The 548,957-nt window shown below is 49.3% G+C and overlaps 15 protein-coding genes, 1 non-coding gene and 2 pseudogenes across 33 annotated transcripts; 10 read left to right on the plus strand and 8 right to left on the minus strand.

The window, feature by feature from the left end:
• Positions 1–601: 601 nt before the first annotated feature.
• CCDC77 (coiled-coil domain containing 77) lies at positions 602–26,989 on the minus strand. Its single transcript, XM_068561512.1, has 12 exons — positions 26,934–26,989; positions 23,551–23,603; positions 21,690–21,933; positions 18,489–18,631; positions 11,515–11,611; positions 10,533–10,605; positions 8,610–8,701; positions 7,525–7,673; positions 3,962–4,178; positions 2,591–2,716; positions 2,340–2,492; positions 602–1,453 (listed from the first exon to the last, which is right to left on the minus strand). The coding sequence occupies exons 2-12, from the start codon at positions 23,586–23,588 to the stop codon at positions 1,307–1,309; spliced, it is 1,479 nt and encodes a 492-aa protein (XP_068417613.1). The 5' UTR covers positions 23,589–23,603; positions 26,934–26,989; the 3' UTR covers positions 602–1,306.
• Positions 26,990–33,392: 6,403 nt separating this feature from the next.
• KDM5A (lysine demethylase 5A) lies at positions 33,393–111,012 on the plus strand. 2 transcript variants are annotated; one of them, XM_068561778.1, is made up of 28 exons: positions 33,393–33,974; positions 36,477–36,554; positions 37,654–37,776; positions 45,709–45,879; positions 47,840–47,974; positions 53,957–54,062; positions 55,226–55,317; positions 55,926–56,084; positions 57,518–57,637; positions 58,341–58,499; positions 63,398–63,579; positions 65,039–65,201; positions 66,299–66,418; positions 69,348–69,542; positions 75,533–75,714; positions 76,099–76,223; positions 76,991–77,141; positions 78,450–78,564; positions 80,485–80,840; positions 84,452–84,590; positions 87,232–87,411; positions 88,983–89,144; positions 90,804–91,355; positions 91,741–91,884; positions 98,664–98,823; positions 99,710–99,930; positions 101,808–102,218; positions 109,717–111,012. In XM_068561778.1, the coding sequence occupies exons 1-28, from the start codon at positions 33,810–33,812 to the stop codon at positions 109,921–109,923; spliced, it is 5,073 nt and encodes a 1,690-aa protein (XP_068417879.1). In that variant the 5' UTR covers positions 33,393–33,809; the 3' UTR covers positions 109,924–111,012. The 2 variants fall into 2 exon arrangements, with proteins under 2 accessions (XP_068417879.1, XP_068417881.1); XM_068561780.1 differs by lacking the exon at positions 47,840–47,974.
• A 23,593-nt stretch (positions 111,013–134,605) lies between these two features.
• SLC6A13 (solute carrier family 6 member 13) lies at positions 134,606–166,081 on the plus strand. The gene is made up of 15 exons (XM_068560508.1): positions 134,606–134,737; positions 136,183–136,389; positions 145,575–145,709; positions 148,571–148,711; positions 152,157–152,241; positions 152,820–152,952; positions 153,788–153,922; positions 159,871–159,974; positions 160,796–160,920; positions 162,486–162,598; positions 162,891–163,028; positions 163,718–163,820; positions 164,299–164,399; positions 165,219–165,389; positions 165,691–166,081. The coding sequence occupies exons 1-15, from the start codon at positions 134,698–134,700 to the stop codon at positions 165,796–165,798; spliced, it is 1,839 nt and encodes a 612-aa protein (XP_068416609.1). The 5' UTR covers positions 134,606–134,697; the 3' UTR covers positions 165,799–166,081.
• Positions 166,082–175,777: 9,696 nt separating this feature from the next.
• On the plus strand, positions 175,778–193,936 carry SLC6A12 (solute carrier family 6 member 12). The gene is made up of 14 exons (XM_068559838.1): positions 175,778–176,000; positions 180,261–180,395; positions 181,935–182,075; positions 182,822–182,909; positions 183,895–184,027; positions 185,518–185,652; positions 186,935–187,038; positions 187,289–187,413; positions 187,766–187,878; positions 188,286–188,423; positions 189,192–189,294; positions 190,973–191,073; positions 191,550–191,720; positions 192,902–193,936. The coding sequence occupies exons 1-14, from the start codon at positions 175,778–175,780 to the stop codon at positions 193,043–193,045; spliced, it is 1,854 nt and encodes a 617-aa protein (XP_068415939.1). The 3' UTR covers positions 193,046–193,936.
• A 15,195-nt stretch (positions 193,937–209,131) lies between these two features.
• On the minus strand, positions 209,132–307,190 carry IQSEC3 (IQ motif and Sec7 domain ArfGEF 3). 2 transcript variants are annotated; one of them, XM_068560762.1, is made up of 14 exons: positions 306,655–307,190; positions 276,184–276,267; positions 257,942–258,212; positions 245,118–246,214; positions 243,028–243,189; positions 226,902–227,024; positions 226,294–226,460; positions 222,360–222,499; positions 221,092–221,217; positions 219,212–219,311; positions 218,907–219,068; positions 215,218–215,310; positions 212,809–212,858; positions 209,132–209,557 (listed from the first exon to the last, which is right to left on the minus strand). In XM_068560762.1, exons 1-14 carry the CDS (start codon positions 307,188–307,190, stop codon positions 209,132–209,134), a joined length of 3,537 nt encoding a protein of 1,178 aa, XP_068416863.1. The 2 variants fall into 2 exon arrangements, with proteins under 2 accessions (XP_068416863.1, XP_068416864.1); XM_068560763.1 differs by lacking the exons at positions 209,132–209,557; positions 257,942–258,212; positions 276,184–276,267; positions 306,655–307,190 and adding an exon at positions 212,652–212,726 and having other exon boundaries at positions 245,118–246,208.
• Positions 307,191–326,601: 19,411 nt separating this feature from the next.
• LOC137776040 (U6 spliceosomal RNA) lies at positions 326,602–326,708 on the plus strand. Its single transcript, XR_011076162.1, has one exon. It is a non-coding gene; the product is annotated as a U6 spliceosomal RNA (small nuclear RNA).
• An 8,185-nt stretch (positions 326,709–334,893) lies between these two features.
• WASHC1 (WASH complex subunit 1) lies at positions 334,894–350,166 on the plus strand. Of its 2 annotated transcripts, none has more exons than XM_068561389.1 (11): positions 334,894–335,114; positions 337,970–338,123; positions 346,297–346,408; positions 346,620–346,766; positions 346,918–347,054; positions 347,318–347,453; positions 347,643–347,844; positions 347,936–348,094; positions 348,745–348,897; positions 349,610–349,678; positions 349,823–350,166. In XM_068561389.1, exons 2-11 carry the CDS (start codon positions 337,975–337,977, stop codon positions 349,960–349,962), a joined length of 1,404 nt encoding a protein of 467 aa, XP_068417490.1. In that variant the 5' UTR covers positions 334,894–335,114; positions 337,970–337,974; the 3' UTR covers positions 349,963–350,166. The 2 variants fall into 2 exon arrangements, with proteins under 2 accessions (XP_068417490.1, XP_068417491.1); XM_068561390.1 differs by having other exon boundaries at positions 347,939–348,094.
• An 872-nt stretch (positions 350,167–351,038) lies between these two features.
• DDX11 (DEAD/H-box helicase 11) lies at positions 351,039–386,237 on the minus strand. 2 transcript variants are annotated; one of them, XM_068561387.1, is made up of 27 exons: positions 386,115–386,237; positions 381,788–381,935; positions 374,780–375,028; positions 374,225–374,311; positions 373,772–373,920; positions 366,949–366,994; positions 366,073–366,180; positions 365,820–365,907; positions 365,226–365,437; positions 363,566–363,718; positions 362,737–362,783; positions 362,342–362,421; positions 361,438–361,482; positions 361,270–361,337; positions 358,665–358,703; positions 358,384–358,495; positions 358,115–358,246; positions 357,512–357,624; positions 354,142–354,214; positions 353,718–353,821; positions 352,931–353,080; positions 352,601–352,669; positions 352,401–352,501; positions 351,970–352,054; positions 351,616–351,694; positions 351,281–351,435; positions 351,039–351,172 (listed from the first exon to the last, which is right to left on the minus strand). In XM_068561387.1, exons 2-27 carry the CDS (start codon positions 381,929–381,931, stop codon positions 351,143–351,145), a joined length of 2,718 nt encoding a protein of 905 aa, XP_068417488.1. In that variant the 5' UTR covers positions 381,932–381,935; positions 386,115–386,237; the 3' UTR covers positions 351,039–351,142. The 2 variants fall into 2 exon arrangements, with proteins under 2 accessions (XP_068417488.1, XP_068417489.1); XM_068561388.1 differs by lacking the exons at positions 351,039–351,172; positions 351,281–351,435; positions 351,616–351,694 and adding an exon at positions 351,710–351,789 and having other exon boundaries at positions 352,401–352,669.
• LOC137775475 (large ribosomal subunit protein eL37 pseudogene) lies at positions 355,887–356,223 on the plus strand (annotated as a pseudogene).
• Positions 386,238–419,157: 32,920 nt separating the features above from the next.
• Positions 419,158–428,055, plus strand: FKBP4 (FKBP prolyl isomerase 4). Its single transcript, XM_068560775.1, has 10 exons — positions 419,158–419,498; positions 421,334–421,478; positions 422,512–422,654; positions 423,486–423,606; positions 423,840–423,996; positions 424,597–424,687; positions 424,789–424,872; positions 425,088–425,273; positions 425,916–426,155; positions 427,307–428,055. Exons 1-10 carry the CDS (start codon positions 419,394–419,396, stop codon positions 427,415–427,417), a joined length of 1,383 nt encoding a protein of 460 aa, XP_068416876.1. The 5' UTR covers positions 419,158–419,393; the 3' UTR covers positions 427,418–428,055.
• Positions 428,056–434,300: 6,245 nt separating this feature from the next.
• On the plus strand, positions 434,301–444,723 carry ITFG2 (integrin alpha FG-GAP repeat containing 2). Its single transcript, XM_068560718.1, has 12 exons — positions 434,301–434,491; positions 438,356–438,451; positions 439,007–439,048; positions 439,143–439,314; positions 440,080–440,219; positions 440,661–440,809; positions 441,173–441,270; positions 441,450–441,503; positions 441,607–441,698; positions 442,737–442,854; positions 443,614–443,787; positions 443,941–444,723. The coding sequence occupies exons 1-12, from the start codon at positions 434,396–434,398 to the stop codon at positions 444,042–444,044; spliced, it is 1,335 nt and encodes a 444-aa protein (XP_068416819.1). The 5' UTR covers positions 434,301–434,395; the 3' UTR covers positions 444,045–444,723.
• A 470-nt stretch (positions 444,724–445,193) lies between these two features.
• NRIP2 (nuclear receptor interacting protein 2) lies at positions 445,194–453,224 on the minus strand. Of its 3 annotated transcripts, none has more exons than XR_011075973.1 (6): positions 452,942–453,224; positions 449,486–449,638; positions 448,198–448,280; positions 446,985–447,379; positions 446,491–446,660; positions 445,194–446,381 (listed from the first exon to the last, which is right to left on the minus strand). XR_011075973.1 is itself a non-coding variant. In XM_068560692.1 (6 exons), the coding sequence occupies exons 1-6, from the start codon at positions 453,128–453,130 to the stop codon at positions 446,568–446,570; spliced, it is 696 nt and encodes a 231-aa protein (XP_068416793.1). In that variant the 5' UTR covers positions 453,131–453,224; the 3' UTR covers positions 445,194–446,567. The 3 variants fall into 3 exon arrangements, 2 of the variants coding, with proteins under 2 accessions (XP_068416793.1, XP_068416792.1); XM_068560692.1 differs by having other exon boundaries at positions 445,194–446,660; positions 446,985–447,037; positions 447,258–447,379; positions 449,486–449,641; XM_068560691.1 differs by having other exon boundaries at positions 445,194–446,660.
• Positions 453,225–465,864: 12,640 nt separating this feature from the next.
• On the minus strand, positions 465,865–467,569 carry TEX52 (testis expressed 52). Its single transcript, XM_068559849.1, has 2 exons — positions 467,498–467,569; positions 465,865–466,419 (listed from the first exon to the last, which is right to left on the minus strand). The coding sequence occupies exons 1-2, from the start codon at positions 467,567–467,569 to the stop codon at positions 465,865–465,867; spliced, it is 627 nt and encodes a 208-aa protein (XP_068415950.1).
• A 630-nt stretch (positions 467,570–468,199) lies between these two features.
• FOXM1 (forkhead box M1) lies at positions 468,200–481,155 on the minus strand. Of its 2 annotated transcripts, XM_068560247.1 has the most exons (10): positions 480,953–481,155; positions 480,609–480,685; positions 478,626–479,174; positions 477,878–478,029; positions 476,972–477,172; positions 475,829–475,957; positions 475,169–475,213; positions 474,553–474,622; positions 474,230–474,405; positions 468,200–470,175 (listed from the first exon to the last, which is right to left on the minus strand). In XM_068560247.1, the coding sequence occupies exons 3-10, from the start codon at positions 479,125–479,127 to the stop codon at positions 469,165–469,167; spliced, it is 2,286 nt and encodes a 761-aa protein (XP_068416348.1). In that variant the 5' UTR covers positions 479,128–479,174; positions 480,609–480,685; positions 480,953–481,155; the 3' UTR covers positions 468,200–469,164. The 2 variants fall into 2 exon arrangements, with proteins under 2 accessions (XP_068416348.1, XP_068416350.1); XM_068560249.1 differs by lacking the exon at positions 480,609–480,685.
• Positions 479,143–484,301, minus strand: LOC137775195 (basic proline-rich protein-like). The gene is made up of 4 exons (XM_068560865.1): positions 484,283–484,301; positions 480,953–481,747; positions 480,609–480,662; positions 479,143–479,174 (listed from the first exon to the last, which is right to left on the minus strand). Exons 1-4 carry the CDS (start codon positions 484,299–484,301, stop codon positions 479,143–479,145), a joined length of 900 nt encoding a protein of 299 aa, XP_068416966.1.
• On the plus strand, positions 480,620–488,815 carry RHNO1 (RAD9-HUS1-RAD1 interacting nuclear orphan 1). Of its 7 annotated transcripts, none has more exons than XM_068560255.1 (3): positions 480,620–480,691; positions 486,270–486,521; positions 487,588–488,815. In XM_068560255.1, exons 2-3 carry the CDS (start codon positions 486,354–486,356, stop codon positions 488,140–488,142), a joined length of 723 nt encoding a protein of 240 aa, XP_068416356.1. In that variant the 5' UTR covers positions 480,620–480,691; positions 486,270–486,353; the 3' UTR covers positions 488,143–488,815. The 7 variants fall into 7 exon arrangements, with proteins under 7 accessions (XP_068416356.1, XP_068416351.1, XP_068416357.1 ...); XM_068560250.1 differs by lacking the exon at positions 480,620–480,691 and adding an exon at positions 481,239–481,295; XM_068560256.1 differs by lacking the exon at positions 480,620–480,691 and adding an exon at positions 481,239–481,295 and having other exon boundaries at positions 486,270–486,479.
• Positions 488,816–489,677: 862 nt separating this feature from the next.
• TULP3 (TUB like protein 3) lies at positions 489,678–541,611 on the plus strand. Of its 5 annotated transcripts, XM_068562165.1 has the most exons (12): positions 489,678–489,864; positions 490,410–490,434; positions 511,975–512,029; positions 520,797–520,956; positions 521,676–521,852; positions 532,876–533,009; positions 533,388–533,585; positions 535,926–536,038; positions 536,326–536,440; positions 538,359–538,457; positions 538,828–538,999; positions 539,702–541,611. In XM_068562165.1, exons 1-12 carry the CDS (start codon positions 489,678–489,680, stop codon positions 539,833–539,835), a joined length of 1,569 nt encoding a protein of 522 aa, XP_068418266.1. In that variant the 3' UTR covers positions 539,836–541,611. The 5 variants fall into 5 exon arrangements, with proteins under 5 accessions (XP_068418266.1, XP_068418262.1, XP_068418265.1 ...); XM_068562161.1 differs by lacking the exon at positions 490,410–490,434 and having other exon boundaries at positions 489,748–489,864; positions 511,978–512,029; XM_068562162.1 differs by lacking the exons at positions 489,678–489,864; positions 490,410–490,434; positions 511,975–512,029 and adding exons at positions 518,520–519,243; positions 519,707–519,746.
• LOC137775123 (rRNA N6-adenosine-methyltransferase METTL5 pseudogene) lies at positions 498,428–499,486 on the minus strand (annotated as a pseudogene).
• Positions 541,612–548,957: the final 7,346 nt, after the last annotated feature.

The raw sequence follows: 548,957 nt of genomic DNA on the forward strand, positions 1-548,957 counted from the left end.
GCTAAGGCCTTAAGTGTTATTAGGACAAAAGGAAGCACCGCCCACTGATGTACATCCCTCTGAAGCCCTGGTCCCTCTGGGAATTTGTCTCAGTTTATTAGCGAAAGGCACTTGATCTGCTATCATAGGCTTTGGGGAAAAAAAAAAAAAAGCAGTATCTCCTACTGACAGTTTAATCACCACTTTTCCTTAACACAAATATGAAACCCTGAGTTCTTTCCTTTGTCGTGGGTAACAGAATGATGCTATACTAAGCCAAGACCAACTGAATTCCCAGAGGCTGTCCAGGTACATTCACAACGACTTTGCCCCAAGTGCACAGCTATTTGCCGAGAAAAAGGACAGAGATGGAAAAAATGGATACGGTTTTAGCGTCGTCATCTTATACTATCTTTGCTACCTCCAAAACGAGACGATTTCAAGGGATGCATTTAGGAGAATTTTAATACTTGTACAGCACTGTAGAAACCATGGACTAGGTAAGTAAACTGAGTCATCAATAAAGTATAAACGTGGTTTTAACAAGAAATTATAGAAAACTCAAATAGAATATTTTCAATTATATACTTTATTGAAAAATAGTTAACTTAAAATATATACATTGTTTTTAAAAAACCATAGTACTGGTAAAATACTGAAATTTTCATACAAGGATCATTGAAGTTTCACTCATGCTTACTAAAGTGGCACCTTTCCTTTCCTAAACAAACATTTTGCTTGAGAGTAGGGCCTCTGGTGCCCTCTGGTGAAACTTCCTGAGATTGGGTGTCCAGAAAGGAAGTCAGGCCCTACAGCTCAGGGCTGACAGAACTGCGGCCTATTCGCATTTGACGGGCTGTGATTTGCAGCCTTTGTCCACCGCCCAGGAGAAAGGCAAACTGAGACCGGCGTCTTTATCTCCTGGGGTAGGCGCTCCTCCCACTAACACTCAGCCAAGCTCACAGCAAAAATGCTTTCTTTTCTGTCACTGTCTTCTTAAAAAAAACAAAAACAAAAAAACCCCTGTCATTATAAATGGGAGAAATAATGTGGGAAAGTCTGTAAGTAATTCAGATTATAATCCAGACCAAATCACACCCCCAGCCCCACCCCACCAAAAAAAAAACACACAGAAAAGGTTAACAGGACAGCAAAATTCATAAAGCTTAGGATGCAAAAAAAGCTGATCTTCACCTTGCCTTTATAACAATGGATACCACTACTCTAGACAACTCTGTGCCTACGGTTTCTGGGAGAAGGTGACCTTTTCCTCACATTTCAGGAAGCAGACCTACTCCAGACGTGTGCCAATCCTAAAAAGTAAACATCAGCAGAGTCTAAGTTCGTTCTCCAGGCTGAATACTTTGGACTTGAGGTTCTTCAGTTCTCCCTGTATCTTATGTGCCCGTCTGTTGCTGTCACGAACCTCACACAGGATGGCAAGATCCTGGTTTGCCCGGGTGTTAAGTGTTGCCTAGAGATTTGAAAAGAAGAAGAAGAAATGGTTACGGCAGATGCCAGAGGAGAGAAACCAGTCATAAAGACCACGCTCTGTTGGCTCCTTTTTATGAGTCTTTTAGTACACAGGATAGCTTCGATCCTTAGTTTAGTGACTAGCTCAAAGAAGGAAAATATGGAGTAGAACTAAGGCACAAAAGGCATGAGACGCTTTGCTTTCCCACACAATAGTAAAGGAGCCTTGAGATAGAGGTCAATCAGCAATTAACAATGAGTAAAAAGAAGAGACCAATATAAACATTATTAGTAAATTTGCCAAACAATGCAAGAAAGCACCTCTTCTTTTCTGTCATTAACCTGCTTGTCACACAATGATCATTCAGGGTGTGTGGATGACGGATTAAGCCTCTCTAAGGAGGCACTGAGGGCAACTCGGATTCTACACAAAGCCAGGTCTGACAGGAAAAATTGCTTTTTAACTCAGTTACTCACTTTCCCCATTTGTAAAACAGACACAGTTCTTTTTCTCCTTTCGGCCACGCCGTGCAGCTCGTGGATCTTAGTTCCCCGACCAGGTACTGAGCCCCCGCCCTGGCAGTGAAAGCGCCAAGCACAGATCACTGGACCGCCAGGGAGTTCCCCACAGACACAGTTCTTTCAATCTACTTCTTGAATTGGGCGGGATGAACATTTCCGTTGAGTTTAGCTTACGTGGAAGTGTGATGATGCCGTCATTCAATTACTTCAGCCTGTTCTGTCCTCCCTCCGGCATGCACTGTTTAAACTGATTTTTGTGAGAGTGAAAGGGTGGGGATGTGGCCCAGCTTTCCTCCGAGGGGCCCTCGTGCCCGTCTGCTCACCTGCACTTCTTTTCTCCCTCTTGGTAATTCAGGATCAATTACCTTATAGAGCATCTGCTCCAAGTCTTTCAGTTTTTGCTTGAGGGCCTTAATATCTGTCTTAAAGCCTTCTACTTCCAAGACACGTCGGTTCTCCAAGGCCTCGTAGCGTTTCGTCATGACCTGTAGACGCCTCCCCATCTTGTTGGTGCGGTCCTAAACACAGGGACACAGGAGGGCATTCGTGGAGCTGAGGGGGCATCCCCGCGCCAGCTGCACCGCCCACCCCGTCGCGAGTGCAGAGAACTTCACACCTTAAAGATCTCTCTCCTCACTCCCTCCTCCTCACGAATCTGGGCAAGTTCCTCTTCTAGGGAAATGCACTGCTCTTGGTACATGCTGGACAGCTTTTTCTCTTGTACTATCTTTTCCTTCAGGGACTGTAGGTCAAAAGGAAAAAGAAATTAATACTCTGTTCTGGAGTTCAGACAACTCATATAGCACTTAGGTAAAGAAAGGAAAGAAAGGATTTCTAGAAGTACAAAATGAGTTAAGCAACAAGGCTCCAGCAAGGAACTCTGGAGAATGTCTGAAAACCTATTTCTAGAGGATTCTCTTAGCTTTCTTCCTGAAGTGTACACAGTAGAAATTCTTTAAAATAAAACAAATATTTTTGGCTCTGGGAAGAGTCAGATAATGGAGTTCAGAACTGTACCAAGTAAGACATTACAACATACGTTTTGGGACACATTTCTGAAGTTCTTCTTTAAAAAGGAAGAAACATCAACAACACTTAAAATACACATGTTCCATTGAGCAGCCAGAATGATCTTGAAAAAACCCAAATCAGAAGTCACTTCCGTGCACACAATCCTTCAAAGACACAGAGAAGCTGAGAGCTGCGTCTCCTCAGCAGGACCGGGAAGACCCCACGTGAGGGCCGCCCACCCCCAACCTGCGTGCTCCTTCCTCCACGCCCACGACGACCTCCTCCCTCACACCGGCTCTTCCCTCTGCCTGATGCTCTTCCCCGAGGTCTGTTTGGCAAGCTCAGTCCCGTTTTTCAGGTCCCAGCAAAAACGCCAGACTTAAGACGGTGTCCCTGTGCTTCTCTACAAAAGTACACCTCCAACAACAATATATAATCTTCATACAACCCTTTTATTCCTCAGTACCACTCCTTAATTTTTTTTTTTAATTTAAATTTTTTTGGGTTTTTTTGGCCGCGCTACGTGGCTTGCGTGATCTCAGTTCCCCAACCAGGGACTGAACCGGGGCCACGGCAGGGAGAGCCCAGAATCCTAACCACTGACCGCCAGGGAACTCCCAGTACCACTTTTTTATAACCCGTCATTTTCTTGGTTATTTGTTAATGTCGCTGTTCTTTCTCACCCATCAGAATGTAACAGCTTGTTTACTGCCCCAGAGCCTAGCTGAGAGTAGGACTGCGACAAGTATTTGTTGAATGAATTTATCGATCAAGCCATACTTTAACTTTCTGAATCTGCAGACACTGTAATGATGAGCTACTCTCTGACACCTGTTTCTTGAGGTTTTGCTGCTACAACAGCTTCCCGGACTGAATGGATCTTATTTGACAATTATTAGGTTCTGTGAAATTCTCTGAGTTCTTTCAACAATTCCAGAAAAAAAAAAAAAATTCTGTAAAAGATAGAGGAAACTACCTTAATGTATTGATTTTGGTTGTAATGACTCTCATGAACTGGCCAAACTTTTCCAGTTTTATCTTCTTTCTTCTTACACTGCACCCTGTATTGCTTAATCTTTGACATCAATTGATCCTTTTCGAGCATCCAGGACTTCTCCTTATTTTGGTTTTCAAACTTGAGTTGCAAAAAGTCTTTGGTGCTCTCATAGAGCAGTTCCTTGGTGTGATGGAGACTGGGAAAGAATGTACAAATGTGGACATGAAGATGCTTCTACAGCACATGTGACACAGTTATTCCAAACAAAGCAAAGACACAGGTCCTTTAAAGATGGTACAATAGGTGAATTCTGTAAAATATTATTAGCAGTTTTAAAAACACGCTTCATCTGTTCACTGGCGATCTTACGTATTTTATTGGACAAAGTATAATGCATCGTACACTGGTTCACAGACTGGTCATGACAGATATTCTCCTGAGCGCTGATTTCAGGTTATATAATTAGAAGGACTGTAGAAATATTTACACACAGCCTAAGTATGGACTTTTCCCAGGCACCAGACTTCACAATAAAGAACTAAACCATGGTGTTCTGAATGAAGGTTAACACGAGTTCTAAAATGTCAAAACAGCTTTGCTTTTTTCTGTGCTGTGCTCCACATGTAAGCTGCCCAACATCAAATCCTGGCCTTTTTTTGAGATCAACTTCCTCTATGGAGGCACCTCAACAACTTCAGCCCACGTGGTCTGTCCATTCTCTGAAATTCCCCATCGCTTTAAATCTACGTCCCTGTGCTGTAATTTGACACTGGCTTGACCTTAGTTATCATTTATTTTTGCCCCGATACCACTAGATCATCAAGGACAGTACCAACTACGGGATACACACAGGTACTAAATAGATTCCTGCTGACTGAGATTTAGGAAAAGGCAAATGATGTTTCCATCTTCAAAAAAGAATATCCCTGAGAGTTAGAACTCATTAGTTTAATATCAACCGCTAGAAAAATACTGTATCAAATGATCAAACTGCTTGCAAAGGGTATTAAATACCGTGAGGCAACCACTGCAGTTTTCCACTGAACAAATATTGTCAGATCCACTTAGTTCTCTTCATGAGTAACACAGTAGAGAGATAAGGGGAAAATGATAACATAATGCCAGAAAGGTAACTGTCACCAGAGGAATATATATATTATATACAGGAAATACACACATATATACTTATTTAGGTACGTGCACACGTGTATAAAGAGGGAGAAATTGATTCAGTTACCACAAGGACTGCTCTTGCTTTCAACAAGTTACTTTATTCTATCTTATGTTATGGTCTCAGTTACAAACTGGGAAAGCATGATCTTGTGAGCGTACAAATGGTTTGAAAGTGACACCTAAAGGGCAGCCATTAACAGCCTTGGATTTCATGCCATTCAATACTCTCAGGATGATGATCTAATCTGATTGTGTGCTCAGATACGCAGATGACGCTAAACTAGGATGCTTCTTAATAATCTGGAAGACAGATATAAAATTACAATTTACTGTGACAATTTAAAAATATTGTTCCCTTAAAAACAATTAAAACCCAACAAAAAGTGGAGCTGCTATGCTTAAGCACAAAATACCAAAAATAAAAGTGGAGAAGTACCAGCCAAACGCAAACGTGACGCTACGTTAAAAGAAGCGGAGCCTGCCGAGGGCTGAGAGGCATCTTCCACCTGCACTGATCAGACAGCTCAACTTGAATATCACCTCCCATTTTAGTGACCACACTTTAAAATGGAGGAAGAGACATTAAAAAAGTCTGAGAAGACCAAAAAAAAAAACACAACAGGACGAAGAATGCAACGTGAAAAAATATTTTAAAATGTAGGAAGTTTAGTGCAGAAAAGAGAAGGTAAGCTAAAGATCAGCAAGTGTTCAAGAATTACTTGTTATGCATACAGGGCAGGGCAGAGGCTACAGCAAGACCCTGGGAACACAGACACAGTTACAACAGAAGGTGGAAAAGCCCCCGCGCAGTCACGCTGGTCATCACGGGAAATGGGGGAGGAGACGTGTACCTCTGCTTGGGAAAGGCGTCAGAGAAGGGGTGGCACTGCGTAGCGAGGGGCCTGCTACACCGCACGTGCTCTGTGAACAACAGTGCTACTAGTCTGACTGAAGAACGAGGTGAACTACAACTGCAGAGGAGCAGAGACTGAGGGCTGAGGCTCCCAAGGGCTGAGGCAGCAGGACTCCATCAGCAGATACACGCAGTGAGCAAGCCTGCAGAGCACAGGGGACCAGCGCCAGGAAGCGCAGTCAGTTACTGCAACTATTTAAACAAGAACACAGCCTGGGCCAAGGTGGTAAGAAAAACAGGGCAGAGAACGGACTGGACAGGCTTCCCAGGCTCACACCTGACAGGGTCTGGAATTAGGGAACAGGAGAGCCAGGAGTCGAAGATCATCCTGAGGTTCCAAGCTTGGGAAACTAGGTGGATGTGACAGCATTAAACTAAATGGGGGGCTTCCCTGGTGGCTCAGTGGTTAAGAATACACCTGCCAATGCAAGGGACATGGGTTCCACCCCTGGCCCAGGAAGATCCCACATGCCGCGGAGCAGCTAAGCCCGTGCACCACAACTACTGAGCCCATGTGCCACAACTACTGAAGCCCGCGCGCCTAGAGGCCCGCGCGCCTAGAGCCCGTGCTCCGCAATGAGAGAAGCCACCGCAATGAGAAGCCTGTGCACTGCAATGAAGAGTAGCCCCCGCTAGCCACAACTAGAGAAAACCCGTGTGCAGCAATGAAGACCCAACGCAGCCAAAAATAAAATAAATAAAATAAAATAAATTACACACACACAAAAAAGAAATGGGAAAAGAATGAAGTAGCAGGTTTGAGGTGGGGGAGGGGTGCTCGTTGGGAAAGAGAAAGTTGAGTTTCAATCACAGTAAATTTGAGGTGTTCAAACATACTCACCTGAAAATGCCTTTACAGCCCAGCTCTGGCCACTGGAAGCGGACAGAAGGCTGAGGAGGGTTAGACAGGAGGGAAAGACAGGTTCCGCAGGAACCAAGGGAGACTAATTTCAAAGAGGGGGCGATCAGAGGGGCCAAACACACAGAAAGACACTCATTACAGCTGGGACCGTGCAGAGGTAACTGGTCACAGAAATTAAGAAATCAGTGATGACGTCAGAGAGGGCACACTTAGTAAAATGGGGGGACGAAAGCAGACTGCAGAAACGGGGGGGACAGGCAGGCAGGTCTGGGGCAAAACAGCAGGTTCAGATAGTTTCCATTTTCTTGTGCAGGTATGTTATACTGAGTCAGGTAACACATCAGTGGAGAAAAGGACATTTCTTGACAATAAGATCAAGCTAAAACCCGCAAATGGGTTGAAGGGCGCGTGTGGAATCCCCCCAGCCCTTCCGGAAAAGCATCAGCGCACCCAGGAGCCTGGAGAGAGGCGGGCGTCTGACAAGACACGTCCTCAGCGCCAGGACCCTGTGCTGCGAACGGACAGGACTGCCACCTTCTAAGCCAGCTGGCAAACACCTTCAACCCATCGGGTGCGGCCTTCTTGAACACTCACTTTCTGGTGAGCTCTGCGACTCTCTCCCGATCCCTCTGCTGATGGGCTTGCACTTCCTCCATGCAGATCCGCCTCTCCTCCACGAGCCCCGCCACCTGCTCCTGCAAGAGCCTGCTCCGCTCCTCCAGCTGGGCCTGCAGCGCTTCCACCTGGACGGGCCAAAGGGGCGAGGTGTCCACTCCTGCCCTGCCCCCACTCACTTCTCACCTCTAAGTGAGGCTTTCTCCAGAAAAACTTAAAAACAAAAACCCCACAGACAAAAGCACAGCAGCACAACAAATAGGAGAACAATCTCAGCTGGACTCCTCTTCGCTGTCTTACAAGCTTAGGCTACACAAGAAGAGACTCCGTCCACACCAAGCAGAACACCTACATCACACCAGGAAAGCTGGAAAAGCCAGTCTCCCCTACCTGGGACTCTCACCTTCTCACCATCTCCCTTTCTGGACTTCTAGGACCGTCTCCCTTTTAAGACTTCCTAGTTGCACAGAGAGAGAATGACTCGTTTCCTCATTGTTAAATTTAAAAAGTAGAGCAGAATGAGTATAATGTAATTTCCTTCTCTAAGTCTGGCTGTCACAACCCCAAATGGAGCTACTGGCCAAAGGTAGAAACAGTCATTTAAATCAATATGCCCCCTGATAAGGACAGGAACTTGAGTGCAACTAGATGAAAAATCATGGTTGCAAGTGACATACAGAGACCAGGTGGTTAGAGGATGACTTGCTACTTTCCTAGACTTTAAAACACATGCACCAGACAAATGGACTCATCCCCGCAGGTCAATGTATCGGGACAGACAACAGCAGCTCTGTGTGTCCCAGGGCCAGCTGCAGAGGGAGTTCTGACCGTGATGGCTTTGTTGGGAGGGCTCGGCCTATGAGCCGAACGAACTGCAGGTTCAGAAAAGCACTGCTAGAGTGGTGGAATACAGAGTAACGGTTGTAACACAGAACCCTGGGAAATTAGGAACAACCTCAGCCTTCCAATCACATGGCGTCTGGATGGACCACGTGGGCAAGGAGGCACTCGGCATATGTGGCGCCCGAGCCAGGCTGGTGGACAGAAATGGTTGTGGTCTGTACCTGCAGGATGAGGGTCTGCATGTCCCTCTGGTGCAGCTGGGCACTCTCCTCCTTCTGTCTCACTGCTGGTTTTCTCCTGCTGCCTTCAGAATCTAAAATAGAACATAAAAGTGAGGGGAGACCTTTACTTAGCTTTTCTTTCTGCTGTTCAAGCATCAACATTACCTTTGCAGAGGAGTTTGGTTTCCTTTATCTGTAAGGGAAGGAAAGGAAGAAAAAGGACAAGGTACAATAACTATAGTGCTAAATTGTTCAAAGAGGAATCTCTTAAGGGAACTCTGCTAGGATGTCATCCCGATAGTAATATTCATCTTTCTGAAGAATACACTACTCAATTTTCCTTAGGAGTTGTCTATTTTCTTTGTAAAATCTTATTTAATTAGAAAGGGTAATGAATAAAAATACTAAATCCAAACATTTTAGTTATCACGTATAACCCAATTTTCAATGGACAAGATGATTTTAAAAATAAGCAACACTAAAATTGCACTAAACATAATTTAATTCTTTAGATAATTCAAGAAGCTTATTTAGGGACTTCCCTGGTGGTCCAGTGGGTAAGACTCCGCGCTCCCAATGCAGGGGGACTGGGTTCAATCCCTGGTCGGGGAACTAGATCACACGTGCATGCCGCAACTAAGAAGCCTGCATGCCACAACTAAAGATCCTGCATACCGCAACTAAACATGCCACAGCGAAGATCCTGCATGCCGCAAAGAAGATCCAGCACAGCCAAAATAAATAAACATTAAAAAAAAAAAAAGCTTATTTATTTTTTTCTTTTTTTAAATTGAGGTATAGTTAATTTACAACATTAGTTTCAGGTGTACAACACAGTGATTCAAAATTTTTATAGATTATACTCCATTTATAGTTATTATAAAGTATTGGCTATATTCCCTGTGCTGTACAATATAGCCTTGTAGCTTATTTATTTTATACATAGTGGTTTGTACCTGTTAATCCCCTACCCCTATTTCACCTCTCCTCCCTTCCCTCTCCCCACTGGTAGCCACTAGTTTGTCCTCTGTATCTGTGAGTTGGTTTCTGTTTTGTTATTCTCACTAGTTTGCTTTATTTTTTAGATTCCACATATAAGTGATAACATATGATATTTGTCTTTCTCTGTCTGACTTATTTCACTTAGCATGATGCCCTCTAAATCCATCCTTGTTGCTGAAAATGGCAAGACTTCATTCCTTTTTATGGCTGAGTAGTATTCCACTGTGTGTGTGTGTGTGTGTGTGTGTGTGTGTGTGTGTGTGTCACCACATCTTCTTTATCCATTCATCTATTGACGAACACTTGGGTTGCTTCCATATCTTGGCCATTATAAATAATACTGCTGTGAACATTGGGATGCACATATATTTTCAAATTAAAGTTTTCATTTTCTTTGTAAGAGAGTAGATCTTAAAACCTCCCATCACAAGAAAAAAAAAAAACTTGTAACCACATGCGTAGTGATGCATGTTAGCTAGACTTACTGTGGTGAACATTTTGTAATATATACAAATATCAAATTACTTTGTTGTGCACTTGAAACTAATGTTATATGTCAATTATACCTCAACTAAAAAAAAAGAAAAAGAAAGAAAATTGGGATTTCCATTAAAAAAAGAGAGAGAAGGATAAGGAGACTGAGGCTTAGAGAGGCTAATTAATAGTCTGTGATTCCAGAAGTTGTCCAAATCTGTTTTATGACTTATCACCATAAGCATGTTAATTATATATTTTTTATTCTACTTCATTAAAACATCATGGAAAGGTTTAAAAAAAAAGGGAGCTCAGTAAGACCTTAGACCACCAGAGGCATCATTACGAACATACATTATCACTGTATAGTATGAAAAAGTTTCTAATTATTTGTACTGTGCTTTTTAATTCTGCATCAATGAGAATTTCTAATAATGTGGTTGGTACCTGCTCTGAAAGCTGAAGATTCATTCTGTTCACATACTTCTACAGCCTGGATAGTCTTTTGGAGAATGCTGACCTGAAGAATCAAAAAAAAGAGAAAAAAAAGGTACAGAAATAGCCTTCTTATAAATGCAGTATTTCACTTTTTAGCTTTAGTTCTGCAGATTAAGCATTATTCGTAAATTAAATTGGTCAAAATTGATACAATCATATGAGGATGTCATGCATATGAGAGACCAAAGTGGACAAAGTAACAAATTGGATAAAACCCAGTGTTTTGAATATAAGTTGGATAAAACCAGTGTTGGTGATATAAATGAAAAAAATAAAACTTCAGGGTTATTTGGCAATATCGGCCAAAAAAAAAAAAAAAAAGCAGCCTTTGACAGGTCCTTTAGGAAAGTAACAGAAACACAGAAGTATGCATATATAGATATGTATAGAAATGCTCATTGAAGAACTGCTTACAGAAGTGAAAAAATGGAAATCTCAAATACACAAATATTTCTATATGAATGGAAAAAGAGCTTTATCTCTGGGGTACAGAATTATGGAAGACTGCCACTTTTATATTAGATTCCTGAAATATGTGTGTTGTTTTAACAAAGACCACGCATTAATTTTGTAATCAGTATAAACAACGATTTAAAAAGAAACTAGTATTGAAACTTGTTCCCACACTAAGTCTGCTCCTGCTGTTCTCTCTAATCTCATCCAAAACATCTTCTCCTCTGAGCTTTAGGTTTCCAAATGGTGAAACGGGGTAAACAATGTTACTTCCAAGGTTTTTGAAAAAAAAAAGAAAAAAAATCACAAAGCTCTTTGTAATTAGAGAAAATGCTTTGAAAACTTAGGTAAATGTGAGACTACCATAGCTAATTCTCCTTCTAGCTTCTTTAACAAGTACCAAAATTGTTCTGATTATGGACCCCAGCTTGTATTTTGTAAAAGCCACGCCCACCCTGCTATACAAAGGATTACTTACTTTGTTGGGAGGCTCCTTATAAAAATAGGTCACTTCTCCAATGTCTGTTCCCACAAGAGCCAAGAGATTCTGAATCTTTTTCTTGTCTTCTAGCTCCCTGCAATTCTCATAGAGAATAAGCAAACAGTGTCCAGAGTAAGTAAATTTTTGTTTAAAGGCTCTCCCTTCTGACTTTTTTTTTTTTTTTTTTTTTTTTGGTGGTGCCACTTGGCATGCGGGATCTTTAGTTCTCCGACCAGAGATCGAACCCATGCTCCCTGCAATGGAAGCGCGGAGTCTTAACCACTGGACTGCCAGGGAAGTCCCTCATTTACTTTTAAAGCAATGATAACCTCAGATTAAAATTAAATAGGATTAACCCTCCTACACTGTTGGTGGGAATGTAAATTGGTGCAGCCACTATGGAGATCAGTATGGAGGTTCCTTAAAAAACTAAAAATAGAATTACCATATGATCCAGCAATCCCACTCCTGGGCATATATCCAGAAAAGATGAAAACTATCTAATTTGAAAAGATACACGCACTCCAGTGTTCACAGCAGCACTATTTACGGAATATAATAGCCAAGACGAGGAAGCAACCTAAGTGTCCATCAACAGATGAATGGATAAAGAAGATGTGGTACATATACATACATACACACATACACACACACACACATATATACACAATGGAATATTACTCAGCCATAAAAAAGAATGAAATAATGCCATTTGCAGCAACATGGATGGACCTAGAGATTATCATACTAAGTGAAGTGAGTCAGACAGAGAAAGACAAATATCATACGATATCACTTATATGTGGAATCTAAAAAAATTATACAAATGAACTTATTTACAAAACAGAAATAGACTCATAGACATAGAAAACAAACTTACGGTTTACAAAACAGAAATAGACTCATAGACATAGAAAACAAACTTACAATTACCAAAGGGGAAGCAGTGGAGGGATAAATTAGGAGTTTGGGATTAACAGATACACACCACTATATATAAAATAGATAACCAACAAGGACCTACTGTATAGCACAGGGAACTCTACTCAGTATTCTGTAATAACTTCTATAAGAATCTGAAAAATAGATGTATATGTATACATACATACATACATATATACATATGTATAACTGAACCACTTTTCTGTACACCTGAAACACTGTCAATGAACTATACATCAATTAAAAAAAAAGTCAGGGCTTCCCTGGTGGCGCAGTGGTTAAGAATCCGCCTGCCAATGCAGGGGACACGGGTTCAAGCCCTGGTCCGGGAAGATCCCACATGCCGCGGAGCAACTAAGCCCGTGCGCCACAACTACTGAGCCTGCAAGCCACAACTACTGAGCTTGCGAGCCTAGAGACCATTCTCTGCAACAAGAGAAGCCACCGCAATGAGAAGCCCGCGCACCACAAGGAAGAGTAGCCCCCACTCGCCGCAACTAGAGAAAAGCCCACACGCAGCAACGAAGACCCAATGCAGCCAAAAATAAATTAAAAAAAAAAAAAAAGGGTCAACAGAGAGGAGTCAGCATCTGCACAGGCTCCAAAAAATTAATTAACTAAATTAAATTAAATAGGATTTATCTAGACCTTACCTCTAAATTTTTTTTTAATTTTATTTTTTTATACAGCAGGTTCTTATTAGTTATCTATTTTATACATATTAGTGTATATATGTCAATCCCATGGCAGTGACTGAGGCCTGCTGTAACTGAATCACAGTTCAACTTCTGCCCACTCAGACGTCCCTTACTCCCTCACAGGTGGTTTATTCCTGAGAGCACTCCCCAACACACCTCCTGCAAGCAAATCTCCATTGCAGAGTTTGTTTTCCAGGGAACCCAACCAAAGACAGTGGATACCAGAAATGGACCAAGGAAGCAAATTTTAAAATGACATTTCAGAGCCTGTGATATGATGTGTTACAGAACACAGTGTTCTTAGGAGCAAGACAGATGAGTGGTCAACAGGGTATAGCTTAAACAATTAAATAAAATTAAAGATTGGGGGGGGGGGGCTTCCCTGGCTGTCCAGTGGTTAGGACTCCACACTTCCACTGCAGGGGGCATGGGTTCCATCCTTGGTTGGGGAACTAAGATCCCACGTGCTGTGCGGCACAGCCAGAAAAGAAAAAAAAAAAAAAAATGGGGGGGAGCTGGGGGCTGCATATTCTATACACACTCACAATCTCTGACCCATTTTCCATACCTCTGCTAGTTTTAAGACCCAGAGACTGTTACCTAAAGGAGAAGCTGGATCTCCCAGGAAGTAAGACCTGGTGATACCACAGCGAGTGTACATTGTAATGATTCCCTCATTACCTCCAAGGGCCTATGCCATTTATTCAAGTAATTGTACACTGTGGGAAAGGAAATACCCAGACATTTCAAGGATTGCTGGATACAGAGTCTGAGCTGACTCTGACACCTGGTGACGTGAGCATTATCTAGGGCATTTGGGAACCATGCAATAAATGGAATTTTGGTCCAGGTCCAGCTCAAGCTCAAAGTGGGTCCACTGGATCCAGACCCAGTCAGTGGTCATTTCCCCCATCTCCAAATGTATAATTGGAATGGACATAATTGGTAGTTGGCAAAGCCTCCAAACTGCTTTCTTGGTTTCTGTGCTAAAGCAAGTGGCAGCCTCTGGAACTGCCCCACCCCACCCCAGCCACGATGGCGAATAAAGACCTAAAGGATGCAGGGGTGGAGGTCCCCATCAAATCCCCATCAATTCACAAGTATGACTCATGCAAAACCACACAGTAACAGTGGACTACCACCAAGTAGGTCCAATTCCGGTGACTGTGGCAGATGTAGCAGTATTTTTGCTAGAGCAAATTAACTTGGTTTTAGGTACACAGCCTGTGGCTACTGATTAAGCAAATGTATTCCTTCCCACCCGTACCAGGACCAGAGCAGTTCTCATTCACGTGAGGTGAACAACAGTCTACTTTTACAGGCTTTCCTAGGATCTTGCTAACTCTTCTGCTCTCTATCAAATTTGTCCGAAAGGACCTGGATCTGGCCATTCCACACATCATATCAGTTCACTACTGAGATATCATATTAAATCAGACTGGACAGACAAGAAGTGGTGAGTCTGTTAGAACCTTACATGAGCTCCAAATGGTCAAAGGTAAACCCTACGAAGCACATCAGTGAAGTTTTAGGAGTCTGATCTAGGCTTGCCAGGATACTGGCAAGGACAAATTCCTGCATCTCACACCTACCACCACCAAGAAGGAAGCATAATGCAGGAAGAACTCCTCAGTTTCTGGAGACAACTTATCCATACTCTGGAACATTACTCTGACCCATAAATCAGGTGATGTGGAAGGTGAGCTTTCAGTATGGCCCAGAGTTGAAAGGAAGTTCTGCATTAGGTCAAGGCTGAAACTATTAAGGAGATTAAATCAGTAACCAAAAACCTCCCAACAAAGAAAAACCCTCGACCTGATGGCTTCAGTGGTGAATTCAACTAAACATTTAAAGAAGGACTAACACCAATCATTCTCAAACTTTTCCAAAAACTGAAGAAAAGGCGACACTTCCTAGCACCTCCTATGAAGCCAGCAGTGCCCTGATGCCAAAGCCAGACAAACATTACAGGACTACTACAGACCAATATCCCTTATGAACACTGATATAAAAATCCTCAACAAAATATTAGCAAACTGGTATTCAGCAGCATATTAAAAGGATTATACACCATGAGTAAGTGGAATTCATTCCTGGAATGCAAGCAAGCATGGTTCAACATATGAAAATCGATCAAAGTAATACAGCACATTAACAGAATGAAGGAAGAAAACATACGATCATCATCTGATGCAGAAAATGCATCTGACAACATTCAACACCCTTTTGTGACAAAAACATTCAACAAATTAGGGATGGAAGGAAACAACCTCTGCACGATAAAAAGCCACATATGAAAAGCCCACAGCTAACATCATACTCAATGGTGAAAGACTGAAAATTCTCTTCTAAGACCAAGAACAAGACAAGGATGCCCATTTTGCAACTTCTATTTAACAAAGTATTGGAAGTCCTAGCCAGAGCAAGTAGAGAAGAAAAAGAAAGAAAAGACACCCAAATTGGAAAGCAAGAAATAAAATTACCTTTGTTCACAGACGACACGATTTTATACATAAAAAACCCTAAGGGTTCCATAAAAAACAAACAAGCAAAAAACTCTTGGAACTAGTAAGTGAATTCAGCAAAGGAGCATAACACAGATTCAACATGCATTTCTATACACTGTCAACAATCCGAAAAGGAAATTAAGAAAAGAATTTGATGTACAATAGCATCAAAAAGAATAAAACATGCAGGAATTAACCAAGGAAGGGAAAGACTTACACGCTGAAAACACTGCTGAAAGAAATGAAAGAATAAGCAAATGGGAAGACATTCTGTGTCCATGGATCGGAAGATGTAACATTAAGATGTCAATATTACTCAGAGCAATCTATAGATTCAGTGCAATTCCTATAAAAATCCCAACATTTTTTACAGAAATAGAAAAATCTACCCTAAAATTCATATGGAACCTCAGGGGACTCCAAATAATCAAAATAATCTTGAAAAAGAACAAAGTTGGAGGGCTCACACTGCTTGATTTCAAAACTTTAGTACAAAACTACAGTAATCAAAACAGTGTGGTACTCCAAACAACAACAAAGGGAATTCCCTGGCAGTCCAGTGGTTACTACTTCGCACTTCCACTGCAGGGGGCACGGGTTCGATCCCTGGTCAGGGAACTAAGATCGTGCATGCCATGCAACGTGGCCAAAGCAAAACAAAACACACACATATACACACACAAAACAGTGCGGTACTGGCATAATGATGGACAAATAGACCAACAAAATACAACAGAGAGCCCAGAAATAAGTCCTGCATAGATGGTCAAATGATTTTCAACTTTCAATGGGGAAAAAGTCTTTTCAACAAACGGTCTTGGGAAAACTAGGTATCCACGTGCAAAAGAATGAAGTTGGACCCTTACCTAATACATATACCAAAATTAACTCAAAATGGATCAAAAATCTAAATGTAAGATCGAAAACTATAAAACTCTTAGAAAAAAACATAGTGATATTGGATTTGGCAATGATTTCTTGGATTTGACACCAAAAGCAGAAGCAATAAAAGGAAAAATACACAAATTGGACCTTATGAAAATTAAAAACTTTAGTGCATCAAAGAACACTATCAAAAGCGTAAAATGGCAACTCTCAGAATGGGAGAGAACACTTGCAAATCACTTATCTGATAAGGGATTAATATCCGGAATACACAGAGAACTCTTAAAACTAAATAACAGCAAAAAACAACTCGATTCAAAAATGGGCAAAGGACTGAAATAAGACATTTCTCTAAAGAAAATATACAAATGACCAATAGGCAATGGAAAAAATGCTCATCATCAGTAATCATTAGGGCAATGCAAATCAAAATAACAATGAGATACTACTTGACATCCATAAGGATGGCTTATTAAAAAATGGAAAACAGGGACTTCCCTGGTGGCGCAGTGGTTAAGAATCCGCCTGCCAATGTAGGGGACACGGGTTCAAGCCTTAGTCCGGGAAGATCCCCACATGCCACGGAGCAACTAAGCCTGTGCGCCACAACTATTGAGCCTGCGCTCTAGAGCCCGCGAGCCACAACTACTGAGCCCGCATGCCACAACTACTGAAGCCCGTGCGCCTAGAGCCTGTGCTCCGCAACAAGAGAAGCCACTGCAGTGAGAAGCCTGCGCACCACAGCAAAGAGTAGCCCCCGCTCACCGCAACTGGAGAAAGGCTGCGTGCAGCAGCGAAGACCCAACACAGCCAAAAATAAATAAATAAATAAATTTATGTTTAAAAAAATGGAAAACAAGTGCTGGCGTGCTTTAGAAGAAATTGGAACACTTGTACACTGCTTGTGGGAATGTAAAGTGGTGCAGCCACTGTGGAAAACAGTATGCTGGTTCCTCAAAACAATTAAACACAGAATTAGCATTTGATCCAACAATTTCACCCCTGGATAGATACACAAAAGAACTGAAGGCAGGAACTTGAATGGGTATTTGTACACCCATGTCCAGAGCAGTGTTATTCACAACAGCTAGAAGGTTGAAACGACTCAAATGTCCATCAACACATGAATGGATAAACAAAATGTGGTGTATACATACAATGGAATATCATTTGGCCTTAAAAAGGAATGAAATTCTGACACATATGTTGTACAATGTGGATGAACCTTGAAAAGATTATGCTAAGTGAAATAAGCCAGACCCAAAAGGACAAATACCGTATGATTCCACTTATATGAGGCCTAGAATAGTCAAATACATAGAGACAGAAAATAGAATAGTGGTTACTAGGGGCTGGGGGAGGGGAGATGGGGAGTTAGGGTTCAGTGTATGGGATGATGAAAAAGTTCTGGAGGTGGATGGTGGTATGGCTGCACGATGACGTGAATGTACTTACTGATATTGAACTCTACACTTAAAAATGATTAAAATGGTAAATTTTAGGTTAAGTATATTTTACCACAATAAAAAAAATAAGTGCACTGTAGTGGATGCCATGGAACACTGCTCAGATGCCGCCTTCAGGACCAGGATGCCCATAACCCGGGAGCTGCCCTTGGCTGAAGGGGGCTGCCTCTCCCGAGCTTATCCCCCCTCCCTGGTGGCAGCCTGCATGCAATGACGGACCACTCCCTGTGGGGCTGGCTAAGGCCTCTGTTACCTCGGTGGACTCTCTATCACAGTTCAAATTCTCCCTCAACCCAAATCCGCTCATAGCTGTTCTTCCCAAGAGCCTCCCTGCTAACCATCGTGCAGGCAAATCTCCATCTCAGAGCCTGTCCCCTGGGAATGCAACCTAAGAGAAGGACCACAGAGAAATGTATCTTGTTGAGTTTGATTTAGAAATATACCCCCAACATTTCCCGTCTCCCACTTGGTACCTGATTCTCAGTCGGTCGTTTTCTGAGTAGAGGCGTAAGACATGCTCCCGCTCCTGGAAGAGGCAGAGCTGCACGTCGCTTAGAGCTTTCCGCAGCTCAGCAATCTCTGCCTCCCTCTGCTGCAAATCCCATTCAAGTTTATGCTGGGGAAAAAGGTAGTTGAAAAGATACTGGGTTTCATAGGAGTATCTCTCGTTGGATGTGGCGGAGTCAGTTCATGTAGAAATATTACAAAGTGGATGGTTTCAGCAATACAGGATCCAAATGACAACAACAGGCTGTGTACAGACAAGTTTAAAACTACAAAGTGAGCGTGACGTTTGCATTCAACGTCAGAGCTCTCGCAGTTCCTTTTACAGACGACAGAACCCAGGACGCCACATGGTCCACCTGTTTTAGTCACACTTTTTTTTAATGCTTTCTATGTAAGAAGCATTGCTATGAAATTCTGGAAAACAAAGATGAAAAGGTATAATTCCTGCCTACAGAGCTAAGGAACTGTGTGGGGAGACAGACATGCCAACAATTAAAATGCAAGAATTATTTAATGGAGAAGCACGCACGGTAAAATGGTCGAGGCGGAAGGTACGGCAGGAGAAGAATCTCTGGAGCCTGCTGGGGAAGTCGGAGTCCACCACCAGAAAGCTGAAGCCTGAAAGGAAGACCGCTGGAGACAAGCAGAAGGCAGCGCTCTCGGGAAGAGCGTGGTAAACCAGCACGAACCAGCAAAGAGCCGGAAATGCCTGGCCGACCACGAGGACCTCAGCATTACTGGAGTGGAAAGTGAGAGGCGGACGGGGCGGTGTGACACTGGAGGCTGGGACCGTGGAAGACGCTCAGGTGAGATGAAACTGGAGTTTGAAGAGTGCGGCAGCAATAGTGATGAGGTGGCTGGAAGGGACTGAGCGACATTCAGGACGCAGAATCAATGGGTCTTAGCGAATGACTGAACGGAGGGCTGGGCAGAACTGCAGGCAATGACACCAGTCACGAAGCCACAGAATAAAGAAAAGTTAAGAGACAGGGGTGGACGGAGGGAAATGGCAGTGGTCTATGCGCACGCACGGGCAGGGAGAGGAAAAGGAGGTTCATTCAGATACAGACACACCACCCTGGAGCTCAGGAGGAGAACGAGCCAGCACTCGTTACCTGGATGTCACAGTCCCATAGGTAGAACTCCAACGCGTGGATGAAACGAGATCATTTACGGTGGAATCGGGAAGAACTTCGGAAGACTAAGGAAGGAGAGCTGTTAACGGACACTGAGAACCGGTCAGAGATGGGGGACAGACACTGGGAAAGAAAAATGGCACCAGAATCAAGACGGGAGCCAAGTTTTGGGAAAGGAGACGTCGACAGTGACAAACACTGCAAAGGGCACAGAGAGATGAGGTCATTTTGGCAACAGGTCCTGGAGCCCACAGGTGGAGCAGCGAGGACAGGACCCAACCGCAGTCAAGGAGTCGCCGAGTGGGTGATGAAGTCAAACTATTCCGGAAGGGTGGCTGGGAAAGAAGGCGCCTCCCCGCTGAGAGAGTAACTGGGGGTGCAGCTGGAGGGGTGCCTTTCTCTTTTGTTGGGAAAGACTTGAATCTGTCCATATACTGAGGAGGAAAAGCCAATGTCAGGCAAGAGGTTAGAAACAGAACACAAAGGGGAGTTCCCTGATGGCCTAATAGTTAAGATTTGGGGCTTTCACTGCCATGGCCCGGGTTCAATCCCTGGTCGGGGAACTGAGATCCTGAAAGCCGTGCAGCATGGCCAAAAAATAAATTAAAAAAAAGCCAGAACACAAAGAGGCGAGGTAGCAAAGCAGGGTTTCTTAGGAAGGAAAGGGTGGGGGGGGTGGGGGTGGGGAACAGAGAAAGGGCTGGATCGGTTCAGCTCACTGTGGCCCCTGGATCAGTAAGGAGGAGGAGATGGATACAGACGCAGCTGACCGTGTGTGCATGGGCAGGAAGCTGGTGTTCCCTCTGTGAACTGGGAAGCAAGGTGGCCTGAGGAGAGAGGGGGCCTGCGGGCCAGAGGGGAGCAGTGAAGGCAGGGCACGGGCGTGCAGGGGTGGGGAGCCGACCACTGATGGGTAAGAAAACTGCTGCGTGGTGACTGAGGACACAGATGATTTGTTTACCATGAATTTATCCTGTAATGACCTGTGACCTTTCTAGGACAGTGGTTCTCAACTGGGGTGGTTTTGCCTATGCCCCCAGGAGCAATCTGGCGATGTCGGGGGGCACGTTTGCCTGTCACAACTCGGCGGGGGGGTGGGCTACCGGTGTCCAGCGAGTAGAGGCCCGGGATGCTGCTACACATCCTGCTGCACAGGACAGTCTTCACAACAAAGAACCATCAGCCCTCACGTCGGTAAGGCCAAGGCTGAGGAGCCCTGCTCCAGGACACAGGTGGTCGAGGATGGGGTTAAGCCACAGGGAGGGCTTCTGCCGGGCAAGGGGCGCAGATAAGCAGGGCCGCGTGCAGGCAGCACAACGACTAGACTACTGGAGAGAAGCCCATGGGCCTTGGGTTAGAAGCGGGACACGGTGGCCAGAAGCTGCCCCGCTGCCCTGCTGCCCTGAGCACACTGAGAAGCCAGGAGCTGTGGAGGCGACACCGAAGCGAAGTCAGGCGTGAGGGAGAGAGAACCAGAGGTGCACGATGAGGCTGAGACAAAGAGTGAAGACTTTAGAGATGGAGCACTTTAGGGCATCGTGATCCAACGGGGCACCCAGAGGGTGGGCAGCTCGGCCGGGGTGGAGGGGATCAAAAGAGGATGTTGAGGACTTCCCTGGTGGCGCAGCGGTTGGGAATCTGCCTGCCAATGCAGGGGACACGGGTTCGAGCCCTGGTCCGGGAAGATCCCACATGCCGCGGAGCAACTAAGCCCGTGGGCCACAACTACTGAGCCTGTGCTCTAGAGTCCGTGAGCCAGAACTACTGAGCCCGCGAGGCACAACTACTGGAGCCCGCGAGCCTAGAGCCCGTGCTCTGCAACAAGAGAAGCCACCGCGATGAGAAGCCCACGCACCGCAATGAAGACCCAACGCAGCCAAAAATAAATAAATAAAATAAATAAATTAAAAAAAAAAAAAAAAAAAAGAGGATGTTGACACGTGTACTGTGACACCAGCTGGCACTTGAAGGCCTTCTCGGCAACGGACGGGCTCGCTCAGAGCGCGCGAGGGTGCACCGGCTCCTCCTCACCTGCCCTTCGCAGGCCTCTCTGTACAGCTCCAGCTTCTTCAACAGGCCCTCGTTTTCTGCCTCACACTCAGACATCTTCTTCTGATAATATTCTAGAAGCTCCTGAGAAGGGAAGAGGATGGCCAGACGATCTTCCACTGAAGGCAAGGGAGTTGACTGCACGGAATCGGAGAAAGATACCCCCTTCCACCTGGTGGGGCCACTGAAGCCACCGGCAGCCTCATGCTTGGGGAGAGCCGTCAGCCTGTGTGAGATTAGGAAGGACACGTTCATAAACTGTCTGAACATTTATGAGATGTTACAATTTCTTAAATTAAAAATCAGGTTTAAGTCCTTCAAGTGCTTATAATTAAGGTGCTCACAAACCTAGAAAGTTTGATGTTACAGGTTCGTGAATAATCTTATGAACTGCTTTCCAGGTATTAAAGGTTTAAGGCTGGATTCAAAATACAAGTTAGAGAGTAAAAAAAATCATTAAAAAAAAAAAAAGGAATATCAACTAAGTAAGACCAGATAGTGACAGTCAGAAAATTTGATACTGTAAGACATACAGCAATAGGAACACTTATATGCTGTTGATGGAGTGTAATTTGGCGAAACTACAGACAGTGAATTGGCACAATCTAGTAAAATTGCAATTTCTCTTGTCCGCACAGACATACAAGGTAACACACACAAAAATGTTCATAATAACATTATTTGTGATAACAAAAACAGTAAAGCTTCCAATGTCTGTTTGATAGGATAGTGGATAAACTATGGTATATTCATACAATGGAATATTCTCAAAGTTATAGAAACTATGAATTACAGATACATGTATGAATATGAATGAATTATCCAAACAATTTTAAATGCAAAAATGTATGTAGATGCATATACAGACGATATTGCCATTTAAGATTAGAACATGCATAATGGAGTAGTTTATTTTTAGGGGTAGATACATAAGTGGGAAAATTATTAAGGAAGGGCGTGATAAAGATTCAGGATTAGAAAACAGAGCCTAGTCAGTAAGCACACGACCAATCAGACCCTAGTCTCTAGCATCAGAGACTTGAATTACATGACCAAGACCAGCCAAGATCAAAGGCTAATCAAAGGCTGGACCAGAGGGTTTTTTTGTTTGTTTGCTTTTAGCAAACAAGAGACTTAAGCTGAAAACAATGAAAGTTAGAAAACAAATGATACAGAAGTGGAGAAATCCTCATGTGAGAATTAATCCACTTGGGCTAACTGCCTGCAACTTATTATACAACAACAAAATAGACCACAGAGTAGAGAAATTTTATACCAGAAGCCCAGAGTTGTAGTTAATGAAGGTTATGGGCAGCACTTTTAATAAGTGAGCACGTATAGGAAAGACATTAAAATCCACTTTCAGCTAGCAAGAAGAACAAATATTTTCTCAATCATTAAAAGCTCACAACAGAAATATTACTGTACTTAGTTTCATGTTTTGAAAAGGTGTTGCCTTATAACTCTGGGATATAGGTTAATAGATAAACTAAGAGGTATTTCTGAGATTCTGCAAACGAGAGTGTGGCAACGAGGATGAGGATGAGGCGTCATGCAGGTTGACACAGAGGCAGAGTCCAAAGTCCCCTGTGTTTGTCTACTGGTTGTTTCCTCTGTAATCCAAGGGTCCACTGGCACCGTATGAGGCCCACATAAAATGCCTGTATTCTTGTGTTAACATTTACTATGTCCTAGTTTTTAATCTAAATTCCACATAATTAGAGAAATGAGGTCTAATGTAGTCCAAATCCAAAACTCTTCTAGTTCCTAAGCCAATGTGTACTAAGGTGACAGAAGTCTGGATTCTTTATTTCAACAACTCAAAAATAAGCAAATGTCTTACTTTCTGCAGACAGGGGATTGCATCGGGGTAAAGTTCATGCTGTCCTTTCCCACCTGTCAAATACACACAAACTCAGAATGAGGGGTCAGGAACAGAAAAAAAGTACAGGATGTACAGACAGGTCCCTCCCCACCAGCATCAGATGTGCTTCCGACAGCATCAGAATGTGATGTTTTATTTTTTTTTTTAATTTTTTATTTATTATTATTTATTTATTATTTATTTTTGGCTGTGTTGGGTCTTCGTTTCTGTGCGAGGGCTTTCTCTAGTTGTGGTGAGCGGGGGCCAGTCTTCATCGCGATGTGCGGGCCTCTCACTATCGCGGCCTCTCTTGTTGCGGAGCACAGGCTCCAGACGCGCAGGCTCAGTAGTTGGGGCTCACGGGCCTAGTTGCTCCGCGGCACATGGGATCTTCCCAGACCAGGGCTGGAACCCGTGTCCCCTGCATTGGCAGGCAGATTCTCAACTACTGCGCCACCAGGGAAGCCCTATTTTTTATTTTTGTTTATTTATTTATTTATTTTTTGCCTCACTGTTGGGCATGTGGGATCTTAGTTCCCCGACCAGGGATCGAACCCATGCCCCCTGCGTTGGAAGGTGGAGTCTTAGCCACTGGACCACCAGGGGACACCCCAGAATGTGATGTTTTAGAATGTAGTATTCTTTAAAGTAGTTCCAAATCCTGAAATTCTATGAAGGCATTCTTCCTTATTATTATTTTCAAATAAAATCAGAATGGCATTTAATATTTCGATGGACAAGCACACAAAAGAACAGCCTTAGTATGAAGGTTTACTGCAACAAATTTACATGCAAAACAAACTTACAATCCTTTTGCTGAAATTATAGGAGCGGGAGATGCAGAAAAGTTTCTAATAACCAAGAGAAATTAAGTGGATATTAAGGTAGAGGACCCATCATGCTAAGTTTAAGATAAATACAAAGCCATTGATATTATCTTTACTTGGTGTGCTGTGTCTATTGCTTCCCATCCTCCTCCATTCAACAAGTCACTCCTGGATTTGTGTGCCTGACAGTGTTAACCTCTCTTTTAAAATATTGCTTTGTCGTTGAGAGCTCTGAAATCAGACAGACTTGGTTTTGAGTCAAGGTTCTGTCCCCTATTAGCTGTGTGACCTCAGGCAAGTTTTTACTTAACCTCTCTAAACTTCAGTTACTTATCAGAAAATGTGGATAATAATAGCATTATGTCATAGGTTGGTGTAAGGATTAAATGAACAAAAGGGCTGAGCATGTGTCCAACACATTTAAGCAATCAATAAATGCAGATGACTGCTGTTTTCACTGAAAATTTTACTCCCTTGGTTCAAAAGGTTCTGCCTTCAGGGACTTCCCTGGTGGTCCAGTGGTTAAGACTCCACGCTCCCAATGCAGGGGGCCTGGTTCCATCCCTTGTCAGGGAACTAGATCCCGCATGCCGCAACTAAGACCCGGCGGAGCCAAATAAATTAAAAAAAAAAAAAAAAAAGGCTCTGTCTTCAACTTTCTTTACTACTTCCTCTATCCATTTCTTCAGGAACATCATTATTCCCACTGCTTTTATGATTACCTCTATCATCTAAAACACCACCTGGCAAAGAGTAACTAACAAGTACTTGTTTAATGAATAAATGACATCTCTTTCTGTCTCCTGACTTGAATTTCCAATTATGTAACAGACATTTTCACCTATATGTCCCACTGGAGCTTGAAATGTTTAACATAAAAAAATTTTTTTTAAAAATCCCAGACTGAAGCAGCTCACTCCTGGGTCATGAACCCAAAGATTTGGTCAAAATTGACCAATGAAACTCCTTAATATTAAAAAAAAAAAAAAATCATTCAAGTCACATGTTTTTTAGCACCTCAAAGCTAACACTTCCCAAAACAAATACAGCATCTTTGTCATCCAAACATTATTCCTTCCTTCATATTTTAGTTAATAATTCAGCATCTTCCAAACCACCTGGACTTGAAATTTTATTTTTTTTAATTTTTATTTTATTTTTATTATAGTTGCTTTACAATATTGTGTTAGTTTCTACTGTACAGCAAAATAAATCAGCTCTATGTATACATATATCCCCGCTTTTTTGGATTTCTCTTCCCATTTAGGTCACCACAGAGCACTGAGTAGAGTTCCCTGTGCTCTACAGTAGGTTCTCATTAGATATCTTTTTACATAATATCAATAGTGTATATATGTCAATCCCAATCTCCCAATTCATCCCACCCTCGCTTTCCCCCTTGGTATCCATACTCTACGTTGGACTTGAAAATTTAAATTCATCATTTCATTACTCCTTCTCTTGACCCTTTCATCCAACCGTATGAAAATCCTGTATATTCGGACAACGGCCATGTTAACTCAGGATCTCCACATCTTCTTACCCACCCTACTACAATGGCTTAACTGTTTTACCACCCCACCCCTCTCCTGGACCATCTTCTAAAAAGTCGTAACATTCATCCATGGCTCCTCATAGTCTAATGCACTAAATCAAACTCTGCCTAAACGTCATGGCTTTTTAAATGTAAGGACCAAACCTGCCTTTCCTACCTTACTTCCCTCCACTCCCCTAACGTGCCCTTGGTTTCCAGATAACCTTGCCTCCGTTCCTTTGTTCATGAGCCTCCCTCCAGCTGGACCATACTTCCCTCCACTCTCATAATTTCACTTAATGAAATCCCATCTCCGCACGAAAACTCAAATACTACCTCCTCCATCTCTTCTCTGCGTCTCTCCATCCAAAAATGAACTAACTGCAAAAGAATCGCATTTGTAATTGTCTAAAAGTGAACACAGTAGAGTTCTTTGTGGCTACCACCTCTCCCACGATGGTGTACGTTCCCTGTAGGTGGGAACATGGTTCTGTCTCCCGAAAGAACGATGCCCTTGTTTATAGAAAAACTACTGAGTTTCAGCCAGCTTCTATCCATCCCTGTGATACCCCTGTTTAGGTATATATATTTATAGCTTGTCTATTTACAATTAACATCTGCTTAGCACTTAGACATTATTTTCTTTACTCCACAACTCTGTTCAGTATTTTTATTACCCCTCAACTTTACAAGTGAGGAAAGTGAGGCTGAGACCGGCGGGGGGTGAGGGAATTCCAGGGGCCCACATTCCGTACTCTTTTCTCCATTTCTCCCCGTCTTGATCCCAGGTGACCACAGCCCCCCATCGCCCAGAGCCCCCCCCCCCCCCCGACCCCCGCCCTCCGGCAGATGCTAACGGTTCGCTCCGGCCTCCTGACGAGCCCTCTCAGACTCACACCCCTCCCCTTCGGACTCCTCCCGCAGTTACTTCCCCCCACCCCGCCTTTTCCTCCCCAGACCCCTTCCCTGACCCCTCTCCCGGAAACCGGAACTCTACTCACGCCGCCTAGAGCCGCAGACGCCGAGAGCCCAACTGAAAAACAAGTCAAACCAGGGGGCGTCGCGGCGCCACGGAACGTGCAAGAGCCCGTCCAATCGCCCACGGGTTTACAAAGCCCTCTGGATTGCGCACCAATAGAAAAGCTGTTCACACAGAGGCCCGCCCCATTCCCGCCCTCCCTCGCGCGCTTTGCCCCGCAGAGGTCGCCGGGAAATGTAGTTTTCCTTCTGCACACAGCTCTGGATGGAGGAGGTGGTACGGCCGCAACCGAGCGCCTCCCAGTACCGGTGGTGTTGATGTTTGGGGTCCGACGCCCTAGTTCTGGCGCACTTTAGGGCTCCCAGTTTAAGCTTTCTCAACTACTTTGTTTTCATGAAAGATGATGCAGAAATGCTGTGCATAATCACAGGATTATTATGAGTTGGAATGTACGAGTTTATCTCAAGGAGGTGAAGAGTCTAAGACCACTCCTTCAATGACCTGATGGCCTAGAGCCAAGAGAGGACCTGTGGATCAATTTCTACAGTCAGAGGAGTATGTATATAAATGTTATTTTTATCAGGTAGCAGACACGTCCTCCTTTTCCTGAGAGGCGTGAGAAACTGTCTTTAATCATATAAGTTAGTTCAAAAGCTAACTGTCTCATCTTTGCAGAAGAGTTGGGTGTAGGGGGAAAGGCACTTTAATCTCAAAGCTGCAGCTACTGAGACAGGCTGGGATGTGGGACCCTTTACTGCAATGCTTGCACCTGGACAAACGTCTCCGCCAGCAACAGAATACAAAGAAACTATGAGAGACTAAAAATAACTGAATGCCTGCACAGTTGGGGCAAAACAGGAACAGTAAGATACAACAAGGCCAAAACCCACCTGCCACGATCCCTGCACACAGCACCACCAGGGGGGTGGGCAGACCCCCTAAGCCACCCCCTCCGGCCCGGGATTGAGCAAGGGCACCTGTTACTTGTTTTCACTCCCTCCCTGCTGCAGAATGAGTCCCAATAAAGCCTTGCCTTAATTCCTCCTCTGGCCTCTTACCAATTTCTATTGATTGAAGAATCCAAGGACCCTGGTTGGTAACACTACTGGTACAGAAAAGCTGGGACTCTTCACTGGTCTGAGACCTAAGGAAGTCTAAAAGGAACTTGCCATCTTCTAAATCTGCTTTTATTCCCCTTTTGTGATTTTCTGTTAGTTACATCAAGATTTTCCCAGACACCTTGGCTCAGTATTTTTGTCTCTCTTTTGGCACCTGCATTTTTTTAAAAAGCAAATCATGGTGATCTTACCTTCCTACTAGCTCTCAAATTTATATCTTACTATTTGTTTCTACTCTGTGTCTCATTACCTTTAACTTGGATTACTTCAATAGGTTTCTAACTGGTGTTTTTGCCTCAGGGTTTTTTTTCCTTCTCCAATCCATTCTATAAAAGGTGCTTTTTCTTTTTTTTTTTTTTAAAGCACACTTCTGGATAGGTCATACTGTTACTGACCTGGGTTCTTGGACTCTTTAATCATTAGAAATTGATGAGGCCAGAAGAGAAATTCAGGCAAGGCTTTATTGGAGCTCATGCTGCAGCAGGAAGGAGTGAAAACAAGTAAACAGGTGTCTTTGCTGGCTCCCGGATTGGGGGGTGGTGAGATGGTCCCTCAAATGGGGTGAGGGTGGGGGCGGATTGGTGGGTCGGGCCAGAGGGGTGGCTTAGGTGGTCTGCCCACACCTCTGGTGGTGCTGTGTGCAGGGATCGTGGCAGGTGGGTTTTGGCCTTGTTGTATCTTATTGTTCATAATATGCCCCGACCACACATGCACGCAGTTATTTTTAGTTCCTTATAGTTTCTTTGTGCTCTGCTGCTGGAGGAGAAGATGTTTGTTCAGCTGCAAGCACTGCAGTAAAGGGTCCCAGGTCCCAGGTCTCAGCCTGTCTCAATACTCCTGCTCATAACTTCTGGTGACTCCCCACAGAGTAGAGAATGAAATCCAGATAGTAATAGGGCACTCAAACACTGCCACAATCTGACCACACTTTCTCTGTTATAATAAATAACTAGTTATTTCCTGAATGTAGCATGCACTTTCCAGCTTTGGCTCACACTCTTCTATCTGGATTGACCCTTTCCATGAATCTTCATAAATTTCTACCAAGGCCAATGCAAATACCATCTCCTTAATTGGATGTTATTCCTTCCCTTTGATATTCATGTAGCAAGCTGTCATTATATATTTTATAGCATAGCTTCTATTCAGATGTCATCAATCTTGAGTCCTTCTCTGACCGCCCTATCCCCCCATTAACACACTCCACACCCTCCCTTCTTTACTTTTTAAAAGACCTCATCACTGCCTAGAAAGTATATATTTGCTAGTGCTTATGATTTTGTCTCTCCTCACCGCTAGAATCTAAGTTCTGTGAGGAGACACTTTGTCTTCTTGTTGTTGTTACTCGTTGCCCATATATCCAGCACGTAGAAGATTGCCTGGCACCTAGCTAAATTCATCGATAATGATGTGCCTCGCCTTACAGCAGTCCTTTATCTGCTCAGTGGAAAAGGATAGGTGATTAGGAATCCATTCAAGGTCATACAAATTAAATCATAATGAAGTAACTAATACTAATATCTTGGATAAAGCATAAGCTGTGGACACTTTGAGGGAAGGTAGCCATAGATTAAATGAGTGTTTAAATATGAATGATTTGAAAGTAGTTGTTGATACCTTAATTAAGGGAGGACAATAAAAAGTGATAATTTGCAAGTAGTTTCTGTCGACTTCAATTTAGGTACAAATATTTTCATTGATTGTCTTGAAGAAGAGATAAAATAAAACTATCAATTACATATGAAGAATATGTCAAGGTTTAAATTTTTTTCAAAAATTGTGGAATTTTAAGGCAATGGTGAAGCCAATAATAAGTTCAGTTAGTACAGCATAGTATTCCAGGAGAAGAAAGAGAAGGCAAATATAGAGGAGCTTTGGTTAAGAAAATACATTTATACCAGAGTTGTTGTTGTTGTTGTTTTGGCCACGCCACATGGCATGTGGGATCTTAGTTTTCCAACCAGGGATCGAGCCCGTGCCCCCTGCAGTGGAAGTGCAGAGTCTTAAGCACTGGACAGCCAGGGAAGTCCCCAGAGTTTTTAACATAGTGATCTTTCATTTAAACAGTAAGATACAGAAAAGGAAGTTATAAAGGAAGGGATTGATTCAATATTGCACAGCAGCAGTTCATAAGAATTTGGAGATCGCTTGTGTCAGGCAGATTCTTAATCACTGCGCCACCAGGGAAGTCCCTCTTTCCTCTTTTTAAAGTAGGTCTTTTCCAGTCCTTTCTCCTTTATTATGTTAATTCAAATTATAGGATAAACCAGCAGTTCTCAAAGTGTGGTCTACAGACTCCTGTTTGTCCCCAGACCCCTTTGGTCCCTGAGATACTTTCTGAAGGTCTTGCAGTCAAAAGTATTTTCATACTAAGATGCTATTTTCCTTTTTCACCAGTGATATTTGCCCCAATGGTGCAAATGGAATGGTGGGTGAAATTGCTGGTCCTGTAGCACACACACATCACAGTGGCACCAACACACTGTAGAAGTGGTCTTCATAACATGCACTCATGGTATAAAAAAATCCAGTTTTACTTAAGAATGCCAGATGAAGCAGTAAAAATGATTCATTTTAATAAACCTTGACTCTTTAATACATGTCTTTTATTTATTTATTTATTTATTTATTTATTTATTTATTTAATTTTTGGCTGTGCTGGGTCTTCGTTTCTGTGCGAGGGCTTTCTCCAGTTGCGGTGAGCGGGGGCCACTCTTCATTGCGGTGCGCGGGCCTCTCACTGTCGCGGCCTCTCCCATTGCGGAGCACAGGCTCCAGATGCGCAGGCTCAGTAGTTGTGGCTCACGGGCTTAGTTGCTCCGCGGCATGTGGGATCTTCCCAGACCAGGGCTCGAACCCGTGTCCCCTGCATTAGCAGGCAGATTCTCAACCACTGCGCCACCAGGAAAGCCCCTACATGTCTTTTTTAATAGTCTGTGATGAAATGGGGTACACATGGTGTACTTCTGCACACAGAAGTGGGAGTGTTTCCTCAAGGGAAAACACAAGCTAAACTAGCCATTTTTTTCATGGAACACCAGAAGGCCTAATAGACAAACTATAGTTATTCAGATCTAGGTTTTTGACAGACATTTTCTTGAAGATGAACAATGTGAGCCCATCTCTTCAGTGGAAACAATGGACGGTATTTGTTGATAATAAATATTTGAGCTTTTCAAGTGAAAATTGTAATTTTGGAAAACTTGTTTCTGTCAGTATGAGTTTGACAGCTTCCCAATTTTCTGATAAGATCAATGGTAATATTTTTGTGATTTAAAAAATAATATATGATATGCATCAACATTTGGAAGATCTGTATAACTCAGTGAACCAACATTTCTGAAATGATCAATGCATGATGTTACAAAATCATGACTGGGTAAAAAATCCATTCAAGGACAAATGTTGACTACCATTTTAATATAACAGAGTACAAAAAGTTCATTGATAAAATTTTAGATTCCACATTGCTAGCCTCAAAGAAATTACAATGATTTGAAAAGGCTAAAATTTTAAAAAATACTTGTCCCTTTTCCATTCGCATCTGTGTGGTGTTGGATTTTTTTCATATATTTTAACCCAAACAACATATCACAACAGATTGAGGGCAGAAATAGATATGAGAATCTAGCTGGATGCCACTAAGCTAAATATTTTTTAAAATTTTCAAAAACTGTAAACCAGTGCCACTCTTTTCACTAAATTTCTTTTGGAAAATATTGTTATTACTCATCAAATATATTTATGTTAACGTGTGTGATGTGTTAACTTGGAGAATGTTTTTTGGATGAGATTAACATCTAATCAATGAACTTTTAAGTACAGCAGATTGCCCTCCATAATGTGGGTGGGCCTCATCCTATCAGTTGAAGGCTTGACTAGAACGAAAAGCCAGCCTCCTCAAGCAAGATGGAATTCTCCTGCAAACTGCCTTCAAACTTCATCTGATAAAGAATGAGTAGGAATTTAGCCATAAAAGGGATATAGGAAACTGTGGGGTTGGGGAAACATTATCTGTGAAGCTCAGAGGTGAGAAAGCATGGTGCATTGAAGTCACCACAAAAGTTTCTGTATACTATATGGAGAAGCATAAGAGAGGAAACTTGGGGGTAAGACAGCAAACAGTAAAGGAATTTGAAGCTGTCAAGTTTGGGTTTTTTGGTTTTGGTTTTTGGTTTGTTTTTGGCTGTGCCATGCGGCTTGCAGGGATCTTAGTTCCCCGACCAGGGATCAGACCCATGCCCCCTGCACCGGGAGCACGGAGTCTTAACCACTGGACCGCCAGGGAAGTCCCTGGAGTTGAGTTTGGAGATGAAAAGTGACGAGGTGAATTCTGGACTTTAGACCAAGCAACCTGATAAATAAGTGGAAAGAGATTTGATAGGAGGCAAGAACTGAGCTGTTATGACAGTCCAGGGGAGAGAGAACTTAAATTAGGATCGTGATAATTTGGATGGAGACATGGGTGGATTTAAGGTTTTTAGGTGATAGAATCTCCAGACTTGACACAGGGTTGTGTGTGGGTAGTGAGAGAACAAAAGTTAAGGATTATTTCTGGATTTCTGGATCAGGCAACTGAATAGATGGATGAAGTCATTCGTGGAAACTGGAAACACTGAAAAAACATTGGGGAACTATGAGTTCAAGGCACGTTGAGTTTACCAAAGTGGAGTTGCAGTAGGTAGCTAGATGTACTGGCTTGTAACTCAAGAGAGGAGTCCAGGCTGCAAGTACAGATTCGGCAGTCATTAGCCATAGCTGCCAATTTAGGTCCTGGGGGAAGCTGAGATCAAGCCCTGGGAAGTACGTCTTCCTTCCAATAGATAATACAAGAACTACCGTTTCACGGTTTCTTCTTTAGTACTTTCTGCGTCATTCTCAGCAACTTGGAGGAAGCGGCTATGTCCGCCGGCACAGAGATGATCGACAAGCAGGGCCAGAACAGCTGCCGTAGCTGTTACAGAAAACTGAGAAAGGCTTCAACGGTTGGAAAAGCAAGGTCAACAGACGTTGCTTCTCTGAGGACGAAATCAATTCCCGGATGGTGGCGAAGGCCGGCCCGCGGGGAGATTCGGGAGGGTGGGCTGGACCCGAACTTGTTGCTATGGAGATGGGGCGGATTAAAGTGGCCGAACGAGATTATTCGAAAGGGACACTAACAGTGAAAGGACTAAAAAAAGAGAGATGCCGGAAAAGGTAGTTATCTGGAAACAGACAGACACGGAGGTTGAAACAGGCAGCCCTGCGAGGTCCGGTTGCTTGTGTTCCGGTCCATTTGTACACAAAGGGGCACCGGGCTCCGCTCGCCGGAAGTAGAACCTCTGCCCCCGGCGCATTACGCATCCTCCGCGCCGGAAGAGCGCTCCGCTCGGTCCGGCCGCTTCCCCCACCGCCCAGTAGGAGGGGCGGCGGGGCCGCCGGGCTGTGCCGCCGGGAGTCGTCGGCAGCGCGGAACTTGGGCGCACGAGGAGCCAAGGAGCGACCTGCGTTGCCGGGAGAGGGAGGGGGAAGGAAGGTCGCGCAGTGGGGCGACACGTCGCTGCGGACGGATCCTGTTTCTGGTGGCGGAGGGATTTGGTCGCACGCTGACTTCCGGTGAGCCCCGACCCGAGAGGAAAAGCCCCGAAGGAAACAATAACAAACGCCGGAGGAAGCGGTTTTGGGGTGCGTGTGTCGAGCGGGTCTCGCCCGAGAAGATGAGCTTCGGCCCCTGTCAGGGGACGTGAGCGCGATCGCCGGGCCCCAGCCAGCCCTTCTCCCCGTGGGCCCCCGGTGCCACCATGGCGGCCGTGGGGCCGGGGGGCTACGCGGCGGAGTTCGTGCCGCCTCCGGAGTGCCCGGTCTTTGAGCCCAGCTGGGAGGAGTTCACAGACCCCCTCAGCTTCATCGGCCGCATTCGGCCCCTGGCGGAGAAAACCGGCATCTGTAAAATCCGACCGCCCAAGGTACTGGAGTCTGATCGGCTTAGCTCGACTTCCCGGTCCGCTGCCCTTTCGCGTTCGCTCGCCCTGGTCTCTCGACGCCTGGACTTTAAGTTTCTGCGTGTTTCCGCTTTGGTTTCTTTGGGGTCTTATGTAGGCATGTCTGGACGCGAGAGAGTCGTGTCTCGGGGGCCTATCCGCCAAGAGCTTGGGAACTGATACTTTTCTTCCCCTCTTGGGTTGTGGGCAAGGGTAACAAAGGCTTTCGGCCTTTCGTTGGCCGTAAGGTGACTGAAGTATCGTGACGCGACAGCCCTACCCTCGCGTATAATTCTCGTTACACTGTGATAGGAAAAACTGCCGTTCCGTCGGCTCTTGCTTTATCCTAGCCCTGCTGACGCTTGATTTATTAAGTATCTGCAGGCCTCATCTCAGGGCTAAGGTTTCTTAAATGGTAATCTGAGCTCTAGTTGTCCTTTGGGGTGGTATCACCAAACAAGCACCCCAGACTGATTACTGCTGCAGTGAAAAAAAGTCTTCCCGGGGGAGGAGAAGGAAAAAGCAGCAATTATTTTAAACATTTCGAGGTTTAGAAAAGACTTGTCAATAATGAAGGTGGAAGAAAACGTTGAAATCTTAAAAACGTAAGAATCGCAGTTGTTGCACATAACTGGGTTTCCCTCTAGGTTAATTAACGATCCTCAGTCTTTACGGTGAGGAAAGCTGATACTACTCTTTGTTTTGCGGGGATTAGTGCCCCAAGAGGTTGAGGATTTGCTCAAGGTCAAAAGGTTTTTCTCTCTACCCGTTAGGTCCAGTGCTTTCCAAATGATGTTCCTGGACCACCTGCACTAGGGTCGACCGGATGGTTGTTAAAATGCAGATCCCTAGGCCTCATTCCCAGACTGGAATCAGTTTCGGGATATGGAAGTTCTAGAAACTGCTTTTCTAGCAAGTACTCTCTTGATTCTTAATGAACATTAAAGTTTGTGAACCATGTCTTAGTGCTCCTTAGAGGGATATGCTTTATGTTTTGTCTACTAGTAATAAAATAAAATACAGTCCTTTTGCACTTTGTTGCATTTTAAAAAGCTTCTGCTCTCACCACAAACTGCCACAGAAGTGTGCAAACTACCACAGTGAATAAAAAGAGCTTAGATGGAGGGAGGAGGAGGAGCAGCTAAGGTAGCATCTACAGATTTTTTCATTTCATATTTGAAGCCTCAAGTAGGTAAATAAGGTCATTTTACAGATGAGACAAGTCTGGATAAATAACTTATCAGATGTGTGATCTTGGGCAATGGCAAAGTAGATTTTGAATCTAGATCAATCCATTTGTTTCTAAAACTCAGGCAGTCTACTTCCCTTATGCTCAATGAATTTGATTAAGATTATAGACTATCACTTGCAAGCAAAGGATTAACAAATAATTGCTCTGATGAGTGGTGGTACGTGTATTGGCATCCTCCCCGAAGTTCACTTAACTCTTTTATGAAAAATTTATTTTCACTTAAGTGTTTTTCTATCAAGATTACCTGATATTGACAAAACCTTAAGCACTGAGGCTTTTCCTAAACCATATTTTCATTTATTCTATTGCCTTAATGAATTAGAAATTCTATTCAAGATTCCTTTTAGTTAAAAAAAAAAATATGTATAGCTTTTTGTTACTTATAAAAGGTTGAAATAATATACCTTCTCTTTGTGTCACAATATTATTATTGAGAATAAATGTTGTTTACAAGCAGAATTTAATTTCAATATTCGTGGATTTCTTTAGTTTCCAAGGTAAGATAAAAATTTTTTTTACTACTTTTCACATTTTTAAATAGATTACTGTTTAGGCTAAATCAAACTATGGTCTCTGGAACTCTACTTGAAATGTGCTGTCTCATTTCAGTTATACCACATCTCCAACCTGGAAATTGTCCTTGTTCTGTGGGTTTGCTAATTTCTTAAAAATTTTAATATTAAAAAAAAATTTGGGTGCCCAGAAGCTGGGCTTTGAACAAAACATTTATATAACATAGACTTTAAAGTGCTGTGTCACATTCCACATGAATGAAAAAACACATTGTCCAATTACATAAGTACTTTTAAAACATCACCTCAAAAAACAAACAAACAAAAAAAACATCACCTTTTGGTCTTTAATTTTACCCTTTTTTGTTTCTTTCAAATTCTATTTTCTTTTTATTTTGATAAGCTTGGATGTTTACTAGATGCTATGTTGAGATGAGCTTATTGCATTCCACTTGAGTAATTGGGGAAAGCATAATTGTCAGATATAAATAATGGGACTGTGAGATCTGAGGAGAAAATTGATAAAATAAGCTTAGAATGTTAGAGATAAGTAATAGTAAATTATTTTATCTAAAAAATATTCTTTCAGTGTCTAACTAAAGAAGACTTGTAAGTTGATCTGTTGTCATCATGATTTGTGGCAACTCACCCCTTAAATTAAGGGAATGAATAGTGCATTCCTTGCTTATTAACCAATATGGTGAAGAAATTTTTTCTATTTAGGATTGGCAGCCTCCATTTGCATGTGAAGTAAAAAGCTTCCGTTTTACTCCCAGAGTCCAGCGTCTGAATGAACTTGAGGTGAGTGTTGTTACATCACCGTTTCTGTCTCCTGATCTCTTCTTTATATCAGGACTCCAGGTAGAGAACTTTAAGAAGCTCATGTACCAGGGCTCAAAATTAATGTTAATTGGGACTGAATGGAAGGAAGTTTGCGATTATTACAATTTTTTCTGCTTAACTGGGATTGTGGGACACTATCTCTAGCCATGTTTTTCATGGTGGAAATATCCAGTGTTTAGCTTTAGAGAACTGGAATTCTTAAATTCTACTTTCTTCAGTGCTAATTATTCTAATAAATTTTTCTTTTGTTAATGTTGGAAGATTCTGTATCTTGTAGTCTTTGGAAAATAGTTTTAAAAATTCTTCTATTAACATTCTTCTGTTAAAAAAACCTAGTTTTCAAAGGTGTTTTTTGTATGTTTGTTTGGTTTTTTGCTCTAACAGAACTTTTCTAGGACTCTTAATCTGATTTATTAAGATCTCCCTTTAAACGTTTTGAATGTCTCTTAAATTTCTAAGTTGAAATCTGAAATAGTTGTTCTTCCTGTTTCTGAGATTTTCAGAAGATTCTTCAGTGTGGTAAAAAACTTCCAGAGTACAAAAGAGAAATCTTAGACAGGGCTTAATGTGTCATGCTGAGTTAGTTTTTTTTCCTTGATGCTCCTAAAACATTTATTTTTTGAGATTTTAATACCTTTTTTTCCCCCTTTAGTCTCTTATAAGATACTTGATGGAGGATTTTAATATCAGTGAGGTGGAGAGTTGGTGTACTTGAAGTATGCATATTATCTCTAGATGAAATGACAGGTTTAGAATGCTTAGAAACAGAATAATTCGATTTACTAAATTTTCTGATTAGCTTAAAGTTAACTTTTACAAAAAATTGCTTTGGTTGATAATATGAGAACTTTTCACATATATTAGAGTAACTTTTTTGTCTTAGTAAAGTTTAATAGAAGTATTTTGCTTCTTTTTTATTGACTTATAAGGTTGGACTAAGCAGTAACGAGAAGTCTGAATTTCTTTAAAGAAATGAGTACCTTTGTTAAGTAAAACTCATTTACTTTCACCCATAACTTAATTCCTATCTCTCATTTTTATATTTTAATAATCTTAGGCAATGACCAGAGTGAGATTGGACTTCTTGGATCAACTAGCAAAATTTTGGGAACTTCAGGGGTCTACCCTCAAGATCCCTGTGGTGGAGAGAAAAATTCTGGATCTCTATGCTTTGAGCAAGGTGAGGCTTGTACTTTGTTAAGAAATTGAACAGGGGCTAGTGAATTTATGAAATTAGGAATTTCAGATATACTTGATGGAAAACATCGCTTCCTATGTAGGATTTGTTTGACAATGAAATGCAAGCATGAGTAAATGGAAATGATAGATTTCCAAGTTATTTTTAAAATCTATTTTATAGTTTGTTATGAGATTAATATTTAATAACTACTCAGATTAGTAGGTTCTGTTTACACAGTATGCAAAAGAAATGACACAAACCTCCTAATATTATTTTGTATGAAATGTACAATGTCCTATATTGAGCTTGTCAGCTTTTTTTCTGCTTCTTAATTGAAAATTTGGTATATTAAAGAGATTAATGTCACTCAGCATTCTCATGTGTGGTACATACCAGTTGTATTAATACCTGTAAGTAGTGTTAGTGGTTAACTGAGGGCAGCATTATCCAGTAGGATGAATATTAACTTTGTAATGTTACGTTCCCTAATGTGAAAAAAACTAACTGCCCTGTAACAGGGTTTGTAACGATTACCTTGACAACATATTTTGTTAATACGATAAGAAAAATCTATGACTGCTCTGACTTGTGAATGAAGATAGCTTGATTATCTGAGGAATTTTGCAAAACAGTTTTTTTTAATGTATTTATTTATGTACGTATTTATTTATTTATGGCTGCGTTGGGTCTTCGTTGCTGTGCGTGGGCTTTCTCTAGTTGCGGCGAGCGGGGGCTACTCTTCGTTGCGGTGCACGGGCTTCTCATTGTGGTGGCTTCTCTTGTTGCGGAGCACGGGCTCTAGGTGCGCGGGCTTCAGTAGTTGTAGCTTGCAGGCTCAGTAGTTGTGGCTTGTGGGCTCTAGAGCGCAGGCTTCAGTAGTTGTGGCACGCAGGCTCAGTAGTTGTGGCGCACGGGCTCTAGAGCGCAGGCTCAGTAGTTGTGGCACACGGGCTTAGTTGCTCCGCGGCAACCCGTGTCCCTTGCGTTGGCAGGCAGATTCTTAACCACTGTGCTACCAGGGATGTCCCAAAACAACTTATTTTTGTGGCCTTTCATATGCTATGATTGATAGGCTGTTTTGAAGTAAAAATTTATTCTCACTTTAGGAAGCTTCCACTTTCAAGGAGAAAAAAGCTAGAATAATTATGTTTAAATTATTTTTTATGATACATTTAAAAATTAATGTCAGGTCAGAATTCTCTAGAATTTTTCTCTTATGTAGTACTGAGCATTTTGGAAAGTATAGTCTTACGCTAAAATAGCAGTGCTAAGCTTATTTTATCAGTAAGGTAATGGTATCAGTAATTAAGGACTGTGTGAAAATCATCTCATGCGGTTGTATAAAAAAACTGTGATACCAACTGGCAAATTATTGTGAATTTGAGGGATAGGTTTTTGTCTTGTAGGAAACCATTAGGATAAAAAATTTGTTTTGAGAATTCTCTTTTTTGACATTTCTATTCAGTGAAAACTTACCTACCAACTTTTTTTTTTTTGGCTGCCTTGGGTCTTCGTTGCTGCATGCGGACTTTTTCTAGTTGCGGCGAGCAGGGGCTACTCTTCATTGTGGTGCGTGGGCTCCTCATTGCGGTGGCTTCTCTTGTGGAGCACGGGCTCTAGGCGCGCGGGCTTCAGTAGTTGTGGCACGTGGGATCTTCCTGGACCAGGGCACCAACCTGTGTTCCCTGCATTGGCAGGCAGATTCTTAACCACTGCGCCACCAGGGAAGCCCTACTAACTTTTATTATGTGATGCTGTTTAAGGTTCTGAATATGTTTGGTTTGATTTATGCAGCTTAAATAAAATACAAAAACATTTTCAAAAATTGTTTAATTATTAATATCAATAGTGTTGTGGTAATCTTCAACCAAAACTCATGCCATGTACCTTAGTTTTATAATACCCTAGGGAATTTGATAGCATAAATATATAAGCAGACAGTCTATTAGATTGAAGCTGTTCCTGTATCATTAATTTCCCAATTAAGAGGTAAACATTAGGCTATACTGATGGTAGATTGCATTCTTGGTTTTACAGAGTTACAGCATTTCAAAATTAGGAAGAGGCTTTAGAAGTAACCTAATCTGAATACTTAGTTGTTTATAACTTTGTGTAACATTTGCCATCTGGACTGTTTAACTCCATTTTGAGAAACCCAATTCCTTTTTGTGCAGAGGGGGACTACTGGTTATAAAGTATATATTGATGAGCAAATATATTGTGATTAGAGGTTAAGTTTGACTGTCCTGGGGTTTATTGGAGACTCGTCTTTAAGTGCCCATGGACATCTCTTTCCCCTAACCTTGAGAATGCTTATAAATCTGAGATTTAAAGCTGAAAGGCAGACATTTTGATTTGTAGTTATTTTGTTTATACTTTATAATACTTTTGTTCCCTAAATGTCATAGTGAGATTGCTGCTTCTCACCGCATGAACTCTTTTCTTTACCTTGAGGCTTGAAGTAGAGTGGGATGCACGAGTCTTAAATGTCCAGCTGGGTAGATCTTTCTGTATGTGTACACTTGTGTAAGCACCACCGAGCGTTTACAGCACTCTCGTGGGCTCCTTCCTCTCCCTCCCAGTCAGTACTTCTCCCCAAAGGTGACTGCTGTTTTGCCCTCCATCACTGGTGAATGGCTTAGGGACATTTTACTTTCTAGCAAGAGGCTCAGGCTGAGAACTGCACAAAATACTGAGAGTTCTGATATTTTTAGGTTGTTAGGTATGCCCTTTACTTTGAAAAAACATTATTTTTGGCTCACAGCTGATGAGCATCTCTTGAATTTGTTATTTTAGACGTGATTTTGACACACTTTGATTTCCACTACTTTTTAACGGGAAGCAGATTTTCAATCTCCTGAGTCATTAAATTATCAATGTGATTGTTTCCTGTTTTGATTAAGTCACTTTGTCTTTCTCCCTGGTTATTATTTTTGATAGTAAAAAGTGTTACTTGGAATGTCTGTAATTTAGTGGAATTCTGCATTAGCAATTACTGTTTATAATCAGTGCAGCAAGGAACATTTATCCTAGCCATTTTTAAAAGAAATTTTTGTCAAAGTAATACATTAAAAAATAATAATAGTAAAGCTTAAAATAAAAACCAGCATTCTCCCTTCTTCATCTCTCCACTCCCTTTACTACTCCTTAGAGCTAATCACTTTCAGTTCTTTTAGCTGTTTGATTTTGATCTCCATATTTCCAAAAAACATGCTCATTGTGCTATTTCTTCATTTTTAAGTGTTAAATATCATATACGTACTGATTGCCTACTACTAGAGATTGGCAATGGGTATAAAAATTAAATTCTTATGTACTTCAGGTCCCCTATTCCCTTATAGTGTAGTTAGGTCAATTTTTTATTAATCAGAAATTATTGCTGTGACCGTGTAAATACAAATTTATTTGTACCTGTGCCTAATGGTGTGCTATGATTATGTCTCATGTTAATAGTGTGCTATAATTATGTTACCAGTTTTTATTTTCCTTGGAGTTAATAGTCCCCTTGCCTTTTTTCATTTTGTAAGTTTTCTTTGTGACTATTAAAAATTTATTTTCAGATTTTCCAGAAGTATAAATCTCTCAGTATGCTTTCACCCATCAGAAAATCTGCCAGTTTCATTTCCTTCTTGGAGCCCTTCCTCTGGAGTTCTCTTTCCTGCTCCAGTCCAGACTAGTTTTTTTTTTTTTAAGGTTAGCTCTCAGCTTAGAACTTCTTTCACTATTATCATTCTGGGAATTCCCTTTGTCTTTCTCCTTGTTTTAAGTCTTCCTATTACTTGGTTTATTCCTATTTTAGTAAAACATTTCTTTTGCTAGTTTGAGGAGCAAGAAGGTAAATGGAATGTAAATTTTTTGCTTGTCCAAAAGTGTTCTACTCTTAAACTTTATTGGTAGTTTGGTGGGTTTAGAAGTCTAGATTGCAAATCATTTTACTTCAGAATTGTATTTTGAAAGCTTTACTTCATAGTCTTCTAGCTTCCAGTGTTGCTGTTGAGAAGAATGATGCTATATTAATTCTTGTGACTTTTTCTTGAAGACACAGGGTCTAATCTTTATTCCCAGTGTTTTGAGATTTCACAGTGGATATGCGCTGGTCTGTGTTAATTTTCATTGAATATGTTTATTGCACTTGATGACCTTTTTAATCTGAACTCACCTCTTTGAGTTCTTGTAACTTCTCTTGTATTACTTCTTTGACAGTTTCTTCCACTTACCTTTTCTCTCTTTTTGAACTCTTACTGGTTGGATGTGAGACTGTTCCACCGACCCTCTACTTTACTTAACTGTTTCTTTCTTAGGTTGGAGTCCCTTCTTTTCAGACTCTCCTGAGAGTAAATCTCCGATCTTCTGCTGTGGTTGGAGAGGGATGGTTGCCTGGCGTGCTGACTGGGGGAGGTCTGATTGCCTTTATACAGGTTTTCAGTCGACACTGTTCTTTTTAAATTTAATTTTAAAGGTACTGCTGCTTCCATTTCTTAAGCCTTTCCAGGTTCTATGTTCCGAAAGCTTCTCTTTCGCTTTCTTCTGTTGCAAGTGCTTGGGGCTTTTTTGTCTGTTTTTTGTTTTTGCTTGCTAGATTATCATTCCTACATCTGCTTTTCTCTTGGTCTTTTTGTTCTCTTGGGAGTATGCCTTTTTGTCCCTTCCTTTGCTTTGAGAGGGAGCTTTTAAGTAGAAGACTGCTGCTGTTTTTTGTCTGTTAAAATTGTCTCTTGCTAACTGGACTTAGTATTTCATTGGACTGAAATTTTGGCCTTGAGTGGCATTACTCTTTTGTTAAGTTTTAATTAAGGGGTTGCCTTCATTGTGTTCAGTTTAAGTGCGTGCCATGTATCTCTTTATAGGGCATGGGTCATGTGATGTTTTTCTAACGACAGTGGTGTGATATATTGCATGGCAAATGTTTGGAATAAATGGTTTATATTTTGAAATTATGCATGGTAATCCTTGAATCTCTCAGCTGAAGAAAAGCAAGTATTAAGGTTTTGTGTGTTTTTATAGTATTAGGCCCGGTTAGATTGTTATAGAGTATTTAAACATGAAGCCAAAGTCATGGCTTTGGTTTCTTTGTTAGTTTTGTCTTACTCTTGGCCATCCCCGATTGTGGTGCTGTCATTGTCACAGCTGTGTGCCAGAAATGGTCAGAGCTGGGTGGGAAGCATTAGTGGACGCGTGCAGCTATATCATTACTGACGGAAGCAGATTATTATGTAATGGTGGTAATTGTGTTGGGAAATACAGATTACTGAGAGGGCTTCTGTTTCCTCTCTTAGACTTTTACTGCTTCTCCCCACTTGCTTCAGCCACAGTGGTTTCCTTATTGTTCCTCAGCATGGTAGGCAGGCTTGTCACGTGGGCCTTTACTCTGGCTGTTCCCTGCCCTGTATATCTGCCTGGGTAACTCCTTCACCTCCTTCAAGTCTTTGCTCAAGTTTCAACTTTATAATGAGGCTTTTTGTGACTGTTTGATGCTTCAACTTACCCTCATTCTCCTACTTGGGAGGCTTTTAAATTACTCTTTTAAATTTTTTTCACAGCATTTGTCACTTCAAAATTGACACGTTATGTTTAGTCTTCCACTAGGATGTAAGCTCCAACAGGGCAAAGATCTTTATTTTATTCATAGCTGTATTTCCAGCACCTAGAACAGTAGCTGACAGAGTAGAAACCCTGGGAAGCTACAGAGTAGAAACCCTGGGAAGCTATGAATGAAAGGCATTCTCACTCATCCATTTGCTTCCAGACAGCCCTCTATCCAAACCACCCTTAATATGTCTTCCTCTACACTACAAAATTTGAAAAATAAATTTTTTTCTCTACATAATTTTTCCCTGGTTGGCTCTCGTTAACAGAGGGAGCTTCTTTGAGGATGTAATAAGAAAAGCTAAAGAACTGAAGATGGGTTCCACTCTTGTGCACATGAACTTCTGTGTTTCTACCAAGCTTTCAGATACTTCACTAGAGGAGAATTTTGCTTTGGCTATAGTTTCATCTTTGCTGTAATAAAATCCTAAGCACAAGAGTAGAAAATGTGTCCTTACTTATTTATAGCATGTATATTCTCCTGCCCACCCCCCAACTTGCCCCCCACACAGACATTTATAATACAGCCAACATTGATACAGGGCCTACTGTGTCCCAGTGCCATCCATTCATTCATTCATTTATTTTGGCTGTGCTGTGTCTTAGTTGCCGCACACGGGATCTTCGTTGCTGCATGCGGAATCTTTGTTGCGGCATGCGAACTCTTAGTTGCGGCATGCATGTGGGATCTAGTTCCCCGACCAGGAATCGAACCGGGGCCCGCTGCATTGGGAGCGTGGAGTCTTACCCACTGGACCACCAGGGAAGTCCCTGTCCTGGTGCTTTTCATGTTTTATTTCATTTGTCTTCAAAGCAGCCTCATAATAAGGAATAGATACTGTTATTATTACTCTTTTAATAATGGTGAGGAATCTGAGATGCTAATTATGTAACTTACCCAAGGTCATACAGCTGTTGAGTTAGCAGAGCTGGGGTTTGAACTCTGGTAATCTGGCTCTGGAGTCCATGCTCTTAGCCTTTAAAAAAAAAATTGTGGTAAAACATACATAACTGTTTACTGCTTTTAAGTGTACAATCTTATGGCCTTAGGTATTTTCAAAGTGTTGTACAACCATCACTACTACCCATTTCCAGAACTTTCCCCTCCCTGTAGCACCTGGTAAAACCTTTATCATACTTTCTACGAATTTGCTTATGCTAGGTTATCTCATTTAAATGGGATCATACAATATTCATCTTTTTGTGTTTGTGTTATTTCACTCAGCATAATGTTTTCAGGGTTCATCCATGTTGTCACATGTATCAGAGTTTCATTCCTTTTTAAGGCTGAATAATATTCCACGTATGCCTTTACCACATTTTTTTAATGCGTTCATCTCTTGATGGATATTTGGGTTGTTTCTACCTTTTGGCTATTGTGAATAATGCTCCTGTGAACACTGGTATGCAGGTACTGTTTGAATCCCTGCTTTCAGTTCTTTTGGCTGTCTCCCTAGAGGTGGAATTGCTGGGTCATATGGTAATTCTGTTTAATTTTTCTCTTAACTTTTTGATATAGTAGAGTACAGTAGTGTACACTCAAAGAGGAAGATTTTTTTGAATTCAAATAACTTCATCACAGTCTTTATTCTATCATCAGTGAAACTGAAAACTGCCTATATTTTAGAGTGTGAGAGATGTACATATCAGCTTCTGGAAGATGGGGACCTTGGTACATGTCTGTTCTATACTGTGGCTGGTTTGATGTGAGCATTCAGCAAAAATTGGCCAATTTATCCCATGACTTCCTACCTTAATACATTCCGTGCTATGTTCTAGTACATCTCCGGAATTTATTTTTCCCCATCATTTCTTTATAATCTTCCGTGTAAAAACTTTTCTCTTTTTGAAAAGTTATAGCCTCTTTTTCAAAATATCCTTTGAATCCACTGTTTGTTTGACATTTTTGTTCAATTCTTTAAGTTAGTTGCTATATTTTCTAGTATCAGGATTTACATTCATTTTGTATTATATAATAACATTCACATGTCTATACTTGGTCTGTTTTTAATTTTTATATTTTGAATTTCATGTGGATATAGAGTACATATATGTGTTTAATTTTCTCAAGGTGCATAATGTGCAAGGCATAAATTCATTAAATATTTTTGAATGCTTGGTTCATTGAAGGTAGGCACAGTGACCAGTAATAGAGTTTAAAACTTCCAAAAATTATTGTCTCTTTTCCATACTTTATATGTTGGTGAGTTTCAATTTTGTCACATATTTCTTGAAAGGAAATTTAAAATCTAGGCCCAGAATAATTTTTCCATTTAGCAAACAAGATGTAGAGTCAGAATACATGAATCTACCTCTTCCCCTAAATAATTTTTACTTTCTTTTCAGATTGTTGCCAGCAAAGGTGGTTTTGAAATGGTCACCAAAGAGAAGAAATGGTCTAAAGTGGGTAGCCGCTTGGGATATCTGCCAGGAAAAGGAACTGGGTCTCTTTTGAAGTCACATTATGAAAGAATTCTCTACCCATATGAGCTTTTCCAGTCTGGTGTCAGCCTGATGGTGAGATGCATCACTTTTCTTAGGAGTGGATAAATCCACTCTGCCATATATAAACTTCAGATTGTTTACTATAACAAGATAGCAGTTGGCTCTGATGTCACCAGGTACTGAAATTTGGGGGGAGCAAGGTGTAGTTTAAAAATCACAGCTATTTTTGGTTTACAAGATAAAGGCTAATGGGAATGAAGAAAGTTTTCTTATTAAAATGTGTAAGCTTATGCAAGACAACGCTTTTAAAAAAATGCCTCCACTTGGTTTCATGTATTTTTTTTTTAAACTGCTTTATTGAGGTATAATTTACATACTACAGAATTCACCCATTGTAGGTACACAGTCAATAAGCTTTAGTAAATTATACATTTATGCAGCTATCATCACCATCCAGTTTTAGAACACTTCCATCAGCCCCAAAAATTCCTTTGTGTTTGTATAGCTGGTTCTTGCTTCTACCCTCAAACCTGGACAACTCCTGATCTGCTTTCTGGCTCTATAGTTTGGCCTTTTCTAGAAATTTCACATACATGGGATCATACAGTATGATTTTGTGTATGGCTTTTTTCACTTAGCCTAATGTTTTTAAGGTTCATCTATGTTTTAGTATTCGTACTTCATCCCTCTTTATGGCTGAATAATATTCTATTGTATGGATATACCACATTTGTTTATTCATTTATCACTTATGGACATTTGGATTGTTTCCAGTTTATGGCTGTTATGAATAATGCTGTGAATATTCATGTACTAGTCTTTGTGTGGACGTACGTTTTCATTTCTCTTGGGTAGATACCTAGGAGTGGAATTGCTGGGTTATACGGTAAGTTTATGTTTAACTTTTTAAGAAACTGCCAAATTGTATTCCAAAGTGGCTGAACCATTTTACATTCCCTCCAGTAATGTAGAGGCTTCCACTTTCTCCACATCTTTGCCAACACTTGGTATTGTCAGTTTTTTTGCTTACAGCCATTCTAGTGGGTGTGTAGTGGTATCTCATTGTGGTTTTAATTTTATTTCCCTAATGACTAATGGTGTTGTGCATCTTTTCATGTGTATATTAGCCATTTGTATATCTTCCTTGATGAACTGTCTGCTCAAATCTTTTTTTAATTGGGTTGTCAGTCATTTTATACTTGTTTTTAAGATTTTGCTAAATAGTCTGGATATAAGTCCTTTATGAGATGTATGATTTTATAAATATTTTCCTTTAGTTTGTGGTTTGTCTTTTCATTTTTATAATGGTGTCTATTTGAAGAGTAATCTATTGATTTTCTCCCCCTTTTATGGATTGTGCTTCTGTTATCATATCTAAGAAAATCTTTTCTTCACCCAAGGCCAAGATGTTTGTTTTTTTATAGTTTTAGCTTTTATGTTTAGGTCTGTGACCCATTTTGAGTTGTTTTTTTGTGTGTAGTCTGAGGTAAAGGTATAAGTTCATTTTGGGGGCAGCGGGGAGAGGGTATAGGAATATCCAGTTGTTCCAGCACCATTTGTTTAAAAGACTACCCTTCTCCCATTTACCTTACCAAGGTGATTTACTTTGGCACCTTTGTTGAGAATCAGTTGACTATAAATATGTGGGTTTATTTCTAGTCTATTTTGTTCTTTGTTTGATCTGTGTGTTTTACCCTAACACCAGTACTATGCTGTCTTGAGTACCATAGCTTTAGAGTAAGTTTAGATATCTGGTAGTGTAAGTCCTCCCGCTTGGTTCTTTTTTCAAAATTTCCAAACAATTTGCATTTCCACATAAATTTTGGGATCCACTTCTCAATTTCTACAACAAAAGCCTGCTAGGATTTTGATAGGGATTGTCTTGAATCTATAGATCAGTTTGTTGGGAGAATTGTCATCTGGTTTCATGTAGTTTTAGGGATTTTTTAGAAATTTATTATTTTTCTCTTTATTCTCAAATCTGATTTCTTATAAGTGAATCTGCCCTCTTCCTGTGCTCTCAATTCTTTAGGGTGTACAAATGCCTAATTTAGATCTTAAGGAAAAAGTGGAGCCTGAGGTTCTTGGCACTGATGTCCAAACTCCCCCAGAGCCGGGCACAAGAGTGAACATTCTGCCGAAGAGAACAAGGCGTGTCAAGTCTCAGGTATCAGTTTCCATGGGCCGCTTTTGACAGGCGTTTCTAGAGCGTTGACTGTGCAGAACACTTACTTGGCTCTGGGAGGTCTTTTCACGCGCTGTTGTTCTTTAAAACTCAGAGACGTGTTTCCATTTACCTTTGAGATGAACGAGGAAGGGATTGTAAAGTTCAGTCTGATTTGATTTAGAGAGTTCTTTGTTAATTTTGAACAGCTTTGACAGGGGTGGCGGTTCAGAGACTGACTCTGGATACTGTAGGGCCAATTTCATAGACATGCTGATGAATTCTAGTATATTTTATTTTCATGGTTAGTATAAGTGAGAAGAGTAGGAAAGTGGTTTTATCTTTACTCATCATCCCTTTAAAAACCAGTGGATAAGTTTCTTAGTCTCTGAACCATTCCAGTGTAATTTCTATAGTGTTCTTGTGACCTGGAATAATTTAAAAGCCTAATGAATACATCAGAAGAACAATGCCCTAATTTCTTTTTGTCTGCCCCTCTTCCCCTCCACCTTTTTCCTATTCCCATTTCTTTGTGGTCCTCGAAGTTGTGTTTCTAAAGGTTTTTGGTAAAGACAATCTGTAGGCTGGGGAGAGTGAGGTGCCCTTAGGACTCTTGAGATATGGCCCATTTAAATTAACAAATGGGTGAACTGGAATAGCAGCTTAACTGGGTCCTAAACACATTTAAGGATGGAAGTGGTTCACGTGGAAAGTGGGTTCACTATTAACAAGAGATACTGGATCTGGGGTTGTGAGGAGTCCTGTCACTGTAGAGGCAGGCTAATGGTACTTCATCTTGCTTTTCTGTAGCTCAGGGGATATGTCTCTTTCATGCCATGTCTACTTTCCTTGTTCTGAGTTTATGCTTGCTAAATAACCTCCTGATTAATAATTTAGCTTCTTAGGTACTCTGATAGCAGAAAGGTAGGTGTCTTGAATGGAGCATGTGAATTTAATGGAAATTTTTACAAAGTGATAGCTCTATTTTATTTTTAAAAATTTTTAAATTTATTGATTTTTTTTGACTGCACTGGGTCTTCATTGCTGCGCGTGGGCTTTCTCTAGTTGCGGCAAGCGGGGGCTACTCTTTGTTGCGGTGCGCGGGCTTCTCATTGTGGTGGCTTCTGTTGTTGCGGAGCACGGGCTCTAGGCACGTGGGCTTCAGTAGTTGCAGCACTTGGGCTCAGTAGTTGCAGCACCCGGGCCCTAGAGCACACGGGCTTCAGTAGTTGCGGCACGCGGGCTTCAGTAGTTGCAGCGTGCGGGCTCTTGGGTGTGCAGGTTTCAGTAGTTGTGGCTTGCGGGCTCTAGAGTGCAGGCTCAGTAGTGGTGGCACACTGGTTTAGTTGCTCCGTGGCATATGGGATCTTCCCGGACCAGGGATCGAACCCGTGTCCCCTGCATTGGCGGGCGGATTCTTAACCACTGCGCCACCAGGGGAGTCCCAATAGTTCTATTTTAAATTAGTAAACTCTGGTTTAGTCGTTAAGTGATTTTTATTACCATGGTTGATTTCAGAAGTTCTGATCGTCTTTGGGTATATAGTGAAGATTCTGTCTTAAGACCTGAAATACTTGAAGACTAGTCTCTTTGACGTGGTGACTCAACTTTGAAGAGTTGCCCCAAGTGGGCCCATTTAATCAGTTGCCAGCTTGTGGTGAAATCTCTTGATGTTCCTTCTGAAACCATGAAAAAAAAGTCCTGCTTATTTCTGATTGCCTTTCATCAGATTATATAATGATTGCCATTCATTATGTAAGAATAGGGACTACACAGAATGCTTTTACCCATTGCAGTAATTGTTGCTATAGTCAGATTGGTTGATGTTAGATAGAAACTAGAACCATTTGAGGATTTGCAATTAAGAATTTCTTCAACTTGCAGTTTGTCCTTAATTAATATTGCCAGCCTGCCTCATTCCTAGTCTTCTATTTCAGAAAGACAGTAAAGGCTTTCTGGTAGAACTTCAACCTCTTGCCCCATACATGAAACTATCTGGTGTTCATTCTTTTTTTTTTTTTTAATTATTTTTTAAAATAATTTTTATTTATTTATTTATTTATTTATTATTTTTGACTGTGTTGTGTCTTCGTTTCTGTGCGAGGGCTTTCTCTAGTTGCGGCAAGTGGGGGCCACTCTTCATCGCGGTGCGCGGGCCTCTCACTGTCGCGGCCTCTCTTGTTGCGGAGCACAGGCTCCAGACGCGCAGGCTCAGTAGTTGTGGCTCACGGGTCTAGTTGCTCCGCAGCATGTGGGATCTTCCCAGACCAGGGCTCGAACCCGTGTCCCCTGCATTGGCAGGCAGATTCTCAACCACTGTGCCACCAGGGAAGCCTGGTGTTCATTCTTAATCTCTACCTATCTCTGTGGGCAGAGTGTGCCTTTTTCTCCAAGGGTAATCCTTCCACTCCCATCCTTTCCGGCTTTAAAAACAGAAGCCCTCTTCCTAGATAGTTCCTTACTCCTTGCCTCTTTTCATGAAGAAGTTTCCTGAAAAATCATCTATATTTTCTCAGTTTCCTCAGTATCTGTTTAGTTTTTAAACCCTGTAATCTGACTTTGAGCTAAATAATTTCATTGAAACTACACTATTCAAGTTACCACTGAGTTAATAATTGTCAGATGCTGAGGCCCCTTTTTCATTTCCTAACCTACTTCATCTCTGATCATGTTTGCATTTCTTGAAGTTTGATTTTTCTTTGGCTTCTGTGACACCCCTCTTCTCATTTCCCTCGTGGCTCTCTGACCACTCCTCAGTAATCTTTGTTATCTCTTCTCTCTGCCCTTCGTGTAGTGCTCTCAGTCTTTCTTATCTTCACTCTCCCCAGCTGTCTCCTCCACCCTGTGATTTCAGTTACTACCTGTCTCTCAGGACTCCTAAATAAGTCATGACATCCGTGCTTCTTCCCTGTTCACCAGGGGTCTTGAGTGTATGTGTGTATATGTATGCCTTGGTGGCCACACACAGCTAAACTCAGATGTCACAAACATTATCACCTTTTCTAAATCTGTTTTTTTTAAAAAATATTTTCTAGCTTGGTGATAGTGACAAGCACAGCCATCGATTAGTCTCCCAAACAAGAAATGGAAGTTAAGAAAGTTATCCTACTTCCCTCTCCTATCTCTATCACATCACTTGATATACTCTGCTTTAATTGTTTTTTCATCTGTGACCTCACTAGAATGAGTTCCTTGAAAGCTGAGATTGCAGTTTGTTTATATCAAGAATGACCAAACTCTTAACACTTACACATTAGAATGCCAGTATGTCCCATTTTTGGTGACACTGCCTTTGAGCCAGCATTTCTTCGTTATAATGTACTATTCGCCTTGTAATAAAAGTAATCAGAGTAAACTATAAGACTGTGGGAATAACTTGTTTTCCATTAACTTTCCATTATTTTTCAATAACACTATTTCCATTATTCCATTAACTTGTTTTACCCAGTAGTTTTAACATTCATTGATAATCCTTGCCTCAGTTAATGATGTTGGTGGTTGCAAACTAGGTGATTTTCTGGTTCTGTCATTTCTTCTACATTTATTAGTTAGCATTTTTGTTTAAAAAACTCTTCTCCCGTGCTTGATTATTTTTCATACAGTAAAATGTGTATATCTTAAGTGTACAGTTTGGTGAATTTTGATGAATGTATATACCTGTGGAACCAACCTTGAGTGACCCTCCTCCTTTTTAGTCTCACTGTAGAGCATGACTGTTTTTTGATAAATGTCTTATAACCTATTACTACTTTTTATTCCTTTTTGATACTCGAATTGTTCCAAATTTGGCTAACAGGAGCCCCTTCAAGAGGTTCATATGTTCTTTGACAAGTCTCCATCAGTTGTTTTTTTTTAAAAAATTAATTAATTAATTTATTTATTTTTGGCTGTGTTGGGTCTTCGTTGCTGTGTGCAGGCTTTCTCTGGTTGCGGCGAGCGGGGGCCACTCTTCATCGCAGTGCGCGGGCTTCTCACTGCCATGGCCTCTCCCATTGTGGAGCACAGGCTCTAGACGCGCAGGCTCAGTAGTTGTGGCTCACGGGCTTAGCTGCTCCGCGGCATGTGGGATCTTCCCAGACCAGGGCTCGAACCCATGTCCCCTGCATTGGCAGGCAGATTCTTAACCACTGTGCCACCAGGGAAGCCCTCTCCATCAGTTTTTGAGCACTTTCTAGCACGAAGAATCCCATTGTCTTCTTGCCGTGACTTAGACTTGGAATCAGCCATTTTTCCAAGGAATCCTGGTTCATTTTAGTGGGAAAAGGTATTTAGAAGCCAAGATTTGAGCACAAGGTGTGCTTGTTCCTACTGGGATACCATTGCTTGTAGCCCCTTCTGGTGGTCAGGGCTGGGAACTCAATTTTAAAAAATTGTGACTTTATATTTTCAGCTTATACTGATAATTCTAGTCCTAATCCAGCATCACAAAGTTCTTTTAGTTTATGCTGTAATTGTTTTCTTAGCATTTTGAGTTGCGAACTTAATTCATTTATTCCTGCTCTTTTGCTTTGATTGCTGTGTTTAAGACTACAGAATTTCCTGTGATTGCTTCTTTCCTTTGTTCCAGAGATTCTGATATATGGTATATGTGATATATGTATATATAGAGAAAAAATTCCAGGTGGAAGGGCCTTTTGATTTTTGATGTTATTTCTAGCTTTATTCCAGTAAGATCAGAGAATGTTGTTATATTATTTCCACTTTTGGGGACTTTATTGTCTGTCTGAAAAGGTGGTTGTAAGGATTAATTGACTAGAATACTTTGATATGGCACATACTATGTACTCACTATGTTAGCTTTTATTACTATGTACTTTGCTTTAACAGTGGTAAAGAATGTGTAGTGTTAATGTTTTTCATTGGACTGACTGTAGGTTAATATAACCAAGTCAGCCTACCAAAGTTTAAAGATAAATTTTGAAATGCCATTTTGGTTGGTTTGGTTCTTATGTGCTCTTTTAATAGTCCAGGCTGCCTGTGTCTGTCTGCTGTTAGGTCGCCATAGACTTATAAAGTAGTCTGTATTTTATCCTGGTTTATTTTTATTCTTATCAACTAAGTATATTTTAAGTAAATTTTGGTTATTACCCTGCATTCAGAGATTATCTAAATTCAGGATGTAACACTGGTCTGTCATGATGCTCTAATCCTCAAGTACTAGAATGCCAAATGACAGTAGCTTAAACATTGACAACACAGTTTTCACATGCGGACACATTTTCCACATTAGATTTTCAGAGATAAGTAGTTCTAGGATTCGTATAGCAACTTCACATTGTCATCAAGGGCCAGGCTCTTTCCATCTTCCTGCCTGGCCTCTTCAGTGTCTGGGTGATATATATATATCTCCTCTTAATTGCATTGTGGCTGCTGTAGAGTCCAGCGCTGTGCTTCCATCAGACTGAGTCTTGTAGCAGTGGGGGGAAGGAAGTTGGGTCAAAAGGACTTCTCTTTGAGATGCTTTCTCTTTTATTAGAAGATGAAAATCTTTACCAGAGGTTTCCAGTAGACCTTCCTTATGTCTGGCTGGCTAGAACACGATAGCATTCCCACCCTTAGCTAGGTGATCACCAACAAAGAGAAATGGCATTGGCATGATTGACTTAGAACGATCATTATTCATCTCCTAGGATGGGCATAATTGCCCTAATCAAAGATGGGTGTCCATTAGCAAGTTAGAAGTGGGCATTTCTATCGAGTTATTACCACTGTTACACCACTAATTACCAGTAGTGTCTGTCTCTGGACAGAACCTAATTGACAACTATGCTTTTATGAAAGGTAGATTTTCTTTTGTGGAAAGGAATCTGGGTGTTGCACAGTGCTTTGGTGACTGTTCAGCAATGAGGCAGCAAGTGGATTTAGAGAGAAAAATTAAAATAAAATTTTCCTTCATTTTGAATTGGATCTTCAGACTTTTCTTGGGTAAGAAAATAAATTTATGAATCACAATAATTAGACTAATGTGAGTTTTATTTTTTTTAGTCAGAATCTGGAGAAGTGAATAGAAACACGGAACTGAAGAAACTTCGGATTTTTGGGGCTGGGCCTAAGGTTGTGGGCTTGGCAATGGGAGTAAAAGATAAAGAAGGTAAATCTGTTATTTGGTCACGAAAAGAAATAAGATACAATATGGTTATAACAAGATTCACATGATATTCGATTGTAGTCTGCCTTGGGATTTTCTTAGGCAACATAGTTCCTAGATAGATCACCTTTTTAGTGGCAGATAATCTTAAGGTGTGAGGAGCCATATTATGTTGAATTTTTATATTTTGGAAGAGAGAAAGTTCCTCCTCCATGTCTAACACATGACACAGAAATTGTAGTTTCTAAAGGCTAGTTTATGAGAGAATCACGAAATTAATGGTTCTCACCTGGTGATCTGAAGCTTATTATTTTTAAATTTAAAGAGAAATGGAGGATTTCTCTGACCTTTAGTATCAAAATATACTGGGGAGAGCTAATGATTTAGATTCTAACCATAATTTTCATATTTTTCTTTAATCGCCTTTGTGTATTATGACACTTCATTTAAGTAACCTGTTTGAAGAATGCCTAGTACTCTCAGCTTAGCATGTTAGAAACTTTTGTCAGTAAAATTGCTAATGCAGAGATCAAGTTTCACAGTTCTATGTGCATGTCAGTTTTAAAGCTCAATTTAACGAAGATTGTGTTGGATATGTTTTTACTGTATAAGAATTTAATGAATTGCTATAATCACAAGTCATATTGATTACTGTGCATTTTATGATATGACTAAGTCTTTATTCAGATTGTGATTGAACTCTGGAAAATCAGGTAATATTCTTCCATCACTCTCAAAACATTCAGTGTGATAGGACTTACGAGATACATTATAATGTTTACTATTGCTCTTTTAAAAGATTAAGTACTTTATCTTTTTTATGTTTGTAATTGTTTTAGCTGGCAGTGATCTCAAAGCTAGTCCCAGATTAGTCCCTGATAAGTACTACATATGGGCAGTGTAGAATTAGTAGTTAAGCTCTCTGGAGCTTGATTGCCTGGACTAGAATCCCAAGTCTGCCACTGACTGGCTGTGTGATTTTGGGCAAGTTATCTAGCTTCTCTGTGCTTCAGATTCTTTATCTTCAGTGGGGGATAATAGTTTATCTACCTCATAGTGTTGTGAGATTTTAACTAATTTAAATAATCTAAAATAGTGTCTGGTCCATGGTAAGCTCTCAACATTAGTTTTTACTATTATTATTATATAACTATTTTTATTTCAAGATGAGGTCTCCCGAAGACGAAAAGTTACCAACAGGTCAGACGCATTTAACATGCAAATGAGACAACGGAAAGGAACTCTCTCTGTTAACTTTGTAAGTGTTCTGAGATGTGTCAGGAGGGAAAGGATTTATTTTTATTTTAGTTTTGCACTTTTTACCTTGCTATATCTTAGTATGTCATCTAGTTAGTTCATTTAGTTGTAAGACTTGATGGTGCATCTGAACTTGCAGCTTTGGTTTATATAATACTAACTTTGCTTTGTCCCATATACACAGACTGTTCCCTGAGTCTTATACCTTGTAAGTGAGTGAGTGAGAGGATGAAGTGAATCTGTAATTCCTTAGCTGTATTAATGCTCGGTATTCAGTCCCCTACCAATAAAGAGTATTTGTGTATAGGAAGGGTGACGTGGTATATTTTATTTATATAAATTAACTTTCAAGTACCCTAGATTTGTAGTCTTCCTTTATTCTAATACCTTGATATGCTTTTATTAATTTGCTTGTAGAAGCTCTGAGGAAATTTAGGAAGTTTTATACAAAGCTATTTAAATACAGTTATTTAAAATAAATATTAAGGATTTAAGTTATGTTTACTTTTTAGTGTACATTATTTTGTTTCAATTAAGGTGTTCCTGGTAAAAATTTAATATTACTTATTACAGAAAATAAACTTTTATTTTATTTTGTTTTTTGAACAGGTTGATCTCTACGTTTGTATGTTTTGTGGTCGGGGAAATAATGAAGATAAATTGCTGTTGTGTGATGGATGTGATGACAGCTATCATACATTTTGTTTAATTCCCCCACTACCTGATGTGCCCAAAGGAGACTGGAGGTGTCCTAAATGTGTCGCTGAGGTATAAGCCTAACCTTACCTTTTTAAATTAAGAACAGTAACACACACATACACGTGTACGGTGAACACATCCCGTGAAGCTTCTTCTCCTCTCTCTGTGTTCTTCAGTGTTTGAAATCGCCAGGATTTTTAAAGAGTGATAGTGACTGGAAATGTAATAATTCTACTGTGGCAGTTTGTTTTTTAAAGGGTCTTTTTCTGACTGTTGGTTAGATAATTCTGTTTATTGCTGCAGACTTTGCTCAGAATATTCATATTCCTGGAAAACAATAAAAATGAAGAAAGTCTGTAGGTTATTTGTTTTTTCTTTTTTTTTAAAAAAAAAGTAAAAATCAGACATGAAGCTCTAGAACTTAGGATTTATGCATCCAGTTTTCATGCTACCAGATAAATTGGTGGTATCTATTAACTTGTTTAAATTTTGACTTGATTGTACTAAATTATTATTGAAAGATTATAATGATGTCATTATCATGAAATGCCTGGTCTGTTTACTTATTTTAACAAAATGTGATAGGACGTTGAAGGGAAAGAGATGGCTGGGTATATCTAGATGTAGTCAAAGATGGATATTTATGGCCTTTGAATTATTTATTTACTTATGGCTGTGTTGGGTCTTCATTGCTGTGCGCGGGCTTTTCTTTAGTCGCGGCGAGCGGGGGCTGCTCTTCATTGTGGTGCGCAGGCTTCTCATTGCGGTGGCTTCTCTTGTGGAGCATGGGCTCTAGGCGCACGAGCTTCAGTAGTTGTGGCTCGCGGACTCAGCAGTTGTGGGTCGTGGGCTCAAGAGCGCAGGCTCAATAGTTGTGGCGCACAGGCTTAGTTGCTCTGTGGCATGTGGGATCTTCCTGGACCAGGGATCGAACCCATGTCCCCTGCATTGGCAGGCAGATTCTTAACCACTTGTGCCACCAGGGAAGTCCCTTGAATTGTTTTTTATTTATTATTCTCAAGGTTAGATGATTCAGTTCTACTCGAAGTCAGTATTTGTGTTAAGAAATTGGTCATGGTCGTTGATAGTATGAAAAAAAATCATTTTTCTAGCTAAATATCCTAGCAACCCCGTGAATATCCCTCTGTCCTTTACCTTTCCTCCCTCCATGAACATTTATTTTTTCCACTGAGGATGATAGACATCCCTGGGCTTGATTCCAGGTTGGTAGTCCTCCAGGTGTTTGTCTTGGTGCCAGAGCTTAATGCCAACTCCAAAGCCTAAAGCTGTCTCATTGCCACCTTCCTACTGGAAGGTGTGAAAATGCAGTTGAAGTTTAAGAACATTACTTCCTGATTCCACATTAATACTTGTTTTGCGGTCTAGAGTTGACTGGATTTGCTTCATCTAGGGAAATGATCAAAGAAGGTAGTACCTGAGGGCCTTAATACGTCCTTCAGTTCAGTTTCAGTAAGTTAATTTTAGATATTTTTTCTTCGCAGGAATGTAATAAACCTAGAGAAGCCTTTGGATTTGAACAAGCTGTACGAGAGTATACACTTCAGAGCTTTGGAGAGATGGCAGATAATTTTAAGTCTGACTATTTCAATATGCCAGTTCATGTGAGTATCTATCTTTTAGGTCACTTTGGGGAAGTATGAAAGATTTATCTGATTCCAAAGCTTTTGTGTTGCTTTTAAAAAACTTTCATTATTTTGTAGAAAACAGGGACAGCATAAAGAAGATGATAGAACACCAGATCTGAAGATTAGGGGCCTGGGATCTGTTTTTGTTTCTTTTACCCTCTGTCGTGGCAGTGTGCACTGTAGAGAAACTGACTTCTATCTTCCACTGGTTTTTAGTGCTCTGTGAGCACTGTCCTTTACAGACAAGCACGGAGGATGTGGCAGGTGCTGCTTTGGTTTAGTTATTTGTAGCATGAGGTCTGCTGCTTTTCCTGGGGGATCTTGGACTTCAAAAAAATCCCTGTCGAAATAATTTGCCAAAGCTGTTAAAATTCAGCCTTGATTTTTGTATTTCCTTTTCCTTCCTTATGTCCTGGGTCATCTTTATCCTTCTTAGTTGGAAAGCAGCTTTCAGAAGAAGGCAGTTCAAATTCATTATGTTTTTCTGAACATCTAAGTTGTCTTTAGCTTTTTCCCATCATCAGTCAGAAAAGCTAGGACTGCAGTCTTTTCAGCTCTGGGAATTGAGAAGGTTTTCTGTTTTTTCATGGGCTTTTGTTCACTTGACCTGTGTATTATGTCATAGTGGGTTATGGTTATAGAGAGTTGGTAATCTGTAATCTTTGTTTTCCCTGTGTAGATGGTTCCCACAGAACTAGTAGAGAAGGAATTCTGGCGGCTGGTGAGCAGCATTGAAGAAGATGTTATCGTAGAGTATGGAGCTGACATCTCCTCAAAAGACTTTGGAAGTGGCTTTCCTGTAAAGGATGGTCGGAGAAAGATGCTGCCAGAAGAAGAGGTGCAGAGCACATAGTAGTATCCAGATTTCTTACCCCGAAGCTGATTCAGCCTTTACGTAGTAGAAAACTGCCTTTCTTTAATCTTAAGGGACCACGTTCATTTAAAATACTAAATATGTAGAATTTGGACAGTAAAAATAGTCTTCAGTTTTGAAAACTAAATTCAACGTACCTTTAAATATTATTTAACTTTGCATTTTAAAACCAGTGAAATTGGTTTAAAACTTTAACTTTAGTTAAAAGATTTTGTCTGGATCTTTCTGTTTGGAAATCTAGCAAGTGACTTAAGATTTTTTTTAAAAATTACATTTTACTGGTAGGTCCACAATTAATTTTCCTTTAACACCTGGGCAGGTAGGTTTTCAAATATGCGTTTAAACTGTAACAGATAATGAAGTACTGTCACCTAGGAGATGACCTCTGTGTGTAAACCTGAATTAAGATGATCATTTATTTCTTTTTCTCTTTACTTTGGTCCTTGTCACCTTTTCTTTCCCTTTATAATTGGCAGTAATTGAGAGTTTTATCTCCTATTAAAAGAGTTAACATATGGTAAAAGAAAAAAAGTTACATAGTGGAGAAGGATATACAATTAAAAATATGGCCACTCTAGGTCTCTTAGGGTTACCGTTGGCATGGCATATCTTTTCCATTCTTCTACTTTGGAGCTGTTTGTATTTTGGAATCTGGTGTGTGTCTCTTATAGGCAGCATATGATTGAATCTTGCTTTTTTAAAAATCTAGTCTGAAGGTTGACTTTATTTATGTATGTATGTATGTATGTATGTATGTATGTATGTAGCTAGCTAGCTGCGTTGGGTCTTCGTTGCGGTGTGTGGGCTTCTCATTGCGGTGCCTTCTCTTGTGTTGCAGAGTATGGGCTCTAGGCGTGTGGGCTTGAGTAGTTGCAGCACTTGGGCTCAGTAGTTGCGGCTTGAGGGCTCTACGGCACAGGCTCAGTAGTTGTGGCACGTGGGCTTAGTTGCTCTGCGGCATGTGGAATCCTGGACCTGGGCTCGAACCTGTGTCCCCTGCACTGGCAGGAGGATTCTTAACCACTGTGCCACTAGGGATTTCCTATACAGATATGTTTTATAGGAACAGTTCAGTGTTGAAATGTGTACATGTTCAATGTCACTGAATTAACCCTGCTTTGTAGAAGTATAAAGAAATGGCATCAACCTTAGTTTCTTCATACCCTTCCATTGGCAAATGGTAGGCAATTACCTAATTATTGGGAAGAGGCTTTGTTTTACAGCTTTTAACTTTTTCTGAATTTCATTTTGGTTTTGAATTTTTAAGTTGCTCTTGAACAGATATTTATATCCTCTAATCTTAAGAGATACGGTCACAGAGTTTTTAAAGATTACTTTAAATGTGGTTAAATGTCAACCCTAAGTAACTAATATTAATAATATAGATATTAATCCTTCTAAATGTTTGAATTCTGTATGAATATTCATCTGTTTTTGCTTTTGCTCCATTCACCTTCATATAAGAATGTGGAGAAATTTGGGCTTTAAAGACATCAGCATAGGGTGAAGAGACAGGGATACAGCTCTTTTTTCTAGTCTGGGTCATCGATTTGCTATTTATTTCATAAGCAATAACGTTTTACTCAGGATTCTGTTTTTATGTTGTAAGATGGAGTGAGAGAACCCATTTATACAAAAGGATTTTAAGGACTAATTAGACAATGTATGTAAAATCTCTATTATTTTTTATACATATATTTTATGTCAGTTTGTTATTCTTCTCTGGAAGTTACTCTTAGAAAAGTAGATACCTACCATCTTTTCACCAGGAATTGTGCATTTATGTTGAACTTCTGTATGAGTTAGCTTCTTGGTATCTGATAGCATGCTTCTCTGGTATCATAGTTTAGTGGAAAAGTTCTGAAGTTAATACATTTGTCTTATAAATGCAAGTGCTCTACAAACATGGCTTCTGAGGAATAAAAATAGGCATAGAACTTGAAACCTTGGAAACATTTTTTTCGTCTTATCCTCTCTCTGTCTTAAATCACTGAATAAATCCTGTTAATTTATTTTTCATTATTTTCTATGGGATTGGCCTCTTCTCAATCCCACTACCACCATCCTTGTCTCCATCCTATCATGTCAGGTTGGGATAATTGCCGTGGTCTTACATAATGATGACTTGCGTTGAGGGTTCCCCAGACCTTCTCAGGTTCGCTGAGAACTCATGACTGTGACTTATTACAGTGAAAGGATACAAAGTAAAATCAGCAAAGGGAAAACAAGATGTGTGGTCGAAGTCTGGAGGTAGCCAGTTGGAAGCGTACAAGAGCCCTCTCTCCCTGGAGTCACACAGGATGCACTTAGGTACTCCGGCATCAGACTGACACCACGTGTGAAGCATCGCCCACCAGGGAGGCTCATTAGAGACCCAGAGCTCAGGGTTCTTATAAGCGGCTGGTGACATAGGCACCCTCTGCCTAACACGTAGCAAAATTCCAGACCCCCAGAAGGAGTTCGGGCGTGCATAAACCACACTGTACAGCACTGCGAGCCACCCTGTGTCAGTGTCACGAACTGTTTACCATGCAGCTTTCCAGATGCCAGCCAGGGGCCGAACTTGAAGCGGGCCTTTTTTAAATTTTTATAAATTTATTTATTTTATTTATTTTTTATTTTTGGCTGCGTTGGGTCTTCGTTGCTGCACGTGGGCTTTTCTCTGGTTGCAGCGAGCAGGGGCTACTCTTCATTGTGGTGTGCAGGCTTCTCATTGTGGTGGCTTTGCTTGTTGGGAGCACGGGCTCTAGGTGCGCGGGCTTCAGTGGTTGTGGTGCACGGGCTTCAGTAGTTGTGGTGCACGGGCTTAGTTGTTCCGCGGCATGTGGGATCTTCCTGAACCACGGCTCGAACCCGTGTCTCCTGCATTGGCAGGCGGATTCTTAACCACTGTGCCACTAGGGAAGCCCCGAAGCGGGCCTTTTGAAGGGTAGCTGTCCTAGGCTTGCTCTCTTAAAGTAGCTTTTCTGAACACTGCTACTCTGCAGTCTCTCTCATACATTGCTTTCAATTAAAATTTTAAGATCGGTGGGTCTTGGGGAGTTCATTATGCAGTTCTGTCTATTTTTGTTTGAAATTTTCCATAATCAAAAATTTTAAGATAAATATTTAAGATGTTTATCATATTGTTTCACTTTTCAAAATCTGTTTTATTTCCCTTTTGAATATAGGATAACATCCAAGCTTCTTAGTCTGAAATTTAAGATTAAAGATCCAGTCTTCTTTTCTGGTCTTATTTTCTGCTTTTCTGAGTATGACCATTCCACTCTGCCTCTTTACCAGCGAGACCAGTATATTCTGTCTCTTGTCATTTACCTTCAAATCTTACCTAGTCTTCCAAGATCAACCCAGGTTTTTCCTTTTCCACCAAGTTTTCTTATTGATCCAGACTCATGATGATGACTATTTTATTATCCTCTGAAGAACTATATAATTTACTAATTTATCTGTGTTTGGAGTTTAATATATATTGTCTCATTTTGGAACTTTTTGTATGTAGGCCTGGTCTCTTCACCTAGACTCAATATTTTTTCAGCCAACTAAAAAATATATTGAGTAGTATTTTTGAAAGCTGCTTTTTTTTTTTTTAAAGCCTATTGAGGGTAGGAATCATATCTCTTTATTATTCCGTATTGGGATTCCTAGTTAAACCTTTGATGGAATTTCTTCTATCCTCTGTAACTCTTAGTTACACTTTTTTAATTTCCTTATCTCTGTGCTGCATTATGGATGATATCCTCAGATCAGTCTTCTGGTTCACAGATTCTCCCTTCAGCTTTGTCACTGGCTATTTAACCTGTTACTTTGAGGGTTTTATTTTTAACTCTGTATTATCGAAACTTTCAAATGTATAAAACTAAACATAGTAATGAACTTCCCTCCCTCCCTACCTGGCATCCAGGTTCAACAGTTATCAGCCTTCTAATAGAAGGCGGTTGGATTCTCTTACCTGTTTTTGCATTCAGTCTGTTGCAATATCACATCACATATCCTCTGGAGAACTCACACTACACTTCTGCAAGAATGAGAGTGAAAAAGGCAGATAACATCTTAGAATTATTATGAACGTAGTTTGACTTTGCAGATCCCCTGAAATAGGCTTGGGTTCCTTAGACCCCACTTTGAGGACTGCTCTACACAAGGATAATAGCACTTTAAGTCTGTACCGCATACCGCTTCAGAGGTGGGTGTTTGAAACTCATGTCTGGAGCTTATGTCCAGTTAGAAACCTCTGTGAAAACTCAGACAAAAGCTTTCCGTTTTCATTCTGGCTGTGCTTTCTTTCTTTGTTTTTGGAAACAGCCAATTCTTTTTTCTCTTGAGTTCATCTATGAAGAAAAATTTTTTTTGGTGTTGTAAATAGATGTGTTTGTAGTGGGAGTTGGGGGTGCTTTCTGCACCATCTTGGTCTTCAGTGTTGCCACAGATTTAGGATTCTGTATCTTATTATGTTTTGTCTTCACAGTATCTGGCACCATTCTGTAAATATAGTGGTAAACATTTTGGGAAGTTATGTTACTGGGGATAAAACAGAAATATAATAGCGACCTATTAAAATGAGTCTTACAGTATCTTATTGGTAAGCTGTGGGGGCGGGTGGGGAGTAATAAAAAGCCTTATATGCTTCAGAGTAAACCAGAGATATCTGAAATAATTAAAGGGAAATATAAATAACACTTAGGAGATAGGATTAAATATTTAGGAATATGAGTTACATGTAGAGAGCAAAGAGCATAGATTCTGTGGACTAGATTATTGTAATTATTATAAAATTTTTACTTTTGTTTTTGAAGACTCCCTTGAGGTTTCTGTTGGGCACTTGTCATTTCTGATCTCTTACTTACGTTTTTTTCCTTTTGTAGGAATACGCGCTTTCTGGTTGGAACCTGAATAACATGCCTGTCCTAGAGCAGTCTGTCCTTGCACATATCAGTGTGGACATCTCTGGCATGAAGGTGCCATGGCTTTACGTGGGAATGTGCTTCTCTTCCTTTTGCTGGCACATCGAGGATCACTGGAGCTATTCCATCAACTACTTGCACTGGTATGCGCAGTCTTTGTTATTAACAGCACACGTACTCAAGTGACCTTTCTAAAGGTGTAACAGTGTTAGATGACGTGTTAGGGGGAGCTTACGTTAAAGTATTTTATACCCCAAAGTTGGATAATGTACTGTGTAGAGGTCTCAGGGTGCGACATGTCAGACACTTTCCCTCTTCAAGTATGTGCATGCAGCAGAGCCTCGAGTTTCAGACCCAACGATACTTACATTTAGCGTACGTGAAAATTTCTTTGGTATAACTTTTGAAATGCAAGGCAGGATATTTAAAGTTTATATAATTAAGATCTGACTAACCTTCAGTATTTAAGGTTGAAATTTGAAAAATTTCAAATTGAAATTTTTGATTTTTTTTTCCTTTGTAATAACATTTGCTCTAAAAATGCGTGTGTTACCTGTGTGTTCATTAAATTTTTTCGCTGGTTTTTTTGTGTCGCACCCACAGCTTTTATTTACTTATCCAGTCCCTTGTCCAGTATTCTGATCTTAACCAAATGATGTATTCCTCTCCATTTGAAAGATACTGCTCAGATCACACTATGCACTGGAAAACTCTAATAATTTTCTTTCTCTGCTTCATCGCTGTGCTGTGTAATATGATAGCTTCTAGCCACATGTGGCTATTTAAATTAGTTAAGATTAAGTAAAATTAAAGTTTACTTCCTCAGTTGCACTAACCGCATTTTAAGTGCTTTATCGTCACTTGTGACTAGTGGCTCCTGTATTGCCCAGCATAGATACAGAACATTTTCAGTCATCTCAGTAAGTTTCTATAGAGATAGCACGATGAATTGTATGAGGGTTAAGAAATTCAGCTATTCTGTAGATAGCGTGCGTGACTAATTAAATCCAGTTCCTGAAAGTTCAACTTAGTATTATAAATAAAACTCTAGCTCACTAAAGTCTAGTGTATTAATGATGCCAAGTGTTTGGTCTTAAGATTCATAGACAGAACTATATTCAGGGTTTCAACAATTTCTCGCCTTGGCTTATTTCCTTGGATAGTAAAATTGAACTCAGTGAAGTTATGTAAAAGTACTCTAAAGGGCATTGACTTTTACTTTGATCATTGTGGGGATAATTGGAATGTCCAGTGGACCTGTGAATCAGGCAGTGTGTCAGTATCCTTTGGAACAATGCTTGCTTTTCATATAGCATCTTTCCTATTTGAAGACGCTGTTTACTGATCTACCTTAAAGAGTTTATACACTTTGAATTACTTTTCTGTAGTGACAAGTATGTACCTACCTATCCATATACTCTTGCCTTACCCCCTATTATGAATAATAGCACAGATCTTTGAGATGGTTGCTAGGATTCAGGGCATATAATCTATGGCCATGGAGCAAGACAAAGTTAATTATGGTTTAGTGGATTTGAATCAGAGACCCTGGCCTCATTGGCACCATGCTCTACCTAGATAAACAGTTATTTCTTTTGCTAGGGGGGAGCCAAAGACATGGTATGGTGTGCCATCTCATGCCGCAGAACAACTGGAGGAGGTGATGAGGGAGCTGGCCCCTGAGTTATTTGAATCCCAGCCTGATCTCCTACATCAGTTAGTCACCATCATGAACCCCAATGTGCTAATGGAGCATGGTGTGCCTGTGAGTCTTTTTGCCTCTCCCTTCAGTATTTTAAATGTAAAGCTATGTACGCTTTTTGATTAGAGTCACAGTATATGCTTGTTTTGTAATGGGAAATAAAAGATCACATCATCTTCGAGCCAAATTAGAATTTATACTCTGAAGGGAATAACGTTTATTGGATTAAGAATGGGGTATTGTAAAGCATGAGTCACATTTACCTTATGTATCGCAACCTATCAGGATAGCCGTGTTTTCAGTATATCCTGGTTTTACTAGAAATCTCATATTCTTTATTATCCCCATTTAACCAAAGTATAAGTATTTTAAGTGGTAGTTCTAATAACTAATGCTTATCCTTGTGGAGATCATATTCCCGTATGTCGTATCAAGATTTCATAGCCTCTTTTTCACGTGAGATAATGAAGTAAAAATATACAATGAATACCTCTTCTGCTTTTAAACTTTTAGGTTTGAAAATGATTATTAAATTTAAGCTACGAACACCTGATAAAGTATAAATTTAATGTTTGCTACATGTAGTCAAGTGGTCATCATAACCCTATTGAGAAAGTAGATTGAGCGATAGTAATGTTACTTTGTCTTTAAAGAGTAAATTTATGCAGAATCTGGGACTTTTCAGAAGACATCGTATTATCATAAAACAAAGAGATTCAGGAAAACTGATTTGGGGGGGTCTCTCCATATGACATTATGAGCTCATCAGTTAGTTTCCAGAAACAATTATCCAGAAGTAGGATGAAATTCCATCCTTTCCCACTGTTTACAACACAAGAATGAAAGGAATAAAAGAAAAATTCTCTTAACTGTAAAAGCTTTATTAGGTTAGGAAACTAGTAGCTCATGAGAGCAGCGCTTTCTCCTTGAAAATTTCTATAGGCTGTGAACTCTTGTCGTGAATTACTATAATTTATCAGTGACTGTTTTAAGAAGGTGAAACTCTGACTGCTTCTTCAACCCTGATACTGGTCTGTGTAGGTTAATGCTTTATTGTTTTCAAGTTTGAAAAATGCTTCCGAAACTGACATAAAATGTCTCCCTTTTTTGTTGTTTTTCTTCTGTTTTGTTTTTGTACCCTGTTCCCAATTTGCATTTAGGTGTATAGGACCAATCAGTGTGCTGGCGAGTTTGTTGTGACGTTTCCTCGGGCCTATCACTCTGGATTTAATCAAGGCTACAACTTCGCTGAGGCTGTGAACTTCTGTACTGCTGACTGGGTCTGTTCGATAGCAAGTAGCTGTTGTGTCTACTAACAGCCCCGGAAAATGCATCTTAATTGCTGTGCTTGCTTAGCTGGGGAGGGAGGGCCCATGGATATTTCAGTGGAGACTCGAATGTCTGTTGCCGTTTACGGAGTTCCAGGTAGTTTTTATTTGGAAGATTTTATAGTTCGTTACTTCTCATTTGCTCTTTCCTCATTTTATTTGAATTTTAAATGGGCAGTTGATGTTTTCTGAGAATGTAATTCCTCTAGTCTTTGCTTTCTCTGAGCGCTTTTGGATTTTAGAAAGGTGACCACATCTTTTCAAGAATTAATTATACCACGTTTACAAATACCTAGCTCTGATTTTTATCTTAAAATATCCAGTTCGGATTTTTATCTTAAAATATTCCTTTATTTTTTTCCTTCTGGTAGATAATTAGGTGATTTTATTCTTCCTGCTATTTTATGTTTTCTACATTCTTTTTAAAAAATTTTATTTTAAAGGGTAGCTATAATACTGAGATCTCTGTGGGCTGCGCTTTTGCGTAAATGGTATTGCCACTGATTGCTATTTTGCTTTTAAATGAGGTAGATATCAAAAAGTAATTACTTATTTTTACGTCATGTCGGTGGGGAAAAGACTGCAAACCTATCATACGCTCTTTGACTCTATTTTTCTTTTAGTGAGGCTGTTTTTTTGTCACCTCTCCTAACATTTGGGGGGATGTTTTTTTAGTAATATTGGATCTTATATTTTCTGTGGGCACCTTAATTTGTTAAATTTCATGATTACCCATATTGTTTCCTTGGCTAATGAATGAAATTGTATAATGAACAATCTTATATGACCTAGTAATTCTGAACTTCTTACTTGTTAGAAAGCAACAGGAGCAAGACTGAGGTTAGGGCTTTGCCTTGGACTTGAACTCTATTTTAAAACCTCAGCTAACATGTATTATGTGTTTATGATTTACTTGTTCCTTGGCTAGGTAGGTGTAGGGTGGGAAATGGAGGTGATTCAGAGATGAGTTAGAGATGATTTCTGCCTTTAATGTGATCACTATTGACGTTTGATCTTGGACAGCACTTTTTTTTTTTTTTTTTTTTTTTGGCTGTGCCACGTGGCATGTGGGATCTTAGTGCCCCAACCAGGAATCGAACCCGCAGCCCCTGCCGTGGAAGCGTGGAGTCTTAACCACTGGACCGCCAGGGAAGTCCCTTGGGCAGCACTTTTTGTTTTTTTGTTTTTTGGGGTTTTTTTGGCTCTGTTGGGTCTTCGTTGCCACACGCAGGCTTTCTCTAGTTGTGGGGAGCGGGGCCTACCCTTGGTTGCGGTGCACAGGCTTCTTGTTGCGGAGCACGGGCTCTAGGTGCACACGCTCAGTAGTCGTGGCTTGCGGGCTCTAGAGCACAGGCTCAATAGTTGTGGTGCGTGGGCTTAGTTGCTCCGCGGCATGTGGGATCTTCCCGGACGAGGGCTCGAACCCGTGTCCCTTGCCTTGGCAGGTGGATTCTTAACCACTTCGTCACCAGGGAAGTCCTGGGACAGCACTTTTAATTTCACTGGTCCTAATTTTTTTACCTACTATGTAAAGATGCTAAGGTTCACTTAACCTCAAACAAGTGAGATGATATTTGTGAAAGCCCTTGATACTCTTTAGGAGAAGGGTGTGATATAAGTGAAAAGTAAAAGTAGCTTTATATCTAGAATGAAGTGATGGTACTGATTTTTATAAGCCACAGTGGACAATCAGTTCTATTTTAATGTGGCTTCCTTGTATATTGTATCAATAATAATTAAAAACTGCAAATCCTACAGTTTTGTTTTTCTTCTTGCTCTTGTTTTAAGTATTTGAGAAATGTTTAAAGAGTAAATTTCTGAGAATTAAGAAATGAAAGAATTGTATATTGTTATTAGACAAGATAGTCGCCAATCATAAGCTCAGTATATATATTTTCTTGGGAACGATTGTTTCTTTGGAAGAGTACGGAAATAGTGCTTGTTTCAGAGATGGTCTTGTACTCTGGAACTCTGATTCCTGTGATTCCCTTCTGCCTTTCTCAGAATGGAGGCGAGCTCTAAAAGGTGTTCTTAAAGGTCCACTTTCTTATTTTTTCTCTTTTATATTACGGTTTTCAAATACAAACCAAAACTTCAGACACCCAGGTTTTTCCACTTGAGGGAAGGAAAGAAGCTGGAGAGAGAGAGTTTGTGTAGCATAGCTAGTATCAGTTTGTTTTAAAGCTTGATAGATTTTCAGAAGTTATCTTAAAAAGTGTAGCTGTTGATTTATGAGAAGTGATCATTTAGTGATTTATCTCACTTAGGAAAATTAAAGTATATAATCTCATGGTTTCACTTTGAATTCTCTTTAGGCCAGACTGGTAGTTTTAAAAATAATCTCTAGATGCTAAAATCTAAATTGTCTTTTGCTTTGGTCCTTATAAAAAATAAAGTTAGTCCATGTGAACTGCTTAAGTAGTGCTTTTTTCCCCTCCCTCCCTCCCTCCCTTGTATTGATAGTAGCATCTGTTGTTTGTTCTGTGGAAACATCAATGCTGAATATGTCCAATTATCCCTTGATAGCCTGAAAAATTTTTTTCTTTTTCCTATAAGAGCAGTCTCATACTAGACTGGTCTAAAGGAGTTTGCTGCCTCATTTATATATCAAGGAACTCATACTTCTTGAGGTACATAATGAGTAGAAAATCAGCTTAGGCCGGAAGCTCAGCATCTCAAATCATGGGAATTTCCTGTGGGAAGGCCTTTGAAATTCTTGCTGGGCGGTAAAGGTTTAATACTTACAGTTAACTCTTATGTTCAAATGGACGTTGTTATTCTCTGTTCTTTATAATAAAAGAGAGGATCTGGGGGGTAAGTAGTGGTTCTGTTCTGGAATGTGTTACAAGCAAGTAATTTAATTTGAGAATCTTGTTTTCAGTTGCCCATTGGCCGTCAGTGTGTCAGTCATTACCGTCGGCTGAGGCGCCATTGTGTCTTCTCGCACGAGGAACTAATTTTCAAGATGGCAGCAGATCCGGAATGCTTGGACGTGGGGCTTGCCGCCATGGTGTGCAAGGAGTTGACTCTCCTGACTGAAGAGGAGACACGGTTAAGGGAGTCTGTTATGCAGATGGTGAGTTTGCTGAGCACGTTTCCTGTATTTGATACTGCTCACGGGATATACCAAAATTTAAACCTGTGGAAAGAATCCATTTTCATCTTTGATCCCTCTAGAAGTTGAATGCAAAAGTTACTGGTTTGGAGAAGATTTCACACTTCTGTACTTGCCGTTTTGGTTTCTTTAAGTTGAAAAAGTTTTAGGAATCTTGATGTCGTCATCTCCAGAGTTTTAAAAATGCAGTCCTATCAGGTAGAATTTCTTAGGTATGTATGTATTTTTTAAAATCTCCTACATATAGTATTACTTCTTTAAGCAAGAAAATTCAAATTCTTTTTTTCTCTCTCAGCTTTGTAATTGAATAAAAATTATGTTTCTGGTGATTGCAGACTGTCAGAGTTAATCACTCTGTGTTTCCCTACATTCTAAGTTTTTAATGAATGTAAGAAGGGCTGAATAACCCAGTGTTGGGATTTTGAATGCTTAGAATAAACTAAACATTGATCATACTGAAATGGATAGTAAATGAGAAAAATCTCTGTCTTCAGCCACATCTAGGCCCATTTTCCCTAACCCTCCCTGCATAGGTGGCCTCACTGGCTTTGTACCATGCTTCCTCCTGCTCTCGTACAGTCTACTTTCTTTCTTTTTTTTTTTTTTTTTTTTATAAATTTATTTACTTATTTTTGGCTGCGTTGGCTCTTCATTGCTGCGCGCGGGCTTTCTCTAGCTGCAGTGAGTGGTGGCTACTCTTCCTTGTGGTGCATGGGCTTCTCATTGCGGTGGCTTCTCTTGTTGCAGAGCACGGGCTCTAGGCGCTTGGGCTCAGTAGTTGTGGTTCACGGGCTCTAGAGCGCAGGCTTAGTAGTTGTGGTGCACGGGCTTAGTTGCTCCGTGGCACGTGGGATCTTCCTGGACCAGGGCTCGAACCCGTGTCCCCTGCATTGGCAGACGGATTCTTCACCACTGCACCACCAGGGAAGCCCTAGATCTGAAGAGTCTTAAGAGAATGAAAATAGGTTTAAGCTAAGGAAGAATACAGTGGACTAGCAATTTGGATCTGAAAAGTAAAGCTGATCCAATTTAACTACTCTTCTTATTGGCACAAATGGGGGGAAAAAATCTATAAACCAAAATATAAAACTATACATTTTAGAAATGATATAAATACTATTATTACAAAATATTTAATGCTGATTATTTTTAAGAATTTAAGTTAACTTAGAAATGAGACTATTTGCTAAATGGTTAGATTTCTTTTTCTATTTACTTGAATTACCTGTGAAAGAAACAAGAAAGTAAGCTACAAATGCATCTTCTTAAAACATTTTTTTTACATTTTGGGGATATGTTAATGTATGCCTGATAGTTACTATTCTGACTTTATACCTGTATTCTTAAAGCTTTGTTTTGATTATGTTTATTTATTTATTTATAATAACTTATTTATTTATTTTTGTCTGCATTGGGTCTTCGTTGCTGTGCGTGGGCTTTCTCTAGTTGCAGTGAGCGGGGGCCACTCTTCGTTGCAGTGCGAGGGCCTCTTACTGTCGTGGCCTCTCTTGTTGTGGAGCACGGGCTCCAGGCACACAAGCTTCAGTAGTTGTGGCACGCGGGCTCAGTAGTTGTGGCTCGCGGGCTCTAGAGCGCAGGCTCTGTAGTTGTGGCGCACAGGCCTAGTTGCTCCGTGGCATGTGGAATCCTCCTGGGCCAGGGCTCAAACCCGTGTCCCCTGTACTGGCAGGCAGATTCTTAACCACTGTGCCACCAGGAAAGCCCTGATCATGTTTTTTTTATTAACCTTTGTATTTTATTATTTTTTTTAACAAGACTTTATTTTTTTAGAGTGTTTTAAGTTCACAGCAAAGTGAGAGAAGGTCCAGAGAGTTCCCATTTATCCCCTGCCCCACCCATGCACAGCCTCCTGTGTTACCAGTATCCCCCACCAGAGTGGGACGTTTTTTATAATTGATGAACCTACATTGATGCATCATAATCACCCCAAATCCATAGTTTATATTATGGTTCACTCTTAGTGTTGTGTATTTTATGGCTTTGGATGAATATATAATGACATGTATCCATCATTAAAGTATCATACAGAGTATTTTCACTTCCCTGTTTATCTTCTCTGACCCCAAACCCCTGGCAAACACTGATCTTTTCACTATCTATAGTTTTGCCTTTTCCAGAATGTCATATAGTTGAAATCATCCAGTATGTTGCCTTTTCTGAATGCCTTCTTACACTTAGTAATATGTGTTAAGGTTCTTCTGTGTCTTTTCATGGCTCAGTACCTCATTTCTTTTTGGCACTGAATAATAATTCGTTGTCTGGGTGGTTTACTTAACCATTCACCTACTGAAGGACATCAATTGCCTCCACGTTTTGGTAATATGAATAAAGCTGCTGTAAACATCTGTGTGCAGGTTATTCTGTGGATGCAGTCTTTCAACTGTTTGTGGGCTCTCTGTTCTGTTCCATTGATATATTTGTCTATTTTTTCATTAATACCACCACATTGTCTCGGTTACTACTGTAGTTTTTATAGTAAGTCTTGAAGTTGAGTAGGGTCAGTCCTCCAACTTTGTTCTTCTTCTTCAATGTTGAGTTGGATATTATGGGTCTTTTGCCTTTCTATATAAATTTTAGAATTAGTTTGTCAATATCCATAAAATAACTTGTTGGAATTTTGATTGGGATTGCATTGAATCTACAGATTTAAGTTGGGAATAAGTGACATCTTGACAGTATTGAGTTTCTCTTTCTGTGAACGTGGAATATCTCTCCATTTACTTAGTTGTTTGATTTCATTCATTAGTTTTATAGTTTTCTTCCTTGTACATATTTTGTTTGATACCTTAGTACAGTTGACCCTTGAACAATGTGGGGGTTAGGGGTGGCAACCCTCCACTAAATTGAAAATCCACATAGAATTTATAGTCAGGGCCTTCCCTGGTGGCGCAGTGGTTAAGAATCTGCCTGCCAATGCGGGGACATGGGTTTGAGCCCTGGTCTGGGAAGATCCCACATGCCGTGGAGCAACTAAGCTTGTGCGCCACAACTACTGAAGCCCGCACACCCTAGAGCCTGCAAGCACAACTACTGAGACCATGAGCCACAACTACTGAAGCCTGCGCACTCTAGGGCCCACGTGCTGCAGCTACTGAAGCCTGCGTGCCTAGAGCCTGTGCTCCACAACAAGAGAAGCCCCCGCAATGAGAAGCCCACGCACTGCTACAGAGTGGCGCCCGCTTGCCACAACTAGAGAGAAATCCCACGTGTAGCAACGAAGACCCAATGCAGCCAAAAGATAAATAAATAAAATAAAATTACTTAAAAAAAATTTATAGTCAGCCCTCTGTATACGCTGTTCTTTTGCACACACGGTTCTGCATCTGTAGATTTAGCCAACCACAGACTGTAGAGTACTGTAGTATTTACTATTGAAAAAAAATCCAAATGTAAGTGGATCCACAGAGTTCAAACCTGTGTTGTTCAAGGTTCAGATGTATTTCATTTTTAGGGGTGCTAATGTAAATGGCATTATGTTTTTAATTTCACATTCCACTTGTTCATTGCTGGTATATAGGAAAGAAATTGACTTTTGTATATTAACCTTTATCCTGTAACCTAGCTATAATTGTTTATTTTAAGAGTGTTTTTGTTGACTCTTTCAGATTTTCTACATAGATGATTTTGTCATCTGTGAACAAAGATGGTTTTGTTTCTTCCCAATCTGTATGCCTTTTATTTCCTTTTCTTGTCATATTGCTTAGCTAAGACTTCCAGAATGATGTTAAAAAGGAGTGGTGGGGGAGGATGTCCTTGCCTTGTACCTGATGTTAGTGGGAAAGTTTCTCATTACGTATCATTTTAACTATAGGTTTTTTTTAATAGATACTCTTTATCAAGTTGAAGAAGTTCCACTCTATTTCTAGTTTATTGAGTGTTTTTACCAGCTATAGGAGTTGGGTTTTGTTAAATGTTTTTTCTGCATTTATTGATGTGATCAAGTGATTTTTCATCTTAAGCCTATCGATAGGATTACTTTAATTGATTTTTGAATGTTGAACCAGCATTGCATACCTGGGATGAATCCCACTTGATTGTGGTGTATATACAGTGTTGGATTCAACTTGCGTACATTTTATTGAGGATTTTTGCATCTGTGTTCACGAGAGATATTGGCCTGTATTTTTCTTTACTTGTGATGTTTTTGTCTGGTTTTGGTATTAAGGTAATGCTGGCCTCAGAGAATGAGTTAAGAAATATTCCCTCTTCTTCCATCCTCTGAAAGAGATTATAGAGAATTGGTATAATTTCTTCCATAAATCTTTGGTAGAATTCACCAGTGAACCTGTCTGGGTCCAGTGCTTTCTGTTTTTGGAGGTTATTAAGTATTGTTTGAATTTCTTTCTAGATGCAGACCTATTCGGGTTGTCTATTTCTTCTTGTGTAGGTTTTGACAGCTTGTATCTTTCAAGGAATTGGTGGGCATAGAGTTGTTCCTAGTATTCCTTTATTTATCCTTTTAATGTCCATGGATGGCATCTGTAGTGATGTTCTCTTTTATTAGTTAGCCTGGCTAGAGGCTTATCAATTTTATTGAATTTTTCAAAGAACCAAAATAAAATGAATGGAATTCTTTACTGTAAAACTTCTCTGATCCGTTAATATGCTGGTATTTGTTAATCTCTAAGTTGGAAGGGATATAATACACAGCATTTACCTTCCCCCAGATTTACTTCTTTATTTACTGGTGTGTAAGTACCTTGCTCAAGGAAGTAGAAACTGTAAACGGAACCCCCTTGTCTATTAAATGGAAGTCTTTGTAAAATGCACTTCAAGTGCCTTTACTTTCTTAAAGTGGCATGCTGAATTTGATAAGCTTTCTTTTTTTTTTTTCAACTTTGATTTTTTTTATTGACATATAGTTGATTTACAGTGTTGTTAATTTCTGCTATACGGCAGAGTGATTGAGTTTTACAGATATATATTCTTTTTTCCCTTATGGTTTATCATAGGATATTGAATATAGTTCTTTGTTCTATACAGTAGGACCTTGTTGTTTATCCATTCTGTATATAAAAGATTAACTTTCTTGGGAATTCCCTGGTGGTCCAGTGGTAGGACTTCGCACTCTCACTGCTGAGGGCCCAGGGTTCAATCCCTGATCGGGGAACTGAGAGCCTGCAAGCTGCAGCAGGGCGGCCAAAAAAAAATAAAAAATAGAATAAAATTTGTTAAAAAAGATTAGCTTTCTTTTTGATGCCTTTTTGAAGTAGATTATATTTAGATTTGCATAGTTTAATGTTACATTTCTTTATCCTTGCATATATTTGATCAGTGTTATTTTTAATGATCGATTGATTACTGATATTTCTGGTTCAAGGGTATATTGTCCCTGGGGACAGTAATTTTTATTTTCGATTTATCTTTTTCTTATTTTATATAGGAAACAAAACCACATAAGACAAACAGAACTTCGTGAATTATTATGTAGTAAACTCTGTTGTCATCACAGTATGGTCAGGAAATAGAACTTTTATCAGCTAGCCAATATTTTGTAATAACTGTAAATAGAGTGTAACCTTTAAAAATTGTATATACAAAAAGGCTTTTAGGGCAAAATATATTAGAAAATAATACTAGTAAATAAAAAAATATTGGCTTACTGTGCAAAAAAAAAAATCTGTCAGCCATCTTGAAAGTACCTCCCAATTACAGGTTCCTTTCCTTACCTCAAAAAATGACTTTTAACATTTGTAGTAATCATTTCCTGCATTTAAAAATGTTTCCTCAGTCACATGTGCATTCTTAGACACCAAGGTTTAGTTTTGCTCATAAAAAAAAACTGGTGGTGTTTTTAGAAAGTATTTTGATGATGTGCCATCGTACCTCCCATGTTTATATTGTCAGAGTAGAAAAAAATTTAATAACTAAGTTCTCTGATGCTTGAAAGACTGGAAAGACTTGATGTAGTGACATCAATTGTATTTCAGGGTGTCCTGATGTCAGAAGAAGAAGTGTTTGAACTTGTTCCCGACGATGAGCGACAGTGTTCAGCATGCAGAACCACCTGTTTTCTCTCTGCTCTCACGTGCGCCTGTAATCCTGAGCGGCTCGTGTGTCTCTACCATCCAACTGATCTGTGCCCCTGCCCCATGCAGAAAAAATGTCTCAGGTATCCAGAAGTTTCTTGTAAAACTTCTGTTACCGTCGTTTAAAAGTAATGTCAGTACTGTCCTTTGTAAAGCCCCTCCCTGTGTTTGGACTGGTAACCTCTTGTCTGTTTGCCTCCTTGCTTGAGGACCAGCCCATTAAAGTTGGCCCTAAACTTGGCACCTAAAGTTAGTTGTTTTATCAAGTTGATTTCACATGTTCCTTGTCTCTCCCTGAATTAAAACTCGGTGGGCTTCTTAGATTTTCTCTTTATGTATATACCAAAACCCCGTTCCCCTGGCCATTTTACTTTCCTTAAGCTGATTGTATGTAAATTTTAATTTATTTTCAAGTTGTTGGTTTTTGGAAGTTTTTATTTTCTTGTGTGGTGTGTTTTTTTTTTTAGATATCGCTACCCATTAGAGGACCTCCCTTCTCTGCTGTATGGTGTGAAAGTCAGGGCACAGTCCTATGACACTTGGGTCAGTCGTGTTACAGAAGCATTATCTGCCAACTTCAACCACAAGAAAGGTTAAGTTTCTTCCTTTTTTAAGCATACACTGAAATGGTTGTCACTTTGAAAGAGGCGTTATTTTGTTTTATGTGTTTTTCCTCCAGGAAGGAGAAACCCTAGGCTTCATACGAGATTAGAGACTAATGGGTTGGTTCACTACAGAATTAATTTCCTGTTTGAGAATCTTCTTTGAAGTGGAAAAAGTTGATGTAAAATGGGACAAACAGCTAACTTGCAGTAGATGTATCATATATTTTGGGGAACCCCATTGTTACCAGTGGACTAACATTAAAGGCTTATTGAGAAAGAGAAATTGTCTGTAAGGATGAGAAACGAGCACCTGGTCATAAGCTTTTATTGTATTGGTGAGATTTTCACAGCTGTGGTGTGTTTCTGCTAATTGGTTGGTGAATGGTTTTTAATTTTTTTTTTTTTTTTTAAATTTTAATTAATTAATTAATTTATTTATGGCTGTGTTGGGTCTTCGTTTCTGTGCGAGGGCTTTCTCTAGTTGTGGCAAGCGGGGGCCACTCTTCATCGCGGTGCGCGGGCCTCTCACTATCGCGGCCTCTCTTGTTGCGGAGCACAGGCTCCAGACGCGCAGGCTCAGTAATTGTGGCTCACGGGCCCAGTTGCTCTGCGGCATGTGGGATCTTCCCAGACCAGGGCTCGAACCCGTGTCCCCTGCATTGGCAGGCAGATTCTCAACCACTGCGCCACCAGGGAAGCCCCGGTTTTTAATTTTCTGTGGTCATAGTATATGGCTTTTTATTTATTTTTACAGATTTGATTGAATTACGAGTAATGCTGGAAGATGCTGAGGATAGGAAATATCCAGAAAATGATCTCTTTCGAAAACTCAGGGATGCTGTAAAAGAAGCTGAGACCTGTGCTTCTGTGGCTCAGCTGCTTCTGAGCAAAAAGCAGAAGCACAGGTAAGACTAAGAAGAGCTGAGTTCTCCGGTGGTTTTCTGTTTTGTTTTGTTTTGACCAGAATAAAGGCAAAGTCTTAACTGGCCTGTGAGGCCCTGCCCTGTCTTTTGAGGCCGTGTTCTCCCTCCCCCAGTAATGCCCTAACCTTGTTTCCTACTGGCCTCCCTTCTTTCTTGCTCCACCCTGAACCCTCTCCCTCTGTTCTTCGTATACACAGGTGTCTTCCTGCTTAGGGCTTTCACGCTTGCTCTTGGCTCTGCTTGGAGTTCTCTTCCCCTGATACCCAGGTGGCTTATTCCCTCACCTCTTTCAAGTCTTTTTCAGACGTTGCATTCTTGGAGAGGCTTCTCTGATAACCTCTGTAAAATTGCAGCCTTTTTATTCTTCTTTCCTGCTTTGTTTTTCTCCTGTCCCTGTCACCTCCTGATAGACGAATTTACTTATATATTATCTCCTTCTTCCTTTCCCAACCCCACTAGAAGGTATGCTAGGATAGAATGTTGGGGATTTTCATCCTTTTTCTTATTGCTGTGCTTTGAAGCATGCCTGGCACAGCGTAGGTGTGTACTAAGCATTTGTAAATAAACGATACTACAGGCTGAAGGCAGGTGGCAGCAACGAGTAACCTGGGTGCTGGGGAGGCTGCTGTTACGGAGCTGGAAGTATGTGCCCTTAATTTCATGTAATTCACGTGTGTTTTAATTCCCTGTGGTATTGTTTCTTAGTAATTCCAACACGTCTCTTGTATCTGAATGCCTTTTTCTATAGCAGTTCACATTGGGTCTCTAATTGCTTTATATGTTTTTTTATATTCTGTTTTATCAGAGAACTTTTCTTAGCAACATTGATCAGTGACTCTTCACCTGTCATTGGGTCACTGACCCCCTTGGAGGATCTGGCGAAAGCTTAGAGACGCTTTTCTTAGAAAAATGCACATACTGACATAGTTTTGAATCAGTTTCTGAGGGTTTATAGTCTCCTTAGCCAGGTTTTAAAGGTCTTTGTTCTACATCTTAAGTTTCTTGAGGTAGAAGATTTAGTTTTATCAGTGGACTTAACATTTTACTGTGAGGAATTTATTAAATGTTCGAAATGTTTAATACTTGTGAGATTGGAGGAACTGTAACTTTGAGTCGTTACCCGAAGAGCTAAACACTTAATTTGGAAGTGATCACCACTGCAGTGAAATCCCTCAAACACTAGTATTCTGGGATTTCTTGGGTTAGAATTCTGAAGAGACTAGAAGCCCCTTTGATATGGGAATGACTGTGAATTTTTCTTACTTACGTCTCAATGTTATTTCACATCAGGCAGAGCCCAGATAGTGGGAGGACTCGGACCAAACTGACAGTGGAAGAGTTGAAGGCCTTTGTCCAACAGCTTTTTAGTCTTCCATGTGTCATCAGCCAAGCTCGACAAGTAAAGGTGGAGTATCACGTTCTTTTTTGGGTAATATCCTTTGTAGTATGGGCTCCTGTTTTGGGTAAAGAGAACAGTGTGTCTAGATTCGTGTTTTTGTTCTTTTGTTTCTTTCCTCAAATAAGTGCTGCTATTTAAGGTTTTTTAGTAGGCAGTAAGAATCTCTTGGCTTCATTCTTAGTCCTTGATTCCCCCTTTAAAATTCTGGAACTAAGGCTAGTTTAGAACATTTTTTTCTATATTAATTTTAAGCCAGAACCTCCATTTAGCATAGATGTAATTGAAATGTAAAAAATTAGTTAAAGGAATCTGAATGTATCAGTGATCACTAGTTCATGAACTTTTAAAAATGCAGAACTCTGAAATTACCTAGGGCCCTCATGGTTTAATGAATATGTAAAATCTCAAAAGTATCAAATACCTGAATCTGCATAGTTAGTAATCTTTTGATAGTTTGTGGTGTGTTTTTGTGATTTGGCGATGGCTGTGTATCTAAAATGGTTTTTACAAAGGTTATCAACCGTGAAGTCCAGTATCAGTTGTGTTGTTTTAACCCCATGTCGTAAGAGTGTTTTGCTAGTTGACCATGCTTTCCTTCCTGAGAGACTTTCTTTTCTAAACATCTGACACCATACTCTCTGGTTCTCTTAGGTTCACAATTCACAGTTCCTTCTCTTTAGGGAAGCTGTTTGATTTCTCTTTGGCTTGGCTTCTAAGTTTGGAGTATATTGGGAGTCTTGCCCCTTTCTTTAATATCTTCTTTGATGACGTTAAATATCACCTATGTCCAGCTGATTCCCAGCTCTGACTGCCTTTCTTCTTTTCTGCAGACTCGTACATCCAGTTGCATACTCTGCATTTGCCTTTGGCAGACTAAAAGACATCTTAAAAGCCTTCTAATGAATCGAAATTCTTGATTCCTTTGTTTCCCTTATGCACCACATTCCGTCTCTAAACAGGTGTTCCTATTGTATTATTTCCAAAACGTCTCCCAGAGTGAACTGCGAGTCATCACCTCCACTGCTTCAGTTAGGCTCTGAACCACTGGAATCTGCCGCTTAGGTTACTGCAACAACTTCTTAACTGGTCTCTGTTCTTCTGCTCTTGTCCCAGACAGTTTATTTTTTATTCAGTAGCCAGAGTGATTATGTAATAAAATAGGAATAAAATCATACCACTTCCATGTGGTTAAAATCCTCCCAGTGGCTCCCCAGAGCCATTCAAATGAAATCCAAACTCATTGTAATTAATCTACAAGGCACTATGTAATCTGACCTCTGCTTATTCCTTAACTACTTTCTCCTGCTTCCACTTTGCTCCCCCATCAGCCACTTAGGAGCAAGACACAAGCTCGTTCCTCTTTAAAAGCTTTTGCAGTGATCATTTGCCCTGCCTGAACTGCTCTCTTCCGGGTCTCCATGCAGTTCCCTCCTCTACCTCCTCATTTTAGTTTTGGTTCATCTGTCTTTTGTGACCGTCATTGCAAAGTAATATGCCCCTCCGCCCCAATCCCCTCTAATCACTTTTGTATTACATTGTATTGTATTGCCCTATTTGATTTTCATAGCACTTAAAACTAACCGAAACATTTTATTCATGTCTTCACTGTCTGGCCACTTCTATTAAAATATGTGTTCCTTGAAGACAAGGACTTTGTATTTTTGTTTAATGGTGTATGCCTAGAATAGTGCCTGTAACTAAGTCAGCAGTCATTAAATATTTTTTGAGTGAATTAATCATATTTAAAAGTAGGGGTATGTAATTACAGAGAAACATATTTTTGCCTTTATCATATCTGTTTGGTGCTATGATGCTGAGATTATTAGATAGTCTGGAATTTGGTAGTTTGCCTGAACTGTATGTATTCCATACTCATTTTGTATCTTTTAAGTTTGTTTTTTATTTTTTTTCTTTTGATCTTTTCAGAATCTACTGGATGATGTGGAAGAGTTTCATGAACGTGCTCAGGAGGCCATGATGGATGAAACCCCAGATTCTTCCAAACTGCAGATGTTGATAGATATGGGCTCTGGTCTCTACGTGGAGCTACCTGAATTAGCCCGACTAAAGCAAGAGCTACAGCAGGCTCGATGGTTGGATGAAGTACGACTGACCCTGTCAGATCCACAACAGGTCACTTTGGATGTCATGAAGAAATTGATAGACTCTGGGGTGGGGTTGGCACCCCACCATGCCGTGGAGAAAGCAATGGCTGAGCTTCAGGAGCTCCTTACGGTCTCTGAGCGATGGGAAGAAAAGGCTAAGGTCTGCCTACAGGCAAGGTGAACACATATGTTGGTGACTGTCACGTCTTTAATAACTAGGTTAGAGAGTGGAAAGGGAGGAGGCACATGAGGGTCTTAATTAAATGTTTTGTGCCTTCCCTGGCTGGTCACTAAGTTACCAGATTGGGCTGCATACAGACAGTTTCAAGTATTGTGTGCACACTGTGTGCAGAGTACTTGTTTTAATAAGAGCCCTTCCATTACTGATACTCTAGTTAGGAGCTAAGAAATACAAAGCTGTGTTGCAGTATGTTGTTAACTGAGAGGTCCAGAAAAATGCTAGAAGGATTCAGAGGAGGAGAGGTCATTGTTAGCCTGGGTGGTCAGAAGAGACGCTTGAGAGAAAGGTAAGAACTTACATAGAGCCTTGAAGAATGAGTGGGATTGAAGTGGAAGGGGAGGTAAGAGAAATATCCTAAGCTAAGCTTAAGGAATGTGTAGGATGTGCTCAGGTGACAAAAGTGAAGTGGTCTTTACATGAGTGGGGGATTCATGCAGGAAAGTAGAGGGAGATGAGAATCAGGCAGGAGAGTGTGAGGTATTAGCATTGGCACCCATTGGACTTGTGAGATTGAAGTAAAGCGTCCATCAGTTTGACTGTAATGCTCTTCGTGAAAGTATTTTTTCAGCACCTAAGATTAGTATGTATGTAATTTCCTTTGTGAGGATGAGGAAACTGGGACGCTTACAGAGATCACATAGTTGTCAAATAACAGCACAAATTTAAAGCCTTTTCCACGTCATTCCAAAGTCTCCATGTACTTAATTACTTTGCCAGTCACTTATTTTGGATGCATTTGATAGGCTTTCCCTTAGATGATTTAATCAACACAGTTCTGTTCAGCCAAGAAAAGGCTCCATGTGTGCTGGATATTTTGCTCTCCAGATGCCACTGAGAATACATAATAAAGTTTGTAGCTTTTCCTATCTGGAACATTCAAATTACTCTATGTCTTCAGATTCATGATAGTTCTAGGAGGTGGGAGCATATTAAATGGGAAAAGTTAAATAACTTTGGAATGCAGACTATGATTTGCTATACCTGATACAACTGACAGTAGTCTACTGAGTGAAATTTTATTGGTAGTAATACTTGAAAATTTTCTTTTTCCCATTTTCCTACATTTAACCAGTTTTAGTGACTTTTGCCTCCAGAATGCCTTTTGAATCTCTCTTCTTCACCTCCACTGTCACTGACCTAGTTACAGAACTGTTAGGTTTTCCCTTGATCTTTGCAATTCAGTGAGTATTTATGGAGTACCTACTACACTCCAGGTGCTGTTTCTAAGTGCTGTGGAGGCCATAGGGAAAAGACACACAAGGTCCCTGCTCTGAAATAGAGCCGACGTAGTGGGGAGAGACAGGTGAATAAGTGAATGAGTGAGCAAATTTCAGATAGTGTCGTGAAGAGAATAAAGTTGGTAAAGAGAGGACTGATGGCGTTGGTGGGGATAGTGGGAAGGTGAATCCTCCCTTTTCTAGCTCCTGTTGAGTTGTCTTTCTGAAACGCATACTTCGTATTCTTCATCTCTTAGCATTGGTTCACTGCTCACCGTTCCTTTCTGGATATCTTCCTCCTTTGTCTTTGACCATCTCTCTCTGCCTCTTTCAGAATGGCTTTCCTCAAGATTCTGGCCTAGACCACTTCTCACTCTTTACACCTCCTTGGAAATTTCATCTAATTTCTTGTCTCCATTTACCATCTTTATACTGATTAACTCCAAATTCTCATCTGTAACATAGATTTTTTTTTATAGATATTATCTGCCTGTTAGATAATTCCACAGGATGTCCCATCGGTACCTCAAATTCCCCATATTCAGAATTACCCTTGTTAGCTCCTTCCCGTGTTCTTTCCCTTTGTTCCTGTTTTCTTTGACTTATACCCTCTTTCACTCATTGGAACAAGCCAGAACTTTGGAAATTAACTTTGACCCCACCCTTCTATTTCTTTGCCGTCAGACTCAGTTAACTACCAAGTCATGCTGATTATATTTCCTCAGTGTTTTTCACTTTCATTCTTTTTCTCTGGACTGTTGTTACAGATGGCTTGGATCACAGCACCAGGTTCTATCTATGACCTCACCCCTCTGTAAGCCATTGTCCGCACTGAAACTAGTATTTTCCTAAAATACAGGTGTGACTGTTTGACTCCCTTGCTTAAAGCCCTTCACTGTTTCCCATTCCCCTTGGGATGAAGTTCACATTTCCTTAACCTGACTTATAAGGCCATCTGTAATCTAGCCCTTTGCTTAAATATCTACCCTCACCCCTTGCCATCCTCCCTCTTGCATTCTGTGTTCTAAACATAGTGCTTCCTACCCCCGGTTCTTCAGACCTGCCGTGTTCTGTCTTGTCTCTGAACCTTTGCACATGTTTATTTGATTCCCCTGTGGAACACTCTTGCCCTCTGCCCACCCCCTGTGGCGCACCTCCACCACCCCTACCCAGTGACTGGTCCCAGCTTTCCTGACTAGTTCCTATTCAGAAAGGGTAAGCGAGCTTAGAGGTCACTTCTGGGAATTCTTCCTTCACTGCCAAGTCAATTAAGTCCCCCTACTGTATATTCTGATAGGATCTTTACTTTCCTTTAGCATTGCACTTACAGTGTATCGTAACTTTTTATTAATAATCACCTCCCCCCAGATGAAAAAGTTTCTGAGGCAAGGACTCTGTCACTCTTGTGCATTCATCATCTCTGGGACCTAGCACAATGCCCAGCACATAGCAGGATTCATGGATGGTCAAACTGTTTCCACGCTCAGTAGCTTCCTGTTGCTCACATAGCAAAATTCATGACTCTCAAAAGAGTTTTCAATCCGCGTCTTTCTTTCCTGCCAAGTTCCCCGCTTCTTGCTTTTACTCCTGCCCCACCTCCCATTCTCACCATCCCCCATCGTAAGCTTATTTTTAACTTATTTTTAAATTTTTTTCCATGTCTTTGTTCGTTATATTCCTGTTGTTTTTCCTTTAACCCTTCATTTGACCAAATTATACTTCTTCTTTAAGGCCTAATTCAAAACCCTTCTCAACTCTCCCAGACAGAATTAATTACTGCTTCCAGTGGTAGTGAACCTATAGTAATTTGTTCTTAGTTCCCAGTACAAATATCATTCTTACCTTGTATTTTGATGAGTTGAGGATAAGGTCTATGTTTTTTTCATCTTTGTGTAACAAGGTGTTAATGAAAGTAGTTGAATTAAATGTACTTGGTCAACGTTAATGGATTTCTAGACTACTGCTTTCTACGTAGCTGTTTAATACGCATCTGACAATTTCAGATATTGTGGAGAACTAAAGTAGAAGTAATTTAGTGAAAAAAAGAGCATGGGATCTGAGATTCATTCTGAGTCAGTGTTTCATGTGTGCCATTTACTACTTTAAATGACTTTGGGGAAAATAATTGATCTACTTTGACTTAAACTTTTCTTGTCTGTAAAATAGAAATAGAGGTAATACCTGTTTTGCCTCCCTTATAGGATTATGGTAAGAATTAAGTGAAGTCATGTGTATGAAAGTTCATTACACATTCTAAAATGTTATTTAAGTGTTGGTAGTAGTAGTTTGACTTTTCCTCATGCCTCCACCCTATTTCTGTGTTTTTTAAGACCACGGCACAGTGTGGCAAATTTAGAAAGCATCGTGAATGAAGCTAAGAACATTCCAGCCTTTCTACCCAATGTGTTGTCCCTGAAAGAAGCCTTACAAAAGGCTCGAGAATGGACAACTAAAGTGGAAGCTATTCAGGTAAAGAGCCTTTTGAATTGTCCTACCATTCAGGTAATGCTGTCTCATAGATGAATCCTTTAAGCCTTTAATTCTTTAGAATAGAATAACTGTACTAAAATAATTATGTACTTAAAATTCACTTGTTTTTCCATCTGGTTTTTATTTCAAAATATATATTACCTGTTTAAACTTTACTTGTTTCTGTTGACTCCCTGCTATGAAAGATGACAGAATTAGCCATTTAGTTAATGCTTAGCAGTAGGAGTTTATTTCCTGCTGTGTTCTTTGACTTTTTTGCCATGTACACCAATTACTTTTTTTTTAAATTGAAGTATAGTTAATTTACAGTGTTGTGCTAGTTTCAAGTGTACAGCAAAGTGATTCACTTATACATACATTTGTATTCTTTCTCAGATTCTTTTCCATTATAGGTTAGTACAAGATATTGAGTATAGTTCCCTGTGCTATACAGTAGGTCCTTGTTGTTTACTTATTTTATATATAGTAGTGTGTATATGTTAATCCCAAACTCCTAATTTATTCCCCCCACCCCACCCTGCTGTCCCCCAACTACTTTTAAAATAAGTGGCAGAAAAAGAAAATGAAATCAACATTTACTGAACCCCACAATACTCTTGGTACTATTCTGGTTGTTTGGGAGCAGAAATGTAAGGGAAGGGTGTAAAGACGGAACCCTGGACCTCAAAATTGCATATTCTAGTTGGCAAGACATATATCACACATCTGTAGTTCAAAACAATGAGTTAAGTGTTAGATAGAGATGAAAGTGTGCTTGAATACGTAATTTTTCTTCTGAATTACAAAACCGTTAAGCAGCATTTACCGTATTGAGTATGTAAATACTGTTTATTGTAGAACTACACTGAAAGAAAAAGGAAGCCAATTCTCCCCCTAAACTGCTGCCCTTAGAAAGAGTATTCTAAGTGTCAAGTTCTAATGACTTCTCTTTTACTTTCTTTTCAGTTGACTTTTTCTGAGACCTGCTTAACTGCTACTCTTTCTGTTCTGTTTTTTAAAATTACCTATTTTCATCAGGACAGCTCCTCTGTTTGTTTCATCTTCGGCCTATTTCAGGCAGTTGGTTGTTCTCAGATGACTGGTAATCCTTAGTTGGCTGCTTGTGATTGAAGGACCGAGCCTGCAAGTAGAGGTAGCTGTCATGGTTTTCCTGTGTGATTATAGAGGACTGTTCCTCACCAAGCTCTTCCCTTCAGTGGGAGGGCTGGCTTGTCAGCTCTAAGAGAGTGGACAGCTTCTGCTGCCCTTTAGGGTACATCACCTGGGAGAGGCTGTCTATGTCTGGGCTTAGCCAGAAGGTATTCTATAGTCAGATGGCTGTAGTTGGGCACAAAAGGGGGTAGTAGTAAATATGATATTTCTTGAGCCTATCTGTATCTGAGCTTTCTTTTCTCTTTCAATTATTCTCTTCTCTGTCTATTCTTATCCTAGTACCATAGTGATTTAATGATACCATTAAAATATCTCTTATGGCTAGAACCTTCTCGTTATTCTTTTTAAAAATTGGACTTAAGTTTCTGGTCTTTCTGTTTCATTGTAACTTCTAAAATGGATATATAGGCAAATATGTCAGTTAATACGTGGGAAGTAACTATTGGAATGTCAGTTTAGCGCGAAACACTATGCCTTTCCTTCATAGCTTCTGAATAGTGATGAATGTTACGGGGACATACGCAGTTTCTTATAGGAAAGGTTATGTGTTCTGTCTGCTGGGGGATTGATGCACTCTGAGGTGTCACGCTGAATTATTGTCTACAGGCTGCCAACCTACTACTTCTGATATTCTTGCCAAGTCCCTGGAATGGGTTACTCGTTGACCCTCACTTCCTGTAATGATTCAGTTATTTAGTAAATTTAAAGCAGTATAAATTCGAAAAACAATAATTACTTCATTACGTGGAAATATTGAAACATTGTGACTTAGAAGGAAAATATCCATTCTTGTTTGTGTTTGTAGGACATAAAATGGAGGTGGTTATCAGAACTAAAATACTGCTCTGTAGTAGTTGGAAAAATTGTGAAAGCCTTTGAAACAGGCAGAAGAGATTACTGATGTCCTTTCTGTAGAACGGTGGATGTTGTTTGGCGAACCATCCAGGATTATTCGATTCTAGGAGTGTATGCCTTAGACTTTCTTTGACCAAGCTATTTTACAACTCTCTCAGTTGTTTAAAAATGATAGTAATGTGAATGAATTAGTCTGTAGAAAAGCAATTAAATTTGTAAGGAACAAATGATTTTCCACACTGTAGACAAGATGATTCCATTGACCGGTATGATATTAAATACCTGTTTCCGTCTACTAGCAAATTCCTTTCCCCATTCCTAATTGCGTTTATATATGTTCGTTTTTAGATTGTCCTTTGAACTAGTTTTTACATCTTACTGGGTCCCTTGTTAATTAATAAAACAAAAATCTTTGACAATGTGAATTTACGCAAACTTTTTTTAAAGGACGTTGGAAGGCTCTATTAACTCAAGAGATATTGACACAGTTAGGTTCAAAGAATAATATTTAATGAAAAAATCAACGGTAAAGTCTTTGTGAGGTCTACCAACAATATATTGCCAGACTTCCTAAGAGATTGCAAATTGTGTAAGGATGCCCTTTGTTCTCCAGAGTGGCAGCAATTATGCTTACTTGGAGCAGCTGGAAAGCTTATCTGCTAAAGGCCGCCCTCTCCCTGTGCGTCTTGATGCGTTGCCCCAGGTGGAGTCACAAGTGGCGGCAGCACGGGCCTGGAGAGAACGGACTGGGAGGACCTTTCTTAAGAAGAATTCCAGCCACACGTTGCTCCAGGTGAGGGGCGGTTTACTTTATGTGCGTGCACTTCAGCACCCTCATCAGAAGTTGCTGATTTAATACCTGACGTGAGGGTTGTTTTCAGTTTATCTGGTCATGGTTACACAGGTGATTCCTTTTTGGCTAATATCAGATGTTGTTGACCAGTAATCTGGAGCCTTGGGCAGACTTGTTTCCACTTCATCTAATACTATGTCTAGAAAAAGAAGTCAGCCTGATCTTATCTCTGCTGTTGTAATGGACTCTGTCACTGAAAGATTTTATTTCTCAGAGGCACAAATTAAAAAAAAAAATCTTTTTTAATTGAAGTATAGTTGATTTACAATGTTGTGTTAGTTTCTGGTGTATAGCAAAGTGATTCAGTTATACATATATATTCTAAATTTATTGATTGATTGATGGCTGCACTGGGTCTTCGTTGCTGCGTGCGGGGTTTTCTCTAGTTGTGGCGAGCGGGGACTACTCTTCACTGTGGTGTGCTGGCTTCTCATTGCGGTGGCTTCTCTTGTTGCGGAGCACAGGCTCTAGGCACGCAGACTTCAGTAGTTGTGGCTCACGGGCTCAGTAGTTGTGGCTCGTGGGCTCTAGAGTGCAGGCTCAGTAGTTGTGGCGCACGGGCTTAGTTGCTCTGCGGCATGTGGGATCTTCCCGGACCAGGAATCAAACCTGTGTCCCCTGCGTTGGCAGGCAGATTCTTAACCACTGCGCCACCAGGGAAGTCCCACAAGTATATATTCTTTTTCAGATTCTTTTCCATTATAGGTTATTACAAGATGCTGAATATAGTTCCCTGTGCTGTACAGTAGGACCTTGTTGTTTATCTATTTTATATATAGGTAGTAGTATCTGTTAATCCCAAGCTCCTAATTTATCCCTCCCCCCAACTTTTCCCTTTGGTAACCATAGGTTTGTTTCCTATGTTTGTGAGTCTGTGTCTGTCTTGTAAATAAGTTCATTTGTATCATTTTTTTAGATTGCACGTAGGCGTGATATCATAATATTTGTCTTTCTCTGTCTTTCTTCACTTAGTATGGTAATCTCTAGGTCCATCCGTGTTGCAGCAAATGGCATTATTTCATTCTTTTTTATGGCTGAGTAATATTCCATTGTATATATGTACCACATCTTCTTCACCCATTCCTGTTGATGGACACTTAGGTTGCTTCCATGTCTTGGCTATTGTGAATAGCGAGAAAAACAAATTTCAATACTCATTACCCTTTTCATGTTGAACAGTTGAACATAGTAGTTAAGAGCATTACTTACTTACTTTGGAGTAAGATATTTTCATGTTTGAGGACTGGCTTCCTAGTGCTAACCCTGTGTCTGTGGGCAAGCTGTTGCCTTTCTGAACTGGTTTCCCTCGTTTGTACAGTGCCGATAATACCACCTACTTCAGAGGCTTGTTGGGAGTTTTGAATAAGATAATGCATATGAAGTTCATAAGAATGTGTCTAGGACATGTGAGTGGTCAGTAAATGGTTCATTTTATTATTTTCAGTTTTGAGATTTTTTTTTTTTAAACCATATTTAAAATATGAGCTCCATATTTGGTTTTATTTTTGTAGGTGCTTAGTCCCCGAACTGACATCGGTATTTATGGGAGTGGAAAAAATAGAAGGAAAAAAGTAAAAGAACTAATAGAAAAAGAAAAAGAAAAGGATCTGGACCTTGAACCTCTGAGTGATCTGGAGGAGGGATTGGAGGAAACCAGAGATACAGCCACAGTGGTAAGAAATTATGTAGTGCATCTTGAATTTGCTTGGTGAATACAGAATTCTGTGAAGATAGTAGCAGAATCACTGTTTTTTATGTTCTTAACTATTTTTAGTTTTGTGTACTTTATCTTTGGCTTTATGGTTATACATATTTCACATCTTTTTTAATATTTGGAATCAAAGTATATAAAAAGTTTACCGTTCTCTCTCCCTAACATTGTCTTTTCCATCTCTCTTCTTTATTGTTATTTTAATAGTCACCTAATATTCCATCGGATTATCCATAATTTGCTGAACACTTTTCTGATATTGACCATTTTTGTTGTTGCTAGGTGTTCGCTGTTACGGATAATAGCAAAGTGAACTTCTTTGTATAGCCTTTTCCTTTTTTCAAATCATTTTCCTACACTTGACTCTTAGGAATGGGATTACTGGGCTAAAATTTCAGAGCATTTGGTGCTTAGTGCTATTGTGCTTTTCAAAGGACTTATACCAGCTGACTGACAGCAGCTGCCATTTGCAGTGTCTACCTCTTTTAGTAGCATTCAGTAGTATAGTGAGTGTGCAACAAGATGTTTGTAGCTAATTAAAATTATGGGTTTTATTGGAGAGTAGGAGGAATATGTTACAATTACAAGGAGACTGAGGAAGTAGAAAATAAAATGAGTTTGGGCAATATGTAGTAGTAGTGAATCGCATATACTAAGTGACTTCATATGGCTCTTTCTGCCTACAAATGATCCTGTTTTGAGGCCGATGGAAATAATTTCTTGTTAGAGAGCCTGCCTAATAAGTTAGTCTTGCCAGAAAAATAGCACTGGAAATTATTTCAGAATTGCTTCAAAGCTACCAGAGTTTAAAAAGAAAATGCCTTGACAATATTCATAATAATTAAATTTTGTTTTTATATACTTTTTTGAAATGAGTTACATAAAACCTTGTTATAATTAGTCATCAGGCTTTGTTATTCTTCTTCTACATAAGTTGGAAAGTCCCAGAAAGAAATAAAAATTGATTTGTATCTAACTTTCCCCCAGAGAATGAATTACAAGGGGATGAGGAGTCAGTATTGATTGAATGTTTATCTTGTGCCAGGCACCAAGTTAGGCACTTCCATATGTTATTTAATCCTTAAAACAGCAAAAAGAGGTTAGTAGTATTCTCATTCTTCGGAAAACTGAGATTCAGAAAACTTGTAACCCGGATCAGGAGTCTATTAAGTGCAAGAGCCAGGCCTCATACCAAGGCTGCTTGATTTCAAGGCATACCATCTTTCTGCTGCACCCTATAGAAGAATTAAAAAGTACTCTACTGATGTGAATTGTGAATACTTGTGAATTTTGCAGATGAGGAATGTTTGCACAGAAACTGTCATGCTGCCCCAAATTTTAAGAAATTATTGATTTTTTTTTAAAAAAGGACAATGCTTTGGGCTTCCCTGGCGGTCCAGTGGTTAAGACTCTGTGTATCGAGTGCAGGGGGGCGGGTTCGATCCCTGGTCGGGGAACTAAGATCCGACATGCTGTGCGGTGTGGCCAAAAAAAAAAAAAAATAGACAGTACTCTGTCCCCGTGAGGATACAACATGGAGGTGATCCCTTAGCCTTGAAGATTTGGTACTTTTGGAGTATTTTGCAGTGACTCCCTTCAATTAAATGTTTGTTGTACACAGGTGGCAGTTTTCAAAGAACGGGAGCAAAAAGAGATTGAAGCCATGCATTCCCTCAGAGCAGCCAACCTAGCAAAGATGACGATGGTAGACCGCATAGAAGAAGTAAAATTTTGCATTTGCCGCAAGACAGCGAGTGGGTTTATGCTCCAGTGTGAGCTCTGCAAAGACTGGTTTCATAACAGCTGTGTTCCTCTTCCTAAGTCAAGTTCCCAGAAGAAAGGGTCTAGCTGGCAGGCTAAAGAAGTAAAATTCCTTTGCCCTCTCTGTATGCGGTCTCGAAGACCGAGGCTAGAGACTATTCTGTCCCTCCTGGTATCCCTTCAGAAGTTGCCTGTACGGCTGCCTGAAGGAGAGGCTCTTCAGTGTCTGACAGAACGTGCAATGAGTTGGCAGGACAGGGCCCGGCAAGCCCTGGCCACAGGTGAGCTGTCCTCTGCCCTGGCCAAGCTCTCTGTGTTGAGCCAGCGGATGGTGGAGCAGGCAGCTCGGGAGAAAACTGAAAAGATCATCAGCGCAGAGCTCCAAAAAGCCGCTGCCAATCCAGACTTACAGGCAAGTTTAGACTTTCCTTTTTTTTCCTGTTTCATGGGATAATATTTGTCAGTGTGTAAGTAGTAAATCAAATCTATCTTACCAGTAGATTAGGAAAATAACAGTAAGTTGCCAGCAACTGTATTACACATAATTTCCTCTTTGCATGTACACCCATAGGATTTTCTTTGGGTATATACGTAAGGATGTTTCAGTGAAGTATTACCTGGAAGTATCATTCGGGTGGACCTTAGCGTTATAATCAAACAATTTGATCTGTACTAAGTGTTGAATTCTGTTAGCCAGTTTGCAAGTTTGTTACGTTGTGGTGGTCTTAAGCATACATTAATTACTCATGTTTTTTTAGTGTGTCTCTCTGCTCACCTTGGGATTGCTTGTTGTTTAGGGACACTTACCTAGTTTCCAGCAGTCCGCCTTTAACCGGGTGGCGAGCAGCGTATCTTCTTCCCCTCGGCAAACGGTGGACTATGATGATGAAGAGACAGACTCCGACGCGGACATTCGGGAGGCGTACGGCTACGACACGAAGGTAATCACAGGGACAGGCTGCGTGCCTGCGTACTCGATCGCTGAGTTTGTTAAAAAAAGCTGTTCAACGCTGGTGTCTGAAGCCTGAAAGTGGAAGAGAAAGCTAGTCATCTATCTATCCTGAGTTTATGGTGATAGCAGTTTTTCAGTGCTCCGAAAAAAATATAGATTGGTGAAACTCAATTTTTTTTTTAAAGGATGGAATTTAAAAAAATCTGTATTTATTTTCCTCACCTTGTAACCCCCTGTGGCTTAGAGGGACTAGAAAAATTATACATTTAAGTTACTGAAAACTTTCGTGGCTGATTTCATTGTTTTTTCCTTTGGGTTGTTAAAGTCTCTGTAGTTTTAAGAATCCCATTCTAGCTTTGCTTCGAGTCTTTTTCTCTGATCTCCTATCTGAATGGTGCTAGACAGCATGTCATATTCAGGGATGGGTTATACTTGGGCCCATGGTTCGAATTTGTGGAGTTACAGTCACAGTTAGAACAAAGTATTTGCCCTCAATATGATTGTTTTGATAATGACACCACACTGGGATGAAGGGAAGGTTTTGGCAAGGTTTTGTGTTGGATCCTTTTGGCCTTTTATTGTTGTTTTGTGTCAGGCCCAAGACCTTTGTCTTTTGTCTAGTAATAACATCATGATCTAGGCAGACACTCTGCCAGCTTACAGTTAATCTCTTGATCTGTTTTGTATTATTCTTTGTTGAGCTAATGTTTAGCATCTATGCCTGTAACCGGGGAGTTCGTACTCTGATGTATGAAAAAACTAGGGTGCATTCTTTTCCCAGTCTGTTCACTGTCTTTTCCTTTGCCTTTTCAGCATACTAGGTAAGCTCATTCTTAGAGCATGAGTACCATCAGCATTAGAACTCCTGGGATATAAAGTTAAACCATCCATCATAGATGCTTGTAAATTACCCGCTGGAAAATGTTTTTCTCAAGATAAAAATGGATCAAGGGGATGCTTTAATGAGGGAATTTTTAAAAATTACATGAATTAAAGACTTGAGAAAAGTTGAAATTTGAATTAGCATTTAAAATAAGGTTCTAAGTGACTTCCCTGGTGGCGCAGTGGTTAAGAATCCACCTGCCAGTGCAGGGGACACGGGTTCGAGACCTGGGCCGGGAAGATCCTACATGTTGCGGAGCAACTAAGCCCGTGTGCCACAACTACTGAGCCTGTGCTCTAGAGCCCGTGAGCCACAACTACTGAGCCCACGTGCCACAACTACTGAAGCCTGCATGCTCCAGGGCCCGTGCTCTGCAACAAAGAGAAGCCACTGCAATGAGAAGCCTGCACACGGCAAGAAAGAGTAGCCCCCGCTCGCAGCAACTAGAGAAAGCCCGCGCACGGCAACGAAGACCCAACGCAGCCAAAAATAAAATTAATTAATTAATTAATTAAAAAAATAATAATAATAAGGTTCCTAAGCACCTTGTTATCCTTGTGGTTAATGACCATCTTTATTTATAAAGTTGGTAGACTGACCAGGAGCAGCTGAAAGGGAATGCTGCCCACTCCACATATAGGTTAGCCAGCACCAGAACTGCCTGTTTGCCGTGGCTTAGAGGCCCTCAGTACCTGGGTGGTTATCTTTCTAGCACATTAGGTATCAACCAGTACTCTAGAAATGCTAAACAGGATGGACTCTGCTTGGAGGCAGATTGGTAACCTAGGAAAACAAAACATCACAAGTATTACATGATTTCAGGGCTAGGGATCAAAGCAGTGGTTGATACTGTTGTCTGGAGTAGTCCTTTGTTTGCAAAATATATATGGGGGTCTTAGCTTACAGTCTGAGGAGAGGGTGTTGGCAAGGTAGAAAAATAAGATTATGGATTTTACAGTGTTAGCAGTGTATTTGACAGCTTAGGACAGTGGAAGAATGGTGGCAAGACATGGTAATTCAAGGTCAAATTTACCTTGACGGCGGTGTCTTTGCACTAAAAAAATTATACTCTTGAGGATTTTCCTATAGCGTAAGCACCGATTGTGTAATGAAAATCTTACTTGCCAGTTTATTTGCAGTTGGCTTGGTGATTTTTCCCTTTATATGATCGCCCCTGCTTGTGACCATGAAATCATCCTTAAAATAGTTCAAATTTAATATCTTTGCTAGGATGAAGAGCCCCTGCTGGTTTAGGAAGAAGAGTAAGTAATTATAAAGAAAAATAAAATCAGTCGTTTGATCTTAGTTATCATAGCATTGAAATGTTTAAAACAGTTTGTGCTTTGCATTGTTTGATTACTTCATTTTGCATGTGATACCCTGTGATCACTAAAATAATCTGAGCCAGCAATTCAAGAAACTCGTTAGTTAGGAAAATATATATTTAATGAAACAAAGTCTGTCACAGACGTTTTGTGATTGTGTCTGGGATAACCTTTCAGATATTCATATGATTATTTCCTTTTAAGGCATAGTGCTTACCTTTACTGGAACTGTCTGTCCATATTACAGTTTATATTTTTCAAATTCATACATGTGTAGAATTACACACCAGAAAGGAGGGTATAAAATAGTAGTAGGTATTATCTCCCAGGAAGTTCTTTTTTTATCCCGGTAATTGCTGAATTTACAGAAAGGCAAGTTAAGCAGTTGGATTCTTTCATTTTTTTTTTTCCTCTCTATGCTTGTTAATACTTGGGTGGCTTGAGCTTTGGTGGAAATACAGTAAGTCCCCTATATACGAACCTTCAAGTTGCAAACTTTGAAAGATGTGAACATGCATTTGCATATCCAGTCACCTAAGTTTGTTCACGTGTGTGGCATACATTGTCACGTGTGTGACAGCTAAGCCCGCGCATGGGCTTAGTTGCTCTGCGGCATGTGGGATCTACAAGTGGTTGTGCTTTTGTGTACTTTACTGTATAGTACTGTATAGAGTACAGTAGTACAGTATCTTTATTTCAAGCCCAGGATGTCCAGAAGCAAGCATAAAAGCTGGTACTACTGTACTTCTCAAGGTACTGTATTTTAAAAAGGTACTGTAGGGGACTTCCCTGGTGGCGCAGTGGTTAAGAATCCGCCTGCCAATGCAGGGGACACGGGTTCGAGCCCTGTTCCGGGAAGATCCCACATGCCGCGGAGCAACTAAGCCCGTGTGCCGCAACTACTGAGCCCGCGCCCCGCAACTACTGAAGCCCACGTGCCTAGAGCCCGTGCTCCGCAACAAGAGAAGCCACCGCAGTGAGAAGCACGGGCACCGCAACGAAGGGTGGCCCCCGCTCGCCGCAACTGGAGAGGGCCCGCGCGCAGCAACGAAGACCCAACGCAGCCAAAAATAAATAAATAAAATAAATAAAATTTAAAAAAATAAAAGAAAAATAAAAAAAAAATAAAAAGGTACTGTAAGATTAAAAATTTGTGTGTGTGTGTTTGTTTTTTATGTATTTGTGTGAAAAGTGTTATAAACCTATTACAGTACAGTACTATGTAGCCGATTGTGTTAGTTGGGTACCTAGGCTAACTTTGTTGGACTTACGAACAAATTGGACTTAGGAAGGTGCTCTCGGAACAGAACTCGTTTGTATGTAGGGGACTTACTATAGAGTAGATTTTGTCTGCGACTTTAGTCCTGCTAATATCAGATAAGGTGCAATGACAGATCTGTGTGTGAAACACATTTCTCACTGAGAAGCCATTCCTCCTTTCTTGCGTATTTGCCATTAGTGGGACTGAACCGTAATTTTCCTTCTTAGGAAGAGTAATTTGTTTAAGCTTGCTGTTATCAGTTGTTTTACCTTCAGCCTATCTGTGTCTTTATACTTAAAATGTATCTTTTGTAGACAGCACATGTGGTAGGGTTCTTTTTGGTGTGTCATTCTGCATATATATGCGTTTGTAAAATACCTAGTTAAATCTTGGTTTTTAGGCAGTATTACAATCTCTGTCTTTTAATTGGGGGTGTTCATTTACATTTAATGTAATTGTTGACGTGGTTGAATTTAAGTTGACCATCTTTATTTTTCATTTTTTTCTGTTCTTGTTCCTCTGTTGCTTTTTCCTGCCTTCTTTCGGGTTAATTGACAATTTTTTTTTTTTTTTTTGGCTGCGTTTGGTCTTCGTTGCTGCATGCGGGCTTTCTCTAGTTGGGGTGAGCGGGGGCTGCTCTTCGTTGTGGTGCACGGGCTTCTCATTGCGGTGGTTTCTCTTTGTTGCGGAGCACAGGCTCTAGGCGCAAAGGCTTCAGTAGTTGTGGCATGCGGGCTAGTAGTTGTGGCTCATGGGCTCGGTAGTTGTGGTGCACGGGCTTAGCTGCTCCGCAGTATGTGGGATCTTCCCGGAACAGGGCTCGAACCTGTGTCCCCTGCATTGGCAGGCGGATTCTTAACCACTGCGCCACCAGGGAAGTCCCGACAATTTTTTTTAAGGTTTCATTTTAATTTCCTTTATTGGCTTCTTACCTATACCCCTTTTTATTTTTTTCAGTGATTGCTCTGGGGCTAACAGTGCCTCTTTAACTTACCAAAGTCAATGAGTACTTCTTCATATTTCATACTTCACCCTGGGGAAGTAATTTTTTTTTTAAATTTATTTTTACCTATTTTTACTTTCCATCATTATTTTCTATGTATCTATCTATCTATTTATTTATTTATGGCTGCGTTGGGTCTTCGTTGCTGCATGCGGGCTTTCTCTAGTTGCGGCGAGCGGGGGCTACTCTTCGTTGCGGTGCATGGGCTTCTCATTGTGGTGGCTTCTCTTTGTTGCGGAGCACGGGCTCTAGGCGTGCGGGTTTCAGTAGTTGTGGCACGGGCTCTAGAGTGCAGGCTGAGTACTTGTGGCGCATGGGCTTAGTTGCTCCGTGGCATGTGGGATCTTCCTGGACCAGGGCTCAAACCCGTGTCCCCTGCATTGGCAAGCGGATTCTTAACCACTGTGCCACCAGGGAAGTCCTCAAACATTATTTTCTGATCACTTTCCTTCCTAGTTTGGAAACTTAACAGAAAGTTTCCTGCATGAGTTACGATGAAATGAGTAGAGTCAAGGTTAGAAAAAAAACGTTGCAGTCAGTGAGATGACGCATCTGGGGACTGCAGTAGGCGAGTACTAAAGTACTCTCCTATCTGTTGCCTTTTAAGACTTAAGTTCTTCAATAGGAAATAAGACTTACATGAACTGCGCTGTTCCTAAATTCTCAGTGAGTGACACTGTCTTCCAGAATCTTCTTATGAAACCTTGTAAGTATCCTGTTTAATTAAGGATAGGCTCGTGATAACAATAGACCTTCCTCTCATGCACCCTGCAAAGAAAATCAGGTGTTGCATTAGTCATTGAGCTGTTGTCTCTCGTCTCCTAAGCTACTCATTTATACTCTGCTTGGTGATGGTAGGTCTGGGACTCTACACCAGGGCTTGGTAAACTTTTTCTGTAAAGTAATATATGTATATATTAGCATACATTATATGTAGTGATATTCTATAGATATATAACGTAAAGTAAATATTTTGGGCTTTGCAAGCCATATTTGGTCTCTGTTACACCTTCTCCTTTTTTTTTTTTTTTTTTTTTTTTTTTAAAATAACAACTCTTTAACAATGTAAAAACTATTCTTAGCTCACACTCCAACCAAAAAAGTAGGCAGCCAACTGGGTTTGGCCCGCAGGCTGTAGTTTGCCAACCCCAGCTCTACACATTTATCCTTTGCCTGCTGCCCTCTCCCCTCCCCCCGCCAACAAAGGGCATTAGAGAAAATTAAAAGGCCTGCACAGTGAGAAGGGAGTTGATCCTTCCCCTGTTTTATTCTCCATTCCTGTCATCATTGAAGTACAATTGTTTTTCGTTTTTTGGGGGGTTTTGTTTGATTTTTGTTTTTGTTTTTTTACCCTGGCAGTGGCAACTGGTTCCAATTTCTAGTTGATGTTTTTTTCACACTCCAGAAGCCAGCCACATCGTGTTCTATTAGAGATAGCAGAACCAGCACTTCCTCCTCAGAGGTCTGGGTCCCAACTCTGCAGGCCCCTTCTCTGAGCTTCTTGGTTCTAATAACCCCACTTCTTTTCTCTGTTACCTCAACCCTTAGAGATGGCAACTCTTTTCTTGCAGTTATCTTAGTGTTAACTTTGGTGTTTCTGTTTTTGCCTTTTCAAGACTTTAACGTACATTTAATGAGTTCACTTTATTAAATTCTCCTTGTTGAACTTCTTGTGATTTCTGTCTCCCTGATTGCACTGTGACCGTTGAAGCTGTACTTGTGGGTTATTCTCCCCTAACTACAGGGGAGGATCGTCTGAGCCCTAATTAGACTTGTCAGAATTGTATAGCTCGAATACTGTCAGGCTCTTTATTATATTAAGAGCAGTTGGTAAGCATCTAGGTTTGAAAACCTTTAGAGAGGATTAAATAATTTGTGTCCTTAAGATGTCACATCAAAACCTTTATTCGCCTCCTAAGTCCATTTTATTTTTTCTTAAAGGGTCAAAGTTCCTTAACTTGTGGCTACAGGAGTTTTCATGAGTTGTAGACTGTAGAAAGTTGATTACATAATCGTAATTTTCTTGTATGTTTATTATCTCTGAGGATTACTTTTGAGCTTTACTCTTTCCCTTTTGGCTTGAAACTGTGGTGATTTCTGTTTTTTTCCCCAATGGACATTTTCTGTCTTACTAAATACCATATATTTAATTTTAAGATCTTTTATTTATTTATTTATTTTTTTAATAATGTATACTGTGTTATATTAGAAACTTTAACCTGAAAGCCTGTATTCAGATTCTTGTCACGGGATAAGTTGTTTCTAATTCTCCATACCTGCTTCGTTTCTTCTACAGGACACAGCCAGTGTGAAGTCCTCCAGCAGTCTGGAGCCCAGCCTTTTTTGTGATGAAGAGATTCCCATCAAGTCCGAGGAGGTGGTCACGCACATGTGGACGGCGCCCTCCTTCTGTGCTGAGCATGCTTATTCGTCTGCTTCTAAGAGCTGTTCTCAAGGTATTACGGCCCTTGGTAGCGGTATGGAGAAGAGAAGCCTAAAACCATACTGAATCTCTCTTTCAGTACAAATCCTGGCAGTGAAATGCGATAGAACCTGAAAAAAATGCAACTTTGGGAAAGCCAGTCTCTGTTAGCATTTTTCTGTCATTAGGTCATAACCTGAAAATTTCCATAGAATTATTGAATCCTAATTATAATTAGAAGGACTTCAGAGGCCATCTGGTCCCATTCTAGTCCCATTTTATTTTTATCAAATCCCTGATAGGTAGTTATTTATCCTCTATTTGTTTATTACCGGTTGTTGAGGAACTTGCTGCTTTTTAAGAATATTCATTCTGGTTTTGGAAAGCTTTGTTAGTTTTTCATCCCTTGGTAAATAATTTCTCTATTATGTTCACTTTCTTTGTCCCTAGTGAAAATAAGTCAGACTGCTTTAGGTCACACCTCTGGAAAAAGGAGAGTATTTCTTTCTTCACAGTAAAATTCAGGATTTTATGGAACAGCATATTATTGCTGTTTGTTAAGCAGGTATTATTCATATGGGGCAGTTATATGCTTAATCTTTTGGTATTCTCTGAAACGGAGAGAGCATGGGGTAGGAGATTCTCTCCCATTCCCCTTCCCCTCCAGTCACAAGGTAAAGAATCAATAAGGAACCTGTTTTTTCACTCTAAACCAGTTTTTTAGAGTGGTCATTAGAATTCTAGGTCTTTCTGTTCTGTATTTTAAAAAATTTTATTTTCACTTTCATACTGATGCAGTGAACTCAAACTTCGAAATTAAGTGCTGGAGGAGGAGGAACCATTCCTCTAAATATTTACTTTCAAAACGTTACAGTTTTTCAATAGTTTTCATTTTTTTTGTCTTATGTTTTTGGGGAAAGGTTCTAGCACCCCTAGGAAGCAACCTCGGAAGAGCCCTCTGGTGCCCCGCAGTTTGGAGCCTCCGGTGCTAGAGTTATCGCCTGGAGCTAAAGCCCAGCTGGAAGAACTTATGATGGTTGGAGATCTCCTGGAGGTGTCTCTGGATGAGACTCAACACATATGGCGGATTTTGCAGGCCACACACCCACCCTCTGAAGACAGATTCCTGCATATCATGGAGGTATGGATTTGAAGCTTGCTTACAGTGGTTTTAAAACCAGTTAGAATGTCCAGGTTCCTTGGAGGTACCACAAATTGCTGCAAGGGGTGGCTGGGTGGGTAGTACTCTGATTGTCCTACTTTCTCATTAACCCAAAGTAGTTCTGCTTTGTGGTTTTCTTTATTGAGATTCTATGTAATATTCAGTTTTTAAAAAGGCCATTTCTGCCGAAAAGAAAGGGAGGTACTGTAATTCACAAGTTGAGAACAACTTCCTTAGCCCAGACTCACACTGGTGAAAGGCCCAAAAGTTAGGCAGGGGACAATATAGTGCTTGAAAACAGGAAGCAAGGGAATGGTTAAATAGAAGTGGAGTGGGTGGGAGGGAAAGTCCACATACATTTATACAATTTACACACGTTTATACAATTATAAATCACACAGTTTCTAATTTATACAGTTTATACATGTTGTTCTATCCACGATCTCATTCATCCTCACCATAATCCTGAGGGGGAGGGGGAAAGGATAGACATGGCGAGTATTTAGCTCATTCTACCTGTGAAGAAAGTAAGGGTCAGAGACGTAGAAACTTGCCTGAGGTCACATGTGGAGTAAAAACAGAGACCTGGCTTCTCTCTCTGGCATTAGATGCCATTATCCTTTTCATTATTCTTTTCCATGACTGTTTCCATGAGGCGGAAGGTACACTGCTAGCAGCAGTTGACACGGGTACGCCTGGTGCACTGTGGTTTGTCTCTGGTTTGGAAGTCAGATTGAGGGCGCCCAACTTAGATAGTATTTTCCAGTCGCAGAGCATTTTCTTCACATCCGGTATCTCATCTGATCTTTATTTTACATATAAGGAAACACACAAAGTGTTGAGAAGTTAAATATCTTATTCAAGATGTGATAGACTTAAGACACTTGTGACCCAGTGTTCTTTACGAATCTGCAGATTCTGAGGTTCCTGTCAAAGATATTCCAGTATCAAATCTGTGGGAAAATAAATTCTCAAGTGTTATTTCTTAAGTAATTATCAAGCTTACGTTTTTCAATATTTTTCTACCTTACCCCTTGTTCTTTCTGTTACTAGACACACTTTTACTATTAAAATCTTTAACGTTTACTACCTTGGCCTGTAAATAGCAACAATATTAGACAGTTGAAAAAAAAAAGGCAAGTGTTTTTGCTTCGTGACAGCAACTGTTTTCTTGTGAAAGTCACTACATACCCTTTGTAATGAGATCATGGGTAAAACTTTGTGTTTTGCTGACAGTTTTGATAACTTCTTAACCACCAAGGATTTATTGAGTTAATAAAGAACTTTAGTACTGGTAAGTGGAGACCCAAAGAGTTATTACGTAATTATTTAGTATACATTTAGCTTTCTAGGTATGTTTTCATCTCAGTTACGTAGAGGTGCTACAGACTAAATTAATATATGCAGACACTTTTTTTTGCCTTTTTTTCCCTCTGATAAGCTAAAAATAAGTCAGATATTTTATTTAGGGCTTGCCATTATTTTCTACTGTTATCTTCTTTGAATATTATATTTGCCTTCTTAAAATATCTTCAGAATATTTATTGTGGTATAATGTACACAACATAAAATTTATCATTTCAACTGTTTTTAAGTGTACAATTCAGTTGTTTTAATTACATTTATAATATTATACAACTATTACCACTATCCATTTCCAGAACTTTAAAATTATTCCTAACAGAAACTCTATACCCATTAAATAATAAATCCCATTTCCCTCCCCCCAGCCCCGGTAACTCATATTCTACTTCCTGTCTCTATGAAATTGCCTATTCCTGATACCTCATGTAAGAGAATAAAACAATTTTTAAATGTCTTGCTTTAAAATTGTTTCTATTTTTATACTTTTGAAGGATGACAGCATGGAAGAGAAACCATTAAAAATAAAAGGAAAGGACTCTTCAGAGAAGAAACGGAAACGGAAGCTAGAAAAAGTAGAACAGCTTTTTGGTGAAGGAAAGCAGAAGTCCAAGGAGCTAAAGAAAATGGATAAACCTAAAAAGAAGAAATTAAAATTAAGTGCAGAAAAATCAAAGGAGCTGAACAAACTGGCCAAGAAACTAGCAAAAGAAGAAGAGAGGAAGAAAAAGAAGGAGAAGGCTGCTGCAGCCAAAGTTGAACTTGTGAAGGAGAGCTCGGAGAAGAAGAGAGAGAAGAAGGTGCTGGACATCCCCTCCAAGTATGACTGGTCAGGAGCGGAGGAGTCTGACGACGAGAACGCTGTGTGTGCCGCGCAGAACTGCCAGAGGCCCTGCAAGGACAAGGTGAGTCTAGCTGCGCCCGCCAAGTGTGCGCGGGGACGTGGAGCAGCGGCCGGGCACACCGGGGTTTGAGGTAATCATGGTCTGTTTGGCCTTGTGACGTCACATGTTTAATTCAGTTTCTAGAAACATCTTCAGTTATGCGGCTCTTAGTGGAAGAAATGTTGTGTTTTAGAAATCGTATACGTGGTGATCGTCCTGACCGAGCGGAGAGAAGCCGTGTGGTACCAGGAGCAGTGCGTCTCGGGCGTGGGCACAGCAGGGCTCAGAGCAGTCGTGTCCCTTCCCTGCAGGGTGCCTCGGGGGACTAGACATCTTGTCAGTTAGCCACAGTGGCCTGGAAAGTCCTGGGCCGGTATCCTAAGAGCTGTGGCAAATTGCATTGAGTTCGGTTCTGAAGACCTAAAACTAGGGGGTTAAATCTTCCCTTTTGGTCTGTGTCTTATCCACACTCAGCCCTATGTATACTCTCCTAAATAGAATATGATTGTTTTCACATCTCTTGCAAAAAATAAAGACCTTTAAAGGTATTATTTTTAAAATGTCAGCCCTCAATTTTAAATATTAGCAAGGATAGGATGGTCTTTCTTAAGGTAATAATTGATGTTATAAACTTCTGAGAAAGACGGATGGACTTTATGAAAAATCCTAGGTTCATTAAATGGCTGAAGGTATCTATTGTAGTGTTCCCATCAAGATTATTAGTAAATTCATGGTTTTAATTTTATTATCTCCTTAACACCACTTGATGTTTAGAATTTTAATAGCTCCTCAATTTGAATATATAAACAATAAACACAGCTGCATCACGATTCCCTTACTTTCCTCCTCAGTTAAATACTTGTTAGAGCTTGAAGAGGTCACCTTGTCCAGCCTCTTCATTTCACAAATGATGAAGCCAGGACTGAGTGAAGATAAATGATGTGACCAAAGTCACAGAGCTCATTAGTGGCAAAACCAAAAGTAGAACCCTGGCTCCCAGACCAGGTGCTCTCCGCTAATATCCCCACCCCTCCGGTAACTGAGATGCAAGTACAAAAACACAGTGCAAAACTAAATGACACATATTTAAATTATACTTACTAAAGGTTTTCTACTCACTTTTTGGAAAATGAATAGATAGTGAAATATATATCCCATAGTCCAGCTTTCCGAGGACCACAGCTGTAAATATTTTAGTGTGTTTCCTTCCAATTCTTTTTCTGTATAGTTTGTTTTATATCATGTCATACTGTCTATTCACTTTTGTATCTGCTTTATTAGTTTCGTAAGTATTTTTCTATATTATAAATATTTTGGTAGATACATTATATGTGCGTGTATTATTATTATTATTATTTTTTGCGTGTATTATTTTTATCTTTCATTTGAATTTATTCTCATCTGAATGTGTTTATTAAAGAGGCTGATGACAGGTTAGCTCTTTCTCTTTGGGTCTGAAGTATTAGCAGCTTAGTGTTGGCAGGACCTTCTCCCTTTTCTTCCTCCTTTAACTAATTGTATGGCAGCTGGAGGACTGGCAACAGGATATGTTTCTTTTTCAAGCTTTCCTATCGTCCTTCCTACAGTGTTTATATCCATCATGAACCTTTCTGTTTTTTTTCTCCTTTTCACTTAATAACCTCTCCCCTCTCCTCTGTTCAGCATTTAAAATACAGTTCAGTTCATCTACTATCCCTGTTCTTTTCCTGTTGCATATAAACACTACAGGCAGTTTTTTTCTCACCTGCCATAAAATTGTTAACACATGTCCTGCTTCCTCTCAGGGTGGTCAAGGAGTAAGGTGAGATCATCTATATGAAAGCACTAGTTAACCAAAAATGCAACTTAAGTGTTAAGATGTGATCATTATTTTTAGATGAACCCTGAGGTTTGCTCCTAACATTATAGGTACTTAAAAAAAAAAAAAATCTAGAAAGGGGAATCCCCTGGAAGTCCAGTGGTTAGGACTCCACAGCGCTTCCAGTGCAGGGGCCCTGGCTTCAATCCCTGGTTGGGGAACTAAGATCCTGCATGCCACATGGCGTGGCCAAGAAAAAAAAAATCTGGAAAGTTATCTACATTTTGATGGAGCAAAAGTAGATTTAGCTGAATATTTAGAGAAAATGTCTATTGTTTAAAACATACAAAGATTTGTACACATTAATTTGTTAAGATTAGTACAAAAATTGTCAGAACACATACACAGGTGAGCAAGTGTGCCTTAACCTGTCAATAGCTACATGAAAGAAACTTATGAATGCTGTATTTCTATAATGTGTTTAATTTTAAACAAATTATTTCAGATTATAAACATTTTGTCCGTCATTTCTGTTTTGCAATTTTTATGGCTCTCCAAGGCTGTTTCTGACACCAGTTTTACTAAATGGAAGGTGTGTTTCTTTAGAAACTTGGTAAAGAATTTTACAGCTTTCTCAATTTGAAGTATAGTGTTTCTCTAAGGAAAACAAATTAATGCATGGTACGCATCTTCAGAACAAAAGGATGACAAGAAAAGAATGTTTTTTAAGGAAGTCTGTGTTCTTTAAATATCATGTAGCAAAAAACCCACACAACTTCTTGGGTTCATTTATATTTAGGTAAATGTATTCTAACTAGTAATTACTATTATTTTTACCTAAAAATGTGCAGATTGAGAAAACTTTGAAGGATTACTTAAATGTACCTAGCTTCAATTTCAAGATGTTTTAGAAAGAAAAAAGAAAAATATTATCAGAAAATGTAAAAGGTCTAAATAAAACCAAAACTGTCTCTTCCATCATTATCAAATTCAAGTTGAAATTAATTTTAAAAGTAATAATGAAGAACTGTTTTCAAAAAACTAGTTTTAAGGTTTAGAATCTTTTTCTCTGTGAACTTTGCCACTTTCATTCGATCTTATTGGTACCAAGAGTAAAACGAGTTAACTTGAAGGAGCAAATTCTTTCAAGCTAATATTTAAGTAACATTTTTTCTGCATTAAAATAAATATTTAATCTTACTTATGAAAATAGATTTTTTTCCCTTTACTTTTTTTTTTAACCTTCTTACTATGGGCTTTTTCCTTACCCATTACTACCTCCCTAAGAAGTTCGGCATGATAAATAAAGAGAAACTATGTTTATAAACTTCTGTCTCTCACTTTTACTATTTGTTAGCCACTCTGATTTTTTTAAAAATAAATAAATAAATTTATTTATTTATTTTTGGCTGCATTGGGTCTTCGTTGCTGCGCGCGGGATTTCTCTAGTTGTGGCGAGTAGGGGCTGCTCTTCGTTGCGGTGCACGGGCTTCTCATTGCGGTGGCTTCTTGTTGCGGAGCGCGGGCTCTAGGCGCGCGGGCTTCAGTAGTTGTGGCGCGTGGGCTCTAGGCACGCAGGCTTCAGTAGTTGTGGCACGTGGGCTCAGTAGTTGTGGCTCGCGGGCTCTAGGTGCGCAGGCTTCAGTAGTTGTGGCGCACGGGCTCAGTAGTTGTAGCTCACGGGCTGTAGAGCGCAGGCTCAGTAGTTGTGGTGCATGGGCTTAGTTGCTCTGCGGCATGTGGGATCTTCCCGGACCAGGGCTCGAACCTGTGTCCCTTGCATTGGAAGGTGGATCCTTAACCACTGCACCACCAGGGAAGTTCCAGCCACTCTGATTTTAAAAGATTTTTGTGGAGAGTTGTCTCAGCAAAAGTATTGCATTATCAGTGGCTTTATCATTCATATCTCCTTGTAGCATAGGTAATCAAAGGTTGGATTACCTAAATGAGGGAGTCACACACACGGAGACACACAGACACAGACACACGCAGAGACACACACAAACTGGTGATGTTATGATAGGGTAACCAACTGTCCCAACTTGCCTGCGACTTTCCTGGTTTTAGCACCGCAATTCCTGTGTTTTGGGAAACCTGTTAATCTTGGGCAGGCTGGGAGGGTTGGTTACTTATTGTTTAAGATCACCAAAAAAAACCTACACGGGGATTGTGAACATATGTCATACTTGATTAAATTGTTTTAATTTTGAACTCTGGCTTTTGCAAGAAACTTCGGTGCAAAAGAGATTGAAAGCCAAAATAAAAAGAGCCCAGGTGGGTAACTAAGCTAAGACTGTCACTAAATCACGAGGCTTTCTTTTTTCCAAGTGCAGTAAATATGCGCTAAGAAATGAACAAAATATAATGTGCGAAATATTTTTTCTTAAGTGTAAATATGAAACCATATAGCAAAACATGAAATGCCAAACTAACATTATATTTCTCATTTAAGCACACATTTCCCCCAATCCAAACCCAGTACGCTATTTTTACTATAGTTAAATGTCTTATCAGTTAATATCTGAACAGCTCATTGCTGTGAAGTTTTTCAGTAATTACTTTTTTTTGACTTGATAAGTGTATCTCCCAGAAATACTGAAAGGGGAAATGACTATTAGAACTTACTATGCAGTTAGCCAAATTCTTTGTTCTTGAGTGTTCAGGCTACTGCATAGTCTGCAGATTCAGTTGACATTCCAGACAGAAGTAGAACTGGATTTTGATTGTAAGTAGATGAACATGATAGGAAGATATTCGTAAAGAGAGCTATTTTTTTAAAATTATTTATTTATTTATTCATTTTTGGCTGCGTTGGATCTTCGTCGCTGCGTGTGGGCTTTCTCTAGTTGTGGCGAGCGGGGGCTGCTCTTCGTTGTGGTTCACGGGCTTCTCACGTTATGGAGCACGGGCTCTAGGCGCGCAGGCTTCAGTAGTTGCAGCTCGCGGGCTCTAGAGCGCAGGCTCAGTAGTTGTGGCGCACGGGCTTATTAGTTGCTCCGTGGCACGTGGGATCTTCCCGGACCAGGGCTCAAACCCGTGTCCCCTGCATTGGCAGGCGGATTCTTAACCACCGCGCCACCAGGAGAGTCCAAGAGGGCTATTTTTTCCCTGCTAGATTATTAGGGTAAATTGTTGTGTAACATGTAGGCTGGGATAGCCTCTCAAGAAAAGTTATATACTTTTTTGGGATGGTGGGAGAGCTGGGCTTAGGAATGGACCTCTAGCCAAAATCACAAAAGGAAGTGTTGTCTTCCTCATTTGAAAGACCGCAATAGATGTGATTTTTGGGAGACCGGAAGCCAGGGTGTGTAGTGCACAATTACATTCTAAAAGACATGGGGCCGCTTTTCTCGGCAGCAAATAGTGGTGAATTGGTAACACTCTTACCCGGTGGGGGCTGGACTGGGTTAGATAACTGGAGGCAGGAGTAGTTACCTGTTGACTCAGGGGTGTCATAACCAGGGTGGCGCCTCCAGGCTGGGCGGCCCAGAGAAGCACAGCTCTCCCAGTTCCGCTGACCAGCTCCAAATAGCCGGACAGTTGGGCTGAGCTCACCCCCTGTCAGATTAGCACTTTATAAATCTTCACCGGCTGGTAGCTTCTGTATTTTTGAGTCATTGTCTCCCTTTTCTGTCTCCAGGACAGTTTGCCACAGCAGGGACATTTAGATCAGTTGTTTTCTTCACTGCACAGACTTCAGAAGCTAAATATCACACAAACAATTGCAGAACAAAACCAAAATTTATGTTAGGAAGTAATTAAGTCACTCCGAACTTACAGAAAGCAGGATCACATAGTGCCAGCGATGGTCAAATTTAGAATATTTAAGAATTACCTGGGGAGCTTCCCTGGTGGCGCAGTGGTTGAGAATCTGCCTGCCAATGCAGGGGACACGGGTTCGAGCCCTGGTCTGGGAAGATCCCACGTGCCGCGGAGCAACTGGGCCCGTGAGCCACAACTACTGAGCCTGTGCGTCTGGAGCCTGTGCTCCGCAACGAGAGGCCGCGGCAGTGAGAGGCCCGCGCCCCGCGATGAAGAGTGGCCCCCGCTCACCGCAACTAGAGAAAGCCCTCGCACAGAAACGAAGACCCAACACAGCCAAAAATAAATAAATAAATAGCGTTCCCTTAAAAAAAAAAAAAAAAAGAATTACCTGGGAGCTGGTCACAGTGCAGGATCCTGGTTTGTCCCCCAAGATATTCTGAGTCTGTAGGTTTGGGACGGGTCTCAGCTACACTTTTAACAGACGCAACAGGTGATTCTGACGCAAGTAGTGCCGCAGGCAGTTACTTGAAGGTGCAGGATGTTTTGTGGAAAGTAGGATAGTGAGTAGAGCCAGGAGACTGTGATCTTAAAAAGTGCCTTCAGTGTCCCAGGCTGTGGACCAGGTGTCTTGCCAAACATTATTTTACTTGATCCTCTAAATAATCCTGTGAGCAAGATTTGATCTCCATTTTACAGATGGAGAAATGGAGCCTTAGGGAGATTAAATGACTTGCCTCAAATTTTACACCAGAACTCTAGGAACAGTGAAAGCAAAAAGATTATTTTGACAAGTGATTTCTCCCACCCTTTACTAAAAACCGGGAAATTACTAACAGGAGTATCACACTTTTGATAAGTTTTATAGTATATGGACACTGATTTTGAAAACTACTCACTTTTCCTGAGACTCGTTTCCCTAGCCCGAACCTCCTGCCTCTGTTCTTTCTCATAAGCTGTACTGAAGTACTTAATTGATCACTTCATACGCCATACTTTGCCCTGTTTTCTGGCAAAGCTCATTGTTGTAAGTGACTTCAACGTTGCTAGTGAAGTTATCAACTTTTGTACTGGGGAGAGAAGGGCAAGTAGCTCTTTTATATTAAAGGTTCTAATCCGCCGTGGCATAGCTGTAAAAACTACCCGAATCAGCTGCCAAACAGGAAAGCCCCAAATCACCGCACTGTTAACTATATGCCCCAGGCTTAAAGTCACCAAACAATAGTCCTTTTCTAGCCTCCTATAATCACAATGTTCTCTGAAGGGTCAGAGCTTGCCTGGCATCTGCCACTGACCTATCAGTTACCCAGACTTTAATTTTAAACCTCAGAGTGATCTATTGACCTGTGTCTTTGACTGTTTTAATTGGTTAATTTGTAAGATTTGACCTCTGATATTTGCTAACTTTTTATAGGGAGTTGTATTTGTAACGGAAGAAGAGAAGAATAAAAAATATTAGTTTAAAAAGTGGCCTATGTGACTGCTTTTCTAAAAAGGTATTTAATGCTCTTAGTACTTTGGCTTATCTCTTTGAAATAAAGCTAATACACAGGATTGCCTTCACATTGTTGTACTCTTCTTTTCTTGATTGATAATTGCATTGTCTTAGAGCCTAGAAGTTGTTAATATTAGCTAAAACTACTTGGCTGCTCTATTAGAAGTTCCTTTTTTGTCAGATTTTCTCAAACATGTTTCTGCCTCACAAGGAGCCCCAGGTATTTATGAGGTAATGGAGTACCTAAGAGGCCTAATTTTGTGGACATATTATGGAAAAAATAATTTGGGGGTATTAACTTCCCAGCTTCTTTCTTTAAAAAATAACCCCATAAGAAGTCATTGTCTGTCTCTGGGCATCCCAATTATTTGCTTTCATTTAAGCCAAGAAAGCTCTTTGGTTTGCTTGTATTCCAGGCTTACTGTGTATGTAACCTAAACATTCCCTGATCTTGTCTCCAACAGGTAGACTGGGTGCAGTGTGATGGTGGCTGTGATGAGTGGTTTCACCAAGTTTGTGTGGGTGTATCTCCAGAAATGGCTGAAAATGAAGATTACATCTGTACAAACTGTGCAAAGAAGCAGGGGCCGGATAGCCCAGGTCCAGCACCACCTCCTTCTTTCATAATGAGCTACAAACTACCAGTGGAGGATCTTAAAGAGACCAGTTAGCAGATGCTGGGTTAGTTTGGGACATGGGGAAAAACGGACCACACAGAGACCTTAGTCAGTAGAGTGGTTTAGATCCACTCAGAATGTTGCTTCCAAAGACGAATGGCCTTCTGAGCAAGTCCTCCCAGCCGACTTCCTCTTTGCATGGACGTGGGATCTGCGTTCTCTGTCAGCACATCTGGGCCGAGGGTGTCTGCTTTGGTCCAGCAGCCAGTGTTTCAGTTCGTGTCTCCTCTGAGATTGCTTGTCACATTAAGGCCAGACATTTGAGCTCTAGGGTGGCTGGCTGGCATTAGTGCATTGGTGTGCTGGCAGGGCATGTAGGATGCAGCTTCTGGCCAGTTGGTGCTAGTTAGAGGTTTGCAGCCGGCACCATCCAGAGGTGCTGATCACTTGGATCTCCTTAGTTAGGCCAGTGGGAGAGGAGTAGAGTAGCAGTTTCCTTCCGCTCTGCCCTGGCATTTGACGCCCTACACATCCAGCTAGGAGAGGGCCAGGGCTGAAGTTAGTCCTGTTAGAGGCCATGGGTAGTGGCACAGCCTGTAGACCTCAGCTCCATGTGCTTGTTTGTACCAAGAAGAAAACCCCAGTTGAGAGGCAGATCACCTCATCTTCCTAAGGAGGAGGATGGCATCTAGTTCAGAAGTCTGACTAGATAGGATTCTGGGAAGAAGAGATTTTATTTCAAGGCAAGGAGCCTTTTTTTGGCTTTGAGAAGTCTTGCTGTCTTGGGTCTACATTTTAAAGAAGAGCAGGTACGTGGATCCAGGCTTCTGCGGTAGCAAAGAAGACAAGTCAGAATGTTTGACTGAGCCACAGCGGTGCCTGCTTTTCGGGGAGCCCTTCATTCACAAGCGCACCAGGTGCCACCAGGCTTCAGGCGTGGCCCCGAGCAAGACCAGCAAATAACAGCTCTTGCCTTGCAGCCCGGCCCCCACTGGCTGTGGTTTCCAGGACTGGCCGTTTCTGACTGTGGCCCACGGCAGATGCTGTCGCACAGCACGTGGCTTCATCAGAAGACGTGGGCTTAGAGTACCTCTGGGTGAGAAAGTTGTTTTAGTAAATCCATTTTTAAAAAAAAAGAAAAAAGGACTTGTTTTTACTTTTTTCTAAATGTCTCTGACTACTGACTGTTCTATAAATAGATTATTTTTCCTTTTTTAATATACATATATGAATATATAAATATATATATATATAAATATATATATATATATTTACCGTTACCAGCAGCTTATGACAGAGTTTCAGCATCAAAAATCCATTTGGGGGCTTGCTTTCTCGTCTTGCTTTTTAATAAAGGAATCCCATTCCTTCCTTGTAGTACAAGGAGTTAGCACTTCCTTCTCCATCCTAGCCCGACCAGATCTTCCATGTTGGTTTTGTTCAAATAGGTAATTATATTTCGTTTGTGTGTTGGGACTTGTCCCTTTCTGTGGGGAAACCTGGTCATACTGTATCTGTGATGGTAGTTGTGTTTTGTACGTGAAAGTTTGGAACTACGGTGCTGTGTTCTCCCTCCTGTTGTGTTCTGTGTCCTTGTGAAGGTGTTAAACGTAAGCTGTATGGAAACTCTTATTAGAAGGGGACTAAATTTTTTTTTTTTTTTAGGACAAAAAAACCCAAAAACCCACCAAACAAACTAAAAATGGTGTTTTGTCTTCACTATCCTGTGTCCCTTTATTTTAGTTTAAAGATCTGTGGTTTGACTTAAATTCATCAGTTTTCCTTTTAAAAGGGGGGAGCAGGGTGGGCCCAGAGAGCAGCTTTTAGTCTTGTCTTCCCTTTTTGCCCCGATCTCTTTTAAAGAAATGTCTTCTAGTAACTAGAAGTGAAATGTACTGTCCAGTCACAGTTTGCGTGGGTATGAGATTTAACTCAAAAGGCATCTTACTAAAAAAAGCAAAACCTTTCCTATAAAATCCAGTTTCTGCAAATGCTTTCTCTATGGTTCTACTACCTATTTTTTAGCCACTTCTCCCTTAATATCATATAACATTTTGAGTGTCTTGGCCTGTTAAGAGGTTCATAAGTGTTGGTGTGCATGGGTCTTAAAATCTCATCTCAAGTGTGTGTATGATTTAAGATTTCAATGGAAATTACAAGGTAACTAAGTAACCAGTTTCATAAGTTATCATTTTGCCAGTCTCTCAATACATAAAGATATTACTACTTAGTTAAGAATTTCATCTGGTTGATATTATAGAAGAAAGCACAATGTTTTTTGCCTTTCGGTCTTCTCTGTAAAAGTCTTCGCAAGTGCTCGTGGGTTAAAAATTGAATGCAGTCTTAAGTGATGGCTGCCCGGAATATATTTAAAAATACCTTGTTTTTCCTTCGTTCCTCAGCTATCAGTGGAGGGGCATGAGGTGCTGAGAAAGACAGCTAAGGTGCTCTGCCGCTTGGAGTGTGCTGGATGGATAGAGGGCTGTTTAGGGAACAATTTATGTTCATAATAGGTATTTGCCTGCATATTTGACTGAGAGAAAAACGCAAGGCAGTCTCCAGCCATGAATAGCTCCCTGTTTATCTTCGGACATTTTGAAACTCAAATATATCATTTAATTGATACTGTGGGATTTTCTGTATTTATTTGAAAGTCACAGAGGATTTGGTCTGACTTTTGACCATTTAGACCAAAGGTTGAGAACAGATGAGAGACAGTTAAAAAAAAAGAAAGAGAAAAGAAAAATATATAGATATGTGTAATTTTGTAATGAGTGAACTAAGATTCATCTGTTAAAGGAAATGATGATGTTTTTTTCACTTAGAGGAAATTACTTATTTTACAACTTAACTCCATTCTGCGGTATTGTAACCTTTCATATTAAAACTTGATTTAAAATGTTTCTTTACCCTTCCTATCTCCTCAGAGTCGCAATTCTTCACCACTCGTTCTTTAACTTACTCGTTAATTCTTTCAAAGGTATTTCTCACTACGTTCATTATAAACCATTTTGGCAAAGGTTATAGAAAGGAAGATGAAAACTGGTAGGTCAAGAGTAGGTCCTTGGAACGACGCAAGTGCAATGACAGCTGTCTCGTGGTCCTTCCAGCCGGGGTTGGCCTCGCTGCCTGTAGTGACCCCGCAGAGATGTGTGGGGAGATGCGGGGCCAGGCTCCTTCCCGAGCTGCTGCCTCCCAGCTCTTCCTGACTCACACGTGGGCATCATGGAACAACAGCTACTGCACGTCACGCTTCAGATAATTGAAACGGCAGATGTGAAACCTGGGTCGCCCGCGATGTACTTGAATAATCAAAACCCCAGCGAGGGCTGACCTGTGAGATGAGAACGATTTCACCTGTGCTTCACTTCTCTACTTTTGTCTTCGACACGTGCCCAAGAAATGTCAGCTTGCTTGTTTCTCTTAATTTTTAGATTTTGATGCAATTCAGTGGATGTAAGAGAAACTCCCTACTTGGCAATATTTTAATTCTACAGTACATTTGTGCAAATATCAGCCAGTGCTTAAAGTAGGAGGGTGAAAGGGAAAACTGAGAAAGCCCTTCTTTCAAAGGGAGGGATTATCCACCTTTTAAGGAGAAAGTGGCAATTCGAAGTGGGATTTGAAAATTGTGGGAAAATTAAGCAAAGTTCCACGCATAACCAGGTTCAGTAAAGGTTTACATACGAACTAGCTTCATGTGTGTGTAAAAAGTTGCTTTTGCAGTACGTCCTTAAGTATAAATTTTTAAAAGCAGGCGATTGGTTTGCCTTTTACCTTTTGAAATCCCACCTTTTTTTGTTGTTTTTAATTAAGGCATATCATTACTTTGGATGTGGATGTGCCATGGCATTTAGTATTTACAGCATGAGAAGGAAAGAATGGATATTAATATATTTTGGAATTCTAGTCTTCTCTTGGTCTGGATCATATCTAGTCACCACTATGCAACGGATGATGTGCACTGGGAAAGGATGTGACGGGTTTTTAAAGATGCGTCCTGCTTATTCTTAACTTTTGCAATACTCCAAGGTGTCTAAACAGGAATGTCTTTTGTAAGCCTCAAGACCTATTGATTATTCTCTTACATGTTTATTTACCTGTTAGCGAGACACTTAAATATAATATGGACTCTAATTTACCAGGGATTTTGGTGGTGCCTTATGAAAAGTATAACTTGACTTCTTGTTTTTTTGAGCATGTTTTGCATTTCTTTTGTTTTCTGAAAGAATGTTAGGTATGGTTATTTGCATTACATCTAAAAAATTTAAAAAATTGTGTGTGTGCTCAGGTCCCCCCTACCCTGTCATTCACATTGGTGTCAACTCTAAGTGGTAACCAAGTAAAGGTAGATTTTGGTAATTGATCTGAGAGCCACTTTTAACCTGTTGCAGAACAGTTTCTAATGTGCATTTGCTCTCTATAAAATAAAGAACCGGCCTCAAATAACTTCACCAGTGGTGTAATTAGCCTGTTAAATTGCTGAGAATAGTGTTTTCAGAAAGCGTGAAGTAGAAGAAGTGATTCCTGCAGATTTCACCTTTCTCTGTTTTCAGCAAGAGTCCAGCGTCTGAATGAAAATGTTCAGACATTTTCCCCACCGTTGATTTCTTAAGCGGTTTATCCCTTTGTAGCGAACTAGTAATAAAAGCAGGAAAGATGAAGAAATACTTCCTTTTTCCTTTGGCCTCCTAGTACTTAAAACTAGCTCAAACTGCACCTTACACTTCAGAGAAGTAAATGGCCCTTTTTTCTCATTGCCAAGGTTATCAGGTCATGGAGGCGTGAGGGACAGATCGTTGCTGAAAATGTTAAGGTTCTGCCTGCAGTGAAATTGGCCTCAAACGTGAAGTGTTTGATTGTGTATGTATGTGTTAGGGAGGAGAATTAGTGGGAAGAAGGAGGAAGAAAAAAACTGGTTATCTCAACTTGGAAAAGAATTTTCTTGCCAACAACAACAAAAAAACCATGAAATTGCGTAAGATTGACAAATTCTTTTCTTTTTAAAAGTTGTGTGGAATCCACCCAGTTTAGATCACGTATTTCTTGGGGCCTTGGCATTGTGGTTGATAACAGTACGTTGAAGATCCAGAATCTCTTCATGGGAAGCTCAGCCTTGCATTGGGAAGTCTCAGATAACACAACGAACGAACAGTACAGAAGAACACGCTCAAGGACTGTATGCTGTGACCAAACAGTGGAATTTGGAATTTCTTGACTCTTCTCACCTATTTGCTCTTTAAAGTGTGTTTCTGCCCTGCTTTTAGTAGGCAGAAAGATGATTTAATGTTTCCATGTGACAAAGTCCCATGAAATTTCTTTACTAGGCAAGGACTTTCTCTAAGCTCATCTGTGGAGCCAGGATGTATCTTTGTTAATGCAAAATAAAGATGGCACAAGCAGCCTTAAAGATGGTTTGGTGGCTCCAGCTGGTGAACCTCGTAGTAAGGAACTCTGGTGAGTTGCCAGGGACATAGGGGTGAGCTCAGGATCTAATGTAGTTTCAAAAACAACACCCCCTCAAAACAAAAACTTCAAAAGCCCAGGTGAGAACTTCAGGGTTACATAAGAAAGAATGCTGGATTTAGGAATGAACTGATCTGGGTGTTAGCTCTTTGTATGACCTTCTGTTGCTTACTTCCCTTTTTGGAATCTGTTTCCTACCATGTGTGGGTTCTTGTGGATACAAAGACATTTAAGTTACAGCCCCTCTCCTTGAAGGAGGGTAAGACAGACGTTTCTAAGGATGTTTCTTACAAAAACTTTGATGGAATTGAGAAGGGAGGATAGTAGAGAGGTTTTGGGCATGTAATCCAAATTCCCATTCCGTACTCCTGAGGAGGGAACACGCAGGCTCTGCTGAATATTCTGTTGTTAGAAAATTTAAGTCTCGGTCACTAACGTTCATATTAGAGCACACCCATAGTCTCCATTTGGGTCTGAATTTTGTGGAGTTCATCATGCACTTTGACGTGTGCCCCAAGACCAGCGTCTTGCTGTGCTATTCAGTAAGACGAGTGTATCAGACACGTTCCGACAGACCTAACCGTGCCCCTCCCTCCTCCTGAGTTGGTAGCTACTTGGCCTTAGTGAGAAATTCTCCCTCCGGCCAAAGCATCGGCCCCTGCCCTCCTCATTCTGGGCCGCTTTCTGCTGAGACCAGTAGGCCACCCGGGCCCTGGTGGCTTTAGTCTCCTGACTGGACCCTGCCATCCTTTCTACTTGGCACTAAGCTCCGTGGTTGGTTGTTTCTCCATCACTCTGACCCTGCAGGACCTCATCCCCGGTCGGTTCCGCCATCCGATGTCGTCGCTGCTAAATACTGCCGAGTACACGCCCTTGATGGGTAGCTCTACAAACTGACTCAAGGAGGCCGGCTCTCAGAGCAGGGCAGCAGCCCTGAAGGTCCAGCGACCCCTTCCATTCTTAAAGACACTTGAGACCTTGGTCTCTTGTCCAGTCCCCATCCCACCGTGACCTCTCTTCCCTCAGCAGAGGCCTCCCCTGTAACACGGAGGAAACTGAAGCCAGCAGGAGGGCTCAGCATCCACATCTGTCTCAGAACACGTGTCTGTCCTCTGGCCAACACAGACCGTAGGCAAACGGGCAAGCCGGTGAATCCCATCCCACCTCACCTCCTCAGAGACCTCGCACCCTCCCTCAGCGCATACGCTCAGGTCTCTCCCTCTGACGTGCTCCTGGACCCTGTCTCCCTCTCCTGCCCTCTTGGTCCTTCCTTTGTAGCCAAGCCCCGTTCGTCCCCCCACCTCACTTTCAGATCCCTCAATCTACGGTAATCTGGACCCTCCTCTCCACGTTCCACTGAGGCTGCTCTCACGGAGGCCGTAACTGACCACATGTTGCCAAGTCCAGTGGGCACTGCACTTCGTATATGACACCTGACACTTGTCCACTCCCTCTGGGAGACTCCTCCATTGGCTTCTCGGCCACTACTTTTTCCTAATTTTTCTTCCCTGCAGCTGCTCGTTAGTCTTCTTTTCTGTTTACCCTTCGAACGGTGTCATCAGAGGCTCTTCCTGTATCTCCTCCTCGGGTGCCCTCATCCCCCGCCCCCGCCAGCTAACACTTTAATTCAGCTGTTTCCCAAATCAAAATCACCTGCCCAGGCTGGCTTGCTTTGCTCTTTCATCAACTGGTAAACACTTCCACTTTGTATTCGTTTTAATCACTCCAAACTCTTTGTGTCAAAACCTAAACTTACCACCTTCTCACCCCCAAACCAGTTCCTCTCTATACCCTAACCGAAAGCACAGCTAGGTGCCCAAGCCAAAATTCTGCGAGCCATCCTGAATCCTTGCTGACCGCTCGCTTCCCGTGAGCAATGAGATGGTCACTAAATCCTTTAGATTCACTCCCATCTTCATCTCCGTCTCCTCCGTTCCTGTTGTGATGCATCACTTAAGTTCTCACCACTCTCACCTGTTTTTTCGGACTAGTCTTTAGTCTGGTCGATCTCTAGTTCATCTTCCAAATTTCTACAGAATAAACCGTCTAAAGAGCCGATACGTTCACTGCGTTGTTCTACGGAATCTGCTCGTGTTTATCTTTCTACAGGCGTCTGCTTCCACACACTCGCAGCCACTGTACTTCCGACACATGGATTTTCATTTCCTAAACACGCCAGGCTTCTGTCTCATTTTTGAGGGGTGGGCTTAAGTGCCACCTCTTCAGATGCCCCTCTTCTCTCACAAGAGCTTGTTCTGCTCCCTCATGGGACTTTGCAGCATGAGGCATGATTGTTTACAAATTCCGTGAGAGCAGGGGCTTTGCTCCCTTTGTCTCCATACCCAGCACCTAGAACGGTACCCTGTGTACAATAAACATCCAATAACTAACTTGAGTGGCTGCTGGTCTGTGCCTGTGTTCCTCGCTGTACATTCACTCTCACTCACCCTGTACATTACTCTGGGCCTTCGTACTTTCTTCAAAGTTCAGCACACCCCAGACCTCTGCTGAGAAGTCTTTTCACGTCACCCCTCTCCTCCTGATCTGATTTAGATGTCCTTTCATGGAGCTCTGATAACACTTAGATTTACAGCTTCTCAAAGTGTGGTCCCCGGATCTGTAGCATGAGCATCACCTGGGACTTTGTTAGAAATGCACATTCTTGGATCTTACCCCAGACCTTCAGAGTCAGAAACTCCAGGGGCGGGGCCGACAACCTGGGATTGAACAAGCCCTCCAGGTGATTGCAGTGCCTGCTGGCATTGGAGAACCACTCAGTCACTGCATTTGTATTTCCAGGATTAGCACAATGCCTAGAACAAGACTCTTGTAAAGATCTTCCCTGCAGAGAACTGAAATCCATCTTCCTGTGGCCTTCTGCAGCAATCCTGTTTCTTTTGAGAATCTGAAAACCAGTTCAACTGCCCTTGTTTGGTAGCCTTTCAGTGTTTAAGGATAGCCATTATTTCTACTTCCCGACCTTCATCCTCAATCTTCCCGGTTAATATTAATTCTTTCTCATGTGCTGTGACTTTGAGTGCCTTCAAATTCAAACTCATTGGATCGATCTGAACAGACTCCAACGTACTTCATACCCACCTTAAGCATATATATTCAGAGCATCCTTTTAGCTTTCAAGCTACAGTTCTAAAAGTGGAACCATATGCCTGTATAGTCACCGCAACAAGGTGGCATTCACGATGACCATGACAAGCTTCCGTTGTAGAGTTGGGGATGGACAGTGGAAACCAAAGGTGGTCCAAAGCTCTGTATATGCTCCATTTCAAAGAACCTGGCCGTGGTCACCTGCAAGTAATTTTGTAAAGTGGTTTCATATCACTGAATTGGTGGTTCTCAGCTGTGGCGGCACATTTGAATCGTCTGGAGAACTTTTAAAAACCATTCCTGCCACTCTCGCCCCAGACCAATTGAATCACAGTATCTCGGAGTGGAGCCCAAGCAAGAGTATTTTTTGGAACAGCTTTACTGAGGTATAGTACCACGAAACTGTTTTATGTACAAGTCAGGGATTTTCAGTAAATTTACAGAATTGTGCAACCATCACTCCAGTCTAACTTTACAATGTTTCCATCACCCCAAAAAGAAACTTCATGCCCATTCATGTCACTCCCTGTTTCCACTCCCCAACCCCAGGCAGCCACGAATCTACTTACGTTTCTATAGATTTACCTTTTCTAGACCCAAGCATTAGGATTTTAAAAAAAGCTTCCAGGTGATTTTTAAAATGCAGCCAGGTTTGAGAATCGCAGCGCTAAATGCATGATAAGGAATCTGTTTTTTTCAGAACTGTGTGTAAGGAGGGTATTTCACACATTTTCACATTTTTTGTCTCCCTCTTAGCCGGCACATGTAACCATTACTAGCATAAGATCATTAACTTGATAATGGGAGTTGATGGGCCATTCTATTATTTTCCCTTTATACCTTGTAGTATCAAATTCAAAATTGCCTCCCATGCTCTCCCCAGGCTGTTTAAAAACATCTCTAGTCTGCTTTTTCCACCTTGGTTCATGAATTAACAGTGACGGAAGTTCTCTTAGAGCATTCTCCCTGAGATGATGTCTCCAAAGATGATTGCAAAGTATCTGTGTCGATCCCATGCATAAAGTTACTTTCCTTTAAGAATCCTTCACATTGGTGTCTCTTTATCAGCTGTTTTGCTGTCTGACTAACTTCTCTGCCAAATATAGATTTTTTTTTCTTTGTAAATATGCTAATATTTCTAAAAATTTGGGGGGAGATATATTTCTTGTTTTTTAAATAAACAGTACATGCACATTTGTTTCAAAAATATTTTAAAAAAAGTAAATGAAAAGTCATCCTCTACCCAAAAATGACCACATTAAGATTTACGCAAAGTTACTTTCAGACAGCTCCCTGTGTATATTTAGGTATGCGTATCTACAGATATGTACACCTTTACATGAATGTACCGCCTTGTAACTTGCTTCCTTAATGTCGGCATTTGTATATGACAATAAATATAGATTTGTATTGTTTTTAATGGCTGTATAGTTTTGCATTCAATGGAATCTTCATGATTTTTAAGCGTTATGTATATTGAGGACATTATTTGACTTGTGTTGCAAAATTTTGACCACCTTATTAGTCTTTTAACCTTATTTATATTTTTTCTTTATAGACATTATTAAATCTCATGCTGTAAACTTAACCTCTTTAATTTTATAATTCCTGATTTTCCTGACATGCTTAGAATGACTTTCTCTCTTCTACAAGATAATAAAAATACCTCCACGATTTTGCTTAGTACTTTTATAGTTTTATTGTCTACACTAAATTTTTGTTCCATCTTGAATTAATTGATGTGAGGAATGACAAATTTCTTTAGATTATTCCTCTCTTGGCTACATTTCTCAGGTGTCTACAGCATCTGCATTCACTCTTCAAAGCATTTGAGCATCTACCTAGCATGTCTCTGTGTGTGTAAATGTGGTCATTCCCAAACTTCTACCTGCTGTGTGTGTGTGTGTGTGTGTGTGTGTGTGTGTGTTTACACTCAACGTACCCACTGCGTTGGCTCTCTGTTGCTGTGTAACAATATTACCACAAACGTCTCAGCATAAAACAGCACAGTTATTACCGCACAATTTCTGTGGGTCGGGAGTCAGGGCTGGGCTCTGACCTCTGCTTCGGGGTCTCCTGGGCTGTCGTCAGGGTGCTGTTGGATGTTGGCTGGGGAGGGATTGCTTCCAAGCCCACGTGGTTGTTGTCACATTTAGCTCCTTGTGGGCTGTCGGACTGAGGGCCTCCGTGTCCCATCGGCCGCATCCTCGGCTCCTGGGCTCATGCGCTTCCCCAACGGGGCCACTTGTTTCTTCAAAGCCAGCAAGGCAGGGGGTGACCAGCAAGATAGACGTCACAATCGTGTATATCACAGTCACATACACGCAATCACATACGGCCTGTCACCTGTGCCACATTCTCCTGGTTCGAAGTCACAGGCCCTGCCCACACTTCAGGGGAGGAGGTCACAGAAGCCATGAACCCCAGGAGGCAGGGGTCCCCAGGGTCTGTCTGCCTACCTCACACCGTCCCTGTGAGCCAGACGCTGCATCAGAGTCGCACTGCAGTGCCCGAGAAAGGAAGCTCAACAAAACTCACTCTATTCACGTTAGATTGAAAAGGGAAAGTATGATGGCTTTGTTTCTCTCATGTTCATGAGAAGAAAAGCAGTAACTTTTTTCACTTGGGCTAAATGCTTATAAGACCACCGCAATTTGGGATAATTATAACTGCTCTTTGGCATTCAGTAGAGCAAACATTTTCTCTTCATAGAGAAACAGAAAGCTCCAAATCTCATCAAGTCTATTTCTAGTGTTCTGAGTTCCCTGACCTTACTGGTAGTTCTCTTCTGAACACATTCCAAATTGTTCATATCCCTTTTAATGTCTATGCAAAGTGTTCTTTTAATCCTTAAGTCACAATTCTGGATGAAGGAATCAGATTTCCTTGAATATTTTAATTCATAAGACTCACAGTATGCGTAATTAAGAGGCTTTGCGAATTTGTTTCCTCTCTGTACGTTTTTCTTTTTTCTTCTGTAGCCTCATGCTTTTGGAGGCTGTCAGCAAAAATTGTTCTATTTTCCATTCCTGAGCTCCATTCACAGATACGGAAATGGGAGGATTCCCTCAACACGGAAATGACTCTTTTCTTATCTTTCCCGTTCATCCTGAGAGTTCTATTTTTTAGTTCCTAGGGATGGGTAAGGCAGCTTAGTAAATTGATTTCTTGGCATGTGGTAAGAAAGGATAAGGCGAGAGAGGAGACTGGAAGCAGAATTCAGTGTTTGAAAGTATCTCACCCCAGGTTTGTAAACTAATAAGTAATAATTCCTTTCCAAGGTAATAAGGTAATAAGACTGTCATCTCTGCTACTGACAGGCAATTCCTGTACATTCACTTGACTATGGCAACTTTACCCCTCAGCAGAGTGTGGGTCAGGGCTAGCTGCGTGTGTTTGCTTTGCATTTCTTCTTTTTTTAAAATTTAATATTTATTTATGTATTTGGCTGTGCTGGGTCTTAGTTGCGGCACGTGGGATCTTTGTTGACACGTGTGAGATCTTCATTGAGGCGTGCGGGATCTTTTAGTTGCGGCATGCGGGACCTTAGTTGCGGCATGCGGGACCCTAGTTGTGGCATGCGGGACCCTAGTTGTGGCATGCGGGATCTAGTTCCCTGACCAGGGATCGAACCCTGCATCCCCTGCATTGGAAGGCAGATCCTTAACCACTGGACCACCAGGGAAGTCCCCTACTGCTCTAGGTTCTATGGATATCTATCTATCTATCTATCTACCTGTCTATCTAGATCTAGATAGATCTACTAAATCATGTCTTAGTATTATATAGTCTTAAGATTTCCAGGAATCCTAATATCAGTTTTTCCATGCTTCTGCTGCCAATAGGATAGGATTGGGTTAGCCAAAAAGTTTGTTTGGGTTTTCCATAAGATGGTACGGAAAAACCCAAAGGAACTCTGTGGCCAACCCAGTATCTAAACTATTCATAAAAGATGGGTTATCTTTGCATGAAAAATGTGTCTGGGAAATATTATGTGTGAATAGCTAAGTTCTCTCTAAGATTTTTCTGATTTATGAGATGGCTGCCATTGTGCAGGGGTATCGAGGCTATGGAGACAGTGAGTGGACGGGTGGGGGGAGAAACAGGTGGTGTTCTGAGTTCACACAAAATCCCCAGTTTCCAAGGTACTTCTTTTCTAAGCTGTATTTTTCCAAAGTTGTATCTGCACTCTCTCTGGTTTGCAGAGAGGGGAGGAAAGAAGGAAAATTTGTTTTGATCTAAAGAAGAGGGATCTGATAACTAAGGTCTAGATGAAGGGAACCCTAGGTAAAAAGTAGTGTTAGAATATTTTGACGGGGTAGGGGGGGACTTCCCTGGTGGCGCAGTGGTTAAGAATCCGCCTGCCAATGCAGGGGACACGGGTTTGAGCCCTGGTCCAGGAAGATCCCACATGCCGCGGAGCAACTAAGCCCGTGCACCACAACTACTGAGCCTGTGCTCTAGAGCTCGCGAGCCACAACTGCTGAGCCCGCGTGCTGCAACTACTGAAGCCCGCTCGCCTAGAGCCCATGCTCTGCAACAAGTGAAGCCACCGCAATGAGAAGTCCACGCACCACGGCGAAGAGTGGCCCCCACTTGCCAACTAGAGAAAGCCTGCGCGCAGCAACGAAGACCCAACGCAGCCAAAAACAAGAACATTTTGATGGGGTTAGAGAAGAAGGTGGATTGAAATGTGAAAGATTCTGGGCCCATCTAACAGAAATTGAGGTATAGGATGCTTTCTCTTTTCTCCTCTTTTTTTCAAGTCATTCCTTTCCAAGTGACCAACAGGCACTGCCTTGATGGTTACTAAAAGCAGCTGAGGCTCAATCCCCATCAGCCGCAGGCTCTGGTCCAAGGAGCAGACTGTGAGAACAAGGCGGCAGGAGGGGTAGAGCTGAGTCCTTAGCCCGGCTCTGGGGCAGAATAAGGGGGCTGTGAAAACCAGAGTGGAGAGCCCACAGGGTGAAACTTCCTCCAGCAGGCCTGCCCCAGGGAGACAGGAGGGAAACCCACAGCTGTCATGGGGTAAGAATCCCATGGGTACCAAGAAAGGGTGGGAAAAGAATGAGTAGTGAATGACCCGCGTTCAAATGGTACAAGGGGAATTCACACTCTGTTGCTTCATTAAAGTACCAGCATCGTTCACAGAGCAGAAAGCCAGCACGATTCCTCTTGGATTCATGTTTTAAAAATGCCCTCGGACTGAAATTACTACACAAGATGGTGTTTTTGTGAACTCAGGAAGCTGCGTGCAGGGCTGGATCTAGGTTTTCTAGGACCTGAAGTTTAGTCAAATGTGGAGGCCCTCCTTATGCAAAATGGTGCGTAATTAAGAATTCAAAATTAGCCACGGGATTGGAAGGCACCCTATGCAAGGGAGGGGCCGTGAAGCTCCAGCTTTATTAACTTTACTAACTTTCATTAACGGTATATCTGCCTCTGCTGTGTGAAGCAGGAGGACCTGCGGGAGACCTGAGCTCAAATCCTAACTGTGTATCTTAGTAGGTTTGGAATCTTGGGCAATTTCGTTCTCCTTTCAGAAGCTCGGTTTCTTACCTATAAATCAGGGATGATGCCAGTCTTCTTGGGTTGTCAATAAAGACTAAGGAAAAAGTATGCTGAAGTGCCCAGCACAGGGCCATCACTGCAATATGGATGGCTTTCTATGGTGCTGCGTTTCGGTGGGTATAGCTGTTGACGAAGGGGTGAAGACTAATTACTGTAGTCATTATCTACAGCGCTAATTCTTGGAGACTGAGAAAAATATCTTCAGTTCATTTAAATGTTTCAAGTGTCTGCTGAATGGCCTGAGTGCTCTGAGACTTTTCTGTGTTCGGGAGGGCGCAGTGTACTGTCTTAAAGAAGCTCATTCTAGTGGCGCTAGGTCTGGACTTTACTCCCTGCTCCTCAGAACTGGGACAGTGTTAACTCTTGGAATGACTGGAGTTGCTGGGAGACAGACTTTGGGCAGGTCAGGGAGATGCGGAATGAGCAGACCGTCTCCTTTTTCTTTTCTTTTCAAAGTAATTGGCAACTTACAATGGACTTTTTTTCTTCTTTAATTAATTTATTTAATTTATTTATGGCTGTGTTGGGTCTTCGTTTCTGTGTGAGGGCTTTCTCCAGTTGCGGCGAGCGGGGGCCACTCTTCATCGCGGTGCGCGGGCCTCTCACTATCGCGGCCTCTCCTGTTGCGGAGCACAGGCTCCAGACGCGCAGGCTCAGTAGTTGTGGCTCATGGGCCCAGTTGCTCCGCGGCATGTGGGATCTTCCCAGACCAGGGCTCGAACCTGTGTCCCCTGCATTGGCAGGCAGATTCTCAACCACTGCGCCACCAGGGAAGCCGTCCTTTTTCTATCACAGCCTGAGATCAGCTGTGGAAGATTCAGAGCTGAAGGGAAACCAAGAGGTGACCCAATCTCGCTCTCTTATTCCACGTGTGAAAAACGGGGGGCCTGAGGGGTGGAATGGATGGCCCAAGGTCGTCAGATCCAGGACTGAATGGTGGCTTCTGCCTCTAGGATATCCACTGTTTTCATCACACCGAAGTGTGCTCTTGCCTCATTTTCCATTTATGCCCTTTCTTTCTGCCTTTCCCCCCCACACTGGTCGCCTTGCGGAGCTCACTGCCCTGTTGCAATAGTCACTTCTTCAGGCTTCCGCCTGGTAGTCCGCTGGTGTGTACAGAGGGTTCCTCAATCGCTGAAATCGTCATCGCTGGAAACCAAGAACTGAGTCAGCAACTCAGAGCCACCGCTGGAGCGAACACAGCCCAGCGCGTCAGCAGGACACGGCTTGGGGGAGTCAGGAGGACGTCTTGGCTGCTCCAGCCTGACGGGGATGTTTAGCGCCTGGAGAGCGTCCAGAGAAGGGAGAAGGGAACAGTGGGTGGGGTAAGAAATAAGGCCTCTTAGGAAAGATGAAAGGGTTTGTGATTATTTATCTTGGAGAGGAATAAAGCTGAGAGTGGGTTTCAAAAGGAGTTTGAAATATAAGACCAGCTGTAGTACATCTTCCCTGAGGACAGAATGAGAAATAAGGGAACAGCAGCCAGAGGATTTAGGCTACAGAGATTTCCGACTTTAGTTCCAACTCCACGCCCAGTGGAGTCATGCAGGGAGCCTTAGAAAACCTCAGTGTCCAAGCTACACCTCAGGCTCCGGCTCCCAAGCTTTAGGGCTGGGAGCCAGGCATCAGTCACTTTTTCGTGTTTCCCCGGTGATTACAGCGGGCGGCCACGGCTGCGAACATAGGCTAAGGGTGAAGGTAAAACTCCGAATTGCTAAGGATCATGTGATTTGGGAGGGGGACATGGAGTGGGGTGTGTGAGCTGACCTTCCTCCTTGCAAATGACGTCAGCGGATAATAGACTCTTAGCTCTGTGGGTGTTTAGGACAGAGTCTCAGAGCCAGGTTTCGACGTGGGAGCTTCTTCAGATGCAGTAGCTCCAACCCTGGTTGTGCATTAACAGCACCTCGTGGGGCTCGGAAAGTATGAGAGATCTGGAACCCCAGCCTGGAGATACTGGCTCAAAAGCTCTTAGGCTGGGCCCAGGCTATAAATTATGCATAAGTTATGGACAATATGTATATGTAGCCAGCTAGCTAGACAGCTGTGTATAGGTAGTTACACTCAGCTCTCTATAAATTATACAGCTCTACAGTGATTTTGCTGCAGTCCGTGCTGGGAATCACTTTCCAGGGAAGGATCACGTGCTCCTGGGTTAGCTGCCCCTCCCCTCGGCAGGCGCTCTGTGAAAGGCACTGCACGTGTGACAGCATGAGCTGCATGATGCCTGGGGAGAAGTGCATGCTCACCCCCGCCTCCCCCTTCCTCAGTTTTCACATGCATATCCCACCCCGGGGTGGGAGCCTGACACGGATCAATCAGCAGGTGTGTCCAGCACCATGGTGTTCCTTGGAATAGAGAAAACTAAGCTTTTTCCCTTAAGGAGCTCACAAACTCCCGCAATGGAACCAGTTAGAGAACAACACAGGAAGGACTAAGGGCTGAATTAAATGCACAAAAGGTTGGCTGAGAGGGAGGGCAGCTGAGAGCTGCGTGGAGGGTGTGGGGTGTGAGCTGGGTCTTGAAGCGCCAGGAGTGGGTTGGAGGAGGGAGGCCCGTGAGACAGGAGCAAACGGGGTACGTCGAGGAAAAGAGTTTTACTAGAGGGGGAACTGGGGTGGGTGGGACCAGATTACCACGTGCGTGGCCATCACGCATGCATGACGTAAGGACCCCTAACAAAGCAGGCGACCCCTGGAGCAGGTGGGATGCTGGTGAAAAGGAGCGTCAGCAACGCCAAGGAGGCTGTCCTGTTACCGTCCTTCCCACCTAGTTGATACAAGGCCACTAAAGCCAGCCTCCGCCAGACCACCCATCGGTGCTCTGCCATTTCTGATTCCGAAAAGTTTACATTTTAATCTCGTGGAAGAATCAAGAGGAAAATGACCCAGTGACGTCCATCTACTCTAAAAAAAATTTTTTTTAATGGAGGGTGTAGCAGTGTTACCGATCAGCGTTCTTGGCCTTCCCCAGTCAATAGAAATTGATAAGAGGCCAGACAAGAAATTCAGGCAAGGCTTTACTGGGGCCCCTGCTGCGGCAGGGAGAGTGAGAACAAACAACACGTTCCCTTGCTCACTCCCTGGGGGGTATAGGGGGGAGGCGAGCTGGTTCCTTATATGGGGTGAGGGTAGGGGTGTGTCCAGGGGTCGGGCTGGAGCGGTGGCTTAGGTGGTCTGCCCGCCCCTTTCTGGTGTTGAGTGCGGGGGGCATGCCCAGTACCCTGCTTTTGCTCCCAGCCCTTCAGAAGTGGCAGTTGGGTTTTTTTGGTCTTTTCGTATCATGTTGTCCATAATTTGCCCGGGCTCTGCAGGCACGCAGGTATTTTTAGTCCCTCATAATTTCTTTGTATTCTGTTGCTGGAGGAGATGTCTGTCCAGGTGCAAGCACTGCAGCAGAGGGTCCCAGGTGCCAGGTCCCAGCCTGTCTCAGCAGCAGGCAATAACAAGAGTGAAGAAGGATGGCACTGGGCTTAGTCTGAAGGGTGGAGGATACAGGAAGAGGGAAGAGAAGGCCTGTGGCCAAGGCCTTGAGCAGAAACGTGGGACCCCCCTCCCCCGAGTCACCACTCCCACCCGCTCAGCTCAGCCCTCTGAGTGCATATGGCCGCTGTGGCTGAGGGAAGAAAAGGGGCCCCTGACAGCTGGAGACGGGTCGGGCCCTGCCAGCCAGGCCTTGGTGCTGCCAGAAGCCGGGCCTGGTTCCACGTCAGCACCAGACAAGGCCACGTGGTCGTGGTGGATCAAGAGAAAAAGAGGCCCAGTCAGTGATCAAAGATGGAACAAAGACGGAACATGAACACGGTCCAAACCCCCACAACGAGCCGGCACCCCACGCTGGCTCACGTGGGTGACTACTGCTTCCTTACCGATTCCAGTTTTTAAATTCACTTCATTCCTCCTGCTTTTTAGACAAGATTCATTAAGAAATCCAATCATAAAACATCCCTGCTTCCAGGGACTTCCCTGGCGGTCCGGTGGTAAAGAATCCGTCTTCCAATGCAGGGGCCGTGGGTTTGATCCCTGGTTGGGGAGCTAAGATCCCACGTGCCGCGCGGTGCGGCCAGAAAAACAAACAAAAAAAATCCTTGCTTCCAAATAGCATCCAAATCCAGAGCAATGCTCTGCTCCCTGATCCCTCCTCACAATCACCTGACACCCTGATCTCACAATCGACCCTTCCTTGACAGCCCCTCATGGACACACGTGGTGGGCGTTCTCCCTTCCGCCGTGACTAGTAAACCACAGGTGTGTTCCTGGTGGGCCTCGGCTGGAGGTTGCTGACACCGCACGTTTGAAGGGGCCCTGTGGTTTTGTTTGTTCGGGGAAACCAGGACGGAGAGAGGTCTGTAGTCATGGTCCCCTTTGCGTCCCCTCTCTGAGAACAGAGTCAGCAGCAGGGAGGGAGAGATGAGAGACACCCATCAGCTAAGTGATCAAGCATCAACATACGTCTTGCCCATCACAAACTCCTGCAGTGGTGTTTCAAAATGTTTAGGATAAAAGACCCCCAACTACTGATGTTTTCAAGCATGAATCTTAACATGCTGTCACCTGGCCCTAATCCCTCACCAGAGCTCTGGGCTTGTAGACCCCATTTACCCTGATCAGCCACAAGCTTCCTGCCGGGATTAGCGACCTAACTGCTGCAAACTCTCCTCTCTCTGCGCTCTGAGAATCAGGCAAGAAATCAGGGGAACAGGATCAGAAGAAACTGGATACAACTGGAAAAGAACTACAATTAATTTTCTGGAGTTAAAGAGAAAAGGTATGATTTCCTTCCCTCGATAGGAGGGCGGAGTGGTGGGGGAAGATTGCAGAACACATTGGGATTGGAATGAGTCTTCTCATTAGATTTTAAGAATATTCTTCAGATCTGATGAAATTTTCAGTGAAAACAATATTTTTCTTGTCATTTCATTATTCACGTCTTTCCTAAGAGAGTATGTTTAATCCCAGGGGCCAGCAATAGGCCAAACAAACACACTGCCGGAGCTGTTCTCGTTAACCTTTATTCTTGTCTTTCTGCCCCTAGAGTTAAAGTGCAGCGTGGAGCATGGTAGGTAGAAATATTGGACTTCAGAATCCTACAAGCCTGAGCGCAAATTCTGGCTCTACCATCTTCTAGTTGCGTGACCCTCAGCAAGTCATTTAATTCTCTCTAAGCCTATGTTTTCTCATCTTTAAGATGGCCGTAGTGGCAATCCCTGTTTCACGGGCTTGTTCTGAGGATAAGATGAGATGGTCCGTGGATACGTAGCACTGAGCACAGTGCCTGGCACCTTGGTAGCGCTCAGTAGATATTAGTCATGGTGACGACTGATGTTATTAATGTTCTGTGTCATAAGTTTTATTTATGACTTGGGCTTATAGACTTTAGGCTAATTGTCCTATCTGGAATCAAACACAGCACAAGAGAACACATCACGGTGACAGCCATGGTTCCCGAGCGTGACATCAAAGCTTTTCACAGCAGAGGCAAGTACTTGGCACGACAGCAGTCAGGACCGCATCATCTTTTTAAAAAAGTTTTCTTTTAAATTAATTTGGGACTTACAGAAACGTTGCAAAAATAGTACAGAGAGTTTCCATATACCCATCACCCATCTTCCCCTCATGTTAACAAATCACGTAACTGTTGCGTCGTTTGTCAGGATATTACCACCGGTAGAGTACGATTAAACTAAACTTAAGACCTCTTTACGTCGACATCCCTCTCTGTTCTGGTATCCCATTCAGGACTCCACCCAGGACCCACGCTGCACTCAGTTGTAATTTCCCCTTAGTCCCCTGTCCTGAAGAGTTAGTGGTCAGCTATTTTGCCCAATGTCCCTCACTTTGGGTTTGTCTTATGTTTTCTCATGAGTGAAGTACATTTTTGTCAAGAATACCACAGAACCGTTGTGTCCTTCTTAGTAATTGTCTCACACGGTTCAGGCTGTGGATATTGATGTCTTGTTACCTCGGTCACTCGGTTCAGGTGGCTTCTGCCACCTCTACTGGCTTCTGCTTTCTCTACTGTGAAGTTCCTATCTTTCCTTGTAGTTAATAAATATCTTGGGGGAAATACTTTGGAACTGTGTAAACTCTGTCCCTCTCAAACTTTTACCCACTGATTTTGGCATTCATTGGTGGGTCTTGTCTACAACAGTTATCACGGTGATATTTGTCTAGGGCTGATTTTCAATTTCTCTCTTTCCTTCTGCATTTATTAGTTGGAATTCCACTGTACGGAAGGGCTGGCCTTCCTCCCCCATTTATTTATTCAATGGATTATTTATTTATGTTAGTATGAACTCGTGAATGTATTTTATTCTTTGGGGTTATAATTCAGGACCATCGTCATTCACTTTTTTGCTCAAATTGTTCCAGTTTTAGCAAACCATGATTTGTTGTTTAGTTTATTCTGCTTGCTCCTTTCTTCCCTTTTGGTGTGATCTTTGAAAAGAGATTAAAAAGGTCAACAGGGATCAAAAAGGTCCCTCACTCCTGTGCTTAAACGAAACTATGCCCATTAATTTACAGATCTCCCGAGGAGAGGACCGCCCCCGGCGGCCACTTCCTTGGCCAACCCATTCCAGTGTTGAAACCAATGCTGCTCAGAAATATCCTTTCTGAAACGAATCATGCTCCTTTTAAAATTTATTTGCTCTTGTTCCACTCCTAGGAGAGACCCAAAAAATTGTTGGGAGACTAGATCATGGCATGTTGGCATTTAAAAAACCCAGGGTCAATTTGATAGAAACCAAGGCCTCCTAGCCTGCTTCTCCAGGGCCTGCCTTGCTTCGTAGATACTGCTCTGGGAGGAGACTCCAGTCACCGTCACTAACGATCTCAAGTGCGTCTTGAAACTTAGCAGCCTCTTGACAAGGGAGCCTTGAGCACTGATTCTAGCACCGTTTCCAGTTCCCGGACCCTGCACCCAGGAGACCCAGAGATGCTAGCGGCCCGAGGGGGGCAAGGCTTGTCCTGCCGGACTTGTGCTCAACCCCAGACAGAGTTGTGAGGAACGGTCGTGAGCACTCATCTCTCAGGGTTCTCACACTTCTTTAAACTTAGTCAGCCTAGGCAGGGCAAAAGACCTACCGCATCGCTCCTGCTTTATAGAGGAAAAGAAATTGGAGAGGAATAAAGCTTTGGAGAGGAACGAAGTAGCAATCAACATGGTAACATGGCAGCAGTTATGCAAAAACAATAGGATCAACAAGAAAAACCAGACATTGCCTAAGACAAGAGCAGCAACTCAGAACTGACTCAGACTGGTCCCGCTGATCCTGGACGCTGGGATCCCAGAGGCTCCCCCGCGTCAGGACACAGCAGGGCTGTGAAGCATCGCCAACAGCTGCGCGGCGTCCGGCTTCTCAGAGGACCTCGGTAAACCTCTTCCGGTAACTTACCGGAAGTTATCCGGTAACTTTAGATTACAAATGCCGGGTCATTGGTAAGTACGGCTCGCTGATAAGTAAGGATGGAAGTTAATTGCTTTTGAAGATGGGCTTTTTTGCATGAGTTTGCAGCCTCTCTCGGGGCACCCTTGTTGTCTATTGCTTTACACACTTAAATTAGACCAATGGATGGTGGAGGGGAGAGGGAAGGGGCGGCAGAAACGTTAAGAATAATCATCTCCACGAGGCTCCTTGGGTGCTTTCAGGACGTACTTCTGCGCCCTAGATGGGGGATGGGGGATGAGAGGGATAGAAACTGCCTTAGAATCTCTGATTTACCCTCCTTACTGGCACATCTGTACGATCCCACTCAGTCACCCCTCATACCCCCTGACTCATTCCTTCTGTCTGGCAGGAGCCGGCTTTGCTCAGGGGTCTCTCAGTCCCGTCCCCTTCAGGAAACTTCCTTGCTCACCGCGAATACTTTCTTAAGGGTAAATCAGGGCTTGCTGTGTGTTAGGCCCTTTACGTACACTCAGATCTCCCGAAACCTCCCACAACTTTGCCAGGTAAGGAATATTCTCCTCTTTCTTTTTTTTTTTTTTAATTTTTATTTTTTATTGAAGTATGGTTGATTTACAATGTTTCAGGTGTACAGCAAAGCAATTTGGCTATACATATACATATGTATCTACTCTTTTTCAGATTCTTTTCCATTATAGGTTATTACAAGACATTGAGGGACTTCTCTGGTGGTGCAGCGGTTAAGACTCCGTGCTCCCAATGCAGGGGTCCTGGGTTCGATCCCTGGTCAGGGAAGTAGATCCCGCATGCATGCCACAACTAAGAGTTCACATGCCATAACTAAGGAGCCCATGTGCCGCAACTAAGGAGCCCTCTGCCGCAACTAAGACCCGGCGCAACCAAATAAATTAATTAATTAATTAAATTTTTAAAAAAAGAACACTTTAAAAAAAAAGATATTGAGTATAGTTCCCTGTGCTATACAGTAGGTCCTTGTTGGTTATCTATTTTATATATAGTAGTGTATATCTGTTAATCCCAAACTCCTAATTTATCCCTCCCTCTCCCCTTTCCCCTTTGGTAACTGTAAGTTTGTTCTCTATGTCTGTGAGTCTGTTTCTGTTTTGTAGGTAAGTTCATTTGTATCATATTTTAGATTTAGGATATAAGTGATATCCTATGGTAGTTGTCTTTCTCTGTCTGACTTACTTCACTTAGTATGATCACCTCCAGGTCCATTCGCTTCTCCTCTTTCTATAGGTGAGAAAATAGGACTCTTGGAAGTTGGACACCTTGCTCGGCCTCAGCCTGGGAAGGGACAGGAGCAGGACCCAGACCCTGGACCACGTGGCCTTGGAGCCCGAGCAGCCTCCACACGCACTCTGCGTGTCCACCCTGGTGGGGCTGGGGCTACGCTGACTCCACCCTCCGCTGTCCTCTTCCCCATCCGTCAGCTCTTGTGCCATGACGGGGGTAGGACTTTGCTTTGCTGTGAACCTTGGCTCTTCCTTTTATGTGTTGGTAGAGACAATTATTTAAAAAATCAATTCTAGCACATTATTTAAAAATTCAAACAATGCTAAAGCTTAAAAAGCAGAAGTGAAAAAGGTCTCTTTACTTCCTCTCCTGACCCCAACCCTACTCTCCAAATGTAGCTACTAATAACCGTTCGGTGAGTATTTCTTCAGACTTTTCTATATGCAGATAAGTGCAAGCACGCTTGTGCACGTGCGTGCACGTGTGCGTGTGTGTGTGTGTGTTTTGGGGAAGTTTTTCTAACTGTCCAGAGTTCTGTAATCTACATATCTTTATTCTAAATCACTGTCTATTCCAAATCCTAAGCTGCAAAAGGGTAAGATGAATATGTGTTTAAATTAACCTACACAGCACCTGACCAAAGAAACGCCTACTCTTGGTGCGTTCATAGGGGCACTTGCATTGGAGAGAGGGGTGGAAGGCAGGACCCCTCGACAGACACCCGAGGTCACCAAGGAGGAGAGCGCACTGCCTACCAGCTCACACGTGCTGGCATGACCTGCGGGTGTGCATGGAATCACTCGTGTGTGTGTGTGTGTGTGTGTGTGTGTGTGAGTGTGTGTGAGTGCCTGTGCGGAGCGGAGGGGAGGGGAGGGGAGCAGGGGAGGAGGGCGGAATGTGGGCGGGGCCAAGTTTAGAATTACAAGTGCTGGAGGAGTGGGAACCACACTTTAAATAGCCAGCACCTCCCTTTCCCCCTGGATAGCTCTTCTCCCCTCTGACAGGACCTCTGGTAGCAACTACACTAAGGTTGGTGCTATTTTCTTCTCTTTTTCTCCTGCTTCTGGGTCTCAGACTGTAGGTGGGTAGGATTCATGGGACCTACAATCAAAGGGTTTTTGGATCCTCTCCTAGAAAATATGACATTTATGTGTGATATGCAAAGACTATATGCTATTTTCTTGACTTCCTGAAACTTCAGTGGCTGCTGATTCAAGGGCCAATGTGATCTGCAGAAAGAGAACCCCAGATGGAGAGGAAAGACATTTGGGTTTACTTCTAAGAAAATCAAGGCTCTCTTTTCTGAGACAAGATTGAAAGTTGAAAGAACATAAAACTTTTGACAGGATTAAAAGAAAATAAAAATTTGAGTGCCTGTTATACTATGAAGTGCATATATATATATATATATATATATCCTCATTTAATCTTCATGGCTAAGTGTATCCCGTCACCCTCGCTTTTACAGATGAACAAACTGAGGCTCAGAGTAATTAATTCACTTCCTTGAAGTCGTGTGGTCTCTGGTGCAGAGCTATGATTTGAACCCAGGCTTGTCCTTCAATTGCATGATGCTGCCTGTGAGGACGGGTACCCAGCGCGGCTAAGGGACCCAGGGGTCCCTAGGGGTCTGTTCTTCTAGGGTCTGGCGGGATGGAGAAGTGAGGGAGATGGTGCTTTATCATTGGAAGACATCCATCAGCCCCACAACCTGCACAAGACATGAGGAGACCTTCTCAAAAGGACTGGGGAAGCTTCTGAGGGCCAGCTGCTTGGGTTTCTCCTTCTTAACCCAGTCTTTGAAGCCTATTCATTTATCAAATACGCAATATGTTCCTGACCTCCCTCTGACTTTCTGGATCCCTCGGGGAAGCCCCGCTGGGAAGGCAGAGCCACAGGAGAATCTGTGGCCAGATGGGGCTCCTGCAAGAAAGTGGTGTTCACGTGACCTTTTCTTGGGGAGTAGAAAGAAGTGCGTGTACCTGCTTCTCCAGAGAGGGGGCCGCCGTATACAGTCGGGGATGCTTACACTAGACCCACCAGCCAGTGTGACTGAGGGAGGTAAGTGAACAAGCAAGGCAGCGTGGGCTCAGGTCCCGGCTGTGCCACACGGCTGCACCCGTGTCACCCAGCCTCTCTGAACTGCAGCTTCCTGCTTATAAAGCAGAGGGAATACTGCTCACATCTCAGAGCTGTGTGGATTGAACGAAATAACCGTATGTAAAGCACTTAGTCTACAGTAGTTGTTCACTGAACGTGGGCCACATCCAATCTCATCCTCAATCCCAGTATGAGTCTAGGAAAGGGCCAGGAAGGGTGTAGCACTACGGCTCTGTATTCATTTTATGTTGTCTTCTCTACTTAATAGAGTCGTGCACTGGCCACCACCAAAAAAGAAAAAGAGCCCAGAGTTTGGGACTTCCCTGGTGGTCCAGTGGTTAAGACTCTGTGCTCCCAGTCGGGGACGGGGGCACGGGTTCGATCCCTGGTCGTGGAACTGAGATCCCTCATGCCGTATGGTGCGGCCAAAAAAAAAAAAAAAGGAGCCCGTAGTTCATCTCTGTCTTACGTTGCTCTCAGATGGCGATGGAGGGAAGGTCAGCTCATCTTACTCAGAGTGCTTGGTCCAGCTCAACCACTCTCACCCCCTTGCAGGGATCTAAAAACACTGGCATTTATTCTCCTATTACAAAATAAAACATGTTCTTCGATGAAAATGTAGAAAATATAGATAAGGAAAACATGCCTATAGCCCATCCACTGGTGGATATCCTAATCTTCGTGCATACGAATGCTTTATAAGGTATTTTCCCAGCATAATCATGTCATGTGTGCTATTTCGTAACTTTTCACTTCACACATTGTGACAACTTTTCATTTCACTACACTTTCTTCTGCAACACAATTTTTCATGATTATATAGTAGTCCATTGTACATGCCATAATTTATTAACATAGTTACCATTTTTGAACATTTATATACTTTCCAATTTTTGGCTGTTATAAACAATGAACTTCCTCAGTGCTGAATCTTTACCAACCATCACAATTATTTCTTTAGGGTAAATTCCCAAAAGGGAAATTGGTGACTTTGAGGATACATTCAACTCCTATCCTTGTGCCTGTCCCAGTACATGGAATGGAGAAACTGAGGCACATGCTAATGCAGACGAAGCTGGTTGTAGGCTGGAGGGGGGAACTCCAACAACCTGGGGCACAGGAACACCCCATGTCCACAAGCCCCACCCAAGGATCCTTCTAGGGGAGCAGTGTCTGTGGCTCAGGGTCAGCACTTTCTTCCTGACACATGAAAGGAATATATACTCTCAGCAGCTCTTACCCAGCCTTTACCAGCAAGAGAGGCTAAGGAGGAGGTGGATCTGCGGACCGGAGTAGGATGCATCTCTTCCAGGGCTCTATTCTCTCCGGAATTTCCTGGCGAAGGAAGGGGGCAGCTTTCCCTCCAGGCTTCCCAGCAGTAACGGAGCGCCCTGCTTGTCTTCCAGGTGGAATGGATAGCAGGGTCTCGAGCACAACCAGTAATGGAGAGACAAAACCAATGTGCCCAGGCATGGAAAAGGCGGAGGAGGCTGGCGCCCTGCAGCGGGGCCAGTGGAGCAACAAGACGGAGTTCGTGCTGTCCGTGGCCGGCGAGATCATCGGGCTGGGCAACGTCTGGAGGTTTCCCTACCTCTGCTACAAAAACGGGGGAGGTGAGACCCACTGCGTCACCCGCCCCCTCCCCCCAAGGCTGTCTCCATCTCATGCACTTACTGCCCTCTGGGGAGTCCCATGGACGCAGAGGATACTGGAGTTGGAAAGACCCTTAGAAGCTGCTCAGGGCGCTGCAGGAGGGACACCTAGACAGAGGGGCGACTTCCTGGGGGGTCCCTATTGTGGCTTCAGAGAAACATGGGTATAGGCTGGGAACCAGATGGATGGGAGTTTGGATTCTGCCTCTGCTACTGACTCCCTATAATCTCGGGCAAGCCTTACCTTGGGAGCTCAGGTAAATGCTGTAAACGGAGATAGTTTTCCTGCCCTTCAAGGCTGTTGTAACGCCTAGAGGTCACGTGTGCAAAGGGCCTAATGAACGGTAACTGTGCCGAAGAGGATGTCGGCGCCCAACTGTCTCATGAGGTCTCGAGACTCCGTAGCCATGGCTTCCTGTCCTCCCCCTGCTCTGTGACATGTGTCCCCCCATGTGTCACCTTTGATACCAGTGGCTCTTCCTTTAAGATTTTCCCACTGAAACGTGTGGGGAGGGGAGCATGAACTCTCTTTCCTGGCTCTTTCCTGCCTCTCATTCTCCTCCATCCCAGGCCCTGCAGCCACTCCGCTGCCCCTATTGCTGGTCACTTTCCCACCAGGGACTCTCCTTCAGGCACTCCTGGGCCTCTGGGGAGCCCCAGAGGGGTTTCCCAGGTGCTGAAGTGCGCTGGCCGAGCAGTGGGTTCGGAAGGTCCCCTCATTGGTGGGTACAGCTTAGCGGGGCTGGGCTCCCAGGGCTGGTTTTGAGGGGAGGCTGCAGCCTGCGCTAGAGGAGGGGAAACGCCAAGGTGGGTCACGGGGACAGGCCGAGGGGGTGGGAGTTCTGTGGGCCACGAGGCCTGGCGGGAACCCTAATGCCACACCTGCCCCTTTGTGGGGTGTAGGAGCCTCCGTGTGTGAGCCCAGTCTCAGTGGCTTTGGGGAGAGAACGCCCACGATGCAGGGTGGAAGCGGGAGCATGGGAAGGGGGCGAGCGCACAGGTGCTCTGAGCCCACAGTCTTACTCTCAGGATTGTGGCAACCGGGGATTGGCCCTGGGGTTGGAGGTTAACTTGTATTTTTCCAGAGGGGTGGGAACGGGCTGATGTGTTCCCTCTCCACAAGACTCTCTGGCCGGCAGCCTGAAGCCGCAGGACTTTGCTCGGCTGGCATTGCGAGGGAAGGAGGGAGGTCCCGACCCAGCCCTGGACCCTCCGCCGGCTTGTTCAGACATTTAGGCCTGAGGGCGGAGGGATGGGGCTTGTCCAGGGAGGAGGAGGAGTCTGGGGGCTAAGCCTGGCTTGGGGCTCTGTGTCTGGAACCCGGTGACCAGCTTAGCTCCTCACGTGGCAGGAAGATCAGGAGGTGAGCCGCTTTCCCCAAGCCTCTCTGGAATTGGGTGAGGTTGGCTGGGGAATTAGCAGGAGTGGCACAAAGAGGTGGCAGAGGGGTCCCAGGCCTGGTGCCAACCACTGTGCCGAGGAGGGGAAGGAGCGGGGAGCAGGGCCTGGGCAGGGCATACGGGGTCATCCTGTCGAGGGGAGGCCTACGTCTGAGCTCTGCCTCGGGGCTCTGTGTAGGTTTGTGCGGCCTGGGGAGGTGTGGCCGTGTCTCGGGGGAAAGGCAGGCCGGGAGCAAGAGTGTCCACGGCCCCTGGTGCCTCACGTGGGTGCTTGGGGGGGAGCAGAGGCAGGAGGGTGGCCACCTTGTGCCCGGGAAGAGCCTGCCCTCCAGCACGCCGGTCCCCACGAGCCGTTTCGGGGCTCATGGAACGGTCCGCGGAATCCTTAGGCCACCACCCCGGTCTCTTCCCCGATAGGGCACAAGGCCTCAGGCTTCCTCTTCTCTTTCCCTGATGGACAACAGCAGCTGGAGGAAGTGCTCGGAGGGGCTCTGGGGCTGAGGCCGATGCCCGGGTTTGCTCTGAAGGGCATGAGTCACCCAGGGCCACCGGGTGGACACGCGGGAGGCGCCCCTGCCAGCGTGAAGGGGACAAACCCGGGACCCGTGTGGCCTGTAGAGGGACTCAGACAGGCCCGCTTTTCCGGGTTTTGGTGTTCCCAGAGGCTCAAACTTTCTGTCCCCTTTACCCCCTTGTCCCCCCCCCCCCGCCCCCGAGCACGGGTCCCACCCTTCATCTCATCACCTCCTCGTCTCTTTGTCAAGAGGGGATGGAGGCCTCCTTATGACAGGACCCTTCGCTGCCGACACGGGGAAGGGGGATGGGGAGGACGGAGACCGTCTAGGTTGGTTTGACCCCATCCTCCTGCTTTAGTGGTTTTATTTAAACCCGTGGTTCTCAGATTGGGGCTGGGACTCCTGGGGGTGAGAGGGAAGTTCTGAGCAGGTTCTGCAGGAGGATGCTGGGGTCACGGGGTGAACCACGCGGGGTCGCGTGTGTTATCAGCCTGCTTTTTCTGGGCCCTTTCTTGAACTTCATAGCTGTAAATAGCCGCTTTTGTGCTTGGCTGGGGGGGATAAACTTGGGACTTTATTATCATTAATGTTTGTTTGGTGGGGAAGTCTGGGAGGAAAACGTCCCCAAAGCGTAATTTCAGTTCCAAACTAAAAATATAAGTGATATCTTCTTCGGTTCCTTCCAGCTTTAACGTTTGGTAGATCCTAATAGAAGTGAGTTCCAGAGCAGGGAAAGGGCTGAGGCAAGCATATGATAAAGGAGCAGGGAAACGGTGAAACACTGTAGTCGAAAACCAGAGATGCTGAGAAAGTGGTACCAAGAAGCCTGTCTAAAATCAGCATCCATCAGGAGACGGGTGCAGGGGGTGCCTGCCTCAGCCACCTGCTAGGTAAGCGCCCTCCCTGCCGTCCAGGCCTTGTGGCCAGTACACCCCAGCACCTGTCCGCCCCCCTCCCCGTGGCTTTCTACAGTCAGGCCAACCAAGCCCGGACTGTGTCACCCAACGACAGCGACTTACTGTGGACCCACCACCTGCCAGGAATTAGTCCGAGTTGTTGTGATCATCTATAAACAGAACAGACCCCTTCCCTGTCCCTGTGGGGCTTACACTCTGGCTGGGGAGAGACAGACAATAAACAATAAACACAGTAAACAAGAAAATTACATAGCATGTCAGAAGTCCCCGAGTGCTACAGGAGGGGGCTGGGGGCGACCACACCGAGAACATTAGAGTGAAGTCTTGCCAGGGAGTGAGAGCCGGCCACGTGGATATTAGGGGGAAAGTGCCCCAGGCAGAGGAAACAGAGGTTTTAATGGCCCTAAAGCAGGAGGTTGGCTGGCGTGTTTGGGGAGCCGCAGGAGGGGAATCACTTTGGGGGGGCAGGTCACCCAGGGCTTGTCAGCCACTGTGAGACTCTGGCTTTCCCTCCAGTGATGGGGAGTCGGGGCAGGGGTTTGAGCAGAGGGGCCGATCTTACACTTGCACATAGTCTGGCTGCTGTGTTGAGAACTGATTGCAGGGGGCAAAGGGCGGAAGCAGACTGGTTACGAGGCTAAGAATCTTGGAGTCTCCTTGACGTCCTTCTTTCTCACATAACTGTTGGCTCTACCCAAATACCCAGGTCCTGGCTGCTTCAGAACCTGGGGCTTCAGCCGGAAGCTCTCCAGCTCCCTGGACCCCGGCTACCGGCAAACTGAGTTCCCCAACACCCAGGCTGCCTGGGGCTGGAGACCCCGTGTGAGGCTACAGCAGAATGTACCACAGCTGGACCTCTCAAAGCGGGGATCTTAGAGGGAAGGGCCATAGCCAAGTAAAGCCCACCTCTGGATGTCAGGGAGAGAGAGCATGGGGACGCCAATGTCAAGGGCATTAGATGGCCCCCCGTTTGGCTTAAGGATGTCCATAGATATACTAAAGAACGAAGAGAAACAAGGAGCGTTTTTCTTCATGTAAGAGTCACGGTTATTTTATGAGTACGTGACAGTTGGTCACCACTTTTAGTTAATGAAGCAATGCCAAGTACTGGTCCAGTAGTGTTGATTACAGCATGTAATATTCATGCATGTTCACTGCTGTGTTGCTCATGTGGCATATCGTCAGTTTGTCTTAAAAGAATGTCACCTGGAGCATTACAGGTGACGCCACAGAATGTGTTCCCATTGAGAAGGGTGTCCAGCAGAATGATTCCTTTCCAGGATGGGCATGTGGTCTCTCCCATCCCATGGGGAAAAATGCCAGGACATTTTAGAATTTGGGCAAGGAGACTGAACGGGGGATTTGGGGGAGCAGATAACTGTGGCTCCATCCTCCGTCTCCAGGACTGGCTCCATCTTTGAGGGGTGGTGACTGGGGCTTGGGTGGGGAAAGAGGCAGTGCCCCAGGACTCCCTGGTGGGCACCTGGGTCCCTCCTGGGCTCTGTCTCTTCCCTAACTCCCTCCCCGGTTTGGGGCCAGTGACTCAGCCTGGCGGGTGTGGACCTTGTCCCCTCTGGCCAGCTGCCCAGGCACTCAAGGAGGCAGAGGGGGAGGGGCACAGACTGACCGCCGGACCCAGTGCGGTTAAACATTGGCTCGGTTCATTGGGGAAGAGCTGGTGGCACAAAGATGGGGAGGAGGGGCTTGAGCCAGGCTGAAAACTCTCCCCCCTGCCCCCTGTCTTCTCTCTCTCTCTCTCTCTGCGATGTTTCCAACTCCCAGCAGGACTGTTCATATCAGCTACTGGGTTCTCTCTTCCCTAATTTCCCCCTCCTGCCCAACAAGCCTTGGACTGATTTATCTACTCATGTGCCTGAATTGTTTGCGATCTTTCTTTGCCCTTGTGGTCACCAAGCGTTTCCTTCAGCGCCTGAATTATGGATGCGTGGGCTACAAGCCAGAGGCAAAGAGCTGGAGGAGCCCGTTCCCCACTAGCTTTTGTTTTAGCAATTTTATGACCGTATAATCGGCTTACAACAACTTGCACACATTTGAAGTGTGCAGTTTGATGAGTTTCGACACAGGTACACACCCTTGAAACCATCACCACTATCAAGATAATAAATGTATCCATCACTCCCCCAAATTTCCTCCTGCCCTTTCTCCCACCCCTGACCTCTGCTACCCCATCCCAATGCAACCTAAAACCTGTTTTGTTTTTTAAAAATATAACTATTTTCCAGCTTTATTTATATATTATGGACAGTAAATTTAAGGTGTAGAACATGATGAGTTAATACATGTATATATTGCAAAATAATTACCACAATAAGGTTAGTTAACACCTTCATTCCTTCATATAATTACCTTTTTTTTTTTTGGTGGTGGTAACACTTAAGATCTACTCTCTTAAGAACTTTCAACTATATAAGACAGGATAGTTCACTGTAGCCACCAAGCTGTATGTTACATCCCCAGAAATTGTTTATCTTATAACGAAGTTTGTACCCTTTGACCAACATCTCCGCATTTCTCACACCCCCAGCCTCTGGTAACCACCATTCTACTCTCTGTCTCTATGAATTCCACACATAAGAGAAGACATGCAGTATGTACTTTCTCTGTCTGACTTATTTCACTTAGCATGATACCCTCGAGGTCCATCCATATGGTTGCAAAACGCAGAATTTCCTTCTTTTTTTATGGCTGGATAATATTCCATTGCACATATAGCATTTTCTTTATCCATGCATCTGTTGAGCGACACTTAGGTCGTTTCCAGGCCTACTTTTCCAGGTTGTTTCCAAACTATACAGTAGTTTGCATTTCTTATAATTTTCTATAAATGGAATCAGGCAGTATATACTTTACTTGGCTTCTTTCACTCAGCATAATTACTTTGAGATTCACCCATCTTTTTCATGTCTCAGTAGTTCCTTTCTTGTTATTGCTGGGTAGTATTCCATTATATGGGTATACTACAATTTATCTCTTCTCCTGTTGATGGACATTTGGGTTGTTTCCAGGTTTTAGCTATTACAGATGAAACTGCTAAGAACTTTTGTGTACAAATCTTTGTATAAACATATGCTTTCATCTCCTTTGAGTGAACACTTAAGTGTGGAATGGCGGGATTATATGATAGGTGCACTTTTAACTTTTTAAGAAACTGCGAAACACTTTTCTAACATGGTTGTACCGTTTTTACATTCCTGCCAGCAGCGTATCCGAGTGCCAGCTTTTCCACAACTTTACCAATACTTGGTCTGTCTTTTTAATTTTAACTTTTCTAATTGGTGTGCAACATTACCTCATTGTCACTTAAATTTATATTGACTAATGATGTTGAACATCTTTTCATGTGCTTATTTGCAGCCCACATATCTTTTTTGGTGAAAACCTGTTCAAATCTTCTGACCATTAAAAAAAAATAGGTCGTTTGTTCTCTTACTATTGAATTTTGAGACTTCTTTATATATTCTGGATACAAGTCCTTTATCAGATATGCATTTTGCAATTTTCTTTCTCATTCTGTCTTATATTTTTCCTTTGCTTAACAATGTCTTTTGAAGAGCAGAAGTTTCAAATTCTGATGAAGTGCAGTTTATGAATTTATTCTTTTATGACTCATGTTTTTGATGTCACATGAAAGAAATCTTTGCTTAACCCAAAGTCTCATATATTTTCTTCTAGAAGTTTTATAGTTTTAGGTTTTACATTTAGGCCTACAATCCATTTTGGGTTAATTTTTGTATAAAATGAAGGTATGGATTGAAATTCATTTTTTGTGTGTATGTATATCTACTTGTTCTAGCATCATTTATTAAAAAGACTATCCTTTCTCCAATGAATTGCCTTTACACCTTTGTCAAAATCAGTTGTCCAAATGTGCATGGCCCTGTTGCTGGACTCTATTCTGTTCTGTCGATCTATTTGTTTATTTTGACACCAAAACTACACTGTTTTAATTACTGTATCTTTATAATAATATGAAAATAAGGTAGAAGTAAGCCTAAAACTTAGTTCTTCTTTTTCAAAGTTGTTTGGCTATTTTAGGTTCTTTGCATTTTCATGCGAACTTTAGAATCTGTTTGTCAGTTTCTACAAAAAAAGTCTGCTGGGATTTTGATTGGGATTACAGTGAATCTATTGATTAATTTGGGAAGAACTGACATCTTAATAATATTGAGTCTTCTGACCCATGAACATGGTATGCCTCACCATTTATTTAGGTCTTCTTTAATTCCTCTCAGCAATGTTTTGCAGTTATGAGTGTACACATCTTTTACATCTTTTGTCAAATTTATTCCTAAATAGTTCATCTCTTTGATGCTGTTATAATGGTATTATTTGTTAAATTGTAATTTATAATTGCTTGCTGCTAGTAGAAGAAATGCAATTGATTTTTTATGCTGATCTTATATCTTGTAACCTCACTAAACTAACTTATTTATTCTAGCAGCTCTTTGGTACATTCCAAAGGATTTTCTTTCTTTTCTTTTAAAATACACTTTATTGAGGTATGACTAATGTACAAAAAGCTGTACACATTTAATGTATACAACTTGATAAGTTTGGAGGTAAACATACACTTGTGAAACCATCACCACAATCAATGTCATAAACATATCCGTCACGTCCAAAAGTTTCCTTCTGTCCTCTTTTTTTCCATTTTAATTTTTTTGTGTGATAAGAACACAATATAAGATTTACATTCTTAGCACAATTTTAAGAAAACAATTCAATATTGTTCACTATGGGCACTATGGTTACAGTGGATCTCTAGGATTCATTCATTTTGCAAAACTGAAACTTTATACCCTTTGACCAACATCACCCTGTTTCCCCCTTCCTCAGACCCTGGTAATCACCATTCTACTTTCTGATTCTATGAGTTTGACTATTTTAAATTCCAACGGATTTTCTACATAGTCGATCATGTCATTTGCAAGTAAAGCAGTTTTATTTCTTCTTTTCTAATCTGAATAACTTTTAATTCCTTTTATTGCCTTCTTGACTTGACTAGAATCAATATTGATGGAACCAATGTTGAAAAGAAGTGGTAAGAAATAATAAGACTGGACACCCTTGTCTTGCTCTCGATCTTAGGGGTTAAGCAGTCTTTCACCATTAAGTATGATGTTATCTGTAGGTGTTTTGTAGATGCCCTTTATTCCCTTCTATTCATCATTTGCTGAGAGTTGTTTTTCTTTTTAATCAGAAATGGCTGTTAGATTTGGTCAAATACTTTTCTGCATTTATTGAAATGATTATATGGTTTTTCTTTTTAAATTTATTAATATGATACACTGATTTTTTTTTGAATGTTAAAACAACTTTGTATTCCAGGGATAAACTCCACTATGTATTACTTTTTAATATATTGTTGGATATGTATTGTTGGATATCTAAAATTTTGTTTAGAATTTTGCATCTATGTTCATGAAAGTTTGATCTATAGTTTTCTTTTCTTGTCTTTATCTACTTTTGTTATCAGAGTAATGCTAGCTTCATAGAATGAGTTGGAAAGAATTGCTTCTAAATTTTCTGCAAGAGTTTGTATAGAATTGGTGTCATTTCTTCTTTAAGTCTTTGGAATGTTCCCAGCCCTGCTTGAGCACCATCAGGCTCTATCTTCTTGAGGGATTCTTCCCTCTCCTTGGGTAGTGTCCTCACACGCATGTGCTGACCAGCATTCAAGCTCGTAGGGGACCCTCTGCAGACACTTGGGTCTCTCTGTGCACGTCTCTCCCCCTGGGACTCTATCCTGTGAACTCCCCTGCCCAGTTGCCAGCAGATAGAGGTCTATGGTGGAGCAAATGCCAGCATTTCTGGCATCAGTAGACTTGTCTCAGGCAATGACTGTGAAAACAGAAGCAGAAAGGATTACTAAGGGAAATCTAATTTCAGTCTGCTAAAAGCCCCTCTCTAACACTGAGAACAATCATTTCCTTGACAAAAATGATAGACTGTGGGCTATGGGAATGCTCCTGGATATCTGTGATTCAATGAGCTTCTTCTATGGCCCCAAGCTATGTGTTATTTAGGCAGCAAGTGAAGTTGATGGGGAGCAAACCTTGGAAGGTATAGATGGAAACTTCAGAGTGAAGAAAGTGACTGGCTAGGTCCTAAGTAACTTGGTGACACTTGACCTCTGCCGTGGTTCCAGACATCTAGACAGATGTCCCCGCCGTTCTGCGTGGTCCCCATCCCCGGGATTCTGACTGGAAGCGTGGGGTGGTAATGGGGGGAGATGACCATGGGCCACGAGGAGGCTAGTGCCACGTAATGGACAGCCTGTTTCCCACCCACAGGTGCCTTTTTCATCCCCTACCTCATCTTCCTCTTTACCTGTGGCATTCCTGTCTTTCTCCTGGAGACAGCACTGGGCCAGTACACCAGCCAGGGGGGCATCACAGCCTGGAGGAAGATCTGCCCCATCTTTGAGGGTGAGTAGCTCTGTGCTGGACTCCAGAGTCTCTGCACTAGTGGTTATAAACTTTGTTTGGAATAACTGCGTGGTTTATCAGCAGTGCTGATGCAGATAAGACTCTGTGTCTTTATGTCAAACCTTCCACCGTGGGCCCCAGACTGAATTACTGCCAGGGAATTCCCTAAAAAGAGAATTTTAATGAGAAAAAAATTTCATTAATAATTCTACCATCTTTGGAATTCTCGGTCCACTGGTTAGGACTCTGTGCTTTCGCTTGCCAGGGGCCCAGGTTCAATCCCTGGTCAAGGAACTAAGATCCCACAAGCTGCGTGGCATGGCCAAATAAATAAATAAATAGATAAAATTTTTACATAGCGCAGGGAGATCAGCTCGGTGCTTTGTGACCACCTAGAGAGGTGGGATAGGGAGGGTGGGAGGGAGACGCAAGAGGGAGGAGATATGGGGATATATGTATATGTATAGCTGATTCAATTTGTTATCTAGCAGAAACTAACATACCATTGTAAAGCAATTATACTCCAATAAAGATGTTAAAAAATTTTTTTTAAATTCTACCATCTTGACACAATAGCTATTTAAAACTTAGGATGTTTTATTTCAATATTTCTCTCTCTATACAATTTTCTTTAAGATTCCATTTTGAAACAATTATATGTTCACAGAAAGTTGCAAAAGTAGCCCAGAGAGGTCACGTGTACATTTCACCCAGTGACATTTTCATTTTCCTCAATGGTAAAAATCTTATATAGAACAATATCAAAACCTGGAAATGGACATTGGTACAATCCACAGACCTAATTCAGATTTCACCAGTTTCCATGCACTTGCTTGTGTGTGTGTGTGCGTATAATTCTGTGTAATTCTATCACTTGTGTTGATTCGTGCAAACACCACCACTGTTCCATGACCACAGAGATCTCCATCCTGTTGCCCCTTCATAGTCACACTTACCCTTCCCCTCCACATCCCTAACCTCTGACAGCCACTAACTTGTTCTCTGTCTCTATAATTTTGTCATTTGGGGAATGTTATATAAAGGGAATCATACAGTATGTGACCTTTTGAGACTGGCTTTTTCACTCGGCGTGATGCCCTTGAGATCTACCCAGATTGCTCTTGTATCAATAGTTCATTCCTTTTTATTACTGAGCCGTATTCCATGGTGTGGATGGATGTCCTATGGTTTATTTAACCATTCACCCACTGAAGAACATTTGGGTTGTTTCCAGTTTGGAGAGATTTACTTCATTATTTCTTCCTCTATATATAAAGTTTACATATCTATTAATATGAAATATACACAGTTTCTGTTTCTGTCGTTTTTGTGGGTTTTTTGGCCACGCCGTGTGGCAAGTGGGATCTTAGTTCCTCGACCAGGGATTGAACCCTCCCCAGCACTGGGAGTGCAGAGTCTTAATCACTGGACAGCCAGGGAAGTCCCTCTGTTTTTTAGTTAGTGTTATTTTCCATTTTTTACACAACAATCATGTGATTGCATAAACTTCCATCAAAGGGATATATCATAATTTACTTAACAATTCTCTGTTCTGGGCTTTTTGCTTATTTTCAATCACTGATAAACTGATATTCTGCTATCATGTATCTATGTAGAGGTAGCCTTTACCCCCCTTTTTTGGAGTTATTTCTTTGGGATAAATTCCCAGGATTAGGATCACTGGATCAAATGGACAACCAAGTTGATGTCTCTTGACCTGGCTTATTAAGTTGTTCTATGGAAGTGTTATGCTGACGTACACATCACCGGACTTGAGTAAGCGTCTTTCCTCCGTATCTTTAACAGCTCTGAGTTATATCCCTGGTTCCCAAACTTGTCTGCACACTGGAATCACCCCAGGACCTTCCAAACATCCTGAGGCCTGTACCCCACCCCCAGAGATTGTTATTAAATCGGTCTGGGGTCTGGTCTGGGCTTTGGAATTTTTAAAATATTCCCAGGTAATTCTACTACTATGTGGACAAGTTTGGAAATCACTGAGTTATATCATTTGTAAACATGTTCACTAGTGTTGCAGATGCAGAATGGAGCTCATCTTTTTTCATTTTGCACACCTACGATTATGAGGGAGGGTGGGTGTGTTCTGAGGATGTTCATTCACTGTGTGCATGTGCTCCTCTGTGGACTGACTCTTCCTGCTTTTAACGCACTTTTTTTTTTAGTTTTATTTTTTGGCTGCGTTGGGTCTCCATTGCTGCGTGTGGGCTTTCTCTAGTTGCGGCGAGCGGGGGCTACCCTTTGTTGCAGTGCGCGGGCTTCTCATTGCGGTGGTTTCTCTTGTTGCGGAGCACGGGCTCTAGGTGCGTGGGCTTCAGTAGGTGTGGTTCATGGGCTCAGTCGCTGTTCGCAGGCTCTAGAGCGCAGGCTCAATAGTTGTGGCGCACAGGCTTAGCTGCTCCGCAGCATGTGGGATCTTCCCAGACCAGGGCTCGCACCTGTGTCCCCTGCGTTGGCAGGCAGATTCTTAACCACTGTGCCACCAGGGAAGTCCCTTAACGTGTGTTTTTACATTTCAGAAATATATCAGACGAATTCCAGGGAACATTAGCTATTGGAATCTCGGAGTTAGCCTTATACATTTGTAAGATAGCTTAGAATCAGTGAGCTTGCAGCATACAGACGAGTGTGCCCAGGCAGCGGGGCAGGGCAGCAGGAGACGGGAGGAAGCCCGGCCTGGCCTGGGAGGGCTGCACGATGGGAGGGGGCGGCGAGCCAGGAGCCCAGACCCCACACCCCGTGTCTCAGGACACTCCCAGGGGGGGCACAGACCCTCTCCTGAGCAGGGGTTGGGGGAGCCAGAAACCTGCCCCGTGTCCCCAGCCCCGTCTGCCTCCGCCCAGGTATCGGCTATGCCTCCCAGACCATTGTCATCCTCCTCAACATCTACTACATCATCGTCCTGGCCTGGGCCCTCTTCTACCTCTTCAGCAGTTTCACCACCGACCTGCCCTGGGGGAGCTGCCGCCACGACTGGAACACAGGTGAGGTCACCTCCACCTGCTCTGCTGCGGTGACCAGGAGAGGGATTGTCCCCATATCCTGGTCCCCAGGCCCCATCCTTCCCTTGGGACATGCTAGAAATCTGCCAAGGAGGTCACGGAGGTCTTATGTCAAAGATAAGAGCGAGAGTCCACCAGCATCACAGGAAAAATATCACAGACTTTTTCAAAAAAATTCATGTGTTCAATCAATGTATTATGAAGATAGAACTGACTTCTTTTTGTGCAGTTTAGCCCTTTATGGATTTTGATTTGAAACATGGTTAGTTTGATATATATATTTATTGTTTACTCATTTATTTGTTCTTCATGTCTTCTTTCTGATACTATTTTAGGTCTTTCCAATTCCCAAGTCATCTGGATTTAACCAGGGATAAGCTGTTTTGTATGGCATCAATATAATTTACCATAGCAATTAATTTTCTCCCATGATTTTCTTTTAAGACAAGAGCCTCTATGGCAATAGAACCACTAAGTCTAATGAACTGAAAGTAAATGTTAAATGAAAAATAAAAATTAAAAATCTCTAGGGTAGTGCTGTCCAAAAGGACTATCTGCAGTGATGAAATGTCCTTTGTACTCTCTGATACGGTAGCCACTGGATACATGTGGCTATCGAGTACTTGAAACATGGCTAGTGCATGTGAGGACCTGAATTTTAAAGTTTTTATTTAATTTAAATTAATTTAATGTAAATAGCCACACGTGGCTGGTCACTGCCCTACTGGACCGCGCAGGGGGACACTGTCCTGCTCCCAATGTCCAAACACCTCTCATGCCTATCAGTGAGGCCCTACCTGTGTCATGATGAACTTTTTCTTGTTCAGATAGGGTACTCAGTTCTGAGCTAGAGTGTGAATCTTTTACTCACTTGCCAGGGAAGTGGTTTTGCATGTTTATCCTGGTGTTCAAGGCCCCCCCGCCCTCATATTTTATGCTGTCTCTCCAGGCTTTCATTCCCTTGTCACCACTTTGTCCCACTGCTTGTCAAGTGAAAAGTCAAATCTTGGAGGTACCGCCCCTGACACCCCAAGATCTGCTAGGTTCTTCTCAAGTGTGTCTGCTAGTGCCTACCCTGGCCCCGGCCCTTGACTGTGGCACTCACCCCGCTTTTCCTCTGTTTGTTGCAAGATCTTGAGGGCAAGAATGGTGTCTTCATCTCTTCACCTTTTGCACTTAGCATCATGAGCTCTCAAAAAATATTCATGGAATGAATCAAGTTTTTAAAATCTGTTTTATTCTAATATTTTCTTTATTATGTGTTTTTTCTTCCTTCCCCCTTCTTTCCTTCCTCCCTTCCTTCCTTCTTCCCTCCCTCCCTCCCTCCCTTCTCTCTCTCTCTTTCTTTCTTCTCTGTGCACTAAAATCCGCCCTAACAACCAGCTTCTCAGATGGGGATTTTATCCAGGTCTCAGTGCAGTTCCTCTTGTAGAAAGTTTCTGCATTTCTGGTGCCCAGGGGCTTGGCCTCAGGCCATCATCAGGCCTGTGTGCTTCTGGTTGGCTTGGCAGGGGAAGCACCTCTGAGGCAAATTCAATACCCAGGGCTTTGGCTCCATGACATTTTGGGCATTTCTCCTGGTGAGTCTGGAGTCCTCGGAGCCTAGCGTCTTGAGTAGTACAGGACATCCCATCCTGTCCGGAAGAAACAGCCCTTTTGGGTGTGCTGAGGCTTCAAGAAAAGTGACTTGGTTGGGAGGAGAGAGGGCTCCGCTAATACCCCGTGGTTCAGCAGATGTGTGTGGAGCCCCAGCTCTGTTCCAAGTACCAGGGACATGCGAGGTGCAGAAACAGAGCTCCTACCCTCGTGCCTTTCATTCTAGCGGCAGAAGACAGACCAGAAGCAAAATCAGTGCATCCCATGTGTCATGCTAGAGGCACTGATGTGCAGAAAACTAAACGGGGAGGAGAGACTGGGAATCTTAGGGGTGGGGTGTAATTTTAAATAGGGTCCTCGGGGAAGGCATCTCTAAGAAGGTGACGCTGGGTCATGCTATGAAGGAGGAGGGCGTGTGGAGGCAGACACTAGGTAGGAGAAGCACCAGTACAGAAGTAGGGTGGCATCCGGGAGGCAGCAGGGCAGGTGTGGCTGGAACAGGTGGGCGGGGGGCGGGGCAGTAGGAGAGGGGTGGATAGAAGGGGCCTTGGAGGCAACGATGGGGTTTGGGCTTCTTTCTCTGAGTGTGATGGGAAACCCTGTGGACGATTCTGAACTGGGACATGACATAGAGTCATGACATGACTGAAGTTTGAGCAAAGCCGCTCTGGCTGCTCTCTGGAGATTTGACTCTGGAGGCAAGAGCAGAAACTGGGCCCATCAGGGAGCCGGGAGCCGTGGTGACCTGCACCAGACTGGTGGTCATACCTGTAACGGGAAGGGTCAGATCCCAGATTTTCTGAAGGTGGAACATGCACAATTTGCTGAGCTGGATCCCAGCCTTCACTCCATCACAGACAAGCGATGAGGGGCCATTTCTAAGAAGATTAGCTTTCTCGTGTGTACAGTGGGGAAAACGCTCTCTGTCTTTATTGATATTTCCCAGGATTATTGTCCTAATAAAACGTAAAGAAGAGTGTGAACACTCTTTGTGAAAAGTCCATAGTCGCAGACGGGTAATTAAGAGCCGCTATTTATGGAGTGCCGGGCGGTCTCCTTTTCATTTACTCCGCTTATCAGTCCTACACTGGGATCTTCTCATGTACATTTAATTTAAATTTATTTATTTTTGGCTACGCTGGGTCGTCGTTTCGGTGCGCGGGCTTCTCATCGCGGTGGCTTCTCTTGTTGCAGAGCACAGGCTCTAGGCGCGTGGGCTCAGTAGTTGTGGCTCACGGGCTTAGTTGCTCCACGGCATGTGGGATCTTCCCGGACCGGGGCTCGCACTCGGCAGGCGGTTTCCCAATCACTGCGCCACCAGGGAAGTCCCCTCGTGTACATTTAGAGACCACTGAAGTGAGGCTTAGAAAGCCACACGGTGAATAACCGGAGCGGGGCAGGGATTCAAGCCAGAGTCTTCTGATCTGTACCTGTGCCCTTAGCCCTCAGCTACGTCGCAAAGGTCGTTCCTCAAAGGCCACTCTCTACAGGACAGTGGCCCAGAAATATTCGTATGTTTGAAGCTGATGGCGTGCAAAGCATCTTTCCTGAGGCCGCCCAATGGTGCTTTAATGAGAATGTGCTACACCCACCCCACCCCACCCGCCCCGCCCCGGCTCCACCCCGGAGAAGTGGGAGAGGGTGAAGTGGCTTTGTTGAGGTTATTGTGTGTTTCGTTTTGTGTTTTATTATGAGGCTGTTTTGTTTAGGCACCTTCAGCCCAGATACCTTGCTTCCCAGTCTCCTGAAATTTCGCCCCACTCTCTGCTCACGTTACATACTGGCCGGTGACGTTTCTCTCGCCCCCCGCCCCGCCCTGGACCCTCGGCAGAGCATTGCGTGGAGTTCCAGAGGCCCAGCAGCTCCGTGAACGTGAGCTCCGAGAACGCCACCTCTCCTGTCATCGAGTTCTGGGAGTAAGTGCGGCCCCTTCGCCATCGCAGTGTGGGCAGCGTGTGCCACAGACGGGCGCGGGGCTGGGGACCCCACGGGCTGCAGGGGACGAGTTTCTGCCTCCTCCTTTGGTGGCGCCGTCACCCGAGTAGCTTTTTCCCGCCGCGCCTGTATTTGTGGTTAGGGCAGGACTCTTCCCGGGGCTCTCCTTGCGCTGGGCCTGCGTTGCTCCGCGATTTGGGTCCGCCCTCCCCTGCGGCTGCATGTGTGTTGCTTCTACTGCCCCTCCCCGAAATACTGGCATTCACCGAAGACATGATTCCTAATATCAAAGCGTCCTAACCCTCCGGTTGAGAAAATATGTGTTCGCACCCCCTTCTCTGGGTTAAACTGGTCCTCAGCCTGCCAGAGCAAACCTACCTGGGAACAGTTTGTCTTCGCCTCCCTCTCTGTCTACTCCCATCTCTGGGCAAAGCAGAGCCTCACGGATCAGAGTGAAGGAGCCGACAAGCCTTTGAACCAGAGCGGGAGGCCTGGTTCCGCTGCCTGGACGAGCTGAGGCCGGCGGCACAGGTGGAGCCGCTCACCCTTCTCTCCCCAGGAGGCGGGTCCTGAAGATCTCGGACGGCATCCAGCACCTGGGGGCCCTGCGCTGGGAGCTGGCCCTGTGCCTTCTGCTCGCCTGGGTCATCTGCTACTTCTGCATCTGGAAGGGGGTCAAGTCCACGGGCAAGGTCTGTGTTCAAGGGCCCCAGGCCCCTCCCTTCCCTGGACCACCCTGCTCCCCCCGGGAGGCTCAGCCACCCAGGGGTTCCCCAAGTTGTACCTAGTGGGGGATGGGAGGGAATGACCCCACGAAGATTTCACGTGTCTCTCTTCCTTGATTCTGTGCCTTTCCTGGATTCAATGGTATGTCCTTCTGGTATTTGGGGAACTGGAATGGGAGAGAGAGAGGCAGGAGGGTCACGTGGGGAGGAATCTGATCTTGGAATGCACCACGCGTGTGGGCACAGCGCAAACTAAACACGGTTCACGGCTCCCCGTTTCATACAGCTGTTCTTTGGGAAAGCAGTTCCGTTGTGACTATTAATCTCAACATGACTGTCCGCCGCCCCGAGACCCTGGGGAGACTCGTTGCCCTGGCGTGCATGAGGGCATCCCGAGTGCTCCTGGACTCCTGCCCTGGCGGCCTCTGACCAGGCTTCCCCCCTAAGCTGGCTGCCGGGTTGTGCTAAGCTTGTGAGCTCTGTGGGGACAGGGGTCACGTGTGACAGAGCTTTTTGTCCCTGACGACCCTTGCCACTGTTCTAAACTTCTTGTTGGGAGCATGCCTAAGTTCGCTCAGTCACTCAGCAGATATTTGCTGGGTGTGTGTCAGGGAGCCGGAGGGTGGGAGGGCGGGAGGGAGTGGCCGAGGGCTGCGGACGGAGCAGCTGCGGGGTGAGGGTGGGGGGGGGGGCGAGCTGGTGACCTCTGCCGTGCGGCTGGCGGCTCCTCCCCCCGCCCCCCCCGTCCCCCCACTGCTGGGGCTGCCCCAGTTCCTTACCTCCTCCTCTGCCCCTTGGCCAGGTGGTGTACTTCACAGCCACCTTCCCTTACCTCATGCTGGTGGTCCTGTTGATTCGAGGGGTGACGCTGCCTGGGGCCGCCCAAGGAATTCAGTTTTACCTGTACCCAAACCTCACGCGTCTGTGGGATCCCCAGGTAAGACGCAAAGATGGGGCCGTCCCTGTGCTCTGCTGGGCACCTCTGCTCCTGGACAACCCCAGGCATCCACGCTGAGGGGGGTGTCTCCACACATCTCCCCCTCCTGGGTTCACAGCTGCCAGGGAACCCAGGGGCCCTGAGGCCCTCGTGGTGTTTTGCAGTGTTTCTGGGGGGCTGTAAATGCGTCCTAACAGCCTTTCCCCCAGGCTCTCCCCTCCCACTACCTGCCATCCCCTCTGGGCGTCTCCTTTCCTATAGAGCAGGCGCTCTCTCTCCTGACCCTCCACTGGCCCCTCTGTCCCGCCCTCTGCCCACGAGGCCCGCTCCTGGCCACGGCCCCTAGCCCCTCCCAGGGCCAACTGGCTGGTGCTGAGTTTCCTGTGTGCTGTCCAGAGGCCCACGGCCCTTCCCTCCTGGCCCTTCCTTCAGGGTCCACCCTCCGGGAGGGGGTGGTGTCTGCTGACCGAGGGTCTGGACAGCAGGGCCTGTACTGAGAAGCCTCTGCCGGGGTCTCGTCTTCTGTTTGGCAGCCGTTTTGAAGGCCGGTAAAGCCAGGAGGGGGCCGAGGGTGGAGAGGCTGTGGGTGAGCACAGCCCAGAGCCCCGCCCGGTCCGGCTGCGGCCTGTGCCCGCTTCCCTGGCAGAGGTCACCTCCCGGAGCCTCCTCCTGGGCTGGAAGGGCTGTGCCCCTGAAAGGGACGCCCAGCTCAGAGCGGACCAGAAATCGAACGGCTTTCCATACATTTTTATAGTAAGGCAGCGGCACTGTCGCTGCTGAGAGGTGACAGGGGGCAACAGAGGAGGGGACAGCCCCCCAGCTCCCTCCGAGGTGGGGACTGTTGCCACGAAGGCAGTGGCTCCCCTTGTGCAGAATTTGGGGTGGCTCTTCTCAAGCCTCCCAGCGCCCCCGGACGAATTACGAGCTCTTCCATCCTGAGTCCTGCGGCTGCCAGGGCTCCCAGAAGCAGCAGACCATGCGAGCCCGGAAGCCTCCCCAGCCTCGGCCCGGGGTCTTTCCCCACGACATCCGGTGGGATGTGACCGTGACCTCACCCTCCCGCCCCCGTTTCTGAGACCGATAGGGACACAGGGGCAGGCACCTTGTTGCCGCGTGGACCCAAGGGCTGCAGTTGGGCCTTGGAGCCAAACTGTAGAACCGCAGCTGCTGAAGCGAGAGAACCCCCGACGTCATCTCTGCAAACTTCTCGTTGCACAGATGAGCAAACAGGGCCCAAGGTCACGTGGAAGGAACGGCAGGCCGGGGCCCAAAGTGCCGTGGTGGAACGCAGGCAGCAAGCAGGGGGTTGCGGGGCAGCAGAGCCCGGCGAGGCCTCGGAGGCCGGGTGTGGGTTCGGCTTGGATCCCTCACGCAGGAGGGAGCCGCTGCGGTTCTGGAGCAGCGGTGTGAACCGGTGGCTGAGCCACAAGCCGCCTTCGCCTGGAGATCAGGCTGGGAGACAGGCAGGTAGAATGAAAGAAGAAAGGGAGAGAGGGTCCAGCGTCTCTGGAACTGACCTATGGCTTCTGTGATCGACGCTCTGTTTGTCCTGACCAGCTATTTAGCTAACAACTGCTGAGCGCCCGCTATGGCCCTGGCATCGTTAAGAGGGTCACATGCATTATTTCAACTAATCCTCACCGCTGACCAATGAGGTATCCCCATCTTATAGACAGGAAATTAAGGCCTAGAGAGCTTAAAGAACTTTCCATCCACACACCTGCACCTGGAATCCAGGTCGGCATGATGACAAGTCCCACAGGTTTTACGGTCTCTTGAAGGCAAAGTCCTGTCTGCTCGTCTTTGTTTTTCTCGCAGCTCATTCATTCAGCAAAGATTTATTGAGCATCTATTTCGTGCCAGGTATGTTCTAGGTGTAACGTTTGCTATGTAATAGCTGCCGGCAAATATGAAGAAGGTGGACCAGAGCGCCTTCAACTCTGAGAGTTAAAAGGCCGTAATTCTGTGTCTGGGTTACTGCAGGGAATAAGACCTCTTTCAGTCTTCTCTCCAGGACACCATCCTTCCAACCTGGGCAGCTGCAGGTTGTGCAGGCAGCGATGTCTTCAGAATCCTCTGAGCCCAGGGAGGGAGACGTTCCGAGAGCCAGGCTTGGTCCTGAGCTTCCGAGCAGACTTATTAACGGCTGGTCCTGGCCTCCTGCTGAAGCCCGCCTTTATGTCAGTGAGCAGAGCAGCCTCTGCAGGGCGGAATGCCCCCCGCCAGAGCCCTAATGGAAAGTAGCTGGCGCTCCCCAGGAAGTGTGACAATGCCAACCTGCATTTGCCTGGCACTTGAGAAAGTTGCAAAATTCCTGCAGCACAAAGACCAGAGTGCCTCTCTCGGCCAAGCTCTCGGTCTGGAATGGAAGCCAGGCAGAGACACTGCTGGGTTTATCTCATCGGCCAGGCTGCTGTGCGGTGGGGGATTGCTGCCTCTCCCGGCCCCCCCAGTGCCGTCTCTTTCCCACTGGGGAGCGGCCCTGGGAGACTCCGCTGGTGCAGCGTGTGCTGGGTCCTGGCGCTTTTTCTTTCCTTCACCCTGACGCTTTGTTCCATTGCACTTTGGTAGATCGGTAAGGACAGGGGCTGGGGATGGGGTGTCCAGAGAGTCCTTGTTGAACACCTGAAATCTCTACCTTAAGCTCTCTAAGGAAGGGTTTATTTAGGGAAGGAGGTTGGAGCCATTGATTAGAACAAGTCTTTTTATTTTGATGTCGTGCCTTGAAACCTACGGGACCTTATTATTACTGGAAGGTGAGTTGCTTCTTTAAAATAACAGCAAGAAGAAATAGGCCAATAGCTGACACGTGTATTATGTGCTTACCGTCTGCCAGGCCCTTCCCTAAGTGCACAACACAGTTTAGTCCTCACACTAATCCCACGAGTTAGGTGTAGCCTCATTTTACAGATGAGGAAATTGGAGCTTAGAAAAGTTAAGAAATTTGCCCCAAACTACGAAACAAGCATGAGGGGGAGCTTGGGTTTCATCCCAAGACGTCTTTTGGGGGGTCTTCTGCCTTAATCACCTGATATACATTTCCCAAAGAATATGAATTATCTGGGAGTTTTAAGGGCTGATTTTTATTATTCTAGAATTAATCCTGAAGTGGGATAGGGAACTAATATTTCTTTATGTGTTAGGCATTTTACATACATTATTTTATTTTTATTTGTTATTTTACCCATTTTATTTCTTAATATACCCATTTGTTATTTTACTTGTTATTATACCCATTTTCCTGATGAGAAAATTGAGGTTCAGAGAGGTTAAGTGATTTGCCTAAGATCACACAGCTAGTTATTAACAGAGTTAGGAACTGAACTCCGTTCAGTTTGACTCCAAAGCCCAGGCTTACATACGACTGCCTTCCTGAAAATAGAAAACGCAATAGTCCTTGGGGTTGAAAACATCTTTCCTGGATCTTCTAGAAATTCTCTCTTCCTCTGTCCCCCCTCCAAGACCTCTTTTTAGCCCACACTCCCTGAAGCGTTTTTCACTTGTATTGTCGGGCAGTCTTCTGTGCCAGCCAAACACACACTGGAGCTTTGTTCCCGAAACCAGGGCTCCCGGACGGGGCACGTGGCAGGTCGCCTGCCGTGGGAAGAGAATGGCTTGCCCTGCTGTCCTCCGGCCCTTCCCGCGGCCCCGCGGCTCTCCCGCCCCAGCAGGCTGGCCGGGAGCCGCTGTGCGAAGCCGGCTCACCCGCCTCCAGCCAGTCTGAGCCCCGCACTCTGAACTCTCAGGCCTCCTGCTGCCTTTTCCTCCGTTCTCCTCAACCTCTCTTCCCAACTCGGTCTTAGTCTCTCCCCCTCCGGGCGACGTGACCTGCCAAGTCACAGTTTTTCTTGTTTCTTCTTCCCAAGCCCAAGTCTGCAACACTTCCTAACCGTGGGATCTGCACGTGCGCAGCTACGGAACATCTCTGAGGAAACGAGAGTTTCCTGCGTGGACGGCGGGTCAGGCTGCAGCCTGGGCCCCGCCAGGCATGGGGAGTAGGCCTCCGGGGCCGCGTCCTGGATCACCGGCCTGGAGAGGCCTCCCCGGCCCTCCATCCCAGCCTGGCGGGATCCTTCCCGTACGACCTTAGAACCTCTTGCCACACCAACCCGCGCTTGGGGCTGCGATAATGAACAAAAAGGGACAGTGACCTTCAGACCAGAGGCCACTGGGTCTTCCTGGGAGGACCCTCCTCACAGTGTCTGGGGCAGGTTTAGAAGAGGAAAGGGTTTGAGACGTTGCAAAGGAGCGACCAGGCTCCCCGAGGCACGTCCTCGGCCCGGGGCGTCCACAGAGTTTTGTGGCCTGTCCTCGGCTTCTCTCCTTTCGTTCCTGCCCTTGCTTTCTCCAGCTTCCGAAATAAATTCCGAGACCCCCTCTCCTTTCCCCATGATAATTCTTCCTGAGGTTTAAAAAAGTTCCCCTTGGTGTTTTCGACCTTGCCTATTTCCTTGCTGGCCCTGGCTCCTCCCTTGGGGTCTTCCTCTGTGCTTCCTGCCCCGGACACCCTGTCCCTGGTGGCAGCTCCTGCCTCCCTAATGCCCTGGGGATGGGGGTCCCCGTGGGCAGAAGGGGCAGAAGGTTAGAGACAGTCTCCCCCTGTCCTCACCCTCTTCCCCGCTCTGTCTGCATCCCTGCAGAAGTGGAAAGAGAGCAGGAGGAGAGAGTGCCCGGGGTGGATGCCAGTTCTCAGGGGCTGGAAGGCAGGGGTTCCCCCATCTGACTGTTCATTAGGGTCGCCCAGGAAGCTTGGAAACAATACAGGTTTCCGGGTTCTCCTCTAGGCCTAGTTCAGGGTCTCACCTGGGGATGCTGACTGACGAGTCTCTGTTCTGATGCTGTCAGCTGGCACGGGTTCCCTCGGACTCACCGCAATGCCGAGGAGAGTGGGCATTTGGGGGGCTGAGTGGTGAGAGAGGAGGGAGGTCAGGGGTGGTCAGGACGGTTAGGGATGTGGGGAGGGAGCAGGTAGGGGCTGAGGAGCCGTACACAGAAGCAGCTGAGGCTTTGGTGCCCGTGGGCCCTGCGAGCCCGATTTTAGTGGAAGGAGAGCAGGGGCCTGTTTGGGGGCTAACGAGGAGGGTGGACATGAGACAAGAAATGGGGACCCAAAAGTGTTAGGACACCAGCCTGGCGATGTCCGCGGCCACGGTTTGGTGCTCAGGTCCCCTGAAGGCAGGCGGTGCCCGGGGAGGGTCTGTGGCCCCAGGACCCCACCTCCTGCGGGTCTGCAGCACCGCGAGTCCCGTTCGCCTTGACCTTCTTTCTCTTTGGGATGTTATTCTAGCTGTTAAATCTAAATCATAACATTCACAGGCTGGGCCAGCCAGCTGAGATAATAGCAAGAACGGCCATACCCTATGTTTAGCTGAGAGCCATCTTCCCCCCAGGGAGTACAAAGCCCTTTACAGATGACTTCTGTTCATCCTCTTGACTCCCTGTGACCTGAGGCTCACTCTTCCTGTTTTGCAGAGGATGTTGAGGCGCGAGGGGCAAAGCTACATGCCCGTGAAGGCACTGATGCAAAGGACCCACATCCCCGCAAAGCCTGTCCCTGGGATCCTTCCAGTCTCGGCACACTGCCAGGGGGGCCTGGGGCGGGAGAAAGTGGAGGTAGCGCCCTGGGCTTTGTTTCCATTACAGAAAAGACGGGCCAGGCCTCACTTGGTTCTAGAGCACCAGCGCATCGGCCACCATCGTGGGTCCTTTAGTCTTTCTCCAATGCCTGATGCCCGTGCCATCCCGGTGGCGCCCGAGAAACTCCATCTAGGGGCCCGGGAAGTCGAGCACATCAGAATAGCATGGCTGCGGGGCTGCCTGCGCGGGCTGAGGGCAGGGGTCTGCCATCCTCAACCTGTGCCTGGCTTGGCTGTGGGCCTGTGTGGTCCATGGAGCCCAGACAGCCTGGCTCCCCTGAGGCACAGCTTTCTTGCCTTTTCCCTGCGCAGGTGTGGATGGACGCGGGTACCCAGATCTTCTTCTCCTTCGCCATCTGCCTGGGGTGCCTGACGGCCCTGGGCAGCTACAACAAGTACCACAACAACTGCTACAGGTGAGCGGGGGGCGGGGCCTGAGCGCCTATCCCTCCAGGTGTGCTAGATCAGGGGAGATTTGGAGGGTGCACCAGCTCGTGGATTTCCCTACGCCCCACCTGCCTTCACGCCATTTTCCAACCCCCAGGGCTGCCAGGTGGTGAGAGGAGCCAGTGGCCGCATGGGCGAGGGATTGCTTCCCCCAGGACGGGATGGTGATGGGTGGCCGGGAAACCCCAGCAGGGCCCAGCCCGGGGCTAATGTAGAGGGCAGTGGGCACAGGTGTGCAAGCAAACCGGCTCGGGTGTGACGTCATACAGTAGAGCCCGGTCCTGCCTGCTCTGTACCTGCGCCCCGGCAAACACTGAATCCCCTCCCTGTGGTTCCCTCGGGCCCACCTGGTTCACGTCAGAGAATTTAAGCTAATTTTAGTATTAGCTAAACAAAATCACATCGTGCGTTTCAAACTTGAATTTAGGTGAGTAAGGAGCATCTGTTGCTTGGGTTCTCCGCGCCCCTCTCCTCTCCATCAACGTGCCGGCATGGGCTGGGTCACAGGGGTAGTGTCCCAAGAGGGGCAGTGGCAGCGTGATGGGAGAGGGGAGCTGTGTGGCCATGGGTAATGTTTAGATTCTGTTACTTCCTTAGGGTCTCATTCTTGCAGGATGACCGTGGGTTTAGTCCAAGTCTGAGCCCATGGAGTTGGGGGGACAGAACCAGCCCCTTGGGTTCCCTCTGCCCCTGGCAGGCGGGCGGCGTCCTCCGGGGTTCCTGCGTCCCGGCCTGAGGCGCTGGCTGCCCCTCTGACCCTCCTGTCCCCACCTCCCCGCCCCGCCCGCAGGGACTGCCTCGCCCTCTGCTTCCTCAACAGCGGCACCAGCTTCGTGGCCGGCTTTGCCATCTTCTCCATCCTGGGCTTCATGTCCCAGGAGCAGGGGGTGCCCATCTCTGAGGTGGCCGAGTCAGGTGGGTGGTGTTTCGGGGGGTGGGGGTGGGCCTAAGACAGGGGACTCTGTGAGCTTTGTTTGCACCTTCCCCAGCCGCCTGGATCTGCAGGCATTCCTATTGTCACCTTCACTGTGGGTGACGTCTCAGTGGCTGCGTCCTGGGAAGACCTGGGATGGACTTAAACAGCAATTCCAGCTTCAAAAGGCGAACGGGTGTGCAGAGAACTTTGTCCTCCCCACCCCGGCCTCCAGCTCCTCACCCTGGAAGCAACCGATGGTACCAGGTTCACGGTTTTCCTTCCAGAAATAGTTTAGGCTTTTACGAGAAAAAGAATGCACGCACATCTGAACATACACATTCAAACACGCGTCCGTATTACTGTTTCTGTTTCTTACACCTTGTAACAACCAAGTGATAACGTGCTGTGTACATTGTCCTGCATCCTGCCGTGTCTCGTTCCCTTTAAAGTGTGTCGCAGAGGTAAGTTGACTCCCGGCACACCGAGTTTCCTCCTTTAAGTGCCTGCCTTCCCACCACGCGGTGCTGCTCTCGCTCTTAAATAAAATCACGGACGGGTCCCCCATCGGGGTGAGCGGCCAGTGTTTGCCTTGCTCACCCCCTACGCCCGCGGACCACCCACGTGCACCTGTAACAAGATGATTTTGATCGTGGGGTTCACAAGCTCCCCCCGTCACACAGGGTGCCGAGCAACGGGAAACTGACATCGCTGGTTCTCATTAAGAACGATCGTGTTTCTCTTTTATGAAGCACCGCTCTGTGCCAGGCTTGGTGCCATGCGTTCGCTGGTGCGTGGGGCGGGTCCCAGCACCGTGGGAGACGGTCGGAGGAGCTGACCACCGTCCCGGGTCCTTCGGTCATACCCTTCCTTTCAAAGGAAGCTTCCTATCGAGGACCCGGGCGCTGGCATGTGACCTGTTCCTGCCGTGTGAGCCAGCTGAGGGCAACATTATTAACGTGTTTGAGAGGATGTGTGTCGTGGGTATTCTGAAACTCACGCCAGCTCGCTTGCTGTAGGGTGACAGAAGAGGCTCAGGGCACAGAGGTGGCCAGCGGTGGCCCCAGACCCAATCTAGTCTTGGAGGTATTTTCTTTGGAACTTTACAGAAACCACACAGCACTTGCCTTAAGGGGGCATGATGGCTCCAGGTCTGTCAGGCCCCGCCACTCCCTCCTTTTACACTAGGGCAGCTTCACAAACGTCCGTGGCCTGCCTGGCCCCCAAGCTCTTTGTAAGTTTGAAACCTCTGGTTTGGGGGCAATCGATCTGGAGAGTGAGCCCTCAGGATTTGAGGTAGAACTTACAGAAACGCAGGTGATAGACCCCCTTCCTCTTTTCTTTGGAATATCCTTTAGAATACTCACAGCCTTTAGGTTCTGTTCCTGCCGGTGAGAAAACAGTGGGCGGTGCCTTGGAGACTGGGGACGGGGTCGAGGGTTGGGTGGCTTCTCCTGGGCGAGGACGGTGGAGGGGGCTAGCTCTGGGGCTTCCGCCGTCCCGTGTCCCACACTGGGAAGCCCACCTTGGGGTGGCACTGGGCTGTGTCCCTCTCTCCCTGCCGCAGGCCCTGGCCTGGCCTTCATCGCCTACCCCCGGGCTGTTGTGATGCTGCCCTTCTCGCCTCTCTGGGCCTGCTGCTTCTTCTTCATGATCGTCCTGCTGGGACTGGATAGCCAGGTATCGAGAGGTGGCCACGCAGAGCCCGAGAGACGGTGGTGTGTGTGGGCTGGGGGCAGGGAGCAGCGGGCATGACCTTGAACTTGATGCCCTGAAGGCCCTCAAAACAGCTGGGGGCTGGGCGAGGGTCAGGCGTGGATGCCCTGCCAGGGAACGAAGGGAGCTTTGGAGGGTGGGTCAGCTCTGGGGCTGTCAGGAGGCTGGCAGGGCTGCCCCCGGAGCGAGGTGCCAGCTGGTTGATGGAGCTTCTCGTGAGGGCTCTTGCCCTCCAATTCTTCGCCCTCTCATCCAGTTTGTGTGTGTGGAAAGCCTGGTGACGGCGCTGGTGGACATGTACCCCCGTGTATTCCGCAAGAAGAACCGGAGGGAGGTCCTCATCCTGGGGGTGTCTGTCACCTCCTTCCTCGTCGGGCTGGTCATGCTCACAGAGGTGAGGGGCTGGGCGGCTTGCAGGTGGGGCCCGGCGAGGAGGAGGAGCCCAGGTGGGTGACTGCCACCTGGCAGGGGGAGCAGGCCGCTGTGGTTTCAGGTCACCGCCTTCTGGGCTTCGGGGCCCAGGGGCCCTGGTCCTTTCCCACCCCAGGAAGCACTGACCACCTGGCTGTGGGCATGGCTGAGGGGTGCTTTGGCTCCACGGAAGCTGAGAGGTATAGAAGTGTTGGGCTGGGAAAAATCGCCTCTCCAGCAAGATCCCATGAGTTCCCAGGCAGCTGACCCACGTTCCAGGGACAGACTTCAAAGGCAGAAAGGGAGCCCTGGGGTGGGTGACATTCTGAGTGATGTCTCAAGGGAGAAGGAGGGAGATGGAGCTCGTCAGCTTGATGATACCCATGACGGCCCCTATCCTGACCCTCTGCCAAAAATGCGCACTGTCCTGGACTTTTGGGTCAACCCCTGCGTGTTCTCAGGGATGAGCTAACAATGGCTGTTTCATGCATCTTCCTTCCAAAAACAATAATCAAACATTATTATTGTCCCACGTCTGCCGAGTGCTTTACAGCTTTCAAAGTACACTCTCTTTTACTCTCTGTCTCCTGTGATCCTCCCCACCTCTGCTCTGTGCCCCGAGGGTGCCTGTTTCCTCTGGGTAAAAAGCTCTGTCTCTCTCCTCCCGGGCAGGGCGGTATGTACGTTTTTCAGCTCTTTGACTACTACGCAGCCAGTGGCATGTGTCTCCTGTTCGTGGCCATCTTTGAGTCCCTCTGTGTGGCGTGGGCCTACGGTGAGTGACTCTTCCCGTGGTCCTGCCCAGGGCTCTCGGACAAAAGAGAGACCTCACTGCTCACACCCACCTTCTCCTCAGACTCCTCTCCCTCCCAACCTCAAAAATCTCAAGAATCCTACCTACATTGCTACCATTGGAAAAGCCCTCCAGAGGTGGCCTTGTCTACCCTCCTGGTGATGGCTGCTCCCAGACCACCCAGGTGGGCCCATGTCCCATCCTACCCAGAGCTTTTCAGCCTTTAACAACCTTGATCATCAGAAAGTTCCTGCCTTTGCCTAAGCCAAGTTCTGCCCACTGCTGTTTATGCCAACGAATTCCATCCAGGAAAGTCTGCTCCCAGCAGGGATTTGAGAAGACAGCCACGATGTCTTTTACTGACTGGTCCTTGCCCTTCCTGGTTGGTGTGGTCCCCATCCTGATGCTTTGGATGCTAAAGGATGTCCTTTCTCCCCCTTCCTTCTCTTCTTCGTGGCAGGAGCTGGGCGCTTCTATGACAACATTGAAGACATGATTGGGTACAGGCCGTGGCCCCTTATCAAATACTGTTGGCTCTTCCTCACACCGGCTGTGTGCACAGTAAGATAACCTCCGGGAGGAAAGCCAGATGAAGGGAGAGAGATGGTAGAGCAGGAGGGTAGACGGGCCGTAGCCCTAGAAGGCACTTCTCCGTGGGGATTGAAAATCATTTAAAAGTTTCATTCATCCTCCTGTTGGGTTCTAGAAAATGCCAGCAGGATAGATTCTTCCTTTCCGTTTCACAGAAGGATAAACGGAGGGCCAGGGCTGTCAGACTCAACCCCACAGTGTGAGTCTAATGTGGCAGGTGCATCGGGCTGCTGAGAACAATACTGATAAGCACCGAGATAACAATAGCAGTTCCAGAGCACTTACTTCCTGCTGGGTACCAAATGCTTTACACGCCTAACCCAGTCAATCCTCACAAGAACCCCACGAAGTAAGAATTACCATTATATTCACTTTTCAGGTGAAACGGAAGCCCCAGAGGTTAAGCAGTTCACCCAAACTGGAAGGTGGCCGAGAGCTGGGGCTCAAGCCCAGGCAGCTTGGCTCCGGAGTCTGGGCCTGAGCCACTGAGCGCTGCTGCTCTGGCTTTACCTGTGTCAGCAGCACCCACTGTGCGCCAAGTATGATGAGGCCAGGGGGACCCAGGCATGACCCCCGCCCTCCAGGTGCTCACGGCCAGGCACAGAGCCATGTCCCAGTTGAGGATGCCCAGGGGCACGGGGACCCTGGAGGGACAGGATGGGTGCCCCAGAAGTACCTCCTGGGGTGTGGATTTTGAGCAGATGTGGATGGAGTTCGGAGGCAGATTGGCCCAGCTGGTCGGGGGGACCTATGCTCCCCCAGCCGCGTCTCTTCTACTCTCACCCTCAGGCCACCTTCCTCTCCTCCCTGATCAAGTACACCCCACTGACCTACAACAAGAAGTACCTGTACCCGTGGTGGGGCGATGCCCTGGGCTGGCTCCTGGCTCTCTCCTCCATGATCTGCATTCCCGCCTGGAGCTGCTACAAACTCAGCACCCGCAAGGGCTCTTTCAGAGAGGTAGGGAGCTGGCGGGGAGGAAAGCAGTCAGAGGATGAGCCGGGGTCCCCTTGTTGGCAGGTGGCCGCCTGCCTGGGTAGAAGCTGGCACACGGGAGGGCCAGGGACCCTGGTGTGGGGTCAGAGGGACAGAGGGAGTGCTGAGCAGTCTCAGGAAGAGACAGGTGCCTCCAAGCACCGCTGTGGTTAGGGTGTTGGCACCTGGAGAGCAGGCTTGGCACCTCTGGGGAGGCAGCGATGAGGGACGCTGGCAGACTGGCCCCCTCTCCGGCTCATGACGGACCCCTCCACTCTGCTTGCAGAGAGTTCGCCAGCTCACGTGCCCAGCTGAGGACCTGCCCCAGTGGGCCCGAGCGGAACCCTCTGCCCCGGCCATGCCCAGGACGTCGGAACTGGAGTCTCACTGCTAGGGGGCAGGCCCTGGGACAACGGGCCAGTGAGCCTGGCTGTGGGGACAGTTGCAGAAGGAAGGCACAGAAGCAGCCCTGCTGTGCTTCTCTGCCCTGCACCACCCGGGGTAGACAAGATAAGAGGGGACATGCTGGAATCCACCTCTGAGCTGGGCATCTCCCACCCCCACTTCCCTGCTCCAGGGGTGGCTGGACAGGTGTGAAAGGCCAGGATCAAGAGCATCCCCTTTGAGAGGGGCCTTGGGAGGCTGGGTGAGGCTGCAGGCGGGGGCGGGGTGGGGAGAGCTCTGTTTGGCGCCCTTCATTCCATTAAACCCACGTTCTTCCCACCAGCTGGTAGCAGTTCCGCCTGGTTTCTGCCCCGCCCCACCCCCGCCTTGCTGCCTTGCCCACCTCCTCACTTTAAAGTGGGGCTTTAGGGGCTTCCCTGGTGGCGCAGTGGTTAAGAATCCGCCTGCCAAAGCAGGGGACACGGGTTCGAGCCCTGGTCCGGGAGGATCCCACATGCCGCGGAGCAACTAAGCCCGTGCGCCACAACTACTGAGCCTGCGCGCCACAACTACTGAGCCTGTGCTCTAGAGCCCACAAGCCACAACTACTGAGCTCTCGTGCCACAACTACTGAAGCCCGCGTGCCTAAAGCCCGTGCTCCGCAACAAGAGAAGCCACCGCAATGAGAAGCCTGCGCACCGCAGCAAAGAGTAGCCCCCGCTCGCCGCAACTAGAGAAAGCCCGTGCGCAGCAACGAAGACCCAACGCAGCCAAAAATAAATAAATCAGTTAATTAATTAAAAAAAAAAAAAAAAAAGAAAGGCGATGGAGGGGAGAAGGAGGAGGCACCTGAGCCCCCACTGGAGGAAGGAGGAGGAGAGCAGCTGGGCTTCTTCCTGCCCGATTTCCCCTGCCGTTTCCTTGCCTGATCTCGCCTGTTCAAACTGTGTGCGCCCGCCAGAGGCTTGGTGCCAGGGGTACTAGCTGCCAGCAGGGACCGCGGGCGGAGCAGGGCACTACCCGGCTCGGCCAGCAGAGGGAGCCGCTGCCTCGGGACCACCACGCTGCTCCGCTCGGAAGACGGATAGATGCGGATGCGGCACCCCCGGCGCGGCCACGATGGCGGCGCACCGCGGAGACCTCCGCTCGGCTGCGGGGCCTGAGCGCGCAGATGCGCCCAGAGAGGAGCCAGGTGGGAGGCAGAGCCTGTGCGACCTCGGGGTCAGCGGGTCTGGCCTTGGCCCCCGCCCCCCCGGCGCCCACAGGTGTGCTCCGCAGCCCGGCTCTGGGCAGGTGCCTGGAGGGGGCGCGTGTGTCTGCGGCGCACGGGGGAGCGGGGAACACACAGCAGCCCTTCCCCCCGCATGTCTGCCTGTGTCCCCACCTCTGTTCATGTAGCTCTTCTTCCGGAGCTGTTCCGGGGAGGTGCAGGGCATTTCCTGGGTGATTTTCTTACAAGTCAGTTAGTGGGAAAATGCACTGAAGTCTTCAGGTTTTGATTCTTTGCTGTTGGGAGAGTTTATTAAAATCGGTGACAGCAGCCCTGCTGTGTGTTGGCCTTGGTGGTTCCTTCCTGGACGGTGGCTGGGCACCCCGCAGTGTGCCAGGAGCAAGGCAGTCCTAAGATGGGAGTAATAAGTCTGCTAGAGAAACGTGTGGGCCTCGAGGTCCCACACCTGGCGTCTCCACCCATCTGAGGACATTTGCAGGACACCTACTACATGGTGCTGTGCTCAGGACTCACGAGGAGCAAAAATAGATACATCTCTTGAAGGACAAAGGATGACAAACGCTATGGAAGAAAAGCAAGGTCTCTAAGAAAGAATAAGTGGACATGGGAAGGATCCTGAGGACTTAGGGTTGGAGGTCTGGGAAGGCTGTTCTGAGGCTGAGGTATGTCTCTCTCTCCATCCTATCAAAGTTGCAGGGATCTGCTAGGCCCAGGGAGGGAGGCGAGCAGTTCGGTCATGGTGATTTGAGCCCTATTTCGGAGCTTCGTTGATGGTGCGATACAGTGTGAAAGTAACCCGCGGGCACCAGGATCAGGAGATACAGCTTCTAGTCCTCACCTGCCTCGGACCTGCTGTGTTTCTTGGTGGGATTCAGGTCTTCTTTTTTTGCCAGGCACCCCGCCCACACACGGGTTTGTTGTAGGGCTGGATGGGGTCATGGGTGTGAGAGCCCAACCGTGAGGTCATGAGACCAGTGGAGGGATGGCTGACGGGGAGCTGCTCTAAAAGCCAGGGGTCACGTCAGGGAACGGGAGCAGGAATACCCAGACGTGGCTTTACCCCCTCAAAGGAGTAGTGGGGGCAGGGCCGCTTTCTGTCCCCTCTCCTGGAGCTCTGCCTGGAAGGGCAGATTCGGATCCTGCAGGTCCCAGAGGAAGAAGACAGAGAAGGAAGGGGAGCCCTTTGTCTAGAGGCCACACCTGTCAGAGAAGAGCACATCATTTAGCTTCTATTCACCCGAATTTTCTCCTCTGTAAAATGGGCTAATAACTCCTACATTTCAAGGTTCTTGTGAGGCAGGCATAGAGCCTCAGGGCACGTGATAGCTGGAAGGAGAGAGGAGTGCAGCGGTACCCGGAGAGTTAGGACTGGAGCCCATGGAGACTGGGGAGCCACGGAGGGGGCGCTGAACCCGCCAGGCTGCCGTGGAGCCTCAGGCCTCAGACCGTGCTCAGATCACACCCAGGTCTCAGATCCACACACGTGCACACACACAGTCCCTCACTCTCCTCGGATGAATGTGCATAGACCCAGACTCAGATCACACCCAGGTCTCAGATCCACACACGTGCACACACACAGTCCCTCACTCTCCTCGGATGAATGTGCATAGACCCAGACACCGCAGTCTGCCAGGCGTGCCCCTTTACAGAGGCTGGCAGGCCTGGTTTAGGTCTATGTGCTCTGTGACCTTGGGCAAGTTCATCAAGTTTGCTTGTCTATAATATGGGAATAGTAGTATTTACATCACTGTGTTGTCAGAGTCCAGTGGAGGGTGTAGGGACAGCTGCCTTGGGGACATATTTCAAGCAAATCCACCCTATTTTCCATGATTCCACCCTCCCCCCACCCCTGCATTGGGCTGTCAATGAAACAGAAAAGCCCAGAAAGAGCTCAGCGACATCCTTGCCGCCCCCTGGATTCCCCAGCCCCAGGCATCAGGTTGCATTAGGCCCCAGAAAGAAGGCTACGCATTTATTAACTAAGCATTTTTGCTAGGAGGCAAGAGAGAGGCAGAGCTAAAAGAACCCTGCATCCTGTGGCCTGAGAGTCTTGCTCAGCACCAGCAGTTTTGTCCAAGAAAAGCAAGACATGAGTCCTTCCAAGCCCTAGTCTAGCCCCTGTTTCTGGGAGAGCAATGCCCTTTCAGAAGAGGGAAGGCTGAAATCAAAATTTCCCTCAACTTGCATCCATCCATGCATCCATCCGTCCTTCCATCCTTCCATCCTTCCATCCATCCTTCCATCCCTCCATCCCTCCATCCCTCCATCATCCATCCAAATGCCTACTCTGAGCCAGCACTATATTAAATGCTGGAGGCAGAAATAAAGAATTATGAAAAGTGACCCCTGCCCTCTAGATACTCCTGGTCTGGGAAACAGTTTGCTGCAGTGGAAAGCAAAGATTTTTGGAGCCAAGAGGCCCAGCTTCAAATCCCAGCTCCCTCATTTACCACCAGTAAATGAGGCCTTAGGACACATCATTTAGCTTCTGTTCGCCACAGTTTTCTCATCTGTAAAATGGGCTAATAATTCCTACATTTCAAGGTTCTTGTGAGGACAAAATGAGGTGACATGTAAAGCACCTGGGCTGAATTAGGTGCTCAGGAACTAGGTTCCATGCCAGGCCTTCTAAAAGTATGCACGGGTTAGAAGATGACTGTGGTGAGGAGAACATTCGACGGGTTTCACTGCAGCAAGATAACGGATTCATTATTTCATCTTGACTCTGGGCCCTCCCCAGTATGGAAACAGGCCGGTCTTAGGTAGGCTTTCCAGGTAACTTAGGGAGCCCTACCTGTTGTAAAATGGGGTCTCCTGCCCCCAAGAGTTCATCAGTTGTTCTGAATGCCCAGTGGGGGCTGAAGCTGCGGGGTTGGGTGGGCTTGAGTGAGGGAGTTCGGGTGTTAGAGGGAGGCGAGGTCAAACACGGCAGCTCTTCTCTCATGAGGTGAAGGGGAGGTGACATGTGTATCCCCAGGTCCTCGCAGAAAAGCCCCACACACGGTAGGCATGAAGTAACATTTCTGAATGAATGACAGGGCTAGGAAATTCACCCTCTGCCCAGCGTGGTTTTCTTCCCTCTGGCGCCCCTTCCCGGAGAGGCTGGGTCTTCCGTTCTGAGTAGCTGCAGCCAGGTAACCACACGGACTTTGGTGCCCCTCTGCAGCGGGCTGTACAGTTGACACACGGCGGGGACAGGGAGAGGGCATTGCAGCAACGCGATCACTCCATCCCCGCCGAGCGCAGGGGAAGCAGAGTGTGAATTCTGCCGGGGGAGCCCTTCTCTGCCCGAGCCCGCCTGGCTTCTGGACTGTTCTGGTTTCCTCTCCACGGGGAGCCTCAGGGAGATGCTGAGAGGGGCCTGAGAGACACTGAGCGGGGGGTGCTCGATGGAAAACTACAGACGGAGACTCGCGCTTCACACCCCAGCCCTGCGGGGAAGTTCTAGAACACACAGGGGAAGAACAGGCAAAGGGAAATTTCCCTTTCTCCTCACAGCTTCTCCTCCCCCCACCACCTGGGCCCGAAGAAGCGTCTTTATTATCCGGAAGGGGGCACTGTCTGTCCTGAGTGAATGGCCCCGGACGGTCCTGTATGAGCAGCGTGAGGACATCTCAGAAACAGCGACGAGGACCCGTTCTGGAGAAGCTCACCGGGCACGTAGGGGGGACGCAGATGTTTATTCCACAAGCACCAGTTCACCACTGATGGCCGTCAGGCAATCAGGCAAGTCCCAGCCGTGTGCTTAGTGCCCAGAGGTCCCCAGAACATTGTCACTGCTGCCTGGGACACTCCAGCATCCCAGCCCCTGCGTCCAGAAGACCCTTCAGCAGACATCACCAAGTGCCCTGAAGCACCGACAACACCCTAAGCAGTCTCCCAGATTGCCTTTAGCCCTCCCAGCAACTCTGTGAAGTAGGTGTTGTCCCCCACCCTTGACGGGTCGGGAAACAGAGGCTCAGATGCTTGCCTGGCTGACAGACAAAGGAGGGCGTCAAACCCAGGTCTGTCTACCTGCAAACCTGGGTCCTTTCTAGATTCTTGAGGTGTGCTGTGGCACCTTCTCTAGGAAAATCCCAAGGAAAAGGGTTGTAGCTGTGAAGGTCCAGAGCCTTGCCTTGAAACCGCAGAGGGCAGGTACTTGGTGGAAAAGTCCAGCAGTGATTCACCTCCTCCCGTCCCCTCGTCAGCGAGGCCAGTTTCCCTCCCGAGATCTCAGCTTCCAGCCTGGCTGTTGGTGGTGCCCATCCTACCGCCCCGGTGAGAGAGGGCTGTGCCCTGCCCTGTGCGTCCCTGCCTCTCTTCCCGCCGGAGAAGGAGCCAGCGCCGGAGGCGGCAAGGTGAGAGGGGGAGAGGGAGGGACAAGGGGCAAAGGAGGGGAGACGAGGTCCGGCATGAGTCTCTGAGCCCAGCTCTGGGGGGTCGTCTTGGGACAGCGCCCATGGGGGAGCTCTGGCGGGGTGGCAGGTGGGGAGGGGCTGGGGACAGAGGACCTGACTTCCTGAGCTTGGGTGTTGTAATCCTGGCTCACAAACTTTTGGCCTCAGTCCCTCCTGCTGCTTGTGGTATTTCTCTGCCCCTCCACTTCCCAATACACCAGCTCACACTCGAGTGTGCACAGACACACAGACACACACACACACGGTCGCTTTCTGTCTGGGGGTCCCAGGACCACGACTGGATGGGATTCTGAGCTGGGAGGAAGAGGAGAAGGAGCGAAGGTGGGGGACAGTTTCCCTTTCAGGTCGGGTCTCCTAGAGGCTTCCCTGGGACTCTGTGCGGGACCCGGGGAGCCAGACGGGAGGCTCGCAGAGGGTGCGGGGTGGGTGAGGGGGGGGCGGCACCTGGGAGGGGGACTGGGAGGCAGTGTGTGTCCGTGCCGTGAGCGGGGCCAGAGGGAAGTCTGGTGTTGGGGAATCTTAGGACGAGGGTGTCACCCCAGCCCCTCCGCACCCTCTGCAGCATCTGAGCTGCTCAGGGACAAGCCTGGCTAGCGGGAAAGTCCGTAGACGGGGAGGGGGCTGGCTCCAGGGAGCGGGTGAGAGAGGAGCGATCCCGGGCCAGAGAGGGAGAGGAGGGGGAGACAGACGGCGCCCCACAGGTGGGAAGGAAGCGGCCAGGAGAGGGGCCAGACCCGATCAGCCTCCCAGCCGGCTCCCAGGAGGAGGAGGAGGCTGAGGGAGCACAGGGTGGGGACGGCAGGGCGGCCTGTGCCCCGGGGGGCATCGAGGGTGCGGGCGGCCCACGGGGTGTGAAGGACTCGACGGGGGTCATGTTTTGGTGCCGTGCACACAGGTATGTGTGTGCAAGGGGACGTGACGGGAGCGGCAACAGCATGTGTGCTGAACGGGCGCTGGTATGTGGGTGTGGGCTGGAGCGGGGCTGGGACGTCCAGGGCCTGGGCCGCTGCCCCGGGGGGGGCGCGTGGAGGGCAGCGGCATTCCCACCTGTGTCCGCTCCTCTGCCTACCTGCCCAGCCCCTGAAAACAGTGAACTGGGGGCTCGTCAGCCTCCTGAAGGTTTCCTTCATGGGCGGCCCTGAGCCCGGCGTGGGTGCGAGCGTCTCTGCTTCTGGAGAGCGCTGGCGTGTGGTGAGGTCCAGTCCGCCCCACACCCTGCCCCAGCTTGGCAGAGCAGATGCGCAGCCGGGCAGGTGATGCTAGGGGTTGGAGACGTGAGAGAGCTGGCGTGAACCCTTGGGACGGTGGAGACTTCTGGAAGTCATCGTGACTGAGGATAACACTGTGTTTAAGTATTCCTGGCAAACGGGCTGGGGGTAGAAGGGCACAGCAGAGGGGGGCAGGGAGGGTGGCAGGAGGGTGGGGTGCTGTCCTTTGGCTTTTAACCCCAAAAAGGAGAGCTCAGTACAGCTTTTATGTCTAACATCCTCCTGGAAAAGTTCTTCCTTGAGTCTAACTTGAGTCCCGCTTGCTGCAATGTAAGCCTGTTCCCCCTTGACTTGCCATGGCCCTGGGCCAGCTTTCCTTTTCACATGCTCTTGCTTTCATTCTGCCATTCTGGTTTTTCACTCTTACCCATAAATCATGCTCCTCTCAACAGCCTTTTTGAAAAAGAACAAACTTGTCACGTGAAGGTCAGCTCATCTGTGTTTTCTTCTCCCAAATCCTGCGCCCACCCTGGGCTCTGGGGTTTGCTTCCTCAGCCTGTGTTCCCCTCTGGCTTTCCCTTCATTTACTCCTTTCCCAGGAGGGTCTCCCCACCTCCAGCTGTTGAGGACAACTTGGCCCTGAAACAGCTGCCACGGGTCTGGGGACAGTGAGGCTTGTCTCCTGGCCACCCCGTTGGTGACCCTATGCTCGGGCCCTGAGTTGGGCTACACTATGGCTTGGCGAGCAAAGGCAGTATCCCTCCTTGTCTTTTATGGATCTCATGTGTATACCCTGCCCTCCCAACACCACAGTTGAGTAGGGGTCATTCTCTCTTTCAGGGAGACTTAAAGCCCAGAGAGGAGGTGTGATATACCTAAGGTCACACAGCAACGTGGCGGCTCAGCTCCCCAGTTACTGTACTGGTAAGTTTGTTCAAACCATTCAAAAATAGTTTACTGAGCACCTGGGGGTGTCAGGGCCTGTTCCTTAATCTCTCTGAGCTTCATTTCCTCATTTATAAAATGGAGTTAATAGTAATTCTCCAAAGATTTTTATGAAGATGAAACCTAATAATGCATGTAAGGATGTGTATGTTTTTAGCACAGTGCTGACTCAAATGTCAACTTCTATTTTTTTTTTTTTTAAGCTTTTTACTTCAAAGGACAGGGACACAGGGGCTGGTATGCTGTTTCAGTCCTCCCTTTTCTCTGATACCCCTCAATCTTGAGGGGAACACATGTTGGACAAGAAATGGAGTAAAGGTTTTTTTTTTTGTTATTGTTATCGTTGGGGGTTTTTTGGCCGTGCTTTGCAGCATGCGGGATCTTAGTTCCCCAGCCAGGGATCGAACCCGTGCCCCCTGCAGTGGAAGCGTGGAGTCTTAACCTCTGGACCACCAGGGCAGTCCCTGTTAACTTCTACTATTACTAGCCAGGTCTGGACCAGACCTTGGGTCTCCTGTTTGATGCTTCTTCATCCATGTTTTTGAGTCCATTCATTCATTTGATAATGATTCAGGGGCCAGTCCTCAGGGTCCCCCAGCCTCAATTCTGTAGCAATATCCACAGTTGGTTCAGGTGTCCCCAGAGGCCAAACTGCCCTGTTCTTTCCACCTGAGGCTTGGTTCTCAAAGCCCCTGGGGTTTGGCTGATCTCTCTCTGAACCTGGAGCTCTCTTTCCTTCCCTTCTTCCCCCGCCCCTTCCTTTATAGCAGAGGGTGAGGCCTTGGATTCCACGGGGTGCCTCTCTCCTCGCCTTCCCTCCTGGGCTGATCTTGCCACGGAAGCCTCCGAGTAGGTCCCAGTACCAGAGTTTCACCCCGCCATTCTTTCCCATTCCTGGGATAACCTGCACCCTCCAAGTCACCTTCAAAAATTTCCATAACCTCAGATGGCCCTGCCACACCTTTCTAACTGACTTGGGCTTGGGTTGTTGCCTGGGTTAAAAGGACTAACAAGTAAACACAGACTCTTCTTTTAATAAAAAGAATCCCTTGTGTTTCTCTAGAACCTTGGAGGAGCAGAGCCCTTGGTAGCTCCTGGTTACTTTGGTTCCCCACTGCCCCTTGGAGGCAGAGGCGGGGGGCCTGGGGGAGAGGATCCCTCGGCAGCCCGGCACGTCTTCCTGGCAGAAACGAGAGTGGAGGTGGCAGAGTGTGGGAAGGGGAGGCCAGCAAGGATTCCGGATAGACCACGCATCAATCTATCTCCTGGCAGCAGATAAACAGACCACGAGAGGGACAGGGTAGGGCAGAGTGGCTGCTCTTTAGGAGGGCAGGGAGTCGGGGAGGGCAGTGACCTGCCGGGATGAGCAGTCACTTCTGGGTCTCCCTTGAGGGGACCGCTCGGATCCGGAGGTGAACACCCAAGTGAGAGTCCCTCTGGTGACCCCTTCTGCCACCAGAACCCCCGCCTGCTCTCAGGACAGAGGTTCAAGAACCAGGGTCTCCTTGAAGGCCACTCCTGTCCCCACCTGGCCGTGTGCCCCACCCTCCTCTGCCCTCCCAATCAGATGCCCGGAGCTAGCTGGCTCCCATGTTTACCCAGAGGCAATCGATCACGCTGGCACAGCTACGAGCACACAGCTGGCCCAGGGAAGACCATGCAGTTACCTGGCCACACCTGCCCTTTGACCTCCTGTTACCCCCGACAGCCTTTGATCCCTTCTGGCCTGGAGGCCGGAGGCTGGGCGGGTGACACTCATTGGACACTGAGGAGCGGGGGCAGAAGGGCCAGCGGGGACGGCAGCTGACTGTAAAGATCAAAAGAGACTTGGAATGAGAGTCCCCGAGCTTGGGTTTCAATCCCGATCTAGTCCTGAATGGTCTCAGGCAAGTCACTTCATCTGTCAAGGCCTGGATTTTTCTATCTGCAAAACGGGCAAACTAAGAACAAACTGCTCCCTGTTTGTTCTCAGAGCTGTGAGAGCAAAGTGTAACTTTAGGTGCAAATATCATCAAGAATTTGGGAAGAAAATCAATAGTCTGACACTATTCGACAGTATTCCAGCAATAATGAAAGGTTAGGACGGAGAGAGCGGGGGTGACGGGCGTCCTTGGGGCCGCCCAGCTCATTCCTTCTTGTCCCCGCAGGCTGCGCCTCTCCTGCCGTCCTGCCCACTCCCATCTGTGGCCTCCCAGCCCGTCCATGGCTGCAGACGACAGAAAAGTGGCAGTTCCCAAGGATGGGCCTTCTGTGGTCTCCTGGGTCCCTGAGGAGGGAGAGAAGTTGGACCAGGAAGGCAAGGACCAGGTGAAGGATCGGGGCCAGTGGAGCAACAAGATGGAGTTCGTGCTGTCCGTGGCTGGGGAGATCATCGGGCTGGGCAATGTCTGGAGGTTTCCCTACCTCTGCTACAAAAACGGGGGAGGTGAGTTCACTTTGAGGTGGGGAGAGCAGTGCCCACCTGGGCACCTCCTGCCTGGGCAGTGGAGGGAGGCTGGCAGGGAGCTTGACTCCAGCATCCCCCCGCTGTGAAACGGGGATGGTTCCTCACGGCAAGCTCCTCTCCTCCCTGGCCCCACACAGACCACGGTCAGTGGTTGAAGGATTCAGTCCCTCACTCAGCTCACACGCCGGGCCACCCTTGCCGTGCACCGTGCTAGATACAAAGCACAGCTCACTCCGGGTTACACTCCAGCAAAGGGCAGCGGACCACAGACAAATACATCCACTGCGGTCTGTCGCGTGGTGGGGGGGCGGACGGGCCAGAAGCAGAGCAGGGAGGAGGGGCGGGGAGGGGCGTGAGATGGGAAGTGAGGGGACCAGGAAAGGGTCCGTCCGGGAGGTGGCCTTTGAGCCAAGACTTGAAGGAGGTGAAGGAGCCAGTCTCAAGGATGCAGTTCACGTGAAGAACATTCCAAACGCAGGGGGACGGCGAGGGGGGAATGACAGGTGGGAGAGGAAGCAGAGGTCAGGGTTCGGCCCCTCCGGGCCCTGCTCTGAGCGACATGGGAGCCACTGAGGAATGTTGATCAAAGAAATGACATTATCTTGTCTATGATTTTTTTTTTTAATTAAAGAAACAATTTTATATTTTTCAGCGCTGGTAGTAAAAATGAGCAGGGGCACGGTGGGGAGGGATCAGACTCACCTTTGTAAGTGTACAATTAAGTGGTTTTAGCATGTTCACAGACTTGTGCAACCATTACCACGACTGATTCTAGGAAATTTCCATCACCCCCCAGAGAAGCCTTGTACCTGTTAGAAATCACCCCCGAGCCCTCTCGCCACCAGCCCTTGGCAACCACTCATCTACTTCCTGTGGCTGTGGATTTACCTATTTGGAATATTTCACATAAATGGAATAATTCATTTAGATGAGTTTATTTGTGACTGGCCAGATTCATTTTTGCCTTTTGAAAATAACTGTATTCCTCTTGTGGAAATGATATATGTGAATATTAGAAACATTCCAGAAAGGTAAAAAAGAAGGAACATTCCTGTTTAAAAATAACCACTGTTTAGAAAATCCTTCTAAACACTATGTCTATTTAATTTGACAAATATTTAGTGAACATCTACCACGTGTCTTGCTCTGTTTTATTTATTTATTTTTATTTTTTTATCTTTTTTAAGAATTTCACTTATTTATTTATTTTATTTTTTTTATTTTTGGCTGTGTTGGGTCTTCGTTTCGGTACGAGGGCTTTCTCTAGTTGCGGCAAGCGGGGGCCACTCTTCATCACGGTGCGCGGGCCTCTCACCATCGCGGCCTCTCTTGTTGCGGAGCACAGGCTCCAGACGCGCAGGCTTAGTAGTTGTGGCTCACGGGCCTAGTTGCTCCGCGGCATGTGGGATCTTCCCAGACCAGGGCTCGAACCCGTTTCCCCTGCATTGGCAGGCTGGTTCTCAACCACTGCACCACCAGGGAAGCCCTATTTTTTAAAAAATTTATTTATGTATTTTATTTTCGGCTGCGTTGGGTCTTCATTGCCGTGCATGGTCTTTCTCTAGTTGCGGCGAGCGGGGGCTACTCTTCGTTGCGGTGCTCGGGCTTCTCATTGCGGTGGCTTCTCTCGTTGCAGAGCGCGGGCTCTAGGCGCACGGGCTTCAGTAGTTGCAGCATGTGGGGTCAGTAGTTGTGGCTCGCGGGCCCTAGAGCACAGGCTCAGTAGTTGTGGCGCACGGGCTTAGTTGCTCCACGGCATGTGGGATCTTCCCGGACCAGGGCTCGAACCCGTGTCCCCTGCATCGGCAGGCAGATTCTTAACCACTGCACTACCAGGGAAGCCCCTTTTATTCATTTATTTGATGTGGACCATTTTTTAAAAGTCTTTATTGAATTTGTTACAATATTGCTTCTTTTATGTTTTGGTTTTTTGGCCACAAGACATGTGGGATCTTAGTTCCCCGACCAGGGATCGAACCTGCACCCCCTGCATTGGAAGGCAAAGTCTTAACCACTGACCGTCAGGGAAGTCCCTTGCTCTCTGTTTTAAAACTTATAGTTCTTACTGCAAATTGCCTAAACCGATGACTCCAAAGAAACAGAAATGGGACTTCCCGGGCAGGCCAGGGCTGGGGTGATAACTAACGCCGGGGGAGGATGTGGTGACTTATTCTTGCCCCGGCTGCAGTGTCACGGACATAGAGGTGGCTACGACCAAAGATGATCTCGTTAGAGCCCTTGTTCCACAGAGGAGGACAGGGGCCCAGAGACCTCAGCCACTTGCCTGGGACCACGGAGCTGGTCGACAGCAGCAGGCCCGGGAAGACTCACCAATCCTTCTTTGCTCTCACATGTTGCTGTTGGGAGGGCAGATGGTACAAGAGTTTGGGAGGGCAATTTGGAAATGCCGGTCAAAGACCTTAAAAATGTTCATCCCTGGGACTTCCCTGGAGGCCCAGTGGTTAGGACTCTGCGGCGCTTTCACTGCCGTGGGCCCGGGTTCCATCCCTGGTCGGGGAACTAAGACCCCGCATGCCTCGTGGCATGGCCAAAAAAAAAAAAAAGTTTATTCTGAAAAGGTGGAAACAACCCAAACGTCCATCAGTGGATGAATGGATAAACAAAATGTGACCTATCCTGACACTGGATCGTTATTTAGCCTTGGAAAGGAAGGAAATTCTGATAGATGCTGCAACACGGATGAAACTTGAAGACATTATGCTAAATAAGTCAGTCACGAAAGAATAAATACTGTATGATTCCCCTTCCATGAGGTGCCTAGAATGATCAAGTTCGTAGAGACAGAAAGAGGAAGGGTGGGTGCCGGGGCTGGGGGAGGGGGATGGGGAGTGAGTGTTGAAAGGGGACAGAGTTTCAGTTTGGGAGGATGAGAAAACTCTAGAGACGGATGGTGGTGATGGTTGCACAACAGTGTGAATGAACTGAATGCTGCTGAGCTGGACACTTAAAAATGGTTAAAATAGTAAAAGTTATGTTATGTACATTTTACGACAGAAAAAGCAAAAAAAAAAAAAAAGGTCCATTGCTTTTGCCCTCTGACTCAGCAGTTCCTCTGCTGGAAGTTTACACTAAGGAACAAAGTAGACAAGTGCACGAGAATGTGGGCAACGGTCCTCACCGCAGCAGGAGGATGACCAGAAAGGCCAGCGGGGTCCTGACCAAAGAAACTCTGCGTAAAACGGAGCCACACGGCCATTAAAGTGGCGACGCAGATATGGATTTATTGATATGAAAAGAGGTCCATGATATACATTTTAAAAATGGTTATCAAGTCATGCATAGTAGGTTCTCATTTTTGCAAAGGAAATATATATGTATGTGTTTGTCAGAAAATTGGAAGGATATACAATGCTTTTTCCTTTCCTTCCCTTTGTACTTTCTGCTTTTCTACAGAGTAACATGCGTTGCTTGAGAGGCATTATCACATTGTGGTTAAGAGCCCAGACTCAGGGTCAGACCACCTAGGTTTGTGCCTTGGTTTCCTCATCTGTAAAATGGAGATGACACCAGTACCTGTGGCCTGGGAGGCTGCTTTGTGAGGGTTTTGATGTTAGTGAAGGATTTGGAAGAGGGCCTTACACACAGAAGCATCAAGTGCCAAGTGTTACGACTGGGCAATGAACAATAATCTGTGTTCACCCAGGTACACGCTTCCGAGGTGACGGAGGTGGGCGCCCTGGGCTGTAATTTGCTGGGTGTCTTTAGGCCTGCCCTCTGGCTAGCCTCTCACGAGGCTGCTGAAACCACGACCCCGAGAATTTCCCCTAGCAGAGGAGTGGCCTTGTCTGCGGGGTGGGGGGGGGGGCCCAGTTCAGACCAGAGCCTGAGGGAGGGGAAATACCCTCTGAAAATGATTACAGGGAAAATCATTTTCCCAAGGTGCTTTTGTTTGTTTTTCTCGAAAACGTAACAAACTTGATGATTTAATAAGCATATCAAATTATACAGAACACATGTTTTTGGTTCCAAAAAGAATAAATGGACTAGATTTGTGAAGCACGCTGAGAAAATAAATAGGGCATATATTAGGATCTCCACCTACATTATCATTCACTTCCCTTCGAAGGTCTTTCCTATGCCGGGTGGGGCGCGGACTGGAAACTTTCCGCCCGGCCCTGCTCACAGACAGGAGGAAGCTGCTGTCTTGGGCCCCTGGGGGCTGCGGAGGGCGGTTGAGGGGTTGGCTGCCAGCTCAGCCCCCTTCCCCCTCCTTGGCAGGAGCCTTCTTCTTCCCCTACTTCATCTTCTTCTTCACCTGCGGCATCCCAGTGTTCTTCCTGGAAGTGGTGCTGGGCCAGTACACCAGCCAGGGCAGCGTCACAGCCTGGAGGAAGATCTGCCCCCTCCTCCAGGGTGAGTGCCGTTCCAGCCACACACACACACCCCCACCCCCGGCCATCGCCCTCCCCGCTTCCTTCATCCACCCTGTGCTGAGGGCTGCAGAGGAGCTAGGACGTGTAATCAGGCTTCCTGGGGCCCGAAGCTTCTAGAACCTGGGTGGAAGCAGTCTCCAGGAAGGACGATACAAAATTATAAATAGGCACAACATTAGATGCAGAGTCTTGGGAGGGGTCCTTGCAAGTGAGGAACCCTGAAGCTGAGTCTTCACAGCTTCATGGGAAATGTGCTCCCGAGCGCGTGGCCTGGTCCCAGACACGCCTCCGCAGGGTATAATCATGGTGATGATGGTGGTGATGTGCCAGGGCTCACGTCAGCACGTCACATGTGTTCGCGTCCTCACCTAACCCTCCAGGAGTGTCTGCTTTAACCTCATAAGATGAGAAAATGAGGCCATTCACTAACCCAGGTCTCCGTGGGTTTGTGCTGTGTCCTGTGTTAGGGACTAAGCTGGTCCCAGCCCCTGCCCTCCCTCTGGGGATCTGTTGGCACTGATGTGAGCAGTGGGGATGTCCTTTCCCACCCTCTGTTCAGGTGATGGGGCCCTGGCGGCCAGTGGGAAACCCAGGGGCCTCCTGGTCCCCGAGCGGTTCCTCGCATGGTCGGGGGGGAGGGAGGACTCTGGTTTGGATGCCAGTCCCTAAGGGGCCGGGCCCAGGGCAGGCCTGTCTGGGGGCTGCCAAGCCTCTGTTGGACGGCGTGGACGTGGTGGAACCACGCTGGCTTCTGAGCAGACTGGGAGCCTGAGCAGGGGCGGCGGGGCACGGCTAGGCTGGTGCTGACCCCTCTTGGGGCATCAGATGGTTTGGTGGGGTGCTTGGGGGTCCCTGTGGGGTCTGTGTGGTGATTTTGGGGGGTCCCTGTGGGATGAGAAGGGGGACCCTGTGGGGTCTCTGGGATGATTTTCTCGGATCCTTGGGGTTCATGTGGGTTGTGTGTGGTCCATGGGGAGTCTGCCCTCTGCTTGCTCCCTGGGGTCCACAGCCCCACCGAGGCTGCCCGGGTCTTTGCCTGATGCCCACACACGCGTGGGTTCCCTCCACCCGCCAGAGGCTCGGGTGCCTGGTGAGACCCGAACTCAGGAACCTCCTGTCTCTGGCCTCGTGCCTCTGTTCCTCCTGTCCCTTGTGACTTCACAAGTGACGCATGATTGTCACAGAAAAACTAGAAAAACCAGAAAAAGAAAAGAACTTTTAAAAGTGAACTGAAATCTATCACCCAGAGAACCACTTGTTAACTTCTGGAGATGCTCCTTCCGGAGATTCTCTCATGAAACAAAAAATACGTTCAGATGTATATCATAAAACTGGGAGAACGCCTAGGGTGGTGTTCTGTCACCTGCTTTTCTTACTTAGAAAAATAAGGAGTAAAGGGCCTCTCAGGCCCGTGAATGAGCCCCGCGGTGTCTCCGTGGCCCCTGTCCTTCCAGCACGGTGGGAGGCTCCCAGGCTGACGCTGGTCTCTGGGACCCTCTTGTTACCCCCCCCCCACAAGGTATTGGCCTGGCGTCTGTGGTCATCGAGGCCTATCTGAACGTCTACTACATCATCATCCTCTCCTGGGCCCTCTTCTACCTGTTCAGCTCCTTTACCTCCGAGCTGCCCTGGACCGCCTGCACCCACTCCTGGAACACAGGTACTTGTCGTGTCGGCCCTGGGACGGGGCAGCTGGGGCCGGGCGAACAGTGATGGAGCGCCCGGCAGAACAGCCCCCAAGCCGAGCTGGGCGGGCACAGGTGGCCACTCTGCTGGCCGACCCCGTGTGGGACCTCCAACCAGCCGCCAGGACAGCCGACAACCCGGTGGGATGGTGGGTGACAAGCGGCTGCCAGGCGCTAACACCCCCCAACGTCCACCCACCGAGCCAGTGTTCACTGCGGGCCTACTGTGTGCCAGACCCTCAAGACCCAGCAGTGGGCCCGGGTGATTCGGCCCAGCCCGGACCAGGGACAGTCAAGCGCTGGGAACAGACAAGCGGACAGAGCAGTGGCAGATTCCGACGGGTGACCACAGAAGGATGGGAAGGGGCCTGCGTGGGGACCACTCCAGGCGGGGCCGTCCCGCGAGCCCATCCCCCCATCGCTGGGGAGTGAAGTCCACACGTGGGCGTGGGGGACTGGCCTGAGGTCTGGACAGGGTCAGAGGTGGCTGGCAGGGTGGCCAGAGGAGCAGCCAGATTCACTGTGACGAGAGCAGTGTGAGGCACACAGGGACGGGGGCTGGTCACACGAGCCACCCGAGCAGGAACTCCTGACGCTGGAAAGCGGGGGCTCCAGAGGAAGCTCTGGGGACCGGGAATGCGAGGCCAGAGGTGGGTGGACGGGGTGTGAGGACGTCTCTGCCCGCCTGGCCCGCTGCTGACGCCCCTCTTGTCCCCTGCAGAGGGCTGCGTGGACTTCCTGAACCGCTCGGCAGCCAGCGCAGCGGCCCCGCCCGTGAACTTCACCTCCCCCGTCATGGAATTCTGGGAGTAGGTGTCCGGCCTGGAGGCCGCCTCCCGGGGGCCCCAGGCGGAGGGAATTTGGATGTCTGGGGCCCGGGATTGGGGGTGCAGGTGTACACCTCTCTGTGCATGCTTTCCAGCACTCACGTCACTAGGAGATGAGGGACCCTCCACACCTACCGTCCACACCCACACGCTCGCCCCGCATCCACCTGTGTCCCCCTGGACTCACACGCGTGTCCACGTGACTTGCATCGCCCATGTGCCTTCTTACTGTCACCCGCCCGCACCCACACGCCCACCTGCACGTACACAGCCACGGCCGACGGCCAGCGCGAGCTGGGAAGAGTCTGCGCCAGCTCCGCGTGCCCTGATGTCCTGGTGGTAGCTTGAAATAGGCCGAAGTGGGAGTATTTACACCACGGGAACTGGCAAATTTCTACACTCACGCCTGCACCCTCCACACGAGCACTTGCACCCCAGCGTCCACACGTGTCCACCCTTGCGCTTATACAAGTCTACCCGCCCTCACACTTAACCTTGGCCCACACGTACTCACCGACACTCTCCCCGGGGCGCCCTCCCGGCATCCACGCCGCCCTCGTGCCCACCGACGCCGGCACACACGTGTTCCCATCACCCCGGTCACTCTTCAGATGCTGACGCACATCCAGCCCGTGTCTGCTCCCCGAGCACCTGCTCAGCCACTGCCCGGACGGGTCTCTGCTCCCCACGGGCTCGAGCTCGCTCAGACGCTTACTGCCCTCACTCTCTGTCTCTACCTCTCCGACAACAGAGAAAGCTGGATGAGTTACACAGATACCTACGGGATTACGTGATTTGGTCGTCTAACGGCCAGGGGCTTAGAGACCACAGGTGGGAACGTGCTGGCCATGGGGCAGGGAGGCGTGGACCCTGAGACCCGTGCGGTCAGCTCTGAGGATCAGGACACCTGATGGCGGAGGCCACTGTCCCCTCGGCCTCACCTGGTTGTGTGTCTCCCCGTCCACAGGAGACGTGTTCTGGGCCTCAGCTCCGGCATCCACGAACTGGGGGCCCTGCGCTGGGAGCTGGCCCTCTGCCTCCTGCTTGCCTGGGTCGTCTGCTACTTCTGCATCTGGAAGGGGGTCAAGTCCACGGGCAAGGTGAGGGGTTCTGGCTCTGGGGCCGCTCTCTGTGGCCCCCAGGGTCCACGGGGACACACATGGCATCCCTCTGGAGACCTGAAAGAGAAAGCAGTGAAAGGGAGAGGCCTGCTGAGGACAGGGGACGTCGCAGGAAGGCAGGGTTCAGCTCAACACAAGGGAAGGCTGTCTTTTTCGGTATGACTTTCAAAGGCCTGTTTACGTAAGTGACATGCAGAGCAAAATAAGAACCATGAAATTCCCAGGGTCAGAGCTGAGCCACCAGCGGGCTGGCGGGGTGTCTGGTCATCCCTGTCAGCGTTTTGCTGGTCGGCTTCTAGCTTCCTTTATACGTGTGTGTGTGTGTGTGTGCGCGCGCGTTGTGTGTGAATATTGCACAATCAGGATCACACACTCGTACGACGTGCTTGTCTCGTTTAACAACACACCAAGACCACGTCTAGGATGAAGTGGCCAACAGAACAGTCTTTGAGGTGGTGGGTTTCCAGCCTCTGAAGGAGCTCAAGCTGAGGATGGACAAAGTGGCCTGTTGTGTGGCCAGAGTTCACACCGGAGCCTCATTTCCAACCCAGAGAGTCTGACACTGATGCCCCTTGCTTGTCACAGCCGGGAACAGACAGGGTCCCGCCTTCTCTGATTAGCCCCCTCCCGAAGCAGCCTCCCTCTTCCACGGATTGTCGTGATAGTGGTAACATAGAAATAGTAACAGTAATAACGACACGGACAGTGCCGCCCTCTCGGGGAAGGGGCAGAGTGGAGCCCCCGTGTGTCTCCCGCCCCCCAGAACTCAGGCCACTGCTGCTCCCCCAACCTTAAGCCTGGAAAAGTTCAGTCTAAATTTCCCCACTGATCACTGTACAAATCTGCTCACCTTCCCCCTGGGTGGGGGAGTCCCACCCTCTTCAGGGGGCAAGGGGCGGGCTAACAGCCAGGATAAGGGATTAAGAGAGACCAGAATCTGGATTCAAAAAGAGTTCTTTTTTTCTTTTTTTTTTAATTTATTTATGGCTGTTTTGGGTCTTCATTTCTGTGCGAGGGCTTTCTCTAGTTGCGGCAAGTGGGGGCCACTCTTCATCACAGTGCGCGGGCCTCTCACTATCGCGGCCTCTCTTGTTGCGGGGCACAGGCTCCAGATGCGCAGGCTCAGTAATTGTGGCTCACGGGCCCAGTTGCTCCGCGGCATGTGGGATCTTCCCAGACCAGGGCTCGAACCCGTGTCCCCTGCATTGGCAGGCAGATTCTCAACCACTGCGCCACCAGGGAAGCCCCCTCAAAAAGAGTTCTTGAAATGTTACGGGTGGAAACTCACACCCCTCCCTGTCCTTCCTCCCGTCCCTTTACCCCGCTGATGTGTGTCTCGTCCTCTGCTGGGGAGCCCCAGACACCCCAGAATGTGTAAAGGAAGGGGTGGGAAGTTTCCCGTGCTCACCCCTCCTCCGAGGCGGCTCGTGCTGCCTGGGCAAGGGTGACCCTGGCCTTCTCCCCTCCAGGTTGTCTACTTCACAGCCACGTTCCCCTACCTGATGCTGGTCATCCTCTTGATCCGAGGCATCACCCTGCCCGGAGCCTACGAGGGCATCATCTACTACCTGAAACCAGATTTGCTTCGGCTCAAGGACCCCCAGGTAGGAACCTCACTGGGGACCGTTCCCCCAGGCGTCTCCCGCCCCAAACCAGATCTGGACTTTGAAAACCTTTGATTGCTTTTTGCTGTTTAGAGGCAATATGTGCCCACTGGAGGAAAAAGTAGATAATATAGAAGAAAATTATGAAAAAGGAACTAAGAACCTCTCGTAACCCCACCACTCAGCTATAACCTCTGTTAGCATTTTAGTATATTTCCTTCCAATTTTTTTTTTCTAGCTGGTGTGTGTGTTTTACATAGTTGAGATAATTATACGTGGAGATAAATATATTTTCACTTAAATTATAGTGTAAGCATCTTCCTTGTTATTAAATCCATTTGTAAATGTCATTTTATCATTTGCATAATGTTTCCTCCGTCCCCCATCCATCCACTCACTCATCCAGCCAAGATGTACTGGGGTCCTGTAAGTCCAGGTACCTCTCTAGAGCTGGTGTGGGCAGCGGGCGGACAGACCCGGCCATATGACCTCTGGGCATCCACACCTGGGGCAGGTGTCGGCTTTTACTCAGCTCTTCCCCGTTCCTGCACATTTAGGGCATTTTTTTTTTTTTAATGATTGTACAGACAGCTGCGATGAACACCTTGTGTTTAAATCTTTGACCACATCTCTGATTATTTCCTGACAGAAGTTAGACGTAGACGTGGGATTACTAGGTCAGGGAGTACACACCTTTCAAGGCTCTTGACATGTGCTGTGGACTTTGACCGCCCGTGTTGGTGGGTACCCTTCCTTCTGCAGGCCCATGAGACATTCAAGTAGAATTTATTTTAACCTTTGATAGGTCAAAGTAGTAGCATGTTGCCGTTTTAATTTTTTTTTTTTTTTTTACTAGTGCGAGGTTGGACATTTTCCCCCTCTGAACTTGTCTGAGCACATTCTTTGCCCCTCCCCTCCCACTCCCCCCAGTGGAGTCTTGGTGTCTTCTCTATTTGAAGGCCGTGGCCTCTGCCCACCATGGCTGCTTGGGGGCACGTGCAGGTTGAGGGCGGCCAGGGCCTCAGCTCCGCCCTGCAGACAGGCCTCTCCTTCTCCGGTTCACCGTCTGTGGTGAACCAACTAGAAGTTAACAGTCACGCGCACCTATGTGGTGCCTGCTGAGTGCCCAGGGGAAGAGGAGGATGCGTTCGTGGGCGTGGGCTGTAACGTGGGCTCTGCGGGGACGGAGGGGCCGCTGGTTGTGGAGGTGCGGGGCGGTCACTGCTCCAGGCCCCGGTGGGCTCCCCCCATCTTCCCACCGCTTCCTCGGGGCCTCCTGCAGGTGTGGATGGACGCGGGCACCCAGATCTTCTTCTCCTTCGCCATCTGCCAGGGGTGCCTGACGGCCCTGGGCAGCTACAACAAGTACCACAACAACTGCTACAGGTGAGCGGGGCGCGGGGTCCTGGGAGGGCGCCTTCCTCCTTTGTGAGCAGGGGCTCCAAGCTGTGCAAAACCGACACTGTGGTCCCCTTTCCAGACTGGGTTTTTCTCCCTCCCTTTCTTCTCTTCACCGTCTGGTACCTGGTCTTGGGCTCCTTCCCCCCACTTCCTTTCCTCTCTCCTCTTTACCGCTGTCTTTGGATGTCCCCACGTGATGGGTTTCTTTCTCCCTTTTCCTTCCCATTTTCTGCAGGGACAGCATCGCCCTCTGCTTCCTGAACAGCGCCACCAGCTTCGTGGCGGGGTTTGTGGTCTTCTCCATCCTGGGCTTCATGTCCCAGGAGCAGGGGGTGCCCATCTCTGAGGTGGCCGAGTCAGGTGGGTGCTGCTCTGCTGCCTGGGGCCGGGGGAGAAGGAGGGACAGGGGACAGGAGGGCAGGGGTCCCAGAAGCAGGGTACTATAGGAACCTTTCAGCATCAGGCGGCCGTGCTAGGCACAGAGCAGAACCCCAAAACCAGGGGAGGGAGGAGGGAGGCGGGGACGGATGGGAGGAGGGAGGCGGGGACGGATGGGAAGACGGGCGCACGAGTGGAAAGCGTGCTCCCCAGAGCAGCGGACGAGTCAGCCTGCCCTCGGGAGCCGGCGCACGCACGCAGGCGCACATGAACGCAGGCGCGCACGCACGCAGGCGCACAGGGGCGGATCCCTGATGGAGTGTGTGCCCGGCAGGCCCTGGTCTGGCCTTCATTGCCTTCCCCAAGGCTGTGAGCATGATGCCCCTGTCCCAGCTGTGGTCCTGCCTCTTCTTCATCATGCTCATCTTCCTCGGGCTGGACAGCCAGGTTCGCCCCCGCCCCCGCCCTGCGACCCCCTTACCAGCTTCTGCGTCCGCCGCCATAACCTCCCCGACCTCGCTGTCCCCCGACCAGACTTCCCAGCCCCGGCCCTGGCATCCGGGGCCTGTCCTTGAGGCTGGTCGGGGGACGCCCGGCCTCCTCTTCCGGGAGGGGCCCCTTGCTTTGCTCCCCCAGGCCTGACCCTTCCGCAGATGTGGACGCGCCCTCCCAAACCTTCGGGCCGCCCAGCCCCGCCCAGCCAACTCTCCCGGCTGGGACCTTTCGTGGTGGAGACATGGCTGAGGCAGGGTTGGCCTCACCCCAGCTCTGGGCCCCCTGCGCTCTGTGGGCCAGCGGGGGGTTGGGGAGCGAGGAGGCAGTGGCCCCTCTTACCAGCCCCCTCCGGCCCACAGTTTGTTTGTGTGGAGTGCCTGGTGACAGCCTCCGTGGACATGTTCCCCAGGCAGCTCCGGAAGAGCGGGCGGCGGGAGCTCCTGATCCTCGCCATCGCGGTCATTTGCTACCTGCTCGGGCTCTTCCTGGTCACCGAGGTGAGTGGCGGGGGCGGCCTGCAGGCTGGCGACCCCCTGACACTCTCAGAGCCACATTCCCCTCGCCTTCCCGGCCCTTCACTGCGAGGCTGGAGGGACCACATGGCGGAACCTTCTTGTGTTGGTTCCCTCTCCTTTGGTTTCAGGTGACAGAAACCAAACACAAGCTGGCTTAAGCAGGAAGGTGAATTTTTTTCGGTTAGGAAACAGAAAAGTCTAGAGATGCTTCGCTTTCAGGCACGGTTGGATCCAGCAGCTCCAATGACATCATCAGGGATGCTCCCCTCTATCTCCTGGCTCCCCTTTCCTCTGGTGATGTCATTCTTGGGCAGATTTCCCTCCTGGGATGTTACAGACAGATCTGGGCAGCTTCAGGGTTCCCTTCTGCCACCAACCAACCCCAGGGGGATAGGGCCCTTTCCCTGAGAATTGGCCATTGCTCTTCTTTAGGCCTGGAGCAGGGAGGGGCGCACACTCAGAGTGAGGTGGCCGCAACTCGGCAACTTCCGGAAGGTGGGATGCTGGACAGACAGCACAGTGTACGTGCACCACAGTCCCCGGGGTCCTCGCAGATGTCAGAGATGTTGTCAGATGAGGGCCGGGAGGCTGGGAGTCAGGGACAGGCGGGGCAAACTCTTTTTAGCTGCAAGGGATGAATTCCCTGGACCGGGCAGGGTGGCATCCCAGATGGGCTTCTGTCATCTCGTGTGGGCTGGGGCATGTCCCCTGCCCCCTGGCCAAGGTCTCACTCTGCCCCCTGCCCCACAGGGCGGGATGTACATCTTCCAGCTGTTTGATTATTACGCCTGCAGTGGCACGTGCCTGCTGTTCCTTTCTGTGTTTGAAGTGATCTGCATCGGCTGGGTGTATGGTAAGTGGGTGAGGGGGGGGGGAGCCTTGGGGCCACGCGAAGGGCAGGATCTGCCCTGGGTGAGGACGGGCCCGCTGGTCTCTGCGGGTCTTTGTGCTGCTGTCCTGGTTCTTTTTACTTGAGAAGTTTAGCCGTTGCTGGGAACCCAGGTGTTTCTCATTACAGCAGTGGAGCTGGGCTAATGACAACAGAGTTCGTTGAATAGTGAGAATAATTATAAATAACTGTGCACAGCTTTCTGGATGCAGAGGCTGTTGGAGGCCTTCTCCCATGGGAATCCTAGTCAAAAGGGACCTCCAGGGCCATTTAGTCTGATCCTTCAGAGATTCCCACACGCCCTTTCGAAGTCATCACCCAGGCTTTGCTTGAATACTTCCACGGACAGGAAGCTCATCCCTGTGATTTTGACGTAGGCTTTTCTGTTGTGGTGGTCGTGCATTTCTTTCTGATACTTTGGTGAATTCTGGCTTCCACTGACTCCCACCAACAGCCCGGCCCCCTCAGCACTGAGGAAGCCAGCCAGCGGTGCTGACCACGTGGTATCCAGGCTGTTATCGTGCCTGATGACGGCGGCAGCATGGGGTGGGGTTGGGGGAGAAGCCATTATGTCCCGAGCACTGCACTGCTGAGTGCCGAGTGCTGTCTCGTAATCTGCACCACAGCCCTTTACAGGGGAAACCGAGGCTCAGAGAGGTTGGGTCCCTTGCCTAAGCTAACACAGGCAAGTGGAGGAGCCGTCATCATGCCGCAGGTCCCTCTGGTTCCACTGCACCAGTTGGGGGAACGGATTGTCAGTGTCCCAAAGCTCAGGGCAGAGAGGGTGCGTGGGTACCACGCAGCAGGGCCTCAGGACGAGACACGAATAGGAAGGGTTTTATCTCGCTACCGTAGGCCTTCCTCGTTGGCGTCCTTCCCTCCCCACGCGTCTCCTACCTTTTTGCTCTGATTTCCCCACTGCTTTTCCACACTTGCTCTCAGTGAGGATCTGACAAACTCGATCACAGCCAGGTGTAAGCGGCTGATAATACGTTGCACCTACAGCAGCGGTATCTGCTTTTCACCTGGGGGGAAGTTAAGACGCCAAAGGGACGACTGTCTAGCGGTGGCATTTCGCAGTGCTCTTTTTGTGGTGGTGAGGGGGTGGCTAGAGGGCTCCCAGGCCTTTCCCAGTCAGTGGCTCTTTACTTCTTAGAAGGTGGAGCAAACGTGGAAACCTAAGGACGTTAAACCAAGTGCAAGAGGCAGCGTTTCCATGGCCACAGCCCAGCCCCCTTCTGTGCTTCACTGGGAGCACAGAGGGGCCCCCTGGAGTCTGGGGTGCAGGTGCCGCCCCCGCCCCGCAGGGCTCAGCGCTGGGCTCGAGCATCGGCTCCCTTGGTGTTTTGCTATTTTTACTTGAAGCCGAGTTCACCTCTGCGATGCAATAAGCATGTGTGTAGCCGCTGAGCCCCGTTCTGGCTCACACCCTCCTCTGTGTTAGGACTCGGGTCTTCATCCGTAGCCCTGAGAGCAGAGAGGCCCTGGGAGGTTAGGGGCTCTCTGTTGGTGGCGGCCTCCCCTCCACCTCCAGTGTCGCTCACGTGTCCTGATCCAGTTTCCCCCCCACGGTGCGGTGCGGGGAAGAGGACGAAGCCGTCCCCTTCCTGTCCTCACACTCTCCCCCCACCCACCTGGTCAGGGGCCGACCGTTTCTATGACAACATGGAGGACATGTTTGGCTACCGGCCGTGGCCCCTGGTGAAGATCTCCTGGCTCTTCCTGACCCCGGGCCTTTGCCTGGTATGTGCCCTCCAGCACCACCACCCCCATCTCCTCCTGCCTCTAGCCGACTCCGGGAGGTGAGGGGCACGGGCTGAGTTCTGGGGCTCCTTCCCGCCTGCCCAGTTACCTGGAGGGGCTGCTCCGTGCCCTCTTATGTGCTGGTTCCCCTCCCCCCTCTTCTTGGCCAGTCTCTTTGCTTTACCAGCACTACCATCTGGTCTAGTTCCTGCTCCATCCCTTCCTCCCCGGCACCTCCGTCTGTCTGTCTGTCTGTCTGCCTGCGTGATTTCCCAACTGTTGGTCTCCCCCTCCTTGTCTGCTTTGGAGCTCCTCCGTCTCCCCTCCCTGCCTTCTGAGCCCACGGTCTGTGATGGTCTCTGCGCTCCATCTCTAGAGGCACCAGTGTGTTGATATTTAACTGTGCTGCGTCCTGAGGAGAGGGTTTCACGGGCTCCCTCCCGCATCTGCGTCGGCCCCTCCCGCTGTCTTCCTAGGCCACTTTCCTCTTCTCCTTGAGCAAGTACACACCTCTCAGATACAACAACGTCTACGTGTACCCAGCCTGGGGATACTTTATCGGCTGGTTCCTGGCTGGCTCCTCCATGGGCTGTGTCCCACTCTTCATCGTCGTCGCCCTCCTGAAGACCCAGGGTTCCTTCAAGAAGGTAGGGGCTGGGGAAGTGGCGCATCAAAGGAGGGCACCAAAGGGGCTGGACTCTGGGCACGACACCACGGCCGGGCCAGCTCTGAGTGCCGGGCTGCCCTTCGGTCTAAGGGAATCTTAAGGAGAAGGGTATTTGAAGAAGGGCTTCATTTTCAGAAATGTTCAAGAGTCCTAGAGTCCTAGACCTTCAGAATCTGACCTCCAGCAGATCATTTGGGCAGGTTGACCAAGGGCAGCTGTCAAAGGGTTAAGGGGGAAAGTAAGTCACAAACAAGAACACAAGGTGCCAGACGCAGGGGGTCATAGACACAGATTCCTGCTCCTGGAAACTGGTGACCAGCAGCCATGGTTCACCCACACAGGCTCCCGGCTTCTCTCCTCCTCTCAACCCTGCCTGCGAACCATATGCAAAAGGCTCCCTGTTTAGGGTTCAGGACATGTCTTCTTGGAAAGGACAGAGCCAGTGTCCCACAAAGACATTACATTTGTGGAAATCTGTCTCGCCCACAAGTCACAGAAAACCCAACCTGCAATAAGCAAACGGGCTTAGTTTCTTCTTACATATCAAGAAGACCAGAGACGGGGGATCCTGGCATTTGGTTCAGCTGCTTAAAGAGGCCGTTGGGGACCAGACGCTTCCTCTATTCCTGCACTTCCATCCTGGTCATGTTGTCTTTTCATCATCATGCTTATCACTGCATGGTCACAAGAAGGTTGTCATGATTCCAGTCATCACGTCTGCATTCAAGGCAAGAAGGAGATGGCACCAATGACAGTGCTAATCGTAGGACTACCACTAGGAAGAACATTACTAGACAGTTACTGAGCATATGATAATAGTAGCAATAAGAATAGTAACAACAAGAACAAAATAGACACTCGCTGATCACTTAACCCTGTGCCAGGCACTGTTCTCTGAGGTGTGTGCTGTCATCTTACAGACGAGTCACAGTGTTGTTCAGTGGGTTGCCTACGACCACACAGGCGTCAGTAACAGAGCCAGGACGGGAGCCAGGCGGTTCACACGCTCAATCACACGTTACTGCCTCTTCTCGCTTCTCGAGCTCTGTGCCCTTTCACTCACTCACGCTGAGCTGTGTGCTGGGCTCTGGGGACACAGACACGAGGACACGTCTTTGCCTCTCTTGCCACCAGCACCACTGACTCCTCTTCTCCCCACAGCGCCTGCGGCAGCTCGTCACCCCTGACCCCAGCCTGCCACAGCCCAAGCGATACCTGTGTCTGGACGGTGGCAGCAGCCAGGACTGCGGGCCCTCCCCAACGAAGGCGGGTCTCATGGCTGGGGAGAAGGAGACGCACTTGTAGGATGTGGCCGGAAACCAGGTGGCTACTGAGCCAGGAAGCTGGGTCAGGGCCCCCGTGCCCCCGGCGGACAGCCTTCACCTCTGCCCCCTCCCGCAGCCCTGCTGAGAAGCTCTGTGCTGTCCGTGGGTAGCCCCTCCCGGTGGGCTAGAGACGGTGCCGCCGGAGCCTGCCGTGCCTGTTGGAACACCCCGTCTTATCTGTGAAGGCGGAGGTCTCTGTGGAGCCCACCGTCTGGTTCGAACAGCTGCAGTGTGCAATAGCGGGACCGCCCAGTGTAGCGAGGCTTCCTCTTAGCACTTGCGATCTCTGTGCTTGGGGAGGGTAGCGCCTGTAGAGATACACGCCACGTTGCATGTGACAGCTGAACACCCCACGCTGGATCCTGACGCTCCACTGGAGGGCTCCCTCACCTGGCTTAGTGTCCTGGAGCCCGCGGGAAGGAACCAGAGAAACGGCCACCGTTGTCTTGCGTTTTCGCGGAGGTGGTGTCTCAAGGTGTCCCCAGCTCCAGCCCTAGTTCCACGCCCGCCTTGCAGTGCTGTCCTTAACGCACAGAGCAATGGGGTGGCAGGGGCTCAGGATGGCCCCCGCACTTGGCAAATAGGCACGACCACGGGCCTGCACCCAGGACAGACATGGCTAGTCGATATCAGGTTCTTCCCCAGCTGACAGCCTTCCAAAGACAGTGCCCCCGGCAGCTCCGTTTGCCACCCTGCCTTTGTCCTGACCCCGACTTCATGGATGAGGAAACTGAGGAACCCAAGAGACAAAATGATTTTTCGAGTTCATGAAGCTCCTTGGGGCCAGAGACACGACTAAAGCCGCGTCTCCTGCTCTCAGGCCGGTGTCCCTCCCACTGCCCCCTCCTGCCTTGTTAACAAGCACCCATGGATCGCCTGCTGTGTGTGCCAGCCTTCTTTCTGTTCACTGTGGTTCTTGGGGTGGCAGGGAGAGAGTTCCCTCTGGGGGCGGGGGGTGAGCAGCCCACCCAGATTGGCAGCCCTACCCTGGCAGCTCCTCCACCAGCCCATACCCCTCTGACCAGATTTCCTCCCTGGACTTTGGTCTTCTTCCCACTTTCCACTTCCCCTCCCCCAGGGGATGCCTGGGCATCTGGGAGAGCCACCCCCTGACTCCCACGGAGAGAGGTGTGGGGTGCTTCTCTCCCCAGGCCCCTGCCAAACCGCACCAGACCCTTCCCTGGCTGGGGAAGGCTTCCTGGAGGAGGCTCTGTGGTCTTGTGTTCCAACGTCAAGGGGGGGCGGTCTGTGGCGGGTAGGCCACTTCTGGACAGTTTCCTGGGGAGAACCTGGGGTCTGGAAGAAGGGCCGCCGCCTGCAGTGATGCGAAGGTAGATGTCACTGCCTGGTGACTGGAGGAAAAGTCTGTGGTCCAGCCAGGGTGAGCTCCAGCCTGACCGCCCCAGGCATCCTCAGATCATCTGCCATCCTTCGCCCAGATCTGCGAGGGCTTCTCAGCTTGTGAGAATAGGGATGCTGGCACCCTGGGCACAAGCAGATGTCCAGACCCGTGGGTTCTGGACGTTCCCTTCTGCCTCCCTCTGGACTGCTCGTGCACTGGTACTCTTTTTTTTTTTTTAATTTATTTATTTGTTCATTTTTGGCTGTGTTGGGACTTCGTTGCTGCGCGCGGGCTTTCTTCAGTTGTGGCGAGCGGGGGCTACTCTTCGTTGCGGTGCGCGGGCTTCTCACTGCGGTGGCTTCTCGTTGCAGAGCACGCGCTCTAGGCGCGCGGGCTTCAGTAGTTGTGGCACATGGCCTCAGTAGCTGTGGCTCGCAGGCTCAGTAGTTGTGGTGCACGGGCTTAGTTGCTCCGCAGCATGTGGGATCTTCCCGGACCAGGGCTCGAACCCGTGTCTCCTGCATTGGCAGGCGGATTCTTAACCACCACGCCACCAGGGAAGTCCCTGGTACTCACTTTTATTGGCGAGTCAGTGGGTAAAGAAGGAGGGTCCAGCAGAAGGGGATGGAGAGGAAATCTGCGCCAGCCATATCGCCCTCATTTATGGAATGGGGGACCTGAGTTGGGCAGGCATGGTGCCCTCTGCTGCCGCCTGGTGGCTGAAGGGAGCAGTGCCGCCTCCCCAGCCCTGCCTCCCACCTCCTGAGCCCCCTCCCACCTCCTGAGCCCCCTCCCCCCTGCCGTTGCCGGATAGATGGACAGACTGAGCGTTTCCCCCTCCGCGTGCAAGCTGTCCTCTCCGGAAATGAAAGCTTCCTACACCCCCTCCCCATGGCCCCGGCGGGTGTGCCCGAGAGAGTCAGCTGCCTTTGGGGCAGCCCAGCTGCCAGGGACACGGGGTGAGGGCCAGCAGGCTTCTCGGCCACTGGCCGCCTGCCCCGAGTGCTCCGTGCCGAGCAGCCGGAGCACCACACCGTCTGCTACAGGCAGTCGGGCAGCTCTGCGCGTGGGTGGCGCACAGGCTCTCTCCAGCTGGCTGGGCCCTGGGCCTCACGTCTCTGTCTCTGCAGACTGTTCGCAGGCCCCCCACCCCCCCCACCCCGGTGATTCACCTGCTTTCTCAGCGACCCTGATCCCCGGCTTTAAACTCACAGCCTCTCTGCTCTGGCATGGGGACTGCTGAAGGCCTGTGTCTGTAACATCCCTCCCTCTGACTGCTTTCCTGTCCTGGCACCCAGTACAGCCTCTGTGACCAGTGAGTCCAAAGGCATCAGGATGGGTAGGTGTGGGCTGGAGGGAACAGAGTGAGGGAAGGGGCTTCAGGCCACTGCACAGCTCGTGGGAACCCACTCGTATCAGGTCCACGGCATGGGCAGGGAGCAACTGTTTCAACTCTTTAAAGTGCCCAGAGCACTGATTCAGGGGTGTGAGGGTGTGTGTATGTGTGTGTCTGTGTTTGTGTGTGTGTGCGCGTGTACATGCTCATGTGCGTACGGAGCAAGTGCTGGTTATAACTTGGGGTGTTTTCATCTCATCTCTGGCACTGAGTTTTAAACTGACGGCCCGAGCGGGCAGCTATGATTGTTTGGCCAGTATGGCATTTAAAAAAAAATCTAAAGTATATGCCTTAGCCCCTCTCCATTTAGCCACAGTCTCCATCACTCCCTATTGCCCTTATCCGACCTTCTCACACACTCATAACCTGTGCCCTAGTGGGAGAACCCAGAAACCTTGCTTGAGCAGAAGCAGGAACCACAGGCCAGTGGTCTCCGGAGCCCTGGTGCCCGGAATGGGGTAGTTGTCAGACAGCCACCAACCCCGGCTTGTTCACGTGTGGACTCGCAGTCAGTAGACCCTTTCATGCTGTTTATTAATCCCGGGTCAATCCCCCTCCCACCAGGCCCTTCCCTTTCCCAAAGAAGGGTGCTGGCTAAGTTTATTTCCAAGCTAGGTCTAAAGTGTCAGGCCACAGAGCGCCCTGCCCCCCCCCCCATGGCAGAGTGGACGCCAAAGCCCAGAAGAACGCGGCTGGACTTGCTGCAGATTTTGGGGTCACCTCTGTCTCCGACCCCGTCAGTCCATCCAGATGTGCTCAGTAATCATCCCCCTTCTCCCTTACTTTAGGCAGGAGCATTTTTACCTGACAGGCGCTCCTCCTCTCTGTGTCCCCACTTTCTTGGCGCCTGGAGCTCCTCCTGGGAATCCGCCGCCACCCGCATCCTCCCCAGGCTGGGCTTCCTGCCCAGCTGGCTCTCCAGGGCCACCGGTGGTGTTCCCTGCGTTCACCTTGGTTCTCCCGTATGTCCGCCTTGCCGAGGCTGAGCCTTGGTGCTGGCCTGGGCTTGGACTCTCCCCTCCTGTCTCAGCTCAGAGCCCCTCCCTCTGTCCGGGTGTGGGTTGCGCCGTGCAGGAGCTGAGGAGTGGGCTAAGGTGTGCTCGGTCCCCCGCACCCCCTGCCCCTGGGCTGGGAGAGCTCTGGGAGCTGAGGAGGGCCTTGAACTCTGCTGAGACTGGGGCCCCCAACCCTTCATAAGTGGGCTCTGCATTTGCAAGGTTGTGGTCTGTGTGTGTTAGGCCGGAAGGGCACCTGACCAGGGCAAGTTGCTCCCCTATCCAGCCTGCCATCCCCCTTTTACAGCTTTTCCCACCCACTCCACACAGAGCACCATGAGAGAGGAATGGCCTGGGCTCCCCCTCCAGCTCACTTCCCAAACCACCCTCCAGGTCCAGGCCACCTTGCGGCAGACCCTTAACTTCTGGTCGGGGCCTCATGCTGTTCTGCCCCCCTGGGGACAGAAACATCAGCTGTGCCCTCCCGCTCTGTCCCTGTGCTGCCCAGGGATGCAGGCTCTTGGGCCTCAGGTCAGAACCTCCCCTCCCCCCAGTCAGCGAGAGAGAATGCAGGCCGTTCAGCCTGTGAGCCTTGTAGGGCCTCAGCTGCCGAGGTGAGGGGATTGGGCTTGGGAATGGGCTTGGGGGCAGGAGAAAGGAACAGGATCATGTCTGGGTGGGGGCAGGGGGGAGGCAGCGGGACACAGACTAGGAGGCCTGGAGGAGAGAGGTGTGGGGAAATATAATCGCATAATTACAAGGCTAGAGCTCAGCTCCCTGGAAAGGCCTGCACCTCATCCTCCAGTGGCCAGGGGCGCAGAAGGAGCTCCCTGGGTAACGTTGCAGCCCCTCCACCTGCTGTCCCCTCAGGCCTTGTAGCCAGCCTCCAAGACGGCCCGGTGACCCTCACGTCCCAGCACCCACGCGTGGTCCACAGGGATGTGGATGGACTGAGGTGGGTGACTTCTGCAGTGTGTCTAGAAGCCACTGAGGCATCCACCTTGATCTCTCCAGTCACTCACTCTGGGAAAAGCCAGTTGCCATGCTGTGTGGACACTCAAGCCGCCCAATAGAGAGGCCCCTGTGGAGCCACCCCCAAGAGTCCACCAGTGAGTGAGCCACGTGGAAGTGGATCCCGCAGCCCCAGTGAGCCCGCGGATGACTAGGGGCCTGGCTGACATCGGCTGCGACCTCATGAGGGGGCCCTGAACCGGAAATGCCCTGCTAGGTGGGTCCTGAATTCCTGACCCAAGTGAGAGAGAGTGAACTGTATTGTTGTTTTAGCCACTGAGTTTTGGAGTAACTTGTTAGGCAGCATCGATAGCTGATACAGCCCCACGGCTTCCCCGGCTACATGAAGCACCCTCTTTGAGGATCTGGGAAGGGGCGGCCTTGCTGCTGTTCTTCCTGCCTGAGCCCTTTGCCTTCCTCTACAACCTCACCACTCCTGACCCACACAGAGCCCTCCCTGACCCTGGCCTTGCCCTATTCTGTCTGCTCTGGGGCAGGTGAGGGCCTGCTGTCCTCAGCCTCACATGCCCACTCCCTGACGACCCAGCATGCCTGGCTTCCCTTCAGGGTTAGCTGCTCAGGGAAGTGACAAGGGCTGATTGGACCCGACAGGGGTGAAAAGCTTGTTAACCACCCATCAGGAAGACGGTGCGGCTGAGGCCGGCTGGTGCCCGGGCCCTGGGGCCCTGCATGCTCGTACTTTCTGCTTCCAGTCGGGCCACCAGCCAGCACGGCCAGGTCACTCGCTCTTGTGCTCTGAAGGGCCCTACTGTCATGCAAGGGGTCCAGGAGGTGAGCACAGAATTGCCAGGTGATGCCACAGAGAGAGAGAGAGGGGAGCCCTCGATGGCAGGGGTCCCTCCGCAGGGTCAGTGCCCAACTCCACTGCTGTAGCAGGAATCCAGCCGAGCTCCGGATGCAGCCGCATTCTGAGGCTTTGCTGCCCACACCATCTCACCGAAAGGGCCTGGCCCTGAGGCCAGAACTCCCATGATCCACGGTCACCAGCAGTGGACAAGCCCCTCCCAGCAAGACATAGACTCCCAGCTGCAGGACTAAGTGCAGGTGGCCGGTCCAGCCTCAGCAGTGCATTTGGATCTGGGTCTGTCATCCTGAGGAGGGTCCAGGAGGAGGGTGGGGACAGGGACAGAGGGTGACCAGAGCAGGCCAGTGGGACAGAGGAGGAAGGGCCCCTCACCAGCTGCAGGCTTTTCCTCTGAATTAATGCTAATGCTTCTCCCCCTCTTGATTCTCTAGGGTTTTTTTACATAGATAATCAGACTGTCAGGAAATACTGATATTTTGTTTCTCCGATCCTCGCTGCTTTCATTTTTTTTCTTGTCTTCCTTCACTTGGTAACTAGAAGTGGTGGTAGCAGGCGTCCTTGCCTCTTTCCCAGTTTGAAAGGAATTCTAACGTTTCACCACTAAGCAGGCTCGTTGTTGTAGATTTTTGATAGATACGATTTATTAGGCTATGAGGTTTTCTTCTCTTCCAAGGTTGCTGTTTTTTTTAAAAATCAAGAATAAGTGTTGATTTTTAGCGATTGCTTTTTCTGCATCTATTGAGAGGATCATATTGTTTTTCTCCTTTAGTCTTTAATGTGGTGAATGATACTGATGGATTTTTAAAACATTTAACCATCTTTTTATTTTTATTTTTTTATGGCTGTGTTGGGTCTTCATTTCTGGGTGAGGGCTTTCTCTAGTTGTGGCAAGCGGGGGCCACTCTTCATCGCGGTGCGCGGGCCTCTCACTATTGCGGCCTCTCTTGTTGCGGAGCACAGGCTCCAGACGCGCAGGCTCAGTAATTGTGGCTCACGGGCCCAATTGCTCCTGATCTTCCCAGACCAGGGCTCGAACCCATGTCCCCTGCATTGGCAGGCAGATTCTCAACCACTGCGCCACCAGGGAAGCCTTTTAATTCCTGGGACAAACCTTAATTTGGTCATTGTGTATGGTATTTTTGTAATTCAATGCTAGATTCAGTTTGTTAATATTTTGTTTAGAATTTTGCATTTATGCTCACAAGCAAGAGTGACCTAGAGTTTTCCTCTCTCATATTGTCCTTGTCTGGTTTAGTTTTTGTTTTTAAGTTTATACTAGACCCATAAAAAGGCCTTTGGGAATTTTCTTTCTTTTTCTCTTCTCTGGAAGAGTTAACAAGAGATCAGAACTGTCTCTTCCTTGAATGTATAGTAGAATTTTATAATATCATCTGTCCTGGGGCTTCCCTGATGGCACAGTGGTTAAGAATCCACCTGCCAGTACAGGGGACACAGGTTCTTTCCCTGGTCCGGGAAGATCCCACATGCCGCGGAGCAACTAAGCCCGTGCGCCACGACTACTGAGCCAGCGCTCTAGAGCCCACGAGCCACAACTACTGAGCCCATGTGCCACAACTACTGAAGCCCGCACGCGTAGAGCCAGTGCTCCGCAAAAAGAGAAGCCACCGCAATGAGAAGCCCGCACGCTGCAACGAAGAGAAGCCCCCCACTCGCCACAACTAGAGAAAGCCCGCGGACAGCAACGAAGACCCAATGCAGCCAAAAGTAAATAAATAAATAAATTTATTAAAAAAAGTCATCTGGCCTGGTGCTGCTTTTTAGGGAGGATGGTAAATAGATTTTAAACTACATATTCAAATTTCTTTAAGGGTTATCCATCTCACATGTTCTACTTGTTCCTGAACGAGTTTTGGTAAGATATTTTCTAGAATAATGTTCGTTCTGTGAAGGTTTTCAAACTTACTGTCATAGGTTTGTAGTTTATTTGTAGTATTGTCTCTGTTCACAAGAAAATCTCTGCGGGACAACAGTCCCACTTCTTCACCCTCAGGTCTTTTCTCTGGGCCGACTCTCTCATGATCGTCTTACCAGAGGTTTGTCAATTTTATTAGTCATGCCCTAGAACTAAATTTTGGCTTTGTTAAGCCTTTTTATCTTATATGTATTTTCTGTTTCATTATTTCTGTTCTTGGCTTTATTATTTCCTTCCTTTTGCTTACTTTGCGATTATCCTGTTGTCTTTTTTGTAACTTTTTTTTAGAATTTTTTTATTGGAGTACAATTGCTTTACAATGGTGTGTTAGTTTCTGCTGTACAATGAAGTGAATCAACTATATACGTATACATGTATCCCCTCCCTCTTGGACCTCCCTCCCACCTCCCCCCCAATCCCACCCATCTAGGTCACCACAGAGCACTAAGCTGAGCTCCCGGTGCTGTGCAGCAGGTTCCCACTGTTTTACACGTGGTAGTGTATTTATGTCAAACCTAATCTCCCAATTCATCCCACCCTCCCCTTCCCCCGCTGTGTCCATATGTCCGTTCTCTACATCTACGTCTCTATTCCTGCTCTACAAATCAGTTCATCTGTACCATTTTTCTAGATTCCACATATATGCGTTAATATACCGTATTTTTCTCTTTCTGACTTACTCCACTCTGTATGACAGTCTCTTGATCCATCCACATCTCTATAAATGACCCAATTTCGTTCTTTTTTATGGCTGAGTAATACTCCATTGTATATATGGACCACATCTTCTTTATCCATTCATCTGTCGATGGACATTTACGTTGTTTCCATGACCTGGCTATTGTCAGTAGTGCTGCAATGAGCATTGGGGCGCATGTGTCTTTTTGTGTGTGGGGGGTTTTTTGGGTTTTTTTTTTTTTAGTACTGTGGGGTTTTTTTAAATTTATTTATTTTTGGCTGCGTTGGGTCTTCATTGCTGCACGCGGGCTTTCTCTAGTTGTGGCCAGCGGGGGCTACTCTTTGTTGTGGTGCATGGGCTTCTCATTGCGGTGGCTTCTCTTGTTGTGGAGCAGGGGCTCTAGGCACGCAGGCTTCAGTAGTTGTGGCACATGGGCTCAGTAGTTGTGGCTCGCAGGCTCTAGAGCGCAGGCTCAGTAGTTGTGGCGCATGGGCTTAGTTGCTCTGCAGCATGTGGGATCTTCCCGGACCAGGGCTCGAACCTGTGTCCCCTGCATTGGGAGGCGGATTCTTAACCACTGCACCACCAGGGAAGCCCTGCATGTGTCTTTTTGAATTATGGTTCTTAAACAGTCCCCTTATCCGTAAAAGGAAGCAGCTAGGCTGACTGTTACCGCCGACCTGGGTTCTTGGATTCTTTAATCAATAGAAATTGTTAAGAGGCCAGACAACAAATTCAGGCAAGGCTTTATTGGGGCTCATGCTGCAGCAGCATGAGCTGAAATCAAGTAACAGATTCCCTCGGCGGGGTAGGGGGGAGTAGGGGGAGCTGGCCCCTTAAATGGGGTGAGGGTATGGATGGATGGGTGGATCGGGCGGAAGGGGGTGGCTTAGGGGGTCTGCCCACCCCGCTGGTGGTGCTGTGTGCAGGGATCGTGGCAGGTGGGTTTTGGCCTTTTTGTATCTTATTGTTCATGATTTGCCCCAACTGTGCAGGCATGCAGTTATTTTTAGTTCCTTATAGTTTCTTTGTATTCTGTTGTTTGAAGAGAGCAGACGTTTGTCCAGGTGCAAGCACTGCAGTGAAGGGTCCCACGTCCCACATCCCAGCCTGTCTCATAACCTGTTTGCTTCCAGCTCTGACATTCGGGGACTCTGTGACTCCCTGTGGGGGAGGGAGGCTGCTTCCTACCCAGCTGTCTTGGGAGGAAGAAGGACTGGGGGTTCCTGGGAGGGCAGCAGGTCTGTCCAGGGGGTTTGGGAATGTGGGAATGTGAGCCAGCTCCCCTGGTGCTCTCCTTCCCTGTGGCCAGTTCCCACAATTTTTCCAGAGTTTGCCTTGAGGTTTTAGGGTCATGGGAGCAGGAAGCACTGAGGTGCTAGGGGCTGGCTAGTGGGGTGAGGGCGCCTGGTTCTCTAGGGAAACAAGCCACCAGACCTGCAGGGGGGAGGGGAGGAGGGGGTGAGGAGAGAGTTCCCATCCCTCCTCCCCATCTCCTGAGCCCAGTTCCCTCATTCTCTGGCCTCCTCCAGAATGGAATTTTCCTGGCAGGACCAATTCTGCCTCCAAGCTGGGGCCTGGGGCTGATCCTGGGCCCGGCTGCCTTCCTGGGAAGGGGAGGGGTGCAGATAAGAACGCAGCCTGCAATTCCAGGCCACTTGCCTCGGGAAGGGTCTCTCCCAAGGCCAGCAGTGCTGGCTGTGGCCTCTGCAGGCCAGGCTTTGCCCTGGGATAGGGGGCTCCCGCTGGCGCCCCGATCGGCATCTGGCCCGGTGGCCATGTCCTCCTCAGTGGCTCGCTCTGGGGTCCAAGGAGATGGAGCTGGAGGGAGGTAAGTGGAGCAAGTGAGGGGACCCGCTGTCAGGCAGCTGCCAGGTTGCCAGGGCCATGTGGAGCCCTAAAAGGAAGCAGCCCGAGGGTCAGGGCGGCGGGGAGCCAGGGACAGAGCTGACGTCCCTGCAGAGCCGCGTCCACGAGTGGTCAGAGAATGATGGGCCTGCGTGAGCGGCCCTGGGTGATTCCTCCAAGGGCCTTTCTCCCCGGTGTCTCAGCCCCGGCCTAGCCTGCACCTCCTGCTCTAAACCACCCCCATCCAAATGCCTTCCCTCGAGGCGGCTCAGCGTTAATTCCATCCTGGGTGTCCCCGTACGGTGATTGGTGGTGACTCCCGGAAAGCAGTGATCAGTCAGCCACGTCTGTGAAGGCGGGGAAAGGGGTGTATCTGCCAGCCCTGCTGTAGGAGAATCAAAAGCTTCACCTATGAAAGCTTCACCTAGTTCATGCAGAGATGAGACAGGTCGTCAACCCCAGGACCAGGTGCTAATAGGCCATGGGGTCCATCCTGTTATTATTCTGAATGGCCAGCGGGAGTCCGGGAGTCCGGGGGTCCTTGAGTCCGCTTGGACTGAGGTGACCAGGAACAGGTGGACAGCGCGGGCTGCAGGCCGGCCAGGCCGGGGCTGGGCTCCTCCCGGCAGGAGCCGCTCTGGACAGCAGCTGCCGGGTGCCGGGGCGGCTTTCCTTGCTGCTGGGCTGGTCTCCCGGGCCCTCCTACTGCCGCCGGCCCTTCGCGCTGCTCCCACCACGCAGCCTGCTGGAGCCGCCCGGCTGTCCGCTCCCCATCCCTTCCTTTCCCGAGAGCATGGTGACCATCTGTCCTGGGTTTCCTAGGAGAGGCCCATTTTATCATTTCCTCAGTTAAGGTGGTTTTATTTATTTATTTTTTTAAGACTCTTTTTTTTTTTTTTTTTTGATGTGGACCATTTTTAAAGTCTATTGAATTTGTTACAATATTGCTTCTGTTTTATGTTTTTTGGTTTTTTGACCGTGAGGCATGTGGGATCTTAGCTCCCCGACCAGGGAGACCAGGGAGGGATCGAACCCACATCCCCTGCTCTGGAAGGCAGAGTCTCAACCACTGAACCACCACGGAAGTCCAGGTGGTTTTAAAATGCATTTAAGATTTAGTAAGAATTTTCAGCTAAGTACATTTACATATCAGGAAATATATGGCAGACTGTCCTGGTTTCTGCCTCATTCCACACCTAGAGGTGGTCTCTGAGCTGCTCACCTGCCCCCAGACCCAACCTTGACCTTGTTGAATTTGCTACCTCACAGAGGCTTTCCTTGACTGTTTGCTCTAAACAGCCCCTCCCATCACCTCTATCGCACCACCATCCACTGTGTGAAAAGATTGGTCCATTTGTGTATTTTGGACGGCACCACCCAACATGAACCCCTGGAGAGCAGGCACTTTGCTCAGCCCATCACCGCACATCCCCCGCCCCTGGACCAGTGCTGGGCGCACGCCAAGCACCAGATGTTCCTAAGCTTGTTGGGTTTTCCCCCTTCTAGCACTGGCATCTTCTGGCCCATTGCTCTCAGCCAGAAACCTGTGAAGCCTGGGCCCCCTTGTTGGAAGCATTCTAAGTCAGTGGCTGATGAGTCTGAGGTTCCCCCGTCTAAAGGGTCACTACAAGAAAGAGGCACTGACCATAACTCTCCATCTGTATGGCGGGTGGACCCAGAGGGCCTGGGGCACCAGAGGCTGTCTGCCTTTCTACCGGAGGGCTGGCCCCTCCTCCTAGATGGCCTCGAGGCCAGAAGACTTGGAGAACGGTGCCCCTTCCCATGTCCACGCCCCATGTCCCCACACAGACAGCAGCAGTCCCATTTGGCCCTAGGCCCTCTCCCAGGCTTGGGCTGAGCCGGGTCCCCTCAGGGGTGCTCTCGAGGGACCAGGCCTCGGCTTCCTGGGTCAGAAAGTTCTCAGGATGGGACAGGTCAAAGCCGGCTCCAGGCTTCTCCTGGAATTTCCCGTTTCCTGGAAGGAGGGTGAGGTCATGTTCCTTTTCACTTTAACGGGATAATGGGGCCCAGCCTGGGGTGCTGTCTGGATTTCTGGGTGTTCAGAGGTCTGGTCACCAGGAGAGCTGGATACCCTTTTTGCAGGTGTCCCCAGACCAGCCATCACGCCCAGTTGATTCTCTCCCTCGGTGCCTCAGCTTTGCTGTAAGGCTTCTCCTCTCCCCGCTGCCAGGAGACGTGGCTCTGGGGCACGCCCCCGCCGTGGAGCCTGATCTGCGCCATACACGTGGCGTGGGTGCCGGCCGAGCGCCCTGCGCGTCTCTCCAGCCCGGATTCCAGTCCCCTCTCCGGCATCGCAGGCACCCACGCCTCTGCGGGACCTTGGCATCCCTTCCAGCTCCAGCAGGGGAGCCGGCACACCTCGGGCTCCGTAAGGGTTTGCTCCACTCCACTCTGTGGCTCCGTGACTTTTCCCAACAATGTGCCCCCAATCCTTTCACCTGGGCCTGTTCCCCTCCACTTTAGGAAGGGTATATACCCTGGGGCTTCTCATCCCAGACCCTGTGATTGGAAGGTCGGGCTTCAGAGCTGACATCTGGTGAAAATCACCCGAGGCTGATGACCAAATGTGGTCAGTAGGACCCTGCCACCCCAGCATACCCTCACCCTCCATCATGGAAAGCCGAGCGGGGCAGATGGAGTCCTAGCCGCCTGGACCCCCACTCTGTTGGGGTGCACGTTGGCCGTCGTGGTGCTTCCTCCCCCCAAAGCTGCCCTGGTCGCCACTGAAACCTTCTCTCTTACCAGGCTAGAAGGGGTGTGTGTGTGTGTGTGTGTGTGTGTGTGTGTGTGTGTGTGTGTTAGTGGGGGTCACTCTCTGGCCCTGCACCCCCAGGTCTGACCCAGCGCCCACCCATCAGATGGCTCCCGGCACCTAGCCCCGTTTGTTTAGGAAGGGGCTCCCTAACCGTGTCACAGGGTAGCATGGAAGGGGTGACGCCCCTGTGGCCAGAGGAGGCCCAGCTGCTGCCCTGGGCCCTTGCGATCTTGCCAAGATTTGATCTGAGGTGGAGCCCCCTCTTGGAGAATGAAAGAAACAGAACCGACACAGTTTGCTCAAGTGACATATTTCAATATAATCTCTAAAACTCTATGAATTGAACAGATAAAATACCTCTGGGCTATTTTGTTACAAAATATTTGCCATTTGGATTAGTTGCTGGGTGCAGCCGCCCTGCCTTTCTTTCCCTAGAGAGGCTGCTCTCTGACGGGGGAAGGGTGTATGCAGGGGGAGGGGTGCAGCAAGGATGTATGTACAGCAGGACATGGGGACAGACAGACCGACGGTTATCGGGGAAACCTATTGGCACAAAGAGTCGTCTGGCAGGCGGGTGGGGGGGACAGGTGGGGCGGCGGCCAGGGGCCTGGGGCTGATCACGTGGGTGCCTTTGCACATAGGCAGCCAGGCTTCCAGGACAAGCTCCAGCTCTGGAGGTGGGCTGGCCCCAAAGTGGGTGGGAGAGCTAGTTTCACCTCCCGCTCCTGATTCTGGAGTTGGGGCCAAATGGATAAAACCGGGAGGGGGCCCGGTCCCCAAAGTAAGGCCTCGAGTGTCGATATCGCAGGGCCACCTTGGGGTCCTTGCGCGTGTGCCCAGGAGGCCGTGTCAGCACCCCACCGCCCCCCTGGCCTGGGGGTGAGCGGGAGGCCCGCGAGCATTTCCAGCTGGGCCCTCCGGGGGAATGGAGGCCCTGACGTGGCCGCAGCCACGGGGAGGACACGAGGCTTGTCACAGCTGTCTGGGGGCTCGGCTCTGGGGACGGGCACGGAGACGGGTCCCAGCCTCAGCCTGCTGGCCGGCCAGGGGAGGGAAGTTACCGAGGCCGGGAACCCTTGCTTCCCCGACTGCGAGGAGGCCCCGCCGCACCGTGCCCCAGGCCTTCGGGGATTCAAACCCCTCACAGCTCAGAACTCGCCCCACATGCTGCTGACCCCGGGCTGGTGTGCTTCCTCGGCCAGGACTCCAGTGCCGCCAGCGGGGCCCAAGGCAGCCACCGCAGTGACCGGGGCCGGCGGGGAGCCCTACCCAGGGGAGGGCACGGAGATACCGGAGCTTCCGGGCCCGCAGAGAGACGCTCCACGTACGTGCCAGCCCTGAGGCGCCTGCTGGTCCCAACCTGGGAAGTCTGGGCGTCAGCAGCGTGGGAGGGGGGCACCGTGTGAGCAGGTGACAGGGGCCCAGTGGCTGGGACTGTGCCCCCATGGCTCCCACCCCATAAACATATCTAGCCACTCGTCACTCCTCTTGCTTCTGAACCCACGCCCCTGCCGCCCAGGCCTCGGGCACTGGGTGTGTGAACCGTGCGCCCCATCGGTCAGCCGCTCTGCCCTGAAAGGCTCTGATCAGAGCGACCGTGTGACAGAAAAGACACAGGAGAGGGGCCGGGACAACAAGGACGGGGGCGGGGCCGGGGAGAGGAGACAGCAAGTGGTCACACGTTATGGACACCCGGCTGACGGAGACAGGGCCAGAATACACTCGCTAGGAGACAGCATAATGATGCCTGGCGATCACACACATACACACGCAACTAGGTCACCTGGGATCTCTGAGAGCAGGGGGAGTCCGTGCCTCCTAGCGGCCCGGGGGCCCGCAGCTGGGCTGTGGGGTAGGGGTCGGGGAGGAGCAAATGCACTCTGGATCAGTATTCACCTCCACCTCTCGGGATGTCTTGGACCTGGGCTCCGAGAGGGAGGGGACTTTAACGAAGGACAGCAGTGAGCTGTCGGCTCAGGACCAGAGGAGGGGCCAGCCTGGCTCGGGACCGACAGTCCCTGGAAGGGTACCCCCCCAGGGTCTTTGAGGCGGGGCTGCCTGAGCCCTGTGGGGCTGCACAGAGGTTGGCTCTGATTCTGCTGGGCTCTGGGTTGGTCAGCGAGCCCTCCTGGCTCTGCTTGGCGATTTTGAAGGTGTAGGGACTCTTCCCCCTGCTGCAGGCGGGCCTGCTGCCTTCTGGGGTACGGGGGGCGGGGCTTAAAGGGCTCGTTGGGGACGGCAGCGGGGGACACGCCAGGCCTCTGGAGCACCTGCCGCTCCTGCCCACTTCTGCGTCCACGTCCCTCGTGGAGGCCACGGAAGTCATTCAGGAGGGGGCCTGGCCCTGGGCCGGAATCCTGCCTCTGCTGGCTACATTCGCCCCTGGGCCCACCCCTGCCCCTCCCCGTTTCTGCTCCGATACTGGGAGGACCTGGATCTCCTATGTATGTGTTCATGCCCTGGGCGCACTTTGCACTGGCTGGGTATGACTTAGGGCTAGAGAACCAGAAACTCTTTAAAAGGTGCGTTTTGTAGATATGTGACCTCCTGATTCCCTGGTTCTGTTGAACGGACCAAGAGAGAGCTGAGACGGGTGCCCCCCTCCCCTCCCCCCCTTTCCCAAAGCTCTCCTGAAGTCTCGGCAGCCCTGGGCAGGCGGCGCCCCAGCCCCTGAGAAAGCAGGAGAGGCCCTGGGAGGAGGGGAGTCTGTGGCCAGGACAGCCAACATCCCTGGGCGCAGAGGAGTCGCCTCCTGAGACTGCCGGGCTTGGCGGGGCAGGGGGCAGCAGAGGCAGCCCCCTTCTCATGCCTCCCCCTGACCTGGCCGCTCCAGGGATCCAGGGCTGACTGTCCCCCACCCAGCATGGCACCCAGCGCTGGGGCGGTGAGCCAGACCACCTTCTGTCTAAGGCTTGGGTGCTGGCCACCCAGCCCTCAACGCCTGGCAGACTTGGCCTGGAAGCCGGATAGGCCCTCAGTCCCTGTTCCAAGTGGCCAGAGTAATGGTGGGGGGAGAGGAGACCTGGCCGTGCCTGGCTGTGTTGGGCCCCAGGAGAGTGAGGGGTGTCTGCAGATCTGGGGGGAGGGTCGCTCAACTGAGCAAGGGAAGCTTGGGCCAAGCAAACCAGGTGCCAGGGACTGGGATTCTCTCTCTGAAACGACAGTGGTGAGTGGCCAGGAAGGCAGCGCGCCGGGCGTGGGGAGCAGCGGGGGCCCCGACGCAACCCCCCCGGACAGCAGCGTAGCGGGCGTGGCCGAGTCTACACCAGGCTCCTGGCGCCGCTGGAGCAGCGCCGGTGCAGCAGGGAGCCAGGCGGGCAGAACTGGTGCGGGTGGTTGTAGGGGGGCGGGGCGGGGGGCAGGGGCGGCTGGTGGGCCGCCTTGACGGGGGAGCCCGGGCCGCCCAGGGGCGCGGAGCTGCAGGAGTCGGACGAGGACGAGGCGTAGCAGGAGAGGGCCTGGCTCAGCAGGGGCTCCATGCGGGCCAAGCAGGGCTGGTCCAGGACGATGACCTTGACAATCTGCTGGCACTGCACCAGGGTCCCGGGGGCCGTGGGCGGCGGTGGTGGCAGCAGAGGGGGCTGCGCCCTCAAGGGGCTAGGCTGCAGGTCTGGCGCTGGTGCTCCCCTCTCGGCCCCCAGCCCGGAGTTGTGCTGGGACGTTTGAAGCCTGTTGTGAATTGACACCTAGTTTATAAACAGCCAGAGAAGCGTGAAATGTTACAAGACTAAGTCCCAGCTGCTAGGACTGGCCACCCTGGGCCTCCCTTCCCCCCCTTCCCCGGCCCCTGTGCCCACCAGGGGCTCGCAGCCCTCACCTCGGCCCGCTCCCCATCTCTCCGCCACCCAGAGGGCACCCAGCTGCCAGGCAGAGGCGCTGAGCCTGGGTGGAGTCCGGAGACGCTGTGCTGTACCCCGGCCTGAGCGGCCTGGCTCCTTCTGTGGGATGGGCGGCTGGACCGATGGACTCAGGTCCTGCTGGGTGGCCCTGGGCCCCGGGTGGGCGCCCACCCGCCTTCCCACCAACCTCGAGCTGGAAAAGCAGGGGTATCTGCCTGCGCCCTGCCTCCCAGGGGTGTGTGGCGGACACAGGGACAGAGGAGTCAGGTGGCTTGGAGCTTTGCAAGCCCCTAACCCTCCCACCAGCTTTTTAAAGGGAGGCCTTCTCATCACTGTGAATCACAAAGAAGGTGTCCAAATCCTGGAATGCCAGGGACCCCGAGGGGTGATCTGGACCTGCCCCATCCTCCCAGACTCCCCAGGGCCGTGCCCACACATTCGAGAGCGGCCAAGGCCAGAGCCAGGTCCCCAGCTGCCCTTTTGGCCCAACCTGGGCCCTGGAGAAATCTGTCCCGCTGCAGGAGGGGGAACCCAGAAAGGGCTCTAATCTTTCCGCCTTGGGTGGGGCATGAGGGGGTGGCCCATGGAGGGCACTGGGAACTAGCCTGGCCTCCTCTTGCTAGCAGGGGAGGTGGAAGAAATAGGAGGATTCTGGAAGGAGAGGGGTTTCCATTCCTCATCCCTCAGGCTCACCAGCCTGTAGATATGACACACGATCCCTTTCCGACACCTGGGCCCTTCAGGGAGTGTCTGAGAGCCTTCTCTCTGAGGATGTCCTTGGGTACCACCACCCAGGCCCGCTGCTCAGTGCACGGGGGGCGGAAACCGAGGCTGCAGGGGAGGGGATCCTATGGCCAGGTCTAGACCAGGAGGGCCCTGCCCTAAACTATCTCAGAGCCCTAAGCCAGCAGATCCTGACCCTATTTACTGGCAAAAGGTGCAATTTCAGGGACGCCCCCTCCTGGGTCCGGGCACTGCCCTGGTGGGCTGCTGGGCTCTCCAGCCCCGTTCCTCTGCCCTTGGGTTTTCACAAGCCCCCACCGCCAAGCTCCGCAGGCTGCAGGCTCCACTCTCCATTCTCAACCTCCAGCCTCAGCAGTGTGTTCTAAGCCTGAGCTTCCCCCGCCTCCCAATCAATCAAAGGAGCCCCGGAGCCCCTCAGTGCCCTGCCAAGCCCTGGGGTGGGCCGAGAGCAGGGCTGCGTCCACCTCCCTCTCGGGGAGCCCTCTGTGGTCCTCTCTGGGACAGAAGGCTTCTGTCCACTGCTGCTGGGGAGGGGTGGGTGCGGCTCCTTTCCCCACCTGCTTGTCTTCCGAGTTATCCCCTGGGAGAAAGTGGCCTGAGACCGCGGGGCAGGTCTTCTGCTCTCCGCCCCCACACTTTACAGCTGCCCTTCCCCGGGCAAACGCCTGGCCGCCTCAGTCCAGACCCTCCAAGCCCCCCTGTGGCCGCAGCCCTGGCCTCACCCTGCACCTCCTCTTTGCCTCCCCTTCCCCTCTCCCCCTCCACTGTCTGCACCTCCCTCTGGTCAGTAAGTGAAAAGCAGGAAGTGACAGCAAAACATTCCCTCATTCTGACCCCCTTCTCACCTCCCTGCTGATGAAAGGAGAGAGAGAGAGAGGGAGGGGGAGAGAGAGAGAGAAGATGGAACATGACAGCAGGGCTGACAGCTCAGACAAGCTGGGGAAGCGCCTGCCAGCGGGGTGGCCAGGCAAGGACAGAGCGGGTGGAGGACGCGGGAGCTCAGGGTCCAGCTGCGAGGCCGGCGGGGACGCCGCCTCTGTGCAGGGGAGCAGAGGCTGGCAGAGCCCTGGGACTAGCCGGGGTGGCAGCCTTGCAGATAGCCACGTGGCCCTCGGGGCCGGGGAGCAGGGGATGATGGCCCCCAGATCGCGGTCCTCCCTGGGCAGGGGGGCGCTAAGCCGCAGGCGGGGCTGGTAGAACAAACCGAAGGGCTGGTAACTCCGTGCGTTTATCTGCAAGGCTGGAGAACGGGCAGCTGCAGGATGATGGGCGGAGGAGGGGCAGTGGGGGCTTGTCAGCTGCTGGGGCGGGAAGCTCCTCCTTGTGAAGGCGCCTCCTCCAGACACAGGTGTGTGTGTGTGTGTGGGGAGAGAGAGGAGAAGCTGGGGTTTCCTGGGGTGTCCTGGGGCTTCCCCAAGCTGAGTCAGGCTGGGGGCAGGGCTCCTCCCTCAGAGCCCAAAGCTGGGGCTCCTCCAGCTTGGAGTGAGGGTCTGTGTGAGCAGTGAGGGTCCCTGGAGGCCTGGCAGAAAGGAGTGAGGGGCTCACCAGGGTCCGAGGGGAGCCAGTGGGGAGGGCTGGGGCCCAGCAGGCTTGCAGGGCGACTGCGTGCCCCGTCCCAGGTGGCCACCGGGGGCCTGGCAGGCACCAGCTGCTGCTACTACTTCTCCAGCCCCCTCCCTCCGATGTGGACCCTCTTCAGATGGAGCAGCCGCCCACCCCCACTCCCGGAGAAGCCCTAAGACAACCCCCTCCCCACCTCGCCTCACTTCCTCCTCCACATCCCACCCTGTGGCCGGCTTTCCAGATGGACCAGCTGTTCTGGGCGGAAACCGTACGCTCCCAGCCGCCTCCACTTTCCCCAGAGGCGTCCAGGAGGGCAGGGTCTGCCCCCGCCGTGCTCACTCGGGCAACAGACCTAAGGGGTGACTCTCGAAGGGGCCAGGCTCCCTGCTACAGAGGCTGGCAAGATGTGGAGGAGGGAACCTTGGTCTCTGATACAGGAGCATCAGGACCACGGCAGCGTGCAGGGCGGTGGATTCGGGGGACTGCAGGAGGGATGCGATGGGAGTGTTGGCGGCTTTATCTGCACGCCTTAGTCTGGGAGCTCGGCCTGGGGGGCTCGGCGGGGAGGGCGGGCTGGGGAACGGGAGGGGGCACTGTGGCTTGATGAGGTGCTGGAAGAGTGGTATTACCCATGCTAGCAGTAACTTTTAATTGTATCTCTTGAAATTGGTAAAATGGTGAGTCGGGCTGGGGAGGCATTGATTAAAACCTGAGAAGAGAAACAACAGAGACAGTGAGAAGAGGCCAGGGGGCACAGACTCACTCACCTGGGCAACCAGGCCTCCACTCACCTCCGCCGTGCTCTCCGCCGCCTTCTCCGCCGGTGCCGCTTCCCTTTTGGCTTTGGATGCAAAGAGCACAGGGCTCACTCTCCACCTGGCCCTGTCCCTGCACAGAGCCCCGTCCCCGCACAGAGCCCCGTCCCCGCACAGAGCCCTGGCCCCGCACAGAGCCCTGTCTCCACCGCCCCGCAGCCCCCAGCCAAGCCTCCCTGCAATTCAGTGCAGCGGCCGGAGACTCCAGGGCCCCCACCACTCCCGGGGCAGTGGACTGGGCATCTGAGCCCAGCTCTGCCACGTACTAGCTGTGTGACCTTGGGCAAGACGCTACACCTCTCTGGGCCCTCGTGGACTAGAAGGTCTCTGACGTTTTTCCTTGCTGGGTATTGTGGAGTCTCCTTTACCCACAGTCAGAGCGCCCCATACGGACTGCGCAGGTCGGTTGTGAGGAGGCCTTGGTTCTTGGTCCCCAGAGCAAAAGGGGCTCCTCTGTGTCTGTGGCGCAGGCTCCGAGAGGGAGGGGCCACATTCCTTTCCTGTTCCTGCTGCTTAGCTGAGTGGTGAGGATTCAACGAGCCACAGGGCAGGGCCTGGCACAAGTAGCTGAGAATGGCTCTGACTGCTACCAGGGCTTCCTGATGGGCCTGGCACAGCACCAGGGACCCTGCAGACACCCAGGGACAGCTTGATGATTTTTTCTGGCTCAGTCACCCGACTCCCACCCCTACCCCCAGCAGACACCCCAGAGCCCTCGGCTGGGGCCCCTCTGATTTCTCACACCCCCGGGGAGGGTGCTAGTTCCCTTGCTGTGCACATCCCTCTGCCTTCCGTAGCACAAGAGGAAGCTGGGGAGGGAACGGATGGACAAGGCCCCGGAGATACACATCAGGGCCTGGCCAGGGGCTGCAGCTTCCCAAAGAGGCAGGCTGGGCTGCAGAGAGTGGAGTGGGGCGGGGTGTCCGGGAATCAATCACGGCTGAGGTTTGACTCTATTACACAGACTTCCCTGCTGGCGCAGTGGTTAAGAATCCGTCTGCCAATGCAGGGGACACGGGTTCGAGCCCTGGTCCAGGAAGATCCCACAAGCCACGGAGCAACTAAGCCCGTGTGCCACAACTACTGAAGCCTGCGCACCTAGAGCCCGTGCTCAGCAACAAGAGAAGCCACCACAATGAGAAGCCTGCGCACTGCAACGAAGAGTAGCCCCCGCTTGCCGCAACTAGAGAAAGCCCGCACGCAGCAATGAAGACCCAATGCAGCCAAAAATAAATAAATAATATAAATTTATAAAAAAAAGAAAGAAAGAAAGAAATGAAGGGCCAGCTGAAAACCAGGGCAGGTGGAGAATTATGAACGCGTGGTGGCAGGTCAGACGCATACACAGAGGAGACACCACAGTGAGGGTCTCCATGAGCTAAAAGAGCCCCGAGTCTTGCTTGGAAAACAAATCTCCTCTCCCAGCTGGTGTGACCAGTCCTGTGATGCTGGTACAGCGTCTCGGCGCCACGGCCGTAACCGGGGGTTTGGAGCCAGCATGGAGCCCACTGGAGTGTCTCAGCTCAAGCTGACGTCTTGCTGGGACCCTGGCTTTCCAGGGCTTAGCACAAGGCACACGGCAGGCACTCAGCAAGTGTTCATTAAATGTAGGAATACATGACTGAATTAATTAGTGAACAGTTGTGGATGGTTCGCTGGGGTTTGCTGGGATGGGATTTAATTCTCACGCCACCTCTCCTAATTCTTTTCTGTTTGGGGCAGATGGAGCAGGGATGGGGGTGTGAGGGGTGGAGGCAACTCTTCCTGTCTCCCTGCAGGTTGGGGGGAGGGGGGAAGGGGAGGGGGAAAGGTAGGAGGGGGCAGTGGGAGGCAGGGAGCGGGTCTAGAGAACGTGGCCAAAGGTGATACAAAATCTGAAGCTGGCTTGACTTGTCTGGAGTGAAAATTCAACTTGAAGAAATCATTTGAGAAATTGGGTTTGAGGGTTCATCTGGGTTTCGGGGTGCTGACTCGGGCCTGGGATTAGAGAGTGATGCTGGCTCATTAGGGAAAGGTCTTGATGGGGCAGATCAAGATTTCCAGACCCTTCTGGCCACCTGCCTTCTCACCTGCTCCCAGCCACAGACACGGCATTTTCTTCTCACGCGGCTTCCCTTTCCCACACCCCTAACCCCCGGTGTGCGGAGGGAACAAGCGGGCACTGGGGCAGGATGTCGGAGCCCTGAGCCTGATGCCTCCAGGGGGAACAGTGACCTTTGTAAGTGGGCACGTTTCTCTCTCACCTTCCCCCTCAGTCTCACTGCTAAAGCCCCAGCAGGTGAGGCCATGGAAACGAGCCTTTCCCTCACCCGAATCCCCAGGACCCCAAGGCCAGGGGCGCTGAGTGGCCTCCACGTGGGCCAGGGCCGCAGGTCTGGAACTCACCTGTGGGCGATCCCTGCTTCGACTGTGGGTCCACCTGGGCTCCCCCGGCCTTGAAGGAGAGAGTCTTCGCTCCTTGCTGCTTCTCCAGCTCCCCTGGGGAATGGAGAGTCTCGTGAATCGAGAGAAACCCTGACCTCTAGCACACAGAGCGGAGAGGAGAAATGAGAGGAGAGCAGGAGGAGGAGGAGGAGGAAGAGGGGCTCCCAAACACACGGCACCCGCTTCATGTCAGCTTCAATGCCGGGGCTGGCAGCCCGTTCTGGCAGCCAGAGAGCAGGTGGAAGAGGTTGATAAGAGGGAGGCAACAGCCTGGGTCTGCATCCTGGCTCTGATGCTGCCTGGCTGTGTGGCTTCAGGCAGGTTACTTATCCTCTCTGTGCCTCCCTTAAGGGGACTGCAGTGTCCACTTCAGAGTGTCTCAAGAGCATCGCAGGAGGGGACTTCCCTGGCGGCGCAGCGAAGAATCCGCCTGTCAATGCAGGGGACACGGGTTCGAGCCCTGGTCTGGGAAGATCCCACATGCTGCGGAGCAACTAAGCCCGTGTGCCACAACTACTGAGCCTGTATGCTGCAACTACTGAAGCCTACGTGCTGAGAGCCTGTGCTCCGCAATGAGAAGCCCGGGCACCGCAACGAAGAGTAGCCCCCACTCGCGGCAACTAGAGAAAGCCCGTGCGTAGCAACGAAGACCCAACGCAGACAAAAAGATAAATAAATTTATTTTAAAAAAAAAGAAAAAGAGGATCACAGGAGGAAAGACATTAAGGCACTTAGAACAAGGTCTGAATGTTGCAAGGGCTCAGTAAATACCAGCTCCTGTGACGACATCAAAGGCTCACTTGGTGTAGCAGCCTCAGCACCGCCGGTGCCGTCCAGCCAGCTGGCTGAGCTCCCCCGACGAGGAGGTCCCAGCTGCCCGAGAGGTCCCAGCTGCCCGAGGCCCCGGCAGAGGTCTGTCGGGCTACTCGGCTTTAATTCCTCTCTCTAGACTGTAAACCTGTTCCTTCCTGTCTGTTCTCAGTGGTGCTGGAGAACGGCCAGTTACCCTCCTTGGAGATTTGACAGCTGTTATTAAATCTCTCCTCCCTTCCTCTTTTCCAGGAGACATCACTCAAGTTCCTTGTATTAAAGCTACTCTCTTGGGTCCCATTTTCTGCCTGTCTAGTCATCTATAATCTGGGGGCACCGGCCTGCAAACCCCAAACCAGAACCATTTGTGCCGATTGCCTGAGTCACACCATCAAGCAATACTCAATATTTTTACTGAAGTGAGAGTGGCTCTCTCTCCCCAGAGGGGCCGTCTTGGCTTTGGAGAAGTTAGCGTTGTAATTACAAGCAAGGCATCCGAGGAACCTGGGTGCCAGTCTTGTTCTGTCACTGACTGCGTGAATTTGGACAACCTCCTTAAGTTCTGTTAGACTCAGTTTCCTTATTTGCAACATGAAGATAATACTTCTCACCTCCTGGAAAGATGTAGCAACAATTCATACAATAGGCTCGGCTTTCAGCCCATTGCGGGCATGTAGTAAGTGCTCGAGAAACGGGAGCTGTGGCTACTTTCTCCTGTTTTCTACTTCCTTTTTCCCTGCCTCTCTGAGCAGCCCTTCCTCTTTCCTCAGCTTTCTTCCCTTTTTCTCCATCTGAAGAACAGGAGCAGACATGAGCCTGGTCCCTGCTCTCCTGCCCTCAGCACACGGATCTTGGCGATATCTCCTCCTTAGTACTGGGAGGGGCAGGACGTGCTGCTCCCAGGCTAATGGGGAAAGGGACTTCTACCAGCCATGCTGGTGCCCACCTGTGGGCGCTGTGCTCCGCGGCTGTGCGGACCCACCTAGGACATACTGACAAGAGGGTGTGTCTCTGAGAATGTTCTAGATCAACAGCCAAGGTGGCATTGAAAAGAGTCTGTCTGTTACACCCCTGAACTCACGTCGCCAACGGAGAGGAGAAAGGGAATTTACACCCTCCCTGTACCAGGCGATACTGAGTTAGTTTCACAGTCTGGTCTGGTGAGGTTTTTTGGGTTTTTATAAATTTATTTATTTAATTTACTTATTTTTGGCTGCGTTGGGTCTTCGTTGCTGTGTGCAGGCTTCCTCTAGTTGCAGCGAGTGGGGGCTACTCTTCGTTGTGGTGCACGGGTTTCTCATTGCGGTGGCTCCTCTTGTTGCGGAGCACCGGCTCTAGGCATGCGGGCTTCAGTAGTTGTGGCTCACGGGCTCAGTAGTTGTGGCTCGCAGGCTCTAGAGGGCAGACTCAGTAGTTGTGGTGCGTGGGCTCAGTAGTTGTGGCTCGCGGGCTCTAGAGCGCAGGCTCAGTAGTTGTGGCGCGTGGGCTCAGTAGTTGTGGTTCACGGGCTCTAGAGCACAGGCTCAGTCGTTGTGGCGCAAGGGCTTAGTTGCTCCGCGGCATGTGGGATCTTCCCAGACCAGGGTTCAAACCCATGTCTCCTGCATTGGCAGGCGGATTCTTAACCACTGTGCCACCAGGGAAGTCCCTGGTGAGTTTTTGTTTTAACCTGATTTCGTTGTTTCCTTAGGAAATTATAAACAGAAGCTGTCCCCTCATTTTCAGGGTGGAAAGTACGTGAACCTTAGAATCAGACTTCACTGCAGCTGCCAGATCCTCCACTTCTAATCTGCACCTTAGACGCATCCCTTAACAGCTCTGAGTTCCATCCGTGAAGTGGGGGCCAACACCTGCCTTGCGGCCTCCCCGTGAACACCTAAACAAACCACCTGGCACACAGTAGGTGCTCCAGAGATGCTGATGAAATAGCACCGCCCTGGCGCATCGGTCCCTGCTTAGAAACTCCCACTGCCTTTCCTCCTGCCCAAGGGATTTATACCAATTTAGAAATACTTTTCAACTAAGTGGCCATGTAAGGCAGACCTGGAGTCTGTTTTTCTTTTCTGTTTTAGTTTCTGAATCCATTCTTACTTAATCTTCCTTTAAAGGCTCTTTGAAGCCGCTGCAATGCTTCACCAGGAAGGCTTGCAGGTGGGCGGAGACCACAGAGCGTCACTGCTCTTTTCTTGAACCAAGAGGTGACCGGTAAACCACCCGGACAGATGAAGAGGCGCAGAGATTGCCTACAATACCTGAACGGGAGCAATCGGGAACCAAGGCACTCCTTGGAGGACAGAAAGACAACTCCAAGTCAAGGGACAGTCAGAAAGCCAGACTGGACTCTTCAAGGAGATGACGTTATGAAAAAATTAAGTGGGGGGCTATTCCAGGTGAGAAGAGATGAAAACCATGAGACAACCAGGTGTGATGGGTGAATCTGGACTGGGTCAGGGGAGGACACTGCCAGGGAGCTTCGGTGGGAAGAAGTGCTCCAGGCCCGGACCGCCTCGGTTTGCAAGCCCGCCTTTAGGGCCGGCTCGCTTGCTGGTCCTGGTCAAGCCCAGCAGAGTTCTCTGTTCCGAGGGGCCCACACGCCGCCCCACGGCCTGGCTACCTGTGCACACGCATGTGTACACCCTCAGGTACCTCGCCTTAACTGTGAGGCATCCATCAGCCACGATGGTGCCGTGGGGCTGGGGCAGGGAGGGCTCGGGAGTGCAGGAGGGGCCTTGCTCGCCCACACTCCCTCCGCAGGGGTGCACGGAGTGTCTGTCTGCAAGTGACCCTGCTCCTGACCGGAGCCCGGCCGCCCGGAGGGTCTGGGGTCACCGCGTCCTTACACTCTATCCGGATCTGCTCCAGCTCCGTCACCTCCGCGATGGACTCCTTCAGGTCCTCCACAAACTTCCGCATCTCGTCCAAGCCCAGGGCGCAGAAGTGCAGCACCTGCTTCTTCTCGGAGCCCGAGAGCGGGGTCACCAGTGTGATGCCATGAGAGTAATCTGGAAACCAGACCCCAGGCCCCACAGGCCGTGAGCAGCCGCAGGTGAGGAGGGGGCCTCCAGGGCACCTGCCCCTCCCCCTCCCCTGCCCCCTCCCCCGCCCCCTCCCCCCTCTGCCACATCCACGGGTGACCGAGACTTACACTCGTTCTCAAAGAGGTGGAACTGCATGCCCAGGAGGCCCACGGACTTGCAGAAGGTGTATGTGGAGGAGCTCTTCTTCTTGGGGCAGAGTTTGAGAATCTGTCCAAGACAGGGGGACAGCCGTGCACTGACAGGTGTGCGTGTGTATAAACGTGCCTTACACACCTGGATGAGTGAGCACCCAGGGCTCTCGTGAACACAAGTAAACACCCAGAAAGAGACATGCACACACATGCCCACTTACACACTTAGGATACATTCACACACATGTACACACACATACATACGTACAGACACAATATCAAAATACGGTCTTCACTGCACAAAATGCTCCAGTGGCCATTCCCACAGCACTTAGAGGCCAGTCCATACTTCCTGCCCTGGTTTGTAAGCCCCACCTGGTCTGGTCCCTGCCTTACTCTGGCTTTATGTTCAGTCCATGCTGCCCTTCCTTTAGCTTGAACGGGGCAGGCTCAGTCCTACCACGGGGCCTTTGCACCTGCTATTTCCTTCCACAACTCGCCCTGCAGCTTCTTGCATGGTTGGGTTACTCTCATTACTTAGATCTTAACTCAAATGCCGCCTCCTTAGAGATTCCTTCCCTGACCAGCCTTTACAACAAACAAAAACAAAATAAGAGAAAAAAATAATCCACCTTAACACCAGCTACTCCAACCTATCACCCTGCTTTGTTGTCTTCATAGCACCTTCCCCCAGTTTGATATTATCTTGTTTGTCTTCTTAATTATTTTCTACCTCCCTTGTCTCCTGAAACGCAAGCTGAGGTAGCAGTTGCTCGGTGTACAAATGTTTCTTTGGCACCTTCTGAGCTGGGCTCTGGGACACAGGAGAGGACGGGGGAGCCCAGCCCTCAGGGTGCCAGTGCTGGTAGAGGAGGACCCTCGGGGTCAATCAATGGATCAATCCATCACCGCATAGTAAGCCAAAAAGCAACGTGAAGAAACGGATACATAGGGTAACTGCAGAAACTGGTAGGTGTTTTGAAGATGAAGTAGGGTCAGGACTAGACGGTGGGTGGACAGGCCACCTGTGAGGTGGGGGGAGAGCGTCTGCACTGAATGAGGAGAGGCAGGGGGTCGTGCAAGGTCTGGGGAGCTTTTCAAGCAGACGATGGAGCCGCCAGATTAAGGCCTGAGACGGAGGGAGCCTGGAGTCGGCCTGGGGAGGCAGCTGGTGGGGCAGGGGGCGGGCGGTAGAGGAGGGGCATGGAGGGAGATGAGGTCTGGGAGCTACTCCGCGGAGGTGGACCTCAGGCGGGGAGCGTTGGATTTGGGTCGATGTTAGAGGTAGTGCCAGTATGACTCGTGGCTGGAGAAGGTGTGGGGTTTGAGGAAAAGACAGAAGCCAGACCCTGTTCACTCTGCTTCCCAGCACTTAGAACACTGCCTGGGACATAGTTGGTCCTCATTAAATATTTGTTGTATGGATACCTGTGTTCAAAGAGCAAAGGCCGAGCACCCCACAGACGTGCGCAAACACACACACACACACACACACACACGCGCGCGCACACGCACGCCAGCATCCCCCCTGGGCCCAGGGACAGTGTGGGCCCCCCTCAGGCCTCCTGCACTTCCCAGGCTGTGGGACGGACGTGCAGCCCTGCACCCTCCAGCCCCAGCTTCCCCGTAATGAGGGGGATGCAGAGGCTCTGGGGTCTAGTCCATTCGCAGCGGGACCCGGGAACCATGAGCAGGTAACCTCTCTGTGCCTCGGCTTTGTAACTAGCAAAGTAGGAAGGATCGTATCTGCCCGGGCTACCTCACGCCCCACGCTGGGAAGTCAGCCACTGGCTCTGCAGCGTCATGGCATCCTGGGGGGCGGGGTGCCCTCGGAGCCCTCGGGGGTCCCCACTCACCACCAGCAGGTCGTTGAAGAGGAACACCTCCCTCTGGTGTGCTGCCTGCTTCTGCAGCTTGTTCACATCCGTCACCTCGAAGAGCCGGCTGCAGCAGACCAGGCGGCGATGGGGCTCTGACAGCACCTGGGCCGGGGCACAGCGCTCAGCTCAGCCGGAGAAGCAGCCGAGGTCGCAGCCCTCCTGCCCCCGGCGCCCACTTTCCAGAAGAGCAGATGCAGGCCCAGGTTGGCCCTGACACTCCCTCTTTCCTCCCCCGGGCTCTCCCCCCTTCCTCAGGCGCCTTCGGGAGCAGGGCTGGGCCAGAGGGCTTCACGGTGCCGTGCCGGACGCAGCGAGCAGATAAAAGGCGCGGAAAGGAAATTGAAAAGAGCCTTCGGATTGTGCACCCCTTTCCCTCCGAGGCCTTCGTGAGGGCAGCCCCACATCCCGGGCTGTGCCTCTCTCGGCTGCACACCCAAACACCAGTGTGCAAGAGGGAGGGGTCCCGGGGACACCGCGAATCTGCTCCAGTGTGTGAAAGCCTCCTCAGGGGGCGTCCGCAAACCTGACAGAGGCCATGACCTCAGCACAGCAGGCTCGGGCCAGAAAAGGCCGGCCCCGCACGACTGGGCGGAAGGGTCCAGCGCAGAGCCTCAGACGAGGTCCCCAAACTGCTCCCTGAGCCAAGAATTTGGGGAGGTTAGGGTTAGGGAGATGGTTAGGGAGATGGAGGCCAGGACCTTTATGTCTACGATATACAGAGCCTCTGCTGACGTCTACAGAGGATGCCCCCTTAAAAATCATTGCAAACTTGGAAAACACTGCAAACTGCGACACGGGCTACAACTCAGGGGCCACGCCAAGGATTTGAGAACCCACGTCTAGGGCCTGCTTTAGCCCATTTCCTGCCTTCTATTCAGTAGGACCATCCAGGATGCCCAGGACCCATACCACCCCACACCTCCCTATCTGGCCATCCAGATGCTTCGACCCTAGAGCACCGGGCAGTCTTTCTCAATATTTCACTTCAATCTCTCCTGCCGCAGGAGCTGGTCGCAGGGAGCAATGAGGAAATCGGGCAGGTGGAAGGAAGAGGGTGCCCTGCACAGCATACGGAGGCACTCGAACAGTAACTACAAGTGAGCGAAGAAGGGGAACACATTTCTGAAAGATGAGGAGGAGATGCCAGGAAGAAGGAAAGGTAAGGAGATGGAGACAGGGCCTCTGCAGCCCCGGGAGGGGAAATGATCCCCCGCAGTGAGCGCTGCTCTGTGGTGGGCACTTACTGTCTTCATGCCCACGATGGACTTCTCCACCTTGGTGACATACGTGACGTGGTCCTCGTTCGACTTGAGCTCCTTCTGCTGAATCCTTTCGTAGATGCCGACCACCAGCTCCCTGGGGATGTCAGCCCCGTCATCCACACCTACGGCCGTGGAACGGGGAAGGGGAGGGGTTGTCAGGGGCCTGGAGCCAGAGAGGGGGCGCCCCCTACCTGACTGCCGCTCCCGAAGAATGGCCCTGATTTTGTCCTGTCCCCGCTCCGAAGCCTTCAGTGGCTGGCTCCCCATACCCGCTAAAGCAGGGATGAGCTCCTTTGCCAGGTACCAGAACTACTACACTAGGGCCCAGCACGTGCCCCCAGCGCCCCCTCCTGCTGCTCCGTAGCCAGGGCCTCCGCTCCCCCCTCCCAGGCCTCCTTCCCCATCTCTGAACGCGGCCCCCGTGGTCCTGCCTTTGCTCCCCCGGTTCTCCCGTCTTGACAACCTCCACCCCAGCCCCGCCAGGAGCGTCGCTGAGCATCGCTGTGTCGGCCTTCAGGCCCTCCCCTCCCCTCCGGTAGGGAGCGTGGAGCTCAGCGATTAGTTGTTGGGTGGTGACAAGATTCTCCCCTCGCTGGGAGCACGGGGTGGCGGTGGGGGGTGGGTAGTGAGACATTAAGTGAAGGAGAGGAGGGCAGCCCCCGTGGTGGTGCTGTGAGGAGACCGCCACCCATCTTCCACTTCACAGTGACGTTCAGACTCTGGCAGCAAAGGATACCAGCAGGAAATGTACCAACACGAAAACAACTTTCCCCGGGAGGTAGAAACAGAGGCAATTAAAAAAAAAAAGTCTTCTTTCTACTTTTTCTGAATCTTTCTTTAATGATTATACACTCCTTTTTTTTAAGAGGGAAAAATTAAAAATAAAACATCTTGGGCAAGTGCTCTCCAAGGAGTTTTCCTAAGTGCCGAGAGGATCTTACACCTCCTGTGAGCGACCCTCTGTACTGACCCTGTTTCTCCCGCATCTGAGTTTGGTTCTGAAAGTCGGGCACCCAGGGGCCTGGAAGAAGTCAGGCTGGGGGCAAGAAAGAGCTGGCCAGGGACTGAGCACACGGGGCTCCCAGGTAAAGACGGCAGCTTGCACCCCCTCTGCTCCTTCTGAATGCCCTAGAAAAAGGAATTTGTTTTTTAAAAGGCAGAGACGGGGGAAAGAGTCAGTGGCACCAGGGGACCTGGAAGTGGGTGAATGAGGACATGGATCCGCAAACCTGGGAAAGAAGAAACAGAAGCCAGCAGAGAGGTTCGGAGGCTCAGAACCACCCAGGGCTCTGGAGTTGCTGCAGCCCCTGGAGGTGGAGGTGAAGGTGGGCTCGAAACAGGAAAGTCGGTTGAAAATCAGTTTAAAAGGCAATTAGACATCCCCGCCCCTTCCTCCACCCCAGTCTTCTGATGGAGCCTTCATCCTCTGGAAGGGATGAACCAGGAACTCTGGGCTGGGGGACCCCAAGCCCAGCCAAGGGTGGGAGTCTGTGCTGAAAACTGGGGGATGGAGATGATGTCTACGTATTAGGAGACCCCCTCAACCCATTTCCCACAAAGATCTCGGAATACTGGCAGACAGACTCACACCCTCTGGGCAACGGACTGGACATTTCTCTTTTGAGGAAGCAACCAGCACAAGAGAAAATATCTAAAGATTCTGCAGTCAGGTCTCCCAGTGAAACAGCTCAACTAAATCTTGCTATGAGAATGTCCATCAGTCAGCAACCCCATACATGCTCAGAGTTTTAATCAGCCTTTTAGTGGCTCACTGTTAAATATGGATGGACAACCAAGTTTCATCAGAAAAAACATCATATCTTCAGAGATAAATAAGAAGATACTGCATCTACAAAACAGGAACAAAACGCTATAGAAAAGGAACACTTAGAGAGCAAAAAAGAGTTACTGAAAATGAAAAATAAGACAGCAGAAACGAAAAACTTAGTAGGAGATTTGAAAGATAAAGCCAAGGGACATCTTCAAGAAAGTCAAATGAGAAGACAAAGATGGCAGATAGAGAGCTCTAAAGATCAGAGGCTCAAACTGGGAGTTCTAACACCTGAATAATAGGAGTTCCAGAAGGAGAGTATGGAAAATGGAGAGGGAAAATGATCAGATACAATATTTAAGAAGAGTTCCCACCTGAAAATAAATTCTAATTAGAGATATTGTATATTGGAGTATATGTATGCAGTTTTCCAAAATAATATAAGCTTATGCGAAGATGTCTAGGCAGTTGCCAGATGGGGCAGAACTTTTACACTTTACAGAATTTTTAAAACTTTACCAGTAGGGACACAAAGGAGTCTGTACAAATAATTTGATCTGAAATTACTATGTGAGGTTAAATATTTTGTGAATATTAAATTATCAGGTCTGTCTGTGAGTTAACCAACAACTGGATACAGCTGAAAGTACTAACTGATTTTCTTTTTTTTTTCTTCCAGTTTTATTGCTATATAATTGATATACAGTACTGTATAAGTTTAAGGTATACAGATTAATGATTTGACTTACGTAGATGATGAAATTGTAAGCAGCTCCTTTTCCCCTTTTCTGTTTGTTCATCCCTGTTTTCCTCAGACCTTCATCATAAAGATGAGATCACTAAGCAACATTCAACCTAGCTCCTGATTTCTGCTTTACTAAATGTACAAAATGCCTTACTTAACCTGTTGATTCCTTTCCTAGATTAGAAGGAGTAAGAATGAAGAATTAAGTAGTTAAAGAATGACTAACTCTCTACCCCTAGGTCCCCCTTAGTAAATTTGCAGGTGGACCCCGAGGGCACAGGCGGACCACGTGGGTAAAAGAATTCAATTGCAGAGAGACCACTTGAGCAAGACAGCGTCCCAAGGAATATCAGGAGAAGTCAGCAGGTCTGCGTGCAATGGAAAAATGACAAAGAATCTGACCTCCTGCTTTAATGATTAACTGAGATTGTTTCCCCTTTTTCCCTTTAAAATTGTCATGGTTGAGCAGAATCTTCAGAGTTGGTCTCTGGACAGAAGTCCACCTTCTCCCCAGATTGCCGGCTTTTCTGAATAAAGCATCTTTCCTTTCTATCAAAAAAAAAAAAAAAAAAGAGTTCCCACAATCAGAGGCATGTGTTTCTAGACTAAAAGGAAGAACGTAGTACCCAGCACAATGGATGAAAGAAGGACCATAACAAGGCACATCATGGTGAAAATTCAGAACACAAAAGACAAACAGAGGAACCTAAAATTGTTCAGGGAGAGTGAAAAAACATAAGCAAGAGGTCAGGAATTGTAACAGTAGCAGCACTGACACCTAAAAATCAATGGAGCAACGCCTTCCAAATTCTGAGTTCAATGTTTCCAACCGGGAATTCTGCTCCCAGCCAAATTCTCAATCAAGACTGAGGATAGAAAAAGAAATATCCAGACATGCAAACTCTTAAAAAGTTTGTCTCCAGTGTACCTTTTCTCTGGAAGTCAACTAAAAACGAGGAAGCGATGGAACCCAGGAAACCTGAATCCAGCACACATCAGTTAGGAGACGACTTGGCTGGTAAACGCCATAAAGTTTATCTCAAGGCCCTGCTCGTGGTTCTTCTCTCCTAAGTCGTGGAGCAGGAAGGGCCGGTACCAGCCAGGCACCGGCCGTGGTGCCTGGGGCCTGGAGGTCGCCCAACGGAGGACGTTCCACAGAGGGCAAGGGGCGTCGCCCAGGGGCCCTTGCCGCTTGCTGCAGGACAGTGGCAGCAGCTCCTGGAAACCCCCCCCCCCATGCCTGGCATGCTAGCAACTTCCCCAGGGCCGCTCTGCGAGACCGGGCCCAGAGAGCGGCACGCAGTGCCCTTGGCCACCGGGGTGACAACCTAGCATCGGGGCTGGGACTCCCGGAATGACCCTGAGCAGCGTCCCCGCTCCTCCCGCCGCCCCTCCCCTACCTCGCAGGTTTCGGATGAAGTCCTCCAGCATCATCTTCCGGTCGGGCTTAATGTTGGGGCTGTACATGTCGGTGTTGAGGAGGATGACGGCGAAGGCCAGGATGAAGACGGTGTCCGGGTTGTGGAACTGCCGCACCACCTCGGGGTTGCACATGCAGTAGCGCTGGCTGCGTGGGAGACATGTGAGGGCGCTGAGGGCCCACACCCTCCCTGGGCTCCAGCGGTGGGGGGACCTGGGAACGAGCCCAGTCCTCCGAGGGCTTGAGCCCAGGGAGGCTCCCCCTCCCGCCGCCGACTGCCGTTTGCCCCGTACCTCGGTCCCCATCCCCTCCGAGGGGACGGGGCGGCTGTCACACACCCAGAGACCCCCGGACCCCACTCCCAGCCCCGTACCAGCCTCACACAGATGCTCAGGAAAGATGTGCTGGTCGATGGGGGCGGTGAGGTGCCTGCAGGGAGAGCCCGAGGGGTCTGTCCCGCATCTTTGCTTCCCTCGCGGCCCGCCAGGGACTCCTGGCCCCCAGGCTCACAGCCACTCTGCTTCCCCGCCCGCCCCCCCCCAGGTCCCGGGCATGTGCGAGGGGAGTGGGGCTGGGGAAGGGTCCCACCTGAAAGTCTCTATGAGCCGCTCCACCTTCTGGGCCTCGCCCTGCACGCGGATGTGCGCCTGGAACTTGCGCAGGGCCTCGTCCAGCTCCATGGCGGAGAAGTCCATCTCGTCCACCACGCAGCTGAGGCCGGGCGGGGAGGGGCTCGTGAGGGCCGTGGGCCCCGAACCTCCCTGCACCCACCAGAGCTGGGAGGAGGGCGCGGCCCACCCGCTGGCTGGAAGCCCCACCCTGGTGGGGAGTGGGGACTTGGTGTCTGTGACCAACAAGGGGGGACTTACCCTACCCACCCCCAGGGTCTCCTTCCACCGCCCGCGAGGACCCTCCTCACACCTCCTCCCACCTGACAGCCCTGCGAGGCACTGGCTGAGGGCCTCCCTCCCACCTCCGGACCCTGGGGCCCGGGGCTGCGGCCAGCTGTCCGAGGCCCCAGGGCCAGCAGGAGGCCGAGCCTGCTGCCTCCGAACGCAGGTCCTTTCCTCTCAGCCCCGGAGTGTCCAGAGTCAGAGGCGTAAACGGTGAACAGCGTTTCTCTTCTGTCCTCTCCGAGGCCTCTCGGGGCCTTTCTCCCTGGTTTCCGTCCCGTTTGGGAACCTCCTCTTACACCGCCCCTCCCAGGTCGGAGCTTCTGCAGACAAGGAGCCACCCCTCCTCCCCCCCCAGGTAAGTGACAAGTCAGCTTAACGTGGAGGGGACAGGGTGACAGGTGCAGCCAGATTCTGGGCCCGGGCCAACCACTGAATTTTTGTGGCTTGGGGCCACAGGCTCACCTCTTGGAGCCTCAGTTTCTTTTTCTGAGAAGGGAGGGTCAGAGTGCTGCTCCCCAAGGGTCCTTCCACCTCCGAAATGCCACCTCTGGCCCTGGAGAGTTCGCCTCTGCATGTCCCCCTTCGGTGCGTGGTGGGGACGGGTGCCAGGCACCCCATCAGTCAGTCTCTGTCCTCTGGCTTGGCCTGCTCCTGGGCCTCCCTCCCCAGGACCTCCCAGCCCCCGGCGTATCCCCCCTTACCCTCCTCGGGGTGCCCCGCTTCCAGGGCCGTGAGCAGCGGGCCCCGTGCCCCTGCGGGCCGCAGGCTCCCACGTGGAGCGGACATGTCCCCCTCTGCACCCACGCGCTGCTCCGCTCTCCTCTGTCCTGGTAATCTTACACCTGCCCCACCCTGCCCTCTCTCCGTTCCCACAGCCCGTGGTGGACGCCACCAGCATCACAGCCCTGGACACCACTGCCCACCTGTCCCACCCTGAGCAGGCCCCAACTCCTCCGTGATCAGCTCTGGGGCTGCCCGCGGCCTGGGAGACTTGGGGGTCCCCGCTTGACCCTGGCTCAGCTGTTGGTTCTTAGGAGAAAGCAAGGAGCCCCCGTGGCGGCAGTCAGGGGCCTGGTGGTCGGCGGCCCCGCCTCCCCCTACTCCTCTTGGGGGGAACAAGGAGGAGGGGGCGTCCCAAGGCCACCCAGAGAAGGCAGGGCCGGGGGCTCTTTCCCCCAGGACAGGGCAGATGGCCGTCTGCAGGCTGGGAGCCGCGCTCAGCTTGGTGAAGCCCGGGCTTCTCTCAGTCTTGGCGGCCTCAGTAGAGGGTGGGGCAGGGACTGGGAGGTGGGAGGCAAGGACTTGGCCCAAGGATGGGAATGGGCTGCGTCTCGGCACCTGAGACGGACAGCAGGTCCAGCAGGCGAGAGGGCAGCTCCTGTCGCCTCTTCCCTGGGCCGTCCCCAGGTGAGGGAAGGTGAACTCAGGGCAGCATCACAGCTGCGTGTCCCCCGGCCCAGCCCAGCCAGGAGGGACGAATCGAGCACGACTGAGCCAGACAGGATGCCGGTCGGAGGGGGCGAACCGGTGCTGCAGGAGGGCCACGAGCGGGAGCCAGGGAGGGAGACAGAGACACAGAGACAGCGAGAGACACGGGGGTAGACAGTGAAGTGAGAGAGACACAGAGGGAGGGAGAGACAGAGACAGAGAGCAAGAGAAAAACAGACAAGAGGAGAAAGAGGGAAAGACAGACAGACAGAAGAAGGCAGAGCAGACGAGGGGGAGGAGGCTCGGCAGGCCGGGCTGGGCAGGCCTGGGTGTGGAGCGGGGGGCAGCCATGCTGCAGCCTCTCGTCCTTGGGCCCCGCCGACTCTTGCAAGGCCCAGGCGCAGGCAACGGGCCCCAGCCTGGCCAACCCTGACACACAGGCCGGCTGCCCGGAGGACCCCAGAACGGCCCTGGTCCCCCCGGTCTGGTGTCCAGGACTTGCCCCTGTCTGTCCATCCATCCCACCCCCAACCTGGCCCCCCTGCACGACTCTGAACCCCACAGTCCCGGCACCCTGTGTCCCTCAGCGGTGTCCCTCCCAGAACCTCTGTCCATGGACTGTCCCCCGTGGTCTGGACCGGGGCTGACCCCACAACGGGCACCGAGGGAAGCGGCAGGAGGCGGCCGCAGAGCAGCTGGGAGCTGGCGGACGTGCCCAGCCAAGCACGGCGGCCTGCTTTCCAGCCCTCCACTCAGGTGACTGCTGCTGGCCACTCGGGGCGGCAGCTGAAAGCTCCAGTAACAAGCCAGAGAGTCAAGGACCGGGGCAGGAGACTCAGCCGGTGGAAACGCCAGCCCGCAGAGCGGGGAGCAGGCTACACCACCACGGCGCCGGGTGGGCAGGCCTCTGCGGGCAGACACCTGTGCCAGGGGCTGGGGAGGCTGCATACAGCCCACCTCTTGCAGGACCCCATGGCAGAGCCTTCAGGCGGCCGGTTAACATGCAGGGCCCCGGCCCTACCCCAGATCTACCAACTAGACGATTGAGAGCAGGGCCTGGGAGTCAGCATCCCTCAAAGTCGCCAGCCGATTCTTAGAAACTGAAAACGAATGGCTGAGCCGAGCGCAAGGTGGGGGGGATGCTTTTAAAATGAGAGCCCGGGAGCTCACGGGAGCACGCGTGTCCTCTCGGCTCTCAGGGGCTGCTTTTGTGGTGGGGTGGTGAGGGAGGGAGCGCGGGCGGGAGAGACAGATACAGCCCCACCCCTTCTCCACGGCACCCGCGCGCGCGCGCACACGCACGCACGCACGCACGCACACTGATTTCCTGCCTTGCTCCCCGCAGTTGCCACCACAGGCATCGCTGTTTGAGGGGCAGGTGGTCTGGCGTTGTCAGATCTTTGAGAAAAAATCTAGACGTTTTCTGCAAAACCCCCAGAAGCTGTCTTGAGAGGCGGAAAGACACTACTGCCCCCAAATCGTTTCCTGTCTGTAGAGCTGGGGGTTGGGCCAGGTGACCTCTTGCCCGCGCCGTGACATTCTCTGATGAGGACCCAGACCCAGAGCCGGCCCACAGTCAGCCTCTGGAGGCTCCGTGGATGCTTACAGGTAGCAGGGGAGGGCAGCGTCGTTTCTGGTTGGCTTTGGAATACAGCTCACATGACTGGCTGCTTCTCCCCACCTCCCAGGGAACCAGTGCCCTCCCGGGGCAGGTGGCCGGGCCGAGGCCATGCTCTGGTGGACACTCACCTTGTAGGGGGGGCTCCGTCATCCAGGAATCACTACCCACGGTCCTCGCCCCTCCCCACAGCGTGGCTCTCCTTTCCCTCCCTAAGTGTGCCAGCCTGCACCTGACCTTGGCTCTCTCTCCTCTCCTCTCCCCGTCTCCCATTCTTCCCCGTGTTCTGCAGATCACTTGCACCTAAAATCTCCCCTCCTGTCCTCCTTCTTCATCACCCTGAAATCCTGCTGGGCCGACAGTTCTCCAGGTCCTTCTGCCACCTCCACCAGCACAGCCAACAGCCCTCTCCTCTCTGATCACCTTTAAGGTAAAAAAAATCACACGTTTCTGGGTGGTCGTTTCTGGTGTATAATCTCCCCATTTTACAGAAGGTAAAACTGAGACTGCAAAGGGGCTTGCTTGGTGTTCCCTCTGCTAGGGAGACCCTCCCCAATCTACTCCAGTGGGCAGCTCCCTCTGCACCTCCTTCACTGAGTATTTTTTTCAGTGCTTCGCTAAGTGGGCAATGACTTCATCTCCTCAGTCCTGTGGGATATTAAGCATCATCCTGTTATTTTTTATTATATGAGGAAACCAAAGCTCACAAGAGAGCTGACCTTGCAGGGGGACTGCACACATCGCATTCCTGGCATGTTCCCTCTCGGGGGCTGTTGCTAATGCATCTCTCGCTGAGGGCTGCTCTCTCACCCAGATGCCTGGTGGGACCTGTGAGGGGCCAAGGAGGGGCAGATGGACACATCACAGAGTCATGGGTGAAGGCCACTTCACTGTCAGCAGTCACATGAGACCATGTGGCCGCCCTGCAGTTTCTGAGCTGGCCTGGCACACAGAGCCCACAGCAGCGGACCAAACCCCTGACCCCCTACCTTCTGCTTCCTGGGGCTTTCTCTGACCCCCAGTAGCTTACTTGCCCTCCCCCTCCCTCCCCCCTCCCCCCCCTCCCCGCATGCATTGAGCGCCTCTGCATGTGCAGCACTTTGCTAGGGACCTGGAATAAGTGGCAAACAACACAAACACAGATCCTGTCCCAGTGAGAGAGACAGGCATTAAATGCAGAGTCAAAAATAATTATTTCATTATAATCGTGACAAGTTCTGTGTAGGGAAAGGACAGGGTTTTGTGAGGGGACAAAGGAGATGTACTTTTTATTGGTGTGTCCAGAAATGCCTCTTTGGGGATGTGACATTTGAGCAGAGACCTAAAAGATGAGTAGGATCTGATTAAGGGAGGGGGAGGGGTGGGAGAGACAGCACACACCAAGGCCCTGTGGTAGGAAAGAACTTTCAAGGTCCGGGAAGGGTCGGTGAGACAGTGGGAAATAATAGAAGGGTACGGTCAGAGGAGTGATAAGATCCAGTTTGTTTTAAGATGATTTCTCTGGTGTTAAGTGAGAATGAATGAAAAAGGAAGGGCAGGAGCAAGAGAGAAGCAGGGGGCCATCAGGATGCACCCACAGAGGTTTAAGCTAGAGATGACGAGCCTTGGCTAAGGTGGAACAAATTGAATGGACCTGAACAGACCTGAATGGACCAGGCCAGCTCAGAATCTGAGAGACATCCTGGAGGGAGAACTGATGGGACAAGGTGATGGAAGGAATGTGGGTGGCGGGGAAAAGGAGTTGGCGGTGAGTCTCAGAGCTCGGGCTTGAACACCTGGGGGCCTGGTGGTACTAGTTTTTGAGATGGGTGGACACATGCTGGAGGAGAGATCGAGACTTCAGTTTTGGACACATGAAGTTGGAGATGTTCTTTCATATCAGTTCAGTTATCTACTCAATTATCGTCATTAGCACCCAAAGTCTTGCCTTTTCTATTTTACAAATTGAAACCCAGCCTCGACCCTTCTTTGCTCTGTAGTCACTAATTCTTTTCTCTACTCCTCTTTTTTTAAAAATTAATTAATTTATTTATTTTTGGCTGCGTTGGGTCTTCATTGCTGCACGCGGGCTTTCTCTCGTTGAGGCGAGCGGGGACTACTCTTTGTTGCGGTGCACGGGCTTCTCATTGCAGTGGCTTCTCTTGTTGCAGAGCATGGGCTCTAGGTGCGTGGACTTCAGTAGTTGCGGCACGCGGGCTCAGTAGTTGTGGCTTGCGGGATTAGTTGCTCCGCGGCATGTGGGATCTTCCTGGACCAGGGCTTGAACCTGTGTCCCCTGCATTGGCAGGCGGATTCTTAGCCACCGCGCCACCAGGGAAGTCCCTCTACTCCTCTTTGGAGCCAAACTTCTAGAAGTCATCCCTACTCATGCTATTTCCACTTGCTCAATCCCATTCACTTTTCAACCCGCTCCAGCCAAGCATCTACCCCAGCATTCCATTAAAACTCTTGTCAAGGCCACCAATGGCCGCCATGTTGCCAAGTCCAATGGCGCCAACGTCTGTCCTCATCGCACCAGCCTCCTGGCAGCATCAACGCGGTTAAAGACTCTCTCCTTGGAACTCTCCTCTCTCTTGTTTCCATCCCATTGCCCTCCCCTAGGTTGACTCTCTCCTCTCTGGAGGCACCCCTCCTCCATCACAGGCCCTCTTCCTTGTCCTCCTCCACCTGGCCTCTAACTCAGGGCTGGCCACCAGGTCCCTTCCCCACTTTACAGCCTCTTCCTAGGGGCCTCACCCATTCCTATGGCTCTGAATGCCAACGCACACTACAACTCTTAAGTGTAGCAATGAGTCACCCTTATTATTTTACCATCAGTCACTAACTAGTTAGTTTTTGTTGTTGTTAATCTACAGTGTTCATAAGAGACCACCTTAAGTAATGGTGCTAGTAAGCGTGGATGAGGGCTGCTGAGTGCAAAGGTCAGTCCTTGGGCAATCTTCACAAGGCCACAAGTTGTGCTAGCATCTCTTGCAGCAAAGTCAGGGTGTACATATTTTATGTTTTACCAAGTATTTAATATTTTAACTTGCTCTGAGTAAATATTTGATAATGTCTAGTTTGAGGAATTCTTCAGATGAAATGTCACCACACCCAGCATCGCTCTCCCCTCAAAGCTAAAAATATATACGTGTTTATTTGGTATAATCTGCACAGATTACTCCAGTGGGCCTGCAGCAAAGACATATTCACACACGAAGACCTAGTGTTCCGAATTCTCAGCAGCCTAGGAGGCTGTTGGCTGTGATTGGCCACCTCTGTTCTCCGCCCACCCCAGTCACCAGACCCTGCTGCCTCTCCCTGCCTCTGGGCTCCACTCGCCTCTACCCTCCCTGCAGCCTCTGCTGAGGGTAACGGCCTCATCATCTGGCCACAACTGGGACTTCAATAGCCTCTGAACCAGCCTCCCTGCCTCCAAAGCATCTTCCGGAACAACACTTCTAGGACGGCCACTTGGCCCTGTCACTCACTCCTCTGCTTATATTTTTTCAAGGTTTCCCACACCCCTCATATGAAGCCTGAGTTCCCCAGCAAAGCACGGCCCTGGTCACTCCCAGACTCTCCCGCCCCTTCCGCATCCTGGCTCTCCCACAGCCCCAGGTTTGCACACGCTGCTCCTCCTTCCTGCTGCCCACCCCCAACCTCCAGGTCTGCCTTCCCTCTCTCTGGAATCTTCCTCGACCTCCGCGGTGCCTCTGCTGTGTCTCCTGTGTCACCCAAGCATCTGCCTGTCCTCCCACCAGGCCACGCGCTCCCCGACGCCCAGAGTCAGTCTCTGCATCCCTGGCGTATGTATGAACTCAGTAAACATTCCTGGGGTGGATGAAGGAGTGAGTGACAGACCAAGCTCAAGAACGAACGGTACTGTGAGCACACGGTCAGCTGGGGAAGGAGCCCTGCGGCCGGCGCCTTTGGAAGCTCTGCCCGGTGGCCCCGATCCGCTGGACCTGACCCCTGGACACGGCTGCCGGGGGAAGGGCCCCGTGGATTCCAGACCACGGGCGGCGAGGCGGCCTGGAGTGCACGTGCTTCCCACTTCCTCAGCCAGCTACGCGGGCCAGGGAGTGATGAGAACCTGCTGAACTGGCCCTGTTGAGGCTGCCCCTGAGGCGCTGTCTGCACCCGCCTCGGAGGGGCCGCTGGCTGGGGGTGACCGCGGAGGTGCTCCTGCTGGGGTGACCGCGGAGGTGCTCCTCCTGGGGGTGACCGCGGAGGTGCTCCTGCTGGGGGTGACCGCGGAGGTGCTCCTGCTGGGGTGACCGCGGAGGTGCTCCTGCTGGGGGTGACCGCGGAGGTGCTCCTGCTGGGGGTGACCGCGGAGGTGCTCCTGCTGGGGTGACCGCGGAGGTGCTCCTGCTGGGGGTGACCGCGGAGGTGCTCCTGCTGGGGGTGACCGCGGAGGTGCTCCTGCTGGGGGTGACCGCGGAGGTGCTCCGGCTGGGGGTGACCGCGGAGGTGCTCTTGCTGGGGTGACCGCGGAGGTGCTCCGGCTGGGGGTGACCGCGGAGGTGCTCCTGCTGGGGGTGACCGCGGAGGTGCTCCGGCTGGGGGTGACCGCGGAGGTGCTCCGGCTGGGGGTGACCGCGGAGGTGCTCCTGCTGGGGGTGTCCGCGGAGGTGCTCCTGCTGGGGGTGACCGCGGAGGTGCTCCTGCTGGGGGTGACCGCGGAGGTGCTCCTGCTGGGGTGACCGCGGAGGTGCTCCTGCTGGGGGTGACCGCGGAGGTGCTCCTGCTGGGGGTGACCGCGGAGGTGCTCTTGCTGGGGTGACCGCGGAGGTGCTCCTGCTGGGGGTGTCTGCGGAGGTGCTCTTGCTGGGGTGACCGCGGAGGTGCTCTTGCTGCGGTGGGGGCTTCTCCTTTCTGTGGGATTCTGTGGCAAGTCCCTCCCAAGGACTGGGGAAGCGTAAGCACAGATGTTCCCCGCATCTGTATAAACAGGTACAGCCTTGCAGGAAATTGCTCGTTAGCACATCGTGTGCGGCGTCAGTCTGTGTTGCGGGGAGATGAAGCGGCTACACAACAGTGATCAAAATGAATTTCGTCATCTCAACTATTTTTTTTTAACGATAGCAAGACAGTGTCTGGCAGACAAAGGAACTGGCTGGGAGCTGAAAATAGGTAATGATAGCAGCAGGGATTTTTAATTGGCTGGAAGAGACAGCAAAGACCTGGAAGGTGAGGTACAGGCCAAGGCCGGGAAGAGGTGTGTGCGGTGCCCATGTGGGGCTCTGCTCCAGGCGGAGCCGGGGCCGGGTTTCAGGATCAGGATGGAAAACGAAACCGCCCACCGCCATGAGCTGGAGGAACCCGGCTGTTATTTCTGCAGTTCTTGTCTCATACAATTCAATTAAAAATATCCCCGTCCGCTAGGGAGTTATTTTTGTTAGTCGGAACTCATAACGTGCCTAACAAAGGTCAAGGCTTTCTGGAAAAGTGCAATGTGGCCAAGAAAATAGAGCAGGAGGGAACTGACGCAGGAGGACCTGCCAGAGTCCCTGGTGACAACACGGGGACAAAGAAAATCTTGTTTGAAGTCCTCAGAAGGGATGGCGGCTGGTGCACCTTGAAACTGCTCCCACAAATCGGGAGTCCGTGTGGATGCTGAGGCCACTTCCCTTTTGCTGGGCCTGGCAGCCCCCTGTTCGCCCGTGGTTCTCAAACTTGAGGGCGCACCAGAATCACCCAGCAGGCTGATCAACATGCACGTAGCTAGGCACCACCCCAGGGTTTCTGAATCCAGGCGTCTGGGCTGGAGTCTGAGAATCGACGTTGCTAACGAGTTCCGGGGTGCTGCTTCTGTTTGGGGGGCCACACTTTGAGACCCACGCTCTGTGCCAATGACAGGGGTAGGACGGGAAGAAGTCAGGCCTTTGGTGTCAGGCACCCTTGGGTTTGAATCTTGTCTCCACCATATAGGTCTTCAGTTCCAGTCACTTAGCCTCTCTGTGCCTCATTTTCCTCATCTCTAGAATGGAGCTAACACCTGAAACATCCAGTGGGCAGGTGGGGCAGGGTGGTATGGGTTTTAGAACAGACAATGTATGTAAAGCTCCCAGTTTATAACAGAGCTTAAGAAATGAGGTTCTCCAGACTTATGGTTGCCAAGGCGGGGGGGAGGGAGAGGGATGGTTTGGGAGTTTGGGGTTGGTAGATGCAAATTATTACATTTAGAATGGATAAACAACAAGGTCCTAATGCACCTTGCACAGGGAACTATACTCAATATCCTGCAACAAACCATAATGGAAAAGAATATTAAAAAAAGAATGTCTATACGTGTATAACTGAGTCACTGTGCTGTACAGCAGAGATTGGCACAATATTGTAAATCAACCATACTTCAATTAAAAGATATATATTAGGGCTTCCCTGGTGGCGCAGTGGTTGAGAATCTGCCTGCCAATGCAGGGGACACGGGTTCGAGCCCTGGTCTGGGAAGATCCCATATGCCGCGGAGCAACTAGGCCCGTGAGCCACAGCTACTGAGCCTGCGCGTCTGGAGCCTGTGCTCCACAACAAGAGAGGCCACGATAGTGAGAGGCCCGCGCACCGCGATGAGGAGTGGTCCCCACTTGCCACAACTAGAGAAAGCCCTCGCACAGAAACGAAGACCCAATACAGCCATAAATAAATAAAATTAATTAAAAAAATATATATATATATATATATATTAAAAAAAAAAAGAAATGAGAGTTCTCGTTAGGGACCGAATCGGAGCTGACGTGCCCCGTGAGTAAGTAGATCTGCAGTTCCCTCTAGCGTAGGTATGAAGACCCTTTCCTTCATCACCAGTGAACTCTGCCTGAAATTTCATCATTAGACCCATCAACTGTTTAAAACATACATCGATCAGAGAGAGGAAACTGAGTTAGCTCAGATCAGTGGAGATCTGTGGATCAGTTTCTCAGCTCTGTTTTCTTCCCAGATGAGAGGGTTGGGGCCCAGCAAATAAAGGTGAGTCAGGGATGGGATAGCATCTGATTCAGTTCAATTACTCTGCCCCTGGCCTGGGCACTAGTCATTTCTTCTCTCTGGGCCTCAGTCCCTGGCCGGGTAAAATGAGAGCGCTGGACTAGCTGACCGTCCAAAGCATTTCTCAGCACGGTGATTCACAGCTGGGCTCTGACAAGCACTGTAAAGGCATTCGGACCACACATCTGTTGGGATGAAGCACAAGGCAGGATGGTGTAGAGTTTAGGGCTCAGGTTATGGACCACTCTGCCAGGCTTCAGATCTCAGCCGCTGGTCAGCTCTGGGACTGGGGCAAGCGACCCACCCTCTCTGTTCCTCGGTTCCTTCATTTGGTGCAGACGCCCAGCACTGGCCTCACAGCGCTGCTGGCAAGATGGTATGAGGCTGTGCATGTAAGGTTCTTAGAACCGTTCCTGCGGGCACACGATACATGCTGGATATGTGTGAGCTGCCTGCTCACTCACAGACGGCCCTCCTGAGAAACCCGCGGGGAGTGTGGCTCCCAGGAAGTCCCACTGCAAAGAGCAGCCAGTTTCAGCCACGCCTGAACATCACACAGGATCGAGAGAGACCTCTCCAGAGCTGGGCCCTGGGTACTCAGGAAGGGAATGGGTGGTGGGTATGTTCATTTTTGTGTAAAAGCCCAATTTCTATGCATCTGTGACGAAGCCAAAGAGAGTCTCAACTCTGGACTTTTTCACCCCACTCTGGGGTTCCAAGATCTCCACATACAGGAGCAAATGATTCTTTTAAGTGCCAATGACTCTTTCCTGTTAAGTAGAATCTCTCATCTGTGTGTGTGTGAGCGTGTGTGTGTGTATGTCTGTGTGTGTGTGTGTGTGTGTGTGTGCGGTGGCAGGGATGGGGGAAAGGGCACTGGAGAGGTGAGGGGTCAAGGTCATAAAACCCGAAGACACCACATTTAGAAGAGACCCCCTCCTTCCATTCCTCTGGGTGGGGGGCAGCATCAAGTTTTCAGAACAGTGGAAATAGCCCCCGAAGTCTTCTATCCCTGCCTGCCCCGGCCTCTCTGCACCCTCCGCCAGACCCGTCAGAGTGGGCCTGGGCCCCAGCCTGCTCTCCCCTGCCCCGTGGATCTCCTCAGGAGCAAGGCAACCCTTCCGAAGCTACACACAGACAACACGCAGGACCTTCTCAAATCATTCCTTCCTAGCGATCAGAGGCCAGAGCCTTCCAGCCTATTGAGTTTGACAGACAATCTGTCTTCATTTCTGAACGTCCCCTAAGAAGAACAAATCTGTTGCACTCTGGCCAAAACATTTCCATGGAAATGAAATAATGAAATCTGACTAAAACGTCAGACTCTAATATCTAACAAAGAATGGAGCAGACACAGTGAGAGAAGGAACACCCGGGAAACTTTCTTCTGGCTACTCAACCCCAAAGCTGCCCTTCGTGCATTTCCTTGGAAATGACAGATGCCCTCCATGGGTGTGAAGATCACCCGGGTCAGGAAAGAGACTGCTCACAGCCAGCACACAACATTTCCCCATCCGCTGGCCTTCAAACCTGCTGACACACTTTAGAAAGGAAATAGAGCAGAGTCAAATTTCCCAGCCATGTGAAAACTGAGAGCGAGCCGCTTCCAGCCCCAGAGAATCCTGATGCCCGCTGCCCTTTGGCTCCCACTGCCCTTCCCCCTCAGCACCAGGGGAGGACTTCCTCCAAGCATGCGGTGGTCTCCTCCCTTCCCCAGCGCGGAACTCTGTCTCAGACCAGCCCTGAGGAGTCTGAGGTTTCCCTGTGTTGGGGGAGGGAGCCGAGGGGAAGGGGAGGCGAGGGGGGTCTAATGCCCTGTGCTTTTAAGTGGGAAAAATAATAATAGAAATAGCTGACATTTGAGTTAAGCACTTTATATGCACTTAAAAAAATTTAATTCATATGACTGGTTCTATTATCCCCATTTGACAAATGAGGAAATTGAGGCTGGTTTCTCCTAAATAAACAAACAAAAAACAAAAGCCAGCAACCAAAACGCAACACCTTCCCAGATCAGCACTGGAATGGACATGGCCCTTTGAGCTCAGAACACCTCCTATTATTATTTGATAAAGCCTGGTTGGATACATTGTTTCTTGGAATGGGGCATCCATGGAACTAGGACACAAAGGGATGGAGAGGTCAGCTTGCCAGAGCACCCAGGGCCTGACCCCAGAGGCAAATGTCACCGCATCTGTGACGCTCAGACGTGGATCAGTGGCTGGGACAGATTCTGCTTGGCCCGGCTCCTCCTCTCTTCCTGTCCCCCCAGGCCCAGGAGTCGGGGGAGGGCCCCATCCCTTCCCCTCCCAGAGACTTTCAGCCTCTCCCCTTCCAGTCTGGCTGCATCTTGGAGAGAGCGGTGGCTTGGGCTGTCTCAGTCTCCAAGGGGATGGGTGATTTATGTCTTTTATTCAGCAAACAGCTTTGTACAGAATGGATACGACAGGCTGAATGTCACCGGCGGGGGCAGGGGCACGTGCAGAATCCCAATGAAGCCTTCCCGGCCTGGACACATGGCACTGGGTGACTGTCATTGTGTGTTTTCTCTGGTGGGAGTAAGGAAGAGGCAGTGGATCCTGAAGGGTTCCGAGAGAGCTGGCTTGAGTGGCAGGGAGATACCAAAAACCCCAGTGTCTTGCTGCCCTGCCAGTGCCTGTCCCTTCCTGCTTCTTCATCCTCTCCAGGCACCTCGCCGCAGACAAACCACGCAGTCGGCATGCTGCAGACCTGGGGGAGGAGGGCTCCTTTCCGCGGAGCTGCCATGTGCAGGCCGAGTCTGCCAGGGCCTCAGAGCCCAGGGCCTGCCAGGACAAATCACGAGGGACTGAGGCGTTCACTGTGGCAGAATTGGGGCTCAGCTCTGTACTCGACCCCCCCTAAGCCCACAGTGCCCACTGGAGGCTCGTGGGCCCCTCACCTCTCTTTCCACGTTCCTCCTCGCATCTCTCCCCGTGGAGACCTGGGTCTATAACTTCCCTGAGGCCACGAGCCAGGCCTGTTCCTCCCCCCCGCCACCCCGACACGTACACATGTGGGATGCCCAGTGCAGCCCTATTCCCAGCATACAGTAGGCACTCAATATTTGCTGAATGAGTGGTGAATGGCCATCTTGTTCCCCTGTGAACGCTGGCACCCCAGCCCCGCCCTGGAGCCTGAGGGCTGCTCTGGGCAGCTCTGGCAGGATGACAAAGCTTGTTCAGGGCAAATGATTGTGCATGACGCCAGGGTGCTACAAACGCACTAAGGATTAGGAAAGACGATAGATTCACCGGCGCTGGAGGGACCTCTGAGATCACGCAGCTCAACCCTCTCTCTTTACAGATGAGGAAGCCTGGAGCAGAAGTGACTTGCAAAAGCTCTAGAGCGTGTTAGGAGCAGAGCAGGGGCCAGCGCCGGACTCGCAGGTCCAGCCACCTCTCCTGCCACCACACTGCCTTCTCATCCAAGCCTGAGCCCGCTCAGCCGCCAGCCCTAGACCCCAGCCCACCTCCGCTCTCGGCGCAGGCGGCAGCGGCTGGTCTGAATCTCCAGCCCACGTGATCTCCCAGGGAGGATGGCAATTAGTTTCCATTGTGCTGCTCAGCACAACCTGGGCTGCAGAAAAACCATGTGTTCCCAGAGCTGCAGATCAACAGGGGCCTAGCAGGTCAGAGTTCCGGGGCCAGGCCACATGGGGTCTGGAAAGGCAGAAGAGAACAGACAAGGCAGTCAGGGCCTGGGAGTGGAGCAGTCACGCCTGCCCCAGAGCAGAGGGACAAAGCGGGGTCACCCAGGGGGTGTGGGGCAGTGGGAAGGAATGAAGCCATCGGGCGCAGCACCTCTACTCACTCTCCAGTGGAAAGGGGACAAAGGCAAATGAAAAGTTCATGCCGGACAGATGAACCAGACAGAGGAAAGCAGGAAAGGAAGGAGATGGAAAACTTGACCTTTCTCCTCTTCTGTCATTTCCTCGAGGCATCCCCTCAGGGCACCCACACAGCACGGGTGGTGGGATGGGGAAGGGGAGCCAGAGGGAGAGGAGGAAGATAAAGAAGTGTTGTCCATTTATGGGTTTAGGCACTCACAACACCTGTTCTGGGAGGAACAGCTGATTGTCCAAAGCCACCAAGAGTCAGAGGCAGGAGCTGGCTTCTGTCAACTAAGGGCCATCAGGGATTTCAAGGTCCCTTGAAGGGGTCCAAGCCCCCTCTCTTCTGACTGCACTCAGGTAACAACTATCCCATCAGGAGTTTAGGAATGTGACAGGGATTCCCAAGCGCAACGATCTCCCCTCCTAACCCAACCCCTCCACCCTCCAGGCATGGAAATGCAGGCCCAGAGAGCAGAGACTGTCCGAAGACACAGCAGCAAGACTGCTCTGTAAAGAGAAGCCAGGTGTCTGAGTCCCACCCTGGGGACACTGCCAGTGACTCCATGCTTCTAAGCCCCGGAGCAGGCGCCCCCAGCCCTCTGTAGCAGGCGCCCCCAGCCCTCTGTAGCAGGCCCCTGCTGCTTCAAGAGCAAGTACAAAAGGAAGAGGTTCTCCCAGGACTCCTGGGGAAACACTTCGGCGACTGTACCCAAGGAGAAGGGGTGGGGAGAGAAGTGGGGAGGGCTCCTTACAGAATGGTGACCTTCGAGAAGGAAGTGAGCTTAGGGGGGCCCAGCAGAAGAGAAGAGGAGCATCGGGAGAGGCATGGGGAGAGACAGGGGTCCGGAGCAGACTTCACGGGGCCTCGCCCCCTCTCTGCCAGAGGAGAGGTGGCTCCAAGGCCCTGCTCCTCAGCCCCAGGGAGTGCTCCCCCTGCCCTGGGGCTCGCCTACCTATCCACGGCACCACACCCACGAAGCAGAGCACTAGCAAAAGCGGCCCTCTCACCCCCGCCAAATACCCCATCTCCTGGACTTTAAAACAATTATTTTGATTGTGTGACCTCGCACACACAGCCCCAAATCCCACATCTACTGGACTTCAACCTTGGTGGTCAGTCTACCTTTATGGAATCATAGTACTTTCTGGCTCTAAAACCCCTCAGTCTAACCCCTTCTTTTTCTGCCTCGTGTTTCCCCCACGATATAAAGCGGACACTCAGGGGCTGGGGGGCTGGACAGGTGGCAGGAGAGGGTGCTGAAGGGCCGGTCCCCCAGGCGGTGATGGCCCCAGAGCTGACACGGCCTTCTTCTTTTTCCAGGCTCACTCTCTTGCCTTTTGGTATCCCTTGACCATTTCTGCGACAGCCCCAGCCCCAGCCCCGTCCCCAGCCCCATCCGCGGCCCCGTCCCCATCCCTGTCCCCATCTCCGTCCCTGTGTCCCCATCTCCATCCCTGTGTCCCCATCCCCATCCCCATCCCTGTCCCCATCTCCGTCCCTGTGTCCCCATCTCCATCCCTGTGTCCCCATCCCTGTCCCCATCTCCGTCCCTGTGTCCCCATCCCCATCCCTGTCCCCATCTCCATCCCTGTGTCCCCATCTCCGTCCCTGTGTCCCCATCCCCATCCCTGTCCCCATCTCCGTCCCTGTGTCCCCATCTCCGTCCCTGTGTCCCCATCCCCATCCCCATCCACAGTGCCGATGCGGAGGAGCACCTTGGCTCAGTAAGCGGCAGAATGACTGGAGGGGAGGCAGGTGATTGGCTAAGGACCATGGGGATTCTGGCTCCTGGACCAATCAGGAAGCCACCAGGACTGGAGCCAGGACTTCTGAGAATCCACCCAGACGTTACAGGTCCTGTCCTCCCCATGGCCTTCCCCAGCTGAGGTCCCAGGCCGCCCAGGAGATCCGGGAGGGCGGGGAGGAGCCCGAGGCAGGGCACTCACTCGAGCACGTCGCGGTTGAACTGCTTCTTGCTGTTGCCCAGGAACTCTCCGATCATCTGGCGGCTCAGGCCCTTACGCTGGAGCAGGAAATGGGCCACTCCGATGGGGGTGTCGGGGATGAAGCCTCGAGAGATCAGGAACTGGATGCCCTTGTCCGGGTTTCTGGGGTTGGGGTGGGGAGGGGAGGAGGTGTAGAGAGTGAGGCAAGTCTCCCCATGACGCCTTTCCTCCCTTTCTTCCTGCCTAGGGAACCCACAAAAGTGCCTGGAGGTCCTTGGGCAGAATTCCCAGGAAATGTCAGCATTCCTTCCACTACAGAGGGGCTCCCCTTAAAAAGCCCCTCTCGCCACGTTCTCCTGAACCTCCCTGCACAGGAGTGAAGATGGTGCGGGACTGGGGAGGTCTGGCCAAGTAGATTCCAGAGCAGGTGGAGAGGTGTCCCTTCCGTCTTGCTGCCTCAGTCCCACTGGATCTGACCCTGAAGTCCCCAAGCCCTTCCTCCCGCCTGTATCCTGCTGTCTATACTCAGGACCCACGCTTGAACCGGGAGGGCAGAGGAGACTGGGAAATGGAGGTGGGATCTCCTACCACACCCCTCTTCCCTGTGTGTGGCAGACACAAGAAAGACCCTGCTCTTCAGGGTTGACTTTCCCAGGCTTGAGTCTGTGTGTGGGTGTGGGTGTGAGTGCTGTGTCTTAAGGCACATGTGCTCCCAGCTTGGTCTGCAAATCCATGCTGCTCCCTGAGCTGGAGCTTACCGGTCCAGGAGAAGATAAGTACAGAAATAGAGGCTAAGCCTTTAGACCCTTTTATAGCACGTTGACATTTTCAGGACAACCAAGCATGTGACTGTTTTTCTAGCAACTTGTTTTAATTGTATTTTACAGAAGTTTCAGCCCACAACATATTGGGTAAAAACCCAAACTGGTCCTTCACTATAGCTAATTTGAGAACCACTGCCTTGTGGGATCCGAGTACCTGTGTGTGTGCAGAAGCGAGGGTAGGGCTGTGCTCCGCAGGGTGGCAGCCTGGGGTGCAAGAAGCAGCGCTGGGAGTCACACGGGTCTGACGTCACCCAACCCTGCCGCTTACTAGCTGTTTCTCAGGGCTCAGCTCACCTCGCTTGTGGGAGCCTGTTTCCTGTTCTGTAGAATGGCGTAATGATGCTCCCTCCAGAGATTGTTAGGAAGTCTGCAAATGTTTTATGTCAGGTGAGCTATGAACAGTAGCTATTCCGCCTAGAAGATAAGCTGCTTGAGACCAGGGGATGTGTCTTGCTCATCTTTGTGGTTTCCGTGCCAAGCACTCCAAAAATAACTTCTGAATGCGTAAATGAACACACAGGTGAATGGTCTCTGCTCAGTCCTCACTGATTAGGCAGGAGGGATGCCGTGCTTCCCGGCTCAGGGCTCTGAAGGAAGGGGTGAGTGGAGGGTGGAGACGAGCGCCTCATGTACTTGAAATCTCCACAGGATTGGCATGTGTGTTTCCTCTGCTCGCCACCAGCTGTATACCTCTTGGTTGCAAGGAAGTTCTGGCTGGGGGCTCTGAGCTATGGTGGTCGTTCATTTCTCTGCTCCCACGCCCCTGTTCTCTTCTGCTTCACCTCTGCTTGCTTGACACTCCCCTCCTATCCACCCCCCGCACCCCCATTCCTCGCGCTAGGTCTCTCCTCCCCCCACCCTTTCCTCCTTTGATCACTGCCTCTTGTCTCCGTGTCATCAACCCCATGAGATTGATATTCCCTGTTTCCTTAGCTTCATGTCCTACCCGAATGCTTTCCGCTCAAGCCTTGTACTACTCGTACTATTATTTACTTAATACTGCATTTTCTCTGAAATCTTCTCACTTTTCAAAGCCTAGCTTCATCTAGCAGTACTGGTGGTTAAAGCATAGGTTTCAGGTGTTTTAACCCTAATCTTTAACATAAACTCACATCCATTAAAAAGAAAATGAGTATTCCCCTACTAGCTCAAGGATCAGGCGTGGCCCAGAGGCCACCTGGGAGGACCGTGGGACGACTCGGGCCATTCCCGGGCCCGCTGCCCACCCATAGGCGCAGCCCCTGCCCCGCACCTCCTGGAACTTACATGTTGAAGAGGTTGAGGCCGATGCGGTAGAGCCGCTTGCGCAGGGTGTCGGTGGAGAGCGTGGGAGACCTGCAGCTGGCCGGGTTCTCGCAGTGGTAGCGCGGCAGGCTCAGGATCATGGCCTGCAGGGCCTCCTTGGAGGCCGAGGCCGACGCGGCCGATTTGGTGGACGTACTGCTGCTGCTCAGCTGCTCCGAGTTGTCGCCGGCCTCGGCCTCCGTCCCCTTCACCGCCTCCTCGGCCTCCTCCTCTTCGTCTTCCTCCTCCTCCGCCGCCGCCGGTACCGCGGCCCCAGGGGGGCTGGCGCGCAGGGCCCCGTCGTCGGCCCCCGCGTCTGCGCTCGCCTCCTCGGCGGGCACGTCCCCCTGGCCGGCTCTGGGGGCCTCCGGGGCCTCCTGCCCGCCGGCCTCGTCCTGCTCGGCCTCGCCCGCCGCGGACTCTGCGGGGGCTGAGGCCGTCGGCGTGCCCAGGCAGTTGGCCACGGACAGAGCCGTGGAGGAGGACACGGAGATGTTCCGGCTGGCGATCTGCACGGTGACGTCCCGGAAGGCCATCATGAGGGTGCTGCCGTGGCCCTGGGGCGGGCCGGCGGGCTCGGCGGGCTCGGCCCAGTCCCCCGGGTGGGCGCCCTCGGGCTCCCGCGCCTCGGTCTCCAGGACCGGCGGCCCCGTGCCCGCGCGCAGGGCCCTGTGGACCTGGTAAGCGCCGCTCTCCTGCAGGGAGCACACGGTCTTGAGGCTCCAGGTGCTGAGGGCGTCGTCGATGGACTTGGCCAGGGACTGCACCTGCTCGGTGAAGGAGTCCTCCAGTTCGGTGAGCGTGCCCGCGATGGTGGGCGGCAGGGAGGGCGAGCGCGCCAGCGGCAGCCCCGAGAGGCCGCAGCCCTCCAGGAGCGCCCTCTCGGCCGCCAGGCTCTCGGCGGCGGGCGCGCGCGCCTTGCGCAGGGAGATGCGCCGCGGCAGGCGGCTCTCCAGGAGCGAGTTGCGGATCTTCTCGAAGTTCTTGCTGAGCTGGTACTGGCGGAAGGCGGTTTGGATGGTGCAAGCGGCGCGCCGGGACACCAGGTGGCCCCCGTACTTGTGTTCTAGCATTTCAATCTGCAGCGAAGACAGAGAGGCGCGGGAGCGCAGTTAGGGAAGGGGTGTGACAGTCCTTGAGAAAGACGGTGGCGGCGGCTGTCGACTGGGGCAGGGCGTGAGCTGGCTAAACTTTGGCGGGGGCGCAGGAAGGCACAGCTTCGGGGGACTGAGGGGCACATGTCTGAAAACCCTAGCAGGCCATGGCCTGAGATGCCAAGGCTCCTAGAGGTGTGGGATGTAGGACTGGATTCCGGGATTGGTGATGCCAGGGGCAGGGGACGGAGGAGTTGCGGATGGCAGGAGGTGGTTATTTCCAAATGTTCATATCAGAGATGCATACGGTAGTGTTTATGGCTGAAATGCATGACATCTTGAATTTGTATTAAAATACTCCATCAAAAAAAGTGGAAGGGTTAGATGACACAATATTAATAAAACTTGTTGGAGCTGGGTGATGGTTAAATGGGAGTTCATTACACTATTCTTTCTACTTTTGTGTATATTTTTAAATAATAGAAAATTGAAAATTAAATAGGCTAAAAAACATTGCCGCTATTCCTGTTCACCTGCTTTCTTTCTCAGCATTACATGCCATGCATTGGGGTAGTTTCCTGTTCCTGGGAGCCTCATAAGGGTTGGGATTGGGGTTGGATCATCTCTGTGTTCGCAGCACCCAGCCCAAGGGCTGGCACAGGATAGAGCTCAATAAACGTGAATTTCATAAAAAGACAGACGGATGATGGATGGATGTTTCAACAGGCGCAGTCCCTCCAGGCTACCCTGCTCTGCAATTCCAGTCACCTCTGTTTCCAACAACGGGAGCTGTTACAGCCAGGGCAGGGCTTGGTGGGGCTGGCTGGCGGGGGCCGGGGTGGGGACGGCACTGCCTCATCTGGGCAGATGTGAACCCAGGAAAACTTCTGGCACTGGCCAGTCTGTCTTCAAGGCCCTTCCTCCCCTCCTCTCAGCTCTGTCCCCCATCTGTGGTCTTTTCTCCTCCTTGGGTTGCTAAGCTCTCACTTTTTCTCTCTTACCAAAAACCTCTCAGGAAAGGACTAGAAAGACATTCCCCCTGAGGTGTGAATGACCAGTAACAGTTAGCAGTGCTCCTTCCTAGAGATTTTTGCACTTAAATAACAGACAAAGCCTGTGTGAAGGGGACGGACAAAATGGTAGCACTGTGGTGGGTTCCATCAGTCCTTAGGGAAGCTTGGGAAGTGAGAAGGTATTCCTGGGCCCTGAAACTATGTCCTATTCCCAGCCGTACACTCCACTTACACAGAGTAGCCTTCCTGAACTAAGAATCGGGACAGGTGGCTGAAATTACTAACTCAAGGCAAGGGCTTCCCTGGTGGCGCAGTGGTTGAGAATCTGCCTGCTAATGCAGGGGACACGGGTTCGAGCCCTGGTCTGGGAAGATCCCACATGCCGCGGAGCAACTGGGCCCGTGAGCCACAACTACTGAGCCTGCGCGTCTGGAGCCTGTGCTCCGCGACAAGAGAGGCCGCGACAGTGAGAGGCCCGCGCACCGCGATGAAGAGTGGCCCCCGCTTGCCGCAACTGGAGAAAGCCCTTGCACAGAAACGAAGACCCAACACAGCCAAAAATAAATAAATAAAATTAAAAAAAAAAAAAAACTCAAGGAAAGAACAACATCAGTCCTCCATCCTCCCCCAGGATTATGGGGGGAGGGGTACAGATACAAAGGCCAAATTTCATCCCCCAATACAAGGAACACTTCACCGTGCTTCCCGCTCCCCCAGGGACTGCAGCTGGACTGACTACTTCCCAACCACCCCGGCAGCCCCCTCTGTTCCTTCCCTGTGGGTGCCCCACAGCTGGACCAGCAGAGACACCCTCCTAGCCCAGGAGACCTCATAGATACAATCCCAACGCCCGGGTACAAGCCCAGGTAAACGGGACCTCCTCAATGTGTGTCTTGGGCTCTTCCTGTCTCACCGTCCAATGCCCTTTCCCATCCCCAAGCCTAGTGGCATTATGCTGCCTCTCTCCCCACATCCAATGCTTCTCTCTGAAGAGACTTGGAAAACGTATTCCTATTAAGGTTTAGAAGGCCACTAAGTCTTCCTATAGGACTCCTCCCAGAAGCATTTGCAGCTCACAAGGTGCAAGGCCTTAAGCAGAAGGCAGGAAGCTCTCCTGGGACTCATGACCCTGGTTGTAGGGACATCCAAGGCGCTCTTATAAAGCATGCCAAGTGTATTAGTTATCTCCTGCTGCAGAACAAATTGCCACAAAGGTAGCCGCTTAAAACAACACCGTTTATTTCCTCACAGCTCTGGAGGCCAGCAGTCTGGGCACAGCTCAGCTGGGTTCTCTGCTCGGGATCTCACCAGGCTGACATCAAGGTATCAGCTGGGACTGCAGTTTCATCTACGGGTCGGGGTCCTCTTTCAAGCTCACTCCTGTTGGCAGGTTTCAGATCCTGGAGATTTAAGACTGAGGCCTCAATTACCAGAAGCTGCCTGCTGTTCTCTGCCACCTGGTCCCCTTCACAACGTGGTCGTTTGCTCCTTCAAGGCCAACAAGAGAGCCTCCGTCTGAAGCCTCACTGCCTTTAAAGGGTTCACCTGATTCATTCAGGCCACCCGGGATGACCTCCCTTTTGACTAACTCAATGTCAACTGATTGGTAACTTAATTATAGTAGTGACACCCATCATATTCACTAGTCCCACCCACACTCCGGGGGAGGGGATTATATAGGTGTGTCCACCGGGAGCAGGAATCTCTGGGGCCCTCTTAGAATGCTGCCTACCATACCAATTGGACAGTTGCCTGTGGGCCTTTATCTAGGTATGACCTCATGCGCCCAGGAGCCCCAGAGAAACACAGGTATCTGCCTCTGATGCATTCTCCTCCTGCTTCTGCAGAAATCACACCAGAAGGAAAAGAGCATTGTAGCTCCTGAGGCCCAGAATCGGCCTTGGCTTAGGCAGGAAAGTCCTCCAAGGGAAGAGTAGAGAGGGAGGGGAACTGACCGCTCACCTGCCTCTTTCTCGCAAGTTCCACCTCCCATTTACCCCTCCCCAAGCACCATGAGCAACTGACCCCAGACAGGGATTCACATCTCCTTCCTCCCTGGCCTGCTCGTAGGTCTAGGGAAACCCCTGGCCCAAGAGCTTCTCTTCAGATTATGAGACGCTACTGGCAATAGAGGGAAGGTGTGAAATCCCACTGCCTGACGTGTTTCCAAAATGGTGAAAGGTCCACCCCCTGGCATGGTGTCGTCCCACCTGGAGGCAGAGGCTGGCTGAGATAACTGAGGAGACTTCTTCTACCAGCCAGTGTCCCTGCTTCACCCAAGGAGAGAAGAAAACCAGATTTTAAATTCTTGAATCTGTTCCATCAAGTCCTCCACTAGACTGTAAGCCCTATGAAGGCAGACTTTGCCTGCCATGCTCGCTGCTCTATCCCCAATGCTTAGACTACATAGTAGATCTTCAATGAATATTTATTGAATAAATTAAAACCTTCCTAATCTGACCGTAACTTTTCTCTCCCGGGCTGATGATTTCACCCTCTCTGGCCTCCTTTGTAAGTTTACTTCATCCCCTAGTCTCTCCTACTTGCATTTCCAGCCTCTACCCTGGTATTGACTCCTTTCCACCAGCCTACAGACCCTCCTTAATGTCCCAGGCTGAAACATGACCTTGCTTGACTCCCCTGCTCTGGGGCACTAGCCCAATCTCTTTGTATTTTTCCACCAAACCTATAGGAGGACTAGTCTGCCCGCTCTGCCTCCGTCCGTGAGCAAATGCCGAACCACTGGCCAGCCCCGTATGCCCTGACTCCTTGCAGCTGCCTCCTGCTCCCACCAGACTTCTGAAACGACTCTCAGAAAGGTACTGATGACCTTCAGTCACTAGATCCTATCCTCAACCTTCCTCCCCATCCTTTCTGCAGCTTTGATACTTTATCACCTTGAAACTTTGTCCTCCGCTCTCATGACCCAGTCTATCTTGGTTTTCCTGTCTCCATACAGCTCCTTGACCCTATGTTCTGACCACAAGGTCCCTAACTGTGCTAGTTACGAGTCATATGTGTGCTCTCTTCCATTCTCCAGACACATTTTAATGATTTTCCTGTGCATTTCTGGACGTCTTCCTTGACTTCTATGTTGGAAGTCTTTAGAGCAGCCCCCTGGTAGCTGATAGCTAACAGCTGATGAAATGAGAACTATCTCATGCAGAGCCTTCGTGGCAACTCTAAAGGTGTCCCGCGGGCTAATATCTTCTCACCTCTTGTCTGAGAACCTCGTCTTCCGTTGTAACTTCACTCTGATAGGTGGGTGAGCAAGCCCATAGGGGAAATACCCAGTCACAGATCTGCCTCTTCCCTGCTCGTGGACCCTGGGCAAGTTTCTTAACGTCTCTGAATCTCAGTTTTCTTATCTGTTAAATGAAGCTAATCCTGCTGACTCTGTAGCTTGTTGTGAGAATTAAATTGTTTCCCGTAGCACCTGGCACACAGTAGGTGCTCAATAAGTGGTAGCAGTTTGATGTTGACAGTGATGATTCTGTGACTCTCAGCTCTCCATTCCTAGACTCCATCCTAGACCTACATTTCCAAGACCCCATCGTCTCCCCCGGCTCACCCAAACCAGCTCTGGATGACGTCCTTATTCACCTAACAGCACCCCGGCTACAAGGTCATCCAGTCTGGGGACCTCGCTTTTGTCCCAGGGTCGGCCTTTGCCTTATCCTCCGCATTTGTCAGGCTGAAAGTCCTATAGCGTCCCCCCCCCCATGCCTTTTGCAATCATCCTGAACTTTCCACCGGACTGTCACCACGTGGGGCTCTCCTGGACCCCCCATTTGGACCACTCTGACACCCCCCCAACTGCTTCCCTGCTTCCTGCTCCAGCACCAGCCCCTGAGCAGTATCCTCAGAGAGCGGGTGTAAACACAGGACTTCCACCGCTTGAGACCATTGCCCTAAATAAGTGTAAACACCATCTCCTGGGGGTCTGGCGCTGAGCAGCCCGGCCCCGCCTACCCCCCCCCCCCCCGAGCCCCTCCTACTACGCGGAGTCCGCGCTCACTCGCCAGCCCCGCCTCCTGCTCCCCCCCTCCCCCAACTAGGCTTTCCTGTTCTGGTCTCTTGCTCAGCCTCACCTCCCACTCTCATGCCCTCTCTTCCAGGCAAAACGTTTCCCCTTTCTTCAAATGTGCCTCCTCCACGAAGCCTCCCAGTTCCCCCAACCGGAACGGGGTGTCCCTGCCCTGAACCACGCCCCATCCCCGAGAAGGTTGTTTCGTGCTTCTCTTTGACACTCAGTTTCCCCTACTAATCTTGGTGGTATTCATCTAACTTAGGCTTCCCTCCCCCCTCCCCTCCCCAAGACTCCACTAAGCGTAAGTTATTGGAGGCGCCGGATGTGGCCTTCTCATCGTCTGGTGCACGGACGGCCTCAGCCCAGAGCCTGGCCCGAAGCCACTGCTCACGACGGTCTCTGAATTCAGTTGAGGGATCGTCACCGTTTGTTCCCATCATCTAACACAGCCGGCTCCCACTCATCCTGGCCTCTTGCCTGCTGCCCACAGTGTCCCCCACCGCTTCCTTCGCATCCTGCGCAGCCCGCTCGGTGCCGCCTCAGCACCCCAGACGGTGCGTCACAGGCGGGACAGCGTAATCCGCCTCTGCATCCCCCGTGCCCAGCGCTGAGCCAGACCCGTGTTTGGGGCTTAATCAATGTTTGCGGCCGTGAACTAAACTGAACTCTCGCCTCTGCGCCAGGGGAAATGCAGTCCAGGCTGTCTTCTGGATCTGGGCTTGGAGCCAAAGGCTGTACCACCGGCCCCGCCCCCCCATGTGCATTCCCCTCCCCCCATTATCACAGGCCTTGGGGAATCGGTGGTTCCCCGGGTCAGCTCCATCCGCCCCAGCCAGGCCCCGCTCACCTCCCTGACCCTGTTCTTACCAGGGCCAGGCCAGAGAGCCGAGGGACCAGCTCGTGGGGGGGAGGGGTCCCTGGGCCCACCGGCCAAGGAGCAGCTCCGCCCACTTCTCTCGAAGCCCCGTGAGTCCTGGGTAACTGTGGCCTCCCTCCCCCCAGGAGCGCCATCCCTCGGCTCCTGCGGGGAGGCAGGGGGCGGGGCTGGGGGCTGTCTCGCTAACGAGCCTTCCGTGTTCGTCAGAGCACGCTCGCTCTTCCAAGCTGCTGCCGGGCTGAGCCCGACAGGGCCTCTAAGGGACGCTGGGGCACCAGGCCCGGGCCAGGGGGCGGGGGCGGGGGCGGGGGCGGGGGCGGGTCCCACGTGCGCCAGGATTTCTCGGTGGAGAAGATTCAAGCAGTCCGTGGTGTGAGTCTGCAGACCTTGGCGAGGGGAAACTCCCACCTCACCTGAGGCTCCGGGGCAGGGTCGGGAGGGGAGAGGAGCTTCGGAGGAGCGCGGGGGGGCCCGCAGGACGGGCCTGCACTGAGCAGGGTTGTTCTTCTCTGTGTGCCCACCTCCCTGCCCACCGTCCAAAACACAGAAAGTGTTCAGCATGGCAAGGGGCACAGAGGCCTGCTGGGGAGCAGGGCTGCCCTGGGACCCTCTCCCGATGCAGCCAGGTAGGGGCGCTGGGGGAGAACCACGGCTCAGCTGCTCCCTGAGCCAGATGCTCCCTCGGGTGGGGCTGCTCCAGGAAGCCTGCTCTGAACCCTGGTCGGGCTACTTGCCCTGTGCCAGGATCCCGCAGTGCCCTGCACGCCACTTCCGCAGAACCTACCCCTTCACCGCGGGGGCAGCAGATGGGGAGGGCTCTGGGTTAAAATCGTGGTCTGTGGGGTCTGTTTTGGTTGCACCGGGGTGCACACCTAGGAATGTGTCCTTGGGCAAGTCACTTAACATCACTAAGCCTCAGTGTTCTCATTCCTAAGATGGGGAGAGTGACAGTCTCTAGCCTGCAGGGACATTGTGCAGATGGGGGGAGATGACGCACAGAAAGTGCTCGGCACACTCAAGCACTGTCCCGAGATGCAGTGCTGTTAGTGTCGCCTGTACCGTTCTGTGTCAGCGCCCGCCACTGGCACCGGAGCTCCCTGAGACCCAGGACTGTGTCTCCCGCATCGCAGTGCCCCCAGGCCTCGCATGGGGCCCAGCACAGCAGCTGTGCACTGCCGTTCCCCGAACCGAGACCATGGAGCAGAGCGACACCCTGGCACATCTTGCCTTCACCGCCACCCTCGGCAGGCTGGTCCACTGGGGCCCTCACGCCCGCGGTAGCGCTCTCACCTTCAGAGCAGGACAGAGCCTCAGACACAGTGAGCAAACTGAGGCCCAGAGAGGGACAGTGACCTGGAAACATGGCCACCACTTCTCCCCTTGAGAGGCACCCCGTGGTGAGGCTGGACCCTGAGGCTTGGGGTCCAGGAGATCTGCTCTCCAGACAGAGAGCGCTGCCACCCAGGACCCTGACTCAGGAGCAGGGCCTGGATGCTGTGACCACAGCCCCACGGCCGCCGGGCTTGGACAACACAGAGACCTATGCAGGTTGGACATCCCAGATGGGCTCCAGTGGGCGCTCACCCACAGGAGCAGAGAACAGGACACAAACTCCCTAGAGAACCTGAATTTGGAAATCACGTCCGCGCCCTCTGTATCTCTGACATGGCCACTTCCTAAAGGAACCTCCCCGCAAGGGATCCGCATGCGCCCTACCTCTAGGGTGCGGCCCCAAGGATCACCCTGAGGTGCAGTGGGAGAGTTGGGGGCAGAGCAAGCGAAGAAGGCAGTCTCCTCCCTGTGGGGCCTCGGGGAGGGCCCGTCGGTGCACGGGGACTGGGAGAACAGGGAGGCCTGGGGGCCTCATTCATTCACTGGTTTGCTCATTCCTGTGTTCCTCCAGTACCCAGCAGTGCCCAGGCGCCAGGCTGTGCCGGGTGCAGGAACGACGGTGGGCACGGCCGGCAGCGCCCAATGCTCACCCCCAGGGAGTGCTCGCTCCTCGCCCCGACAGCGGAGGGAGCGGCACCCCAGCGGCGTTCAGAGCACCATCTGCTCACTCTGCGACAGCCTGGGCACGACAGAGCCCCTGCCCTCACGAGGGGGATGCGGCCAGACGGCAGAGTCCGCCGTGGGCACTCAGGAACAGCACACACCCCGGCTCGGGACTCTGAGCCGAGACTGAAGTGCGAGCAGAGACCACCCAGGTGAGTGTGACCGGGGGACGGGTGGGGCGTGTCCCCAGCAGAGGAAGCGAAGTACACGAGGGCGCAAAGGATAGCAAAGAGGCACAGCTGGAGCCCCGAGTGGGAGCAAGGCAGGATGTGGGGTTGGATCTGGGGGCGGAAGAGCCTGAAGTCCTTGTCCCCTAGAAAACGAGGGGCCGTGGGCGCCCCCATATGGGGTACCGTGACCGACGTGCTGCTCACAAGGAGAATGCAGCTGCGGTGTGGGGACCAGGTCCAAGCAGAGGGTCCATAGGAGGCTTCCCCAGGGGCACACAGGCCTAGGTCAGGGGCGGGGGGGATGGCAGGGGAGGGGGGGACTTGGGAAGTAGTTAAGAGTAGCATGGGGGGTGGGGGGCTGGATCAGACGCGGGGCGGAGAGAGGAGCCACGGAAAACACCTGGGATTTTGGACTGGCTGATGGAGCGGGCCTGGCAGGTTGGTGAACTGGGGAGACAGTGATTGTCCCAGATCCCTTCCAGCCCAAGGACCACAGGATGTGGGTGACTCGTGAGGACCACAGGAGCAGAATACTAAATCCTGGATCTCGAAGAAAGCTGAGATAGAGTCAGGGCCTGGCCCAGGCTTCATGCCCATCCCCATCCCCTTCAGGTCACTGAACTGTTACTTTCCCCTCTTCATCCTTTGAGCATCTTCTCATGTCAGGCGCTGTGTCGGGCACCAGGGGGTGTCATGATGGATGTCTTTGCCCTGCCTTAGAGGAGACGTCAAGTAAACAGGAATGGTGATCCTGGGCTGAAGGGCTATGTCAGGGAACGCCTGGGTGCTGTGGGACCACTGAGAAGGGGCATCCAACACAGCCTTGGGAGGGCGGGGAGAGCTGCCCGCGAGGAGGAAGGTGCAGGAGAGCAAGTCCTAAAGCAAGAGAAGGAGTGAATGAGGCCAGTGCAGGAGTAGGAGGGGAGTAGGAACGTTAGCGGTAGAGGCAAAGGGCTGTATGAGGCAACTGAGGCCCAGAGAAGTTAAGCAACTTGCCTAAGGTCACACAGTTCATCTGCAGAAGAGAGAGCTGTGGAGCTCCATCTTTTGTAAACGTGTGCTGTGTTTTTAGCCACTCTGCTCCCCTCAGTCCCTTTCTCCCCTCCTCTTCCCACCCCTAGCCTGTCTTGGCCTGGAGAGCTACACGGGTCAGGGGAGGCGGGCTGTTCCCCAGGGGGTGAGGGCTCCACCACACCCCTACCAGCCCTCATCTCTCCTGCCCCACTGCTGCTGGCTGACGTGCAAACCCATCTACTAGAGTTATACCCACCATGAAAAAGGTCCACAGTGCCCGTCAGAACCCTGCACAACCCTCCCTACCCCACTAATCAGTTAGAATTAAACTAATTCCCTGCCCAAGCAGAAGCACCAGTTTCCTTTGGTGTTACTAACAGGATACTCCTTAAATTGAACTGTAATCTCTTTGGGGAGCAGGTAGGGACCATGTTTTTTTTTCTTTTTGGTACCCTACTCCCTCATTGCTTTACGCATCGCAGTTACTCAAAAAATATTCACTCGATAAGCTCTTACTCTGCCCGAGGCACTCTGCTGGACGCCAGGGCATGGGATGAATAGGACAGGGTCTCTGTCCTCAAGGGGCAGAGCCAAGTGGAACTGAGAGGACGTTCTCATCTGTGCCAGCTGACCGCCCACATCACAGCACGCGGTTCCAGATGGACTGCCTCCCAGCCCCTGCATGGGCTTTCTCTACCTCAGAAGCGCGACAGTCTACATTTTTAACAGCTCTAACTGTTAACTGAGCTAAAAACAAACCCCTTCCTCTCCTACAAGTTTCATGCATTAGTACCACTATTTTTACCTGGAATGATAGAAAATAATCTAATCCAGCCAATACACATTCAGCTCTTCCATGTTTAAAACTGGTTTTCATGTCTACAGTTTCCCTGTATGACCCCAGCCAGTTGTTTTCTTTCTTAGAAGAACCTTAGAACCTCAGGATTCTCTGTTTCCCTCTTAAATGAAACCCCTAGAACCAGACAGCCTGACCAGTAACTAGTGGGGCTCCAGGCAGCCGCCCCCTTACACTGGGGGTTTTATCTACCCATCTCTGAAGGCTGCTGGACCCATATCGTTGGCAGCTGCTTCATTGGCTATTGATGCATCTTGAGCTTATAGTCAACTGAATCCCTAAGGCCTCTCACCCACGACCAAGCCTGCTCGTATTATAGTAGTGCTGTGGGATTTTCAAAGCTGAGAACAGAACTTTAGATTTTTCCCTCTTTCATTTGACTTTTTCCACTTAAACAATATTTCCTAATGAGTTTTTTTTTCTTTTTTTCAAATCTGGGATTCTGTCATCAAGGTATTAGCTTTTCCCTTTCAGCTTTGCATCAGTCCTTTTTCGAAATGGTTGAACTGGGCAGGACCAAGGACAGTGCCCCACTCAATGACCCTGGCATTGGCACCCATAGAAAAATCAGTGTTTTTTGACAATTCCGTTTGAGAACAGCCCACCCGACTTTATTGTCAACTAACCCACTTCCTATCCTGTCCACATAGCTACCACGGGAGATTTTGTCAAATACTTTACTGAAGCCTGGTGCACCACCTGCAGCCCCTGACCTTGGATAATAGCTCGACATCTATGCTGAAAGGAAGAAAAGACTTTGGTTGGGCTTGACTCAGTATTAGTGACTTTTCTATTAGCTTCGCTTCGAAACCTCACAGTCCGTTGGGTTAAAGAATGGTTCTCTAGAACCTACACATTTTGGAGCTAGAAGGGACCTCAGAGATGGTTCAAGGTCTAATTCCCAGTTTTGCTGATGAGGAAACCAAGGCCCAGAGTGCTTAACTGGCATTTTCCCAAGTCACAGAGGAGCTAGAACAAGGATCGGATCCCACATCTGTGCTCCAAGCTCAATGCTCTTTCTTAGCGATATTAAGTCATATGTTCTTTCTCTAAATGCGTTCGCACATACACACACACACACACACACACACACACACAGATCTTCCTTCAGGTCTCTTAATTTTCCACCCAAACAAACCATGCCGTTATCATTTTGGAGGGTTCAGCTGGGACCCAGTGACTGACTACTTTCTCCTCCTGCTTCACAGAATGGAAGATGGAGGCTCAGAACTCCTCAGTGAAATTTGTTCTCCAATAAGGGGGTCTTTGGACTCCCCCAATCTGGGCTAATCTTGGGACTCCTCAGTCTACCTGGAGGAGACCACTGTCTTCAAACCTCGTTTGAGCCTGTGTGTGCCTGAGCTTGGGGCTGGCCCCTTGGGTGGGCAGGTAAGCCGGGCCATCTCTTCTGGGGGTGGGAAGTGTGTCAGCAGCTGGTCTCCCTGCAGTGGTAAGAGGGGCAGAGCCCTGAACACGCTGCCTGTGGGCCTGGCGTTACAAGGGTGACCCCTGCCACGTGAAGGCTGGAACTGGGCTGCAGGGAAGGGCAGTCACTTGGTTCAGTTTGGGAGAACTAGCGGCAAAGAGGTCTGCCTGCAGCAGAGGCGGCCTAGACAGGGGCATCCCTGGTACCCTGGACAGCGCCCGAGACAGGGCCCTTCACCACCCTTCCCACCCCCCTCGGAGGCCCTGGGTACCTGTTTATTCTTTAGGTCAAGGGAGAGTTCGTAATCGGAGGCGGCAGGGGCGCGGGAGCAGAGCGCCGTTGCCAGGGCAGGCTGCTGCCTGCTGGGGGAGGCCGCGCAGTGGAGGCCGGCCCGCGGGGAGGCGCCCCCCGCCCCCGGCCGCTCCTCCTCCTCCTGCAGCTCCTGGGCTTGAGCCTTCGGGGCGTGGGCACTGGGTCTGCCGGCCGCCGCCGCCGCCACGGAGTCCTCCGTGCCCGCACCGGCCTGGGCGCAGGAGCCGTCACTGTGAACGAAAGGCAACGGTGCTCGGTTGGGGGGAGGGGCGGGGTGCATGTGAGTGCGGGGGAGGGGGGCTGGGGCCCTCTGGCAGCGATGGGCCTCACCAGCGGAGGGGCTGGTGGGGGCCTCCTGAGGTCCCCATTAGGGAAGGGCCCCAGCCCTGGAGGAGAGCCTGAACTTGTGGAGGGTCCCCGGGGGCAGAGGGAGGGAGTGGCTGGCACTGGCCACAGCTCAGGAACCTGCTTAGAAGCGGTAGAGCAGGTGCTTAAGGGTAGACTACCTGGGTTCCAGGCTGGGCCCTGCCTCTTGTTGGCTCTGGGGCCCTGAGCAGGTTACGGAAGCTCACTTTTCCTCTGTTTCCCCATCTATAAAGCAGGAATAATACTAGTACCTGCCTCATAAGGATGCTGGAAGGCTTAAGCTAGTTAAAGTTCTTAAAGCCGTGCCTGGCTCATGGTCCGTGCTCTATGTGTGTTAACTACCGTAATTATCGGTGGTCTGGCTTTCTGGCCGGTGGCTTAAGTAGCTGGGAGGAAGGTGATCCTCGCTGAACCAGATCCGCCTTCAGACTGCCCAAAGGAGGCTGGGGGCAGGAGTGATGCATAGAGTCCTGGCTGGGGTTATGAAGTGTCTGTTCTTCCCCAGCCCCTGCTCTCTTCCCGTGGAGCCACCAGCAGGCTGGCCATAGCTGCTGCCCACCCGCCTCCTCTAAGACGACACTCTGGCTGCCCGGGGGCTGCTACACTCAGGTTGCTCCCCTCCCCGGCCAGCCTCTGAATTCTGCCCGTCCCCAAGGCCCAGTGCTGAGCCATCTCCTGCGTGAAGCCTTCCCGGTGTTTCCAGCTTTCAGGCTCCACCTGCTAGAACACCAGAGAGTCACCGCCTACTTCACAGAGGAGAAGCATCTCGGCTCACGGTGTGGGCTCCAGTGCAGCCCCACTACTGTGTGGCTTTGGTCAAGTGGCTTTTTCCCTGACCCCTGGTTTCCTCATCAGTACAGAGGAGGCACTAGTACCTGCCCTACGGGGTCATGCAAGGCGTAAGGGAGTCAGCGTATGTGAGGTGTTTAGCACAGTGCCCGGCACAGACAGACTAAGTGCTCCATAAACATTAACTCTTATTTCCCCCATCTCCCTTCCCTGCCCACCCCCCCAGAGCCTGGCACTTGTATTCTATGCGAATCCCTCCTCCCCAGTTAATGCTAAGCAAACAAGGAAGGCTCAATAAACACTTGTTGAAGGATGAATTGAAGAGAACCCAAGGCCACTGGCATGGCCTTGGCAGTGGACAGAATCCCTAAGGTTATCTAGTTCATCCTTCCCATCTCCCTTTTTCACATATGAGGAGCAGGGGTCCAGGGAGGTGGGTTGGCTCTGGTTGGAGGGCCAGTCAACCTTAGGACTTATTTCTTCCACAGCTTTGTCCCATGTAAGATGCCCCAAATCGTGCCAGAGAAGGGACCTCTTCAAGCTCTTGCTTCCACCCAAACTTTGGAGCCTCCTGGTGCTAGAATAACCAAGGGTGGAGTGAAGAATCCTCTCTTCATTCAACTTCATCTGTCCCCCCAGCACTCCCCTGCACCCCACCCCAAACATAGATAAAGAAGAGCTCATTGGCCAGCCCTAGCAACAGGGAGCCTCAAACTCCTTGCCACTGCATGATTCTTTGCTTCGTCATTTTTTCTGTGGCCATCAATCAAGCTGTATAGCTGGATGAGCTCTAAGTATGTGGTTTTTTCACTAGTATCACCAGGAAGTTCTTTTTAAGATCTAACTTCAGCTCCTCTTGTGATAGGACATGACCATTCTTCCCGCAGGGCCCATGGAAATAGCCCTTTCCCACTCCCAGCACAGCTTGCCTCCTGGGGACAGCATTCCGTCTCACCCATCTCTTCTCTGCACTGTCCTTGGTACTGATGCCCAAGGCTTCTTAATCCTAAAAGGTTTTCAAGACTCTTTAGAGACCAAACACCTTTAAAAATAGCCCTTTGCTCTTTTTATGCTGCTGGAGGATGCTTGGCAAGAGGTTCTAAGGAGTTGATGCCCCTCAATAGCAGCGCTCAACCAATGATAGTGGAGGCTGGTAGACAAATACCCCAGCTTCCTTGTCTCGTGGGCAGGACAGCTCTGAGACACATTTCACACCACCTCCCAGAAGTGCCCCATGGGATTGAACCCCAGTTGCCCAAAGCAGTGACCTGATCATTAATGGACCTGCATTGGCTTCCTTCTCTTTTGTGTCTCATCCCCCACTCTCCTGTTGACACTTCTTGGGGACACCTGGTCCCAAAGACACTACGTACGTTAAAACAAAACACATTTTTAAAATAACCTTTTTCGTGGGCCACCCCTCTGGACATGGACGAAGGCTCCAAGGCCTTCTCACCTGAACTCATCCATAGGGTCTGGGAGATAGGAGGCCCCCACTGCCATCTCCAGCATGTGCACGTGCACGTGCATGCACACTCACACACACATACACACACTCACACACACACACAATGTTCTAACCAGCTCTGTGGCTTCGGGTAGCTCGTGTCCTCCTGAGTCAGTGTCTTCACCTGCCCCCTCACAGGAGCTTACTCATTTCCAGGGACCCTCCAGCTTGGACATTCTGGGAGCTTGGATTCCAGTGCCGAGGCCAGACCACCACAGCCCACCAGCCCCAAGGTTCCAGGCTCTCTGGCTGGTGGAACCAACTCTGCCTTTGCCCACCTATGTGCACAGGGACCTGAGAGACTGTGTCCCCCCAGGTATATGATGAAAAGTGTTGGAAAGGGGACCCCATCCTTGTCTTCCTTCCTTATCATACTCCACAGACTTGTGTGGTAGGAGGTGGTGATGGAAACCCAAGACTACTGTCATCAATATGGCAAGGTTTAGGCTTGTCAGTGGAGGCCAAAGAATATGGAAGGCAGACCTGGGTTAGAAACCTGGTTCTGCTACTTATGATGTGACCTTGGGCAAATTACATCATCTCCTTGTGGCTCTATTTCTTCATCTGCAAAACAGGCATCCTTGTAATGCCTTTACAAAGTTGCTGTGAGGAGTAAATACAGCTGGCACAGCCCCCAGTACAGTACCTGGAACACAGTAGTTGATGGCAATGGTGGTTGTATTCTGAGCTGAAACCCTATAGCATGAGGTCCCACAAGAATGCCCAGAAAAATAGCATGGAGCATTCCTAAGTGGAAGAGGTTCTCAATATTTAGCCTTCCTGTCAACCTTCACAAAATTGAAATAATAGGGTTTTTCGTCATTCCTCATGGCCTTTCCAGACCCCCGACTAACTCCCAGGGTCTTTAGGGAGAGGAGTGAAGGTGGACTGGCTCCCACCCCTGTTCTCCACCCACTGGAGAAAGAACACAGTGAAGGACCTTGGTCTTGGGAGTTACCAAGTCATGGGATCCATGGCCTCTGAGGAATCTGTGTGTATTCACCCCCTGGTGGGACCCACCACAGTGTGGGGCATGCCCTAGGTGGACGTTTGTCCAGTGCTGGTTGTGTGGATTTGTGCTTTGGGCACAGGGAAAGAAGCTCAAGTCTTCAGCCTAGGCTGTCATAGCTGGAAAGACCATCTCTCTCAATCCACAGTCTCTTACAGAACTGGAAGTCCGTTGTTCCAGCGCCCAGAGCATCACTCCTCCCAAGACACAGGCTGTGCCCCTTAAGTTTCCAGAATTTGCCAGGCTGACCTCACATCATAAAGCCGGCATCCCTAGTGGGTCCAATTTCAGGCAGCCTGGCGTGAGGACAGGAGTCGTGTGAATGGGATTCACTCTATGACAAGCATAGCTTCTTTTAAGCCCCTTCCTTGAGCTTCTGGAGAGGAATCCTGGTGAACTTAGCTGTCCTGGGCTTCATATCCAGCTGCAGAAACAGATTCCTTGAATGGTAGTCCACTAGCCTGGGGAAACTTAAGGTCACTGCTGACATATGGGAGATGCTAGTCACAAGAGTCTTGCCTGGGTTGGGGTACCCATTTGAGAAGGGAAAAGTAGAATGTGGGTGGCATCAGAATGAGAGGTTCTTAGAAGGCTTTGGTTGCACCCACATGACATTAGGCTGATACACGTACAGGGGCCTAGGCCATCCACGGAGGTTACGCCACGCATGAGAACACAGGATGTGAGTATGGGAAATGAAAGTCTTTGAGAACTTGGGGGAACAAGCAGTTGCTCAGAGGAATACTACATGCACACAGGACCAGAATGATCGGTGTTGAAACTCAGCATCCTCAGGGGAGGGTCACTCATGTGAGACACTGGCTTGCGCTTAGTGGGGTTCCAGGTACCCACTGAGCAAGCCTGGTCCTGGGACATATAGGACTCCCCTGAGGTTCCAGTGACCACCCAGCCTGTCTATCATCTCTGCTATCAGAGTTGACTTCCTGAAATGCAATGTTTTAACGCCAATCCTCTGCTCAAAACCCAGCAGTGACTTTCCAGTAATGCCGGATACAGCTCATTGTTCCACTCGTGTCCGTAGCCGGGTGGTACTCGAGAGCGTTCATGATCTCACCCCTGTCTCCTTTCCCAGCCTCACCTCCAGGAGTCACCTAGCCACTCTGTCCACGCTGAAACTCTCCCCAAATCTGCCACACACCCTCAGACCACCATGCCTCTCCCGTGACTTCCTCCTGCCTGAAATGCCTCATGCCCCTAACCCTTCCATCCATTCCTTTCTCTGCCTTGTCAACTCTTTCAGGACTCACTCATTGCCCCAGGAAGAGTCCCCCCTACAATATGCTCCAATAATTCTTGGCACTTGCCTCTATTTTAGCAATGACCACTTTGTGCCCTAATTATTCATTGATATGTCTCTGTCTTCCACCAGACAGTGCTATGTACACCTTTTTGTCACGGGTGCTTATCACAGTGGGCTGGCTTATAAGTCATGTTTAATAAATGTTAAATGGATGGAGGGATGGGTGGGTGGATGGGTGGATGGGTGGATGGATGGAGGGAGGGATGGATGGATGGATGGGTGGATGGATGAATGGATGGGTGGATGGATGGAGGGAGGGATGGATGGATGGATGGGTGGATGGATGAATGGATGGGTGGATGGATGAATAGATGGATGGAGGGAGGGAGGGAGGGAGGGATGAATGGATGGATGGCGTTTGATCTTTTATACTTTCCCAAGGGCAGAGATACTGCGGTGAGCTTGGTCGTGTACCACCCAGACCCTCCTTCTAGGACTGCTTGCCCAGCTCTGGAGGTGCTGTTGAAGACTGCCTTCAGCTGTCAGCTGCCCCCCACCCCAGTTCCTTCAGGAACTGCAGTGAGCTACTGGGCCAAAGTCACATCCTCCCCAGGGCTATCTGCATCCAACAGCTGACAAAGAGGGGACATAAAGGCTCAGCCATATGACCCAACATGGGTTGGATAGGTCACTCTCCCTCCAGAGCCCCCGTGGGATTAGCCGAGGCTTCTGGTGGACCTCCAACACGGGTTGACCTCTCTCTCTGCCCCATGCTGTGTTCCTGCCCTCCCTTCCGTGCGTGTTGATCCCAAGCATCCTCTAGTAAGCATCCGGCACCCTGAACTCAGAGTCTCCTTCCCAGAGGCACCAGTCAGTGATGGAGACCCAGCTTTTCTTTTTCCTTCCTTTTCCTTGTCAGCCAGGATTACCCTGGTCTCCCTGCCCCCAGACCTGCAAAGCCTTTCTGGGCTCCGGACGCCTTTGACAAAGGCTCTGGACTCTCTTCCCAGAAAATGCACGTGATTTCATACACGCCGAGCTTTACCTCCACTTTCAGAGGCTTTACAGACTCTGCGGATCGGGCTGAAAACGCTCTTCTGGAGGGGTGATCATGGATTTTGTCCATATGCTGAGGACTGCACCAAGCGCTGCAGGCAGCTCTGATCATACAGAGGAAACATGAGGGTTTCGCACACCACAGGGCTTTCAGACACCGGTCACCGTTCCCCTCAATACCGACGGATCCTCGCTCACGGGTAAGAGAGCTTGAGTGGAGGGAGCCCCTGGTCCTATGACTCACTAGTCAGATGATTTCGAGCGAGACATTTAACTTTTCTGCACCTCAGTTTTCTCATCTGCAAAATGGGGGTGTGAATATCTCCTTTCCAAGAGAGTGATGAAGATGAAGTGACCTCCTAGGCTGGTGTGCTGGCCACCGCGGAAAATACGTCCCTAAGAAGGATGAGGGAGAAGGGAGGGCAGCTGTGCAGCCCCTGCCAGGGAGCTGGTCCCGGCAGTGGTGTCCTTCCCGGGCTCCCAGGCAGACGCTGCCCACTGCCAGGAGCTGAGGGGACAGGAGCTACTGCAGAGCCTGTGAGGGCCAGGGAGGGGGGGTGCTATGCCTGGGGAGGGGAAGACTTCAGGGGAGGGGGCACCCGGGTCCTGGCACGAAGGCAGAGAAAGGGATGAGGAGGAGCCTGGAGGCCCAGCCCCTGCGGCTTGGTGGTGGGGGTGATGAGCGGGGAGGGAGGGCTGCTTTCCCCTCCCTGAAAAGGCCAGAGCAGCAATTACCGGAGACCCAGCCAGAAGTGTTTTGAAGGCTGGAGGACTCCTTGGGCTACAAGATTCCCCCAGAGGGCCTGATCAATTGCACTAGATTATCTCGGTCTCTGCCAGCCTTTCTTAAAGCTCTTCTGGGACAAAGAAACTAGACATTTTCCAGACAAAAGCTAACAAAGAGCCTCACATCTCAAGATTTTTCAGCCTTTACTAAAACACTCCCGTCTCTCCCTCTCCTGAATCCATGAAGTGATCTCAGGTGGTCAGAATAAAGGCCAAGCAAGGGGAGCCAAGTGTCCTTGGGTGTCCCAGATGGTACTGGGGAGAGGTTGCAGTGAACAGAGGGCCAGCGTAAGAAACAGATTCACTCGGTGCTGATTCCAAGCACAGGCTAGGAAGTGCCGGCCGCCCGGCACCTTCCTGTTCACACCACACCCAGGGGCACAACGAATCCTCCCCGCCTCCCTCACCTCCCTGACCCCGCGTCATCCAAGCTGGAAACCAGAGTTCACAATAGAATGCCCTGGAGGAGGGCGACTGTGTCTTCCCTGCTGTCTGCTTGCAGAGGCCGCCCTGCCTTCATTGGCTGTGACACATCCCAAGGGCCCCGAGAGACTGAGTTCCTGTCTCTCCCGTCGGCTCCTTGGAGGCTCCGGGCTTTGGTTGCACAGCTGCCCCAGAAGGTGCTGGCTGGGTGGGTTTGTCTGGGGGGGTTTCTTGTGGAAGGCATCAGTCCTCCTCCGGGCCTGTGCCCTCCCCAGACCCAGGCCCACTCACGGTGGGGCCCCAGAGTCCAACATGAAAACGGCCCCTGCGTAGCCCACTCCTCGGCAGGACGCCAGCACCAGGGGGGCCTCACCTAGAAGCTTCCTCAGGACGCCTCCCTCACGGACTCAAGCTGGGCCACACGGACTGATGCCATCTTATTGCCCCTGGAAGCCTAATATTTTTGAGCGTTTGATTTCCTCCCAGTAGACGTGGATCTGGAAGCAAAATCAGGCTCTAAGGACGCCCTCCCCGCTCGCTGCCTGACACACCGCACACAACTCACAAGGGCACGCACCTCTGAGCCCCTGAATACATCGCGGGCTTTCTTACCTCCCGTGTCTGCCCACATTCCCATCTCACCCACCCTGAGGATGAAGCCGCGGAAGTATGGCCTGTAATCTGTCCCTGACACACCCCACGGTCACCTCACAGCTGCACTGAATAGTTACAGCCTAGTGAACTCTGGCTTTTAGTCCATGTTTTCCTTTTATTATGAACTATCTGATATGTGCAAATATGAATAACGTGTATGCGAGGTTCAGAGGAAAATCTTCGCTTGCACGCAGCTCAAGAAACAGCCCGGCCATACCCGTGGGTTCCTCCTTCTCTCCTCGGAGGAATGCCTGTCCTGGATTTGTGTTTATCGTCCCCAGCTTCTCCTTAGGGGCGAATCTCCTCCTGTCATGTTGCATAAGCGGCATTGGCTGCTGGGCAGGGGCACTGCCAAGTGCGCCTCGTGCTGGGGGGTGCGGCTCGGGAGCTCTCACGGTCTAGCAGAGCCCAGGAAGGGGCAGGAGGCCCTCCCGGGGGACGGCCCCCAGCCCCCAGCTCCAGGCCGGACTGGAAAGATGGCAGGGCTCTGACGCAACCGGGCTGTGCCCGTTACTGCAGCAAGGAGGGCTCTCGAGTGAGAAAATGGACTTGCTCCCTAAGGAGCCCTGCTTCTGGCCCCGTGTGGCTGGATGGGTAGCGATTTCCAAAGGCACCATGGGGACCGTCCGGAGCCATGCAGAAGTGCCTGGAAGTAGCCCATGGAAATGCCAGGTGAGGCTGGGAGAGGTGGACTCGGGAGAAGCATCAGCCTGTGAGCCGCTGGCAGCCAGGTCAAGGGTGTGAGTGCCTTTGGGGTCCCTGAGAGGAGGGAGCACATGAGGCAGTGTCGGCCAACTCATAGTTCAGCACAGCACAGGGTAGAAGTTACAAACGCAGACCCGGCGCCAGGCAGCCGGGCTCTGCCACGCACCTGCGTGTGGCCTTGGGCAAGTCTCCTAACCTCCTTGGGCCTTACTTTCCTCTCTAGGAAAGGATCGCAGTAGTAATGTATGTGAGATGCTCTAAGCCCTATATAAGTAGCAACCATCGTTTTCCTTTTCAGGATTTCCAACATGTTATTTTGTCAAATAAGAAGATAAAAAGCAAAAGCACCGGCTTCCCTGGTGGTGCAGTGGTTACGAATCCGCCTGCCAATGCAGGGGACACGGGTTCGAGCCCTGGCCTGGGAAGATCCCGCATGCCGCGGAGCAACCAACCCCGTGCGCCACAACTACTGAGCCTGCGCTCTAGAGCCTGCGAGCCACAACTACTGAGCCCACGTGCTGCAACTACCGAAGCCCGTGTGCCTAGAGCCCGTGCTCCACAAGAGAAGCCACCACAAGGCCTGCACGCCACAATTAAGAGTAGCCCAGCTCGATGCAACTAGAGAAAGCCCGTGCACAGCAACGAAGACCCAATGCAGCCAAAAATAAATAAATAAAATAAATTTGTAATAATAATTTAATTTTTAATAATTAACTTATTAAAAAAAAAAAAAAAAAAGAACCAGACAGACGGCTGTGGTTAAAATCCCACCTCTTACTAGCTGTGTGGAGCTGGGCTAGTTCCTTAACTCCTCTGAGCTCGTTTAGTCCTGTGTAAGGTGGGGATACCTATGTTGCTGGGAGAGTTAATAAAACAACGACCATAACGCCTCTGGCACCTATTTGATGCTCGGTAAATGCAGGTTTCCTCCCCTAATCTGGGCCTGTTGTGCTTCCCTGGCTTCTGGGCTGTTGTGCTCTGCCCGGAGAGCAAAGACCTCGTCTGGTCCTTCTTGGATCCCCCCGAGAGCCCTGCGATGGTGGCCCACACAAACCATGTGCGGACGGCCCATCCCAGAGGCGGAGCATGAGACCACGTCTCTCCATTTCCCTCCTCCAGGTCCACCCAAACCAGCCCTACCTCACCCAGCAGAGATGTTTCCTACGTTTCCTTGGTCCTGAGCCATTTTCAGGGAAGGCTATCCTCCCACCTCCTCCCATTCCACCGCACATCAGGGGAAAGGTCTCTGACGGCCTACAGGTGCCTGTGGCAGTCAGGTGTGTGCTTGCCAAAAATCAGGAGTCTTGTGACACTAGAGATGGAAATGGCAGAATCACCAGCAGGGTAGGACTTCACTCCAGACATCTGTCAGGTTACTATGGAGCAAGGTTCTGTGCCTGTTTCTTTATGGTCACCTTCCTTATCTTCACCTTTCCTCCTGGAAGTCCTTCCTAATGTCTAGCTTCAATCTTTCTTGCTGCAGTAGAAACCACTCCAAGCTCACAGTATCAGAATGGCCAGGCAATTTCGCACGTGCCTGTGGGTTTCAGGGGTCATCTCCAAAAGTGTTTGGGAGGAAGGGCCAGCAATGCAGGACACAATGGCTTTGGGGAGAAGCTCCAGAGCTCCCAGCATGGGGAGCCAACCCCCTCCAGGCAGGGCAGGGGTCGGTGGCAGACCATAAACCTTTCCCTGCGGGGGCTAAACTGTCTCCTCCTCTTAAGAGGAAGCCAAACTGTCGGCTGGCTAGAAGATGCTCCTGATAAAATGTCTCTGCCCTTAATCGCATCCTCGCTGCACTGTGACAGCCCAGTGCTGGGTTAAATAATCTCCTCCCCTGCCCTGACACCTAGAAAATCTCCTCTCTGGGCCTGTTGGCCCTGCTTGATTGTCATTCATCGGGGCTCTTGGCTTCTTTGATCTCTTCCCCAACTTGGTCCCTCAGTTCTTGAGTCACCCCCCCCACCCCGCCCTGCCTCTCTCTCTCGTTCTCTCTCCAGCCAACTCTGTGGGTCACGGGCTAGGCTTGAGTAGAAACATCTGAAAGCGGCCCCCTCCCCCATGCCCATTCCCTGCTGTCCAAAGGAGGGACTGGACCCTCTCCCTGAAGGGCACAGCTCAACGACCCTGAGCAAGATGCAGGGTAGTGGGTCCCCTCCTGCTTGCCATACTAGGGGCTGCTGCTGGGACCCCATCCCCTGAAGGAGTCGGCCCACTCTTTCTAAGTATTTCTCAGTCACACCTGAGTTTCTAGACCCCTTCTCCTGGGACTCCTGGATCTTAGCTGATTTCTCCCTCTCTGCTCTTGAAAAATCCAGCTAGCATTTATTGAGTGCCTACTATATACCAGACACCTTTGCACACGTCATGTTGTTGAATCCTCCCAACCACCCTAAGAGCTAAGTGCTACTGTTGTCCCCATTGGACAGATAAGAAAATCGCGGATTCGAAAGCTTCAGTAATTGCACCAAGGTCACAGAGTTTGTAAGTGGCCAAGCCAGGACGTGAACCTGGATTTGAGTTACTCTGTCTGTGCTCTCAGCTGCTCCACATCCTTGTGCTTCCTTGAAGTCTTCCTGAGCTCACCTTCCAGCCCAGGGCACTCCTATCCCACCTCCTCACCCTCCTCCTTTCCGACCTAGAAGGGAATCCACAAGAATCTGGTGCTCATCTCTCTGCCCTCAGAGAAGAAAGGGAATTCTTTGTCTTCCCTTGTATTGTAGAGTTCTTCACTGGTCAGTAATTAAGAGTCTCCTGTTTACCAGAGTCGTTTCTTGTTATGAATTAGTAAATTCATACTAATATGATACATCAGTCTCTCATGAATTTGTTCCTGGTGAGTCAGTCCCCCTGGAATCCAAGAACCACAGGGACGCCTAATGGATTCTCCAGACCTGCAAGACTGCAGCCTAGACTTAGAACCCGGTGCCCACACCAGATCCCGCCAGCCTGCGGGGGGTGGCGGGCCCAGGCCTGACCCGTCAAACAGTAACAAGAAAGAGGCGCCCCGCCGCTCCTCTGTCTGTACGGGCTCTGTCTTCACCTCCAGAACCTGAGCAAGTTGCTGCCCTTCCCTGAGCATTTCCTCGGCTGAAAACTGGACACAGGGATTCTCGCCCTCGTGCCTTTGAAGGTTTGTGGGGAGGACCGGTGGCGTGGAGGGTGGGAAGGAGCCTGTCACCTGGCAGACGCTGCACACAGTTAGCTGAGGCCGAGGCTGGCTTGCCACCGAACGCTCGCTCCCTCCTTCCCGGGGGGCCCAGCCCAGCTCCCAGGCCGCACCCTGGGGAGGCGACAGGGACGGAAACGAGACAGGTGGTCATGCGAGGGCTGTGGGGTCATGCTTGTGAGGTGAGGCTGGTCTCCTTTAAAACCGCCTTTTGTGTTTTCACAGTAAGTGAAATGGAGAAAGAAACCCCGTGGCCAGCCCTCCTCCCAGCGCTCCTCTGACTGAGGTTCCAGGGCTTCCTCCCCACGAGCCTCCGCCCAGGTGCTCCTATTCAGGTCACACCACTTTGCTTTATCCTGCTTTGCAAATGCTCCTGGTCCCTTGGCCGGATGTGGATGCCTCCTCCGGCCAAGGCAGCTCCTTGCCTTCCTATAGAATCACTCTGGGGGGGCCTCGGGGATTAGATGGGTCACCCGCCGTGTGATAGCTGAGGACACTGGGGCCTGGAGCAGTGGGGGGGGGGGCGGGGGAGCATCAGCGCTGTCGGGTGGCCTGAGCCCACCTTGTTCTGCATGACGCCAGCATCAGCAGCGGGAGACCTGGGGTGAGGCACTTCCTCTCCTGGGTCTCCTGTCTGGGCAGTAAAGGGCCAAGGCTTCCTGGTTCTCTGCCACCTTGACGGCCTGTGGTTCCAAGTCCACAGACCCCTTCTCTGTGCTCTGCCACACTTCTCCCGGCTCCAGACAGAAAAACACGTCTTCCTTCGCCAACGGCTGTCTTTCCTGTTTTGTTTTGTTTTTTAATCGTCACAACAGTAATCTCTAAAAATCTCCTTTCTTAAACCATTCCAATGCCTCTCAAAGGCAGTAAATTCTTGAAGAACGCCTGATCTCATGCAATCCATCCTGCTATAGACTAAGATTATTTCCTCATTTGGGGTCTGAGGAAACGCATTTAAAACTCTTTCTGTTTCCATCCATCAGAAACGCTTATTGGAATTATGTCATTTTCATAGTTGTGTTATCGGTTACAAGATAAATGAACAGGTAAAGATGACCTTTCAGAGGAGAAAACAAGACAGCTCAGGAAACAGTGAGGTTAGAAGAATCTCTAGGCCTGCAAAGAGAGGCCACACTTTCTGGGAATGAAAAAAGAATATCCAAAAGATTCAAACAAGAAGTTTTCAGCAAATGGAACAAGAATTTGTTTCCCCCCCAAACTGGACAAAACTCTGCATTAATAAATGCCCATCCTTGTGGTAGCTTTCATTTTGTTATTCTGGAAGTATTATCTTAGTTATGTTTATTTCTCTCTCTCTCTTTTTTTTGGCCATGCCACGCGGCTTGTGGGATCTCAGTTCCCCGACCAGGGACTGCACCCGGGCCACGGCAGTGAGAGCCCAGAATCCTAACCACTAAACCACCAGGGAGCTCCCATGTTTATTTCTTTAGATAATAAAGCCTAGAGCTTTTCTCCTCTAAAAATACTCTCTTGGTCATTTCTCTGTTCAGTCTGGTTGTGCTGATGTGTTTACCTAAGGCTGCCTGAGTCTCCTGCTGGGAGCGGGGTGGCAGGGAAAGGCCCCGACTTCTCGGTCCCTGGACCACGAGCCAGGTTCTCCGGGAGGGGCTGTGCAGGGTGGTGGCCACACTTCACTTCCTGCGCCAGCGAACCCCTCCCTTCTTTTGTCTACAGTGATAGAAGCCGTAACAGACGCGGTTCAAGTCCCAGCTGTGCCATTTTCCAGGTTTACGGCCCGTGGACGTCATTCATCACCTCTGAGCCTCAGCTTCCTTGTGTGTAACATGGAATAACAACATTTCATGAGTTTTCAGTGAGAATTAAATAATACCCGTATCTATTGCACACAGCAAGCGCTCAGCACATGACAGCTAGTATTCTCCTTCCCTTTCGTGCGTGCAGGGACACATAATAGAAACACCGAGGGAGGAGGGATTCTCTAACCTGCTCCAAACACGCTGCTGACAGGAAGCGGGCTGTCTGGAGGCGTGCCCAGCCTGGCCTGGCTCACATGGCGGCCCAGGCACCGCCCCTTGGGCAGGTGCGTTTCCTGAGTACCTCTGGTGACCACCTAGGTCCTGGGAGAGACCATCTCAGAGGATGGCCAGGCCTGGGAGGAAAGCACACAGGAGATTGTTCCAGACATGAGTCCCACGTCCCACAGAGCAGAACGGCAGAGAGCAGCTCAGGACAGAGCTTTCCTGCTGCCCGTTGAGTTAGGGGGACGTCCCCACCCAGACAGCATCTGTTTTGTCTTTTGTGTCTCCAAGGTCTGGCAGGGAAGACACAGGTGGGGCAAAGAGCACAGAGGGGTAAAGTGACAGGGGACGGACTTCCCTAGCTCCAGGACCAAATTCCTCTGCCACCTCCGTTGAGGTCACCCTCTGGTATGGAGCCAGCCGAGCTGGACTCTGCTGTGACGACATGGGGACCCTCAGAGGACAGGGAGCACATCTGCTCACAAAGCCCAAAGAAGGAGGAGTAGCCTCTCCCCACGCCCGCTGCTCTGCGCTGAAGGCAGGTTGCCGCGCCCACCGTGGACGGTGGTCCTCAACCCCCAGGGCTCCCTCCTGGGCTCCACTCCAGGGCAGCGCACCCTGGGGGTCTTCACAGCCCTGGCTCAGTGTGCAGGACCCCAACCCCTGCAAAGACCTCTGGAAACGAATCTCCGGTCTCCTCGGAGACCGGACAGCTCCCCCCTGGCCTTTCTGCTGCCCGTGGCCCTCCTGGCGTGAAGATGCAAGGACCCCAGAGACTGGGGGCCGGGCAGGCCGGGTGGGCCTGCTTCCACCCCTGCCCTGCCTCCACCCAGGGCCACGAGGGAAGTTGAGGCCTTTCTGTGCTTCTCTGGGGAAGAGCATGCAGTTCTGCAGCCCCAGAATGACCCTCCCCACTTCCACGGGGGGTGGGGCAGGGTTCCCAGCAGCCTTGGAGCCTGGGTGCGACTAATGCAGCGGGCCCAGGACTCAGTGGCCCCGGAGCCCAGCTGTTTGAAGCCTAAACTGTATCGATTTGAGAATTTAATTGCTCTGTGATCCCTGAGTAAACTCTGGCTGGTCCACTGATCAGGCCTCCGGCCCGCTGGGGAGAGACAAGATGGGGTGGATACTGACGCAGGGCTCTCCCTGCAACACTGCTCCTGGCTGGGTGTCCCCTCCTCAGGGGTCCCAAGCAGGGCCCCCCGCCTGGCTGGTTGGCAGGTGATGGGGGCAGGGGCACCAGGAGGGAGTGGTCAGGGCGGCAGGCTCTCCTTGGCTGCGGTGCCCTGCGTGGGAAGGGCAGGCTACAAAATCGTTTTTTCTTTCCTGAGGGGAAAATGTAAAACCCAGCCTAGAAACATAAACCCTGGCAGGTTGCACACTAATATATTAACAGCGGTTCATTCTATATGACTGCCTTCCATTTTTATTTTCTTCTTTATACTTCTGCATTTTCCACATTTCCAACAACTAGCAAGTATAACTTATAATCAGAGCAAATAGATGTCATTTAGGATCAAATGGAACGGCTGGAAGGATTCCTCCTGTGCTCCTAAAGAAAATCCTAGCGGCAGCTCCGTGGAAAGCGGCTGCCTGTCGGAGTTCGGCCTGGGCTGACCTTCCGGCTCCAAAACTAGTTGGCAGGGGTCCCTCTGTCAAGACCCCAAACTTCTCTCCACCCCCCAGTCCTTATCTGCAAATGGCCATAGCGCTGTCACACGGAATGAAGCGAGATCAAGTGCTGAGGGCTTAGTGCCACGCCCCTGGCACGTTCCGTAATATCAGTGCCTCTTCCATCCTAGCGGAAGGACCCAACACGCAGCGTGGCCCCCAGAGCCTCCCCCTCCCCAGGGCTGGGGGTGGCTCTGTTTCCTGCCCAGTGGCCCCCCTCCTGACCCCTCCTCCCCCGCCACCTCCTGTCATTACGCTAACAGAAGCCAGTCTCCCTCCTCTCGGGCCCCGCTGCCACCCACGGAGACAAATGGGCCACTATTTCTCTAGATGCAGGACGCAGCGGCCAGCTCCAGGGTCACTGTTCCCGACGACGTCACTGAGAGCCCCGGAGGGAGGAGAGCCCGTGGATGGAAAGCAGGGCTGTGATTACTGGCCTATTCAGTCGCCCGGAATAAAGCCCTGTCATTAGTGGCAGCGGGGCGGGGCGGGGGGAGGTGGGAGGCATGCACTCCACTCGCAGTCCCTGGAGGCTGCTCCCACCCGAGGGCCTGTCACCTGGGAAGCATGGGTTGTGTGCTCGGGGCGATGCACGGGTGGTCCAGGCTCAGAGACCTTGCCAACCCCATAACCACGCCACTGCACCCCGTCCCTGGGCCCACTGTGCCCGTCCCTCGGCCTCCCAGTCTTCCCTCTTCTGGGAGCATCACTCCCCCCAGGCGCCGTGTCCCAAGACACAGTTTCTCCTGACCCCATCCCCCAGGGCTGCCCTTTGGGTAGCTGGGGAAGGCCGTCCTAGCCCCTCCCACACACACGCCCCCAGGACTGGGGCCTTGCGAGGGGCAAGGGTCTCTCCTGGACCCCCAGGTCTCCCCTGGGCCGAGGGTTTCCCTCAGGCTGCAGCAGCTCGTCTTTGTGCGTCTGATCAGAGGCGCTAGGGGTGATGGCCCGCCACCCGCCGGGGATGAGGCCAGCGGCTCAGGAAGGGGACTCTTGCTCAGCCCCACAGCTTGGGTGGGGACAGGGAGGGCATGGCACCTCAGGCTCTGCTGACCTGGGTCACTGTCGGCCAGCTGCAGAGGAGGGAGGTGGCCAGCCCTGCACTCACACACCAAAGACCCTGACCCTGAGCTCTGACTGATGGCGTGGAGTCCTTACTGGGCCCCCTGTAGAGACCACCTGGCTTATCCCTGAAAACCCCAGAGGAGGCCATCTCGGCCCGGAGCCCTGCTGAGCCGGTGGGAACCCAGGCTGAGCAGTGGGAGGAGGCTGGCTTGTCTCAGAGCCCAGCCCAGGGTCTCCGCAGCGTGGCCCTGAGGGCCTGATGACCCAGCACCGTGTGCTCGGACAGCACACAAGGCCTCTGACCTCGGCACCTCCTTACAGTAACTCGGGGCGGGGTGGGGGGAGGGATTGGGTATGCTCTCTGTGGGCGGGACAGCTGGTCACAGGGAAGGGAGGGGCTTGAAGGTCACGGATAAGGCTGGGAACAGGGATGTTGGGCACAACATCCCTCCCACCATTCCCTCCCCAGGGTCCTGCCTCTCCCAACCCGCTCGGACTCCCTTTGAGGGAAAACAAGCAGTAACACCTTTCTGGGGAGGTTTTCCATCCCCAAGCCCACCAGCTACCATCTCTGATGACTGCCCAGTTACTTCCCAAGGAATGAAGGGATCATGGAACCACTGAGGCTTAAACCTGGAGGTGGCCCTTAGTGCAGCAGGTCTGGGCCAGGGTGCTCGTGGCTAGAACCTTCTGCTGCCCTCCCGTGAGACGGGTCCTAAAGCCCGTCCAGGCTCTGAGCAGCCCAGAAGCCTCGGTGAGATGGGAAGTCATGCTGCTCCCTACATAGACCAGCCCCTTCATCGTACAGATGGGGAAAGTGGGGTCCAGGGGAATCCAGGAACTTGCCCAAGTTCATTCCAACAAGAGGAGACTGCAGAGGGGGTGCGTTTCAGGCTGGAATCCGAGTATCCTGACCCCCAGGGAAGTAAAGAACAAGCAAACAAAAGAGAAATGCACTGAACTGAGATGGAAAACTTGGGGGAAAGAGGAGAGGACAAAGTGTGGCCACTACAGAGGGGGCGGCTCCAGGTCGAGACGGGGGGGGGGGGGGGGGGGTGGGGAGAGGACGCTGATGCAGGGGAGGAGGAGAGGTGGAGGGTCAGAGGGGGTGGATGATGGAGGGGAGGGGAAGAACGAAAGTGATGGAGAGAGCCTGCGGGGAAAAGAGAGGGTGGGTGAATGACGCAGAACAGGGCAGGGAGGAGAGCCTGGGACAGGACTCCAGACCTGACTTCTCAGTGGGCCCCCTCCCTTCCCAGGTGGTCGGCAAACCCAATGGAGCACGACAAACCTTCAAATCAAAGTTACCTTGGCTCCTTTGTGGAAGGAGAAAGGTTAGAGAGAAAAATGCAAATCTTGGATATGAGAGGCAGGATGGGTACTATTATTGGTGGGGCACCTTCGGGTGCCAGACAACCCACCACGTGAGACGTATAGATATAATCAAGCTAATTTCCCCTGACGTTTAAAAAGGTGAATTTTTTACAGGCTGCTTAGTGGGAAGGAGCACAGGTTTGGGATTTGCACAGCAGGGTATCATGACCTAAAAATTGGGAATTGCTCGTCTGGGGTCCAGAGGAAGGACGGAGAGATGGAACTATGAGGGAGGAGGTAAAAACAAACAAAAAAACCACGCGACTCGGGAGGAAGAGGCCGAGTAGGGCCCTGGTGTGCGCTCTGCTTGGAGGGGGAAGGACAGTGGGGGTGGGGAAGGGAGGACCGTCCGGCAATTATTCCCACCTTTGGGAGGCCAGGTCGGAGCAGGCGGGCTTCTGCTCGGCGTCGGCGGCTGGGCAGCAGAACTGGTGCAGCACGGTCTCATTCCTGAGGGCAGAGCAGAGGAAGAAGGTCAGTGCCCTCTGACCCCAAGGCGCTCCTGCCCCAACACCTTGCCCCTGGGTAACACCAAGGTCCCAAACACTACCCAGGGGAGGACGTGCAGCACTGAGTCAGTGCAAACACTGCCTCCTGTTTGCAGCCCCCTGACCTCCTCTGCTTCTGCGCCCCGATCCCTGCCGTAGGCTCCTCCATGTGACGTAACATTTACTTGGCTGTATCTTTTGTCATTATCACGGTTAGCCCTCTATAACCCTTTCCCCCATTAAGGTCCGACCAGCGAGGCAGAACTAGGTCTATTCATCCAAGATGCACAGAATTGCATGCAGTGAACATTTTTAAGCTAATCATATGCAAAGAGGCAAAGCACTCATAGAGGCTTTAGAGTTGCCAGCTGGATGAGAGATTTGTCTGATGTGGGTGAAAAAGCCGACCGGAAGGTGGAGATCCGGGTTCTGGGGCCACCGCTACAGGTGGCTCGGGTTGCGATACCTGGTTCACCTTTCCTGGGTTTCAGCTTATTTACTAATGAACCACAGGAGTGGTTCCCAGCCCCAGCTGCTTACTAATCTCTCCAGGAGACTTTTTAAACTACGGATTCACTTGGGCTGGCCTGGGTCAGGGGCAGCAGGACATTTTATAAGCTCCCAGGTGATTTTCTAAGGGCAGCCAGAATTGAGAGCCATTCGACTACACAATTTCCAAGGTCCTTCCGTTGTTACGAGGCTGGGATTCTAATACCTGTCTTGAGCCACCTTGAGACTTAACACTGAAATTATTTTTGTTGTTGTTGTTGTTTTGTTTTTGTTTTTTTTGGCTGTGCTGTGCGACTTGTGGAATCTTAGTTCCCCAACCAGGGATTGAACCCGGGCCCTGGCAGTGAGAGCATCGAGTCCTAACCACTGGACCGCCAGGGAACTCCCCTGAAATTACTTTTGCATAAAGTTATGCTGACCTCCTGCCTTCTCCCCTTTGGCAAGCAGTCACCATCAAGGAGTCAGAGAAAGTCAGACCCGAAAGGGCTCTGTTCTGATCAACCTCCCAGGGCTGGGAGCCGCTCCCCTGAGCAGCATTGAGGCACTCTCCACGTGGTCCTCCCAGGTCCCCAGTTGCGGCTGCGTTGGCACGTGCAATGGGAGACATAAGCCTGGATGTCTCCAAGTCCTTCTGCACCTCAGGCTCGGGCTGGCAGTGTATTGGGGGTTGCAGTCTCTTTTGGGGTTCCTACTGATGGGGTCCCTCAGGACAGTCCAGCTGGGAGGAGGAGTTTGCCTTCAGCCCCTCCCCCGTTTCCTCTCTATCCACCTCCTGCCCATGGGCCTTCTCAGCCTGGGCCAGGGGCTTCCCAATAGACACCCCCCTCGGTGCCTCCTTCTGGGATTAATTTCATGCTACCCACCTCCGACCACCCTGGCCCCCTGCCCTGCCCAAGGTCACCGTCCAAGTGCCTGATCTGGGCAGGTCTTAGCTTAAGTCAGCCCAAGACTTCCCTTCCCTCCACCTCAGAGGAGAACCCACACAGAGGAACCCCAAGAATTCATTCCCGTTAGAGATAAAATTGGAAGAAAAAAGTGGAGAAGTGATGGGAAGGCACGTCACCTCCGTGGTATCCTTCCCCCAAACCTATAACCCAGTCCAAACGTGGGAGAGCGTCAGACAAACCCAAATCGAGGACATTCTACAAAATATCTGACCAGTCCTCCTCAAAACTGTCAAGGTCTTGAAATCCACAAAGAGACAGAAACTGTCACAGACCAGAGAAAACTAAGACGTGATAACTAACTGCCATGTGGTGCCCTTGGTGGGATCCTGGGACAGAAAGAGGATATTAGTGGAAAAGCTAGTAAAGTACAAATAAGGGCTAGAGATAGATAGATAGATAGAGATAGATGGATGGATGGATAGATAGATATAGATGGATGGATGGATGGATGGATAGATAGAGAGGGATGGATGGATGGACAGATAGATAGATAAATATAGATAGATGGATGGATGGATGGATGGAGAGATATAGATAGATGGATGGATGGATAGATAGACGGATAAACAGACAGATGATAGATGACAAAGTCAGGGCAGCAAAATACTAATAATCGTATTTCAGCACTTTACAGTGTTTACTATGTGGCATGTACTGTTCTAAGCACTTTCCATGTGTTAATTTGTTAAAACTCACAAAACAGCATCCAACAAAACTTCCTCCTCGGTCTCCAAATGAGGAAGCGGAGGCCCGGGGAGTCTGTGAACCACAGATGAACTCTCACGCGTTCAACACATGCCTCGTTTCTCATGACAACTCGTTATGGTCTGTGTTATCATCCTCTTTTATACAAATGAGAAAACCAACGCTCAGAGGATGTAAGTGACTTGCCCAAGGTCACACAGCTAGTTAGCAGGAGAGCCTAAAGCCCAGGCAGGCAGGTTTCAAGGATTGTGCCCATTACTCTACTTTATAAGGTTCATGGCCAGTGGACACTCACGCCCAGGCCCCACGCCCTGGACGGGAGTCCCCGCTGCTTAGCCCGGTGCCGGGTACACACCGCTGGTGCTCAGTGCGTGAGCGTGCAAAAGAGCATCCCACGCCTCAGGGAGTCCACCCACAGAGAGGGCATCCACGTCAACCAACGATGGAGTTCCTGCTTGGTTGAAGCCGGAACTTTTTCCAGCCGTAATGAGAACATGGGCAGGGGGATCATCGCCTGGTTTGTCCACCGTTGCCCAAGTCCGAGGCTTGTCCTGCCACCGCGCTTGAGCTGATCCCTGAATCCCTGGCCTACAGGTCACAGCCCCTCCTCTCTGCCTCCCTCTCTTCCCGCCTTCCCTGGGGGCACTGCCCCCATACCAGAGGCACCAGACCACCGGGCACCAGAGGCTGAGAAGGGAAGTGGGGGACAGAAGGGACGAGACAGTGTCCCCGGGGCGGCACCACCCATCACAGCCTGTCCAGATGTGAGGCAGGGGGGCCTGTCCACAGAACCCAGGACAGCTGGCCTGAGGCCTTGCCCCCAGCCCACCCCCGATTAGGTGCTGGGATCTGTGCTGGGTTCATCAGCTCTCCACAAGCGGATCACAACCCCTGTGTAGGTTCGTCAGGTCCTTTATCTCCCGAAGCCTCAGTTTTCTCACCAGTAAAACTAGGATAATAGTAAATCCTTCACTTGGCAGGGCTTTTAGGGGAGCAGATACAACAGTGAATGTACAAGCACATCATAAAGGTAAGGGTCATACGAGCAAACGTTTTATTCATTCACTTTTCTGACCCAGCCTTTAATTTCATCAGCTCAAATGACAGAAAGGAAGGAAGAATTTTTCTTCCACGAAGGGCGCTCTCTGCATGCCTGAAGTCAGCCAGTGCTGCATTTTGTGAGCACCAGGAGGCAGAAAACGTCCCCTCCACGTAGCGAGAACCTGCTGCTCTCAGACCCGCTTCTCAGACCTCTGCCCTTGGCACCTAATTCATCAGACCAGGGCAGATGGCAACCTGCAACATCCCTGCATCCCCATTTCATTGTGGTGGAAACAGGCTCAGCAGGTGGAGCAAATCCCGAGGATGCTGGGCATTTAGGTGGAGGACCTAGGAGGCAGGCCTGTGTCCCCTTGCTGCTGGGGAAGTAAAGAGAGGAGGAAAGCCTGTGCTCACAGGCCTGAGTGCAACCGCTGCGCTTTGGGGTGAGGGGGACCCTTCAAGGTGCACCAGGAACATGAGCCAGACCTTGGAATCCTACAGCCCCCAACCCGGCCCAGAGCAGGAGCCCGGGAGGGGCTTTCCCAGAGCTGCCACGCTGCATCATTCACCTCGCGGTCTGTGCAGTTCGCAGCCCAAGGCGGTGGCCCTCGGAGATCTGGAACAGAGAGGCCCCAGTAAGTTGGCAATGGAAGGGGGCCCCTCTGAAAAAAAGAACACAACCCATTCTCGGTCCTGGGCCCTTGGAATTCCAAAGGAGGGAGGCGTATGGTATCCAGGCTGAAAGCTTATTTCTCGGGTTCGTAATCCCAGGGCCCCTGACTTTAGGCAGAACTCAGTCCTCCCTGGCTTTAGTGATCCCAGGTGCCCCAAGTTGATGAGTGCTGATGGGGTGGCTGGATTGTGGGTGGATGTGGTGAGCCTAGAGCGGGGCAGTCTGGACCCAGAACGAGGGTTTCAGTGTGTGGTTTATCCCTGGTCTTGCTGCCAGGCTGGGCTGGGAAGGAGCATGGAGTTCTCAGGGGATGAGAGGAGCGGGCCATCGGGGCATTTCAGGGCATCACCCAAGCAAGATGGGGGTTAAGGGCCTTCCAAGGAGTCAGCGTGGGCCTGAAGGAAGAGGAGAAGCTGGGGTTCATCTGGAAGAGGACCCCGTTTCTTACTCTGAAAGAGCCAGGAAGCGGAGAAGAGAGTGGTGGTGCTGCCTGGGGAAGGGCAGAGACCTCAGAGGCCAGCTGGCTGGAGGGAGAAGAAGCACCAAGAGCTGCCAGGAGCTAATGAGGTTGTAGCCAGGCCAGGCTCCGAGCCACGGGAGGCTGTGCACCTACAGTTTCCCACGTCTCTATTTAGTTTGAGACTCAGGATTCCACTGCTCGGCCATCAACACAGCGGAGTAGTTGAGACGAACTGATGAGGCGTGCGGTGACGCAGTGGGTGAAGTGGCGGAGGATGGAGGAGGGGACGCCCAGCAGGAGAACTGAGGAGGAAAAGCCAGGATCCCAGTGGGACAGCTTTGAAGGAGGACCCCCTCCCCTTCACCAAGCTGAAGACAGCAGCTCTAAGCCCCAGGCTCTGGAAGGAGACAGCCAGGGAACCTCTCCAACAGAGCAGTCTTGAGCTTCAGGAAAAGGGAGAAATCATAAAATCATTCCCAGCACCGTCCTCGCCCCGACCCATCCTGGTGCCACCGTCACCAGTGCCGGTAGAGCCTGGAGACTGGGCTCCTCCCACCTCCCCCTTTTCTTAACTTTATCACCTCCTCCAGGAAGCCTTCTCTATCTAAACATGGTAATAGGAGGAAAAGATGACCTTATTTTCTCAGAAGTCACTCCTATTCGTGGGGGGTGGGAGAGGTTGAATAGTCACAACAACTCTGAGAAACAAGAACAAGTTATAGGACATACACTGTGTGCTTTCAAGACTTAAAATAAAGCTGCCCAAATTAAGAGAATTTGATGTTGGCATAAGGAGAGACATACAGATTGATTGAACCAAACAGAGAGGCTAGAAATAGATTCAAACATCAGTTGATTCTTGGTAAATTGATTTGTGGTAAAAGTACCAAGATAATTCAATGAGGGATACTAATTTTTTTAACAGATGGTGCTGAAACAATTGAATATCCATATGCAAAAAATGGACTTCAATTCATAACTTGCACCATATATAAAAATTAATACAAAATAGATCATAGACCTAAAATAACAGATGAAAGTATAAAACTTCTCAAAGAAAACATAGGAGAAAATCTGTGACTTAGAGGACACAGAGATTTCCTAGATATGACACAAAAAGCACAAACCATAAAAGAAAAAAATTGATGAATTAGACTTCATCAAAATAAAAAGAGGGCTTCCCTGGTGGCCCAGTGGTTGAGAATCTGCCTGCCAATGCAGGGGACACGGGTTCGAGCCCTGGTCTGGGAAGATCCCACATGCCGCGGAGCAACTAGGCCCGTGAGCCACAACTACTGAGCCTGTGCGTCTGGAGCCTGTGCTCCGCAACGAGAGAGGCCGTGATAGTGAGAGGCCCGCGCACTGCGATGAAGAGTGGCCCCCACTTGCCACAACTGGAGAAAGCCCTCACACAGAAACGAAGACCCAACACAGCCATAAATAAATAAATAAATAAACTAGGAACCTAAAATAGTCAAACCCACAGAATCAGAGAACAGAAGGGTGGTTACCAGGGATGGGGGAGGGGAGAGGGAAATGGGAAATTGCTAGTCAACAGGCATAAAGTTCCAATCACGCAAGATGAATACATCCTAGAGACCTGCTGTACAACATTGTGCCTACAGTTACATTGTACACCCAAAAATCTGTTGAGGGTGGATCTTGTATTAAGTGTTCGTACCACGATAAAATAAAATACAGTAAAAAAGTTAAACATCCGGGACTTCCTTGGTGGCACAGTGGTTAAGAATCTGCCTGCCAATGCAGGGGCCACGGGTTCAATCCCTGGTCCAGGAAGACCCCACATGTCGTGGAGCAACTAAGCCCATGTGTCACAACTGCTGAGCCCACGAGCCACAACTACTGAAGCCTGTGTGCCTAGAGCCCATGCTCTGCAACAAGAGAAGCCACCACAATGAGAAGCCCGCGCACCGCAACGAAGAGTAGCCCCCGCTCGCCGCAATTAAAGAAAGCCTGTGCCCAGCAATGAAGCCAAAAATAATAAATAAAATTAAAAAAAAAAAGTTATACATCCATGTAAGTGTTTGGGTTTGAATATTCATTTCTTGAGTTGTGTGACTAAAATTAGTGGTTCCCAGGACTTCCCTGGTGGTCCAGTGGTTAAGACTACTTGCTTCCAATGCAGGGGGCGTGGGTTCGATCCCTGGTCAGGGAACTGGGATCCCACATGCCATGAAGTGCGGCCAAAAAAAAAAAGAGTGGTTCCCACTTTGTGAGCGTCTGTGCCCGGCCAGAGGAGTAGGAGTGGGATGGAGTTGGCCCAGAGTTAATTCAAGGAGGGCACAAATATATATGCACACCAAGCATTGTCAGTAAATTGAGTAAATGATGTATCGTGCACACATATGGACCATGTGTTCTAAAAAACATGTAGAGACAGTTATGACAAAAAAAATTAAAGATTCACGTTAAAAAAAAAAAACCCAGCAACCCTAAATATCCATGGATAAACAAATTGTAGTATATCCATACAATGGAATACTGTTCAGCAATGAAAAGGAACAAGCTTACTCATGTATGTACCAACGTGGATGAATTTCAAAAAAGCCTTATATTAAGTGAAGGATACTAGACACAAAAGTCCACACAGTGTATGATTCCATTTGTATGAGACTCTAGAAAAGGCAAAACAATAGTGACAGAAAGCAGATCAGTTTCAGTGATACGGGAGGGGAGAGATTAAAGTGAAAAGGGAACGAGGGGTCATCGGGGTGATGGAAATGTTCCATAGCTTGAGAAGTAGCTACACAACTATAGACATTTGACAAAAATCATCAACCTACACGCTTAAAATGGGAGAATTTTAGTGTGTAATTGCACCTTAATATGGCTGATTTTTGTAAGACCAAAATATTTTCTCCCCCTTCTCACTTCTTGATACTTCATCAAGAGTCTTGAGAATAATTTCTAACTTCCCTCTTCCCATTGCCCCCGATCACCTAATTATTAACCCCCCTCCAAGCAGCAGGAAAAAACACCAACTTTTTCCTTTCCTTCCCTTCAACTGCTAGCTTGGATTTTCAGAGACCAGATGGCTCGTAACTGAGCCAGAGGAGTCCAGGAGGCCAGAAAGCAGGACAATGACAAAGTTGGGGGTGGGGTGGGTGAGCTGGGGAAACGCTGGCCCGAGGCCTGGGGCTGAGGGTTCCAGGAAGGGCAGAAGCAACAGTGTGGAGCTGGTGGTGGAGACCCAGCCCCCTCTCCACGCCGCTGGCCCGGGGGGGAAGGTCAAGTCGCTGTAAACAAGGCTCTTATCCCTGTCCTGTTTATCTCACTGAGTTATGGGGATTTGGTAAGACTTTGAATGTGAAACCGCCTTGGGAGAAACCTAATAAGCCCTGCACAGATGCACAATCTTATAATGACTATTACTGATATCAGTCTGAGCCAACGAGGGACTCCGCAGCCGCAGCTCTGCTGCCATCAGAGACCTACCAGGCGCCATCCCCCCTCCCTCCTCCCGGCCCCCCCCCCCCTGCAGGCCCCGGAGCGCAGAGGAAGGGGTGGGCTTCCTTTGCCCCTTGGTGCCATCTGCAACTGCACAGTCCTCCTCAGAAAGCTTTGGAAAGGTCTTAATAAGGCAAGTGATGACGGATGTCCCAGCAGCCAGGGGCAAAAAGCTACAGAAATGTCACCCTGGTCAGGTAGGCCCGCGGGCTCCAGTGTTCTGCCCCGAGCCTGACGAAGGCTGAAAGCTCGGATGGGCGTCCCTCTCACCAGGCTTTGCTTCTCCTTCCTTCTCTGCTCAGTCTCCTTTGGGGGAGCTTTAAAGGTCATCAAGTCCACATCCCCGCCAAGGAATAGGGGTTACAGAGTCTGGGAAAAAAGCTGCCTGCCTCTCCTTTTCAGAGGGGTTTCCCCTGAAAACACGCTGCTGGCTCTTTGAACGTTCATATGAACAAGTCTGGTCTTGTGGAAACGCTGTGCTTCTCTCCTGTGCCCTGAGGAGCCCCACCAGCTGCCCCAGGGCCCACCCCGAGGTCAGGAGGCAAGTGGAGAAGGCAGGGCTTGGACCTTCCACTTCAACCAGTGCAGCTACGATTTGGTCTGATTATGTGTTAGAGACGCCCATTGGGTTTGATTTGGGGGCTGGGGGAATAAGTTTTCTTGTTTTAAAAAACAACTGGGAGGGACTTCCCTGGTGGTGCAGTGGTTAAGAATCCGCCTGCCAATGCAGGGGACACGGGTTCGAGCCCTGGTCCGGAAAGATCCCACATGCCGCGGAGCAACTAAGCCCATGTGCCACAACTACTGAGCCCGCGAGCCACAACTACTGAGCCCGCGAGCCACAACTACTGAGCCCGCGAGCCTAGAGTCCAGGCTCCGCAACAACAGAAGCCACCGCAATGAGAAGCCCGCGCACAACAAAGAGTAGCCCCCGCTCGCTGCAACTAGAGAAAGCCCACGCACAGCAACGAAGACCCAATGCAGCCAAAAATAAATAAATTTATTTAAAAAACAACAACTGGGAAAGTATTCTTCTAAGCAAAAGCCCTCCTCCTGCGATTGATTACTAAGGCTGCTCCATCTCTCCGATCGATTGCGGTGGTCTTGGAGAGGAGCTGCTGGCCGCGCCCCCCAGCGGTGGCCCGCCCCGCCCTCCTTTTCTCACTGCCTGGAGCCAGACTCCTTGCGTCATCCTGCCAAACTCCTCGGTACAGCCTTGCCTCGGTTTCCTCATCTATAAATGGGGTTAACAATAGAACTTCTCTAAAGCGTTTTGAGGGTGAAATGAGTTAAGACACGCAAAGCACTTACAATAGGACTTGGCACACAGTAAGTGCTTAATAAGTGTCAGCTGTTTTTTTCTTCCTTTTTAAAAAATATTTATTTATTTTGGTTGTGCCGGGTCTTAGTTGCGGCATGCAGGATCCTTTTTAGTTGTGGCATGTGGACTCTTAGTTTTGGCATGCATGTGGGATCTAGTTCCCTGACCAGGGATGGAACCCGGGCCCCCTGCATTGGGAGCGTGGAGTCTTATCCACTGGACCGCCAGGGAAGTCCCTGTGTCAGCTGTGTTAATGTCCCCCTTCTGCCACCCTTGCCTCTCTCCCTTCCATCTCAGGAGAGGGGTGCGCCCTCCTCTCCAAGCCCCATCATCAGGCCCTCTCCTCCCCCGCTGGTCTTCAATGCTGTCGCTGGCACAGGCTTTTTTTTTTTTTTTTTTTTAAAGGTTATTTGAATTTATTTATTTATTTATTTATTTTTGGCTGTGTTGGGTCTTCGTTTCTGTGCGAGGGCTTTCTCTAGTTGTGGCGAGCCGGGGGCCACTCTTCATCGCGGTGCGCGGGCCTCTCACTGTCGCGGCCTCTCTTGTTGCGGAGCACAGGCTCCAGACGCGCAGGCTCAGTAGTTGTGGCTCACGGGCCTAGTTGCTCCGTGGCATGTGGGATCTTCCCAGACCAGGGCTCGAACCCGTGTCCCCTGCATTGGCAGGCAGATTCTCAACCACTGCGCCACCAGGGAAGCCCCTGGCACAGGCTTTTGCTCATCAAATCTCTCATCCTAGACACACTACTTTTCCCTACAACTGCCTCCCCCCACCTTTTGCTTGCAGGTGCTTCCTTTCACCTTGATCTCCTGCCAACCTGCTGGGACGCGGCTCCTCCCTGGAGCCCTAACAGAGCTTTCCCCAGGGAGCCCCCCAGGGAGTCCCCCAGCGATTCGGTTGCCAATCCAGCCGGACCGTCTCAGTTCCTCATTGACTCGACTTTTCCCAGCCCAACCTTCCTTCTTGAAGCACCCCAGCCCCTGGCTTCCGGGGAAGTGGTGTGCCCGGTGGCTTTCGTGGTGGTCGGAGGAACCCTGCGGGGAGGAGTCCAAGGCGAGGAGAGGGGCCAACGCCAAGAGCAGCTGGCCAGGCCGTGCTCGTGAACATCCTGCAAGTGAACTTCCCGGTGCAGTCAGGCCCGGCCAGCCACCGCGATGCGCAGAAGAGCCGCCCCGGCAAGCGACTTCTGCGCAGACGGATGCTGTTCTGCTTGCTGACCCGGGGTGGTTTTCGGACACCAGGTCTTGGGCTGGTTCCTAACAGCTCTCACCTGTGGACTGTGGGCGTTTCCCTCCTCACTAGGCTGTAAGCCGCTTCAGGGAGAGACCAGTCTCTGAATCTGATTTCAGTGGAATGACTACAGCTCTTCCACACCCAGTACCCCTGCCAGGTGGACACTCTCACGGCCCTTACTCACATGGCACGGACGAGGGGCCTCTGCGGAGAGAGAGGAAGCGGCTTGGACTCACTTATGTGCGGGTTTCGCAAATTTTCCACCCAATTCAAACTACAAACAGCGACCCCGTCTCCTTTTCACATTTCCTGAAGAGGGCATCAAGGCATCCCATCCCCAACAGGAAAACCGTCTCTCGTCCTCACTCAGAGTCGCCCATGGAGCCCAGAAGACAGCGGACGCTCCACAACGGCCGGCCTGTCTGTCCACGCAGCGTGTCCACACTGCCTGCCAGGAACCCACGGCCACACACACAACACGACGGACTGGAGAGGCAGAGATGCTGTCCCCCATTTCACAGGTAAGGCAGAGGCCTGGGCCCAGCCCCAGGGTATATTGCTGCCACAGCAGAGGCTGGGGCACGCGGTGGACCGAACAGGAAGCCTGAGTGCCTTTAGAATTAGCTAAACGAGAAAATGTTCAGCTCACAGCCCACCGTCGTAGTAACTAGAGGTCACTCCATTCTTGAACGAGATGCTCTATTTCCCAATCAAACGGCAAACACCACATCTGGGGTGTCCGCATCCCCATCCCATGCACCGGGCTGGCCACTGATTACCTGTTCGATGTTTGCTGGGCTGAGGGCAGAGTCTGCCTGGGTCTAGTGCATTCTTGTTTTTTTTTTTTTCAATTATGCAACACAGCGTTATCAACTATGCCTTACACCAGCTCCTCAGACCTTATTCATCTCACAGCTGAAAGTTTGTACCCTTTCACCAGCCTCTCACTATTTCTCCCATCCCACCCCCAGTCCCTGGCAACCACTTTTCCACATTCTGTTTCTATGAGTTTGACTTTTTTTTTCTTTGTAAGAGTCACATACAAGTAATACCATGCAGTATTTGTCTTTCTCTGTCTGGCTTATTTCATTAGCATAATGCCCTCAAGTCCGTCCACGTTGTCACAAAAGGCAGGATTTCCTTCGTTCTCATGGCTGAATAATATTCCACTGTGTGGAATATATATATATCTCACATCTTCTTTATCCATTCATCCATTGATGGACATTTAGGTTGTTTCCATAACTTGGCTGTTGTAAATAGTGCTGCAATGAACATGGGAGGGCAGATATCTCTTCCAGATCCTGTTTTCGCTTCCTTTGGATAAATACTCCAAAGTAGAATTACTCGATCATATGGTAGCTGTATCTTTAATTTTCTGAGGAACCTCCGTACTGTTCTCCATAGTGGCTGCACCAATTTACCTTCCCACCAACAGTGCACAAGGGTTCCCTTTTCTCCACACCCTCACCAGCACTTATTTCTTGTCCTATTGATGAAGACCATTTTAACAGGTGTGAGGAGGCACCTCATTGTGGTTTTGATTTGCATTTCCCTGATGATCAGTGATGTTGAGCATCTTCTCATGTGTCTATTGGTCAGTTTGTCTTTTTTGGGAAAATGTCTATTCAGGTCTTCTGCCCTTTTTTTTTTTTCTTTTGGTGCATCGGGTCTTAGTTGTGGCACCTGGGATCTTTGCTGAGGCACGCGGGATCATTTTATCATTGTGGCGCGTGGGCTCTTCATCGCGGCGTGCGGGCTTCTCTCTAGTTGTGGCACGCGGGTTCCAGAGTGCGTGGGCTCTGTAGTTTGCGGCACGCAGCCTCTCCAGTTGAGGCGCGTGAGCTCAGTAGTTGTGTCAGGTGGGCTTAGTTGCCCCACAGCATGTGGGATCTTAGTTCCCCGACCAGGGGTCAAACCCGCATCCCCTGCATTGGAAGGCGAATTCTTTACCACTGGACCACCAGGGAAGCTCCTTCTGCCCATTTTTTAATCAGATTGTTTATTTTTTCCTATTGGGTTGTATGAGTTCTTTACATATTTTGAATATTAACCTCTTATCAGTATATGATTTGCAAATATTTTCTCCCATTCGGAATGTTGCCTTTTCATTTTGTTGATGGTTTCCATGCTGTGCAGAAGCTTTTTAGTTTGATAGCCTCCCACTTGTTTCTTTTTGCTTTTGTGGCCAATGTGTTCCTTATCACGCTTGGCACTGTGCTGGACACACAAGGCTGCCGTCTCTTCCCTTCAGTCCACCACCTCACCGTTTATACAGCATCTTCTCACACATCTTTTAATCTTTGTACCTGGGTTAGATCTAGTTATTCCCGTTTGCAGATAAGGAACAGAGAAGTGATCTGGTTTTCCCAAGGTCACACAGCTGGTTAGGGGTGGAACCAGCACTGAGCCAAGTTCCTCTCATCCTAGGAGTGCGCCCCACGGAGCAGCCAGGAAGCCACGGATGCTCTGGGGCGGAATCCACCGAGGCCCCTTCTCCAACTGCAGGGGGATAGCTCGGTTCCCGAAGAGCCCGCAAGCTGTAGGTTTGGGAACAGCGGCATTCGATCCCTGCCTCCCCACTGGTGTGGCTGTGGACACCCCAAACCTATGCACGCACAATCCTGCACACACATGTGATGGATGCACATGCACTCACTCTTCGCTGTGTAGACACACACACGCACATATACATATTTTCACATGCAACCCTGCAGGTGCAGATGCGTGCGCGCACACACACACATGCAGAGGACTGAGACCAGGGATGTTTCATCCCTTACATGAACCCTCCTTGAACCCTGCTGACCACGTGGGCCATGGAGGGATACGATGTCCTGTGGGGACTTGCAAATCATCCATCCATGGCTACACGTGGGTGACACTCTGCCTGTCCTCTAGCCCAGTCCTCACGGCAAGACAGAGATGAGTGGGCCAAAGGCCCACAGCATGAACAACTGTCACATGGATGTGTCATGTGGGGCCACCAGCCTCTGTGTCCCTGAACACTGAGCCAAGTTCCCAATCAGGCCTTGACTTGAGAGGCACTTCCCCAACGCAGGGGACTCCCCTAGGGTGGGGATAGCTACGTCAGGGTGTACGAGGCTAAAGCTTGTGTGTGAATCTTGAAGACACCACTGTAGCTGTGTGACCTCGGTGGGTCACCTTAACCTTTCTGGGCCTCACTTATCACATCTGTGAAATGGGGATAATAATACCTTCCCATTAGGATTGTATGGAGAAAATGAGATTAGAAGACGTACATAAATGCCTAGCGCACAGCAGAAATTAGTACGTGGATGTTGAAAGAAAGACTGAATAAATGAGTAAAGATCAAATGGCTGCGGGTTGGGCTTCCCTGGTGGCGCAGTGGTTGAGAATCTGCCTGCCAATGCAGGGGACACGGGTTCGAGCCCTGGTCTGGGAAGATCCCACATGCCACGGAGCAACTAGGCCCGTGAGCCACAACTGCTGAGCCTGCGCGTCTGGAGCCTGTGCTCCGCAACAAGAGAGGCCGTGACAGTCAGAGGCCCGCGCACCGCGATGAAGAGTGGCCCCCGCTCGCCGCAACTAGAGAAAGCCCTCGCACAGAAACGAAGACCCAACACAGCCAAAATAAATAAATAAATAAATAGCATTCCCTTTTAAAAAAAAAAAAAATGGCTGTGGGTTGCACTGCGGGGCTCTCTCTGCAAGCTGCTCTCCCTTTTCTGCCCCTTGAGCCCCCTGACTTTCCTGCAGGGGTGGATCACATTGCTCCCTGCTCAAAATCGCCACCCAAACAACTTCCACCCCACAAACCCCTCTGGAGGACCCCTCCAACCCTATCTCTCTCTCTCTACCTTTCCCTCCTATTCTTTCAACATGTGTTTCTTCCAGCCCCAGGGCATTTGCACAGAATGTTTTTCCCTCAGGTCTTCCCATGACTCTGTCCTTCACTTTATTTCTCTGCTCAAGTGTCACCGCCTAAGTGAGGTCTTGCCTATCAAACTCCCTCCTCCCAGTCACCCCCTTATTTTTCCTTATAGTCCTTATGAGTGTATATACACATGAGTTACTTTCCTGGTTTAACATCTGTCTTCTCCTCTCGCATGTGAGCTCCATGATGGCCGAGTCTTTGTCTGACTTGTTCGCTGTGAATCCCCAGCACCTACAGCAGAGCCTGAAATGCAGTAGGTACTCAATGACTACTTGTTAAATGGAGGTACAGATAGGACTCCGGCCCTTGAGGAGCCTAAATAAAATTTCCATCCCTAAATAACAATAATACGCTCAGCTTCCCTCTCTCCACATTCCTTTCTCCCGTACAGCTCAGCTCATCACCTCAACATATTTTCATTTTTTCCCCAGCCCCCAGCTAGCCGATTCAGGCTGATCTATTCTGATGGTTCTTGAGTGGGGAGCTGCATCGGAATCCTGAGAGCTTCCTTTAGAGTAGACTTGGCTGCCCTCCTTCCCCTAACCTCCTCCTGAACGACAGTCTCCAGGGCGGAGGCCATTTGGATGCATGTTCCTGCAATTGTTCCTGCAATCGTCTGCAGGAGGAGAGAGGCTGAGAGCAATGACGCCAGAATCACACCCCCAGGTTTGAATCTGGACGCTGCCTCTTGGTGGTTGCTTGAACGAGGTGGGGGGCGGCAGCGGTTCCTGACCCTCTTGTGCCACACCCCCCAACTGTAGAAGTTATTGAGACAGAGTGTCATACAGAGTGAAGTAAGTCAGAAAGAGAAAAACAAATATCGTAAATTAACGCATGTATGTGGAATCTGAAAAATTGGTATAGACGATCTTACTTACAAAGCAGAAATAGAGACAGAGACATAGAGAACAAACACATGAATACCAAGGGGGAAAGGAGCAGGGTGGGATGAATTGGGAGATTGGGATTGACATATATCTATTGGTACCATGTATAAAACAGGTAACTCATGAGAACCTACTGTATAGCACAGGGAACTCTACTCAGTGCTCTGTGGTGACCTAAACAAGAAGGAAATCCAAAAAAGAGGGGATATATGTATACGTAGAACTGATTCACTTTGCTGTACAGCAGAAACTAACACAATATTGTAAAGCAACTATACTCCAATAAAAATTTAAAAAAAAAGAAGTTATTGAGACATATATTGAGATAAAGTTTGTAAGGCACTTAACACAACGCCCAGCCCACAGTGAGTGCAAGATAAAAAATTAGCTTTCGTTAAATTATTATTCCTTTCCTCCAGGCAGTGAGGCCGTGTTCCTTAGCCTCCCTGCAGTGTCCAGCGTAGGGCCTCTCCTGTGGACGGCCAGTCTCCGCAGTTGGCTGAGACAAACATGCCACCGTTGCTCCCAGCTTCAAGAACAATCTTCTGTCTTGAACCCTCTTCCCCCTGCAGGAACCACCCCATTTCTTTACTCTTCTTTCTAGCAAAATTCACCGAAGAGTTTTCTATACTCACTTTCTGCAGTCCCTCCCATTCTGTCATCTTCTAAACTTCCTTTTAAATTTATTTATTTATTTTTTTTGGCTGTGTTGGGTCTTCGTTTCTGTGCGAGGGCTTTCTCTAGTTGCGGCGAGCGGGGGCCACTCTTCATCGCGGTGCATGGGCCTTTCCTTTCACTGTCGCGGCCTCTCTTGTTGCGGAGCACAGGCTCCAGATGCGCAAGCTCAGTAATTGTGGCTCACGGGCCCAGTTGCTCCGCAGCATGTGGGATCTTCCCAGACCAGGGCTCGAACCCGTGTCCCCTGCATTGGCAGGCAGACTCTCAACCACTGCGCCACCAGGGAAGCCCTAAACTTCCTTTTAGAGAAATTTCAAACACACATTTCTGCCAGTCTTCTACCCCCATCTTTTTTGCTGGAGTATTTTAAAGCGTACCCCAGAAATAATACCATTTCACCCAGAATGTATCTCTAAACAGGTAAGAACTTTGAAAAGATATCACAGTATCATTATTATAGCTAACTAAAGTAACAATACTTCCAATATCTGTGTTCGAATTTCCCTGATGGCCTTAAACATGTCTTGTTACAGTTGCTTCATCTGAATTAGGACCTAGTCAAGGTCCACTCTTTACCCTGAGTTGATTTGTCTAAATCTCTTTTCCCTTCTCTCTTAAACCCACACCAAACAAGCTTCCGCCCTGCCCCTTGCTCCACCCAAGCTGTGCTTTTCAGGGTCACCAATGACCTCCGCGCTGCACAATGGACTCTCCTCCCTGCTCACCCCCTCCGGGAGGTGACTCTGCTCCCGCCGTCCTCGCTGAGACCCCTCTTCGCTGGGACACCTCGTGCTTCTGCAGCTGTTCTGCCGCTACCTCTTTGGCTCTGTGTCTCAGCTCCCATGCCCACCTCTTGCCACCGGCGCGCTCCAAGGCTCCATGCCGGCCCTCTGTGGTCTTCTTTTCTCACTCGGTGGTGGTGTCATCCAGCCTTGAGGCTTTAAAAGCCCTCCCAGATTTTTATCTCCAGTCCATCCAAAGGCCTGCCAATCCTCTCCAGTGCACGTCTCACAGGCATCCCCAACTTTGCGTGGCTAAAACTCGACCCTCTCCGATGTCCCCGTCTCATCCTTCCAGTAACTTCAGTCCAAACTCTTGGACTCATCCTCAACTCCCCTTCCTCTCGTACCCACGTTAATCCCACAGGAAGTCCTGTGGTTTGATTGCTTATCACCACCTGCTGCCATGGCCTCTCGTCCACGCTACTTCCGTCTCGTACCTGGACTTCGCAACCACTTCCTACCTTATCTCCCTGCTTCCGGCTGGCTTTCTTCTTCCTCAAGTCTATTCTCAACCCAAGCTCAACCCAGCAGCCGAGGTCCCTTTGAAGCATTCTCTGCTTAAAACCATCCACTGGCTCCCAGTTTTTCTTAATGTGGAAGCCAAACTCTTCACAATAGGTTCCAAGGCCCTATCAGTGTTTCTCAACAAGAAACGCTGGCATTTGGGGCAGGAAGATTCTTCCCTGTGGGCATGGTCCTGAGCACTAGAGGGTGTTTGCTGTAGCCTTTGCCCATTAAATGCCAGCAGAGCAATGCTTTCCCCCGCTTAACCCTGCCAGCCACTGCAACAGCTAAAATGTCCCCACGCCTTTCCAAACACTGCCTGGTGGATTTGGAAATACCAGATGAGAACCTCTTACAAGATCTGCTGCAGCCCTGCACGCTCCCACCCTCCCTCCACCCACCAAAGTCTCTGACTCACCTCAGACCACTCTCCCTGCGCTCCCTCTGCCCCTGTCTTACCTGAACAACTAGACAGGCTCCCTCACTCACCTCTGTGCTGCGCCTGCCTCGGCCAGGAAAGCTCCTCCCCCAGATGGCACAGAACCCCTCTTCCAGGGCATTTCTCAGGTGCTGTCTTAGCTCTCCAGGAGGCCTGCCCAGGGCACCCTGTCTGAAATTGTAGATCCCTTTATTCCCAGGCCCCCTTGCTCTGTTTTATTTCTCCCCAGAGCACTTATCCCATCAGACGTACTCTATGTTTTCATTCTTACACTTGTTTATTTTTTGTCTATAAGCTTCCTGAAGGGATGTGGGGTTTTTTGCTCACTGCTGTACCCTGGTACCTGGCACAGTAAGTGTCACACAGCAGATAATCGATAAATATTTGTTAAGTGAAAGAAAGAATACAGATGCTGTAAGCATATACTTATGGAGAGAAGAAAACAAGCACTTTTAAGCCACAGGAATGAAGAATTAATTTCATCGTTAGCAAGGACTGGAGTGTGCTCAGCCCGGGGTGGGAAGTAGGGGAAGAGGCGATGAGAAACTCCGTTTATTAGATCAGTTAAGGAAGACTTTCTGAAGGAGGTGGGGCTGTAGGGCTCACTTTCAGCTCATTTTGAACCAGATTATAATATCCTGGGAGCTCCCCCAGCCCTGAGGACTGCAGACAACTCTTCCAAGCTGGAAGAGTGGTGAAGCGTTTTCAGGTAGGGAAGCCCGCTCCCTTAATCTTATTTCTACCGCAATTTACCAATGTCTGTAGGAGGCTCCAGCAGCAGGTCCGCAGCTGGAGGGCCAAGTTCAAATGGAGCCCCTGGATAATGTCTGCCTACCTATCCACCACCCACCCCACCCTCAGAAAAGCCCACCCCAAATGATTACACAGAGGCAGGCTACCCAGAGCTTGCCTTCTACACGCTCAGCAGACGAGAAGAAAGGACCTAGATTCACAGCCACACAATGGAATACTTTACAGCTATTGAAAGGAATGAGACAGCTCTTTTTATACTGAATATGGAAGGATCACCAGGATAGATTATTATTAGGGGGAAAAAAAAACACAAGGTGCAGAATAGCATATAGTATACTACCATTTGTGTAAAAAGAAACATACACATATCTAAACAAGTATATATATATATATATATGTATATTTGCTTGAATATACATAGACTATCCCTGGAAGGATGCACAAGAAATTTCTAACAGTAGCTGCTGGGGACAGCGGATGGGGGTAGGGTTAGGGGTGAGTGGGTGGGAAACAAGGGCGGGGAGACCCTTTTCACTGAAAACACTTGCATCTTCCAAATTTTGGACTCTGTCGAAGTATTACCTGTTTGAAAAGAGTAAATTAACTTTTAAAAAGAACACAACCAGATTAACAAAATGAAAACCAACAGAGCCATGTGAAAAGTTCAGCTCTTTGGGTGTTAAAATGAAAGCCACTTGCAGAGAAGTACAGGTGGCCAGAAGTGGAAGGACAGCAGAGAGAGCCCAGGGACTTTCGTTGACCTCGTTTGACAGGTCCCATCTGTGTGGCCCGGGGCCGAGAAAGCCAGTGGGTTCCTAGGTGCCATCCAGAGCCAGGCAGGGTCCAGAACCTGCAAGGTTGGGGGGAGGAGGGAGGGGGGAAGGGGGAGGGGGAAGGGGGAGGGAGGGACTCCCCTTGCCCCCGCTGGCCGGGCCACACCTCCTGGGCCACAGGGCTGTCTCCAGCTCCTGTGTTCTGGGAGCTAGAAGCCAGTGACCAGGTGGGCAGAGACACCACCAGACCCACGTGGAGCAGAAGGTGTAGGCGTCAGTGTGCTCACCGGAAAGAAAAGGAGAAAGAAAAGGAGGCGGCTGGAGGGAGCGGTCCAGAAGGCCAGGGAGGGGGACTGACCGTCTTCAAATATTTGAGAGGCTGTCAGGGAGGGAAGGAGGAGCCCTGTTCGGAGCCCTCGGGAAGCCTCTACCTTCAAAAATCACTTTCTGGCCCAGTTCCTGCCAGAGGGGTCCCCAAATAACTGCTGTCCTTCGAGTTCCCACTGCGCCAGGCGCCTGGGTTGCTCGGTGCTTTATTGGCATCAACTCTGAATTTTCACAGCGGTCCTGGGAGGTTATCACTAATCCTAGCCCCATTTTACAGACAAGGAGGCCAAGGCTGTCATTGCTGAGGATCACAGTTAGTACATGACCGAGTCAGGGTTCAAACCCGAGGCCACCTTCTGAACTGCTATGGTTATCACAGGCTGAGCCAGAACTCGAAGATTTGTATTTGTACAAAATACAAATATAGATATGGAAGGCTAAGACGGAGCTGGGATTCTCTGGCCAAGGTGACTCGGGTACAAGGAAGGCTAGGGAGGTGGATGCTCGGTAGAACCGGACCTCCCTGACACCACCCTGATCCCGAACCTCCGAGCCGCCCCCGCGGCTTCCCCCAGGAAGGCGATGGCCTTCCCCCCAGCACGGGCAGTGGCCCACGGAGGCCGGGACAGCAGCGCACGTCCCGCCCGGAGCGCCCGCACCCTCGGGCAGCGGCCCGGCCTGTCGGGTCTGGGGCGGGGTCGCAGCCCGGAAGCTCCTCCCCCGGGAGGCGCGGCGGCTGGGATGCTCCCAGACGACGTGGGCGGGCGGCTCGCCAGGCTAGGGGGGAGGGCCACGGGGGTGGGGGGAGGAGAGCAGCGTACCCGCGAGACGCGCCCCTCCCCAGCCCCACGGGGCCCGGGCGCGCGGTGTGGGGATGGGGGGCAGCGGCCGCGCTTCCCGGGCGCGTGACTCAGCAGCCGCCACGCCGGGATGGGCGCCGGGCGCGCGGCTTCCGGGCGCCGGGCTGGGGGCTGGCTCTGCCGCCCCCGCTGGAAAGCGCCGAGGGGCGCGTGGGCGGGTAGATTCCGCGCCGCCCGCCGGCCGCTCGCCAGGCCGCCCACGCAGCCGCGAGCCCGGCTCGGCGGGTCCGCCCCCGCGGAGCCCCTGGGATGCGCCGCCCGCGGAAGGGCTTCCCCAGGCTCCGGGCGGGGGGTGGGGGGGGGGGAAGGAGGGGGCTGCATCCTTAGCGCTCCCCTCCAGCTGTCGACGCGCGAATGTCCAGAGGTGGCCCCGTGGAAATTCCTGGGAGTCTGGAGCCGGAAGCCCCGGCAGAATTCACCCCGCCCTCCCCGACCTGCGGGACCTGGCCGCTCTACACCCGGCCCCAGGGTCTGTCTCCTTTGTTATCTCGAAATGGAGAGTGGATTCTGAGCTCCCTTCCTAAGGCTCTTACCATTTGCAAGTCACTTTGCCCATCTAAGGTAAGTGCTTTCTGCTGCAGCAGCCTCTGAACAGCCCTGCTTTGCCACAGACTCAGTGAACTGAGGGCAGAGAGGGGCCCAAAGGTGGGCAAAGACTTATTGTCCCCGTTGGGCAGAGGGGACACCAAGGCCCAGCGAAGGGGGAGCGGTTTGCTGCAAGCTCACACTTGGGGTCTGTGAGGGTGGGCACAGCAATCGAACTCGGGAGTCCTGGCTTCTGGGCTCAGTCTGGCTTCTGGCCTCCCTCCCCACCCCGATCCAGTGCTGTGCAGCGCGTTGCCTTCACCTGCCTCTGGAATTCCCTTTGGCCCTCCCCCCCTGGGCTCTTACGAGTTGAGTAGCTCCAGGAATGTCCAAGATGCCCAACCAGCCGGTTTGGAAGCACCAGGGCGTCTCCGTTTGTAAAGACCAGGCTGTGCACTGGAAACGCTGAAACTAGACATAGGCAAGAGATTCCCAACTGCTCTGCAGAGTTTTTGTTGCTGTTGCTGTTTTAAATAATCATTGTGTTGGATTGATGTGTTGAATGAAAATTGTGGTAGTTTGGAATCATTTATCACAGAAGAAATGGTGGAATTCCCTTGCCTCTCTGCTGGGATGGGGAGTGCATTCCTGATTGGAGGCAGGGGGACAGCTGGTTTGACCTGACTTGTCCAGCCCAGAGAGGTCATGGGCGCCCGTCCCTGGCCACAGCTAGGCCAAGTCAGGTGCAGGGAAGATCACGCTGCAGCTTGGCATGCATCTTGCTGCTGCTGGTACCTGAGCTTCCAAACACAGTGTGTCACTAGACCCCCAGATGTCTCGCCCCTACGCCACCCACCGTCCGGGCAGCCTTTTTCCCAGGAGCTCACAGCCTCCAGAGGCCAGGTCTCCTTCACGCTCGAGGCAGAGTGAGGGGTAGAAAACGGGGCGTGGAGGCACTGTAGACTCGCCCCATTTTATAGGAGGAACTGGCTGGCCAGAAGAGAGAAACAAGCACGCAGAGAAAAGGAGAAGGAACCCAGAATCCTGACAGGGTGACGAGCCCCGGGGGTGGGGAGACAGGGAGAAGGCCTGTGCTGTGTGATGGGGTCCTCACCCCTTTCCCCCAGCCCAAGTCAGGAAAACGCTCACCCACGCTCAGACGCACCCCCTCAGTCCCACAAACGCAGCCACGCCAGACTCACATCCACTCACCTCCCGGCAGGGTCCAAACGTCTCCCTGATCAGAGCTGACACCACTGCCTGGCAGAGAAAGAGGAGAGGCCTGGAGCTGGATGCGGCTTCCTGTTGCTTCTCCCAGGCCAGAGTGGGACCCCAGAATCCAGCTCTCCTTTGTCTCTTTCTACCTGGAGACATGGCCACGATTCCGGTTTCCTTTCCCTCCCATCCTCATAGGTCCATTTCCCATTTCTGGTTCAACCTGTGTGTGTGGGTGTCTGAGGTGAAACACTCCAAGGGCTTTCTCGTGCTTCATTCTTTTGTTTGGCTGTGCCGCGGTATGCGGGGTATGCGGGATCTTCGTTCCCCAGCCAGGGATCGAACCTGCACCTCCTGCAGTGGAAGTGCAGAGTCTTAACCACTGGACCGCCAGGGAGGTCCCTCATGCTTCATTCTTAATGCAGCTTCCCAGGCTGAAGACTGGACTGGGCAGAGGCTGGGGGCAGAGCGGGAGGAGGGCTCTCCATACTCACAGGTAGAATTGAGGTGGGATCTGTTAGCTGCGAGGGGCACCCAGGTCCCCCTCACTCCCCAGATGGCCTTAAGAGCTAAGCCTCTGATCCAGCATCTCCCAGGTGCTCAGCTGCAGAAACTGTGCTCGTGGGCCAGGGCACAACCCACCCCCTGGTGGGGCTCCCTCCAGCTGAGACCTTCTTCAGCCCTGACTCCATACCCCCTCCCTCCACTCACGGGTGGATGGGCCTGCCTGTGCCCTACGCACTGAGAGTTTATTCCTTCCAGCATTACTCAACAAACACCTACTAGGTGTTGAGCTGGCCTCCATCCCCCATACCATTCATCCCCACCATGACAAACCCCAATAGAGCTGTGTGAAATTTTGCCATCCAAAAAATTATTTTAAGAGCCTAGAAAGGATCAAAAGTGCTTACCAAGCACCAGGATGCTCCTTAAATTCCTGCGTTATGACTTTTACACATGAAGCTCCTTGGGGAAGTATTCCGTCTCCAGCCCAGATAATTACTTTTCCAAGACAAGCCGGTGTGGGAGTGAGTGCCCTGTGTCCCTGCCCTTTGCTTACCAGGCCCAGGCAAGGCAGTGCTAATTCTCTGCAAAATACGGTGGAGGTGAAGACCATTTAGACTCTCCACAGCGTCCCCCGTGAGCCCTTCAATGCCTTACGAGCCTCCTGCCCTGGCCGCTAGGCATTCTCCTCCCTTATCAAACCCGCCCTTCAGAAACTGCTCAGATAAACTCTTTCATGCTGAAGTGCAACAGTCTAATAGAGCCAAATGTGTTGTTTTTCTCCTGTCCTAGGAGAATTTGCATTTTAACGAGGGGGATAAACTTGAAGTACCCAAAGGAATCTCTACTTGTGGAATTGCTGGCATAAGCGAGATATTCTGGAAGGCAGAGAGACCTCCGTGGAATGCCTGAAGCCCCCATAACTCGCGGTAAGTCTGGCCATGCACACCCACGGAGCAGTCCTGACGGGTCCTCTCGGTCCCTCACTATACTGATGGGAGTACTGGATGAAGAGTTTAGAGAAGCTGAGTTCTAAACCTAGTTCGGCCACTAACCAGTTTGGAAGCACTAGTCACTTCTGTCTCGGACCATAGTTTTCTCATTTGCCAAATGAGAATTTCGGTCCAAATGACCTAACAGGACCTTTCCAGCTCTGATATTCACCTGACTCCCCAGAGGGGCTGGGAGACCCTGGTCCAGCTCCTAAGGCCCTCCGGCCCCTGCAGCTGTGGCCCGGAGGAAATGACCTGCCACCATACAGCGTGAGGGTGTGGGGCAGGGGGGGCACTCTCTGGACTTGGACAGGCCTGCAGGCCCCCTGTCCACAGAGCCCGGGCCCCAGCTGGCGAGGAAAGGGAGCGCTCAGCACAGCCCGGACATCGGCATTGCAGAGTTACATAACCCTCCAGATGGGATATTCCAAACAGCAACAGCACGACAGCCTTTGCCCCACGCCGTGCCTCCACACACACACACACACACACACACACACACACACACACACACACACACACACACACACACACACACACACACACACACACAGCCACGACCACCTTGCCACCTGTTTGTTTTGGTTTTCTAGAAGGTATTTCATCTAACAGAGTCCTTACGAGAAGAAACTCCTTTACTCTCTGGGCTTGACCAGGAAAAGCAGAGTCCCCCTCCGGCCACCCTCCCCCGCAGCCTCCACCAGAACCCCACGTCGGGTCAGGCCTCCCCGTTTCTCGGCCCCTGCCTGCTGTTCTGTCTCACTTTCTGACCTCAGAGTCCTGCAAAGTGCGGTTCTGCCTTCTCCCTTCCATTCCCGGGATGGAAGAATTTGGAGCAATAGATTCAGCTTTCGTTCCAGCAAAGGGGAGGCAATCTCCTGGCTCAGACTCCAGTCCCCCACTCTCCACTTTTGTCCTTGTCACGTCTGCGTACTAGATGAGACTGTAGTTTCCCCATTTAGAAAATGGATGAGGTCATTCTCATCCTCATGGGGTGTTGGGTGGTAGCTCAGATCCCTTCAGTGTCCTTAAGAGAAGTGCAAACAATCTGAAAATGCAACCTAAGAAATTTAGGTTGGGCTTAAGGAAGCATTTCCCAGCTATACAGTCGTGAGACCTCATCGTAGATCACTAAGGGATGGTGATTTGTCCTGCCTAGCTGCATTTTAAGGCAAGCGCCCATTCACATATCTGGAACAGCTTGGGTGCACACTGTCCAGAGGTAGGGCAGTGGTTGAGGAAAGGTCACTGTAGAAAGGTGGCCTGGAAGAATTCCTGAAGGAATCCTGAACCTGGATTCTCCTCCATAGCTATGGTCTAACTCTGGATGAGCCTTGGGCCCTGGTTTCTTTATCCGTAGAAATGTTACAATATATTGAGCACTTACTTTGTGCCTGAAACAGTAAAAAAAAAAAAAAAAACTATCTAATTTTAAAATTTAACAACAACCCTTTAAAGTAGATATTATTCTTCATATCATAAACGAAAAAACCAAGGCTCAGAGAAGGTACACCGTGAATGTAAGGTGTCCCAGCTGGTAGGTGGTAGAGCAGGATTCATACCCAGGTATGCCTACCTCCAAAGCCCGCGTGAAAACAAAAAACCCTTTGCAGCCTGTGTGGGAACCCGCGATTTGTGCTTTTCCAGAAGCAGAGGAGGAAGGCGCTGCAGTGGCCCAAGCCTCGGAGGTCCTGCCAGATGGCCTTGCATTTGGGGATCTGCCAGGTGCAATGAAAGCATCCCCAGGACCTCTTACTAAGAAACCCCTTACATGGGACTTCAATCTAAGATCCAAGCCTCTTTCCAGACCAGGGTCCAGCTGCTTGTCCTGGCTCTCCCCACTTTTTCATGTCACCCTCCCTTTCATTCACTCTCTGCCCCAGACCTGACCCCCATCTGCCGTTTTTCATAAGTGACCTTTGAAACTCAGGCCGCATAGATATTTGCTGAATCAGCAGGACCAACTGCTGCTCCTCCCGCTGGGTTTCGGGCCAAGAGGAAGACGCGCCAAATGCCTGTGCAAGGGCCTCTGGTGTTGCCTGTGTGGGTCCAGGAAGGGCTCCGGGTAGGAAGGAGATGGCGGTGGAGCAAGGCACACGGGCTGCTGAGCAGCAGGGAGGCCGTCGGGTTTTCCTGAGACCGGGGTGACTGGTTTCTTTTTGGATGAGAGGGAGGGAAGAACGGTGGTCCAGGCCCTCGGAGAGGCAGGGGACAGCAGATCGTCACAAGTGCCTGCTCCGTACCAGCTGCTGAGTGAGCAAAAGACACCCAACGCCCTCCTGTCAGTGAGCCTTCATTCGGCCCCCTTTTCCAGGTGAGCAGCCAGAAGTTCTCTCCTCGCTGAGATAGAAAAGAGACGGGGGACAGAGGGCAAGGGAGCAAGGCGGTAACGTCGCTTCCTCAGCAAGAAGGGCTTTTGGCCGCAAGGCAGAAAGGACCCCGGGCACCGAGATCTCCTTCCCACGTTGATGGGTTTAGCCTGGTCGGGGGAGGCATGATGGGGGCAGGGGCTGTAGGTCAGAGGGTGGGATGGTAAGCACGTGTAGCACAGACATCTCTGTGGATCGACTCCTCCCGGCTCCGTCCCCCTTCCAACTCTCCTTGGCTCTCGCTATTCCTGACATAAGCCCTTGACGCCAACCAAGGAACCCTTCTCTCTGGGCTCTGAACATGCTTTGTACGCTCACCCTCTTAACCCCATTCTGTCCTGATAGAGGATGGCTCTGGGCACCTGCAGTCTGCTTCCACTTATTTAGATGTTTCTAGATCTGTGTCTCGAGTGTGTTGAGCAAGGACTGTCGGCGTCTTTCCTGTCTTTTCGCAGCACAGAGTGCAGGATTTTGAATGGACCGGACGCTTGATACAGTAGAGTTGACTGACAGACAGACTGTCATACTCTCTTAATAGCTCCCAGGAGGGGCCAGTCTTGGCTGTCTGCCACCTCCAGGCAGACAACCCTGACTCAGTAGGAGCAGAGATGCCGGCTCCAATCAGCATCTCAGACAACAGGCTAAAAAGCACATCCAGTGGTCTTCCAGCTGTGCCCCGGCCTCCAGGTAGCATGAGACCGTGGTGCTCAAAAGATGACTCAAGATTTAGTTTATGCTTAGGATGGGAGCAGAGAGGAGGAGACTTCCCTACGCAGCTTAAATGGAAGCAAAGGATGGAAGGAAGAAAATACAGGAGAGGGAACATACTTGAGAGGAGGGAAGAAGGGTAAGAGCAAAGAAAGGAAAGGACAAGGGGGAAAGTAGGGAGGAAGAGGAGGGGTATAAAAAAAGACAAGGGAGGAAGAGGAGAACACAGGAGCTATTCGGACTTCATGGTCCCTTGGAGGTAGGGAGCCCAGGGTAGGTGCTGAATTCGAATTATAAGGCAAGAATCTTTGCCACCCTCCAATAATCCTCTGCCCGTGGGCTTGGGGACTTGGGCAGACCCTGGGATCCACTGGCTCTAAATGCACGGCTGGGTGGGTGGACCAACATGTGCTCAGACAGAGAAGTTGTGGCCACACTGAAGGCAGGAGCTTCAGGTCGGGTCATGTGCTTCCATGACGTGGAGGGGATTTTGCCAGGTCAAGCTGAGGCTCTGGCTCCAGCCAGGAAAGGGATAATCAATTCTGTAGATGCTGTGAGCCTTGATTAAAAAAATAAAGAGGAGGAAGCTAGATTGCTGCTCTCATTAAGAGGCAAAGGCAGTGGGGGCTGGAGTTTAGCAAGAGCCAGGAAGCAGCAGAAAAAGAATTTTAACCCCTCCGGTGTCGTTCTTTCGTGATGTCTTTGAGCTCACCCACACCCACGTTGTTGCTTCCTTGGCCCGACCTCCAAGGCCATCACCTTTGTAGCTCCCTCAGCTGAAGGAGGGAGAGAGGCCAGGTTGCATGTTAATGCAGATCTGATGACAATTCAACAGTCTATTATTTCCCAGCCCCAGGGTGCCCAGGGCTCCTGCCTCTCCTGGATTTGGGGAGGAAGATGAGTTCTGGGGCTAAGAGATAAGCTGTGCGGTGAGATAATGCACCTCACGCTGCCTGGCCCCGGGTAGCCCTCACCCACCCCTCAGCAACCTCACCAGAGCTGCATTCTCAGCCTAATGAGTCCAGAGAAGGGGAAGTAAGAAATGAGAACGGATTTCAGCAAAATTATGACCCAGGGACCCCCTCCGCCGGCTCTTCCTCCTACGTCAGCATGCCCAGTAGAGAACTGATTCATCAGGGAGATCCCCAGGAGAGGCCCCAGGGAGAGGGCTGCTGGCTCAGCTCTCCCTCTCCCCATGTCACCCGATCCATGGAGAGGTGCCCCTGCCGGCCGCCTGCATCTAGCCCTACACCACTGAGAGGCTGGGCAGAGGAGGACAAGACATGCAAAATTGGGGTCGTGGGTGGAGAGCAGGGTGGGGCTAAACATGTAGTCAGCAAAGATGATTCCTTCCTGAGATTCTGCGGGGGGTGGGGGGAAACTTGGATTGAAGTTAAGCAAAACAGTGGGAAGAAATGGGTGATCCAAAGGGCATTCAGTCTGCCTAGATGTCCGTGATTTCCCATGCGAGCGGGGAGGGAGCTGCAGGAAGAGGGAGGAGGCATGCGTGTGCGTGTATGAACTCTTTAAGTCTCTGGGTGTCCAGGCTTGGGGAACAGGGGGGAAAAGCTGGAGGATCTGGAGAAAGGAAGGAGTTACTGCTGGTTTTAACCTCTCGGTGCCTGGCACAACTTCCCGAGTGAAAGATTTCCAAAACTTCCACTCTCTTCCACCATTTCAACTACTTATTTTTGTTCTGCTCCCTTGGGAAGCAAAAGCAGGACAAGGGAAAAGGAGAGATGAGGACACGACGGTTTCTCTCCAGTTTTGACATGTGAGGATGGGTAGGAATCCAGGTGATTCCTAAAATCCCTGGATTCCCAGCAAGAGCACCTGAGCAGGAGAGTTTGGGCTCTTTAAGCCACCTTGGGGGCCACAGCAAAGTCCTTATCCAAGAAAAATGACCTTTCCTCAACCGGTCTTGCCTACACAGTCCCCTGAAGAGATGCAAAGAGTGTGGGGATGTGGTGGAAGAGGAGGGAGACACCAAAGGACATGAGGAGCGGAATCAGGTGAAGAACCACAATTCCCAGGAAGCTGTGGCTGCCCCCCGGGAAATGGAATGGGATAGCTGCCCGTATTTGGGGAAAAAGCCACATAGTATCTTGGATTTTTTTTTTCTTTTTTTTTTTTGCCTTTTGCCTTTTGCTTTTTGCCTCTTGCTGAGCCATGAGCACTGAGGGAAAACTGACTTTCTGCTTTTTCTGCCAGATAAGGAAAGAAAACCGTGAAACTGAAGGAAGGGCAAATGGGCCACTGAGGAAGGTAGGAAGGAAAACCACATCTTCTTGGGACTTGCATCAAATGCTGCGGGATCATCCTGGGTCCTCTGCCTAAGGACCCAAAGTTCTGGTCAAATCTACCCTGTGTCCTGACCCGACTTGTCTAACTCTGCAGTAGATGTGAGGAGAAAATGAGTCTGCATCAAATCTTCACAAGTAGTCCTAGACTAAAGCACGCCAAGGCTGCTGAAGATGATTCTTGGCTCTCCACCCTTCCCACCCCTGCCCCCAACTCCCTCAGCATCCCCATCGTCAGGGTCAGGTGCTGACTAGGTTCTGATTTCCCGTGAGGTGTTCTTCTATCACCTGTCTAATCAGAGAAGGGAAGCTGACGTCACAGCCCTCCCAATACAGAGGAGAGAATATTCCAATCCTCTTTCATTTCTTCTCCCCGTATCTCTAGTTCATGGACGTTGGGCATAAAGAAAGAGCTTGAAGTCCTAGAGTTTCTCATCAGGGGCTAATGAGCATATTTCTCTCTGGACCTACCATGGGATTCCAGTCATCACCAAATAACCAGGGGGAAGCAAGGTTTGCAGTCACCAGCCACGACAGAGTTTTAAACAGGAATTCCATCCAAATACCATCTCCGTAAGCCAACTGTCTCTCTCATCATTATCCCCTTTCCACGATTGCTAACACCCTGCACAGAAATCCTCCTTGAGTCAGAGGAAAAAGCTATAACCAGACTGAATCCTGACACTGTAAAGGGATCCTCTGTGGGCCTGGTGGGTTGTTACCTTGCACCCCTCCGGGTCTGTGGGCATTCGGAAGAAAGGTGCCCACTCAGGTCAGAGCAGAGTAAGCTTCGCCAAATGAGCCGCTCCTGGCTTGGACTCCCACTGCATCAGTGAAAGAGCCACCTCGTTCCTCTGGGAAACGCTTTCTCCCACCCTTCCTCTTCCTCTGTCTCCAGCCCCCTGGCCTTCTCACATCATCCTGCCTCTCAGCCTCGTGCTCTGCCTTCTGAATCCCCTCAGACCCCAGATCTACGGTTCCTGGACCCTGCCCTTTTTAAAGCTCTCAACATGTCTCTTTGCCAAGCCTCTGTCTTTTTCATAGCTCACTCTCCATTCGAATAATTTTACTACCCAAACTCCCATCCAGATTTTTCCTAACTTGAAAAGATTCTTCAACTGTTCTCTTTTCTTCAGTTTAATCTGCCCCCCCGCCAGTCTTGTCCCCTTTAAAATCTGCCAGTTTCCAATAACCCTCATTTCTTTTCTCCTTTGCCCCCCCAGTGATGGTTGGGATACTCCCGTTTGCTCCAACACCTCCCAAGCCCTCTCAAACACTGATATCATTCCCTCCTTTCCCCCAAACCTCCTTGACACGCTTCTCCCCGCAAGCACACTGAAGGCCCTAGTCCTTCAGTCTCAGGTGCACCCCACTTCCCCCTTGTCCCCTCCTCACGCCCATTTGCTTCCCTTCCTCCCGGCACGTTGGTCCCCGTGCCTTGTTCCCCACTCACTCGGGTCTCCTGCTCAGGACGCCCTTGCCGAGGGCGGCGGGGGATTTGTGCTGAAGGAGGGTTCCAGCAGCGGCGCAACAACTCGGGGGACGCTCTTTCTCCTTGTCGGCGACGGCCCCGGGCCCCGCCGGGTGCTGGTGGGGCGGCTGGGATGCGTGAGCCCTGCCGCTGGGGCCCGGCTGGGGCTGCGCCAGGAGCTGTCCGTGGTGCTGAAGCGGGGGCTTCTCGGGCGCGGTGGGCGGGAGCTGTCCGTGGTCCTGGAGCTGTTCCTGGGCCCCGGCGGCGGCGGCGGTGGCCGGGGCGCCCGGCAGCGGGGCTGGCGACGGGGGGACGAGCCCGGGCGGAGGCTGGGCTTGCAGCAGCTGCTGGTGCTCCCACAGGCTGCGGTTCTCGGCGCTTAGCTCGTCCAGCCGCCGCTCCAGCTCGTCGATGCGCTGGCGCTGGGTGTGGATGAGGCTCTGCTGGTTCTGCACGATGGCCGTGAGCTCCTTGAGGTAGAGCACGGCGCGCACCGGGTTCTCCAGCAAGCTCTCCATGCCGCCCGCCGCCGCCTGCGCCCTGCCTGCGCCTGGGCGGGCGGCGGGGAGCGCGAGGGCGCGCAGGAGCCGAGCAGCCCCGGCGATCCGCTCGCCTCCCTCTCCGCCGGCGCCGCGTCACCGCCACACGGACATTCACACACGCACGAGGGGCGGGACCGCGGCGCCAGGGCCCACCCCTCCCCCCCCACCTCCCACCTCTAAGCTTCGTGAGGAGTCTCGGCTTCCTGCAGGGCTGGCAGAGGAGCAGGATAAACGAAGGGACCCGGGATGGATGAGGGGGATCTGGCGAGAAAGGGAAAGCCGGCCAGGAGGAAGCGGCGGCACCGGGAAAGTGCGGTGGGACCCGTAGGAGAGCAGAAGTAGATGAGGACAGAGGAGGAGGAGAGAGCGGCTGGGAGAACGAGGACGCGGAGAAAGGAAAGGTGGTGAAAGGAGAGAGAAGTGTATTAAAAAGACATGGTCTGAAAGGTCACGGGTTCTTTTTCCTATGTGCAGTCTTCCCAGAGGACGGGGGTCCACCTTAAAGCCCTTCTGAGGAGAGGCCGCACGCTCGGCGGTCTGTTCTGCTGGGGGATTCCCTGAATCGGGAGGATCCGAGGACAGTGAGGGACCCCAGAGAACGTCTGGTCCTACCTCTCCAGCCAAGGAGAAAGTTAGGGTGGGAAGGCTGTTTACGCTGGCTTTTCTCTGGGAATGAGACCTCAGGACAGGTTCGGCCACTCTAATGGGAACACAGACTAAATAAACCGGGCCCTCTGTGTCATAGGGGTCATAGGGCTAATGCTTCCAGAAACTTCTTAAGAGAGCATTCTGTTTGAAAAATATTTATGAAATGCATACTACACCGAACACTGTGCTAGGTGGTGGTAAGATAAGGATGACTAGGACGGACTCTGGCTTCTTGAAGCTTATGATTAAGTGGGAGAAACAGGTAGTAAATATTTAATTTCAATATAAGGCGGTAGTTGTAAGTGATAAGATAGAGATTGCCCAGAGCGCTATAGGAGCCCAACAGCTTGGGGATTTGGGAAGGCTCCTTGGAGGGAATAACACTTGAAGTGGGAAGGATTTTCTAGAAAGGGGGAACAGCATAAGCAAAAGCTCAGAGATAGGAATCCGCGTGGACTGAATCATTCATTACTTTCTACAATACATGTACATAAAACACACACTAAGTGCCAAGTAACGTACTAGGAACGATGTAGTCTAGCCCTAGCATGGACCATAAGTTATAGTTTCTATAATCAAGATTACAAGCTAGTAGAGTAGATACAGCATGCACATGGATATCTAAAATACCAAATCAAAATTTCTGTAAGAGCTCTTCGAGCCAAGTGCCATAGGAGTTCAGGGGAGTGGGAAGTCATGTTTGACTATGGTGATCTGATAAAGAGGAGGTGTTAGTCAAGCTGGGCCTTGAAGGATGGGAGGTGCTTCAACAAGCAGAACAGAGGAAGATAGGGGAGCTATGTCAGGCGCAGGAAAAGACTAAGGAATGGAAATAGAGCACCTCCGTTCAATGCAGTCTGGCAAAAAAATGACCCTTTCCTCTGGGCTATGAGTACCCTTAGCATATCTGTTGTACTGTTGTATCTTCCACACAGGTGGGCCACCAGCCTCCCTATGGACCTGCTCTTCCCCCCCAGAGTAGGCATATCTGTTGGTACCACGTGTCCCATGAGCTGGGCCAGCCAAGCCCATCTGGTGCCAGACTTGAATGACGTTATGGGAAAGGATCTGTGCTCTGCAAATAAATATATTGGTTTCTCTGCACTTGTATTTTTATTTTGCTTTCCTCCCATTCATTTTCCTAGCAGACTTCCTTTTGTAAAGAATGCGTGAAGGAGGCTTAGCCGCAGCTGAGCCAGCTTCCAGGAGGATGCTTTGGTAGTGACCAGTATTCCAGCTGAGGAATGGAGGTTGAGGGGTGGAATGAGGGCCCACAGAAACTCAAACACTTTTCTTCTGAATTTTCTTTGCTTGCCTAGTTGATTTGTTGTCTAAATAAGAGTTGGGTGTTCATAGAAACCAATACTATTTCTATAAGCGAAACAGCCTGCAGCATAATTCTCTATGGAGCTTGTTTAAAATGCAGATTTCTGGGCCCCATATTAGTCCTGCTGTGTTGGAATCACTTGGAATGGGGCCCAAGTGTTTTCATATTTTTAACTTTTTTTGTTTCATTTTAAAAAAGCTTTATTGGGTTACAACTCACATGTAATAATATGTACCCACTTTGAGTGCACAGTTCAATGAATTTTGCAAATATATACACCGTCTAATCAAAATTTCCATCACTGCAAAAAATGAGGTTACTACCTCATGCCCCTTTGCAGTCAATTGCCATCATCCTCATCCCCAGTCAACCACTGACCTGCTTTCTGTCAAGACAGATTAGTTTTGCCTGTTCTAGAATTTCATGTAAATGGCAATCATAGAGTATATACTCTTTTGTGTCTTCTTTTTTTTTCCACAGCATAATACTTTTGAGGTTCATCTATTCTCTTATAGGTATCAATAGTTTGTTCCTTTTTATTTCTGAGTAGTCTTCTATGGTGTGGGTATACCATAATTTTTCTACTCACCTATTAATGGACATTTTAGTTGTTTCCAGGTTTTGGTTATCTTGAATAAAGCTGCTATGATCATTAAAGGACAAGTCTTTGTGTAGACATATGTTTTCATATGTTTCGTGTTTTATGTTACATGTGTCTTATCAGAAGGAAAAATCTAGAATTGGAGTTGCCAAGTCATATACTAAATATATGTATATTTAACTTAATAAGAAACTGTCAGATTGTTTTCCAAAGTGGTTGTACAATTTTTTATTCTGACCAGCAGTATGTGAGAGGTTCAGATGTTTCACATCCTTGCTAACGCTTGGTATTTTTAGCCTTTTTTTTTTTTACTTTATCAATCAGGAGTATATTACTATGGCTTTAGTAAGTATTTCTCTATTGACTAATGCTGTTGAGTATCTTCTCATGTGCTTTTGGCCATTTGGCCATTATCTTCTTTACCCACTGTTTCTAGTGAATTGTTTGTCTTATTTTTGAGTTGTAAGAGTTCTTTATTTATTATGGAAAGTAGTCTTGGCCAGATGTATGCATTGCACATATTTTCTCCAGTCTGTGGCTTACCTTTGTTTTCTTAACATTGTCTTTTTTTTTTTTTTTTTTTTAATTTATTTATTTATTTATTTTTGGCTGTGTTAGGTCTTTGTTTCTGCGCGAGGGCTTTCTCTAGTTGTGGCGAGCGGGGGCCACTCTTCATCGTGGTGCGTGGGCCTCTCACTGTCGCGGCCTCTCTTGTTGCGGGGCACAGGCTCCAGACGCTCAGGCTCAGTAATTGTGGCTCACGGGCCTAGTCGCTCCGCGGCATGTGGGATCTTCCCAGACCAGGGCTCGAACCCGTGTCCCCTGCATTGGCAGGCAGATTCTCAACCACTGCGCCACCAGGGAAGCCCTTAACATTGTCTTTTGATGAGGTTTTTATTTTGATGAAGAAAAATTTTCTTTCTGTCTTTTATAGTTCATGCTTTTTGTGTCCTATCAAAAATTCTTTGCCTGTCCCAAGGCCAAAGACATATTCTATGTGTTCTTCTAGAAGTTTTATTGTTTATGCTTTTATGTTTAGGCCTATGATCCATTTCAGGTTAATTTTTGTGTTTGGTATGATGAGTCAAATTCTATTTCTTCCTTAAATGTTTGACATAATTCACCACTGAAGCCATCCCAGCCTGGAGGTTTCTTTATGGGAAGATTTTAAACCACAAATTCAAGTTCTTTAGTAGATATGGGGCTATTCAACATTCTCTTTCTTTGTGTATCCATTTTGGCAATTTGTGTCTCTGGTAGGCAGAATGACCTCCCAGCGATGCCTTTGTCTTAATCGCCAAAACCTGTGAATACGTTAACTTATATGGCAAAAGCAACTTTAAGTATGCGGTAAAGTTAAGGATCTTGAATTGGGAAGATTATTCTGGATTATCTGATGGGTCCAGTGTAATCACAAGAGTCTTTGTAAGAGGGAGGCAAGAGTGTCAGAGAGGAGATGTGACAACAGAAGCAGAGGTCACAGTGAGGCAATTGCTGTCTGGAAGCCAGAAGGCAAGGAATGCAGAAGCTGGAAAAGGGAGGGAAACAAATTCTCCAGAGCCTCCAGAAGGAATGCAATCCTGCCAATACCTCGGCTTTAGCGAGGTGAGATGCATTTTGGACTTTTGGCTTCCGGAACTCTAAGATGGATGGTAAATTTGTGTTGTTTTAAATGGGGGAATTCCCTGGTGGTCTAGTGGTTAGGACTCGGCACTTTCACTGCTGTGGGCCTGGGTTCAGTCCCTGGGGAACTAAGATCCTGCAAGCCGTGCAGCGCGACCAAAAAAAAAAAAGTCACCATCTTTGTGGTAAACAGCAGCAATAGGAAGTAGATATAAGTGTCTTTTAAGAATGTGTCCATTTCATCTGAAGAGTCAAACTTATTGGCATCAAGTTGTTTATATTTTCCTATTAGCCTTTTTTTTTAATCTTTTTAAAATTTTATATATTTATTTATTTTTGGCTGTGTTGGGTCTTCATGGCTGCACACGGGCTTTCTCTAGCTGCGGCGAGCGGGGGCTACTCTTCGTTGCGTGGGCTTCTCATTGCAGTGGTTTCTCTTGTTGCAGAGCACGGGCTCTAGGCACACTGGCTTCAGTAGTTGTGGCACACGGGCTCAGTAGTTGTGGCTCACAGGCTCTAGAGCACAGGCTCAGTAGTTGTGGCGCACGAGCTTAGCTGCTCCACGGCATGTGGGATCTTCCTGGACCAGGGCTCCAACCCGTGTCCCCTGCATTGGCGGGCGGATTCCTAACCACTGCACCACCAGGGAAGTCCCAGAAGCTTTGATTATTGACTTTGGACCCTTCTTCTTTTTTAATATAAGCACTTAAAGCTCTAAAGTTCCCACCCACCACTGTTTTTGCTGAATTCCACAAATTTTGTTTCCATTTTCACTCAGTGCAAAATATTTTGTAATTTCCCTTGTTATTTCCAAATGTTTCTATTACTGGTTTCTAATTTAATTCCTTTGTGGTCAGAGAACATACTCTGTGTGAGTTCAATCTTTTTTACATTTATTGAAACTTCTGGGCCTTTTATATGGTCCAGTCTACAGCCTGTTTTGATGAACATTTCATGTGCAAGTGTCTGGTAGCCACTCCAGCTTTCTCACTGTTAATGTTTGCATGTGTGATAGACAGACTAATACCTCCCCAAAATGTTCATATCCTACCCCTGGGAACCTATGAATATGTTACTTTACATGGCAAAAGGGACTTTGCAGATGCCATTAAAATTAATACCTTGAGATGGGAAGATTGTCATGGATTATCCAGGTGTGCCAAATCTAACCACCTGATTCCTTAAAGGCAGAGAGCCTTTCCTGGCTGTAGGCACATGGAGACATGACAACAAAAGAATGGTCAGAGTAGTGTGATGTGAGAAGAACTAGACCTACTTTATTTGCTTTGAAGATGGAGGAAGTGGCCATGAGCCAAGGAATGTGGGTCACCTCTAGAAAAGGCAAAGTAACTGATTTTCCCCTAGAGCTTTCAGAAAGAAATGCAGCCCCGATGCCTTGATTTTAGCCCAGTGAGACCCATGTTGGATTTCTAACTTACAGAACTGTAAGATAATACATTTGAATGGCTTAAACCACTACATTTGTGATCATTTGTTATGGCAGCCACAGAAAACTAATACAGCATGTTACATTTTTTCCCATCCTTTAAATTTATCTGTGTCTTTAAATTTAAAGTCTTTTTTCTTATAGATAGCATTTAGTGGTGAAAATACAGTATCTAAAATGAAAGTTTTACTGGATGGGATTAAAGCAGTTAAACACTACAGAATTTTAAAAATCAATAAACCTAAAGATATAGCAACAGAAACTATCCAAATTGATTGATACTTTTCCACAGGTCACTGAGTGTCTATTCTTTTTTTTTTTTTTTTTTCCCAGTCTTTTTTTCCCTCTGAGCTTTGTGAGGATAGTTTCACCCCTAGAAGTTCCACTTAGTTCTTTGTTTATATCTTACATTTCTCACCTCATTATGTTTATGTTTTTCTCCTAGTTTGGGTCTCATTTTCCTGCTTCTTCACATATCTAGTAATTGTTTTATGCTATGCTGGACATTCTGAATGTGACTTTGTTGAGTGCTGAATTTTGTTGTTTTCCTTTAAAGAGTGTTGGGCTTTGTTTTTGCAAGTAGTTAAGTTACCTGTGGATCCACTTGGTCCTTTCAAGACTAGTTTTTAAGCTTTTTTGAAGGGCCAGTCTAGAGTAATCATTCTAGGGCTAATCTATCCCTGCTGCTATGGTGCGATCACTCTGTCATCTGATCGGACGCCATCAAGGTCTTTTCAGTCTGGCTGGTCAGAGCTCTAATCTCTTCCAGCCTGTGTGAGCCCTGAGAATTGGTCAGCTTAAACCCCATCATTATGTGCTGAGTCTTGTAGAGTTTTACCCTGGATGTGTACAGTTCAGTGTTTAGCAACAGACTCAAGGGGGCTCTCTGCGGATTCCTGGAGCTCTTTCTTCGTATAACTCCTTCTTCTCTAACTCTGCCCTGTAAATTCCGGCCACTTCAGCCTCCCCAAGCTCCAGTGTCTGGGACCTCAACTCAGAGAGATTGTCGTGCTCTGCTTTGGTCCCCCTCCCTGCATAGCAATCTTGAAAGTCCCTCTCAGGCGGCAAGCCAGGGCGATCGGGGCTCACCTAGTTTGCATTCCTTTTCTCAGGAACCATAGCCCTGTGCAGCTAGTTTTCCAATGTCTGAAAATTGGTTTTTAAATATATGTGTATACTGGAATATAACAATTTTCTAGCCGTTGATGGAAGAAAGGCAAATGGAGTCCCAGTTCTTGGCTTCTGGCCAATTTTTTTATGGCTGGAAGCCAAAAACTACATGTTTAACGAGCACCCCCAGGTGATTCTGATGCACCTGAACGTGGAGAGCTCCTGAGCTGGAGGGCAGTAAAGGGAATGCCTTTCCAGTGCACAAGACACCTTCATGTTCGTTATCATGTCATCCTCAATCCACCCTCTGAGGATGGCTGGGAAGGGATTACTCTTCCCCTTTCAGGACATTTTTTTTTTTTTTTTCCTCTTGCCGCACCACGCGACTTGCAGGATCTTAGTTCCCCAACCAGGCATTGAACCTGGGCCGTTGGCAGTGAAAGCATGGAGTCCTAACCACTGGACCGCCAGGGAAGTCCATCTTCCTGGTATTTTCTATTTTGTGTAAAGTGCTCTTCCTCACTCTGAATCCCTGCATGTCCAGATCCCATCCCATCAAGATTCAGTATAAATACCACTTACACCGTGAGCATCTTCCATCCTCTCTTCTTTCTTTGGATTCTCATAGCACCTTGATGTCTCTCTCTCTCTGACCTTAACCACTCTCTCTGTTATCTGGTTATCCATGTAGTTGTCTTCTCCTAGACTGCAAACTCCTCGAGGGCAAGAATTAGTGCCTTATAAATCTGGACACCCACCCCACGCCTGATCTGCCCTCATCCCAGGGCCTTGGGCCAATATTCCAGTGATATGTGTTCAATGGAAGAATAAGGTGGTGGTTGGGAGCGGTGAGAGAGGGCACAGTGAGCAGTTATGCTTAGTCGAAGGGAAGAATTCAGCCTCAGAAAATGGCACTTTACCCCCTGGAGCCTCTGATGTCTCTTCTGTTTTCTTACTTATTGTTTTATATTTTGGCCATGCCGTGCAGCATGTGGGATCTTAGTTCACCGACCAGGGATCGAACCCGCACCCCCTGCAGTGGAAGCACAGAGTCTTAACCATTGGACCGCCAGGGAAGTCCCTCCGATGTCTCTTTTAAAATGACATGGTAGGACACTTGGTTAAATTGTGTGTGTGTGTGTGTGTGTGTGTATGTGTGGTGTGTGTATGTACTTTTCTACATGTATGCATAATCAACAGTAAAATGTTTCAACATTGAGATCAGTTCAGGAAGACTTCCTGAAGGAGGTGGGGTTTTAAGACTTCCCTCTTAGCTATGACGTATATGTTGGTAAAATCACAATTCTAGGCTAACTTGGTAAGAGCAGAAGGAATACTGACGAGGGCTTTGATGCCCAATGGACAGCAAGGGATTCAGTTTTTCTGGCCCAGGGAGTGAATTTGTGCCTTTCTTCCCCCTCAACGACCTGACAAGATCAGAAGGTGCTGCCACCTCTGTCCACACGATGCCTCGCACGGTGGGGGATGAGTGCGGTGGGAATCCTCTCACTTCAGCACGGAAGACCCACAGATTTCACACACAGCTCTGACTGGACAGCTCGCCTGATGGGCAGGTGGGGCTGGGGAAGAAACAGTGGCGGTGTCTGCTCCGGCCCACGAGATTCAATGGATGCCAGACAACTAGAGGGGGCATTCGGGAGCATTTCGTCCAACCCTCTGCCTCTGGGCTCCATACAAACCAGAACTCGGGCTCACACATGCTTCTTATGTATTTTGTTGCCCGGACTGGAAAGAAATCAGGCTGTCAGCCTACAGGGAAGTAAAGCAAACACAGCCTCTTCCAGTGACCTTTTGGGTCTGTTTTCACAGGGGTTTGCCTTATTATATAATAACCATGATGATAGTCCTAGCCAGAATTTGTATTTCACTCTCTGGGCCTGGGTTTTCTTAACTGTAAAATGGGAATAATCACTGAATCCCCATCATAGGTTGTAAGAATATTGTAAGGATAAGTAGTGCGTGAGATGTACAATCACACGTATTCATTTTATTTGATTCTCAGCGAGTGGTTAGCAAGACAAGTCTATTTTTCAGATGTGGCAAGTGAGGCTCAGAGAGGGTGAGTAACTTTCCTGACGTTACACAGCCAATGATGGCAGAACCAGGACTGGAACGCAGGTCTCCTATTCTAAGCCCCTCCTCCTTTTCCTCTGCACTACATATTCGGACATCCTGATAGGACGTGGAAAGAATACTTTAGGGGATGGTCAGCAATGCCCTTATACTTGTATGTGTGCTTAAATGAGGTGCAGCGTTAAAGCACTTAGAACCATGTCTGGCACAGAACACGTGTCCAATAAAATCAGCTTTATTTTAATAAAGCGTATGTAATACAGTAATAAATATAGTAATGCTATACCATGTACAAAGTACTTTCACAGATACACAGTGTCATTTAGTCCTCACAAAAAGCCCATGGAGTATTTGTATTAACCCGATTTTACAGAAAAGGGTGCAGGGGCACACGGGAATAATGTGGCTTTCCCAAGGCTAGTAGATGCCAGAGCCCGAGGCCCCCCTCAGGCCAGGCTGTCCTGGGTCTCCTCAGACAGGACTTCTTTCAAATGCAGCCCAGGAGGTGGCGTTTCTGTGTCTCACAGAGTGAAGTTCAGTTGAGGGTGTTCAGTTCATGGCATGGGCCTCAGAAGGAGCCTCCGAGGTCATCCTGCAGTCGGGGTTTGAGCTGGGGAAGCCCTAGTCACCCTAATTGCCCCCCGATGGTTCAGGCCAGTCCTGCCAGGTTCCAGGCCATTCCGAAGGCATCCCAAGCTTTCTGGCTTGAAGAGAGCCGCACACCCATCCTCCCAAGATACCATTTCCTTGGGGCTCCTCTGGATTTAGGAATGGAAAAAGAACCTGGATTCTGGAAAAGGCAGTTGTGGGTTTGAACCCTCGCTCTGCCCCTTCCACCCATAAGACCTTGGGGAAATGACTCACCTTCTCTGAGTCTGCGTTCCTTCACCCGTACGGTGGACCTCATGCGGATGCTGTGGTTACGCGATAGCTGCTGTAGAGTGAACGCTGCCTGTTCTGGAGCAGGAGCGGTAAAGGCTTCCCTGGGGTCATGGTCGCTCTCCCTGCACATCCCTGCCTCCATCTGTGCAGGGCTCAGTAGCGGTATCCCCTGAGCGCACATCTGTGAATGTTCTGTGTGAACAGGAAGGTGGTGAATACATTGTTTTAGGAGGAAGTCCATATCCAAACAGAACCTTTGGGCCCAGCTGAAGGTGGGAACACCCCTCCGCCATTGCCCCCCCATCTCCAGCCCCAACAAAAGGCCTGCCTTGAATTTGGAGAAGGTCATAAGCCTCCACGGCAGATGCATAGAGATGCTCCAGAAAGCCCTGGAGTGAGAAGGGCATGGAGAGAACTGTCCTCCTTCGAGGGAGTGCTGTGCGGTGTCACGGAGAACATCTGAGAAGCTTCCAGCTGGAGCCACAGGTCTGAGAACCCTGGTTACTGGTTCGAATCCTTCCTCTTTGCCCCTGACAAGCCCGTGAGCTGGGGCCAAGGTCTGTTTTTCTCCAGACCTTAGGAGTCCCTCTGTGGAGTCGGGGTGGAGGTGGAATCACTGGATCCAGGAGAAAGAACGGCCTGGGCGCTTACCTACCTGAGGACACCCTCCCCCCCCAAACGCAAGCATCCCACCGTGTTGTCCCTAATCACCAGGCTCTGCCCCAGATTTCCCAGGACAAGCAGGTCCCTGCATCACAGATGGTTGTCTAATTTCAGGGTGACAGCATGGCTAGGAAGATTCTGCTTACGTGGAGCTGTGATCTGCCTCCCTTGACCTTTCTCCCATGGGTCAAGTTCAGCCCTCTGAAGTCTCATTATACCAGCCAATCCCTTTTAACCCCTTCCAGCTCCACCCTTCCAGGGATAGGGAGAGATGAGAGAGAGGGAGGAGGGAGGAAGCCACATCCAAACTGCCTGACTTTCTCACGTGGCATCGTCTCCGCAGAAACTGTGGGTGTCACATTTGACAAATTGTTTTGAAATATTCTCTTTTTCTGATTGCTGCCAACTTTTCCTCACCACCCCCCCCGCCCCACCCACAGAAGCTGCTCTGAGAATGACCCAGGAAGTGGGAAGCAATCCTAGCACCCCACCCCCTGGGGCTTCTCCAGTTTGAATGGCAATATTTAGTAGTTTTCACCTCTTTATCATTTTTAATAATTTTTCAGAAGAATCCTTCTTTATCAAATAGACTCTTGCGTGGAACTCGGATGGGTGGATGAATGGAGAGGCAGGTAGTTAGATAAAATGGGAATGGTGTGGTTACGTAGCTGTATTGTAGAGCCAGACTACAAGGTTTAAGTCCTTGCTCCGTCACTTACTAGCTGTGTGACCCGGAGCAAGTCACTTAACTATTCAGCTCCTCAGTTTCCTCATCTGAAGATGGGCGAAACAGTTAAAACCCATCTTATAGGAATATTGTGACTACTAAATGAGTTACTGCGTCTAAAGCCTTAAGATAACCCCTGGAGCAGTGAGTGTCTGCCATGATGATGGTGATGGTGGTGGTGATGATGGTGATGGTGGTGATGATGGTGATGATGGTGATGGTGGTGATGGTGATGGTGGTGATGATGGTGATGATGGTGATGGTGGTGGTGGTGGTGATGGTGATGGTGGTGATGATGGTGACGATGATGGTGATGGTGGTGGTGATGGTGATGGTGGTGATGGTGGTGGTGATGATGGTGGTGGTGGTGGTGATGGTGGTGTTGATGATGATGATGATGATGATTACCAATGACTGAAGTTGGGGAGACTCTTCCTTCCTCCAACCAGTGTAATTCTTGAGACATTGGAGGTTCTGGGAACACTGCTTGTAGACCACTTATCTAGTTTATTTTCTCATTTGACAGAGACCTAGAGAAGGGTCACACGATGGAGTGCTGTAGAACAAAGCCAGATCTTGAGCTGAGGTCTCCTGCCTCCTGGCCTTTGCAATTCTCAAATATCTTTCTGCACGAGCCGAGCTGTGGACCCAAGCCAAAGCCAGAGACAAGGAATCAGCATCACCCGGCAGCCAGCAGGTCTGACCTTGGCTGAGCTGCTCTACTCCCCCCCGTTCCCTCCAGGCTGGCTCCCAGAGGTCCTGTGCAGATGAAGTAGCAACTTTGGGCCTCTTGGAGTGAGGATGGAGGCTGAAAGGTGGGGAGGAGGTGGGTGAAAGCAGTGAGCTGTGAAGCTTAATTCACACAGAAGCCAGGTCTTAAGAGCACAGGCTACAAGGTGTTACATGCTGTATGTGCAAAGTGCAGTGATTAATTGACAGGCGATTCTAGAGACCCATCAGCCTCTCTCCGCCCCCTCTCCCCTCTTCTCTCACTCTCACTCTGAAGCATGAGAGGAAGCATCTCTCCCCAAACAGGCAGTTCCAGGCAGGGGTGCCCCTCTGACATTTACGTTGCATCTCCAAGGTGATAGAGGAGGGAGGTCTTTAGTTTTTATCAAAACCAAATGAACTGTTTCTCTTATATCAAGTGACACCCCTCACTCATTCATTGAACACGTTTTTTGAGTGTCTACTATGTATGTTCTGAAGGGTCACCTTCATGAGCACGTGACCTGTGAAATGACACAGGGTCCTATGCTCAGAAGGACCCCGCATTTGGTTTAATGCTCTGCTGTCAGCATCTTGAAATGGTTAATCATTTTGCCTTGACGTTGGTGTTTTGTAAGGTTGTCAGGGAAGTCCAGTGCAGGGGAGCGCGCACACGGACAGGAGACGAGTCACGCGAGTGTGTCCTGTGCCTTCAGCCCACTCCCGTGCAGCCTTCTTGACACCCCATGAGCAGGGAGCTCCAGGGGACACACGCCATGGGGGCAGCGCAGGGAGACTCAAGTCAGTGCAGGAGGGAGGGCTGTCAGGTCCATGACTGACGGGTGGGGCGCCCACAGGCTGGAGAGGCCACACCGTCCATCCAACGCAGAGCTGGCTTTGTGCGCAGAAAGAAGGCAGTGACATTCGAAGAGACACAAACGATCAAGGAACCTTATCACATCCTTTGCTACTGATGTTACGTCCCTATTAACCAACGCTTAGGCTGAAAATGGTTACACGGAAGGAAAAGAAAAGACAGAGCAGCCGCCAGCTCCCTTTCCTTGCAGCCCTGCCTGAGTCACCAGTGATCGGAGGCGGAGTGTTGGGGTGGAATGGCGCATGTCAGGAGGGACAGAGAAACGTCCGAGTTCATTCATGCAGTACGTCCACTGCTCCCGTAAGAATGAAATACATACACATGGACCCGCCGTGAACTGTGTGACTTTGGTGATTCCACATAGCAGCTAAAGGCTCATATTTCCATTTAAAATTTGCAACATACAGTATAAAGATGAACGAAAATTCGTGACGATAATTTAAATTTATTTTTTAACCTTTTAACTTAGGATAACACGAAAGAGCAAATAAAAGTACTATGACAAACTATACTTCAATAAAATATTTTTAAAAATAAACTATAATGGAAAAGAATCTTGAAAGAATATATCTAGATACATATAGATATATTCTTTTTAGATTCTTTTCCATTAGATATATATAACTGAATCACTTTGTTATACACCAGAAACTAACACAACACTGTAAGGCAACTACAATCAAAAACAAAAATTTTTTTTTAAATACTATGACAAGTTGAGAGAAAGAGAACACGGGAGAAAAGAAAAAGCTGTATATTTTACTACCTTTAATGACACTTTTTTCCTACTTCATTTTACATGGGGCCCACACATTACATAGCGGCCCTGGGGTGAGGTACCAGGGACGCAGGATCTACAAAATACAGTCCCTGTCGTCATAGAGCCTACTAGTCTAGTGAGAGAAACATAGGTTAACCAAATGATCCTAGAAATACATCATTATAAGCTGATCAGTGCTAAGTAAAACTATTATAGGGCTCCCTCAGGGCATGTAGTAGCAGGACCTAAACTAGCCTTGGGGTCAGGGGAGACTTCCCTGAGGAAGTGATGTGTAAACAGAAATGTGAAGAATAAGCAGGTGTTAGTGAAGTAACGAACAAGAAATGACTGTTCCAGACAGAGGGGACAGCATGTGCAAAGGCCCTGAGGCAAGAGAGAGACTGGCAACCCAGGAAAAGAAAGCCACCTGGCTGGAACATGGCCCAGTCTTATAAATCCCGTTAGGAATTGGTCTTTCTCCTAGAAGTTATGGAAAGCCATTAAGAATCTAAATAGGGGACTTCCCTGGCGGTCCAGTGGTTAAGACTCCGAGCTTCCACTGCATGGCGGTGGTGGGGGGGGTTCGATCCCTGGCCAGGGAACTAAGATTCCGCAGGCAGCATGGCATGGCCAAAAAATAAAAATTAAAAAACACACAAAAAATCTAAATAGAATTCCCGGCACACACACACACACACACACAGTAAATAGGAGAGTAAATGGGATCAAATCTGTTTTGTTTTGGGTTTTTTTAATAAATTTATTTATTTATTTATTTATTTTTGGCTGCGTTGGGTCCTCGTTGCTGCGTGCAGGCTTTCTCTAGTTGTGGCGAGCGGGGGCTACTCTTTGTTGCGGTGCACAGGCTTCTCATTGCAGTGGCTTCTCTTGTTGTGGAGCACGGGCTCTAGGCACGTGGGCTTCAGTAGCTGTGGCACGTGGGCTCAGTAGTTGTGGCTCGCGGGCTCTAGAGTGCAGGCTCAGTATTTGTGGCACATGGGCTTAGTTGCTCCACGGCATGTGGGATCTTCCTGGACCAGGGCTCGAACCCACATCCCCTGCATTGGCAGGCGGATTCTTAACCACTGCGCCACCGGGGAAACCCTCAAATCTGTTTTTAAAAAGTTCTTTCACTGTTACAGTGTGATGAAATAAAACCCTGGCAGTCCAGTGGTTAGGATTCCGTGCTTCCACTGAAGAGGGTACAGGTTCGATCCCTGGTCAGGGAACTAAGATCCCACATGCCATGTGGCGCGGCCAAAAAAAAAAATTATATTTTAAGGCAGGACAAGAAAAAATTAACATAAAATTCTCTCTGTGTGTTTGTTTGGGTCTTCTCCCTCCCTCCCTAATGTGCAGTGTGCACCTGCATTACACATTAATCAAAACTTTTCAAAGATGAGAGTGCCTTCTTAGCTGTGGAGATCAATTTTTTTTCTTTCTTCTGATGCTAGCAATGTAACTTCTTAAAAGAAGAACGTTCTTTCCCAGCTCTGCAGGGGGTCATGGCGACTTGCTGCTCACTTTGTATGCACTTACCTGGACTATGTATCCTTGGTGAGCTTTATGTAAAACATCAGTGTGTCATTTTGATGTACAGTCCTTTATCTCGAAAATGTGTATGACTGTGCCTTCCACTTCTAACAGGCAGAACAGTTCTCAGATCTTTATGAGAATCTGCTTCCCAGGTTATAATTCTCAGTTTGGGGAATTTCCTGGTGGTCCACTAGTTACGACTTGGCACTTCCACTGCTGTGGCCTGGGTTCAATCCCTGGTCGAGGAACTAAGATCCCACAAGCTGCGCAGTGCGACCAAAATGATAATAATAATAAGCCTCAGTTTGGCTCGAATAAAATCCCTTTTTTTCTTCTTAACTTGATAATTAATTGAATTTCATCGACAAATGTTAGAACATCCTGAAGGGAGAAAGACTAGTTAGAAAGGACTAGTTGCAATAATCCAGGTGAGGGAGGATGGTGGCTTAGGCTACAGATGGGAGAGAGGATTGAATGGATTTAAGAGGCAGGGAGGAGGAAAAGTGATGGCGTGGACGGAGGTGGGGAGAATAGAGGAGAGTGGGTACGGGGAACGACTCCTAGGCTTCTGGTCTGTGCCGCTGTGTGGGCGGTGAGGTCATTTACTAAGACGTGTATCAGCGATGGAGCCCAAGGTTGGAGAATGGAGGAAGGGTGAGGGGGAAGGTTATGAGTTTACCTTTATGTTCAGTTAAGTTCCCTTTGAGGCGTCCCAGCAGAGTATCAAGAATGCCACTGGCATCTTCATCCAGGACCCAGAAGTGAGGTCTGGAGAACAGCTAATAAAAAGTACAGCCATGCAAAGGGCTGGAATAGGCAGCTCACAAATTCTCCAAATGGTCAGTATGTACATAAAAAGAGCTCAACATCATTAGTCATTAAAGAAATGCAAAATTAAAACCATAATGAGATACCATTTCACTAGAATGGCAAAAATTTTTTAAGGCTGACAAAATTAAATGCTGGCCAGGATGTGGAACAAGCAGAACTTTCACCCATTACTGGTGGACATGTGAAATTGCACAACCACTTTGGAAAACAGGCAGTTTCTTCAAAAGTTAAACACATACTTAGCGTACAACCTGGCAATTGCACTTCTACATATTTGTCCTACGGAAATAAAAACATTTGTCCACACAAAGACTTGCAAATAATGTTCACTGCAGCATTATTCATAACAACCCCAAAATGAAACAAACCAAATGTGCTTCAGTTGTGAATGGATGAACAAATTGTGGGTATCCATGCAACTGGAATCCGTGCAATGGAATCCACGCAATGAAATACTACCTGTCAACAAAAAGAAACAAACTACAGCTACATGTAACAAAATGGATGAATCTCAGAAATATTACACTTAGGGAAAGAAATCAGATATAAAAGAGTACATATGCGTAATTCAATTTACATGACATGCCAGAACAGGCAAACAGGCAAAAGTCATCTTTAGTGATGGAAATCAGATCAGTGGCAGCCTGGAGCACAGAGCGGGGGAGAACTGACTGCAAGAGGTGGGGGTGAGGGCGTGGGTTTTGCGGGAGCGGTGGGACTGCTCTGTAACTTGATGATGATGGTGGTTACACAGCTATACTCATGTCAAAGCTCTCAGAGCTGTACACGGAAATTGTGAATTTTACTGCATGTAACTTAAACCTTAAAAAAAAAAAACCCACAATTTCTAAACTGAAGCCATGAGTATAGATAAGATTCACTAAGTGAAAAGGATAGAGTGAGAAGAAAAGAGCATGTGTGCGGCAGGGCGGGCGGCTGCTAATCTTACCAACAGGCAACAGGTGTCATCACCCCCATCTCGCATGTGAGAAACACGAGGCTCAGAGAAGCGAAGCGCCTTCCCTAAGATCACACAGTACTAAGGAGGAAAGCTGGGGCCTGAACCCAGAGCCATCAACCAGTCCTGGGCCCATGGCTGAGCGTGGTCACCAAGCAAGGAGAAGCACCCCAACTCCTATTCTTTGAGGAAGAAAGGCAGTGACCTTGAGGACTGGGCCCGGATCTGAAAAACCGTGTGCTGTTCTCTGCGTATGAAAATGACGCTTCTCGCCCATCACCGATCCCCGATGGTCTGGGATCACTGCGCTGGCTCCGCCCTAAACCAGCCATATTCCCTCCACCAGCCCCACTCCCCACGGTACCCAGGGGAGCCCTAGCAAGATGATAGGCCAGGGTTGGGGGTTCTGCCTGGGCCTGTCAGACACCCAGAGAGCCACGGTGAGATCTGCTGCGGCGGAAAATCTCCAGCTGCAGGGGGACCTGCTTCTCCGTGGTGGGAGCCTCTTGCCCTCCCTTCTGTGCGTCGACCCGGGGCCCCTAGCACCTGGCAAACAGCAGCTCGCTCCCTCATCTCTGCCTGGTCAGAAAGTGGCCGCATTCAGCTCCTCTCCCAGCTGGAGCATGTGCCCCAGGATATGTGGCACTTTGGTGGCAGAGCTGGGTTTGGACCTACAGCTGCCGCTTCCTACTCCAGGGGACCGGGCTCCTAGGGAAACTTCCCGTGAGACACTTTCTCCAGCTGCGGACGGTGAGCCCGGAGACCTCCTTTCTGATTCCTAGATCCGGAATGAAATACCTGAGTGACCCGGATCAAGTTCCTGGGTCATGTGAGAATCTGGGTGTCTTCATGAGCATAACGAGGGTCTGACGAGGGGCACCTCCTTCACTACTGACCACTTACCAGGGGTAACGTTATGTCAGCCTCTTCACATACCTGGAGTAATTCGATGTGTCCAGTCATTGCTATTTTATAGAGCTATTTTATACAGTCCATTCCCCGCCTGCAGGATCCTATTTTCTTTTTTTTTTTAATAAGCAAATCCAATTTTTTTTTTTTAAACAAAGCAGTTTTGTTTTTTTTTTTAATTTTATTTATTTATTTTTGGCTGTGTTGGGTCTTCGTTTCTGTGCGAGGGCTTTCCTCTAGTTGCGGCGAGCGGGGGCCACTCTTCATCGCGGTGCGCCGGCCTCTCACTATCGCGGCCTCTCTTGTTGCCGAGCACAGGCTCCAGACGCGCAGGCTCAGTAACTGTGGCTCACGGGCCTAGTTGCTCCGCGGCACGTGGGATCTTCCCAGCCCAGGGCTCGAACCCTTGTCCCCTGCATTGGCAGGCAGATTCTCAACCACTGCGCCACCAGGGAAGCCCAGGATCCTATTTTCTTTTTCTTTTTCTTTGGCTGCGCTGCGCTGCACTGCTTGTGCGATCTTAGTTTCCCCCGACCAGGGATGGAATCTCAGCCCTCGGCAATGAGAGTGCGGAGTCCTAACCACTGGACCGCCAGGGAATTCCCAGGATCATATTTTATATAATGAGGAGCGTTTCCTGGAAAAGCATGTCCGAAGTTGGACTCTGCAGACATCTGACAGCCAGAAAATGCCCTCCAGCCTCAGTCTCTTCCTCTTTGTTATCTTAACTTTAACCTTATCCTTACTGCAGCCTCTTCCAATCTCCCTGGTTCATTTAGCTTCTCTGCTGGTATTTGATGAGCACCTCCTATGATCTGGAGACGCAACAGATCTGAGCCAATGTTGGGTGTTTCCTGCTTAGGTTTTGTTTTGTTTTGTTTTAATTATTTATTTATTTATTTATTTATTTATTTATTTATTTATTTTATTTTTGGCTGCGTTGGGTCTTCGTTAGACCCAGGATTGACACAGACAGTGCTGCGGGAACTGACACAGACAAGGCTCCTGTCCATTTCCGAGGGGCACCCCCTGCACTTCCCCAGGGATGAGGGGATGAGGACTCCCCTCCCCCGGCAGGCTGTAGCCTAGCCGCTCCCCTTCACATCCCGCCCCCCTCGGGAGGCCTGTCGCAACACACACGTGTCAGCCCACTAAAGCAAACAGCATTTGGACTGCCGGTCCCTCTGTCGGCAAAACTTGCTAAGTGTCTTTATACGTGATGTTGAGACTGAGAATACAAAGAGAAATAAGACACGATCTGTGTGCTGGAGAAGCTTCTGGTCCAGTGGTGGTTATACCGCTGGAAGTGAGACCCACTCTGCCAGCACCTAAGGAAGATGGGGGAGGAGGGCACAGAGGGTATGGAGGGGTGCAGAGACACCTGAGCCTTATGATACACACAGCAGACACGGCCGGCCCCATGAAACACATTCTCAACATTGCCAGGTCGAGCTGTCTCTGCCCTCTTCCAGCCCCCACTCCCCTCCTACCCCCAACCTCCACCCCGGCATCAAGCTACCTTTGGCCCTGCCCTAGAGAGCCTTCCACCCTGCCTTGCCACCTGAAGCCAGTTAGGTCCCTCTTAGCCTTTCCTTCTAGAGAAGAGTTGTCCAACAGAAATACAATGTGAGCAACATGCAAGATTTTTAAATTTCTAGTAACCGTATTTTTTAAAGTAAAAAAAAAGTGCTCGCTTCAGCAGCACATATACTAAAATTGGAACGATGCAGAGAAGATTAGCGTGGCCCCTGCACAAGGAGGCCATGCAGATTTGTGAAACGTTCCATATTTTTTGGCCTCTATGGGAAAAGAATCTAAAAAAGAGTGGATACGTGTATATGTATAACCAATTCACTTTGCTGTACACCTGAAAAAAACACAATATTGTAAATCAACTATATACTCCAATAAAAAAACTTTTTTTTAACCTTAAAAAAGTAAAAAAAAAGTGAAATTAATTTCAATAATATATTTATTTAACTTGTATCTAAAATATTATCATTTCAACATGTAATCATGTACAAAATTCCTGAGGTCCTTGAAAATATTCTTTTTTTTCATACTAAGTCCTAGAGGTGTACTGTGTATTTTACACTTACACCACATCTCAGTTTGGATGCTAAATTTTTATTGGAAATATATGGCCTATGTTCAGATTTCACAACATTCACATTGAAACGTAAGTTCACATACTCAAATTATCTCACCAATACTTATGTTTTCCAATAACTAAATGGAGAGAGTAACAACTTTTTAATTAATTTTTAGTGAAAATTAAGCACATTAACAGTTCGGTTCCTCAGTTGCACACACAAGCTGCATTTCCAGTGCTTGGACACCCACTTGTGACTAGTGGCTACCAGAGTGTAAGCCTCTGCTGTCTGGGCCCCAGGTCCAACACCCACTTCGGGCTCTCTCCAGTCACCCAGACTTACCCAGACCCTCTGTGCGCACATCTCCATTCAAAGGGGCTCCCCTTCCTACCCACACCCCAGCCTGTGGGAGCCACCCGTGACTCATATGCGTCCCTGCTCCCCTGGCACACTTTCACCTACCTGGTCCTCCTACCAAAATTGTCTCCACGTACAGACATCAGCATATCAGAAAGCCAATTTGCGAAGGCAAATTCAGGATCCGGAGACATATTCCCCCCGCAGATCGGGGGCCCAGGAAATCGGGCCTTGTCCCCCAGTCGCCCCCTGGAGGAGGTGGGACTTCAAAATTTGCTGGGTCAGTGAGACGGAAAGGAGGACAGGGGAGGCATCCAAGCCTGGGTGGTAGGATGGTGGAGAGAAGAGGGGCTCCTCGGGGTGTAAGTGAGGGGCTCGGGGGAGGTACATTTTACGTATGGTTCATTGTGTTGGAATGATTTGGTTGTTAAATAAGCACTTTAAGGGATTATTTTATATTTCATACTTTTAAATTTTTATGAATTAAATTCTTTCCCCCAGTCTGGGTTTTTTCAAGCTTCAGATCTCTGGCCGGAATTGATTTGCATAATCCCACCTCTGAGATTTAGCCCCACCCCTCAGGACCCCCTCCTTGCCTGGTCCAGTGTGGAAGCCTCTCTGCTGGGCATTCACCTTTCCCCGTCTTCCCACTGTGGGCAGCCCCCCTGCTCTGCCCTCCCCCTCCCTGGGAACCCACCCGGCCTCGCTGCCGCTGAGAGGCGGGGATAATCCTCCCTGACTTATTTCAAGGATTAGTCCTGCTGCCCTGTGTGCAGCTCCCACACGGTGGGATTTCAGAGCGGTGGACACCGTGCCAGGAAGGGGGTGCGGCTCCTGAAATGCAGATCCACGCAGGGTGTTGAGCACCAGGCTGTGGGGTCCAGGTTCCTCAGGGCACGTCCTGGCGCGTGGGGTTTAGCAGGAGGACGCAGGCAGCCTGCCAGGCTACGAGCTGGAGAGTCAGAGCCCGAAGCCCTAGGCCCCCGGTCTCTGCCTTGAAACACACACGCGTGCACGCACACACACACACACACAACCAACCTCATCACAACTTTCATAGACTAGGTGGGTCCTTTTGCCTTCGTGGGGACTTTACTCCATAAAAAAAATTAAAAATCATATTTTCTATGTTGGTACACAGATGACTATAGTAATATTATGTATTAAAATATCTTCTTCAATCTGAAGTTCACTGTTCTTCTGATTTTAATGAAAATACGTTCGTGGTCCTCTGAAAGTACTGTGTTGCTGTTGGCCCTGCCTGCGCCCCGCCCTCTGTTCCCAGCCCTGGTCCTTCGAGGCTGCAGAGGAGGCTGGGATTGGGGGTGGCAGGAGAGCTGTAAGGTCCGCAGGTGGGTCATCTTGGACTCAGAGGGAGGCGTGGACTCTCCCTGCCCCCTTCCCTCTGAAAACGGAGAACTTCCTCCGCTGGGAGAGTCAGGTGCTGCCCCAGGAAGGACGAGTTCATGGTTTCACCGAGTCCTTCCTGCCCCCCGAGCCCTCCCCCACCCCCGCCGATGCCACCGATGACAGGTAAGTCTGAGCAAATCTGAGGGAGTCCAATTTTAGCATCAGAAAGGGATGGCTTCTTCCGAGTGCATCGGCCATTAGACTTCAGGCTCAAGTCCCAACTCCCTACTATGACACACGAGACCCTCTTTGGGAGGTGATATAATAGAATGGGTGAGGTGTTTATTAACAGGTGGACCTGGCTGAACTTGGGACAAGTTCTTAAACCTCTCAAACCCTCATCTTCCCCCCAATGTACATAGGAACGACGGGACTATTTTCCTCACCAAATTCTTATAAATATTGTATACATACATGTGCTTTGCACACAGTGAAACTCTATATACTCGTTAGGAAATAGGATTGTTATACAAAGCAAATATACACAGAAGATCTCCCACCTCTTCTCCACAGGTCAGACACCCTATCATAACTGAGATTATAGATGTAGAGTACTAGGTGCATGGCCCGGCACAGAGCAGGAGCTCCAGAAACGGTACCCAGTATTGTGGTCTGGTTCCTACTACTTCTCTAATCTCATCCCCACCTCCCCTCTGCCTTGAACTTCAGCAACACCAAACTGCTTCTGGTCTTGTGTCACGTCCCGCTCCACACCAGCTGCACATTTTCTCGCCTCCTGATCACTGTAGCAGAAGCTGGCTCATCTATAGATAGACTGTACTTCCCAGCCTCCCCTGCACCTAGATGTGGCCATTTGAACAGGGTCTTGCCAGTGGAAGATGAACAAGAGTAATCCATGCTGCTGCCAGGCCTGTTCCATCAAAACTCCCACATGCTCTTCATGTTCTTTCCCTCCCCAACCCCAGAAGCCCCATGGTGAAGGCGGCAGAGCCACAGATGGAGAGAACTCAGGTGCCTGAATTAAAGCATGCAGGAAAGCCATCCATGGATTTGGATGTTCCATTAGTGAGAAGTGATGGAACTGTTTTCAGTTCGTTGCAGCAGCTAGCCTTACCTTAATGAATAGGCTCCTGCCGTCTTGTGTTCATGGAATGCCTATAACCCCACCCTCCTTCCCTGGGGTAACTCCTGCTCATCTTTAAGCTTCATCTCTGGCATTGCATCCTTCAGAAATCCTTCTCTGAGCAAACTTGAACAAAGGTTGGGTGTCTCCAGCAGACACTGCACAGTTGACTACCCTCCTTCTATCCTCTCCTTCCTAATAGAATCCCTATTTTGTTCAGGGAAGTAGTATCCCCAGTTACAAATACTCAACGTCCCAAGACTCCTTTGTAGCTGGCTGCAGTCACCTGGTCCATTCCTGGCCAATAAGATGTAAGAAGAAGTTGCTGGATGGAGATTGTTAGGGAATCTTTCTTAAAAAGAAGAAGATTGGGCTCACATCTGCATTTTACCATTTTGCTTTGTCCTTCCTTTTTTCCCACCTGGAAGTCAGATGCAATGTCCGGAATGGAGCACACATATTACAGCCATAAGGATGAAAGCCACGTGCTAAGGCACAGTAGAAAGAAGAGTCTAGGTTCCTAAAGGTACCACGGATCAGCCCCGTTCTGCTTACCTCCAGTTCTCCTGTAACATGGAAAATGAAATTTCTTTTTTTTTTGTTTTTTAAATTTTTTAAATTACTTTTTATTGGAGTATAGTTGCTTTACAATGTTGTGTTAGTTTCTGCTGTACAGCAAAGTGAATCAGTTATACGTATACATATATCCCCTCTTTTCTGGATTTCCTTCCCATTTAGGTCACCACAGAGCACTGAGTAGAGTTCTCTGTGCTATACAGTAGGTCCTCGTTAGTTATTTATTTTATACATAGTAGTGTATATATGTCAATCCCAATCTCCCAATTCGTCCTACCCCCCCCCCTTCCCCCCTTGGTATCCATAAGTTTGTTCTCTACATCTGTGTCTCTATTTCTGCTTTGCAAATAAGTTCATCTGTACCATTTTTCTAGATTCCACATATGAGCGATATTGTATGATATTTGTTTTTCTCTTTCTGACTTACTTCACTCTGTATGACAGTCTCTAGGTCCATCCACGGCTCTGCAAATGGCACAATTTCGTTCCTTTTTATGGCTGAGTAATATTCCATATACACGGAGAAAACCGTAATTCAAAAAGATACATGCACCCCAATGTTCCTTGCAGCACTATTTACAAGAGCCAGGACGTGGAAGCAACCTAAGCGTCCATCAACAGAGCACTGGATAAAGACGATGTGGTCGATATGAAAATGAAACTTCTAAGGCTTAGAGTCCTGCAGTGAAGTTCCTGTTTGGCACAACTGAACGCGCTCCTACGTGAATGCGGGCCCCAGCTCCCGCTCCCTGGCGCCTGTGCTCCCCGACCTGCCGCTCTCAGAACTCCATCGCACGCTGGCCATCAGCCGCTCCAGGGGCTGTTTCTCTGACTTGTTTGAAGGCACAGAGCAAGCGCTCAATAAACGTGTGCTGAGAGAACAGTGACAAGGGACACTGTTGTGGCTTCCTCATCCTCCTTCTGAAGAAAAAAAAAAGGAATCCCTAGGGGACACACAGAAGAGGCCCTCGGCCAGTGGCCTCCCTGCCCCTTCCAGTTCAGGCTCCACAGCAAGGAGAGTACAGAAGTACAGGACACAGGCTCAGCCCTCGCATGGGTGAGGTCGGGGAATGCAGGATAATCACAACTAGTGCTTGGACAGCACTTCTTATGCCCCAGCATCGTCTTTCAGTTTTGTTTTTTGTTTTTTGTTTTTTAAAGATTGATTGATTGATTGATTGATTGCTATGTTGGGTCTTCGTTTCTGTGCGAGGGCTTTCTCTAGTTGCGGCAAGCGGGGGCCACTCTTCATCGCGGTGCGCGGGCCTCTCACTATCGTGGCCTCTCTTGTTGCGGGGCACAGGCTCCAGACGCGCAGGCTCAGTAGTTGTGGCTCACGGGCCCAGTTGCTCCGCGGCATGTGGGATCTTCCCAGACCAGGGCTCGAACCCGTGTCCCCTGCATTAGCAGGCAGATTCTCAACCACTGCGCCACCAGGGAAGCCCCAGTGTTGTTTTTTAAAGTGAGGTGAAAGCCACATAAAACTGTCTTAAAGTGAACAATTCAGTGACGTTTAGTGCATTCACAATGTCGTGCCACCGCTCTTTCTGTGTGGCTCCAAAACCTTTCATCACCCCCAAAATAAAACCTTATAACTGGGACTTCCCTGGTGGTCCAGTGGTTAAGACCTCGTGCTTCCACTGCATGGGGCACGGGTTCGATCGCTGATCAGGGAACTAAGATCCCCGCATGCTGTGCAGCGTGGCCAAAAATTAGAAAATTAAACCTTATACCCGTTAAGCAGCCATTTCGCATTATCCCTTCCCCTCAGCTCTTGGAAACCACCAATCTGCATTCTCTGTGGATTTTCCTTTTCTGGATGTTTCATATAAATAGCATTACACGCTGGGCTAGCAGAGGCAGGTGGGGCCCCAGTGTCCACATGTTAAGATGACACTTAGCTTTTCTTTATCCAGACTGAGGTCAAAGGTTCCCACTGCAGCTCGAGTGGCTGAGGTGAAATGTCTTTGCAGTCCAGCTCCTAGGAAATCTTTATTTTATTATTATTTTTTTTAATTGATTAATTAATTAGGTTGCACTGGGTCTTAGTTGCAGCAGGCAGGCTCCTTAGTTGCGGCTCCAGGGCTCCTTAGTTGCGGCTCACCAGCTCCTTAGTTGCAGCAGGTGGGCTCCTTAGTTGTGGCATGAGAACTCTTAGTTGTGGCATGCGTGTGGGATCTAGTTCCCTGACCAGGGATGGAAGCCAGGTCCCCTGCATTGGGAGCACAGAGTCTTATCCACTGGACCGCCAGGGAAGTCCCAGGAAATCTTTAAAATTAAGTCTGAGAGGAGCCTGTGACCAGTAGATTTGGTAGAGAACTTTGATGAAGCGTGGGTGAACGGTCTGGAGGGTGAACTGGCTGCTCTGGACTGGGGGTGCTGTCTTGCAGCACTTTTGTGAGAAAACACAGCCAGGTTGGATGTGTGACGTGGGGTATGTGGGCACGTGTCTATGTACAGACAGACATCCTGGAGTCTTTTGTGTTCGAGTACACTTTACAGATCACAGAGCACTTAGATGCCCTTTATCTGCAGCTCTCTAAAGGAGGCAGGGCAAGCACTCTTAACTGCAGTTTATAAATCGGGCAGCTGAGGCCCCATCAGATGACTTGCCCAAGGTCGCACAGAGGATGAGGGGCGGAGCCCCAAGCCTGCGAGCTTTCTGTCCGGATACCTCAAGCTGCTTAGTCATTGCTCAGGTGGAGCGAGGGGGAAATGGGCTTGCAGGTTGTATTAGTCAGAAACAAAATACCATAGGGAGGCTTAAACAGCATAAATTTATTTTTCACAGTTCTGCAGGCTGGAAAGTCCAAGATTAAGGTGCCGGCTGATTTGGTTCCTGGAGAGAGCTCTCTTCCTGATTTGTGATGGCTGCCTTTTCCCTGTGTCCTTAGTGGTAGAGAGTATCCCTTCTCATAAGGGTCCCCATCGTGGGGACCCCACCCTCATGACCTCATCTAACCCTAATTACCTCCAAAAGGCCCTGGCCCAAATACCGTCACACTGGGGATTAGGGTGTTAACGTATTAATTTGGGGCGGGGGGACACATTCAGTCTATAATACAGGTGCAAACCCATCTCTTACCCACCATTGGTGGGAACCATGTGCTACAGCCTGCAAGTCATTGGGGTGTTCAACCTAACTCTCTCCCAGGGACGGACGCGGAGGCGGGGCAGGGAAGGAGGACAAAATTCGGAGAGTATTAGGAAGAGAGTAGGGTGGCCAGATTTAGCAAATAAAAATATAAACACAATTCTGAATTTTAAATAAACAAGGAATGATTTTTTTAGTGTAAATGTGTCCCATGCTTTGTTTGGGACATACTTATACTAAAAAAAATAGAAAACTATTTGGTTTTTTTTCATCTGAAACTCAGATGACATTGGCGTCCTGTATTTTTATCTGGCAACCCTAAAAGAGAGGAGCCATTGGCCTCCATGAGGCAGGCCAATGGACCCCACGAAGGACTATTGCAGGATCTCTGGACAGACGCTTGCTTTATATATTTAACTTTTTAAAAGTCTTTTTTAAAACCATCGAGCTTTTTTTTTCTTGGCGTAACAAAAACGTAACACAAAATTTACCATTTTAACCACTTCTAAATGGACAGTTCGGTGGCATTACATACATTATTACATCGTGGTGCAACCATCACCACTACCAATCTCCAGAACTTTGTCATCATCACAAACTGACATGGCAAAGAAAACCAGAGCCGCACAGTCATTAAAGGGGTAAAAGCAGATTTTATTCAGGACTTTGCAACAGGGGAAAAGAGAGGTCAGTATAGAACAGGGGTCAATTCCAAATACAGCGTGGACAAGTGGGGACTTTTAGCCAAGGAGCCGGATTGGGGGGGATGGAAAATTACTAAGAGGGTTGGGTAATTCTTGGCTAGGATTCTTGCTGCAGGCAGGCAGGTGAGGGATGGGACGTCACCTGGGGACGGGGGAGGGAGGCATTTGGTCAGATAAGAGGGCGGGGTGGGGTGGGGGGAGGTTCTGGTTGAAACGAGTAATAGGATTCTCGCGAAAACTGGGCGACGCAAGTGGAGGCCTAGTTGGAAGAGGATTCAAAGGAGCCCGACTAAAGTGTGGTCCAGGAGAAGACCGTCACGAGCTCTGTACCCGCTAAACAATAACGCCCCCTCCGTAACCGCCGTTCTGGTTCTGTTTGGATCTGACGGCTCTGGACACCTCGCACAGCGTGGACTCCTACAGCCTTTGTCCTTTTGTGTCCGGCATTTATTTATACTTTTTAAGGCGGGGCGGGCACTGGGCGGGCTCTGCGGGGAGCTCGGCCCGCAGATCCCAATCCCAGAAAATCCGGGCTGAAAGGGGTGGCGCAGTCAATCAAGTACGCCGCCGAGCCTGTGGGTGGAGGGGGCGCGGAGGGAGGGGCGGGGCTGCGCGGAGAGGGGCGGGGCTGCGCGCTGAGGGGCGGGGCTGCGCGGGGAGAAGGGGCAGAGGGCGCCGGGGTCGTGCCCGGCGGCAGGGCGAGGAGGCGCTGAGGGGCTGGCGGCGAGCTCCGGCCTGAGGGATCGAGGCGCCGGCGGCTAAGGCCCCTGAGCCGCGGCGCCGAGCGAGCGGAACTGGCGGCTGGAGGCGGGGCCAGAGCTCGGGGCCGGGAGCGCCGGGGAGGCGGAGCGGGCGGAGCGGAAGCGGCGGGCGTCGCGCAGGTGAGGGCGCGGGCCTGGCCGGGACGCGCGGGGCGGGAGCGGGGCCGGTCACAGAGGGGACGGAAGGAGGCGGGAGCGGCTCCGGGGGACGCCGCCGGGCCGGGAGCCGACGCGGGAGGCCCGGGCCCCGTGACTTCCGCCTCGGCCTCCGGCTGGCTGGCCGCCCCGCGGCGCCGCCTGGGCCTCAGTAGGCGGGTCGGGGCCCCCCGCCCCTGTCGGTTCGCGGGGAGGGCCCGGCTCTCGGAACGAGCTGCAGTGGATGCTCAGACCCTCCCTTTGCGGCCACCCCTCCCGGCCCCTGGATGACCCCACACCGCTTTAACCCTGCTTGGGTCCCAGTTGCCTGCAGCCGAGCTGGGTGTCGGGCGTGGGTCGCGGGAGGGATCCCGAGCACTTCGAAATTTATCAACAGCATTGTGAGAGCGGGTTTGCACTGTGTTCACTTTTCTGGGAGAATCCACAGTTTTTACCAGATTCTCTAAGGTAGCGCCGTCCCATAGAAATATTATGCGAGCCACATGTGTGACTTTAAAAGTAAAAGGAAACGGCGAAATTAACTTAGTTATGTGTTTTATTTAGCCCACTGTGTTTAAAATATGCTCATTTCAACATGTAATCTATTTAAAATTTTAATGAGATATTTTACGTTCTTTTTTTACTCGGAAGTTTGAAATTTGGTGTATATTTTACACCTAGACTACATTTCAAGTGCTCAATAGCCCATGTAGCTAGTGGCTCCTATATTGGACGACAGGTCTGAGGCTTTCATTCCTGGCCTGCAGGCTCAAGTCCACACTCCTTGCCATGGTATTCAGTGTTTTTCACAATCCGGCCTTTTTTTTTGCTACTTACCCAAGGATGGTTTCATCCTCATTGCCCAAACCACTTGCCCTTCCCCTACACACCTTTGTTCAACTGTCCCTTCTGCCTGGGGTGCTCTCCCTGCCCTGTCTCCCTGGGACTGGCAGGGAGGTACAGTTTCTGCGGAGAGCTGTTCCTGACTCCCCTGACCCCAGAAGGGGTTTATCACTCACTCCTTCCTCAGTGTCCCCTAGCACTGGATTCATGGCTGAATTAGAGCACTTATGACCTGCTGTTTGTTTTCCACGCTGTCTTCACAGCTACTATAGCGTCCTGTTCATCTTTGTTGTGGTCATGGCCGGCACCTGATAGTTGATGAGCACTTGTCAGCAGACAGAATGAGTAAAATGCTAAACTAAGCTGCACTGTTTCTTAATTCTTGAACAGACCTGCTCCTTCCTCGCTTAGGAGCTTTGTGCCTGTTCTACCCCGTCGTGCATGGACACACACACAGGGTGTGGTGACTGACCATGAGGAATGCATCACAAGATGAGCCCAGAAAGTACCTTCTTTCTGCCTTTTACTCCCTCTCTGTCTTACAGATGGGAAAACTGAGGTACAGAGCTAAGTTAGGACTCCAGGCAGATTTGCATCAGTGTAAATGCAAAGAGGGACTGGGGTGGGGATTTTTGAAAGGCATGCGAGTTCCCAGAGGGTTAGGTTCCTCAGGTGGTGTGGGATCAGCTGGCTCCTCTTTGGTCATTTGTTAGGCGGGAAGAGAAGTGGGGAGGTGAGGAGTTACTCCTGGGCCCTGGTGAGGATTCTCGGCAGGTTCAGGTCTAGGAAGCTGAGGAGCTCACTGCTGGAGAAAAACTTGGAGAGCAGAATGGGCATCTCAGATCAGGAGAAGTGCTGGCCTAGGAAGGGTAGGCAAGAACAAGTTGGGTAGAAGGAAGGGCAGGGGAGGCCAACAGAGGGAGCAGAGGATAAGCTCCAGCTTGCTGAGGAGATTGGCGTGAAGCATGGAGAATAACCACTTCTCAGATGGCAGTGCCATTCTCAGTCTGTAGGATGAGAAATGGAAAGAATCAGAGATTCAGAGGAGGCAAACAACTTACCCCAGGTCACACAGCACTTGAAACTCAAATGAAGCCTCCATGTCACACCCAGCCCCATCCACACCTCTGTTGCAACCAGGGGCCCCAGCGTTGTGCCTAGGAGAGCAGGTCTGGGGCACAGTGCCAGGCCTGCTTAATGTCTTCCTCACTGTCTTCTACCGAAGGGCTGCGATTAGGCCTATTTATAGGGGCTTGGTGCCTTAATATTCTGCCCGATACCTCTCTTGCCAATCAAATCAGTGCCGTCTGCAGTGTGATTGCTGCTTTGGTGGCACCAGGGAGCGGAGTTAATTAAACCCAGTATAAATAGACTGACTCTGCCCCCCTCTTGCAGTTGGAAGGAGTGTTTTTCCTCCTGTCCCCTGCCCCCATGTGCCCCTCCTTCCTCCTGGCCCCCCTTAGCTCTGGCCTGGGAGAGCAGAGCCCGGACATCCTTAACCCTGGAGTCTCCAGCCACTGCCTGTCCTGTCTCGGGAGCAGGTCCTCCGGGGCCGGAGTGAGAAGGATGCTCGAGTCCACATTGTCTGTGCTTTCCCAGACCCAGGTACCGTTTGGCAGTTGACACAGGCAACTTTCCCCCCAAACCCTTCCCTCTTTTTCACTCTGCAGCCAGGGTTTCTTTCTTGTTCATCCAGGCCTTGGAGGTTGAAGTGAGATGAGGTGGGGAAGGGGTGCCTAGCTGGGTTCCAAGCGCCTTCCGGCAGCCAGTCCGTGTTGCACCTCCTCTGAATGCTTCATATCAGTCTCTGGTCCTTAGCAACTTCCCTCCCTCGTTCACCCAACAAGAACACCAGCTCCTGTGAGCTCCCAGCCTCCCACCCAGTGCTGTGTCCACCCGCCCCATGCAGACCGCTGGGCGGGGCGCTGTGTGCCCGTCACCTTGCCCCGTGGCAGGTGGGTGTGCGGGTAGTCCTGATGCTCAGTTCCCACCCCCAGGCACCATGACCCCCACGGGGACCCGGCGTCCACTGGCCGATCAGACCTACGCGGTGCCCCTCATACAGCCAGACCTGCGGCGAGAGGAGGCCATCCAGCAGGTGGCGGATGCCCTGCAGCACCTACAGAAGGTCTCCGGAGACATCTTCAGCAGGTGGGTGCTGCTACCGCCCTCACCTGATCGGGGGCTGCTCCCCGCGCTGGGCAGTCGTCTCTCCAATCCCAGAATGCACCCTCTCAGAGCACCCCTTTTGGTGATTCTTGGTCCTGAGGGCGACCCAGCTGGCTTTCTTGTGCCCAAGGGGCCAGGCTGGGTGCCCAGCTTCTAATGTTATCATAAGAGCTCACTACGTCCTGTCCCTCTTGGCCCCTGGGTTCCCTGTGCATCCGCCCAGCGGTGGTGCAGCTCTCCCAGCTCATGCTGTTCCCCCACTGGGGGGCCCTGTTCCTTCGCTTATTCCCCGCAGTCAGCGAATATTCATCCAGCACTTCTTGTGTGCAGGGCTCTGTGCTACTCTCTTTAGTTACAACAACGACTAAGGCAGCATCTCTGCCCAGCCAGAGGATATACTCCAGGAGCAGAGACAGACTCTAATTGATTAATTGCATGTTAGTTAATTACAATTGTGGGAAAACCTATTTTTAATATTTTTGTAACAACTAATATTTGCGTCACATTAACTGTGTGCCACCACTGACCTGAGTGTATTCACTCATTCAACCCTCTGTCCTGTATACGGGTCCTATCTTTCTCTGGCCATGAGCAAGCTGAGAGGGGCGTAGAGCTTCTCCTTCCTGGGTGCCCACACCGTGCCCCCTGAAGGCTGGAGTATTTGACTGCCTGACTCAGGTCCCTCCCCTAGTCAGGTCTCCCACACCGTCCCCTGCTTGTACCCCAGACCAGGAACCCCGACTGCTGCAGCATGCAGTCTCCTCCCCCACCAACTGGAATTCCACCTCTTCCCAGAAGCCTTCCCCAATGGGGGCATACAGTGGAGTCACTGTCTGCAGCTGGACACAGTCCAAACATTAGATCCACCTGACTTTTGCCGCTGAGTTGCCCACTAATGCACCTGCCTGCCTCAAGCCTATCCCAGATGTAAATGTACCCGAGGGTGGTGCCCCGAAGTAGTTAAGGGGGTTGACTCTGGAGCAGACTTCCTGGGCTCCAATCTGGCTTCCCCATTTGCTTGCTCTGTAACCTCGGGCAAGTTACTTAACCTCGCTAAGTCTCAGTGTTCCCATCTATAAATTGTCAATAATAATGGTACCTTCCTCAGAGAATTGTTGTTAAGATGAAATGAATTGAAACGTGCAAAGGAATTGAAGTGCCTGGCATATAGTAAGCATTCAGTAAATGTTCCTTCCTATGATCTGGTGACATCATCTCTGCTCATTTGCTGCCTATTCTGGCCCTCCATTAGCCTGCTATCAGTAGTTACAGAAAGTGTTAAGTGCCCCTTCTGTGCTAATTTTTGTGCTAAATATGCCCAAGGAACACGTAAGCCAGAGGACACAGGCCTTTAAGAGCCATTGGTCCCAGATTATGGCCACCTCACACCTCGTGATTGAAACGGATGCCAGAAACAATCCATCAGAAATATTTGTGTTTCCTCACCAGGATTGTGCCTGCATGCTTGCCTTTCTGTAAGGGGAGCATTGGATTTTTAGCATACTTTCCTTTCCCTTCCTGGTGTTTGGCACCAGTGGGCATTTTCACGTTCCTCTGCCCCTGGATGGGGTGAGCAGAGGGCAGGACGGCCATCTCATGGGGAGGGAGTGGCAAGTTGGTTGAACATAGGCTCGGCATGGCCCAGGGATGGTAGGATGCTCCCAGGAGCCTGGTACCTGCGTCCAGGCTCCCCTCACCGCTGGGTTCCAGGTCCCACCATTGATCCCCCACCACGTGCCCGGCATTCAGGTCAGAGGGATACTAATGGTGTGTGGCATGGGGTTCCTGTCCTCAGGGACGTCGTCTAGGGTGGGAAAAGAGCCATCTGAGCTGATTCTGAGCCGCGTAGCATGAACTGTGTGAGCTCCTAGGGGCCTAGAGGAGAGAGAGACAACTGGCAGCACATTTATCAGTCAGACTCCCCAGACCAATAAGCAGAAGTAACCAGTTCATAGAGCAGCCTTTGGAGCTGCAGGGCTAAATGCTGTCATCAGGGCCTGGTTTTGCTTTCATCCCATCCCTGCTCGCTGCTTCTGGGTTGGCCCCATTCCCAGACAGGCCTCACTCTTGCAAGGTAACCAGTAGGCCCAGAGTTCATACTCAGGCTCAGGTCCAGCAGGAAAGAATGTCTTCCTCTGCAGCGGCGTTCCCTCGGAAGTCCCGCCCTCCCACTGGCCTGGCCTGGTTCTCATGGCCGTCCCAGAGCCAGTGGCTGGGGTGGCGGGGAGGGTGACACAGCAGCTGGCTCAGACCTTGGTCACATGCCTTACCCCCAGGCCCTGGGTTTAGCCCCACCCAAAGTGCAGGACCGAGCCTGTGGGAGCCATGGCAGCCCCATAGGAAGCAGGCTGCTACAGAACGAGGAGGGAGCAGATGCTAGAGAGGAAAACCAGCGCCTGCTCCCCGAGGTCAGGGAAGGCCTCCTGAAGGAGGGGTGCGAACGGGGCCACTCGGGGTGGGGAACGCCGCCCGAGGGCCCTCCGCTGGGGCCCAGAAATGAGTACCAAAGCCTTGAGGCCTGACTGGAGGGTGGTGCGCCCCGGGCCGCGGGGCCCTGAGTACCTGAGTGCCGCCTGTCCCGAAGGTCCACTCCTTCACTGCAGGACGGGGCTGAAAGTCCGCCCTCCGTGTGTCTGTGCCCTCGGGAGCCCTCCTCTCCCTCTGCTTTGCGTCCCTACAGCGCTGGGGACGGTCCCTGGTGGAAGGAGTGGGCAAGAGGATGTGGCTGAGGGGAGAGCTGGGACATGTGAGTCAGGGCCGGGGGGCTTCGCCCGGCTGGATGGGGCTTTGAGCTCGAGCCCAGGGTTTTGGGAGCCCGGATAGGTTCTTGAGCCGGAAGCGATGGGACAGAAGCGTCTGGGGAAGGTTCATCAGGCAGCCATCCCAGGGGATGAGGAGGGGAGCTGCGCTGTGGGCAGGGAGAGGCTGCGGTCCAGGGGGGCTACAGGCAGGGGGGGCGGATAGGAGACACTGCAAATGGAATAACGACGGGACGAGATGACAGATTGGGAACAGGATGAAGGGGAGGGAGGAGTTGGGGACGACAGGGAGTGGGGAGTGCCGAGCCCCGCCCCCCCATTCTGCAGCAGGGACGCCTCTGTTCTCACGGGCTTTTGCTGCGGGATGGGACCCCAGCTCGGAGCCTCTTCCCTTGAACATGCTCCTCTTGCGAAGGAGAGGCGGCGGGTGACGAAGAAATGCTTGATGTCTCTGCTCCCCACCTCTCCCCCAGCTCAGGCGCAGGCCCAGCCCCTCAGCCCCACCGGAGCCTGTGCCCCCAGGCAGGTGAGCACGTGGAAGGTCAGCGTCCCCAGCCGGTTCCTTCCTCCTGCTCGGCCCGGTGGGCGGAGCCCGCAGAGACAGGATGGCAGGGCCCTTGCAGGCACTGGGACCCGCTCCTTGCAGCCCCTCCCTGGCTTGTCCCCCTGCCTAGCAGACCTGCCCTCACCTGCCCATCATCACCTGGGAGAAGCCCCAGGGTACCTGCCCAGAGACGTCCCCTGCTCCACACGACTTCCATGACGGGCAGAGGGGCAGCAGGAGCAGGGCAGACTGTGACGGGTGTGGGCGGTGGCTGCTGTCGCTTGCCCTCTCCGCGGCCCCAGCCTGGCCACTCGGCCTCTGCGAGGCTTCTTCCCTTCCTCTCTTCTTCCTGTCCTCTTCCTTTCTCCCCTCTTCCCCCCTTCCTCCCTTTCCACCTCCCCACTCTTCCTCCTCCTCCTCACTTCCACCTTCCTCTCCTTGGGCCCTTCCTCATCTCCCCGCTCCCCCCTCTTCTCCCTGCTGAGCGCACCGGGTGCCTTCCAAGGTTAGGAGGCCTCAATCAGCTACCTGCATAATTAGCAGATCATTCTTAATTACCCCAGTGAGTGGAGAAGATAAAGGGGAAAGCAAGAGCTGTTCAGGGGACCGGCTGGGGGGTGCGGGGGGTAGGGCTGGCGAGGGGAGGAGAAGCAGCAGTTAGGCCAGGGGAGTGGCCCTGTCACAGCAGCTGACTGGTGTGATGATTGGAGGGTGTGGCAGCCCTGCTGGGGCCATGGGCCTGCGGCTTCCTAGGAAACCTTCCCATACGGTCATGGGGGTCAGCTTTGGAGGTGGTGGGGACAGGGAGCCCAGGCACTGTCCTGGCCCCCTAGGTGCGTCGTTGACCTTGACCACCTCACACCCCAGGCCCCAGCCAGAGGAGCCCTCTGCACTGCACCCTCCGTGGTGCTCCCTTGCCTTCTCCGTGTCTGCTCAGCACTGCCTGCAGCCCCTCACCCCTCCTGGTCTGTGGGCGGTAAAGGTAAACGTTGACCAAGTTCTTGGGATGCGTCGGCTTGCACAGCTCATGAGACATCCAGTCTCTCACTTTGATCTTTAGAGCAATTCCACGCTGCAGAAGTTACAATTCCTGTTTTTCAGCTGAAGAAGGTGAGACAGAGATCAGTTAAGTGACTGGCTGAAGGCCACGCTGCTGCTGTCCCCAGGTCTTTGGGACGTTGTAGTTGTTCGTCTCCTTGGGAGCAGATGTGTGTTGTCTGACGCATCTCTGTCCCAGGCTCTCAGCAGACTGACTGAGCCAGTTCCTTCCCTGCTGGTGTCCTGGTGACATGCTGTAGGGACGTGGCTCCAGTGATGAGCCTGGAAACTGACCTGCCTGAAGCCAGCCACCAAGCCAGGGGCTCTAGATAAGGAGCGGCAAACAAGTCGCCCTCTTGCCACCAGCCCAGCTCATGGTGGGTGTTGCTAATCAGTCCTGGCTCTTGGTCCCAGCCCCCATGCGGCCCAGCAGGCCTTCCTAACACTGCCGTCCAGGCCGTTGTCACTGCCAGTCGGTAGAGGTGACACACAAATTGAAACCTTCTTCTCACCCTTGGCCTGAGGTGGGGCTGCCTGGGGGCTTTTTTACAAGCCCTTTGTTACAAGCAAGTCGTTACTTCGCCATCCTAGGCTCTTGGATGAGAAGAGAACCCTGGAAATCCCATCTTCCATTCCCCCGTCCCACACAGGAATCTCCCCTGCAGCATCCCTGACAGGTGGGCATCCAGCTGGAATCTGATTGCTTTGCAAAGCCATGCAGCTGTTTACGAGAAAGTTCTCCTTACGCAGAACTGAGGTCTGTTTCCATGTAACTCCTCCCACCGGCTGTAATGCAGCTCATTCTCTGGGGTGACAGAGTAAGTCTAATCGCTTTTCCACCTGACAGCACTTGTGATCTTTCTGATATCTGAAGGGGATTTTCATATTCTCGAAGTCATCTCATCTTTAGCCAGAACATCCTTCAGTTATCTTGTGTGATGTGAGCTTCTCACCATCACCCTCCTCATCACCCTCCTCTAGTTGTTCGTTAGCTTGTCATTTTGTATTCAGCCAGTATGTTACATGTCAGGCATTGTCCCAGGTGCTAGAGATGCAGCTGTGAATCAGACAGACCCTGTGGTCTAGAAGGGACTTCAGAGTCCTCTTAACATGTGGAACCAGTTTGAAGGGGACACGGCTGTGGACGAGGTGGGCGCCTGGCATAGATGAGCTCTGTTTTCTCTGTAGTGCCTCCAGGAGAGTGGACGTTCCCTATTTATTGAAAGAAGGTGGGAAAGATCTCAGGAGCTGTGTGCTCTGAGATCTCACTTCCTTTCCAAGCTGCTTAACGTGCTTTTAGCTCATAGGTAACTGAAACCTCCAGGTCCTCCTTCACCTGAACTCCTGCTAAACCTCCATCCTCTGTGTTTGTACCCTTGACTTTTTAAACCTGAATGCTGAGCTTCACATTCATTCCTTATCAGTTTCATCTTTTCTGGCCTTCTGGGCTTTCAAGATCCCGTGAGTCTTGATTTCGTCGTGCAGACCATTTTTGGGCCTCCCCATTTGATACCCCCAGCTTACTAATCAAGCGTCGCATGAGTGTGCGGCGCCCTGCCAGAGTCCTTCGTGCGAGGCTGAGGTCAGTCCATTCTTCAGCCGTGCCTTTGGGGCACTGTTGTTCTCTGGCTCTGATTTTTCCTAAATGTGCTCTCCTCCGGCCCCCATAGCTCCATCTTGTCCACGGGATTTTGTGAGAAGCCGTCAGAATCCTTGCTGACTCAAGCTGCACTGTGTGTAAGGTTTTCCCCTGATACGCCAGTCTAATAACCTTGTCAAAAAAGAAATCCTATGAATTTAGAACAGTGCTGGCCCCGGGGATCCGCCTCTTCCATTTCAAATTGCTTACGACCCTCTATTTAATAACCCATTCCGGAAATTTGCCCAGATTCATTGTTAAGCTTGATGTTTGTAACTTGGAGAAATCAGATGGAAGACCCAGAGAGAGCCGGCTGTCTGGCTCCAGTTCCGACGTTGCTCCCACCCTCCGTGCCACCTTTGAGTGGAGCGGTTACATAACTGTGAGGTTGCTTCAGCCTCGGGCAGCGTAGGGCTGAGCCTGGAGCCACAGGAGCTGGCCTGTGTGCAAGCAGGGAGACGGGTCTCCCTGCCGGAAAGCTGGGGCTCGGACAGATTGCTGGTTCTGCATCTCTCCCGGAAGGAAACCGTGCCTCTTGTTCTCTGTCTGCCTTGCTGCCCCGCTCAGACCAGCCTGTCAAGGAAAACTAAGCTGGTTTGGGTCCCTGCTCGTAGGCCAGCCCCTGCATCCCCGAGCCCTTGCACACGAGGGGCCAGGAGTAACCAAGGAGACTTCATCAGGGGTGGAGACCCCTGGGTTGTGAAGCTGGCCGATGAGGTGTGTTCTCTGGGGGCTAAAACCTTCTAAAGTTGGTGGGGGTGGTTTAAGAAGGTTGGGCCAGAGTCTTGACTATTCACTTCAACCATTAAAGAAATCCTAGAGTTCCCTGGCCGCGTGGTCTCTGATCCCAGGGACCGCGGCGCTCCTCGGCCATCCACTCACTGTGTCCTCTGGCCATTCCCCGGGAGCTGAGCTTGCAACTCTGCCTCGTCTCTCGTGCCTCGCTGTGTGCTCACTCCTGCCTGGTGAATGTGGAGATGTGACCCCCGCTGTGGTCGTGGAACACGGTGGCCACGGGCAGGTGTCCCTGGAGGTAGGGGAGCGCTCAGGCACAGGACACCCTGGCAGGGGAGCCGGAGTCCCCGTGCAGTGAGGAGTACCTCGTGTTGCTGAATAACGTGAGTGAGGCTCGTGTGCGTTTACCTTTGGGGCACGTGGTGTTAGCCATTCAGTAACTGCAGAGGGAGGCCTGCAGGTGCCAGGCGCTGTTCCAGGCTCTGGGAACAAAGCCCTCAGCCTAGGAGTGCACAGGAGACGCGTGGTGACAGGTGGCTCTGTGTAACGGAAGAACCGGCTGGGGGTTGGAAAGTGGCAGGTGCAGCTTTAGATTCCGTGGTCGGGGAGGCTTCGGCGGGGGGCTCAGTGAAGTGAGGGACCAGCCATGTGGGTATCCGAGGAGACGGCAGAGGCCACACGACAAGGCGATGTGTGGCGTGTTCAGGGAATGTAGCAGGGCGCCGTAATCTGGGGAGGGGGCAGTGGCAGCCCCTAGGCAGCCCAACCACAACCATGAGAACCCCGGTGGGGACTTGGATTTACCAAAAGCTGTGCCGGGCAGTTCCTTGTGGACAGCTCCAGGACTTGAATTCAGGCCCAGCCTTGCCTGTCACTCAGCCTTGCTGAGCTCTGGTTTCCTCCATGTAAGTCATAACGATTCTGCCTCTGCTCACCTGGGCCTGAGGCTGAGAACCCCGGCAGGCAGGAACCACGTCCCTTCAGGTGGCACGTACAGGTGCCAACTTGGGGCCAAGGTGATTGCCCATCCCTACCCAGAGCTCCAAGGAACTTAATACAGTCCGTTGCTAGACGCTTCAGGTTGGATGGTCCTGGTAGAGGTCACCTGGGCAGTTCTAAGATCGGGCCTGACAGCAGGTATTGCTGTGTTTTAAGAGCCCTCACCAGAGGACCTCCATGGCGGTCCAGTGGTTAGGACTCCGCGCTCCCACTGCAGGAGATGCAGGTTCGATCCCTGGTCGGGGAACTAAGATCCCGCGTGCCTTGTTTTGGGGCACCGCCAAAACAAACACACGCAAACACAAACAAAAATTTAGTCAAAGAGCCCTTACCCGAGCCCCTGGCTTCGCAGGTTTGCCGTTAAAAGCAGAAGGGTTGCAGGAGGCTGCAGGAGCTTGGGGAGCAGCCTTCAGCCCCTGTGACTTTTTTTTCCGGTGGCAGGATCTCCCAGCGAGTAGAGCTCAGCCGGAGCCAGCTGCAGGCCATTGGGGAGAGGGTCTCCTTGGCCCAGGCCAAGATTGAGAAGATCAAGGGCAGCAAGAAAGCCATCAAGGTAGCGTATGTGGCCCTGTCCCTCTGGCTGGTCGGCAGTCCCAGAAATCCCATTCTCTCCCCTCTCCCCATGCCTCTGAGGCTGCCAGCTCCCTGCTCCAGCCACACGGCAAGCTTTCCTCCTGCCCAGGATGCCTCCCCCCGCCCACACCTAGGCTGTCTGGAGCTCCTCAGGCCCCCTGAGGAAGTGCTCAGACTCCCCGTGTACACAGGTGTTCTCCAGTGCCAAGTACCCTGCTCCGGAGCGCCTGCAGGAGTACAGCTCCATCTTCACGGGGGCCCAGGACCCTGGCCTGCAGAGGCGTGCCCGCCACAGGGTCCAGAGCAAGCACCGTCCCCTGGACGAGCTAGCCCTACAGGTCTGACGGGGGTGACCTGGGCACTGGGGAGGAACTGAGGCCCATCCCAGGGTTCTGTCCCCCAGGAGGAGTCTGACTGCGGTGGGGGAGGTCGCTCTGCCCTGGCGCTGAAACCACCGTCCCTCGGTCATTTCCCATCGCCCCACCCCAGGAGAAGCTGAAGTACTTCCCCGTGTGTGTGAGCACCAAGCCGGAGCCTGAGGATGAGGCCGAGGAGGGGCTGGGGGGTCTCCCCAGCAACATCAGCTCTGTCAGCTCCTTGCTGCTCTTCAACACCACGGAGAACCTGTAAGGGCGGGGTGGGGCGGGGCCGGGGGCGGGGTTGGCCTGGCTTGGTGGGGGGGCCGGGGGGGGCCAGGGGCACCAGACTTGGCTGCAGCAGAAGTCTGCAACCCGGGAGCCAGGAGGCTCCTGACCAGTTGGTTCTGTCTGGTAAGGCCTGGGAGGCCGTGGTACAAACTAATTGTGGCCCCGATGAAGAAGGAAAGGTGGTCCAGACCACGGGCCTAGAACAGAGGCCGGATTGCCTGACCTCCACCCCTCCTCTGTAGGTACAAAAAGTATGTCTTCCTGGACCCCCTGGCTGGTGCCGTAACAAAGACCCATGTGATGCTGGGGGCGGAGACGGAGGAGAAGCTGTTCGATGCGCCGTTGTCCATCAGCAAGAGAGAGCAGCTGGAGCGGCAGGTGGAGAGAAGAGCTGCTCGGGTGGGGGAGGGGAAGGGGGGGGAGGCGTGGTCCTGCCGAGCCCTCACCCCGGGGCCGGCTATAGCGGGGACGCGCGAGGGTCTGCCGAGCCCTCACCCCGGCCGGCTGTAGTGGGGACGCGCGAGGCCGCTGGCTGCCCGAGGCCCACCACATCCCCCAATCCCACAGGTCCCAGAGAACTACTTCTATGTGCCCGACCTGGGCCAAGTGCCTGAGATCGATGTGCCGTCCTACCTGCCCGACCTGCCGGGCGTGGCCGACGACCTCATGTACAGTGCGGATCTAGGCCCCGGCATTGCCCCGTCGGCCCCTGGCACCATTCCAGAGCTGCCTGCCTTCCACACGGAGGTGGCTGAGCCTTTCAAGCCCGGTGAGCCGAGAGCTGGGAACGGACTTGGGCGGGAGCACCCCTGCTTGGCCACTTTCGTCCGCAGGCACCTTCTCACGCTTTTCCCACCTAGAAGATGGGGTGCTGGCAGTACCCCCGCCGCCGCCGCCGCCGCCGCCGCCAGCTCCGGCCCTGCTGGTCAGCGCCCTCCCACCTCCGCCCCCAGCCCAGACCGTGGCCCCGCTGGGCCAGCCAGCCAGGGAGGATGACAGCGGTGGCGCGTCTCCTTCAGGTAGCAGCGGCACGGGGCCCGCGGGGCGTGGAGGGGGCTCTGCTTCCTCTGAGGGTGCCCCTCATTTCTGGGTCCCTGAAGGATTTTCTGTAGCTTATTAGTTAAGTGGTCATAAATGCTAGATTTTCAGAGTAGTTCTAATTTCAAAATCTTGTTCTACTGGGTTCATAACATAGCAGTTTCAAACCGTGTCTGTGGAGCCTGGACAGGGGGAGCCGTGGGCCCCCCATTCCCCCTTAAACCAACGGGGAAAAGGGGGCAACTAATAGACATAGAAAACTACAGCAACAAAGTACCCACGTGGCCCTTAAGTTATAGGATTTCAGTTTTACTCCTGTATCTCCCGGTCCATCTCCAGCACCCAGAAGTGGCACAGAAATCCCCTGTTGGCTCCTGTGTTAAGTTCAGACACTCAGCACACTGGTGATTCCCAGGGTCCACCTGTGCAGCGTGGCACCTAAAGCAGGTGGGGCTGGAGACGGACCGGCCGAGCCCGGGCGGATGCAGGCAGCGTCCAGGCCCCTAGTCTCCCGAGGCGCCGCCTCACCGAGGAAGGAGCCCTTCCTCAGACACCGCCCAGGGCCGCCTCTGGGCCGCACAGCCAGGCCCTGCCTGAGCAGCCTCTCCTCCTTGCACCCTTCCCACCCCAGTCCAGGGAGCGCCCAAGGAAGTGGTTGAGCCCTCCAGTGGCCGGGCCACTCTGCTGGAGTCCATCCGCCAGGCCGGGGGCATCGGCAAGGCCAAGCTCCGCAGCGTCAAGGAGCGCAAGCTGGAGAAGAAGAAGCAGAAGCAGCAGGAGCAAGGTGGGGCCGGACCCACTGCAGGAGGGGCTCTCGGCCCTGCTGTCCCCAGGGGCGTGCGGGCTGCCCCGGTGGCCGTCCTCCTGCCCGGGCCACGGGCTCCTTCCTGCTCTTGGGGCCTGCTTGGTGGAACTTTCCTCTCTACGCCTGTAGGGGGCAGAGCCTCGGCCACTCGAACTGCAAGAGCCTTCTTAGACTCTGCCAGTTGTCCAGGAAACGGTCAGGGACCTGGGGTATTTGTAGGGACGGAGACCTGGCTAAGTCCTGCTTCTCTAGGCCTCTGAGACTCTGGATTACGTCAGCTGGGAATCCCCATCGCTGACATAAATACCACACCTGGGCCCAAAGCAGCAATGCCCTGGGAGTCCGGTCCTGAGTTTCGAGTCCCAGCTCTGCTTCTGAGCTTTGCACTGTGACCCCCAAGCAAATTGCCTCATTTCTCTGGGCCAGATTCCTCATCTGTCCAGCGAGGCTGCTCGTCTGCCCTTGTCTCTCTCACAGGGTAGCTGTGACTCTTGCTGCTCAGAGGTTACCTGTGTTCTTATGAGCACTGACCAAAGCTCCAAGAGCTGTGGTGACACGTGGCCACGGAGGGTCCGGGTGCATTGACAGCACAGAGGACACTGATGATGATGGAGCCCTGCGGGTGTGAGGCAGGCTCCATCTGGTCCACCCTTGGTCCCTTCATCTTCTCCCCATGGCTTTCCTATTGCAGTGAGAGCCACCAGCCAAGGTGGAGACCTGATGTCGGATCTCTTCAACAAGCTGGCCATGAGGCGCAAAGGTAGGAAGCAGAACGCCGGCTGCCTCCCTGGCTGAGGTCGTCCACATCCTTTTTTTTTTTTCTCACTGTTTGTTTCAAGTCTCCAGAGCCCGGGTGGACTGGTGCCCCAAACCAGCCCCTCACCTTTCACCTTTGCCCTCGCAGGTATCTCCGGGAAAGGACCCGGGCCGGGGGCCAGCGAGGGGCCGGGAGGGGCCTTTGCCCGCATGTCGGACTCCATCCCGCCTCTGCCGCCCCTGCAGCCGGCCCCGGGCGAGGAGGACGAGGACGACTGGGAGTCCTAGGGGCTCGCTCCGCCTTCACCACGGACAGGCCCCCGGGAGGGACGGGGTCGCGGAGGACCGTCCAGCTCTGTCACCTGGAGCTGCTTCGGGGGCCGCTCTCTGCCTGGGCCTCACCCACCCCCTTCGCCAGCACGTGTGCCTTTTCCCTAGAGACGCTTTGCGGCGAAACAGTACGTGAGTCAATAAAGAAGTATGACGCAAGAACCGAGCATAAACCAACAGCGCCCTTTTAATTAAGAGACCACAGCGGCACAAGACGCAGATGATGTCCCTCCAGGCCGGGTCTCAGGCGGCGGGGTCAGGGAGAGGTGCGGTCAGCAGGGGCCGGCGGAGGGAGGGACGTTTCCACACAGGAAAACATGTCTCAGTGACAGACAGGGGGTCGCTAAAAATAGCCTCGCTGAGAGCCTGATGGCCCTCGGCGTAATTGCTGATGTCAGGGGAAGAGGCATCTTGGCGTGGGCTCCTCCGGTGGTGCTGGAGAGGGAGGGAGGGGCCCCTGCCTGGGAAGACCTGGAGCCGAGCCGGGAAGCTGATCCCGCTGCAGGGCCAGGAGCCGCTTAGGGACCAGCCTGCGGGAAGAAGTGCGGCCAGCGGGCGGGAGCGGGGAGCAGTTCTTAGCAACTCAGAGCAAGACGGTGGTTAGGGTGAGCAGAAGCCCCGGGGGGTGCTCTTAGTTCCCGAGAGAGGGTGAAAGGCCTAGAACAGCTACTTTTAGTGAGAAAGGAGAGAGAGAGAGAGAGAGAGAGAGAGGGAGGGAGGGAGGGAGGGCCTGCCCCACCTCACCTCTAAGAATGTGGATACTGAGAAGCAAGCAAGGGCGGAGATGCTGCGGCCCCCACAGCCGCTCACAAAGGCCGGCCAGGAATCAGGTCAGGGAGCTGGACTCCGGGCCATGCCGAGTGGAAGACAGGCTCAATTCCAGGGAGGGCAGCTGCCCTGGGACGGGCCCAGGAATGGCGGGGCACTGTTCCTTCAGGATCAGCCTCATTTTCTCCTGCTGGCTTCTCCACCTATTCCTAGGTCCTGGCAGCCCACTGATTCCAAAAGGGGGCTACCGTGCTCGCCACCTGGGTTTCACCTTCTTAGGCAGGATCGCTGCAGACCAGGCCCAAGACAACATTTCTAGTGGGCAGGGCGAAAGGAGGGCCTGGTGACCAGGCCGTGGTGCAGCCATCTGTCAGGAAGAGCCAGACCTCTCTCGATGAAACTGCGGAGAGAGGGAAAGACAGGGAGACGCCAGCTCGGGGGTGGGGTGGGGTGGGGTGGGGCTGGGGGGTGGAAGGTTCCGGGGATGAGAGAGAAAGGCAGGACTGACCTTCCGCAGAGCAGCAAAGGCAGGGCCAAAGGTGGCTTTGACCTGCACGCGGTCCCGGATCCAGGCCGGCAGCTTTGCCAGGATAGGAGGGCGGGCGTAGCGCTGGTCCAGGAGCACGATGCTGGCAAAATCCTTCTGGTGCCTGATGGCCCTGCCTGGATGGGGACAGAGGTTGGGGCTCTGAGTTAAACCTGCCTCCCCCCACAGTGCGTTTCTACCGTGTCCCCTCCCCTCGCTCAGCCCTCGGGCTGGAGAGATGGCAGGCGAAATCCCTCCTTCCTGTGGCCTCACTCTCCAGCCATCCATCTCGCCAGCAGGATCAGCCCCAGGCTCACCTATGGATTGGTTGACAGCCTTCATGCACAGGTTCTCCACCAACGCCTTCCCAGGGGGCACCTGGCCCGGGGCTCGGGGCTGGGAAGGGCAAAGGAGATGACCCGTCAGAGTGGATTCTTGCCTCCTCCTAGTGTTCTCAGCGACAGTGACACAGCCGGGCTCTGGAGCGGGACCTGTGGGCCTCATGGGCACAGCAGCCGATACGATAGGTGATGGCACGGAGAAGCTCAGGGGGTGTCGAGGGGCGTCCCATCGCTCTGGAGCAAACGGGACACACACGTCCCGGGGCAAGGGGAAGTCACAGCCGTGGGGCGCCCCCTCCCCTCGTCCGCCGAGGCACTGGCGGTACTCACGAGGGTCTGGTCCAGGTAAGCCATCTTCTCCTGCAGCTCTGCAGACCTGACGCTGGGGAAGGGCATGCCCACCATGACCACACACCTAGGGCGGAGGCACACGTGAGCAGGCAGCTGGGCGGTGCCCAGGCCCACGACAAGGGGCCCGTCCTCACCCACACCTCCACTTCCTTCCGCCTTTCCCTCCCCTCGTCCCTACCACCTGGAGAGGGGTTTTCTCAGCAGAGATATCCAGTCTAGACCAAGGAACTGAGTCCTGATCAAGTTAGGGGCTGCCTGATTTTCCACCTGGCCCCAAAGGGCCAAATCCAGAGTTGTTGCATCCGTGCGCCTCGCGGGTGACGACCTGAGTAGTCAGCCCGGGTGTGGACTCAGAAGGCGCCAGACGGGTGGGTGTCAGAGCCGCGGGAGATGAGAAGCCCACCCCTTACCGGCCAAGGTTGTCAGAGAAGTTGATGCCTTCACTCATCTTTCCTCCGACCACGGAGAGCATCAGGGCCCCTGTCACCGTGCCCCCTGCCTGGCCACAGTGCTGCAGGAAACACCCAGCCCAGAGCTGCAGAGCCAGAGCGTGGATGCCAACCGCGGTGTTTTCAGCTGCCAGCGCCACGTGCCCTTTGCCACCTCTTACCTTAACGCACCTGGAATACTCGAGCAGCACCTGCTCCACCTGGTTCACTCTCTTGGGCTCCTGAAATATCTGAAGGCGAACATATAATGTCTCCCAGAAAAGGGTTTCAGAACGCCTGGGTCTTGGGTCGCTCTTGGCCTTATGTCTTCCAGACTGGGGACTGGAGAAGCCCACAGGGCCAGGGCCCCTGGGGAGATCCCCTGGATGGTTATCAGGGATTGGAAGTGGGGGTAAGGAACTAGCGGAAGCCCCCGCACACAAGAAATCCCAGGAGGAGCTCTGGGTGCCACCGTCCTCTCAAGTGGGAAGTCCAGCTGAGCAGTCACTCACCTTTTTCCTGACAGCCAGGCGGGCCAGCAGGCCACTCTTGTCCCAGTGGGCATGGACCTGGCGTTGGTACTCATAGGAGGGGAAGAAACAGACCACCCCTCCCGGCACCACGTTGCACAGGTTACAAAGGATGCGACCCGTCTCATCCATCTAGGGAGGGAAGACAAGGAACCCACCACGGAGCCATTCCTGAAGCCCCCCAAAAAGGCTCAAAGCCAAGTACAGCGACCCACGGGTGAGTGCGGGGGAGCACGGCCAGGTGGCTCCCCCGGGGCGGAATGTGCCACCCTCCCCACCACACACCCGACGATGCTTCCGGTGCCTGGTAGCGTCTGTGACACAGCACCGTGCTGGCACACCAGAGCTAAAAGCCACTGTGGGATGCCGCTCAGTCCACTCTTCTCCAACTCCCAACGTCCTGGTGGGGATTAAGCCCCGTCTGTGACAAACCAGGCACGGAAAACCCCAGGCATGCCACTAGAGGTGTGCCCCCGACACCCGCATTCCTGCCCAGGCGGAGCGCGCACAGCCAGACGGCAAGAGAACCAAAGGCAGTGGGCAGCCTGTTGCCAGCTTCGTTTAAAGAGAACGTCCTCAGCAGCCGCAGGCGTGAGGGTGGAGATGGCTCAGACCTTCCGGGTGAACTTCTAGATCCTGCCCACCCTGTGCCAGCTGTGACGGGAGAGCCCAGCGGCTGAATGCTCGGCCCTGAGCACGGTGCCCCCAGCCCTAAGTCTGCCTCCTGCCCCCGCAAAGGCTGTGGGAAGGCAAGCTGCCTGGTACGGACCATCTGAGGCAGCTCTCTCTTCTGGTACGTGAACTCCAGCTGCTGGTTGGAGGGCCCGCTGCAGATGACAAGGGGCAGGATGTTGTCTGCAGGGATCACGTGACCTGGCGAGACCCAGTGAGGCTGAACTGGAGTCGACTGTCCCGCAAGGCAGAGTCCAGGAAGGGCATCCCCCCACCCTGTCTTCCAGACTAGGAAGAGCAATTCACAGCCCCCGCCCTCCACCCCGTTTCCACACAGAACCGACTCGGCGATGGCCAGGCCTCTCCGTGCAGACAGAGGGGACGGAGAGCAGGAGAGCCCGGAGACGGGGAGCTCGCGAGGGAGCTGCCCTCTCGTGGCCTCGGCCCCCGGGCCTGGTAACAGCACACGACTGAACTGTGACCAGAGGCCCCGCCCCGAACCCCTGGGCATGGGTCCTCACCACAGGAGAACTCCACCACGCGCTCAGCTTGCACCCCGGCACACGCCAGCAGCTGCTCGCGCAAGTCAGACACCTGCAGACCACAAAGCCAGCTCTGTCATCTCCCAGAGGTCTGGGCCAGGAGGCGACGAGTCCATAAGAACAGAAAAAAGAGGCAAAACGAAAGGCTGGTAACAGATTCGTTAAAAGAGAAAAAAACATGATGATACCCAGTGTTGGCAGCCTCATTTAAACCACTTGTGGGAACAGCAAGAGAAACTCAGCACTTTGAAACAGTGGTTCTAAACCCTGGCTATGCAACAAAATCACCACTAGATATATATAATATCTATATATATGACAAGGGGCAGGATGATATATAAATATATATCTATATGGTCAGGGCCCAGCCCAAACTATGGAATAAGACTCTCTAGTGGGAAGACATAATGCATTTGTATTTTTAAAGAGCTCTAGGTTTTCACCTATCAAACTGGCAAAAATCCTAAAGTCTGACTACCCCCTGGAGAAACGGGCATTCTTATAATGTTGCTTGTGGGACACAGAACAGTACAACTCCTGTGGAAGGGGAATTTGACAATATTTAACAAAGTAGACATATTTTTACTTTTTAACCCACAACCCCCTATCTAGGCATCTCCCCTGAAGTACAGCTCCACAAACCAAATATATGCGCAAGGACGGTCCTCGTGAGGTTATCTGTAATATTCTGCATTTCAAGAGAGACTGGCTGAAGGGGCTACGCTATCTCCCCAGCAGACAGCCGTGCAGCTAACAGGAGGGGCGCAGACCACCCTGCGCACTGGTAAGGTGCGACCGCCAGAGCGTGCTGGGAAGTCAAAGCTGACTGAGCTCCCTCTGAGGTAAGAAAGGACAGGGAAAAAAATATTTGCTCATCTTCGCAAAAAAAAAAAAAAAAAATTATAATGAAACACTGGAGGAATAGACCAGTAGCTAATAAAAATGATTACCTGTGGGAATGGGGAACGGTTTGAAGAGGGACAGAGGTGAGACTCTCTGAATACGTCTTGCTATAGTTTCGACTTCTGAACCATACAGATGTGGACATTTTTAAGAACATAAAGTAAAAAGGCAAACTGTAAAATTGAAAACAAAAACTGAAAAGAAAGCCTGGCTGCCTATCAAACTCAGAACATAGCCACACAGAGAAAAGCTTGACTTCAGGTGACTTTATATCACTAATGACCACATGTCCTTCGTGGGAATCCACTTTAAAGGCAAAAAATAAATGCACGTAAATGAATTCAATCAGTAGTTTCTTGTTAGAATACTGGTATAATTTTGAAACTATTTTAAGTATATTTGGGATAGAGCAAATAAGTAATTATGTGAATGTGATAAGAAATCAAACTGCAGCTTCACAGATACTATGTAAGGTCAAGTAAAATGACTGACTGATTTTGATACAGAAATGTCACTGTGGACTCATTGTGTCTGAAAACTATTCCCTAGGTCTGTCCCCTGAAATGGCCTATGAACAGTGATGACCCAGGAGCACTATGAACACCCTAGCTCCCAGATGTTGGTTTCTAAGTACCAATCCCCATTCGAAGAAACCAGGGCACCCTGGGGAAATGAATGATTCCAGGTCTGGGGCAAGGAAAGTGTTAAGGTGAGCCCGGGACATTTTTTGTGCTGAAAGCATCCCAAGACTAAGGGGGCCATGTCAAAGGGACCAGAGCAGCATGAGGGGTTCCCACAGGCCAAGTCTGAGAAAATCTGAGCATCAAAAACAGCGACTATGGCTCTTTGGTCTCGGCGGCAGAAGCGAGATGACGAAGGGAACGTCCTCGTTTGGAAAGCGTCGGAATAAGACGCACACGTTGTGCCGCCGCTGTGGCTCTAAGGCCTACCACCTGCAGAAGTTGACCTGTGGTAAACGTGGCTACCCTGCCAAGCGGAAGAGGAAGTGCATGGATTCCGTGAAGGAACAACACCTAAACCCAAGAGGGCAGCTGTTGCAGCATCCAGTTCATCTTAAGGATTTCAATTATTAGTCACGCAATAAATGTTCCGGTTTAAAAAAAAAAAAAAAAAAAAAATAACAGCGACTATGGACTTCCCTGGTGGCACAGTGGTTAAGAATCCACCTGCCAATACAGGGGACACGGGTTCGAGCCCTGGTCCGGGAAGATCCCACCTGCCGCGAAGCAGCTAAGCCCGTGCGCCACGACTACTGAGCCAGTGCTCTAGAGCCCGCGAGCCACAACTACTGAGCCCACGAGCCACAACTTCTGAGCCCACGTGCCACAACTACTGAAGCCCACGTGCCTAGAGCCGTGCTCCGCAACAAGAGAAGCCACCGCAATGAGAAGCTTGCGCACGGCAATGGAGAGTAGCCCCCGCAACTAGAAAAAGCCCGCGCGCAGCAACGAAGACCCAACGCAGCCAAAAATAATTTAAAAACAACAGCAACAAAAAACAGCAACTGTAAATGATTCTAATACACCAGTGAATAAAAATCTACTTCTATACACAAGAAAGAAAAATGGAAAAATAATACAGCTACAGGGGTGACTCTAACAGGAAGCTGAGGTTGGGAGCTGACGGCTTGAGGAGGTTGAAGAGCCTTTGCCTTTCAGCCAGTAAGTCTTGGTTCTAAGACACACCCTAAGGAAGTGAGCGCTGTGCAGAGATGCAATTGTATCTTCCACTCTACCGTTTAAAACAGAAGAACTGCAAATCGCCTAGATACCTGACAAAAGAAGAGTGGTCGTATGTAATAGATTCACGTAACGGAATAAAGTGCAGCCAGAGTTGGGCAGCATAAATGCATATTTGCTGAGAAGGAAAAATGCTGAAGATGCTTTGTTGCTGAATGAAAAAAGCAAATTATAACAGCAGCATGTGGAGATACGATTTTTAAAAAAAAAAATATGTATGTGTATTTGTAAAAATTATGAATACAAAGACTATTGTAACGATATACACCAAAACGAATCTTTTGCTGGTGGAATTATGATCTATTTCCTGTTTTTGCTTGTCTCTGCTCCCTACAATGAAAATATAACAGTTTCCTAAATATGTATACTAAAACTTAACTTTATAAAAGAAAGAGAAGGTTGTATCTATGGTGGGTACAGGAATGGAAAGGCACTCCATTCTGGGTCTGAAACTCCAGAAAGGCTTTCTCTGGAGAAGTGGCTACAGAAAACACCAGGGCAGGGCAGTGCCCACCCCACCCCAGACCCAGCCACGAGACAGTCCAGCAATGCCACCTGGTGGACACTGCTTGGCCGGCTCAAGCTAACCCCTTTCTGGTTGGGGGACCCACAGGATGGGAAGAGGCCTGATGCTACATCCTCCCCATCCCAGCAGCTGGGCGCGAGAGGCTGGGCCGTGTCCTTACCGGTTGCATGGTGCCCCCTGCAAGGACCACCGCCCGGCATTCCTTTACCACCTGGGCAAAGTGCACGGCTGGATTCAGGAGCAGGAATTTGAGGCTGCTCTGACTGAGGCTGCCTAAGGAAAGACAGAGAAAGACAGCTACACGGAGAAGGGCAGGTGCAGGCCCAACAGAGACCTCCATCCGCCTGAGACAAAGGGGATGTCCAGTCGGGTCCATGTAGAAGCCATAAGAGATACAACTTCCTCTTTAAATTAGACCCATCTCATCTCCAGGACAACCCTGAGGTAGATGGCAGGATTGTCTCCCTTTTCACATGAGGATCTGAGGTTTAGGGAGAAACTGGTCCAAGTCACGCAGCTCATAGGTGATGGAGCCACGACTCCAACAAAGCCCACCTGACCTTCACACTGGGCTACGCAGAGTCTCTGGCAACCTCGCCCGAGACCAGCCAGCAGCCCAGCACCTCTGCATCCCTCCTCAGCCCCTCGACCACTGGCGTGGGTCACAGGTGGCCAGTTTTCACCCATTTCTGCGTCCTAAGCTGGTGGGGTACCAGATGGAAGTAAAGCAGCCTGGCTCCAGGCTGGCTCCTCCCGGGGTTACCTTGACGGCTCAGGATGACCCTGCCATCCTGGTTGGCAGTGGTGAGAGCTGCGAGGAAGCCTTCGATGTGCATCAGCGGGGAAGCGGGCCGCGGCATCCTGTCCTCCCCCTCCTCCGCAGGGGCTGCAGGAGCTGCACAGAGCAGAGGAAGGAGGAGGGTCTGGGAGCCCGGACAGCAGGGGGCGCCCTGCACCTGGGCTAAAGCCATCCTCCGGGAAGACCACGCGTGAGGAAGCCCAACTCTTGCCCAGGCTCCCCCTCCGACTCACCCGCAGTCACCCCCGGCTGCAGGCTCTGCAGGAAGTGCTGGAACCCGGACAGTTTGGGCTGCTCCCTGGAGGGCGCCAGGACCGCCCCGTACCTCTCTGTGAAGCCGAGGAGCTGGCACAGGGATGAGAGTAGTGGTTGTGGGAGGGAGACGGATGGGCCCCTCCCCGGCCCCGGCGAGCTGCCGCACGGTGAGCACGGAGACGGGGTTCGGAGGTTTGGCAGGGCAGGAAAAGAGAGGCACGGAGGACAGCGACGGGGGCCCGCGCAAAGGGACACGTACCTTTCTGCTGACCATGCTCTTTTCACAGTAGCGCTGCACCTGCAAAAGCAAACCCAGCCAGAGGCGCCGGGAAAACAAATCCAGCTGGAGAAAGCCACCTTCCAAACGACAGGAGCAGGCCCACGCCATCCCCCAGGTGCCCGAAGCGCCTCTTGTGGTCACATCAGCCTCCTGCCTGAGGCCTCACCTCTGCCACTGTCCCCCCGCTGTGCGCGCGCGCACGCACACACACACGCACACACACACACACACACATGCGCGTGCGCACACGGTGCCCTGCCACAGGAGGGACTCGGCAGCACGGCACAGCCTCCCCTCTCTAAAGGTGCTTGGTGATGGCCACGTCCCCTCTGCTCTCCTGCAACATGACAGCAAAGCTGGACCTTGAGGATTAAGCGGTAGTTTTTTAAAAATCCTCTGAGCAAAAGCACAATGCAAAAGGGAGAGCTGGGCTAGGTCAGGGGCACGTGGAGGAGCTTGGTTGTGAGCACAACGTGCAAGATGAGGGGTGTGGAGCCCCTAGAGATCTCTGAAAAGGGGCCGTCTTCCATTAAGATTCACTGGGGATGAGAAAACCATAATTCAAAAAGAGTCATGTACCACAGTGTTCCTTGCAGCACTATCTACTATAGCCAGGACATGAAAGCAACCTAAGTGTCCATCGACAGATGAATGGATAAAGAAGATGTGGCCCATATATACAATGGAATATTACTCAGCCATAAAAAGAAACGAAATTGCATTATGTGTAGTGAGGTGGATTGACCTGGATTGACCTAGAGTCTGTCATACAGAGTGAAGTAAGTCACAAAGAGAAAAACAAATACTGCATGCTAACACATATATATGGAATTTAAGAAAACACTACTGGGACGTCCCTGGTGGCGCAGTGGTTAAGAATCCACCTGCCAATGCAGGGGACATGGGTTCAAGCCCTGGTCCAGGAAGATCCCACATGCCGTGGAGCAACTAAGCCCGTGCACCACAACTACTGAGCCTGTGCCCTAGAGCCCACGAGCCACAACTACCGAAGCCCGCGTGCCTAGAGCCCATGCTCTGCAAGAAGAGAAGCCACCGCAACAAGGAGCCCATGCACCGCAACAAAGAGTAGCCCCCGCTCACTGCAACTAGAGAAAGCCCGCGTGCAGCAACAAAGACCCAATGCAGCCAAAAAATAAGTAAATAAATAAATTTGAATAAATAAATAAATAACGGTACTGATGAACCTAGGGGCAGGGCAGGAATAAAGATGCACGCAGACGTAGAGAACACACTTGAGGACATAGTGGGGGAAGGGTAAGCTGGGACGAAGTGAGAGAGTGACATGGACTTATATACACTACCAAGTGTAAAATAGCTAGTTAGTGGGAAGCAGCCACAGAGCACAGGGAGATCAGCTCAGTGCTTTGTGACCACCTAGAGGGGTGGGATAGGGAGGGTGGGAGGGAGACGCAAGAGGGAGGGGATATGGGGATATGTGTTACGTATAGCTGATTCACTGTTATACAGCAGAAACTAACACACCACTGTAAAGCAATTATACTCCAATAAAGATGTTAAAAAAAAAAAAAAGATTCACTGGGGAACTCCATGGTGGTCCAGTGGTTAGGACTCCGCGCTTTCACTGTCGAGGGTGTGGGTTTGATTCCTGGTCAGGGAACTAAAGACCCTGCAAGCTGCGTGGTGTGGCCAAAGAGAAAAAAGAAAAAGAGTCACCGGACTATAGTCTGTAAAAGAGACAGGAGGCAGAGAACAGGATCAGAGACCAGAAAGGAGCGAGGAGGGAAACCGCCTGCTCTGGGGCAGCAGCTGTGGGATGAGAGCACGGGGTCAGGGCCTGGCAGCGTGTGGATGCAAGGCGAGGGGGAAAGGAACCCAAAGCCATTCGGCCCGCCACCCGCCTGGCGGGCGATGGCAGCAACCAGGCCAGGGGGCAGCTGGTGTGAAGGGGAAGGGGGAGCGGGGCCTCGAGCCCGCGCAGCCGGGTCGCCCCGGGCCCCGCCGAGCACCCCCAGCCCCCTCACGTGCGCGGGCGTGCTGTCCTCCTGAGCTGGGGAGCCTGAATGACGTGGTGCCCCTCCCTTGGAGTCACGGGACCCACGCGCTGCCTTGGACACGGTGCGCTGTGTCGTTAGCAAACCAGACTCACTAAGGTGGTCTGTCAAGCGACAGAGCCTGTGCCCCATCTGGAGGGAGCAAAGGTTGAGGCTGGGCCCAACCCAGGCCGAGCACCCTAGCCGCGCTCTCAGGCACCTCAGCCCGACAGCTGGATCGCAAAGTCATTCGTGCTCTGCCCAGAGCCCGGGAAGACTGTGCCCGAAGACAGATGGAGCGGAGGCACCTGCGAGCGTCTGCTTATCACACAGAGAGGAAGGCACGGCTCTCTGTGACCCTCCACCCCAGGCTGAAGACTCTGCCCTCCTCCGACACGAGCTGTGTGTTAAGGGTTAGGTACAGTAATTCTATAGACCCTCAGACCTCTAGGCTGCTCAAGGACAGAAGGAATTTACTTTCTATTCCTTCCACCGTCTTAACACTGTTCCGCCCACGGGGGGTGGGCAGAAAAGGAACCTGGATGTGCCAACACACAAAGGTGAAAACCTACCTTGAACAGGTTGATGTTGTCGATCTGGCTCTGAAAGAGGAAGTCGCTGATGGTCTTCAGCTCCGTCCCTAAGAGCAAACAAGCGAAGGGCCCTGAAGTCCTTGGTCTGAGGACCACGGCCTCCAGGCCCCAGAGGGCAGCTCAGAAACGGCTCCGACCTGCTCTTACCTGCCTGAGAGAGGCTCTGGGTATTGGGGTTTTGCTTAATGTTCCCTAAAAAAGAGAATCAAACAGGTCAGGACGGTGGGCCTCTGGCCCCCATCTTCTCCCTTTGTTCTGTGGTTATCGAGTAAGAACGTTCCTATCTGAAGGGGTCTTCTGCCATTTACAGCACCCAAAGGACCCACGGAGGGGGCAGGAGGACCCGGGGGGCCTCAAGGTCTGACCCACGTGTTGCACACGCAGCCCGAGCCTGGCGATGTCATCCTTTCCCACGTCCTCCGAGGAGGCGGGGACAGGGACACCCCGCTCCAAACGGGCGCCAGCGGGAGACACCCAGGCTGCATGGCAGAGACCAAGTGAAGAGCATCAACGTGAGACAGACCCCCCCAGAAAAGCCCCGCTGCCTTTCTGCCCTTCAGCTTCTATACAAGCTTTCATAGGAACTGCCAAAGGGAAGTCGTGTGGCTCCGAATAACGCAAAGAAGTGTGGGCCCCGGAGCCAGAAGGCTCCAGTCCCTCTCGCCGGGCTCACGAACCAGAGGCCGGTCACCTCTGCTCCGGGCTTCAGTTTACTGGCCTGAGGAGTACCGTGCCTGCGCTGCTTTCCTCACAGGAGCACCCGAGTCCCGAGTCCCTTCACTGTGATGTAGTGTCATACACACATTTATATCACAATACATTATTATTACTGCCACCTGTGGAGTCGGGCCTGGCAAAATAAAAAGGACTCAGAACACGGGCAAATCAACCAGGGCTCTCAACAAAGATCGAAGGCCGGACAAATAAGAATTTCCTAAATCAATGGCCAAGGCGATTCCTGAGAGACAGAAACCCCAGGGGACCTGACGGGCACCCGGGGAACGGAGCCCAGCAGGCTCGGCAGCTGGCTGCGGGCGGGGACGCTCCTTACCGCCCAGCACGGTCACGAACTTCTCCAGCAGATACAGGATCTGCTTGATGTACATCAGGTTCTTGGCCTTCAAGCGCTTCCTGGGGAGAAGCCAGTGGACATCAGCGGGAGGACCCCGACCTCCCCTCCACGTGCCTGAGCTGAGGCCCTCCTGTCTGCTGTCTTCCCAGCTGGGTCACGAGCTGCACACGCTCTCCCAGAAGGGCGGCTCACTGTGGCCCAGGGCCCGCACGGCCTCCTGGGGTGCACGCCTAACGAACAGGAGGTGAAGGCACGCTGGCCCCCATCATGCTGGGCCCGGCCAGATGCCACCCCGGTGCCTCCTCTCGCAGGCTGGCTTTGGGGCGCCGAGGCTGAGCGGGGCCTTCCCACCCCCTCGGGAGGCAACGTCTCACCCGTATCGTTCCGTGTACTGGAGCAGCTGGGAGTGGGCCTGGCAGAGCTGGGGGAGAACAGAGAGCGATGTGATGACAGAGCAGGCCCTAGACCAGCAGCCTGGGGCCGTGCCAGCGATGCCCTCGACAATGCCTGGAATACGCCAGCCCAGGACACTCGGGGGGCAGTCGAGGTGAAGGGGGGCTGGTGCAGTGGCATCCACTGAGGGTCAGGGAAAGCGGAAGACGATGACTCGCAGGTAACGAACGTCCCTGCTAGTGCTTCCTGGGATGGGAAAGACATGCTGTCTGCTGAGGGAGCCGGTTCAAGGCAACCGTCACAGCTCGGTCCAGGCCAACCGGCACTAGGCAGTCCAGGGGGTGGGTGTCACGTGGGCTTGAGGGTCAGAAACCAGTGGTCAAATCCCAGGCTGACCTCAGGGGCAGCGCTTAACCCTCTCTCAGCCTCCGAGTCTCTACGTAAAACAGGCACCAGCCCGACGCAGAGTCAGCGTGAAGATTAGAGGCACCCCACGTGGTGCAGGGCACATAATGGGCCATAAAGAGCGGCTTTCAGAAACCTTGAGCATCCCTCAAAGCAGTATCAACAGTAACATCCAGCTGCACAAGGACCCCTGCTTCTCATCCCACCACCCGGGTCACAGAGACCTAGTTAGCAGCAGCCTGGCCTGGAGGACTCGGGTCGACGCAGGCTGGGGAGAAGCAAGCGAAGTGCCCGCTGCCTGAGCTGGGTCCCGTCCTAAGTCATGCCGGGGAGCCCCGGCCTCGGCTCAGCGCGCCCGCTGCCCCCGCGGCAGGCCCTGGCCCGGGAAGGCAGAGGCCGACCCACCTGGGAACCGCTGACCTCCACGCTGTGGATGCCGGTGATGGTGTCGATCAGGTTGTGGGCCTCGTCGATGACCACCACCTGGCCCTGCAGCCGGATCCCCGCCGCCTGCCGGGCGGCCGCGTGCAGCAGCATCTGGTAGGGCAGCACCACCAGCTGGAGGGGGAGAGGCGGCCTGAGGCGGGAGCAGGACCCCTCCCGCGGTGGGCGGGCCCAGCCACCCCACAGGCCCAACGTGCACGGTTTCACTTCCTACCCGGAACACGCGTAGGGGGACACTCCGGAGAGAAAGCTAGAGCAGCGCACTGTGCTTTGAGCTCTAGAACCTTCCCCGGAAAGTCTTATGTGGAACGTCAGCTACGGAACAGGTAAAACTGGAGCCGACTGCACTTCCGAGTGGACCAAGGGCGGAAGGGCGGAGGGGCCTGGAGCCCCTGCTGTGGAGCCCCTTCTGCGCCCCCAAGGCAGCCCCTAAAGCACCAAGGTCCCTCAACACGCTGTGACAGCACTGGGGCCCAGAAAGCAGCCCTGGGTTCTGGCCCTAGAGCCGCCACTTCCCAGCTGTGTGACTCTGGGACAGTCAACCTTTCTGAGCCTCAGTTTCCTCGTCTGCAAAACGGGCTTGATAAAGTCTACCTCAAATGAGGGTTAAGCGGGGGGAGGCGGGGTAACAAAAATAAAAGCACTCTGTCAATTTCTTAGGTGCCGTGTTGTTATGAGGATTTTCCAGTTAAAAGGATACCGATAAAGTGAAAATCCAAAAAACTGGAAACTTAAGGCCCAGGTTTTAACACTGGCTCCATTACTCATTTGCTGTGAGAAAACAGATCAATCACTTAACCCTTCTGGGCCCCGGGGGTCCTCATGTGTAGAATATGAACAATACCTGCCTTAGCTATTTCAGTGGGCTACTATACACAAAAACGATGTGAAAAGTGTCTTAAAAAGTCAAGATCATAAGAGTTTCAGGATATTTCACTATATTGGCACCCAAGTGTGTCCAGACCCCAGGAGGGCTGAGACCACCGTGAGGCTGGGAGGGCTCCCCAGTTTCTCGGTGACCCTCCACACTCGGTTCCGGGCAGCACACTGACAAGCGTCTAACTGCCAGGTAATGTTATTACTAACACAGTTCCCTGCATCTTTAAAAATCTATGGAAGTCTTCTCTTGATTATATGAAATTCTCCATAAATGATACATTACTTCCAAAAGTCATTCAAATTAAGGGAGTAGAAAGAAAACAGTTAAATCATACCACCAAATAACAATGATACCATTTTTGACTCCATACAGCCAAGTCTAGGGAAGGGTCTCCACCTGTGCTGCAGGCAGGTGCGCAGGGTGGGACGACCACGCACCCAAAGGGCACCTGGAAAGACCTTTACGTCCCGTAGCTCCCCACGGCACTCTAGTTTCTGCCCTGGCGTTAATGTGCCATCCCCCAGGACGCCAACTGTCCCTGCAGCCCAGAGCCACCTAGGGACCTGGGGCCTCCTCCAACCCTATGTACCAGGAGAGAGTGGGTGACGTGTCCTCAGTGGGCGGTGTGTCAGGCAGACAACCACGGCCGGTGACACCCTCCTGAACCGAAAGAGGAGTGAGAACTCCCTCCTGGGCCCTGCTCAGAGCCAAGAGCTACCGCCCAACCTCCGGGGTCTTCACCTGGGCTGCTGGAATGGCGAACCGGCTCCCGTAATAAGGACAGGCCCGAGCCTCCTTCCCCAGGGCCACCAGCTGCTCGATGTCCTTCACCTCCACCAGGACCTCGTCCCGGAGGAGCTGCAGCTGCTTATGGCTGTAGAAGGGGCAGGTGGCCCGCGGCTCCAGCCTCCTCCTCCGCCCGGGCTTCTCCTCCTCGACGATGTTCTTCTTCTCTGAGGGGGGCAGGCACAGGGCAAAGGCAGAAAGAACCTCAGCTGAGGTTCTGACCCCAGGGCCAGAAGGGGGTCTGTACCACGGGGCGGGGCCTCTAAACCCTTCCGGAACTGCTGCTTACGGACTCTGCGAAACATCCTGGCATTTTACCTTGTCTTCTCTAGAAGTGGCCTATGGTATCACCTCATAGCCAGGGTACTGGACTAGATCCGGACTAAAAAGCAAAAAGACCTTTTTCCCCACGTGAGGCTCTTTAGGAAGGAGGCCAGGTCTGCTCTGCCCTCGTTCCGTTTCCCCTGTCCCGGGACTGCTTCTGGCTCCTCCCAGGGCTGCACGTGGTCCCAGAGGCCCTGCCTACAGCCTCGGGGCGCTGGCGGCTACCGTGTTTGCTTCTCTGCAGCTCCACACAGCGGTCATTGATGAGCTGCACAGAACCCAGCTTTCTCACATCTTCATTGACACAAAGATTCTATGAGACAGAGAAGAGGGTAAAGGGCACAGGGCTGGCTAAGTGACACAGAGCAAGCCACCGGGCCTGCCCGCCTTCCAGGAGCGGGTCCTTCCTTCCAAGGACCAGCAAGGCACAGGGGCCGGTCCCGCCCTGCTTGCCCACCCAGCCCCTGCCTGCGCTCACCTGCCGAGAGCCCAGAGAGACGAGCCGAGTGTCCTTGCCAAAGGGGCTCTTCTGCACCTCGTGCACGAACTGGGCCAGCTGCGAGTGCGTCCGACTGCAGTAGTAAATCTGCCCGGGGGAGCGGGGTTCAGGGGAGACCGTCACCCCCAAAACGTTCCCGGCACAGCGAGGAGGGCTGGGGCCCGAGACGCCGAGGGAATGGAGCGGGCGGCCGGGACACAGACCTAAGGAAGGCGACCGCCCCCGGGCAGACCTCTGCAAGCCCTCAGGCCAGGGCGTCCCCCTCCCCTCGGTCACGCTGGGCCCCTGCTCCTGCCCCTCTGGGAGGCTCAGTCATCTCAGGAAAGGGAGTTTCCCCTCAGTGGTGGCTCTTGACACAGGGAGGACTCCGAGAGTCCGGGGCGTAAGGGGGAGCGGGGCGGGCGGGTCCCCATGCACCTCCCAGGGCTCGGGGGGTGAAGCAGGAGGAGGCTGAGCTCACCTCTCTCTGTGCACCCCTCCAAGATTTAGAAGAGCCAGGGGAGGAAGAGAGGAAAATGGGGGCGGAGGGGGAGTATCTAATTTCAAAAGAGAAAACCCGAAGTCCCGCACACAGGAAGCCTGAGCAGCGTGAGAACCACACACAGCTCCCAGCACCCCAGGCAAATGCAAACTCAGACCAGAGGCCAGGGGATGAGCCACTGAGAGCCAGGGGCAGAGCACTCGTCCCCCACCTCCTGCCACCCCCAGTGAAGAGGCTGCTCCTCGACGCCCTGGGGCGCGGGCGTCTCCCGGGGACCCAGCCCCCCTGCCAAGTGAGCACCTGGAGACTCGGGGGCTCCCACCTCCTCCGTGGACCCAGGTCGGTCACGGGAGACCCAGGACCTGGTGTCTCACCTTAGTCACATGTTCTTCCTCCAGGTCATCCTCATCCGCGTCTACTCTGCGAGAGGAAAAAACACAGCACGGAAAAAGTCTTCTCGGACTTTCGTGTTTTGTTTTTATTCACCTAGAAATTCAATTTTTTTTTTTTTTAAAGGCAGAAATGCGCATTGTCTAGGGCTCTCAGAGAGGAGTTATCAACAGGGTCGGCCTCCTGGTCAACAGAGGATTGTTCAGGCAGCTCTGTGTGAAAGGCCGGGATTTAAATCACATGCCACGTGGGGACAAAGTGGGCAGGACCCCATGAGGGGCTGGATGTAGGAGGGAGTGAAGAACATCTTGTGTTCAGAACCAGGTGGGTGGGTCCTCAGAGGCAGGCGTCTCCCGAACCCAGGGCGTCGGAAGCCACAGAAACTAAGCTGCAGGACTGGCGGCCCTGGCCTGGACCCTAGCGAGTACTATTTCCTCGAATGATTCGCAAACTCCACTGAAGTTCTTTACCTCGTCCCCTGGGGAGGAGCAGAGAGCAGGAAAGGCCACGGGGCACTGGCTGCTCCTGTCCCCCCCCAGAGAGAGATGGGGACGCAGTTGGCATCTCAGCCGTGGGCGGGGTCACAAGTGTTCTAATTCAGGCCCTGGAACCAGTGCCTCAGGGCAGGCCTCTGAGCACCAACGCAGAAAAGCCCAGGACCAGATGGTTTCACCGGTGAATTCTACCAAATAGTTAAAGAAATAATGCCAATCCTTCTCAAACGCTTCCAGAAAACCAAAGAGGAGGGAATACTCCCAAACTCATTCCATGAGGCCAGCGTTACCCTGATACCAAAGTCAATAAGGGTACCAGAGGAAAAGAAAACTACAGGCCAGTATCCCTGCTGAATACAGATGTGAAAATTCTCAACCAAAGCACACCAAATTCAACAGCACGTTAAAAAGATATTTCACGATCAAGTAGGATCTATCCCTGGGACGCAAGGATGTTTCAACATAAGCAAATCAGTAAATGTGATATATCACATTAATGAAATGAAAGACAGAAAATCATATGATCATCTCAACAGATGTAGAAAAAGCATCTGACAAAATCCAACATCCTCTCATGATAAATATTCTCAACAAATTGAAGAGAAGGAACATACCTTAACACAATGAGGCCATATGTGACAAGCCCGCAGCTAACATCACACTCAGTGGTAAAAGGTTGAATGCTTTTCCTCTAAGATCAGGGACAACGGTGCCCATTCTTTTTTTTTTTTTTTTTTTTTTTAAAGATTTATTTATTGATTGATTGATTGATTGTTATGTTGGGTCTTCGTTTCTGTGCTAGGGCTTTCTCTAGCTGCGGCAAGTGGGGGCCACTCTTCATCGCGGTGCACGGGCCTCTCACTATCACGGCCTCTCTTGTTGCGGAGCACAGGCTCCAGACGCGCAGGCTCAGCAGTTGTGGTTCACGGGCCCAGTTGCTCCACGGCATGTGGGATCCTCCCAGACCAGGGCTCGAACCCGTGTCCCCTGCATTAGCAGGCAGATTCTCAACCACTGCGCCACCAGGGAAGCCCCCAAAGGTGCCCATTCTTATCACTCATCCTCTACATAGTACTAAAGTCCTAGCCAGAGCAATCAGGCAAGAAAAACAAATAAAACGCATCCAATTTGGAAAGGAAGAAGTAAAATTGTCTGTTTGAAGATAACATGATTTTATATGTAGAAAACCCTAAAGATTTGACCAAAAAACTGTTAGAACTAATAAACAAATTCAGTAAAGTTGCAGGATTCAAAATCAACATACAAAAGTCAGTTGCGGGCTTCCCTGGTGGCGCAGTGGTTGAGAATCTGCCTGCCAATGCAGGGGACACGGGTTCGAGCCCTGGTCTGGGAAGATCCCACATGCCGCGGAGCAACTGGGCCCGTGTGCCACAACTACTGAGCCTGCGCGTCTGGAGCCTGTGCTCCGCAAGAAGAGAGGCCGCAATGGTGAGAGGCCCGCGCACCACGATGAAGAGTGGCCCCCGCTTGCCACAACTGGAGGAAGCCCTCGCACAGAAACGAAGACCCAACACAGCCAAAATAAATAAATAAATAAATAAATAATTAAAGGTGCTAATAATTAAAAAAAAAAAGTCACTTGCATTTCTATAGACTAACAACAAACTATCTGAAAAAGAAATAAAGTAAACAATCTCATTTACAATGGCATTAAAAACAATAAAATACTTAAGAATAACTTTATCCAAGGAGTTGAAAAATCTGTATGCTGAAAACTACAAGATTTTGATAAAAGAAATTGATGAAGACACAAACAAATGGAAAGATATCCCGTTTATGAATCAGAAGAATTAATGCTACTAAAATGCCCATACTACCCAAAGCCATCTATAGATTCAACTCAACCCCTACCAAGATTCCAATGGCATTTTTTACAGAAATAGAGAAAACAACCCTAAAAATCATACAGAACCAGGAAAGATAGCCAAAGCCATCTTGAGAAAGAAGATCAAAGCTGGAGGTATCAACACTTCCTGATATCAAACTATATTACACAACTATAGTAATCAAAACAGTACAGTACTGGCATAAAAGCAGACACATAGACCAACAGAACAGAATTGAGGGCCCAGAAATAAACCCCTGTGTATACAGTCAACTAATTTGAAAAGGGGGCCAAGAATACCCAATGGAGAAAAGACAGTCTCTTCAACAAATGGTGCTGGGAAAACTGGATATTCATATGAAAAAGAATGAAAATTAGACACCTATCTTACACCACTCACAAATTAACTCAAAATTGATTAAAGACTTAAATGTAAGAAACCTGAAACCATAAAACTCCTGGAAGAAAACATAGGGAAAAAGCTCCTTGACATTGGTGTTGGCAATGATTTTTTGGATCGGACAGCAAAAGTACAAGCAACAAAGCAAAAATAAACAAGTGGGACTACTTCAAACTAAAAAGTTTCTGAACAAAAGAAACCATTAACAAAATGAAAAGGTGACCTACGGAATGGGAGAAAATATTTGGAAACCATATAGCTGATAAGGGGTTAATATCCAAAATATATAAGGAACTCGTACAACTCAATAGCAAAAAAACAGAAAAAACAAAAAAAAACACCAAAACCCACACATAATCCAATTTAAAAATGGGCAGGGGAACTGAATAGGCATTTTACCAAAGAAACATACAAATAGCAAACAGGTACAGGTACATGAAAAGGTGCTCAACATCATTAATCATCAGGGAAATGCAAATCAAAACCACAATGAGATATTACCTCACACTTGTTAGAATGGCTATAATCAGAAAGACGAGATAAATGCTGGTGAGGATGTAGAGAAAAGGGAAACCTTAGTGCACTGTTGGTGGGAATGTAAATTGGTATAGTCACTATGGAAAACAGTTATGGAGGCGCCTCAAAACATAAAAGTACCATATGATCCAGCAATCCCACTTCTGGGTAGTTATACAATGGAAATGAAGTCACTATCTCGAAGAGATATCTGAATCCTCACATTCACTGCAATGTTATTTACAAAACCAAGATATGGAAGCAACCTGTGTGTCCCTTGACAGATGAATGGGTAAAGAAAATATGGTGTGTTTTACATATACACACACAGACACACACACACACACACAAAACAGAATATTCAGCCACTAAAAAAAGGAAATCCTGCCACTTGCAATAATATGGATGAACCTTGAGGGCATGCTAAGTGAACTGTGTCAGAGAGAGAAAGACAAATACTGTATGATCTCATGTCTGGAATCTAAACAAACCAAATTCATAGAAACAAAGTAGACTGGTGATTTGCTAGGGACTGGGCAGTGGGGGGAGGGTGGAGAAATGGGTGAAGGTGGTCAAAGGGTACAAACTTCATTATAAAATGTATAAATCCTGGGCGTGTAACGCACCGCATGGTGACTGTGGTTAATAATACTGTATTGTAAACCTGAAAGCTGCTAAGAGAGCAGATCCCAAACGTTCTCACCACACAAAAGAATGTTAAGTACAGGAGGTGATGGACGTGGTAAACCTTACGGTGGTAATCATTTCACAACATATACCTATATCGAATCATCACTTAGGCACGTTACACGACGACTGCAGGCAGACCTCGCACTTTATTGCTCTTTGCTTTACTGCTCTTCATAGATACTGCTTTTTTTTTTTTTTTTTTTTTTTTACAAATTGAAAGTCTGTGGCAACCCTGCATCAAGCACGTCTATCGGTGCCATTTTTCCAACAGCATTTGCTCAGTTAGTGTCTGTGTGTCACGTTTTGGGTAGTCTCGCGATATTTCAAACTTTCATTATTATTATATTTGTTATGGTGATCGGTGATCAGTGACCCTTGAACGTTACTATTGTAATTGTCTTGGGTGCCCCGAACCATGCCCATACAAGATGACAAACTTAACTGTTAAACGTCGTGTGTGTTCTGACTGCTCCACTGACCAGCCATTCCCCCATCTCTCTCCCTCTCCTTGGCTCTCCTTATTCCCTGAGACACAATCTTGAAATTGTGCCAATTAATAACCCTACAATAGCCTCTAAGTGTTCAAGTGAAAGGAAGGGTCACATGTCTCTCACTTTAAATCAAAAGCTAGAAATGAATTAAGCTTAGTGAGGAAGGCATATTGAAAGCCGACAGGCCAAAAGCTTGGCTTCTTATGCCAAAGAGTTAGCCAAGCTGTGAATGCAAAGGAAAAGTTCTTGAAGGACATTAAAAGTGCTGCCCCAGTGAACACAGGAATAATAAGAAAGTAAAACGGCATTATTGCTGATATGGAGAAAGTCTGAGTGGTCTGCATAGAAGATCAAACCAGCCACAACGTTCCTGTAATCAAAGCCTAATCCAGAGAAAGGCCCTAACGCTCTTTACTTCTATGAAGGCTAAGAGAGGTGAGGGAGCTGCAGAAGAAAAGTCTGAAGCTGGCAGAGGGTGACTCATGAGGTTTCAGGAAAGAAGCCGCCTGCATAACATTAAAGTGCAGAGTGAAGCAGCGAGTGCTGAGGTAGAAGCTGCAGCAAGTTACCCAGAAGATGTAGCTAAAATAATCAATGAAAGTGGCTACACCAAACAACAGACTTTCAGTGCAGACGAAACAGCCTTATATTGGAAGAAGATGCCATCTAGGACTTACACAGAGAGGAGAAGTCAATGCCTGGCTTTCAAAACTTCAAAGGACAGGCTGACTCTCTTGTTGGGGTTAATGCAGCTGGTGACTTTAAGTTGAAGCCAATGCTCATTTACCGTCCGAAAATCCCAGAGCCCTGAAGAATTATGCTAAATCTACCCCGCCTGTGCTCTGCAAATGAAACAGCAAAGCCTGGCTAACAGCACATCTGCTTATAACACAGTTTATGGACTACTTTAAGCCCACTGTTGAGACCTACTGCTTCGGAAAAAAAGATTCCTTTTAAAGTATTACTGCTCATTGACAATGCACCTGGTCACCCAAGAGCTCTGATGGAGACGGACAGTGGGATGAATGTTGTTCTCATGCCTGCTGACACAACACCCATTCTGCAGCCCACGGTTCAAGGAGTAACTCTGACTCTCAAGTCTTATTATTTCAGATATACATTTGTAAGGCTTTAGCTACAGATGGATCTGGGCAAAGTCAATTGAAAACCTTCCGGAAAGGATTCACCATTCTAGATGTTATTAAGAACATTTGTGATTCATGGGAAGATGTCAAAATATCAACACGAACACGAGTTTGGAAGAAGTTGATTCCAGCCCTCATGGATGACCTTGAGGGGTTCAAGACTTCAGTGGAGGAAGTCACTGCAGATGTGGTGAAAACAGCAAGAGAACTAGAATTAGAAGCGGAGCCTGCAGATGGGACTGAACTGCTGCAACCCCATGATAAACTTTAATGGATGAGCAGTTGCTTCTTATGGACAAACAAAGAAAGTGGTTTCTTGAGATGGAATCTAGTCCTGGTCAGGATGCTGTGAAGACTCTTGAAATGGCGACAAAGGATTTAGAAAACTACATAAACTTGGTTGACAAAGCAGCAACAGGGTGTGAGAGGACTGACTCCAATTTTGAAAGAAACTCTACTGCAGGTAAAATGCAGTCAAACAGCATCGCTGCTACAGAGAAACTGTTTGTAAGAGGAGGAGTCAATCGATGGGGCAAACATCACTGTCGCCGTATTTCAAGAACCTGCCGTGGTCCCCCCAGCCCTCAGCAACCGTCACCCTCGTCAGTCAGCTGCCACCAACACTGAGGCAAGACGTGCCATGCCGACAGCAGAGGCTCGAAGGGCATTCGTGAAATTAAAGCACGAATGACAGGGAGGATCTCACAGGGATGGCGTGGCCTAGAAATGGCCCGGTTGTTACCTTCAGCGTTTCTAGTTCACCCAGGAAGTTACAGCTCACGAATTAGAAACTATGAACCTAGACCAAGCGAAGCCTTAGGTGAAAAGAAAAACACGGGCTGAGGACACCTCGAAGGCTTACATCACAAGCCTCACACAGCTCAGTTTGGCATTAGGAGCCTGAGACTTAGGGCCGGGCCAGCGGAGGTTCAAATCGCCGGCTGGTGGCCTCGGCGAGGCACAGCATCCTGCTGGGCTCGGTGTCCTGGGTGCAGAGCGGAGACAAGAATACCACAGAGGGTACGGAGCTGACACCTGCCTGAGCTGGCAGAGAAAGGGCCCCTGTTGTCATCCTTTGTGCCCCGAGGGGCCTCGTGGGGGGAAGAGGGCAGGTAGCCGGGTTTCCGCCCCGTCGGCGCCCCATGAGCGACCAAGAAGCCGGGCCTGAGAGGAAGGGGCCCCGCGCAGCCACCCGGGGCAGGGGATGCAGGAGACGCGCTCTCACCCGCTGGTCGAGCCTTTCTCCTTGTCGCTCTCGTACTCGGCGAGGACCAGCTCCTCCTCCCCCCAGGCCAGCTGCTCCGGCCCCGTGCCTGCTGCCAGCATCTCCCTACTCAGGCGGAGGAGACGCTCAGTTTCTTCATCTTCCTGCCTCTGCGGAGAAGCGTGGCCAGTGGGGAAAGACAGAGAAACCTCAGCACCAGAGCCCCACCCCCTGACGAGGCAGCCTCCGGGGGCCAGGCCAAGGGCAGTGACACACACGCCATCGACACGGGCCTCAGCCGACTGGTGTCAAGGCCCCAGGATGAGCCCCTCAGCGCAGGCTGCCCTGCTACCGGGCGAGGAGCACGTAGCCAGCGGGGGCAGGGAGGGGCCGAGGTCCCGGCCGCTCGCCCGACCAGCTGCACCGCGAGGCCCCAAGCAGGGGGACGCCACCGGGACACGGGCCACCACTCACCATGCGCTTGGCTGCGAACTTGAGCGGCGCGTTGTGCCGGATCTGCTGCAGGCGCTCCTCTCGCTTCTTCCTCCTGACCTGCTCCTCCTAGAGGGGAGGGAGCCAGAAGGGAGACCCCTGCAGGAAGCCCCAGCCTCTCCCGGAGTTGCGGCACCTCAGCCCGGGGCCTCTGGCCCCCGCGCACCTCCCTGCCCTGCCAGCCTCCTGTCGGCGGAGCTGTCGAGCTCGCTGCTGCGGGAAGTGTGCGCCTCCCTCCCGAAGCCCCACGCTCTCCGTCCAGCGCAGCCCGGAAGCGAGTCCGCAGCCAGGGAAGCGTGTGGCCACTGGCAACGGTGCGGTTCCTTTCCTGGGAAAGGACGGGAACCGCCAACCTAGGGAAGGCCTGGTGACATCGGCTTACTACAGACAGCGAGGGCGCAGAGCCATCCACCCGGGAGGTGGCCGGGGGGCTGAGAGGCACTGCGAGGACAGGAGCCGTCCTGCTTCGGGATCCAACCGAAATCCTCCCGGAGGCCCCGTTTCCAGACCACCCCACCTCTCGTAACCCGATCTCACCTTTAGTCGGTCCACCAGGTCCCTTTCTTCTTTCTTCTGCACAAACTGAGTGACCCAGTCGGGCTCTCCAGCGGCCCTCGGGGAGCCTGGGCTCTCGTGGCAGGAGGGTGGGGGACACGGGGCCTGGTCCTTCCCATCGTTTAAGGGGTCGGCTCCGGCCTCAAGGAGACGCTCCTCCTCTTCCCGTTTCTTCTGTTCAAAGTCGCGGAGCCAGGAGAGGGCCCCGCAAATGAGACTTAAGGATTTTCCCTGCGGGAAGAAAAGCGTTCTCAGAAATAGAGGATGAGAAACGAAGCTTCCCTAATGACCTTTCCCGTTCTGTTTTTTTAAAGCTAGCAGAAGGAAAGAAATCATAAAGATCAGATCAGAAATAAATGAAAAAGAAATGAAGGAAACAATAGCAAAAATCAATGAAACTAAAAGCTGGTTCTTCGAGAAGATAAACAAAGTTGATAAACCATTAGCCAGACTCATCAAGAGAAAAAGGGAGAAGACTCAAATCAATAGAATTAGAAATGAAAAAGGAGAAGTAACCACTGACACTGCAGAAATACAAACGATCATGAGAGATTACTACAAGCAACTCTATGCCAATAAAATGGACAACCTGGAAGAAATGGACAGATTCTTAGAAATGCACAACCTACCGAGACTGAACCAGGAAGAAATAGAAAATATGAACAGAGCAATCACAAGCACTGAAATTGAAACTGTGACTAAAAATCTTCCAACAAACAAAAGCCCAGGACCAGATGGCTTCACAGGCGAATTCTATCAAACATTTAGAGAAGAGCTAACACCTATCCTTCTCAAACTCTTCCAAAATATTGCAGAGGGAGGAACACTCCCCAACTCATTCTACGAGGCCACCATCACCCTGATACCAAAACCAGACAAAGATGTCACAAAGAAAGAAAACTACAGGCCAATATCACTGATGAACATAGATGCAAAAATCCTCAACAAAATACTAGCAAACAGAATCCAACAGCACATTAAAAGGATTATACACCATGATCAAGTGGGGTTTATTCCAGGAATGCAAGGATTCTTCAATATACGCAAATCAATCAACGTGATACATCATATTAACAAACTGAAGGAGAAAAACCATATGATCATCTCAATAGATGCAGAGAAAGCTTTCGACAAAATTCAACACCCATTTATGATAAAAGCCCTGCAGAAAGTAGGCATAGAGGGAACTTTCCTCAACATAATAAAGGCCATATATGACAAACCCACAGCCAACATTGTCCTCAATGGTGAAAAACTGAAACCATTTCCACTAAGATCAGGAACAAGACAAGGTTGCCCACTCTCACCACTATTATTCAACATAGTTTTGGAAGTGTTAGCCACAGCAATCAGAGAAGAAGAAGAAATAAAAGGAATCCAAATCGGAAAAGAAGAAGTAAAGCTGTCACTGTTTGCAGATGACATGATACTATACATAGAGAATCCTAAAACTGCCACCAGAAAACTACTAGAGCTAATCAATGAATTTGGTAAAGTAGCAGGATACAAAATTAATGCACAGAAATCTCTTGCATTCCTATATACTAATGATGAAAAATCTGAAAGTGAAATTAAGAAAACACTCCCATTTACCATTGCAACAAAAAGAATAAAATATCTAGGAATAAACCTACCTAAGGAGACAAAAGACCTGTATGCAGAAAATTACAGGACACTGATGAAAGAAATTAAAGATGATACAAATAGATGGAAAGATATAGCATGTTCTTGGATTGGAAGAATCAACATTGTGAAAATGACTCTACTACCCAAAGCAATCTACAGATTCAATGCAATCCCTATCAAACTACCACTGGCATTTTTCACAGAACTAGAACAAAAAATTTCACAATTTGTATGGAGACACAAAAGACCCCGAATAGCCAAAGCAATCTTGAGAACGAAAAATGGAGCTGGAGGAATCAGGCTCCCTGACTTCAGACTATATTACAAAGCTACAGTAATCAAGACAGTTTGGTACTGGCACAAAAACAGAAATATAGATCAATGGAACAGGGTAGAAAGTCCAGAGATAAACCCACGCACATATGGTCACCTTATCTTTGATAAAGGAGGCAAGCATATACAGTGGAGAAAAGACAGCCTCTTCAATAAGTGGTGCTGGGAAAATTGGACAGGTACATGTAAAAGTACGAAATTAGAACACTCCCTGACACCATACACAAAAATAAACTCAAAATGGATTAAAGACCTAAGTGTAAAGCCAGACACTATCAAACTCTTAGATGAAAACATAGGCAGAACACTCTATGACATAAATCGCAGCAAGATCCTTTTTGACCCAGCTCCTAGAGAAATGGAAATAAAAACACAAATAAACAAATGGGACCTAATGAAACTTAAAAGCTTTTGCACAGCAAAGGAAACCATAAACAAGACCAAAGACAACCCTCAGAATGGGAGACAATATTAGCAAATGAAGCAACTGACAAAGGATTAATCTCCAAGATTTACAAGCAGCTCATGCAGCTCAATAACAAAAAAACAAACAACCCAATCCAAAAATGGGCAGAAGACCTAAATAGACATTTCTCCAAAGAAGATATACAGATGGCCAACAGACACATGAAAGAATGCTCAACATCCTTAATCATTAGAGAAATGCAAATCAAAACTACAATGAGGTATCATCTCACACCGGTCAGAATGGCCATCATCAAAAAATCGACAAACAATAAATGCCGGAGAGGGTGTGGAGAAAAGGGAACACTCTTGCACTGTTGGTGGGAATGTAAATTGATACAGCCACTATGGAGAACAGTATGGAGGTTCCTTAAAAAACTAAAAATAGAACTACCATACGACCCAGCAATCCCACTACTGGGCATATACCCTGAGAAAACCAGAATTCAAAAAGAGTCATGTAGCAAAATGTTCATTGCAGCTCTATTTACAATAGCCAGGACATGGAAGCAACCTAAGTGTCCATCATCAGATGAATGGATAAAGAAGATGTGGCACATATATACAATGGAATATTACTCAGCCATAAAAAGAAATGAAATGGAGGTATTTGTAATGAGGTGGACAGAGCTAGAGTCTGTCATACAGAGTGAAGTAAGTCAGAAAGAGAAAAACAAATACAGTACGCTAACACATATACATGGAATCTAAGGAAAAAAAAAAAATGTCATGAAGAACCTAGTGGCAAGATGGGAATAAAGACACAGACCTACTAAAGAATGGACTTGAGGATATGGGGAAGGGGAGGGGTGAGATGTGACAGGGGGAGAGAGTCTCATGGACATATATACACTACCAAGTGTAAAATAGATAGCTAGTGGGAAGCAGCCGCATAGCACAGGGAGATCAGCTCGGTGCTTTGTGACTGCCTGAGGGGGTGGGATGGGGAGGGTGGGAGGGAGGGAGATGCGGGAGGGAGGAGATATGGGAACGTGTGTATATGTGTAGCTGATTCACGTTGTTATAAAGCAGAAAATAACACACCACTGTGAAGCAATTATACTTCAATAAAGATGTTTAAATTAAAAAAAATTTAAAAAAAAATAAAGTGAAAAAAATAAAATAAAGTGAAAAAAAGATTTTTTTCTTTTTTTAAATTTATTTATTTTATTTTATTTATTTTTGGCTGTGTTGGGTCTTCGTTGCTGTGCACGGGTTTTCTCTAGTTGCGGCGAGCGGGGGCTACTCTTCGTTGCGGTGCACAGGCTTCTCATTGCGGTGGCTTCTCTTGTTGCGGAGCACGGGCTCTAGGCACGCGGGCTTCAGTAGTTGTGGCACGCGGGCTCAGTAGTTGTGGCTCACAGGCTCTAGAGCGCAGGCTCAGTAGTTGTGGCGCATGGGCTTAGTTGCTCTGCGGCATGTGGGATCTTCCCAGACCAGGGCTCGAACCTGTGTCCCCTGCCTTGGCAGACGGATTCTCAACCACTGCACCACCAGGGAAGCCCACCTTTCCTGTTTTAATAAAGCCTTCGAGGGAGGTCTGACTTTAAATATCAGAGGGTGCTCTAAGACCAGCCTCGGAAAGGAAGGAAAAAGAAGGGAACTGGCAAGAAAATGGCTGGGGGAAAAAAATAGGAAAAAGGGAGAAATAAAAGTGAAATTCTTTAATTATATGGCTCACTCGTCCTCAAAGAATGAAAGTGGCTTAACAAGTTGCATATAAGTACTGCAGGTCATCAAAATTAGAAGAATGGGAGAAACTGAATAAACAGCCCAGAAAATAAAGCCAAAAAAACGCACAGCATGAAATCCCGGATATGACTTGCTGGGCGGGGGATGCAGCCAACGTGCGGACAGAAGGTGATCAGCCCCATGAGTCGCAGTGTCGGGAAACATTAAAGCAAGCCAATTGCTCTGGGGAACACAACTGTTGGTTTAAAGACCAGAATTCTCCCCGTAGGTCCTTGATATGGGGTGAATTGTGTCCCCCCAAATTCACATGTTCAAGTCCTAACCCCCAGTGTCTCAGAATGGGACCCTACTTGAAAACAGGGTCACAGCAGATGTACTGAATTAAGAGAAGGGTGGCCCTGACCCAGTAAGATGGGTACCCTTGTAAAAAGGGGAAATGTGGACACAAAGGCAAGGAAGGCAGACGATGGGAAGAGACGTGGAGAAGCCCGCCGTCCACACGCGCAGGAGAGGGGCCTGGACAGCCCTGCTGACACCTCGTTCCGGACTTCTGGCCTCCAGACTGTGTGACAATGAATTCCCGCCATTTTGGTCACTCCTTCTGTGGTGATTTGTGGTGGCAGCCCGGGCAGACAAAGGTAATAATTTTATGATGAAGTGTGATACTGAGAGACCACTGGATGGTGTGAGCGGAACAGGCATAAGTAACTTAAAAACTACACAAACCTTTAAAAGACAACTATCGACTCTTAAAAAACAAAAGACAAAAGATTATTCAAGAAAAAAAAGAGACTAAAAACATATAACTACACCAGGAAGAAAGCTCCATCTTATCTATCACAAGAAGGAGGTCCCAATGACTAAAATCAATAAAGCAAGAAACGGCAGCATAAGCTTGTAATTTCAACATATTCTTTCCAAGTATATTTCTTAGGAAACAGTTAAAAGACTTAAAAGCACCTGCCCAAGGAACAAAGTTTGATAAATGTGACTTCTTAAATGACAGGCACTGTTCTTTGATTCAGTGTTTTACCTGACTTTAAAGAGAGGAAGACGAGATGCTTAACCATGTCAGATGTGGCAGGTGGTCGGATGAGGACCTGACCTCCTCAGATCTAATTACAGGAAGTTGCTCCTGATCCTAACCAGTCTTTCAGTGGGGTGGGTCAGGAGGGGAGAAGTCCCATGCACTGGGTTTATCTATTTATTTTTGGCCGGACCGCACAGTACGCGGGATCTTAGTTCCCCAAGCAGGGATCGAACCCATGGCCCGTGCAGTGGAAGCGCAGAGTTCTAACCACTGGACCTGGACCGCCAGGGAAGTCCCCATGTGCACTGGGTGTAAACGGAAGGTCGGATGCTGGTAGAAAGATGCTACTTTAAAAACCCCTCGGGGGCTTCCCTGGTGGCGCAGTGGTTGAGAATCTGCCTGCCAATGCAGGGGACACGGGTTCGAGCCCTGGTCTGGGAAGATCCCACATGCCGCGGAGCAACTAGGCCCGTGAGCCACACCTACTGAGCCTGCGCGTCTGGAGCCTGTGCTCCACAACAAGAGAGGCCACGACAGTGAGAGGCCCGCGCACCGCAATGAAGAGTGGCCCCCGCTTGCCGCAACTGGAGAAAGCCCTCGCACAGAAACGAAGACCCGACACGGCCAAAAATAAATAAATAAATAAACAAAAAATTAAAAAAAAAAAAAACCCCTCGGGCTTCCCTGGTGGCGCAATGGTTAAGAATCCGTCTGCCAATGCAGGGGACACGGGTTCGAGCCCTGGTCCAGGAAGATCCCACATGCTGTGGAGCAACTAAGCCCGTGCGCCACAACTACTGAGCCTGCGCTCTAGAGCCTGTGAGCTACAACTACTGAATCCCACGCACCTAGAGCCCATGCTCCACAACAAGAGAAGCCACTGCAATGAGAAGCCCGCGCACCACAATGAAGAGTAGCCCCTGCTCGCCCCAACTAGAGAAAAGCCTGCACACAGCAGCAAAGGCCCAACACAGCCAAAAAAAACAAAAAACCAAAAAACCCTCACTCTGCACAGTATCTTCATGACCCACGTTGTGTGAACTGGCGGAACGGAGCCTCTCCCACTCGCTGTATCTGAAGGAACAAAACGGATCAAGAGAGCGGCCCGTCTGCACTCTTCCTGCCCCAGGAGACCGTGTCATCCCAGGAGAGAGTGACACACTCCCGTCAGCGGACGAGAAGGAGTAAGTCACTTTCCTTCGTTCATGCATTCCACACACACACCTTAAGAGCCCCCTGAGGCCGACCGTGCCAAGCTCCCCGCAGATGACGGGGACACAGAGGAGAGGACCTCAAGGTCCTGGTCCTCCGGGAGGTGACAGCAACACCCACACAGGCAGCTCACTCTCACGCGGCACTTGCTCTAGAAGGTAATAAAGGGCAAGAGAGAAGTGGGAACCTAACAGGACTCTGCGGCCAACCTCTAACAAACCCCCTCCTCCCAGGCCAGGAAGGAAAACTGAGGGGCTCTGGACTGGATCCCTCCGGCCCTCAGTAACCCAGTTCCTGGACAGTAAACCAATATGTCAGATCTGTGGATAAGCCAGAGTAATTTCTACGTTTCTCAGCATCAAAGTGGTCATGCGTCCAGAAAAAACCGGAAGGTTTCAGTGCTACGGTCGTGGTTTCCATGGCCAGTAAAATTCTCATTTGCCTTTAGCCTAATTTTTCTCAGACCCCGGGGCTGTGTTTAACGGTTTAGTAGACAGAAACGGCTACTACTCAGAAAGAACGACTTAGCTCGACCTCAAACCACGACTCTCTGCACGTGCAGACAAGCACGCTGGCTCTGACCCATCATCAGCGTCTCCCTAGACCCTCTTCAGGCCCCAAATAATACTTACGGTGCCGGTTGGACTCTCAAATATCCCGATCTTGCCAGCCTCCAACACCTGGTACAGCGCTGCCATGAAGTCTTTCTGGATGGCATAGGGTGTGAAGGGAAAAGGGAAGTGGACGCCACCAGCCTCCTCTGTTTTGTCAGCCATGGTCCTGGGGGGTAAAAAAAAAAAAAAATCTAGTAGCTCTCTGATGGGCCAGGCGGTACTGGCCTGAGATCCAGAACAGTTCCTAGGAGGGGCCTCAACACGAATCGCACACTTCCTCCCCAGGAGGGACGTTTTGCAAGCAGAGGCCGTGCTCCTTCCCTCACGTGCCTCCCCACGAGGCCTGGCCACATTCGCTGTCCATCCAGGGATGTCCACCACAACCGGATACAGGGGGACGCGGCCCAGGAAGCCCTAAGAGAAACCCCTGCCGTCCCGCCTGCGTGCACACCTTTCTAAGGGCCTGCAGATTTCTTTTGGAGAGCCTGTAATTACTTCTGCAGTCATTAATTTTTCTTCTCCCACATCTCCCAGCCATGTCTCCCAACATCGCAGGACAAAACTGCTTCTCTTGGGCTTCCTTGGTGGCGCAGTGGTTAAGAATCCCCCTGCCAATGCAGGGGACACGGGTTCGAGCCCTGGTCCGGGAAGATCTCACATGTCGCGGGGCAACTAAGCCCGTGCGCCACAACTACTGAGCCTGTGCTCTAGACCCCGCGAGCCACAACTACTGAAGCCCGTGTGCCACAACTACTGAAGCCCACACGCCTAGAGCCTGTGCTCTGCAACAAGAGAAGCCACCACAATGAGAAGCCTGCACCCTGCAACAGAGTAGCCCCCGCTCACTGCAACTAGAGAAAGCCCGCGTGCAGCAGCGATGACCCAATGCAGCCAAAAAAATTAAATAAATGAATAAATAAATTAAAAAACAAACAAACTGCTTCTCTTGCCCCTGCTGTGAAGACCTAAGAGGTCGTGACCCACAGGCAGAGAATAGCGAGCACAGCTATTCTGCATGTCACACACCCATCCCTACTCAACAGGTATCTTCCGTTTGCATCTAATTCATCCCAGCCGCCACTTCCAGTACAAACCAGAGCCACCCCCTAAGAGCTTTCCCTGGGGCCCCAGCCTGGAGGACCCTCTGCACGGCGGCTGAGCCCTGGCTGGAAGGGCTTCCGAGAACTGAGGCCTCGGCACTTCTCTGCCCCTGCAGGTCCAGGTCTAAGAAAAACGTCTCTGCTCCATGTTTATTCCATCTTTTTCCTCCTCTTCTGACCCTGCTCTCTCTGAGACAGCTTTGACACACCCTTTCTTCCTTTAGTCACCATTTTCCATCCGGGCCCCACTCTGTCTTTGCAAGTCACTGCTCTGAGCTATTTAAGCAGGCCCAGCTCACCTCAGTACAAATATGAATAAATCTAAATCCCATTTATGCCTTTGCTACATAACTGGTCTCAGGAAGACCAGTGACCATGTCAATTCATTTATGAGAGAAGGGAGTTTCATGATGTTCTTCCAGGCAAGAGTTTAGGGGCAGTTAAAACGAGGACCGAGGTGGAGGGATAGCGGTAAGGATGACTGAAAACCAGGACAATCCAATACAAGAGGCAAGTGTGTAATCGGAAACCCACTAAAATGTGAAGGGAAAGGAAAATGGCCCTAACAATCTCTGAGCACCTGCCCTGTGTTAAACGCTCCACAGGCCCTTCCACTTTTGGTGTCTTGTCTCATCTGTACAACACTATAAGCAGAGGGTCGTCGGATCTTGACGCTTTTACAGAAATTAAGTAACTCTTCAAAGACTCAGCTCAGAAAGGAAACCCAGGGATCCAAGCCCAGGTCCACATGGCTCTGTTTTAGTCCAACTCATGTGTCTGCAAAAGAGAACTAGCATAAATAAAAGGGAGATTTACTGAAAAGATACACATTGAGAGATTGAGAATACAGACCATCTGGGAAAACCAAGAGCAGAGCCGCGGACAGGGTGGGACGTCCTGCAAACTAGAACTGCAAAGTGGTTCAGGTCTCAAGATGGAGCCAGGAAGCCCACCAACGGTAAACACCCACGGATGCCCCGTGCATTCCCCTTCTCCTGCTCCGTCATCACGGGCCAGATGGAGCCTACCCGGCTTCCTCTGCTCACTTGGCAGCTTCTGCTTTACCCCAAAGGCAGCCTGCACGCCACCTCTGCCTGCAGCCCCCTCGACCTCTGGCTTCAGCTCCCACTGCCAAGCGAAGTCTTTTCTTGTTTCGTAGTTCTAAATCCCAAGAGAAAAGTCTGACCCATCCCTCCTCTCCTTGTAAGACAGATCACTGGACGGCCTAGAGACGGATCTAATCAGCCTGGGCCTCGCACCTGCTGTCCCCGCCCGCTTGGAATTCTCAACGTTTAGGACTCAGCTCAGCTCCTCAGAGAGGCCTCTCCCCATATGTGCCACCCTCCAGTGGTCAAATACCCGCCTCCAAACACACACACACACCACTCGGCTTTAAGTCATTTTATCTCATTATTCTGAAATACTCTGTTTCTTTTGTTCATACCTCTTAGCGAACATATTTACTGTCCTCCCCCACTAGAATATAAATAGCATAAAAGGAGGAACCTTGTCTGTCTTGTTCTTCCCTGCCCCCAGCATTCAGAACAGGTGCTTTGGCACTCAGCAAGCATTCAGAACAATTTGATGAATGAATGAATAGCCAGCTTGAGGTGGGAGCCGTGGGGAGGGTTTCTGCTCCTCAGAGGGGTGGGGAGAGGAGGTCTATGACTTGAATATTTAGGCCAGGGCCAGTTCTTTAATGGTTTCAAACTGCTTCCATATAACCTCACAACCCTATGTGGCCAGGATATTTATTAGCTCTATTTTACAGCTGAAATAACTGAACCTCAGAAAGGTTAAGTGACTTGCCCACAGTCACTCAGCAAGGGCTTGAATCCAAGATTTGAAAGCACATCTACCTCCAAGCTGTAGATTTCTGATCTTCCTCCCACCAGGATAAGTAGGGTGGAAAGACTCCGTTACCAAACTTTAGAATGACAACACGAAACAATACAGAACAAAAGTAATTATTATTCCACTTCTCCGTGGGTGGTAATTACGGATCTCATTATTCCAGCAGCAGCACAAGCTAAACCATAAGTTAAAGAAGGGTTTAGCTAAATCCATGAATAATGGATATACTAAGTGCTATTAAGGATGTTTGGTGGAACTTTTCCCGACCTCTTCAGGCTGGCTGCGTGGACACCAGCTCCCACCCAAGTTCTCCCTAGAACTCCCCACCAATGCGAAGGCAAATCTCATGCTCGTTAAATGGGCTAAGAGACGTGAGAGCATCTCAGGGGCACGTTAGTCCTGAAAGTGCTCATTTTCTTCAGTCTTCGATGATCACTTATTTGCCTGGGTACAAACTATTGCTACAGACTGAATCGTGTCCCCCCCGCCTCCAAATTCATGCATTAAAGCCCTAACCCCCAATGTGAGGCTGTATCTGCAGACAGAGCTTTTAGGGAGTAATTAACATGAAATGAAGGAGGTAATCGGGGTTAAATGAAGTCCTAAGAGTGGGGTCCTAAACCCTTATGAAGGACTGAGGCCTTGAATTCCCAGCCTCTAGACCTGGGAGAGAGAAGTTTCTATTGTTTAAGCCACCCAGTCTATGGCGTTTTGTTATGGCAGCCTGAGCAGAAGAGACATCCATGTCCAGGTACCATCCTACTGTCCCCCTCCTAAAGTGCTTTAACGCCACACACCTGGGAGACGACCCGGCTCCAGCGCACCTGTTGTGAATCCGGAGCTGGCCCCAACCCCATATCCTCATCTTGCTTCTGTCCCCCTCCCAGCTCCGCCCTCAGAGCTCTCACACTGTGCTAACATTTCTCTCCACTTTTCACGGCACTGCCTCCCACACTCTGGTCCATTCCAGCCATCCCACTCCTCCTGCTCCACCTTGGTCCCGCGAACGGTAGGAGGGCTCTGGGGTCAGACTGCCCAATGTGGAATCCCGGCTGTGTCCGTGCTAAAGTCCACATCCCTAAGCCTGTTTCCTCACCTGCGGGGGACAGGTAACGGCACATTCAGTAGCGCTGCAGGGACCAGCAGGTACCACAACGTAAGAAACGCGCGCTTAGCACCGCCGGCGGATCCGCCCCGCGGCCGACGGCTCACGGCCAGGTCCCGCCCCGCGGCCTCCCCAGCCCTTGCATTGGTGTCTGGCCTGTCAATCACATGTCAAGCCCGCCCCAGCTCGGGGACGTTTTCCCGCCGCCGGCCCGGCCCGCCCCCTTGCGTTTCCCTCGGAGTCTGCCTTTTCTCATTTTGCTCCGCGTCCTCGGCACCGCGCTTACCTTCCTTGGCGGGAGGGCTGCTCCGCCGAGACCAGGCCGGCGAGAAGTCCGAGCGGACGCCACTGAACCTGAAACCCCGGCTCGCCGGTGTCGGCGTCCCCCAGAGAGGCCCGTCGCGATGCACGCCCCGCGCCAGTGCGCGTGCGCACTCCGGGGCTCGGCGGGGGCCGGTCCCCCTATTGTGCCACTGCGCTTGCGCGGCGGGCTCGTCCAGGCCTCGGTCTGCATTACCCGGAAGACCGACCCGCGTTGCACAGCCCATTTCGCTGCGCGTGCGCACTCCGTGTCTTGCTGGGGCTGGACCTCCCCTTTTTGCGTCACTGCGCTTGCGCGGCTGGTTCGCTGGAGGGAGGGGCCGTCGGAGGCTGTGGTCGCGGCTGGGTGTTCTGCCTCTCTTGCCGCGCGCCAGCTGTGGAATGTTTGCGCCTCCGCTAGCTGGCGCCCATAATCCTGGGAGCTCAGCAGTCGCTTGACTTCAGTTGGCCGTGTTTATCAAACACCTGAGGGGCCAGTTGCTGTAGCTGACTCAGGAAGCCTGTATTCTGGTCGTGAAACTGAGCCCCTGTAAAACCAGTTTCCTCTGCTCAGTTTATGATTAACCTCTCTATCCAAAACTTTATTCCCATTCTTATTCCGTGCCTGTTCCCCTCAGGATCGAGAAGTATCAAAAAAAAAAAAAAAAAAAATGGAATTGGAACTGAGCAGGGCCCTCCCGCCCAAAAGCCCCCCTATGTCCTCCGTTTCTTGTTCGTAGAAAGAGATTTTAGGGGCTTCCCTGGTGGCGCAGTGGTCAAGAATCTGCCTGCCAATGCAGGGGACACGGGTTCGAGCCCTGGTCCAGGAAGATCCCGCATGCCTTGGAGCAACTAAGCCCCTGCACCACAACTACTAAGCCTGTACTCTAGAGCCCGCGAGCCACAACTACTGAGCCCGTGAGCCACAACTACTGAAGCCCACGTGCCCAGAGCCCGTGCTCCACAACGAGAAGCCACCGCAATGAGAAGCCCGCGCACCGCAACAAAGAGTAGCCCCCGCTCCCCGCAACTAGAGAAAGCCCGCGTGCAGCCACAAAGACCCAACGCAGCCAAAAATAAATAAATAAATTTAAAATAAATTAGAATTTCTTTTTAAAAAAGAAGACTAGCCTCCGATGCTTCCCTAAGTTCCAAGGGATGGCACAGGTAGTTACTAATGAGGGAAATGAGGCAATGCAGAAACAAAGGAAAGCAGTTAAACAGAAGTAACGACAATAGTTGAGGGATAAACTCTTACGTATATGCCTCCTCAAGGCATATACCTAACAATCTGACACTGATCTTTGAGTTTTTCTGGAGAAACTAAGACACCTCCCCCAGGTGGAGGACGGTGACTGCATGCTGAGCACAAGCATGTGGTCTCCAGCCGGTCAGGAACCAGAAGGCTGATTAAGATTCCTGAAACACCACTCTGCTACCTCACCACTGACCAATCGGAAGGAAGTCGTGCACCCTGCAGCGCTCACCCCAAAGGTTGCTTTTAAAAACGCTTCCCTGAAAGCCACGGGGAGTTCAGGTCTTTTGAGCATGAGCCGCTGTGCTCCTCTCTTGGCCCTGCAGTAAACGCTGTACTTTCTTTTCACCACAGCCCAGTGTCAGGAAATTGACTTTGCTGTGTGGAGTTCGGTCTGGTTAATAGTCCTCGCTCCTGTCAGACCTTAATATGTTGGTTATTTTACCTCTAGAATGGACAGTACCTGCCCTGCCCACCTCTGCAGGGTTGAGACCAGGTGAGGGAAAGCACTCTGGAAGCCAAGTTTAGGATTGTTGCTCCTGGGTGCCAGCCCTGCTTGGAGGAGCACACCTGGTCAGGGGGTCAAAGCACATCACCTTCACCTCCCTGGACGTGGGTTCTCCTTTGTCCAGCAGGGGATAGGACTGCATGATCCCTGTGAGCTTTTCTGAAGGCATGTCCAGTGTGTGTTTTCCAACACCACCCAGTAACCCAATTCTGACACTATCTATCTGGAGGTAACTGGGATCCCACACGTTAGGGGCTCAGTCCCACATGTCTGTGATGTGAGACACCACAAGTCCGGGTTGTCACCTGTGCTGCTCACCTACTGGCTGTAACTCAAGAGGTTCCCACAACCTCCTCCTTGGGTTTGATTAATTTGCTAGAGTAGCTGACGGAATTGCCAGCTACAAATTGGCACTTGCCATCTACCTCTACAAGGATTAAATCATGAGCCGCTGCAGCTGCTGACCTTCAACGCCCCCTGAGAGGAGTTCAGGGTGGAGATCAGGAATGAGGCCCTCTGTGCTCTGGGAAAAACTGGCAGAACAGGTCTTCAGATAGCTATTTTCAGGAGAAGATTTTATGAGCCCAATTCTTGCATCTCCTCATATCTAGAAAAGCACTAAAGTCATTAACGGGGACATCTGCTCCTCCTGACTAGCAGCCAGGCTCTGCCAAAATGTGTGCTTGACTGCACGTCCCCCCTTCACTGAAATCATATAGAACCCTCACCTTCCCCCCACCCCCCGCACCTCTCTGGAGCATTTCCTCAGAGCTATCCGAAATGCTGTTTCCCAAGCTATAGTCCTCAATTTCCCCCAATAAAACTTAACTCACAACTCTCACATTGCACTTTTTTTTTTTCAGTCGACAGAACTGGGGAAAGCATTTTACTTACGAGATCACCAGTTTATGTAAAAGGATATAACTCAGGAGCAGCAGGATGAAGAGATGCACAGGCCAAGTGTGTGGCAGAGGGCACAGAGCTTCCACTCCCCCCGGCACCTCCACATGCTCACCAACCCGGAAGCTCTCCAGACCTCATCCTTCCGCCTATTTAATGGAGGCTTCATTACACAGGCAAAGGTTGATTAAGTCATCGGTCATTGGTGATTGAACTCAGTCTCCAGCCCTTCTCCCCTCCAATCACTCAGTTGGTTCCCCTGGCAACCAGCCCCCATCCTTAGGCTCGTTACCTAGGGGCTTTCCAAAAATCACATCATTAACATAACAAGAGACACCTCTATCGCTTTCCTCACTTAGGAAGTTTCTAGGGTTTTAGGAGCTCTGCTAGGAACGGGGACTAAGACCAAAAATATAATTATTATCACAATATCACAGGATGGGTCTATGAAATTACAACTGGGGGCATTTTATGCTAAGTGCTCCCTGGGAATGACCTTGGTAATTGGTGTGACTTCCCAGCAGGATCAAGAAACATTCTGGACAGTTTCTGGGGCTTAAAGGAAAGGCCTTCCAGGAAAGGAGCCAGTGTTACAAGCTGTGTAAAAACTTGGGGGTGGGAATTTACAAAAGGATGGTTCCAGAGTCGGTATTTTTGTCAGTACTTCCAACTATCAGTGACTGGGGTAGTTTGAAAAGGGCAAAGAACTAACACCCTTCAGGGTCTTGGAAGGTGGCCCACCAAAATCCTGAAAAGGTCTCTGATGCCTCAGTTTTAAGTTCATGTAAATGTTGCATTTACTATACAACCACTGTTTGTTTTAGCATTTAAAAAGGTGTTTTAAAGTAATTGTCATCTGGTAAACTTGACACTTCAAGAAGATGCACTGGACTTGGGTCTATTTCTTCAGAGTTCCCCCTCCCCGCTCTCCACACACACACACTCCTAGGGTATGAAATCTCTAATTTAAGACGCACCATTGGAGGAATAGAAGGTGATAAGACTTGGGGTCTGGGTGTAGAAGACTTTAAACAGTAGGCTAATACGTTTAGACTTTATCTTATAAGCAATTTGCACATCACTGAAATGGTTTTTGAACAGACGAGTGAAACTGCAAAATCAATGCCTTGGAAATAATAAGCCAGAAGCAGTGTGGAGAATGTTGGCAGGGGAGAGACCAGAAGCAAATGAACAAGTCAGGTTATGCAGTAAACCAGACAATGCAACAGGGACTTGGACCTCTAGAGTAGCGATAGGAATGGCTGATGGAGGCGGTTAAACCAGGATGTAAACCCAGACTATGTCCCTCTATCCTCCCCTCATCCTCACCCCAAGGGTTTATTTAGAGAATGACGCTCCTAACATAAGGCCTTGGGCTTTGTCCCAAAGGTAAAATCAGAAGTTAGCCCCCTGTGGACCACCTCTGCATTTCTTGCTAATGGCATTCACTGAATGAACTCAAACACCTTCTTAACAAACTCAGAACTCAAGGCCAGGGAGAAAAGTCTTTCTACTTATGTATGAATATGCTTTCTATAACTTGGCCGTGAGAGCTCTTTAAACCCATTATGTATTCCTCTTTGCCTTCGCTGCTAGTAATCTCAGCTACATGTTGTGCATTGTTTTAGCATTTCACTGGAAAGCATTTTTTGATACTTTCTTTTTTTCTGTTCTCATTACTTCTTGCTAATTTTAAGTACAGGCCCCAGTAAAATCAGACCACCTGGATTTAGATCCTGACTCCACTATTAACCAGCTGGGCGGCCTTGTCAGGTTGTTTTAACTCTCTGAGCCTCAGTTTTCTCACTTAGGAAATGGAGATAATAACAGGACCCACCTTATAGGATTCTTGTGAAAGAAACGAGATCATCTGCGTAACATAAAGGGCTTGGCACAGTGCATGCCACATTATAAAAGCTCAACGAAGGTTAGCTATTACTAATATTTTGTTTTGTTTGATTTTTATTTTATATTGGAGTATCGTTGATTTACAATGTGTTAGTTTCAGGGGTACAGCAAAGTGATTCAGTTATACATATACATATACCTGTTCTTTTTCAGATTCTTTTCCCATTTACGTTACTACAGAGTATTAAGTAGGGTTCCCTGTGCTATACAGTAGGTCCTTGTTGATTATGTTTTTTTTTTAAAGGTTTTTTGTTTTTGTTTTTTTTTAATTATTAGCACCTTTAATTATTATTTATTTTATTTTATTTTATTTTGGCTGTGTTGGGTCTTCGTTTCTGTGCGAGGGCTTCCTCTAGTTGCGGCAAGCGGGGGCCACTCTTCATTGCGGTGCGCGGGCCTCTCACTATCGTGGCCTCTCTTGTTGCGGAGCACAGGCTCCAGACGCGCAGGCTCAGTAGTTGTGGCTCACGGGCCTAGTTGCTCCGCGACATGTGGGATCTTCCCAGACCAGGGCTCGAACCCGTGTCCCCTGCATTAGCAGGCAGATTCTCAACCACTGCACCAGGGAAGCCCGATTATGTTTTATATATAGTAGTGTGTTTATGTTAATCCCAATCTCCTAATTTATCCCTCCCCCCCAAACTATTACTAATATTAATTGGGTTTAGTTTTAGTGTCTCTATGCTTTTATTATATTTCCTTAGATCCCCTTTAGAAATAGCTGTGATATAAACCTAACAATAAATAAATAAAATCTAATAAAATAAAAGTAAAGTTGGGTTCTGACTAACTGTGTAAATTTTTACATTTTGGCCTTTGGCAATTGGAAGAGCAGAAATAAGGAGGCCAGGAGTGATATTTTGAGGAGGAGCATGAATATTCAGTTTCTGAGATATTTAAAGTTATGCAGTTTGATGGGGCACACCGTAGTGTATTTGTTTGTGGAGGGGGGAGGGGTCGTCCATGTACAGGCAGGACCAGGACCTCTCAAAGGCATCTTATTCCAGGGTGTAGCCTGGCCTTGGCATTCATTCATTCGATAAATATTAACTGAGCATCAGTCCAGAAGCTGAATTATCTTAGTAAGCTCAGAAAGTATCAGGCTCATTACAAATGCAGGATCACAAAATTTACATTCACGTTAATTCATTTATAAAGGATTTATTTATAAAGGAGTCATTTCCGGTGAGCATAAGCTAATTTTTCTCTTCCTATTTGGGAAGCCAGTGTGAACTGGAAGATTGCTTGGTGACCATTAAGTCAGAAAAAGGAAAACACAGGAATCTGAGTGAGATGCATTACCTACGCACTGGGCAAGTCCCATGAACTGTGCCTGTCCTATAAGAGAAAACACTTTTCTAGAGAACAGCTTGCTCCCATCCTCAGACCCCATGTGCCTCTCCCTGGAATAGTGCAAGATGCACCCTAATCACACTTGTTTCTCTAAATCCTAGTTTCTTTGATAACTGTGTTCAGTATATATCTAGCTAGATTAATTTTGCTCATTAAGCCACATTCTGGTGGGTGTGGGATACAGTCTGTTTCCTCACATAATAGGTTGCACTAACTTGTCAAACTTAATTTTCAAGTGCCCCACTTTCACTGTCTCGATGAGGTATTCAGTGGTGTCTGAAAATGGGGGACTAGAGTTCAGACAGAAGTAGGAGCTGGATATATGGAGTTGATCACCCCTAAAGCTATAGTAAGTAGTAATATTTCTGAAGGAATGAATAGTTAAAAAAAAAAAAACAGGCAGCATCCACATGTAAAAGAATGAAGTTGGGGAGCGCTGTTTCTCTCTTGCTGGAGGTGGGTGTTTCCTCAGAGGTGGGTATCATGGTACATGAAAATATGCAAAGAACAATTAGGAATCAGAAGACACAAGCTTGGCTCCTGATTCAGACTGTGCCCCCACTAGCAATTTATCCTTAGGCGATTCACTTACCTCCTGGAGACTCTATTTCTGCATATGTAAAATAAGCATAATAAAAATTAACATGAGGGACTTCCCTGGTGGTGCAGTGGTTAAGACTCCGTGTTCCCAATGCAGGGGGCCCAGGTTCGAGCCCTGGTCCGGGAACTAGATCCCACATGCATGCCGCAACTGGAGCCGGCAAGCCGCAACTAAGGAGCCCGCCTGTGCAACTAAGACCTGACACAACCAATTAAATAAATAAATATTAAAAAAAAAAAATTAACATGAGAACCAAAAGAGACAAGATATATCCTATTAGGTATCAACTTTCAAGATCTCATCCTGCCCTTTGGATCACATCTTTTCCCTTGAGATCATCAAGTGCCTTCTACGCGGGAGAGCTGGATAGAGAGTTGGGGGTCGGGGGGTGGTGAGGGGGGTGCAGTGCTTGTCCATAAGATTATGAAAATCTCTTTCTGGCTTACTTCACTCTGACACAGGGCTGGGAAGGGAAGGGTGGGACGAACTGGGCCATGAGGACTGACATACATACACTACCATGCGTAACATAGGTAGCTAGTGGGAACACGCTATAAAGCAGAGGAAGCTCTGCTCGGTGCTCTGTGACAACATAGATGGGTGGGATGGGGAGGGAGGTCCAAGAGGGAGGGGATATCGGTATACGTATAGCTGATTCACTTCATTGTACAGTAGAAACTAACACAACGTTGTAAAGCAATTATACTCCAATTTTTTAAAAAGTGATTTAAGCCAGAAAAAAAAAAATAAGATTATGAAAAACTGATCACTATAAACTACAGTTACCTATACCCATAGTCTTGGTTAATAGTGATAGGAAAAACAGAAAACAAAAAAATGGAAAGTTGATTTAGTCTGGGCTCCGTTTATCTACTACCAGCACAGATTGTTTACTTATTTATTTAGATATTCTGGTTTATCTTCACTAAAGACACGCCTTATTACTACTCGTTTGTAAAATGATTATCACTGTACTCGCAGCAGCAGTAGCAGTAGTAGAAGCTACCTCATAGGGTCGTTAGGAGCATTGTACGAGACAATATATGTAGGACAGTGCCCGGCATGTAGTAAGAACTCCATAAATATTGATTTTTTTTTTTTTTTTTTTTGGCCGCACCATGCAGCATGAGGGATCTTAGTTCCCTGACCAGGAATCAAACCCGAGCCCCGTGCAGTGGAAGAGTGGAGTCCTAACCACTGGACCTCCAGGGAAGTCCCTCATCAATAATTTCTACTAAACATTTAAAGAAAACATAATGCCAGTTATACACAAATTCTTCCATTAAATAAAAAAAGAACATTCCTCAACCCATTTTATGAGATTAGCATAATCTTAATACTGAAGCTTAAAAAAGATTGTACAAGAAAGGAAAATTAAGACCAATCTTTCTCATGACTATAGATGTGAAAATCTTTTTTAAAAATAGAAAACTAAATCCAGCAACAATATATAAAAATGATAGCATATCACAAGGCCTGCATAAAAAAAGAAAAGCAATTTAAACCACACCAAGGGTGCTAATTGCCCAAGCAGGATGTTTGCCTGCAACAGGAGTTCGGGTGGGTGAACACTGACTGATATTTCTGACACCAGCTTTTGTGACCCCCAGAGAGAGCCTTGGCCCCCCTCCGCCTCCCCAGGGGACCCTCCAAGACCAGCAGGAAGAGTTTACTCAGATGAATACTCCCCAATATGTCCGCCACCAGCTTTTATGACCCCAGAGAGAGCCACAGCTGCCCTCCCCCACTGCCCCAGAAGACCCTCCAAGGTCAGCAATATATGGAAATAGTACCTATACCAAAAATAAATAATTTATTTTTAAAATGAGTAAAGCAGAAGCAGAGCCAGAGGACTTCATAAGTGAGATTGAAAAGGAACAGTCAACCAGGATAGGGTAGAAAACAATATGAAATGCTGCTGCAGATCCAAAAGAATTTTGAGGAAGAAGATGTGATCATTTCAAAGAGGTCAAATAAGCTAATACTTGAAATGTTTCTTTTTATCTTTATAATTGCAAATAATGTCTAATAATGCAAAAGGATTTTAAAATAAATCACAGTGTAAGAACAAAGTAGCAGAGAAGAAGTAGTAGTACTAATGCCAAACTGTGGATTCACGTTCATTAGGCAAGAACACATCACCAGTCTCTCAGGAATATGATGGGAAGGGAGGATTTCAGGATGCTTGAACTGAGTGGGTTCAGCTCACTTCCAAGCCTGGAAAGGAGTTAAATTTAATCTATACAAAGAAAAAAAAAGAAAGAAAGAAAGAAAAAGAAGATGAAGAGGAGGAGGAGGAGGAGAAGAAGAAAAAGATGAAGACTTGGGGGCCAGAACTAAATTAAATACTATTTATATAATTTTACTGATACTAATAGTGCCTTCATAAATTTCACACTAAACTCAAAAAATCCAAAAACACGAAACCCACACCGAGATTCCAAGAAGGAGGGGATATGGGGATATATGTATACATATAGCTGATTCACTTTGTTATACAGCAGAAACTAACACAACACTGTAAAGCAATTATACTCCAATAAAGACGTAAAAAAAAAAAAAAAGTGGTTGGGGACTTCCCTGGTGGCGCAGTGGTTAAGAATCCGCCTGCCAATGCAGGGGACACGGGTTCGAGCCCTGGTCCGGGGAGATCCCACATGCCGTGGAGCAACTAAGCCTGTGCGCCACAACTACACAACCCGCGCACCTAGAGCCCGTGCTCCACAACGAGAAGCCACTACAAGGAGAAGCACGCTCACCGCCACGAAGAGTAGCCCCCGCTCGCCGCAACTAGAGAAAGCCTGTGTGCAGCAACGAAGACCCAACGCAGCCAAAAAAAGAAAAAAAAGAAAGAAAAAGTGGTTGCCATTGAAGGATACGAAACAACTCTTCATTTGAAAAATGGTAAATAAAAAGAACAAATCAAGCAATTATCCAGCCTTTTCTATATAATTGTACCACAGAGTAACAAAATAGCTTATAAGGGGCAGTATGTCTTTAGAGAAGTATGCCAGCTAGTAAATGAAGCAGGAATGATACAGTAATAATACCATTTTTCAATCCATAATTAATTAACAGCTACTAACATCACACACACACTAAAAGCCAGCCCAGACATTACTTACCTCCTGTTGGAAGAATCTAGCATAATCCTTGTTGCCCCCTCCCCATGTAACCTGAAGCCGATCAAGCCTTTAGATCAAACTACTAATTTACAGTAAATTAGTAGAGAACAGAGGCACATGTGAAACTTCACGATATAATTAGCAAAACCCAACATATGGGGAAACAACCCAGTCTCTTCAATAAATAAATTGCAAGGAAGAAAAAAAAAAGAGAGAGATGAAAGCAGAAAGCTGTCGATCAAGATAAAGCTAAGAGACACTCACGTGACCACTGGAACCACAAGTCCACGGTCATGGTGCACTACTACACACACGTGACCAAGCAGATTTCCAGCACCTGAGATGGACGTTAGCTTTTGGAGATGCGGCTTCGGAGCACAGCCTTACCTTCTCAGCACATGCAGACCAGGCCAGGCCCGAACCACGTCCCAGAAAACTGCCTGCCACAGCGTAGAGCAGGGCTTCCCAAACCTTTTCCACAGAGAGAGGAAACGTTTCAGACTTTGCAGGCCATGTGGTCTCTGTTGCAACTGTCCATCTTGATAAAGCAACCATTGACAATACATAAATGAAGGAGCTCGGCTGTGTTCTCAGAATACAGGACTCAGCCTTCCGGGCTGTAGTTTACCAACTGCTGCCCTGGAGTTTGGAGCCTCTTCCCAGAGCCTAAGTGACCGATCCAGACACAGACCAGCTCCAGCTCCTTCCAGAAACCCAAGCCTCATCTGTCAAAGACTAAGAAGGCTCCTCCAGACGTACAGCCCCTCCAGGCCTGAGGGCCCATCCACCCACTGGAGGCCTGGTGGACTAAGTCCCTGCCTTACCTTGTGAGCGGTGAATCCATCTGGCCCCCAGCCGCTGTCCTTGCCCGCCACCCTCCAGGCATCCACACTTCCCCACGCCCTCTTGCCTTTGCTCCGACCGTGTCCTCTCCCAAGCAGGGGTGCTCACCTCCCGGTCAGCTCGCATGTCAATGTCCCCTCTTGAGAGGTTTACCCTGGTCCCCGACAATCTATTACGTTCTCCTGTTTTCCCTTCTGCGTAGCACTTACCGCTGTCTGAAATGATCGTATTTGTTTACTGTATGTCTCCTCCCACTAAAATGTTAAGTCCCAGGGACTTCCCTGGTGGTCTAGTGATTAGGACTCGGTGCTTTCACTGCCGTGGGCCCGGGTTCAATCCCTGGTCAGGGAACTAAGATCCCGGAAGCTTCGCAGCAAGGCCGAAGAAAAAGTAGGTCCCCTGAGCTCAGGAGGCTTGCCCATCTTGGTCACTGCTGCACTGCTGGCCTGGAACAGGTGCTCAGTCCATATTCATTAAATGGAACGAATGAATGAATGAGTTTTCTCCCTGCTCTGTGCCTCCTCTCCCTGACCTACCCCTCCACCCCCACCCCTCTCAAACCCTCTGCCAGGGCTTTGGAAGGCCTCCCCACTATGCCAACGTCCCTCCATCCTCAACCCTTCCCCACAGGCGCTTTTATCTCCTTTTTTTTTTTTTTTTTTTTATAGCATGGAGTCTTAACCACTGGGCCACCAGGGAAGTCCCAAGAGTGGACTTTTTTAAAAAGTGCGCATCTGATTGTGTTATTTTCCTGGTTAAACCCCTGTGATGGCTTCCTGTTTCCGCCACGACTCTGGCCCAGGCTCCTCGGCACGGCAGCCAGGGACCCCTTCATGGTCCCAGTTTCCGAGTCTTCCTGACCCTCCCCAGCACCCTCTGTTCGAGCTGAGCTGGCCATATAGGGTCAGGTTCACCTGGTTCTGAAACAGGAGGGAAGGGGGCAGGGCACAACCTTTAAAAGAATGACACAGCCATTGAAGTTACGACATAAACTGGTTAGAACCGATTAGGCCCAAGATGGCGGAAGATTGGATTTCCAGTGGACCTCGAGCCTCATTATACGCGCATTGTGACACATCGGCAACTAAATGGCATGCCCACCAGCACCATGACAGTTCCGAGGCCAACCAAAAATGGCCAAAAAGTGGGCGGTGGCCCAATTCCTGGAAATCCCCGCCCCTTCCCCAAAATAGTTGGAATAATCCTCCCACTCATTAGCCTATGAAATTACCCAGCCCATAAAAACTAACCACCCCGTACTTCAGGGTCTCTCGCCTTCTGAGGTGGCCCACACTCTGTAGACTGTGTTTCTCCCAGGGCCACTCTTACCTTTTGAGATGGACCACATTCTGTCTATGGAATGTGTATCTCTCTAAATAAATCCACTTCTTACCTACCACTTTGTCTCTCACTGAATTCTTTCTGCTGTGAGAACCTGAGCTTCGTTAAGTCCTGAGACCAGGTCTGTGATTTCAATTAAAAGACAGTGGATTCAAGTCCCAGTCTGTCTTGGCTGGGTTGGAGTCCCGGCCCGTGGGCTGAAATCCCATCTGAGTCCTGCGGTTTCAGTTCCCCTTCCTGGTATGCCCTTCCTGGCCATGTACCCTGCAAAAAAACTATCCTCTTTCAACACTCCATTCAAGCATCTTCTCCTGGGGCCCCTCCTCTCCCACCCCTCCTTGGGAGTCCACAGTTCCTCGGGGGGACCTTCTGCCTGAGCGCCTCACCCCACTGTTAGGCACTTCGTGTGTTTCTGTGGCTGACTCACTCTTTTAGACCACGGATTCCTCCAGAGAGGGGAGTCAGCTTGGCATCCCCAGCGCCCAGCGCAGAGCCTGGCACCTAGTGGGCACTCAGTGGCCGTTGGAAAAGTGACGCAATCCTAGATCAAGCAGAGGGTGCCCCTGCGGGAAGGGGAGGTGACTGCTGCCCTCTCCTGGCAATGAGAGGCATTGTCTGGACCACAGACACCTTCCCTCCCCTCCCCCCCCAAAAAAAAGGAGGAAAGGGAGGCAGAAAAATGAGTTGGAGACTGGGGGTGCTGCTGAGCTGTCTAAAGAGACAAATTGGGCTGAGGTGTTGGTGGGACACCTGTGGGCTCCTACTGTCCCCATGTCCGTGCAAGCCAGGGTGCAGAACCGGGGTGGTGCCTCAAAAGGAGGTCAGTCTCTTCAACAAGTGCTGCTGGAAGCTGGACGGCTGCCTGTAAATCAATGAAGTTAGAACACACCCTCACACCATGCACAGAAATAAACCCAAATGGCTTACAGACTTAAACGTAAGACAGGACACCATAAAACTCCTAGAAGAAAGCATAGGCAAAACATTCTCTGACATAAATCGTACCAATGTGTTCTTAGGTCAGTTTCCCAAGGCAATAGAAATAAAAACAAAAATAAACAAACGGGACCTAATCAAACTTACAAGCTTTTGCGCAACAAAGGAAACCACAAAAAAAAAAAAAAAAAGACAGCCAACGGAATGGAAAAAAATATTTGCAAATGATGTGACTGACATGGGCTTAATCTCCAAAATATACAAACAGCTCATACAGCTCAACAACAAAACAACCAACCCTATCAAAAAACGGGCAGAAGATCTTAATAGACATTTCTCCAAAGAAGACATACAGATGGCCAGTAGGCACATGAAAAGATGTTCAACATCACTAATTATTAGAGAAATGCAAATCAAAACCACAATGAGGTTATCCTATCACCAGTCGGAATGGTTAACATATCACCGGTCAGAATGGCCATCATCAAAAAGTCTAAAAAAAAAAAAAAAAAAGAAGTCTACAAATAACAAATGCTGGAGAGGGTGTGGAGAAAATGGAACCCTCCTGCACTGTTAGAGGGAATGTTAGTTGGTGCAGCCACTATGGAAAACAGTATGGAGGGACCTCAGAAAACTAAAAATAGAGCTACCATATGACCCAGCAATCCCACTCATGGGCATATACCCAGACAAAATTGTAATTCAAAAAGATACATACACCCTTATGTTCGTAGCAGCACTATTCACAATAGCCAAGACATGGAAACAACCTAAATGTCCATCAGCCTATGAACAGATAAAGAAGATGTGGTACATATATACAATGGAATACTACTCAGTCATAAAAATGAATGAAATAATGCCATTTGCAGCAACATGGGTGGACGTAGAGATTATCATACTAAGTGAAGTAAGTCAGAAAGAGAAAGACAAATACCATGTGATATAACTTATCTGTGGAATCTAAAATATGGCACAAATGAACCTATGTACAAAAGAGAAATAGACTCACAGACATAGAGATCAGACTTGTGGTTGCCAAGGGGGAGGGGTGGGAGAGAGGGATGTACTGGGAGTTTGGGGTTAGTAGATGCAAACTATTACATTTAGAATGGATATAAAACAAGGTCCTACTGTAGAGCACAGGGAACTATATCCAATCTCCTGGGATAAACCGTAATGGAAAAGAGTATTTTTTAAAAAGCATGTATATATGTGTATAACTGAGTCACTTTGCTGTACAGCAGAGATTAGCACAACACTGTAAATCAACTATACTTCAATTAAAAAAAAAAGAAAAAACTGCCAGAACACAGATATACCTCAATAAAAACATTTCACGTCATCACAAAAAAAAAAAAAAAAAAAAGGAGGTCAATTCTTTAGGGTGGGCCAGCCTCCCCCACTAAACTGCAAACTCTTTGGATTGTATCATATTTGTTTCTCGGTCTGTCCTGTTGCCGTTGTTGTTGTTGTTACTATTACTGCTGCTTTCATTTATTTTAGTAGGTGGCCACTAATTTTTTCCTCCGTTGTTGTAAAACATGTATTTGGTTCTTGTGTGTAAAAGAGACTGAATTTGACCACTAGCCTCTCCTGATTTTAACTCAGCTTCCTACTGGTAGCAAGTCGGCTTTGATGTCTTGGGTTCCTCAGCTTTCTGCCAAAATCCGAAAGCCAGTTGGGATTCCCCCCCAACCCCTTCCCCCCCCCCACCCCCGTCCCCACCTTCCACGAGTCATGTGACATCGTGTGGCCCCTCCTGGCAAGGAGAAGCACGACCTCAGCTCCCCTTGGGGCTGCAGGTCTAATTGTGTATATTTTCATACACGGAAAAAGGTCTAACACCCACATAAGAAATGGATTTGGGGAAGGAGCTTGGGACTGGGGAGACAGAGGCTTGTGAGTGACAAGCACCGAGATAGTTGGCCACCTGCAGAGAAACACCACCTATTGTTCATCTTGGGGTCCTGCATGTTGATCACACAAGGTACTCAGCAAACATATGACATCCATTGACATATTGAGATGAGAGGAAACCAAGAAAGCAAAAGGGACTAAGGAGCTAAGGCGCATCTTTTTAGAGTGTAAAAAATTTGAGCTTCCTGATAAGTTTGCCCTAAATTTAGGAATCCACCCCACTAGAAAGGACATGTCTTTTTCAACTAACAAATGATCTCTCCTGGGCTCCTTGTCTCTCATTTAGCTCCCGTCCACTCATCCTTTCCCTGAAGAGTTTACTGTCTTCCAGTGGTCTACAATATATTTAGTGAGACACGACACAAATGAAGAAAGATTGCTCTCTGTCCTCAAGAAGTTTGTAATCTCACTGGAAAACAAGGCATCCATCTGCACTTGCTTTTTTTTTTTTTCTTTTGCCACGTGGCTTGTGGGATTTTAGTTCCCCGACCAGGGATTGAACCCAGGGCCCTGGCGGTGAGAGCGTGGAGTCCCAACCGCTGGACCGTCAGGGAGTTCCCGACACACTTGCTGCTCCAGAATGATGAGAGAACCAGGGACTGTATAATGAAATGGTAAACTGACAATCACTGGGCCCTGAAAATGTGCAGTGTAGAAAATAAGGGTTCTCAGGGAAGGCTTCCTGGAGGGGCTTGGGTTTGAACTGCCCTAGGCTAGGTGGAAGTAGGAAAGAGAAGAAAATTCCATGTCCAGGGGCCTGGAGGCATCCTGAGTCCCAGGGATGGGGAGCTCGGTCACAGCTCCAGAGGTGGGGAGACATGGGCGTGAAGCACACAGCCAGCCGGCCCAGCTGCCCACTGTTGAGAGCTGGGCCAGGGCAGGGGCAGCAAGGAACACAGCCATATACCTTACCTTTCCAGCTCCCAGACACCAGTATGCTTTTCCCCTTTGCAAAAGGCCCCCCTCCAACGAACCCCTTGCCTTTTCATGCCGACAAACCACATGCCTGTGCAGAGTGATACAGTGAAGTGCTGACCAGGACATCTCAAAATGTTATCAGAGAGTCCAGCGCCAGTTTGGAGGAGATTGAGGGATGGGACACGCTGAGCCAGAGGGTCCCTAAGGGATGAGGTGACCTTGACCTCCCAGATTCCCCACCCTTTATTAACAGATTCAGCCTTGCTTGAAGAACTGTAGAACGCTGCTCTAAAATAACAAGCAGCGTGCCAGGTTGGCCTTCCCATCAGAAGTGAGTGAAAGGGCTGGAGAGAAATGTTTTCCCCAATGCTCATTTCCTACCTGTCCAGACACCCCTGCTACGACTCACAAATAGCCTACCTGCTCCAACACCTAAGTGGTTTCTTACCGTCTCAAGCCTAAGTTCCTCTGCTTCCAAAATCTAGTACTCTCCACTAAATAATCTCGTCTCCCACTCCTCCAACCCACTCTACTCCACCTAAGACTCCTCTGCTTCTGTACCGAGATGCTCATGTCCACCTTGGGCAGCTTCTCGTACTGCTCCCACCACCTGAAGCACCCTGCCCCCTCCACTCAGAACAGTATGGCAGAAAAGCTAGCTTCAAACCACTCAATAAACACTGAGTGTCTGTATACCGCTACCGCTGCTGTAACAAATTGCCACAAACTTGGAGGCTGAAAACAAAACGAATTAATTTTCTTACAGTTATGGAGGTCAGAAGTCCAAAATCAGTCTCACCTGGGCTCAAATCAAGGTATCAGCAGAGCTGTGTTCCTTCCAGAGGCTCCAGGGAGAATTTGTTTCCTTGCCTTTTCCAGCTTCTAGAGGTTGCTCACATTCCTTGGCTTGTGGGCCCACAGCACACACTCCTGCTTCCGCTGTCACATCTCCAGCTCTGATGCTGACCTTGCTGCCTCCCTCTTAGAAAGACACTTGTAGTTACATTGGACCCACCAGGGTAACTTCCCCAACTCAAGATCCAAGCTACCATATTCATAGATTCTGCTGATTAGGGCATGAACATCTTTGGAGGGCCATTATTCAGTATACCACAGTGCCATACACACACACACACACACACACACACACACACACATACCTCTTACATATCGATAAGAAAACAATCTGTTTTTTTTATATAAGTAAAAGATATGAACACCAAAGAAGATATACAAAATAGCAAATTAGTACACAAAAAGATGCTCAGCATCATTACCCATTAGGAAAATGCAAATTAAAACCACAATGAGAGAAAATATTTGCAAATGATGTGACACACGAGGGCTTAATCTCCAAAATATGCAAACAGCTCATACAACTCAACAACAACAAAACAACCAACCCTATCAAAAAATGGGCAGAAGACATTAATAGACATTTCTCCAAAGAAGACATACAGATGGCCAGTAGGCGCCTGAAAAGATGCTCAACATCACTAATTATTAGAGAAATGCAAATCAAAACTACAGTGAGGTACCACCTCACACTGGTCAGAATGGCCATCATTAAAAAGTCTACAAATAACAAATGCTGGAGAAGGTGTGCATAAAAGGGAACACTTCTACACTGGTGGTGGGAATGTAAGTTAGTGCAACCACTATGGAAGACAGTGTGGAGGTTCCTCAAAAAACTAAAAATAGAGCTACCATATGATCCAGCAATCCCACTCCTGGACATATACCTGGACAAAACTATAATTCAAAAAGATACATGCACCCCTATATTCATAGCAGCACTATTTACAATGGCCAGAACATGGAAACAACCTAAATGTCCATCAACAGAGGAGTAGATAAAGAAGATGTGGTACATATATGCAATGGAATATTACTCAGCCATAAAAAGGAACGAAACCGGGTCATTTGTAGAGACGTGGATGGACCCAGAGACTGTCGTACAGAGTGAAGTAAGTCAGAAAGAGAAAAACAAATGTCGTATTTTAATGCATATATGTGGAATCCGAAAAAATTGGTATAGATGATCTTATTTACAAAGCAGAAATAGAGACACAGATGTAGAGAACAAACATATGGACACCAAGAGGGAAGGGGGGGGTGCGAGATTGGGTTGACATATACACACTATTGATACTATGTATAAAATAGATAACTAATGAGAACCTACTGTATAGCACAGGGAACTCTACTCAGTGCTCTGTGGTGACCTAAATGGGAAGGAAATCCGAAAAAGAGGGGATATATGTATAAGTAGACCTGATTCACTTTGTTGTACAGTAGAAACTAACACAATATTGTAAAGTGACTATACTCCAATAAAAATTTTTTAAAAAAGAATGGATAGGGCTTCCCTGGTGGCGCAGTGGTTGAGAATCTGCCTGCCAATGCAGGGGACACGGGTTCAAGCCCTGGTCTGGGAAGATCCCACATGCCGCGGAGCAACTAGGCCCGTGAGCCACAACTACTGAGCCTGCGCGTCTGGAGCCTGTGCTCCGCAACGAGAGGCCGCGACAGTGAGAGGCCCGCGCACCGCGATGAAGAGTGGCCCCCACTTGCCGCAACTAGAGAAAGCCCTCGCACAGAAACGAAGACCCAACACAGCCAAAAATAAATAAATAAATAAATAAATAATAAAAATAAAGGAATTCCTTTAAAAAAAAAAAAAAGAATGGATAAAGAAAATGTAATACATATATACAATGGAATACTATTCAGCCATAAAAAAGAATGAAATAATGCCATTTGCAGCAATATGGATGCAGCTAGAGATTATCATACTAAGTGAAGTAAGTCAGAAAGAGAAAGACAAATAACATATGATATCACTCATATGTGAAAAGTAAAATATGGCACAAATGAACCTATCTATGAAACAGAAACAGACTCACAGACATAGAGATCAGACTTGTGGTTGCCAAGGGGGAGAGGGTGGGGGAGGGAGAGATTGGGAGTTTGGGATTAGCAGATGTACACTATTATATGTAGGATGGATAAACAACAAGGCCCTACTGTATAGCACAGGGAACTATAGTCAATATCCTGTGATAAACCAGAATGGAAAAGAATATTAAAAAAAGAATATATGTGTATAACTGAATCACTTTGCTGTACAGCAGAGATTGGCACAACATTGTAAATCAACTCTACTTCAATTAAAAATTAAATTAAAAAATAAAGAAATAAAACCACAATGATATTTTACTGCATAACCCCTAGAATGGTTAAAAGACCAGTCAGTGTTGGCAGGGATGCAGAGTAAATGGAACTCTCATCCATTGCTGGTGGAAATACAAAAGGGTACAACCAACTTAGAAAACAGCTTAGCAGTTCTTTATGAAGTCAAACATATAGTTACCATGTGACCTAGCAGTCCTGCTCCTAGGTATACACACAGTATGAAAACATATCTCCAAAAAAAGATTTGTACAAGAATGTTCTAGCAGCTTTGTTCCTAGTAGCCACAAACTGGGAACAACCCAAATTCTCACCTGGTGAATAGATAATCAAACTGTGGTACATCCACACAATGGAATACTATTCAGTAATAAACAAAGAGCAAATTACCAATGCATACAACAACACACACACAACAACATAGGTACAACTCAAAGGCATTATGCTAAGTGAAAGAAGCCAGACACAAAAGAGACATCCTGTATAATTCTTTCACGTGACATCCTAGAAAAGGCAGAACTATAAAAAGAGACAGATTAGTGGGTGCCAGGGCCCAGGGAGGAGGGTTGCTAGGGATTAACTGTGAAGGTCCATAAGTGAACTTTGGAGGATAAATTTAGGAAACGTTCTACATCTTGATTATTGTCATGCTTGCATGGCTATGTGCATTTGTCAAAACTCATTGAACTATTCGCTTAAAAGTGGTGGATTTAGCACATGTAAATTATACCTCAGTAATGCTGATTTTAAAAATACTTGCATGAGAGAAAGAAAAATTGGAGAATAGAAATGGGGAAAGGTAGGTGTTTTCAAGCAGCAGCTGAATGACCCAGGGAAAGGCACACCACAGAGAAGGACATGCGATGGGGTTGGAAGAAGCCACCAACAGGAGAAGCAGGTTTGTTTGCCTTGATGTCCTGAGAGGGAGAGTGACGGGTGTCACATACACACCTCTTTCTTTCATGAGTAAGAAACAGAACAGAAGAAAGAAAAAGAGAGCTAAAAAGCAGGCAAATAAACAAAACAATACTAGTGTCTAAAAGACCAATGGAAGTCCAGGAGCAGGTAAGATGTCTACAGGAATTCTTAAAGCTTTACTCATGCCTAGAGATGAAGCTCTAGCCATTCTTTCAAACTCTTAAATACCTGTGAGCTAAGAAGGGGGTAAACCTACTGTACAGCACAGGGAACTCTACTCAATACTCTGTAATGACCTATATGGGAAAAGAATCTAAAAAAGAGCAGATATATGTATATGTATATGTATAACTGATCCACATTGCTGTACACCTGAAACTAACACAACATTGTAAATCAACTATACTCCAATAAAAATTAAGTCTAAAAAAGTGGGGGGGGGATAGATGGGCAGAAAGTGGATTCGTGGTCGCCAAGGGCTGAGCGCTGAGGATGGTTGGGAGATGATAGCTAAAAGGTACAAGATTTCTTTACGGGGTGACGAAGATGTTCTAAAATGGATTGTAGTGGTGGCTGCACGATTCTGTGAATATATGAAAAGCCACTGAACTGTACACTTTTGTCTGCACCGTGTGGCTTGCGGGATCTTAGTTCCCCGACCAGAGATCGAACCCAGACCTTAGCAGTGAAAGCGCTGAGTCCTAACCACTGGACCACCAGGGAATTCCCTGAATTGTACACTTTAAATGGGTGAATTATATGGTGTCTGAATTCTATCTCAGTAAGGCTGTTACCAAAAAAGAAATCAATTGAATGTTTGTACAACAACTTGAATGTACTTAGTACCCCTGAATTATACACCTAAAAATGGTTAAAATGATAGATTTTATGTTATGTATATTTTACCACAATTAAAATAACTAAAAACAAATAAATCAAGTGCATTCTATATGCTGGCAATAAACAGTTAGAAAATGAACTTTGGAAAATAGCATTTATAAGAGCACCCAAACTAAAAAATACCTAGGAATGAATCTAATAAAAGATGCACAAGACCTCTACACTGAAAAATATAAAACATAAAACACTGTGGAAAAAAATGAAAGAATACCAATAAAAATGGAAGAATAGATCATGTTCACGGACTGGAAGCCTCCGTATTTTGAGATGTCAAATCTCCCTAATTTGATGTGTAAATTCAATGGAATCCCAATCAGAATCCTAGATTTCTTTAACGACATTTACAAGGTGATTCTAAAATGTATACAGAAAATCAAAGAACCTAGAAGAGTCAAGGCAATCTTGAAAGAGAAGGACAAAACTGGATGTCAAAACTTATTTTAAAGCTACAGCAACTAAGATGCCAAGTTATTGGCACAAGGAGAATTAACAGACCAACGGAACAGAAGAGTCCACAACAGGGGCTTCCCTGGTGGTGCAGTGGTTAAGAATCTGCCTGCCAATGCAGGGGACACAGGTTCGATCCCTGGTCCGGGAAGATCCCAAATGCCTCAGAGCAACCAAGCCCATGTGCCACAACTACTGAGCCCACGTGCCACAACTACTGAAGCCCGCACACCTAGAGACCGTGCTCCGCAATAAGAGAAGCCACCGCAATGAGGAGCCCACGCACTACAACAAAGAGTAGCCCCCGCGCTCCACAACTAGAGAAAGCCCGCGTACAGCAACGAAGATCCAACGCAGCCAAAAAAATTAAATAAAATCTTTAAAAAAACATTAAAAAAAAAAGGAGTCCACAACAGGCATAAATATGTGGTCACACATGATAGACAACAAAGGAGCCACCACAGTTCAGTGGGGAAAGGATAGTCTTTCAATAAATGGTACTGGGTCAGTGTACATCCGTACGAAAAAAAATAAACCTCAATCCTCGCTCCATACGTACATTTTAATCTGAGATGGATCATAAACCTAAATGTGAAAATAAAACAAAAAAGCGTCCATTTTGAAAAGCAAAAACAAAAAAGAGACTATCTTCATGACCATGGAATAAACAAAGATTTTTTAAACAAGACACACATGAAAAATCACTAACCCAAGATTGAGAAGAAAGAAATAAAACTCTTTGTTCACAGATGACATGATCACCTATGTAGAAAATCCAAAAGCAAAATGAAATACTTAGGTATATACCGAACAAAATATGTACGAGGATCTATATGAGGAAAACTACAAAACTTTGATGGAGGAAATCAAAGAAGAACTAAATAAATGGAGAGATATTTCACGTTCATGGATACGAAGACTCAAAACTGTCAAGATGTCAGTTCTTCCAAACTTGGTGTATAGATTCAATACAATCCCAATCAAAATCCCAGCAAGTTATTTTTGTTGATATTGACAAACTTCTAAAGTTCATCTGAAGAGGCAGAAGACCCAGAATAGCCAACACAGTATTGAAGGAGAAGAACAAAGTTGGAGGATTAACACTACCTGACTTTAAGACTTACCATAAAGTGGCAGTAATCAAGACAACAGAATAGAAAAATAGATCAATGGAACAGAAAAGAGAGGCCAGAAATAGACCCACATAAATATAGTCAACTGATTTTTGACAAAGACAATACAGTGGAGCTAAGCTACTCTTTTCAACAAATGGTGCTGGAACTACTGGACATCCACATGCAAAAACATGAATCTAGACAGATCTTACACTTTTCACAAAAATTAACTCAAAATAGATCACAGACCTAAATGTAAGATCTCGAACTATAAAACTCCTAGAAGATAACACAGGAGAAAATCTAGATGAACTTGAATTTGGCAATGATGTTTTAGATACAACACCAAAGGCACAATCCATGAAAAAATGGATTGATAAGCTAGACTTCATTAAAATTAAAAATGTCGGAGACTTCCCTGGTGGTCCAGTGGTTAAGACTTCACCTTCCAATTCAGGGGGTGTGCGTTTGATCCCTGGTCAGGGAGCTAAGATCCTACATGCCTCGGTACATGCCTCGCCGCCAAAAAACCAAAACGTAAAAAACAGAAGCAATATTGTAACAAATTCAATAAAGACTTAAAAAAAATGTCTGCTCTACAAGAGACAGTGTCAAGAAAATAAAAAGATAAGCCAAAGACTGGGGGAAAATATTTGCAAAAGACACATCTGATAAAAGACTGTTATCCAAAATATACAAAGAACACTTAGGACTCAACAGTACGGACTTCCCTGGTGGCGCAGTGGTTGAGAATCTGCCTGCCAATGCAGGGGACACGGGTTCGATCCCTGGTCTGGGAAGATCCCACATGCCGTGGAGCAAATAAGCCCATGTGCCACCATTACTGAGCCCGTGAGCCACAACTACTGAGCCCACGCGCCACAACTACTGAAGCCCACACGCCTAGAGCCTGAGCTCCGCAACAAGAGAAGGCACCACAATGAAAAGCCCGTGCACTGCAACGAAGAGTAGCCCCTGCTCTCCGCAACTAGGGAAGGCCCGTGTGCAGCAACGAAGACCCAACACAGCCAAAAAAAATAAAATAAATTTATAAACATAAAGAAATACATTTATTTTTTAAGAAGACAGAACAGTAAAAAAACAAACAAACAATCTCATCAAAAAAATGGGACAGGGCTTCCCTGGTGGCGCAGTGGTTGGGGGTCTGCCTGCCAGTGCAGGGGACACGGGTTCGAGCCCTGGTCTGGGAGGATCCCACGTGCCGCGGAGCAACTGGGCCCGTGGGCCACAACTGCTGAGCCTGCACGTCTGGAGCTTGTGCTCCGCAACAAGAGAGGCCACGATGGTGAGAGGCCCGCGCACCGCGATGAGGAGTGGCCCCCGCTTGCCGCAACTGGAGAGGGTCCTCGCGCAGAGGCGAGGACCCAACACAGCCAAAAAAAATAAATTAATTAATTAATTAAAAAAAAAAATGGGACAAAGATCTTGACACCTTGGGACTTCCCTGGTGGTCCAGTGGGTAAAACTCCGTGCTCCCAATGCAGGGAGCCGGGGTTCAATCCCTGGTCGGGAAACTAGGTCCCACATGCATGCCGCAACTAAGACCCAGTGCAGCCAAAATAAATAAATAAATAAATATTTTTAAAAAAAAGATCTTGACACCTCACCGAGAAGATATACAGGTGACAAGCATATGAAAAGATGCTCTACATCATATGTCATCAGGGAAAACCAAACGAAAACAGCAATGAGATACCACTACACACCCATTAGAATGGCCAAAATCCAGAACGCTGACAACACCAAATGCTGGCAAGGATGTGGAACGACAGGAAGGAGATTTCCTATTTGTTGCTGGTGGGAAATGCAAAACAAACACTTTGCAAGACAGTTTGGCAGTTTCTTACAAAACTAAACATATACTCATCATACAATCCAGCAATTATACTCCTTTGTATTTACCCAAGGGAGTCAAAAACTATGTCCACACAAAAACCTGTACACAGCTGTTTAAAACAGCTTTATTCATAATTTCCAAACTTGGAAGCAACCAAAATGTTCCATAGTGAATGTATAAACTGTGGTACATACAGACAACGTAATATTATTTAGCACTAAAAAGAAATGAGCTATCAAGCCATGAGAAGACATGAAGGAACCTTAAATGCATATTACTAAGTGAAAGAAGCCAGTCTGAAAAGGCTACGTACTGTATGAGTCCAGCTATACGACATTTTGGAAAAGGCAAAACTACAGAGACAGTAAAAAGATCAGGGGTTTCCCGGGGTTAGCGGGGAGGAGAGAGATGAATAGGCAGAACACAGAGGATTTTTAGGACAGTAAAACTACTCTGCATGATACTATAATGATAGATACACGTCATTATAAATTTGTCCAAATCCACAGAAAGTACCACACCAACAGTGAACCCTAATATAAACTATGGACCTTGGGTGCCCTTGATGTGTGGAAGTAGATTCATCGATTGTAACACTGTACCACTCTGATGAGGGATTTTGTTAATGGCGTGGAGGGCGATCTATGCATGTGTGGGGGCGGGGAGTATGTGGGAAATCTCTGTGTCTCTGCTCAGTTTTGCTTTGAACCTAAAACTGCTCTAAAAAATAGTCTATTAAAGAAAATCTTTAACCATAAAAAATAGATTAATAAATTGAACTCCATTAAAATTTAAATGTTCATCAAAAAATACCATTATGTGAATGGAAAAGAATATGAAAAAGAATGTACATATATGCATAACTGAATCACTCTGCTATACAGCAGTAATTAACACAACATTGTAAATCAACTATACTTCAATTTTAAAAAAATTTTAAAAATATACCATTATGTGCGTGAAAAGCCATGCCACAGACCAGAAGATTATTGCAATGTATCTGTCAAAGCAAATCTTATCTATAATATATAAAGAAATTCCACATATTAACAACAAAAAGATAAACAATACAATTTTTTAAATAGGCCGAAAGATTTGAGTAAGTACTTCACAAATGAGACTATATCCAGATGGCCAATAAGTATATGAAAATGTGTTCAACTTCATTAACTATCAACGAATATAAATTACATAGCACTACATCCCCCAGATGGGCTAAAATTAAAAGTACTGACAATACCATGTTTTGGTAAGAATGCCCAGCAACTTGGAACTCGTACACTCTTGGTGGGAGTGTAACTTGATACCCTGGTTCTGGAAAATTGGCAGTATCTGCTAAAGCTAAATATAAGAAAAACCCTGTGACCCAGCAGTTCCATTTATTAGGTATATACCAAACTGAAATGAGCATTTATGTCCACCAAAAGTAATGTACAAGAATGTGCATAAGAAACTTTATTCGTAATAGCCCAAAACTGGAAACAACCCCAATATCATCAACAACAGAACGGACAAGTAAACTGTGGTATATTCATACAATCAAGTATTATATAGCAAGGGAAGGTAATGAACTACTCCTATATGCAAGACAGTGGATGAATTTCACAGACATCATGTGGAATGAAAGAAGCCAGTAACAGAAAGTATATACTGCATGATTCCTTCTGAATGATGTTCAAAAACAGACAAAACTAATCTATTGGGAGAGGTCAGAATAGCAGTTACTCTTAGGGATGGTTACTGCCTGGGAGGGGCCATGCAGAAGCCTGTTGGGGTGCTGACGAGTTCTTTTTCTTGATCTGGTAGTCAGGGGGGTACATACCTATGTAAAACTTTATCAAGCTATACATTTATTGTTATATCTTTTTTAAATTTTTATTTAAAAGATTTTTTTACTGGCATATAGGTGATTTACCATGTTGTATTAGTTTCAGGGGTACAGCAAAGTGATTCGTTAGATGTGTACGTGTGTGTGTGTGTATATATATATATATGTACACGCATATATATATTCTTTTTCCGATTCTTTTCCATTATAGGTTATTACAAGATATTGAGGATAGTTCCCTGTGCTATACAATAGGTTCTTTTTGGTTATCTATTTTATGTATAGTAGTGTGTATCTCTTAATCCCAAACTCTTAATTTATCCCTCCCGCTCCCTTTCCCCTTTGGTAACCTTAAATTTGTTTTGCATGTCTGTGAGTTTATTTCTATTTTGTAGATAAGTTCATCTGTATCATTTTTTTAGATTCCACATATGTGATATCATATATTTGTCTTTTCATATATTTGTCTTTGTCTGACTTACCTCACTTAGTATGATAATCTCTAGGTCCATCCATGTTGCTGCAAGTGACATTATTTCATTCGTGATGTCATATCTTTTTAAAAAGTAAACAAATAAGATATTATCCATTTTCAAGAGCTTCCTCAACGTCTGGGTCTCTGTGAGGCCTTCCCAGAACACTTCCCCCGTCACACACGCGACCACCCTGCACTTTGAAGCAGACCGACAGTCGCACAGACTCTCCTTTGCTCTCACTTCTCCGTGTCTATGCCCTAAGGGGCTACGACAGCCTCACAGACGACGCACCCACAGTCCCTCGGGCTGACCCGGCGCCCTCGCAGGTGCTCAATAAATATGTCTCTTCTTCTTAGATATTTGAACCCGGTACGTTTGATCAAGCTCGGTCTTAACCAAAATCGCGGTTCAAACATCAGGTCACGTGCCCATGCGCCGGATTCCAGGGGGCGAAGGAGGCAAGAAGCGGGGAGGGGGCGGGAGGGGAGGCGGGGTGAAAGCCGAGAACAGTACGTATAAAAGCTCCCAAACAGCCGGCCGCTGATATTATCCCAATGACACAGGTACAAGCAAAAACTAAAGTGCAAAGAGTTGGGCGGAAAAGCAGGCCCTGCCGCCGAGAACCGGGCGTGCGCCTGGCTGCGCGTCCCCCGCGGGCGCGCGCTCTCCCCGCCGGCCGGGAAGGTGTCCTGCGCTCGGGGCGGGTGACCCGGTTACACGAGTCCTCCGAAGACCGGCCGCCGGGGAGCGGGCCTCGCTGGCCACCTCGCCGGGGCGGGGCCTTGGGCGGGCCACTGTCCTTCCGGAATTGTCCTCTTCCCGAGTCTACTGAGCCCCTCTCGCGTGCCAGGCAGCCGCTCCGGGGCCCCCAGAGGGCACCAGCGGGCACGGAGGCCGGGGCGCGCACAAGGCCCTCGGCGACCCAGCCCCGAGCCCCCAGAGAAGCCCCAGGCGCAGGCCCCGCTCCGGCTGATGAGACCGAGTTCCGTCCCTGAGTCCCTCCGTCCCTGAGTCCCCCGTCCCTCCGTCCAGGGCCGAGAGCCGCCTGCGGCCGCGTCCCTGGGGCAGGAGTTCGGGGCAGCCGCGCCCACAGCCCGGGCCTGAGCCCGGCGACCCTCGCCAGCGCGCAGGCGGCCTTGCCCACTCAACTGAGCACCTGCTCTGGGAACAAATCCGAAGCCACAGGGAGGGCTGTCACCGAGGGAAAGTGCAGTACTGCCCTACAGTCCTGAGTTCAGTGCCCAGCGCGGGTGCGCTCCAAATGCTGCTCTTCCCGACTCTCGGCCCCAGGACCCCAAGGGACCGAGAGCCTGCGGCCAAAGCACGTCGGCTCATGCCCTATGGCCCCAGCAGCCGCCACCCACTCCGTGGCTCAAAGCCTCCCGACCCACTCAATAAACAGCTTTGCACCAACTGGCCACTGATAGGAATTAGTAGCGGCAAGCATCAGTGGACGCAAATCTTGAGGACAGGGCCTCAGGGCTGTTCTCCCCGGGAAAGGAAGAGGATAGTTGGGAGGTCAAGTGCTTGATCAGTGGAGCCCGTGGCAAATCCAGAGCCCCTTTAAGAAAAATAGACACCCCTTACCCCTCCACGAAGGTGTATGAGACTCTCTCTGTCTGGTCTATGCAGGAATCTGGGTGAGTACTCCCACCCCTGGCTAGGGCTTCCAGAAACCCAGGAGGAAATTAAAGCTGAGGCAGTCAGTCCAAGGAAATACCAGAATAGTTCCCCTGGAGGAGGCTGATCTGGAGAGAAGGGCTACTGAACAACCCACCTGCAGGGCCCATGGGAAGGGGTAAACTCAGAGGTGCTCTGAGTACACGTTTTGGCTAAATGCTGAAAGGGTAAATATTAAAGTCAGTATTTGACTAAAGCTTAATGTTACCAACTCAGAAGGGACTTCTGGGATACAAGAGTAAATCTGAACTTTCATACGAGTTTTTTTATTATTATTACAATTTAATCGTTTTAAAATATTAGCAGACCACTTAACAAGTTTGATATTATACTGAAGGAACAATAATTTCTTAATTTCTCAGTAGTAAGAGCTGCTGGGTTGTTCCTGAGGTCACTGCAGAGCACGATTTATTTACCATATTAAATACACATTTACTCTCAACTGAGGATGATGCAGGGCAAGATTTTTCCCAAAAGGCCATCCTAGTTCTAGTTATGCTAATTAGATATGATGACCTGGACAAACACATGATCTCTGATCACACACAAGTTTGGGGAGGCTGGAAATAATGCTGAAATAGGCATTTGGCTACTGGACCCTCCCATGAATGAGGCCAAAGCCAAATTTCAGTTCATCCACAAACGCAGAAGGATGAAGACTGGGGCTACTTTTTATTGCCCCGAGGAGCAAAACAAAAATATATATTAGTCTGAAGCAGGAAATTAGATTTTATTTTTTAAAAGAAGGGAAAAACTACTTTCTTTCAGCAGGACAACCACCAAATATCCCAACCTCCTCACCCCACGGAGCTCAGATAACAGTGGAGCCCAAGGAAATATTAAGACCAAGTCTTTACCTTCACAAGGCTCCCAGACTTGCTGGAATGACAAAATATCAAAGCTAGTATATTAGATAGTCAGGTTCATCATTGAGTGTTAAAGAGAAAAAAATATAGATGTGATTTAACATCAGGAAGAAGCACTACTCTGGAAACAGTGGCTCAAACCCCTGTCCAAACCAGTCAGTAGCTTGCAGCCTGAGCGCTGGGAACTTCGGGGTCTTCCATTTCCATACTCCATACTCCAGCAATCAATAGGCTGAACAAATAAAACATGGCACACACGATCATTACCGCTCATCTGCTTGCTATGTGCCATGCACTGCGTTAAGTACTTCACACATAATAATTTATCATTTAATCCTGTGACATAGACACTATCATGATTCCCATCTCAGAGGTGAGGAAAACTCACCCAGTGACCCATGGTGTGTTCAGTGACGAAGCTTCAGGTCTCCACTATGTGCAGACCCCACATAGCGGTCTACTGTTTTTCAAATGCATAAAAATGGAGCTGTCGGGGCTTCCCTGGTGGCGCAGTGGCTGAGAATCTGCCTGCTAATGCAGGGGACACGGGTTCGAGCCCTGGTCTGGGAAGATCCCACATGCCGCGGAGCAACTAAGCCCGTGAGCCACAACTACTGAGCCTGCGCGTCTGGAGCTTGTGCTCCGCAACAAGAGAGGCCGCGATGGTGAGAGGCCCGCGCACCGCGATGAAGAATGGCCCCCGCTCGCCGCAACTAGAGGAAGCCCTCTCGCAGAAGCGAAGACCCAACACAGCCAAAAATAAATAAATAAATAAAAATTTAAAAAAAAAAAAAATGGAGCTGTAATCTCTAAAATAAATAAGTAAATAAATGTTTCATGAAACGTGTAGTAGCTGTTTTGGTCAGTAGTATAGTTTGTGTTTTCTCAGTCCACAGACACCAAAAGTAGGAAGAAATGATGAGTGTCCTTAACATTTCTGGTATTACATTTTTACACCAATCATATTGGTGATGTTCTAATTCTTAGGTTGGGTGGTATATTCCCAAAGTTCATTGTGTTGCTATGTTACATAACATGTGTATGTGCATGTATATACACACATACATACTCATCTCACATTCTCTCGAATTATTTGAATGTTACATAATTTTTTTAATGTTTAAGAACATTGTCAGTCTAAGAAGGTCAAAACAGCACCTTTAAAAACAAGGGGTTTAAAACCAAGGGTCTTGGGGACTTCCGTGGTGGCACAGAGGTTAAGAATCCGCCTGCCAATGCAGGGTCCATGGGTTCGATCCCTGGTCCGGGAAAGATCCTATGTGCCTTAGGGCAACTAAGCCCATGTGCCACACCTACTGAGCCTGTGCTCTAGAGCCCGCGAGCCACAACTACTGAGCCTGCGTGCCGCAACAAGAGAAGCCACAGCAATGAGAAGCCTGTGCACCGCAGCGAAAAGTAGTCCCCGCTCACCGCAACTAGAGAAAGCCCACGTGCAGCAACAGAGACCCAACACAGGCAAAAAAAAAAGGGTCTTCGTGTCTGAGGGATGGGTCTGGCATTAGGGAGATGTAACACGTGAGTTCCCGCAGGCTCATTCTGGCAATAACAACACTAACCACAGCACGGGTCATCTACAGAGTAAGGTGGATGATGGTGGGGGGGGGGGTGCTCTCTTCCTCTAGCAAAGGGGGAATTCCAGGAGGATTGTGAATGACTGATGATACCACTGAAAAGAATTACAGTAAGGCCCCTACACACGAGCCTTCAAGCTGTGAAGGTGCGGTCCACCAACGTCAGCCAGCCGTGAGTGAAACTGCAGCTTCCTCCGTCTCCTATTGCTGACCATCCTTCAGCTCTACCACCTCCCGCCTCCTCTCCCTCCTCCAGCCAGTAACTCTTCCTGCCTGTTCACTCGATGCCAGCCCCTGTGTGCCAGCTGTTGTGCTGGACTACTGTACTTTTCAAGGTACTGTACCATAAGATTAAAAATGTTTTATTTTTTTGTTTTTTATGTATTGTGTGAAAAGTATTATAAACCGATCACAGTACAGTACTATATAGCCGATTGTGTTAGTTGGGTACCTAGGCTAACTTTGTTGGACTTACGAACAAACTGGACTTACAAATGTGCTCTCAGAACGGAACTCGTTCGTATGTAGGGGGCTTACTGTACGTTGTTAAACATCTTTAATGGGAATACTAATTTAAATGGGCTGGGAAAGGGATGAGGAAGAGGAGGGAAAGAACAAAACACCTGTGTAGTTTCTACGTTGACTGTGCGTAAGTTTTACAATCTGAAAAATATAATGTAAATAACTAGAAAAAAATTCTAGGAACAATAAGGTCCTGCTATAGGATCCAAGAACCCAGTGCCTACTGCCCCCTCCCCACCCCCTTCCATCTCCCAGCCCCTCAACCACTCATGGAATGAGCTCAGCACTCCCTCCCTGGAAACCTTTCCCTCTGGTCCTTCCCCTTTCCCTTCCACAGGGTTTTCCCCTCTTACAGACCTCTGTATTCTTAGCACTTTGTCCCTATCTCACCATACACTCATCGCATTAGAATAACGACCATTATTTACTAACCACCCGTTTGAAGGTGGGCACTGGGCTAGATACCTGACATACATTCCCTCTTTGTAACCATCACAACTACCCTCATTGACAGGTGTTACCATCCCCATAACCTGCCCCAAATCGGTTAGCAAATCGGTTAGCATGTGGGCGAGCCAATTCCTTGCTTACTCTGAAGCATATGCTCTTTCTACTGTCAGCATGTGTTCGTGCAAGAGCAGGCACATCTTCAGTGCTCAATTAATATATGCTGACACACTGAAAGACATACGTACACTGTTTGCTTCCAACGAAGAAAAAGATGCAGAAAAGCATTACTCCAAAGGGAACTCTTTTCTATCCCAACTTGTTCTGCCAGATAATACCCAATGGCCCCAGCATCAAAAGAAACCAGCACACACACAGGGAATCAGCCAGACGCAGGTGCAGGAGCCAACAGCAACATAACTGCCAAGGCGGCAAGCCAGCACCTTACCCACCATCCCTGCCCCCTGGAGTTTTGGAAGGCCTTGGCACTGTTACTTCTCACCCTACTAAGGACAGTGTAGAAAAGAAATAGACAGCCTTTAGTGAGTCAACCCCCCATGTCCTCTGAGGGTATCCCCAGTCAGCCAGCGAGACTTAGTCAAGGGTAAATACATTTGCTGTAAATCACTGGAAGAAACGGTTTTATTTCTCCTGCACCCCTTTCCAGCCGAGTTCCAACAGAAAAGACTACGATGAATTTCCCAGTTACGTTATGGTATTGAAATTTCCTCTGCAGTAGCCCTTTTGGTTGCCTACCTAAACAGGACAGTTTGCGTAGCACACAGCACAGCGCCAAGCACACAGCGAGGGCTCCAAAAAAAGTTTTTATTATTATTGGAATACAAATTCATGCAGCCGATAACTATTTGATACCACGCATCAGGAACTATGCCAAGCTGGGGTTAAGTGCTAAAGCAAAATCAAGACCCTCCCTACACGGATCTTTTTGTCAAAAGGCTATTGTTTGGGTAACTAGGCGCTGCGGTGCGTTGGCCCACCGCGCAGACGCTCTGCTTGCCACAGGAAGTCCAGAATCACCTGGAACCCAGTATTAAGAAAATATTTCTTCCCATGGGTTTTCAGTAAGGTGGAATGGCTTTCTTCGTAAGCTGAAACCGTTTTTAGGTTTTCAGTTTTATTATTGTCGGGAAGGCCCCTTTACCACGCGGGCCATTTCCTGCAAACGGGCAGCTCGCAGCACTTCGCCGGGCCCCAGGCGCACGCCGGCCCCACTCCGGGGACACCCGGTCGCCTCCCCGGCCCTGCGCGCCCGGGTAACGCTCTCCGCTCGCTCTGCGTTCAGCACGCGCGCCCAGCCAAGCGAGGAGGCCGGCCGCCCGCGTCTCGGGCCGGGGAGACGCACGCGCGGCGCCCACGTCCGGCGGCGCGGCGTCGGACGCTGCGGAGGATCGAGAAGGATCTGGAAGAATCCGGTTAGACCGGGGGGACGGGCGGGGGAGGCCGGGAGAGCGCGCAGCGGGGGGGGAGGGCTGGCCCGGGAGTCCGAGGGTCCCAGCACCGGGGCGGGGCCAGGCGGCCGGCGGGAGGAAAGAACCAGAAACCACCTTTCGTAGGAGCGCCCCGAGCGCCAGAGCCCGAACCAGCCGCCGTCTCTAGAAAGTTCTCCCCCCACGTCTTTCGCGGCCGCCCGGCTCCTCCCAGCCCCTCCCTCTGCGGCGGTGGGACCAATCGCTCCCCCGGCCGCCCACGACCCACCTCCTGCGCCCGCCCGCGCCGGAGCAGAGGTGCGCGAGCCCCGGCCGGCCGCCCGCACAGCCGCGCACTGACCGGCGCCCGCTGCCCGAGGAACGGCACGATGACCGCCGAGGAGACGAAGGCTGCAGAGAGCGGAGCGCAGTCGGCGCCGCTGCCCCTCGAGGGGGTGGACATCAGCCCCAAGCAGGATGAGGGCGTGCTTAAGGTAAGGGGCGGGGGGCTCCCCGGGGCGGCGGGGGGCGCCAAGAGCCCGTCGCCGCCGCGCTCCAGCGGCCGGCCGGGGCTCGGGGCTCGGACGGCCGCCTCTGCAGCCTCCCGGCCGGCCGTTGACCGCGGCGTGCAGCCGTGGCCGGGCGCACCGCCTTGCTGGCCGGGCCGCCAGTTCGGGGCGGGAGGGCGGCCACACGCTCGGAAGGAGGAGGTCTGGGCTGAGGGCTCCCCAGTCCCCCAGCCCCGGTCCCCGGCCCCCAGGCCCGGGAGCGCAGCGCCTGCTCCGGCCGCGGCGTGCGCGGGGAGGGGCGCGCCGGGGGGACGGGCGCGTGAGCCGCGGGGGGCCGGGCGGCGTGCACCACCCCTCTCTGCGACCCGGGACCTCGCGGCCGGCTCCTTCCCTGCCGCCGCCGCCGGGGAGCCCCCCCGGCCGCCTGCGCCTCGGGGGTGCGGAGCTCGCCGACCCTGGCAGTTAAACATTAGCCAGGACGCGAAGCGGGTCCCAGGAGTTATTTCCTGGCCTGCCGGCCTTTGTGCGACTTGGCGCGCGGACCCGGCGCCCTCCGCCTTCTCGTCACCCCCTTTCTAAAGGCTGGGACCCGGCTAGGTCACCCGCTCGGCCATGCTGTCCCCCTCCCCCCCGCCCCGGTGCATGCCGGGACCTGTAGTTCACCCCCCCCTCCCCGGGCCTTCCTGAGCGCGGGGTGCGGGGCTGGGAGGAGGTGCTCTGCTTGGGCGCCCGAAACCGTGTTACCGCCCGAGGAGCCAGGGGGAGGGGTCTGGGACCCAGGCAGCGGGGCATCTTGACCCACGTCGGGACAGCGGGCCGCGGTTCGGAGCTGGTTCTGCGCTGTCCAGGATAGCGAAATCCTAGCTCGGATTCGTGCCTTGTTCTCACCCAGCGTCTCTCCTCCTGGCTTCCCACTGCTCAGCCCCACGTGCGCGTGTGCCCTGGGCGAGCTCGAGACCTCGGGGCGCTCTTAGCTGGTGCAGAACGCACCTGGCTGCTCTCCCAGTGGGCACGCGGCTTCCAGGGAGACTCATTTCCTCTTTGATTCTCCACTCCTTCCCCTTTCCTTTTCTATTGCTATTCAAGTCCACATCCATTCCATCGTGGAAGCTTTCCCTTAGAGGGTGACCACACACGTACCAGGGAGCCCACAGAGCCACCTTTTATAAATGGTAAAGAACAGAAGCAAGAGTCTTAGAAGTTCCTGGGAAATAGTCTAGCCCTGAAACCCAGGACTTCAGTAGCCTACCAGTCACGAATGCTCAAGTCCCAAGTCAGAGGTTAGGGCCTGGTTGAGAGCCAGGGCTCACCTGTAACCTGGTGGTTGCTTTTACCTCTCCTGGACTGCTCCTGTTCTTTTCATTATTCATATTCCTCTTTTCTGTCTAAACTAGATCCTGATCTGATGACAGATGTTTAGGAAGAATGAGGAAACGTAGCATAAATACTTTTCCCTTTGTTGCTGATAATTATTCAGTCTTTCACCAGTTTAGTCCTGTAACAACTCTGATAGGGATTATGATTACTACTTCACAAATAAGGTCTGGAGAGTGAAAGTGACTTGTACGAGAGCATACAGCAAAAACTTGAACTCAGGTGTTGTTTTGTCTCCAGTGTTTCACACCAAGTCACGTCGTAGTGGAAGACAGGGAGGTCAGTTGGTTCTAACCAAGCTCCACAGCAGAGTCATTTGATGACGGGTTCATCGAGTTACTTACAAGGAGGCAGAAGAGTCTGTTTACGTTCTGGTCAGAGGCGTGCGGGTAGTCATGGTGCCTCTGCGTCCATCCCCAGGTGCTCACCTTCTCCCCTTCCTCCAGGTCATCAAGCGAGAGGGCACAGGCACGGAGATGCCCATGATCGGGGACCGAGTCTCTGTCCACTACACGGGCTGGCTGCTTGATGGCACCAAGTTTGACTCCAGCCTGGACCGCAAGGACAGATTCTCCTTCGACCTGGGGAAAGGTGGGCATGGTTAGCGGGCTGGTGGGATCGGGGTGTGTGAGCTGTCACAAGCAGAAACAGTATTCTCAGGAGTTCAAAGACGAAGGGTTTGTTACAATCTTAATTTTTTCTTTTTTTTTGTTTCCACTGTCCTGAAACTATGTTGATTTTTTTTTTTTTTTTAATTTTTATTTATTTATTTCCTTGGTTGCATCAGATCTTAGTTGTGGCAGGCGGGCTCCTTAGTTGCAGCTCGCCGGCTCCTTAGTTGTGGCATGTGAACTCTTAGTTGCGACATACATGTGGGATCTAGTTCGAGGACCAGGGATCGAACCCAGGCCCCCGGAATTGGGAGCGCTGAGTCTTAACCACTGCGCCACCAGGGAAGTCCTGGAACTGTATTGATTTTTATCTCTCATTCCCCTGATCACCTCTGAACGCCTGGCTTCCTCTTCAAGGATGGACTGCCTTGTTTTCTTGAACCGCTTTGTTCCAGAGTTGAGTGGTTTTTGTTTTTTTTTTTTTAAGTGGTCTGTAAGCAGGTTTTCTACCTTCCTGGTCCCATTTCTAAAGAGTGTCCAGCTTCCCCTTGGGCATGGGACAGTAAGTCTCTGGGGCCACTGTTTGAACTCAGAGTCAGATCCCTGCCAAGGAGAACCTGTTTGTTTTCTTTTCTTTCTTTCTTTTTTTTTTTTCCCCAATAAATTTATTTATTTATTTTTCGCTGTGTTGGTTTTTGTTGCTGCGCGCGGGCTTTCTCTAGTTGCGGCGAGCGGGGGCTACTCTTCGTTGTGGTGCGTGTGCTTCTCACTGCGGTGGCTTCTCCTGTTGCAAAGCACAGGCTTCAGTAGTTGTGGCACGTGGGCTCAGTAGTTGTGTCTCGTGGTCTCTAGAGCGCGGGCTCAGTAGTTGTGGTACACGGGCTTAGTTGCTCCGCGGCATGTGGGATCTTCCCGGACCAGGACTCGAACCCGTGTCCCCTGCATTGGCAGGCGGATTCTTAACCACTACGCCACCAGGGAAGTCCCGATCTGTTTGTTTTCTGTACCTACAGGGGAGGTCATCAAGGCTTGGGATATTGCTGTAGCGACCATGAAGGTGGGGGAAGTGTGCCACATCACCTGCAAGCCAGAATATGCCTATGGTTCGGCGGGCAGCCCTCCCAAGATCCCTCCCAACGCCACGCTTGTGTTCGAGGTGAGTGGCCACAGCGAGCAAGGCAAAGAGCCAGCCTTGTCTCAGCCCAGGGCCTGGCTGCCCTCCAGCGCTTCCTGCCTCTCAGAGACAATGTAGCCAAGGCTGAGGGCCTGCCCTCGGGGGAAGGGGAGGAATGGAGAGAGCGGCTAGCTCTGCCATGCATGTAACCTGCTGCTGCCAGAAAGTGGTCAGTGATGAGGGTTCAGGTGGGAAGAGGTAGGCACGCACCCCTTTTCAGGCTTGAAGCAGCAGGGTGAGGGCTGGAGGCCTGTTTATCTCTGGAGCGGTGCCCACAGGAGATGGGTCCTAACTGAAAGGGATCAGGAGGTCATAATCTGCATAGAGTGGTGACTGACAGCAGAGAATATTGGCGCTCCGGAGATAAGAGGAGGGGAGAGATGCCTGCTGCGTGGGTCGGGGGTGGGGAGGAAAACCTTTGCTGAGGAGCTGGAACTTGACAGCGTTCACACTTGAAGGTGGTTGAGCCCTACCAAGTGGATGCCGGGGGAATGTTGGGAAGGCGGGTGAGAGGTGTTGGGTTGCTCCTGATGCCCGTCGGGCTGAGCTTGTCAAGTAGCTGGGTTGGGACTGTCTGGAGAGCACACCGTACGAGAGTGGCGAGTGCACAGAGCAATCTCCTGAGCTGAAGTGAACCCTGCGGCCTGCCCGCGTCTGCCACAGCTGAGCCAGGGCAGCTCCCAAGAACCTGGCAAAACTGCCACTTGGGCCACTCCTGCTGTCGCTGCCCTCGCCGTCAGACCCGCTCTGGCATTTCCTAGGGACCCCTCCGAGTGACAGCGGAGCTGTGACCCCTCACACCTTGTCCCACAGGTGGAGTTGTTTGAGTTCAAGGGAGAGGACCTGACGGACGAAGAAGACGGCGGAATCATCAGGAGAATCCGGGCTCGGGGGGAAGGCCACGCCAAGCCCAACGATGGCGCCCTCGTGGAGGGTGAGGTGGGGCAGTGCGGGGTTTCGGTCAGGTTCTGGTGCGCACGCCCTGGGTGGCTTCTCTGTGAAGTGGGGCGCTGAACCACATCCTCCTGACACTCCTCCACGTCTGAGAACGCCGAAGGGCGTTTGGGGAGCAGGAGGTGACGAGGCAATGGGGGCGGCTGCGGCAGCGTCCTTCCTCGGTCTCCTGCCTGCTTACGGCCCTGGTACGTCACCTGTCTTTCACGCCAGTTGCGCTGGAAGGGTACTACAAGGACCAGATCTTTGACCGCCGGGAGCTCCGCTTTGAGGTCGGCGAGGGGGAGAGCGTGGATCTGCCTTGTGGGCTGGAGAAAGCCATTCAGCGCATGGAAAAAGGAGAACATTCCATCGTGTATCTCAAGCCCAGGTGAGGTACACTTTGGCCCAGGTGCGGCAGGCTGTAGAACAGGTGGGTGTACCAAGGTCAGATCTACTCGTCCACAGTGAGTTGTGTAACCGGCCTTTTGTACGCCTCCCCTGTTTACGGTCACTGTGCTCTGGGCACCCTGCACGCACACCATCACGATCTCCTTGAATCCAAACCTGACGTTTTCAGTCATGCTGCTACAGCTTCTCTTTTCTAGTGACATCAAGATTTTCATCTTCTGTTCATTCAGTCATTAACTGTATTTATTGAAACACACCTACTGTGTGCCGGACACAGTGCTGAAAATCCTTAGTTATTCGGAGACACTGTTGCCACCTTCTGGTGACTCATTGCTCTGTGGGGTACCATTTAAATTAGTAATCGTGCCCGTGTGTAATGTGAGTTATTAGAAAGATTTGCAACATGCTAAGTAAGAGCCCAAGGAATTGTGTGAAGAGGTCAGGGAAGATTTTGCCAAGCAGGAAACATCTGAACCAAGACTGAAGCGATGAGGAGGTACTTTGCAGGAAACAGGAAGCCCTTTCAGTGTGGAGCAGGTTAAGTGCTGCTGAGATGACCTAGCGTTTTCCTGCCCCACAGCTATGCTTTTGGCAGTGTTGGGAAGGAAAAGTTCCAGATCCCACCAAATGCTGAGCTGAAGTATGAAGTACAGCTCAAGAGTTTTGAGAAGGTGAGTTTGTTCAAGGTCTTCCCTACCCTGAAGTCAGGTCCCACCCTGGACGTGACTTCTTGGGGTGCTGACAACTTTGTGTCTCCCTTGGGGTATGGCAGGCCAAGGAGTCCTGGGAGATGAGTTCAGAGGAGAAGCTGGAGCAGAGCACTATAGTGAAGGAGCGGGGCACCATGTACTTCAAGGTGAGCCTGCAGCGTGGTCCTGGACGCTCCCGAGGAGTGGACATGCTGGCACCCGCAGCTGTCACCAAGTGGATCCGAGCTGCCTGGTCAAGCCGGCGGTAGGGGTTGGGCGGGGCAGGACTTTCTCACGCCTGTGGGTCACCGGTGTCTACAGGGTATGACAGCTTGGGGCCACCAACGCTGTGCCGGGTGCCTGAGCCTCCCTCCCATTCCAGGAAGGCAAGTACAAGCAAGCTCTGCTGCAGTACAAGAAGATTGTGTCCTGGCTGGAATTCGAGTCGAGTTTCTCTAATGAGAACGCACAGAAGGCACAGGCCCTTCGGCTGGCCTCCCACCTCAACCTGGCCATGTGTCATCTGAAGCTGCAAGCCTTCTCGGCTGCCATTGAAAACTGTAATAAGGTGAGAGAGCGAGGGCAGTGTTCACGGGCAGGCTTGGGCGAGCTTCCGGCGTGTCTGGAACTTGCCCGCAGTGACTAGGGCAGAGGTAGCAGGATGGAGCCGTGGAGCTCTCAGGTGCAGGGCCCAGAGGCAGGGCGGTGGGAAGCGAGTGGCGTGGCCTTAGTGGTCGGAGACCGTGGCACAGCGGCGGGCAGAAACACTGGATGGAAGGACCGGCTCCGTGTTCTCTCCTCCCCGACTCTTTGCCTCTCCCTCCTATGCACCCACTTTAGTCTAAAGAGATGGACTTCCCTGCTGGTCCAGTGGTTAAGACTGTGCTTCCACTGCAGGGGCACAGGTTCCATCCCTGATCGGGGAACTAAGATCCCACAAGCCACATGGCATGGCCAAAAAAAAAAAAAAAAAAAAAGAGCATGGAAATGTCACAGGTTCTCCTCTTTCATCTAAAGACCTGTCTTCCCTGTCTGCCTCTTGGACTAAATGAGGTGCCTTCCTAGACCTTGGTCCTTTCCGTGTGGTGCCCAAGGCTCGTTCTTCCTGGGGTGGGGCCTCATCCTGCTGAGGGCTGCCTCGGGAACCCAGTGCTGGCCAGAGAAGCTGCAGGATCTGAGGTCTTGCTGCTGCGTGCTCCCTGTGTCTCAGGCCCTGGAACTGGACAGCAGCAACGAGAAGGGCCTTTTCCGCCGGGGAGAGGCCCACCTGGCGGTGAACGACTTTGACTTGGCACGGGCTGATTTCCAGAAGCTCCTGCAGCTCTACCCCAGCAACAAAGCCGCCAAGGCCCAGCTGGCCGTCTGCCAGCAGCGGATCCGCAAGCAGCTCGAACGGGAGAAGAAGCTCTACGCCAACATGTTTGAGAGGCTGGCTGGGGAGGAGAGCAAGGTGAGGGTGGGGCCGGGGAGCGGTTAGGGTGGACGACGGGGACAGAGGCATCCCTTCGTCCCCGTCCCCAGCCCAGCCCAGCTGGGGCGGGCCCTCTGTGCCTGTGCCTGTGCCTGTGCCTGTGCCTGTCTGTGCCGACCCTGGAAGCCTGGAGCGGCAGCCCGGGTTTCCCCCTGTCCGGCCCCCTGTGTCAGGATTTGGCTGCTCTGATGGTCTCCCCAGCCTACATTCTCTGTGCCTGTTTATTTAAAACTCAGGTTTTAGAAACTGAGGTTGAAATAGGTAATGCATGAACGTGGTTAAATTCAGACTGCACAGAACGTGTAGTGGAAAGGCTCCCTCCCCCACCCAGTGTGCTGGCGGGACAGACAGTGATCCCTGGCGACAGGCGGTGGGCTCTGCCTACTACTTTGTGCATCATGCTTTCTTCACGTCATACCTAGAAGCTTATTTTACATCAACGTGTGAAAGAGCTTTCACGTTTGTTCTTAGGCTCACGTAGTCTTCCACTGTGTGGATGTGTCATATCTTACTTACCCAGGTCCCTATTTCTTAGTCTCCCAGTGTTCTAAACCTGCACTAATAGAAATATAATGCAAATTATATTTGGAATTTTAAATTTTCTAATAGCTGTGTTTTAAACAAAAAGTAAAATAGGTGAAATTAATTTTAACATTTAATTCACCCAAGGTATCTAAATATTGCAACATGTAATTTTTTTAATTGCATTTTAAATTTTTTCAGATTAAGCCTTCAAAATCCAATGTGTATTTTATACTTAAATTGTTTTGAACTAGCTGTATTTAAAGTGTTCAGTAGGCACATGTGGTAGTAGCTGCCATGGACAAGTAGAGTTTTATACAGTGTTGCAATAAAGTGAATTCATAATTTTGTACATGAGCAGGTGTATCTTTAGGTCGCACATCGAAAGGGCATTGCTGTGTCCCTATAATTCTGTTAGCAGTTAGTTGTTTTTTTTTTTTAACTTGGGCGTGAGTATTTCTGGGTACAGACGACACCTAGTGTGCGTGTGCTAGGTGATCACTTGGGTGCGGGCAGGTGAGAGTGGGGATGTGGGTAAGAGTCACCTTTATCGTCAGGGGGCAAATGAGAACTGGAATTCACCCCCTTCCCCCTCTCCCTTCTCGCAGGCCAAGGTCGCTTCGGGAGAGCAGCCCGCTGACGCGGAGATGAAGGAGATGAAGGACGAGCAGAAGAACGACGTGGCAGGGGCCCAGCCTCAGGTGGAGGCGGAAGCCTAGCCCCGCCCAGCCCTGCCCCCGGCTGCCTGCCCCCCCCTCCCTGCCCTACTCCACCCTGTTAGTTTTGTAAAAACTGAAGAACTTTGAGTGAATTAGACCTTTATTTTTCTATCGGGTTCGATGGTGGCTTTGAGGGAAGGGGGAAAGGAGCAGGCTGGGGGATGGAGGTCGGGGGGTCATTTTAGGTGGTGTCACCCCCTTCCTTCCCCCATTCCACATGAACGAATGTCCCTCCACACGCACACTCACGAGAACGTTATTTATTTTGCTTCCTCTGTCTTCTCTGTCCGTCTTTCAGGTGGTAGAAGGGGGCGCGCGGTAGGGATGTGAGGTCTGACGAGGCCGGGTGGAGGGGGGACCCCTGGACGGCCCCTCCCCTCCCGGTTCCTCCTCGCAGACGTGGGTGCTAGGGGCATGGGAAGCACTGCTGTGCCCGTTACCTCTCTCTCCTTCCCTCGCCCCAGGTGGTGTGGCTGCTACTGCCTTCTGGTGTCATGGTGACCACCCCTGTGCCCCCTCCCGTCAGTGTCCCTTCTCAGCCAGGCGTGTCCCACCCCCTCAGCCTCTTCCCTGCACTTGCTGAAGGTACAGGCTCGCCTCAAGTTCTGTGCTTGAGCAATAAAGTGGAAACAATAAAACCTGGGTGTTGGGCAGCCCTTTGTGTTTGGCCTCGGAGGGTGAGGGTGGGCGTGGGCGGCTACACCAGGGGGCAAAACTAAGGGAGTCGCCCACCCCATCCCCAGCCTGCCTGGGGCAGCAGCTGACACCGTTAGCAGTAGTGGAGCAGGGCCTCCTGCGCACCACATGGGCTGTATTGGGGCCTGCGCTCAAAGCCTGCCAGTGGGTCTCCCACACTCCTCCCCCCGGCAGCCTGGCAGGTTTTTAGTAGCTCTGGTTTTTCTTCCCTAACACTTGGGAAGAGGAAAATATATAAACATCTAAACTACATTGGGACCAAGCGACTGAGTTTGCTTTGAGGTTAGATTTGTCTACTTCTGCCCAACTGATCCAGTAGAAAGTTCAAGCTGTCTTGGTTTCCTAACAAAGTGAAACCCCTGGTGTCACCCACGCCTGTCGCCCTTTACACAAGGGAAGAGGGAAGAACAGTCATCAAGCCTGGCAACATCGGCAGCCCCTCAGGCCCACTGTCCAGCTTTCTTCTTGGCCTTAATGGGGAGAAGCTTATGCTTTTTCCTCACCGTGCTTTGACCCCTGGCTTCTATAGCATTCTGGGGCCCTGGGAGAAGCCAAGGGGCACGAGTGAATCATGCTGAGCCTTGGACGATCTTGACTGCAGGCCAGAGCCTGTGTCTATCCCCTTCTCCCTTGTCTGCGGGGGCTGTCTAGTTCTTTCTGCCCGGTGATACGGTTAGCCTGCCCACCACGTGCCTGTACAGTTCCTTCCAGAAGAAATTTCTCTATACTTTCGCTGTGGAAGATTAATTTCCGTGAAAAAGTTCAAGTCGTACAGCATGGCTGGTGCTACAGCCAGAACTAAAATTTGGGTGTTCTATTATCCCCCAGTGCCACTGCTTGCTCTCTGCTGGGTTCATGTCATAGCCTTGCGCTTAGGGTTTGTGTCTGGGTCTCTGGTATTTCAGGATTAGACTTGCCCCTGCAGCCCATGATAATAGCTAACCCTCACTAAGCACTGATGTAAGCCCAGCCTCACACAGATTAACTTAAATCCTCGTAACCATCCTACAAAAAAGGTATTGCCCCATATTACAGATGAGGAAACCAAGGGTCAGAACTTAAATGGAAAGAAGATCTGCCTGGAATGTGAGATGACCTCTTGAACAAGTCCAAACTGCCCTGAGGTTCATGTGACCTTAGGCAAGTTGAGCCTCTTTGCTCATCTGCCAAAATGGAGATGGACAAAAAGCATGCCTGAGATTCCCTCCACCTCTGGATGCTTCTACTGTAGGATTCCAAGAATTTGAAACATAACTGGAAAAAAAACCCAAAACCATAACTGCACTTCTGTAGAACCCTGGAAACTGGACAAGCCTTGGTTTATGTACCATTAAAACTGTCTTCTGAGGATGTTTTAGTACAGTGGCCAGAAGTCTTTAAGGTTAAAAATAAATGCACCACCTACTCCACTCTGCTCTGGGTCGGGCGCAAGTGCATTTCCCAGTCAGTCACACCCTCCTCACCAACACTTAAATCTTTTCATATGCAGAGAATGTGTGGAGTAAAGAGAACCAGTAGCAACCAGAACTGAGCTGTTCCTGCAGACTTCCACGTGGTCTCTGGAAGGTCTTAAATGGGGTTTATCTTGTCCTAGTGCTGGTCCAAACATCAAGTTCTATAGATTCTTATCTCCTAGGTAGTTGCAGTCCCTGTTCCAGCAGCCCTTTCCCAGCATCCCCACGTGTCCGCCTGTCCTGTGAAAGGCTCCCCCGCGTTCCCGTGTGCGCCCCTGCGGGTCACCGTGTGCTGCGTCCCAGTTGAATCCCTCCGACCGCTTAACCGCTGACTGCGCCTTCCCAGCCCGTTTGCGCTGCAGGTCACACCCCGCGGGCCCGGGCCAGCCTGCCGTCCCAGCATCGGTGCACTGGACTCCACCAGCCACACCAGTCTGAGTGAGAGGGTGAACTGTGAATCTCGTTTCAGTTGGAGAAATAACACGTGGAAGATATTTTAGGCAAGACTAGTAACAGGTAGTCCCTTTTTAGGAAACTATTGCTTGGAAATAGAGAAACAGTGGAACCTTCGATGCCTTATTCCTTCTGTCTTAAAGACCAACCTTCCCAGTCCCAAACCAGCACTCCTCAAAGCCTTGTAACCCTTAGATTGAAAGGACAGGGGGCTTAGGGCAGTGCTGGAAAAAAGCCAATGCAAGTGTGAGAAGACATTCTTGTCCTCTTTCTGGAAATCGTTATTGCTGACTTTACGGCTGCAGTTCCCCAGCTGCTTGCCAACCTCGGATAACTCGGATGCACCAACTATCCTTAATTATAAAACACAACAAAACCTTATTTAGCACGTAATGAACACTCAGTATACCACTTTGGGAGGCAAAGTGAGAATGTGAAAGATTCACAAAGTGGTTCTAAGGACGAATGATGAAGAAAAAGCAGTGCTGGGCTTCCCCGGTGGCGCAGTGGTTGAGAATCTGCCTGCCAATGCAGGGGACACGGGTTCGAGCCCTGGTCTGGGAAGATCCCACAGACCGCGGAGCAACTGGGCCCGTGAGCCACAATTACTGAGCCTGCGCGTCTGGAGCCTGTGTTCCTGGAGCCTGTGCTCCACAACAAGAGAGGCCGCGATAGTGAGAGGCCCGCGCACCGCGATGAAGAGTGGACCCCGCTTGCCACAACTAGAGAAAGCCCTCACACAGAAACGAAGACCCAACACAGCCATAAATAAATAAATAAATAAATAAATAAATAAATAAACAAACAAACAAATAAATAAATAAATAAATATTAAAAAAAATGATGTCAGTCTCAATAGTAGTAGTAGCAGTTGTAGTGGTAGTAAAAATTAAAAAAAAAGAAAAAAGGAAAAGAAAAAGCAGTGCCTTCGTTAACTGAGAGTTCCTTGACTAGAAGAGAGGACCAGCCATACCCTGTCCCCCAACCGGAGACAAGCACGTTCCCTTCAGATCTCCAGTCTCCCGTTCCACGGTTAGAAGTGCCTCACACATAAAACAGGTTTCTGTTTTTTTTTTTTATTGAGGTGAAATTCACATGGTTTTAACCATTTAAAGAGAACAATTCTGTGGCCTTTAGTCCGGTTACAATGTTGCACAAGCACCACCTCTATAGCCACTTCTGAAACACTTTCCCCGCCCTCCGCGTGTCAAGCCCACGTCCTGATGTTTGGGCTTCGGTGACAAGAACGACTCTCCGTACTTCAGTTGATGGCCAGTAGAGTCCTGAACAGGCAACAGCTCTGACGGGTTCTGATGGGGGCGGGCGGGGGAAACTACGCGCGAGTGCAGTGGACTCTGAACGACCGTCTCACTCAGAGCAGGGCCCACACTGCTGTTCTGCCTAACAGCTAGGTCAAGCAAGTGTGAGGAACAGGTTTCCACGCCTCACGACCTCTAGAACCGCATTGCGAATCACACTTGTGGAAGTCTCACACGGAGCCCACTGGAGGCTCTGGCCCCGCCCTCAGGATGGTGAGTGGCTCTGGGCCTCACATGCAGAAAGAGACTCATTTCAAGGTCCTGCCTCTTCCCTGGGCACCCTAGGCCGACACCCTGAACAGAGAAAGAGGTGGACAAAGAAATCTCCCTAGAAACGCTTCCTGCTTAACACACCTCCCCTTCCCTTGCCATTAGCAGGTTTCTACTGAAGCTATTGTTCGGCTACACCCACACAAACACCGTATCCAAGTCATCTAACCAGGAAGACCGCCTGGTTAGGCAGTGCTGGGGAGGAAGCCAAAATCCACGCTGAGAGAGCACCTGGCCTAAATGAGACGAGCTCTAGATAGTGCCGGTGGAGACCCGCCAACCACCTCACTAAGAAGGGCCAACAACAGGGGTCTCCTTGCGGAGCCAGGGCTCTGTCTGCATGGCTCCGCCATGCCTGGGCCTGTGTTCCACTCACTGGGACCGTAACACTCAGGCGGTTAAAGTAACTGGCGCAGTGGGGAGAGGCATGGAGCAGGGGGCCTTGATTCTCGCCATGTTTCTCGGAGACCTATCTTTCCTTCCTTTCTAACTTTGTTTGGCCCTCTTGACAAAAGCCAAAAGGCACTGTATCCAAGTTGCAATCATAATGACATGACCTTCACGAAATGACAAACACAGAGCAAAGAAAAACAGACACCCTGGCACAGGAAGGTCAAGAACAAGAAGCCCAAGTGATGAGGAGGATAAACCAAGGCACCGTGGGCGCCGGGTCAGGGTCCCATTTCAGAGAGCTGGGGCAGGCCAGGGCCCTGGGTGACAGGAGCAAGGTGATCCTCATCTATTTTGTCCTGGATTATTAATTTATTTTACTATTTCACTCACAGGGCTGGGAAAAGAGAAAACAATGGAGTCATATGTACAGTGAAAAGAAACAATTCAAAACTAAATAAGTTTACACTTATTAGAGGGAAACATTTTAAAATTGGTTGTTTTTCCACCCCTTAACCCTAGTATGAAGCTTAGGGTTTGAGCCAGGATGAGAGAACAGAGATGTGGTAGTGCGGGACAAGGCAGCATGCAACTCCTCCGTAAGCAGATGGATTTAAAGCACCAGGTACACTCACGTGACCCAGAGCCTTGGAACGGACCTGGCCAGCCCCACAATACACCACAAGAAACAGAAACCTAAGGGTACCTACAATCCCCAGCGTCTGTCCAGACTACCTCCTCTTTGCCATTCTGACCTACTGCTTCCTGTTCTCATCTTATCTGGCCATGAGAGCCACAGGATCTCTAGGGGTAGGGGAGTTGTGGCTCTCATGGCCATCCCCTCCCCGGCTATCACTTGTAAAGCATGTTGCACGTGTATTATTTCATGAAATTAGTGCAACCACCCTGTGACCTTGTCTCCTTATTCCAGTTTTTTTGGATGAATAAACGGGTTCAGCAAGATAAAGCAACAAGGCAGAAAGTGATGGAGGTGGGACTCAAACCAGAATTGTTTGAGCCAAAACCCCACGTCCTTTCTGTCACTGACTGCCAGAGCTCCTAGCAAAGTCCTCAGGCTAGAAATCAGGGTCCCCTCCCCGGCCCCAGACAAAAAGGTCCTGCCCTCCAGGGCCTTCTCCCACTATGTTCAGATGTAGAAAGTAGGCCAGCCCTGATCCAACATCCCCAGGTGAGGTAGACCTCCTTATTTTTACAATGTTGACTCCTGAAGGACCAACGTGTAGATCAGTCTGGGCCTGCAAACCTAAACCTAAAAATATACTGAGCACCTGCAGAATCTCACAAATAATACTTTTGATGTCCTGATTGATGAGGCCCAAAGAAAGGCTGCACTGGATTCAACATGGAAGGTTTCCCCCTGAGGCCAGCCTTGATGGTGATGTCCCATTTATGCTACGGAGGGGGGCTCCCGAGGGAGGGAAGCAAGAGGTTTGTGCTGGGGGGCCAGAGCAGACCCAGAATCCCAGCGACCCCGATTTCTAGCCTGAGGACTTTGCTAGGAACTCTGGCAGTCAGTGACAGAAAGGACGTGGGGTTCTGGCTCAAACAATTCTGGTTTGAGTCGCACCTCCGTCACTTTCTGCCTTGTTGCTTTATCTTGCTGGACCCGTTTATTCATCCAAAAAACTGAATAAGGAGACAAGGTCACAGGGTGGTTGCACTAATTACATGAAACAATAATTGTGCAATGTGCTTTACAAGTGATTTTCAAACTTTTACCCACAGAGCACACCCACCGTGGGACAAAAAAAATATTTTTTTGATAAGCCAGTATATACACGTATAAATATATACAATTGGAACAAAGGTTTCACAAAAATAATACTTACCTTACTACTCGAGATTACTTGGCATTTTCTATTCTATTTCGTTTTTTAAAAAGCTGGTCCGATTCACTACCCTCATTTCAAGACTCGTAATGGGGAGTTACGTAGTTTTTTTTAAAACACTGTTGGAAACCACACAGTCATCGGTTATTACGATTATTATGATTCTCAGGGATGGTCTGACGGCAGGAAAACTTCACTGCCAGGGCAACAAAGGACCAGGTACACTCAGGTCAAGGTTATTAGGTCAAGCCCGCGAAAGCGCTGTTGCCAAGGAAACGGCTCGGCCAGGCCAGCGTCGGCGGACTTGGGCGCGCAGAGCCTGCGGAGAAGAGGAGTGGCCCGAGGCCCCGTCACTCAGCCCCGCCCCCACGCCCGGCGCGCCCGGAAGGCCCGCCTCCTCTCTGAGGTTAAGCGAGGAAGGCAGCGATTGGAGGCTCAGGGGTGACGTAACTTCCGCTGTGGGTGGGTTTCCGCTCGGGCAGCCGTCGGGAGGGGCTCGGGGAGCACTCAGCGGGGCTCCACGGTCCCTGAGCCCTGGGAACTGCGATGAGGTCGGTTAGCTACGTACAGCGCGTGGCCCTGGAGTTCAGCGGGAGTCTCTTCCCACACGCCATCTGCCTCGGAGACGTCGATAACGACACGGTCAGTGCGTGCGCCCTGGAGAGACGCAGCCCGTCTGCGACGGCGGGGCGGGGCGGGGCGGGGCGGAGGAGGCCGCCCGCGGCGGCGTGTGCGTGCTGCGAGTGCGTACGGTGTGGGCGTGGACGGCGTGCGTTGCACGGCGGGCGGTGCGGACTGCGCGCGTACGCACGGCGCTGAGAGCCGGATCGGGAAGGGCTGTGTGGGCGGCTCGGGTACCCGGCATCCTGGCTGGATTGGTCCGGAGCCCTGCTCCACTGTCCTTCTAGGGACTCGCGTACCGGGTCCACTGCCTGGTCAGTCACTTGTTCCCAAGAGGAACCAGTGAACTGTGGTGGCCGAGTTCCCAGCTCCTCCGGGGCCGCCTTCCCTTTCAGAGCGTCGGAAATAGGCTAAGAGCGCGCGTGCGGCTCCTGCGGGAGCACCTTCCGCACCGCCCGGCTCGGCCCGGCCCACCGGACTGCTCTCGGCGCTTGGCCGGGGTGTCTCCGCCTGGCGGGCCCACCTCGGTTGAGTTACTGGCTCAGTGTCCATGTCCCTTTCCTCCCCCAGCGGTCCTTCCTTTTCCCGTCGGTTAAGTGACTTAATACAGGTAGAGCAGGCAGAACCGTGTCTGGCACTCGGTTAACGCTCAGGACACGTTAGCGTCGTCGGTAGCGTTTGATTATGGGCCGAGGGCTCTGCTGCATTCTGGGAATTCAAAAGCCCCAGCCCGCAGGTAGCTCATCGTGGAGCGGGGGAAGGGTGATAGAAGAATAGGGAAATGTAGTGAGAGGCCCATTGATTACAAGATGTAAAGGGTTCTGGGGTGAAGCATTGAAGGGGACGGTGACCGTTGATGGTGTGGGACACTTTTTTTCATAATCTCAGTTTCACGTGAAAAGCTGACAGAAAGGAAGTGCGCTCTTTCTCTGCGTCCGCCCTCTAGAGACTTTCTCCCCACTGGTGTCGCAAGGCTTCCGTGGGGTCCTCGAGGGTGTGTATGCAAAGCACATGGTTGCTCTCCTCTCCTACCCTCTGCCCCCGTCGCTTCTCTGCCTCCCTCACATCTCATCCTCACCTCCCTAACTGGTCTGTGCTCTCTTTTCCCAGGGAAAAAAAATTCGGGCTAAAACGTCCCCACCACTCGTCCCCACCACTCACCCCCAACCCCGCCCCGCCCCCAGCCTCCTTTACGCTGTGATGGAAAAAGTATTTTATGAGGCTTCTTGGCTCTACCCTGTCTAGGGAGGAAAAAGTTATTCCCATAAATTTGTGTTATGTTTTCTGGGCTTTCTCGTTTCTTCATATGCTCAGCAGTATAATTTTATGAGACAATCAAGGGAGGCATTTTAAAATAGTACATTAACAAAGTGACGTTAGATGTGCATTATTTTCTATTTTACCTGATTGTTTAAAAGGGCACACGTGCCTTTTTTTTCCTAGCTTGACAGTGTCAGCTTTTTTGGCAATTATACTTTTCTAAGTGCACTGCACACTCAGTTCTGCAATATTAGGTATATTACACTACCTTTTTTTGGGGGGGGGGGCCGTGGGCGTGCCGTGCAGCTTGTGGGATCTTAGCTCCCTGACCAGGGATTGAACCTGGGCCCTCGGCAGTGAGAGCGTGGAGTCCTAACCACTGGACCGCCAGGGAATTCCCTACCTCTTTTTTTTTTAAACCTTAGTTGTAAGCATTGTAAGCTCTGTAAGGATAGGAATTTTTAAACTTTTTTTCACTGCTGTATTCCCAATACTTAGAATAGTGCCTGGGACATAGTAGGCACTCAGTAAATGTTTGTTGAATAAATGAGGATTGTTATGAAAGGCAAATGTCATTATGTATCTCAAAGCAACTTGAAGGGTTTTGCCTGTTATTAATAAATATAATTGAAAGAAGGGCAAGTAGGTGAGGTAGTTGGCTACTAATCAGGTGTGGTACACTCAGCCTGCATGAGTATGGGTAGAAATTTTGTTACTGGTTCTCCAGGCCAACCTTTGGAGATTTGGGGCAGGAAAAATACTTATTTCGTCCTATTAAACCAGTAACCTAAAGTAATTTGCGAGTAGTTTATTTCCTGCTAAGTCAGAGGGAGAAGCCAGGGATAGAATACACACCCTCGAGGACCCAACAGAACCAGTGGGGAGACGGTGTCTAGAAGGGGGGCGCAGGTCACAGAAAGAGCGCACTTCCTTTCTCTGGTAGCATTTCTGACTGAAGGTGTACTCTGCAGCTGGGGTTCTTTAGTGTCACTGAGTAACCTCCGGAGGCCAGAGCCAGGATGGACCACAGAGGAGCAGAAGTGCTGGGGAGCAGATGGGCGACCCTGGAAGTGTGCTCGTCCAGGTCGCCTACTGAGTTGTATCTACTCACTCACCGCACTCACCACACTGTTTTACGATTTTATTCCTTCGTCTGTGCCCTTGTTAAACTGAGGTCCTTCTCAGCAGTGGTACAACTGTGGATCTGTGGCATTTGTCTTTGGGCCCCTAACGGGTTGTTCAGCTTTCCCTGAAAACTCAAGGGTTGACTGGGCATTCTCTTTCATTCTGATTTTTCTTTGTTTCCTGAAAAAAATATATTTAATTTGTCTATTAAGTAAACATTTATCGAGGGCCTACTATGGACTGTGGCATTTGTTGAATGAATGTACAGAAAAAGAGTGGATTGTGTGAAAGATGCTAAGATCCCCAGGCCTTGGAGGCGTTTAACTGGAAGCTGAAAACCCCGTCATTCGTGCTGTTTGTCAGTCACCTTTCTAGATGCTTCCCTCCGTTAGCTCGGTTCCCACGGCAACCTTATGAGGGGGATAGTCTTATGATCCTCGTTTTATAGATGAAAAGATTCAGGCATGGAGGGCTGGATTCAAATTCAGCCAGCTGCTCTCGGAGGCCCTGCGCTATTCAGCCTTTCTCCTGTGTGTCTGCGGAAGTCCTCCAGGGTGCAGAGGGTTTGATGTAAATAGATAAACTTGTTTTATGCTTCTGTTTTCTAATGTCCCCACCAGAAACTGCCTTAACTATTAAAATATAATAAATCTAAGCTTCAAATCATTATTAATAAATCCCAATTCGTTTCTCATTTTTTCTTACTGTTGATCTGTTATGTCTTTGTTGCCTTGAAAATTAACTCTCTTGAGAATCTAATATTCACTCTGAGGACAGGAAAGGGTGTTAGATGTCCCCCCAAGAAGGAATCATGAAAGTATTTCTGGAAATGGCGTTTGGAGCCAGCTGGCTATCATCGTTATCCCCTTGAAAGAGGGCGGCCAGCCTTTGGGGAACCACTGGGAAATGGGGAGCCCCCATGCAAACGGCGAAGAGGCTCCAAGACCCTCCTGGGAGCTTAGCCACCACTAGGGGGCACCGGAGGCCCAGAGCTGGGATGCTCCCCCTCCGGCACCCCCACCCGCTGCGTCCACTCAGACGCACCAACGTCGCAAGGTCTTGCCAGGGGAGGGACGACCCCAGAGCTGACGTTGTCTTTATTTGGCCCCTGATTAAATATGAGCTCTGGAGTTAGAGTCTCCAAAGGGTGCATACTTGGGGTCATTTTCCTAATGTGCCCCACGCGTAAGGACAAATTAGAAGCGCCGGAAGCAGGCGTGTGGGGCATTGAGCTGTTCAGATGTCAGACTTCCCTGAGATGGAGCACAGGTTCTGTATTGGCCCTTCTCTAACCTGCCCTGCCCTCAACACACACATACGCCTAACCGGAGGTAAAGAACCTGGGAGACTGTGACTGTGTTGGTCTCGAAACCTTGTTAATAAAGTTGATGAAGATGCAGGTTGAGGTCTTGTGACTTCCGCAGAGTGGGCCCAGTCGAGAAGGGCTTGAGTGGCTCAGCAGGACCCCAGCCTAACCCTCTCTTCTCTCTCCATTTGAAGTTAAATGAACTGGTGGTGGGAGACACCAGTGGGAAGCTGTCTGTGTATAAGAACGATGACAGCCGGCCGTGGCTCACCTGCTCCTGCCAGGGAATGGTCAGTATTCAGCTCCCTGGGCCTCCAGGGGGAAGGGACTCCTCCTGCCCAGGGACTGTCGAGGCTGGGTCCCACGCATGAGCTCCCCAGCGTGTCCGGGGTCGCCAGCTACTGGTGAAGGGTTCATTTGAATCGGAGGGAAGCCCCCAGGCTTCCCAGATGTCATGCGCACACACAGCCGGGCTGGTTTTTCATTTTATGTGATGGAATGACTCCCTTAGTTCTTCGTGGGTCTGCTGAGGTTGTCTGAAGTGTAGTAGAAAATGGGGGCAGTCATTTGAATACGTCGAGAAGTATGATAGTCCGGCTCTACTGATGTAGTTTTTGTTTTGTTTAAGCCCAAGTTGTCTTCACTACCTCAGGTCCTTATACTGCTGTCTGGTAAACTGGACCCAGAGCACAGTAACGGGATTAGCACAGCCTCTTGATGTGGGGCGTGCGCAGGAGTTTTCAGCGAATGACGGTGATGAGAAGCCCGCCCCGTGCTTCACAGAGCTTAGGGAGCACTGGGGACCCTTAGCGTGTCCCCCTGAGCCCCTCTTTCTTCTTTTGCAGCTTACGTGCGTCGGGGTTGGAGATGTGTGTAATAAAGGAAAGGTAGGAAGCCCAGGGGACTGCGGGTTTCCCTCGGCCCATCCCCGACTCCTGTGCTCTGACGACCAGCCCCCTCCTCTACCTCTGTCTCTCCCAGAACCTGGTGGTGGCCGTGAGTGCCGAGGGCTGGTTTCACTTGTGTGACCTTACGCCCACCAAGGCCCCGGATGCTTCTGGGCACCACGAGACCCTCGGGGGGGAGGAGCAGCGCCCAGTCTTCAAGCAGCACATCCCTGCCAACACCAAGGTCATGCTGATCAGCGACATCGGTGGGCATGGCTGTCTTTGCAGGCAGCCAGGGAATAGGAGTCAAGGGGCAACGGAGCAGATCTCGAGGGAGCCGGGGCGCTCGTCGCGTTTGTTTGGGCAGTTGTCATGCATTTAACGCCAAGCTACTGAGCTCCCGTTATAAAGCAGGCATCGTTCCGGGCACTGGGATTGCAACAGTGAATAAAACAGACAAAAATCACTGCCCTCTTGGACCTTCACTAGGAAGGGACAGAAAACAAACGCTAGCCGTGTGGTAAGGAAGTTAAACGGTATATTCGGAAGTAGTAAGCGCCATGGAGGAGATCACCCACGGAAAGGGGCTGGAGGAGGGTGCTGAGGTAGAGTTGGCCGTTCTAAATGGAGTTGTCAGGGGAGCCCCTGCCGAGAAGGGGACAGCTGATCAACAGCTCAAGGTTGCCAGAGAGTGAGCCGCTTGGATATGGGGCTGGTACTTGGGCCAGAGGCTGTCTCGAAGGTGCTGGTAGGGATATGGGTGCATCAGGGCACTCGAGCCGTGTACCCGAGGGAAGAAGTGACAGGCCCTGCGAGACAGCTGTGTGGTTCTGGACGCAAGGGCAGGCAGGGGAGCGGGTACCTGGCTCAAGGGGTGACGGGGCAGCTCGGCAGGTGGGCCTGAGGTCGAACCTGATGAAAAGTGCCAGTGGCGGTGGTGCTAGAGGGGCGGGGAGGAGGGCGTGCTTGTAGGACTGCAGCTGGTGAAGACAGGTTTGGCTCCAAACTCGTCTCATTTTCTGGATCCACAGATGGCGATGGCTGTTGCGAGCTGGTGGTGGGTTACACAGACCGCGTGGTCCGGGCTTTCCGCTGGGAGGACCTGGGCGATGGCACCGAGCATCTGACAGGGCAGCTGGTGTTGCTCAAGAAGTGGATGCTGGAGGGTCAGGTGAGAGGCTGAGCGTGGGGGCCACAGCCCAGGAGCAGGACGGGCCTCCCTCCTGGAGGGGGCTGGTGGGAGAACAGGCGGGGGCCGGGGCTCAGGGCGGGAAGAAGAAGGGGAAACCACCTTGTTGACAGAGACCCAGAGGAGATCACTTCGAATCAGGGTCTTAGGGGAGATGGCCAGTAACAGGCAGACAGGAAGGAACACTGCGCTAAGAATTAGGGATGTGATGGTGTGTCGCGTCGGGATCCGCGCCGCTGGAGCGCAGGTGCTCCCTGTGGAGAGGGTGGCACCGGCAGGAGCCCCGTGGACGCTGCACTTCCCCCTGCTGCTGCCCTTGAAGGCTGAGGACATGTCCCAGGGCCCCTGCCCACCCCCCGTCCCCTGCAGGCTTTTGCCTTTCTCTCGCCCGCAGCCCCCTTAAGCCCCCGTCCTCTGGTGCAGGTGGACAGTCTCTCGGTGACTCCAGGGCCCCTGGGTGTTCCTGAGCTAATGGTATCTCAGCCAGGCTGTGCTTACGCGATTCTGCTGTGTACCTGGAACACAGGCCCTGGGCCGCCTCCCCCCTCTGAGGGGCCCGAGGAGGGCACGAGGTAAGGGGGGCGGGCCTGTGGACGGCGGGGTGCCTGGCCGCGAGGTGGGCGCCCACAGCCATGGAGGGGTCTGTGGCTGGACTAGCATCGGCTGGGTCCCGGCACAAGCGCCTCTGCCCCATTAGGGAAGATTATTGCGGGACCCAGGGCATCCCGACCCTGACGCAGCAACTGGAAGAGGTTCTGAGATTCCAGCCTGGTAGCTCCGTCCCTCTCTCTCGACCTGCCCCCTGGGCCGGGTGGCGTGGGCGATAGGTCTCCCAGCTGATTCACGTGCTGGAGGCTCGCACAGAGATGGGGCCCACCGGGTCCGGAGAGCCCAGCTCTCTTGGGCTCCCGCTGAGCTGCCCTCCCCCACCACAGGGAGACCCCCGCTGCCCGAGACGTCGTGCTGCACCAGACGTCCGGCCGCATCCACAACAAGAACGTCTCCACTCACCTCATTGGCAACATCAGGCGAGGTGGGGCGGGGCGGGGGATGCAGGGGGGAAGGGGGGAGGGGAGGTACAGGACCACCCTTGTTTCTAGTGCATCCTTCACGCCCCGCCCTCGGCCGCCCTCAGCGTGTGCTCTGATCTCGCCTTGCCTTTCTCGCCGCCTTCTTCGGGTCCTTCTACCGCGCCGACCCCTCCCCCCACAGGCCGCAGCCCCAAGAGCGGCGCCTCGGGCCTCTTTGCCCTCTGCACCCTGGATGGTGAGTCCCTCGGGTCAGCCATGGGCCGTGCAGGGTGGGCCCATGTCGTGTGCCCGGGGTCTGCGCAGGGTTCTGCCCCCAGCCCGGCCGCCTCTCCCCGCAGGGACACTGAAGCTCACGGAGGAGGCGGACAAGCTGCTGTGGTCGGTGCAGGTGGACCACCAGCTCTTCGCCCTGGAGAAACTGGACGTCACGGTGAGTGGGGGCCCCTAGGGGGCCATTCTCCCTTCTCAGCCGCCTCCGCCGTTACCTCAAGGCTCCCTAGACAGGCCTGGCCCCCCGAGCTCCCCCCACTCCACGGGCTCAGCGCTCTTCTCCGTGCCACTGGCGAAGCTCCCATTTCAGCAGAGCCGATGGCTCCAAAGAGAAGCAACTTGTTCTCAGGGTCCAGGAGTGAGTTGCTCGCCCATTTGCAGACGTCCGCACACGAGTGTCTGCTCACCAGAGCTGTGGCCCCTGGGTCGGCAGGTGGGGCTGCGCTGATGCTGCCGTTGTGCCTGCTTGAGGGTCTGGGAGGAGAGGCGCGAGGCTCTGAGGTCAGGTCAGGCCCGGCTCTGAGTCCCGCTCCTGCCCCCTCCCGGCCGGGTGGCCCTGGGTGAGTGAGCTTGTTTCTGTAAGCTGGCACTTCCTCGGTATAAAATGGGAGTGACGTTGCCTACTTCTTAGGGTTGTCGCGCGCACTCTGTGGGGGTGGCTCGTTCAGCAGCCCCCTCTGGTGCCAGGTGCCGGGAGACGGTCGGTGAGACGTGCTGGGGCGTTGCCTGCCCAGCTGTTTGTCACCCGGAGCCGAGTCCACGGCTCCCATAGTTTCATCCACCCGGTCAGGAAGCCTTTCTAAAACAGCTCCTGGGGACTTCCCTGGTGGCGCAGTGGTTAGAAATCCGCCTGCCAAAGCCGGGGACACAGGTTCGAGCCCTGGTCCGGGAAGATCCCACGTGCCGCGTAGCAGCTAAGCCCGCGCGCCACAGCTACTGAGCCTGCGCTCTAGAGCCCGCGAGCCACGACTACTGAAGCCTGCGCGCCTCGAGCCCGTGCTCCGCCCCAAGAGAGGCCACTGCAGTGAGAAGCCCGTGCACCGCAACGAAGAGTAGCCCCCGCTCGCCGCCAACTAGAGAAAGGCCGCGCGCAGCAACGAAGACCCAACGCAGCCAAAAATAGATAAATTGAAAAAATGAAAAAAAAAATAAAACGGCTCCTGGCCACCCCTGCATCCTGGTCTCTGGCCTTTTTCAGGGCAACGGGCACGAGGAGGTGGTCGCCTGTGCCTGGGATGGACAGACGTACATCATTGATCACAACCGCACCGTCGTGCGCTTCCAGGTGGACGAGAACGTCCGCGCTTTCTGTGCAGGTGGGACCCTGCCCCGCGCTCCTTGCTAAGCACACCTGTCCCCCTCGCTTGCACTCTCACCGCGGCCCCTGACACAAGTCTTCGTAAACAAACGAGTTCTTCAGCTCTTCCATTAGAGGGTGTGAGTGGGTACCAGATTGCCATCTTTACAGTTTTAACTAAGAGGAGATAAAAGACAGTGAGGTGTCTATCTTTGGACATTTTAAAGGATCAGATATGGGGGGCGGGTTGTTCAGAAAAAAAAAGAGTCGGATGAGTCTTGTCTGCCTGCTGTGTGGAGATGTGGGAAAGTTCTTCCCCATCTGAACGTGTCAGGACTCTGTGAAGACTGTTCTCCAAGTTCCATTCTCTTAGTTCCAAATCGGGGACCTTGGGAAGCAGCGTTGACTCCTTTGGGGGTGTCTCTGGTCACTAAAATGGTAACACTTGAATGACGCGCTGGTGCCACATTCCAGTGACCTGGGAAGAGGGATCACCACCCAAGAGAAGCCGCCCCGCGTTACCCTGGGGCTGTCACTGAGATGGGAAACCAGCACATGTCACCTCCTAGGACACTGTCGTGCCTGGGCTTTGTTACTGTGGTTTTCCGTATCTGGAATGGGCCAGATATTTTACGTTTTACCTGCTTTACTGAGTTCCCAACAAGGAAGAAATAGAGGGCCTTTAGTTTTCTGCTTGGCGTCCACGGCCGGGTAGAAGCTGCTGACACGAATGCCGCCCGCGCCGGGCATGAGCCTCCCCGACCTTTTTCTCCCCCAGGCCTGTACGCCTGCAAAGGGGGCTGCAACAGCCCCTGCCTCGTGTACGTCACCTTCAATCAGAAGATCTACGTGTACTGGGAGGTGCAGCTGGAGCGGATGGAGTCCACCAACCTGCTTAAAGTGCTAGAGGCTGAGCCGGAGTTCCGGGGCCTGCTGCGGGAGCTGGGGGCGGGTGAGTCCTGGGGGCGGGGCTGCTGCGGGAGCTGGGGGCGGGTGAGTCCTGGGGGCGGGGCTGCTGCGGGAGCTGGGGGCGGGTGAGTCCAGGGGGCGGGGCTGCTGTGGGAGGCCAGGTCCCAGCAGACCCACCAGCCCCTCTTGCCCGCAGACCCTGACGACCTCCCCGCCGCCCGGGCCCTGCTTCACCAAACCCTCTACCATCCGGATCGGCCACCACAGTGTGCCTCCACGGGCCTCCAGGATCCCTCCTAGCTGGACCGGCCGTCTTGGCTGAACGGGGATCCTTCTGAACCTCCCCACCCCTCAAGCTGTCCGTGGTATTTGCGAGACAGGGAGTGCACATTACAGAGGAAGGATGGCGGCAACCCTAGGGTGACTGTGAACTGTAGACCTCGTGGTCTTTCTGGTGAAGGAAGAGACGAGTTGCTCCTCTGCCCCTTTCCTTGTGTGCCTCACCCATCACACCAGTAGGCACTGCCCCCTCCCCAGAGCTCCCCACTCTCGTTGTGTGGGAAACAGACTTGTTTGTGAGGAGGGACTACAAACCTCTCGCTACTCCCCAACCAGACTTTGGGGCCAGTGGCGCGATGGCAGTGAGGGCCCTTCCCCCAAGTTCCATCTTCCGTGGCACGGCTCCCGGTCACTGACATCAGTGATTGTTACACGAGTGGCGAACCACAGATCTTTGACTTATGATGGGTTTCGTCCTCGTAAATCCATCGTAAGTTGAAAATGTTGTAAACTGAAAATGCATTTCCCATACGTCACCTACCGAACGTCACAGCTTAGCCTACCCTGTGTTAAACGTGCTCAGAACACTTACGTCAGCCTACAGCTGGGCAAGATCACCTAACGCAAAGTCTACTTTATAGTAAAGCGAGGGATATCTCATGTAATAAATTGAACACACTACTGAGAGTGAAAAACAGAATGGTCATCTGGGTACAGAATGGTTGTAAGTGTATTGGTTGTTCACCCTCATGATTTTAAAATCTGATGCAGGTTTACAATCCAGGCCACAATCAGAATGATACCCTGGGCCATTTATATCCCTTCTGCTCTTGATTCCTGTGCTCTGAATCAGTGGTTTTCGAACTGTAGGTTGCAATCCTCTGGTGGGTTGTGGTCGGCAATTTTTTTTAATAAATGAGATAGAATAGACTAAGTAGGATAAAAAATATGGGAGTACACTGCTCACGTGTAGGGAAGGATTGTTTTGTTATACTTGTATGTGTCCGTGCACGTGTGTGTACTGAGTGCAATGTAGAATACACTTCCTGCTGAGTTGTGTTTAGAGGAGTTGGAAAGCCACTGCTGTCAGTTATAGTGACCCCAGCCAGAGGGGTCAGCCTGAGGGAACGTCCCCATTCACATTTCCTTCTGTAAGGGAACAAGGGCAGAGTGATCATTCAGCGTCTGAGAAGCAGAGAAGGACGCTAGCTAAGACAAACAGGTGTTTATTCAAATGGAGAAGCCACTGAGCTGAGGGCCTCCTTGGGCCTGGGTCTGCAATTGCAGAAGCAAAGGAGGCAGAAGGGAGGGGCACAGGGCGAGGCCCGGGAGGGCAGGGGTCAAGGAGCACGGCCAGAGGGGCCAGCGCACTCTCACACCTGTGCCAGTGAGCCCCTCTCTTCTCCTCTGGGTGCAGAGGACTCAGCTGAGAAAGGTATGGCCGGGGATCCCGGCAGATCCTGGTTCTGCTCTGATCTAATCTACTCCAGGCTCAGGGTTTTGATTCCGACCCGAGTGTCCTAGTCCCCTGGTCGGGTTAGTTATACCGCTGTCTTCCTCTTCCCCTAATCCAACATATGAGAGACTCAAGCCAGAAAGGCACCCGGGGGCCTGGCCCTTTGCGGTTTGGGCTCTTCACAGGGAAGGTAGCAAAGCCTCCTTGTGTCTTTGCTGGACTCAGGGCCGGGGGGGGGGGGGCTCGGGGGGTGGGTAGCCACTGATGCCAGAAAAGACCAGCTCAAGCTCAGGAGGCCAGAGATGAGGGGTGGGAAGAAGGTCTAATGAAGTGGATAGCTCTAGAAATAAGGAATATTGGTCAGGTTAAGTCTGGGTCCTGGCAACGCCACCATCCTGCCTACCTTGGGGGGGCAGTTCCCCACAGGGCTCTCCACACATGCCCAGTGGGTGAAGAAGCAGGTGGAGGGTACGTATCTGGAGTAAATAGCAGCCCCAGAAGAGGCAGTGATGAAGGAACCCCCGGCCCTCGTGGGCCAGGCATTCCTCTACTGTTGTGGTGACCGTTTCTCTCCCGCTCAGCTGTGCGCAGATCAGAGAAGTGGACACAGCAGGGCCAGGGACCCAGGCCGGGGAGGGGGGCGGGCTAGTTGTGAGGCGAGCCACGCGGAGTCCAGGCCTCGACGGTGTTCGGGGTGGATGGGGCAGGCAGGGGCCAGCAGCAGGCTGCAGCCTTGGACTCGGGCCACCCCCTGCTGTGCCAGGGGCCCAACCAGGACCCCACTCTGCTGATGTCCTTCTCTGCAGTCCTGATTGAGCTCCGCTCTTCTTGGGACGGGGGGGATGAGAGAGGACGGGGAAACCAGAACCCTGAGATCGCGGGCCCTCCGGGGAACACTCCTCCTGGGGGGATGGGGCAGGTGCTGAGAAGCAGAGGAGTGTGGCCGACTGGGAAATGGGACAGTGGGGTCAGGGTGGTGACAAGAGGGACAGACCCAGCTGTCCCAGCTACCTGACTCTAGTCATGCCCCATCATGGCTCTTCCCCTCAGGCAAGGAGCTTCCCCCTGGGGACCATCGGGGGCAGCGGTCACTGGCCCGGCTCTTGGTGCAGAGGCAGGAAGGGCAGCTCGGGGAAGGGGGCTTTCAGCCGCAGCACGCGGTGCTCCAGGTCAATGCAGCACTGTGGGGTTGGGGGACGATGAGCTCACCTGGGCAGGTAACCCCTCTCCCAGCCACGCTGCTTTGTTCCCCTCCGCCTTCCCCCAGCACCCTGCTCTTTTCTCCTCCCTGTTTCCATTCACCTGGACCGCTATCACGGAGGGACCCGGTTCTCCATGTTTTTCACAAATAAGGAACCTCTAAGGATCGAGGGTGAAACCCCACATCTCCAAGTCCTTCTCCTCGCAGCCTGGCCCATGCTTCCACACCCGTGCCCCCTACCTCTTTTTCCCAGCCCGCGGGGTCAGGCCTTGGGTGTGGGTGTCAGCACGAGCATCCCCCTTACCTTGAGAGACAGCAGAGTCTGCAGGCCAAGGCACAGTTCAGGACTCTCCACATCTGCGGGAACCATTTGAGAATGCTGCTGTCCTCCTGTCAGCACTCGCCCCTTCTCTGCTCCCCCCACCACCCCAGGCCAGAGAACCTTGGGGATAATCAGAGTATCTTTGGGGGTACCTTGTCTGTGCTGGCAGGAGCTGAGAGGCTCTGCCTTCGCCCCGCCCAGGAGGGAGAGCTGCAAGAGCAGAGACGCGGGGATGCTGACGGAGAGGGGACTTACCTACCACCCGGGCCGAGCACGCCACGGTTGCCTGGCCCAGCTGTAGCTCCAGCGGCTCCACCTGGGCTGGAGGCCCAGGTGCCAGGTCCCCAGCTGGGGCTTTTAGGACCCTCTTCCCTAACCTGTGGTCAGGAAGCAAGGCTTAAGGCCACCACAGCCCCCCACCCCGGCAGTCCGCTAGTGTCCCTCCCCGCCACACTTTGGGTTCTCAGCCAACCCTGGACCCACGTGGGGTCTTAAGTCCTGTCTTCTCTGCCAGAGCCCCCATCAACTCTTTTTAAAAAAGTAACAGCTTTATTGAGATATAGTTCATATACCATGAAAGTCACCCCTTTTCTTCTTTTTTCTTTTTTTTGGCCGTGCCACGCGGCTTATGGGATCTCAGTTCCTGGACCAGGGATTGAACCCAGGACACGGCAGTGAACACTCTGAATCCTAACCACTAGACCAGCAGGGGGAACTCCCAAAAGTCACCCTTTGTAAGTAGACAACAGAGGGACTTCCCTGGTGGCGCAGTGGTTAAGAATCCGCCTGCCAATGCAGGGGACACGGGTTCGAGCCCTGCGCCGGGAAGATCCCACATGCCGCGGAGCAGCTGAGCCCGTGCGCCACAGCTACTGAGCCTGCGCTCTAGAGCCCCCGAGCCACAACTGCTGAAGCCCGTACACCCAGAGCCAGTGCTCCGTAACATGAGAAGCCACCGCAATGAGAAGCCCGCGCACCACGACGAAGAGTAGCCCCCACTTGCCGCAACTAGAGAAAGCCCGCACGCAGCAACGAAGACCCAATGCAGCCAAAAATAAATAAATAAAATAAATTTATAAAAAGAATAAAAATAAAGGAGACAACAGAGTTCTGCAACCATCACTAATTTCAGAATATTTTCATCACCCTAAAAAGAAGCCCCCTCCCTACTCATTCTTTTGGGCCCCCGTCTTACCCCAGGCGGCTGAGGCATCCAGCAGAGATCTGATTGTAGTGGGTGCCCGTGTCCACGGCCACCTGAAGAACCTGGTCCTGGCACTGAGAAAGGGGGGAGGGGAGGGGACTCCGTGAGTCCCCACGGGGTAGGGGGGAGAAAGGGTTGGGACTGGCTCTGTCACCTTTCCCAGCCCCTGATGGGCCCCTTTCAGAAATGAGTGAAGGGCTGGGAATTCCCTGGCGGTCCAGTGGTTAGGACTCCACGCTGTCACTGACAAGGGCGCGGGTTCAATCCCTGGTCGGGGAACTGAAATCCCACAAGCCGCTCAGTGCGGCCTCCTGCCCACAAAAAGTGAGTTAAGGGTGTTCTTTATGGGACTCGTACAGTTGAGGCAGAACTGGGTCAGATATGGAATCAAGAAAGGAAGTAAAGCCGCAGGCGGTGAGAGCGTACTTTGGGGAGGATTCGACCCGAAGTGTAGGTCTGTGCCTGTGCTTGTTGAGAGTACTGCCGAGGGCCTCCCGTCAGAGGAATCTGGGGTGGGAGTGAGGAGGGATGGGGGGACCGCAGTACCTGGTTAGGAAATTAGATGTGGGGAACAGATTCGCCACCGCAGGCGAAGAAAGACAAGGTCGCTTCCTTTTAGAGAAAAACAGACGTTTGGGTTTGCACTTGGATACCGCAAAACACATTGTTTTCTCCTTCCACACTGTTTGCTGAGGTCTGCTGTGCGTGGGCACGTGGAAGGGGCAGCAGCGGAGGCTGCTCCCCAGGATGCAGGGGAGTGGAGGGTCACCAGTGCAGCGAGAGTGTTAAGGCTGCGGGTTGTGAGTCTAGAGCCTTAGATGTCGAGCGGGAGGAAAGGCTCTTCCATAGGGAAAGTCAGGGGAGCTTTCCCGGAGGCAGTGACAGCTGAGGCTGGAAGGATCCGAGAACGTGGACCTAGGATGACAGGCAGAGGAAGCACCGAGCAAAGACGGGCAGAAGGGAGGGGACGGCTCGGCGCTGGCTCCGGGGATGACAAGGCTGTGATCTGGAGCACGTGAGCTTTCGCGGGAGGGCTGCGTTATCCACACGTGCGCACCCTTTGTGTGTGGAGCACACTTACGTTTCAAGATGATACTTTGCTCAGGGAAGGGGAGTCGTGTGCACCTCGGAAAGACGGGGCGGGGAGGGGCGGGGAGCAAAGGACGTGGAGGATCCCAGCTTGTGGCCCAGCCTGGGGAGGGGGCTCCCGCATCCCTCCCTCACCACCGGGGCAGAAGGGAGAGTGGGTGAGGGGAGCAGGCCCAGGAGGGGGTCTCACCTTGCAGTTGACCAGAAGAGCCGGCCTTTCGGTCTTGCTGGTCCTCCTCCTGCTCTCCTGGCTGTGGATCGCGGCCTGCACCAACGGACGCTCCCGCAGAGGCCGGCTCGGGTTCCCCTCCACCAGCCGCCTCTGGATCACGTTGTGCGGTTGCTGCTTCCATCACAAAACGTGCAGATGCTCAGTTCCCTCACTTTACAAATCCCAGGCCGTTCTCCCCAGCCCCGCCCCCCTCCGGGGTCTCCTGGGAGTAAGAAGGGGTGAGAGCTTCCCCAAGGATCCCAGCAGTCACATCATTATAGCAGACCTAGTCCCAGTATCAAATCATGCCATTTTCCAGGACCCCAATGTACCGCTCAGTAATGGAGAGATGGGGACGGGGGGAGGGTCTCTCCTCGGTTAGATAGACAGGACATTTCAGGCACTCGTATGATGCTGGGGGGAAATTCTGTCTCAAGTCTACAACACATATTCTTGGGGACATTTTTTCTTTTTTTCTTCCTCTGACCTCATCCTTCTGTGGGATGCAGATCCCAGAGTTGACGGTGTGATGAAAAGAAGTCAAAGTAACAAGAACAAACAAAAAAGAAAAAAAAGCCCAAATCTAAACTAGGAAGCTGGGGGAGTTCCCTGGTGGCTCAGTGGTTAGGACTTGGTGCTCTCACTGCCCGGGCCCGGCTTCCATCCCCGGTCAGTGATCTAAGATGCTGCAAGCTGCGAGGCGTGGCCAAACAAACAAACAAGCAAACAAACGACCTAGGAAGCTGGGCGTCATCCTCACCGTCCTTCACCTGAAGCCACCCCGCCCCGTCCAGTCACTTCTAGATTCTGCCAGCTTCGCCTCCTGTATTTACGGTCCACCTCTCTTTCTGTTCCTGCTTCGTTCACACCTCAGCACGGCTCTCCTGAGTCCCTGGGACGCCTCCCTAAGTCCATAAGAACGTGCCTCTCAAATCCACCTGCTCAAAGCCAGGGAGTCTCTGAAACCCTTGCTCCCCCAAGTGCCGTCCTCAGATCAGCAGCTTTACCATCACTAGCAAGCTCGCTAGAAGTGCAGAATCGTGACCTATTGAACTGGAACCTTGTTTTAACAAGATGCCCAGATGACCTGTGTGCACAGTAAAGTTTGGGAAGCACAGAGCAACATGTCAAAACTAAGCCTGTCACTCCCCTGCCTAAAATCCATCAGAGCCCTCCCCTCCCCACCGTGCTTACCTGGGGGTGACAGCCCAGGTGACCCGGCCACTGCCTCATCTCCGCCCCCCCACCCCCCGCTGTGCTCACCTGCCCCAGCGCCCCCTCTGGCGCTGCCTGGACCAGGCTGCCCTTCACCTCCATGCCTCTGCTCCTGCACACCCCTCCTTCTGAAACTCCTCTTCTCACCCTTCTCTAGACCAGACTGGGCCACTGGCTCAGGAACTCCTCTTTATCTGGAGAGAGGCTTTTATTTTAAGTCTGGGGTTCCAAGTGCATGCTGTAATTCATGCAGGCTTCGTTCACCTCCTCCAAGAAGCCCTGTCTGACCTCTTTGCACTCTTCCCTCCACACACCAGGCGGGGGCAGCGTCCTGTCCCGTGGCCCCTTTGTCACACGTCTCAAAGCTGTTATCTGCCCTTGAGGTCAGGTCTGTATCTCGGTCCTCTTTGCAACACAGGGCTCAGCTCAGCATACAGTAGGCACTCCATAAATGCTCACCGAAGAATGACTGTGTCCCTCCAGGCTCCACACATGCTTCCCCACCTGCCCTCTCTCCTTGGGAGCCTGGGATTGTTTTTCTACCCTTGGCTTAATGAGGCCCTTGAGGCTGCTCCCGCCAACAGGCTGCCAGCAGGAGACCGAGCTCTGGGAAAAGGGCAGCAGCGAGCTCTGGGAGCGGCTGGGAAGGGCAGCTCTGTGGTTTCCAGCCCTCCTCCCACCTGTCCCACGAGGGATGCAGGCTCAGGCCCCCGAATGCTGTGTCTTCACCCCCAAAGCCATACAAGGTAACTGCTCCATGTCAGTCCGGGAGGTCCTGAGGGTAGAAGGCTGGACCTGCCACGCTGGGGCGGCAGTGTTAATAGAGCCTCTTCGCCTGGGCCGAACCGATGAGGGATGGGCCGCAGAGGGCAGAGGCTGTGATTTCCTAGCCACTGAGAGCCAAAGAACCTGCTTCCCTGCTCCATCTGTTTCTCAGCTGCGCTGGCTGTTTGCAAGGAGGTTCTCTGAATTGAAATCTCAGTCTGGTCACCTTTCCCCTCTGCGGGGCTGCTGGGCCGGGCTCCTGGAGGGTGAACATTTGTCTGGGAGGAATGTGGAAAGGTAGGGTTCTTTCAGGAAATGCAGTGAGGGGCTGCATCTGGCTCCAGGTTTCCGGGGAGAAGGGGCTGCCAGAGTGGCCTGGAAATGGCCTCATACACCTCAGGTTGCAGGAGTCCCTCCTCTCAGACTCCCTGCCCAGGAGATGAGAGAGGACAGGGTACCCCCAACCTTCCTACAGAAGCCCTCTTGTCCTCTGTGAGCCGGAGGCCGGAGCTATCGCATCTTCTCCGGACCTCGTGGATCTTACTTTCTCTCTCAGGCTAAATGGAATAGTAAGAGTAGCTGGAGGGACAACAGCCCTTAGGCAGAGCTCCCAATTATCCAGGCACTGTTCTAAGTCCTTTACAGGTATTATCTCATGTAACTCTTAACATCCCTGTGAGGTACATCCTGTTGATTTTATCCTCATGTAACACATGAAGAAACTGAGGCTCAGAGACATAAAGTGACTTGCCTGAGTTGCTAAGTGCCAGAGCCAGGATCTGAACCCAAGCATCCTGGCTCCGAGGAAGGCCACTCTCTCAGCCCCTCCCTCTGTCAGAGGGGAGTGAGTATATGCAGCTGTCCCCTGACTCACCCACCCCTCGGAGTCACTCCCTGACCCCGTTCCCTCGGGAGGCCACGCTGCTGCAGGGGGATGGAAGGAAAGGAGGCTGGAAGGGCCACTGCACCTGCAGGGAGCAAGGGGGCCCTCAGGAGCCCGGCGCCCAGGCAAAAGGCATGGGAAACCCTGGTGTTCTGGCGAGGATGGGGCGGGGCGCACCGAAGGTCCAGTCCCAGTGTGAGGGGACCCGTGGTTTAGGGAGAGGAGGGAATCGCGACCTTGAACCCGTCAGTCCTCCGGGCCCAGCGGTAAACGACTGCTCCAGGGTCCCCACAAACCTCTGCTCTAACCAGTGCTCCTCTCTTCCCCCCAAGACAAGCCTGGGGCTCTTTGGGGAAGCTGAGCAATAGATAGGGTCCCCCAGAGCCACCAAGCCGTGGGAACACCCCAGTGAAGAGCCGGGAACGGTCAAGGTGAACCCACAAGTCAGGGCTGCCTCTCCCCTCCCCGTGGGCAGGGAGGGGCAGCTGGAGGCTGGGGTCTGCACCCTCCCGGCGGAGGAGAGAAGGGGCCCCGGCCCCCCCGGGGGCGGGGAGGGGGCAGGGCAGCCTCACCCAGTCTTTGGAGGTGCCCAGCCTCTTGAGGCCGTCCAGGGGGAGCAGGTCGGCGGAGTCCTTGTGCAGGAACCGGGTGGCCTGTCTGCGCTGGCGCTGCCGGCTGCTGGCTCGGCCCCGCGGCTCTGCCTCCTGTCCCCTGTCCCCGGCATCTCCCTCCTCCCTCGGGGCGTCCGGCCGGACGCTCATGGCCCCCGCGGGCGGGCCGGGGGCTCCTGAGCCGTCTTGCCCTCCGTCCTCTCTGCTTCCTCGACCCGGCAGCTTTCTGCCTGCAGCTCTCCCGACCGGAGAGCCTCCGCGGAGGGAAGAAAAGAGGAAGTAAATAAACAACGTGCGGGAGCGGCGACGTCAGACACCAATTTCCAGAGCTTGCAGTAGAGGGAGCGGGGCTCCGGCTGGAAAAACCCAGCCCTGGAGGAGAGGGGGCGCTGGCAGGGCTGCAGCTGGTAGGCTCTGCAGCCTCGCCAGCTCCCGGGTCGTGGCCGGAGTGGGCGGCGGCGGGAGTGCGTGTGTGTGCGTGTGTGTGTGTGTGCGTGTGTGTGTGTGTGTGTGTGTGTGTGTGGCTGAGGGGGTGTATCTGTGCTGTAAACTGTCAAGGTGTCCGTGCCAGGTGGTTAGAGAGGGAGTGTGTGTCAGTGTGCGGAGGTGGCAGCCCGCGTGCTCGGGGCGTGCGTGGGATGCAGGGCGCGCATGCCTGTGCGTGTGCCTCCTGGGCTGCCCCGCCGTGCCCTCCACCTGGGGCTCTCCGCAGCCCCGGGACTGGGATGCAGGCCAACACTAGGTTCAGAACAGAGACGGGCAGCGTCACCGTGTCCCCGCTCCTCTCCTGCCTCTCAACAGGAGCCTCCCCCCTTCCTGGGCCTCAACCTTTCAGCCTCCTTTGCTCCTTTACGCTGGGTTCTGGGTTCCAGGGCTGGCAAGAACAGCTCTGAATCTCCCCGCAATTAGGGCCCCAGCTTCCTCCTCCCCTTTATGTAAGGCTCATTGAGTCCTGCCTCTTTTTTAAAAAGTTATAATTCAAGCATGCAGAAAGTTATAAAGTTTTTTTTTTCTCTTTTCATTAGAAAAGAAAAAAACAAAACAAAACTGCTACAAATATAATTGAAGCTCCTTGTGGGCCTCTCCTCCCCAGCTAACATCCCCTCCTGAATCTGGTATTTCTCACATCTTTTTTTTTTTTTCTTTTTGGCCTCACCGCTTGGCTTGTGGGATTTCAGTTCCCCAGCCAGGGACGGACCCCGCACCCTCAGCAGTCAGAGTTCAGAGTCCTAACCACTGGACCACCAGGGAATTCCCTCATACCTCTCTTTATGCACATACATATGTGTGTATTCTATGCAGTGTGTCGTTTCGTTTTGCATGCCCCATTGTAGAGATTCTTCTGCAATTTGCTCTTTTTTGCTCAAGATTTTATTAGTGAGATTCACCCGTGAGCTACGCGTAGCTCCAGTTAATTCACTTTAACGCAGTATAGTAGTTCTCCAGTGAATACAACACACTTAGGAAATTTAGGTTATTTTTCATGCTTTGTTGTTACAGACAATGCTGCTGTGAACATTTCTGCACCCACCTCCTGGGGCACACGTGTAAGCATTCCTCTAGAGTGTATACCCAGGAGTGGGATTGCTGGGGCATCAGATATGCACCTTCTTCCTTTCAACACAACTTGCCCTCCAAAGCGTTTGTACCAACGTGCACTCCACCAGCAGCGTCCAGGGCTCCTCAGCTCCATGTCCTCGCCAACACTTGGTATCAGGTTTTTATAGCCCTGGCACGTCTGCCATCAGATTTTTCTCTCCAGCCTTTCGTCTTCACCGTCATCAGCAGGCACTGGCCACGGTTCTGCTGACATGTGTTGGACACTCACAGGGTGAGTCCTGACCTGGGCCCTGCTCCCCGGGGCGCGGTCTGATCCAGGAGGCTCGGAGGCGCCTGCGCATTCAGACAAGGCAGACATCCACTGGCCTCCTGCGGACCACATGCCTTCTTGAGGCATTTTACAACCACTGCAATTGTATTATGATCCCCATTTACAGAAGAGGAAACTAGCTAAGTGTTAGGGGTTCAGTTGTGTTCCCCCCAAATTCATATGTTAACGTCCCCACCACCAGGACCTCAGAATGTGACCTTATTTGGAGATAGGGTCTTTACAGAGATAATCAAGTTAAGATGAAGTCATCAGGGTAGCCCTACTCCAGTATGACTGTGTCCCTATTAAAAGGGGAAATCTGGACCCAGAGAGAGATGCACGCAGGAAGAGTGGCATGTGAGCATGAATGCTGAGGATAGGGCCGTGCATCTCAAGACAAGGAAGGTCAGAGGTCACCAGCAAACCACCAGCAGCCGGGAGAGAGGCCTGGAACAGATCCTGCCTCACGGCCCTCAGAAGGAACCATTCCTGCCCACACCTTGATCTTGGGCTTCCAGCTTCTGGAACTGTGAGACAACACATTTGTCTTGTTTAAGCCGCCGAGGTTGTGGTGCTTTATTACGGCAGCCCCAGGAAGCGAATACACCAAGACTTAGAAAACTCGCCCCAGATTCAGGTATCAGGTGGCAGAGCTAGGAATCAAAGCCTCTGGTTGTGTCTCCCGAGTCCTGCTCAGTCTCCGTTATGCCGAAGCGAGAGCACGATGTAGACGGTAAACATGGACTGAAAACCAAACACTAGTGTGATTTCACTTACCGAGCTCAGCACCCCCTGATCCTGGCTTCCTTTAGAGTCAGTTTCAGTGGAATATTCCAGCTCCCTTCCACCCCTGTGCCTTGACACCTATTACCCGATTATTTGCCTGGGATAGAGGTCGAAGAGGACCCACCACCATGTACTGGGTTCCCTGGTTGTTTCAGTAGGATTAACCACGTGCGTGGACCGATCAGCCAGTGCCCTGCGTACCAGGATGCCGGGCAGGCCCCATGCCGAAAGGCATCTCCTCCAACCTTATTCTCAGGCAGCCATTCCTTAGGTTTGAAAAGTCTTCAAGATCTTCAAGAGTCCTTTATTAATGCACTCTCTGGAGGAGTGCCGCTGTCTGGGAACAAGAATGAGGCGACTCTTGGGCACTTAGCCACGTTGCCTCGGGCCGGGCTGACCACCTGGATGGGTGTCCCAGCACGTGGACCCCACCCCAGGGGAGAGCAGGTGCTCCTGTGGTGTAGAATAGGGTGAGCTTGGGGACAGCATCACCTCTTTTCCAGTGGGTTTGACAAGGCCTGGGAACCAGTCGTGCTCAGGAAATGCCATCCTCTGGAATGCAGCTGCAGAAGAGGCCCAGCTGGTCCCTGTGTCTGTGACTCAAACTCATATTGTCTCACTTTCTGTCTCATCATCCCACACACTCAGGGGTAAGGAGACTCTTGCTTTTTGTGTTCCTTGGCTTCTTCCTTTGTAAATCTGTGCTTTCCCCCACGTTGCGGGGAGTTCTTGCGAGGGGAATGTTCTGGCAATACAGAGCTCTGAGCTCTTCTTTCTCAGAATGCCGGGGAGTGTTTTGTGGCCCATTTATGTCCTCAGCTGGATTGTCTGTGTCTTTGCCAATAACTCACCTCTCTTCCTTCCCCTCATCATTTTCTAACCTAACCGATGTACAGTCCAACAAACCGATTCGTTCACGAGGAATAACTGCACTGAGCTCTAATCATGAGACGCAGGGAGAAAACTCCCCAGGACAGCATTCAGGAAGATTAAACCATCTGGATTCTTAGGAGGAGGAGGACTGGAGGTTTTCCTTTCCGAGACGCTTGGGAAATATCTGTAACTTTTCTCATTTATTTCATCTTGCGGTTCACATCGATGTTGAAGCGAATGGATCCAAAGTCAGAAATTTTGTGAGAAAAAAATGGAACTGTGAGATACGGCTCCCTCACTGCTTTGGTTCTCCTCTGAATTATAACAAGTTTTCCTTTTACTCAGTCAAAAAATATTTTTGGAACCCCTACTGTGTGTGTCAGGCACTGAGCGAGGCCCTGGGGGTACAGTGGGGAGTCGGAGGGAGCCCCTGCCCCCATGGAGTTCACATCCAAAAGAGGAAGGCAGACTCTAGACCATTTATGATGTTGGGTAGTGCTGAGTGCTGGGGGACAGAGCAGGGGAGAGCAGTGGGGGTGGGGGACAGATGACATCGTGCAGGATGAGAACAAGGTGAGGGGGAGGGCCATGCTGGTACCTGGAGGAGATGCCGCGGACGGGGGCAAGATGGGCTAGCCTGGGCCTGGGCTGACGTTCCCACACTGCACCCCAGACGGGGTAGATCTCCATCCCCTCTGTCCGACCTGGCTCCCCCCCACCCCACGACCAGTCATTCACACCAGCAAGACGTGGAGAGAACAGAGCTCCTCACCCACCCAGGACGGAACCCTTTTCCTTGCTCTCCCGGACAGCGTTAGCTCACTGGGGTTAACAAGTCACCAAACCCTGCATCTGACAGACCCGAGGGGTCAGGGTTTCCTCTACTGAAAGGGAACCCAGAGCCCTGCCGAGTGGGTTCTCGGAACTGTCAGAGGGCGATGGGTCTTTGTGTTTCTAGCAACGAGGAAGGCTGAGAGGGCTCCAGGAGATACCGCTTTCTTGGCCTTCACCCTCATAGGCCCTCAGGTCTCCTGGAGAACCTTCTGCCCTTAGGTAAAACCAGACTACATCTCATATCTGCCATGGGGTGTCAGTCATTAGTGATTCTAGGCTTGTGCTGACTGATGCCATGGCTACTGGCCACACATGGTTATTGAGCAATGGAAATGTGGCCGGTCTGAACTGAGATATCCTATAGGTGTAAAATACGTACCGGATTTTGAAAACAATACCAAAAGCAATGTGAACTATCGCATTAATTATTTTTATGTTGATTACATTATTTATATTGATAATATTTTGGATCTGTTGGGTTCAGTAAAATGTGCTTCTTGTTTTGTTTGGTTTTTTGCTTGTTTTGTTTTTGTTTTTTGTTTTGGCCATGCCGTGTGGCAGTGACATGCAGGATCTTAGCTCCCTGACCAGGGATCGAACCCATGTCCCCCGCATTGGGAGCGCAGAGTCTTTCTTAACCACTGGACCACCAGGGAAGTCCCTTTTTCTTTTTCTTGGGAAAATGTGTTATAAAAATTAACATCACCTGTTTATTTTTACTTTTTTAATGTGGCAACTATAAAATTTAAAGTTGCATGTATGGCTCCATTATATTTCTCTTGGACAGCACTGGTCTGAATAGATTCACAGCTTGCTCCCTGGAACCTGGCATAATCTATTCCAGCATCCCTCCACCTTATCAGGAAGTTCTTCTTTATGTCTAATCTAAATCCCTGTAGCTGTATTCAAAATCCCTGCCCTCTTTTCCAAACCTCAGTACAGATGGAGATGAACTGGTTCCCACCTTCCTTGTAATAACCTTCCATGCCTTTAAATCTCTTTCACATTTTCTTTTTAAGAAGAAAGTGAAATAGTGCCATTTCTTGTCACTGATATTAGGGACAGGGAGGAGAGTTCACTTGATGTAGTGAAATCATCCAGCCCTGCCACATAAGGAAATTCCCAGGATATTCCCCATAGAATGGGTTATTCAGAGCTAGACAAACAGCACCCTTGACCCTACAGAGGGTGAGGCCAGCCGGCTCTATTTCAGACTTTCCCCTCTGGCCTTGTCAGATCTGCTCAAGACAGGAATGAAGCTGTTTTCCAGAATTCTCCAGCAAGGGTCCCAGAAGGCCAGGGTCAGTTTTGAAATTTTTCACCCTACCTCCACCCCAAAGAGGTAGATCTTCCAAAGACTGCCAGGCTAGGACCACCTTTTGCCTTTGAGGCTAGGATGCTTTTCTCCTATTTCATGGGTGGCAAAACCAAGGCACAGGGAGTTCTCTGGTGGCTTAGTGGTTAGGGTTCCGGGCTTTCACTGCCGTAACCCGGGTTCAATCCCTGGTCAGGGAAAGGAGATCCTGTAAGCCGTGCGGCGTGACCAAAAAACAAAACAAAACTAAACACCAAGACACAGAAAGGTGGAGCATTTGTCTCTATTGATGAAAGCAGACCAAGCACGGGATGTTGAATTCGGACAAGCTTGGTCACGTTTCCCAGCTCACTCACTAGCTGGGTGACTTTGGGTGGAGTGCTTAATCGTTTGGAATCCACTTTCTCATCTGTAAAACTGAAATAACGTGTCATCTGCAGACTCTCTGTGAAGTATGAATGAGAAGCCCAACAGCAAACTGGTTAAGAGCTCTGGGGGCCTTAGTTGACTCGTCTCTAAAATGGAGAGCACGTGGGGCCTCATTGTGTTGGGAGGATTAGGTGGGTTGGTTCATGAAGAGCTCGCAACCCCTTGCCCAACACACAGCGAGTCCTGGGTATCTGCCTGCTGTTATCTGGGAGCTGACGTTCACGTACACGGGAGTGTTCTTGCGTGAGCGTGTGCACACGCGCGCACACACACATACACACACAGGCTCTGAGCTAGATGCCTCTCCCCTCTGCTCTCATAGTACAACTGGGTCAGGCATCTCTTACCTTCCTTCTCACACTATTTAAAATTGTTTACTTGTCCATCTTCCCACCAGATCTTAGGCTTAATAAGGGCAGGGTCTTGTTTGTTTGTTTGCTTGTTTTTGCTCCCTTCTCTCTCTTCTTACACAAAGTTCGTTGGCTGAATTGTCCAGCAGGACTCCAGGACACAAGAGGAAACGTGCTGTTACCACCAACAACTCAGGTGTTGAGACACTAGACCAGCTTGGTGAGCGCCCACCTGATTTTTCCAGGATCCGGCTGACGGCATAGGCGGTCACTCCAGACCCCTTTCTACTCCTCCCCTTTCCCTGGTACCCATGGGACTCCTTTGCCGGCCCCCCTCACCCCTACCCCTGGGCCCTGCCCCCAAATCTTGATCCTGCAAGTGCCCTCGGGAATCTGGCAAAGCTGCCTACCTCCTTCCAGACATCCCGAATGTCGAGTGCCAGCGGGGATCCTGCTTCGCCCTCCCTCTGGCCTCAGCATTTCTCTCCCCCCATCTTGTGTTTAGCGACTTTCTTTCCTGCTTCCATTTACTTCCGTTTCCCGTTCCTCCTGGCCTAAGCTCCGGGCCTGCGCTGGGCACCCCTGGCACCAGTGTCTAATGATACTCCTGCTAAAGAAGCCACTGACTGTTGTCCAAGAAGCCTGTCATGCTGTCTCATGTCAGTGCTCAGTGACCGTCCACTGGAAACCATGGTGGCCTAGGGGAAGCCACGCATCCAAACTCTGCCTTGGAATTTGAACAATGCCAGGATGCAGCAGCTTTGTCTTCCAGGTGGGCCTTTGGGAGGTTCTGCCCTGGGACCCACAGACAGTGTGTTGGCTTGAGACTAACATGAGATGAGCAACTCTGTGAAGAGCCACAGGAACCACTAAATATAACGATAAACCGGCAACAGCAATTATGTATATTGTGTAATGAAAAGAGTAAGTGATGTGGCTCAGGGGACAGCATGACCAGCAGAAGCTCAGAGGTGGAAGAGACGCAACGAGGCAAAGGGCTTGAGCAGGTGGGTCAGCGCGGGATGGAAACAAAAGGCCAGCGCATCCCGGGGAGGCCAGAGGTGGGTCTGGGCGGCCTGGGCAGGGAATCGTGCTCTGACTTGTCATCGCGGAGCAGCGGCGGGACTTTCTTTCTTTCTTTCTTTCCTTCTTTCTTTCTTTCTTAATATTATTTATTTGGCTGTGCCGGGTCTTTGGTTGCGGCATGCAGGATCTTTAGTTGCGGCATGAGGGCCTTTAGTTGCGGCATGCGGGATCTAGTTCTCCCACCAGGGGTCAGACCCGGCTCCCCTGCATTGGGAGCATAGAGTCTTAACTGCTGGACCACCAGGGAAGTCCCCAGCGGCAGGGCTTGCAGTCGGGTGGGTGAGATGGAGACTGAAGGTCATGACTGGCTGGCCCTGCGTCTCCCCCAGGGGCCCCCAGCCCCCCAGCTTCCAGCCTTACGGGCCCCAGCCCTTCCTGAGGCCCTAGTGGCTCAGCAACCTGACCTGTTCTCAGTTGCCCACTCAGCTGGAGCCCGGCTGAGGGAGAGGGAGGCTGCGAGGGGAGGGGAGGACCCAGAAGCGGCTCTGAAGCCTCTGTGCTGGGACCAATTGTGTCCTGAAGCTGGCGGCATTCAGCAGAGCACGGGGTGCCCTGGGGAGGGGTGCGAGGTGTGGGGCAAGCGGGCTCCAGCCCTGCTTCCCTCTCGGATCTGCTTGAGAAAGCTGCGGTGAGAGAGTAGGTCCTGAAGGCGGGCCCAGGCTGCAGGGGTACCCCCAGCCCCCCACAGAGGCTTCCGAGGACTCCATATCTGAGCAGATGGGGGAGGGTGGGGTGGGGTGACGCCCATGGCTGCGGGCAGGCTGGGCTGAGGGTTGCCTTGAAGAGTCCCCAGGCCCAGGAGGACCTACGGAGACTGTTGTCCCCGGAGCTCCATGGCCTGGTGGAGTTGAGGAATTCCAGGAATCCTGCTTCTGCATCTCTGGCTGGCGATGGACAAGGGAGCCCCTGGTAGCGCTGCCAGCAGGAAGGAGGCCGCCATCCAGAGAGCAGAGCCGGAGGGAGGGTGGAGGCAGGGGTGGAAGTCCCGCGTGAGGCCGGCAGCCGGGGGGAGGGGGTCTGGGTCTGCAAGGCGGGCGGGCGTCTGTGGAAGCGCAGCTCACCCCTCTACCCTCCCTCCCAGCTCCGGGCTGGAGAGTGGGAGGCTTTCTCCTCCGGCTCACTCCCCAGAACTTCCTATTAACGCTCTGAGTGTGCCCTGGGCTTCTCTTGCTGGAGGTGACAAAACCCAGGCATGATGGGCAAGTAGTCTGAGAAGCAGGATGACAGCACAGGCCCCGGAGCCCTGGCTGTACCAGAAGGGCAAGGACAACCTGGCCTTGTGGCCCGGAGCAAATCGCCTCGGCCTTGGGCCTCGGTTTACCATCCAAACGCTTGTTTCCCAGAGGCCTGCCCCGCTCTAACATGCCAGGATCTGAGGCAAGGGACCTCCTCCTTCCCACCGTCATTCCTGATCCAGAGCGGGGAGAATGGGCCGTTCCCCGAGCCCCACCCTCCCCTGGAGCGCTTGGGAGACTCTCCTTCCTCCCTTGGCTGTGGGCCTCCCCACCCATCCCCCCACCACGGGGAGAGGCGGCCAGGAGAAGGACCATGGTGGAACTGTCTGTAAATTTGGAACTAGAAGGAATTTTGGAAACTCTCTATACATACCCTATTTATATAATTATTTTTAATCGAGATGAAATTCACATAACATTTACCATCTTTTTACATTTTTAAAATATTTCTTTATTTATGTTTGGCTGCGTTGGGTCTTAGTTGTGGCAACGCGGGGTCCTTCGTTGCAGCGCGCAGGCTTCTCTCTAGTTGTGGCCCACGGACTTAGTTGCCCTGTAGCACGTGGGATCTTAGTTGCCCGACCAGGGATCGAACCCGCGTCCCCTGCATTGGAAGCATGGCGTCTTAACCGCTGGACCGCCAGGGAAGTCCAACATTTACCATCTTAACTTATACTCCAGTGGCATTTTGTTCACTCATGATGTTGTACAAGGAGCACTTCTATCTAGTTCCAAAATATTTCCATCCGCCTCAAGAGAAAACCCTGTACCCATGAAGCACTCAGCCCCCATCCCCCTCCCCAGCACCTGGCCACCACCGATTCACCTTCTGTCTCTAGGGATTTGCCTCCTCTGGACTTTTCCTAGAAATGCAATTGTACGATATGCACCCTTTTGTGTCTGGCGTCTTCCACTCGTGTTTTCGAGGTTCATCCACATTTTTGCGTGTGTCAGTGCTTCACTCCTCCATAAGGCTGAATCGTGTCCCACCCGTTTATTACTTTTATTCTACAGGTAATGATTGACAGCTGCAGGTATGGAGGGCCGACGCTGTGCCAGGCACTTTGCAGGTGCGTCACTTGTTTCTTTTATTTATTCCACTTATTTTTGCCCTAGTGGCTCCCGCGGTGCAGAGGAGGAAGCTGAGAGCTTGAGGGGAAAAAGGACCCTCCCAAAGGGCACACAGCTGGTTAGTGGTTACGCCAGGGCTGGAACCCCAGTGGTGTTTGATTCCCAGGTGCTGACAGCTTGAGAAAAGTGGGCAAAGAAGGCAGTGGGCAGAGGCCCAGGGAAGCCCAGATGGGGAAGGTCACCGACATGGCATGTGACAGGGGCCAGGGGAGGTGAGGTGGGCCCTGCCTGCAGCTTCTCCCTCTCTGGCCACTCCCCGCTGCCCCTCCCCCCCCAACTCTCCGCCCCAGCCGGCCAGCACCCTGCGGACCCATGCGCTTTACCTGCCTCCACTTGAGGCCACGTGTCTCTGCCCTACCCCGCACTGCGAAAGCTGAGGCACGAGGGGTCCACAGCAGCACGGGCCCAGGCCCAAGATGGTGCTCTGGGGTCACGGCTCCCACTGTTACCTTGAGTCGCCACTTTGCTCCTGACCTATGCCCAATGGCCTGCACCCTGTGTGCGCGTTTTGGCGTTAGGCTGGTGAAATCATGTTATCTGGTTGGTCAGTCTTCCATCCTTCGGACATGTAGTCTGTAAGGGGATCATCCAGATTCTAGCTGTCCTCCAAGCCGCACCTTCTCTATAAACGCAGTCCAGGAGCCCTTCCCGCTCTGACCTGCTGCCCTGTGACGCTGGTGTCACAGCTCGCTCTTCTGCAGACCTGCGGTATTTGGCTCAACACTGGGAAGTCCACTTTTTGCACAACAGAGTTGAATATTGGCAAATCGTTCAATGTGCTTCGCGCTGGCTCAGCAGGTATCCTCGCAATTGCTGGCTTTGGTTTACATCAGAGGTTCGCAGGCTTGGCTGCATGTTAGAATCACCCTGGGGAGCTTTTTAGAAACACCGGTGCCCGGGCTCTCCCCCAGGCCAAGCAAGTTAGACTCTCCCGGGTGGGGCTCAAACCTCAACATTTTTCTAAAGTGGGCCGGGTGATTCTAACGCACTGTCAGACTGGAGGGAGGCGGGGTTTGCATGTAAATGTCCTACTTCCCCAAGAAGATCGTGAGCGTCTTGAAGCCTTGTCTGGTCCTCTTGCTCAGAATGTGCTGTCTCACTTTCCTAGACGGGGTTCATCTGAAGCCCCTCCAGAGCTGCTCCGCAGGGGCCGCAGGACTGGGCGGGCCTCCCCTCTCACTCTCTCTTGCTGCCACCTGGTGAACTTCACATGCCCTTCAAGGTCCAGCTCCCATGCCACCTCCTCCTTTATTCCTGCTCCAGGGCTGGGCTACAGCAGCAAGCCAGCGAAACCAGGACCCTTCTCGCACAGAGATGATTTATTGAGCCCCTTCTCCCTGCCAGACACCATACCCCGAAAGGTACCAGGTGCATCTCCAGTACACACCTGGGGCAAGTGAAGCTCAAGGAATTTAAGAACGTTGAAGTTGTGTCGCAAGTTTGTGATGGTAGATTCCAGCCTAGTTCTGTTCGACTCCCAGGGCCTGGCTGCTTCTGCCACCCTACACACATATTTCCCGTGCACCGAGCACCGTGCCGAGCTTTCTGTGGGTGATACTGTATTTCTCTCCTGCTACCTTTATATAGAACGTTACGTTGGCTGTGAACCTGTCTGATTCTTGGGTCAGACAGGAGGGGAGGTGGAGCGTGGTGGTTAAGAATGAAGCCCTGGAGCTGTGCTCCCTGGGTTCAAATCCCAGCTCTGCCCTTACTAGCTGTGCAAACTTGGGCAAGATACTTGACCTCTCTGTGTTTCAGATGCCCCATCTGTAAAAGGGGGTTGATAATAGTAGTTTCTATTCAGGGAGTAGTGGGAGGAGTAAGGAATATAGTAAAGTGATTAGAACCATTTGGCTGTGAGGTGTTTGAGCAGCGATCTGAGTCTTCCCCACGTCCGTGTGTCCAGAGTTAGTACGGAGTAGCCGTCAGTGGTCAGCGTTGCGAGACAGCAGAGAGAAGTCAAGGTCCTAGTAATCGTCTCTCAAAATCACCAACTGTTGGCTTTTTCTTTTAAAGATTAAACACCTCCGCAGCCTCCCACTCCAGTCCCTTGGGGCTTCTGTCAATGGGATTGGAGTTTGAGACACGCTTTGTATCCCTCTCCCTCTTTCCTGCCACCCGTGCCCAGAGCCTAGAGGGCAGTGGAGTGGAGACGCCCCCGGGCATGCCCGCGATGGGCAGGGAGGGAGAGTCCCTCCACACTCCTGCCTCTGCTCACACCAGCCACCCCTCCTCTTGAGGCTTCCGAAGCCTTCCTCCCCTCCCAGCCTCTACCCCTCTGGCCGGCCTCACGAAGCCTTCCTGGGGCGGTGCTCCAGACGACACCCACCCTTCCCTCTTCTGAATGTCTGTAGTAACGTCTGTGTTTGGTACGGTGATTTTATGTATCCATTCACCCACTTTATCTTCATGCAGTGAGGTGGGCACGGCATTTACCACTCCCCACCTCCCCGCCCAACTTCCAGCATCCGTGGAACTGAGTCTGCAAGAACTCAGCAATTTGCCAAAGTGACACAGTCTGGAGTTTAATCCAAGCTTCTGCCTCGGGCTCTCGGCTCTTTCTATTAATAATTGACGTCCTCACAACACCTGTTGTCTGTCTCACGCTTTGGGCACTTGGCACGCGTGGGCTGGTGTTGAGAGCTGTCTTTCCATGTGCGTGTGTGTCGATACCTGCCTTTCAGAAGCTCCTTGAGGGCAGGGACTGAATGACATTTCTCTGTATCCCTGAGGCCTGGCAGGCATCAAGTATCAATACACAGCTGTCTCCCCTACATTTTCGTTAAGTAATCAAGCCCCTCCCCTGGCTGTCATTCCCTGGCCTCCACCCGGTCCCTCCAGCTACGTTTGGACAGAGTTGAGTTTTCAGGTGACCAGAGGAGGGACAGTAAGACGTCAGAAAGAGGAATCGGAAAGAGGGAGGGGTCCCCTGGACACAGGTGGGTTGGGTGGGCTCCCCGAGGAGGCAGCTCCTCTTACTTCTTGAAGTTCTTCGGGGGCAGGACGTTGCCGTTGGCATCGAGCAGGGGTGCCCTGACTTCACTCCTCAGCTTGAGCTTCCCCACCTCTCTCAGTTCCTTCACTGTCCTGAGAATCACCTGGTGCCTCCTATTTGCGTCCAGAAAGAGAGGAGTACAGGAGATGAAGGTCAGAAAGCTGTTTTGACCCATCCAGGATGGAGGGGGCACGGGGGCCTCTGCCAGGGGGCGGCGGTGGGCCCTGGAATCCGTCAACCAGCGCCAGACGTTGCTGTCATAGGGCCTGTCAGGCCTGGAGGGGAAGGCGGCCGGCAGATGTCCCACATGCAGCCACGTGTGGAAGCCCCAGGTGTGCTGGGCCGCATCCTTCCCAGGGCAGGCCAGTCGATGACGCACCTTGGCCTTCACTTCCGTGCAGGGTGGCAGCTTCAGGGCCAGCTGGTGGTAGGCTTGCCGGGTGAAGCCGGGCAGCTCCGAGGACTCCCTGGGGAGGAAGAACTCGCGTTGAGCCCACGTGCGGGGCGTCGGGAGGGTCTCGTGGGCGTGGACCATCTAGGGAGAGACAAGGGAGCCTGGGAGCGCTCTGCCTCTCCTCCGCTGGAGAGGACAAGCTGCCAGCGGCCTCCAGACCCGGATTCTCGTCAGGGCCGGGTGGCCGGGGTGCGGGGTGCGGGGGGCGGGGGACGTTTTCTCGGTTCCTGCCCAGAGCGCGTGGCCGCTAGGTATGATTTGCACGCATCCTCATAGACTGTTCTCTGTGCATCTATCAGGTTTTGTTTTCCCAGCCTCTTTCCTCAACTGACATTTTCCCTCTCGTCACTCTGCCTTCACCCATCCTCCCCATCCTGGTGCTCTTCTCCAGGCACATTGGGCTGAGGTAGTGTGAGGGAAAACGCCCCTTCCAAGCAGAGTGTAGAAGGGAAACCATTCTCCAGGGAACGGGGCCAGTGCTTTTCTGCCCAGGCTCCTCCCGTCCCCCGCTTCTCTGTCGTTGGTGCGTTTCCCTCAGGTCTCATTAAGATACAATCACATGTAGGAAGCATCCAGATGTGGGTTCCTTTCCTTTCTGGCACCCCGCCACCCCCCCTGAAATAAACTGTGGCAGATGATATATACTTGACACTTTGCGAAATACTTATCCTCATCTCATTTAACCCTCACACCTTGCGAGTAAGTGTTCTTGTTGCATCTCAGAGATGCAAGAAGCAAGGCACGTGAGGGTGAATAACTTGCCCACGGCACAGAGTGAGGGCAGCAGAGCTGGCACTCAGGCTGTGCCACTCAGGACGCTAGGCTCCTCCAAAATGCCTCTGCTTCCCACCTGCCCCTAGGACTTTTCTGATCCCCAAAACTCACCTGTTCCTTGGGCCCAGTCCCCTAAGTCATGTCTACACGCACACCCCAGGGGTGGGTCTGGATGTCATAACCAGACATTTCCTCTCCTCTGCCCTGAGCTCCGTGTTCACAGGGTCATAGGACAAGGGTTCACGCGCCTGGAGCTCTGCTGCCCGGGAGAAGGCATGGCCCAGCCTGGGGCGGGCAGGGGGCAGGCAGGGGGTGGGGCTGGGGACAGCCCCTCACCCAGTGTGGTACAGAAAGGTAGCTGCAGAGATGCGGCCCCGCCCCCTACCTTCAGGAAAGGTTCTCTGACGCGGGATGGGTCACTCTGCCCTCTGGGTGATCTCTGCAGGTTGCTGGCCATTTTTCTGGGCTTCCCTGCAGGAGTGGCAGCTTTGTAGGGAAGACCTTCTTGGCAGCATTGTTTGCTGCTGGGGTTGCTATGGTGATGCTTCCTGGGTGGAGACACAGGCCCTTACCTCTCCCTGGGAGGGCTCACCAGTCCCTCGGACCCTGGCTGCCTTTCAGGTGAGGCAGGTGGGGAATAGGGCTCATAACAGGAGCTGCTTCGAGGTGGGGGCAGAAAAGCAGGGCCAGCTGGCTCCCAGGCCTCGGGTTGGGGATGGAGGTGGTCATGAGGCGCCTGTAACTGGGCCCATCCTTCCCTAATGTTGGTGGGCGGGTGCCGCTGGGTAGGCCTTTCTTCAGGGAGCCCTGGAAGGCCTAAGTGACCCAGCAGGTTCAGAGGTCCCCAAAAGAGGCTGACTGTGCAGGCCCGGCACTGGGAAAACCGCCGATTGACTGCTGAGTTGGGAGGACGGATGTGCCAGGGCCAGGGAGGGAGGTGACCGGGCCACAGCCCTTTGCACTCTCCTTCCAGGGCTCCGTGTTGGCTTCAAGCCTTGCATCTTCCCTGTCACAACCATTTTCATCGTCACCCACTTTCCTTCCCAACCCCCCTCACGCCGTAGGGACCAGACACCAGCACGCCACAGACCAGCATGTGCCCCTGGGCTTTATTGAGTAGGTAGTTACAGTAGTGTTTTGGAGCTGGGGGCTGTGCACACGGCCAGCTGGGGCCCAGGGCAGCTCTCTGCAAAGCTGTGGTGCCAGCTCAGACAGGCAGGCAGACAGGCCAGCCGGCCTCCGCCTCCTAACTCGTCTCTCTGGCATGATTAGGGACCTTATCAGAGAAACGTCTCTCGGGCACATCTGGGAACCCACTCTGCTCCAGGTGCCTCCATGCCCCCGCCCCACTCTTGACCCATAATAAGAGACCCTTTCACCAGGATTTCTCCTCGCAGGAAAGCTGACTTGGAAACGTGGGCAGGTGGGAGGCAGGGGCAGTAGGAGGGATCCTGGCAGGCAGACTCGCGTATCGGGGTGCCTACAGTGAGGAACCCTCGAGGGAGGGGCCTGGAAGGAACCGTGCACTGCAGCCCTCCCTACCGCAGGAACCAAAAGCAAGTAACAGAAGCAAACTGAACCTCCTCGTTATCCTAGCCCCCTTCTGGCAGTCTCTAGATAATGATCTAAGGAGATAGGTTTACATTTATAATTAGAGGATAATTAGGAACATATACACCATTTACAAGGGCCACCCTGCCCGGAGCAGGGAAGGTGGTGGGTGGCTGGGCACAGACGCAAACAGTCGGGGCGGGGGGGGGGCTCCTCATGTCTTTTCACCCTTGTGTTTGCTGTTCCCACCCTCAGCTCCTAGTAGGGAGGGAGGAATCAGATGCTCTTGGGGAGTGGGTGGCACGGAGACTGGTCACCAGGACCTCGCGGCTTGCTGAAGGCCCAGTGGCGGCTCTGGCGTGACGCCTGCCTTGGCGTCACCAGGCCAGGCGGGGCTGGAGGAGCAGACGGCCCCCGCCTGCTGTCCCGGCACAGAGGGCTCGGAAGGCCAGCCCCACGAGCGCCCGGAGAGCCGCCGGCTTGAGCGGTGCGGGTCCGTCTCTACCGCAGCTCGGGGATGAACTGAGCCCAGCTGGCGTCGTCGGAGCCCAGCAGGTCCTCCTCCAGGCCGGGGAAGCTGATGTCCAGCAGTATCTTGCTGAGGCTGTCGTTCATTGTGTCCAGGACCAAGCCTTCCGTCAGAGAACGGCTGGCCGAGAGGCTGGCAACCTGCGGCTCGGAGGAGCCTGGCCTGGGGACCTCCGTATCTGAGGGGGGACAGCCGCTGAAGGGGTCAGCGGTGATGTCAAAGGGCTCAGAATTGAGGAGCTCTCGGGGGGAGTCAAAGAGGGGAACGCTTTTCAGCGGGGTGGTGCTGAGATCTGCCAGCTCCAGCGAGTCCGGCAGGGGCCCAAAGGCACCCTGGGGGGTTCGTACGGGGCTGAAATCGAGCCCCCCCACTTTGGCCGGGGGCGTGAGCCTCCAGGGTTCGGGGGTCACGGGGAGGGCAGATTTGCTCGGGGTGGAGGAGATGGGCAGCATCTCCTTAATGGGTGTCTTGAAAGGCCCGCCCTCCTCCTGGGAGGAGCCAAGCTGGGAGGCAGGCCGCGAGGACCCTGCTGTGGCCTGTTGGGACGCCCCAGGGCCCTCGGAGAAGAGCAGCTCCGGCTCGTCCAGACAGGGGGGCAGGAGGTGCTGTTTCCTTCGAGACCGGCTCATCTCCCTCCTCTCCCTGCGTTTGATGACAAGCAGGTCAGAGACGCAGCGGGCTGGGGACCTGGGCCCGCTGTAGGACTTCTTGGGCCTGGGGATGGGGGAGCGGGACGAATCCTCCCAGGCGGGGGACGATTCCTCCTTGACAGATGGGCAGGGCGAGGGCCACTCTTCCAGGGGCGGGCTCTCGACTTTGATGGGTCTCCCTAAGTGTGGCGTTTCCTCCCCAGGCTGGACTTCTTCCTCCTTGATGGACTGGGCTGGAAGCAGAGGAGACAGCCCTTCTCCAAGGAGGAGCTTCTCCGCTTTCACTGGTCCTGCCGTGGGCAGAGGGGCGACCCCCTCGTCCGCGAGCAGCACCTGGAAGGGAAGCAGGTTAAGGTGAAAGCCAGGTCTGGAGATTCAACCAGGCAGCAGGTGGGACACAAGTTCATGACTAAGACAAGTGACATACTGGTACTGATCCTCTTTTGTCTTTTTAAAGTCTTAAAGACTATTAAATATGAGACTATATGATGAAGGTGGTAGTTCAATTCTGGGGGTAAAGGACAGAGCGTTTCCTGGGCTTCCCTGGTGGCGCAGTGGTTAAGAATCCACGTGCCAGTGCAGGGGACACGGGTTCGAGCCCTGGTCTGGGAAGATCCCACATACCACGGAGCAACTAAGCCCGTGAGCCACAACTACTGAAGCCCGCGTGCTTAGAGCCTGTGCTCCGCAACAAGAGAAGCCACCGCAATGAGAAGCCCGCACACCGCCACGAAGAGTAGCCCCCGCTCGCCGCAACTAGAGAAAGCCAGCGCACAGCAGCAAAGACCCAACACAGCCAAAAATAAATAAATTAAATTAATAATAATAAAATTAAAAAAAAAAAAGAAAAAGAGCGTTTCCTATGGTGCTGGCGTAATTTGTATCCATCTGAGAGGAAATAAAACTGGATGGTTGTTTCATACCATATACAAAGACTTAAACAGAAGAATTAAAACCATACAGATCCTGAAAGAGAATCTAGGAGACTACATGTACAATCTGAGGGGGTGGGTGAACTTCTTAACCAAGACTGGAAACCCAGAAGCTGTAAAAGAGAAGAGAGACATATTTGACTACATAAAAATGTAAAATCTTTCTGTGGCAAGGAGACCATAAACAAAGTTTAGAAGCAAACAGAAGTAAAAAATATCTTAAAAGACAGGTTAATATTTTAATAACAAAGAAATCACAAATTATTAGCAAAACCCTGTAGGAAGATGGGCCAGGTCCATAAATAAGCGTCTCACAGTGAAAAATTCCCAGTGACCAAACGCAGGGAACAGGTACTGACTTACCGATAAGCAAAGGAAGATAAAATGAAACAAGGAGCTGTCCTTCATACACCGCAGAGGGGCAAATATTAAAAAGACTGATAACACCCATGGCTGGCAAACATAGGTCTTGTTGGTGGATGTGTGAATTATCACAGATTTTTCTGGAAGCCAATCTTGCAATATTTAATAAACTTTAAAATAACTGTTCACTCAGCAATCTCATGTCTGGTTCTCTATCCCACAGAAATAAAAACACTAGTAAGAAAGATACTTGCAAAGATATTTATTGCAATGTTTGCCATAGGGCAAAAAAACACTAGAAACATAATGTGCCCGTGAAAGCGGAATGGTTGGAAAACATACGGCAGAGCCGCACCATGGAATATTATGTAGCCATTAAAAAACAATGCAGGGCTTACCTGGTGGTGCAGTGGTTAAGAATCCGCCTGACAATGCAGGGGACACGGGTTTGAGCCCTGGTCCGGGAAGATCCCACATGCCGTGGAACAACTAAGCCCGTGCGCCACAAATACTGAGCCTGTGCTCTAGAGCCCACGAGCCACAACTACCGAGCCCGTGTGCTACAACTACTGAAGCCCGCGCGCCTAGAGCCTATGCTCCGCAACAAGAGAAGCCACCACTATGAGAAGCCCGCGCACTGCAACAAAGAGTAGCCCCCGCTCGCCACAACTAGAGAAAGTCTGTGCGCAGCAACAAAGACCCAATGCAGCCAAAAATAAATAAATAAAATAAATAAATTTAAAAAAAGCAAACAAACAATGCATTAGGGAGTTTCCGGGCAGTCCAGTGGTTGAGACTCCGTGCTTCCACTGCAGGGGGTGTGGGTTCGATCCCTGGTCAGGGAACTAAGATCCCACATGCCGCCTGCCACGGCCAAAAATTAAAATTAAAAAACAAAAAAAAAAACCCTCAAAAAAGTAAAAAACAAAAAACAATGAATAAAGTGATGCCAAGTGACTTGGGAGAATTTCCCTGGGGCAGAAAGTGTGTGTAGGGCTTCCCTGGTGGCATAGTGGTTAAGAATCCGCCTGTAGGACTTCCCTGGTGGCGCAGTGGTTAAGAATCCGCCTGCCAATGCAGGGGACATGGGTTCGAGCCCTGGTCCGGGAAGGTCCCACATGCCGCGGAGCAACTAAGCCCGTGCGCCACAACTACTGAGCCTGCGCTCTAGAGACCGCGAGCCACAACTGCTGAGCCCACGTGCCACAACTACTGAAGCCCGCATGCCTAGAGCCCGTGCTCCGCAACAAGAGAAGCCACCGCAATGAGAAGCCCGCAAACCGCAACAAAGAGTAGCCCCCGCTCACAGCAACTAGAGAGAGACCACGTGCAGCAGTGAAGACCCAACTCAGCCAAAAATAAATAAATTAATTAAAAAAAAAAAAAGAATCCGCCTGCCAATGCAGGGGACACGGGTTCGAGCCCTGGTCTGGGAAGATCCCACATGCCGCGGAGCAACTAAGCCCGCGAGCCACAACTACTGAGCCCACGCGCCATGACTACTGAAGCCCGCGCGCCTAGAGCCCGTGCTCCGCAACAAGAGAAGCCACCGCAATGAGAAGCCCGCGCACTGCAACGAAGAGTAGCCCCCGCTCGCCGCAACTAGAGAAAGCCTGCACACAGCAGCAAAGACCCAACGCAGCCTAAAATAAAATAAATAAATTAAAAAAAAAAAAAAAAAAAAGAAAGTGTGTAATACAATCCCATTTTCAATGCTGTGTGTGGTGTGTGCATGTATAACATGGCTATGGCGATCGGTGTATGCAGAGTATACTAAGAGCATGAACAAATGGGAGAAAGCATGCTAAATTGTCAACATGGCTTATCACGGGGAGCAGGGGAGACATGGGTGAAGGTGAGGCGAGGGGAAGCAAAAAGAAGAAAAGGAGATGAAAAAGACTGCATTGAAACAAAAACAGTGTACATGCTACAATCACATGAATGCATTTATGTAAAATTATCTATGCTGGTAAAAATAATTTTATGTATATTAAAATGATATTTTTTAAATTAAAATAACAAAAGCAAAAACAGGGACTTCCCTGGCGGTCTAGTGGTTAAGGCTCCATGCTTCCACTGCAGGGGGCATGTGTCTGATCCCTGGTCCGGCAACTAAGATCCCGCATGCTGTGTGGTACGGCAAAAAAACCCCCAAAAACCAAAAAACCAAAAACAACAAAACAAAACAAAAACAAACCCAAGGCTCTTTATCTGGAGCCCCTGCTACTTCCATCTCAGAGAAAGGGGCACAGGGGCCCTTCCTGTACTTGCAACAGGCCAGCCTCTGCTCACAGATCCTTCTCTACAAAATGGCAGGGTCTTAACTCACTGTCCTCACCCCTCAAGCTAGACCACTGATGCTCAACCAGCAGCAACTCCCCCCAGGGGACATCTGGCAACACCTGGAGACATTTTAATTGTCACACCAGGCGGTGCTCCCGACATCTGGTGGGGAGAGACTAGGGACGCTGCTAACACCCTCCAGTGCACAGGGCAGCACCCCTCCACCCCCAACAGAGAATCATCCAGCCCTAAATGTCAGCTGTATGGAGGCTGAGAAGCCCAGAGCTAGACTGGCCCATCACTATGCCGTTGTTACTGGGGGCCTCCAGGGCACGCCCGTTACAAAGCCTTCTCCAGGGACCTCCCTGGCGGTCCAGTGGTTGAGACTTTGGGCTTCCAGTGTAGCGGGTGAGGGTTCGATCCCTGGTCGGGGAGCTAAGATCCCGCAGGCTGCGCGGTGCAGCCAAAAAAAAAAAAAAAAAAAAAAAAAAAAGGCCCTCTACACACCTGTTTGCTGCCCAAATCTACTTTGTAAAGCCTCCTTCCCTTGTGAACTCTTCCTGAACCGTCCCAGCCCATCTGTTATAATCACCCTTGTCTGAACTCTTATAAACTCATCAGGCACATGTGGGCCTTCCAACATCCCTTACATCATATAGCAGGTTCCTTTTTAGCTCTTATAATGCTGTTGCATTTTCCTAGGTATCGGTGCCTTGTCTACCAACTAGACGTATAAGCTTCTCAAGGGACACGTGGCAGAATCTGTAATTGACTGGAGTCTCTGCTCAGAGAGAACCCGAGGCACTGACCTTGGGGGCGATGCGGACTCGCTTGCTGTGGCGGGCGAGCTCCGAGCTCATGAGTGAGGCTGCCAGGGGCAACGGCACCTTGACCGAGGGCTGCAGCACCAGGGACTGGTTCACTGGGAACTGGATGGGCACCAGGTACGAGCTGACCCGCGGCAGCAGAGGCTTCATCTTCCGCCCTGGGAGGGACCGGGAGGGGTCAGGAGCAGGGTCCAGGGACAGGCCCCTTCCAGGCTATGGGATCTTTGCTCTCCTCCCCTGGGCTGGGACCCCCGAGTCTGCTCCCTACAGGTGCGCCCCCCGGAAACAGGCTCCCCCATACTAACGTGCGCCCAGGGGGAGTTCGGTTTTGATGGCCACGTTCCGGCGGAGCTCAGGGTTGGGTCGTTTCTGCTGCTGTTTGGGGCAGAGAGGGAGAGAAAGAGACCGGGTCAGAGACGCAGGGGGACAAGGCAGGCGACCCCACCAGCTGCTCCAGTACCGGGCATGGAGCGAACCGACCGCCTGGCCCTGGGCAGGTGGTGGCACAGACACACGGCAGCGGGCGGTCCTACCACCTCATCCACGCGTCCTCACCCCCGGGATGCAAAGCATGGAGCTCTATGAGGGGCAGAGAAAAGCCAGGTAGAGAAGTGAGAGCAAAGACGGCCGCCCTCCAGGCCCGTGCCATGCACCGTGGTCACCATCTTGCAGGGAGACTATAGCGGGTCCTCCTGCCACGCGCCGCTCTGCTTGGGGCACCGTGATGAGCCCACGGGAGCGGGAGGAGGTGGCGATCACGTGTCCTGAACACCCAGAAGCTCAGGTGCTCTGCGTTCAGGGCTGGCAGGCACCCAGCCACAGGCTCCCTTTCCTGCTAATGTCTTGTCCCTGTCACCGAAGCCATGCTGAGCGTGGAAGGGAAACAAGGCCGAGCCCCGAGCGGGAGGGAAAGAATCTTACTGATTCCAAGTGCTCGGGCGATTGTGGAGACCCTGGGTCCAGTGGCTGGTGGTGGTCAGGCATCGTGGGAGAGAAACGAGACGAAGTTACCACCGGTGCAGTCAAGCTGACCAGACTGGGCAAACCTATTCCTGATGGACGCCGAGGGCCACCCTCAACAACGGTCCCTCCCAGGAGAACGAGGGCAGCTAGCGGCACCCTTATGGGCACTCTGAAACTCCAAAGCAATCGCTTCTGACAAGAGATTCTGGAGGCTTCGTTTCTGCTCTCCGGCCTAAAGAAAGGCTTTTTAAAAACCAGGTTTCCCAGACTTTCTCTGTAAGAATCACCTGAGATTCTTGCTAAAAACACATATTCCTGGGCCCAACCCAGGCCTTCTGAGTCAGAAGCCCCAAGAGAGGGGCCGAGGAGGCTGTATTTTAACAAGTGTTCCAGGCAGTTCTTATCACAGGGCAACACTGCCCAGGAGGTCCCGTTTTGGGATCAGAGAGTCCTCTCTGTGGCCTGGTCTAGCAGAGAAGTGTGCCATCCCTTACGGGCTGGCTGGCCTTTAACTCTACCCTGATCGGATAAGCTCATCCCAAGAGGACTTCTTTCCTTTTGCGATGGATCTCATGACCTCCAACACTGGCCGTATTTGGACAAAACCAGGATGCTTACCTTAAAAACCTGGTCCAGTGTCAAGTAGCGATTGGCACTGGGGTGAATGGTCCAGAAGGAGACCTTGCCGTTGGCAGACGTCTCGCGGACAAACATGTCGTGGAGAGAGAGGTTGTGGCGGATGGAATTCTGAAAGTAGAGGATGCCACTCATCAGCTACTTTGGCTTTGGAAACACCACCGCCGATGTCCCCCAAGGAAATCAGGCCCAGGCTTTGTGTCCCTGTAACCTTGCCTATTGGCAGCTCCTGTGACACTCCGCATGGCAGAGCTGGCAACCTGAGCCATCAACCCGTCTGTCCAGTGGGGACAGAGACTGGGGCCATTCCTGAGGTGGTGATAAAGCAGAGACCTGGACAGCTGTCAGGGGCTGGGAAAGAGGAGTGAGGCTGTGGGTGATAACCAGTAGCCAGAGAGGCGAGTGAAGAAATTATGATGCCAGGGAGCTCCCTGGCGGCCTAGTGGTTAGGATTCTGGGCTTTCACTACTGTGGCCCGGGTTCAATCCCCGGTCGGGGAACTGAGATCCCGCAAGCCACGTGGCATGGCCAAAACAACAAAAAAAATTATGATGCTGGGGAATTCAGTTGAGGTGAGTGTGAGGTTAATTGTCCTGCTGTGGGGAAAACAATACAAAAGCCCCTTGGTCTGGGACAGAGCATCTGTCGGGGCACCTACGCTGTGGCTCTGAGTCCCGTGTGAGCCATGGCTCCCAGGCATCTGTGTTCCCGTGAGCAGGAGGAAGAGAAGATCCCCGCCTTCTGGAGAAGAGATGTGACTTTATAGAAGGTGAATCTTTGGATCGTGAGGCTTACAGATTTTGTTTTTCATTAATATCTTTTCACAAAGCTACTTAGTCACTCCAGCTGCTGTTCAGCGCAGCACAGAAGTGGGCTCTGTGCTGCGCTGAAGAGTCTCCGTCAACCCAGGGTAGCGACAGATGAAGTGGTTACAGGGCTGTTAGTGATGATTTCGTCTGGATTCGGCAGGATCGGGTCCCGATCCAAAAGATACGGTTGTTGAAGGTTCTAGCATCCTTGGCACTTAACTGCTCCCTCCACGCCAGACACAGACTACTGCCCTTCCGTGTAGACAAACTATCGGGCCGGACTGACCTTGACTGTGGCTGTTACGGGACACGGTACCTTCCAGCCTGGCTTGGCGACGTGCTTGAAATAGGGGAAGTGGTCCTCGATCCAAGTGTAGATGTCTTTCAGGGTCATGCGCTTCCTCTCCGTGCTGTTGATGGCGAATTGTATCATGGCCATGTAAGAGTAGGGTGGCCGCTCAGACACGGAGTCCGGCCAGGATACCGATGCTCCCGGGGGCCCCTCAACCTGAGCGTTCTGAGAAGCCAAAGGGAAAGAGAAAAGGCAATGACACGGAGAGTCCACGAGACCTCCCCCGCCCCACCCCACCCCAAAGAACATCCCCTAGAGAAACATTTTATCCCATAGAATTGTACTGGAAACAAATCATCTAAGACCACTATTCCACAGAATAAAATTTTAGGGTTAGGAAGAATCTCAGAGGTGATCTAATCCAGTCTCCAAACATAGAACCACTTCTCTGTCATCGGTCATTTTTTTGAAGATATTGCCCAATAATAATTAGAAGTCCAGTCTTTGTCAGTTGAAACCTCTCAGGAAAGTCTGGGTACATATTATTACTCTTAAAGCATCAACTGTATGTTAAAACTACACCCATTTTTCAGACCTGAGCGTCGAGGGACCTAGGTCTTCGTCTGATTCCTACTCCTGATGTGATGTGAATAAACCCATCTCCTTTCAATGGCACAGTACTAAACCCAGTGCTGATGGGCTACAGAGTGAGCCAGAGGAGTCTGCCCTCAAGGAAATTTCACAGATAGGGGCGAGGGAGGTGGGAGGGAAGATCCCAGGTAGAAAGGGAGCTCCAAATTATATAGAATCACACTAAGTGAGTGCTAACACCAGAACTTGGAAATTCTACTCCACAGGCCACTTGATTTCCCTTCTTAGAAATTCCCTGCTCCGGCTCTGACTGCCCTAGTGAGTGACGGGACAGTTCACCTTAGCCTGACTCTGCTCCAAGTGACGATTCTCCTTTTCCTCCACCTCTTGCTTGATGCTGCAGGAGCCCAGCCCATCGGAGGTCATCTTTCCAAGCCACTGGATGTTGGTCAAGCTGTTGTCTAGCGTGCAGCCGGCTGCCTCGCCGCCAGCTACAGGGGAAACAACCCAAGACGCCGCTTAGCTGCCTGATCCCGAGCCCCGCAGGCCCAGTGAAGTTGGCAGTTAGGGATCACCTCTGCCCTGAGGGACAGGGAGCACTTGCTGACTCTGCGGTGGCCTCTCGGGTACTCTGCCCCATTAGGATTTCGGGAGAAATCCAGGAGCACAGTTCAAGTTGCATTTCAGTCTGAGCCACACTGAGCCTCAGAGATCAGTCAAGGCAACCTAACAAAAGCATGATTGAGCATCTCAACAAAGAAAGTCACTTCTCCTCCTCATGCTTTCTCCTTCATTAAGATGGAGAAAGATTCCTATTTCCTTATGTGGTCAATGCAGAGGATAACTAGAAACGATAAACAAATCCTTTTCCAATGTAAAGAAGGGAGTAGAAATGCTAAGTTGCATTGCAACCCCTTTGACAGTGCCCAAAGGATCCGGGTCAAGGTTTTAGGATGAAGAAAGGCAAGGCTTTCTCCCGGTTCGGGCAGACGCCTGTGTGTCCTAAGCATCAGTGTGGCGGACTGCGGTCCTCACCACCAGAGAGGGAAGGCTGGCTCCTCACCCCTTTGCCTTACAGACCACATACCACAGTTCTCCCATCTCTGCCCGGGAAGGGCTCCAGGTGGTCTAGGAAGATTCACGTCCTTGGCTGCAGACTTTGGTCCCAGGGTCTCGGTGATCACTTCTGTCCTCTTGGGATCACTGCTGGTTTGGGCTTGAGGCTGGGGTCCTGGAGGGCGAGCGGGGGCTCCCCCGCAGCTGATGAGGATGAATTTATTGGGCCCACTGCTGCCACTCTCCTTTCCTTTGGCAGTCAGTGCTGTGATGATGCTCTGGATATTGGCATTCTTGGGGACGGCCACCACTTGGGTGTTGGGCATGGTCGGGTGGTTAACGATCTTGATCCCGGCTGGAAACTTGCAGGGGTTGGACTCTGCCACCTCCTTGGAGGCCTGCGGTTGAGCAGGCTCTTGTTGGGCAGGGGGCCTCTTAGGCTCCTCTTCTGATGTGTCACCTGGGGCATTCTGAACAGGAAGGGGCAGCCTCCGTCTTTTGAGAATCAATGGCCGACGGGGGCTGGTTTTCATTATGAATCTGTGCTTTCACTCTCCATTGAGAATGACCAGCATGGACCCTGGAAAGCGCAAGGGGCAGCAGGAGGTCAGAGGCTTATCAGGCTGAGAAGGAGGTTCTGTTAGGGAGGGGGTCTTCCTCATCACATGACCAGGAGCATGAGCCCGCAGGCCCAGGTGAATACTCCTTGGGGCTTTGTAAAGACCACAGACAATAAGGAGATGAGTTCTACTGACAAAAGTTAAAACTGAAGCAAACAGAAGAAATTCAAAGGGGGAAAGTGGGATTAGGTTGGCTGTAGGTCAACATAGTCAAAGCTCTAGGAGCTTAAGGATGTTTTGGGAATTCCCTGGCGGTCCAGTGGTTAGGACTTGGTGCTTTCACTGCCGAGGGTGAGGGTTCAATCCCTGGTCAGGGAACTAAGATGCCACATGCCGCGTGGTGTGGCCAAAAAAGAATGTTTAGCTACAGAAATAAATAGGGAAGCTACAAAAATGTGGAAATGTCTCTTATTTCCTACTGTAACACAGATCACTTGCAGTGACTGTTGGGACGGGAACGCTGGAATAGGACAGCCTGACAAGACTCTGATCCCATAATCCATTCTAGCGTAGACCACATGTTTTTTTATACCATTTTACTTTATAAATTAAAGGATCTGAGCCCACAGGATCAGAGGAAAAAGGCGGATTGTACCATTATTGTCACACCACTGAAGAAATCATCTTCCAGCTCACAAGACCTCAGATAAGAGGGAAACTGCTCTACTCAAGGCCCAGGGTAACGCTAAGGGGTGACATCATTTCACGGGCTATTATCCTTGTCTTTCTTAAAAATACATTTTTCTTTTACAATTTGCAAACTCTTTATATAGTGACATTTTAGTACTTGCATGTGCTTATTCATATTTTGACTTTCTAAGCATGTTACTGTATCGCTTAATTTCTCTTCCAGAACCAAGACTGTTATCCCTGTCTCCTGACTAACAAACTGTGCTATCTTCAGTGTGCTAAGGTGGTTTTGTAGTGTTAAGGAAAACTGTTTTATCTTTTAAAAATTGTGTTTTTTGATTTTAACAGATCTGTGGAATACTCTACCATTGTGTGAAGTTGTGAAATTCTACTGAGAGGTACTCTGAGGGACAGAGGAATGGGCTGTCCCTTTTTTAGGATATCTGCCATCTCCCTAAAATTGATTGTCACACTCGTCTGACATTTGCCATTTGCTTAGAATCCACAGACCCTCTCCACTCTGCCTCCTTTTCCTGAATATCTAGGTTTCCTCTACCTTCAAATCTCAGTTTTACTTCCACCTCCTATCTCTTCCGGCCTCCCTCCCTCCACCCATCAATCAGTAGATACTAGTATTCGCTCCCCACCCGCAAAAGATCTTCCTGGTCTAAAGCTTAATTTTCCCTTCTACTCTGACCAGCCTCTTGCTACCACTGCCAACACCCTCTAGCCCGGAGACTTCCGGAGCGGCTCCCGGGACTCACCCACATCCAGACCAGGGCTAGGCTGCGGGGGTCTCCGGAACCCGGGGGAGGGTCCTGGGAAAGGGCGGAGTGGAGGCCTAGAGGTGAGAGCAACGGGGTTCAGGGGAGTGTGCAAGCAGGTCGGCCTCGGCTCCCAGCGCAGTAAGCTCAGAGGGACCCCAGCCGCCGTCTGCCGGAGCAAGCGGGCCGCCCCTCCTCCCGGGGGAAGGCCGGGGGCGCTCAGCGGGAGAGATGAGGAGGGCCGGGAGGCTGGATGCAGCAGCGCCGCGCACCGTCGCCAGCCCCGTCCGGAGCCAGCCCTCCGCGTCCTCCCGGCCCCGGCCTCTCGCACGCCGCCCACTCACCTCGCTTGCACCGCCGGACGCGCCGGCTCCGGGAGGCTCCGCGCTGCTCCCACCTGCGGGCCGGGCCGCGACCCCGGCTGCGGGGCGGGGAATCCCGGGATCCCGGGAAGGGTGGGGGGGGGGGAGTGGTCCCGGGCCGGGGCCGGGGGTGGGGTCCCGCTCTGAGGCTTTCAGTTTGTTCCGCTGTTTGAAATTGGCGCCGGCGGAGCGTTGCGGTCACGTGACGGGCGTAGCCAATCAGCGCCGGCCCTGTCTCCGCGTTCGGCCGGGACGCCGGCGGCGGGCGGGGCTGGCGGGCCCGGCGTGGCTGTTGAGGAGGGCTGGGCGGCGGCGGGAAGGGCAGGTGAGGCAGCCCTATCGGGCGGTTGAGGCGGACGGAGCGGCTGGCGAGGCAGCCCAGCCGGGCGGGTGAGGCGGGCGGAACGGCGGCCTCGTCGGGCGGGTGAGGCGGACCGAGCAGGGTGCGAGCTGGCCGGGCTGGTCGGCGGCGGCGGGTGAGGCAGACTGAGCGGCGGGCGGGCGGATCGGCGGCGGGTGAGGCGGACGAGGCGGGCGGCTCGTGGGGAGAGCGCAGGAGGGCTCCGCGGCGGCGGGGCGCGGGGGACCCCGGGGACAGTGGGGACCCCGGGCCGCCCCGGCCGGCTGCGCTGCGCCCGCCGCCCCCGGCTCTTCCCACCTCGCTGGTTCCTCTCTGGGGGGACTGTCCTCCGTTGACCTCCGACCAGCGACCGTCGCGGGCCCCCGAGCGGCCTGAGGGCTCCTGGAGCGCAGTTACGACCTCGTTCAGGTTCCCTCCTGAAAAATTATTCGCACACGGTGAACCCCGCCTCCACCCTGAATCTTCGAGTTTTGATCTCCTCCCGCCCCGCCCCCCGCAGTCTTTTCTTTGTAGTAAAGGACTTTATCTACTAACTTAGTCAACACGTTTAGTTGAGCCCCTACCATGTGCCAGGCCGCGCTAGGATGCAGTGGAAGACGGGGTCTTTCTCCTGCGCTTACGGTCTGATGGGAGCAGAGAGGAGCTCAGACAGATTCGCAGCGAATTGCTTATTTAAGCAAATGGAGAATTACAGCTGCGAAGTGATAACTTAGAGCTCAGGGATAACTTTATGTAAATAAGGGGGTCTTGCCTTATGGTAGGTGAGAAAGGCATTTTTTCTTAAATAAATAAATTAATTTTTGGCTGCGTTGGGTCTTGGTTGCTGCGCGGGGGCATTTTCTCTAGCTGGGGCGAGCAGGGGCTACTCTCCGGTTCGGTGCGCGAGATTCTCATTGCCGTGGTTTCTCTTTTTGCGGAGTGTGGGCTCTAGACCGCAGGCTCAGTAGTCGTGGCGCACGGGCTTAGTTGCTCCGCGGTATGTGGGATCTTTCAGCACCAGGGCTCGAACCCGTGTCCCCTGCATTGGCAGACGGATTCTTAACCACTGCATCACCAGGGAAGTCCCAAGAGAAAGGCATTTCTGATGAACTAAAGCTTCGTCTGCGATCTGAAGCCTTTATGCAAACACGGGAGGGAGACCCTCCAAGCCAAGGGAATGAGGTGTGCAGGGCCACGCCGTAGGAGGAAGCGTGGGCGGCACGAAGCCTGAAGAGTATCTGAGGGGTGTGAGCTAAGAGACCTGCACTGGAGTGTGTGTGAGATGAAGCTGGAACCAGAGCCACAGGACCTCAGCCACCACTAGGAGTTTGGTCCTTACCCCAAACTCAAAAATGTTAAGCAGGAGTGTGAGTCAAGATCAGATTTGCAATTTAAAAAGGTCCCCCTGCAGGGGGTGCCAGAGGTTAGGGTAGACCAGTTAGGCTATTGCATTTCCCCGCCCCACCCCCCACCCCGGGTCAGAACTGTTGGGACTTGAAGGGTGGTGGAGAGAGAGGGAAAGAGGGGTCGGGTAAGATTATTTTTCACAAAGGAGGAATGCTTTTATCAAATTTTGAGTTGAATAAGTCTCAAAAAATAGATTGCCATTGATTCTGATCCCACATTTAATACTGAAGTGTCACTAAAACCCACAAATCTGTTTTTTTCCCCAAAGTATAATTGACGTAACACATTATGCTAGTATCAGATGTACAACATAATGATTACCTATTTACACCTCAAAATGATCACAATAAGTCTAGTTACCATCTGTCACCATACAGAGTGACAAAAAACTTTTTTTCTTGTGATGAGAACTTTTAAGATTCTCTTGGCAACTTTCAAATTTGAAATACAATATTGACTATAGTGACCACACTGTACATTACATCCCATGATGTATTTATTTCATAACTGGAAGTTTGTACCTCTTGACTCCCTTCATCCATTTTGCGCCCTCCCCCCAACTGCCCTCCCCGAGAGAGGGGTATTTTTGAAGACATGTTTAAGAGGTAAGATTGACAGGGCTTGATGTTGTGTTGGATGGTAGAGGGAAAAGCTAAATGTCAAGGTTTCTGGTGGCAGAGCTGGATGAATGATGATACCATTCCCTGAGCAAGGGCCCTGGAAGATGATCACTTTTACGGAGGGGGGTGCAGGGGAAACGAGCATGAATTCAGTTGTAAATGCTTCGAGTTTGAGGTGCATTTGAGACATCTAGTTGCTATCGCGTAGGCAGTGGAATATTTGGGTCCTGAGTGTGGAGAATTCTAAGGCAAATGTAGAAATGCTTGACTTGTGTACTTCCAGGTGTTTATTGACATGTCAGCAGACGATTGCCTGGGAAAGGCGTATAGAGTGAGGAAGGCTCCAAAGCCCAGCCAGAGGGAGAGGCCACAGTAGCAAAAGGGGCTGACCTCTAGTTACAGCAGAAAGAAAGAGGATGGATGCAGATATACTGAGGTTTGTGTGTTTGCCTTCTGGAAGATGAGAGTATTTCCTTTGATGTCTCCTGTGTTCTTTGTGAAGTAGGAAGTAAGACGGTTGGTTTGGAGAGAAGAAGAGTTCTGAAGTTTTAAGACAGTGGGAAAGTTTTAAGATAACCTTTGTGGAAAATGAGTTGATCAAGGACACAGTAGGACTGCTGAACAATGTGGCGTCCCCAAGAGGCTGGGGACTTTGAGCAAGGCGTGAACTTCAGCACTTCTCCCTGGAGCGGTTGTTACCACTGTCATCTCCCCGCTGGGCTCCTGCAAGAGCCTTCCCCCTCGCTTCTCTGCCTCCTTTCTCCGTCCCCCCTCTTCCCAACCCACCTTTCCTACAAAGCACCTAGAGCTATCTTTGAAAAGTATAAATCGGACTGTGTTACTTCCCTGTCCAGAGCCCTGCGGCGACTTCCTCTTGCACTAAGAATAATTCAGTCCTTACCCTTGCCTTAACCCTGTGTCTCGTGAACTGGCTTCACCTCCTACCACTCTCCACTTCAGCCATGCTGACCCTACTGCTTCTTGAACAAGTCAGACACATTCCCATCTTGTGGTCTTTGCACTTAGCTGTTCTCTCAGTCTGGGATATTCTTTCTCACATCTTTCTCTTGTCTGCTTGTTCTCCTTTCTTCATTCAGGTCTTTGCTGAAATATCATTTTTCAGATAGGCCTTCCCCGACGACCCTGTCTAAAGTAGCACTGGGTCAGCTCAACCCCTTACACCGTTTCACTTTTCTCTGTACCTCTAATCACTTCCCCACTAGATGTAAGTGCCATGAGGTCAGGGATTTAATTTTGTAACCTGCTATATATTTCTAGCACCCATAACAGTGCCCAAAACACAGTGGGCACTCAGTAAATATTTGCTGAATGAATGAATGAACAAATGGATGTATTTATTACCTGTGTTTTCCCTAAAATGTTTGTTCCTTGAGGGTAGAGGCTTTGTCTTGATTTCTCTTTACATGTATCTCCACTGCCCAGTGACATAAATCAGAGTATGTTGCTTTGCCGTTGTTGACTGAATGAAGGGATCATGCTGTATAATGGAACCAGTCTGCCCTGCTGTGTGCCTCTCCCTCCAGGATGCCCGGTGGCACCACCCATTCACCTCTCGACTCAAACTTCTGTCCCACCAACCCACTGACAGAACTCTTATTAAAACTGATCTGGGGGCTAGATCCACTGGACGCGTTCTCAGACTTGTTATTCCTTTGTGGGTCCTGTTGGCCCTGCCTCTGCCTCCTGCCTCCCACCTCTGCTGACACCACCCAGGTTCCAGCTTCATCGGTTCTCAGGCAACACAGTAACCTTCTAACTGGTCCCCCTGCTTCCTGGGAACTTGATCTCGCCTTTCACACTGTTGCCTGGATGATCTGTCTAAAAGACAAAAGCAAACAAAAACCAAGTATGGCACGTAGGAGACAACTGAAAACTTGAACACTGAATATTTGATATTTACTATTTAAGGAATTTACACATATAAATATATATTAATGTATATTATATAAATATAGTATATAAATATGTATATTTATATGTGTTAGTTGTGTTACTAGGAATGATATCATGACTGGGAATATAGTATTTTCAAAATAATAAAGGGGTAGGGGAAGTGGATGGGGTGTGGATGGGGTGTGATTGGTCGTGGGTTGATGGTTGTAGCCGGGTGATGGGCACATGGGAGCTCATTATATTGTTAACTATTTTTTTGTATGTTTGAAATTATCTGGGGTAAAAGTTAAAAGAAAAAACCAAGTGTGATCATATCCGTCCACTCGAAAATCTTCAATGACTACTTAGACCACAGTCCAAACTCAGATGGTCCACCTGGTTTTCTGCCCTGACCCTGACACCACGTCCCGCCTCAGTTCTTGCCTTTTGTCTTTTCATGCCTTGTGTCCAGCTCCGTGGAGTCTGTCTGAGTCCCTGCATTCGCAGTGCTCCTTCATGTCTCTGCCTTTGTGTGCGCTGCTGCTCAGCCTGGAGCGCCCCCCCACCCCTGCCCCGTTCTTTGGCTTTTCCTAGCCCTTCTATACCTAGATCAGGTATCACCCTCTCCGGAAGGGCTCCCCTGGGGGGAGTGCAAGGGAGCACTGCTCTCATTATTGTAATTGTCTGTCTCCCTCTGTTAGGCTCTCAGCTCTTTGAAGACAGGGGCAGTCTGTGTCTCTACAAGTGCTTGGCACCCAGTAAATGATCACGGGATAAGTGGTTGGTTATTCATCTTTAAACTCCCAACACCCAGCATGGTGCTTAACACGTGCTCGATAAGTGTTCATTGAACGAATGTTGTTGAGTGTGAAACTACTGTGTATCGCCTCGGTGGTGTAGGTGTAGGAAGCTGGTGTAGGTGTACCACCCCACAATCTTGGGGTAGGGCTGCTGGCTGCTAGCAGAATCGGCTGGCAGAGTGTGAGGAAGAGCTGGGGAATCAGCAGATTTTCTCCCAGCTTTTGTTTCTTCTCCGCAGGCATGGGTTGGAAGTGGAGTCTCTCCCCGGACCTGACGACAACCAGCATCATGCAGTTACTAACTGCTCTTCCCTCACCTATTGATGCCTCCCAGGAAAAAACGCCGCCAAATTTCCCAGAAACCCCAGCTGCTATTCTACCAACAACCACTGGAGGGCCCCAAACACTGCTATGAGTCTCCCCAGCTTCCTATCACCCACACTAGACAGGTGCCCAGCAAGCCCGTTGACCACAGCACCATCACTTCCTGGGTAGGCCATGGGATTCTTGCCTTGACTTTTCCTCTGCCAGGCTTCTCACACTGCCATGTGGAGACTCGTGGGCGCAGGGACAAAGAGGTGGTGTACTCCTTCTGTCTGTCCTCAGCCATGTTCTCTGGCTTATCTTTTTTCCTGAGTTCAGACTGAGGCGTGGGTTGATTGGAATTGGAGTGTTTCCCCCGCCCCACATTCCTCTGTAAGAGTTCAGTATAAAAGTTTCACTATCCAGTAGCTGGGTGAGAAAGCCAGAGAAATGTCAGAACGAGTAAAAAATGAGATTGTTCCCTGAGCTTCATGTGAGAGAGGTGGAGTTTTTAGCTAAGTACTCTATTTGCTGTTTAAACGACCAAACGTTGAAGAAAAATCCTCAGAAATGGCATATTTTCTATTTTGACAGATTAAAAGCCCTGGGAAGAGAACATAGCTACGGTATGTCAGGGAAGTAGTGTCGCAAAAGAGCCAGACAAAAGCCTAAGAGTGCTTAATAAATGTGCTTTGCCCACGATTGCTGGGGAGAACCAGAGGCCTGGCTTCAGGACTGGGGAAGAAACATAAATGTTAGAATCCTGTTGATGAGGAATGAACATGTGAACATGTATCGAGTCCTCACTATGCGCCAGGCCCCCTGCTAGTTGCTTTCCGTGCCTGATCTCACTCCCGGTTCTTTCCTTCAGCCCTTCGTCCTTCACGGGGCCTTCTTGGTGCCAGGTGCTCTGCTAGGGCTGGGGGTCAATGGCGAATAAGACTGCTGGGCCCGCCCTCAGAGTTGAAAGATAGACAGTTAAGCGTGTTGCAGCCGTGTGGTGTGATGGAGCGAAAGAGGCATCGTCCCCTTTCTTGCACAGGAGGGAACTGAAAGCCAGGGAGATCGAGTAACTTGCCCAAAGCCCGTATCCCTTGGATACTGTTATCCAAATAGACAGCTGCTTTTGTTTTATGTCCATTGCTGTTATGGGCCCCCATTTAGGATTCTGGTCATGGGATGCGGTTTCCTTAGGTTTGTATTTGGTAGTTGGCTCTCTTCACTTTTTTTTTTTTTTTCTTTTGGAATCCTTAGGTATCACCTCAGTTTGATACCACAGCAGAAAGCTGGTTCCCAGTCAACCGGAAACATCATCACCGAGACCAGGCAAGGCGTTCAAGTCGGAAATCTACCAGCTCCAAGTTTCCACACCTGACATTTGAGAGTCCACAGTCTTCTGCCAGTTCAGCCAGACCTGGGATCCCCCTAATCAGGGACTGCCCCAGTCAACCAGAAAAGGACATCTCTGGAAGGCCCTTGGTTCCCATGCTCAGCCCCCAAAGCTGCGGGGAGCTGTCAGCACATGCACTTCAGAACTTCCCTTATGTGTTCATTCCACCGGATATCCAGAGCCCAGAGTCCTCAGGGCAGGGAGGGCCCATTCCCTCGGAGCAGAGGGAAAACAGCCTTCCCAGCTGCTCCCTTCACACGAGCACGCCCAAGAGCCCAGAGCCCGGGCCTGTTCTGGTTAAAGACACTCCTGAGGACAAGTACGGGATAAAGGTCACGTGGAGGAGGCGACGACACCTGTTCACTTACCTCAGGGAGAGGGGGAAGCTGAGTAGAAGCCAGTTCCTTGTGAAAAACTGACTGGGTTTCTCGGATATCCGTGGTCTCAAGAAATTGATTGCTGGAGTCAAAAGGGAATTGAATTCCCAGATTTGCTTTTTAAAATATCTTGTGTCATAAACAGTTTTTAGTGTCATCAACAGTTCACTTCGTATTTTCCTTGTATTAGCTGTTTAAAATTTTTAAATATAACTGTTTAAAAAGTCTGTACATAAATAAATGGCTGCAGAAAGTTTTTAGAGAACCCTGCTTCTGTCACTAATGCAGCAGTACTGCCCCCTCTACAAATGGTCTTTCTTAATTGTTCCCTTTAACCACTACTTATTCATCCTTTTAAACGCCTCATTCCAACTAATTCATTCCACATGTCTGAGTACCGACTCAGTGACCGCTTCCTCTGTGACCAGATGCATGGAAAAACTTGAAGCAAACTGTGACTTTTAATAGTTGAGCTGCTGTCTCTGCAATCTTGGCTCATCTGCTGAGAGGGCTGGATGAAGAAAGGGCAGCAAGCCTGTTTTAATGAGTCAGTGGTACCAGGGGAGATAAAGGGGACATAGTTAAGTTACTTAGGGTTACTATGTTTTCATTTTTTGTTTCCAACTGTAGTAATCTATAAATATTAAATAGGGTGGGAAAATGATTTCTTGTAACTGTTTAAAATGTATGTAAATAAATATATAATCTTTCCAAATACTACTTTTTATTGGAATTCATGCAGAAGGACTGCCTGGTCAACAGAATGTCTCAATTTTCCTTCCACCCATGCAAGTAGCAGCTCATTCAACTCCATTCCGTCAGCCTTCAGAGCCTAGTCTGTGTCAGGTCCAGCCCGAGCTAGACAAGCAGGGATTATTTATTTTAAAGATGGGGATTTGAGGCACAGATAACCGTGTTCGGGGTCACACAGTGAGTGGAGGCTGACCAGAGAAAGCAGTGCTCGGCTCTCCTAGCTTGTGCCAAATTTTCTGCCTTTTAGAGGCTCAAAACCAGTGTGGGGGCAACTTTGGCCTCGGAATGGAACGCCGCAAAGTCAACACGCGATGAGTTTTGACGGGATGTTCTGTAGGGACTGTAATGCTGCTTATAAGTTGGGAACAAGACTCACTGCGTCCGATAGCGGATCTCTTTATGGGATACTGATGCTCGAAGACGGCCGGTAGGCTTCCGAGGGCGGTAGACGGAAAAGATCGTCAGGCGGGTGTGCAGGACAGGTCCGGGGACGCCCTAAAAGCTTGGGCTGGACTAGGGGAGGGGGCGCAGACGCACTTGGTTGGGAAGGACTGCCGGGGCGAGCAAGTGTGGTTCCGGGAAGGCCTCGGGGTCGGGAGGGGGCGGCCCCCAGGAAGCGCCCTGGGGGGGCCTCCGGGTATGGACCGCTGGGTGAGGGCTGCCTGGGCGCGCGGCGGTTACTGGGGGCTGGGCGGCTCCTCCAACCCAGCTGCGCGTAGCAACCAGCGCGCAGCAACCCGTCCGTAGCAACCCTCCCGCGGCGCCGCCACCGCCCCTAGCAACCCACCCGCGGGGGCGGTGGGGAGCAGCGGGCGCGCGGACCAATGGGTGCGGAGCGGCGGGAGCGCGGCGGCCAATGGGCGGCGGCGACAGTGCGAGGTGCGGTTGCGGGGCTGGGCCGCTGCGCCAGGCTGGCCCCCGGCGCCCGCCGCGCGGGTGTGGACGAGGTTGCTGCTCTCAGGGCGGCGGGATGGAGGCGTCGCGCCGCCGCCCGGGGCCCCGCGGGGACAGGTCAGGAGCGGAGGCTGAAGGGGGCCGTGGCGGTCCGGGCTGGGGGCCGTGGGGAGTGCGGGAGGCTGGGCGGCGGGAGACGAGGGGGGGCGGAGTGCGGAATGGAACGCGTCCGTCAGGGGCTGCTCCGCCTGGGCCGGGGGTGCGGGGTGGTTCCGGGGGCCAGCGGAGCGGCCGTGGTGGCGGCGGCATCCCGCCCCAGGGCCGGTGCTCCGGAGGGGTCAGCGCGGGCCGGGCCGGGCCGGGCCGGGCCGGTAGGTTCGGCCGGGATCCCGAAGCGTGGATGCGGGCGGGCGGGGTGGAATCACGGTTTCGCCTGGACCCGAGCCCGCCCACGCCGCCCACGCCGCCCACGCCCGCCTGCTGCCCGGTACCGCCTGGTCGCGGGTCAGCAGCTGAAAACCACTCAAAAGCTTGTCGCCCAGGTGGCCTTGCCGCGGACAAGACCCCTTTTTCTCTTTCATCGGGTTTTATTTACGTGAGAGCAGCGCTCTGTGAAGTTGGTTTACTGCTTTTTGTTTTGTTTTGTTTTGTTTTCCCTGAAGTCAACAGAAGAAGAATCTGCGTTTCCAGTTATAAATATGGAGGCGCCAGGAGGAGATCCCATTAAAATTCAGCATCCTCGTTGAATTCGGATGGTGCTTGCTCACTTGTGGGCATTCGGTCAATCTTAAGTGAATGAATTTAAGGCAGTCAATTTCCCGGCTACCAGATGTATGGTGTGACTCATGATTTTTGGAAAGAAAAGTGGAATTGACTTTGAAATTGAGACCAGGAGGCAAAGAGGTTTTTAAGTTTTTGGACCTGAAGTTTCAATGGATAATTTTAAAGTTTGTCCCTCTTTTTCTTCCCAAAGAAACCAGCTCTTTAATTTTAAAATGGACCTCAAAGGGGAATGTGTGAGTCACCAAGTGTTTCTTCTGCTGTAGGTTCTGTCACTGGTTAACTGACTTGTTGCCAAGAGGGAGTGGGATTAATGTCTCTGACTTTCTTGGCTTCAGGTTGTGTGTTTAGGATGTTTTTGATGAAATACATGGATAGCGTTTTTGGTATTAGTACCTTTCAGTGTGAAGGATAACATCTGACTTTCAGGTTTCCTGTGACTTTTTTTTTTCTTCTTTGAATGATGAGACTGCTTTCCCATGAGGCAGAGTTATTTTCAACAAAGTAGAAAAATTGTGAACAAACACTACTTCGAACATTCTTCCTGTATCTGAAATATTTAGTGGAAATTGGAGATGGAATTTGAAACAGCACTCTCAGATCCTTGGCTGAGGTTAGGTGTTTGTATTGTAGATTCCCCTGGAGATGACAGTGATCGGCTAGTGCTGGAACTTGAGCCTCTCTGGCCTTTTGTTCCTGATACAGGATTGAAGATGTGATGAGAGAGACTTCTCCACGTGATGTGACCTTGTGACCCAGAGTTCACTGCGAAAGTCCTAGTGTATGGTTTGTCCGTATGCTATGATTTTTCTTCAGAAATACAAACAGCGGTGATGGCTGGAGGTTATGTCTTGGCCAGGCTTGTTATCCTCTCTCAAGTTCTCTCTTTTTCAAAGGCTTCATCAGATGAACTAATTGTTGGCAAACAGACTTACCCAGTGCTTAAAAATACTTAGATTAAGTAATACGTGACTACAGTATGTTTGGCAGATATCAAAAACTACAGTAAAAGCCTAATAATGTCTTAACATGCATGCATTTCTGCAAATACGAAGGCTACATAGAGACTTAGGAAGGAAAGAAGAATCCCTGTAATAAATTTCCTTTCCAAGCAGACAGACTCAGACGTTCTTTGGAATAGTTTTCATTTCTGGCTTCTCTTATTCTTTCCTATGGAAATGCTGCTGTTTTCCCTGCCTTTGTGCCCACTGAAAGAAAAAGTTAACATTTCTTCTTACCAAGAGGAAAAGTATGCTTGAGTTACTCAGAAGAGGAGCTGAAGCTGCCTTGCTTTTCCATGTTTGAGGATTTTAGGACTAGAAGGGGCCTTGATAATCCTTAGTTCTATTCAAGAGTAGTTCTCAGTGGAATTGTTAAGGCTTCTTTCAAACTAAAATTTCCTGTGGTCTGCTTTTACTTCCTCTGAGTCAGTTCACTGGGAAGAAGCTCTTTGTACTAAATCTGTGCTGCCTCATCAGACTTTCTTACTGTTAGTAAAGGCTGCACCATTTTCCTGTCCTGGTTAGAGCTTGAATCTGCTGATGCCTGAGAGGAGAGACACACTGTCCACATTCCGATGGCCGTGTTGTCTTTATTAACTCTTAGTACTTGTTATGAGTCTTGATAATGAGGATTGTCATCTCTGACCCTTTGCTTTAGAACTTCTGTGACAACATTAATGATTATCGTTGTATCATAGAAGTCACGAGGACCCCTGGAAGGCCACAGTTCTGAAAGGGATTGCATTAGTACTTTAGTTGTTTATCAGGTGGCCCTTGCTGTTTTACCACAAGGCATTGTGGCGATGGGGAAGCGCTGGAGGCTTCCACTGGGTTCCTGAGCTCTCGTCCCAGCTTTTCCACTGTCCAGCAGTGCGATGTTGAAGCACTCATCTACTTCTTTGGCTCCAGTTTTCTCCTCTGGAATAATAGGGCTTCTTCGGATTCCCTCCATGATTTATACTGAATTAATAAAATAACATACAATTTTTAAGTGCACATAGCTCAGATTTCAAAAGGTACAAAATGATATTCAGTGAAAAGTATGTCTTCTTTTCTCATTGTCTTTGTGTCACTTAGTTCATTCATTGGCAGGTTGCTTAGGGGGATCTTCCAAAGGTATTCTGTATATTAAGTAATCTCTTCATTTTCCTTTCCTGTTCTAAAAACGTGATGATTTTGAGTTTTAGGGTAGAATACAATAATCTGAACTCTGATATCTGCATTCGTCATGGGCAAGATATATTTTTAGACTATAAACTATAGTTCCTTCAGGTTTTTTTTTTCTGTGATAATTAATGTATAGAAAATAAGGCTTGTAGGAAGAAAACAAGAATTATTTTTCAGACAAGTTTCCTGAAAAATAAATCATTGCTTCTTAGATTTGCTGGAAGAAATGTCAATAAATACATAGTTTGCCTTTGATTTTAGGTTTTAGAATGAAGCAAGTTTATAGAGGGTTGACTTGTTTTCCTATTGAAATTCAGAGTAATTTTGTTACGGCAATTTATGTCATATAAGCCCGGGGCAAAGTAGAAGGAGATGTTTAGACTGAGTAAAGTTGGCAAGCTGTGCTTTTAAAAAGGGAAGCTCTGTCAAGATAAAACGATCAATAATGATGGCTTACATTTGTGTATCCTTTGCAGTGTTCATAGAGCTTTCACGTACATGATCTCTTTTGAGCTTCACAACTCTGAAGACAGCACGGCCACTGTCGTTATCTTTGTTTTATAGATAGGGAAATTAAGGCTCGGAAAGGGTGTGATATAGCTAAGTTACAAGACAAGTAAATGATGTAATCAAAACTAAAATCTAGAAGTAAAACTGGGCTTTTGACTTCTAGTCTCCTCTCTTCTTTTTCTCAGTTATTATCAAAATATGTGTTCCAGATAATTTCTGGATGCCATTTGTGCACATAAATGATAACAACTGATACTGATTACATCCTAGTAATTATTTTTAGGGCAAACAGTTGAAGAAATTGGACATTTTAGCAAAGTACAAATGAGTATTAATTTCATCCAATGGAATGGGAGTGGAAATATTTATTTGGTGTTGTTAGGCAAAAAAACGTACTTTCATCTTTACACAAGAGAGAAGGGAAATAAGTAACATTACTGCAGAGAAACTATAACCCCTGAGGAAAGGAGAATCCAGCAAAAGGTGGAGTGTGCTGTGATTCTGAGTAATGTCCTTTTTAAAATCTTTAAAGAATAAATGTGGGGACTTCCCTGGTGGTTCAGTGGTTAAAAATCCGCCTGCTAATGCAGGGGACACAGGTTTGAGCCCTGGTCCGGGAAGATCCCACATGCCGCGGAGCAACTAAGCCCGTGTGCCACAACTACTGAGCCCACGCGCCTAGAGCCCGCAACATGAGAAGCCACCGCACTGAGAAGCCTGCGCACTGCAACGAAGAGTAGCCCTCACTCGCCGCAGCTAGAGAAAGCCCACGCGCAGCAATGAAGACCCAACACAGCCAAAAAGGAAAAAAAAGAAAAAGAGTAAATGGGTTCTTGAACTTCTGGATCAAGTCATTCATTTTAAATAACCTTTCTGTTTGGCTCGCTTAAAAGAATGCTTTTTACTTTTGCTCTGTGGGACATGCAAAATGGAGAGGGCTTCATGTAAAGCAGTTTTCCTTGCTGCATTCTCTGGGGCCAAGTGAATCATCTGGTCGGTTGCCAAGTGTTCCTTCTCATTGCCTCTCTCTCCACAAGCAATTCTCCCTTCTCTCTGATTGTCTCTACTAAATGGGCCTCTTCGGAAGTGGATCTTCATTCTCTAGCTTCAATTAAGTTAGTTCCAGATTGTGGCAGTCATTCAAGTAGAAGACAGTTGAGCCTAGAATATTAACAGTTCTCTTCTGATGAGGGAGGTTAGATTTCTAAGGAGTCTTTCTGGCAGTTCTAATTGATCTTTATGTGCCTTTTCCCAGAAGCAGTGTTTTGTTCCAGCTAGATGTGCTCTTAGGTCTCAGTGCATGTGAAAATATGGCCTCCTGTATTGACATTTGGGATTTGGACAAGGTGAATCTATTTGTCAGTTGACGTAGAGAAAATTACTTTATTATTAGGTATCGACCCAACTGCCTGACACTGTAATCAGTTCGGACACAATGAAATCTGATGACTCTTTTCCAATAGTATTTATACTGTAATCAACTGCTCCCAAGGGCTTCTTCAAAATCCATTCACTAGCTTCGAAATTCTGCTGCCTAAAAATACCAGTGACCTGGCATTTTGACTGAAAAGATTCTTGGGAGACTTACTGAAATACCATAATAATGAAATCCCGGACTCTCTGCTGACCACTTGAATATTTGTGGTCCAGAGGTGCAGGTCTGCAGGCTGAGGCAGGTGGCACTGGGACTTGTGGTTGAATTCTAGCTCTTTCACTCATCTGCTGTCTGACCTTGAGCAGATAGCTTCCTCTCTGAGTTTGATACCTCTGTGAAATGGGATTGTAGGTTTATTGTGAGAATTAGATGAGATGGTATGTAGAGTATTTAATGTAGTTTGTGGCATGCAGTAGATATTTACTAAATGGAACTGTACTGCACATGGCAATGTGACAACGTATTAATGTTTCAATATCAATAAAAATTCAAATTTTTGAAGATTTATTTAATACAAGGAGAAATCTAGAAATGTTTAGGTTTCCAGCATTAGAAAGGCTATGAAGAAGTTTTAAAAAGGTGGTAATATCATGGTGAAATTATTAAAGTCCTGTCAGTGAAGACAGGATTAAGGTAATACATTTGTTTGTAGGCTTAAAAAAGTTGTAATGTAGGGACTTCCCCAGCGGTGCAGTGGTTAAGACTCTGCGCTTTCACAGCAGGGGACACTGGTTCGATCCCTGGTCAGGGAACTAAGATCCTGCATGCCATGCAGTGTGGCTAAAAAAAAAAAAAAAAAAAGTTGTAGAGCAAAAATCTTATATGATAGCAGTCGTTGCATTTATTGAGTGCTTATATGGGCTAAATCTCATTTAATCTTTACAGTAACTTTCTGATTTAGTGCTCAATTATCCTCATTTTGTAGATGAGGTTAAGTTGTGTTAGAAACCACTCTACCCACAGACCCGTGCTTCCCTAAATGGGGAATTTGACCCTTTCGTTTGGTCTGCGCCAGGGGTCAGCAAACCTATCCTGTAAGGAACCAAATGCTAAATATTTTGTACTTCGTGGGCCGTATGGTCTCTGTCCCAGCTACTCAGCTTTGCTGTTCTAGGGTAAAAGCAGCCGGAGGGAATACATAAAGGAATGTGCAGTAAATGAAAGAGCGTGGCTGTTTCAGTAAGGCTTTAGCTACAGACAGTAAAATCGAATTTGATATAACTTGTGCATGTCATAAAATATTATTATTCTGATTTTAACCTTTTAAAAATGAAAAAACCATTCTTAGCTTAGGGCAATACGGAGATAAACAGTGGGCCGAATTTGGCCCAGAGGCTGTAGTTTGCAGACCCCTGTGCTGAGTCACAAGATAAGGATGTTTCTTCCTGGAAGGTCATATTTATTCATATTATGAATAGTATTACAAGAAAGAAGTGGGGTTTTTGTTAAAATAGAGCCAGTAATAATGTAATGCAGAATGCAAAGTTAAATTAATTTTCAGGGTAAAACTTGAGGTTCTAAAGATAGAGTATTGTAGATGGTTTCTTTGGGCTGTACTTCCCCTCCTGTCCCCATGAAATAACTCTCTTCGGCAGTTAGAGGCACTTTGATGGAAATATTGCCTGAACAAACCCACATAAACATCAGTGTGCCAATAATAGATTATTAGATATAAAATTAGACTTTAAAGGCTATTTATATGTCCATAAGTTGGAGGGAAGTAATGATTGGTGACTGGTTCTGTGAAATCACAAAAGTAAAATGTGGGGTATGGGAAGCTTTCCTGTTTCACTACCCTTGCCTCTCTGATTTACAGCTGCTGTTGTAATTACTAATTACGTTTATAATTATAAATGTATAATTACTCATACTCTTTTACTCTCAAAAATGTCTGGTTTGGAAAAGAAGGTTTTTCTGATACCCTACCTTTGAGGCGACTTGTTAACAGTTTGTGTATATCCTGGAGTTCTGTGCCTGTGGACATCACACACATCTTTTTTTTTTTTTCCCCACTTAGAAAAATATAATCTTTATATACTGAAAATACAGTATATACACTGTACCTTATTTTTAATAGCTATATTGAGGTATAATTTACATACTGAAAAATACACCCATTTTAAGTATGCAATTCAGTAGTTCTTAGCGTATTTGCAGAGTTTTGCAACTATTACCAAAATCTAATCTTAGAACATTCCCATCATACACACACCCCCACCAAAGAAACCTGCCCATTTACAGTCACTCCCTTGTCCCCCTCCCCTACTCCTAGCCCAAGACAGCCACTAATCTACTTTCTGCCTCTACGGATTTGCCTATTCTGGACATTTCATATAAGTGGATTTGTATGATACGTGGTATTTTGTGACTGGATTCTGTGACTTAGCAAAATGTTTCTGTGGTTCATTCTTGTTATTATGTGCTGCATATATCAGTACTTCATTCCTTTTTATTGCTGAATAATATTCTCTTGTATGGTTACACCACGTCTTGTTTATCCATTCAGTAATTGATGGGCGTTTGAGTTGTTTCCACTTTTTGGCTATAACGAGTAATACTGCTATATGACCACTCGTGTCCAAGTCTTCGTGAGAACATATATTCTCACTTCTCTTTCGTATATATCCAAGTAGGGTTGTTGGGTCATGTGGTGACTGTTTTACAGCTTGAGGAACTATCAGACTGCTTTCCAGAATGGCTGCGGCAGTGTATGGGACCACCAACAATGTATGTGGACTCTAGTTTCTCTGCATCCTCACCAATACTTGTTATTGTCTGTCTTTTTCATTATTGTTGTCCTAGTGGATGTGAAATAGCATCTCATTGTGGTTTTGATTTGTTTCCCTAACGATGAATAATATGAAGCATTTTTTTCATGTGCTTATTGGTCACTCCTATATCTTTAGAGAAATGTTTATTCATTTACTTCGCCCATTTTTTAAAAAAATTAATAGTAATCTTTTATTTATTTATTTATTTTTATATTTAGTTTTGGCTGTGTTGGGTCTTCGTTTCTGTGCGAGGGCTTTCTCTAGTTGCGGCGAGCGGGGGCCACTCTTCATCGCGGTGCGCGGGCCTCTCACTATCACGGCCTCTCTTGTTGCGGAGCACAGGCTCTAGACGCGCAGGCTCAGTAGTTGTGGCTCACGGGCCTAGTTGCTCCGCGGCATGTGGGATCTTCCCAGACCAGGGCTCGAACCCGTGTCCCCTGCATTAGCAGGCAGATTCTCAACCACTGCGCCACCAGGGCAGCCCTACTTTGCCCATTTTTAATTGGGTTATTTGTCTTTTTATTACTTAATTATAAGAGTTCTATATATATTCTGTATGCGAGTGCCTATCAGATAAACGTTTTGCAAATATTATCTCATCTATAGATAGTATTTTCAATTGCTGATAGTGTCATTTGACATGAGAATATTTTTTATTTTGATGTACGTGTAGTCCAATTAGTTAATTTTTTTCTTTATTCCTTTTGCTTTTGGTGTTGTGTCTAAGAAGTCAGTGCCTAGCCCAAGCCTACAAAGATTTACTCCTGTGTTTTCTTCTAAGGGTTTCAAAGTTGTAGCTCTTATATTTAGGTCTTTGATCCATTTTGAGTTAATTTTTATGTATGCTGTGAAGTAGAGGTCCAGATTCATCCTTCTGCATGTGGATATCCAGTTGCCCTAGAACCGTTTGTTGAAAAAACTGTTCTGAGCCTTTTTTTTTTTTTTTTTTTTTTTTTTAGTAAACATTTTTTATTCATTTAAATTAGATTTTAAGCTGCTTTTGTCTTTGGAGGCTTTTAAAAAGAAAACCGAATTAAGTTCACTTCAACGTCCACTGATTTTCTTTTATGAAACTTGTATGATGCCAGCAGGTCATATTGTAGCTCTGCAATAATATCTATCTTGATTTTCCGTTCTGCAGCTTTCTTTTGAATATGTTCTCTATTTGAGGATTTGTGTAAAGAATATACTGCTGTTCTTGCCATTTCCAAAGCAGTCTTCAGAAAGGCCATATCTGTCCCTTTATTATTTTTGGTCCCAAAGGGAGGATTCATAATTACTGTATCAAATGACTTGGACATTCTGTTAGATAATGAGCACACATCACACTGAACCATGTCAACATTTGTTAACTCAGACTCTTCTACATTCCTATTAAATATTTCCAGTGCATCTTCATCTATGTCAAATCCAACACACAACCCTGCTCCCAGCATTGCAGTTCCAATGCTAAGCACTCCACAGCCACATCCTAGATCTGTAATCACTTTATTTTCAATGTCATCATGTGTGTTATGAATTGTGTAGAGCATACATGCGGCAATGCGCGGCCTGGTTGGATACTGTTCTAGAAGGAGCTTGGGCTTTTCGAATCCATCCACTTGTTGCAGGTGACTCTAGTCCCTTAAGCCTTAATTTCTTCGTGTTTTAAAAAGTGTGCATTGGCAGGGTTTAACGGCGCTGGATCTGCAGAGAAACCTACTTCACCTGGATCTCCCTGCCACCTCTGATCCCCTGCCCCTCTTTCAGCGCCGTGGACTGAGGGCCAGGCTGGGAACGCAGGGCACGAAAGGTACACCCGGCTCAGGCGGTTCTCGCTCTCCTCCCCGCGCCAGCGGTGGGCACAGTCCTCGGCCAGCCTTCGGCCCGCCTCCAGGGTACCCCGCGCCGAGACTGGACTGGAGTCGCCGAGGGCTCCTCACGCCGTGTCTCCGCCTGAGCCTATTTTTTAAACCAAAGTGTCATAGATTGCTTTTACAACTCAGTACTTTAGACTCACCTTATTCTTTTTAATGACCACAAAGTATCATTTTTCATAAATATATCTTATTAATTGCTCACCTGTTGACAGGCATGAATATTATGTTCAGTTTTTTCCTATTGAAAACAGACAGTAATCCTTGTTACATGTATCTTTGTATGTTTGGCCTAGTATTTTGTAAATATAGTATGTTTGGAGATGCAGAGTTTAAATTTTGGTTAAGGCTGCTAAATTTCCCTCCAAAAAGGTTATAAAGTTTTTCTGTAACAGATTATGAATGCCCATTTTGAAGTGGAGCAATTGTCCGTTCTTGTTGCTCAGTCCCTTGTATGTACAAAATTAGTACACAGTAGGCGCCTAGTAAATATTTACAGATGACAAAACTGAGGGGCTATTTGCAATTTGGATCAGAGTCAATTTAAGCTGATCAGGTAAGGCAAGAATATACAGTTGACCCTTGAACAACATGGGTTTGAACTGAGTGGGTCCACTTGCAGATTTTTTTCAATAAATATGTACTGCAGTACTACATGATCTGTGGTTGGTTGGTCAGTTGAATCCTAGGATGGGGAACCTCAGATACAGAGGGTCGGCTGTAAGGTTATATTCAGATTTTGGACTGATTTTTGACTTGAGGAGGTTCGGCACCCCTAACCCTCACATCCTTCAAGGGTCAAAGCAGTATTCAACAGCTAACAGCAAATTGATGTATCAAAGTAGGAACAATGGTAGCCAAGATTATGTAGCAAACAGAACATCATTCTTTGTAGATGAAACAAAACTTATTGTTTGTTGAGTCCAAGATTTTCTGGCAATTGTAATAGGGAGTTGCCACAAAAACTTTATCAGAAGTATATAATAAAATAAATTTTGATTGACAAGTGCAAGAGATCTGGTTAGAAAAATATAGTTGAATGTGTAATGGGACGATATGCCACCTTGGAGGTGCTAAGATTATTAATCATTTGGCTCTCAAATGCATTTTGATAAAAAAAAGAACAGTGCAGTGAGTTCAAATTTGAGAATGTGTTTAAAAATCATCGCTGCCAGCTTTTCTCATATAGAATAATAATCTCAGACTATTTCTGGCCAGCAAACAGACTAAAGGTCTGTTATATGATATAACCAATACTACAGTATAGTTTGAAACTTTGTCCCAATTAAACACATAACTGACAGAGGAAAATAAATGAGAAAACAAAAGAACAGAGCAGAAGCCTCTATCATCCCAGCAACTGGATTGATTGTGCCTCTAAGAGATTTACCTTTCTGATAGTAGACTACGGTATGTGTTCAGCCAGTAGTGTAGGTTCTAGTTTATTAAATCTGTGAAAGGTTCACCTGAGGCTTAAAACTAAAAAAGAGTAACAGTTTTTTCCTTTAAAAAAATCATTTTAGGCTTACAGTAACCACTGTTGAAATTATTTCTCATAATTAGGCAAGGTAACAGGTTATTCTTTAAAATTTTATTAATTATTTTCCATAGTCATACAGCTATAAAATGGGGATGATAATATCTTTTACCTACTTCAAAGTCAAATCAAGGGATGATGAATTAGAGTATTACATTAAATCATAAGTAAGAGGGATGTTTTTCATGTACCTTTAAAATTCATTCATCATGGGACTTCCCTGGTGGTGCAGTGGTTAAGAATCTGCCTGCCAGGCTTCCCTGGTGGCGCAGTGGTTGAGAATCTGCCTGCCAATGCGGGGGACAAGGGTTCGAGCCCTGGTCTGGGAAGATCCCACATGCCACGGAGCGACTGGGCCCGTGAGCCACAATTACTGAGCCTGCGCGTCTGGAGCCTGTGCTCCGCAACAAGAGAGGCCGCGACGGTGAGAGGCCCGCGCACCGTGATGAAGAGTGGTCCCCAGTTGCCGCAACTAGAGAAAGCCGTGGCACAGAAACAAAGACTCAACACAGTCATTCATAAATAAATAAATAAATAAATAGATAGATAGATAGATAGATAGGATTTCTTTAAAAAAAAATGTTAAAAAAAAAAAAAAAAAAAAAGAATCTGCCTGCCAGTGCAGGGGACGCGGGTTCGAGCCCTGGTCCGGGAAGATCTCACATGCCATGGAGCAACTAAGCCTGTGCACCACAACTGCTGAGCCTGCGCTCTAGAGCCCGTGAGCCACAACTGCTGAGCTCGTGTGCCACAACTACTGAAGCCTGTGCACCTAGAGCCTGTGCTTTGCAACAGGAGAAGCCACCGCAATGAGAAGCCCGCGCACTGCAACGCAGAGTAGCCCCCACTCGCCGCAACTTGAGAAAGCACACGCGCAGCAACGAAGACCCAATGCAGCCAAAAATAAATAATAAATAAATAAATTTATAAAGTTCATTCATCAGACATTTATTTTACGTCCTCCATATTCTAGGCACCACATGCCCTTAGTAATGTTGGTGACGTTAGAAAGTGCTGAGGTTTGTAAGTTTCTTTGGTAATTTTGCTTTTCTTTTGAGTATTAGAAGTGTTTTAATATTTATTTATTTGGCTGCACCGGGTCTAAGTTGCAGCACGTGGGATCTTTAGTTGCGGCATGTGGGATCTAGTTCCCTGACCAGGGATCGAACCCAGGGCCCCTGCATTGGGAGCGCAGAGTCTTAGCCACTGGACCACCAGGGAAGTTCTTGTAACTAGTTTCTGAGACTGAAAAGTATCATTTGTCACATTGTGAAGCAATATTATAGTCGATGAAGGAAGTGTTCACTCAGTTGCTGTTAGGAAAGCCATGGGCTGCGCACAGCCTTCATTTGGCAAGTCTTCTCCTGCTGCATTCCTGGCAGGGTTAGTGTTTAATTCCTGCAGAACCACAGAAGAAGCCTGTTCAGCTCCCTGCATCACTGGCCGAATTGCAGCTAGGTGCTGGTTACAGCATCCTTATCATCTGGCACAGTGTAGGATGCAGCAAGAAGCACTCCTTGACTGTATAGCAGCAATGAATGTTGTTATTAGCAGCTAGAAAATTTTATTTATTTATTTTTTGCAGGCTGAGAGAACTTGACAGGAATGTTAAAAGTGTAGAATAATCATGGAATCTAGCAGGTCACTGATATATTATTAAATGCTTCAAATTGTTTGGCAGCATGGTCTGTTAGGTACAGCTGTGGACCAGCAATCGAATGAGTAATGTTTTAAGGTAGGCTCTAAGTTTCTCACATGTTTGATCTTGGGCACATTTCTTTATTGTTTCACATCATCCGCCTTCCTTAGAAATACTGCATATGTAATTTAGGTGCTAGAATAAAGGACATGTGGATTTTAAGTGTACTCAGTACATGACTGTGAAATAGACATTTAGCAAAATGTCTGTTCTCTTTTTTTCCTCTAATTTCTTATTTTGAAAAAATTTAAATATGCTGGAAAGTTGCAAGAAAAGTACAGTTGATAACCTGTGCCCTTCACATAGATTCATTGCCTTTTTAAAAAATTAATTAATTAATTAATTTAGTTATTAATTTTTGGCTGCATTGGGTCTTCGTTGCTGTGCGCGGGCTTTCTCTAGTTGTGGCGAGCGGGGGCTACTCTTCGTTGCGGTGCGCAGGCTTCTCATTGTGGTGGCGTCTCTTGTTGTGGTGCACGGGCTCTAGGCGCGTGGGCTTCAGTAGTTGCGGCACGTGGGCTCAGTAGTTGTGGCGCACGGGCCCAGCTGCTTCGCGGCATGTGGGATCTTCCCAGACCAGGGCTCGAACCCGTGTCCCCTGCATTGGCAGGCGGATTCTTAACCACTGCGCCACCAGGGAAGCCCCTGCAGTTTCTTAATCTGCCTTAATTTGCCTTTACTGACTTTGATACTTTTGAAGAGTAGACTGTTCCTTACTGTGAGTTTGTCTGGTGTTTCCTCATGATTAAATCGAGACTATGCATTTTTGGCAAGAATCCTTGGAACTTCCCTGGTGGTCCAGTGGTTAAGACTCTACACTTCCACTCGGCTGTCAAAAAAAAAAAAAAAAGAATCCCACAGACCTGATGCTGTGCCCTTCTCAGTGCGTCATATCAGGAGGAACATGTTGTTATCTTGCTATTGGTGATGCTAATCTTAATCACTTAGTTAAGATGCTGTCTCCCAGGTTTCTCCGCTATAAAGGTACTATTTTCCCATTGTAATTAGTAATTATCTTGTGGGAAGATACTTTTTTTTTTTAACATCTTTATTGGAGTATAATTGCTTTACAATGGTGTTAGGAAGATATTTTGACACTATGCAAATATCCTTTTTCTCATCGTACTTTCACCTACCAGCTTTAGAATCCATTGATGGTTATTGCCTGCAACAGTTATTACTGTAGTATTTCCTAATGGTGATTTTTGATTTCTATCATTCTTCTTATCTTTATTCTCTGGATTTTTTTTTTCTTTCTGTAAGGAAGAGCTGTCCCTTCTCCCCCATTTATTCATTCATTATTTATTCATTCATATCATTATGGACTCATGGATACTCAGAGAAGTGTGGCTCCCTCATACTTACTGCCCTGTTCCCGTTCTTTCATTATTTCTACCCTGTTCCCACCCAGAAGGGCATTCTCCTGCATGACCACAGTGCTGTTATCGCACACAGGACACTTCCCATTCCTGTTCTTTCCTGATGCGGAGCTCATAGTCTGATATCCTCAGTGCACCAGTGACAGTCTTTACTGTGTGTATGTTGTGGTCCAGAATTCAAGGGCTATGTGTTATGTCTGGTTTCCAGAAATCTCTTAAATTTCCTCTACTTTAACCTAGAACAAACAGTTCTCCAGCGTTTTGCGACGGGGGAGGATCTCTCTTGATTTTGATGTTTTTGAAGAGTCCTGACAGTTGTCTTGCAGAATTTCCCTCCATTGGATTTGATTCCTCCTGAATAGATTTAGGTTAAACATTGTTGGCGGGAAGATTACATACATTGTATTGTATTCTTCTCAGTACGTCACATCAGGGGATACCTGATACCAGTCTGTCCTATCATAGTTGCTGTATCCCATCACTTGGTTAAGGCAATGTCTGTCACATTTCTTCATTGTGAAGTTACCTTTTCCTCTTTGTAATTAATGTACTCTGTGGGGAGATACTTGAGATTGTGTTGAATATCCTGTTTCACGCAGTGGTTATAGCATCCATCGATGTCTCTTGAAAAAGTTGATTATTAAATGGTGGTTATAAAATGGTCATATTCTACTTCTGTCATTGATTCTATACTTATTAGTTGACATTAGTCTGGAAGGAAGATCTTTGTTGTGACCTTTATTTGTTTATTTACTTAGAATCAGTATGGGTTCACAGATTCTATTTTTAATAACTTTATGGTATAACTCATACAGTTCACCCATTTAAAGTATACACACTTCTTATGGTTATTAGTATATTTACAAAGATGCGCAACCATCACCACAATCAATTTTAGGACATTTTCATCATCTCAAACAGCTACTCCATACCCTGTAGCTATTACCCCCCAACTCCTATCCCCCATCCCTAAACAATCACTAATTTACATTGTCCCTAAATTTGCCAATTTCATAAAAACGGAATCATAATATGTGGTCTTTTGTGACTGGTTTCTTTCACTTAGCATAATGTTTTCATGGTTCTCCCATGTTTCAATACTTACTCCTTTTTATGGCTGAATGATATTGTATTGTATAGATAGATATACCAGGTCCATTCATCAGCTGATGGACATTTGGGCTGTGTCTACCTTTTGGCTATTGTGAATAACGCTGCCATAAAAATTGTTATACACAGAACAATGTAAACATACTTAACACTACTGAACTATACACTTAAAAATGGTTGAGATATTAAATTTTATCATGTGTTTTTTACCACAATAAAAAAAGAAAACAAATTTATGAAATGTCTGTATGATAGAATATTATATAGCCATTTAATGTAATATTTTTAAACTTTTATAATAATAAAAAGATGCTTATAGTATAATCTTAAGTTAAAGATGCAAAAGTCATAAATACTTCAAATATGTAAATGTAAATAAATTTATGGAAACATTTAGAAAGATGTTTGCTGCAGTTAGTAGTGACCATCTCAAGATGATAGAATTATGAAAAAACATTTCTTCTTTATAAATTTTAATATGATTTATGAAATGGGTATGTATTATTTTCATAATCGATGTAGAACACATATACTATTTCAGAATTCCTTTCTATTAAAGAAATAATATGCTATAAAGAAAAAAATGTGTACAAGTTTTGGTGTGGGTATATGTCTTTTCATTTCTCTTGGCTATATGCCTAGGAGTAGAATGTCTGGGTCATATGGTAACTTTATGTTTAAACATTTTAAGAACTGCCAGACTGTTTTCCCAAGTGTCTGCACCATTTTACATTCCCACCAGCAGTAAATGAGGATTCTGATTTCTCTATAGCCTCACCAACACTTGTTATTATCTGTCTTTTATCATAGCCATCCTGGTGGGTATGAAGTGGTATCTCATTGTGTTTTTTTGTTTTTTGTTTTAATTATTTATTTATTTATTTATTTATTTATGGCTGTGTTGGGTCTTCGTTTCTGTGCGAGGGCTTTCTCCAATTGTGGCAAGCGGGGGCCACTCTTCATCGCCGTGCGCGGGCCTCTCACTATCGCGGCCTCTCTTGTTGCAGAGCACAGGCTCCAGACGCGCAGGCTCAGTAATTGTGGCTCACGGGCCCAGCTGCTCCGCGGCATGTGGGATCTTCCCAGACCAGGGCTCGAACCCGTGTCCCCTGCATTGGCAGGCAGATGCTCAACCACTGCGCCACCAGGGAAGCCCTTAATTTATTTTTTATTTTTGGCTGCGTTGGGTCTTTGTTGCTGCGCGTGGGCTTTCTCTAGTTGTGGCGAGTGGGGGCTACTCTTTGTTGCGGTGCACAGGCTTCTCATTGCGGTGGCTTCTCTTGTTGCAGAGCATGGGCTCTAGGCGTGTGGGCTTCAGTAGTTGTGGCACATGGGCTCAGTAGTTGTGTCTCTTGGGCTCTAGAGCACAGGCTCAGTAGTCGTGGTGCACGGGCTTAGTTGCTCTGCGGCATGTGGGATCTTCCCGTACCAGGGCTTGAACCCTTGTCCCCTGCCTTGGCAGGCGGATTCTTAACCACTGTGCTACCAGGGAAGCCCCGTCTCATTGTGGTTTCGATTTACATTTCTTGATGACTAATGTTAGGTATCTTTTCATGTGCTTATTGGCCATTTGTGTATCTACTTTGGCGAAACGTCTGTTCAGATCCTTTGCACATTTTAAAAATTAGGTTGTCTTTTGGTTGTTGAGTTGTAAGAGTTCTTTATATATTCTGAATACTAGACCCTTATCAGATATATGATTTGCAAATATTCTCTCCCATTTTGTGGGTTGTCTTTTCACCTTCTTGATAATGTCCTTTGATGACCAGAGTTTTTAATTTTGATGAAGTCCAGTTTAACTGTCTTTTGTTACACATGCTTTTGGTGTCATCTAAGAATCAATTTTCAAATTCAGTGTCATGAAGATTTTTTTTTAATTAATTAATTTATTTATTTTTGGCTGCATTGGGTCTTTGTTGCTGTGCACGGGCTTTCTCTAGTTGAGGCTAGCGGGGGCTACTCTTCGTTGCGGTGCGCAGGCTTCTCATTGTGGTGGCTTCTCTTCGTTGCATCGCACGGGCTCTGGGCGCGTGGGCTCGGTAGCTGTGGCTCGCGGGCTCTAGAGCACAGGCTCAGTAGTTGTGGCGCACGGGCTTAGTTGCTCTGCGGCGTGTGGGATCTTCCCGGACCAGGGCTTGAACCCGTGTCCCCTGCATTGGCAGGCAGATTCTTAACCACTGACCCACCAGGGAAGTCCCATGAAGATTTACTCTTATGTTTTCTTCTAAGTTTTATAGTTGTAGCTCTTACATTTTGGTCTTTGATCCATTTTGAGATTGGTGCCCGTAAACAAAGTTGGGTAGGTTGAGCACATTCTCAGAAAATTCTCTGTGTATATTCTGCAGTAGAGCCTTGTGGGTATCTTCAGTTTAGTTTGTGGCTAATCAGTAACTGGAGAGTAGTCCAAGAGAGTGGTGTTCTGTGGGCATTTCCATGGGCCACACTTGTGTGATTGATCTGTGTTCCTCAAAGATATATGTTTAAGGTTTTTTCTGTACCAAGTAAATAGGAAATTTTCCATGAGAAAAATGGGAGGAAAAACAGTAATTTCATTTCTTTTACTCTATAGGACTTCTTTTTGTTTTGTGTGGATTTACTAACCAGGCTTTTTTAGGCCTGCTATTCAACAACTTAGTTTCAAATGAAGGAAAGAGACTATTAAAGGAAAAAATGCAAGTTTAGTAAGATCATATTCCAGTTTGACTAGAAATGCTAGTTCAGATTTATTGTAAGTACATAAAATATCTTTATTATTTCTGCTAAGTTATAATTTAAAACTAGAACACAGAGAAAGTGTAACTTTTGATGCGGAGGCGGTATCTAAGTGCTACAGTTACATAGCATCTTTTTAGTGCCTCTTCTGTTGCGGTCAGATGCTTTGCTTATACCACCCTGTTTATGTAAACTGTTCATCTTGCCCAGGCTTGATGAAAGGAATTAGTGGTGTTAGGATAAGGCATTAAAGACACACCTGTTGTCTTCACTGTTAGAGGTCTTCAGAGAAATGTTTGAGGACTTCAGTTGTGTTTCAGATTTTAGCGTTATTGAAGAGGTTTTAACATTTTATGGGGGGATAGAATGATTTTTTTTTCCATGCTAGAGGGTCTCACAGTTCTGGTTTAGTGAAGAGGGCCAAGTGAGTTGGAGGAAAAGCAGATTCATAGCAGTAGCTGTTGAAAATACTAATCCATTACAGTGAATTTACTTTTTGTCTTAGTTGTTTCATGTAGGACTTTTTCAAGTGTATACTAATGTTCACTGGATACTAATAATCTATCACTGTATACATAAAGCTTGGTTTAAAAATATGTGAATGAGGATTAAAAACAGTAAGTAAATCAGGAGCGTATCTAGATAGGGGCCCACAAAGTCGAGGCGAAATGTATAACATATCTGATATTTTTGTCTATTTGTCACTCTTTTAAGCTAGGGAGAAAAACGAGATGATTTATTTAACACTCAATGTTGTTGTTGCTATTCTTTTTTTAAAATTTATTATTTATTTTATTTTTGGCTGCGTTGGGTCTTTGTTGCGGCACGTGAGCTTTTCTCTAGTTGTGGCAAGCGGGGGCTACTCTTCGTTGCGGTGTGTGGGCTTCTCATTGCGGTGGCTTCTCTTGTTGCAGAGCATGGCCTGTAGGCACGCAGGCTTCAGTAGTTGTGGCACGCGGGCTCAGTAGTTGTGGCGCATGGGCTTAGTTGCTCTGCGGCATGTGGGATCTTCCTGGCCCAGGGCTGGAACCCGTGTCCCCTGCATTGGCAGACGGATTCCTAACCACTGCGCCACCAGGCAAGCCCAAGTTGTTATTCTAAAACGTAAAGGTTATAAAGGAATTAATAGAGGGGACTGTCAGAGAATCAGAATGCACCTCCACATCTATATCTAAGGGGTTATTAAATCTGCTTTCACGTTAGTAGTCAGGAAGAGCCTTGGACATCGTATACAAATTCCAGGTTGCGATGCATTATTAAAATGCATAAAACCTCTAAAAGGTAGGAATGTGGTGGTTAACCGTTAAACCAAAGTGCTTTGGTGTGTTTACCCCAAATGCAGGAAAGCCATTCTTCCCTTTGTAGCCATGGAATTTGTCTTATTAAATAAGATTTTGTATTTATAGTTTTTTTCTGGCAATCAACTCCTAGTAAAAATTTATAGTACAGATAATTGAGAGCCACTTCTGCCTTGTTTTATACTTTACTGTTTCTAAGAATGATGAGTCACAAAATCTTAAATTAGGAAATTGTCAGAAATAGAAAAGACTTTAGAGAGAGCTTAAAGACATTCAGAAGGGTTTGGTTTATCAGTTGAAGACAGTCATTTGATTCCATTTTTGTGGACTTCCGTCAGTCAAGCAAATCTGTCTCCTGATGGTATTAAATCTTGTCTGTTCATCCGTACTTGCAGTCTACTGTGATGACTGGCATAGAGTTTTGTATTGTTCTGTTTTGTTTTTGGCTGGGCCACGCAAGCTTGCGGGATCTTAGTTCCCCAACCAGGGATCGAACGCGGGCCCCCCCGTCTTTGGAAGCGTGGAGTCCTAACCACTGGACCACCAGGCAGTTCCCTGGCATAGTGTGTTATTAATTCTTTTAATGAAGAGGAAGTTACATGACTTGCTAGATCTAAAGGAAGTCAGTGGCTTTAGTAAGATGCTATATACTATCTAACTTTCTGTCTCCTAGAGCTAGCTTCAAAAAAGAAGTAGAATATATTTGATTTTTAGGTGTAATTTAGACTTTGCAAAGGGACCAGGATTAGTGTCTGTTTCTGCTGTTTCTGCATGGCTCTTCAGGTCTGTTTCTTTATCTTCAAAGTGTGAAAAATAATAGTACCTAATTCATAGGACTGTTTTGAGGAGTAAATAAAATAATACATTAAAAATACTTAGCACTGGGACTTACCTGTTGGCGCAGTGGATAAGAATCCACCTGCCAATGCAGGGGACATGGGTTCGAACCCTGGTCTGGGAAGATCCCACATGCCACGGAGCAACTAAGCCCGCATGCCACAACTACTGAAGCCCGCGTGCCTAGAGCCCGTGCTCTGCAACAAGAGAAGCCACCGCAATGAGAAGCCTGCGCACTGCAATGAAGAGTAGCCCCTGCTTGCCGCAGCTAGAGAAAGCCCGCGCACAGCAACAAAGACCCAACGCAGCCAAAACTAAATAAATAAATAAATAAATTTATTTTAAAAAAAAAACATATACTGAGTATTCATTATATTCCAGACAGTGCTAAGTATTTTTTTTTTTTTTTAATCAGTGATAATTCTGTCTGATCTTTGGTCAAACCATATAACCTCCCTGGACTAACTACTGGTCCTTATCTATGAAATGAAAGATTGAGACTAGATAGTGCTGAATTCCCTTCAGCATTATTGCAAGACTTTAATGTAGTCCCTATTTAACTACACTTTATTAAGTAATTAATAAATATGAAAAATTGTTTAAACTCACTATATTAAGTAATTAATACACATGAAAAATTATTTAGAAATTGTTTAATCATCAAAACCATAAATTAAATCAAGAGGCCAATTTACCTATCAAATTAGCAAATGTTTTTAACTTAATATTCCTTTTTTATTGAAGTATAGTTGATTTACAATATTATATTAGTTATTACAAGATAATGGCTATAATTCCCTGTGCTATACAATATATCCTTGTTGCTTATATCTTTTTTTTAATATTTTAATTTAATTTTATTTATTTTTTTATACAGCAGGTTCTTATTAGTCATCAGTTTTATACACATCAATGTATACATGTCAATCCCAGTCGCCCGATTCAGCACACCACCATCCCCACCCCCCCGCCGCTTTCCCCCCTTGGTGTCCATACGTTTGTTCTCTGCATCTGTGTCTCAACTTCTGCCCTGCAAACCGGTTCATCTGTACCATTTTTCTAGGTTCCACATACATGCGGTAATATACGATATTTGCTTTTCTCTTTCTGACTTCACTCTGTATGACAGTCTCTAGATCCATCCGTGTCTCAACAAATGACTCAATTTCGTTCCTTTTTATGGCTGATACTCCATTGTAGATATGTACCACAACTTCTTTATCCATTCGTCTGTCAATGGACATTTAGGTTGCTTCCCTGACCTGGCTATTGTAAATAGTGCTGCAGTGAACATTGGGGTACATGTGTCTTTTTGAATTATGGTTTTCTCTGGGTGTATGCCCAGTAGTGGGATTGCTGGATCATATGGTCATTCTATTTTTAGTTTTTTAAGGAACCTCCATACTGTTCTCCATAGTGGCTGTATCAATTTACATTCCCACCAACAGTGCAAGAGAGTTCCCTTTTCTCCACACCCTCTCCAGCATTTGTTGTTTGTAGATTATTTATTTATTTATTTTTTGGTCACATTGCTGCACGCGGGCTTTCTCTAGTTGCGGCGAGCGGGGGCTACTCTTCCTTGCAGTGCACGGGCTTCTCATTGTGGTGGCTTCTCTTGTTGCGGAGCATGGGTTCTAGGCATGGGGGCCTCAGTAGCTGTGGCACGTGGGCTCAGTAGTTGTGGCTCATGGGCTCTAGAGCGCAGGCTCAGTAGTTGTGGTGCAGGGGCTTAGTTGCTCCGCGGCATGTGGGATCTTCCCGGACCAGGGCTCAAACCTGTGTCCCCTGCAGTGGCAGGTGGATTCTTAACCACTGCGCCACCAGGGAAGTCCCCAGTATATGGTTTTAAAGAGGAAAAAAAAAAAATCCCCGCATGCATGGGGGTCTGTGCTCTGCCTTTTTCTTATCCTTTGGGTATTTCAGTCTCCTCAGGTCCTCTGTGGACTGTGTGTGGCATTAAGGATGGCACGTCCTCCTGCAGTCACTGTGGGCAGCATCTAGAAACCCGTGCTTTCCCTAAGGTAGAATTAATTGGTTCCAAATAGCCCAAAGGACTAGATACATGGAAAAGATGAGATTGACATGGTTTTAAAAGGATTTTCTCTTTACATGCTTTTTTTTAATGTTTTTTTTAACAGTGCCTTTGAGGATGAGACCGTGAAGCTCCGGCAGCTGAAACTGGACAATCAGGTGAGTAGAGTCTCCTTTCTTGAAAGACGTGGAGAGCTATGTTGACCATGAAGCTGATGGTCTGGACTTTGGGCTCTGGCAAGACCCACGTGCCTTGAGGACATCAGCATTAAAACTGGCCTTGGACTTAAATCACTGAAAATTCCTTGGCAGCTGTCATAAGAAATAGGAAAATGTTAACATTGTATTTCTGTGTAGTTAATTTGATCCTGCTGCCTTAAACACCTCTCTGCACTGTAATTTCATGTAACTACAAGATCTTTTTCTTATCTTAAAATGGAAATCTGAAAATGGTACTGTGCTGCTTAAAAGCCTCTATTGTCTACAGAATACTTTTCTTCACAGCACTGGTCCCACTTTTCACTTACACATTATTATTATCTTTTTTTTGCACTGATTTGACTTATGTTCATCTCCTCCATTAGACTAAGCTCCATGAGAACAGGAACTGAGTCTGTTAACGATGACCATTATATCAGAAGTTCCTGGCCTAGGGCTGGGCCCATAGTGATCCTTCATTAAATGTTTGAATGAAGGAAGGAATAAATGAACAGTTTTGTATTGTTACATGATGTGATCATCATGATTAGTCAGTTTAGAACCTATACCCAACATATATTACTTCCATATGAATGTTTTCTAATTCAGGAAACTCTGTAGGTCCAGGCTGTGATGTAGGATCATTAACAATCAGTGTCTAGAGTGGTAGGTGACTAAAAATACCTCCAAAGTTTTGTCTTGCTTTTTTATGTTGCTGTTGGACCTCCTAACAGGACTTGGAGTGTAGTAAATTACTTTAAAGGTGGAATCACTACAAACTAGTTACGAGGTCTCCACGGGGACGTGCCTGGGACCATCTGGCCTCCAGGGCCCCTCCCAAGCCCTTGGTGTCCATGGTGCCTCCGTGGGGCCTGTCACCAAGTCCACCACCTCTCAGGCCACCACCTGGGAGGCCTTCTCATGTGCGCCTGGAACAGAGCGTGGCCCAGTGGTCTTCAGGGACCCTCCGCTTCAAGGTGGTGGCAGTCGCCTCAGTGGTCAGCACCACGCATCCTGCTCTGCCCGCTGCCCTCCTCCCTGGCTGGGCTCGGCCTCCCGGGCCTGGACCATGGCCTCAGCCTCACCGCCTCTGGACGAGGCCCGGTGGTGGTGCGCACCGTCCGCCCTGCCCCCTCCAGGTGCCCTGGCCCAGGGAGCCCGGCAGTAGCAGCTTCACGGACAGGCAGGCTTCCTCACAACCACTGCTGGCATCCTTTAAGGAGACTGGGGCACATTTTAAGCAAATCTGGTGTTGCACAGCAGGGTAGGAAACGGCCACAAACATCTCAGCAGTTGCAGGAGGCTGCCTGCATCTCTCTGCGCAGGGCCTGTGCCCTCTAAGCAGAGGAGCCAGCTTGGGTTGTGCACCTGATCCCGTAAAACTGCCGCTGAGCCTGTGAAATAAACAGTTCTTTCTAGTACTGAAAAAGCAAACACACACAAGGAAAGAAGAGAATCTGGGATCACGAGGGAAATCGTGATTAGATATAGATTTATCACCCCCCCGCCCCCACCGCCCCTGCCCAAGATCAGAATAATTGCGATGAGCCCTTTATCTTTTACATTCCATTGCATAGCAGACTGTATTTAGGGAGACATACCACAAGATTTTAGATCTTTGTTTAGATCTTTGATTTATTTTTATAAGGCTCAGGGGTACATCCCTTGCTAACATGAAATGAAATCTATGGTCATCTACCAAGTGATGAAATAAGACATAAGATTTAAATTTTGTGTAGTTTTTGAGTTTTGTATATAGGTATATTTTCTGGATTTTTAAAAAAGATGGCCCAACTATTTTGTAATTTTTATTCTTTTCAGTGAGAATGCTACATGTGGTGTGGTATGTGTGTGGTATTTTGGGATTTGGGGATTTTGTAAGCCTTTTTATAGTACAAACATTTTTAAACTATGGTTTTATATAGGTAATAAAAACATATGAAGGACTTTCCTGGCGGTCCAGTGGTTAGGACTCCGTGCTTCCACTGCAGGGGGCACAGGTTCTAACCCTGGTTGGGGAAGTAGGATCCCGCCTGCCGCATGGCCAAAAAAATAAAAAAATAATAAAATAATAAGAATTCAAATTATACAAAAAAGATATTTGGTGAAAAGTCTTTCTCCCTCTACTTGGCTAGTTCTTTACCAGAGATAGTCAGTGAATATAAAGACATAAAATTTTATGGGAATTTTTAAAGATTCAAAGCGATCTCTTTGGACCTGATGTATAAATTTTGTTGCTAAATAGTGTGAGAATCCTGTGCGAGCCCTGAAATGCTGCCACGAACAGAAGAGGAGGTTCGTCAGCAGGGGGCCAGGGACTGCACGGTCAGACGGCCTGTAGCAGGAAAGGCAGCGCCACATACTGAATACAACACTGGGCCCAGGAGCAGACTTTGGTTCCCGTTCTGGCTGTGCCTTTCATTAGCTGTGTGATTTCAAGTAAGGTCCTCAAACTCTGTGAACCCCAGTTCTTTGGTTTGTGGAGTGAGGTCAGACTGGGTAAGATAACAGGTTGCTGGGGAGGATCTTAGAGTGTGGGAGTTAGGGCTGGCGTGGGTGGCGGTGCATTGAGGAAGGCTCGGTTGCTCCTGACTCTGGCCTCCCAGGCTGGCAGCCTCTTGGTGGGAGGCTCACAATCCAGGGCATGCCGGCCCCCCCGCCCACCTCTGAGGGGTACGGGGCATTCCCACCCGTGGCAGTGCATGTAGGTGGAGTTGGGAGGGGCTGGGGACCCTCCCTCTCCCCACCCCGCCTGCGGTGTGGGAATTCTGCTGTGGGAATGTCCCTGTGGTTGAGAGTTATTGGGCTGAGCTTGAGAAGTAGTTTGCTGAGAGCAACCAGAGTTAATCAGTCTCGTGAGGATTGGTCCATACTAACCAGTATCATAAGCGGTGACTCTTAAGTCGGGATTAATTTATTAATTGCTGGTGACCATATACCAGAATCATCAGGTCATCAGTTTCCCATTAGAAGAGTCTGTCTGGTAAGTTCGAAATCAGAGCAAGTGGAGTTTGTAAAATGAGCTTTATTGTAAATATCATTGTGTGATGGTGTAATTAATTCACCTCTACTAAAGGGATATACCTGCCCAAGGAATGAGATATATGATATCTGGCCAGGACACTCCCTGCCTTGGATCATTTGTACTAGAGACACAAGGTGAATCCTGCCCTTCAGTTCTACTTACCTTATTTCCACAGAGACCATTTCCCTTCTCTCACTGTATTCTTTTATCATCCACTACAGTTGTTATTGATTTGATTAAATTCATTTCCTTCATATCTATCCTGTTTTTCTGGTAGTTAATCTTAGAATTTAATGTTTAAAAATCCTAGACTTGCAGATAATTTACACATGGCTGTTTTTGTCCTATACAGATTTTTGAACAGCTTTATTGAAATGTAATTCACATATTATTAATGCTCAGTTACAATGTACAAATGATTTTTAAACCTTGTGTAAGTGGAATCATACAATATACAGTCTTTTGTGCCTGGCTTCTTTGGCTTAGCAAAGGGCTCACCCACGTTGTAGCATGTATCAGGAATTCATTCCTTTTTACTATTGAATACGTTCTGTTTTGTGGACAGACCATGTTTCTCCATTCATCAGCTGATGGACATTTGGGTTGTTTCCACATTACAAATAATGCTTCTCTGAACATCTGTGTATAAGTTTTTGTGTGGACGTGTTTTCATTTCTCTTGGGTGATCTACCCAAGTATAGGTATACCAAGATATACCTAATATGCCTTGGGTAATAGGAGTGGCTTTGCAGGTCATATGGTAACTCTGTGTTGAACATTTCAAGGGACTGCCAGACTGTTTTCCACAGTCGCTGACCATTTTACACTCCCACCAGCAGTGTGTAAGGCTTCCAGTTTCTCCACTTTCCTGCCAGTACTTATTATTGTCTGTCTTTGATTAGAGCCATTTTAGTGAGTCTGAAGTGGAGTCTCATTATAGTCTTGATTTGCATTTCCCTAATGACTAGTGATGTTGAGCATTTTTAGTGGCCATCTGTATGTTCTCTTTGGAGAAATGTCCATCCAAATCCTTTGCCCGTTTTTAAACTGGGTTACTTTCTTTTTGGTTTTGAGTTGTAAGAGTTCTTTATATAGTATAGACCCAAGTTCTTTATCAGAAATATTATTTGTAAATATTTTCTCCAATTCTATGGGTTGTCTTTTTACTTTTTTGATGGTATCGTCTTCAGCCCAAAAGTTTTATCTGTTTTTTCTTTTGTCATTTGCACTTGGGGTGTCATCTAAGAAACCATTGCCTACACGAGGTTACAAAGACTTGCTCCTGTGTTTTTTTCTAAGAGTTTTACACTTTCCATGATCTGTTTTGAGTTAATCTTTTTATGTGGTATGAGGCAGGGTCCAAAATCACTCTTGCATGTGGATATCCAGTTGTCCCACCACCGTTTATTCCCACTGAGTATATTTTGCTTTTATTTTTACTACTCTCACTAGATACTCATATTTTCGGGGTATGTGACACCTTAGCCAGCTCCAGAATGTAAAGATTTTCAGATTCTCTCAGGGATGTTACTCAGGCAGGGATGCACGTTAGGTGGAGAACGTTTATGCCATCTGGCGGTCAACGGATTAAAGTATAGCACAGTCCCTTTGGGCTGGGTCCCCAACTATGGATACGCACCCTTCGAAGGGAGGCAGCCATCAGTGCGTCGAATTGGTACTTGAAGAAGTCTGATTCAGGGACTCCTGGCGGTCCAGGGGTTGGGACTCGGCGCTTCCACCGCAGGGGCCCGGGTTCCACCCCTGGTCGGGGAACTAGGATCCCCAGAGCCGTTTGGTGTGGCCAAAAAAAAAGTCCGATTTTAAACTTTTAGTTTCATCCTCCCATGATCTCTCTTTGTGTGCCAGGAAGGTTGATTATTTTTAGCCAAACTGATAGACCTCTGGCAACCATTGTGATCTTGGTGGTCGTACCTGCGGTTACGCAGTCCGTTCCAAGAATGTCATAAAGTAACCAACCCATTATCTCTGGGAGTCCTTAGAAAATTGAGAATCAGTGGAGTCTCAAGCTATCATTAATTTGAGGCTTGCATGGGATTTATTATTTTATTGGATACAGTCCTTTGATGGAACCCCCCCCCCCCCCGAATATAATCTCCTTTATTTCCTCATTTATTTTGGTATTACCATTCAATATTTTGCTTCAGGGAATGATAGTAGGACCTACGACCAGATTCTGGAGAAGATGGATTCTTTGAGTTATTGCTCAGTTTCCAAGGGAGCTGGGAAATTTAAAGGTTTAGTTTATGTGACACTTAAAAGTCCTGAAGTCAACATTTTTAATTGTATTTAGGCATCAAACAGTCACCTTTGGCTCTTTTCCCGACTGCCCTGACCTTCCCCTTACAAAGGTAAGGAGTCCTTTGTTTACGTAGCCTCAGCTAAAGCACGCTTAGCTTTTCAGGGAAGGTAAAGCACAAATAAGTTGACACCATTACATTGAAACTCAGCCACATCTCTTCTCCTCCGTCCAGATTATGTGAGAGTCATTAGAATGCTAAGTTAGGTGACAGTTTTTACCAAGATGGCAGTTTGCCCATTTGTGGGTATTTTGTGAGTTTTTTTCTTATTTACAAACTTGGACAATAGGAGGGTATATTCAGTGCAATAATGTAGCAGCTGTGTCCCTGAGGTTCACAGTTTGAATCTAGAGTTGTTTTTTCTTAAGTTGTTGATCTGAATGGGTGTGACTAGCGTTGACATGGATAGAGAAGGGCTCCACCAGACACCTTAATAGGATCACTGTGGCCACAAATCTAGTCTGCCCTTTGCAGGTCTCAGAACTTGATTTTGTCAGTGAGCCCAGATGTAACGTGACATCTAGCTCTTTGGTTCCCCTTTTCTAGACCACAGGCAGAATTGTCCTCTGGAACAGATGCACACTAGTCAAACTTACAACACTCATTCATGAAGCCAGATGCCAGTTTATTCATTTACAGTGAGAACTCTGTACTCTTGCAGTGTGTATTCATCGCTACTGTTTATGATGCTCTGTTCTTGGGAAGAACAAGAACTTAGACTGAAAATGAGAAGGCTGATTGGTAAGCAAGGAGTCAGAGGAAGGAGAAGGAGATAGTCCTGAGGGCTCGTTCAACAAGACCGTGAAGAAGCCTTGGATAGTTTCCTGTCCTCAGAGAGAGGGAGCTTTCCCAATAGATAGGGTGCGCTTGTCTGCCAGAGTCAGTATCTCTCTTTCTTGGACAGGATGGACATATTCTGTCAAATTCTTGCTCTTTGGCTGCTTTTTTCTAGACCACAAGCAGAATGCTCCTTTTCTGTACAACAATTTTTTCTTTACATATGTTAATAAAATGGATTCGCTATAGCTCGTATTCTTGTTTCATCAGTTGTTTCACAGTTATTTTATTTTTTAGTTTTTTGGCCGTACCACGCGGCATACCGGATCTTAGTTCCTGGACCAGGGATCAAACCTGTGCCCCTGCAGTGGGAGAGCGGAGTGTCAACCACTGGACCGCCAGGGAAGTCCCACTTGTTTCACATGGATAATATGCGACAGTTTCTCATGTCTTTGTACTTCATGTTTACCATCTCTTTCAGGCAGTTAGTTTACTTCTTATCCATTATACAGACTTCTTAGTTGCTAGAAGAATCTTGTCAGCAAGTTCCAGGGGGAGAACCTCATTATAACCTCCTGTGTATTTAGTGTTCCTGGGACGTTAAGGTCCACCTGTGCGTATTAATTCATGGATCTCAAAATAACCTCAAAAATCCCAATTATTCTTTCCCAACTTGCTCTAAGCTCTATTTTCTTTCTTGACAGGATAGTCCCTTTGGCATATTATTTTAGCTCCCTACTAGCTTCTTTCCTTATGCACAAGGTTGGGTAAAAAAGAATAGGTATATTTCTTCTGTCTTCTGAATTTATCTGCAAGCTTTCATCAGGCCAGTTCTGGAGAAAAAATGCTTCCTTTCCTACTAATAGTCTCACCCCTTAGATTAACTCTTCTTCCTAGTGGCACTTTTTAAAAGCAGTATCAATGAAAAAAGTAAACAGATGGCTTTTTGCCTGAGAAACAGTAAAGTAGGTTATATATCTTTGCTTTTAAATCATGGCTTAATTTTTTAGCTTGGGGCTTGACACTCTCCTCTTCTGAGACGTCCCAGATCCACGGTAATTTCTATGTATTATAAGCTCTTATTTGCCAAGGCGTAAAAATAGTATATATGCTGGTACCTTCCTTTTCATCTCATTGGATTTTTTTCTGATAGTCTCTCATGCTTTTTTCCTGACTTTTCCTGCTACCCTACTCTTTATCTTGCTTTTATCCATAGAGTTGATTGTTTTTTAATTGGGATTTTCCAACTGCCATTTTTTTCCCATCTTATCCTTGGCCCTAATTTGTTTGATTACTAATTATGTAAAAGTGAGCAAGAAAGCAAAACTTACTGCTTTTTAGCTGATTAAAACATGAAAATAGTTTGGGGTTTAGAGGATAGTAAGTTTTTTTTAATTTTAAATTTTATATTGGACTATAGTTGATTAATAATGTTGTGTTAGTTTAAGGTGTACAGCAAAATGATTAAGTTATACATATACATGTGTCTATTCTTTTTCAAATTCTTTTCCCATTTAGGTTATAACAGAATATTGAGCAGAGTTCCCTGTGCTATACAGTAGGTCCTTGTTGGTTATCTATTTTAAATATGAGTAGTGTGTATATGTCAATCCCAAACTCCATTTCTATCCTTCCCTCCCGCCCCAGTCCTTCCCCTTTGGTAACCATAACTTCATTCTCTGTGAGTTTATTTCTGTTTTGTAAATAAGTTCATTTGTATCATTTTTTTTAGATTCCGCATACAAGCGATATCATACGATACTTGTCTTGCTCTGACTTCACTTAGTATGATAATCTCTAGGTCCATCCATGTTGCTGTAAATGGCATTATTTCATTCTTTTTTATGGCTGAGTAATATTCCACTGTATATATGTACCACATCTTCTTTATCCATTCATTTTTCGATGGACATTTAGGTTGCTTCCATGTCTTAGCTATTGTACACAGCACTGCAATGAACATTGGGGTGCATGTATTCTTTCGAGCCATGTTTTTTCTCCAAATATATGCCCAGGAGTGGGATTGCAGGATCATATGGTAGCTCTATTTTTAGTTTTTTAAGGAACCTCCATACTGTTCTCCATAGTGGCTGCACCAATTTACATTCCCATCAACAGTGCAGGAGGGTCCCCTTTTCTCCACACCCGGTGGATAGTAAGTTTTATCTTTTTCTTCCAGTTACAAAAGTAAGAAAATTTAGAAAACTAAGAAAAGGAAAAATAATCATCCATATGCTACCCCCAGAGAAATCACCATTACTGTGTTCCTTCATCTTTTCTCCTATTCATGTGTGCATATATTTTAAACTTGATTGTGCTTTGATCATACGTTAATTACTATATATTTTTAATATACTTAGATCATGGTCTCAGCTTTGCTAGAAATAACATTTGTATAATTTTAGATAGATCTTTTATAGGCGTTTAGTAAATATTTATTAAATGAAGTGAATGAATCCTTCCCTCTCTGTGTCTCAATTTTCCCATTTCTTAAGTGGGAAAATTTAATTCACAAGAGGTTTTGTAAGGATCCATGAAAGACTATATATGTTGAAGTAGCTAGATCTCATCATCACTCTCCTGGCTGTGCTATCACAATTTTCCCCAGAGAGCGCTGCTGGAGAAGAAGCAGAGAAAGAAACGCCTGGAGCCGCTCATGGTGCAGCCGAACCCAGAGGCCCGGCCACGTCGGCCCAAGCCGAGGGGAAGCGAGGAGCATGCCCCGCTGGTGGAACCTCAGGCCCCGCCCGGCGGTGTCACCCTGCACGGTGTGTACTCAGGCAGCATCTCTGCCTGCTGCTGCACGGTTTCACAAGCCTGGGGGAGGCAGGAGGATTCTCAGGTGGACCAAAGGGACAGTATTAGCGTCGTTGCCAGGTACCTTCGTGTATCTTTAATCACATTCAGGGCCTCTGAGTTGGAATAAAAGCAGTGGTCTGATCAGTGGAGGGTACCTTAAAGCTCTCAGCCGTCCTGGAACTGTTGTTTTACATGCAAAATGAAAGTGCCCAGAAGTGCCCACTTGAGGAGCTTCCAGGCTTGATTGTTGCCTCCTGGCAGAGTTAACCATGAAGCCAGGAGCAGGTAGAGAGCACCCATTCTTCCAGTAGCCGGACTCAGAGGGACATCTGAGTCAGCGACGGGGAGAAGGAAGAACAGGGTTAAACAACTCTACAGCCAGCCCCCTCGGCTCCTGGCTTGGACGAGATCTGGATGGACTTCGGAGAACCTACTTGGCTTTCAGTCTCATTCTTAAGTTTCTAAAGCACAGCATCAGGTACATCTACTTTAGTGGCAGTCAGGGCGTGTTGATAAAATGAACACCAGCTAATAAAATGGATTCCTCTGTTAACAGATGTCCTCGTGGATGTTAAAGAAGGAGAAGTGAAACGGTTTGGTGGTTCTTAATTCAGATCACATACACCAAAACCATCCAGCCAAATAGTGGATAATACTTTCTTCTTTTTTCTTTTTGTTGGGCCCCTAGGCATTGATGGTCCAGCTGCCTTCCTGAAGCCAGATGCTCAAGACATGGAAACCAGACTTCACATTCTGTCAGTAGGATCTTCTGCCACGGAGGAGGATACTGAAGGAAGTGCTGATGGAGATAGCACTTGGGACCCTGCTTCCAAGCCAGATCTTCAGGAGATTCTCCAGAAACATGGTGAGGATTGGTAACAGTTTTGAGGCAGTGAGTTAGTTAAATAAAATATAAAACAGGGAATTCCCTGGCGGTCCAGTGGTTAGGACTCTTTGCTTTCACTGCCGAGGGCCCAGGTTTGATCCCTGATCGGGGAGCTAAGATCCTGCAAGCTGCGCAGTGCAGCCAAAATACATATATAAATATATGTGTGTGTGTGTGTGTATAATATCAGCAGCATTAACTACTATTACGGCTGCTTCCTTCCTTTTGACATTTTATTTTTGTCATCCCCACCCTGTTCCTTTGACTGAGTTGCCCCTCAGCACCCTACCCTGCCTCTGTTTCACGGTTTATATTCCTCTAGTGATAAGGGGAGAGATAAATAGCCAGCTTAGTGGAAACACAAATTGGATCAAAATATCCTTAAACTAATAATACTTTTTCCATTAGAGCCTGCTTTCTGCCAGTTGGAGTTATTCCCATAAATATTCCTGTACGTTTCAGAGGTCCTTTGTAGTCTTCTCCTTCTTAGAAGACTAATTTTATAGTGAGAAGGAATTAAGCATCCCCTTTTCAGATGAGAAGACGGACGGCCAGTAATGACTGGCTGTTTGCTGGGTACTTGCTTTGTCATAGGCATTGCTGGGTCCTGGGATATGTGAGTCAGGAGGTTCTACCACAGACTGGTAGGATAGATGTACATTCAAATGGATTCGTGTATTCATTCATTTAGAAAACATGTATTGAGGATATGCTATACATCAGGCCTTGTTCTAGGCACTTAGGATACAATTGTGAACGAGGTTCCTGCCCTCGTGGAGCATGTATTCTGATTGAGGCTTCGTGCACCTAAATTGAGGCTTCATGGACCTAAATAGCCAAGGGAGTGTGGAGAGGGGTGCCCAACCAGAGTTGATCTGGAGGTGACGTCTAAGCCAGAGCGTGATGCGGGAAGAGGAGCCGGCAGCTCAGAAGGGCTGGAGTGCAGAGCTCGAGGTGACAGGTGGGAAGGGGCGTGGAGAGAGATGGGCTGGAGGGGTGGGCGGGCTCCGATTACGTTGGGTGTTACAGGCCGAGCTAGGGTGTGGACTTCCTGTGAAGAGTAACAGGAACCTATGTGGGATTTTAAGCTGGAGTGATAGCAGAAAAATTACTCTGCACTATGAAGAATGAATTGGAGCGGGCAAGTCTGGAAGCAGGAAGGCTAATGAGGAGATAGTTTGGCTGATGGCCTGATCTCGCGTTATATTTTGGTGTATAGAGTAGAAAGCAGGAGAAATAGAACTCCGCTGCGGGGCAGTGAGAGGGACAAGGACCACATCGAAGGAGGTGGCGACTCAGCTGAGGCATGAGGGGTGCGTGTGCTCCTGTGCGCAGCTGTCAGCTCAGGCGCGGCTGGAGACTGACACTGAATGTCTGTTGCTTGTCAGGCACTTGACATACCTTATCTCAGTATTTGTGACAGTACTGTGAGGGGTTACACGTGTTAGCCTCTCCTTTTCACATGTAAGAAAATCGGTTCTCAGAAAGGCTAAGTAATTTGTTCTCGATCACACCGCTAGTTGGTTAGGCGGCAAACTTGGGCAGAAGAAATTACGTCAGCAGAGGCATCAGGTGTATAGAGTATAGAGCATGATGCATTTGTGGAAACTGGGGCAGGGTGTGGCAGGGGCAGCGTGTGGCGTGCTTTAGAGCTCAGCTCTGGGGCCAGCCAGCGCGGTTTGGAGACTCAGCTCTGCCACCTCTGGCTGTTGAAGGGGAAAACAGCGCAACTTTTCTCTGCCTCAGTTTCCCTGTCTGTAATATGAATGTGGCCGTGGTAATTCTGTTACTTTCCTATCGTTATTATAACAAAAGACAGTGAAAGATGTGGAGGAGCCAGAACAAGGAGAACTCTCAGTTTAACCAAAAGCTAGATTACTTACCCCAGGTCATCGAGGTGAATAGTGGCAGACCTAGATATTCTGAGTCTTAGTCTAGTTCTTGATCCCTTACTGTAAGTACCAAGCTGTCCCTTTTACTCTGCCCTATTAAATGACCGCTGTGTTCTTTCTCAGAATTGGCCTTTCAGGACCAGATGGGTTAATGCCTTTTTGAGTCTGAAAAAGTTGCATCTGGACCATAAAAGCCATTAAGTGCTCTCTTGACTAAGACTTAAGAAGTGTCAGTTTGGAAGATAACGTACCTCAAGTGGGGGTCCAGTTTGCTTGTCTTACAAGTTTGGGAGAAATCCTTGATCTCCATCTTAAAACATGTATTCACATAAACTGAGTTCTTGGTACAAATATGGCATTTGAAAACATAGTACTAACATTGTAAATCATCTATACTTCAATTAAAAAAAAAAAAGAAGAAAACGTAGTACAGAGTGAAGATATCCATATGAGAGTGAGATCCCTAGAGTTTTATGTGTTTTGCTACCCGTCCCCAAAAGTTAACGTTTTAGGAAAGAGAAAAGAAAGAAAGAAATGTCCTTCACAAACCAAAGAATTTTTAAAATAATAGCTTTATTGAGATATAATTCACATACCATACAAGTCACCCATGTAAAGTGAACAATTGATTGGTTCTTTAGTATATTCACAGAGGTCTGCAGCCATCAGCACAGTCAATTTTGGAATGTTTTCTGACGCCAAAGAAACGTCATACCTGTCAGCAGTCACTTCCCATTTCCCTCCAGCTCCCCATCCCTGGGCAGCCACCAGTCTACTTTCTGTCTCTGCGGATTTGCCTATCCTGGTGTTTCATATAAACAGAATCAGTCATACACTGTGTGGTCCTTTATGCCTGGCTTTCACTTAGCATCATGTTTTCAGAGTTCATCCACGTTGTAGCCTGTGTCAATGCTTCATTCTCTTCTGTTGTTGAATCACATTCCATTGTCTGGATAAGCCACGTTTTGTTCCTCCCTTTATCAGTTGATGGGCATTTGGGTTGTTTCCACTCTGGCTATTATGAATAATGCTGCTATAAATAGTTACGCGTAAGTTTTTGTATGGACATATGTTTTCACTTGAGATTAATTTTTTTTTTTCACACACACACAGTGTATTTTATTTTTACAAGAGATAAATAGACTGACACGAAGTATTGTACATGGATGACCACAACAAAAGCAACAATGATTGCAATTACCAAACGTGAAACACACTCATACTATGTCATAATATTGACATTCAGTCCAGTAATCCTCCACTGTAACAGCTCCTTTACTTTGCAGTGAAAATTGATTTGTATATTCTTTGCCTCTGAGTCCTTGTGGGATTTTTTTTTTTTTAATTCAGACAGAAAGTCACAAAAATTATACTCATCCTCATCAGTTCACTCAGTCCCATGTAATTAAATTTTTTTTTTCATCTTGATCTTTTGTTAGCACTTTTTTGAGTTCATCAGTTTTTCATTAGAGTTCTGAAAATGCTTATTCATTCAGTTCAGCAGTACAGTCAGTTACCAGAAACCTGTACTTGTCAGAGTCTTTTCCATGACTTTCTTGAAGATGAAACCCTTTAATAGGAACATACTTGCAAAAGCATCAGAGTACACCCAGAACTGTCTGTAAATGAGAAAAGACTTAAAAATGACCACAGTTAAAGATTTGATGAAAGTTCATAATAATGCAGTTGACAAGAAAATTAGTTATTTCTGAGATATACATTTTAAAGTAATAACTAGGATTATTACTTATAACATTATACCAGAACATATAAGATTTTTGGAAATTTCATGTAATGTCTGAAACATTTATATTAACATATTTCCATACATATTTCCATACAAATACAAATATAAGATTTTTAGAAATTCCATGTAATGTCTGAAACATTTATATTAACATATTTCCATACAAATAACCCAATGAAAGTTTAGTATTAGTTGTTTCGTTTGTTTTTTTATACTGCAGGTTCTTATTAGGCATCAATTTTATACACATCAGTGTATACATGTCAATCCCAATCGCCCAATTCAGCACACCACCATCCCCACCCCACCACAGTTTTCCCCCCTTAGTGTCCATATGTCCATTCTCTCCATCTGTGTCTCAACTTCTGCCCTGCAAACCAGCTCATCTGTACCATTTTTCTAGGTTCCACATACATGCATTAATATACGATATTTGTTTTTCTCTTTCTGACTTACTTCACTCTGTATGACAGTCTCTAGATCCATCCACGTCTCAACAAATGACTCAGTTTCGTTCCTTTTTATGGCTGAGTAATATTCCATTGTATATATGTACCACAACTTCTTTATCCATTCGTCTGTTGATGGGCATTTAGGTTGCTTCCATGACCTAGCTATTGTAAATAGTGCTGCAATGAACATTCGGGTGCATGTGTCTTTTTGAATTACGGTTTTCTCTGGGTATATGCTCAGTAGTGGGATTGCTGGGTCATATGGTAATTCTATTTTTAGTTTTTTAAGGAACCTCCATATTGTTCTCCATAGTGGCTGTATCAATTTACATTCCCACCAACAGTGCAAGAGGGTTCCCTTTTCTCCACACCCTCTCCAGCATTTGTTGTTTGTAGATTTTCTGATGATGCCCATTCTAACAGGAGTGAGGTGATACCTCATTGTAGTTTTGATTTGCATTTCTCTAATAATTAGCGATGTTGAGCATCTTTTCATGTGCTTCGTGGCCGTCTGTATGTCTTCTTTGGAGAAATGTCTATTTAGGTCTTCTGCCCATTTTTGGATTGGGGTGTTTGTTTCTTTAATATTGAGCTGAATGAGCTGTTTATATATTTTGGAGATTAATCCTTTGTCCGTTGATTCGTTTGCAAATATTTTCTCCCATTCCGAGGGTTGTCTTTTCGTCTTGTTTATGGTTTCCTTTGCTGTGCAAAAGCTTTGAAGTTTCATTAGGTCCCATTTGTTTATTTTTGTTTTTATTTCCATTACTCTAGGAGGTGGATCAAAAAAGATCTTGCTGTGATTTATGTCAAAGAGTGTTCTTCCTATGTTTTCCTCTAAGAGTTTTATAGTGTCCAGTCTTATATTTAGGTCTCTAATCCATTTTGAGTTTATTTTTGTGTATGGTGTTAGGGAGTATTCTATTTCATTCTTTCACATGTAGCTGTCCAGTTTTCCCAGCACCACTTATTGAAGAGACTGTCTTTTCTCCATTGTATATCTTTGCCTCCTTTGTCATAGATTAGTTGACCATAGGTGCGTGGGTTAATCTCTGGGCTTTCTATCTTGTTCCATTGATCTATGTTTCTGTTTTTGTGCCAGTACCATATTGTCTTGATTACTGTAGCTTTGTAGTATAGTCTGAAGTCAGGGAGTCTGATTCCTCCAGCTCCATTTTTTTCCCTCAAGACTGCTTTGGCTATTCGGGGTCTTTTGTGACTCCATACAAATTTTAAGATGATTTGTTCTAGCTCCGTAAAAAATGCCATTGGTAATTTGATAGGGGTTGCATTGAATCTGTATATTGCTTTGGGTAGTATACTCATTTTCACAATGTTGATTCTTCCAATCCAAGAACATGGTATATCTCTCCATCTGTTGGTATCATCTTTAATTTCTTTCATCAGTGTCTTATAGTTTTCTGCATACAGGTCTTTTGTCTCCCTAGGTAGGTTTATTCCTAGGTATTTTATTCTTTTTGTTGCAATGGTAAATGGGAGTGTTTCCATAATTTCTCTTTCAGATTTTTCATCATTAGTGTATAGGAATGCAAGAGATTTCTGTGCATTAATTTTGTATCCTGCAACTTTACCATATTCATTAATTAGCTCTAGCAGTTTTCTGGTGGCAGTTTTAGGATTCTCTATGTATAGTATCATGTCATCCGCAAACAGTGACAGTTTTACTTCTTCTTTTCCTATTTGGATTCCTTTTATTTCTTTTTCTTCTCTGATTGCCGTGGCTAGGACTTCCAGAACTATGTTGAATAATAGTGGTGAGAGTGGACATCCTTGTCTCGTTCCTGATCTTAGAGGAAATGCTTTCAGTTTTTCACCATTGAGAATGATGTTTGCTGTGGGTTTGTCATATATGGCCTTTATTATGTTGAGGTAGGTTCCCTCTATGCCCACTTTCTGGAGAGTTTTTATCATAAATGGGTGTTGAATTTTGTCAAAAGCTTTTTCTGCATCTATTGAGATGATCATATGGTTTTTATTCTTCAATTTGTTAATATGGTGTATCACATTGATTGATTTGCGTATATTGAAGAATCCTTGCATCCCTGGGATAAATCCCACTTGATCTTGGTGTATGATCCTTTTAATGTGTTGTTGGATTCTGTTTGCTAGTATTTTGTTGAGGATTTTTGCATCTATATTCATCAGTGATATTGGTCTGTAATTTTCTTTTTTTGTAGTGTCTTTGTCTGGTTTTGGTATCAGGGTGATGGTGGCCTCATAGAATGAGTTTGGGAGTGTTCCTTCCTCTGCAATTTTTTGGAAGAGTTTGAGAAGGATAGGTGTTAGCTCTTCTCTAAATGTTTGATAGAATTCACCTGTGAAGCCATCTGGTCCTGGACGTTTGTTTGTTGGAAGATTTTTAATCACAGTTTCAATTTCATTACTTGTGATTGGTCTGTTCATATTTTCTGTTTCTTCCTGGTTCAGTCTTGGAAGGTTACACCTTTCTAAAAATTTGTCCATTTCTTCCAGGTTGTCCATTTTATTGGCATAAAGTTGCTTGTAGTAGTCTCTTAGGATGCTTTGTATTTCTGCGGTGTCTGTTGTAACTTCTCCTTTTTCATTTCTGATTTTATTGATTTGAGTCCTCTCCCTCTTTTTCTTGATGAGTCTGGCTAATGGCTTATCAATTTCGTTTATCTTCTCAAAGAACCAACTTTTAGTTTTATTGATCTTTGCTATTGTTTTCTTTGTTTCTATTTCATTTATTTCTGCTCTGATCTTTATGATTTCTTTCCTTCTGCTAACTTTGGGTTTTGTTTGTTCTTCTTTCTCTAGTTTCTTTAGGTGTAAGGTTAGATTGTTTACTTGAGATTTTTCTTGTTTTTTGAGATAGGCTTGTATAGCTATAAACTTCCCTCTTAGAACTGCTTTTGCTGCATCCCATAGGTTTTGGGTCGTCGTGTTTTCATTGTCATTTGTCTCTAGGTATTTTTTGATTTCCTCTCTGATTTCTTCAGTGATCTCTTGGTTATTTAGTAACGTATTGTTTAGCCTCCATGTGTTTGTCTGTTTTACGTTTTTTTCCCTGTAATTCATTTCTAATCTCATAGCGTTGTGGTCCGAAAAGATGCTTGATATGATTTCAATTTTCTTAAATTTACTGAGGCTTGATTTGTAACCCAAGATGTGATCTATCCTGGAGAATGTTCCGTGCGCACTTGAGAAGAACGTGTAATCTGCTGTTTTTGGATGGAATGTCCTATATATATCAATTAAATCTAACTGGTCTATTGTGTCATTTTAAGCTTCTGTTTCCTTATTCATTTTCATTTTGGATGATCTGTCCATTGGTGTAAGTGAGGTGTTAAAGTCCCCCACTATTATTGTGTTACTGTTGATTTCCTCTTTTATAGCTGTTAGCAGTTGCCTTATGTATTGAGGTGCTCCTATGTTGGGTGCATATATATTTATAATTGTTATATCTTCTTCTTGGATTGATCCCTTGATCATTATGTAGTGTCCTTCCTTGTCTCTTGTAACATTCTTTATTTTAAAGTCTATTTTATCTGATATGAGTATAGCTACTCCAGCTTTCTTTTGATTTCCATTTGCATGGAATATCTTTTTCCATCCCCTCACTTTCAGTCTGTATGTGTCCCTAGGTCTAAAGTGGGTCTCTTCTAGACAGCATATATATGGGTCTTGTTTTTGTATCCATTCAGCCAGTCTATGTCTTTTGGTTGGGGCATTTAATCCATTCACGTTTCAGGTAATTATCGATATGTATGTTCCTATGACCATTTTCTTAATTGTTTTGGGTTTGTTTTTGTAGGTCCTTTTCTTCTCTTGTGTTTCCCACTTAGAGAAGTTCCTTTAGCATTTGTTGTAGAGCTGGTTTGGTGGTGCTGAATTCTCGTAGCTTTTGCTTGTCTGTAAAGCTTTTGATTTCTCCATCAAATCTAAATGAGATCCTTGCCGGGTAGAGTAATCTTGGTTGTAGGTTCTTCCCTTTCATCACTTTAAGTATATCATGCCACTCCCTTCTGGCTTGTAGAGTTTCTGCTGAGAAATCAGCTGTTAACCTTATGGGAGTTCCCTTGTATGTTATTTGTCGTTTTTCCCTTGCTGCTTTCAATAATTTTTCTTTGTCTTTAATTTTTGCCACTTTGATTACTATGTGTCTCGGCGTGTTTCTCCTTGGGTTTATCCTGTATGGGACTCTCTGCGCTTCCTGGACTTGGGTGGCTATTTCCTTTCCCATGTTAGGGAAGTTTTCGACTATAATCTCTTCAAATATTTTCTCTGGCCCTTTCTCTCTCTCTTCTCCTTCTGGGATCCCTATAATGCGAATGTTGTTGCGTTTAATGTTGTCCCAGAGGTCTCTTAGGCTGTCTTCATTTCTTTTCATTCTTTTTTCTTTAGTCTGTTCCGCAGCAGTGAATTCCACCATTCTGTCTTCCAGGTCACTTATCCGTTCTTCTGCCTCAGTTATTCTGCTATTGATTCCTTCTAGTGTAGTTTTCATTTCAGTTATTGTATTGGTCATCTCTGTTTGTTTGTTCTTTAATTCTTCTAGGTCTTTGTTAATCATTTCTTGCATCGTCTCGATCTTTGCCTCCATTCTTATTCCGAGGTCCTGGATCATCTTCACTATCATTATTCTTAATTCTTTTTCTGGAAGGTTGCCTATCTCCACTTCATTTAGTTGTTTTTCTGGAGTTTTATCTTGGTCCTTCATCTGGTATATAGCCCTCTGCCTTTTCATCTTGTCTATCTTTCTGTGAATGTCGTTTTTGTTCCACAGGCTGCAGGATTGTAGTTCTTCTTGCTTCTGCTGTCTGCCCTCTGGTGGTTGAGGCTATCTAAGAGGCTTGATGGGAGGCTCTGGTCGAGATTAATTTTTTAACTGGCCTTAGTCTTATCCTTGGGTGTCCTTGAGAAAAACTTGATACCATTTATTTGTGAACTATGTAAAATAGACCAGCGTTGTCCCTCCTCTGAGGTGGATGACTGTGGGCAGCACTGCTTGTTGTTCGGTCTCCTTGTCATTTGTGATTTGGGGGCTGTTCCAGCTATTGTGTGAGGGGTGACTTTACCCTGTAGACCACGGAGCGAAGCGAGGTGGGTCTCGCCCGTAGCTCTGCCCCTTCCTCTTGGGCAGAAATGCTTCTCCTGGGGCGTCATCCTCTCACGTGTGAATTTGAGGGTCGTGCTTCTTTTATAACACACAGCACACTTTGTGTCCCATAAACAAGCAAGAGACAAAACAGAAAATACGACTCGCCAGTCCCTCCTCCTCAAACTCATATAAATGTGAGGATAAAATGAAAAAATAGTTTTTAATCAGATAGTTTGAAGTTTTCTGTAAAAGGTCCAAGGTAGTAGTACTTCAAGCATTCCCAACTCAAATTAGTTCACAAGACTACCGATGAACAAAATGTAGGAAAACAAAGAAGTAACTGATAGAGACGTCTATCGTGGTAAAATGTGCACAGCATTTACCATTTTAACCGTTTGTAAGTGCACAGCTCAGTGGCATTAGGTACATTCACACTGTTGTGCAGCCGTCAGCACCGTCATATCCAGAACTTTCTCATCTTCCCAGACTGAGACTCTGTCCCCATCAAACACCAACTCCCCATCCCCCGCCCCACCCCCAGCTCCTGGCAACCTCTGTTATACTTTGTCTCCATGAATTTGACTATTCTAGGCCTCATAAAAGTGGAATCATAAGGTATTTGTCCTTTTTGTGTCTAGCTTATTCCACTTAGCACGATGTCTTTAAGATTCATTCATGTTGTAGCCTGTGTCAGAATTTCATTCCTTTTTTAAGGCTGAATAACATTCTGTTTATGTATATACAACAGTTTGTTTATTCATCAGTTGGTGGATATTTGGGTTGTTTCCGCCTTCTGAAAACTGTGAATAATGCTGCTGTGAACATTGGTTGTTCAAGTATCTGTCTGAGTCTCTGCTTTCAGTTCTTTTGGGTATATACCCAGAAGTGGAATTCCTGGATTATATGGTAATTCTATATATATATTTTTAGGAACCCCTATGTTGTTTTCTACAGTGGCTGCATAATTTTACATTGCCACCAGCAGTTTCTCCACATCCTCACCAACACTTATTTTCTGTTTTTTGGTTTTTGTTTTTTATAATAATCATCCCAATGATTGTCAAGTGGTTTCTCGTGATTTTAATTTGCATGTCCCTAATGACTAGTGATGTTGAGCATCTTTTCATGTGCTTATTGGCCATTTATGTATCTTCTTGGGAGAAATGTCTGTTCAAGTCCTTTACCCATTTTTTAAAAAAATTTATTTTTATTTATTTATTTATTTTTGGCTGCATTGGGTCTTCGTTGCTGTGCGCGGGCTTTCTCTAGTTGCGGCGAGTGGGGGCCACTCTTCGTTGCGGTGCGCAGGCTTCTCATTGCGGTGGCTTCTCTTGTTGCGGAGCGCGGGCTTCAGTAGTTGTGGCGCGCAGGCTCAGTAGTTGTGGTTTGCGGGCTCTAGAGCGCAGGCTCAGTAGTTGTGGCACTCAGGCTTAGTTGCTCCACAGCACGTGGGATCTTCCCGGACTAGGGCTCGAACCCGTGTGCTCTGCATTGGCAGGCGGATTCTTAACCACTGTGCCACCAGGGAAGTCCCCTTTACCCATTTTTGAATTGGGTTTGTTTTTGTTGCTGTTGAGTTATAAATTCTGGATATTAATCGTTTATCAGATATATGATTTGCATAAGAGGATAAATTAGGGAAGGGAACAGCAGGAAGGGAAAACAAGGGATGGATCTAGGTGAGAATATGAAGAAAGAATTGTCAAAATTTGGATTAAATAGCCATGTTTTAAGTCAGAACAGCTTGGAATTTTTAAGCAAGGAAGTTAAAATTATATTTGGTTCCGAGGTTTCTGGCCCTTTTTGACAGATTCTCCCTTTCTGCCAGGTATCTCAGGGAGTTTGAACTTTGATGAGGAGGAGACTGATGGGGAGGAAGGAGAAGGGAAGAAACTAAGATCTCATTCGTCCTATTCAGAGGCAGAGAGACCCAGTTCTGCATCCAGCCAGAAGCCAACCACAGTATGTAGTTCTGAAACTTCTTCCTCTGAGCTAATTTCACTGCTTCCTAAACATATCTCCGGTATTTAAATGCTATTACTGGATGAGGGCTGCTTCAAAGATTTAAGCTGGAATTTACACTTAAAGTCCACGACTCCCTAATTTCTTGTGTCTTGAACCAGCTTCTGTGAAGCCGTATCCCATTTTCATAGTTTGCTGCTTCATTACTCCCAATATTTGTATGCTTATTTAACTTCTCAGAGTTTTTCCCTACCTTGTCAGAAGACTGAAGACATACAGGTAAATCAGTAAGTTATTTTGTCCTTGAAGTGTTTCTCAAAGAGAATATGAGGTTTCCTGACCCAGCCTCCTAGTGCTCACGTGTGGCTGTTCTTTCAGGATGCAGGAGCTTCTGGAACTGCGGCCCAGCACGCTGACAGCCAGCTGGGAGAAATAGAGAATTTAGAGGGCTTCGCATACAGTCCTGCCCCTCGAGGTGTCACAGTGAAGTGTCGGATAACTCGGGATAAAAAAGGAATGGATCGGGGGCTTTTCCCCACCTACTATATGCACTTGGAAAAGGACGAAAATCGCAAGGTATGAGAAGTGGGTCTTTTTTTCTTTTTTTTGGCTGTGTCAGGTCTTAGTTGTGGCATGTGGGCTCCAGAGCGTGTGGGCTCAGTAGTTGAGGCACTGGGCTTAGTTGCCCCGAGGCATGTGGCATCTTAGTTCCCCGACCAGGGATCGAACCTGCGTCCCCTGCATTGGAAGGGGGATTCTCAACCACTGGACCACCAGGGAGGTCCTGAGAAGGGGTTCTTAAGACAGATCTTGAGACGGAGGGAAGAGTGCTGTGGGCTGGGTCGTTGATGGTCTTACGATGGGGGGTGGGGATGGGGGAGCACCGGTATTCGACAGGAACTAGGTTGTACTTACTAGTTCCCAAGTGCTGTGTTCTCACTGTCTTCAAAGAGGTCATAGTCTAATAGTCAAAACCTACCCACCCCGCAAAGAGAAAGTTTTATCCAGAAGGTAAGAAGATGGAAGAGAATATTTGAATGTAATTATTTTTACCTCCATCCCTTTTGTGGGGTGGGGGGGTTTCCAGTGTGCTCTTTGATTTTGATTTTGATTATGACAGTGTGGAAGAAAGAAGGGTTTTAGGGAATAGGAGGAATTGGAAAAACAGAAAACATGCAAGTGGAATGTTTTGGTTTTCATCCTAGAAATTCTAAGTTACTTTATACATAAATTTGAGGCAGTTAATACTTGCTAATGAACAATGTATTTTGTAATACCAGGTCTAAGTGGATGATTTTAAGAGCCTAGAAGTGAGATGATGATAATAGATATTAATGTTGTTATAACCACTATCTACTGAGTGTTTACAGTTACCAGGTGTGTGCTAAATGCTTTATGTATATTATTACCTAGAACCCTTATGACAACGCTGTAAGATAGGATTTCTTATCCCAGCTTAGGGAATGCCCCAAATCACACTAAGAAGTGGCAGAGCCAGATTCAAACCTGTATCTGTTTGATTCCAAAGTGCCCCCCCCCCTCCCCTTAGTTGCTGCCCTCTCCTGCTTCCTTATTACTGTCCAGGTCTAGGAGTGTTTGGGAAGGATGCATAAATACGACAGTATTCGTATCACTGAAGTCACAGGGGTTTAGAACAACAACATACAAAATGCAGCGAGAAGCATCAGGAAAGCCGTTGCAGGGAGAATGGGAAGCACAGTGTCCACGGTCCTGCCTCTTCCAAAGGTGGAAAGACTCTTACTCATGAAATTGGATGAAGCTTTTTTAAAAAGTCACTGGAGGCTTTAGGGATAAAGTTGTAAATAATGATATGGAGAATCAAGCTAGTGAATTTAGAAAAGTTATGCGGTAGGGAAACCCTAATAGTGAATTCTGAGAGGCATTATGAGGATTAGAAAAAGTGATAAGGACCCAGAGATTGGTCTTCTCCCAGAAAACCCCAAATGGCAGGTACACTGGCTACGATAAGGCATGGAGGCCCCTCAGGGGCCCGAGGCCACAGAGCTCGCGGGGTCAGGGCCGGGGGCAAGGATCGGCTACCCCTCCCCCAGCTGGGCCGCCTGGTCAGGGCTCTGGAGGAGACCCGTCTCTTCTGCTCATCCATCTGGGAATCCGAGATGCCTGACTCTTCCCTGGGAGCGTCCCTCCTTCAAGGATGAGGTTTTGACAGTGATGCCTGAGCACAACCCGTTCTGCCCTGCGGCCCAGGGTCAAGGTGTTTGTTGCTCTTGGGGGTTGCAGTGGACAGATGCTGGTCTGGGTGTTCAGTGCTTCGAGGAGGTCGCCACTGCCGTCGTGAGGCCATCGTTCTGGCCGAGTTCTCCGTGGTCCTCATGTGGTGAGGCCACTGGGGGGACGGGACTGGCCAGCCCCAGACCATCCCTGCAGGCTGACCGGCCACTGTGGCTCCGGGCCGGTGCCTCTCATCCTGCCCCGGGACACTGGCGTCATCCCAGCCGCTGTGCCCGAGAAGCTGGTGCTGGCCGGCCTGGATAATGCTGTGCCTTGGCCAGGGGTTGCACAGCTGCCCTGGGCAGCTTTGCCAAGGCCACCTCTGATGCTGTCTCCAAGACCTAGGCTGCCTCACCCCCGAGCTCTGGAGAGAGACCATGTTCACTGATGGTCCCTGTCAGGGGTTCACTGAGCGTCCTGTAATGACCCACACCAGGTCTCCATGTGGGAGACCCAGGCTCCAGCTGTGGCCACCACGTCGTTTTTCTGCAAGAAAAGTTACAGTGCATTAAACCTGTTTAAAAAAAAAAAAAAAAAGACCCAGAGATGGACTGCTTGGTACATGATAGGCAGGTGCTAAATATTTGCTAACTAAATAGGTAGGACAAACATGGCAGTTCTCTTGAGTGCAGTTTTTACTGAAAAATTTGTTTCCTTTTCTAGATATTTCTTCTTGCAGGTAGAAAGCGGAAAAAGAGCAAAACATCCAACTACCTTATCTCCACTGATCCAACAGATTTATCTCGTGAAGGGGAAAGTTATATTGGCAAACTCAGGTGAGAGCAGCCTTATATCCTGTCCTGCTCTTCTGATAGTTTGATTCCTGTAGTTTCAGAACAATCCATGTCGGTTTTACAATGAGCTGGTCGATGTCATCTAAAAAAATAAAGTTAATAGAAAGTCTAAGGCCCTTCCTTGTTTTAAGGCTAGATCTTTGAGAAAGTGATGAAGACCCCTTGACCTTTGGAGAGTGGGCCGAGAGGCTGTCCCATACCTCTCCTAGCTTGTGTTTGTATGGGAGAAAAATACAGATCATTGTGGTGGCTTTTTCTCTTGATTCTAGGTCCAACCTCATGGGGACCAAGTTTACAGTTTATGACCATGGTGTCAGCCCGGCCAAGGCCCAGGGTCTGGTAGAAAAGGCCTGCATGCGGCAGGAGCTGGCCGCCGTCTGCTACGTGAGTGCCGCCTCCCGTTTCCTCAGCCTTCTGGCGTCCCGGCCCTGGGCTTGCAGTCCCCCCCCCGCCCCCGCCAAGCTTGTTTCTGTATACTCAAGTTATTTATGAATTGCCAAGTTTAGCTGTATTTACTGTTTCAGCCGGCCCTCACTCATCTCCTCTTCTCTCTTCCCAATGCCGCCGTGTTAACGCAGGCCTTCGTTACCCCTTACCCGTTGGCTCGCGGGTACCGTAAATTGGAAGCCGGTCTCTGCTTTTCGCCCTCTCGACCTGGTTCATCCTGCACAGCCGCTGCTGAGCGGTCCAGCTGCAGCGGACGCTGCCCTTCTCCTGCTCCACATCCTCTCAGGCTGCCCCTTGAGTCCAGAATCAAGCCTGGACACGGCACCTTTCCCTCCCGGCTCCCCGGCTGGCACGCTCCCTGTGCGTTCCCGGCATTCTAGCTGCTCCTCTCGTGCCTGTGCCCCACCTGAGAGCCTGCCCTTCCCCTCCTTGCCTCTGCCCGTCCACCAGGGTCAGCAGAGGGGTCTCTCCCGACACTAGATGTGCTTGCTGCTCCCCTCGGTTCCCCGCGCTTCCTCTACTGCCCCAGACTGCTGCTTCAGCACCATCCCTCTCTACCAGTTTGTAAAGTCCCATTCACTGCTGTTTCCACGTGAACACGGACCTGGCGCGTAGTGGGCATGCGAAGTTGTGGAGTCAAAGAAGCAAGAAGGAATTAACCCGACTCAGTTGTTGCTTTGATCCCAAAGTCTCAACTTTCCATCAGTTGGAATTAATCTCATCACTTGATTCCCATGAGATTTTATCTAAGTGACTGAGCATCATTTGACTTAACACTTTATAATGTATAGATGTTTTCTCTTAGCTTCAGAATCAATTAAATATTTTAACTATGCATGACTTTGTGTGTGTGTATGTATATGAATACACATATATCCATGTATTTAATGTACTTATTTTATTCATATATAATCTGCCTGGTTTGACAGGCATTTGATTTTTTTTACCTCCAGATACAGGTCCTATTTAATTTAAACTGTAATTCTCACTCTGTATCATATAGTGCCGTGTCCTCATTGGGAAATAGATATTTATTGAAGGTGACAAAATTGGACAGTTTGCTCATAATTGTCTGAAATTTCACTTAAAGCTAAAGAGTAAGAGTAGGGTTTCAAGCCTATAGAGTGTTTTAAATTCAGATGTTCAAATTAGGTTTAAAAAGAGGAAACAGTCTTATTTTTCTGGTCTTGATTCTCCGTCTCTCTTTGTTTAACTACAGTAAAGTAATAGAATAGTGTTTAGTGCTCTCCACATTGTCCCTGTTTTACATGCCCAGGAGGGCCTTGCATTAAGAATGAGGTCTTGTGTGCTTCCCTGATGGCGGAGTGGTTAAGAATCCGTCTGCCAATGCAGGGGACACAGGTTCGAGCCCTGGTCCGGGAAGATCCCACGTGCTGCGGAGCAACTAAGCCCGCGCTCTAGAGCCCGCAAGCCACAACTACTGAGCCCACGCACTGCAACTACTGAGCCTGCACTCTAGAGCCTGCGAGCCACAACTGAGCCCACGTGCCACAACTACTGAAGCCCGTGTGCCTACAGCCCGTGCTCCGCAACAAGAGAAGCCACCGCAACGAGAAGCCCGCACACGGCAACGAAGAGTAGCCCCCGCTCGCCACAACTAGAGAAAGCCGCGCACAGCAATGAAGACACAACACAGCCATAAATAGATAGATAGATAGCAACGAAGACCCAACGCAGCCATAAATAAATAGATAGATAGATACAGCCATAAATAGATAGGTAGGTAGGTAGGCAGGTAGATAGAAAGAAAATGCATGGTATAAAAAAAAAAAAAAAGAATGAGGCCTCGTCTTCATTTCTGTTTCAAGTTCCTGTTTATTTCCCTCTCTTCCAGGAAACAAATGTACTCGGATTTAAAGGCCCGAGGAAAATGTCTGTGATCATCCCAGGGATGAATATGAATCATGAACGAATCCCATTTCAGCCACGAAATGTAAGTAAGAGCTTATTTCATCAACAAAGGACTCTAGCGACACGACTGCGATACAGGCAAGGTGAACAGAAAACAGTGTTGATTCCTCCCGAACCCAGCCTGGAGAGCGGCCCCCTCTTGCTCAGGAGAGCCAGCCCTCCAGACCCTCGGGGTAGGTGCCGTTGCTAACGTGGCTCATTTGCAGCCACTTGGTCTGCAAAGGGAAACGCTAAGTTATTCTGTAAGAATCCGACAAAGCCGGCTTAGTCTTGGCTCTGTTTCTGTTTTACTTTCTGAAACGGAGGAAACAGGCCCTTGCTCTGCCTCCCACCTCACAGCCTTGAGGGCGAGCGGTTTGCGGTGGTCCTCAGCACACACTTCTCTCCTACAGGACCGCGAGAGCCTGCTTTCCAAGTGGCAGAACAGAGCCATGGAGAACCTGATCGAGCTGCACAACAAGTCGCCCGTCTGGAACGACGACACCCAGTCCTACGTCCTGAACTTCCACGGCCGGGTCACTCAGGCCTCTGTGAAGAACTTCCAGATAGTCCACGAAAACGACCGTAAGTCCCAGGAAGAGAGGTGTTCTGACAGGATGCGGAAATGAGCATTGCCCTTCATTGGTGGGAAGTTCTACTCAGGAGAGCATGATTTAAGAAAGAAAGGACCTCCTCGGAAGGCCAGAGCTACAGTCTTGCAGTCAGCCGTCTGAGCCGCTGAGCTGAGGCGGGCAGGAGCGTGTGAGGGGTCTCTTGTGGCAACCGGAGGAGTCCTGGGGGTGCTGCTCGGGGGGCAGAGGCCGAGGCCCTTCCTCAGGAAAAGTTCTTGCCCTTCCGGCCCCCCCGGAGCTTGCGCTGCCCGCCCCTTGCCCTTCCCGCCCCCCCTCCTCCGAGCTTGCGCTGCCCGCCCCTTGCCCTTCCGCCCCCCACCCCCGAGCTTGTGCTGCCCACTTGCCCTTCCGGCCCCCCCCCCCCCCCCGAGCTTGCGCTGCCCGCCCCTTGCCCTTCCGGCCCCCCCCCCCGGAGCTTGCGCTGCCCGCCCCTTGCCCTTCCGGCCCCCCCCCCCAGAGTTTGCGCTGCCCCCCCTTGCCCTTCTCTGCTGGTCCGCGCAGGGAGCCGAGTGGAGTCGCAGTAGAGCCTTGGTCGTGCTCGGCAGGCACTCTTGGTCAGGCCTCCTTCCATCTTTCTGAGGGTTTCCCATTTTAGAGACCTATTTGGAGGATGTCTTCCTTACCTCCTGACACCCTGATCTCTCTCTGCCTCTAGCGGACTACATAGTCATGCAGTTTGGACGCGTGGCCGACGACGTGTTCACCCTGGACTACAGCTACCCGCTGTGCGCGCTCCAGGCCTTCGCCATCGGGCTCTCCAGCTTCGACAGCAAGCTGGCCTGTGAATGACAGCCGGGCAGGCGCTGTGCTTTCTCTCTGCAGAGCTTTCTGGAGCACGTAGCCGCCGCCCTTGCGCTTGCCCAGGACACGGAGAGTGACAGGCCCCCCTTTTGGAATGGTCCCTGAAAGTATGTATGTAGATGTGCACACGTGTGTGTACACATATATGTACACACACACCCCTTCTCGGGGTCTCACAGCCCTGGTCAGGGGTCACAGCTTGACTCGGGTGAGAGACTGTCCAGAGCTCGCGGTGACTGTGACGTCACCGCCCAGCGGTCAGAGTCCCGTTCTTGGAAACTTGCAGCCAGAAGCAGCTTCTCATACTCCAGTACTTGGGTCTCTTTTTTTGCAGAACTTTTCAGAGAGGGACATTCCCTGAATTACCTTTAGTCTCCAGGTCTGCAGAGCTTTTCTGTAAGTGGGCGGCGGGCCGGTCCCGGCTGCAGGGTGTCTCTGCCCGCTGTGGGCTTGGCCATCTTCCAGAACGGCCGTGTCGTGAGAGCACCTGAGTGGGGACGGTGCCTCCAGGAAGTGCAGGCCTGCAGGTCGGATCTGAAGCAGCACCCGGCCTCATCCGCTGTGACGTAGCCTTGTCTTTGCTTTGGCCACGGTGGTTTCCAGAGTGTCATTTACCGTTGGTGACCATTCCTCACCCACGGGGGGGGCCCTGGGAGAAGCGCTCCTCTCTGCCGTCTCTGTGGGGGAGCGTGGTGCCACCGTCCCTCAGCTCGGGAGGCACCGTGTCACGGTCCCCCTTCCCTTAGGGCCGGCCGGCTGGCTGCAGTCTCAGAGTGGCTCTGGCCCAGTTTGCGATCAGTGATGCGAGCAATTTACGTACTTGTCTTAATCGCAGGGTAGGCTGGAAGCATAACCTCTAGAGGTGGCCTTGTCTGCTTACGACTGAGAGGGATTTGACAGAGGCCTTCACCATCTTCAGCCCAGGAGTGCGTCCCCGCTGGGTTACTGTGGAGCCGTTAGTGCAGACTCACCTGTAGCCCGCGTGGGAGGAGAGAGAACAGTGTGTGTGGAACCTGCCGTTGTCACTGCCCAGAGGGGCGAGGACAGGGCCTGGCTGGCAGAGCTTGGGCCTCTTCTTGGCTTAAGTGTCGTCAGCCCCTGAGGCCTGGTTCATCCTTGGCGGATCACGTCCTGTCACTTTTCCTCACAGCTCGTAAGAGTTTTGCCAAGTCGTTCAGATTGTTAGTCTCTCCCCAAGTCACATGACTGCTGCTAGTTCCCGGCCTCCGCGTGCATCCAGGAACACCGTGAGCTCTGCGTTGGCGTCGGTCACCTTCCAGGCCTCGTGCGCCAAGCTGTCTGCCCGCCTGGGGCCAGGCATCGGCGGCTTTCGCTTCGTCCCGTCCCTTCTGTGGACTTCCTTTCTGTCCCTGCTCCACATCAAATAGCAGCGGGAAGGGAAGAGACCCGGGGGATAAGCAGCCCGCAGCTCACCCCACGGGTAAGTCCCACCCGCTCTGCCCTGACACGGCTGCTTCCCCTCAAGTGCCTCACTCCTCAGGTGCCCGCCAGGCCCGCGGGACCACCGACCTGACACTGAAAATGGAAGGCTGTTCGCTCGTCTCCTGTTGGAGAATATGAAGTGTCTGGGGAAGGGGGGCCGGGGGGGACTGGATCTGACCCTGCTTCCTCCTGCCCGCTCTGGTGCAGACACATACCCCAGCTTCATGTCCTTCCTGCTTGAGTGTGCAGGTGATCGGTTTTACGTGAATCATATTTATACCTTTTGTATGCTACAGAAATAAAAAAGGATTTATATAAAAACGTGAGTGTTGCCATTCTTCTTTCAGACTCCTGTCCCTCGCATGCCTCCTACCGTCATGTTCTGTCACAGTAATTCCATCGCTTGGCCAACAGTTCTTTGAAGCCAAGTGGGTATCACCGAAGTTTTCATCCAGGTAGAGCAGGGTCTGCAGACTCAGGGATCTGCGTCCTGGAGACTGTAGACTCACCGTGTGTGCGACGCTGAGAGTGTCCTGGGCAGGTGACGGAGCTGAGGCTGAGCAGGGGTGCCAGAGGGCAGCCTCCTGCACCGGTCAGCCTCCTGCACCCGTCAGCCTCCTGCACCGGTCAGCCACCTGCACCGGTCAGCCTCCTGGGTCAGCTGCATTGGTGTTGCTTCCTGATTCAGCCGCAGAGCAAATTAAATACCTGGTAGTGACAGGGACCCCACGTCTTACCTCTAAGTGTTCACATTTAAAGCTTCCTTATACGGACAAGTTGAGAAAAGTGTGTTCACAGGTCTTGCTGAAGCCTTCCTGCTCTTGGTGTCACGGGGATGGATGAGTGGCATGGAAGGAGGCGGGAAGAGCCCAAAGAGCAGGACGAGAGCCGGAGTTGGTCTGATTTTTGTGGCTTGGCTTCTCTTCCACGTGATTCTTTATGGCCAAACAGGTTATTTGCAACACGGTTTTATGCACTTTTCAGTGGCCAGGAATATCGATGGTCGTTGATACGAAAGACACCAGCAAGTGGTGTTTCAACGTCTAAACAGGACGGCAAAAAGCTCTTTTTGATTAGAAGGTTAGTAGGTGAGAAAAAGGAATGAATGAGAATCAATTCCCTTCCTTTCTGTTTCTTTCTCTTTTTTGGCTTGTGGGACGTTAATTCCCCAGTCAGGGATGGAACCCATGCCCCCTGCATTGGGAGTGCGGAGCCCTAACCACTGGACCACCAGGGAATTCCCAATTCCCTTCCTTTAGACAGCAGCACGGGTGCAGAAATAAAGTGACGGTTCAACTCAAGAGTCCCTGGGTTCTGGCCCTTTTCCTGCCAGTGATTTGCCAACGTGCGCCCTCTGGAGATGGAGAGGTTTTGAGTTACCTGATCTCCTGTTCCTGAGTGATAAGAGTGCTGGCAGCCACCCGGAATTCCCGAGTGTGTTTTGAATCGAGGCCTCTGCTTCTCTCCTGGACAGCTACGTGCAGTTCGTAGCTGGAGAGGCCTGGGGAGGAGCCCCTGGAGGCTGGAGCTAAGGGCCTAGAGAGGGGAGACTGGAATGGCGGGAGCGCGCCCCGGGGGAGGGCGTGGCCGCGCTGAGGAAGCCGCCCCTCCCAACCGCTGGCTGCATCTTGCTGCACAGAGAAAACTTGGGGGCGTTGCGAGCTGCCCCCCTCCGCAGAGTGGCTCCTGCCCGTGTGCTTGCGCCACGTGTGCCGCGCCTCCAGCCCCTGGTCCTCCTAAACTTCCCCACGTAGACCCCCGCCGGGGACTCGCCCAGGACTGGTTAGATTCTGCCCCGCCCCTCACACATTTCTTGGCCAGGTGCACGTGGGCTAGTTTTGCCCCCTCTCCCCGCTTCGGTCTCCTAGCTATTGTAGTCAGTGTGTACTCTTCCCAGGTCCTACCAACTCTTCCCTCTCCAAAAACCGGGGGTGCGGGCATGGGGATGCCGCGGTCAGTGCGGTTTTCAGGCAAGCTCTCCCGAAACCGCGGGCGGCTCCCTGGCACCACCTACTGACCCAGGGGGCACATTACAAGTGCATTAACACATGAGCGCAGGTTCTGAAACCCAGAAGAGGCGACTTCACAGTGGACCCTGTTGTCATGACTCTCTTGAAGGTCTGGGAACAGTAACATTTGTGGAGTGTAGAAAGTGGAGGAATTCCAGGCAGAACGCGTGGGCTCTAGCCCCAAATGCCTAGGCGTTTGGTGTAGGAGAGGGGCAAATATCAATATTATCATTTTTATTAATGTTGTTTTAAAATGGGATAATGCATTTCGGTTGACTTTTTTAGCCATGCAGTTACGCAAAATGGTTTATAAATGCTCTTAAAGCAATTTAAGGTGGTTTTCCAGGGACTCTGGTGAGAGGAAAGAAAAACAGCATGGCTTTACTGGATAACTAAACATACCCTGCGTTCTGGTCTCAGGCCTGAGCCTACCTCACCTTCCTTACTTTGTACCCATCTCTCCTTTCCTACTTGAAGGGACAGCCTAGGCAAAACAAACAAACAAAGCAAAACAACAAGAAAAGTAGCCCTGATGTTAATGGAAGTTTCTGAAATATTTCAAATATGAAAGGGGCCTCCGTGATTTTCTCCGGCTCTGCCAGGTCCTTTGGTCCATCAGGCCCAAGCTCCTTTGCACAGGGCAAGGCTGAGGCCCAGGAGGCCGGGTGCAATAAGAGTGTGCCACGTAGAGGGTAGAGCTGGTGGGCCAGGGTGGCAGTGGGACTTTTCCTGGTCTGTTCCAACCTTTTATTACACATTTTGGTATAATATAGTGCTTCTCAAGCCTCCGGGTTTTAACATCTGGTTAAGCACTATCTACCCAGATTCCGTCCCTTGAGATTTTCAAGGCCTCCAAGAATAATCAGTAGTTCTCTCTCTCTTCTGTAGTCTGGGGGCAGGAAGGTCAGGAAGGAAGGATGGTCTGAGACGAAAGGAAGGTGACAGGCAGAGGGGGGCTGGCAATTAGATCAAGATTTTAAGAGTGGGTTTAAATACAATTTTTAGGGTACTGACGCATGCTCAGGATAGACTCCATCAGGGTAAGATACAAGGATGTCCCTAAAAATACGTCCTGATTTTGCCTTTGGTCAGTCTCCTGTGATTCTGTATCAGAGAGAGAGAGAGATACAAATTTTAAATAGTAATAATTTCATATTATTTAAAACACTTTTTAAGATTATACAATTAAAGCCTCCTCCCATATCTGTCCCCTTCTTGTTTCCCTTGCCCTGTACTCTTATAGTTGACCACTTCTAGTTTCCAGTGTATCTTTCCAGTATTTCTTTATGCAAAAATAAAAATGTATTTGTAATTTCCCACTCTTTGTGCACAAAAGGTAGCATACTATATACTTGGTTCAGTAGCTTGCTTTTTTGTTTTTTCCTTTGGCCGTGCCATGTGGCATGTGGGATCTTGGTTCCCCGACCAGGGATGAAGCCCCCACCCCTGCAGTGGAAGCACGAGTCTTAACCACTGGACCGCCAGGGAATGCCCACACTTTTATTCTTGGTGTCTCCACAGTCCTCAGTTCTCCCCTTCGCTCCGCAAGTGTTATCTACCTGCCCGCCAAGCATCTCCTTTTGGATGGTCGACAGCTGTGCTCTCCAACACCATCGCCACTAGTCACATGGAACTATTAAAGTTCATTAAAATTCAGTCAACTAGCTGCATTTCAAGGGCTCAGTAGCCATATGTGGCTCGTGCCTACCATACTGGACAGCACGGATAAAGAACACTTCATCATTCCAGAATGTTCTGTCGGAGAACGTGGGTCCGCAGAAATCTCAACTTCGGGTTCTGAAAAGGTAACCCTCTTCTCACCAGGTGTCATTCCCTGGGGAAGTTGTGCTTGTCCAACTTCCCCATTAGAATGTCAGTAGCTTGGGGGCAGGGCTGTGACATTTCTGTTCATCCCTAGCGCCTACCTGGCACGGTGCCAAGGACATCACGCATGCTCAGTCAACGTGGGATGGAAACATGAGTGATAGGAGGCTGAGGCCCAGACTTTAAGGGTCCCCAAGGTCATAATTAGTATCGGCCGAGCTGTTGTTTGAACCCGGATTAGTTTAATTCCCCAGTAGGGACATAATATGACTTATGTTAACTTTCATTTTCAAAATTTTGTATCAGAGTCACTGAAAATGAAACTTTTAACAATTAGGCTGGAGGAAGCCTTCCCCCCCTTTTGATTTTTTCCAGGAAGCTCCTGGATATCCGGATCCTAAAGACCCCCTGGGACCCTCAGAGAAATTCTGAGAACTGTACAGAGAAGCCTTCACCCTCTGGGCTCCAGAAACCAAGAGTTTTGTGTCAGTCTGGAAATACACTGAATTAGTTTGCTCGGGCTGCCATAACAAAGTACCACAGACTGGGTGGCTTGAACAGAAATTTATTTCTCACAGTTCTGGAGGCTAGAAGTCCAAGATCAAGGTGTAGGCAGGTTTGGTTTCTCCTGAGGCCTCTCTCCGTGGCCTACAGATGGCCATCCTCTCCCTGTGTCCCCTGTGAGAAGTCTGTGTCCTAATCTCTCTTATAAAGAGGATTAGGATGGGCCCTAATCCAGGCAGATTGGATTTTTAACTTAATCATTTTAACTTAATCACCTCTGTAAAGACATCTCCAGATCCAGTCACATTCTGAGGCACTGGGGATTAGGACTTCAACATAAGGAACTGGGGGGTGGGGTGAGGAGGACAAGTCAGCCCCTAGCACACACTGCCCCCTAGATGATAGACCTGGAGTCTATTCTTGTCCACATTTCTCTTGGATGAAGAGATAACAGAATTAATATGATGCTTTTCAAGTCACAGACCGCTTTTATTCTATAGATGAAATGAAAGACTCCAGCTTTGATAAAGGTTGGTCTGTTTTGTCCTTCAAAACACAAGATGCAGTTCAGGTGGTATGGAGTGAAGAGTCTTCTTAAGGAAAAAAAAGCAAATAGAGGGAATTCCGTGGCGGTCCAGTGCTTAGGACTGCGCTTTCAGCCGTGTGGCACAGCTGGAAAAAGAAAGAAAGAAGGAAAGAAAGAAAGAAATACAGCGTGCATGGGTTGAAAAGAATAGAACCTGCAGTTACAGTGACCATACCCCCAGCACCGAGTCAGCCGCATCCTACTTTTGAAGCCCAGGAAGAGGGGGCATGCTTTGGGGATATTTCAAAAGCAATATATTTCCTTTTACCTAAAGCCTAGGAAATAATCCTTCCTGGATTCTGCCCTTGTTAACTTCTTATCGGGCTATTAAATCCAGTTGTGGGTGTTGGCTTTTTTTTTAAGATGTGGAAAAATTAGGGCATGGTTAGATATATAGTTCCAGTCACATCCCACCCCTTACCCCCCCCAATTATAAAAGAAGTACAAGTTTGTTATAGAAAATAGAGAACAAAAAATGAGAAAGAGGAGCTTTCCTGATGGCGCAGTGGTTAAGAATCTGCCTGCCAATGCAGGGGACATGGGTTTGAGCCCTGGTCTGGGAAGATCCCACATGCTGCGGAGCAACTAAGCCCGTGCGCCACAACTACTGAGCCTGCGCTCTAGAGCCCGTGAGCCGCAACTGCTGAGCCCACGTGCCACAACTACTGAAGCCCGTGCGCCTAGAGCCTTGCTCCACAACAAGAGAAGCTACCGCAATGAGAAGCCTGCGCACCGCAACGAAGAGTAGCCCCCTCTCGCAGCAACTAGAGAAAGCCTGTGCGCAGCAACGAAGACCCAACGCAGCCAAAAATAAATTAATTAAATTAAAAATTGATTTTTAAAAAATGAGAAAGAAGGTCCCTTAATCTTCAACCTGTCAGAGATACTCACTGTAAGATACTTTTCCATTTATTTTTCAAAAGCAGGACACAGCATTGTAAATCAGCTATACTCTAATATAAAATAAAAATTAAAAAAAAAACAAACAGGATTGGGACTTCCCTGGCCGTCCCGTGGTTAGAACTCCGTGCTTCCACTGCAGGGGTCATGGGTTCGGTCCCTGGTGGGGGAACTAAGATCCCGCATGCCGCACGGTGTGGCCTAAATAAATAAATAAATAAAACAGGACCATCCTGTATACACTGTTTTTAAAATCCGCTTTTCCACTTATTATGTCATGCACACTTGTCTGGTTTATTTTTTAAAATCTTATTAATCACTCTAAAGAATTCTATCACATGGATGTGGCTGAATTTGTTTAATAGGGTATCATATGGATAATTGAACTATAACCATGTAGGTTGAAAACAATTTATTAAAGGAATGGAAATAATACCAAACGACACATGATAAAAGTAATTAATATGATTTTTGACTTTGATTTTGGAGAATAAACAACACAAGTAGCCACCACACATCAAACCCAGCTCTGACCACACCCGTGCCGTCTTCTTTCCGCACAACTTTTGTGAAGCTCGACCAGGATCCATTTGTGGGTCCGGGTAAAGTGGCTGGGATCACGAGGAGGTGAGGTGAGGTGAGGTGTGGATTTTATGGTGTAATTTGAGGGGAGCCATGTGCATCTCTCTAGCTCTATCCAGACATGAAATATTTCCACCAAGAGATTCATTCCTGAAGGTCAACAAATGAGTCCTGTCTCTTGAGAAATGCAAATACCCATGAAAGGGCAGGCACGTGTGTAAAATCACAGTCTGTCTTTCACCTTTGGGACTTCTAAGAACTTTCCTTTATCCAGAATGACCACAACAGCTTGGGAACGGGAGATTCCTGAAGGCACAGAGCTCTCTAGAAGCCTGTGGGAGGCTGAGGTTCTGATCCTTTATGGTCTTGGATAGTTAGGGTCTGGAGGGAATAAGCCAGTCTGATCTCCAAATACCCTCTCAGCAGTGTGTGCTGAGCGGGCTGCCCGAAGGCTGCTTTCCTGTCTCCAAGGGACTCCGTCCTACCTTCCTCCCACCCCTCTGAGTCCAGCTGGACTGACCTTCCAATCCAACATAGTCCTCTCTTTGTTTGAGTTCTTATCTTTGTTAATGGTACCACCAATCGTTCAGCTGTCAAAGTTCAGTGATTTTTGTCTTCTCTCTCACCTCACAGCCAACTTAGTCACCATTTCTGTTGATTTTGCTTCTGGACTATTTCCTGGACCCCTTCCCTCATCCTCAGCCTCAGGACCACTACCCTGACTCTCCAATCCAGCCCTAACACCTGCAGTCTAGTCGAGGGGGGTCTTTCTGATGGAGGTGCCGATTATGTCACACTTGTGTCTCAAGGGCCCTTTGGATGCCCCCTCTTCAGCACGGGATACAGTGATCTTCACAACTGGCACCGCTGTTGTAATCCAACCTCCCCGCCTCCTGTTCTCCAGCCACACCAGCTTACTAGACTTTTCCTAAACTCCCCTCGTGTACAGGCTACCAGCCTTAGTGAGTCTTCCAGACTCAATTCAGCGAACTCTCATTTATCCTTCAAGAGCTAGGGCACGTCGCCTCTGCAACTTGGATTTCACTGTGCATTCCCTTGGGTTCCCCTATGGTGCTCAAAGCTCACGGACACAACAAATGGTTGTTACACTAAGTAGCCAGTGCTTACCGTTTGTGCGTCATTCGGTGCCTGCACACTGTCCTGCGCTGCAGACTTTTCATGTGGACGAGGTGTGACCAAGCCCTGACGTGAAGCATCATTTAACAAGCAGACCAGAATTTATATCCAAATGAGACCTGCTT

The sequence above is a fragment of the Eschrichtius robustus genome, chromosome 13 (assembly GCF_028021215.1).
Source record: "Eschrichtius robustus isolate mEscRob2 chromosome 13, mEscRob2.pri, whole genome shotgun sequence".
NCBI classification, from domain to species: domain Eukaryota; kingdom Metazoa; phylum Chordata; class Mammalia; order Artiodactyla; family Eschrichtiidae; genus Eschrichtius; species Eschrichtius robustus.

Coding starts and splice junctions, on each gene's coding strand:
- WASHC1 (XM_068561389.1), top strand. CDS start 337,975: ATGACCCCCACGGGGACCCGGCGTCCACTGGCCGATCAGACCTACGCG. Junction 347,055..347,317: donor TTCAACACCACGGAGAACCT/GTAAGGGCGGGG, acceptor CCTCCTCTGTAG/GTACAAAAAGTATGTCTTCC. Junction 347,454..347,642: donor GAGAGCAGCTGGAGCGGCAG/GTGGAGAGAAGA, acceptor CCAATCCCACAG/GTCCCAGAGAACTACTTCTA.
- TULP3 (XM_068562165.1), top strand. CDS start 489,678: ATGGGTGCGGAGCGGCGGGAGCGCGGCGGCCAATGGGCGGCGGCGACA. Junction 489,865..490,409: donor CCGGGGCCCCGCGGGGACAG/GTCAGGAGCGGA, acceptor TTTTCCCTGAAG/TCAACAGAAGAAGAATCTGC. Junction 512,030..520,796: donor AGCTGAAACTGGACAATCAG/GTGAGTAGAGTC, acceptor AATTTTCCCCAG/AGAGCGCTGCTGGAGAAGAA.
- NRIP2 (XM_068560691.1), bottom strand. CDS start 453,130: ATGAGCGTCCGGCCGGACGCCCCGAGGGAGGAGGGAGATGCCGGGGAC. Junction 449,639..452,941: donor TGGGCACCTCCAAAGACTGG/GTGAGGCTGCCC, acceptor TGATGGAAGCAG/CAACCGCACAACGTGATCCA. Junction 447,380..448,197: donor GGATGCCTCAGCCGCCTGGG/GTAAGACGGGGG, acceptor TCCTGACCACAG/GTTAGGGAAGAGGGTCCTAA.
- LOC137775195 (XM_068560865.1), bottom strand. Junction 480,663..480,952: donor CGTCCGGCGGTGCAAGCGAG/GTGAGTGGGCGG, acceptor GCCCTTTCCCAG/GACCCTCCCCCGGGTTCCGG. Junction 479,175..480,608: donor TAGCCCTGGTCTGGATGTGG/GTGAGTCCCGGG, acceptor TGCGCTTTCCAG/GGTCCATGCTGGTCATTCTC.
- FOXM1 (XM_068560249.1), bottom strand. CDS start 479,127: ATGAAAACCAGCCCCCGTCGGCCATTGATTCTCAAAAGACGGAGGCTG. Junction 477,173..477,877: donor TGGAGCAGAGTCAGGCTAAG/GTGAACTGTCCC, acceptor TTGGCTTCTCAG/AACGCTCAGGTTGAGGGGCC. Junction 470,176..474,229: donor GAGTCCGCATCGCCCCCAAG/GTCAGTGCCTCG, acceptor CTTCCCTTCCAG/GTGCTGCTCGCGGACGAGGG.
- ITFG2 (XM_068560718.1), top strand. CDS start 434,396: ATGAGGTCGGTTAGCTACGTACAGCGCGTGGCCCTGGAGTTCAGCGGG. Junction 439,049..439,142: donor ATGTGTGTAATAAAGGAAAG/GTAGGAAGCCCA, acceptor TGTCTCTCCCAG/AACCTGGTGGTGGCCGTGAG. Junction 440,810..441,172: donor GGGCCCGAGGAGGGCACGAG/GTAAGGGGGGCG, acceptor CCCCCACCACAG/GGAGACCCCCGCTGCCCGAG.
- KDM5A (XM_068561778.1), top strand. CDS start 33,810: ATGGCGGCCGTGGGGCCGGGGGGCTACGCGGCGGAGTTCGTGCCGCCT. Junction 80,841..84,451: donor AAGGTCTGCCTACAGGCAAG/GTGAACACATAT, acceptor GTGTTTTTTAAG/ACCACGGCACAGTGTGGCAA. Junction 84,591..87,231: donor CTAAAGTGGAAGCTATTCAG/GTAAAGAGCCTT, acceptor TTTGTTCTCCAG/AGTGGCAGCAATTATGCTTA.
- RHNO1 (XM_068560255.1), top strand. CDS start 486,354: ATGCCTCCCAGGAAAAAACGCCGCCAAATTTCCCAGAAACCCCAGCTG. Junction 486,522..487,587: donor ACAGCACCATCACTTCCTGG/GTAGGCCATGGG, acceptor TGGAATCCTTAG/GTATCACCTCAGTTTGATAC.
- SLC6A12 (XM_068559838.1), top strand. CDS start 175,778: ATGGCTGCAGACGACAGAAAAGTGGCAGTTCCCAAGGATGGGCCTTCT. Junction 182,076..182,821: donor CACCCACTCCTGGAACACAG/GTACTTGTCGTG, acceptor TGTCCCCTGCAG/AGGGCTGCGTGGACTTCCTG. Junction 191,721..192,901: donor CCCAGGGTTCCTTCAAGAAG/GTAGGGGCTGGG, acceptor TTCTCCCCACAG/CGCCTGCGGCAGCTCGTCAC.
- TEX52 (XM_068559849.1), bottom strand. CDS start 467,569: ATGGCCAGCAACCTGCAGAGATCACCCAGAGGGCAGAGTGACCCATCC. Junction 466,420..467,497: donor TCAGAGAACCTTTCCTGAAG/GTAGGGGGCGGG, acceptor GTCTCTCCCTAG/ATGGTCCACGCCCACGAGAC.
- FKBP4 (XM_068560775.1), top strand. CDS start 419,394: ATGACCGCCGAGGAGACGAAGGCTGCAGAGAGCGGAGCGCAGTCGGCG. Junction 419,499..421,333: donor AGGATGAGGGCGTGCTTAAG/GTAAGGGGCGGG, acceptor CCCTTCCTCCAG/GTCATCAAGCGAGAGGGCAC. Junction 423,997..424,596: donor ATCGTGTATCTCAAGCCCAG/GTGAGGTACACT, acceptor CCTGCCCCACAG/CTATGCTTTTGGCAGTGTTG.
- DDX11 (XM_068561387.1), bottom strand. CDS start 381,931: ATGGCTGACAAAACAGAGGAGGCTGGTGGCGTCCACTTCCCTTTTCCC. Junction 362,784..363,565: donor TGGAGGTCAGCGGTTCCCAG/GTGGGTCGGCCT, acceptor GTTCTCCCCCAG/CTCTGCCAGGCCCACTCCCA. Junction 362,422..362,736: donor CAGTACACGGAACGATACGG/GTGAGACGTTGC, acceptor GCTTCTCCCCAG/GAAGCGCTTGAAGGCCAAGA.
- IQSEC3 (XM_068560762.1), bottom strand. CDS start 307,190: ATGGAGAGCTTGCTGGAGAACCCGGTGCGCGCCGTGCTCTACCTCAAG. Junction 243,190..245,117: donor GGCCTCAACCTCTTCAACAT/GTAAGTTCCAGG, acceptor CCCCAACCCCAG/AAACCCGGACAAGGGCATCC. Junction 221,218..222,359: donor CCATCGTGGGCATGAAGACA/GTAAGTGCCCAC, acceptor GCCCCGGCCCAG/GTGCTGTCAGAGCCCCATCG.
- CCDC77 (XM_068561512.1), bottom strand. CDS start 23,588: ATGAACTTTACCCCGATGCAATCCCCTGTCTGCAGAAA. Junction 10,606..11,514: donor ATAAGGAGCCTCCCAACAAA/GTAAGTAATCCT, acceptor TTGATTCTTCAG/GTCAGCATTCTCCAAAAGAC. Junction 1,454..2,339: donor TGGAGCAGATGCTCTATAAG/GTAATTGATCCT, acceptor TCAAATCTCTAG/GCAACACTTAACACCCGGGC.
- SLC6A13 (XM_068560508.1), top strand. CDS start 134,698: ATGCTTACACTAGACCCACCAGCCAGTGTGACTGAGGGAG. Junction 162,599..162,890: donor TGCTGGGACTGGATAGCCAG/GTATCGAGAGGT, acceptor CCTCTCATCCAG/TTTGTGTGTGTGGAAAGCCT. Junction 164,400..165,218: donor TCACACCGGCTGTGTGCACA/GTAAGATAACCT, acceptor TCTCACCCTCAG/GCCACCTTCCTCTCCTCCCT.